The sequence below is a fragment of the Camelus ferus genome, chromosome 13 (assembly GCF_009834535.1).
Source record: "Camelus ferus isolate YT-003-E chromosome 13, BCGSAC_Cfer_1.0, whole genome shotgun sequence".
In the NCBI taxonomy this organism is placed as follows: Eukaryota; Metazoa; Chordata; class Mammalia; order Artiodactyla; family Camelidae; genus Camelus; species Camelus ferus.
This window is the reverse complement of record NC_045708.1, coordinates 27,757,617-28,293,882: the sequence shown is the minus strand read 5'-3', so window position 1 is coordinate 28,293,882 and position 536,266 is coordinate 27,757,617. Positions and strand designations below refer to the sequence as shown.

Genomic DNA, 536,266 nt, shown 5'->3' with positions numbered 1-536,266 from the left:
CCCAAACTCCTTGTTACCCCTGCCCCCTATCCCCTGGCAACCACTAATCAACTTTCTCTGTGAATTTGCCTATGTTGGATATTTCATATGAGTGGAATCATATAATATGTGGTCTTCTGTGATTGGCTTCTTTCACTTGCATAATTCTTCCAAGGATCCTCTAGGTTTTATTTAGCATTTGCTTATACTTCACTTCCTTTTACTGCTGTATAATAATCTAGAATATGAATATACCACATTTTAGTTATACATTCATCAGTTGGTGGACTGTGGGGTATTATGAACAATTCTTTTATGAACATTCATGTACAAGTTTTTGTGTGGACATATGTTTTCAATTCTTTTGGGCATATACCTAGGAATAGAATTGCTGGGTCATATGGTAACTCTGTGTTCAACTTTTTGAGGAATTGTCTCTAAGTTTGGTTGTATTACTTACCACCTATGTGACCAAGGGCAGATTGTTTCATTGTTTTGTGGCTTAGATTCCTCCTCTGTAAAAATGAGACAATAAAGGGCATTTTTGCTGTTTCTAAAGCAATTGCACCATTTTACATTCCAACCAGCAATGTATAAGGGGTCCTATTTCTCACATCCTTGCCAATACGTGTTACTGTATGTCTTTTTTTATCACGGCCGACCTAGTTGGTGGGAAGTGGTATGTCAATGTGGCTTTGATTTCTATTTTTCTGAATACTAATGATGTTGATCATGGCCATGGTGTTCTCCTATGCTGAGATTTGCTTGTACATAACATTAGGCTTCCCCCCACTTAGGTTGTTTTTCTCTTGTTGCTTTATAGTGATTTTCCAGATGTAAAGCTGATCGTTTTATACTACAGTTCCTATGCTATTTATTAACAGTCCAACCCCCATCCCCATCATCCCATTGGACTGATTGTGCCCTTTCTCCAATATAGTGTCTCCAATTTGGTCTGAATCTGGGCTCTCTACCCTGTTAGAATGATTCTGAATAATTCTACCCAATTTAATTTCTGTAGTTTAATGATAAATCTTTATGTCTTGTTCTTTTTTCAGAATTGCCTTGAATATTCTTAGATGTTTACTCTTTCATATAATATTTTGGTGGGAGAAAGTAATTAGGTTTATTTATTTATCTGTTTATTTTTAATGGAGGTACTGGGGATTGAACCGAGGACCCTGTGCACGCTAAGCACGCACTCTGCCACTGAGCTGTACTCTCCCCACTTCTTTCATATAACTTTTAAAAGCATCTTTATTGTGGTCTAATTCCTGTACAGTAAACCACACATATTTCAGATGTACAATCTGATGAATTTTGATAGATGTATACACCTATGAAACCACCACCACAATCAAGATAACTGACATTTCCATCACTCCCCAAGAGGTGCGAATTTCGAGTTTCCAATTTATCCCTTCCCACCCCCTTTACCTCCTTCCATACGAATGTTAGAATCCACCTATCCAGTTACATAAAAAAAATCCTCATACGTTTTTGCTGTAATGAATTGAATTTATCAGTTTATTTTGAGGGAGAAACGACAGCTTTATGATAGTATTTCCATGCATAAACATTTTACATCTCTCCATTTATTGTTTTATATTCTTTTTCATATCTATAGAAATATTTTGTGTTTCTCTCTGTAAATGTCTAGCACATCTTTTATAAGAAGTATCCCTAGATACGTGATAGATTTACTGACATTATGAATGATATCTTTTTGCCTATTGCATCTTCTAGTTTCTTATTCCTGTATATGGTAATCTATTGATTTTTCTGTTGATCTTGTATCTGGTAGTCCTGCCAAATTCTCTTATTAGTTCAAATAGTTTTTCTCTAGATTTTCTAAATTGACAGTAATATAACCTGAAAATAGAGATGGTGTTGTCTCTTCCTAATTCTTATCCCTCTTGTTTATTTCACTTAACACATTGGCTAGGAAGTCGGGATAATGGTGAATAGTAGGCTGACAGAGAGCAATCTTACCTTGTTCCTGACTCCATGGAAATGCCTCCAAATTTTCACCTTAAGTATAAAGTTTAGGTTTTTGGTAGATATGTTTAAAAAGTTCCCTTCTATTCTCAGTTTGCTAAGAGTTTTTATAAGAAGTCTGTTTAGCTTTGTTGAATGGTATTTCTGAATTTTTGAAAGAATCATCTGATTTTCTCCTTTATGAGTTAACTGGCAAATCACAGTGATAGACTTTCTAGTGTTGAATTATCCTTCTGTGAGTAAAAGGAAAATTAATAGAGGCCTGGCTAATGCAAGCCTGCCTGAGACTGGCCTTGGGCTTCCACAATACTGTTGCCTTGGAAACAGCAGAGTTAAGATAAAAGGGAGATATTGTGCATGCCTCCTTTGTTGCGTGCATAGGTTCAGGGGAGTTGTCAGTGGGCTTACACAACCAGGATGGTATAAAATATTGGTGGGAAATAGAGGTTACAGCTTCTATGAGTCAAGGTGGCTTCCACCCATGTTGGCTTTCCCATGGTAGCTGTACATGACCTGTGGGTGAGTGACAAAAGAACCTGTGTACTTGGGTAGCTGCTGGGCCTCCCAGGGAGATGCAAATGAATCTGCCACATCTCCTGCTTTGTATTCTAGATTAAAATCTATTTGAATCTCATGGGTCTGATTGCCAACTTGACCCGTAATCACAGCCATGGTATTGCACCTTCTGTACCATTGGTCATGATATATGATTTTTTAAATATGCTGCCAGATTCTATTTGCCAGCATTTTATTTTAGGATTTTTTGCAAATATATTCATGAGTTTGGGCTCAATTTTCCTTTCTCATACCACCATCGCAGATTGGTTTGGCATCAGTTCTGTAAGCCCACAATTCTTATCTGCAATTCCAAAATTCAAGAAGTTCTGAAAACTAGCAATAGGGCCTTTTGAGGGAAAGAGGTACATTTTCAGCAAACTCATATGGCTGCCAAACTTGATCTGAACTAATGTGAGATTATTTATAGCTTTTATCCCACTTAGTATGTTTTACGGCTGAAACGTTAACAAATTGATTGCAGGGGGCTGGTCCCCACTGTGCTGGGGGTGTTATACACAGCTTACACACTGCATCATCTTTATAAACTTCCAAAATCCAAAAAGTTTAAGGTAAAAGATAGTGAACTTATTTTAGCCTGATAAAATAAACTGGTCAGATTTCATCTGTTGGGGGGGGGGGATTGGTGGGGGAAGGGTTATTTGAAGTAGTTTTCATAAGCTAGGGATCATTTGTTTCTTTAAAGTGTGGAAAATTTGTGAAGCCTGATGAACTTCAAGTCGTGTGTGTGTGTGTGTGTGTGTGTGTGTGTGTGTGTGTGTGTGTGTGTGTGTGTGTTACTGTTGGTGGTGGGTCATGGTAATCAATTTTTTGGTGCCATTCTTCCCTGCCTTACCCAACTCTGCCAAGCCTTCCTGCTTCCCTTTGAGGAAGTCTGATATTGCAGTTCAAAGCTATTGGAGACACTGAAGACCATTTGATTTGCAGAAACTACTGGCTTTTTGTACGGACAGTTTGGGAAGAAAAAGGCTTTCAGGGATTGTATTTAGCATGGTTATGGAGGTCATGTTTTAATTTTACCGCTAGGGGGCAGTCATGGATCATAAATCAGTAGGCTATTTTAAAAACAATGACCTAAAAGACATTCAACACAGTGCTAATTTAGGCATGTATTATTTCCCCCACTTTATAGATGAGGAAACCGAGTCTTAGAAAAACTAAGTAATTTGCTCATTTCACGGGAGTTGTAAGCCGCATAAAGCAGATCTGGAATTTTAACCAAGATCTATTTGCCACTACAATCCATGCTCTTAACATTATATTCTCTCTTTCTCTCTAGTAAAAGCAGTATACCAAACTGGTTAAACGTACCAACTCTTACAACTCAAAAATCATCCTGCTTGACTAGGCCCACCCGAGTACCTGCAGGGCAGAATGGCGGCAGAAAACTGATTCCCATGGCAAATCCGCCAACATCTGGCTCTACCACTTTCCAGCTGTGTGACCAAGGGAGAGTTAATTGCTCTGTGGCTCAGATTCCTCACCAGTAAAAAAGAGGTGATAAAGGAAATTTTTGCTGTGTCTTGAGCGTATGCAGTTCACTGCATGACACTGCAGCTGCATTACTAATAAAATGCAAGAAAGCCATCAGTCAGGGTCCCAGAAGAAGGAACCAAACCAAGGTCCTCTTAAACTAATCAGAATTAGCAGAAAACAAAACAAAACCAGAACAACAAAAAAACAGCCTGATGATAAATTTGTTTTTGTTTTTTGTTTTGTTTTGTTTTTTAATTAAAAATTTTTAATTTTTATTTTTAATTTTGTGAGGGGGGCAATTAGGTTTATTTTTATTTATTTATTTATTTGATGGAGGTACTGGGGATTGAACCCAGGACTTCGTGCATACTAAGCATGAACTCTACCACTGTTATATTTGTGATCTGTGTCTCAGCTGTACTACTTGGACTTAATCTAATGGACTTATTGGGTCAATAGCATCCTAAAAAGCCACAAATGGAACTGAGGCTCAGTTTCATTACAATCCTGTGCTGAAAAGCTAAAGATCTATTGAAACCAGCCCATCACCTCTCCTTCTGAAACAGTGCCTTTTGCCTATAGAATTTCATGTTTGTCTTTGGACTGGGAGCCCATCTTCATGGGGCCTGTTCTTCCTTGTATATGACCTACCTGAGAGTAAACCCTCCATGCTTTAGCTAATTGTCCTGAGTTGTCGGTTAACATTTAATCTGAAGACCCCAATATTACATAGCCTAACTTTTGAATTGGATCAAGCTTCTCTGCCTTACCTGGAGGTACAGTTAGTTTGATATTCACTACATACCAGCACTTATTTTTGTTTTTAATAGGGATAAGAGTTCCTAACTCATGAGATTATGTTGATGATGAAACAAAATGATACATGTAGGGCACTTAGAACAAAGCCTGAGATGGTAAGAACTCACTAAGCGTTATTGCTATTAGTTCAACAAATATTTTTTTGAGTGCCAGCGATGTTAGACAGTATTCTCTATTCGAAGGTCACTTAGAACATGTGTCTGTAACAGGAAGAGCCCAATCAGGAGAGAGAAACTACACTGGTTATTTGAGCTTGAAGTTTTATCTAAAGAATTGTTACCTCAATATAAAGTTATGAACTGGCTAACTGAGAAGACAAGAAAAGGATAGTAAGGTATCTTGGAGGCAGCAATTAAAGAAGGAAGCATCTACTACCCCTTGGGCTACAAGAACAAAGGGAAGTTATTTAAATGCTTGGGCATCCTGAGGCCTTACTGATCCTGGAGGAACTGCTTCCAGGGTTAGCTAACATCCCCTTTAGAGATGGCAAACAACTTGCCTTAGAGGGTGCTTTTCATATGCAATTGATCCAGACCCCATGACCCCAACCACCTCCTCTGTTTGGCTCTCACACTCTGGGCCATTAGCCACCTGCCCTAATCACTCCTGGGCCAGGAGTGATTATCAGGACAGTCCCCATACCCCAGAGCCCACTGAAATTATTCAAACTAGCTAACCCTAAACTGCAGTGAAAACCACAATACTCTTTTTTCTAAACTTTTTTTTTTTTAACGGAGATATACTGGGGCACTCACGCATGCTAGGTATGCACTCTACCACTGAGCTATACACCAACCCCCACAATAAAGACTCGCCCACATTTTCCTCTCACTCCTCCTACCTCCTGACCCACCCTAGTGCTCCCCAACATGGCCCTGCTATTGGATTTGGTAGAGTGGAGGACTTTTGTACCTTGACTGCCTTTAGATAGGAGACAAACATTTTCCATTTTCATGGGGGCAGAAGAAATGGATCCAGACATGAATGATTTGTAAACTTGGTGATAGAAAGACAAAGAAGTTTCTCTTTTTTTCCCCCTAACAAAATGCCAATAAAATGACCTCTGAGTTGTAAGCGTTAGTCAAAAAAGTCAAAAAAGGATCATTAAAATGCCATCAAACACATTTTAGATAATACGAACTACAAGACCAACCTGTGACTATAAAAAGGGCATGTGTAACACTTGTGATTGTGAGAAAAACCACCATGGATGTTCTCAACGCCAGATCTCACTAGGGGAAAATCTCCAGTCATTTGTACCTTCATAAATGACTGGAGATGGTTTTTAGTTAAGGTGATTAACATTAGCTGCTGTAACAAATAACTCCAAATGTAAATTCCTGAACTTAACAGGAAGTTATTTCTCATTCATGTCACCATCTGATGCAGGATGGTGAGGGCTTTGCTCTGTACGGTCATTCAGAGACTCAGACTTCTCCTACCTTAGGTTCTGCCTTCTTCTAGGTTCTCGATGTCCTCTCCATTCAGCTAATAGAGAAGAGAAAGAATCATGCCTGGGAGGTCTGTGTGAAGAAGACAGGCATACCACTTCCACTCACATTCCGCAGGCCAGTTCTCAGTCACTTGTCCACATCCCAACAGCCCCAGCTGAGGTCCCCACCAACAGCAGCATCAAGCGCCTAACACGTGTGTGAAGTTGTCTCCAGATGATGTTAGCACTCATCTGTGAAACTTTCCCCATTGAGGCCCCAGACACTAGGAACAGAGATAAGCTGTCCCCCAACTCTACCCTGAATGATTCCCTACAATTGCATAAGTCCTAGTCCCTTAATAAATTCCTTTTTCTACATTATTCATAGTGTTTCTGTTTGTATGATCCAACCCTGATCCATACTGTCTGTGGACTTTAACAGAATATAGTTGCCATTCTGAGTGGTACAAGTTGACCACCTTCAACTTTTAATAAACATTGAGCCCACATTTACTTCACTAGCAATTATTAATATCTTTTAAAAATGTCTCCCCCATATTCATAAAGTTTTCATTTTGGATATTTAAAAGAAACACTTATCCCAACACCATTGTCTCTTTATCATTGGTGTTCATCTTTAAAATGTTTCCGTAAGTTCTGGATCTTTTAGGAAAACAAAGAAAGAAGTTGTGATGTATATATAGACAATGGAATACTACTCAGCCATAAAGAAGAATAAAAGAATGCCACTTGCAGCAACATGGATGCACCTGGAGATTGTCATTCTAAGTGAAGTAAGCCAGAAAGAGAAAGAAAAATATCATATGATATCACTCATATGTGGAATCAGAAAAAAAAGATACAAATGAACTTATTTACAAAACAGAGACAGACTCACAGACAGAAAACAAACTTATGGTTATCAGGGAGGAAAGGGGGTAGGAAGGGATAAATTGGGAGTTTGAGATTTGCAGATACTCACTACTATATATAAAACAGATAAACAAGTTTCTTTTGTGTAGCACAGGGAACTATATCCAATATCTTGTAGTAACCTACAACGAAAAAGAAAATGAAAATGAATATATATATGTATACATATATGACTGAAACATTAGGCTGTACACCAGAAATTGATACAACATTGTAAACTGACTGTACTTCAATTAAAACAAAACAAAACCAAACCCTGCTGACTTACTACTTAGACAAGTATTAGAACACACCCACAATAAAACCAAAGTATAGGGTAAACTATTTAGAAGCACTAACAAGTGAGTAATTCGAGGATAAAGATAAACTGATGATTCCTCTAAAGCACAGAGCAAAGTTCTTCCTAAAGAATGAGCCCTGCGCTGTGTGCTGTCTGCAGGGATGTGGGCGAGGCAGTAAATAGTGCCCTCACTGTGGCTATTTTAGGAGGCCCGTTTATCAGTGTTCATGATGGCATCCAATGAACTAATGAGCTTATGTTATAACATACTTATAAATAATTAACCGTACTATTTGTTGCAGTTGCTACTTACCAGTTGCCAAACAGTACCTTAGTATTTCAATATTTCATCAATTGTCACAACTGTCAAACCTTCTTAGCAGCCCCAGTCAGCCTAGTGCCTGAGGCCCGTGGTGGGTGGAGGGCGGGGCAACTGGTGATTTAGTTAGAGGTCTCTCCACCATTAAATTCTTCTTTCAGAATTCAAATTGTAGAAGCGTTGTGTTTGTTCTTTTTAAATAGGGAAACCATTTCCCTGATGCAGGCAAATCCTATGTCTTCACCTTGCGTACAACTGGTTTGTTCTGGGGCCCTTTCTTTCCCATCCAATGCTCCTCACCCAAGGGCACCCATTACTCTGCTTTTATTTCTCCTCCTTTGGCCTCCAGTTTCCCTGAACTTAATAAATAAGATGGACAAGTCAGCAGTTGTCAAACTTTAGTGTACACAAAATGCTGATTCCCAGGGGTCACCCCAGAGTTTCCAGTTTTGAAACAACAGGATTTTTTCCAGGTCACTTCAGGCCTCAACCTTCTCTGGCCCTAGGCTATCTCTCTGCTTTCCAGATCCAGATTCTTCAGCCCCACTCAGTAGGGCTGGATGGCCCAGAATATCCAGGCTCTGTCTGCAAATAAGGGAGGGTGAGTGAGGCTGCAGATCCAGCCCAGATCACACAGCCCCAGGTCCATCACCTCCAGTCTCAGCCAGAAACTAGAAGTTTCTTTAGGCACTGGGAAGCAGCCTCCATTTGTGGAGTTGTGGCTATGTGCTAGACACGAAGCTATGTATCTTTTCATGTATCACCTCACTGAATCCTGACAACAAATCCTGTGAGCCTGGGATCATGATTAATCCTGCTTCATAGAGAACACCAAGTATCGGTGAAGCCCCAGCAGGGAGTGTGGGGTAGAGTTGGGATTCCATTCACACCTGTCCTGAAGCCTGTTCTTTACCTTCCTACACATCCAAGAGCAGGAGCTGGAATTCAGATTCAGAAGTGACCCAAAAATTCAGTCTAGCTCCCTATTGTCTCCTAGGAAGAGAAGACAAAGCATAGTGCTTCCCCCTCCATGGCCCGGCTCCCCCAGGCTTCCCCCTCCCCAGTACCCTACTGCACAGGCACCTCTCCACCAAGAACCGAGATGCCCGCAATATCCAGAATAAGGGCCAGGCTCCCAGTCACGTTCCATGCTCTAGATGTGGGAGATCGTGGGAGCAGGTCTGCAGAGTCTCCTCCCTCCCAACAGCTCTTATCTGCTCACCCATCTCCATCGGGTGCCAGCACTTCTGGACCAGATGACCATCCCCTCAACCACTCCAGCTCTCAGGCCCCCAACCCACTCTATACCTAGGAGCCTGAGTAATCCTTTAAAATGTGATTCAGGTTCATGTTACCCACCTCCAGCCACAAAACAATCTGATGGCACTGTAATAGGGCAGAACAAATCTGACTCTATGTAGGATCTGTTTCTTTTACTTTAACCTTTGTATTCTATTGCTTTTGCAACAAATTCAGAATGTTGCCTATAGCCTGAGATATACAAGATAGCCCATTCTCAAGCCTCTGACCTTTAAAGATGTAACACTTTTCCATTTATATAGAGATAAAAAGTTGCAGAACAGAGAACAGCATTTGTCTTGTTGGAGGTTTACAACATTGTGACCCGACATTGCGGACAGCTGCAAGAATAAAGGATTCCAACACCAAGAAGTTTGTAACAACCAACAACACCCCCTCCCCTTTCAGTATAAAAGAAGCCTAAATTCTAATGCAAGTAAGATGGTTCTTTGGGACATTAGTCCACTAGTCCACCAATCCACCATCTTCTCAGTCTACGAGCTTTCTGAATAAAGTCGATATACCTTGCCCCGACAACTCACCTCTCGATTTATTGGCCTGTCATGTAGCGAGCAGTATGAGCTTGGACGCAGTAACAGCTCTTAGGGTAAGATCCAAACTCCTGGCCACACTCTTCTCTCAGTGAACTCCCTTCTCTTCAGCCACAAAGTGTAGTAGGGAAGAACAAATCTGATTCCATATTAGATCTGTTCCTTTGGCTTTAGCCCTGTGCTCTGTTTCCTGGGCTTAGTTCTGCATTTTGTGTAAAAGAATGTTGCCTAAAGCCTGAAATATACAAAATAGCCTATTCTCAAGGCTCTAACCTTTAAGGGCATTAACAGTTTTCCATTCATATGAAGATAAAAAGTTGCAGAAATAAAAATAACATTTGTTTCATTGGAGGTTTACAGGGACACCATGACCTGGCCTACATGGACAGCTGCAAGAATAAAGGATTCTGATGCCAAGAAGTTTGCAAAAACCAATTACACCCCTTCCCCTTTTTAGTATAAAAGGAGCCTGAATTCTCACCTGGGGAAGATGGTTCTGCAGGACCTTAGTCTGCCATCTTCTCTACTAGCCAGCTTTCCGAATAGTCATTATTCCTTGCCCCAGCACTTTGTCTCCCAATTTATTGGCCTGTCACGTGGCGAGCAGAACAAGTTTGGTAACAAAAGGTCTCCTCTAAGCTCGTGTGAAGACTCGCTCTTCCTCACCTCAGGGTCTCTGCCCGTGCAGCCCCCCTGCCTAAGACACCCCTCCTCTTCTCTCACTCAGCTGACCACTTCCAATTCTTCCTGTGCCATTTTCACGGAGGTGCTCCCCCACAGCTCCAATCTGGTACCGAATTCCACACCCCCTTGCTCAATCACAGCACCTTGTCATTTTCCTCACCGCATATTGGGACAGCAATGTGTAATTACATAATTATTAGTTTACTTTTTCTGTCTGTTGCTCTTGTATGACTGTGAACTCCATGAGAGGGGTTTCCACGTTGGTCTTTGTGATGGTTAATTTCATGTGTCAACTTGGCTGGGCCATGGGGTGTATCTGCGAGGGTGCTTCTGGATGAGATTGGCCTTTGACTCAGTGGACTCAGTAAAGCAGACTGCCCTCCCGGGCCTCATCCAGTCCACCAAGGCCTGAGTAGAACAAAAAGCTGAGGGAGCATTTGCTCTCTTTTCTGACTGTCTCCGAGCTGGGACATTGGTCTTCTTCTGCCTTCAGATTCAGACTAGGACTGGAATTTAAACCATCTACTCTCTTGGGTCCCCAGCTTGCTGATCTTGGGATTTCTCAGCCTCTATAATCATAGGAGTGTATATGTATGTGCGTATGTGTATGTGTATGTATATGTATATGTATATGTACATGTATATATAGTCAAAAGCATTTACATATAATCTATTTCTCTCAAAAGCCTGACTAATACAGTCTGGTTCACATTTGTACCTCAGAGCTTCTTACTTACCATTAGTACTTTTAATCTAATAAATATGCATTCAAGGAATGAATGAATGATGCAAGTTAAAAGAAGACATAATGAGGTGGGAAGCCCCATAAAAAAAACCGGCAGGACCCCCAGGCACGGCCACTACTCTTCTGCCAGCACCATCCCGTTCCCTGGCCCAGCAGCTTTGTCTCACGTTTTGCCTCTGAAACGGCTAACTTCTAGGAAAGTGAAACTTACCCCTAAAATTCTGTTGGTTCCCTGAGCTAACTCCTGATCGGTCTATTTGTAGTGCTTCATTTGCATGGAGCTCACTCCTGATTGGTTATTTCTCTCCCTCCTGATTGGTCCATTTCTACAAAGCTTGTTCCTAATTAGTCAACTGTTGTCATACCTTATTTGCATATGATGTTGCAAAGTGTAAACTGGCAGCCTATAGAAGTCTGTGTAAACCAACAGACAAGGTCCAGAGCTTGGAGTGTTAACTCCTCTGGGCTCACTGGTGTAATAAACCTGCGTTCTCCAACTCTCCAAGTGCTGCTTCGTCTTTTGCCCTGATCCAGGTTGCTGTCACAACTGAGCTTTAACACACTTTTCTGCAACAATAGGAAACACAGGAAAAAGGAGGTCCAGGATTATGGAGGTGGAGAGTGCTGAGCCTCCCCCATCCAGCCCCTCACTGAGCAGATGGCCTGCTTCACAAAGACCAGAGGCCTGTGTGAGGGGAGGAAGTCTCTTGACTTATATGCCTATCCCCAGTTTTTCCAGTGTTTGTCCTAATTTCCTTTCCCGTCCCCTTAAAGGAGATGTCACCGTTTACCTTTTCCACATTGTTGCAACAATCTTTGCCCTCAGAATCTTCCTTTCACCCCTTCCCCTCCTCCTCCTCTGCACCAAGGGCCCCTTGATAACATCACTGTTCTCTAGAAGCATCTGAAGTCTGTGACCACTGTTCAGTGGCCCTCTTTTGTTGTCACTTGTCATTTTCTGCTCTATCTCTGGCCCTTTTCTAAGCACTTGAGATGCATTGTTGCAGACCCACAGACAGAAAACAAACTTATGGTTACCAGAGGAGAAAGAGGGTGGGGAGAGGGATAAAATAGGAGTATGGGATTAACAGATATACATCACTATACACAAAATAAAGAACAAGGACCTACCATATAACTCAGGGAACTATATTTAACATCCTGCAATACAATATAATGGAGAAGAATCTGAAATAAATATATAACTCAATCACGTTGCTGTATACCTGAAACTAACACAATATTGTAAGTCAACTATACTTCAGTTTTAAAAAATGCATTGTTGCATTTAATCCTCACAACCTTGGAAGGTAGGTTCTAGTCTTATCTCAGTTTTACAAATGAGGAAACCAGAGAGGTTAGGTGACTTGTACAAGGTCACACAGTGAGTGAAATGTTCCTCTACGATTGGAACAGAGGCCCCAGCTTTTCATCTCACCATCTCCTTGTGTGCCCCACCCTCTGCCCTTGCTGGAATATATACTTCCAGGAAGAGCCATGCATTTTCTCTTCAAAGGACTCCAGAACCTTTGGGGCCCCGCTAAGACTCCTTCAAAGTGACCTGAGGGCGCCCTCTGCTGGCTCCTGCTTCTCATTGCACCTTCCATCTCTGAACTTACGTGGCCCTCATTAGCTGAGAATGGTTTGGCTGCCAGCCATGGAAACCAGCTCTGGCTAACTTAAGGGGAAAAGGGCAGGAGGTAGGTGTGGTGAGCAGGGGATGAACGTTAGAAGGGTCGTAGGGTAGCTCATGGATTCCAAGACAGGGTTGAACACCCAAGAAATTGCCACAGAAGGGCAGACCTAGCGCCCCCCACAGCAAGAGATGGCAGGGCTCTCTCCCTAGAGCATTGCCATCAACGTGCTTCTGCTCCATTGACACTGAGATTCCTGTGCCTCTCCATTCAAAATTCCAAATTCCCAGGAGATGACGCCTGATCAACACAACCTGAGACAAGTATTTGCCCAGGTACAGACTGGGGCTGTGGGGCTACCATGGTAGCTCACAGCCTCTACTGCCAGGCTGACTCCTGTATGCCTCAATCTGTTCCTGTATTCCCACAGGTCCCAGGAAGTCTTAAGAGGCAGCCAGACATGTTAGGGTGTATGTGTGTGTTTGGCCAAAAGACAAGGCCTGCCCTGGGCTCGGTGGCTGAGCATCCCAGGGCCAGGGAGGAGGAAAAGATGTACCAGAGATGGGCAATGGCAGACAGGAGAAGCTGGCACCTGGATCAAGGGAGTTGATTCCTTTCACCTTCCCCCCATCCCTACCACAACCCTGAGCCCATCATTTCCATCATTTTTAATGACTGAAATGTAATTAAAGTGTCAGTTTCACATTTGACTCAAAGCTCTTTCCCAGCCCCCATTCCATGAAGGGCAAATTTAAGCCTCCAGTTGCTGGAGGCAGGGAGGGAACTCTTACACACTCACCCTCTTCCTCGTGATTTCTTCTCTGATATGAGTCTCAGGGAGGAGGGAGAAAGGGAAAAACAGGTTCCTCATGTGACTGCCCATGGTGAGCTGGGGCAAGCCTCTTCCTGTGGGTCATAACCACTCTTCCCTGCACAAGTAACCACATAGCAGTTGCCATGCTTTCAGTGTCTAGCCCCACGGGTGATGTTCCAAATATTTAACAACCATAATGACACAGGCACTCACTCATTAGAACAGTCGCTGGCCAGTCCCTGAAGCAGAGTCCTGAAAGCTCCTTACTGTGCCAGGCCAGAAGTTGAGGGGCGGTGGTGGTTCCCCTTGGTGGTTCAAAAGTCCAGGGAGTCCTAGGGGTGGAGGCAGGGTAGCTGGGGTGACAGGTGGCATTCAGGGAAGTGGCTACTTGCCAACTGATATGGAAATGTTTCAATATTTTAGCAACTGGTATGTTGTTCTGGCATGTTCTGGGTGAATTTCAGCCTTGCCACCACTAATGCCATTCACTGTCTGTAGACTCAGAGCCAGCAATGAGATCCTTACAGGCCCTGCTGTTGAGAGACTTGATCGCAAACCATTCTCTTGGGTGTCAGTGGTCTCTTGAAACAGTCACCCTTTCCCCCAGCTGGCAGCATGCCAAGGAACTTGGCAGTGGTTCCAGCAAACTTACAGCTCCCAATCTTATGTAGTCTCTTTACCTCCAACTTCAAGTGCTGTAGCTGGTGCTGTCCATTTGAATAAGCACATCTATATGTGCATATTTAAATTAAAATTAAGTAAAAATTTTAAGTTCAGTTCTTCATTCACACTAGCCACATTTCCAGTGCTCAATAGTCACAAGCGACTAGTAGCTACTATATTGGATAGCGTGGATATAGAACGTTTCCATTGTCACAGAAAGTTCAATGGGTCAGCACTGGACTATAGGCTCTGTCTTCTGTAACTCTCAGGAATTGACCACTCCAGGGCACACGCTTTACTCTCTCGCCAACTGGCATCAACACTACAACTTCCTTCCCCAACTCTTTTTCCTATCTTGTCCTATCCCTGCCATTGCAGCACTGAGGCAGATAACATACCTGATGGGTCAGCTGAGATAGAACTGAGAAATAAGAGTCAGAATCACCTTCCTGAGGGTGATATTGTGGGTTATAATAAGAAATATATGTATATGTATATGTATATATTTATATATGATTTTCATTTCTAGCACAATTTCCAAACTCTGAATTTCCTAAGTGGTGAGAGGAAGATGTCTTTTGTTATGTTAATGAAGTAACTTTTGGAATGTCTTCAGGTCACCTAAGGATGGGGACTTGTTGTCAGGGGAACCAACCCTGTGTTTGTAGGGTTGGAACTTTCTATCCCATCCCTTGACCTCTTGGGTGGGGAGAGGGGGTGGAGGTTGAATTGATCACCCATTGCATAGTCAGTCATGCCTGTGTAATGAAGCCTCCATAAAAACCCAAAAAAGAGAGGGCTCAGAGAGCTTCCTGGTTGGTGAACACCTGGAAGAGGTGTTCTCTTGGAGTGTGATGCTCCTGGAGAGGACAGGAAAGTTCTGCGCCCTCCCACATACCTTGCCCTATGCATCTCTTCATCAAGCTATTCATCTGTATCCTTTATCATATCTTTTAATAAACTGGTACATGTAAGTAAGTCCCTGAGTTTTGTGTGCAGCTTTAGCAATTTAATTGATCACAAGGAGGGGGCCATGGGAACCCATGATTTGTAGCCAAGTCAGATAGAAATTGTGGGGGACCTGGGGAGCAAATACTTGTGATTGGCATCTGAAGTAGGATGGGAGCAGTTTGTAGGACTAAGCCCTTAACCTGTGGGAGCTTATAAGTTCTATCTCCAGGTAGATAGTGCCAGAATTGAGTTAAAATTTTAAGACACCCAGCTGGTATCACAGAGAATTGCTTTGGTGTGGGGATCAGAAGACTCAAAAGTGAAGTGTTCTGTGTGAGTGTGGTAGTGATATGAGAGTAAAGGAAACACACAGGAAAGAAAAACATAGGAGGTGGAAAATTGAGGATTTTTCTTTATACTGAGGCTACCCCAAAACTTCATGAGCTAATTTTGGGGTCTCCCTCCCAGAGCTATCAGGAAGGGAACTATTTGAATACACTCACAAGCAATGAGAGGAGAGCTTAGTTTGTTTCTCTTTACAATCGCAGTGTCCTCTGGTCCCAGTCCTCTTTATAGAAATCCAGTGGGAGGGTAGAGGTGTTCTCGGGCTAGTTCTGAATTTGGGCATCTCTCAGCAAATACTTCAGGAAGGTCGCTGAAACTACGATGTCCAGCCTTCTGAATTTACCAACCACTTATCTGCTTGCTCGTAACTCTATTTTCATCCTACTATGCCCTCCTCTGTATAGCCAGGGGCTGGAAGTCTGTAAACTACATTTCTCAGACTCCTTTATCAATTGGCTTTCTGTTAGGTTTTGCCAATCAGAGGCACTGGTCAGAGTTTGTAAGACAGAAAAGGAAAGCCTTTTTTCCTTTCTCCAGCAGTGGTAAGAGCAGCAAAAACAATGGGTGGGTGCAGGCTCTTGGGCCAAGCAGTAGTCTTTCAGAAGTGGGGGCAGTGGCCAGCACTCCAGCATGGCACTCTTGAACTCTAGTTCTGGCAGTGACAATAGCAGCAAGTGACTTCAGACTTGCAGACTTCAGCATCAGCATGGATGTGAGCTCCTGGCATCCTGCAGGGCAGCAGTGGTGGTGTTCTAGTAGTGACTGCAGCAGGTGCACAATGCAATGAACAGGAGCTCTGGAGAGCATCATCTTACCTAGTGCCCCTCAGTCCAGGGGTGGTAATGGCATCACCTAATTAGACGTCTCTGGGTAACCTTACTGTCTGTGTTTTGTTCCTCCGGCCTTTCTAATACTTTTGTGTCCAATCTCTTGTATTAAATTCACTCTGTGAAATACTAGAATCATTTCTGTTTTCCCCAGAATGTGAAAGGAAGTGATATGAGCCACTTCCAGCTTCCTCCACTCTCTCTTTCCCTTTTCACTGGCTGGAGATCTTAGGGAATCATAGAATCCCAATGTAGAAGGAGCCTTGGTCCCAAATCCCTATACTAAGGAGAGCTACCCATCAACCTGACACCAACCCTAGGCTGTACATAAGTAAGAAATAAATTTCTATTGCATTTGAGTTATGATAATGGTTGGATCTATTTGTTACAGCAGCTTAGCCTCTGCCCCAACAAATGGAGCACCTTAACAGTGATTTATATATTTATGTGAACATAGTGCTTACTTGGGCCAGGCACTCTGCTAAGCAATTTATCCTTGCTGACTCCTCACACAACGAGTAGTTCTTTTTATTATGTCCATTTACACAGAGGTTAAGTAACTTGTCCAAGAGCTGTCTAATTTGAAAGTCTGTGCACTTGAAAGTCTGTATATAGATAGCTATTTACCTTCATGTGTATGTGTGTATCTATATCGATATCATCTATTTTTTCCTCATTCGTTTTGTTCTCTGCTTGCCTCTCGTTTCTACCCTCTTCATGCTGCCCTGACATGTGACTTTGCATCAGTTGGCCTACTTTGCCCTCTGGCTTCTGGTTGTGTTTGGCCGATAGGAGACATGAGTAGGAGAATGGCACATAGGAATAGAAGCAGGTCAATGTATTTATTCCACCCACCCTCAGTCTCTCTCTACCAGGCCTGGTGTTGGCAGTGACTGTCTTCCTTTACTAAAGGCCACGGCTCCCATTGGAAGACTCTCCTACAGTAACAGCTCTGCCTGCTCCCTCTCTTGCCCTTTGGGACCTAGAAGTGGGAATGGCTCTCCACTGGTGCTAGTCCCAGGATGCTTGGGAATAATACCTTGTTGATTTCACAACCCTGCCCATATCTGTGTAAATAGTTCCCTATCTTCAGTTGTCTCTTTGAGTGCCATCTGTTTCCTGTCAGCCCTCTGATATTATAGCTTGTATGTGTTTTTATAGTTTAAGAACTTCCTCTGTCCTGGGTAGAGACACTCTCCTTCCCTTCTCTGGATACACACACTCTGGGAGGAGTTGACTTTACTTCCCGGTTCTAGGAGTAGGCAAGTGACCTTGTCCTGGCCAGTGAGAACAGGGCATCTCCCACGCCTCATTTTCAGCAATTGATTCTGAGCTTCTGCGATCAGCCAGAAGGCCATGTGAGGATACAGTGAGAAGGTGGTTATCTGCAAGCCAGGAAGAGGCCTTTCACCAGGAATTGAACTGGCTAGCACCTTGATCTTGAACTTCCCAGCCTCTAGCACTTTGAGAAATAAATTTCTGTTTTTTAAGCCAAAACAAAGCAAAACCTCTAGCCTCGCCTCTTGACGAGCTGGTCCTCTTCCCCTATCGCCTACCCACCTCAACTTTTGCTCGATTAGCAGAAGCCCCGCCTCTCCACTCCTTCAGCATCCCTACTTGGATTGGACGAATTCCCAGACTCTCCGCCCTACTTTTGACAGATGCCTAGAAGTCCCTCCCCGTCACGTGGCCTAGCCAGAGGCTATCTGCTCCCCTTTTGCCCCTAGTTTGGAATAAAGCGTTCTTTCTTGTTGCCTTGGGTCGGGAGCTCTCAGCTGCCAATGCAACTGGGACAGTCGGGCTGGGCTTTGGGGAGACCCCCAAGTGCGGGGAGGCGGTGTTCCCAGAGCCTTGAAACCTTCCAGACCCGCTCAGTGTAAACCACCTCGGGCTTGTGTCAACATCCGAGGCCGGAGACTGGCGGCGGCTGGGGACAGGCCCGTCTACGGGACGGGAGGACCGGAGGGTGGGGAATGGAGGGGTCTGTGGGGTAGGCAGAGAGGTCCATCTAGGGGAGATCCCGGGAAGCCTCTTGGGACTCCGTGAGAGAAAAGGAAAGCTTGTCTGGGGAAGTATAGGAGTCAGAGGCTGAGCGGGCCCACCACTAGCGTGGGGCTAGGTGGAGGCTGGGTACTTCGCCATCCTCGCCGACTCGTCCTGCTCTCGATGCCATGGCATGAGAGGAGTGGGTGTGTTGAGGGGTGGTGTTGGGAAGGCGTGGGTCGCTGACCACTCCATCTATTCCATTCCCCACTCAGTTCCTCGTCGTCCTCCTCCGGTTTTCGGTGGGATGCGGAGGGCGGATACATCTTGTGACTCATACCCTTTTCCATCCCTACCCCCGCTGGGCCCAAGAAGGAAAAGCTTAGCGACTCGGCTATGGCTCTCTTGTTTCCATAGCAACAGTGCGGTGGTTTTTTGCGAATCCACTTCAATCGTGGACCCTTTTAACTTCAGGCGATGGCCCGGGGACTGAGCTTCAGGGCGGGATACAGATGAAGATACAGCCCTCTCCCTTCCTCGCGGCTCCAGGAAGGTCAGTGTGGCGGGCTGGCGGGGCGCGCTCATGTAGCCGGGCCTCTCTGGCCACCCTGTCCCCACCTGAAACCCCGCCTGCCACTCCGCCTCAGTCGAGCCAATCAACGCCCAATCTGCCCGGGATGAGGCGGGGCTTATGCAAATCTTGTCGGCTCCGAGAGACACATAGTGATACAAGAGCTGGGAGACGGCTCCGGCGCGGACCTTGGAGAACCTGGCGGCCGGCCCGCGAGCCAGTCTCGGTCCCCGCGGCCCGCCGAGGCTGAGAGCCATCCAGCGACCCGGCGAGCGGCCTCAGGTAAAGCGGGCAGGGCCGGGCGGAGGCCCTTGTCCCCTCCCCCTCCACTCTCCATTCCCATCCTGGTCTCCTGCCCTCCTGCCCTCTCTGGTTCATTTCCTTGACCCCTGGCTCCACCATAGGCGGCAGCATATGGAGGGCCAGCTCCTGGCTAGGGAACCCCCACTCCAGTACAGGTCCCGGGAAGGAGGAACAGCTGCCTCCTTACCCCCAGAGCAACCACTGTTCTGACCACCAACACACACACACACACACACACACACACACACACACACACCCCTGGGGGTGTGGTGTTGCTGATGCTAGAGGAGGAACCCCTTACCCTCCCTCTTTCAGAGATGGATAGTCCACTCAGCCCCATAGCAACCTCCCACCTCCACAATAGCCCAGCCCCACCAGCAGCTCACTGCACTTGACATCGCAATGTCAGCCTCCACCTTCACAGAGAGCCCACTCCCACTTCACATTGTCCCCTCCAACTGTCCACACCTCCACCTCTCAAGCTGACAGGTTACAGCACACCTGGGGGAGAGAAGAGGCTCCACCACCCAGTTCTCCTCATGACACTCTCAACAGGTCCTCCCATTCAAGGCCTCTTTCACCTGGCTGGAGGATAAACCAGGGACACCACCCCCCAAGCAGAGCACTTATACCTGTTGGTCACTGCTGCCTAAGTCCCAGCCTCCTCCATTTCCTCACCCCTCACAGCCAAAGCACAAGTCTTCCCATCCTACCTTTCAAATATCTTTCTAACTTGTACTTTCTCTGCCCTTCTTGAGCCCAGTTGCTCCCTCTCTCCTATCTCCCTGGGGCTCCCCCAAGACCCTGCCGAAGCTCCATGTGGACTATATCGTTCCTGCCCTAATGCAGCCTGAACCTGGAAGGTAGAAGAGCTGGGTTCATATCTTGCCTTTGCCTCAGTTGCTGTTTGACTTTGGCCAAGTCACTTCCCTCTCTGATCCTTCACGAAATGGGGGAAGCGGGGTGCAGGACAGAGAGTGGATTTGATGAGATGATCTTGGACAGCCTTCCAACATTGACACACGCTGGTTCTGTGGCTGATTATGAGAAAGCAGGACCCTTTCCCCCTTTCTCTGAATCATTAGGACATTTCAGAGAGGAGACCTGGGGGGCTTTAGTCCTTACCAAAAGGACATTGCTTCTTACCCAGGCCTGGGTATGGGCCAGCCCTTCCTACACACTCTTGAGGCCCAGGTTCCTTCTCAGATGTTAGGAACCTCTCCTAGACCACCAGCCCGCATGGCATGGGCAGCTCCAAGGTGGAGGTGGCCAACAAGACCCACCCTTTATTCACCATCCCCTGCCTCTCGTTAATAAGAAGCAAGAGAAGACCTGGCTGTTGCTGCTATGGCTGCTGCTTGGAGAAGAGCAAAGGGAGGAGAGGAAAGAGGAAAATCTCCTGACCAGGGAGCTGCTGTCACCATGGCAACAGTCTCAGCACCAGCTCCTCTGAGGCTGGATGAGGGTGTGGGATTATTGCCTCCTTCAGTCCCTCCCACCCTCACTGCCACTTCCCCTTTTGGAGCCCACAACCCTGAGCCTAGCCTCTGAAAGAAGCCTCTGAGCCCAGGAGACAGCAGTGCCAGCTCCTTCACGGCTCCTCTCAAGAGGAGCCTGCTCATGTTCAGCAGAGCCACGGCTCCAACAGAACATGCCCCCAGTGGACTCTGGCCTTCGCATTCCTGCTGATGGATTCTACTGGACCTTGGGTCCTTTCCCCAGGTCTGGGTTCCATTGTCTCTAAGTGGGTGCAATGGCAGGAGAATGCAGATAGGCAAAACTGCCTGACACCATTCCAAGGAGGAAGAAGGGGGTTCTGCCTCTCCCATATAATCTGTGAAGGGACAATCACTGAACATCTCTGTCTTCTTTAGGTCTCTGCAGGGTTCTGTGCTGCCACCAAGGGCAGAGCTGTGGGACAGCTACAAGAGGACAAATAGGAATATTGGGAGAAGCACTTTTCTCACTGTCTGAACTGCTCCCAAGCAGACTGGGTTATATCAGGAGGGGATAAGCTCTCTGCCAGGGAGCAAAAGGCCTGGAGAACTTTCTCTGTTCAAGCAAGGGTTTAATGCAACGGTCTCTTCCAAATCAGGCTTCATTCTGGAATTCTAGAGCACTAGGTGAGAGTCAGAGAGTTCCGGAGTCTACATACAAGTGGGGCTCAACTCCATGGCCTCACAGGGTCTACCAAGTCCATGCTGCTGACTGTCCACTGTCCAGGTAGAGAGAGGCTGATCATAAGGAAGTGGGCTTCAGTTTGGCCTGAAGTCTGATTATAGCTGCCTCCGCCCAGAAGAGAAGAAAGAATGTTAGGGAAGATGAAAACAGCTAAGCAATAGGTGAGGTAGCTTCTGGCTGTGAGCAGACTAACCTGAAAGTATGTAGTTGTGAGGAGAGCAGTGGGATGTGAAGCTAGACAGGTGGGCACCTTGACACTGGATTCTAGAAGATTCTGGAGTTTGAGGGGGCCCATGGGTATGGCCGCCTCAAGCCTATATTGTACTACTGGGCAAAACCAGAAAAGACATTCCCTTGCAACAGAGGAATCAGAAGGAAAGGCTCTCCCGCAGAGGGAGTTGAGCCCACGGGCATGGTTTGGCAAGCAATGCCCCGGCTAGGTTTCAGCCCACTTGGCTGTGCCCCTGGCCCTGACTATGCGGGGAGAGAGGACCTAATGAAGGCTCCAGGAACACTTCAAAAGAAAGAACATTAGGATTTGTAGCAAGTTGGACTTTGGGAAAAGGGAGAGGGGAAAAACTCTAGGCAATTATGATCGCATTTCCCCCCTCCGATGATGGAGGGGAGTAAGGCGGTGTAGAGAGAAGGACCATCACAGGTTCAGGGTGAGTCTGGTTGTAGATGTGCTGAGTCAGAGGCGCTGGTGGGTCACCCCAAGGGGTGGATATTTCCTGGGTATCAGACACCATGGCCTGGATCCAGCATGATAGTCCCACTGAGGCCAAGAGGGATCGGAGCTATGATTTTCCTGGAAGGCAGATAGGAGTCTGTACTGGAAAGAGGAGCCATGATTTGGAGAGGGCGGTCCAGGCAGGGGGCATGGATTCAGCCTGGGTGCTCATCTAGACCCTTCCATGGACGTGCTGTATAACTCTGAGCCAGTTTTCTCCTCTCTATGGGTTCCAGTTTTCACTAAAATAAGGGGATAATCTTAAAAAGCACCACCAGCTTTGGCCTGCAGACCTAAGAGCAGTAGAAGGAATGGAAACAAATGAATGAGGGGGCATAGTCCTCAGTGGATCTAGGATCAAATGGGAACCGAGAACAGGTTTGGACCCAGGAGACAGATAATGGTGGGAAGGCAGCACAGGGTAGGGAGGAGAAAAGGGACAGAAGGTGAGAGCCACACAGACACATAGACAGCATCACACACACACACACACAGACGCATGCTCTCTGGCAGATTTGCAGTCTCATACACTGACGTGCTCCCACCTACACCCAGCCCCTTACGCAGATACTCAGACACATCCCACTGGAGACAGAGGGAACCGCTCTGCCTCCCCCATCAGACAGCTCCACCTCTGGGTTCTCCAGCTTCCTTAACCATACCCTGAACCTTCAGTGTGCTTTGGACTCGGGGAGGGGGCTGCTGAGGATGGAGCCTGCCTCCTTCTGCCCATGGCTGTTCCAGATGCATCCTTGACTCTGGCCCCAGAGCAGCTGTCTTGGACCCCACAGTTCCAGGTTCTTGAAAATGGCGCACCTCCCCCTCCCTGGCATCTCCTGGGAGCTTGGAGAATTCATCATCCTCTGGGGGTGGTAGGTGGGGGAAGATGTTGCTGCCCCCACTGCTCCTTGATCTTTCCTATGGCCCAGAGATATCGTGTAACTCACTTGAGGTCACACAGCAAGGGAGGGGGCATGGAACTGACCAATCTTAGATCTGGTTGTCTAGGGCACTCCCAGCAGTAAAGATTAGAAGCTACATGGGCATGTGGTGGGCTGTGGAAATGGAATTCCTTCTGCCAGTCTGAGAGCTTCCTTTTCCAGAGTATTTTCATGACAGGCTACCCTACAGTTGGAGTCTGGCACCCTCCCAAAGAGACTCCAGGCAGGTCAAATTCACCTCCCAGGTCATGTCTTGGGAAATTTAGGCTTTAGAGGGAAATTTACCATTCATTTAGGTTTAAATATGAGAACATAGATTTTGATATGAAAGCATCAACAGAAAAAAAATTTTTAAGTATCCAACTGTACAATGTGCTTCTCATGCCAATAGTGTGATTTGATATCTTTTCTTAGTAGGAGAGAGTTTAGCATGGTCCTGTATTTTTATAATTTTGTCATTTTAGTAGACTTCTGTTACCCCCTATTTTGGGTGGAGATTTTCTTCCCCCTGCTCTTTAAGGCACTCTTGTACAGAGGAGAGAGCAGAGGAGGGACAAGGAAATTAATCTCATTTGTAACATGCCCCTGATGTGCTCTTTTTTACGTTTCAAAAGAAGCGTTGTGTTAAGATGAGGAAACCAAAACTCAAAACTGTGATGTGAATCCCTGTCACACACTGCAGAGGAACAAGGTGGCTATTCTCATACAGAAATGTCTGACCCTCAAGCTAAAGCCCTTGGGATTTCACAAGTTTGCTCAAATCCTGATTCTACTGTTTCAGTAGCTTTGTAATGTATGAAATGGACATTCCTCCCGTGGAGGTCAGATAAAAAGTCCACCCAGTCTTTGGGCCCCGCTGGAGCCTCACTCCAGCCAGGCTTCCTGGGGAGCGAGCGCCTGTACCTCCCTCTGCAGAAACTTCCTCTGGCACAGGCTTACTTGAGGGGCTCATGTTCCAGCTGGGGACAGACTCTTCATTCTCCCAAACTTGCTTCTCAGCAACACCACCTTTATCCATTCAGCCCCAAATCTAAGCAATTATATCAACTCCTCTCACTCCCGCATCCAGTTACCAAGTCCTGTCAATGCTCCCTCATAGCATCTCTCAGTCTGTCCACAACCCCTACCCTAGTGTCATCGTCTCTCACCTGAACTGTGCAGCAGGACCTTCTCTGCTCTCCCTCCTTCCCCCAACCCAGGTCATCTTGCACACTGTAGCCAAAGAAAAATCCTGAAACACATTCTCTCTCCCCAGCACCTAGCTCAGGACCTACCATAGCGTAAACAATCTATAAGTGTTTGTGGAATGAATACAATCTTCCTAGCCCTTGCTTTAAAACCCCAGGAGCTTCTGTCCCCCATGGGTAAAGGCCAAACTCCTTGGCATGGATTGAAAGCCCTTTACAATTAGCCGTCTACCTCTCTGACCCAGTTATGAGTTAGTGGAGGTTGGCTCATGCCTACTTCATCCCCGTCACTGGCACAGGGCCTAGCACACAGCCTCACTACATGCTTGGGGAATGAGTGGACTAATGAAAAGCAGAATGCAATCAGGGTCATCAGTGCTACCAGCTAGGCTTTCTATTTGCACAGAGGAACAAGGGAAAGAAGCTTCTTGCTGGGATTTTTGAAGAAGAACTAGGGAGACAGTGTTGGGGAACTCCTGGTAGGAGAGGATCCTGCAGAGGCAGGTAGGGGCTGAGGGCAGAAAGCTCTGAATAGCAAGGAGAGGATTAAGACTATCGTCTATGGGTGTAGGGAGCTATGCAAGGTGGGAAGAAGAGAGGAGAAGACGAAGATTGTGGCATGCAGACTGGTCAGTGAGGAGGAGAGCTGACACCTGCGAGGCTAGAGATCCTGGTTGCCAGGGCAGGATGTCTGCTGTAAGGAGAAGGGAGGGGCCTTCTGGGGAGAGAGGAGGCCCTATTATGGGGGAGTGTAATGAAGAGAAGGGCTCCATTTTGTGTGTCGGGGGTAAAGAAGGGCAGGGAGGGAGGGAGGAGCTCCTATGGGAAGGGTTGAAAGGACAGAGACCAGCTGTAGGAGGTGGGGATTTTGGGGGGTGGTGGGAGTGACAGGAGCGGGACCCACCCTGCTGTGGAAGGAGGGGTCCTGGCTGTGGGAATGTAGAGTTTGTTATGAGAGGGGGCTGTTGTGGAGAAAAGGACTCTTGTCCTACAGAGACCTAGGGGAAAGCTGCTGAGGTGAGGGTCTTGCCTTGTCCCCCAGGCCCTGCCATGGGGAAGACCAACAGCAAGCTGGCCCCAGAGGTGCTAGAAGACCTGGTTCAGAACACTGAGTTCAGCGAGCAGGAGCTGAAGCAGTGGTACAAGGGCTTCCTGAAGGATTGCCCCAGCGGCATCCTCAACCTGGAGGAGTTCCAGCAGCTCTACATCAAGGTGGGCGTGGCCAGGCACCCAGGGAGCGGGTCGGCGGGGCGGGGCCGGGGGCGGGCCGGGAGCGCAAGGCTGTCGCTGAGCCCCAACCCTCCGCGTCCCCGCCTCAGTTCTTCCCCTACGGCGACGCCTCCAAGTTTGCGCAGCACGCTTTCCGCACCTTCGACAAGAATGGCGACGGCACCATCGACTTCCGGGAGTTCATCTGCGCCCTTTCGGTCACCTCCCGCGGCAGCTTCGAGCAGAAACTCAACTGGGCCTTTGAGATGTACGACCTGGACGGCGACGGGCGCATCACGCGCCTGGAGATGCTGGAGATCATTGAGGTGCGCTGGGGCGGATCCGAGAGGCCGGGTGTGCCGCGGTGACGCGCTCCCTGTCTTCACTGCTTGCCGAGCCCTTCTCTGGGCCACCCTCCTCTCGGGCCTCAAGAGTCTCCTCTCTGCACCCCACCGCTGTCCCCATCCCGCCTCCCAGGATCCAGTGGCCAACTAGCATTGTTTGAGCACTCAAGTGAAAGACAGGTCTTGTGCCAGGGGGTCTTTAAGGGGTAGGGATTGTTAGAAATCCCATTTTACAAATGAGGAAACATATCAAGTGGAAGTTCATGATTCTAATCCAAAGAGTCTGACTCCAGAGTCTAAGTTCTTAACTCATTATTCTTTCAACGAATATATATTGAGTGCCTACCACGCGCCAGGCACCGTTCAAAGTTCTTGCTTTCATGGGATGTTCTTTCCAGTGAGAAAATTTAACAACAAAACCTATGCTATGTCAGGCAGTAAATGTTATGAAGAAGATAAGCAAAGCATAGTAAGGGGAGAGAGCGATGGAGGAAAAGCAATTTTACAGAAGGTGAAATGTGAACAGTAGCCTGGATAAGGTGAGCGAGCTAATGGCGTAGGTGTCTGGGGGAAGAGTGATCTGTGTGTGGAGAACGACATACGCAAGACTCCAGGTGAGACTGTGTTTCCAGTGCTCAAGGAGTGGCCAGGAGACCAGGATGGTAGGAGAGACGTGAGCAAGGGGAGAGTGGTAGGACACGGGTCAGATCGGTAGCTGGGAGCCCCATCACTGAGCATCATAGTCTGGGGCAGAGACTTGACTTTCTTCTGAGTGAGATGGGAGGCCCTTAAGGGCTCTCTCTATTCTCTATGTGGAGAGTAGAAAGGGGGTGGGAGGGCAACAGAAGCAGAGAGACCATTTCGGAGACTTCCACAGTGGTCCAGTCAGGCGTGGATGGAGGTGACCACCATGGAGGAGCAGTGGAGGTGGTTGAAAGTGGCTGGATATTGGGCCTATTGCAAAATCAAGGTTGACGAGATTTGCTGAAAGATTGGATATGGGTGTGAGAAAAGGAGGGTCAAGAATGGCATCAAGGTTTTTGGTCTAAACATCCAGAAGAATGAATTTACTATTAACTGGGACATAGCATGCTGGGGCAGGAGCGGGTTGGTGAACAGTTGGCTATTAGACTTGTTTGGTGTGAGATGCTCATTAAACATCCAGTCTTAATGACTCTACATCACCTTCCAGTATCCTCACCATCTCCCAGTGTTCTCCCTGCCCACCCCGATACCCCCAATCCTCCCTTCTCATAGTGAGTGTTCACACCTCCCTCCTGGCCCCACCAGGCTATCTACAAGATGGTGGGCACCGTGATCATGATGCGCATGAACCAGGATGGGCTCACACCCCAGCAGCGTGTAGACAAGATCTTCAAGAAGATGGACCAGGATAAGGACGACCAGATTACACTGGAGGAGTTCAAGGAAGCAGCAAAGAGTGACCCGTCTATTGTGCTGCTGCTGCAGTGTGACATGCAGAAGTAGAGGCTGGTGAGGGGCAGGGTCCCTGGCCAGGAGGGTCATGGCCACCTCCCAACCCAATGACCTCTCTGGCTGGCCCTTCCCCAGGGGGAGGGGAACTCCAGCCTCATTCTCTGGTCCCACCCACCCCTCTGCCCAAGCCCTTGCTCTCCTCAGTCAAGATCCTTGAGGGACCACCTCACCCTGGGAAAGAGATAGATCCTCAGGTATCCTATGGTCTAGCCCCAGCCCCTTGGCCCAGAACCAACATCCACTAGGCATAGGGGAGTTGGCCTTTGCCCCAGGATGCAGGATGAAGGAGGGGGCTGGCTGGGTTCTGCTTTGAAATTCTGCTCTTCCTGGGATTGTACTTTGTAGGACATGGTCCCACAGACCCCAGTAAAAGGGCCAAATTGGGTCTGTCCTTTGCTGAGGACCCAGATCCCTTAAAGTGGTCTCTGCCCTGCTCCAACGACTCTTCCTGGCCCCTCTGGCCCCAGCCTTTGGAGTGTTCATTCAGTCCTTTCTTCAGCTAACGTTTATTGAGCACTTGTCCAATGCCAGGAACCTCTGGGTACTTAGGATATGGTAGCTTACAAGACACATTCCGAGCCCTCTGGTGAGGCAAACTTCCAGTGATCAGGGTCTCAGACAGGGATATCGAGCACAGATGAGCAGAGGGTGCAGTAAGGCTGGTTAGTTTGAAAGGAACTATTAAATCTTTCCACTCAGCTCCAAGCAGAGCTGCAGGAGGATGAAATGAAAAGTGTTTGGAAGTCTAGAAACTATGTCAGTGGAAATTTTAAGAAAAATGGAAATTTACATAATACTTATTTTTTTAGTACCCTTTAAAAGAGCTAAAACCATTTAGTTAGTTGAGGATATTAAAGTATACTTTATATTATTTGGTTTCTTGGAAAATGATTACATGAATATAGAAAATGCTAATTTTCAGGGTGGAAAAGAGAGCTGAGAAAAAAGAGAGAAAATACCATGCAACTTACCAGATGATGCTTTTTCTTATCAGGCTAAGTCCTGAGCTTTCACCATCAGCAGCTTCTGCTGCTTCCTTTTTCATGATCTTTTTCAATTCAGCGAGCAGCTCCCTACTGTGCATTTATTCCAGTTGGGTGCTGACTTCAGAAACAGAAAACACAAGGCTTGCAGAGAGTGAGACAAGTGTAGTTCCCACATCTTGGTAGTTCCGGTCTGGATTTGGTCTAGTTTTAGGACGGGCTTGTTCATTCACTGCTACAGAAGCAGAAGGAGCTAGAAGAAGAGGACCAGCCGGCCACTGTTTAGGCTGCCAAGCTGCATTTATGGGCCAAATGCTTAAAAATGTGTTGGGCATGCTCCTTTTGAAAGGCTTTTTCTAACCCCAAATCCTAAATCTGCCAGGTAATTCATCATCTTCCAAGTGCACTGGCTTTGCTTTCCAATGTCTGCTTTCCAATTTTGGATCCATGAGCTATACAGCTGCATGCTTTGGCTGCCAGAAAATTAATCTTGCTTCTTCATCAAGCCTTTCACTTTATTTTCTCCTGTACTTGTAATCAGAAACTAGCTTCGATGTGCTATGATAGTGGATTTCCTCTTGAACTGCTGGTGAAAAGAGCCTAGTACACAGGTGCTGTCAGCCCAGGGTGGGAGCAGGGAATGATTGCTGAGTCCAGGGGTGCGGGATGGTATCTGCAGGAAAGAGATACAACGTACCTCTTACCCCTGAGTGCTCACCTGTCCTCCCTCTCTGCAGGTGGAAACTCTTTGGGATGCTGACCTTTGGTCTCAAACTCCTTTGATCTTCCTTCTTGCTGCCCTTGGAGGTAGCAAGCTCACTGGGTTGCCACCCTCTTCTATCCTTCTGCCTGTGACCAGCCACATGGTAAGGCTGGGGAATTCACATCCTTAGGCAGTAACTGAGTTTTTATCCAGTAATGTCAAGGGATTGTCCATTGCTCTGAGGAGCTGGCCATCAGGTGTGCCTTGTGCTGCCCGTCAGCACTAGAGATACATAGAGGTCCAACAGTCTGGCTCAGCTGAGACTTCCAGTGAGAGGCTTTTTACAAAGTGGGGCTCTTATCCCCTAAACATTGAATCTGACCTAACTCACAATCACACAGAACTTCATGGCTTTCAAAGGCTTGCCATCGACCCCATCTCATTCTGCCCTCACGGTAGGGAAACAGGGGTTTTTCATTCCAGTTTCTCCCGACTTGGAAACCAAGGCACAGAGTGGGGAGTTCCTTGTGCAAGATCACTCACACAGTTGGGAGATAGCAGTGTCAAGACTTGAACCCAAGGCTCCACGAGCCTTTCTTCCTTCAGAGTCTCTTCCCTGTTTATTTCTCTGACTCTGAGTTGTACAGAAGTTGACTGTTGGGGCAAGCTAAGTTGGTTTTGGTCTTTTGCTTCTGCTAAGAAGTTTCTGAGGCTGTGGTCTTCCAAAAAGAAGAGCTTGGTTGAAGTCCCCACATTTTCAATCATCTCATTTTCTATTTCTGGGCAGCTCTGCTAACAGGTCAGTGCTGTCCTAGGAGGCCTCTGACTCAACCCTGGAAGCATCTTGCACTGTCTTTACCACCATCTTCATCCCTGAGAAAACTGTTTTGGTTTTTCCTAGCTGGTGGGCAAGTCCCAGTCCTACCCATGAGGGCATGTTTGATCATTCCAAGCTTCTGGACACATACCCATGGGTGATATTTCCTGTTCAGGCCAAAGCTTCTCAGACATCCCAGCAGCATGAATATATTATACCAGGCCAAGAACTGGGACCACCATCTTGCTGATGGGAGGAGCCACAGGCAGGCCAGGGCTTGCTCCCACATGCTTCTGGATGCCCCAGGGACTGCGTGCTTGGGAGCTCTTGTGGTAGAGCACCGGCCCTGCCTTGAGAGGAGAGGTAAGCCTCCCATCCCTGCCCCAGCTGAGAGACTTGCCACAGAGCACAGGGTTAGCAGAGACTGAAATATGACCCGCATAGACACAAAAATATACAGACAGTTCAAACGTTGATATCTACAAACTCTCCACTGAAATTCTGTATCTTCTTGCAGCAACTCTGTGAATTGCAAGGTCCCCAAATCTGCCTTCTAACTGTATTCTGTCCTCATTCATCCTTTTGGGCTAATTGATGAGCCCTTTATTTCTTATCTCTAAAAATCATCAGCAAAGGTGACTTCAGATGCCCATGCCCTCTCTAGTCTTTTGAGCTGTAGTCAGGATTATATGACTTACTTTAAAATCAAAAGTTAAGCAAAAGGAAGCCCATAAGCAAAAGGCACTGAATCTTTTCCTGACAATGACAGAGTCCCTAGAGTTAGAAATTCATCCTGCTGCAGAGAGACAGAAGGAGGGAGGGGAGAGAAGGGAAAGAGAGAATAAGAGAAGAAGCTGGGCAGGGTAGTAAGCTGACACTGTATTTTTACTCAAAAATGTATTAAAGCAACAAATATTTCCTGAAGATCCACCCTGGGTGAGGATTTGTGCTGACTTTAGAGATCACCGTAGGGGCAAGAATACATTTCTTACATGTTTTATTCATCAGTTTTGAAAAAAAGAAATTCAAATAGTGCAGTTGAAAAGTCTCAGAAAAATACGGGATTTTCTTCCTGACATTTTCAGGGTTTTCTTTTACCTTCACCAGAATGTGGGGGCAGGACTGGGCCTCCCAGGGTGTATGGCCCTTCCTGCCTAGTGGAGGCTTCAGGAGCGCAGAGGCCTGGAGAAGGAGGGGGGTTGGGTCGCAGAGGGGGCCTCCCAACTCATTCTCCTGAGTGGCCGCTTGTCCCCTTCCGCTCCTGGCTGTGCCTGCAGTGACTCTCCACGCTGTTCGACCCCGTGCTGTGTCGTGTGTTTTTTTCCACTGACAGTGAATAAAAAGTGTGACCGTGCTGGGGGGCTCCTTCTCTTCCCTCAGCTGAGACAGGGTGGGTAAGGGGAAAGGGGGAGAAGAAGTCTGGGGGAGCCCACACAGTGGGGGAACTTCAGCCACCTCCTTGGGGCTGAGGTCCTTGTTAGAGGTTACGTGAAACAGAGACTGCTCGAGCTAGTTCAAAGAAAGGGGTGAGCAGATTACAAGGGACCCTGAAGATGGAAATTCAAGAACAGCTGGGCCTCAAGAGAACAGTAACTGTCCACGGGGCCTCTGCCCTCTCATCTCTGGGCCTCGCTGGCTCTCATCCCTTTGGCAAAATTCGCATCTGTGCTCTCTTCCTTTGTTTCTCTTCAGACACCCTTGCTTTCCCTGAGCAAAGCAGCCGCATTCCCAACTCTGTATCCAGACTTACCAGCAACTGCCAACTCCCTCTGCATCTCTTAATCCAGTTCTCAACCAAAAGAATCTGTTTGGTTCAGCCTAGCTTTTGGTGGGGGCCCTTGGTCCATTCATCAGTGGCCAGACCAGATGCTGGTCTGTGGGGCCTGTGGGCAGAGCAGTTCTTCACCGATGGGAGCTAGTGGCAGCAGACATTGGATTCAGTTTCTCCTTCTGACCAATGGAAGGCATCATCAGAGCCCAAGTGTGTGGACAGTGGGCAGCAGGGAGAAAGGCCAAGAGCCAGGATCACAGTCAGTCCATTTGGTACCCTTTGCACAAATTAGGAAAAAGTGCCCCTCTGAGTGGAAGCAGCCCCGTAAGTGTGGAGTTGGGCCAGTAGGTGGCATCTTTGGGCTACTGAGAAAAATATACCCCCTCTGAACAAATACAGCATTGTGATACAGTGCACTGCTTGGCAAGGGGTGCACAGCTTGCATTTCAGCTCCTACCTGCCCTGTTGGTCAGGGCCGCCGTGCAGTGCAGAACCTGTCCCATCATCCACAGGAGTCCAGAGCCCCGAGACCCCTCTCCACTGACCAAATGTGGTGAGGGTGGGGATGAGAGTTGGTGGCAAAATATTTTTCTCAGAACACCCCCTGTTCCCACTAGCCAGAGAGGCACTGTTTCCTGCAGAGAGTTGAGGGCAGCAGCAGCTGGAGATGCTTGTTTCCTCCTGAAACGCTCAATTACTTTTACAAAGGTTTTCTCAAGGACGCTTGGAGGGGGCCAGCCCCCTTGGCAGGAAGCAATTAGGACACAGGAAGGAGGCTGACCTGGCCTCAGGGCAACCATGAACCTAACGAGGTGACTCAGAACCCAGAGAACTGGGGGCTGCTATTTCCAGCTGAAGCCACACTCAGGGGAGGGGGAGCCATGTTCCTGCCTATCTTGAGGCTCCAGGTCAGTCCACCTCCTTCTTTCAGGCTTGTCCTCTGTGCCATCTGCCCCTGAGGACCCAGAGTGATCTTCCTAAAGCACAAATCTGACCATGTCAACTCTCCCAAGACTCCCCTCTTCCTCAGCGTAATAAGCCCCTTTAAAGTCCCTCATGGCCCTGCATGATCTGGCACCTGCTGACTGCAGAAGTCTGCTCTGTCCTGCACTTGAGTCACCCTGAATTGCCCTCCATTTCCCTGAAGGATCTCTTAGGCTTCTGTGCTTGTGCACAAACCATTGCCTCTCCCTGGGCCAGCCAGTCCCCTGTCTCAGTGATCTCCTTCTCTGTGAAGCCCTCCTAGACCTCAAACAATTGGCCCCATGTGTGTACACAGTCCATCACAGTTATCAAACAGCTTCCCAGGTGATTCTCAGTCAGCTGAGCCAAACACACATTTAAGTCTCTGGTTTTTGTTTTTGTTTTTGTTTTCTAAAAAGAGAATGATAAGGCAGGAACTTGAACTCATCTCCTAACTTCATGGCCACTGCTTATTGTGCTTTCTCATTCATGGGAGTGAATCCAAATCAGAGTATGAAAAAGGAGATAACAAACCCAGAGCTCTAGGTTTCAGAGGACGGAGGGTCTCTTCTGGGAGGCCATGAAGGAGGCAAGCAAAGGATGAAGGGAGGCTTCATGTAGGAGGTGGCTTCCACCCCTGGACTTGCTAAAGACTAGCCAACAGGGCTGCCTAGGGGGGCAGTGCAGGTGCGAGGATCCTGAGTCCTCTGCAGATGGGCTTCTCCCACACCCTTTCACCTGCCACAGGGAAAGATGGGTTCTCAGCTCACATTGTCCCAAATTAATAACCCCAAAGGAGAAAGAGCCGAATCTCCCAGCATCCCTATATAAGAGTGTGGGAAAGCGGCCCAGTTGAGGCCACATGCCCATCCCTGGCTCAATCACTGGGTCCAGGGAAATAGGGTTCTACAACTGCGCAGATCTAGACACCAGGGAGGCAGGGAGGCAGGGCCTGTTACTAGAAGAAGAGGGTGGGAAAGGTTGCCAGTCAAGCAAATCCAATATCCACCAGCTTTATGAGAGTCATTTGTTGAAGCGATGTGGAGACTCTCATGGAAATTTAGAGATGGGCACTGTAGCCAGACTTTATCTAGGACTTGAGAAACTGTCAGGACCAACAGCAGCTCCCTCTCATGGCAGCACAGTTTTTCTCTCTTGAGGTCTCTGCTGCCCTCTGTACATCTTTCCCATCTTTGTCTGTTGATGGGCTCGTTAGGCTCACAGAGTTTCTACCCCCTCTTAGCTTTATGTTGCATACACCTGCAGGTTGCTACAGCTCATCCAGGTCTCTTGGAAGCCAACTGTATTTCACAGCCTCCTTAGCGCCTGTTCCCATGGTTGACTTCCCACTCCCGGTTTCCCAATTCGAAATTCCTGAGAAAGAGGAATCTGATCGGCTCATCATCTTTTCAAACCAGGCTACACAGGTCAAAGGTCACTGGACAGCATGGAGATGGTTCACCTTTGTGTCAGATGCTCACACCCATCCAATAATGACTATATATACATTCTCACTGGGTGACCTCTTCCTCTGCCTCCTCCATGAGGCACCTGAGAATAACTGAACCCTCCTAGAGTTTCATTATTTACTGCTGTGTAACAAGCCACCCCAAAACTTAATGTTTAAAACAACAAAAATGCATCATTTTTCATGATTCTGTGGGATTAGCTGGGCTCCGCTGGGAGGTTTTAGTGCTTCATGTGCTGTTGGCTGGGATCATTTACCCAGCTGCATCCCACTGGAAACTGGGCTGGGGCTGGGACAGTAAGATGGCCTTATTTATATGCCTGGTAATTGATGCTGACAGTCGCCTGGGAAACCACTGTTCTCCACTGGCTTCTTACCCTCCGGGGTCTCTCTGCCTCACCATGTGGCCTTTCCAGGGGGATAGTCTAGACTTCTTTACATAGTAGCTGGCTCCCAAGAAGGCAAAAATGAAATCTAAAAGGCCTCTTAAGGCTTAAGCTTGGAAACTGCATAGCATTACTTCTACAGCATTCTATTATAACCAAAGCAAGTCAGAGGGAGACACTGGGTCAACTCAGATTCACCTCCACTTCTGGATGGGAGGTGTCCAAGTCACATTGCCAAAGGGCAGGCAGGATTGGAGAGAGTTTGGGGCCATCTATGGAAACAATCTACCAAGCCTGGAGAAGTGCAAGTCTAAATGCACTCCCCCAATCCTAAAACTTTTTATTATTATTATTTCCCCTTTCCTCCCAAATAAGGTTTGGTTAGTTCCTCCCAGGACACAGTGGAGGCTAGGCAGATCTTCCCACTCTGTACCCCAATCCCAGTGAGATATCCTCCAGGCTAAGCCAGTATTTTCTCCTGCTGCTCCCACCTACCTGTGCACACTTCCAGGCACACACAGAGATGCCCCATGTGGGCTTCATGGCCTGTGCCTTGGAATAGGCGGCATTAGTGCCTGCACTCCAGACTTTAAGCCAAAGAGGACAATGTCCTAGAACTCCAAGATGGTGGTCCGAGATTCTTCAGTTTCCCTGCTCTTTTTCTACCTACCTTCAGTTTAGCCGCTTCATGGCCTGTAAACTAACCATGCTTAGAAGGTGGGACCTGGGAGTGCGCGCCACCTATTGGCCATCAAGGGGCCAGCAGGAACGAGGATTCAGAGTCCTCGAGAGTCCCTGAGAGTCCCTCTGGTCAGTGTCCCCCGCCACGAGGAGGGGAGCCTGCTCTTGCCACCGACTTTAAGGGCCCCTCCGCCTTGGTGGGGAAGAGTTGCCCGGCTGGGCCCTCCCCTGTGCCCCCGGCTAGAAGCAGGCTCTTGCTAGTGGATGGAGCTGTCCATTCAGCTCTTCCCCCTCAGCGAATGGACTAGGGTCTGAAGGAAGGGGACGCCGCTCAGTCTCAGGGTCCTGGGATCAGAGGGGAAAGACGAGAGGTAGCTTTTGTTTTGGGAGCGGGGGCGGTGGCGGCTAGCTTTTCATTTTCTCCTTTGGAGATCACCACCCTGGGGAAAAATTTGTCAAGCTTCCTCTCTCTCGGTGCCCTGGAGGGCCTGCGAAGAACACGATCCCCGCAATCTCGAGTCCACTGCGGCCCGCAGGTCGGGCTTCAGGCCCCCTCCTCCTGCGAGCCCGAAGGTCCAAGCCCCCATTCACTTCGAGCGTGGGCGGGTCGGAGCTCAGCTGTTCCGAAATACACACCCACCGGCAACAGCAGCAACACACCGGCGAGCGACAGGGCGAGTTGAGCACCCCAGCGCCCCACCCCCAACCCCGCCCGCACGCGCACTCTCCCCGCCGCTGCCCGCCCCCTTCTCACTGCCGGGACGCGCCTCCCTCCCGCAGACCAGCCCCGCCGGCTCCGCTGTCCGCCGCCGCCTGCTCCGGCCCGACCGAGTCAGAGCCGGAGCATGGAACCCGAGGAGCCCCGGGAGACCCGAGAGGCCGGGCCGGGGGCAGAGAGCGCCGCGGCCCCGCGCTGGGAGGAAGCCAAGACTTTCTACGACAACCTCGCGCCCAAGAAGAAACCCAAATCGGTAAAGGCAGAGCATGGGTATGGGGGAAGGCTGGTGGGATGATCACCGGGAGAGGGGTCGTCAGCCCTCTGGAGAGGGACCCGTGGTGCCCCTCCGAGAAGGGCACCTCTGCAGCACCAGAACACACCAGGCCGTTGGCGCTGGCTTGGGTTTATTCTGGGAGCTCCGCTCGGGATTTTTCTCCCCCGGGGTTCGGGTTCCACGCCAGATCCCCCTCCCCCACACTGTCATCAGGGCCCAGCTCCGGGCCGCGGCCCAGCCCCTCCCCGCTGGGGCAGCCTGGAGCGCATGGACAGCACTTGTTGGCAAAGCCGGTCCGCTGCGCCTGAGGGAGCGCCCTGGGCTCAGGTAACCCAACTCTGAAGACCCGGCTCCTTGCTGTGCGCTCCGGTGTCTGCCATCCGGGCACCAGGCTTCGGACCCAAGCATCTGCGTTTGGGGACTCGGAGTCCTACCCTCCCCGCATCTTAAGGAAAAAAAAAAAACAAAAAAACAAACTGCACTGGGATCTGCGCTCAGGGCTCTGCGTCCCTGGTTCTGGGGTCCCAGCGCTGGACTATATGCTCCAGGTCCGGGCTCTGCTCCCCTCATAGGCTCGCTGACATCAACGTTTCCGCGACCCGCGTGGTCGTCTCAGTCCTCCGGTACTCACACAGAGCGGAAATCTCCTCTCCCCATTGGACAAGTTCATGATGCCCTGGTTGGTCCCTGGGCCTTGCTCACTCCAGCTTCCCAGATCTCAGAGCCTGGGATAGGGATGGAGGATAGAAGCTGGCTCTGAGCATCCTCCAAAGAACTCCAGCTTGACCTTAAAGCATCCTGCTGCTTCCATCAAAGACCCTTCCCATGAGGCCCACCTTGTCAACAGTCATTCCCTGCAGCATCTCCAGTCCTGCTTAGCACTGGGGATTGAGAGATGAATTAAGCTGAGTCCCTGCCTCAGGAGCTCACAGAGACCCTGGACGTGGTGAGTGCTCAGGTGAAAGACCCTACTGGGAGCTTAAGGGAGGGAGTGGCTGTCAACTAAGGAAGGCTTTTAAAGGTGGTGTTTGAGCTGACCTTAAAGCCTGAGTAGGCAGGCTTTCCAAGGCAGAGAGGGAAACAGGATGGGTAAAAGGCGCGATGATGTCTTTGAAACTGAGTGAGAGAATGCAGGATCTTTAGGAGAAGGGTTGGAGAGAATGCCGGTGACCTACAGAAGGCCTTGAGTGCCACAGTAAGGAGTCTGGACCTTATTCAGTAGGGTCACAGGTCTTAAAACTAGGCTCCATGAAGCCCCATGTTTCAGGGGGTCTGCACACATGTGAAGTCAATTCATTTTCTTTCTTCCCCAAACTATTTTTAAAAATTATTTATTTATTTAGTGGGTTTTTTTGGGGGGGGGGTAATTAGGTTATTCATTTAACTTTTTTTTTTTTATAGAGGTACTGGGAATTGAATCCAGGATCTCATGCATACTAAGCATGTGCTCTACCACTGAGCTATATCTTCCCCCCTCAAACTATGTTTTAAACAAGTAAAAATATGTAATAAAACTCAACTCACTCAAAGGTGTTTTTGGACATTTTAGCACCTTGGAGACTTATAACATATTAACTAATGTTACAAGTTGATTTTTTATTTTATTAGCAAACCTCAGTATGAAGCTTTTCCTGTGATTTGTTTTAACAGAACAGTAGTATCTTGAGATTGCCGAAAATTGTTGCTGTGTCTCCTGAAATTTGTGGTTTAAAATAGAACAAAACAAAAAACCTCTTACCATTTGCAACCACTTATTGGTGTGAATCGGGGTGTTCTCGATGCTATGCAAAAACCGACAAACGCAGAAACAAATTGACTAGATGATGAAGCTTAAATCTGCCCTGGCCTCCTAAACCCCTAGTTTCAAATCTGTCATCGCCCAAACAACTGTGTTGTTTTCTTTGGTTGACATTACAATAAACATATTGTAAACATGTAATACATTTGAATTTGTAAAGTAAATTTATACCAGTAAAATATAGTACTATATGGTTTACATATTGGGGTTCCCCTCAGTTCATTTGCAAAAAATGTCAACCTACTTTAAAAAGTATATAAAAACTATTACGGAGCTATTGTAAGATTTTTCAACAAAGGATTAACTTGGTCCATTTTACCAAGGGTGTGTGGTGGTGAATGGGTTGGAGAGGACGCATCTGGCAGCAGGCAGATCAGTGAGGAGGCTGGTCCCTGCCTGAGAAGGAAGCTGGGCTAATGTCACCACCTGGGGGATGGAAAGGAGGGTTTGGACAATGGGGATGAGGGTGGTGAGTGGAGCACAGGAATCTGTTTCCTCTCCAAGCACCAAAGAACCTGGGGGCTTGGGCCCAGTCATCAGTTATGACCGCTCGGTCCGCCCCGACCCTGGCTGTTCTCTGGAAGGCAAGGAGACTGGTGGCTTCCCAGCCCCTACTCCTTCCTGCAGTAGCCCCTCCCCCCACAGGCTATTTCGGGGTCTTTGGGCCTCCTGGGCCCCATTAGGGCCTGGCCTAGGGTTATTCTCATCCCCAGGAGCCTGAATGAAATATTTAGCCTCTGAAGGTCTATAAGAGGCCCTCACCTCAGGAGGTCAGGTGACTTTTTCAGTCTAGACCTGTCTGGTTCCTCTCTCCTCCAGCAGCCCTTCTCCCTTTAAGTCCTTCTAGAAATAATAGCTTTTGGCTATGCTCCTATCTTGGGCCCAATACTAGAATCACGTCGGCCTAAATGAGAGCTCCCCAGGCAGGCTGGGTGGGGCTAGGCTGCCCTCCATTATCCTTCCACCCCTGTCCCCCCAAACCAGAATAATAGCTGGGCCCCCCAACCCAGCCCAGTGGAAGCAGAGAGAGCTGGCAGGACCCTGGCTCCCTGGAGCCCAGTGTTCCCAGGCTGAGTCCCTGGTCTGGGGTAAGGGGCTTTCTGACCGAAGACTCAGTCTGGCATCTGGGCTTCTTTCTGATTTCTGGAGGAACTGGTGGCCCCGTCTGCAGTGAGGTCCAAGAGGGTCTCTAAGTGCCTGGCTTCTCCCCAGCTCTGACCAGCCTCTTTCGCCTGTTCTTCGCCTCTGCCTGGAGCCAGGACAGGCCTCTCGTCTCTCCCAGCTGGGATCCGTATTTCCCACAGCAGCTGACTCCCTCCATGCCCTTAGACTCCTCTTCACTTGTACAGTGTCAGAGCAGGCTGAGCGGGGAAGCAGGGTCCTTCCTGAGGACCTCCATTCTTGGGGGAAATGAGAGCCCTGCCCTTAGAACCTCAGTCTGAGGACATGGTGCCCCTCACCATTTCTCCCAAATCTGGAAAGGAAAGGCCATGTGTAGAGGGAGTGTCCCAGGGCACTACCTGAAGTAGTGGGGGTTGAGGTCTTCTGGGAGTGATTGGAGGGGTATATGGTGGGGAGGGGGGTTCTACTGTGTAGACAGAGACCAGACTAGAGGCTGGAGACTTGAGATCCTATCCTGGATTTGCCTTGACTTTCCTGTATGACCTAGAGTAATACTCAGCCCCTCTCTGGGCCTATTTCCCCATCTGTAAACAGGGAAGTGGAGACTCCTGGGACCAAGGCAGCTGGGATATTTTTCTCACAATGGCCAGAGGTGGGATGGGATGGGGTCTGGGCAGGTCAGCCAGAGGAGGCCCAGAATGAGGCAGTCTGGCAGGGACTGTGAGACAGAAAGTGAGAAGCGAGACCTTGGCTGGCTGCCTGGGCTGGAGCGGCCGGCTTGGGAACCTGCCTGAAGGGGTTGGGAGGGTAGTTGGCTCTCTGTCCTTGAAGGGGTGATGGGCCTGTCCCTGGGGCAATAACCCAGGGGAGCGAGGCAAGCTCAGCTCCTGCTCTGAAGGCCAACAGGCTTCCTGGGTTTATAAGAGTGGGTCTGCCCGCTCCTCCAACCATACCCTTAGCATCCCTGGCCATCCCTCTACACCCCTTTTCTTTAACTTTCCCTTGCTTCCTTCCTCCTCACTGTGGCTGAGGGGGCTGGATGGTACCCAGCCCAAGGACACACAGACACACGGGGGAACCTGGCAGCTGGGAGAGGCACTTGGGCTGAGCCCCAGAGGACAGACACCTGTTCTGCCAATGCCTTATCTCACCCTGCTGGCCCTACACACCATCTTGATTGGAGTAAAAGTCAAATGCGAACTGAGGTCTGCCTCATGAACTTGGGGACTCTTTGGTCTTCCATTCTTACTTTGAAATTCTAAAGTTTCATTAGCCACTAGCCATTCATAGATACTAAAATTTAAATTGATTAAAATTAAATACAATTAAAAATTCAGTTCCTTTGTCTCACTGGGTCACATTTAAGTAGCTCCCTAGTCACATGCAGCCACATGGAGAGACAGAGAGCACCAGGTATTTCTGTTATCACAGAAAGGTCTATTGGACCGTGATCTTCAAAAGGATGCACAAATCTCTGCCTTGGGCGTACATCACAAGCCCCATAGGGGGAGGGATCACACCTGTATGGTTTCCTGCCATGTCCCCAGCATAGTGCCTGTCACATAATAATCACTCAATGTTGTCAACTGATCGGGACCCAGGATTGACTCTAGAGAGGCAATGGGGTTGAGTGTATGGCCCACAGGGCTCTCAGGAGCAGGCCCAAATGTGAGGTCCATTTTTGAGTCCTGCCCCCAACTTGAGCACATTTCCTCATCTGTAAAGTGGGAACCGTGGTCCCAGGGCTGCTCAAGTCACAGACATGTGGTGGGACTCCGGGTGTCTGTGAGGCCCTTGGGGACCCACATTCTGGTCCTCCCCAGGGATTATGAAGGGTCCAGCTGCTGCCAGTGTTGGCGTTCCCCTCTCCTCATTCCTCTGGAGGTGCTGAAGGAGTTCTGAGTGCCCCCAGGGGCCCTGAAAGGCCTTCTACAATCTAGCACCTGCCTACTCTTCCAAACTCAACTGTACTTATATCCCCAAAGCTCTGCTCACCTTTGTGAAGGCCAGTGCATGTGCACACCCCCTCATGCCTTCCTTCATCCCGCTCCTCCTTCAAGGCTCTGCTGAAATGTCTCCCTCTCCCGTGACAACTTCCTCTGAGCCCTGGACATTGAGACTTTGCTTTCACTTGTGTTCTAGCACTCATTTCAGTCCCCTTTGCCTCTCTGCTTACCCATCTTTCTCCCCTATCAGCCTGTGACTCTGAGGTCGAGAGCCAAGTCTCTACCAGGACCATTCCCAGGCAGAGCCCAGGTGCTGAGCACAAAGAACCAATGAATGTTTGTCAAATTTGCATCAACCAAAACAATATTCTCTGAGCTTGTACTGTATATATCAAGCAATTGAACAGTTGAGGGCACTGCAGTGGAGTTTCTAGTTCATGTTAAATTTGTCATGGCAAATACTGTTTCTCATTAAAATACATTATTTAAAATGTTCAGAGACATTAACTATTTACTGAGCACTTACTATGTACTAGACAGAGTTCTGAGCACTAGAGATGCAATAAATGAACAGGATCATCCTGGTTCCTGCTCCCTGAGAGCTTAAGCCTGGCCCCTGCCTCCAGAACTCTGTCTGGAAATACAAGTAGTTAAGTAAACAATTATAATTTAGTGTTAAATTTTACTAAAAAAGAAATCCAAAGGAAAGGTAGCAAGCCCATGACTACAGGTAAGAGAAGGCTTCCTAGGGATGGCATTAGTTTGAGACCTGAAGGTTGGCTAGAAGTTAGGTGGATGGAGAGTCAGGGAAAGAGCAGATCACGCAGAGGAAACGTCATGTGCAGAAGCTCAGAGAAGGAGGGGAGGGTGTGCTTAGACATGAGAAAGTTCAGATAGAGCAAAGTGGGTTAACAGGAAGGGGAGAGTGGAGAGAGAGGTAGGGGTCTGTTGTAAAGGGCTTCCTGTTTCATACTCAAGGCTGCCGACCAAAGTGTGAGAAGAGTGGGCACCATTGAAAGTGGGTAAGAAGGGGCATGATCAGATCTGAGCTTGAGAAAAATCCCCTGACAACTATATAGACCCCAGATTGGAGGGGATGAGAGATGGTGATGGACTGGACCATGGTAGGGAAGACAGAAAGAAGTGGATGCATTCTAATGGAGTTGATAGGTTTTGGTGATTGAATGATGGGGGAAGGGAGTTGAGGAAGAAGGAAGACTTGAGGTTGAATTCTGGGCTTCTGGCCTAGGTGATGAGTGGATGGTGAGCATGAGGAATTGGGGAGGGGAGCAGGTTTGGGGGTGGAGAGAATGCTGGGACTTCAGCCTTGGGCATGATGAGTTTGAGTTTCTGTTAGTCAGCTGGGGCAGTTAGATATATGAGTCTGGAGCTCAGGAGAAAGATCTGGGCTGGAGACAGATGTTCTTATATAATGGTCATGTTTCTAGGAACATTTCTTCCTCAGGACATGTAGCTCTCATTTTATAATGGAAACCATCTTGAGCATCAGTTATACTTTGGGTGTACACACTATGTTCATTTTTCTGTTATGTCCAGACGGTCCAGGAGATTGCAAACGCCCCAGGGGCATGTGCCTCCTGTCAGATTGTCCTCCTCAGCAGGGAGCCATCATCTTCCTCATTTCCCAGCTGGGGCCTGCACGAAGGGTGCTGATCTAGGTCTGTTGCTGCCCAAGGCGGAGCTCCTTAGGCCAGAGGCTGGATCTGGGTCTTCTCCCTGTCCCCAGTCTCCAGTCCCCAGAGAGACTGGCACATGAGACCTGCCTCCTGAGGGACGGCCCTTTCCCCTGCACCCATGCAGCCCAAGCCTCAGAATGCGGTCACCATTGCCGTGTCCTCCCGAGCCTTGTTCCGCATGGACGAGGAGCAGCGGATCTACACGGAGCAGGGCGTGGAGGAGTACGTGCGCTACCAGCTGGAACATGAGAACGAGCCCTTCAGCCCCGGGCCGGCCTTCCCCTTCGTGAAGGTGAGGCGCCGCTCCACCACTGGCCACACAGCGCCTTCGTGGGCATTAGATTAAAGCGCCCCCACGGGTGTCTGAGTAAGGACAAGGGGTCCCCTCTGAGTAGATGCCACAGGAGCACAGCTTGGTGAGGTGGCAGCCATCGTGAGAAGACGAGGTCACCCCACCCTCTGGATTGATGCAGCCCCACGCCAGGCGACCAGCTTGGTATATGGAACATGGGCTGGGTTTTGGCTCCCACTCACCCATTTAGTGCCGCAGCCCTGGGCAATAATTAACCCACACAATGGCAGAGATTAGAAGATAGTTCGTGTCCACTGATCTTACCCCGAGCCTGGCCCCTGACCTCCCCTCCTCTCCCTGCTGTTGGATCCCAGCTTACCCTTCCTCCCCAACCCTGGATACCAACTCCAGGCATCAGTCCCTGGGGGTCTGAGCTGGAGGGTCCACTCTTCCATCCAGGCTCTGGAGGCTGTGAACAAGCGGCTGCGGGAGCTGTACCCTGAGAGTGAGGATGTCTTTGACATCGTCCTTGTGACCAACAACCACGCTCAAGTGGGGGTCCGTCTCATCAACAGCATCAACCACTACGGTGAGCATGTGGGTCTGGCCATGGCATGGCCCCTGCCAGACTCCCCGAGCGGGGGCCTCACCTCTGCAGGATGCAGGTATACCCATGAACCTCAAGCCCAGCCAGATGCTAGTAAACTGGCTCTTTCAAGAAAAAAAAAAAAAAAAAACAAACCAAAGAGCCCTGATTGTAGCACTGTTATCTTCAGGGTGTAAATATTCCAACCATAGCTGATGTCAAGCTACCCACAGTTGAACACTAACTGGCTCCAAAAATCCCTGGAAGTTTAACATCTGGCTCTTGCAAGCTAGTACAAGAATTGATATTTTTAACTTTCTTTCGGATATTTCATTGTTAGTGTAAAGAAATGCAACAGATTTTTGTGTGTTAATTTTGTATCCTGAATTCATTCATCAGTTCTAATAGCTTTTGTGTGGAACCTTTAGGGTTTTCTGTATAGGGTAGCATGTCATCTGCATATGATGACAATTTTACCTCTTCCCTTCCAATTTGAATACCTTCTATCTCTTTTCCTTGTCTGATTGCTGTGGTTAGGACTTCCAATACTAGGCTGAATAGAAGTGGTGAGAGTGGGCATCCTTGTCTTGTCCCAGACCTTAGCAGGAAGGCTCTCAGCTTTTCAATGTTGAGCATTATGTTGGCTGTGGGTTTGTCATAAATAGCTTTTATTATGTTGAGCTATATTCCCTCTACACACACTTTGGTGAGAGTCTTTATCGTGAATGCATGTTGAATTTTCTCAGATGCTTTTTCTGCGTCTATTGGGATGATCATGCGGTTTTTGTCTTTGCTTTTGTTGATGTGGTGTATCACATTGATTAAGTTGTGTATGAACCATCCTTGTGACTCTGGGATGAATCCAACCTGACTATGGTGTATGATCTTTTTTATGGGTTGTAAGATTTGGTTTGCCAGTTGGCATTTTTTAATCCTAATTGCTGGCAACAGGGATGATATTCAAAATATTTAACCCCCTTGTGACATAGGTGCCGAGGAATCAGGACAGGCACCACCTATGGTCCTGGGGCAGGGTCCTGACGGGCTCCCGCTGTGCCCTTCTATTGTGGATCCTCCTGAGTGAAGAGCTGGGGTAGAAATAGGGTGACTCAGTGAGCTCAGAGAAGCAGCCATTTACCAACAAACTACATTTTACAACCTGCACAGACATGGATACGAGGTGACTATCAGTCCAGGCTGGGAGAGAATCCGATTGGTCCAGCTTGGGTCAGGTGCCTGCCCCTGTCCAATTAGCCATGGCCAGGAGGGACCACAAGTCATGGCTGGGGACTCACTTTTGTAGTACTGTGATTCCCTGACAAGGGGATATTACTGGGAGCCAGGCAGTCCCTCCAGAGTATAAGGGATGGAGGGGCTCAGAGAGGGAGAATGCTGGCCTAAAACCACTCAGAATCACTCTGCTGCCCCACCAACACTCAGAACCAAGATGGCATCCATCGGACACGGAGAAACCACTCTGAGGTGCTGAGGGTTGACCCAGGCATCACCTGGGTACTCTCTACCTCCTCTCCAGACCTGTTCATTGAAAGGTTCTGCATGACAGGCGGGAACAGCCCCATCTGCTACCTCAAGGCCTACCACACCAACCTCTACTTGTCGGCTGATGCAGAAAAAGTACAGGAAGCCATTGATGAAGGTGAGTCAAACTGGGGAAGGAGAGTAGGAGGTCTGGCAAAGGGATTCCAGAGATGGGAGGCCTGGTCCTAAATCTCTGAGCAGGTGCTAGGGGTTGCCATAGTAACTGGAAGGGGAGTACCTTCCTTAATTCCTACAACCTGCCCTATAAATTCTGAGAACCCCAAGCTGAATGCTACTGGCAGGTTTCTTCATCAACCAACAATATATTCACTTTTCTCTTCCTCTTTCATGAGGTCTCCTGACTAGAAGCCTGGCCTTTCTCCCCGCTGATGCCTTATTTCCCTGAGCTGCTTGGGGCTCCAAGAGGCTCTCCTTCTTCTTCTTCTTCTTTTTTTTTTTTTTTTTTTTTTTGGAGCGGGAGGTAATTAGGATGTATTTATCTATTTATGTATTTTAATGGAAGTACTAGGGATTGAACCCAGGACCTCGTGCATCCTAAGCATGCACTCTACCACTGAACTATATACTCCCAGCTCCAAGAGGTTTTCTCTAACCAGGAACCAGAAGCCATTTCCCTAGACAGATATGCCCTCTGGTCAGGGCCTTGGCACTGGCCTGCGTGCGTGCCTCTATATGTCTATAGTTTAAGCTCAGGCTAGGGAGCAGGGGATGGTCAGGAGGGAGGTCCAGCCCAGGGTCAGGTGGTTCTGGTTTATGTTAGCTTGGTTCAGAGCTGAGGAGGTGCCTAGCCTGATGCCTAGGGCTTGGGCCTAATTATAGCACCCTTAGGCTAGTGAGGTTTCTGTGAGGCTGGCCACCGTTCATTTTATCTTGGTGCAGAGAAAGTGAGTGACTTGCCAGAATCAACGGCAAGAGATTAACTGAGGCCCAGCCAAGGTTGGGGCTCTTTCCTGGCTCCTCTGTAGATCTACATCGAGGGCCCGTGAGGAACTCCTGGAAGGACAGCAGGGGCCATGGGGACCCTTCCTTCCAGCTGGGACTGACATTCAACTGGTCCATAACAGCATAACCTTCCTAGATATTAAGCTATTGAAATTCCTCTGTACTGATTGTTAAATAGCTCCTGCCCTGAGTGCTTTGAGTGCCCCTCTGTTTCCTGGGACTCCCTCCCCTCCCAGACCTTCCCTCAAAGCAGCAACTAAACAGGAAACCCTGGCATAGGCCTGGGCCCTCAGAGCCTTACTCAAAGCAAAAGCCACTGTCTATTCTTGTTGGTCAATTTTGAACTATTCTGAATATTAGCCCTCATTAGCCTGGCCCTGAGTCCTGGGTGAGTAGGTGGGGCAAGGACAGCCTGAGATAGCCCTCTGTTGGCCCACAGGCAGCTGAGGCGTGTGTCTGGGGACCCCATTACCTAGATGGAGGCAGACAATGCTTGCCTCTCTCTGCCCAGGGATCGCAGCCGCCACCATCTTCAGCCCCAGCAGGGACGTGGCTGTATCCCAGAGTCAGCTGCGGGTGGCCTTCGACGGAGATGCTGTGCTCTTCTCGGATGAGTCGGAGCGCATCGTGAAGGCCCACGGGCTGGACAGGTTCTTTGAGCATGAGAAAGCCCACGAGAATAAACCTTTGGCCCAGGTGCTACACACACTTCCGGGACCCCTTGGGTGGAGCAAGGTTTCTCCTCAGAACCTGCCCTTGGCTGGAACCTGCAGTCCAGAACCAAACCCCAAACTGGACCCAGAATCCAGCCAGGTCCCCTCCTTAGACCTGCAGCCCTCCTCCCTCTCACTTGACCCCTCAGTGAGCTTCTACCCTGACTTTGAGCCCCCATCCCCCTCACTGCAGTCCTACCCGCATCCTCTCTCTAAGCTCGCATCCCCTCTCAAAGCCTCCACCCTCTTTCTGAGGTCTCCATCACTTCTCTAAAGTTCCCATCCCTTTCTGAAGGCCTCACCCTCTCTTTCTGAAGCTGCCATCCTCTCTCCAGAACCCTGTCCACTCTCTAGGATTTCCCCCACCACTCTGAGAGTGTTCCCACCCTCTCAAGAAGCCCGTGTTTCCCTCACTGGAGAAAAGGAAGGGCTGAGCTGGCACGCCTTATCGGGGCAGGGAGACCAGCTGGTGTGGTGGCCGGGAGAGCCCTCTGTTTAGGGCCACACCAGCACTTCCCACTTCCTGCCATCCATCCTTTGGCCGGAGGCGCAGGGACCCTCGCTCCCCCTCAAACTGCTCGGAGTCTCCCTGAGAGCAGAATACACCCTAGAGCCTGGTGGAAATTCCCTGAGGTGGGACCTGCTGGGATTCTCCAGCCCTCCTGGGAGCCCTATCTGTGCTTTTAACAAAAATCTCGGTGCTCAGTAACCCAGAGCCCCTCTCTGCCAGAACTCAGCTGGCTTCAGGTGTGACCCCTCAGTATTCATTTCACTTCTCTCATTGGCTGCCTCCGAAATCCTTGGGAACCCAGAGCAAAACAGTTTTTCCACCAAGTGGTAGGCAGAGCCCCAGGGGACTGTTGCTGGCTCCAGGTCACCCAGCAAGTGAGGGGTCTCCAAGATTAGAAGCCCACACTTCCTGATTTCCAGCTGCCCTTACTGTGTTCTTCCTCATCATCGCCTGGTTCTTTATTCACATGACCTCATGACGCTTCATTGTTCCGGGCACCATAGAAAGTAAATCCTTTCCCTGGCCCTGCAGAGCTGGAGCAGGACACCCTGAGCCACCTGTGTGCCCCCAGGGCAAGCTCGATATTCGGCAGTGACACATTGGTCCATCTGTCCCAGTTGTTTGCAGCTGGAGTCCATTCTGATGGAAGGGCGCCCAAGCCAGAGTCACTAAATATTTTTAATATCCTCCCTGCTGACGAACACAAAGGCCACAGTTACAGAGCTGCAGGACAGACACCCATGGACCTGGTGGGCTGCTGTAGTAACAGTGGCCCTGGTATGGTTATTCTGACACAGGCATGCCCAGTCACAGCTGTATGACACCCAGACTGTCCCAAGTGCCTACAGTCTCACGGATGCACAATGGTGGCCCAAACAGGCATAGCAGACCTGAGAGGTGAAGGGATCCTGAGAAGCTCCCTCATCCTACACACCAAGACACTAGTGCTTTGGGGAGGAGCCCAGCTGGAGAGGGGCCACATGTTTGGGAGAGTGGTGAGTTCATGGTGTTCCTTTGCCTTCCCGTAGGGCCCCTTAAAGGGTTTTCTGGAAGCACTGGGTAGGCTGCAGAAGAAGTTCTACTCCAAAGGCCTGCGGCTGGAGTGTCCCATCCGCACCTACTTGGTGACGGCTCGCAGTGCAGCCAGTTCTGGGGCCCGGGCTCTCAAGACCCTGCGCAGCTGGGGCCTGGAGACGGATGAGGCCCTGTTCCTGGCGGGAGCACCCAAGGGCCCCCTCCTGGAGAAGATCCGCCCACATATCTTCTTTGATGACCAGATGTTCCATGTGGCTGGGGCTCAGGAGATGGGCACAGTGGCTGCCCACGTGCCTTACGGCGTGGCACAGACACCCCGGCGGACTGCACCTCCAAAGCAAGCCCCATCTGCCCAGTAACTGGGCCACCAGCTTCACTGGCCCACGTTGCTCCCTGTCTTCCATGTCACCACCCTGCCCTCCTGCATGTCTGCCCTCATCCTTGGGATTGAGGTACTTGTAGGAAATTATGCAGACAGGGCCAGCACTCTCACCGGCCCTCCTTTTGGGCAAACACTGTGCCATGCTCCTGGCGAGGGAAATAAGACAGCAGAGTAGCTGGGTTGCAGGGGGAAGCTGATGGGGCTGATGAGACTGAGAGTGGGAGGGGCAGAGCAGCCAAGATGCTTCAAAACAGGCTTGGGCTAAAACTAGCTCAGTGTGATGCAAGGAACACTGCTTTGAGAGATAAGGGATCTGGCTTCTAAGCTCCGTCCTGGCATTGACTGCATGACTCCCCTTCATGGGCCTCAGTTTCTCCATCTTTTAGGTAGGTTTTCAACTCTCCTTTAGCTAAAGAAGCTTGGTTTTATAAGATCACACTCTTTGAAGGAAGCATTCTGTGCCAGGGCTGCTACTGGGAGATGTGACACCTTTTGCACAAATTCCAGAAGTATGCTGTCTCTAGAATGAATCATGAAAAGACAGGCCTTTGTCTGGGCTGACCCAGACCACACTGGGGTACACAGCTTACTTAGCAGGATGTAGGCAGGATTTCAGCCCCAACTGGCTCCTCAGCCCAGAGGCCTTTGTCAAATGGGCAAGATGCACAGTCATCCACAGCAGCCGTACCTATAATTTGACGCATTTGGAGACCCCTGGACAAGATGACCTATCTGCTTCCTGCGATCCCCTAATCTGAGTCATCAAGATCAGATTCCTGGTGCAGGGTTAGTGAAAGGAGGGAGGGAGTGACTTTAACCTGCCCGCAAACTCTCTTCCGGCCAGCAGGGGGCACTGCAGGCTCTCCCTGGGAAGGAGCTGTAGTGGGCCTGCGCAGCGCTTCCTGTAATTTTTGCCTTTTAGCCAAAGTTCAGTTGTTCCTGCCTGCCAAACCCCTCACCTCAACCCTCACTCCCTCAATTATTGCATCCTGCTGGGCTGCCAGGCAGCCCCTGCTAGAGGGGGAGAGGTGGAGAATTGGTGTTTGTCGTGAGCTCCAGTGCAGGGAAGACAGTTCAGTGGCTGAGGTGGGATATGGCCCAGGCTGAGCCGGAGGGAAGGCCTGCCTGGAGTGATGCAGGAAGTGTGCGGAGGTCTGGTCTGGGGCAGTGACCAGATAGAGAGGAAGGAGCTGAAAGGTGCACTAGCAAGATTCTCCAGCTACAGGACTGTGAGTGGAGGTAATGAGCTCTCCATCACTAGGAGGCTGTGCAGGGGACTCCAGGATGAGGTGACCTCCCCCTGCGGTGCACTAATGAACTAACTCCCCGTCCTTGCAGGAGCCCCTGCAGCCTCTTTGTCACCACTTCCAAGGGAGCACTGTCACTGCTTGGTGAGTCAGCCTCCTCCTTTGCTGACCAGCCTGGCTCTCTCAGGAGGAGGGTGGGAGCTCCAACGGCTAGTCCCTCAGGAAGACCCAGAGGGGTGAGCAGACGCAGTGATGGGGACTGATTGCCCTGCTCCCCGAGGCGGGGGTGTGTGTGTGTGTGGAATCCTACCTGTAAGCAAGCACTTTATGAAGAAAGCCAAAGGTATTGTCAATGAAAAATTAATCAGTCGATCTAAGAAAGAAATGGAAAAATCTTATTTGAGCCAAATTTGAAGATGATAACCTGGGAAGCATCTCAGAAAGCTCTGAGAACTGTCCTGCCGGTTAGAAATCAAGGCACAGTTTTAAAAGTTTTTTGAGAGACAGGGCTGTACATCCAATGATGTATTATTGACAGTTTACATAATCCAGCTCTAAGCATCATCCTGGCAGGTCATGTGACCCCTTACAAGATCAAGAAGGAATGTTATCTTTTAAGGAGTTGTCCTGTTGATGCTGGGAGAATGTTGCTCTTTATGGCTGAGCAGGCATTCCTGCTGGTGGGGAGGTTTGGTCAAAAATGCATAATGCAGACACATAAAGCACAGTGTTGGGGAAGAGGAGGCCAAAAGGCAGAAAAAACATTTTTATGTTTAAATTTTTCTTGTCTCATCATAAAATATGAAATTTACTTTGCAGTATCATCAGAGGGCCCAGGAGCCTGGAGGTGTGTGCAGGAGAGCTGGAACACTTGTTGGGTCAGGAAAGGGGGTGACAGGCCACCTGGGGTCTGACCTTTGTCCTTGTGAGGACTCAGCCCAAGGTTTGATTGGGCAAAGGTTCTGGACAGTGTAAGGCCGGGTAGTAGTGTCAGAAAGATAATCCAGAAGGGAAAACAAAGTGAGAAGACTGAGATGGTTCTGGAAATGAGCAACAGTTTGGGTCAGAAGAGTCCAGGCTGGGCTTTCCCTCTCAGTGCTGGAGCCACCAAGGGGAAGGTCCAGGGGAGGAAGGCAAGACTGCGTGGGTGGCTGGGCAGAGGCGGCATTGCTGTTATCAGGGGAGGGCATGTGATGAGGACATCTTTGCACAAGTTCATTCCCACCCACAGCCAGGAGCCTTCTGGCAAGAGAGGAGGCCTCGGGGCAGAACCAAAGCTCCCAGCCCAGCCAGATATACAGCGTTTCCTAAGAAAAGCCTGGAGGAAACAAAGAGGAAGTGAGAGAGGGAACTTAACCCCAGTCACCCTTGATCTTGGCTGAGCCACACAAAGGCCTTCTGCCTCCCCTCCCCCTGGGGTCAGAATCACCCCTGGGCTGACCCTCCAGGGCTCACAGAGCCAGCTGGTAGCCATAAGATGCCTGCAAGACTGGGCACAACCAAGGCTCACTGCATGGCATCAGGCTACGTGACTGGCGTGGACAGGAGCCCTGGGAAGGCAGCACCAGATGTCACCTCATTAAGATGAACCCCAGGGATTCTGAGACCAAGAGGTCCTGCCCCCAGGGCCTGGTGATAAACACTGCTGATTCTTCCAGGTCTCTCAGGAAGCAGGAAAATATGATGTGAGAAGCAGCAAGATACAAGCCGTGGATTTCACTGGAACATCATTAATAGACTTGGACAGCCCTGGGCAGTGAGAGACACTAGGGTCCAAATTCTATTATTGAAACCATAAAAGAGCATTTGAGGCCTGGAAGACAGCTCTCAGTGGCTGGAATAAAAGGCCAGAAGTCCTGGGGGCAGGCTTAGGCAACTGCCAGACACACCTTCGGATTGTTTGAAGTGGTCAGGAGACATCCTGGGGACAAGAGCGCTGTTTATTGTATCACCAGGCAAATTATAAAGCCAAGTGAGCACTTAAGCCACAGACCCAACCGTGGCCTGCAGCACCATGGCAGAGGCCCCGGCTCCTGACACGCTGAACCAGAAGCATCGCAGCACAACGAGCCCCGCAGAACAAACACGTCCCAGGAGATGCTTGCCAACAAAGTCCCAGGCCCAATGGAAACTGCCACTTAGGAAAACAGAAGCCCGGTTACTAGGCGCTGGGACTACTAAGGTCCCTACGAAACAGCCCCTCCCCTTCCTGAGATCCCAATCAGAATGAGGGGGATGCAGTGGAAAACACCAGAAGTCAAAGCCAACAAGAAGTTTAAATCCAAGATGAATCCAGCATTCATGATATTCAACTGGCGTGCACCAGTCCAGTCGAACTGGTGATTAAAATACTGAAATGCTGCCATATGGTTGTCAACAGCGCTGGCCTGAGCCCCTGAGATCCCCTCTCCCCACCCCTGCCACGGTCTCAGCTGCCCCCTGGTCGCTCCATCTTCCCACGATCCAGTAAAAAGGACCTCTGGGAGGCTGTGCCAGAGTGATGGTCAGTGTCCACTCACTTTGGTCTAAAGGTGAAGTTAGTTGTCCAAATTCATACAACTAGTAAGTGGCAGCGGGAAGACTCAAGCTCATGTCTGTCTGACTCTGGGACTCAGGCTCGTAACTGTTTTGCCGTATGACCCATACACGTGCATAGAAAACAGCAAGAGAAGCTTCAGAGCAAAGGCGTTCACCTGACAGCCTGTTAACTGTTGACCCCCTGCATGTTAAAATGCTGTGATAGACTTGAGTGGGTACATCTTTACTATAGCTTCCTAAATTGCTAAGAGGAATTTAAATTAGGGCCAAACGTTTGCATAGCCGAAGCACCTCTTGACAACCTCAAGTTCTGTGGAACCCAGTTTGTATTGGGCTAACACTGGATTTAGCAAACTACGGTTCCTTAAGCCCAGTCTAGTCCACCACCTGCTCTGTAAAGTAACTTACTGGAATACAGCCATACCCATTTGTTTACGTATGTCTTTGGCTTTTGAACTACAACAACAGAGTTCAGTTGTTTCAACAGAGGCCAAGGAGCTGAAAATATTTCTCTGGCTCTTTGCGGAAAGAGTTTGCCGACCCCTGGGTTAAGGCATATATCCCTGGCCCACTCCTCAGTGGGACAGACGAGCCTACGTTCATCCAAGCATTTGCAGAGCGGGCAGCAGGAGGGTGCTCCGTGCCCACTGGCAGGCATTGTCAGGGGTTGCAGGCACTAACTGAGAACCTTGATGCTAAACACAGCAGACCCTTGGCATCTGAGGACTGAAGATTACAAGTTTTGACTATCTTTGAGTGACTCATGGCCGGTTGTAATATGAAACGTTGATGCACACGTTTGACTGGGGTGTGCTCTCCCAAGCTTCTGGGTGAGGGGCCAGGAGCAGGACCCCTGGCTAGGGCTGAGCCCAGCTGGCTGTCCAGCATCTGCTCAGCATGGCTCTGTTTTTGTCAGCTCGTGGTTGCCCTCATGGGGCCTCTCGGAAACTGACAAGTGCCCTTAGATGGATGGGCCTTAGCTGAATATTAGTTTTGGATGAACTGAAGTGATGTAAGTACTCAGATCTAACAAGTCATCCATATACTCTGTGGAAGCAAGAACATACTCTTCACGAAGGTGGTCCCAGCGAGGATTTTAGCTGGCTCAGAAGTTATTGATCAAGTCAGAGGTGAAACTCTGGTGCAAGGTGGAATGGCAGTTTTCTTGTGGTATGAAGGTGTGAGCAACAAACACACATACCCTCATGATGGAATTGTGGATCAGGAGAAACCTGCAGATTTAGGGACTGGCAACTGTGGCAGCAGTCCTACCTACAGAATGATTGCCGGCGCTATTCCACTGTGACACTCTTCTAGGCTAAGCCTAGATTTGGCTTCAGAATCCTTCTCAACCCAGCATTGCAGGCAGCCACTGCTGGTGGCTTGGAGTTGGCATGAAAGATGGAACACCTATTTTGCCATCCCTATTGGAGTTGGATATTGCTTTCCAAGGGGCATGCAAGGCTCTGAATGTTCATTCTCTGATGCTCTGATGCAACTCTGAGGATGCCAGGGTCTCACCCCACTCAAGCAGAACACAAAGAGGAGAGAGAATGGCATTCTGTGTTGGCAGCTTCCTTAGAAGGGGTGCCTGAGAAGCAGTGTCCAAGGTTTCACCTGGTCTTCAAAGTACAAATACCCTTTCCACCACTAGGTGGCACTGCAGGCCAACACGCCGTTGCTGGTGATAGTTCATGGTTTTATTCACTGGTAACTTTTCTCTCCTTCCATGTTCCTTGGTGCTGTCGTGGACTCTTGCAGGTAGCTTAGCCAAAAGGGACTTCAGGTGCTCTAAAAATGTTTGCTCAGCAGACCTGTGTGACAAGCTGATTGCTGTTACCAACAACCACTGTGACTGCATGTATGGACACACTCGTATGAGTGTGCAACAGAATAAAAACTGCATGTATGTTTATGTGGGTGTGTGTAATGGGGCAGATAACTCTGCTGATGACTCTGTGTGTGTGTGTGTACAGGATGGTTATCTCTGTTAACTATAGGTTCTGGGCCCCATATACTGGCTGCCAGCCCTGCTTCCAGGGACTAATTCTGGCCCTTGCTATCATCTCATGGGCATTTGCACATGTGCAGCATGTGGGCCTCTGAGGCCAGGCCCCTTATCTATCTCTCCAGCTTCTAGCCTCTGGCCAAACAAGGTCTTGACTCCTAACCCTCTGCCTTCCACTCCTTATCTCTGCAGCCTTGGGGACAAAGTGGTAGAATTGGGGTTACCCCTTTTGGCTGCACTTGCCTCACCATCTCCATTTGTTTCTTCCTTCCCCTTGACAGTCGCAAGGCCAACATGTACAGTTGGGCAGATTGTGCACCGCATAAATGCAGGTGGAGCCATTCATATCATGAGTGGTACCTCTTAAACACGTGTAAAACCTGCCAACTGTATGCAGCTGCCCTGATCATCTCATGGCCATGGCTAGGGAAGCTGCTTTCTTCCCTTTCCTCCTGGCCCAGGCCAGCCTAGACGGGGAGTCCTTCCTTTGCTTGGACGTTCTAGTCAGGCCCTTGGCCTTGACCAGGAAGTATCTTCCTGATAGGACATCCCCAACACTTTGGGACTCAAGTTATGAAAGTGAAATATAGCTGGTGAATTTTCAGTTACTGTGAAACAAACCAAAACTCTACAGATGGGGTCACTGACTCCCACACTCCTGGCGAGCAGGTGAATACACCTTCATGGGCCAGAATTAGGGCAAAGCCCTCAAGACTAGGCTTGTAGCTGCACCAGGTAGAAAATCAAGAGGTCACCATAGACTGGAGGCCTGGGTCACAAATCCCCAAGCCTCTAAAGATCAGGCAGGAACCTTCAGTGAGCAAAGAGGATAAGGCAAGGTGTGTGTGAAACGGTGAACACATACGCTGTCGTCTGACACGGTTGCTGCCGTGTGGGAGTGTGGGCTGCTCTCTCTGGATATTCCACACCATTTTTCAAGAGAAGCTAGAAATTTTGACTTTCAAATGTTGGCAGCTATTTTGAACTAGAAAACACTGTGCAGGCCAAGGAAAACATATCTTGCAGGCTAAATCTGGCCTTGGAGTTTCCAGTTTGCACCCTCCAGCCCAGGCCCCGTGAATTGGGTGTTTTAGAACTGAGTAACTGAAAGTGTAAGGAAGTTAAACTTAGACTCAGAGAATTTTAGATCTTCAAGAGACTTTAGAGATAACCTAATTTGTCTCTTGTGTGTTTAATTTTTTTAATTTAAAAATTTTGTTTTGCAACACCTTTAAATTTTAGTGAAAAGGTAATCTATTTTTCATTACAAATTCAATTAAAATTTCAAGAAAAAAGATGTATCTATATACCGACTTTACATACTTACAGAAAAACTGGACTTTGAAGCCCTAATGTTTCAAAAGTATTCATTTTCCTCCGTACAAACCTAGTATTACTCAGCAACAGTACTACTGATTTTAAAAATAGAGACTGGATACACTTTCCAGATGCAATGCTTTATCTGTCATTTGTACAACTCACCAAGGTTGTTTTCATTCTCAGCACCTGTCCGTGCTGTGTTTTAAACTATGTACACACAAATTTCTTTATTAACTTAACAGCATACATATTACAAATTTCTAGTTTCTACATAAGAGCATCTTGGCACCCACAATTTAGAACAAGATTTTTAAATGAAGCTTCTATACATAGTGTGCTTGTATCTGTCTGTCAGAAGCCCTGTTTTAGACCATCTGCTTTATGATAGCGCTACTTCTGTCTTTTGCAAACATGGGCTGCCCTGGTCTTCCTTATAACCTAACTTCTCTGCTTTCCATGGTAAACCGCTAAGTGCCTCCTTAAATGGTTGGGGTCTGTGCTGCTTTGTCTGTGGGACTTCCCTTCTCTGAGGATGAGGCTGCTCATGCTTTCCCCAGCTTGGCCCCTCCATGGTCCGCCAACAGCCCCCCGTGGGCCCCAGCTCTGTCTGGCTCTGCAGCCTTCACCCAGTCGCTTGATAAAGGGTGCTACGAGCTTGTCAGTGTGGATCCCTCTGACTGCTCATGCTTGTTCTGTACCCAAGGTTATAGTGGCCTTTCGCTTCTTAAAAGCCATTTGAATAAATAGAAGCCCTTTAAAATAAGCTAATGTGGCCTTGTTCCTCCCCCTCACAATTGTATTCACAAACTGTATTAGGGTCCCTTCAAGAAATGCCAATGGGGACACATGGAGTGAGCAGACCTGGGATCAGTTCCATCCATGGGTGCCAGTGTCTCTCTGTAGACCCTCCCCACCCACAGGAAGACCACCTTCAGAGATTATTTTATGGGCAGTAGCCTGAGCCCATCAGAAGACAAGATTCTTCCATCAGAGCTCTTGGTGTGGACTCAATGTCCCCATCTGGAACTATCTGGTTGGGGGTTGGGGGTTGGGGGGGGGAGAATAGAGTGGGAGGAAAAAGAGGAGCTAAGAAATCAGGGGAGGTGGAGGAGGAAGCGGGTACCTCAGACTCCAGCCTCAGCCCTCACATCATCCTTCCTTCTGCACCTCAGCCCCATTCCACAGCCCACCCAGCCCAGGGCCAATACCTCTGTTCCATTCTGTCCACCACCTTCATTCCTCCTGAGGTCTCCTTCACCTCTGTCTGCTGAGGTCCCCTCCAGGCATCTCAAACACAACTTCCTCAGCTAGGCCCCCTCAAAGCCATATATCATGAGAGACAGATCACATCCTCCCTTGAACAATATTTAGGTCCACGATTCTTTCTCCCACAGCCCAATGGAGTATCTCCAGCTTTATTTCGGTGTCCCCCAGCCTCAGTGGCTGTCAATCATTCCTGTAATCGAATGATTGAATTCAAGACTAATAGGATGGGGCCAGCTGTTAGCAGCCAATGTCATTTCTGAACTGATTGTAAAGTATTTTAAATACATCTCCTAAAAGGAAACCAGAGGCATGGGAGTCTTATGATGTATTAGTTATCTATTGCTATGTAACAAATTACCCCAACACTTAGCTGCTTAAAGCAACAAACATTTATTATCTCACAGCCTCTGTGGGGCAGGAATCCAGGAGCAGCTTAGCCAGGTGGTTCTGGCTCAGAGTGTCTCATGAGGTTGTCATCAAGCTGCCATCTGGGGCTGCAGTCATCTGAAGATTTGACTGGGGCTGGAGGATCTGCTTCCAAGAAGGCACATTCACATGGCTATTGGCAGGTAGCTTCAGTTCCTTGTCACAGGGTGGCCTGAGCTTCCCCCAGAGTAATCCAAGAGAGAGCAAGACAGACTTGCTTTAAAAAACTGTCTTTTCTGATCTAGCCTCGGAAGTGACATATTCTCGCTTCTGCCATATTCTATTGATCACAAAGACCAATCTGATATGGTGTGAGAGGGGACTACCCAAGGGTGTGAAACGCCAGGAAGTGGAGATAACCGAAGCCCATCTTGGAGGTTGGCTCCCACATATTGTTATACCCCCATCACCCTGGTATCACTGGGGGTTTATTTTAATCAATCCTTTGTCTCTAGACCCGAATGCAAATAATAATAACAACAATAACAACAACAATAATAATAATAAAAAGAAAACTAAAGAAAAAAAGACTACCTCCATGATTCTCCAACCCAAAGGCCTCCACTTTCCACCCAGTCACCAGGGATAAGGAGAAATGTCTCCTCGCCTGCTCCCTTCCTTATACCTCCCATCCAGCAGATTCTCCTGGGGGCCTGGGGTCACCTACTTGGGAATGTCATGGAAACTTTGTGTTCTGAGATGTCATGGTCTCACTGTGAAGTTTTTATTATGTCTGTAAGGCCAGCGGTACCAGAGCTGCTTACACTGGTTTGTAGCCAGTGCACCATGTCTAGGGTGAAGGAAAGGGCAGGGGTGGTGGCTCGACACCCTTTCCTGTCCGGACCTTGGATGAACAGACTGAACCCTCTGGTGCCATAACTGAATATTGTATTTTCTGATATGACCAAATCTTGGACTGAATTTGAGAGCAAAATCCTTGTAACAGGGTGGGGATGTGACTGTGACTTAGAGCAGAAAAAGAAGGAGCAACGAGACAGAGAAGGGGGGACTTTCTCCTCCTCTGTGCCCTCCCCTTTTCACTTGCAAAGCTCTTCCAAGACCTGAGAGCTACATGTTTTCTTTCTTTGTCTTTTTTTTTTTTTTTTTTGCTTTTGCTTATTGTTGGTCAGTTTTACTTGCCCACAAATCATTTTTAAAAATCTGTTTTTTTAAAATCAGGTAACTCAAGAAATAAAATTACAAATTCACATCATAACAGTGAAGAGAATAGACTGTTCTAAACACGTAATCCAAATCAATTCATTCCATCCTCCCCATCACTCTAGGAAGCACCTACCATTGTTATCCTCATTTTACAGATGAGGAGACCGAGGACCAGAGAGGTAAGCTAACTCACACGGGGCCCATGGTTGGTCACAGAGCTTGATTTAAACTCACTATGTCTGGGGGAACGTGATAGCTCGGTGACAGAGCACATGAAGTGTGAGGTCCTGGGTTCAGTCCCCACTACCTCCACTAGAAAATAATTTTAAAAAATAGAATTATAAACTCAAGTTGTCTGGCTCCAGACTGTGTATCTTACGTGCTGCGGTACTGACTCTCTCGTGTATATTTTAAGATTAAACACACATAAGAAAATATGAACTGGCATTGTTAGTTTAAGGTACGCCCCCCTGAACCTCAGGGGTGGTACAAATAATTTTCTGCTGTTTGGGTTACTCCAGGGGAAAAGCTTGAGGAGTGGCCTTTAGTGGGTACTTCATAAGAAGCAGAACCGTCTTTCCAGAGATAAAACTACTGGTTCCCCTTGCCCCATTGTTTTTGGATCTGGGCAGAAGAGGCATGGGTGAGATGTTTTCATCCACATCTTGAAAAAATGAAAACAAAGTCTTAGAGACAGGGAGCAGCGTGTCCAAGGGCACACACCAGTAAATGCAAAAAGGAAATGGAATGCCAGGCAGTTGCTCCAAATTCAGTGCCGTTCCCTCTGAAACGCTGTAATTTCACCCAACTTCATCTGAATCTTCATGCTTTCATTCATCTGACAAAGTCCTCCTTAGAAGCCCTGTGAAGATCCAAAGGATTTAAAGCTCACCCCAATGTTGGGATGGTGCAGCTACAGCTGGGCATGTGAACCTGTCACCTGCTCACCAGGCTGGGTGACCTGCAAAGCATGAACCAACCCTCTGTAGCTGCTGGGAGGAGATATCACTCGTATCTACCTTCAAAGCAACTGGTTGCAGCAGGGAGGGAAATAGCTCAGTGGTAAAGTGCATGCTTAGCATGCACGTGGTCCTTGGTTCAATCCACAGTCCCTCCATTAAAACAGAGACAGAGAGACAGAGGACTGGCTGCAAGGAGTGTAGTAGCCCCTTCAGCTGCTACACCTGCGGGCCTGCAGATAGCACGTGTTCCCGGGCTGCTCCCCATCAGTGACTGGGCACAGTGGGGATACTAGAGACAGACTCTTTCTGCCCTACGTGGGGCTCCTCTAAAGGACAGCCTTTACCCTGGGCCTGAACAAGACTTTCTCAGAACTGCATCGCCGTCTGAGGCTCTTCCTACCCAACCCTCCTTCGTGGATGTCAGACCTCCATCATGGTCAGAAGGCTCTTCCTGCCTCCTCCCTTCATCCTTATGAGTGGTTTCCTCAATAAATCTCTTGCATTTCTGATTTATCTTAGCATCTGTCTCCTCGAAGGCCTGAATGACACACCCTCTCTGGGCCACAGGCCCTGCGCCACCACCCATCTGCCCCTCAGGATAGCTTTAAGTCCGATGGTCTTAAAATTCTCCATCATTAACTAAGTAGTAGAATAGAAGTGTGGTTTCCCTTCACCACCAGGGAATATGGTGGAATCCAATTCCTGCCACAGCCAGAGGCGAGGGACAGCTGCTTTCCCAGTCTGGGGCTCCCGCCTGACCCATGCCCTGCCTCAACCCCATCATCACTTCCCAGCCACCACCCAGGAGGGAGGTTGGCGTAGGGAAAAACGCCTCAGGGCTTTGGACTGGGGTAGGAGCCCTGGCGTCTAATCCAGTCTCTACTGCTAACTTTGCTTCTCTGGGCTTCAGTTTTCCCCATCTGTATAGTGGGACTTCAGCTTGGCTGGCCTGGGTTGGGGAAGGGGGACAGTGGCTGTTTTCTGGTGAGGACTAAGCTACTTCTGCCTGTGAAGACCAGCCTAGAGGGTTCAGGCTGGAAGCTCTACCTGGTAGTACCAGGGCAGGGGCCAGGCCTAGAGCCATGTCCTAATTGTGCTCTGATACCACAGGTTTTGGGGTGCTATGCCTGGATTCCTGAGGGTGGCTTTCCATCCCAGGAAGGACAGCTCCCCAAGGAGCCACAATCAGGGGAGGTAAGCAGACAGTAGTGGTGTGGAGAGGTCTAGCTGCCATGCAGGGCACCACGGAAGTACATGGAGGCAGCACCAGCACCCAAGGGAGACTGGACAAGATTCCTGGAGAGGGACTTTTATGCTGGGCTTTGAAGGCTGAGTAGGAGCTTTCCAGATATAAAAGGAAAAGGCTTTTAAGATGGACAGAAGACAAAGACTCAGAAGCATAAACCTATGTTATCTGTTCTAGAACATAAGAGAAATGGCAGGACTGGAGTGGAAATCAGGGAAGGGGTGAGAGAGTGAGTTGTGTCCAGACCATGAAGGGCCTCCAGCAAGGCTGGGATTCTACCACTTGTATATTATACTTAGAAGGTAGACTCTCGTCTTACCTCCATTGTACAGATGAGGACACTGTGGCCCCAGAGATGCTGAGGGGCTCTGACAGGAACACACTGGGCAGTGTCAGGGCCCAGTCAGGCTTGGGAGCCAGAGGCCAAGTCGCCCGGTCCTTACGGGGTGGGCAATACCAAAGATCAGGCTCCCCACTCCCACCCCGTCACGGCCACCTGACTTCAGGGAGCTTGGTGTCCTCAGTCCCTCCCCCCCTCCAGTCCCAGTGTCCCTGTCCTGCTGACATCATGTACACATGGAAGAGAAATCTGTGGAGATTCCAGAAAGGCCAGAGTGTGGGAACCGGCACAGATGCTGCTGGCGCTGCCTGAGGGCTGCGACTCCTCGGGAGCCTCTGGGCGCTGGGCTCCGGAATGTGGCCGGGCCTGCGGCTTCCTCTGTTGCAGGCCGCCGCCCCCCCCCCCCCCCACCCGGGGCCTGGGAAAGCTGGGAAGGCTCTGATGACCCAGCCGGACCATCCTGGCCCCAGGCAGCCTCTGCGGAGCTTTGGGCGGTCGGCACAGGGGCTTGGGGAGCGTATGGGCATCAAGACAGCTGAGCCAGCCCAGCCTGTCTGCTCTCAGGGGTCCCGAGCTGAGGCCTCTGGACCCCCATAAGTAGAGCAAGACCCTGGTGAACCCTGCAGCCCAGGGATGGGGAAGGGAACCAAAGCAATACTGTCCACCACCTTCCCTGGAAAAGGAGCTGTAGAGTGTGTGAGTGCATGTGTGTGTTGCTGGCAGACAGACAGACACAGACAGATGGTCCCACCCCGCCCCCCACCCCCGCTGGCCCCAGGGGTGGCTGCACACCGCCTGTTCTGCACATGTGGCTCCCAGCAGCTGTACATTCCGTCAGGGACCAGCTGTGGCGGCAGCTGGGGAGGTGGGGAGTGAGCACTGATGGGTCCCAGGGGAGCAGGGGAGGAGGGCAAGGGAAGGACAGGAAGAGCCTGGGAGGAGCTGGGGTCAGGGAGTGGGTGAGGCCAGGAGGCTCAGATTGTTCTCAGGATGGAATGGCAAGCAGAAAAGTGGTGATGGGGATGCCTGACATCTTGCCTGGAGGCCCTGTAGATGTGGGCCTTGGCAAAGAGAGCCTGGGGGAGACCCAGGGCTGGCCCGGCACACCCGGCTAGGACTTGGCACATAGGTGGACCAACTTGAGTGTAAGGAGAAGGACAGTACAGTTGGATATATGGATCTGAAGCTCAGAAAAAAGTGGTCTGCATTAGAGATATGAATTTGGAAATCATTGGCTTATAGGTAAAGGTATAAAGCCATGGATGTGGATGACTTACCGAGGGATAAAATGCATAGAGACAGAGGCTGAGCCCAAGGCTAACATTACCAAACACTCACTCTAAACACCAGGCACTGTTCTATGCATCTTACCTCATCTAATCCTCACAACAATCCTATGGACATGTGAACTTGTACAATTTTAGTCAACTTCAAGTACACATCTTGCTGAACATGAGATACAAGAATAACCACCCTCCACCCCATTCCTTCCTAGCACATGTAAGAACATGGGGGTTTTATCAGAGCTGGACTTCATAAAATTTTGCTTAAATATCTAGACTTTAAATCAGTGTTGTCAACTTCAAAAAAAAATTCCAAAAATAAATGCCTTGAAGATAAACATAATTCAAAAAAAAAAAACAAAAACAAAAAAAACAAGCCTATGGAGTGAACAGCCGTTATCATCCCATTTTACAGCTAAGGCTAAGGCACAGGAAGTCCTCTCTTATCCTGGCTCACCTCTCACCTCACTGTGTGGCCCTAGGGATGTTTCTGCCCCTCTCTGCGTCTCAGTGTCCACAGACACAAGGAGAGGGGCAAGGGCCTCAGAGGGAGGGCTGAGTGGTACCCAGATACTCCAGCTACTCTCCCACCCACTACCTCTCCCCAGGCCCAAGGCCCATTGTGACCCTGGTGTTTTCCTGGGGGGCTGGATCCTGCCTCCTCCACTTAGAAGGCAGAAGCCTTCAGGAGCCCCCCAGCTCCCCTCCCCATCACTAGTCACTTGGCCAATATTTACCAAGCACCTACTATGTGCCAGACACTGCAAGGTGTGGAGAGCCAAGGTGAGCAAACAGCCTGGTTTTAGCCTTTAGGTCCCAGAGACAGACATAAATTATTGCACAGTTAATAACTGTGAGCCACTGCCCTGAGCATCTCTTTGATGACCATCCTCCCCTCAGGGACTCTTGATACCTCTACCATCTGGCAGTTAGAGGCTCAGCGTCTAGCCCAGCAAAAGGTTCTCTAACCATGTTCCAGCATATGGCCCACGTGCAACACAACCATTGGAGCCCAGGCCATGTCAGTCTAGCAGTCTGAATGCCAGTCCTGAGAGAAGACAGGGGCTGACCCAGTGTGTGATCAGGGATTGAGAAAGTGTCACTAGAGCTGAGACCTGCCCCTGAAAATCTTCCCCTGCTCTCTCCACTCTGGGGCAGGGGGCAGGGGAAGTGGAGAAGGTAGAGGTCCTTTCTCTGCCTCCCTCCCTTTGGACTGAGGCTAGTTGCCCTCTGCATCTCTCTGGCCCCCTCTCCATCAGCAAGCAAACTCCTCCTAAGGACCTGCCGGCCTCTGGAGTTGCCTGTGCTGCCCTCTCTTATTGACCTGCCCCTTCTTCAAACCTGCTTCTGCATCCTCCACAGAACTTCTGGATCCGTGAGGTATGGCCCCTGCCTCTGCCTCCTCTATTTATGCCAAAGCCTCTGTGACCTCGTGTTTGCACATCTTCTTCTTAGAGCCCCTGGACTGGCCACTGAGCCTTTGTTTTCAGCCCTCTCTGACCTTGGCCCCAGATGCTCATTGTTGTTCAATCTTCCTCCTCCTCTCAGAGTTTCTCTGGCTGTTGCTCCTGGGGTTCTATGCTAGGTTCTCCTCCTTCTTGTTCTGCACGAGCTCCTTGAGACGTCTCATGTACTCCGTGGCTTAAGCTACCAGCCCCCAAATCTCTACTCCAGCCCAGATGTCTCCTCAGGTTCTCCTCCTAGGTGTCCCATGGGTCTTGTGAACAGCATGGCCACACTGAACTTCTCACCTTCTCCTGTGTTTCCCATTGGTGCCCATCACCTTCACCACTCGATCACTCAGACAGGAGCCCAGCATCACGGGAATCTGTTCTGTCTTCTTCCCCCTCTAAACCAGTCTTATTGTCAGGCCTACCATAGGAGGCTTCTGATTGGTCCACCCCAGTCTAATGCATGATGCAGTGGTTACCAGCAAGAATTCTGGTGCCAACCTGCCTGGGTAGATTCCCAGCTCTACCACTTGCTAGCTGTGTGATCTTGGATAAAATACTTAACTTGCTTATGTCCTAGTGAAATGGGATTAACACAATAGTAACTTCTTTCATAGTGTTGTTGTAAGGTTTAAATGAGTTAATATATGTCCAATAGTACAGTGCCTGGCACATGGTGAGTGGACGAAAAATGCATTTTATTATGGTTATTATTATCATTTATTTATTTCACAACAATTTTAAATGCTTACTATGTGCTAGACAATTTACTAGGTACTAAGGGACAGAATAATGAATAACACAAAGGATTCCCACCCCCAAGAACTTTACAGTCAGTGTGGAAGCCTTTCCATAAAAGTCCCACGGAGGGATGGTTTCCTGCTACTTGAGCCATGTCCTACTCAATTCCATCTTAAAACAAAACAAAAGCAAAAACCAAACAAACCCTGAGTCCACATCTCCCTCCAGCTATTGCCCTCGCTTACTTTCCCATCAGAGTCAAGCTTCTCAAATGAGTTTATTCTGCCAGCAAGAATTTATTGCACACCTGCTACATGCCAGGCACTGTGCTTGGTGCTGGAGGGTCAGCACAGAACAGGAGAGACAAGTCTCTACCCTCCAGGAGCTTGTCTTCTGCTGGAGGACATACTACCAGTTGTATAAACAGACATATCAACTTATATGATATAACGTCAGTGAGATTAATAGATGCCATCAAGTAAGATGATGTGAGTCAGGGGACACAGAGTGACTGAGGCATCAGTTCCCTCTTTGGAAAGGGGCCAGGAGAGTCCTCTCTGAGGATGTAACATTTGAGCCAAGACCTGAATGGAGTGAGCTAATCTGAGATGATCAGGGGGAACAGGATTCCAGGTAGACAGAACAACAGATGTGAAGTCCTGCAGCAGCAACAAGCATGAAATATCAGAGGAAGGGCAAGAAGGGCTCTCGTGGCTGAGTGAGCAAGGCAGAGGCAAGGCCCAGAGCTTGGGTGGCCATATACCCGGATGCTCCGGACTGTCCTGGCATAGTTTGTACTGTGGCCTCCTTTCACTCTCAAAGGCATCCCTGGCTTAGATGATAAATGATATGGTCACCCAATGTACAGGCCATGGTAAGCTGTTGGCATTTTGTTCTGAATGCAATGGGAGGCTTATGGATGGTTTTGAGCAGGATGAGACATGGCCTGACTGACATTTTAAATGATCTTGACCAAGGACTTGAAACACTCCCTGGCCCCTGTGACACCGCCTCTTGGCTCTCCTCCACCTCCCAGCTGTTCCTGCTCAGTCTCCTCAGGCAGCTCTCTCTCTCTCTCTCTTCTGCTCAACATCGAAATCTTGGAATGTTTCTAGACCAGTGGTTCTCCACCAAGGGTGATTTCTTCCTCCAGGCACATTTGCTATTATCTCGAGTCATTTTTCTTTTTAAAAAAATTTTTGGCGGGGAAGGTAATTAGGTTTAACTACTTATTTATTTTTAGAGGAGGTACTGGGGATTGAACCCAGGACCTTATGCACACTAAGCATGTGCACTACCACTGAGCTATACCCTCCCCTGACTAGAGACATTTTTCATTGTCATGACTGGGGCAGGTATTACAGGCAGGAGCCAGGGTTGCTAAGCCTTCTACACTGCACAGAACAGCCCCACACAATAAAGAATTTTCCAGCCCCACATGTCAGTGGGACTGAGGTCCAGAAACCCTGTACTACATTAGCACTGTCCAATAAAAATATAATGGGAGTGGCATATACAATTAAATACTTTCTAGCAGCCACATTAAAAGAAAACTAAAAAGAAAACAAGTGAAGTTAGTTTTAATATTTTATTTAGTCCTATGTGTATAAAATATTATCATTTCAACATGTTATCAATATCAAAAATATGAATGAGATTTCCTTCCTTCCTTTCTTTTTTTAATTTTATTTTTTATTGAAGTATAGTTGATTTATAATGTTAGTTTCAGGTGTACAGAAAAGTGGTTCAGTTCTACATATGCATATATACTTTTTTTTTCAGATTCTTTTCCATTATAGCTTATTATGAGAAATTGAATATATTTCCCTGTGCTATAGTTTCTTCCTTCCTGCAGGCCTTTCTTTCTTTCATCTCACACTTACTACACAAAGTAATTCGGACCAGACACATTTCAAGTGCTTAGTAGCTGCATGTGTCTCATGGCTGCTGTATTGATGGCACAGCTCTAAGCTCAGTACTAGATAATATAATATATTAATAGCCTGATGTTTAAGAGCTGCATAGGAAATAAAGCCTCATGGTTTGGCTCTGGAAACAAACTGAGTTATTGAATTCCAGCTTTTCCATTTACCCTTTGCCCATCTTGGGTTTTTTTGTTTTTGTTTTGGGGGGTAATAGGTTTGTTTACTTAGTTATTGGAGGCACTGGGGATTGAACCCAGGACCTTGTGCATGCTAGGCACACACTCTACCACTGAGCTAGACCTTCCACCCAGCTACCCTCTGTCCCTCTTGGCTAGAGTTACTCCACCTCTCTGTTCCTTAGTTTCCCACTTGTAAAGTGGGGATGATAATAATATTACTACTTTATAGAGTTGTTGAGGATGAAGTGAGTTAACACTTAAAACAGTTTCAGGTGTTATAATAAGTGTTTGCCAAATGTTAACCCCTCCTCTGTCTCCATCCACATTTTCTGGGTAATCCCTCTACCCCTATAGTATTAAGTGCCACCTATTACCTAATGACTTCCAACTTTATATATCCAACTTAGCCCCTTTTTCTGAGCTTCAGACTCCCTTTTCATCTGTGCATTCCATTTTGATGAGCCGGGGCATCCCACATGAACATACCTATAGCAGAGCCCTTGACCTTCCCTAGCAAATCTGCTCCACTGCCAGTCCCTGTGACCTGAGTCATTACATAGGGCGGATCTCTAGGTGGCAAGGTTGATTTCTGCCTTTCCATGGAATGTGTGGTGCACGGATTGCACAACTTCTGTGTTGGTTGAGGTTTCCACTCCACTAGTTCGTGCTCACAGAAGTTATGTAAGCGCTGAGGGCATCTGGAAGAAGAGTCCATAGGTGTGGCTGGGGTGACCACCAGGGCCTCCTGAGGAAGCACAGGCTGCAGGTTCTGACTGCACATGCCAGCCACGTGTGTCTGTCTGCATATGTGTACTCAGCCACGTGGTAGTGTCTGTGGACATGTGCGGAAGAGGGCACAGGACTGTTCCTTCCCACCACCATTATCCAGTGTCCCCAAGCAGGTCTTATTGTGGGAGTGAAAGTGCAATAATTCTCAGATGACCAATTCCATTGTCCCAAGTGAGGAGGTGGCTTCCTCTGCGTCCTGGTGGGTGAGTCAAAGGGAGAGACTTCACTGGTGTCTGACCCACCACATCAGTCTGCTTTCCCGTCTCCCCCTCCCTGCTCATGAAGTCCACCTTCTAGGATGTCCCCTTTCCATTTCCTTCTGAGCCTTGGGGGGCCCCTCTGAGGTACTGGCCCATAAGGATGATAAATGAATCTGAGACTCTTCCTTGAGTCTCCTTCCCTAGGGGCAGGGCAGCTGGAGGCCCTACTGAGTGAACAGTTTGGTTTATTGTTGGAGAGGGGGTCTGAGGAAGAAAGGCTGGAGGATGTCTCCCCACCCCCTTTTGAGGCCCTGCCACAGCCTCAGGAATGGGCCCTCTCCAGAAGCTCTTGGCCTCCCAGGACAGCTCTGCCTCTGGTGAACTGGGAATCAATTCCCAGGAACACCTACCACACCCACCACCAAGACAGGGCCTCAGGCAACTTGGCCAGAGCTGGTCCTGCTCAGGTGGTGCAGCTACAACTTCGGCCATCCCTTTGGGGGAGGGCAGCTCCCCCTCATACACATTCCACTTACTCTCCACCCCTTTGGGAGAAGCTGGAGGATTCTTGCTGAGGATCAGGCCATTGCCACCACCACCAACCTCCCCAAACCGGACGTGTCTGCCGTCCCCAGAACCCCAGGAGGCTGGAGCGGTGGGTGGACCTCTGTAGAAGCTGGGGCATCGTGGAGCCGCGCCTCCACAGGCTGGCAGCGCCCCGGGGCGAACCAGGGACAGTAGGGGACCCCCGGCTTCCCCGGAGGCCTCCAAGGGCACCTGCCCAAGGCCACCCAGCGCGTGGCGGCCAAGATGGCCAGCAGAGCCGGACCTCCCAGCCGTCGGCGGGGGCGGCGACCGCCCGGGGCCTTCCCACGGCTCGGCCAGCGCGTCACGGCGGGGGCGAGGGGGCGCCCGGGGCTGCGGCGCAGGAAAGGGCCCTGGGAAAGGGCGGCGGCGGCGCCCCCGGGGCGGGGCCGGGGCGGGGCCCGACTTCCCGGCTCGCCGCCCGCAGCGCCTGGCGGAGACCCGCGCAGCCCGCGCTCGCCATGAAGCGGCCCCGGGAGCCGATCGGCTCCGACAGCGAATCCGAAGGACCCATCGACGTGGGCCGCGAGGGCGAGCTGAGGTAAGGCGGGCTGGGGGCACGGGGCGCGCCGGGGCGAGCGGGCTGGGGAGCGGCCAGACGGGCGGCGAGCGCGGGGCTTATATTTGGGGCGGCCCGGGAGACGCAGGTGTGGCGCCACGGTTACGCGCACGAGTGCCGGGGATCCGGTGCGCTCTTGGCCCTTTAGGGCTCGGGATGCTGGGATGGAGGAAGAGTTCAGGTCGAAGTCTGAGGTCCGATTGGCGATCTCTTTCCGTCCAAGTGCCAGGTGAGGCTACCGGAGAGGACTTTTCCCTGAAAATCTTAGGAAACCCCCATGGACTGTTGGAATCCCACCCTCTTGGCTGGACTATACTGACTATTCAGAGTAACCATACTCTCTTAATTTTACCCTAGCACTTTTCATATAGTTACACACACACACACACACATACACGAGGCGGGGGGTGGGGTGGGGAAGACTTCCAGGGGAAGAAAATCTCCCTTGAGCAAATTGCACTTGAGAATTAAGGTTTTAGTATTGCAGAAAATAGTAGCTGATTTGCCCATGGTCAGTGCAGGGTCCTAGTCTCCAATTCCAGTGCACTTTCCACTGAACCACCCTTGCCAATGTCTTTCAGCCCTTGATACATTTTCTGACCCTGTTTCAAACCTGTAGAATAAACTGGATTTATATAGTTCTGCTACTTCCCAGTTCTGTGAACAATCAAAGCTTCAGTTTCCTCATCTGCAAAACGGGTCTAAATAAGAGAACCGACCTCATAGGATTATTAGGAAAATCAAATGAGGTAACCTGTGTCAAGGGTTTAGCACAGAGCTCAGCGCATTAGTGTCAGGGACCCAGAACACTTGAAAAAGCAGCAGGGAACGGACTAGGAGTCTGCAGGCCTGGGTCCCTGCCCCAAGTCTGCCACCAACTCACAGTGACCTTGGGCTACTGCTTTCCCTTTGTGAGCCAGTCTCCTCATCAGTAAAATAAAGGACAGTGAGTGGGAAAAGGAGGCCTATCTGGTCTCTCCTGGCTCATTCAAACCTGACTGTAGAATAGATTTGGAAGGGGGATTCAGTTCATTCTTAGGGGTGTTTTTGAGGGTATTTCATAATTTCAGTGATCTCCAGTTTTCTGAGACCAGGGGGTCCTGCCTCAATCACAAGCCCAAGTAAACTGCCACCTGCTTCCAGTTATTTCTGGTTTATAATAGGAGGTAATGTCCAGTGCATTAGGTTTGGGGGTATACAGTGCAATTTCCTGTGCAACTTATTAGCCTTTTAAAATTATTTAGCAGAAACTGCTATTTAGAGAATCAATTCCTTGAGTCTGTGCCTGCTAGGAGCAGGGGAAGGGCCCAGCACCATGTGGTGGTGGTAGTGTCTCAAATTCAGTGTCATTGGGTCTTCATGAATCAGAGGCATGAAATTGGTGTCAGAGAGCTAGGCTGATCAGAGCTGGCTTCTGTCCTCCAAGAATTTGCAGCCTGGTCAGTGACCTGCCAGATCACACAAAAACCATGGACAAAATGGAAAATGGAAGGAGAGACCGACTTGGGGCTGTGAGAAAGCAACCTAAGGAGGGACAGATCACTCACAACCAAATGTGGCAAGGAGGGCTTCCTGAAGGTGGTGGCATTTGGACTATGGCATAAAGGATCAGTGGGCAGTCTTTTTCCTATACTACATTTTGTCCTTTCAACCAACCCAGAGCCCATTTTTTGAAGACTATCTAGATTCTTAGACAAGCAGACCCCCCACCCCCACCAAGAGAGAAAGCAGTTGGACATCTGGCAGAAGCTGACTTATTAGACCCCTCTTTGTAGCACTCACCAAAGTGCCCTCCCCCCAGCAAATATCAATGCTTCAATTCAGGGAGCGCTGAATGCTGCCTGCTGTGGCCCAGACCCTGGGCTGGGCGTGGGGGGCCCAGATGTATCCTGCTCAGCCTCTGCCCTCAGGGATCTCTCACAGAAGAGCTTCATGCACAAAGAAAGCCAGATAAACAGTGGCAGGAGCCATGGGACTGAAGCAGCCAGCCTCCCCAGGGTCAGAGGCAGGGCGCAAATCCCCCACACTCAGAGATGTAAGAATAAAGAGCAGGGTGCCCCTGTCACTGTGGGCATCTGCCTGGTGGTGGTATCCGGACCCACATATGGGAATCACCCTCAGAGCTTCTATCTAACCCAGCCCCCTGACACATGTGGGTCTGAACTGAGAATATAGCATCTCCCATCCCCCTCTGCAAAAATTTAATGAGCATCTGCTACATGTCAGGCACTGGGTCAGGGTCTGCGGGTCGTTCCTGGTACCCTTTGAAGTTAGAGAGACCTGAGCGTGACTCTTACTACCATTAACTTGGACACGTAACTACCTCAGTTTTCTCCTCTGCAAAATGGTGATGTTAATAAAAGCCTCACAGGGTAAGGCTTTGATGAGGTAATGGACCTAAGGCACACAGCTCCCTGCTTTGGCACGAGGTAACTTCCAATTAATGCTGCTCCTTAAGGGGTCCCCATTCGGTAGAGGGTGCTATATTCTTGAGGCAGCATGGTCTAATGAAAAGCCAGAAGTCTGAAGACTGAACTTTGTGTCTCTATCACTCCAGCTATAAAATGATTATTTTTCCTAAATGGGAAATGGCCCCAATACTACTTCCCTCACAGGGCTATTGCACAATAAGTGAGACAAGTGAACACAGAAGTGCTGTCTAGAGCAAAAAGTACTGGCTATGAAATATACATGATGGGACAATGACGATATGGGGTGCGCTGGGGAGAGCACTGGATTAAAAGCCAGTAGACTTGGCTCCAGTTCTGGAATTTCCTCTAATTTGCTGTGTGGCCTGAAGCAGATCCTTCCCCCTCTCTGAGTTTCCTTATTTTACCAGTGGGCTCAGTGCTCTCTGAGAGCCCTTCATTGGAGACTTTGTGATTCTGCCTCTGGTTGATGGGAAATGAGTGGGGTCACCTGCCAGGGCTTCATGGGGGAGTTCCCAAAAAGGAACTGAGGGTGAGCGCTGAGGGTGGTCAGGACTGGCCGCCAGACCACCTAGAAAGCTGCCCCTCCCCCCAGGAGACCACCCCAGAATTCTGGCTAGGGACCCCTCGAGGCCCATGGAGCAGATCCTGGGGGTCAACATATCTTCCCTGGGTCCTAGAAAATCTGCCTTATTTTCAGACTCTCAGACAAGAAGCTCTCACACCTCCTTCCAGTGTTAGGGCCAGATCACAGCCTGGGAGCGAGCAAGGTCTGGCTGAGCTCTTGGGAGCTTTAAGGTTGGGGGGACTGGAGGGCTATTCAGACAGACAGGAAATACGAATTAGGAGGGAAAACAATGCTGACTTTGGAGCCAGAAGACACGGATTCCCATGCTGGCTTTGCTCCTCAGCAGCTGCGTAGGCTGGGCAAGCTGCCTTAGCCCCCCCAGTGCTCCGCATCCTCATCTGTGAAATGGGGCTTTCCCTCAAAGGAGGGAAATGTATGTAGCAATGCCAAGGAAGCTGTGAAGTGAGGTTTGCCTGTGGGATGTGGGAGTGGAGGGAGAGGGACAATACTGCAGAGAACTAGGAGAGTGGGTAAAGGGATGGCCAGACTGCTGTGCCCTGAAAAGGGTGTGTCAGCCTTCAACAGATGGTCCCTGAGGAGGGATCAGACTGAGAGGCAGTGACGTGGGCAGTGCTAACCCAATACCCCTAGAGAGGCCTTATCCGGCCTAGGGGGACAAAGGCCATGTTTCTTAGTCTACCTTGGCTCTTGTGGCTTGTCCAGAGTGAAGCTTTGTAAACAAGCTGCCCTACAGATGTCAGGATCTGGCCGTCTGAGCCCTAGACCTAGCTTGCCGAGCCATCCCTCCCAGTAACTTTCACAGACCCTTACATTCTTGTCCAGATGTTTGGATGGAGACATCCTTTTACAGATGTAGCTGGAAAAAGCCAGGGGCATAGCAGTAGGTTTGACAAATGTTGATCTGGTTGGTCTCCCCTGCAATCTTCTCTCTTTGAGCGGTTGATCAAAATGATCCAAACTCTACTGCCAACAGGGTCATCATGTGGGCTGGGACCCTCCTGGTGAGCCACATATACCTCTGTTCCACAAAGGGCTAAGCCATAGATTCTATGGCATTACCTCTGTGTTCTCTGTCATGTTCCAAGCACTTGCTGAGTACTGGGTACAACTGTGAGTGAGACAGATATGGTTCATGGCCTCATGGAGCTTACAGCCTTGATGGAGAAATAGACATTAATCAAATAATCATAAAAATATAAAACAACAGACGGGCATAAATGCTATGAATGCAGGATGTCAGGAGAGTGTAGAGCAGGGGTTGTCTAGTGGGAGGGGTGACGTCAGAAAAGGCTCCGCCAGGAAGGTGACATCTGAGTTGAGATCTGAAGGGTAGTAGAAGTTACTACGCAAGGGGTCTGGGGTTTAGGGGGTGGGGAGAGGATGCTAGGCTAGGGGAACAGTATGTGCACCACAGGAAGGACTCAGTGCATTCCCAGGCTGGAGCAAACAAAACAAAAAAGAGTTGAGTCTAGGAGGTGACAGGGGCCAGCTGGGTTACCTGAAAGATGGTGGCTTTGATCCTAAAAGCATTGGAAAGCCCCTGATGAGTTTTAAGAGAGTGACATGATCAGATTTGCATTTAGATGATCACTCTGCCTGCTTGTAGGAGGTAAAATGGTACAGAGCGACCCAGCAAAAGACTCCTGCAGTGGATGGTCCAGCCATGTGGACTTGGTCCTGAGATGGGCAGTGGAGATAAAAGGACAGATTAGAGGTGTATTTTCGACTTGGAATGGGCAGGTTTTGATGGGGTGGGTGAGGACAGAGGAGGAATTAAAGATGGTGGCCAAGTGTCCACCCTGTAGAAGTGGGAGTTGGGTGCCTTCGCTGAGATGGGAACTCAGGGCGAAGAGGAGACATATTCCATGGAGGCAAGCTCCTGGGTTCCTGTTCTGATGTGTGACATTTTGCTTTCTGAAATAGCAGGGGAGTCACCTTGTCTAAAGTTGTTTGTGGCTGAGGTGTCTCCAGTGGGAGCTGGGCTCTGGTCCAGCCCGGAGACTGCGTGGGGCCTCTGGCGTGTTGGTCAAACGTATGTTCCTCATTGCAACCCAGCGAATCCCCTCCACTCCGAGAGCCTCTGAAGCAGGAAACCATTAAGAGGGCGAAGCAGTTGGGCTGAAGAGGATTTAAGTCTGTCTGGGCAGGAAAAGCCCCGGTGGGCTGAACTTCTTCCTTGCGATGGGAACTCCCAGGGTGCGAGCAAATATCCATCCTTCAGGCCCGCGGAGTGCAGTGGAGCGGAGGCCCGACATGCGCGGCGGGGCTGGGGCCTTCTGGGGAGGCCGGGCCGTGTCCCGAGAGTCCGCGAGGGGCCTGTGACCCAGATGCCGCCTCCCCCTCGACCCGGCCGCGCAGCGTGGGAGGAGGCGGCAGCTGCAGGCCGGGTGGAGGGCGGGCGGCCGGCGCGCCCGGCCCGTGGGAAGCGGCGGCATCTGTTCTTTCCACGCTCGTTCCCAGCGGCTCCCTCTGAAACCCAACCCGCCCGCCCGGCCCCGCCGCCGCCCGTGCCCTCGCCCGCCCCGCCCGCGGGATCGGGTTGCAGGAGCCGAGCGGCCGGGCTGTGGTTCCCCCGACGCCCGCGAGGGTCGCAGCGAGGGCGAGGGCGAGGGGCAGGGAGCGAGGGGCATGGGACTGGGCCGAGCAGGTCAGGTCCTGACAAGAGCCAAGCCCCCGACCCGTGGCCCTCGCCGCCGGCGACTCTAGGGCAGGAAACCCAGTGTAGGGGAAGAGTGTGCCCGGGAGAAATGAGCCCCCGGGGAGAAGGGGAGATAGGGCATCCCCACCCACGCCTGCCCTGCGCCTCTTCCCGGCCTGCTGGGAGGGGGGCGGTGCCTGCCCACAGTCCAGCCTCCGAGGTCAGCCCAGGCCAGGGAGGTGGTCCTCGAGCTCTGAGAAATCAGCCTTTCTCTTCCTCTCCAGACAGATGGCCCGGCCTCTGTCCACTCCCAGCCCTTCGCAGATGCAAGCCAGGAAGAAACGCAGAGGGGTGAGTGTCTCAACAGAGTTGCCTGACAGAGGTTTGCCCTGAGTACCCAAGGGCCTGGCCCAGAGAACCCTGGTCAAAAACACCACCTGGAAACTACACTGCCTGAGTTCAAGTCCCGGCTCCACCAGTAGCTAGCAGGGTGACTTTGGGCAAGCCGCTGAACTTCTCCGTGCCTCCTTGTCTCATCTGTGTAACTGAAATAATGACGGTACCTACCTCAAACGGTTGTTTCAAGATTAAGTGAATTAATATAATGCACTTGGAACAATAGCTGGCACAATTAGCCACCAGCCTCCCCCTGCTTCTCTCTGAGCCCAGAGCTTTCATTCTCTCTCAGTGTGCTGAGGGGTGAGGAAAGGGGACAGAAGACAGAGGCACCTCTCCTTTCTCTTGGCTCCACATTCTCCCAGGATATAGCTATACTTCTGCACTGAGACCCAGGATCTGACAGAGACCAGCCCTGCCCCTCACTAACCAAGAGACCTTAGCAAACCACTTCCATCCAGCCCTCTTTCTCTTTATCAGTAAAATGGGGGTTGTGATTTCTGCCCTGCTACCAGTATTGTGAGGTGAGAAAGAGCTAGTGGGTATGAAAGTCCTTCCTAGCTGGAGAAAGCAATGCCTAGGACTCCTAGATTTCATGACCCAGCAACCGAAGGGGTCTCCGTGGCCTAGCAGGGTCTTCAGGGCCTGCTCCAGTGCTGTTCTCATTGGTTGGTGCCCTGCTGTACCAGTGGCTGAGCATTTTGAACAGCATCCCTCAGATCAAGATGAAAGATCTGAGTTCTAGTCCCAGTCTTGCAACTTCTTTGCTGTGTGACCTTAAGCAAATCACTGCCCCTCTCTGAGCCTCCTCCATAATGTAAGAATGGATTTATCTACCTCACAGAAATATTGTGAAGGAAAATATGAGTCAATGTCCATCAAGCATGTTGGAAACTGTGATGAAGTGTGTACATCATTGTGTTTTAGATCATAGAGAAACGGCGCCGAGACCGCATTAACAGCAGCCTTTCTGAACTGCGGCGCTTGGTCCCTACTGCCTTTGAGAAGCAGGTATGTGACATTGCTGATCGTGCATTGTGATAAGGTTCACCTTTCGAGGCATCATCTCTTAATGATTGGTGGCAGCTGCCTAAAGTTCTGTGACGTCATTTACTGATATCTGTCCATGGACAGGAATAAGGGGATGGGATTTTATATTTATGGAGGTGGCTCGGGGGTTGCAGCTTTATGTCCATCATCCCGTGGAATTGAATCCTCAGAATGACCCTGAAGGGGAGGGATTATTATGCCCATTGCACAGGTAAGGAAACTGAAGCACAGAGAGGTGAAGTAACTTAACATCAGATCACACAGCTAGTGAATAGCAGAGCGAAGTGGAACACAGACTGTGTGATCCTACAGTGCCCTCTCCCTCTGCGCTACTGACATTTCCAGAACTATTTGAGAATAGAACAGGCTCCTTGGGGAGTGAGCTCTCTGTCACTGAACATTCCAGGATGGAAGGACTCTAGTGGGGTGTTAGTTGAATCAAGCAGACAGCCTCAAAGATTGTCACCGTGTGTGCCAAGGCACGGTCAAGGGGCCTGTGCTTTCCTTTATGCTGGGGGGAATGAGTCAGTCACTCCACAGACATTCACTGAAACCTTCACAAGCCCAGCCATGAACTAGACCTGGTACCTACCTTCAAGGGACTCACGTGGAGAGTCCAACCCTCAGGTTTCACCTGGGAGACCAGGTGATGCTGAAGGCTTTGGAAACATTCCCCAAGAGAGAGAATGGAGAGAAAGCAAGTGCTTTGGGGTAAGACAGTGAGCTCAATCTTGTGTGGGACTGTGTGTGTGAGTGTGAAGGTGGATTCCTGGTAAAGCTAGTCTAGGAGGCAAGTGGGTGTGCAGGAGTGACATTCTAGTGATGGTGCATGAAGCCACAGAGGTAGAGGAGTCTCTCTGGGGAGAGTGCACAAAGTGAGAAAAGTGAGCCATCACCCCCTGGAAACACCACTGTTTTAACTGGCAGTTAGAGCCACAAGCAAGGTAGAAGGACCCAGAAAAAGCGTTGTCATGGAAGGCAGGGGAGGAGGGCTTTCAGGAAGGATGATCAGTAGTGTGGTGGACAGGCAGGCTGAAATGAGAACTGAAGAGGATCTATTAGATCTGGAGGCCTTGGCCAAAGCAGAAGGCCAATTTCAAGCCGTGGTGGAGCGGGAGGAGGAGAAAATTGAGGCAGTGAGTGCCCATCGGCATGTGGAGATGTGAGCGGTAGAGGTCCGCTGAAGGCTGTCACTCTTTTATCTTCTGTACACACAGGGCTCCTCCAAGCTGGAGAAAGCCGAGGTCCTGCAGATGACAGTAGATCACTTGAAGATGCTCCACGCCACCGGCGGGACAGGTACTGATGCTCTATTCTCTTAGACTCATTCGTACAGCCAACATTTGGGGGCTGGGCCTGGGGATACATTGGTGAGCAAAGTAGACGTGGTCCCTGCCCTCATGGAGCTCACTGTCTACAGAGGGGCTGAAGCAGATCCAGGAGGAACTTTCACAAAACTTGCCTCTGCTCTTGGCATTGCCCTCTCCTCTTTCATTGTCTCCGCGTGTCCTGGCCCTTTCCTTAATTCCAGTCCTTCCACTACTGGTCCCCCCGCCCCCAGGGCCTCCTTAAGCATCAGCCTGAATGAGCTTGTCCCACTGGGACCCCAGTTCCAGGCAGGGTGGGGCCTGCCTGAGAATTTTAGCCACAGCAGTTCACTGGTGTGCCGACCCACTGGGCTAGGCTTCTGGGCTGTTGCGTCCTTGGCAGTGCTGGGAGGCTGTGTCGCACTCACAGTTGAAAACTAGTCACAGGATTGTAGTGGGATGCAAATGGAGCTCATTCTGTTATTTTGAGCGAGTCCATTACAATAAAGTCACGGAACTGTGGCTTTTAAAAGACTTCTGGACAAATGGAAATTTGTCTGCCTGAAGCCTTTCTGTGTGTTTTGGCGATTTCACAATTGGGAAACCGTGAAAGCTCCACAGACGTTGGCCACAAAGACTTAAATCCTAAAACCTTGACTTGCCGCCCCTCCAGGGGACAGTTGCATTTTAAGTGGCCCACCCTGGTGCCTGTCAAGCCTCGGTGGGCAGCAGTGTCATGTGGGGACAGGCAGCGTCGTGGGTCACATCCCAGAGATCCTGAAGCAGTAGGTGTGGACTGAAGTGTGAGTGTTTAGCAAGCATGCCCGGTGACCCTGATATAGGTGGTCACTCCAAGAACTTCTGCCAAAAGAATGCACCGCCGACAGTGAAAACTTGTCTCTAATCAACCAATGAGGGAGAGGTTTCACGCTACATTTATATTTCTCCAATTAAAAGAAAAATAGTGACTAATATTTGGGCAGTATTTTATAGTTTTCAAAATGCTTCCACGAATGTTATCTCATTTGATTCTCACTGAGAGCCTCGAGGGTGGGGGTTGTCCTCACCATTTTCTGGCTAAGGGCTGGTGGGAAGACAGAGAACTGTGGCTTGGAGCCCTGGCTTTGGATTCGAACCCCGGCTTTACTACTTACTAGCTTTCTGTCCTTGGACAAATGATTTATTCTCAGACAAATGATTTAACCTCTTTATTCTTTGGTTTCCTCATCTCCAAAATGGGAATAACAATAGGTTTTTATGAGGTTTAAATTGGCTAATGCAAATTAAGCGCTTAGGAAGAACTCAGCAAGTGTTAATTAAAAACCGGTGACAGAAAAGTGATGGGATTTGCTCAAAGTTGCACAACTAAATATACAGTGGAGCCAGGCCTCACCAGGAAGGAGGCCTGACTCCAAACATCGTCTCCTGCCAAGCTGTCCCTCTGTGGGGCCTCAGCCATGAACCAGGGACCCGATATTTACTGCCATGATCATGAGGCCAGTGCTCACTGAGGCCCTTCTATCTTTGCCCAGAAGGTTGCTGAGAAAGGGGCAGATGTGGAGAGGCAGTGAGAGTGTGACTAGTTCTGCGGGCAGTCCCCGGGTCATCCCACACTGAAATCAGGTCAAAAACAGGGTCCTGGGCCTGAGTATAGTCGCTGAGGACCGGAGTAGGATCCTGCTTTCTGGACTGCCCTTTGGGCTGGGGAACAAACTCGAATGCCCATGGGGACCTAGCCAGTCATATAAACAATACCTAACTTTTCACTTATTGAGTATTTCTGTGCACCATTTCATTTTGCCCCCAAGCCCCTATGTGGCAGGTACTTTTTTTTTTTTTTTTTTTGGCAGTTACTTTTATATGCCCATTTCACAGCTAGGGAAATTGAGGCATGTCCATAGTCAGGGAGCTAGTGAAGTCTATGGTCAAGCAGCTGGCCTCCAAGGTGGCCTCATGCTTCACCGCTACACTCTGGCCTCCTCTCCAAGGAGTCTCCCATCTCTAATGGCTGCTGCCATCACCTCCCAGCATCTGCCCCCATCAGCAGGCAGGGTTGTCCTATACCTCCATGTGAGCAGCCATTTCATACCTGGCAAGGGTCTACTTAAGTGCAGTTATCTTGGCCACAGAGTTTCTTTTTTGAGTTTATCATGAATTGTGATGAAACCCATACTTTACATTTTATAATGCTTTATAGTTTAGTGAGCTCATTTGATCCTCATAGCCCACCTCCTCAACCCCAGGTGGGAATGATTATTCCCACTTTGCAGATGGGGAGACTGGGGCTCAGAGAGGTGAAGTGATGTGCCCAAGGTCACATAGGGGTGAGTGGGGAAGGCAGGTCCAGAACTCAGACAGTCTGACTCCAGGCTCAGTGCTTGTCTCCCACCTGGCATGCCCTCATCATGCCTCACTTTGCAGGATTCTTTGATGCCCGAGCCCTGGCAGTCGACTTCAGGAGCATCGGTTTTCGGGAGTGCCTCACCGAGGTCATCAGGTACCTGGGGGTCCTGGAAGGGCCCAGCAGCCGTGCGGACCCCGTGAGGATTCGCCTTCTTTCCCACCTCAACAGCTATGCAGCCGAGATGGAGCCTTCACCCACGCCCGCTGGCCCCCTGGCCTTCCCTGCCTGGCCCTGGTCCTTCTTCCATAGCTGTCCAGGGCTGCCTGCCCCAAGCAACCAGCTTGCCATCCTCGGAAGAGTGCCCGGCCCCATCCTCCCCAGCGCCTCCTCTCTTGCTTACCCCATCCCAGCCTTCCGAACCACTCCCTTGCGCAGAGCCACTGGCACCATCCTGCCAGCCCGGAGGAGTTGGCTGCCCAGTCGAGGGGCATCTTCTACCCGGAGGGCCCGCCCTCTGGAGAGGCCAGCTGCCCCTCTGCCTGTGGCCCCCAGTGGCAGGGCTACGAGGAGCAGCCATGTGGCCCCTCTCCTGCGGTCTTCTTCCCCTGCCCCTCCTGGTGTTGTGGGGTCTCCTGCTTATGTGGCTGTCCCTGCCCCCAGGCCCTCTTCCCCAGGGCCAGCTGGGAGGCCAGCAGGAGCTGTGCTTTGCCACCCCTGGGTCTCTGAAATCACTGAAATCGGGGCTTTCTGAGCTGGCTTTGCCCGCAGGAGTGAGGAGAGTTCTTTATCCAGGAGCTCTAAAAATGGCGTTGCCTTTTCTGTTCTGCTTCCTGGACTGGTTCATATATGAAGGTGTCTTCTTCATCCATCAGAGGCCCCCTCCTTCTTTGGCCCATCTCCTCTCCTTACTGCTTGTCCCAGCTTCTCCCGGAGCTGAATGCTGAGGCTTGGTCTCATTTCTTCCCTGGATAGATGAGTCCTGGGGGAGCCCCTGAGAGCTGTGCCCAGACCCCTCTCCTGCCCCAGCACACATGGGGCAGTAGGCATTAATCTCAGGTCTGGGAACAATGCTTTCACTTAAAACACATAATGGCCTAAGACACGCTGCTTCCCTGGGGATCAGACCCCAATCAGGAGCAGTGACTGACTGGCCCACGGCGCCAGAACACAGAGTCTGTCTCGTTTCCTGAGACAGTAACTGCACAGACGTCTCCTGGGAACCTTGTCTTCCCAGCCCCCCGTCTCCTACCCACCCCATCGCAGTGAACCCCAGGATAGACCTGCTGTCCACTATGGCCAAGGCTGAAGATTGGGATCCCAGCAGGGCCGGTTTCTGCCCTCTTCCCAGCTGCAGACACCCACCCTCCAGCTGACCAACAGTTCCCCTCACACAGCTGGGAGGTGACAGGGTGTCCTCATCACCAGGCTTCAGATGGCACCCCTAGACAGGAACCAGGATTGAGAGACAGGGAACCCAGCTCCCTGACTCTCGCAGGGTCACCGCGTCCTCCAGGCGTGTGGTCCCGTTGGATACACAGTGCAGAGGACCATGTTCCCACGTGATGGCGCCCAGAGAGGAATCCTCTTGGGATTCAGCCCCAGACGTTTGTGCTGCCTGGTTTGCATCCGGCTCACGGAGCCCAGACTGCTGGGACCGCCAAGGGCTGTCAGGCTGGACAAAAATAACTGCAAGGAGGGGCGAGAGGAAGGACAGTCAGAGGCGGTTCGGCCCTTCAAGGTCACACAGTGGGTCGAGGGCCTGAGATCCTGTTCACCCGGGATTCCACGCAGCTGGCTCTGCTCAAAGGCCATTCATTACCCAGCTCCAGCCCAGGCCACTTTTCCTCTAATGGAGGGAACAATGGCCCAGAGACCATTCCCAGTGGAACAGCAGAGCCCGGACAAGACGGGCAGACCAGGACTGACATACAACTGGCCCAGTGTTGCCGGATAGTTGTTAAAATGTAGAAACACTTCTGTGCTCATTGACAAATACCTGCTTTCCTTGCATGCCTCCAAGTGCCGCCACCACATGGCTTTCCTCCCAGGACTCCGTGCTGATTGAGGCCCGGCAGACCCAAGGCTGTGGTGTCCTCCAGCTGGCAATGCGTTGGTGCTTATTCTGCACTGGTTATTAAATGCTTCCTATGTCACCCCCTGGAAGAATCTCCCACCCTCACCCTTCGATGGAACTGCCCTCCCCAGAGGCTGAATTGAGGAGACTCCCTGGGCTCAAAAGTAGAGTTTGCAAAAGCCCTGGGGGAAAAAGGGCCCTTTCAGAGAAGTGGGTAGAAGGGCAGAGATCATTTAAATGACCCAGAAAGCTCTTTTGAGAAGGCAAATTCCTCAAGGAGGGATAAAGAACTAAAGTAATCCTTTCACTCTTCACTGTGAGTTAGTTGGATCAGATACTGCGGTCCTCCTGGACCCATCTGTGATGGACGACAGTGAGGAGAGAGGCATCATTTCTGGGAGGGGATCACTGGCCAGCAGTGCTCCTGAGGGAGACAGAGATAGAGGGAGACAGAGAGGGAGGGCAGGGCAGTCAGCAGGCTCCCAGGAGTTGGGAGAGGGGGACAGAGGGAGGTAGCAGAAGGCGAAGACTAACTTCGCCTTTCTCACAAGGGGCGGGGGAAGAATTTATCCTCTCCCTCCTCCTCCCCCTCCTCCCCAACTTTCCCCTCCTCCCCCTACCTCCTCCCCCCTCCCTTCTCTCCTTCTCTCCCTCTTCCCCTCTCCTCTCGTCCCCTTCCCCCTCCTCCCCTCCTCCTCCTCCCTGGCCACCCCAGCTCACTGCTCCCAGGTCACTAGGTCAGTGCTCCGGTGCCGCAGTTTGGCCACTTCTTAGCCCAAGAATCCAAGATTTACTCATGGTGGGACAGTGGGAAGCACATTTTCATGTTGCAAAAACCCAACTCCAAAAGAACCATCTGACACCGTTGAATGAGGTGGAAATGGCCCAGAACTTCCAGCATCTTAGTTGCTCTTGGGTTTATTCTCCCTGGGAGATTGTCGGGGGAAGGTGACTGTGTGTGTTGGTTTTGGTGCTTGAGGGCACATATCTCGGTTTTTATTCCCAAGTCTTTCTGGTACCACTGACTCCCACCCCATTGCTGGGGTTGTCGCAGACATTCAATAAAGTTTGTTTTTTTTTTTTTAGCTCTTCTGGACACCTCTGCCAGGTTCTTAAATATCTCTGGAGTCCACCCGCTTCTCTGAACACACAGTCTTCATCCTGATCTGTCCACATTCCCTCTCTCCAGATCACTGACCTCCAAAATGTTGACCTGCTTCCTTCTTGCTTTGCCAGTCAGTTCTCAACACAACCAGAGCTTTAAATGTGCAGACCACATCATATCAACTTTGGTTTCAGATCCTCACTCTACTACCCTGTTGTTCTAAGGGTAAATCCAAACTCTTCCTCTTCTGGTCCCAAGCTCACTTCCAGCCTTACTTCTTGCCAGTCCCAATCTTGTTCCCTGGGCTTCTGCCACCATGGCCTTCCTCCATTTCCTCCACATTCCAACCACATTCCCACCTCCAGGACTTCACATATGCTGTTCACTTTGCCCAGAATGCTTTTCCTCTACACCTTGAAGGCTGAGCTCTTCATACCCTCAGGCCTTGGCTTAAATGTCACCTCCTCAGAGAGGCCTTCCCTGATTACTGTGCTTGAATAGTTAATCTATCTCAAAGCCCCCTACTGTTTTCTTCTCATATGAAATGTACCATTGCACATCTGTTTGTGTGTTTACCTGCTCATTGACTGTCTCCCACACCAGCACATAAGCTCTGTGAGGCCAGGGACCATGCCTGGTTTGCCCTCCACCCTGTATCTGGTGCCAAGCATAGTGCCTGGCTCAAAGGCAGGGTTCAATAAATTTTTGTTGAATAAATGAACTAGGGGTGGTGAGGAATCTTCTGGACTTATGTTGCTGGATGGTACAGGCTCTTCTAGGGGTGAATCCCCTGCTGGCTAACTTTGAGGGGTGGCTGGAGAGCAAAATGAGAGCCAGGGCCAGGGGACTGGAAGTTCTGGCAAATGCTGAAGGAACTCTGGCCAAAGAAAAGCACGAGTGTGCCTGCTCTGGAGTGCACCCTGACAGCTGAGAACAGGCAGGCCGGCCCTGCCAGAAGGTCTTGTTCTCCACTCTTGGCCCGGCTCTCTCTGATGGATTTGGCTTGCAACAAATCCAGCAAACATTTGCAGAGGTCTGCTCCGTGCCAGGCCAGGCGTGACAGAGCCAGAGGTGACGAGGACGCGGTCGCCCTTGGGGGGTACACCCTGTCTCAGTGACAGCTGGGTAGTGTGAGTGGAGAGAGGTCTGCAGAGAAGGCTGAGGGGTGTCTGCCTTGGCCTAGGGGGGTGGCCATGGAGGAGGGGCACGCTGGGAGAAAGCCTTCCTGGAGGAGGACAAAGGGAGTCGTTCTAACCATGGAGGGAACCTCTTCAAGGGCCGCTCTGGAAGCTGGCCTGAGGTGAGCACCGGCCTTCAGTGACAGAGCGAAAGAAAGGCTAGTCTGGGCACTGAAGCCAGACTTCCTGGGTTCAGGCCCCATCTCTGTTCACTTATTAGGGCTGTGGCCTCGGGCACATTACTTAACACCCCTGAACCTCAACCTTCTCATCTAAAGAACAGGGATGATGCTGTAAGAGCTACTGTTAGCTGACTGGTAACTACATGCCAGACACTGTGCCAGATGCTTTTCTTGGAATGCCCCCATTTTACAATAAGGAAACTGGGCCAAGACATAGTTGCCTAAGGTTAGGTGATAACTGGAATGGGATGACACCTGGAGAGCTCTTGGTACAATGCCTGGGTCGTATGAAATGCTCAGTGCATCTTAGCCATGAGTGTCATTATAGAAAGAGGCTGGTTCCAGATTGTGAGAGGCCTCCAGTGCCGTGCAGTGTGTGGGCTTCAGCCTGTCAGCAGTGGAAGCCGTGGAAAGTTTTGCCCGGTGAATGCTAAGGTCAGCCTTTATTTAAGAAACTCCTGTTTGGGGTGGTGTGGACGACAGGGAGGAGTAGTATTCAGGCTCAGTTCCACCTGTTCACTGGCCACACCAAGAGGATATTTTGATATTTTGAAAAATATCAGTGTCCAGGCCCCAGAGAGGATGATTTAACCTATCTGCCGTGGGGCTCGGCATCCCCTAAGGAGGTATGAAGAGTTAGGATTTCTTTCCTAGTCAAGGTAAATTTCAATTCAATAGGCGAACTGGACTCCAGCTTGTGAGCCTGAAAAGGTTGATGTTTTCAGAGAAGTGAAGTAGGAATGAAGTTCCACAAGAGCATCTCCGTCCTGCAGCCCCATCTAGTCCCCAGCCCAGAGCAGGTGCTTAAGAAACATGATGTGTTGAGAGCTTTAGGGACTTGTGCAGTCAGCCCTCTGTATCTGTGGCTTCCACATCTGCAGATGCAACCAACCACGTATTGAAAATATTTTTTTTTAATTTCCAGAAAATTCCTGCCCTTTCCTGTGCCCTCTTAAGGCTGACACAGTGCCTTGAGAGGCTAACACAGAAGGGTAAAGTAAGTCTCCATAACACCCAGGGAAGAGACTGAGAAACTCCTCTTTGGTTCCTGCCTGAAGTCACAGCTGAAAAAAAGTTCCAGGAAGTTCCAGAAAGCAAAACTAGAATTTACCCCAGCCAGCAATTATTTACATAACATTTGCATTGTATTAGGTACTATAAATAATCTAGAGATGATTTAAAGCATATGGAAGGGTGTGGGTAGGTTATATGCTTATCTTACACCATTTTATAGAAGGGAGTTGAACATCTGTGGATCTTGGTATCCACGGGGGTCCTGGAACCAATCCCTGATGGATACTGAGGGTTGACTGTAATTCATTCAAGAGTCACTTACAGGGCAGGGTATAGCTCAGTGGTAGAGCACATGCTTAGCTTGCACAAGGTCCTAGGTTCAATCCCCAGTACCTCCACTAAATAATAATAATAATAATAATAATAATAATAATAATAATAATAATAATAATAATAATAATAATAATAAAAAGATACATAAATAAACCTAATTATCTCCCCCCTCCAAAAACAAAACAAAACAAAAAAAGAGTCACTTACTATTTTATGACTTTGTGGAAAACTCAAGACATTAGCTTCCTTCCCTCCTTCCTAGGGAAAGAGGGCAGGAAAAATCAGGTCTGCATATCACTTGACCCCATTAATAACAGCAAATGTTTTCGAGCTCTTGACCTACATTATCTCATTATTTCATATAATAGTAGATATTCTTATCCCCATTTTAGGGAAGAAGAAATTGAGACTCAATTTGTTAGTGAAAGCACCCAAAGTTCACAACACTAATGAATGTTCTAGCCAAAATTAAAACCTAGGTCTGTCTGATTCCATCTTAACCAATACAGTGCACGGCTTCCTTCCCCAGCTACCTCTTGTAATACAAACCCAAAGACATTCAGTGGCAGGACATACAGGACTGGTGGGCTGGGCTGTTGTGTTAGCCTGGGCAATCTTCAGCTCGACCACGCTCTTCTCCCCTGTGCTAGTCAGAGTAAGGCTCGGCTGCTGTAACAAAGAGGCCCAACAATAACTCAACAGATGAAAGAAGAGTTTATTTATCTCTCGTCTAACTGCCTGGTGAGCCTTCCAGGTGAGCAAGCAGCTCTAGTCAATGCAGGTATGGTAGGGCCCAGACCCCTTCCCCATCATGATTCCCTGCCATCCTGTATTGTCCCAGCGTGGCTGAAGCTAGGTCTCCATGGATTCAAGCCAGCAAGAGGGGAAACAGAGCTTGGTGGAGAAGGACCACAGTCTTAAAGCCTAGGCCCTGAAGTAGCACATATTTGTCCAGTCCATCCACATTCCCCTGGTGAGAACTTTGATGAATGGCCACATCAAACTGCAAAGGAGGCCAGGAAATGCATTTTTGCTCCATTCTCTGAAATAAGTGTGAGTGATAGTTTCTACCACTTCACTCTTATCTCCCAGCCTGGGAGATTGAGGGGAATGAACAAGGCCATCAGAAGCGACCACCTGGGTTGTGTGTGTGTGTGTGTGTGCGCGCGCTTGCCTGTGTGTGTACATGATCTGGAGGGCAATTTACTTTGAGTTGGAGGAGTCAGGTATAGAGGCTCCACCTACCATTCTCTCAATCACAGGGTTAGGTTGGATACCCCTGAGCAGAGTTGTGTCTGTATTGGACCCACCTTCCTGGAGAACTCCCCCAGGAAACACAGTGTAAGAAAGGAGGGTGTGTTGCTCTAGGATGACCAGTGGGCCCCCAGCTGACTGATAATCAGCATCACCTGAAGGGACTGTGTACCACGCGGCACCCTGAGGGCCTTTCACCATCCTCACTCTCACCTGGGGAGGTGGCACTGATGGATGCTCACACCTTCCCTGACCTGGACGGCTATCATGCTTTCTTGACTTCCCAGCTGCTGAGGACATAACCAGCTCAGGAGTCCTGGGCCTCAGAGGGCTGGGAGTTCTGTTTGTCAAAGTTGAGCCTCTCATGAATAGGGCTGCTGAGATGCCCTTGTTAGCTGCTGGCAGGTGAAAAGGGGCCAGATGTTGGGTCTCTGAAGACAGACACCAGCTTCTCTGGACTGTTCTTTTTGCTTCACGTAGAAGTGAAAAGAAGCAAGGCTGTTGTTCTGCCCATACGTCTCAGAAAGCAGGCTGGTTAACCAATGCCGCCCTGAGCCCAAGGGCCACTTAAATTCACACTTGGTGAAAGTCTTTGGGCAAAATCTGGATTCCCCTGCCCTGTTCAATTCCAGTGTGGCAGCACCCCAACCCGGGCACCCCAGATATTCTGTGGGAGCCTCTGAACAGTAACAAACCACTCATTGCCTACAACTCCAGCAACCCTGAAAGGAACCAGTCCACAAGCATGGGAAGTAATAACGCTTTACATTGTACAGCAACAGAGCACTTCAAAGTGCCTTCATGTGTGTCACCTCGCTCACACCTCTCAACAGTTTAGCCAAGGGAGTCAGGGTAGGAGTTATTATCTCCATTATGCGGGTGAGAAACTGAATCTCATTTCAGGTAAAATGGTCTGCCCCAGATCAGAAGCATAGTAAACAGCAAAGCTTGTGTGGGGAGTAGTGGAAAGTCACAGACTGTGAGCAGGCGCAGAGAAATAATATACCATTATCCAATCACTACTGAGCACGCGCCAGCTGCAGGCCCTGTACCAAGGGCTTTACATGCAGAGTGTGGATTTATCTGTGCAACTCCATGATTTAGGTTTTGGTTCTGTCATTATCTCCATTTTACAGATGAGGAAACAGAGGCTCAGAGAGATTAAGTAAGTTGCCCGAGGTAACACAGCTGTTAAGTGGTAGAGCTCTTAATTGCCAAGCTCCACAGCCTACCAAGTGCTATATCTTCTGTGTCCACCCCTTCCAGACAGAGGGGGTACCCAGGCCCTCACAACAGCTCCTGGCTTACACCTCAAAGCTTTGGCCTCAGACCCCTCAGTATCAACTCAGCCACCCCTCAGGACACAGAAACCAGCTCTGTCTGCCTTCATAACAAATGCACATGTTAAAGTGCATTTATAAATGAATAGGATTTTATTTCCTTTTTCAGTACCTCACTTACTGGATATAAACAAAATCTTCCTAAAGATTCAGTTATAAATCCAATTTATAAATATGGTGAACCTTAAGTTCTCTTAAGAATCTGTTTATATAAAAAGCTAAATGTATGGAGATTTCTTCTTTAAACAGAAATATTGACTCAAGTTTAAATTCTTGGTTTAGCATGCTATATGTAATCCTAAATCTGCCTGAGGTTAAATTGTATACCCATATCAGGTATTCACTAAGGAAGAAATGTCTATCCAGGTAGGAGAACTTTAATTTTTCATCTTCCTACAATTGAAAGATACTTTTCTGCTAAAGAAAAGAAAAAAAGACCACAGTTCCCCCATTCATTGAGGGCACCTGTCCACTAAGAAAGACATCTGTGTGGCCGTGGTCACCAGCCACTTCCTCACCAGGACCCCAAATTCTGTTTGTGCAGTTGAATCTCTGATTCAACCCAAAGGGCTACTGAGAGGCCCTCATTGTATAGCTGGTGGGGTGAGTGAAACAGTGATGGGGTTGGCTTTGGGGACTCTTTCGGTTTGATTCAAGCAGTACTGAAAACTTCTAACTCAACCTGAGACTCTCAGGAAGCTGGCTGATTGACCACACTGCAGGATCCCCAAAAGGCCCTTTCAAGCAAAAGCCTATGAGTATCTACAGGAAGATTAAGAATAACAAACATCTGGTACCTGAGCAACCACTTCATGATCCTGTCCCCATGGCAGATATTGCTAATCAATTACCCCCCCCCCCCCACTTCCCCCTGTTAAGACAGCACTACCCAGAGCCAAACCTAATTAATTGAGGTTGGCATGTAAGATACCTTCCCTGGACTAACCGGCTCTGCTGAGAAAATGAGGCCTGTCCACTTGGCCCTTGCTCAGGGCTGGGTTAATGGGTAACTGGGTGTGGGTTTTTTTTTTCCTGTTTTCTGGGAATAACTGGCCTGCAGTGCAATGACCCAGTGCAGTGAACGGAGGTGAGGAGGCCCGGGTGTTATCCACCCTGCCTCAGGCACGGAGGCTGGTGCTCCTGTTGGAAGACAATCCACGTGGGGAGGGGCAGGGGCTGCAGCAGGCTTCCTAGGACACAACCCACGCTTGAGGTGCTGAGTGGAGAACACGGGTCGGAGTCCCGGGCAGAGCGCCCCCACCTCCCCGCTGCCTCCCTGTGTGGTCGTGGGTGAGGCCGGCTCAAAGCTGCCAAAGTTACATCTCCAGCCCAGGCCCCCGAAGTCCAGATTTGGATATCCAACAGCCAAATCTCTAAGAGGCATCCAAAACTAACAGGTCCCAAACCAAACTCCTGATTATTCCCACTTCTTGCCTTCCTGACACTCTCCTCCCTGAAACCTCATGGTCTCAGGAAGTGACAGCTCTGTCCTGCTAGTTGCTCAGGCTGAAAAAGCCCTGGAGTTGTCCTTGACACTCTCTCACAGCCCACGTTGGGTCTGTCAGCAAATCGTACCAGCTCTGTCTTCAAAATAGATCCAGAATCTGGCCATTTGTCATCACCAGCATCTTTATTCTCCAGTCCAAGCCCTTAGCACATCTCCGTCTCTCCCCCAGAGTCCTTCAGTGGCCTCCTCACTGGGCTCCCTGCCTCCACGTGCCCTGCAGTCCCTTCCCCTCACAGCAGCTGGAGGGAGCTTTGAATACACGTCAGATGAGGTCACCCTTTTGCTCAGAATCTTCCAATGACTTATTAGCCCACATAAAAGCCAAAGCATCCCAGGCTACGAGGCCCTACACCATTGGCTCCCTAATTCCATGCGTCACTTCTGGCCCCATTTTATAGTATTTGCCATCATCCACCCTTTCTGCTACCCTGGCCTCTTGGCCACTCCTGGAAGGCAGGCACCATCCAGTCTCTGGGCCTTTACCCATATGCTTCTCTCTGCCCCAGTAATCGACTCCTGGACATCCACATGACTCTTGTCTATCTGGAAGTTCATTCCGTCTCTGGTTTTTGCTGGCTGTCACTTCAGTAAAGCCTTCTCTGACGGCCCTATTTGAAATGACAAGTTCTCTTCCAGCCCTGTCCCTCTTCCATGCTCTATTTTTGGCTGTCTTCATTACTTATACTAAGAAAAATGCACACTTTTTCTTATTTTGTTTATTGTCGACCTCCCTCTTTGGAGTGTAAGCTGCAGGAGGCAAGGAGTCTGTGTGTTTGTGTGTGTGTGGTTGTCCCAACCCCAGTAGCCACAATGGTGGTATCAGAACACAGGAGCCACTTTATAAATATTGGTTTACTTAACAATAATAATAGCCCAAATGTACTAAGTACTTACCAGTTGCCACATGCTGTTCCAAAAAGATTTTTCATGTGTCATCTCCTTTCATTTTTGCAATAGTTTTATGAGGTGAATCCTAATATCCCCGTAGACAGAACTAGGTTAAAATTCCAGATTATCTATGTACTGGAATATAATATTTGGATACATTTCTTGCTTCTCTAAATCTCAGGATCCTTATGGGCAAAAAGGGGAAAATCTAATTTTTTTATCTACCAAATGTTAGCTGTTTCAGACCTTTATTATGTTGTACCTGTTTTTGATCAATTACTGCCCTCTAGTGGTCAGTTAAAATAACAACTCGTACCTGCTATGTGAAATACAAAGTCCCTAAATGGTAAGCCCCAAACCCAGTAGCTTCTGCAAATAAAATAGCTCAGGGTTCTCAGTTCCTTTAGTCTCCTGGATCTTAGTAGTCTTCAGTGGAGATCAAGCTTCTTCAACGGGAAACAGGAAGGACTAGCCCAGGTGGGTCCCTGAAGGGTAGAATGTCTCCAAGGAAATGATCTTCATGAAAAATAAGTTACTCAGCCTCCCCAACCAAACAAACACACACACAAGGATGACAGGCTCAGTAGGTGTCACAGTTGAGTTTTCCAGACCTTTCAAGAACATATTCTCCTTAGGTGAAGGTAAATTTTATGTGTTACCTTGACTGGGCCACAGGATACCTAGAAATTTGGTCAGACATTATTCTGGGTGTGTCTATGAGAGTATTTTTGGATGAGATTAACATCTGAATTGGTAGACTGAGTCAGGAGATTGCTCGACATATTATGGGTGGGCCTCATCCAATCAGCTGAAGGCCTGACTAGAACAAAAGGCTGAGTGAGGGGGAACTTGGCCTGCCTGACAGTTGGGCTAGGACATTGGCCTTTTTTTGGCCCCCAGATTCAAACTAAAATGTCAGATCTTTCTAGGTCTCGGCCAGCTGGCTTTTGGACTGAAACTTACACTAGTGATTTTTCTGATTCTCAGGCCTTCGGGCCCAGGGTGGAACTACCCTTTGGCTCTGCTGGGTCTCCTGCTTTCTAACTGCAGGTCTTAGGACCTCTCATGCTCCATAATCATGTGAGCCAGTTCCTTCTAATAAATCTCCTTTTATTTCTCCCTGTATAGATAGATAAATAGACAGATAGACAGATAAAGGAATCTGCATGGAAAGTATTAAAACAAATAAGAGTATTTAGCATGATTGTTAATTACTAGATCATCCTACATAAATCAAGGACATTCTTATTGAATACTTACTAGGTTGGCAACGGGAAACAAGAAAATATCATCCAAAGGATACCATTTCCAACAGCAACAAAAATTATAAGGTATCTAGAAATACATAAACAAAAGATTTCTAGATGTTTTCTTAGAAAACTGTAAAACTTTTTTTTCAATGTGAAGGAATAGAAAACTAAACACACTCTTACCATATGATTGAACAATTGTGCTCCTTGTTATCTACCCAAATTAGTTGAAAAGATGTCCACACAAAAACCTGCACACAGATGCTTATAGCAGCTTTATTCATAATTGCCAAAGTTTGGAAATAACCAAGATGTTCTTCGGTAGGTGCACGGATAAACCGTGATACATCCAGACAATGGAGTATTATTCAGCAATAAAAAGAAATGAGCTGTCAGGCCATGAAAAGACATGGAGAAAACTTAAATGCATGGTATTAACAAGTGAAAGAAGTTAATTTGAAAAGGCTGTGTGATTCCACACAAAGCAAAGGCAATGCACATGCCAGCACAGGTAAAACTGTGACGACAGTAAACAGATCAGTGATTGCCAGGGGTTGTGGGGAGGAGGGGATGGGGAGAGGCAGCATACAGAGGTTTTTGGGGCAGTGAAGCTATCCTGTATAATACTATATGACAATGGTGGATACATGTTGCTGTACTTTTGTCAAAGTCCGTAAAATGTACAACACCAAGAGTGAACCCTAATGTAAACTATGGATTTTGGATGATAATGATGTGTCAGTATAGGTCCATTGATTGTAGCAAACGTACCACTCTGGTGTGGGATGTGCAGATGTGCGGGATGTTGATACTGGAGGAAGCTGTGGGTGTAGGGGGTCGGGGAAGGGGTGGGAACTCTCTGTACTTTACATACAGTTTTGCAGTGAACCTAAAATTTCTCTAAAAATAGTCTATTTTAAGAAGTGAAGGAAGACCTACATAAATGGACATATATCCTTTGTTCATGGTTGGGTACACTCATTTACTAACGATGCCAAGTAACCTGCGAATAAATTTATGCTCTCAAAACTATTCCAATAAAAAAATCTAACAGGGTTCTTCATGGAGCCAGACATATTGATTCCAAATCCATATGGAAGTGTAAAGATCCAAGAATAGTCAAGAAAATACCAAAAAGGAAAGGAAAAGGAAACAAGGAAGGAGGGAAGAAGGAAAGAAGGAAAAACAAAAGAAAAAATAACTAGAAACAGAGGAAATATCAACACAAATTAAAACTGCACAACCATCAGATGGGTAAAAATCAAAGTCTGATCATAACAAGTGCCAGTGGTAAGGACCTGTGAAAACTTGCAAGCTGCCAATGGGAGTGTAATTGATACCACCACTTGGAAAGCAGTTTGACGATATTGTGAAAAGTTATATTCCGTACAACAATTATATACCCTAGAGAAATTCTCCCCAAATATGCCCCAGGAGACGTTGTCAAGGCTGTTCATGGCAGCATGGCTGGTAGAGAAAAATTCTATCACCTACAATGCCCACAAGTAGAAAAATAAACTATGGCATGTTCCTCCAATAAAAGATAATTAATCAGTTAAAATAAATGAACCAGATCTACATGTATCAATATCATGCTGAGTGAGTAAACAAGGTGCAGAAATATATCTGCAGCATGAAAGAACTTAGGAAAATATTTTAAAATCACATTCCATTTTTTTTTCTACTACTGAGATCAAATTCACATAACAAAACTCACCATTTTAACCATTTTAAGGTGAACATTCAGTGGTTTTAATTTTATTTACAGAGTTAGGCAACCATTACCACCATCTAGTTCCAGAACATTTTTATTACCCCAAAAAGAAGCTCCACATCCACTGAGAAGTCATTTGGCAGGGGTGGTGGGTATAGTACAGTGGTAGAATGTGTGCTTGGTGTGCTTGAGGTCCGGGGTTCAATCCCCAGTGCCTCCGTGAAGGGAAAAAGTAATAATTAAAAAAAAAAAAAGTCATTTGTCACTCCTCCTTCCTCCCCAACCAGCCTCTTGCCACCACTAATCTCTTTTCTATATTTATGGATTTGCTTGTAGATGTGAAATTATATAATATGTGGCCTTTTGTGTCTGGCTTCTTTCTTTTTTTTAATTAAAATTTTATTTTTTACTTTTTGGGGGGAGAGGTAATTAGGTTTATTTTTTTTTTTACTTAGGTTTTTTTTTTTTAACGGAGGTCCTGGGTTCAATCTATGTACTCTATCATTGAGCTGTACCCTACCCACCCTCCCCATGTCTGGCTTCTTTCACTTGTGATGTTTTCAAGGCTAGTCTGCGTTAGCATGGTACCACTGCGTTTCTTTTTACTGCTTAATAATTTTCCATCATATGGACGTACCACATTTTGTTTATTCGTTCATCCGTTGATGGGTATATGGATTGTTTCCACTTTTTGGCTATTGTGACTAGTTCTGCTATAAGCACACATTCTGTTTTGTGCATAGATTAGAAGGATACACATCAGATTAATAATAACAACTGTGCCTGGGAATGAAAGGAAAGGCAAGGAATTGGACTGGGAAAAGGAACAAAGCAACCTTCAGCTTTATCTGTGATGTTTTATTTATTTTATATAAAAAATACATCTGGAGCAAAAATGTTGATAGTTGATTATCCTGGGTGATGAGCACATGAGTGTTTGGTATATTATTCTCAATGTCCTCGCTTCCCAATTTCCTCAACCCTCTGATCAGGACCTGCTATGGAGTTAGTGAGGCTCAGTGCATAATGAAAAGTGGGCCCCCTTGTTCAAAGGCTGAGGTGATTCTTGTCCCCATAGGGGCAGTCCAGGCTGGGCGGTGTCAGCATGCAGGAGCCTCTAAGTCGAGTCTCTAGGTTCATTCCTTCGCTCGTGCCTTCTTTCGTTCAGGTGAGTGCTTAGTCCAGCCTGGCACTGCATTAGGCGCCGGACTTACAGTGGTGAGCAAGACACAGGGGGGCCTTGGATTTAATCCTAGACAGACTGCAGGAAGTGCTGAGAAGGACAAGTGAGGGGGCCTGAGAGATAAACCCAGGGGCCCCTGACCATGCACTACCCATCACGAGAAAGTGATGCGGGAGTGAAGGTCTGAAGGATGAGTCTATATTATCTTAGCAAGAGATGGGGGCAGTGGTGCGGGGGTGAGGCTGGGCAGAACATTTCAGAACATTCCTGGCAGATGAGTAGGTGACATCTTCAAGGACCTGCAAACCAGCTAGAGGCAGGGAGGGAGGGGCCGGGAGACCCAGATGAGACTGAAGAGGGGGCCTAGAGACCGAGCACCCCCGTCATGGGCCCCCCTCCTTGTGCTCTCATTGCCTTACATTTTTTCGTTAAGTTGGCTCCCTTTGTATCCTTACCCTAAGCAAAAATATTCCTGAGATCCAAGAATTGGCAGAGCACATGTTTTTTAATACACAGTTAAAATTTTTTTAAAATGTTCCTCCATGCCCCACCTAAAATCATCCCCCTTCCTACCTCAGTTTGGAAGAGACGGTTTTATTGTCGGCTCTATCTTCAGAGCCATGGGAAGCCTTAACAGGATTTCAGCTTGGTGAGGCCAGTGACCTGGCCTCATTTACATTTTTGAAAAGGATTCTGGCTGCCAAGGGCAGGGTGGTTGGGGGGCGGGGCCTCATCCATGGGAGATGGATGAGGAAGAGGCTGTTGCTGGCATCCAGGGATGAGCCATGGGGATCTGTGGGGAGAGGGAACATGAGCCCCACCCTCCTCCCAAACCAAAATCTCCTTTCTTTTATCTCCCTGTGTCTGTTCAAGGTGTTTCCAGATAAGCAGATTCTTCTATGATCCCCGTATCTCAGTGTCGGCCCCAGGAGTGTCCGGTGTACCTATGAGAACCCAGCTTCCTGGGCCAGTTAAGGCTGATCACAGCGGGGACATTTGGGTCACATCTAATCAGGTCCTGTGGTCTCCAGTCCAGCAACAAGGGCTCCCGTGACTGACCACTCTGCGCGTGCTCAGAAACTAAGTGGCGTCCATGGTTTCTATCACCTGTATGCTGACGACTTGTCAGCGTATATTGCCCAAAGGCCCCCCTCTTAACCACTGGTTGTACTGCTTCACGCATCCTCATGACCCACCCTCCGTGGCCTGCCCCCTCCCAAGCCTTCTACTTTCTGAAAGACTCGACTCCCTCTGCCAGTGCCTCCCTGAGGACCCCATCCTCCCATCTCCCACTAGAAGCGGCCCTTCCCCACCATGGCTACTGGTAAACCATTACTCCTGCACTCTCCTGAGAAACAACAAAATCCCTCTGCATTTCAGACTCCTGCAAAACTGCCCTCCACGCCTCCAGTTCACTAGCTATTTGATGAAGGAGTTGGGGAGGAAGCTCCGTGCTGCCTTGTGCTAAATACCAGGCATACGGATGGGGAGCTAGACTGACAATCTGACACCCCCGGGTGCTGGGAAAGGAGGCCTTTCCAGTACAGCCACACAAGGAAGGGAAGGGAGAGATTTCTGAGCTGAGGGTTTCAAAAAGGTTGGAACTGGAAGGTGAGGGGCAGGGATATGGATCAAGAGGGAGGGGAGAATGGAGGCAAGCTTTGGGAAACATTTGTTAAGACATTTAAAGTTTGTTCTAAAGGTCGAGAAGTGTTGCCTGAGGGGGTGAGCAGGGGAAGGGTAGGACTGATTTGCACTTTGGAGAGAGCTGTGTGCAGAGAATGGGAGGGATGGAGAAGAGACCCAGGCTGACAGCCCAGCTGGAGTGGAAGGGAGGATGGGTAGGTCTGGAGCTACTACTAGGTGGGACCAGGATCTAGGACTTGGTGGTTGGCTGGAGGTGGTTGGGGGGTGGGGTGAGAAGAGAACCAGGCTGAAGCTCACGTTCTTCTGGTTTGTGCAGCTGGGTGAGCAGTAAGCGGGGTTGGCACCGGCTCTATGCGAGGAACTGAAGATACAAGTGTGAGCAAGACCTTCCGGGCCTGCCTCGCAGAGCCCACCCTCCAGATAAATGAGCGTCCTGCCATGCCTTCTGGGATGGCTGTAAGCAGAGTGCCAGGACAGAGCGTCTCAGAGACACCGCCTAGTGAAGGCGGCCTCTCAGAGGAGGAGATGCCTGAGCTGAGAAAGGTGCCAGCCAGGGAAGGTGAGTCCCAGGAGAGACCCCAGCGAAGGCAAAGGTCCTGAAGGGCGGAAGGGCCAGTGCAGCTGAGGTGCATGTAGGAACCAGCGAGGAGTGCTTCCAGGAGAGCCTGATGGGGAACCCCGTCCTCTCCTCCCAAGGAGGGACAACAGAGGGGATCCCACTTCCCTGTCCCGGCCTAATCCCTCCACCAGAGCCCCAGATCACATGCCCTCCTCATGCCTTGGGGACCTTGTCTCTTGAGTCTTCACTCCCCCTGGGGTTTTCCACCTCTTCTAAGGGCTCATCTACTTCACTAAGGAACCCCTCCAGTCACTGCCATCTTAGGAAGCCTCCTTGGATGGATTTGTGGTTTGAAATCCTATCCAACAAGCACCACCGTCACTGTTCCCACCTCTCTGGATCCTCCTCCATCTCCTTCACCGCCCCTTCAGTGTGGCCGTTCCCCAGGACTTTAACATCCTCCCTTCTCCCCTCCACTGACCTCCTCCATCACACCCAGGCTGATGACTCACAAATCTATATGGCCATTTGCTCATTCACGCAAGTGCATGGAAGCCATAGGATGGTGAGCAAGACAGACGTAGTTCCTTGACTTGGTGCAGGTTATGGTCTAGTAAGAATTGACAGACAATGACACGGGATGTGAAGGAAGTTGGCAGAGTAAAGTGGTGGCGACGCTGCCTTAGACAGGGTGCTCACTGAGGGCCTTTGTGGGGAGGTGATATTTAAAGGGGCACCTAAAGAATGTGAACGAGCCAGGCAGGGAGGCATGAGGGGAAGAGGCTTCCGAGACAAGGGGAGAGCAAGTGCAAAGGCCCCGAAACGGTAAGGGTTCAAGGAACAGAAAAAAGGGCCGTGTGGCGAGAGCAGCTTAAACAAGGCAGAAAGCGAAATGAGATTGGAGAGAAGGCAGCAATTAGCTTGGGCAAGGCCTTGTAAGCCACAGCAAAGAGTCTGGATGTTATTTTAAGAGCAATGAGAATCATCGAAGGGTTTTACGAAGGGGAGAGGAGTTTTTAAAATCTACTCTGGCTGCTGTATGAAAAGTGGATTGGAAAGTAACAAAAGCTCAAGCAGGCAGCCAACTAGCTGCGTTGGTCCAGGTGTCCAATGTTGGCCTGCAAACTCTCTTCCAGGGGCCACCTAGGCTTGTACACCCAGCTCTTTCCTGACATCTCCCCCTCCCTCCTGAGTCCTCATCTATCCAGTACCCTAAGCTGGAAGTCTGGGCGTGCCTTGATCTCCCTCATCTTCCTTTGCAACTGTAAGGGAAGAAAAATCACTTTCTTTCTACCCTTCTGAATTCCTGGCTGAGACCCCTGTAATAAAAGACAGGTTAAAAAGGGAAAAATAGATGAGTTTATTAACTTGTATACCTCATGTACACATGGGAGATACCCAGGGGAAAATGAGTAACTCCCTGAAGTGGCTTAGAATTCAGGCTCAAATACCATCTTAATAGGGAAAGAGGGGGGGCGATGTAGGCCTCTTAGAAGAGAGAAAAAGATTTCTAGGAAAGATGAATGGGCCTTTAGAAGATGGGGGTACACAGTTTGTGACAAAGTGTGTCTGGGTGTGGCGTTGACGTCTACTCTCTTCTCCTGTGACAAGAGGCAATCTTTCCTGGGTAATGAAATGTCCAGGGAGCGGGTTTTTGACCATTCAGTTCCTTTTGGAGATCTGTCTGTAGGCAGATAAGGGGAGTTCCGAGAAAGCCTCTCCCTGCATTTGCTATTTTTCGAATGCCTACAGCTCAAAATAACCAAGATGCCAAGTGGCACACTCTGTCACTCTTCAAATCCAAACACCAACTCCTGTTGACTCGACTTCCTACATTTCTCTAGGAAACATCCTTTTTTGTCTGTCCCTGTGGCCACTGTCTTCATGGGGGCTCCATTAAATAGCCTCTTCATGACTAACTTATTCCCCATCTCTATGGGTTGAATTGCCCCCCCCCCAAAAAAAGCTATGTTGAAGTCCTACGCTTTTCAGAAGGTGACCTTATTTGGAAATAGGGTCATTGCGGTTGGAATTAGTTAAGACGTAGTCATGCTGGAGTAGGCTGGGACCCTAATCCCATATCGCTGATGTCCTTATGAGAAGAGATGATGTGAAGGTGGAAACACAAGAAAAACGCCATGTGAGGACAGGATTGAAGGGACACATCTGTAAGCCAAGGAACACCAAAGACTGTAGGCAAATATCCAGAAGCTAGGAAGAGGCAAAGATAGATTCCCCAACAGGTTTCAGAGGGAGCATGGCCTGATGACAACTTGATTTTGGACTTGTAGCCTCCAGAACTGGGAGACAAAAAATGTCTGTGTTTTCATGCCATCCAGTTTGTTGTACTTATGGCAGCCTTAGACTAATTCACTGACCATTTCAAACTCCACACCAGCCACCTAGGTGAGGTGGCTCTCCCACCTAGGGGGTGAAGTCTAAGGTCCCTAGGGGTATGGCACGAAGACACTTCAGGATCAGGCTCTCCGTCCTTCACTGCTGGTGGGCGTGTAGTTTGGTGCAGCCACTATGGGGACAATATGGGGATCCCTCAAAAAACTAAAAACAGACTTATTCTATGATCCAGCAATCCCACTCCTGGGCATATGTCCAGAGGAAAATATAATTAGAAAAGACACATGCACCCCAGTGGTCATAGCAGCACTATTTACAATAGCCAAGACACGGAAACAACCCAAATGTCCAACAACAGATGACTGGATAAAGAAGTTGTGGTGTATTTATACAATGGAATACTCCTCAGCCATGAAAAAAGAATAAAATAATGCCATGTGCAGCAACATGGGTGGACCTGGAGATTGTCATTCTAAGTGAAGTAAGTCAGAAACAGAAAGAAAAATACCTTATAATATCACTTACATGTGGAATCTAAATAGAAGGACACAAATGAACTTATCTACAAAACATAAACAGACTCACAGACATAGAGAACAAACTTATGGTTACTGGGGATAAAAGGGGTGGGAAGGGATAAATTGGGATTTCCAAATTTCCCTCACTCTCGAGGAGTGATGGAAATGTTAGCTATCTTGATTGTGGTGATGGTTTCATAGGTGTGTACATTTATCAAAATTCATCAAATTGTATATCTGAAATATGTATAGTTTACTGTATAGGAATCAGACCACAATAAAAGTGGTAAATTTTTTAAAATTTTGCCTTTATTTTTATTCTCTTCCTAAGAGTTTGTCCTGTTTCAATAAGCAAACATTGCTTTTTGATTTGAATGGAAAAGTAAGTAATATTAGGGAAAAAGAGAAGGACCCACATGTTCCCTTTTGGAAAGAACTTTTCTGGCCTTTTCAGTTAGTTAATTACACACCTCCGCCTCCCCCGGACTAACACTGTGTCCTTTCCAAGGCATTTATCATGCTGATAGAACTCATACATTTGCATGCCTGCCTCCTATGCTATTCATCTTTGCTCCCTGTATCAGCAAATGATACTTCTCTCTCTTACAATCTGCCCATCATGTTATCTGTACCTCATTTAGAGATCATTGTCCATTCATTTCTGGATTTTTGGTTTCTTATGCCTGTGTCATTTCTTTCACTAGACTGTGAGTTACTCGAGGGTGGGGTCTGTGTCTGCTCCATGGTAGCTACTTTTACAGAATCAGGGCTCTACACACATGATTTTATTGAGTCCTCGCAACAATTCTTTGAGGCAGACACTCTTATATATATACCAGCTTCACTGAAATGCAATTCACAAACCATACTATTCACCCATTTAAAATGTGCAATTCAACTGTTTTGAGTATATTCATAGAGTTGTGCAAACATCATCACAGTCAATTTTAGAACATTTTCATCACCCCAAAATGAAAGCCCCAACCACTGGCAGTCACTTCTTATTTCCTCCCAGCCTCCTTCCACCCCTAGCCCTAGGAACCACCAGTTTATTTTCTGTCTCTATGGATTTGCCTCTTTTGGTCATTTCATATAAATGGAACCCTAAAATACACTGTCTTTCGTGACTGATTTCTTTCACTTAGCATGATGTTTTCAAGGTTCGTTCATGTTGTAGTGTGCACCAGTATTTTATTATTATTAGCTGAATAATATTGCACTGTATGTCTATCACAATTGTTTAGGGCCTGGGTAGACCAGAGTGGGTGGTGGGTAGGGCACAACAGAATGGAGTTTCTTAAACTATATTGGGGACCTTGATAAAATCCAGATTCTAATTTGGCAGGCAAGGGGTGGGGCCTGAGGTGCTGTGTTGCTGAGAAGCTCAGAGGTGATGTTGAAAGATGCAAATGATTTCTACCAGAAGGGTAGGGAATAGGGGCTGTTTCTCATACAAGGCAGCCACCTGGCTTTAACCCTTGGCTAGCTGCCAAGGTCACCTCTTTCTGGGTGGGTAATTTCTTTCCAGACATGAGATTTCAAATGAGAAGTCAGCATGGTGAGTATGAATTAGAGCAAGGGTAGCTGGCTACTTCTGAGGGATGATTTGGTCCAGCTGTAGATGGAGCCTACTGAGGCTTCCTTCTCTCTGGGACTATTTCTGTGTCAGAGCCAGATCACAGGTCAGGAAGCTGAGGTGCCAGCCTGCAGAGCTACCCTGGGTGGCACACACATCCCCAGTCTTCCTGAGTGCCCGTCTCCCTGCTAAGGGCCACTAAGCTCCTGTTCCCTGGTGCTCAGGCACAGGGTTGCTGAACGTGCTTCTAGTCGATATGAAATGAGTAAGTGAGCGTCGACTGTTTTGTCAACCTCGAGGGTCATCCGTAAGAGGCAGGCTTGTTGAGAGTCTGTAGCACATGGTCGGTGTGTCAGTCCTTGGAGAAGCAGATGCCAAGATGGGATTAGGTGTGCAGGAGAGTTATCAGGAAAATGGCAATGAACGATAAAGGAGATGGGACCAGAAGTAGGCAGGGAGAGCCTTCAGACCACGATGTAGCTCTGACACCTGCGAGGAGAACAGGAAGGAAGGGTGGGCAGGAAGAGCTTCACACTACAGCGCAGCTTTCAGAAAATCGAGGTGGATGGGGAGTCCTCAAGCCGAGGACATCCACTAGAAGAGCCTCATGCCAGGCAGGAAGATGCCGGCACCTATACGTACACCATGCTCTTCATTGGCTGTGGCCCTTGGTGAACACAATGGTGGAGCCAAAGGAGCAGCAGCTGTCAGTCAAGTAAACCCCACAGCAGGCTCTCCTGAAGGAGTCAGGATGACACGTTTCCATGGCTCCCAGTGTCCCACCAGCTACCAGTGGTCAGGCCATGAACAAGCCACTCAGCCTCCTGAGCCTCAGTTCCCTCATCTGCAAAGTGATGATAGCACTGACTTTCCATGACTGTTGTGAGGATTAAATGTGTGTAAGCCTCAATAAACATTAGTTATCATTGTTAGTACAGGCAGACCTTGGAGATATTGCGGGTTTGGTTCCAGACCACTGCAATACAGCAAAAAGCACAAGAAAGCCATTTACATGAAAATTTTGGCTTTCCAGTGCACATAGAAGTTATGTTTATGTGTAACTCATGGCTTATTGTGACTAGATTACAACTAGTTATGCTCAAAAAAAAAAAAATCCCAAATAAAATCCTTCAGGTTGAAAGGAAATGACACTAGATGGTAACTTGAATCTACACAGAGAAACAAAGAGCACTGGTAGAGGTAATTACAGAGCTATGTATAGAAGAAAAGAGAAACCCATTTTTCCTTTCTTCTCTCAACTTATTTAAATGATAACTGTACTACAACTATTTCGAAACTGTATTACTGAGTTTATAACATAGGAATATATAAAATATATAAAAATAAATGTCCAGAGTAGGGGAAGAGAATGCAACTATATTGGAGAAATTTTTTTATTTTTTAAAAATGTATCCTGATTATTTTGGGTTTTTGGCGGGGAGAGGAGGTAATTGAGTTTATTTATTTATTTTTAGAGGAGGTTCTAGGGATTGAGCCCAGGACTTTGTGCTACCCCTTGAGCTATACTCTCCCCCAGAAATTTTTCTATTTTTTATTGTAATTAAATTTGTGTAAATCTGAAGTCAATCGTGATAAAGATGCATATTGTAATCCCTAGGGCAACCACTAAAAAAAAACCTTGTAAAATACATAATAAAAATATCAACAAGGGGGGAAAAGTCATGTTTATACTATCCTATAGTCTATTAAGTGTGCAATAGCATTATGTGTCAAAGAGCAATTGACATCCCTTAATTAAAAACACTTTATTGCTAAAAATGCTAACCATCATCTGAGCCTTCAGCATCCTTTAGCCATGATAGTATCAAAGATCACTGATCGCAGATCACCGAAACAAATACAATAATGATGGAAAAGTTTGAAATATCGCGCGAATTGCCAAAATGTGACACAGAGACGTGAAGTGAGCAAATGCTGTTGGGAAAAATGGTTCCCATAGACTTGCTTGATACAGGGTTGCCACAGACCTTCAGTTTGTAAAAAAAGCAATGTCTGTGAAAGCGAAGCCCAATAAAACGAGGTCTGCTAGCATTATTTTAGACAGCATGAGATTTAGAGCAAGAAAAAACTTAAGCCTCAACCCACTCTTGCCAGCGTTCTGATCTGGCTCGGTTACTCTACAGAGCTTAGAATAGTGCCTATTGTGCAGGGAGCACTGTGCAGTGTTGGCTATCAGTGTCATTATTTCCAAATAATAGTATTGAATGAATTACTTCTGGGAAATGCCACACACTAGAATGGCATTCAAGGACCTCTGCAAAATTTTAACTCTATTTTGCAGTTTCCTTCCTCACTAAACACACACACACACACACACACACACACACATCACCGTAAGTTCTAGCCTCTTTGGGCCACTCACAGCAACCTTGAAAATGTCATGTTGTACTAATACAGTATTATATTATCCACTGTTTACCAAATGCTTATTGTATGCCTGGCACTGTGTAAAGGTTTACGTATATTATCTCATTTCTATTCTACCAATGGGGAAACTGAGGCCCAAGACTGACCTAAGCTAATAAATGGTTTATCCATCTCTGGACTTCTGATTGTAGCATAATCTCCCTGCCTCCATTCCATTGCTACCTTCCGAAACATTACCTTCTTTTAAAGGTCCAGCTCCATTGCTACCTCCTCCAGGAAACTTTCCTTGATCTTCACCCTTAGTATAGAAAATTTCTCCCTTAGTATCTGGGGCTCCTGTCTAACGCTATACACATTGGGTTGTAATAATTGATCTGGATGCGAATTGCTCCCACCAGACCATGACCAGTTCCAGGGAAGGGATAATGTCTTGTGCATCTTTGCAGCCAGTGCCCAGCCTGGGGCCCTGAACAGGAAAACAGCAGTGATGAATCCCCTCATTTATACCATTGACCTTCATAGATGATGGGTTTTTAGGTCAGTTCCAACTTTTAAAACCCTGGTCTTCAGTCATGCCACATACATATTTAGTCCTGCTTTGAGGTCTGAAAATGATGTCTGACACATAGTAGGTGCTTAATAAATGGGAGTTTATTCTTAGCATTTTCCAACTAACTGTAAATGTCAGCAAAGGGTCAGGCAGATTTGCAGCTCCCATCCCCGCTGTCAGGAGAACAGGAAGAGAAAAACATCTCTCTAGTGGGCAGATACTGGGTCCTTCTTCCTTAAAGCACTGGCTGAGCCCATCATACAGATGAGGGAGGCCCGAGGATGGTACAATTGCCAAAGTTGTATAGTCTGTCTTTTGCCTGACCCAAACCTCTACCATCTCAAAGACCCCAACCAGAAAGAGTCTTCCTTCCTGAGAGGCAGAGCCACCATTGCTTATGGGAAATAGAGCTTTTGTCGGTAGAACTGACCTCCTGCTGGGAGGATGGGGCTGGGTTTCCCCTGCTCTTACCCTCAAAAATTCTCCAGATTCATAGCACTTTTCACAAGTTTTATACACACACACACACACACACACACACACACACACACACACACACATGCTTTCTTGCTTGCTTGCTTTTTATCTCTCTCCTCCATAAAGGCAGGATATTCTATGAATGGTTGGCTCACAGGTCTTCCCCAGCACAGGAGCAGAGAGAGCCTGGCCCTTAGAAATGCCACATAAAGTTTGTTGAATGACAAATGAATGAAGCCAGAAGGCAAAGCTCTGACCTTCCTGCTCTACTGTAGAATCCTCAGCTGCAGAGACCTGTACCTGTATCCCTGTCCTCACCATGAAGTGTTCTTTCCCTCCTCTCCCCAACCCTGGACTCATTCTTTCTTTTGCCACATCATACCATCTGTCAAGTACAGACCCACCTAGCTTCTGCCCCAATGGGAAAAAAAATCAGACCCCTTCCTACCCCAGCAAAGATGGATTTGCACTGATGTGCTCAGGCTTCTTTCCAGATCACTGGTCTGGTCGTTCGTCCAGCCTCTTCCCACCCTACTAGGTCCTCCCTGATTAAGTCCTGCTTGGATTTTGCAGGCCTGGGTCCAGGTGGCTCCTTCAGTGGCTTTCCATTTCCCTTCCCCCTAAGATTTATTAAGTGATATTCTTGTGTTGACATGTGGGGAATCTAAACTTTTTTGATTTCCCAGAAACTTGGGATCCATCTTTGACTCCTACTCTCTCACTTCCTACATCCAATTAATCACAAATCAGAGTCTTTTTTTTTTAATCAAGCCACTTTCTCCATCACTGTGCCCACCATCTTAGCTGCCCTCATCTCCCAGTTCTCCTCCTAGCACCCACCCTCTAATCCTTTTGCATCCTGCAGCCAGAGAGTTTTAAAAAATGTAACTTGAGCCAAGGCAGCTCCTTCTTAAAATCCTTAAGCTCTGCCCTTTGATCTCAGGATAAAGTCCAAAGTGGTTCAAGTCTCTTAAGAGTAGGCTGTCTTTCCCACCTCTCACACCGTCACGGTCAGTCTTGCAGACTCAGCTCCAGCCCACACTCCCTCACAGGGCCTTTGCACATGCTGTTCTCCCTGGCTTCACTTAGGTAACTCTCTTCTCTTCTCAGTATAAATGTAGCTTGATAATAATAACAATTATCATTTCCACAAGTGATTTATGTGTATCCACTTATAACCCTTTATTAGTAAGTACTTTTATTAGTTTACTTAGAGATTGGAATCTGAGAGTCAGAGATGTGAACTAGCTTACTCAAGGTCACACAGGTAGTAAGTTCCCTGCTAGATAGTCAGCTACACCAGGGCAGGGACTGTGTGGGCTTTGCTCATGGGTGCCTAGTACTCATTTGTTTATTTAACAAATATTTATTGAACATATAGTCTGTGCTGCGTAGGCACTGTCCCAGGTTCCTGCTGTCGTGAAGCTTACTTACAGGGGGGAAAAGACACACACCAAACGGGCAACACATATTCGAATGACATAATTTCAGGTAGTTAGCCTTGAAGACAAAAAGACAGGATGGTGTGCTGGGATGAACAGTGCTGGCAGGCTGCTTTAAACCACTGGGTGGTTTCAGAAGGCTTCCCTGAAGCCTATGTGTCTATAGATGGAGTGCTCCATGAATGTCTCTTGATTTAATACACTAACCAGAGTATAAGCTTCATGAGAGAGAGAGAGAGATTTCCTGTCTTGTCCACCATGGTATCCCCCCAGCACCTTTATCTGGTGTTGGCATAGAATGAGCCTAGATTAACCACTTCTTTCAATGAATTAATATATAAATACTAATATTTCTTCATTCATTTAATCAAATCAATGGTTTTCATGTTGAACTCTTTTGGGGGGTAATTAGGTTTATTTATTTATTTTTAATGGAGGTACTGGGGATTGAACCCAGGACCTCGTGTATGCCAAGTATGTGCTCTGCCACTTAAGCTATACCCACTCCCCAAATCAATGGTTTTCAATGGGAGTGTCTGTGTGCCTTTTTGTAATTTCTGTTTTTGATCATCACAGTGATAGTGAGGCTGGTTCCTGGCACTTATGAGGGAAGAGATGCTATCTCTATATATCTTGCAATGCCTGGGGACAGTCCCATATGGGATGGACTTGTCCCATGTACCACATGACTTTCAAATGACCTGCCAGATCCTCTTGTGGAGGAAAAACCTTTTTACAACTATCAGAGCCTAAGCTCTAACTCTCTTTTACATAGGAGCAGAACATGTTTTTCCCCCTTAAATATCAACTAAATTTCCAGGAATAACTACTGCTATCTAAACAGAGGGGTGATTGTATTTTGTTTTATTAAAGCTGTCCCAAAACTTGCTCGTCTTTCCAGAGAATCTCATCACCCATGGGTACCACTGTGTTAGTAGCTGTCGTGTTCCCGATGATTCTACCTTTAGGTCCCAGTAGTCTAAAAACTTCAGAATGTCTTCTTTATTTGGGCCCAATCATGTACACAGTGGAGGACCTAATGTGTAACTATAATTAATTGTATATCATCTTTATTTTACAGTTAGGCAAGGCATTGATTATAAATATTTTGCGTGTGGGTGGGTTACCTTATCCATAGGTTCTAGTCCCGGAGGGGCGGGTGGTTTGCACTCTACCCACTCTTAGGGAAAGCGGCTCTTGGGTCCGGCGGAGGCCCCGGAGGAGCGGTCCTCCGCGCGCCAGGGGTCGCTGTGGCGCTGCGCGGCCGCGCCGGGACGCTCTCGCGTGGCCGCCCCGCCTCGGGCCCCCGGGCCGAGTGGGCGGGCACGACTGCGCCCAGGTCGCGAGGCGCCCTTCGACCAGCAGCGCCCGGGGCGGGCGGGTATAAATGGAGCGGTGGCTCCCCCGGCCGCCTCTCTCCGCCCCGGGTCGCCGCTGCCTTCGCCGCTTTCGGGCCTAACAGCCTGAAGAAAAAAAGAGAAAAAGATTTAAAAAAAACCTGAAAACGCTTTAAAACCTTAAAAAAAAAAAAGAAGAAAGAAAGAGAAAAAAGCGAATCCTCCTCGGAGAACCCGCGGGGAAGTCACTTTTGCACGCTTCCGGCCTGCCCGCCGCCGCCGCACCTGGGCGTCTGTCGGTCCCCGTCCGTCGGTCCGGTGGTGAGCCACCCGCGCGCCCGCGTCCACGCGCCTCCGCTCGCCGCCCCGCCGCACCGCGTGGCAGCCCCGCGCCCGCAGCCTTCGCCCCCCGTGCGCCGGCCTCCGCGCACCACGTGTCCGCGCTGCCCTTCGCCGGCCCGGCGTGGGAGGCGGCTGCGCGCTCCGGCCGCCTGGGGCTTGCCGAGTCGGCACCGACAAATATTTGGTTTCCCTCTTCCCCGGGCTGCTGTAATCTTAAACCGCCGGGAGCCCGAGGCCTATATTTATAGAGAAACGCGTGTTCCGGAGGCCGCCGTGGGCCCCATTTGGTTGTCTCTTGAAGAATTTTTGTAATTTGGAGGGACGTCCCCTTTTAATTTTTATTGTATTTGTTTTTGGAAAATTTGGAGCTTCAGACCAGGACAGCTGAAAATTAGAAACTCCCACGGAGGGCCATATTGTTTTTGAGAGCCTTTTGTCTGCGGTTTGGCAGTCAAGTCCGAGCCGTCCCCGAACTCCTCTCTCCGGTCCTCGGAGCCTACTCCAGCTTCTCTTAGCTTCACTGCCACCTGTGAGCCGCGGTGCAGGCCACGGCTCCCAGAAGAGCCCCTTTTGTCTTGCGCGGTCCCTCTAAGAAGTCCTCCTGGCGGGGCTCGGGGTAGTGGGGGCTGGGGAGATGAACGCTGCGGCCAGCAGCTACCCCATGGCCTCCCTGTACGTCGGTGACCTGCACTCGGACGTCACCGAGGCCATGCTGTACGAAAAGTTCAGTCCTGCGGGGCCTGTGCTGTCCATCCGGGTCTGCCGCGATATGATCACCCGCCGTTCCCTGGGTTATGCCTACGTCAACTTCCAGCAGCCGGCTGACGGTGAGTAGAAGCCGTGTCCACAGATTTGTGGGTTCCCAGGGGACCCTGGGAGTCTTTCTCCAGGCAGGGCCCTGCCCCCGAGGAGGGGGCATCGCGACGGCACGTTGCCACAGAAGCCATAGTGGGGAACAGGATGCAGGGATTGAGAACACGGGATCCTGGCATCAGATGACTGGAGTTTGAATCTTGCTTCCACCGCTTACTAACTGGGTGACCTTGGGCTAATCGGTGGAGGGGGAGGAGTTGGAGCCCAAGGAGACAGAACGGGACCAGAGGGAAGTCACTGGCATTCCATGTCAGGGTAAGGGGGCTGTGCTGTTAGAGACCATTGCCTGGTCAGTGGCCATGGGCTGGGGCTGTCACAGGCCTACCAGAAAGGCGGAATGATTAAAACACAATTCCTGCAAAAATATTACAAGGCGAAGATGCTGCCCCCTTCCTCTTTACCCTGGGCTGAGTCTTTGATTTTGTGCTAATAAGGAGTCTTTCAGGGCTGGTAGGAAATGGGGACAATTTTGTGCGTTAAACTTGAGCAGGCACTTGTGCCCGCACCACCAGCACTGCGTGTGCCGAGCCATTTCCCTGATGTGCGTGTTTGCCACGGGGGTGGAGGAGCGTCTCTGGAGGAAGCCCTGGGCTGTGGAGAATGGTAATGCAGGTAGTGGGGGGAGAGAGGGGCAGCTCCGCTTGAAAATCTGCTAGGCTGGTGGGGTTTATCGCCTCACCTGTGAACAGTGCTGTATACTTGTCAGAACCCTTTTACTTCATCCCATCTGAAGAGGAGAGGACTTCTGAGAAGGAAAGGGAGCTGCAAAAGGTTGGGGGCTAATTGGGGACTTTGGGTGCAGTGCTCTGTCAGCCCTGATTGGGGCCTTAGGCCAGAGCCCCGCAAGGTATGCTTCAGGCAGGGCGGGAGCCAGGCCAGGGGAAACCTAATCAGGGGCTGCACGTGACTCAGAATGAACGGCAACAACTGTAGAGACCATTAGCGCAACAACTGTAGAGACCATTAGCGGGAGAAACAAGCCAGTCTATGGCAGAGGATCTCCGGGTCCCTATTTTTGTCCCTACTTTGTTCCCCGTCTGTGAAGCACAGAGAATGTCACTTGCCCAGGATGTGGCTGAGGCCAGAGAATTGGACTTGTTGAGAGGCACGCAGCACTACTACCGCCAGTTCAGTGTGCTGCGTTGTGTCTAGCCACAGGCCACAAGGTAGCTCTGTGGCCTTTTTAGGGGGGGTGTAGTGGGCACATTGGCTGTTGTCTGCCTCCTTCACTCTTCTGAACAAAAGTTCTGTCACTTAGAGATAGTAACAGAAGCCATTGGTTTGTGTGTCTGCCAGCACATACCTCTGCAGGACCTCTCCCTGCTATAAATAAGTGCATCCAGATTTGTCAGACTAAGCCGACTTGCCTTGTGCAGCACTGTCTGGAAATAGACAAGGAGCTGGGTTGAAATGGGCTCCTTTGCTGCTAATTCATGAAACACGGGGCACAGGCTGTGGGTCACAGAGTCATCACCAGTGAGCTCTTCTGTAAGGATTTTTCCTAACTTGAATCTGTCTCCCCTTTCCCTGCCCCTGCCCCCATACTGAACGTTCCCACCTTCCTCAGGTAGGCTCAGTGGTTGGAAATAGTGAAAAGGGGACACTTCTGGCAGAGTTAGGGAATTGTGTCCCTGTTTTAGGTGAGATGGTGCCTTGAGGCAGGAGAAACACCCCCTATCCACACCCCTGATGGGAGAGGGTTCTGGAGGATGTCATTGCATAAGTCGGAGAAGGTGCCACCAGCTCTGGGGCCTTGTTACTACTGGTAAAGAGGTTTTCTATTTATTTTAGCCTCTGGTTCTTTAAATGGTCTCCACGGTGTATGTATGGATGTGGTTGGGAAGCTAAGGAAGCATCCCAAAGCATTGGATGAAGAACATGATTGGGCACCAGGGCATTTGAAAGTCCTGGAATTCCATAGGTCTCAGAGTAAGGCTTCAGACAGCCTGGAAACCACTAGGGCCGGGGCCTACCTGCACTGTCTACTCAGGCAGAAAGGTGTTGTGGTTTCATCTGTCTTGTCCTAATAATACAAAGAAGATTTCCATGTGTGATCATCATTTTGATGATTGAGGCTTTTTTGTCTGAATCAACTTTTGGTCTCAGAAATTGAAAATACAAGAGACTCCACTAAATTCGGAGACGGTGCATTTTCCCCAGTCGATTGCTCACAGGTTTTTTGTCATTTGTCTTATGGATGGGTTGTAAACTAAGTGACAGCTAGTTGTTGATAACATTGATGCAATACCTTACTGAAAAATAACCGAAGTCTGCCATTAGTTTTTTTAGTCAGTAGTTACCTCTACCGCTTAGCCATCCTGAACATGTTTGTCCATTTTATAGATGAATCATTTTACCTGTTCCACCTGTGTCCCAGTGGGCAGTAGGCCGTAGAGGCTTTTATAAATGATGAAGCCTAGTCAGTTGTGAGGTGTTATCATTTGATCCTGGTGCCATAAATCTGTTTAGAATATCTTGCCTAACCTTACCTACCCAGCGAGGATGCAGACTCAGAGCGGTTGAGATTTCTGCCATGAAGGAAGGCAATTAGCAAGAACTAGCATTGCAGGCTGGAGGAATCTGATGTCCTTTACTTTTAATAGAGTTGCCTTTTATCAGTGCTTACCTTGAGAAGTCCTGGTGTTATCTGTTCCTGGGACGTGGCAGTCACCTAAGCAAGGTAACGTATTATACCCTCAACCGTGTTTCTCTCTTGCGTTTCTCTCTTGCAGCTGAGCGGGCCTTGGATACCATGAACTTTGATGTGATTAAGGGAAAGCCAATTCGTATCATGTGGTCTCAGAGGGATCCCTCTTTGAGAAAATCTGGCGTGGGAAATGTCTTCATCAAGAACCTGGACAAATCTATAGATAACAAGGCACTTTATGATACTTTTTCTGCTTTTGGAAACATTCTGTCCTGCAAGGTAAACATTGATTAAATGATTTCAGCAGAATAATTACTGAATCATGGAAACAGATAATCAAATGGGGAACTTGGAATTGGGCGACAGGGTATTGATAATTTTCAGAATACTGGAAATGGCTCTGAAGCCTGAAAGTCCCTGTAGATAATCTCATGCCACAGCCTCGCATAAACCAGCAGGTGCTTTCATGTCTTTGTTTTTTCTTCCCTCTGCCTGAAATATCCTCCCTGTTTTTTAACTTTGGAAGGCATCAAAAGGTTTCTCTCTGGGCGGGTGATTGGAGGGCAGGGAGGTGGGTACGGTACCAGAGCAGTGCCTCTGGTCTCCAGGAAGCTGTGCTTAGTCGTTTTAGAAGCATGAGTTCACCCTCTTCCTTCTCTGAGCACCTGTTTATGTGGAGCATTTTGTACAGCTTGTGTGGTGGTGGTTTACATGTCTGACTCCACACTAGCCTGGAGTCCTACCGTGGACTTGGAAGCTGGTTTGTCTTTCTGTAGTTCTGTGGTTTTGCACCCAGGTCTCTAAATGTTTTTTTAATGAAATAAGAACACAGTTGAAATAGAAGCAGCCTGAGAGTGGCTACCATTTGTAAATGGAACATCACTCAGTACCTGCTGTAGCCTCTGCCTCTTGACCACTGATGGGATGGTGGCCTTTCAGACACAGGAGCCCCTGAGCGGGAGCCTGCATGGCTCCCGAGTCTCTGGAGCTGGGCAGTTGTGCTGAAGTGGCCCACCTTGTCTTTTTAACAGGTGGTGTGTGATGAGAACGGCTCTAAGGGTTATGCCTTTGTCCACTTCGAGACCCAAGAGGCTGCCGACAAGGCCATCGAGAAGATGAACGGCATGCTTCTCAATGACCGCAAAGTGTGAGTGTCCCAGTCCGGAGCAACAGCCATCGCATGAGCCAGCCGTGGCCCCACCTCGGTATTAACTGGCACACACAAGGCGGCTACTGGTTCTCTCGGCCCAAGTGTGGCCTGCTCCTACCTCTCCACTCCAGGGCTGGTGAGTCTCCCTGCCCGAGCTGTGGCAGCCCTTTTGACTCGCCAAGGTGGGCTTCCTGCCCAAGCCATGGCTGGCCTGCCGCCTCTCCCTTAAAAGCATCCGTCCGTGGGTTTTGTGAGCGTTAGCAACTGGGGCTGGCTGGAAGGCAGCTCTGAGCCCACTCTGAGCAGGGGTCTTGGCCAGCGGCAGAGTGGAGAGGGCCCTGGGCTGACCAGGAGCTGTATGCTAGCCATGTGACGTTGGCTTTCCTGTGACTCAGGTCTGTCCATCAGGTCACTTGCTAGGGGTTCATGCCAAATTGTCCCCTCCACTTGGCTAACTTATGACTCAGTGGCCTTCAGATACAAGGCTGGCTCCACAGTAACACTTAATTTGGTTACAGTGAAAAATCTCATCCCATTGCAGAAGACTGTTCATAATAGACTCTGTTGCTTTGGTTTGGTTATTGCAGAATGGAGAAGCATGGATCTTAGCTAAGCCATGCAGGGAGAGAAGGGACAGTAATCTTGGCTATGACAAGTAAAAATCATTTCTGTCCTTTGGGTCAGTGAACAGACAAGGGGACGGGCTGCACTGATGATGTGTATGTGCCCAGTGGTCAAGTCTTTCAAAGGTATCACTAGAAAGAAAACTAAAAATTTTTAATGTATGAATACCTTTTCCCCTTAAGTATAAACAGCACCAAAATGAGTAAAGGGAAAAAGAAACAGCTACCTCTTAGTTCACTCCAACTATCTCACTCCTAGGATTAACCACTGTTAACAGTTTGGTTTGTATCCTTCCAGACCTTTTCTATGCATTTACATAGATGCACAGAAATGAACGTTTTAAAAACATGGTCATCAGGTTTCTTCACGAAGGCAGTGATGTGGTAGGAGGAGCCCTGGTCTGAGCCAGGAGCCCTGGGGCTGGTCCTCGCAGGACAGTCCTGCCTCTTTTCTCTTTCTGCTGGGGAGTCTCTGAGCTTGCTGTCTCGGTGGTTGGATGGGGACTCTTGTATTTAAACCTCTCCTGTCAGCCTTTAACTTGCGTTCCTTTGGGCCCCTAAAAATCATGTTTTGTTCCTGTGGGTGATCACTTTTTCATGGTTTCCTTTTAGGTTTGTGGGCAGATTCAAGTCTCGAAAAGAGCGAGAGGCCGAGCTTGGAGCCAAAGCCAAGGAATTCACCAATGTTTATATCAAAAACTTTGGGGAAGAGGTGGATGATGAGAGTCTGAAAGAGCTATTCAGCCAGTTTGGTAAGTCAGGGCCCTTTGCCCCATGTGTCCCCCTTCGCAGTCCACCAGACTTGGAATTCATCTGTTTTTACTTAAGAGATGAGGGCACCCAGACCCAGAAGTAAAGTACCTTGCATGGCAAAGGCTACAGGGTGGATAGGAATAGACTCCAGGCCTTGGCACTTGGCTTCGTCCTACTTTCTCCCATCCCCAAGGCCATCTCAGCAGCTTGGTCAGAATTAGAAGGCCAAGCGTAGTACCTCTTAGAGTCCCATCTGGGTTCAGCAAAGAGGTTGCTTTCAAGTGGGCTCCTAGAGAAGGCTTTTGTCCTTGAGCTGTGGTGGAGATGGTGTGACTAATAGTTCTGTCCTTTGGTAATAGGTAAGACCCTAAGTGTCAAGGTGATGAGAGATCCCAGTGGGAAATCCAAAGGCTTTGGCTTTGTGAGTTACGAAAAACACGAGGATGCCAATAAGGTGAGAGTACCACGAGGGTCGGGAAAAGTGTGTAGGAAGTGGCCCCAGAGTGTGGGCAGGACCTTGCCAGCACCTAGTAGAGTGGAGCTGGAATTGTCTGAGGACCTAGCAGTGATGCACAGTCACTGTACTCTGGGATTGTCTTCCCAAGAGATTTTCCATGTTAATATAACTGTTTTCAAAGCACTTGGCATATGCTTGTCACCTTGGCTGTTGAGCCGTGTAAGTTGAAAGAATAGGGCGGGTTTGTTCCCATTCGTAGGTGAGGGAACTAAGACCACAGAGTTGCTGATTTTGATGACAGCACAGCAGCTCTTTGTGGGTGCAACATTATGCTAGGCCTCAACATATATAACTTAAATAATACCCACAAAACTCTAGAAATTTAGTGACAGCCACGTTATCAACGTAGGCTCATGTCCACCGTGCTTGTGTTTATTACAAATGTACTATTTTTTCACTATATTTCCTGGACCAGAACCCCGTCTTACTGATGAAGTTTGGATTTGCTTAGCTTCGGCGATAGGGTGAAATTAGTGTTTGTCCCGTAGGGAAGATTTCTTTCTCAAAATATTTGATGGGACTTAACAATCTCCAAAGCAAGGCCACTGCCTCTGCATTTTAATTTAAAGACATGTATTTCCTCTTCAGGCTGTGGAAGAGATGAATGGAAAAGAAATCAGTGGGAAAGTCATTTTTGTTGGCCGTGCACAGAAGAAAGTGGAACGGCAGGCTGAGTTAAAGCGGAAATTTGAACAGCTGAAACAGGAGAGAATTAGTCGCTATCAGGTGAGAGGTGGTCTCACAGCCTCCCGGCAGGGGGACGTACAAAGCACCCTTAGTTTAGCAGGCTTTCTCTTTGGGGATCTTGGGTCTGCTCTCTCTCATCTCCCTCAAGATCAGGTTTAAAAGGGTACATCTACCAGATACAGCAGCAATTCTGAAACAAGGATGAAGGAAATTAATTTATTCATTTATGGATTCTGTTCTGGAAGCCTGGGTCTGTTCTTGGTCCTGTGGGTTCCTTTTACTTAAATGATACCCCTCTGTTGGAATTGGTGGTGAGAGAGCTCTGCTGGGGTCGGTGGTCAGCCTGAGCAGTGCTGAGCAAGGCTGAGACTGCGTCCCTGGCCCTGGCAGAGTTTCTCAGCTTGGAGCCTGCATCAGAATCCCCTGCAGGGCTTGTTAAATCACAGGTTTCTGGGCCCTAGAGTTTATGGTTCCCTGGGTGTGGTTTCTGGCCTGTGATTTTGTATTTCTCACAAGTACCCAGAGGTGCTGCTGCTGCTGCATGTCTGGGGACAACACACTTTGAGAACCACTGTCTTAGGGGATGTCTGGGTGTAGAAGTGCAGTTAACGGTGATACTCTGTTTCAGGGGGTGAACCTCTACATTAAGAACTTGGATGACACCATTGATGATGAGAAGTTAAGGAAAGAGTTTTCTCCTTTTGGATCAATCACTAGCGCTAAGGTATTTTATACCGAGGTTTTGGGATGGAAGCAGAAGTTTATTGCACTTGTTTCACTGAAGGAATAAGATGTAAATTTTGTTTATTTTTGAGAGTAGCTAGGTATCACATTAATCTGGCAAATTCCTCCTGGCCTTCAGCTACCCATCTGAGTATATGCTTTGGAAAATGACATTTCATTGCACTGTCTCCTAGGCACTGGGGATGGAGATGAATCTGACTCAGTTCTTTCCCGCCAACACCCCCTAGAGCACCTAAATCTTTCCCATTCTTTGCTGCTTCGTGCTGGTGTGGGGACAGATGGTGCTACAGTATGAGCAGAGGAAATCCAGACAGGTTGTTTTCCATTTGTCTTGGGGCCTGTCTCTACAACTCTGCCACACTTTTTCCTCTAACGAAGGCATTTTGAGGATTTTGGAGCTGGGGTCGGAAACTTCCATCTGGTCTCAAGGAAGGGCGAGTGGGGAATAGAAAGTTTGTTTTTGCATGTTTTGCAGTGTGTATCATCTGCTTGATTTCCTTTGATAATCATATCAGCTGAGTTAGCAGGGTGAGTAATTATGAACCCCCTTTTGAAGATACGGAATTTGAGTCCTTGAGTGAAAGAATGCTGGTTACTTGAGGATGGAGCACTGCATGTCCTTGGCACTGTGGGTGTGTGGTGGGAACCGTGATGGCATCTGAAAGTTTTGAGTCATAGCCTGATGCAGACACCGTTCCTGCTCCACAGAGGTGCAGCAGATGTCACGGAGGCCATGTGGGCCAGTCAACAATTGGTGACCCTGCCCTGGCCCTTAGCTCGTTGCTCATAACCTAGGGAGCATTATTTTCAGGTGTAGCAGAGTGTGGGCCAAAGACACCCCCCAAGGATTTCCTTAGTTCCTCGCCCGTTCCCTCTTATCACCCCCTTGGCATCCATCAGTGCAACGAATAATAGTCTCTCCTAGCTGACCAGCACAGGAGTCAAGTTGGCATTTGCAAGAAGAGAGCAAAACAACCATATCTTAAAATTTCCTGGGCATCCTTTTTAAGATCATGGTGTCACATTATTTTTGCACACCTCATTGGTAGACTGTTGTTGGGTTGATACACACCTTTACTTCGAAGCATGATTTCCACTTCAAGAGGCTCTCCAGGCAGTGAGCTAAGACACACACATGGTCGTGTTGCTGCCAGGGCTTCTGAGGAGGTAGCTCAGGGAAAGTGATAAATGATCTTTTCAGGTGAGGAAAAAGCCATTTGTGAATGACAGTTTATAGAAGACTGCCTGAACCAGAAGACATGTAGCTTTGTAGCCATTTGCTTGGAGGGTATTCTGGATATTGAGGCTCAGAGAAGACAAGGCAGGTGGTTCTTTTTTTAAGGTTGTACAGCACAAAGATTACAGAACGGGTCTAGAATCCAGGTTCCTGTCTCCTGGCTGGTTGCCTTTCTGCTCTGTTATTCCCATTAAATAATGGTGGCAGTCATTGGCTTTAGAACTCATACCCACGTGTGGTATTTCAAAAGCATGTACTAACCTTGCTAAGAGCTTAGTTTTGTTCACCAGGATCTTGGGCACATGGGTTCTGCAAATAAGTTGCTTGATGCTACAGTCCAGATCTCTGGGTTCCCAGAGGTAGCTATGCTTCTAAGTATCAGGAAATATCTTTGGGTTCCTTAGGGCCTAAGCATTTTAGTGACTTAGTGACTCAGTCAGTTGGTCTAGGGTTCATCGTGGGACAGGGCTGAGAAGCTTTGACCTAGATTGGGTAACTCTTGGAGTAGAACCCAGGTTTTTATCACATGGACACCCATGTCCTAAGTGGCTGGTCTCGTTTTGTAGGTGATGCTGGAGGATGGGAGAAGCAAAGGGTTTGGCTTTGTCTGCTTCTCATCCCCGGAAGAGGCAACAAAAGCAGTCACTGAGATGAATGGACGCATCGTAGGCTCCAAGCCACTATATGTTGCCCTGGCCCAGAGAAAGGAAGAGAGAAAGGCTCACCTGACCAACCAGTATATGCAGCGGGTCGCGGGCATGAGAGCACTCCCCGCCAACGCCATCTTAAATCAGTTCCAGCCTGCAGCTGGGGGCTACTTTGTGCCAGCAGTTCCACAGGTGGGTCTGCTTTGTGCTCATGGCTCTTTGGAGCCTGTCCACTGACAGCTGCTGTTGCAGTTCTTAGTGGTTGGGGAGAGGGATTTTTGGATATTGGAGTTCCAGACCATCAGAGTGAAGACTCTAAAAATGAAATGAAGGACTTACCCATGGTCGCCAACACATAGTGGCAGGGGTAGAGTAAAAGAATCTCCGTTAACTGACCGTCCCTCCCCCGAGCTTTTGAGAAGAGAGCGCTTCTGCCCCAAATAATTAGCCTAGTGCCTGGTAGAGAGATGAGATACTTCTATAGTATGGCTTCAGGTCCTTAAAGTAAAAGGGCTTGGGGCCTCTTTCTTACAGGCTCAGGGAAGACCTCCGTATTACACACCTAACCAGTTAGCACAGATGAGGCCTAATCCACGCTGGCAGCAAGGTGGGAGACCTCAAGGTAGGTGGTGGGAAACAGTGATTTAATGCTCAGGGTGTACTGTTCTGGTCTCCCCCGCCTCTCCTCCCCCTCTGAGATGTGCAGCCTAGGTTCAGATCCACGTCGTTCTTCGGTGATGTGTGATTTTTGTCTTTCCACCAGGCTTCCAAGGAATGCCAAGTGCTATCCGCCAGTCTGGGCCTCGTCCAGCTCTTCGCCATCTGGCTCCAACTGGTAATGCTCCGGCCTCTCGTGGCCTCCCTACTACCGCTCAGAGAGTCGGTGAGCAAACTGGCCTTGAAGTGTGGCCCGGGGAGGAGGGAGTCAGGACGACTAGGCGCTGCCAGGGTTGGTCAGTTCGTTGGGCTCATCGCGTTGTCCGGTCCGGGTTCTGTAATCCTAGCTGTGTGCTTAGGTAGGTACTTCAGCAGCAGGGATAACACGATAAGTTCTAAGTATTGGTTCCTTTTAAGATTCTTTGTCTCATCTGTGGCTGACTCATGTGAAAAAGGCTAATTGTAGAAGTTTGTTAGCTGAATTACTACAGAGGCAGCCTGTTCTTTGGATGGGGTTGGGAGATTCAAGGAGCTTTTTTGCAGAATATGTCCTGTATTCGGAGAGGTGGAAAGAGTTGTATGTTACCTGTTGGCTCTTCCTCAAAAGTAGCAGTAGTGGCCCCATGTGTGATGTGTGTTGCGTGACCATGCTTTGGAATTTCTCCTTCCGTGGGACGTGGCCAGTTGGACATCTGCCGCCAACACTGATGTGCATTTGCTGGTCTGTTGTAGGGTCTGAGTGCCCGGACCGCTTGGCTATGGACTTTGGTGGGGCTGGTGCCGCCCAGCAAGGGCTGACTGACAGCTGCCAGTCTGGAGGTGGTATTGGATGCACACAGAATGGGGAAAGATGGGATTTGACGGGCCTTTGCCCAGACTGATGGGCTTTAATTTTACGTGTCCTTTTCCTAAGGCGTCCCCACAGCCGTGCAGAACTTGGCACCTCGTGCTGCCGTTGCTGCCGCTGCTCCTCGGGCTGTTGCACCTTACAAATATGCCTCCAGTGTCCGCAGCCCTCACCCTGCCATGCAGCCTCTGCAGGTGAGGTCCACCAGACACGATGCTAAAAGCGTATCCCCCGTTTCCACATGGTTTAAAAGCTGCCTTGCTTGGATTCCTTCCACAGGTATTAGATGCCTGCTCTGTGTCAGGGAGCCATGTCCTGTGTGGTGACCTGGCCCTTGAGGGGCTTTCTAGTGGGAGAGGAGGGGCCTGCAGGTGTTCTTCCTGATGACAGTGGATTCGGCAGTGCCCAGAGGAGACAGCCATGCTCCTGCTCTCCTGGCTGCAGGCAGAGCTCACTCGGCTCTTTGAGCTTCCATTTCACTTTCACAGCAGGTGGCCAAGTTGATCCTTGGCTGCTCTACAAGGTGGTTCGGGTGGGAAAGAACCCCATCTTACAGATGGGGGGGGTTCTGCTTCAGAGGTGTTAGGTTGGGTGAAGGAGTTGGACCCAGAGCTCAGTTTCTGAGCTGGAACTGCTGTCGAGAGCTGGGCCCCCCTCCTGTCCCATGCTCTTAGTTGGAGATTTCCCAGAACTTGGCACTGTTATGAGATGTTTTTTGTCTACAGGGCCATACTTTTAGGACTGTGGCTGGTATTGACATTGCATGCTGACAGTCCTCAAGCGTTTGATACAGTAAAAGCATCTGGTGCAATAAAGATGATGTGGAATATAAATAAGTCAAAGTGTTTTGCTGCTCACATCTTTCAACCCAGTCTCTGCTGGGCATTCATCCTAAAGGAAAGCTAACTTTCAGGAAAGGGCTACACATACAAATGTTCGCAATATCTTATTTATTATTCACAGAGCTTCCAAGTCTTGGGTAACCTTGGATAAATTACGCTCATTGTAACGGAGTAAATTTAAATCATTTGGTAGGTGATTGCCTAGCACTGTAGGTTTATGTTTTCATATTAATTTCCTTTCCCTTCGGATAGCGTGCCTTTTTTATTGTGGTTGGTTGTGTTTTTATGCTCACGCCACTATTCCTCCCCTCACCCTCTCAATCCCCCAAGACTGAAATCAGTTCCCTGACAGCAAGGACAACTATCTCCATCTCCTCCCACTCAGTAGCGTTTCAGATGTTGAGTGGTTGGGCTCATGACCACTTTTCTTGGTGCTAATCCGCTGCCTTTCCTGGTTCCCAGGCACCCCAGCCTGCAGTCCACGTGCAGGGGCAGGAGCCGTTGACCGCCTCTATGCTGGCCGCAGCACCCCCCCAGGAACAGAAGCAGATGCTGGGTGAGTGACCCATGTGCTTGCAGAAGAGGGGGCCAGAGCCTACTACTGGCCTCTGTTCTCTCCTGGGATTCGTCCAGGTTTTTAATGGAATACCTTCCTACAGGTGAACGTTTATTCCCTCTCATCCAAACCATGCATTCAAACCTGGCTGGGAAGATTACCGGGATGCTGCTGGAAATTGACAACTCGGAGCTGCTGCACATGCTGGAGTCCCCCGAGTCTCTCCGCTCTAAGGTGAGCTGGACCTCAGACCCCGTGGCTTCAGCTCACTCGGCTCAGGAAGATGATGGGTGGCATTGGACACCCAGGGGTGGCAGAAGGGTCTCCTGCCCCCTGGGCCTCCTCCTCATGCCTCACCTGTAACCTGTGGGCTGCTGTGGTGTGGGTATTTTGGAAAGCCACTGGCACTAGGGATGGGCAGAGAGCTCCCTTATGTCACTGACCACCTAGAGACTTCTCACAGGTGGATGAAGCCGTGGCGGTCCTGCAGGCTCATCATGCCAAGAAAGAAGCTGCCCAGAAGGTGGGCGCTGTTGCTGCTGCTACCTCTTAGACAAGGACAAACCGTATGTTTGGCTATTTTTGTTTTCTGCAATGGTTTTAACTTGTGAATATCTTCCTAAAACATTAGGGGCAGTGTATATAGAGCCATGTTTTTGCCCCTTAACCTGATAACTTGGGCAGGCTGTCACCTGGGGGTTTTCTGTCATCTAGATGAGTTAAATTGGAGAAGAGAGTACAGTTTATAATTTAGAAGGTGCAAACAACAGTTTTCTTCAAAGAGCACCTGGTTAGATCTTTCTCAAGAATCATCTTGTTGGTCTGAAATAATGATATACGTTATAATCCCGTCCCGCAGTCTTAACCTCTATGAACATCTCCCTGATTTGGCTTAAGGTTGGTGAGGTCAGCTGTGTGTACACCTGCTACTTAGCTCTGGGACCACAGTGGGCACAGAGCTTGGTGTTGGAGTGAGACGGACACACCTGGCTACACTTTGACTCAGAGTGTGTGTTTCTGCCGACTTCTGGACTTGGGGGCCAGAGCCTCTGTCTGCAGTGACTTGGGTCAGTGAAGCTTAACTAGGGCCTCTGACGAGGACTGGCAGGTGCCTCCAGATGGAGAAAGGAGAGAACCAAATGAGCATGGGCAGAGGCCAGGAAAACGGGCACATGGTAAAGGGCTAAAGCTGGTGTGTTGGTGGGGCCTGACGTGGCACAGTCGCGGCCCCCTTGTTAAGGATCTGAGCCCTGTCATTTGGAATTTAAGCAATAAAACCACAGAAACTGGTTACAGGATGGCCAGGAAGGGTGGAGGTGGGGCTTTATATACAGTAGCTAGCTTCAAAGTCGCTGATTCTTAACCAGAGGTGCTTCCTCAGAGGACATTTGCCAACATCTGGAGACATTTTTGTTTCTGTACATAGAATATCAGCCAGTGGGTTCATCTCTGAGGTTCTTTTGATTATGTATTTGTTTGTTTTTTGTGGGGGTTTTTTTGTTTGTTTTTGTTTTTTGTTGTTTTTTATTTTACAAAGAGGGAGTGATTAGGTTTACTTATTTTTGGAGGAGGTACTGGGGATTGAAACCCTGGACTTTGTGTGTGCTAAGCATGCACTATACCACTTGAGCTATGTCGTTCCCCCCTTGATTTTGTATATATTTATGTGTTGGTGCTTTTCTTTTCAGGATTCAAAAGCCAAATAAACCCTCGTGGAATTCAGCTCAAGGTTTGAAGACTTCTAGCTTGTCCTATGGACCTCAACACCAAGAACCACAAATTGCAAATTTAGTAGGTCATTTTGTATCAAAAGGTCAATTATGAAGCGCCTAGAATTTTTCAATTAAAAGAATATATTCTCTGGGTTCTCATGGCCAGAAAAAGTGTTAACTTTTTTTTCTATTGTGGGTTTTGATTTTTTCCCTCAAGAAATTGGTTTTATTTGATGTACCAAGTCTTAAGTTTCTCAATAAAGAAAAAAAAATCTCCGTAAAACTGCCTCTGTTTTACTCGGACCACAGTTGTCTATAAATCCCAGTTTTCACTGGAAGTTTTTTTTTGGATGTAAATAGGGTCAGACGAAGTTCTGTATAGCTTATTTTTTTCTGATGGTTATAAGCAGATTATTTTGGGTTAGCAAGATGTGCAGAACTGTCCCGTTGCATTCTATTATGGGAGGACGTTCATATTGGGAACGGAAGTCTAGTACAATCAGAGCAGACCTTGGGTCTGGCACTGGGTGCAGGGTGTGGTTGGCGTGTGTTCCAAGGACATATAGTGAGATACGCAGAACCTGGCCCTCCTTTCTTGGACTATGTTATTTCAGGTTTGCCAGTCCCCTCTCCTCCTATCAGTTTATCCTGCACACAGGTCCACTTGCCCAGATTCTGCAACTGAGATTCCCACAAGCAGTGGGAAAAGGCTCTAGAGATAGGTGTGAGTGGCTGAAGTCGTCAGCTGTAACCTAGCCAAGGTCAGCAACTCTATTTGCCCTCCCTGTCCTCCAGTAACACTTTGCCCTTCCTTGAAGCTTGGCAATCTTAGGATCTTCCCCAGGTGGTCCCCTTCCCTGGGTTGTTCCTTCCTGGTTCAGCCTCTTGGCAGGCTACCCCTTTTCCTTAAGGTTTGGTCTCACCTTAAATAACTGATCTAAAGTTCCAGTCTAAGGTAGGATCCCCTGTTTCCTGAGGTCTGCAGTTAATGTGAGTGTGTTTGTCTTTTCCATTAATCAAACTGCCCCTCCAAACCTAGCTCTATGGGTCCTGGGCATGCAGGAGCCTCAGCTCCTGGGAAAAGGGGCACGGATGGGGCCTGGGTACCACTTCCAGGAAGAGCCGGGAAACAAGATGGCTGCCACCAAGAGGGTGCTCAACCTGGGTGAGCTGGCATGCAGGCAAGGCAGGGGTCTTCACAGGCAGGGCTTGACTGAGACAGTTTGAGGGCAGCGTGGACTGGGTGCAGACCTGAGTCCCCAGGCGGCATGCGGCTATCCGGGCTGGGTCTCTCGTGCTTTACCCCCTCAGCTTGTGAACAGTGCCAATGATACAACGGCTTTCCTGGACCTAGCGCTGCCCAGGATATGGACCTCGAGAGGTAGTGAGATCTGTTACTGTGACCTTAGACTGCATCCCAAACTGTCATGTCCATTCATTGGCTAAACTGCAGCTCTGACCCCTTAGGTGAAGGAGCTCCCAGAATAACAGGAATTATGGAACCAGCCTCACTGTGCAGATTGGCGTGCGCTACGATGTGACCGAGACAGGTTTTGTTTGGGAAATGACCACTCCATCCAGAGAGGTGAGGGAAGACTTACAGGAGGTACAGGGGCCAGAGCTAGGTTTGAAAGACCAGGAGTTAAGCAGGTAGCTAAGATGGGAGCAAGGCTGTTGCTTGAATGAATAGCAGAAAGGGCAAAAGCCCAGGGGGTGAAGTAGTCTAGCAACTGGGGGCAAGTAGTTTGCACTGGGGGAACAAGAAGAAAGGGGGCTGAAGAGTTGGGCAGGGCTCAGGTTATGAAGGTCTTACATGCCATGCTGAGACTCCATCCTGTGGTCATTGGTTAAGTCTTGGAGAATACTTAGCAGGGCAGTGATACAATCAGATTTTCCCTTTCCGGAGTCCTAGTGGCTATACAGAGGAGAGAGAGTCTGGAAGCAGTCAGCTCATTTAGGAAGCTGTCAAAATAAGCAGGGGCTAGATGTGAGGTCTGAAGAGGGATGGGGGAGGAGTGTACCTCACAAGTCATTTTGTATACCCAAAATCCCATAGGGACCCCTCCTTCCCCTCCCTGTGGCTTTCTTGCTGACAGGGCGTTGCAGCAGCTGCACCAAGAGTGTGGAGGACATTGATTCAGAAGGCACTTGATGTCTTTGCAGGTTGGCTGGCAGAGGAGGTGGACGACAGAGTCCTTCGTGTTGCTTTTATTCCTTTTGGAGACATCACAGATACTCACATTCCACTGGATTATGAAACAGGTGAGTCTCCTCAGCGTCTCATGTTCAGATGCCTCATGCCAGGAAAGAACTTGGAAAAGCTTTTAAGTCATGTACATTCTGTGTATGGTTGGTATGTATTGAAGTTCAGGAAGATATCACTCTGGGTCAGCATGACTGATCTTGGTGATGGAAGAGGAATGTTATGAGGACAAGGCCAGGATGGTTGTGTTGATAGAGGAAAAATGGGAGGTGTGAGAGGATGGCCGTGTCCCAGGTCCCAGGTGAGTCCCTGCAATGTGCCCCACTAAGTGAGGGTCCTTGGCTTCACACAGGAGAGGATTCAAGAGCAAACCATAGTTGAGTAAAAGATTTACGCAGAGGGGTACACACTCCATAGACACAGTGCAGGCCATCTCAAAAGGCAAGAGAAAGGCCTAGGCGATACACATTCCATAGGCGGATTGCGGGCCATCTTACTCAGAAGGGAGAGCAGTGGCTTCAGAGCATGGGTCAGCCAGGAAAAAGATTGGCGGCAAGGTGTGGGGGTTGTTAGTTTTTATGGGCTTGGTAACTTCATATGCTAATGAGTGGGAGGGTTACTCCCAACTACTTTGGGGAAGGGGCTGGGATCCCTAGGAACTGGGCCATCACCCACTTTTTGACCTTTAATGGTCAGCCTTGAAACTGTCATGGCAACTGTGGGAGTGCCATTTAGCATGCTGCTGTATTTCAGTGGGCATAGATTGAAGCTTGAGGTCTACTGGGAGATGAATTTTCCACTATCTTGGTGCTAATTGCTGTCATTCTTTTAATGGTTGTGCCCTGCCCCCTTCCCTCCTGTCTCAGTGTGACTGTGGGTTGAAATTTACAGAGATCAACAATTTATTGGATCTGAGGAAAGGCTTTCTCTATGTTGGAACCATTTGGGCAGCTTTGATTTCTGATCATTTAATATATAAATTGTGTAGTAAGAGCCAGTAGGAAGATAGACAGAAAAATCTTAAAGGGTCTGGGCGTTGTTTCACACCACCTGCTAGGTAGCTGTACCCCACCAGATCCATTGACCAGACCTCCCTTCTTGACAGCTGTGCTTTTAAGTAGCAGAGGACAGCAGGGAAGCTCAACCTCAAGGTGCCTTGGCTTCAGCTCACCTATGTGAGTTTCCCGTCACGTTTGTGTCACATGCACATTTCCATTTGATCCTTGGCAGTTATTTTCTAAGATAGGAGTTTTAGACCCAGCTCTGCCACTAACTTTGTGTGACACTTAAACTCTCTGAGCCTTCGTTTATTCAATGCTTAAATGAAAAGGTAAAATTGGCTTTTTGGCTATTTCACTCCTGAGTTCTGTAAATTAGTGACTCCTGTTGTTTTTGCTCTCCACCAGCTAAGGTAGCTCTTTCCTGAGGACAAGCACTGTGGTCCCTTCTTTAATAGTCACCTAACTCAGTAGTGAAGTCAGTGCTCTGGATGCAGTTGATGCTCTGTTGGAATGAATAACTGACAAATGAACAACTTTTTCTACTTTCTATAAATCTTGTAAACAAAGGTTATCAAAATGCTTGTAAAGTAACTTCAGGCTTCAATTCTGTAATGGTAGAATTGGATACTACAAAGTTTAAAAACTTAGTTCACTATTTAGCTATGTTGGTTTAAAACAAAATGACTAATATTTCTGGAAGCATTGCTGAGTAAATAAAAAAATCTAAAAATTAGATTGGGGTGGGGTGGACAAAAGTTTATTGCAGGGCCAAGCAAGGAGGACAGGTGGCTTATGCTTGAAAAACCTGAACTCCCTGATGGTTTTGGGGGAAGTTTTTATAGGCAGAATTTGGAGTGAGGGCTGCATGGTGTGTGACTTTCTTCTGATTGGTTGGTGGTGAGGTAACAGGGTGGTGCTCCAGGAACCTTGTGTTCAGCCGGAAGTTGCTGTCTTCCACCTGGCTGGGGGTCTTAGTTCCTGCAGAAGAACGCAAAGATATTGTTATGTGTGTTCCTTGAGGAGGAACCAGGACCCTGCCCCAGGGCTGCACTCTTGTTTCCTGACTATTCTTCCCTTGTTTTCACATTCCCTCCCTTCCCTGATTAGCAACTGTTTGAATCTGCCCTTTGGACCTCAGGGAAGGTCAAGGAGGCTATGAAGCCTATTTCCTACAAACTAGAGACACTGGACATGAAAGGATTTGTACCAGGGAGGACCGCACAGGGTCCTGCTCCATTTTAGTACCCCCTTTTCTTTGATACTCCTCAATCTTAAGAATAGATATTGGACAAGAAAAGGAATAACATTTTGGATAGAGAGGTGTTAATACTCCCCCTTTCTTTCACTTTCCCAAATCTTTCAGGAAATGGGGTGATGATCACTCTGGCTGCTTCCTAATGCAATGGGGCATGATCTTGCCTCAAATGGGGGAAGGGACACCAAATTAGAAATATTCCTGAATTTCAAGTCCTGGATCCCAGTCCTGGATCCAAGTCTAGTATGATTAAGATCTCAATCCCTTGGTCCACCATTTTGGTGCTGCAGACCCAATTAGAAGTAAGAGGAGTGATAAACAAAATAGACAAAATGGACCTCATTCCCTGAGGAATTCAAGAGAATAAGTTGAAACACAGTCTGGACCTGGCACTTTGGGGAGGCTTGTACCCAGAGTACCCATTTGTCTTAAGACTAAGTAAATCTTAACTTCTGATGTGGTTAACATGTACATAACAGGAGCTATTGGCCATGCACTTATGTCTCCCTTTTATTTATTTATTTTTCCTTCTAATGTCTTGATAGAGGAAAAAGTGTGGGGGTAGTGCATGAGAGGATGGCCATGTCCAGGTCTCTGTTGAGTCCCTGGGATATGCCCTGCCAACTGAGGGTCCTTGGCTTCCTGCAGGAAAGAATTCAAGAGTGAGCCGTAGTTGAGTAAAAGATTTATTTAGAGAGATGTACACGCAGGGGAAGGGGTGGTGGTGATTAAAGTGAAGGTAGATACTCCATAGACAGAGTGCGGGCCTCTTGAAAGGCAAGAGAGAGAGGTGATGCATGATGCATGGTATTGCTAGTTTTTATATGCTAACAAGTGAGAGGATTATTCCAGCTGCTTTGGGGAAGGGGCAGGGATTCCCAGGAATTGGGCCAATGCCCACTCTTTGACATTTCATAGTTAGCTTCAGAACTGTCATGGCTCTTGTGGGTGTGTCATTCACAGTGCAAGTACATTACAATGTCTATCATGTCTCAAGATCCACTGGAGGTCAAATCTTCTGCTGTCTTGGGCCTCAGGGTCTATTGAGAATTGACTTTTCTGCCATCTTCGTGCTAATTGCCATGTCATTCTTTTAATGGCTGTGTCCTACCCCCACCCCTTCCCTCCTGTCTCAGTCTGATCTAAAGCAATTTCATTGTCTAAACATTTAATAGACCTTGAAAATATAAGGTTGCAGCTACCAGCTGCCAGCAGACACTGCTTTGAGAATGGCTGGTGGTGTCCCAATTCTGACATAGCTCAGAAAACTCAAGTTTTCAGCAATACAGGAACTTGTCTGAAACCAAATCCACGATGGCCGCCTAGTTTTACCTTGGGTGTCTAACCACAGCTACTCTGTTTTGACTTTCAAATGCATTCCTATCCTCTGTGCCCAAAGCAGATGTACAGTGCATGTTCGAAAGGCTATAAAACAGGCTGCTTTGGTCAGTAAAGTTTAAGTCAAACCATGCAAAAGCCAGAAATCTATCTATGTAGATTTTCCCGTCATTTCCCCTTTTGATTGCAAATACTTCAGTAGAAAGCATTGATGATCAAAATACCTGTCCTTTGATGCTGGGGTATTTCAGCTGCCTGCCCTCAGTTCAGATCATGTCCCTGGTGCTGGGACCCCTTTACATCTGCCTAATTTCCGTGTTGGGGGCAAAACTATTTAGATACTGGTGAACAGGCTCTGAAGTATGTTAATGGAGAAGCATTTTGTAGGCTATACATTTTATCACTCATACTGAGCTGTTACACAAGCATTGTACATGGGCTTTTAGCAGCAGGCTTAAAGCAGGCAGTCTTTGTTGTATATCCTGAGTAGCTGTACTCGGTGACAACTCCATTAGATAGTTCCGTTTCCTCCTCAACATCAGGGCAAAAGTGTGGCTAATACAGTAACTTTCATAAACACAGACTTCAGTTAACAGAACTGGAATTTAATATCTATTGAAATTGATCTTTTTCTCTCTAAAATTATCTTCATCTCCACCAAACGCAGCCAAATCAAGACTAATTTATTTACAAAATAAGTCTGGTCAGTGGACCACATAGGCTCCTTCAAACTGACTCCGGTGTAATTCCTCAGGAAGAGTCTCAGACTAAATTCCTCAAAGGCTTCTCAAGGCTAGGAGAGCCATGCCAAAGGCCTGCCATCAGATTCTGCCTCAGCTAATTCCTCTCTTGTAGAGGTTCCCCAAATAGCAAGATTCCTCCACATGACAGGAGACAGTCTTTCGCATTCACCTGATAAGGCTGCTTGGAACCAAGAGTCTCTAATTTCTGGAGGGACCAGGCAGAGAGAAAAGAAAAATATTTCAGTTTTACCCGCAGAGGTATAATTTACCAAATTGCTGTAAGTCATGAGTAACTTGAGGGGAAGAGCTTTCCTATATCTGGTAAACACAGATCCAAACCAGTAGAAGAAGGTGGGGTAGCTCAGTGGTAGACTGCGTGCTTAGCATGCATGAGGTCCTGGGTTTAATCCCCAGCACCTCTTAAAAATAATAATAAAATATAAAAATGAATAAACCTAATTACCTCCCCCACCAAAAAAAAAAAAAAAAAGTGATATTCCTGACCAAAACCTTAAAAATTATAACTATATTAACCAGTTTACTCAGTAACCAATCCTTTTGTTAACTTTTTTTGAAAACATCAGGTTTTTCATTGTTTTTTTTTTTAACTTCTTACCCAGTTCAGTACTGTAATCTGCCTTTCTATAAATCTTCTTGAAGATGAAACACTTTTGCAAAGGCATCAGAGTAAAACCATAGCTGTCTGTGAATGACAAAAGACTTCAGGAGGCACAGTTAAAAACCTGATTACAGTGCAGTTGACAAGAAACTGGGCTACTACTGCAGCATACAACATTTTAATAATTTGGATTATGGCTGATAATATTTTACCAGGACATAAGCAGATTTTTAGGAATTCCATATAATATTTTTGCTTTTTAAATGGCATCTGGATATGGCCTGTTTCTTCCTATTGCCCACATGTTAACTACCCATTTCTGCTGCTGTAGAAAAGCACCAAGGATTTACTTTTGTTGAATCTGAGTTGTCAGAGGTAAAAAATTTTCCCTGCTTGGTTTTTGACTAACGTTGCTGTTGTCATTGGTTACAAAAGGTGCCGCTCCATTTGAGTGGGTGTAGTAGTTTCCTGGGGCTGCCATACAGATTACTACAAACTTTGTGGCTTAAAAAACAGAAATTACAGAAACAGACTCACAGACAAAGAGAATAAACTGATGGTTACTAGTGGGTACAGGCGGTGGGAAGGGATAAATTGGGAATTTGAAATTTGCACCTCTTGGGGAGTGATGGAAATGTTAGCTACCTTGATTGTGGTGGTGGTTTCATGGGTGTATACATCTATCAAAATTCATCAAATTGTACATCTGGAATATGTTTGCTGCACAGGAATCATACCATAATAAAGGTGTCAAAAAACAAAACAAAACAAAACCCAGAAATTTATTCTCGTAGCTTGGGGCCTAGAAGTCTGAAATCACGTTATTGGCAGAGCCGCTCTGAAGGCTCTAGAAGAATCCTTCCTTGACTCTTCCCAGCAATCCTTGGGTTGTTTTGACTTGTAACTGCGTCACTCCAGTCTCTGCCCCAGTCTTCACGTGGCCTTCTCCACTACATGTATCTTCTCGTGTCCTCTCTTTTTTTAAGGACACTAGTCATTGGATTTAGGGCCCACCCTAATTCAGTGTGACCTCATCTTAAGTAATTACATCTGTAAAGACTATATTTCTAAATAGGGTGACATTCTGAGGTTTGAGGGGACACTATTCAATCCCCTAGAGTGGCTTGGTGGTGACAGTTGCCATGAAAGTTCTGGTTGAAGGAAGGCCCACTAGGCCTAGGTCAGATTTCCCCTCATGCAGTCAGAATGTAAAAGAAGGTCTTGCAGAGCCCCGAGCCTTTGGGCCTGGCGTTGTCAGTTCCTGCTTCCCGCGTGTGTTCTGTCTCCATAGCCCGAGCACGCATCTTTACACCACCAGCCCTAACAAGCAGTCAGTCCATGCTCTGTCTAGATGCACACAGTCTAGGCAGTAGGAAGGGAACTCGCGTCTTTTTTCCCAGGGCTTGTGCTACTGAGTTTTTACCTGAGTGCTAACTACAAGAATTGAACTGCAGGCATCAACTTTTTCCTTGTATTCTTTTGGCAGGATGCTGCAGCAGCTGTCAACAACATGGTATGCTTTTTACTAAAGCTGTTATTTGGAGCTGCTTCATTATACTTGGGACCCTCATGTGCATACTCTGTTTCCACTTCCCACAGTTTCAGAGTTATCGAGGAAGCAAAAGTTGCCATTATTTGAAAGTACTCACTAGGAACTGCCTACATACAAAATTAATTCTTATTCAGAAATCCTCCCCATTTAATACTTGCATAAATATCAACCATCTTTATTGGCTAATCTTACCCTGATATTTTTGTATATACATCAAGGGTCAGCAAACTGCAGTCTATGGGTGAAATTTATTCTGCAGCCTGTGGGCTAAATGGTTTTTACATTTTTAAAGGGTTGTTGGCGGGTGTGGGTGGGGGGGACATGCAGCAGAAACTGTATGTGGCCCACAACACCTAAAATATTTATTATCCAGCCCTTTACAGAAAGTTTGCCAACCTCTAGACTAGGGCAATATACTACAGATAGAGTATAAATTGATTGCAATGTAAAATGGTGAACCTTGCATAAGGCGCAAGGTTTTATAAAGTGTATGGAAAGGACTGTGGAAAACTGCTGTAAGTGGCTCTAGTCAAAAAAGTGAGGCTCTTTTGAAGTGCATGCTTAGCATACAGGAGGTTCTGGGTTCAATCCCCAGTACAATCAATCAACAAATTCAGTGAGGCTAAAACAAAGTGACGCTCTTTTGTGCCATTGAAAAGTGATGCTCTCATAAAGTTAAACCAGTTAACAGCTGAGGAAGAGAGAACCACAAGGGTTATGACAGGTTGGATGCTTCAGAAGAAAATGATTTGAATTTCTGTTGCTGAATTACACAGTAGTGGGTTAAAAACAACACTATTGTATTGTATTTTTTTCATATATTCATTTTCATATTCTTTTTCATTAAAGGTTATTACGAGATATTGAACATAGTTTCCTGTGCTATACAGAAGAAACTTTTTTGAAAATCTATTTTTATATATAGTGGGTAGCATTTGTAAATCTCAAACTCCCCAATTTATCTCTTCCCACCCCCTCTCCCTGGTAACCATAAGATTGTTTACTACGTCTGCGAGTCTGTTTCTGTTTCGTAGATGAGTTCATAGGGTCTTTTTTTTCTTTTTCTTTTTTTTAAACTATTGTATCATCTTACAGTTCTGGAGGTTAAAAGTCCAAAGTGGGTCTCATTGAGCTAAAATGAAGATTTTGGCAGGGCTGTGTTCCTTCTGGAGGCTCTGGGGGAGGATCTGTTTCTTTGCCTTTCCTGGCTACTAGCGATTGACCACATTCCTTCCATCTTCAAGCCGCCAATGGCAAGCTGAGTTGTTTTCACACTGCATCACTCTGAAAACTCTTCTGTCTCCCTCTTCACATGTAGAGGATTCTTGTGATTACATTGAGCCCATCTGAATAATCCAGGATAATATGCTTCTTTTGAGGTCAGCTGACTCGCAACCTTAATTCTTTCCTGCCACGTAATGTAACATATTCATAGGTTCTGGGGAGTAGGTGGGCATCTTTGGAGCGCCATTAGTGTGCCTACCACAAAACCCTTAAATGTTTTTGCCCTTTTAAAAAATCTTTATGATCAGTCTTCATGACTGAATGTGAAATAAGAATGTTATTTTCATGTTATCATTCAGTTTTTTCTTAATCACTGGAAATAAAATTAGTACTTTATTACAACGTTGTAAAATGACTATAACGCAATAAAAAAAGTTAAATAAAAAATTAGTACTTTATTCATCTTTGTTTCTAAGAACAAGAACATAGCTGTAATTGTAACCTAAATCTTACTGAATTAAGGAATCATTTTTTCTTTTCTTTCTTTTTTATTTTTTTAGTTTTCATGAAACTATGAAAACTAAAAGGACCCAAAACAAACTTAAAAAAAAAATCTGTCTACTTACCTTTTCCTAGTATCAGTTATTCTTAGAAAATGAAATATTCCTGTATATCATTCCATGTTCTCTATTCTTTCATCAAACAGCCCCTCAAAAGCCACCAGTACTATTTATTTTTATTTTTATTTTTTGAGGGGGGAGGCTATTAGGTTTTACTTACTTGTTTTATTTTTAGAGGAGGTGCTGGGGATTGAACCCAAGACCCTGTGTATGCTAAGGATGCAATCTACCACTTGAGCTGTATCCTTCCCCGCCATCAATACCATTTTTCTCCAGTTCAGTAGTGATCCCCTCTTTTTAAGGTGGACTCAGGTACTTGGTAACTGCATTTACCCTTTTAATTTCAGAGTCCTGAACTCAAATCCAAAGATCATGCCAGCACAGACCTTCCTGTTGCTGGTGCTAAAAGAAAGGAAGTGTGTGGTGGCTCGGGGGCCTTCTGTGGTGAGCTTTGTGCTTAACTTGCCATTGGGAGTTGCAGGCTCCCAACTTAGAATTAATCATGAGCGAGTCTCAGATTCTCAGAAGTAAATGGAAGGCCGTCAGGTCTTCTTTCAGCCTAACAAGGTTTAAGCAGCTGAGTGGTACTGCAGTCTTTTCAGAATGAACCTGAACTCTTTGAGGGGGACAATTCATGTCGCTTTGGCCAAACCAATGAGAATTAAGGAAGATACCTCGTCCAGACCAGGTATGTGGGGGCAACCATAGATTCCCCATCATGTCCTCAACGTTGGGCCCTGTTGCATTTTTCTCCCTGTCTGACTTCCTGCTGAGGTGGCAGTATGTCCCTGAGTAGAGTGGTGTATTGTAGAGAAGAGAATGCAGCACTCCATGGAAATAAAGAGTGAGGTTCTCAGCAAAGCTAGCCTTGTCCCTGTGAAAGTCTTTGCTTTGGGAAGTAGACATAGACCGTGTCCTTCCAGCCTTGACAAGGGCTGGAACGTTCCTTTTGTCCTTTCTCCTTATTCTCACCCACCTCTGCTCTAATTGCTGAACTTAAAGGCCTGGCACTTCCAGTGACAGCTTTCCTTGCCCTGGGGAGCTCCTAAGAGGTAACTTCTCTGTGGCCTGTGTGTCCATGTCGTATGTCCCCGTAGTGCTGACCAAAGCAGCAAAGAACTGGACATAGCTAATGAGCAATTGACTGATAGCTTGAATTTCTTAACATTTGATTCTTTTCTTTCAGTTTGGTCAAATGATGACTGATTGAAGACATTTTCTGGGAAGACTCTTGAAGAGAATAAAGGGGAGGAAGGGTCAGAGCCTCCCAAAGTGAAAACCTAGGAGGTGAGATTACAGTCTGCCTTCCAGAGAGGCTGGCGCTCCCCACCCAGGACACTCCTGATGTGGGTAGTGGTGGGTGAATTGAATGGAGAGCCTTTGGGTCTTGTTCTTGTGGGGCTCTGGGGTATCCGTTTGTGATGGCTATTGAACAAGGTGGGTGTCTGAGATAGAAAGGACATCACCGGCACCCGTCCTCCCCCTGATCCTTCCCTTTCCCTCACTGACGACTTTGACACCTGGCTCACTGTCTTCCTATTCTGGCCCTGATTCTAGGGAGGCCCTTCTCCCAGTCTGTAGTCAGGTCCAGGGCTCTCCTCGCCTCGGCACGTCCTTCTGCTTCTCAATACACCATCCTGAGCCTTGCTCCTCAGGACAATTCAGGGGCTCCTCCTCCTCCTCTGTCCATCCTTTGTATAGTGGTGTTTCTCTGAGTTCCTTCCTTGGCCCTCACCTCCTCTCTCCACACTGTGCATTTTAGCCACTTTTGTCCATTGTCTGAAGTTACTGCAGCCACTCAGTGTTCTGGTTATTTTATCTCTAGTCCTAGCGCTGACCTCTCTCCCAGTTTCACATATTTCTGCCTGACTGTCTCACAGTCACCAAAAGTAAACAAAGCGTATCCAAGTGGATTTCCACTTTCCTTTCACTCTGGTCTTCTTGTGTGCCCCATCTTAGCTAATTTTGCTGCCTTTTAGTCACCTAACCCGGAAACCTCAGTTTATTAGGCTTCACACCTCATGCATTGTCATATTCTGCTCGTTTTATCTTTTAAGTCTTCCTGGATCTTTCCTCTCCTGTTTCTTCCTGCCACGTTGTCTTGGTTCAGCCTCTGTCATCACTCCTGTGAATAATGAGGGTAGTTTCCTAACTGCCTGCTTCCTCCTGATCGGAGCTGCCAGGAGGAGCCTTCTAAAGCACGGATCTGATAATGATTGCCCTCCGCAAGCATTTTAAGGACCCGTTCATCTGTAGGATTGAGACTAGGCTTCATCAGACACATAGAAGGACTCTCCGTGTTCTAACGCTGCTCGTCTCGCCACGTTGTAGCTCCATTTTATATTCTAGGAAACAAGAGTCTGTAGTTACCTACAGATCTCTTGTGTTTTTGCATAAGCAGTTCCTTTGCCTAAGATGCCCTTTCCAACTGATTTTATCTGGCTAACTCCTACTCTCCTTTCATAGCTGAGCTCAGTTGCCACTTTCTTCATGACACTTTTCTGAATCGTTTCCTTGAGTGAGAGGGGTCCCTTCTGGGCTTGCATGGCTTCTGGGCTTCCATGAGACCCCCACCCTAGCATTTACTACATTGTTTGGACATTACTTATTTAACAAATTTTAAATATTGCTTGTTCTATGCCAGGCACTAATTACTTTACAAATATTTACTCCTATTGGAAATCCTTTAGGTAAATACTATTATTATGCCCAATTCTACGTGGTAAAACTGGGGCACGGTGAGGTCAAATAACTTTTGGATGTTATACAACTCAGAAGTGGTGGGGCTGAGGTTTGAACCAAGGCTGTGTGGCTCTAGGATCTGTGTCCTCTCCCAGTTGTGGCTGCTCCCCCCTTACTGGGTAGCCAGTTCTTTAAGGGCAGAGCCCTGTCTGTTTATTTAATAGCCCAGGAGTTGGCCTGATAGCTCCATACCTGTCTGTTGACCTAATCCACATTACAAAGGGGTCAGACCGAGACAACAGTTTTCCTCTGTCAAACAAATGGGAGGGTTTGTATTGAGTGTTTTATTTATTGTCTAAACAGTCTCATCCATCTGGAGCACAAAGCAATGCCCCAACCTCCTCCATTGTCTTCTGAGCACTTAGGCCGTCCCTGCTTCCATCGCAGCCAGCCTGTGGCTGTGCAGGGCTGAGCACAGAGGGGATGGTGCTACAGAGATGGGTCCATTTAACTGGACTAAGGTGGGAGGGCTTGAGGTGGGGTTTGAAGATGTTGAGAGTTGTGTGTTGTGGTCCAGAAAAGTGCCGTTCTGTGACTGACGGGGAGGGTGAAGGTGGCGTGGCCAAGGGAGTGATGAGTAACGTGCCCGTGGGCTGGGGCTCCCGCTAGATGGTGCTGAGGTCTCCTGTCCCTAGATGTCCAGCTGGGAGCCGTGGCCGTGGCCTCCGCCTTCTGCAGCCCATCAGGGCCCAACGCCTCCCCTGTCAGAGCCTTGTTCAGCCTGCTCACTGCAGTGGGGTTCTGGGTGTGGACTCGGAAGAAGACTCGCTCTTCTCCTCGGGGAGTCAGGGAGTTCTCTATAACCTGGCCATTTCTCCTGCGTCTAGGGAGAGCCCCCTGCCGAATAGGTCCGATCAAACCCTCAGGTGTACGTGGACATCAAGATCGGGAACAAGCCAGCCGGCCGCACCCAGATGCTCCTGCGTTCAGACGTTGTTCCCATGACAGCAGGTGAGCAGGACTCCGTCAGGTCAGTCGGGAAGCTGGTGGCCAAGCAAGGTGGAGAAGAAGCTGTCTGGAATCCTGGGCCCTCGACTGTTTCTGCCTAAGTCCATTTGAGGCATCTTGGATCCCAGGATCTAGTAACAAATGAGGCAGAGCAGGCATTTTTGAAACTATAAAGGCTTAGAACCATTAGAAAGAGTAAGCAGTTGAAAGTTCATAAATTGTTTTAATTACTATCTCATTTGATTTTATTGTATTTTTTTTGGATAATTTTGTTTTGATATATTTTCAAATTTACAGATATATAGATTAAGAATTCTACCAGAGTAGTACAAGGAGCTCTCTCATATGTCCTTTATCGATTCATTAATTTACTTTTTTGCCCCTATGCTTTATCACTTTCTTTATATACTACACATTTTTTTTTAACCCCCGTACTAACTGAGAAGAAGTTGAAGACATACATCGTGCCCCTTGACTCCTAAGTTCTTCAGTATGAATTTCCTAAGAACAGGAATATTCCCTTACATAGTCACAATACAGTTACCAAAATCAGGAAATTTAATGTGAGTACAGCACTACTAACTAATCTTCAGGGCATATTCACATTTCATCACTTACCCCAATAACATCCTTTATAGTAATTTTAACAGATTTCCCTCCCTTACAAGGATTCACGCATTGCATTTAGTGGGTGAGTCACCTTAGTCATCTTTTATTTGTAACAGTTTCTCAGTTTTTTATTGTCTTCCTCTGTCTTGACACCTTTGAAGAGGACAGACCACTTGTTTTTGTTGTTGTTGTTTGTTTTATGAGAGGGAGGAAATTAGGTTTATTCGCTTATTTATATTTGGAGGAGGTGCTGGGGATTGAACCCAGGACCTGGTGCACACTAAGCATGAGCTCTATACCCAACCCCCAAGACCACTTGTTTTTAAGATGGTTTCTCAGTCTGTCTTTGCCTGGCACTTCCGCATGATTAGATTTAGATTATGTGCTTTGGCAGGAGTACCGCAGAAGAACGTTGATTCCTTGTTAGTGCATCGTATGAGGAAGTACCTGAGGTCAGTTCCAGTATTTGTGATGTTAACTGTGATTACTTGGTTAAAGAGCTCTATGCCAGGTTTCTCCACTGGAAAGTTACTATTTTTCAGGTTATAAACTAAAAGCTAACATTCTCCCTCCTTGCTGTCTCCAGCCCGTCTCCCAGGGGTAACTACTATTGACAGCTGCTGTGTGTTACCTGTTTTCTTAAATATTCATAATGACCATTTTTACTGATAATCCTTTTTTTGGATTTCAATCTGGCTTTTAAATAAAGGAAACTTCATTTAGTTTCCTTTTCAAAAAAAATTTTTTGGGGGGGTAATTGGGTTTATTTATTTATTTTTAATGGAGGTACTGTGGATTGAACCCAGGACCTCGTGCATGCTGAGCATGTGCTCTACCACTGAGCTACACCCTCTCCCTCAATCTAGCTTAAAAAAAAAATACTTAGCAAAGTCATAATTGCACATAGTTTGAAGAAAATTGTTCTATGTTTTGTAATAAACATAACATTCTTCTGTTCCCCCATCATCATAATTTTTCTGCCCTGCCAGAGGCAACATTCTTTTCTTTTAGGTGACTGTTTTGACTTTTAGTGCTGTTATCTCTGAAAAATATTTTCATGCTACTTGAGTTTTCTTAGTTCTCGCTGTTTTAGGTCTGTTTTTTCTGGGGAACAGACTCATGGAGAATTGGATGCTGGAAGTTTATTGGGAAGCGACTTCAGGAACAACTCCTGCAAGGGAGTGAGGGGAGCGATTGGGCAAAGCAAGTACAGAATGGCCTTGCAGTCACACAGAAACTTCAGCTGATCCTAGGGAGAGTTTTGGAGCTTGGATATCCCTTCAGAATATCCGGTTCTGAATTGAGGCCAGGGGGCCAGGCCTTTGTACCCTCACATGGACCAGTCATGAATTCTGGCTGATTCCCAGGAGTAGTGAGGCAGCTGTCTTTGGCCAAGGGCATTTCCTGGGTGGGACTCATCCTGGGGCTGGTAGCATCCAACACTCCTGGGAGGTGAGAGGGTGAGGGTCTTGATCTTGGAGAGGATCGGCAGGCTTAGATCGCATTTACTGCGGTCCACCCCTTGTGCCACTCAGAGCTGCTTGCTTCATGTAATAAATTCACTTCACCTGGGAATGGCTTCTCCAGGACTCTGGGACCAACAGCAGCCACTATACTCCCACTGCTGCTGTTGGTCCCAGGACCACAAATGATATTTGTCATCTCCCTCCTCTGCTACATTCCACATTCCTCCCACTCTCACCTCAGCTGGCTTCTCTGCTTGTCTTCGTAGCTTACCTGATGAGGTGACCTAGACCTTTATCGAAGGGGATTTGAGCTCCTGGTCACTGTGTCCTTCCCAGGCTATGGCTGCCCATCAAAATTGGGCAGGGAAGGACAAGAGAGGCCCCAGTGGGTCCCCCAGGTGCCAAACATATTCTGACCAGCCCTACTGTGTAACAGCAAACCTACTTCCTAAAGACCAGGGTCAAGCATTCCGCCAAGATGATGGCTCCTTTTCTTACCTGCTGTCTCCTGGCACAAGGAGCCTGAGGGGTCACGCAGCAGCATAGCTTAAAGGATTGTAGTTGTCTCCACTGCGAAGGTGTGCTCTCTGGGCGCCAGGCCCTCTAGACCCACAGAGCCTTGAGCTGCAGGGACGGGAAGCAGGGGTGATGGGAAGCAGGGCCACTCCAGCTTCCACCACTTGGCTCCTGGACCCCCAGGGACTTGGCACTCTATAATGATCACTGGTTTAGGGCTATTCTCACAGGGTGTCGTTTCTGATACCCTAATACTGTCCTTCACAGCAGCCTTTCTCCCCCTAATCCAGAATCATGCGTTGTGTTTGTCACTGTCAGTTTAGTCTCCTTCAGTCTGGAACTGCCTTTGTCTTTTATGACATTGTCATTTTTAAAGACTCCAGGCCAGTTGTTTTGTAGAGTGTTCCTCATTTGAGTTTGTCTGTTTCCTCATGATTAGATTCAGGCTATTTTTGGCGTTCTTCGGAGTACTCCAGAAGCGGCGTGTCTGTCTCCATGTCACTGGTGGTGGTTTTTCCATTATTGGTGAGGGTTACTTGGGTAAGGTTTTGTCTACCAGTTTTTCTGACTCACAAGTTACCTTTATTCCGTGTGTAATTGATAAGTGACTTTTGGGGAGACACTTTAAGACTTTTCACCCAGTAGTTTTTAGTATGCTTTTGGGGGGGGGATTAGGTTTGTTAATTTATCTATTAATTTTTTTATTTTTAATGGAGGTAACGGGAATTAAGCCCAGGACCTTGTGTATGCTAGGCAGACACTACCACTGAGCTATACCCTCCCCCTTAGTATGCTTTTCTCGATTCTAAACTGAATCAGTTATTACTGTGATGGCAATTTTCTATTGTTCCTTCTACATTAAAAAAATTAGCATTTCTACATTTCTTTTAGTTAGCATTCTGCTATAAGTAGGAGCTTTCTCTTCTTCCCTCACCTTTATTCGTTTGTTCTGTGTTCTACTTCCTAAAGACCAGGGTCAAGCATCCCGCCAAGATGATGGCTCCTGTGTTAGTGTGGACTTGTGAGTCTTTTTATTCAGTATGTTCTACTCTCTTACAGTCATTCACTTGTCAGTTGCTCATATTGTCCTAAGTTTGGCCACTGGAGCCCTGTCAAGCCTGCTCCTATATCCGTTTGACACTCGCCATCATTTCTTGAGCGTTTCCTTACTTTCTGGTACAATAACAAGATGCAGGCTTATCTTGTACTCTCTCTGCTCTGACCCTGGAATCAGCCATTTCTCCAAGAAGCTCCTGTTCCTTTTAGTAGGAAATAATAATTAGAATTCAAGATCTGGATCCTGGGTATGTGCGCTGCTTCTGGGATGTCACTGTTTCCAGGCTCTTTCGGCAGTAGGAAGTATGTGTGTGTGTCTGTGTGTTTATTTTTAAATCATGAGTTCATACTGATACTCTAATTTCAGTCTATTACTGCATATTTATATCTCCTTTCTCCCACAGTAAGAGCCTTGGCTCCCAATAACATAAGTATGTTCACTTATTTGCTCAGCCTATAGTATAAAGTAGTTTCAAAATTGCTACAGTCTTACCACTATCAACAAACAATTTCTTTGCGGTTGTTTTTCTTTAGTTTGTAGAGTCTAAATATTGTGTTCAAAAATTCTTAGATTCCGTTTTTTCCTTCTGTATGGTTAATTTATCCATTTAACTTAAATTCTCATTTACTTCTATTTGTATTCAGTTTTAGGGCTTTCCCCTCAGCCTTGCTGATTTAGTTTTATTTTTTTGAATAAACACTGACATGCTTCAGAAGTCAGAACCATACCAAGAGGTGCACATGGAGTTGTGTCACTCCCTCCCCACTCCCTCTGCCCCTTATTCCGCCCACCTCCTGTGAATAACCAATGGCATTAGTTCCTGGGTAAGCCCTGGGTTAGCCCAGAATCCCTGGGTAAGCCTCCTTTTGTTTCCTTTTGCAAAAATGAAAAGATACAGGAATATTTCCAGTTTATTTCTTTCATTCTTTCACAAGATCAAGCACATCTTCTCTTTTGTTTGTTTTTGTTTTTTTGATGGGGGAGGTAATTAGTTTGTCTTCTCTTTTGCACTTTGCTTTTTTTTTTTACTAAACAACGTATCCTGGAAATCACTCCATATCAGTTCATAGAGCTTTCCTGTTGTTTATAATACTTCACAGGGTGGATGTACCATAGTTTATTCAGAAAGACTCTTAAGTGTGGGCATTATTATATTATTGTAACTCTTAGGGTTGTGGGTATTATGTTGCGATTACAAATAATGCTACCGTGTGCATATGGATTTCGTATTGTTGGAGGTATATCTTTAGGTCAATTCCTAGAAATAGGATTGCTGGGTCAAAGGGTAAATGCACAGGAAGCTTTGTTAGATACTGCCAGATTCTCCTCCAAAGAAATATCATTCTGCATTCCCTCCAGTAATGTGTGGGAATACCTGTGTCCCTGGCTTCACTCTCAGACTGTGTTTTCAAACTTTTGAATTTTTGCCAGTCTGATGTGTAAGAAATGGAGTTTCAAAGTAGTTTTAATTTACATTTTTCTTATTATGATTCATGAAGAATATATTTTTTAAACACTTAGGAGGAGGGTATAGCTCAGTGGTAGAGTGCATGCCTAGCATGCACAAGGTTCTGGGTTCAATCCCCAGGACCTACATTAAAAATAAATAAATAAATAAACATTTAATGACTTTTAAAAATCATTTTTTAGGAGAAGTTTTTTGTTATATGTCTTTTGCCACCTTTTCTATTAGGTTCAATCTTTTTTCCTTCCAGTTTTTAAGAGTTTTTCATATTTGAGTGTATTAGATATTCTGTGATATATGTTGCAAATGAATATTTTTCCCAGTTTGTTGTTGCTTTTACTTTGCTTATGGTGTTTTTTTGCCATGCAAAACGTCGTTTATTTTTATGTTGTTGAGTTGTTTTTTTTTTAATGGCACTGGGATTTTGAGTAATGGCTGGAAAATCTTTCCATACACCCAGGTTATAGAAGAATTCAACCTATGTTGTCCTCTAGTACTTGCAGTTTTTCTTCTCTGTACATTTAGATAACTGATCCATTTAGAGTTTATTCTTGCAATGAGTTTGTGAATCCAGCTTCAACTTTTTTCAAATGTTTGTTCATGTCCCAGCACTGTTTTGGAAAATGTCCATCTTTGCCCTAACGATTTTAAGGTGCCAATGAAATACTAAATACTGAATGAAACACTAAATTTCCGTATGTGCCTTGGTCTGTCTCTGGACTGTCTGTTGTGTTCTCCTGATCTCTTCAGTCTGTCTGTATGCCATACCCCTAGTAAACATTTAATTCAGGTAATATGGACTTTTTTAGAGTCTGAGAGCTGGAGGTTTAACTATCCAGTTTCATTTCATATTTTTTAACCCGAGCACCTTTTCCTTTCTGGACCCCAGAGAATTTCCGCTGCCTGTGCACCCACGAGAAGGGCTTTGGCTTCAAGGGGAGCAGCTTCCACCGCATCATCCCCCAGTTCATATGCCAGGGCGGCAACTTCACCGACCACAGTGGCACCGGGGGCAAGTCCATCTACGGGAGGAAGTTTGATGATGAGAACTTTATCCTCAAACACAGGACCAGGTGGGACCTGATCAGCGGGTGGGGACAAGCGGGCCGGGCTGGGGCAGGATGGCTGTGCAGGGCAGTGACGGGCTGTGGTTCTGGCTGAGGGGTGGGGGGTCCGGTGGAGACCCACCCAGTGAGCAGTGTCCAGCCTGGCTAGAGCCTGGCTTCTAAAGGGTTTTGGCTTTTATTTTGGCTTATTCAAGTTCACACTTGCCTCCTTTTAGGAGGAAGAGGCATAGAGCCTGGTCCTGCCACTACGGTGACATGTTGTTATTGTTTTTGTAATTTTTTATTTTGTGTAATTTCAAGCTTACAGACTAGAACAAGGATCCTCCATAATAAACCTTTATATGCATTTTACCCACATTCACCAGTTGTTTACTGGTGACTATCATTCCCCACATATTCTAGTCTCTTTCTGTTTGTATTTATAGATGATGTGTATTTTGGGGAAGCTATTTGAAAGTAAGTTGGAAACTTTATGTACTTTCACCACTAAATACTTAAGTGTGTTATTTCCTAAGAACAAGGGCATTTTTAGAATTACCATAATATAGTTACCAAAATCAGAAAATTCACACTGATAAAATACTGCCATGTACAGTGCATATTCAGACTTCATTGTTGTCACAGTAATGTCCTTTCTGAGGTGTTTGACCTTGAAACGCATCATATGCTCCCACAGTCACGGTCCAGCCACCCCACCCCGCGTCCACACTGCCGTTTGCCTCCTCGTGTCCAGGGATCACCAGCTGAGCTGCCCTCACTCTCGCCCTCCAGCCCCAGGGCCTTTCTCCCACTCTGTCCTACTGGCCTGGCACAGAGCTCTGTCCGCCGGAGGAAAGCACACGCGTGCTACCCGAGCCCTCCCGTTGAGGAGCCAGGTCCTGGGGGCGCCTTGAGCGCAGCCCAGCCGTCCTCCCGGGTCGCTGGTTGATCCCCTTCCACTGTCTGCGAAGGAAGCTGTCCTTTTCCTCCCTCCTCAGACCTCCAGCCTCGCCCCCATCCCCTCTTCATCTCAGCTGGCGCTCTTGCTTCTTATTTCACTGAGCAATAGTACAATCAGAACTGCTTTGTTCTCCCTCTCTGTTCCCAGCTGAGGCCCATCCCACCCCCCTTCTGAATCCTCCACCTGCCCCCCAGCACCTCCCTTCCCGCCAACTCTCACTCCCAACAGTGTACAACATGCTGCAACTCTGACAACCTTTAAAAAAGAGAACACCTCCCCCTTGAGCCTGTGTTCCCCCTCCAGCTACCACCCCAACGCACTGGTCCCGTTTGAGGTTCATTCCTTAGGAGTTGTGTAGATCATGGCCTCCGTTTCTTTCTTCAGCCCCTCCAGTGAGCCTTTCTTCCCCACCCCACCTTGCTCTTGTTAAAGATGCCAGCAGCCTCCCTCTTACCAGCAGCCAAACCTCAGCCTTTCCACCTCTCAGTGGCCTTTGATACTATGAATCGCGCCCTTTCTGAACCCCTTTTTTCACTTGCTGGCAGGACACCTCCCTCTTCCGTTTTCTTTGCACCTATTGGCTGCTCCTCCGCTGTCTCCTTTCCTGTCTCCTCCTCCCCACCTCCAAGTTATTGGAAGGACTCAAAGCTCAACAACCCTGGTTTTCTTCTCCACCTATACTCACGCTTTACTTAATGGTTCTTAACCCATTAGCCTAGTGCCCACCTCTTAGAACTGATACTTTATCATATGCTGAAATGAAAGTCACTTCCAATACAGCCTTCTAACATACAATTTTTAAAAAAATAGTATTATACCATAATTATAAAGGAAAGTAATTTAGAATAAAATAATATGCATTTCAGTATTCAGATGCTTAGTATATTTAAACACACACACTTCTGCCTGGAGCAGGTTAGCTGTGTAGACTGTCTGACACTGGTGTATCATGTCGCCAGAGTCACAGTAATGTGATTTTCTGAAACACTGAAATCTCATGGTAAGATTCCAACCAAAAAGAAATAGAATATTCCCTCATTTTATATGGTAGGTCCATTTCTGGAAAATTTGGTGCAAACAATAAATTTCTGGATTTACATGTAAAATGGAGTTAGATCATTATAAACAGATTTTTGTCATCAGCATGAATGTTGTCCGGGCATTTGAAAGTCTAAGAGGATTTAGGATAACTCTTCATTAGGAGGGACGTGGCCCACCTGGGACACCTGGATTCCCTGCTCCCTTACTACTATTCCTCTGTTCCCTGCTCCCGTATTGAAGTTTCCAAATAGCCTCGAGGGGGCAGTATTACCCTGCTGAGAACCACTGCTCTGTACAGTCCCATCCCATCCCAGGGCTTTCAGTCATGTCTGCTAAAGCTATCTGGCCCACATGTAAATCTCCATGCTGTTCTCCCCTATCTCTGCCCTTGGACTTCCCATCGGTGTCTCAGACCTTTTGTGCCCAAACACGTGCCCAAACCTTTCCTTCCCATCTGCCCTGTTTCTGTCAGTGACCCCACCACCCACCTGGCAGCTTGGTCAGAAACTTAGGACTCGTCCTTGACTCCTCTCCTCTGTCACCTGGATGGCACATCCATCTGTCTTCACCTCCTGGGCCAGCCACTCCTCACCTTCCTCCTCCACAAACAACCTCCTCAAAGCTCGGCTCCCTCTTTCCACTCTTGCCTCTTTCCCCTCACAGTCTAATCTCTGTGAGATGGAGCAATCCTGCTGACATCCCTCCCATGGCCACACCTCATGTAGGATCCGGTCCTGCAGGCCGGCTGACCTGGGTCCTGGCACCCTTCCAACCTCAAGGACTGCGCCGCCCGCCCTGAGCCCCACTGCCGTCTGCTGTTCTTCGGGCACCCAGAGCTCACTCCCCGCAGGGCTGTGGCAGGCAGCTGCCGGCTCTTCCTCCAGCACCCACAGGCTTTATTCACCGCTCACTTCCTTTAGGTGTCACGTACAGGTCACCTTGTCCAGGAGGTCTGCCCTGACCTGACTCTCTAAAATGGGCTTTCCTACCATCTCCCTCTTCTTTTTAATTAGCTCCATGTTTCTTCATATACTATCTGAAAACATATTATAAATTTACTCTTTTACTTAATTATTTTCTGTCTCCCTTCTGAGAATGTCAGCCTCACGAGGGCAGGACTTATTCTTGCCTGTTCAGCATTGTATTCTGGAACAGTGTCTGACATGTAATAAACATTTGAATATTTAAATATTTAGAACAGTTGTTCACAGGGCTGATCCATTATGTGTCAGCACCCTGATCAACTCCGGCCTGAAAGAGGGGTGGGCCACAGTCCCCGTGTGAAGGGAGCACAGGCCCAGCCATGAGGGGAGGGGTTTCTCGCTGCCGCAGACAAGCTGCAGCTCCTCGTGCTAGCCCCCTCCGCCCCTGCCAGACTGGGCCTTTCAGACTAAACTCAGATGTCACTTCCTCCAGAAAGGCTTCCATGATACTGTCACTAGAGAGAGAGAGTGTGTGTGTGGGGGGGGGGGGGAACGGCCTCTGGTGCTCTCATTTGCTGAGCAAATGTCTGTGCCACTAGGTTTCACTCACTATTTCAGAGCATAATTCTCCATTTGTTAAAATAACAGTTTCATTGAGGTAGAATTCACATACCATTCAGTTCACCCATTTAAAGTATATGTTTCAATGGTTTTTAATGTATTCACAATGTTATGTAGTCATCACCACATACAATTTTAGAATGTTTTCATTGCCCCCAAAAGAAACTCCACACCCTTTGGCAGTCACTTTCTATCCCCTTGTCCCTCAGCCCCAGGCAAACACTAATCTGCTTTCTGTCTTTATGGATTTTGCCTATTCTGAACATTTAAGATAAATAAGGGGGAGGGTATATATATATAAAATACAGTATATAGGCTATTGTGATTGGCTTCTTTCACTTAGCATAATATTTTTAAAAAGTTCATGTACAATGTAGCATGCGTCAATATTTCATTCTTTTTATTGCCAATTAATATTCCATTATATGTATATGCCACAATTTACTTGTTTATTCATAAGTTGATAGACATTTGGGCTGTTTCTCCTTTTTGGCTATTATGATGCTGCTATGAACATTGATATATAAGTTTTTGTATGGATGTATGTTTTTATTTCTCTTGAGTATCTGCCTAGAATTGGGATTGCCTGAGCATGATAACCATTTTGAAGAACTGCCAGACTGTTTTCCAAAGTGGTCACACCACTTTGCATTCAAGGTTATTTTGGCTCTTCTGGAGCTCTAGCATTTACATGTGAATTTCAGATAAGCTTTCAATTTCTACGAAAAAGCCAGCTGGGATTTAGATAGAGATTACATTGAATCTGTAGATCAATTTGGGAAGTGTTGCCATCTTAACAATGTTAAGTCTTCCAATCCATGAACATAGGATGTCTTTCCATTTGTTTAGATCTTTTAAAATCTCTTTCAGTATGTTTTAAAGTTATCAGGGTATATGTTTTATACTTCTTTTGAATTTATACCTAAGTATTTTATTCTTTTTTGATACTATTGTAAATGAACTTGTTTTCTTGATTTCATTTGCAGGTTATTCATTGCTAGTATATAGAAATATGATTAATTTCATATAGAAATCTTGTGTCCTGCAGCCCTAGTGAATGTATTTATTAGTTCTAATAATTTTCTAGTGTATTCCTTAGGGTTTTCTAAGATTATGTCATATGCAAATAGAGATAGCTTTACATTTTCCTTCCCCATTGTATGCCTTCTCTTTTTTTGGTGTGAGGAAGCTAGTTGCTGTGGCTGGAATCTCTAGAATAATGTTGAATACAAGTGGCAAAGGCAAACATCTTTGTCTTATTCCTGATTTTAGGGAGGAAACATCTAGTGTTTTACCTTTTTTTTTTTTTTGTAGATACAGATATTATCAGACTGACGAAGTTCCCTCTTATTCCTAGTTTGTTGGATGTTTTTATCTTGAAAAGGTGTTGGATTTTTTCCTGCATCTATTGAGATGATAATGTGCATTTTTTCCTTTATTCTATTGATATGGTTTATTACATTGGTTTTGGGATATTAAACCCACCTTGCATTCCTGAGATGAATCCACAGTTAACTTGTGAGTAACTCATCCACTAGACTGTGGGCTCCACCATGGCTAGGAACAGAAATATTTGTTGAATGAAAGAATGAAAAGACAAACCAGTATAAAATGATTGAAACAACCCTGCTCAGCATTTCATTGACTATCAACTGAGTGGAAGACAAAATTCTTTATGTCCCAGAGTCTGAGCCTGCCTGACTGAAAGGCTGACAACAGTCTGCACAGATGTCGTCTGAGGGCCAGGAGCCGACCTGGTTGTTCTCTTCCCCAGGCCTGCTCTCCATGGCCAACTCTGGCCCAGACACCAACAGCTCCCTATTCTTCCTGACGTGTGGCAAGACAGATTGGCTGGACGGCAAGCACGTGGTGTTTGGGGAGGTGACAGAAGGCCTGGACGTCTTGCTTCAGATTGAGGTGGGTGGCCGCCCCGGCCCTGGGTGCACAGCTGTGTGGGAGAGCAGGAGCGGGGGCTCTGTGGCCTTGGCTGCTGCCGCTCTGGATGGGCATGGGCAGGGGGACCGGGTATCCCTGAGCTGCCCTTTACTGTCATCCTCCCTCCCCTGATCCCTCCTCTTCTGTTCCGCCCACGAAGGCCCAGGGCAGCAAGGACTGGAAGCCCAAGCAGAAGGTGGTCATCTCCGACTGTGGGGAGTACGTGTGAGAGGTCGGGCTGTCAGCCCCAGGGAACCGGCACCCGAGGGGTCCTGTTTGCAGCAAGCAGGGCTTTGTGTCCTGGCCCTTCCTCAGGGTCAGTGTGGGGCAGCTCCTCTGCAGGCGCGGCCTGGCCTTGCTCTGCCTCTTCCCCAGGTGTGGCCGTGGGCCCGGGTGCTGCCCTCCCCACCACAGATGACTGTGCACGGCCATTGCTGCCAGGGCCCCTCCTGCGCCCACCAGTGTGGCTCCTGGACGTTTCTCCTGGTAAAATGAACCCCAGTTCCTGCACTGCTGCCTGCCAGCCAGGTCCAGGCGCTTCCGGAGGTTGCAGCTGTGACTGGGCTGTCCTGCTGCCAGAGACCATAGTGCCACCTGGGCCGCTTCCCTCCCCTCCGGGCTGTCCCTGAGGGCCAGTCCTTGCCAGACCACTGCAGGGTCTTCTCTCTCACCTGCTACCAGGCAGGCGAGGTGGGTTAGCCAGGCTCCCCTCCTGCCCTCACACCTGCTAGTCTTGAGTCTAGTGGGCACCCGTCATCAGTCTCGGAGACCCACTCACTCATCGTTCATGCACTGAACCCCTAGTCAGAACTGTATCACGGCAGAGGGCCCAGGGCCCTTCTTTTGCCAGACCCTGTGCTTGGTGCTGGGAGACATAAGAAAGCAGAATTGGTTCCTACCCTGTCCCCAGTCCCACCTGGAAACTGAACTCTGATGCCCTGTTTATCACCTGCTCTAGGTCGCCTCTCATCCCACACCAGTGTTTGGTCGGCCAGGCCGCCTCACAGCAGCTCTCATGCTGAGGCTGAGCCCCATCAGTCACTTGGTCACCAGAAATCTCCTCTGGGACTGCCACCTGCTCCCCTGCCACCTGCCAGTGACTGACTGGTACTTGGATCAAGTCTCGACATTCAGAAACTCCCGGGCTGGGCTGGTTCTCTCAGGCCATGTTCTCCTTTTGGGTTGAGATCAGGTTGCATCTGGAGGGAGTGGGGACAGCCTGCTGACCCGGCCCAGTGACCCCAGGCCAGTTCCTACGGAGGGATGGATGCCAGCCTGGCTCTTGGCCTTCAGGTAGGGCTTCTTCCTCTTCGGTTGGCTGGGGCCTGCTCCCATGGCTGGGCCCGACTACCTGCAGTTTTCCCAGCAGGGACCCTCCCTACTCAACATCGGTGTCCCTGTCACTGGTGGTATGTTGTGTCGGAACGGGCAGCAGTGAGGCCACTGGGGTGTGATGTCCAAGAGACAAGAGGATGTGTGTTACGAAGCATGCTGGCCCTAGGGATGACTGGGGAGGGGAGCAGGCTGGCCTGAGGCCCAGGAGGGAGGACTGGTCAGGAAAACCCTGTGAAACAAGGTGGGGTGAATCTTGTCACTTATTGCGCTTCCTGGATTGCCCTGGGAAGGCGGGACCAGCGGACTGGCCAGAGCCTAGTCGGGGGAATCATCAGGTGGTGACTGCTCACCCTGTCCTGTGCAAGGGCTTCCCCAGAAATGAGCCCATGGTGATTACCCATGACCCTTATACAGGTGGTGACCTGCGCCTCAGGTGAGGTGTCTGGTCCTGGGATTCTGGGCCAATGGCCAACCTGGTGGCTGTGCCCCTGGCTACCTGTCTTCCTGACGCTGGGCAGTGCTGCAGGGACACAGGGTCAGAGAGCCCCCCACCCGCCCTCCAGGGAAGGAATAGTGAGCCCTGGCTTGTAAGTGACAAAACTGAGGCAGAAGTCAGGGGATGGAATGCTAATGCAAATTATGTTTCCAAAGAACATTTAATAACCGAAACATTCAAAATATATCATAGACTGAATAAATCAGGTCCCCAAGCAGTGCACAGCGTATGATCCTAACTTTGTAAAATACCCATGTATTATATATAAAGACAGATATGTATGTCATTTGCCAAGGCAAAAAGACTAGAAGGATTAATAATGGTTATTTCTATGTGGTGGGATTATGTGTATTTGGATTGTTTTTTATTTTCAGAAATGTCCCTAGCACACATGTGATACTTTCTTAAGTGAGAAAAACTTTTTTGTAAAGATTGGCCGAGTGCTTGCTCGACGCTTCCCAGTAAAAAGAGAAGCCCCAGAAGGTTTCACTTGAGCTTCCCATGAGGCCAGGGTGGGTGCTGGGCTGGCGAGCAGGGCTGCGGGAGGGCGGGGGGCACAGCGCTGCCACGTCCCAGCAGAGGGCGACCCCTCCACAGGGAGGGGAAGGTACACATCCACACCTCATCCCGTGAGACGACCAAGTTTCCAATTTTTAGGAAAGCACAGCTTTGAAGTAAATTCAGCAGCTCGTCCAAGGACATTCTGGGAGGAATGGGTTTTACTAGGAAGACACACAGGGGAGGCTCAAATTTGCAAATTCACTTAAAATAAGGCCGCTGATAATGCTGTTCATTCAGCGCATGTGTGCACAGTGCCGAGTGTTCTGGGGGCAGACTTGGTCCCCACACCGGCCTTGCCAGGGCAGAGGCAACAGCCCATTCTACAGAGGAAGGAGCGGGCTCCACAGTATAGTGTGGTCAGATTGACAAGAGGCAGAGCCAGGGTTTGATGCCAGCAGGTCTACTGGTAAAAATCCACCCTCTCCTATTCACAGCCTCCTTTCCTGTGAAATTATAGGGAATTTTTTTGAACCAAGTGACCCACTTCCCTACATAGAGACAGACAGTAGGGCTTTGCCCAATGAGCTGGCATCAGGGCCCAGATGGCACTGCAGTTGTGTGGATGTGCGCTGGGGGTGAGGCGGGCAGAGCAGTGTGCCCTACAACGGACAGCCCCAAGCTCCCGTGTTCTTTGCACCACCCCTTCCTGTCAGCATTTGCTTAGCTTCTGGTGGGCCTGAGTTGACCCCCCCTTATTTGTGCTTCTAATGTGCAGCCTTGAACATGACCTGGACTGCCAGGGGCAACCAGATAAACGAAATGGCCTTGGTAACTGACCAGTGTCACCTCATCAGCTTTGTGTCCTTAATTATCTCCCTTCTCCAAAACCTTTTCTGTTTGATTTCATTTGGTGGCTGCCTGGATGGCAAAGATGCTAGAAGTCTGTCAGGAAGGCCGTGACCACTGAACTTCCGAGAAGGGAGTCGTATCACTGTCCTTATGCTCCTGTTCTGTATCTGCAATGGGCAGGGCAGTCCACATTTTCAAAACATTCATTTCACAAACTTTCCTGGCACCCCAAACCATGCTTAGGCACTGAAGAAGGCTAACAGTGGCATTTGTCTAAAGTTTCCAAGCCTACACTGCCCTTGATTTTGGCAGGGGAGAGCTGCTGAATAAGGCTCTGAAATGGCAGGTTTCATGTCTGACGGCAGCTGGGCTTTTAGTCCGTGTCTGGATCCATGAGAGGAGAGGGCCAGAGTGGCAGGCACGTTCTCTGGCCGGAAGGGCCTTTGGAGATGTGAGATGCCAAGGTATGTCCTCACGTCAGAGATGGGAAACTAAAGCTTGACCCAGGAAGGGCATGTGTCCAGACATCAGGCAGGTCAGTGGCTGAGCTGGAGCCAGAATACAGGTCTGACCTTTGGGCCAGCGCCCACTCACTGCCACCCAGCCTGAGCACGCCTTCCTGTGCACATGGGGAGTCTCTTCCTCTGCACTCGCTCCTGGAGCCCCTCCCAGGTCCAGGTGGAGGGGCTGCTGTCCCGCAGCATGGCCCCAGCCTCCACTCCTGCTGCCGGCCCTGCGCTCCCGGAGCCCCTCCTCAGGGTGCAGTGAATTCCAGGGATGCGCGTCCTGGGCTGGGCCCATGGGTTGGGGCGGGCCCAGGATCTGCTTCTAATGACACGGTATTTCAGGGTTCAGGCAGCTGGACTCTGTCTGCTCCAGCAGGTAAATTACAGACCTGGCAAGTCAGAAATCAAATAAACACTCCAGCTGCCGGCGGCTGCTCCAAGGAGAACAGCGGTTTCCGGGAACCTTCCCACCCAGTTCAGCCTAATTGCTCCCTGTCACTCCCCTGGGACAGAGGCCTTTTCTTTGGCTCACAGGCCCCAAAGACCTGGGCACATGGGGTGATGCAGACATGGGTGACCAGCCTGTTCTTGCCTCCTGGACACAGGCTGACACAGTGCCTACCCTGACCCTGCATGGCCAGAGGCCACCCAGGCAGCACACTGGGCGGAATGGATCGCTCCTTGGAGAGGACAGGCAGGGAAAGCAGTTCATGTGGACTCTAAACAGCTGCTGGCTGCCTGGAGCTATCTGCTGAGGGCCTTGAGGTCCTGTCCAGGGTCAGTGGAAGAAGTACTCAGGTTGGTGACTGATGGCCATGAGCAAAGGAATAGATCATGGTGGCATCAGTGCTGTGCGTCTGCCAGCGTGGACCACCCACTGTAGCCACTGTCCTTGCTTCTGCTGAGGGTTATTTTTGTCTCAGTGCTGAGCACCACAGGGAGAAGGGGAGGAAACTGGAAGGTTCTTTGCTTCTCTGGGGAGTCACACCTCTTCCCCAGGCAGGAGAGGGGCAGGCCCAGGACAGGAAGACACACTGCCCTCAGACATCCCCACCAGCTTCAGCCTTAAGCATGAGGCCCACTGTTCTTTTTCTAATGTGCTGACTGGCGTCGGGCCAGGTTAGGAACCACTAATACATGGTATGGAGGGCAAGTGCACATCTGACTGTGTCCCGGAAACGCCCAGCATTGTGCTGGGAAGGGGCCAACCCCTGATGCCCACACCCATACCTCTGGCGAGTAGGGCAAAGCCCAACCACCAGCCTCAGGCTCCAGGTGCTCCCAGACCATCCTGGGTCGGACACAGCGAGGAATGGCCAAGGACAGGTCCTAAGACAGGACTTCTGTGCTGACCACAGTGTGCATCAAGCCAGCCAGGTTGGGTGGACAGTCTATCATACACCCCAGATCAGGGCAACAGGGCCTGGAGAGGGCCAGCTGACCGGAGGTGGGCAGGGAAGGGAGGGAGGGCCCTCGCTGCAGCCCCTGCTGAGCTGTGACGGCGTCGGAGGTCCCCGCCATGGGGGGCTGAGCACCTGGGGCGGGTGCAGGTCAGTCAGTGGCAGCCGCAGGCCCGGACCACCATGTTGCGGTGCTTGCGCAGGATGACGTTGTTGCTGCTGTCGTAGTACAGCACGGAGGTGGCGCTCAGCTTGGTGGGTGCGCAGCATGCCTTGGGGACCGCGTCCGGCTTCATCAGGTGCACCTGGCCGGGGAGGGGGCGGCCGGCAGAGGCGTGAGAACCAGGGGCTTCTCCCGGGACCCCTAGGCCCAGCCCCCAGCTCTGCCTGGGGCTCCGGCCGCTCCCCACTCCCTGGGTCCACCTCCACCTGCAGCAGGGCCGGTGCTGGCGGGGACCCTGCCCCTCTGCCCTCAGGCCCAGCCTGGGCACCGGCTGGCTCCCTGCCACACCCCTCCCCCCAAGACGGGACAACCCTGACCCTACTGGTCCCCAGCACATGTGCCCAGTCCTCCTTCCTGGTGCCCCTGCAGCACCGCCCCCTGGAGCCCCCCTGCTCCTCTGTCTTCTCTGTGCTTCTTAACGTCCCTGATCGTGTCTCATCGGCATTAGCTGTTGAAGGTCTGTCGGCCCCTCTGGATTGTGCGTCGGAGAACGTTCACGCTACACCTGCTCACGCCCAGGCTTCTAGGCAGGTATTGTTCTCAGCAGGTGACAACTGAGGCACAGAGGCCGGGCCACATGGCCGATGCTGCGGCACGACTGGGACCCAGCGTAGGGATCCCACTACCCTCCTCCAAACAGCTCTACCCCCAAGAGACAGCCTGATTGAGGGAGCTGTTTCAGCCTCCACCAAAATATTTATCCTGAGACTTGACACGATGAGCTGAAATATACTGGACTCTTCAGTGGGGCCCCACATGGAAGGGCCCTAACGGGAGCCCCACGCCCATCGGGGGCCAGAGAAAAAGGGGAGCCTGCTTCCATCCATCTGGGCTGCGTGGCCCTCATGGGAGCCGCTAAGCAGGGCTTGGATAAACCTGGCTGATGCGGTCCCCGGGCCCAGCCTTGTCCCAGAAGCCCCAGCTCTGAGCCAGCCTGCCTCCAGGACCGTTAGCCGGGCACTGGGCTGGCTTGGGACCCAGAGCCTCTCAGGCCCCTGAGGGGAGCTGAGGCCTCTGTGGGGATGTCCAGCCCCACTGAGCCATGGGGGTGCTGCTCCCCAACTTCCCAGCCTCTGCATGCGGCAGCTGGGCTTGCCTTTCATAGGCCCACGTGAAAGAAACCAAGCGACACCACCCACCTGTGCCAACCATGTAAGTGCCTTGACCAGGGAGGGCCTTTCCTGGGCTGGGACCCTGGAGAGAGAAGTTGGCACCACAGAGGGCGGCTATTCTGTGACTCCCCCCTAGACCAGAGCTTCCCCAGGTGAGGGACAAAAAGAGAGATGGCCTTTTGTTCCATCTGCACCAAACAGATTGATTTGGAGTCTAATGTGCCATTCCATTCAATCCGCTTTCGAGCCACGTGGGAGACCAACTCAGAGGTCCTGTTACTTACTGGCTGTATATCCTTGGATAAAAAATCATACATCTGTGGACCTCAGTTTTCTCCTCTGCCAAATGGGTATAATGGTACTTTTCTCACTTCCAACACAAACACATCTCCAACACATACCTTGTGCGAGCCCTCCCTGGGTGGGGAGCACAGAAATGTCCCCACGTGGTCCCTGCTCTCATCCTCAGCAGGAGGGGAGGGGAAACAACATTCCAGTAGACAACCAGGACCCACGGGAGCAGCACAACAGTCACAGCACACCCTCTGAGCCTGGGACACGAGTGCTGGAGAGCGACCCTGGCTGGGAAGGACCACAGAGGCGAGGTGTGCAGGGTGAGCAGGAGCTGCCCGGGCCCAGAGCTGAGGAGGCCCCCAGGGGTGCAGGCAGGGAGGTGGGAAACGCAGGGCACGTTCTGGGTCTGAGCACGGGCGGAAGAGATGAGGGCACTGGGACGTGGGCTGGAGGACATCAGAGAGGTTGGCAGGGTGGCCAGTAAGGGGCCCCCCTGCATCCCAGGCGAAGGGCTCAGACTTTCTCGCAGGGGTAACGGGGCACGACTGAGAACAAGGTGGTCATATCAGTGCTTTAGTGCGGCCCCCAGCTGCCATGTGGGGAACAGCAGACAGTGAGCCTGGAGAGACTCGCTTCCTCTCAGGACACCCGACCCCCATCCCTCGCCGCACCAAGGCTCTTCCTTCCCAGGCCTCTCCACGGAGGACACCAGTCCTCGCCCACCTCTCCTGTGTCTGCTGTCTCCCCAGACAATCTCTTCTGTTCTCGAGACTCAGACCACATGCGACGTCTCTCGAATTCAGACTCCAGCCTTGCTTCCACCCACCTGCCCGACTTCCACATGGGGTCAACATGGCCTCCCACGTGTGGGGGCAAAAGCAGAACCTCAGGTTTCCTTCAATCCCTCCTCCAACCCAACAACGTCGTCGTTCCCCTCCTCGTCCTCAGGGGCAGACCTTCACCCCAGCACCCAGTCTCTCAACCCTCACCTGCAGGCCCTGGGCCCCTCCCCTCCTTCCTCCACCTGTCCACGCTGCCTGGCCCACTTCTCACCCCGCCAGGCGCCCTGGTCAGGCTCCTTGCCTTCTCCACACTCCACCCACGGTCTGTCCTCCCACAGCTGCCAGAGATGCTTCTAGAGACTAAGTCAGATCACGTATTGCTTTGCTGAAACCCTACACTGGCTTCTCGGTTTACCTGGGACATAATCCACTAACTGCCCTGTTAGGAGAGACCCCCAGGCCCTGTGTGAGGGAGCCCTGCCCACCCCCACCGTCACCTCCCTTCTGGCCCCTTCTCTGCACACCAGCCTCCTTTCGGGGCCCACGGTTCCTTTGCTCATGTGTTCACTGACCGCCTCCCCAGAGGGCAGCCACTGCCTTGGAGCACCCAGCACAGGGCCAGCGCTCCCTCCTGTTGACTGACAGCCCCGGGAGCTGAGGGGCGGGGCTGGTGCAGAGGGAGGGGAGCAGCCCTGGGAGGGGCAGGTGCTGGCATCACCTGAGCTCCTCCAAGGAAGGTGGCTTCCAACGGTCAACCCCACGTGACCACTGGGAAAAGGAGGCATTATCTTGGGCTCCAAGCCACTTTTGTTAATTCATTTAGTCTCACTCTATAGCATCACCTTGGCACAACCTCTAACTGAAGTGTCTAGACCAATGTTCTAGAAAGAAGCCTCAGCATTTAAAAAAAATCCATTTAAAATAATTAGCAATAAGCAGCAACAACTATGTTCCTATTATAAACTATTTTTCAGCCTTTAAAGTTGCCCCGAACACTGGGGCATCCAAAGCCACACAATCTGTAGAAACAGAGCCGGGAGGGACCCAGGACAAAGCCAACAGGAAAGTAAGAGGCGAGGAAGCCAAAGCCAGAAGGGCACTGGGCACCCGGCGACTCCCCCACAGGAAGCGGGGGCAGAGCGCACACGCAGGCCACCCACCCTGACCCGAGGGCATGTCACTCGCAGGAGGCTGAACGCACCCGTGAACCGGTGCATGTGTGCGCTCGGAGCGCACAGGCAGCGGAGTGCTGTGCACCTCTGACCACAAGCAGGCGGGCCTTTATAAGTCCACACCCACTGCATGTTTGGGACTGTCCCCCCTGCACGTGGAGGGCGCAGATGTGCACGCGTGCACACCTGTCAGTGTGTCTGGAGCACATGTGCTCAGCTGGGGCCAGTTTCCATGCAGGTGTGGGCTTTCACTGCGCGTGCACGCAAGGAGGTTCCCATGCAGAGGAAGCTCCCTGACTCCAGCAGAGCTGCCATCACCTCCTGGAGTCCGTGCCCCTCTCCTCAGTGTCCCCCTCCCCTGGGCATCCAGGCAGGACCGACGTGGTACTCACCAGGGACTGCAGGATGGCGTGGTTGGTGGCGTTCATGCAGGAGTCCAGCGGGAAGGAGCACTCCCCTTCACAGTAATAGGCTGAGTAGCCCTGGGGGGCGATGACCCAATCCTGGGTTGAGGGGAATAGGAGGTGGTGAGTCCCATCCACGTGCCCCCTCCCCAGCCCCGTGGTCCAGCACCTGCCCTTAACCCTCCCTCAGCCTCAGGGCCCCATCAGCCCACCCTCGGGCCCCTCCTGTGGCCATCTCCCCAGAGGCCTGACATCCACCCAAAGCGGGCAGGGCCGGGCACGAGCTCTGACCCTTCACCCGGCATCAGCCCTCAGCATCGTCCTCCCCAGCCCGCCGCCAGTCACAGCAAAGGCACAGAGGCCCTGTCCACCCTGGCCTCAGTTTCCCTGCTGAGCTCTGATTTTTTTTGTGGCTAAGGATTCAGTCTCTCCAGTTGCATGGTTTTTATGAAAACTCACTTTTCACTGTAAAAGCAACACGTTCTCCTTTTAGAAAACTTGGGAAACAGAAGAAAATAATACATAAAAAAAGAAAATTCCTCATAATTCCAACCCCCCCCCGGACATACACTCGGGATCTTCAGATGGGGACTGTCACTCAGGGAAGAAGGAGAGGCAGGAATTACCAGCCAGCCGAGGTCCTGGAAGCTGACGTAGAGCTCATGCCGGCGGCACACCTGCCGGCCATGAGAGCCGTGGACGTCATCTGCGGGGGACAGACAGGGCAAGGTCTTTGCTGGGGTCCTGCTCTGTGCAGCCACCACGGGGAGCTCCCAGGGCGGGGGACGCCCTGATGGGCATGTTTGTTGAATGAATGAATGAGGGGAAACTAAACCATTTGGTCTCATAAAGCCCATCCCTGCAGCTCTGCTGGTGCTGTGACCCAGCTCAAGAACCTTCAATGGCTCCAGATGGCTCTCTATGGTTACAGTCATCCCACACTCAGACCAGCCTCCCCTGACTTTCAGCCTGTGGACCTCCTGATGGTCCCATAAACAGCCTGGGGACCCTCGTCCATCCAGCAGCTCGTTCTTCTTTCCTCCAGAGACACCCTTGACCTCACCCCACCTCTCCTGCCACACCCACTCCACAGGACAAGTGGCCCCACTGAGGGCAAGCAAAGGCCGACTCTCCATGAAGGAAAGGAGGGCATGGGGTGGGTCAGGCTCATCCCTGATCCCGAGGAGAAGACCTTTACATAAACACCTGGATCCTGCTGGGCACCTGACTGATGGAGAGCCAGGCAAGGCCTAGTGGATGGGCAGGGCAGAGAAGGGACTTTGGGGCAGCAAGGATGTGAGGACAGAGCCCTGAGAGAGGGTGTAGTGGCTGGCCCCCAGGATATGGGGGCACAGGGGTATCAGGAAAGGTGACTGAGGGGTGACCACTGGCTTGATCCTGCCAAGGCCAGGAAGGTTCTGTCCCCACCACTGGTCCCCAGGCTCACCAAAGATTCCCGGCAGTTTGTTGGGGGGCGGCAGCTCGTTGGTTCTTTTCGGCGGCCTCCTCTTCAGGGGCCTCACTGCCCGAGGGGCTCGTACAGGGCCAGGGCTCGCCCTGAAAAAGGTGACCACGAAAGGCTGTCTGGAGCGTGGTGCCCGTTGCCCCAGCAGACCAGCCAGACCAGGATCCACGCTGTGCCCTGAGACAGAGAGAGCAGAGAGGGCCTATTACTGGACGCAGTGCGCCCCATGCCAGTAAGGCCAAAGAAGTACTGAAATTTGGAGTTTGGAGCAGAGAAAGGTTTATTGCTGGGCTGAGCAAGAACAGCTCACACCCAAAAAACCCTAGACTTTTCCCAAGGGTTTCAGCTGAGCATTTTTAAGGCCAGCTAAGGGAGGGACATCCCAGTGTATGTGGTCAGCTGTGCACAATTCTGATTGGTTAATGGTGATCAATCCCTAGACACCAGAAGGTCTGGGGGCCACGTGCTCATGATCAAGTAGTTAATTTCTTCCATTTGGTGGTGGGTTTTAGCACCTGAAAAACTCAGGAAATATGCAAGAGCTTCTATTGTCTCGTACTTCAGAGAGGAGCTGCAGCAAAAAATATGGGGGGAATATCTGTCCTGGGAAGGCCCCATAGGGTTCTGCTTGGTTACAACCCCCCTTTTCTTTGATAGTCCTCAGTCTTTAAGAGAACAGATGTTGGATAAGAAGGGGGATAATATTTTGGATAGAGAGGTTAATCGTAAACTCAGCAAAGGAATTCAGTTTCAATCTCCAATTTGTTTCATCCTTCCCTCTCAGGGAATGGGGCGATGACCACTCTGGCTAATTCGTGCTGAAACAGGGCAGAGTCCTACCTCAATTTGGGGAATGGATACCAAGTTGGAAATACTCCCAAGTTCCAAGTTCTGGATCTGAGTCTTGTATGATTAAGATCTCATTCCCTGAGGAATTCAGGAAGAATAAACCTGAAAACAAGTCTGGACTTGGCACTTTGGGGGAGACTCGTAGCCAGGTAGCCAGTTATCTACTTTTATCTGAGTAGGTTTTGACTTTTGATGTGGTGTTAACACACACATAATAGGAGCTATTGGCCACTGCACACATCTCCTTTTTTCTGCTAACATCTGATCTAAAGCAATTTTATTGTCTAGAAATTTAATAGTTACAAGAGGGAACCTTGAGGTCATAAGGTTGCAGCTGCCATCTGCCAACAGACACTGCTTTGAGAATGGCTGGTGACGTCCTGAGTCTGACACAGCTCAGAAAATTCAAGTTCTCAACAATACAGGAACATATCTGAAATCATGTCCACAATGGCCACCTAGTTTTACCTTGGGTGTCTGAACCACAGCTATTCCATTTTGACTTTCAAAAGCAGATGTACAGTGCATGTCCAAAGGCCATAAAACAGGCCGCTTTGGTCAATAAAGTTTAAGTCAAATCATGCTTAAGCCAGAATGACTTCCCCATACCTCAATATGTGCAGATTTTTCCATCATTTCCCCTTTTGATTACAAATCTTTCTATAGAAAGTATTGATGATCAAAATAGCTGTCCCTTGATGCTAATATGGTAGCTCCTGCTCAAGTTTAGATCATGTCCCTGGTGCCAGGCCTCCTTTACATCTGCCTGGTTATCCACTTGGGGGGAACTAATCAGACATGGTGAACAGGCCCAGAGGTACGTTAATGGGGAAACACTTTATAGGTTATACATTTTATCACTTATACCGAATTGTTACACAAGCATTGTACATGTGCTTTTAGCAACAGACTTAAAGCCAGCATTGTTATGGATCATGAGTAGTTATACTCTGTGACAACTCTACTAGAGAATTCTCTTCCTATCCTAAACACTGGGGACAGTGTTGATAGGGAGACAAATATTTGATTAACAGTTCAATTAGAAAACATAGATTAAAAGCCAGTAGTAATTCAGACAACCCAAAAATTGAAACCATGTTCATCAGTTCACTTAATCCTATACAATTAATCCCTTCTACTAACAGTTTTATGAAATTAGAGTTTTCATCAGACTTCTTAGATACCTTACCCAGCTCAGCTGTATGATTTAAAAGAAACCTGTACTTGTCAAATAGTCCTTTCTATGAATACTGTTGAAGATGAAGCAGTTCTGCAAAACATCAGCTTAACTCTATGGATGGCAAATGGCCCAAAAAGGCATGGCAAGAGATCTGATCACAATGTTTTTGACAAGGAAGCTTAATCAAGTTGCTGTGACATACAAAATTTTAAGATAACAACCAGAACCATGACTGATAGCATGATACCGGGACATATCTAAATTTCAGAAACTCTACATAATTTCTAGAATGTCCAGAGCAACAACATTCATCCATACTGCATAATCCGAGGCTTTTCACTCATTTGACAACGCTTCTCGTGAAATTCAACACACCGGCCAATCTTAGTTCAGTATGTTTTGCTGAGATGACTCCGGGACCCTCCAAAGCATCCCAAAGTCAGCCGAAGTCAAAAGAACTTGAACTAGAACCTGATAGGAAGTTTGTCAAAAATATCAAAAAGTTCCACACAACCTATTATCAGAAACATTCTAGGCAAACTTGTTTTCTTAACAGAGAGGAACCAAACCCAGTCCTGTACCAGCCTACTTTTAATAACAAAAATCCATTTACCTAAGTAAGTCTAACCTACTCTCAGGCCCACCGTGCACAGAACTCCTTTTTCAGGTCTCTCTTTCTACAAACTTTCCACAACTTTCTGTAACCATATTAATTTATCCCACATTTTCCCCCATCTTGAAACAACCAGCTCTAGGACCGAATCACTTCCTTCTCCTTTAACAAACTGCAATTCCATGCCTCAATTTTTTTTTTTTTACTCAAAACATATAGCCTACTTTCCTACTGTATACTGAAGTGTTTCCTTTATGATTTTTAGTAGCTTTAATTACACATTTAAATTAGAATCCTCAACTCTTAAAAAAAACTCAATCTCTAGTGAATGTTTCAGTATCTTATTTTGTTTGGGAATGACCTAGCTAGTCAACTATTCCATAAATTTCCATCATTTAATTCAGTACAGCACAACTCTAAAATTTCAAGTTACCAAATATCTGAAGAGATCATTTAAAAGTAGACATTCCTAAAACACTATTTCTAAAGAGTTCACCCAGAAGCTCTTATCGCTATGCATTTCATTGACTTACAAGAATTTCATTATACCCATTAATTTCTTTCTGCTGACAAACTCTGCAATAGGAACAACATGAACTTACTGACCTTCAGTAAACTTAGGTACAATAAAAGACATGTCTGTATTGATTATACCAACAAGCTTAAGCTAGCTTTAATATCAGAAATCAAGTCAACATTGAATGTTTCCTAGATCACATGAACCTGATATTTGTTCTGTCTAGCTTCTTTTATACTTAGAAGTATTTAATTTATAAGCAGTTACTTTTAAGTCAATTAAATAGAGCTCATTTACAAGTTAACTTTTTAAAAGACAGACAGAACCAGAGATCTCAGTTTTTCTGCTTGAATTAAAAAAAAAAAAAAAAAACCCACACATTTTCTTCCTTGAGAGCCCAGGTAGATCACCCACATCTCAAAGGCATAGGAAGAGAAACGCAAATCCGTCCTCTAACTCCTTTTACTAAACCCAACCATCTTGGCTATTTTCAGGGTTTTTTTTTTTTCCTCCCAGTTCCCAAATATCCACTTCAGTTTAAAGAAATAACAGTCATAGACAATAATATATGTATCATTTGTTCACATACACATGTCTCACTTTCAGTAAAACCAGGAAGAGACAACAGTATTTGGACTGTGGTGCGGAGACACACAAACACACACACAACCAAAAAAGCCAAAGCAATTGCAAAAGGCCCACTTTGACATAACAGCAGAGCCATTAGGGGCCACTATTCTCCAGATCTCAGGGAGTACTGAACTCACACAGTGTTACAACGAAAATATCATTTTCTTTCATTTACGGGAGCATAGCTGAAGATCTCCTAGTTTTGCAAAATATACCCTAGGGGGACTTTAAAATGGAGCAGAGCTCTGGTCCTCCATATTTAATTATTCAAAGCTGATGTTATCAAATATCAAGCAAGTAACAGTTCAGAATGGTCTGTCAGGGTCACAGTTCCCCAGCCCCGGAAGAGGGATTCCCAACCAACGCCTCATCTTTCCAAAAGGGTTGAGAACCCCAGCCAATGCCGCATCAGGGGTGAAGCTGAGTGAACCACCAAGGCTAGAAGGGGAAAATCCCAACCAACACTTCGCCTCAGGTGAAGTCAACTCAGTAGGGAAGGACACCCTGGTGTCATCACACACAAGCCCTTTTACTCACCAAAGACATCTCAACCAACAGGCCAGTGTAAGTACTGACACACACACACATACAAACAACAAACATGGTCCCACAGACAAAAGATCACATGAGGGGTAGCCCCAAAATCCCACTTCCACTCCCAGAGTCTTCCAGAGTAGCTCCCAATAGGCCCAGAGTGGCTTACTTCCCAAAAGGGAATGAGCCCAGATGGAGTGGAAAATCCCCAGCCTGCCCAAGCTGGAGCGACTCACCCCCAAGCCACACCGAATGTGGATCGTAGCTCTGGGCCTTTCTTAGCTTCAAACAGCCTCATGCAGAGGCGGCCATGCCTGTCATGGAGAGTCCCTGCTGGTTACCTGGAGTGAAGTGAGCTCTGGCAGCTGCTGGGGACCCAGGGAACAGACAGCCTCTGGCCGAGGTCGACCTGCCGCAGACTCCTAGGCTGGTTTCGCCAAAATTGTTACTGAACGCAATTTCATGTGCCTGACGCACAGTGAGGCCAAAAAACTACTGAAACCTTGGAGTTTGGAGCAGAAAAATATTTGTTGCTGGGCAGAGCAAGAAGAACAGATGGCTCATGCCCAAAAAACCCTGAACTCCCCAAAATGTTTTCAGCTGAGCATTTTTAAGGCCAGCTGATGGAGGGGCATCCCAGAGTGTGTGATCAGCTGTGCACAATTCTGATTGGTTGATGGTGATCAATTCTTAGGCACCAGATGATATGGGGGATATGAAGCTCATGAGCATTAAGTAGTTAATTTCTTCCATTTGGTGATGGGTTTTAGCATCTAAAAAACTCAGGAAACATGCACGAGCGACTATTATCTGGGTACTTCAGAGGGACTTACAGCAGAGGATATGGGGGTCGTGTCTGTCCTGGGAAGCCCCCATAGCGTCCTGCTCCGTTACACCCAGATCCCACAGGGGGACATAGCAGGGACCTCCTTGCCAAGGCTCGAGTGGGCTAGGAGAATGGAGGCTGAGGCCTCAAGGGACCCACTGTGCTTCGGTTTCCTCCTCTGAAGACCAGAGTCCCACATCCAGCCCCAGCCCCCAGGGGACAGGGCTGCAGGAGATGGGGGAAGGGGCCTCTCAAGCCCAGGGCCAGGATTAGTGATGGTCATGGACACTGCCAGTTGTGACAGCGTTTTACAGCTTTCAGTCAATTCACATGATGATCTCTGTCTGTCTTCACAGTCACCTGGACCCCATGGAACCCCTGCTTCACTAAGAAATGTCAGAGCCCATCAGTGATGGCCCAGAGCCTCAGTGCTAGGGACTCTCAGAACCAGGGTCCCCACCTCCGTCCTGACCTCTGAGGCTCGAGTTCAACCTTCCACCTTACACTTTCTGGGGATCAGCATAGGATCTGTAACACCCACTGGTTGGAGCAGCTGCCAAGACTTCGTGAACACTTGCTCTGCTGAGCACAGCCGGAGAGCAGGGCACTCACCATCCTAAATGAGCCCCCAGGCTCAAGGCAGAGAGACATTTGCCCCAAGTCCCAGAGCCAGGGTTCAACCTCCTCAGTCTAATTCCGGAGCCCAAATTTTTACCCATTTAAGGTCTTAACCACTGGGTTGGTGGTTTAAAAACAAAGAGGGAAAAGGCTGCAGGCAGGGACATGATTGAGGGCCCAGCCTAGGAATAGATGCTTGTAAAAGTGGGATTTACCCACAGCTGCTTAAAGACTAAGGATGTGGGAAAAACACACTGATTATCCCTGGAAAAGTTGACTCCACCAATGAAACAATCTTCTTGTATCTCTTTGTATTTCCAATGACTTCTTGTTTTTTTAATTGTAAAAGCAATATAAAAATAGTTGTTAAAAAATTTTTTTAAATCACCCATAAACCCCCTCCGCACTCCACATCATTTTCATGTATCTCGGATATTGTCATATGTCAATTTAAATTTTACACAACTGTGACCATAACCAAGGAGTCTGTATTTTTTCCCAAGTTTTTCACATAAAACATTTTCCCAGTTATTAAAGTCTCAACTATGAATATTTCAAATGTATAATATTCCTTTGAGTAGAGACATCATAATATTTAGATGTTAGCTCATCTTCAGATATTTAGGTTATTTTCTGGCTTTCATCACAGACATGAGAATGTGGTAGAACCTCTTCATGTCCTTTCCCTGTGGAATTTTTTAGACTAAACAACAGGGGCATGATTACCACTCGTTGTTATGGTTCTTAAACTCAGTGTAGAGCATCCCACTTCCATGTACATTTCACCCAGATATTGCAACACTGATGCACATGCATACACACACATGTACACACAAACATGTACACACATTTTTATAGTGAGAGTGCATACGTGCACATACATAAACACATGTCATTTCCATTAGCAAGTCTCATGATCCGATCCTCCGCCATACAAATCAAGGACATCTCCGCCCCACTCACAGGTCAAGGACAAGCCTGCCCCACTCACAGCCCTGCTAAAAGGTCAGTCCTTATACAGCTGTGCTTTAGCCCCAAGTCCATGGGCCAGAGTTGACTGAACAACTAATCAACCAGAGACTAACCTTTGACCTATGACATCACCTGCCACAAACATGCACTGGACCCATTAGAGGCTCCACTCAGGGGTGACCCTGCTGAGACAGGAGGCTGTCGGCTGCAGGAGTGGACACTGGAAGGGCCCAGCGAGAAGCCCTTCAGGGAGTTTGGGTTACACAAATCAGAGTCATGAGGAAGCTGCAGGCCCCTGATGATGTGGAGCCACAGACATACAGCGGCCCCGCCGCAGATGGGAAAGTCTGTAACAGCACCAGGAGGTGGCCCTGGAGTGATGCGGGCAGGTGGAGTGGAGCTCCATGCCTGCAGGCAGGTGGGGCAGCCTTGGCCTGGGAGCCCTCCAGGCTTGTGTGCTGCTGTCCGGTCCTTGGGTCCCTGGAGAGCCCTGTCCCTGGGGTAGGGGGCCAGGGAGATCTTCGGGGCCCCCAAGGCTGTGTTCACTGTTGGCTTTTCTTAGTGCAACTGTTTGGTCAAGGATTGGATTGAGGTATCCTAGGCGCAGAGAGACTGCACTTTTCCCCGTGGCACCTGCCCCAACTCAGCCTGCAGTCATGGATGTGACCCTAGTGCCACAGTGAAGGACAATCAGGACGCCTGGTTGAAAGCTTTGCAGGGAATCCCAGCTGTGACCCAGTCCGCTTCTGTCCCGTAGGTTATTTCCTCACTGTGGGAGAAGGAGGAACGCAATGCTTTTCCTTCTTTCTACTATCTTAACAGCCCTCTCACTTGCCTGCTTCTGGAAACTTCTGCCTGCTCCACACTGCTGCTGGAAAGCCCCTCCTGACACCCAGGGCAGATCAGGGCCACCTCCCCAGAAACCCCGAGAGGTGCCGCACAGTCCCCTCAGTAGCGTCCATCCACTGCCCGCCTGGTCACGGTCCCCTGAGACACCCTGTGGCTGTCCCTTCAGGGAGCACTATCCCTCCATCCCAGGCCCTGGCCCTCCCATTGGGGTGACACTCCAGTGAGGCCCCTCTGACAGGCCCTCCTTGACCAGCTGCAACTGGTCCTGTTCTGACCCACCAGCTCCCATCCTGTGTGTGCAGCCCTGGCGCTGCTCTGAGAAAGTGCGGGCTCCATGGCGAGCCTGGGTGTGAACCCTGCACACAAACACACACACACACACACACATGTGTGCACACATAGATTAACTCAGTTTTTTCTTTTTAGGATTTGAGACTGTGGATTCAGGAAGAGGTACCTCACTGCCCCTCTTGGGTTACAAGGGAGTGTTAACAAGAGGCCTGTTCGGGCTCCGTAACAGAGAGGAAGGGTCTAAGTGTCTGTTCAGGATGACACAGGAACACAGGAGAAAACCCATCTGAGACCATCGGTCAGGTTTCTAGAACACCTCCTGTCCTAAGCCTTTGGTGACGCACAGACGAGCTGTTTATTCACAGGGGAGACTTCCCGGCGAGATGTTGGCACCAACGGTCTCTCCCCCTTCAGTTGCCCCATTACCAGTTCACTGGCCACCAAGACAGTTTTCTTCCCTTCTAGAGACATCTATTTAGCTATTGGGTGGGGGTGGGGGGGTGGAGGAGGAGAGGCTACAGGGAAACGAAACTTAGCGACAAAATGAAAAGCCCCAGAGGAAAGTCAGAGGGGCCAAAGGGAAAACATCTTTCATTCAGACATTTCCGCTGACCACAAATTCACATTTACACGTGTGTTTTCATGGTTGCAGTAAAACGGTGCCTTTGCAGTGATTCTGGGTGGAGTTGTTCCTCCCCCATCACTTTTCTCTACATTTCATGATTCAGCCATGCGGGAAGGTGCTTCGGTGAAACCCTTCCTGTGGGATCATCTCAAGCTGCACAGAATTTAACGTTAAAGATCACAGACAGTGAAGAGGGCGTCAACGTCTCAGCGACTGTAGCAGAGCTTTCTCAGAACTCACAGAACATACAAGGCCAAGGTCTCGGTTTCCCTTTGGTTTTTAATTACAGTTCTATTCCTCTTGAGAGAACAAAGCCCGGCTAGTGGCAGGGTGTCTGGGGTGACGACAGGGGAGAACTGGCCAGACGCTGGTGAAGTGCAGAAATGTGATTGTGTCCTCCTCGGATGCAGTCCTGTGAGGTCACAGTGGGACCAAGGCCACTTACCAGTTAGGCTGCGATCTGCTGCATGGGTCTGAGATTCGGGGAGAAGGCAGTGGTGCTCCCCGTGCTCCTCTGGATGTCCTCCACCATCAGGCCATCCCAGAGCTCAATCAGAGTCAGTCCTCTCTTCTTGTGCACGTGAAACACGGCCTTCTCAGTGATGATGCGGTCCACGCACCGCTTCCCAGTCAGTGGCATTGTGCATTTCTCCAAGATTTTGGGCTCTTGGCCTTGGTGCAGTGCTCCACGGGGACCACCACTCTGGTCTTGGTGCTGGACACCAGGTCCATCACACCCCCCATTCCTCTCACCTTCTTGCCAGGTGTCATCCAGTTAGCCAGGTGACCATACTTGGAAACCTGTATGGCTCCTAGGAAGGTTAGGTGGATGTGGCTCCCTCGGATCATGGCAAATGATACATCACTGGAGAAAAAACAGCCCCCGGGAAGAACGGTGACTGTTTACTTGCCCACGTTGATGAGATCTGCATCCACCCCATCTTTTGGTGGAAACGGACCCAGGACCAGGATTCCATGTTCACTGTGAAGATGAATGGTCATATTGGGGTTGATGTAGCTGGTGGCCAGACGAGGGGTCCCGATGCCCAATTGGCATACATGCCATCCTCAAATTCCAGAGCTCCCGCTTGATGATCCGTGTCCTCACACCATCCGTAGACTTGCTCCTTTCATCTTCCTCTTTCCAAATGGTTACACGCTCAATTCTTTTCTCATATTCCCCCCTCCCCCCCGGATGACACGATCTACATAAATGTCAGGAACCTGGATGTCTTCTGGGGCAAATGACCCCGCATCCACGACTTCTTCCACCTCCACCACTGAGGTTCTGGCGGCTTTGCTGTTGAAGTTCCTGGCGCTGGCCCTGAAAATGAAGTTTCCGGCCGGGTCGGCCTTCCACCCTTTCACCAAAGCAAAATCGGCCATGATGGCGTGTTCCAGAAGGTAATGCTGCCCGTGAAACTCCCTCACCTTTCTGGGCTGACTCAGGATGGCGATGTTGTCTTCCTCGAGGTACCTGGAGGGTGCGCCTCCCTCCTGGACCAGGGTCGCGTAGGCCGTGGGTGTGTAGAAGGCGGGCACACCGGCACCCCCTGCAGGGATGTGCTCGGCCCGGGGTCCCCGGGGTGTGATCTCCAGCTCCAGTTCGCCCGCCAGGTACTGGTGCTCGCAGAGCGCGTTCTCCCCCACGTACGAGCACACAATGCGGGTGATCTGCTTGGTCCCCAGTAAAAGGCTCAACCTGAAGTTGTCCACCCCCAGGTTGCTGCTGACCACGGTCAAGTCCTTCACGCGGGTCTTGAGCAGCGCCCGGATCAGGCTCTCCGGGATCCCGCAGAGCTCGAAGCCCCCGACCATGATCCTCGCGCCTCCCGCGATGTCTCTCAGGGCTCCACGGGGTCCGTGCAGAACTTAGCGCGCGCCCGGGCGCTGCTGGCGAAGCCGCACACGCCGCTGGTCGCCAGCGCGGGCCCCTGAGAGGCCGGCAGGGACCTGCGGCCCAAGCTCCGATGCCAGGAGCCGCAGGGTCGCCATCGTCCGCTCTGCTCCGGCGCTGGGCCCGGCGGGGACAAGTGGGGACAGGCTGCGGCGGCGGCTAGCGCCCCGCCGCGCATCACGGAGTAAGGCTCGCTTGGCGGTGAGGCGGCGGCCTGGCGGGTCCCTGCCACCGGCTCAGTCTCCAGCTCCAATGACCAGCCGGCAGGAGGGACCCGGGGCCGGGAGCCTGGAAGCTCGGAACAGGCGTCCCTCTGGGGAAGCCTGGGGACTGTCTCCTTCCCTGTCCATTGTCACCCTCCCTCGCAGGGGCGCTGCTCCTGTCCCCCCGCCCCAAATCCCACTCCAAGTCAGCAGTTCCCACAACTGTGTCCCCTACGCTCCTTGTCCCAGAACGCATGGACCGCTACCAGGGCCTCAATAATTTCCGCTGAAAGAGACACCTTGATTTTCTGCCTCAAACCTGCCCATCCTTTATTTTTCCCCAGCCTAGGCAAAAACAAAACAAAACCCTAAACCAAACAAAAGGTATTAACAAGACCCACTGTTTCAGTCCCCATCACCCGCGGCTCCTCTGTGCACCCCTCTCTGTGTCCTTGCTGTAACAAGCCCCCCACAGCTCCCACTTCAACCCTGTGAGGCTCCCGGGGCCTCTGACTTCATTTTCATCTCCCCCAGTCTACTCTCTCAACTGAGGTAAGGGGGGTCTTTATTTAGTACATAAAATAAATAAACTTTATTTTACAATAGCTGAGATTTATAGAAAATTTGCAAAGTTCCCACACACCTAGACCCAATTTCCTCTGGGCAGTGTTAGCATTTATATGACTATGGTAACGTTTGTCACAACTAATGAAGCAATATCAGTATCTTATTATTTAACACAGCAATGTACTGGGATTTCATTGCTTTTCCCCAGTGACTTTTCCTCTTCTGGGATCCCACCCAGGGCCCCACGTGGCATTTAGTCATCACAACTCTTTAGGTGCCTCTGGGCTCTCACAGCTTCTCAGACTTCCCTTGTTTTTGATGACCCTGACAGTTTTGAGTACTTGTCAGTAGTCTGCAGAATGTCCTGCAATTTGGGTTTATCTGATGTTTTACTCATGGTGAGACTGGGGTTCAGGGTTCTGGGGACAAAGACCACAGAGCTGCGTGCTGTTCTCACTCCATCAGGTCAAGGGCACCTGGGATCTAATGACTATTCCTGGGAGCCTGAGTGCCTGGCAGGGGCGGGGCTGCTCAGCTCCCTCCACTGCAAGTCACAGCCTCACCCCGGCCACACTTTTGGGAAGCAAGTCACTGAGCAGAGCCAACACTGAAGGGGCTGGAGAGATGCTACACCTCGTGAGGGAGAGTGTCTCAGAGGGTTGTTTTATAAAAACCAGGTCAGACCCTGTCATCCCCCACTGTGATTAAATAAAATGATATTTAATATTTAATATCTTGCCCACCTCATCTCCTCCCAGTGGCTCCCGGGCCCCTGTGCTCCAGTCCTGGAGGCCCCTTGCTATACCTCAGGCCCGCCAACCCTGGGCCTGCCTTTGACCTTTCTACCCCCACTGCCAGGGATAAAGGAGGCTCCCCTCCAGACACCTGCTGAATGAATGTATGAATCCTTATTCCACGGAGGAGGGTACCAACGCTTGGAAAAGCAAGTACTAGCAGGTACTGCCTACCAAGCTCACTGTGTTAGAAGGCTGCAGAGTGGGGGTTCACACCCCGGCATCTGCCTCAGGGCCTGAGGGTGTGGCCACTTCCCCTCAAGCCCTGCCCAGGACAGAAAGCCATGGTGGAGAAGGCAGCTCCTTAGAGTAGGAAGAAACGCCCATTTCTTGAGGAGGGAAAACATGGACTCACTCTTAGCAACTCAACTGTTGGTCCTGCAGAAGGAGAGGATGGGCTCAGGGCTGGTAGGGGCCTCCTGCTGGCCGGCACTGCGGGAACCTTACCCTTTCTCCCCTGGGCCCGCGCGGTGGGGAGGGGACTGTCACCTCAGGGCACAGCTGAGAAAGGCCAGGCCTCCTTCAGGGCCAAGGGAGGTGGTGCCAACTGTGTCTGCTGCCAGCAGCTTCCTCGGAGGAGCCCCCTGCGGAAGGTTCTCTGCTGACCCCTGAGTCTTACCATCCTCTGTTTCCACATAGAGGCGGAGTCCCAGGTCCTTGTTACGGTTCAAGAGCCAGCGGTCACTGGCTGCTGTCACGTCCAACACCAGCCAGCCCTCGTCCCCAGATCGGAGCGTCTGAAGATCCAAAAAGAACAAGTCAGACTCCCTGTGGACATGAAAGAACAATTAACTGAGGGCCGGCACAGCTGCCTTGGAGTTTCCAGTGCTCGCCTGGGGCCCGTTAGTGGGGCATCTACCCCGCCGGGCTCTGGCCTGAGCGCCTCACGTGCCTTTTCTCACTGCATCTACCGTACAAAGGTGTTATTGTGCCTGTGTACAGCTGGGGAAACTGAGGCTCAGGAGCCCACATCCAGGACGGCAGGGCGGGGACTTGAAGCCTGGACTGATGCTGGGCCTCTCCGCATGGGGACACCAGGCCTTGGGCCAGCATCTTTCTTCTCTGAGGATGTGCTGCCCAGGAAGCTCCCCTTCTGTCCTCTGGGAAATGTGCCCCAGGGCTGGGCCGGACTCGAGCGGGCGGCAGGGAGTGGGGCGGGCACCTGTTGGACTGCTCCGGGACCACCTCGAACATGCTGACGTGGAGGGTCCGGTTGAGCGGCTGGGCGCTGGGCAGCTTGTAAATCCGGAACTCTGCGGCTGTGACAGCCTCCCCTGCTGGGATCTGGGTCAGGTCAAAGCGGAACTCCTTCCAGGGGGGCTCCTGGTGGCCCAGGGCATGGTCATGCTCCACTGCAGGACAAAGCAGGGCTGGCGGTCACTCGTGGTTCTGGCTCAGGCTCCAGGTTGGGGGGGCCAGGTGGGAGCTGGGGGTCTGGGCAGCCTGGGTGGGCCGGCTCCCTCCTCGTGAACAGGACTGTCCCTGCTCTGCCTCCCAGGTGTGGAGGGGGCTCTGTGCACAGTACACGGCAGGTACCCACAAGGACAGCTGACATTTCTGGCTCCTAAGCCCCAAACCCTACCTGCCCCGCTCGGCTGCCTGCTGACTCGCAGATCCACAGATGAGGCAGAGGACGGGCCCCTCCTCTGGGAGATGGACGTCAGGTCCATGGCGGAAAAGGGCCACATGGCAGCAGGGACATAGCTGAGGGATGGGGCTCTCCCCAGGGTCAGCTTTGTGTGGATGGGAGGTGGGCGGAGAGCAGGCTCGCAGCTGACTCTGGAGCTGGGCCTTGAGGGCTGAGAGTGGATTTGCCATGATGTCAAGGGAGAAGCACATGGCAGAGGAAGGGACCAGCGTGAGCAAAGGCCTAGACTGAGGAACGACGGCACCAGCAGGGAAAACAATGGCATAAAACCCAGCAAAGGGCCAAAGGACGGCAGGACCCTTTCTGGGACAAGGTGAAAGAAGAAGGGGAGGGAGAAGGATACATGGAAAAGAACAGGAAGAAGCAGGGCAGTATGACAGCTCCTGGAGAGGCCCAGTCAAGTGCTGGGGAAGTGGAGGATCCCATGGTGTGATCTGAGCAGGCTTCCCGGAGGAGGTGACACCAGAACTGGCCTTTAAGGACAGGTGGAGAAGGTGGCAAGGAGGGCGTTCTACACACAGGTGTGGGGTGCCAGGGCTGCCCACCGTCCAGCTGTGTGGGGCTATGGTGTGAGTCTGGCTGTGGCCTACTGGGGAGGGCTGGAATCCTGCCCTCAGAGTGTGGGCTGTGCTCTGGCCAATGGGGCTCAGGGTTCTGGGCAGCAGAGCTGCATGGTTTGAGGCTGGACTGTAAGCTATGTGTGGAGGCGAGGGTAAAGCCCAGGCTGGAGGGGACCAAGGTGGCCGGTGGCGGGGCTGGTCTAACAGTCTGGGCAAGAGACCGCAGGAATGGAATAAAGCCCACATCTCCCCAGCTGCCCGGATATGCCCTGGATAGTATATTTAGAGCATCTCACTTTAGCCTCCTGTCACTTTCAAATACTGAAAATCTGTGTTTCCACAAAACAAGGGTAGGAGCCGCCCAGCGCCTTCTTCCAAAACCAATACTGAGATTTTAATTACATGTTTGTGAATCTTTTTAAAAATTCTCTCTTTGGCTACTGGGCTCAGTGACCACAAGTCACCAGGCTGGTAGTGGAGGCGGATGTGGGAGCACTTCCTGTCCTCATGGTGGGAATCTGGTCCAGTGATGGATGGGCAAACAGCTGTGCTGGGTAAGGCCAGTGGACACACATGTTTGGGTAGGAGATGAATTTTTCTGCCCCAGACCAGGGAGGAGAGAAAATAGAACATCCATCATCTAATAGGGTGCTGGACCCACAGTAAATGCCCACCCACGAGCCAGGCTGTTTCAGAGGCAGCGTGACACAGGCGGGATGCGGTTCCTCCCACACAGGAAGGGCGTGGAGGGCAGGGGTCTGGAACTTTGCCAAGTGATGCTCACCATGACTATCGCCACATGAGTCCCCTCTTCCCTACAGACACATTCACACAGCTCTGGGGACAATCTCTGTGGATTTGTGGCCTACAGAGACCATCTCTGTTCCATGGTTGTGTAAACATTCCTGTAGGTTGAAATAAGTCCAGGCTGGTGGCTGTCACAGGGTGTGGCACAGAGAGTGAGAAGGGGTCACTCAGTCTCACCCTCTACTGACCCATCTCAAAGCATCCTAACTGTATCTGCCCCCGAGGCACAGCAGGGGTTTACAGGTGGGTCACTGGGAACCTCTGTCTGCAGGTGTGACACTGACTCATGTTGGATCCAAGACTGAGGGAACAACCATGAACCTACCAGCTCCTGTGGGCACCACACTCTGTGGTCTCCTTCCTTGCTGACCTAGGGGCCCACATGCTTGGGGTAGAGAGCCCTGTTCACCTGACTGACCACAGCTCCAAGCTTCCCTCCTGTGGGTTTGTGAAATCACTACCCCACCCCCACCAGTATTTCCAGTAGCAAAAACTGCTCACCCTAGCTGTTCTAGGCAAGCACCGGAGATGGGACAATTTTAGGAAAATGATTTTCATCAGAAATTGATAAAACTTTTGGGATGCTGCATTAAACAAGGTATCAGTGTAACTGGCCAAAGGAGAGTATCCCCTTTCTTTGCTGAGTCTGGATATACAGCTTTTCAATGGCTGCTTCTGCGAATTAGGGAAGATGTTTCTCCAGAGCTGGTGTTGAGGAACAGAATGTAGTGGGACCTGGGTGCCCCTATGGTAGTTCCTGCACAGGCTGGCCCTGCTTTCACCACTAAAACTGCATTGAGAAGTGTCGATGCTCTGACTTAAAGCTAGGGCTTCTGGTCCCAGCCCTGATGCCACCAGCAATAAGTACCTTCCTTGGATGGCCTCATTCTGTTCATCTGGGAAATGGGGATACTAGGACCCTTTTCACATAGGGCTTTGAAAAGGACAGGGGTCATGGGATAGGAGCGATGGCCATTCCTTAGGAGTTGGGAGGCGTGTTGACCTCGAATTTCCTAACTTAATCGGCATATCAAAGTGATAACATCCTGCCAGCACCATCAAGAGTTTCGTGTATGAAACTTAACAGCCATGGGAGAGGAAAGGGAGACACTCAATTTTCTTTTTCTAAATAATAGTATGAAATGAAAGATTATATAACAGAAATATATCAGTTCAACTGAAAGGCATTTCAATAGCTTCCAAGTGCCCCCTTTCCATCTGCCTGACCTTTGTCAAGACACTCGATCCTCTGGGTCTCAGAATACACATCTGCCAAGTGACCATCTGATACCAGGTCAAAGGAAAGTGTAAAAAGCCCCGTCTGCTACTGTGGCCAGTACTTGGTTATGGTCCAGCAAATGCTTCTACCCTATCATTCAGGAGAATTTCCTGTTCGATGTACATTTGTACCCAGCCTCCACCTTCCCTTATAACCAAGGTCTGGAATCTCCCAAAGAAACCCAGGCTGGGGGAGGCAGCCCCTCAGCAATGCCAGTGGGGTGGTCCACTGTATTCTGGCTCGGGCACAAAACAAAAACTGAACCTTTCTTTATGAAAGTGTTGAAGATTCCCAGAATATCAGAGCTCAAAGGACAGAGATCGGGGCATACAGGGTCCTCTCACTTTTATGCACAGGTGAAGTTGGGAGTCCTGACTCCCATCCAAGGCTCTATCCACTGCAGGGCCCTCCAGCGTCCAATGCTGCAAGAAGGGCATAAACCCACTTTGGAGTTGGCCTGTCCCTGCTTCCCAAACTACTGCTACCATGGGATGCTCTGCAGAGGGAATTGAGGGGAAAGGCCAAGGCCTGCACAACATGATTTCTCCATTTTTCCCAGTACATTTTTGCTGCCAGTTGGGAAGTTCGTTGCCACGACCCCTGGTAGATTCAGACAGGCTGGGCTGGGGGTGGAGAGGAGGGGGTGCCCTCTGCCTGGCCTATGTTCTAGATCCCAGCCATCTGAGATACATCCTGCCAGGAATCTCTCCAAGGTGGCCCTGGGGGAACCGCTAATATTTGGAACAAGGTTTCTGGGTAGCAAATTATTTCCCCCATTCGCAAAACCTGGGGCAAGGATTCCTAATCTGGGGGGCCCCATGGTTTCACCTTCAGGCACGTGGGAGAAGACTCTTGCATATGCTGCCTTCTCGTGCTCTGGAGGTTTTCTAAGAACACTCACTTTTCCATTCGTTTTTCACAGCCATATCCAGGAATATTAATTCATTTATTTATTCAACACACTTGAAAGCAATGCTTATTGTGTGCAAGTCACTATTTAGGCACTGGAGAAACTGCAGTCAAGAAGAAGGCCAATGAGCTTATTTACACAACAGAAACAGGCTCACAGACATACAAAACAAACTTATGGTTACCAGGCGGAAAGGGGGACAGGTATAAACTGGGAGTCTGGAATTAACAGATACATGATACTATATATAAAATAGATAAACAATAAGGGTTTACTGTATAGCACAGGGAACTGTATTCAATATCTTGTAATAAACTATAATGGAAAAGAATTTTTAAAAAGAATACATATACATATATATATAAACCAAATCACTTTGCTATATACCTGAAACTAACACAGTATTGTAACTCAACTATTCTTCAAAAAAGAAAAGAAAAGAAAAGAAAGGCCAGCCCTTGTCTCCACAGAGTTTATGTGCAGTGGGGAAGTCAGGTAGCAAACAAGAGAGTGAAAACAAACAAGACCACTGTATGTGATGAGCGCTGCAAATGACAGCAAGAGGGGGGGTGTAATGCCGGAGGGATGTGTGGGGTCACTTTATGCTTTATACTTTATTTTGAAGTAATTTTAGATTATTCAGATTTAGAGAAAACTTGCTGCAAATAGGAAGAGAATTCCCACACACTGTACCTAGCTTTGCCTAATAACATCTTACATAACCAAACCACAGCATAATGATCAAAACCGGGAGACTGACACCACTACAATGCTATTAACCAAACTACAGGCTTTTCTTGAATTTTACCAGTTTTTCCACTAATGTCCTTTTTCTGTTCCGGGATTCAATCCTGGATCCCACGTCACATTGAGGTTCTGGTCTCCCAGGTCTGCTCTGACCTGTAACAAGCCCTATCATGCCCTTGACACCTGTGAAGAGCACTGGTCAGGTATTTTGTAGACTTGTCCCCCAATTTGGGTTTATCTGATGTTTTCTCATCATTTAACTGAAGTTACAGATTTCGGAGAAGAACGCCACGGAAGTGATGTCCTCTTCTAAGCGCATCAAATTGCACAACATAATCTCAACATATGCTGTTACTAGGGACGTTAACTAATTCTTTGGTTAAGGTGGTATCTGCCATGTATCTTTGCCATAATGTCATCATTTTTCTTTTTAAAATAATAAATATCTTAGGGAAAAGACTTTGAGATTTATGCATATATTCTGTTTCTCCTCAGACATTTCCCCACTAATTTTAGCACTCATTAGATCTTGCCTGTAGCAAGTATTCCTGTAGTATCTGCAATAGTGATTTTCAATTTCCTTCTTTCCCTCCACATTTATTAGTTGGAATTTTCTTGAAAGGAAGATTTGCCCTTTCTCCCATTACATTCAATTATTTATTTATATCATTATGGGTTCGTGGATATTTAATTTATTCAATGGGCTATAATTCAATACAAGGTTTACTCATTCTGTTGTTCAAATTCTTCCAGCTTTGTCCATTGGGAGAGTCTTTATGTTGGCTCCTTGTTCCTCTGACATGCCCCCCACCTCATCCTTCTTTTTTTAAAAATCATTCTTTTTTTTCTTTCAGTTTTACTGGGATATAATTGACATATCCCATTGTGTACCCTTTTTTGTAGGGGGAGGAGGTTTCATTTATTAATTTTAATGGGGGTACTGGGGATTGAACACAGGACCTCGTGCTTGCTAGGCACACAGTCTACCACTGAGCTATACCGTCCCCCTGACCCTATCCTTTTCTGAGTACTTCCTAATTGACTGGCATCCCCAGCTGCTCCAGGCCCATCTTGTGATTTTCCATTCCCCACCTGTGAAATCAGTCACTTCTCCAAGGAGCTCTGGTTCACTTCATCTAACATTTATAGAATTAGATTTAAAACCCAAGCTCCGGGCACAGGGTTTGCTCATTACTAACGAAATGTCATTGTTTTTAGGCCCTCTCAGTGGACAGAGCTAGGAAATATATGTTTGGATACTAACCCATGCATAAGCGCACATTTGTATTTATTTCTGTTTTTCTGGATATATATTTGTTAATAATTGGAGTTATACCTCCAATTCCAGTCCAGGGTGGAGTTACTTTAGATGTGGTACTTGGAAAAACCTTCCAAAGTAGAACACTCTAAAATCGGACCTGAGCCCTCATGCACTGCTGGAAGGAATGCAAAATAGCATAATCAGGATAGAGGGGAGTCTGGTCGTATCTTGCAAAATTATACATGCTTTAACCCAGACATCTCACCTCTAAGAAACTGTCCCAAAGACACACTCACAAAAAGTACAAAAAAGATGTACGTACAAGGCTATTTGTTACAGCCCAATTTTGTAATTTGTTATAGAAAAAGACTGGAAAAAACCCAAATGCCTATCAATAGGAGATGGAACAAATGAACTATGACACATTTTCATGGGGGGGATGCTATGCAGCTGTAAATTAGAACAAAGAGATCATCCATCTTCTGCTATAAAGTGGTCTCCAGGAGACAGTTTTGTTTCAAAAAGCAGGAAGATGAACAGTACAGATAGCATAGCTTTTATTTAAGAAAGAGTCGGTGGGGGAGTATACAGCTCAAGCAGCAGAGCACATGCTTAGCATGCACAAGATCTTAGGTTCAATCCCCAATAAACCCTCTAAATATAAATAAATAAATAAACTTAATTACCACCCCCCTCTGAAAAAAAGAAAAAGGGTTAAAAAAAAAAAGGTCAAAAAAGGGTACTCGTATTATAAAAATGCATATGCATCATACACACAGATATATGTAATTATATTTTTAAAATGGAGAGATAAACTACAAACTAATTAACTAAAAAATAGTTGGGGTGAGTGAAATAAGTGAAGGGGATTAAGAGGTATAAATCTCTAGTTATATAATAAGTCACAGGGTGTAATACATAGCATAAGTAATATGGTCAATAATGTAATAACTTTGTTTGGGGATAGAGAGTTACTAGACTTAACGGTAATCATTTCATAATGTATCCAAATGTCAAATCACTATGTAGTACACCTGAAACCGACACAATGTCGTACATCAACTATATTTCAATTTTTAAAAAAGTAGTTACCTTTTGTGGGAGGAGAGAACAGAGACAGAGTGTAGAAGACAGGCTTCTTAGAATGTTCCTTGCTTTGTATATTTGGTAAAGATTTCACGTAGGTATAAAACAAAATTAATTCAAAGTACAAAAACAAAGAGCAAGACCTAAGACTAAAATACAAAATAAAGCAAGTGAATGGTGGGTGTACTGAGTTGGTGGTTTAACCACACAGTAAGGAATTATTTCAAGTAATTTTCCAACAGAGTAATGTGACTGTACATCCTTAGTGGAATAGCTTAAGGACAAAATAAACCAAAAATAAATCTGAATTTTTCAGTCATCATATTGTTATGATGATATTATTCTGTAACTATTACATATGGTATATACAACATACACACATAATAATACACATACATCTCAATAACTGTAGGATAAGGCAATTATTATGTTAATGTTGTTAGGATGAAATTATTCAGTGTAAAAGAACACAGAAATATTAAAAAAGAATTTAAGTGAAACTCTGTAATCCTAAATTTGATTTAGAAACATTAGTTTGAACTCTTAATTTTTTTTTCTCTTAGAAAACACATAGCTTTGTCCAGTGAAACAGCCTAGAAATGGTGGCCACGCAGGGGCAGAGGGGAACTCTGCTGCCCCAAGTGCAGTCTCAAATGATCAGCTCTGCTACAAGGCACCAGGGCTCTTGGAGAAATGGCCGTTTGAAATGGCTGATTTCTGACCCAGGGCAGGAAAAGCAGAGGTAGAGCCTGAAACATCTCATTCCAGCAGGCAAGGAAGCTCTCTGAAACTCCCCGGAGAGAGTTAAAAGTTCCCTGAAGCTAATCTGAAGAGGCTTTATAAAGACCGAAGAAGGGACAATTTGAGCATCAGAGAGAATAACTGTAACAGACTGAAATGTACCACGAATGTTAATATCCACTAGGTGCTCCTCCTCAGAGAGCTCTGATCACCTGTGCACGGGATTTCTCAGCCTTGGCACTGCTGACGTTTGGGGCCAGGTGATGCTTTGTTGTGGGTGACTGTCCTGTGTGCTGTAGAACCGTCAGCAGCATCCCTGGCCTCTGCCCACTACATGCCAATGGCCCTGCCTTCCCTGCCCCAGTTGTGACAACCAAAACTGTCTCCAGATATTGTCAAAGGTCTCCTGGGAGACTGAGGACCAGTGCCTTTACAGAACACTAGGAATCAATTCGTTATTCTAAAACCTGGTAAATGAGGGGACAGGTGAAGCCATGTAAAGAGGTGGTGGAAGAGCCTTCCAGGCAGAGGGAACCATGAATGCAGCAGCCCCGCATCTTTGAGAAACATCCAGGAGGACCACAGAGCTGCAATCGAGTGGTCCAGGGGCCAGGTGTCCATGATGAGGCTGGAGTGACAGGCAAGGCCAGTTCATGTGTAAGAAATCCTATTTCTCAGCCTTCAAGAATTCATCACAGTGATTCAAAGAACTCTGTGACTAGGGAGAATTTAGTAAAGTTCAACTGATGCTGAGGCCATGACTCTCCACAACCCTGTAAAGTGGGTTGGAAGCCACCTGTAGTTTCCTGCAGCCAGCAAAGACTCTTGAGCTCCCCTGAGACGCCTGGGCAGATGGGGCATAGGCCCAGCACAGGGGACACACAATGCCACTGCTGGTTCCACAGGTACCTTATTTTCTACAAAGATTTACTTGGGGAAGCAGTCAGACTTCACTTTCTTAATCCCCATTGTGGCTCCAAGAAAACAAACAATCACAGACTCCGGCTTTCTCCTCCGGCCTCTGATAAACCGCCTCTGGATCCCACGTTTGCAGGAAGGGCTGCTGTGGGCAAGCGGCCTCCACCACCCTAGCTGCAGGCCACCTTCTGCCTTTTCACATCTGGGCCTTGCACCCCCACTCACAGGCTAGACCTCCAGAGCCACACCCTGTGTCCACCAGCCCTACACCAACACAGGCTTCAGCTATTTTTGTGCCCTGGACCAAATTTAGAGTCACTTGGACAACCTAAATCTGTCTTGTTTCTGACTAAAAAGTAAGACTTCAAAAGATACCCATTTCCTTCAGTCCAGAGTGACTGTTAAGAGAATGGAGTCTTCTAACCCGTCTGGCAGTCCTTCCTGCCCTCAAACCCTTCCCCAGCCCCACTGGGCCCACAGCAGGGTCTTAAGCTTGGCTCTGCTTTCCAGGCCCCCTGAGCTGACCCAGCCCATCCTTACGGCTTCCTGGGCCTTCTGGTTGCAAACACCTTCCCTGAAGTCCCTCCTTGAAGCCGCTCTCCCCAGGTTTCCCCATCCTGCTAAGTCTAAAGGCTACTTTCTTCTTGGTCCAGCTGTAAAAGCCCCCTCGCCCCTCTCTGACCCCACACGATCAGTCTGCCCATCTCTCCCTTTCCCTGTCCTTGGTTCATGTGCCCTCTGGATGGTGAACAATTTGGGGGCAGAGACTGAACAATGTGGGGAGGAAATGAGAGGCCTCAGCCGTCCACTCATCCAGCCTCTCGAGTCCCAGGGACCCAGAGAGGGGATGCCCGGCCCCTAGTCTCAAGGCTCCTGGTCCCCAGGACAGCAGCTCAGGGTCCAGTCGTGCAGCCCCTGGGCAGGAGCATCCTGCTGGTCTGGGAGTGGCTTCCATGTCACAGTGAGTTTCTGTCGAAGCCCCCGTGTTCTCACTTTGCTGCGGGACTTGCCTCTGTTCATGGCCTGGCCCCCGAGGTGGAGGACAAGCTCCCTGGGGCCCTGGAGGTGGACAGGCTGGGCTTGTCTGGCTGGTCCCTCTGTGAACAAGGCCAAGGGCCCCTCGGACCTAAAATGAGGTCTGGGCCCATCAGCTCCCAGTTCTGCCTCCCGAAGGCTTCCTCCCACCCAGAAATCTCAGCGCTGGGAGAGCAGGCCCCGCTCATGTCTGAGGTATTTTCAGTCACTTCTCATTACTGACTTTTTCAAGAGCGGTTTCCATAAATGGCTCTGCGCTCATAATTACCGGTCCAGGCCTCAGAGCTTCAGAGCCCAAATGAAAAGGGGACACCGCGCTCGGTACCACATCAAGGCCGCCAAGGCCAAAAATAGATCCGAGGAGATGTGAGCAAGAAGGATGCGGTTCTTCTGGTTCAAACCCAGGAAAGAACTGAACCGTGGGGTTTTCCAGAAAGATGTGGGCACGTGACACATGTCCTCTGTCCCATGGGGAACGGTGCACCCCCAGCTCATGCCTCACCCCTGCGGGAGCCCCATCACTGCATGGGAAGGGCAGGGGCATTCTTTGGTCGGAGCTGGAAAGGCCTTCGGGGCCACCCTGCATTGATGGGGAAACTGAGGCCCAGAGGGGCAGAGACTTGCCAGGTCAGGTTGGGGCCCTTCAGCTGGAATTGCAGACATGGAGCCCATGTAAAACCAGTCGCCCTGGAGTTCCTCTGGGTGGCAATGCTGGGATGAGGGGTCACCTGCCTACAAGGTTCTTCCATCAACAGGTGCCTCCAGGCAGGACCCTGGGGGGACTTGGGTCCCGGGAGAGGGCCCAGGGTGACCTGCAAAGGTCGGGAGGCTGGTCCTGCCTCTGTGCCACCGGCCAGGCCCTGGCTGCTTCCCCTGGCTCTCAGTGCTCCCCAACTCCCACTGCCCTGTCCTCTTTCCGTCAACTATGCAGGGGCTGGGGGCAGGGGAGTGTGGGCAGGGGTGCCAGGAGAGTCAGATTAGGCCCCTGTTCTCAGGTTGTTCATGGTTTCCTGGTGGGTAGGAGACAGAGCAGTCAGATGTGCGCCGGAATCAGATAGGCAGAATCCCAAGAGAAATACACACGACCAAGTAAGACGGCACTAATCATAGAAGGAGCCTGCTCTCTTTGGAAGAAGTGGGGGTGGGAGGAGTCAGATTTATGGAAACCCCTGCCCATCCCTTTGAAAAGCAGAAATGGAGGTGAGTATATTCTATGCAGAGGATACAGGATGAGCAAAGGCACAGAAGCAGGACGTAAGACATCAGCTCCCATTTATTCCGCTCCTGCAATGTGGCAGGCATCCAGCTGGCCTCAATGCATGTTTCACTGAGTCCTATAAAACCCCAGGGGCAGCCCTTAGGAACCTTGTTTTAAAGGTGAGGAATTGAGGTGCAGACGTATTAAAAGGATTATGTATGACGCCTCATAGCTCCCAAGTGGCACAGTCAGGATTAAAATCCAGATTTAATACATCTACAGAAGGATGCGTGCAAGGATGATCAGACAGCTTTATTCACAACCCAAAACTGCAACCACCCAAATGTCCCTTGATAAGGATGGCCTGCAATGCAACGCAAATCACTTATATGAGAAAATAAACTACAGCTACAACATGGATGACTCTGAAAAGAATTGTGCTGAGTGAACAACCAGACCTAGAGTATGCACGGTATGATTCCATCCACCCGAAGTTCAAGTAAAAGAAACCAGAAAGAGGCTGCCTGGGGGGTTGACTGGTAGGAGGAGGGCTCGCAGGGGCACTCGTGTTATATGTTCCTGGGTGGTCTGAGTTTTGTATAACAAGCATGTGTTATCTGCAAACTCCCAACAATAAAGACACTTTAAAAACAGGATCCTCAGTTCATAACATACATTCGGTACCATCCAATTCAGCAGCATGTCCTGCACCTGATGATGGGCCCGGGGCTGGGGGGAGGAGCGGCTCCTGTGTAGGACAAGAGCAGAGGATGAGCAGGCAGGGGGACGACCAGCTGTGTGGCCTTGGGAAAATCACCTAACTTCCCAGAGCCTCCCTGTCCTCTTTTTAAAACAAACATGTGACAGCCAACGTGAGATGAAATGAAAGGACAGACGGGGAGGTTCCGGGCACGTGGTCATCACTGGCTGTCATCTCACACAGTCCCTGAACAGCCCCTAGGGTGGGTACCGTGAGTACCTCCATTTTACAGAGGAGGAGACTGAGGTTCCAAGAGGTCCACTGGAAAGTCCAGATCACACTGACAGTAGGTGGTAGGAGTCAAGATGCAAATTCTGTCTGAGTCTCAGGTCAGAACCCCCGGCCCGGTCCTACCTGCTCTCTGTCATCCATCCCCTCCTGGTTTCCAGATAGGGGTGTCACCGTCTAGACCATGTGACAGTCACTTCATGGCTGATGTACTGTTCTCTGTCTCTCCCACTAGAGGGTCAGCTCCACCAGGACAGGGACTTTGTTTCATTCTCTGTTACATTCCAGTAACTAGAACCGAGCCTGGCACAGAGCGGGTACCACGTGACTATTTGTTGAGTGAATTCAGGAAAGAATGAAAGAATTCCCTAGTAAAGACTCAAAGAAAGTGACCCTGGGGTTCATGGAGGTGAAAGGTCACCCTGCAAGGTCAGGGGGCTGAGCAGGACCCCACCCGGATCCCTCACTTGCACTGAGCCCTGCGTCTCCCAAATCCAACAGCCTCAGCTCATCCACACCCCTGTCCTCAACCACCCGAGACCACGGGAATAAAGTGGTTTGCTTCAGGGAAGGGTCAGGACAAAAGTGAAGTTGGCCCCATTCATTGCTGGCTAGACTTCTGCCTGCAGTGCTGTTTGTGCCTCAGTTTCTCAACCTGGAACGTGGGCACCTGCCACTGACCCACGGATGGGAGGCCTGTGAGAGGCCCAGGCCTCTGGGTCCTACAGCTGCCACTGATGGTCAGAGGCCCGGGCAAGCACCCGGCCTGGCTTCTCAGGTGCCAGTGAGGCTGACGGCAGAGGTAGAGCTGGAGGCAATGGGTGTGGGAGCCTCGGCGTGGGCGCTGATGCCACAGCCAGTCTGCTATTAGATTCCTCGGTGGTTCAGGGGCTGCTGACCTTCAGGGGCCTGGGGCCAAGGCCTCCAAAGGAGGAAACAATCCTGGTAGGTGTCTAATGCCCCACAGCAGCCTAGGTAATTACTGGTTAAAACCACTCTAACTGAAGAGTTTTACTAGCGCAATTAGTACATCAGAATAAAGAAGGCCCTTCTGACAGCTGGCTGGACCCACCCACAGTCCGGGCTTCCACTGAACAAAGATCTGCTTGTTAATCTCACAGCGTAAGAGGCCTTAAATCTTCATGAAACACACAGAGATGGTGTGGGAAGAAACTGGGAATCCACAGCCCGGATGATGCCACGGATGTGCTGTGCAGCCCTGGGCTGGTTATTTAACCTCTCTGAGCCCATGAAATGAGGTTGATAAAACAAATTCACAAGTTTCTACATGGATGAACAAGGCCTTATAAGGCTATGTAACTTTAAGTGCTAGTTTTTATTCTAAAAATAGGTAGAAACACTTTAGTTGGCTTTTAAAATCTGATTCTGGGTTTCACGTGTCTATAAGACACATGGGGACATTTCCATCACATCCACACCAAGGCTGGGTAGCAGCTGGGAGGGACTGGGTTGACTAGGGTCAGGTTCACCCCAAAAGAGAGGGCTGACTTTCTGCTCCTCACCCTCTATCAACCAATGACACAACAACTCGGAGGACAGATCACTAGGAGCCCCACTTTACAAGGAGAGATATGAGGCTCAGAGAGGGCAAGGGACTTGCCAAAGATCACACAGCAGAGGCAGAAGGGGAACCAGGTCCATTTGAGCTTAGGGTGCTGCTGCCTGATTCATAGCAGATGCTCCCACCACGGCTGTGCTCGCCTTGACCCAGGGGATGCTGGGGAAGTGGGATGTGGGTGAGGCAGTGACTCACTCTGATGGAATGTGTCCCTGGGGGCATTCTCAGGTGACTGCATCCATAGCTCTTCTTGGTCCTAAACCCTGGATCAGCTTGTCCCCAGCACAAAGCTCCAGCCTCAGCTTCACATATGGTTGCCTCTGTCCCAAGTTCCCACTCCTGCCCCCTGACCAGGAAGGCAGCAACCAGAACCCACCAGCCTGAGTCTTGTGCCTGGGAATGGGCTCCCAGCAGAGGTTAACAGCTGCCTCCTGCTGCTCGCTCCCCCACCTGAGCCCCCCACCAGCTCTGTGTTGGGAGGACAGGTCTCTTTGACTGTCCCCTCTTCTTGCCCCACTCTAGGAAGCAAATGGCTAAAGACCCCACAAAACCTGCTGTTGCTCCGACCCCTGAGTTCCTCTGCCTAAATCCCTCTGAAAGCTCTCTCCACCCTGAAAGCCTGCCCTCCTGGCACAGAAATGTCACCTCCTTGAGCGCTGGATGTAGGGTCAAACAACCTAGGCCTGTCCTGGCTCAGCCACGTAGAGGTCATGCTGTCTTGGGAGAGACACTGCCTCTCTGAGCCTCACTGTCCTCTTCTGGAAAATGGGGATGAATGTCATGTCTGCTAACAGGGTTGCTGGGAGGGTTAAGGGCGATGCTGAAGGTGAAGGGAGGCTGGTGACCTTGGCAAGGGTCCTCTCCCTGCCCTGGGCCCCCAGCTCTTTCCACCTGGGGCTGAGCTACAAGTCCTTGGGTCCCCAGGTCCAGCCTGGTGTCTGCCTCAGCCCCAACCCCTGCCTTCACTGGCCACAGATAGAAGGCAAAGTGGATGGATGAGGGACATACGTTCATGAATGTAGATTAAAGAGTTTAGTAATGGAAAAGGTTATCTTTGAGAAATTTAAGGGTAAATGGCTCCATGATTTGGAGTAAAATTTCTGCAGAGAGGAAAGGCTGGGCTTTGTCTAGGAGAACAAAGAGGGTCCAAGCTGCCCATCGCGTCATTTCACAGGCCTGGACACTCACTCCATGTCAAGCTATGTCCCAGGTTTGGGCCCAGGGTGACAAGCCCACAGTTCCTGCCCTGCTGAGTTCACAGTCTACTCCTTCCCCATCAGCTCCCCTGACAGCTCACCCCCGCCCCAGGCTCTGGGGCTCTGGCCCAGGGAAGAGGCTGCTGTGGACTCAGGACATCTGGGTTCTCATCTCAGCTCTGGTCACTGTGATGATGTGACCAGGTTTTTCCAAGTTGAACTTTGTCCCTCTCATCAGTACCGCCCTTATCTCAGTGACAGCATCACAGCCTCTGTTTACTGTCTCCCCAGGACCAGTTTCCTGACACTGCCCAGGTCCACCCGACACTACACGATTCTTACTCACGGGTGTATTGGGAGGGCAGTGAATGTACACACCCTCGGGACTCACATCCCTCGTCTGTCATTCCTCGTCCCACAGCTCACCGACCCGCACACCCCTTAGACTTAGCTGCCCTGACCTGGGCAGTTCCCCCTCCCCCGGGTCCGTGTCCACGACAAGGTGACCCCCGGCACTCCTGGCAGGTGTCCGAGGTGGCGCACACGCCCCGGCAGCCCGTGTTCAGCCCCCAGAGGCCACTCAGCCTGCCGTCCACCACGGGCCTTCTAGCGGGGTCCCCGCCATCCACCCGGGCCCCCTCTCACCCATGTTGACGAAGCTCATGACTAGGTCGGCGCGGCCCAGGCGCCGCTCGAGGGGCCCGCCGTCCTCGTCGTCGTCGCCGGCCATGGCGCGGTAGAGGTCCAGCATGAAGAGCGGCGCGGACGCGGGCAGCCGGGCGGCGGCGGGGGGCGCGCGGGGCCGGGGCCGCCCGGGCAGCCCGAGCACCGCCAGGATCTCGCGCTGCAGGTCGCGGCGCTCACGCGGGCCCAGGCGACGCTGCGGGCAGCCGGGCGGGGGGCGCGGGCCAGGGCCGCCGCTGCCACTCAGCGCGCACAGCGCCAGGCCCAGCAGCCAGAGCGGCCCGGGGCGCGCGGCCATGGCGTCACCTGCGCAGCCTCACCGCGCGCGCATTCGCTCCCGGCCGGGCTGCCCGACGGCAAAGTGGCGGGCCGGGCTGGGGACCGGCGGTCGGTAGCGGGCGTCGTCCGTGAACACAGAGGGGTCCCTAGCGCGCCCGGCGCGCGGCGCCTGTCGCGGCTCTGGGCCGTTGGACGCGGGCGCACCGTCTCAGGCAGTGGCTCCTCTGGGACCAGGGACCGTCGGCTAATATGTCTGTACCGCCGGGCCCGCCAGCCCCGCTGCTGCTGAGGCCTCTCAGCGCAGGGGCGGAGGGAGAGCTCCCGTCGGGGTTTGGGAGGCGCGGACTCCCGGCCGCTGCCGCCCTGAGTCCAGCTGGGAGCCGTCAGGTCCCGCCCCATCCGGACCCGACCAATGGGAGAGCGTGGGCGTGGTCGTGGCCAAGCGACAGACCCCGGGGGAAGGGGCCTCAGGTAGGGGTTGGGGGCCCGGGCTATTAGAGCCGCGAGATGCAACCCTCTGGTGGGCGGCCGGGGCGAGGGGCCCGCAGCCCAGCCTTAGGGGGCCTCGCGGTCGTCCTGGGCTCCCTTCCTAGCTGCTGGCCGCGTCGTCGGGCGGGCGCCAGGTCTCGGCCTGGGGACACACGGTAGAGGCGTGTTCCGGGGAACTTCTAATCTGCGCTCCGGCGGGGCGAGCCCTGGAGAGCCCAGCACAGGCGAGATCCCAAGTCTTAGTCCTGCCCGTGGAGTGACCCGTCAGTTCTGCCTTGGTGCGCGGAGTGTCGCCCCGAGACCCGGAACGCGTCAGTCGGGTCTAGAGGTAAAGGGGGGCCCGCAGGTGCCAGCCAGGCTCGGAAAGTGGGGCGCATGCCTCTGCCAGCAGCAGCCGGGCCCGGATCCCTCGCCTCTGCAGCACTTCGCCGGCCTTCCGGCGCCAGCCCAGGGTCCCCTTGCGAGCACCACTGGGGACCTCTCCCCGGACACATGCTCCGTCGCTGTTCCGGGTGCGCGCACTCACCTGGCTCCCGCGCGCTCCCGCCAGACCCCAAGGCGGGCGGCCCCAGCTGCTCCAGCGGGCGGCCCCAGCTGTTCCAGCGGCCGCGCGGTCACCGCCAGCTGCCGCTGTGCGCCCTTTGGACCCCAGTGTGGATCCAGGCGCGCGCGGGCGCATTGGCCTCCCGCCAGTCAAGGAGCTCTGGTGCCCTTCCTGAGCCTTTGCGCATCTTAATTGTCACGGCTCTCCGCTCTTGCGAGAGAAGGCCCCTCGGGGAAACTCCTCGATGACTAGCCCTCCTCTACACAGCCTGGTGCTTTCTCACCGCGTTCGTTCACTTACGGTTAAGGCGCTGCGCTTGGAGGAAGTCTCACCTAGTCTCAGCTCTGAGGGCTGGAAGGAATCCGTAGGGACGTCAGGAAAGGTCGGAAGGAGGAGAGCGGTCCAGGCAGAGGAAATCACTGGTGTCGAGCCCTGAGACTGGAGGGAGCATAACAATGGCAGGTGCCAATTGGCACTTACCAACTTACCATGTGCTAGGCATGTTTTGTATCATTTCTTTCATGCTCACACAATGGTATAGGGTTGATATCATTAATGACTCTTTCTCTCTTTTAACAGATGAGACTGAGGCAACAGAGGTTAAGGGACTTCCCCCATGTCACACAACAGTGGAGCTGGCCTGGAGCAGGTGGGCACCTGCAGGTGAGCTGTTCAGTGGGGCCTAGAGAGCCTGGGGGTCATATGGCCAGGCTGAGGGCTCTGAACCACAGACGGTTATGGTCCCCCAATGTGGATTCAAGACTAAACTTCAAAATAATGTATGTCCAATAAAATTCGCACTTCCTCATAAACATTCACACTTAAAAAATATCAAATCTTATATCTGAACAATCATTTGCTGGTGCCTTAAGCTCATGTCTAGTCTGCCTTTTACCCAACAGGTAAACATCCATACTGCTGCTAAACCTGGACAAGAATGCTACATATCAGCCACTGAAAGTGCCCAGGGCAAGACCAGAGCCTGGATGCAGAGGGGACTATAGATTGGAGGGAGGTAGACTGGGGTCAGGGCCCACAGCTGGAGACAGGTACAGTAATGGGAAGTGTCAGGGGACGATGACAATGAACCTCTAATGGAGATGTGGTGGAGGGCAGAGAAAGCTGTTAGGAGGCTGAATCCACAGGGCTTCGTGACTGCATGAAGAGGCAGGGGGCAGAGTCAAGGGGGTGTCCCTTGTCAGGCTTGTTCAGGGTCTCTGAATCTCCTGCCCCCTTCACTGCCCCCCTCTCTATGTCCCTGGGCATCCCTCTGCACTCCCTCTGCACTGAGTCCACAACACATCATTTGGGGCCTCAAATCTAGCCTATAATTCTCCCATTGCATATTATACAGTGCTGGCCTCCCAGCAAGACTGTGAGCAGCCAAGTGCTGGTCTGATTCTTATAACAGAAATAATTTATCTCAATTTAGGACCAGTGGAGATAGCTGTGCTATTTAACAATTAACCTCATATTCCCATAAACCTAAACAGCAGGTTTTAGCCATTCCAAAGGGCGTCACCACAACTCAATTTAGCAACAACCACAGGGGGCCGCTCTGTGCCATGCCCTGAGCCAGAGATGAAACAGACCAGCTCCCTGTCCCCGAGCGGCCCCCACTCTAACAGGGGTGACCATCGGCTGAATGCAGTGTTCCTGAAGGCAGAATGAAGGCTGTGCTCTGACAGAGGGGCCGGGAAAGTGCTTGGAAGGGTAGAGGAATGGGGCAGGAGATCTGTGAGTGGAATCCTGGAAACTCCTGACCTGGAGGGGAACTGACATGGGAGAAGTTTCTTGGAGAAAGTAGTGTCAAAGGAGGGCTTTCCCCAGTCACCTGGCAACTCTGTGACCTTGGGCCAGTTAACCTCTCTCAGGCTGTTTCTCGTCTATGAATGGGGCTCACACAATTGTCTGGCTGTGATGGGAATTCCATGAGAGTGTAACTTAGCACAGTGACTGGCACATAGTAAGCACTCAGTACATTAGCTACTGTTTTTCAGGGCCCCAGGAACTTGCCCTCATTTCTATCCCAGCAGACACCAAATTTGCATTACTTGTTTAGCTGAACTGAAATTTAACATCACAGAACTCAGTAATTTTATTTTAACCCTTTTCTTACCAGCCCTGTATTTCCCACATGGTCTTGCATACAGGTGTTCATTGAATGGAAATATACTTTCTGCAGATTCCACCACTAGCTGAGCTTGTTGTAATGACTGAGGGAAAACCTGAACCACTTGGTAAGAAAAACAAGTGATCATGGTCCAGACTCTGAGAAGATGGATGTCAGGCTTCCAGCTGCTTCTGCAACCAGAAGGCCTAGAGTGGGAAGCAGATTTGGGTGAAAACACCATGCCACACCACGTTCTGTCAGCTTGAATTTACTCAATTCCATGGAGAATTGAGTAAGCACTTCCTTCAGAATCCACGAGGTTGCAGATTCCTTTTCATTTGGGTATCTGGTCTCAAACAGCTTTGGCAACCAAATTCCTGTATCACAAGGGGAGTACGGCCTAATATCAAACACCGGTGGCTGGGTTTGAACCACTCACCTCCCAAGTTCTCTAGTTAGCCCCTAGTCTCATTCCTGGTGTCAGAATTAGTTAATACTTGGCTGTTCTGAGGATTATAAAGCCAACCAGGGAAGTGGAGGGAACAGAACTGCCAGAGAGATTGGGAGCCGAAGATGAAATTCCAGGTCCACTTCTGTTTATTATGCGATCTCAGGCAAATCACTTTCTCACCCAGTTTCCCCATTTCAGCTTCTCCATCTGTAAAACCAAGGAGCTAGATGTGATGACCAATTTGTTTCCACCTCTGAAATTCTACCATTTAACTAGAAATTTTAGCAAACTGTGAGAAACTGGCCCCATTCTTTCAAACCCCACGACTTGTGATTTCTGAAATAAAAATCTTCTTACATACCTGTACTGCTATAATCAAGGGCAGATATCCCTACAGATTTACATGAACAATAGTCTGATTATTTTTGTTCCTGTGTTAAATAAAATGAACGAGGATAAAGTATACAAGAAAAAATCTATTAATGAGCTCCATAATTTATCCATCAATTTTGATGTGAATAATGCACTGAAGTACCTCAAACACAATTATACCCCAGAGAAACATGTTATATGTAAGGTAATGGTTGAGAAGAAAAGCAGGAAATACAAAATGTTTGTTACTGCAAGCAATTTTAATACAAAAGTGTGTCTGGTTTTTAAACAGTTCATTGGTAGAGCTTGTTTCTGCCTCAATTAAAACCAATTGAGATAATCACACAGCAACATGGTCGGAGCTGAAGAGGAACAGCAGCTAAAAAACAGGAGCCCCAGACAGCCCCTCTTCATGGTCACTTGGTCAGCCGACTTTATTACGCACAAAAAAAGACGGAAGCAAACGGGACTTGTTAACAAGTGTGCTGGTGAACTCCTTTAAAGGACGAGCGAGTGTTTATGTCCACGTTTTTAGAATAGGCTCGTGGAATTCATTCCTCAGTTTGTGGGAAGTTGATCGACCATTTTAAATAAATAGCAAAAAATGCAGATAAACAAATCTGTGTTTCACAGTGCCCCCGAGGAGTCTCCCTTGCCGACGGCCTGGGTCTTGGTGAGCACAGGAGTTATTGGTGGCCGCGCTGGATAGGAATTTACAAACCAGGACTCTTAAAAACCCCAATGTTCTGACGTTTTCTGAACAGTTACATTTACCCCTGAATTCTAGCAGCTATTTGCCCTTTAAACACCCAGTACTGAAACAGTATTCAGACAGTATTGCAATGAACTCCTTTTGCTGTATCATGTGCAAACGTTACCTAGACAAGGTTCCCTCTCTTCAGCTAAAATCACACAACATTAAAAACAATGGAAAAAGCAGTCAGAAGTGCCCTCCCCTCAGTTCTTGCTAATTGAGGTGTCTGTGATTTACAAAAAAAGAGTTCCTTAAACACTGCAGGATTCTTATTTTTTTAATATAATTTATCTTGCTAAGACAGCAAGTCAAGTTTATAAAGAAGATGCATTTAGGAATAATCCTAAAAGATAAAGCAGGTTTACAACCCTGCACCGCGCAGAAACCCTATTTAGAGGCTTTTTTTTTTAATACACATTTGCATCTTGACCTTTTCGCTTGTTTTTTTCTCAAATATTTCATTTCTGGGCCCCATCCATTACAGGGTTACCAGGAGGCAAATTTTATCTACATAAATATTCACATGAAAATAGTAACTTACAAAAAGAAAAAAAAAAATAAGGCAGCTTCATAACACAATTAGTCTTTTACACTTTTAACAATATAACTTCTCCCGTTGAGAATAAATATACACCCAATGTATGGAGCAGGATTCAAAGTGGATATAGAGGCTTGGGGGTGCTTGTACAGTGTTATCGCTTGGGACCCGGAGTCCTGGGGGAGGCAGTGGTGGTCTTCTTAGACATGGTGGGGATTTTGGAAGGCTTGTTTAGCCCTCTCCTGGAGCTGCCCTGGCCCCCTGCAGCGCTGCTCTCCGAAGTGTCTGAACAAGCAGACTGCGTCTCTAAAAGGTCAAAGTCAGAGGCATCGCTTCCTCGCCGGCTGCTGGCTCGACTCCCGGCCCGACTCCCTGCTCGACTCCCGGGGCGACTGGCTGACTTTTTAGGGTCTGGAATTTAAGAATAAAATAGCAGACTTAATAGAGATGGCATGGGGAGAGGGGTGGGGAACAAGTGACCAGAGGCCAGGGTTCTGATATAATACCATCTGATACACTGTGTGACCTTCGGTAAACCAGAACCTTTCTGAACCGGTCCCCTTACCTACACAGAAATCACTGAAACTTCTTCTGGCTTTGCGCTTCCACTTGAGAAGCGTGCCTCCTGGGATTAGAAACCAGCTTCTATCAGCAGCAGTGTTACCCCATGTGCCCCCACAGCCAGTTGAGCTGGGCTGCCCCATCACCATGGCACAGAAGATAGCCTGACAACTGTGTGGGCAGGCTGAGAATGGGGCCAAGGTGATGGCAAATAGAGCAGGAAACAGAACCCAGTGGGAACATCAACAGGTGAACAGATGGGATCTTTCCCTGACGTTCTCAGCTCCCCAGCAGCGATAATAAACACAGAGTGTTGGAAACATGACTTGCAAAATGCCCATCCCAACACTGGATGGGCTTGTGAGGGAGGCCCCACTTCAGGAGGCCCATTCTTCCTTCTGCATTCCCTCAAATACAGTCATTTTGGATCAAGAACAAGTGGTCTGGCTTTGGCTGTGGGAGCACCTGCTCTCAGAAGGCAAGGTTCAGCGAGTTGTACTGACAGGAGAAAAAGTAAAGGTCAACAGGAAATCCTGCACATCTGTTTCTGGGCATCACACCTCAGTGCTACTCTCATTATTTGCTCCTCGGGGAGCAGCGAAGCCTTGCTAAGCCATTCCCGAATTCCTAGCTTGGCCACCCCACTCCCCCTTATCCAGACGCCTAAGTGCTGGGGCAGGTACTTACCTGCCCGACTGGTTTTGGCACCTGTGGAGGCTGGGGAGGAGCTATTGCTAGTATCACCAGCAAGGGATGTTCGACTCGAATGAAAAGTTGGTGTTGGTCTTTTCAACTTGCTGCCTGATGATGGAATAACCTTTAAAAAAAAAAAAAAAAAAAGGTCATATTTACTTGGTGAAATCTGTGAGAAATTCAATTTTAAAAGGTCTACTTAAGCCCTCCTTAAGTCTTATCAATTGAAAAGCCAATTAAAAGTCCAGGAAAACAAAGATTTTGGAAGTATCCTAAGTCATGTATTTTGAGGATTCCCAAAATAAAGTCTTCATGTTCCAATTAAAAATTTCAAAATGTCTTCCAATAGCTTTTATCTTATTGACAAAGTTCTACTAGAAATGGAAAAAAAAAATCCTCAAACAGTAAGATTACAGTAGTTACAACAAACAGAAAATACGGTAAATGAGTAAAGGGAAAGAAATCCAAGCAGTCCCAAGTATCAAAGTTTTGGGGTTAGAAATGTGATGTGTGAGTTCTAGCCCCAAATGTTTAACATGGAAATCCAGGTATTACCGCAGTCTCTACTGCACAGGCGCAGCACCTTCAGTCAAGTTCAGATCTTTCTGTTTCCTTACTGATAGAATGAAGATTAAACTACTTGACTTGGTGATGAAATAAATGATGAGAAGTGCACAGCAGTGGGGCTGTGATACCAGGAACAAGGCTCTGACGAGGAGCCAGAGGACCTGGGCTCGGGGCTGGGCTCTGCAGTTTGTCTGTGCCTCCACTTCTCCCTCTGGGAATCAGGGCAGGTCCGGCCTCTCCGACCTCGTTCCTACCACACTCCCTCTGGTTCAGTCCACTGAAGCCACACCGATCTCCTGGCTGTTCCTCCAACAGCCCAGGGAGGTTCCCTGTTTGTTGCCTGAATCTCCCACATTTAAAGCATAAACTCCATAAAAGCAGAGACTTTGTTTTGTTCCCTGTCATACCCTCAGCACCTAAAACCACCTCTGGCACAGAAGAGGGGCTCCATAAAAGCTTGTTGAATGAGTCAGTCATGTGTAGAAGCACTTCCTCAACTGGAAAAGAGCTGGATAAATGCACGTTATCATTACTGCTGCTGGTAGGAGCTCCACATCAAATCTGAGCATATTTTTTAAAAAAAGACTCAATTTGGAGAAAGAATATTTTAAATCTGTTTTAAGTATCACTCAGGCCAGAGCATGCTATTCTAATTTTTCCTTGAAATCAACTGTATAAATTGTTTTCCAGGACTTTTAAGATGTTTTTACAAATATAAGAGTAAAACAACCCATTTCTGTGTGTTTCTTGGGTATCTTTAATTTCTCAAGAAAGAGCAAAAGCGACAGAAAGGGATTCAAGCACAAACCCTCCTGGCCCACACAGGAGGAAGAGCACCAGTTTCAGAAGCTACTGTTCGTGAGCACTGCTGCTGGGAGGACCACAGCCCCAGAGAGCCCAGGCTGGGCGTCCGCGTCGGGATGGCCTGCGGAACACCAGTAGGTAAGGAAAGGCGAAACCTCGAAATGAAACGAAACAAAAGGTAAAACCTTAAGACAAAACAAAAAGGCTGATCTATCAGAATCCTATGAAAATTGGCACTTCATAAATAAGACATTTAAAATTTTTGAACTTTTGGGACTTTCATGAAACTGGAGCCAATAAGGAAGAAGAAAAGCAGGCTGAGTCTTGGGGTTTTAGTGGAAGTGGGTCCCCAGATCATGATTTAAACCAGATGCATTTCGGAACTGGAATTTTAGCTCAGAGCAGATGAATCCCAAAGCAGCAGTCCATTCACGGGCACTGGCTTCTTGTACCTCCTGCCTTCACTGGCTGAAGCTTTACATGACTAAAGGCAATGCTATCTTTTGAGGCACAAGAACCCAATGTTTCCAAGCAGGAGCTGGAGTGCAGACTGTACGGCTGCCAGACAAGCCACTAGTCCACGTTTTGTTTCTGAAACACTGCTCTTTCAAAAGTGCTCGGGCGTTTTAATGACTGCACTTGAACGTGCTTCACTGCTGGCACAGTTGTGTACTCCAATCAAGGCTACAGAAACTCAAGTGCCTAGGCCAAGGAACTCAGAAGCTAAAATCTGAGCCTCAGAGCAGTGTTCCCCGATACTGTGTGTGGCCGAAGGAGGCAGCACCCACACCTCGGACCAGTGTGGTGATACCAATCACCCCAGGGATGTGGCTCCAGGCAGGGGGGGGTGGGCAGCCACTCTTCTGTCCTAAGCAAAGATAGAACCCTGCTGAACATGCACCATAGATGAATTTCAAGTGTTCATAACTCGTCTGTGTCAGATACGTTTGGAGATTCCAAGAGGCCTGGTTATAAACAGTATCAAACAAATCACCAGGAATGACCACTGTTTATCATCCTGAACAAATATCGTTCTAGTGACTGTTACGAAGTTGTTAGGCAATCCAGTCTTAGGCATCTCTTATTTATGTCCAATTTTGGTGAATCCGAGTTAGAAACCCCTGAAAAACACTGGACGAGATGAATCAGCTGTGAGAGCAAGCACCACAAAGATGGAACAGAGCATGGACTCGTGTCAGGAAGGAGCGCTGGTCAAGTTCTTGGCATTAGCGAGGGTCTGGTCTTGACTGTGTCCTTAGTCAGCAAAGCCATACTCTACCTCGGGGCTGGGCAGCTGGAGGTCAGGATAGTGGCTGTCCCTGACAGGGGTGCCAGCTTTACTGTTTACCAACCAGGGTTTGTCATAACAGCGAGAGAACTGAAGTGGAGTCTGTGAAACGGAAATCCAAAGGGAAGGACGGGAACAATTGAAAATGGAACAGAAAGGGAGCAAATTGGGAACATAAAAAAAATAAATAGAAAACACTAAATTTTAAAGAAACAGAAAACAAAATAAAATGCACATCAGTCCAACGGGATGAAAGGGACCAGGCAGAAAGGCAATAGCATTCTTCATCCATAACCCATCATAACAACCTTCTCTGTTAGCTCCAGCTGCACAGACAGTGCCTGGATTTTCAAGATTAGTTAACTCTGGACGGGCTCAAACTTAAAATGGGAATATGTGGAAAGAAGAGTATTGGACTTAACCACCCGAGTTCTATTTCAATCATGTCCTCTGAAGTTGTGTTAAAGATCCGTATCTGTGCACCACAAGGGCCTGGCCAGCCTGGTCTAGTAGGGCTTGGTCTGTATGTCTTCAAGTTCCTCTCCTCCCTGGAGTCTTTCACAGGCTACACTGAACTACAGACATCTGAGAAGATGGGAGCCAGGCAGGAGGCCACCGTGGAGGTCGTACGTACCTTGGAACCACTGGCTGGGGTGGCTGGAGAAGATGGCATGGATGTACAGCTGTGGTTACTCTGACTAGCACTGGAGCTGGAGCGGGTAGGGGAGGCTGCCCGAGAGGACGGTTTGGACCTTCGACCCCGAGATCGGAAAGGAGTCATTCCCTGGGATGCCCCTTCAGGTAGGATGAATTTCTCTCTAAGTTCGATGTTAGTTCTACCTCGTGCTAAAAAGGGAAAAAACACACACACATATGATGACAGTTAATCTTAAAAATATACGTATCTTTGATGGTCATACAGCTGCTTGACCCCACGATGACCGTTATATAAGTTACAGTTTAGTACCACCTAAGGATTGTTTTAAAATAGGGATGAATTCATGATTTATCAGTCTTGTCATGATTCTCACCCAAGCAGACACATTAACTAAAAGCCCCATGGTGCGCTGTAATACAGAAGTCTTTGTACACAAGGCGCCACCCCATGCTGCGGTCACGATCTTGCCCTGCCGCTGTCCCCCTGGGCAAGCACACTGTAACTGGTCAAGGGAAAGCAGATGCAGCAGTTCACAAACCTCTGAGGTTAAGTCAAAACCCCTCTTTTCTCTCTCATGGTACATGTGTACTTTTTGCTTGACTTTTACAGGATACACGGTAATGGAACAGTGAAGAAAACCAGATCACTGAAATCTCCATCGTCTAGACTCTTCTATTTGAATTCAGTGGATAACAATCCTAAAGAAAGGGGTCCAGGAACTCAGTCCAGTAAAAAGATCAAGATGGTATCTTTAAGAAGTAAACATGTGGGAGGAGAGAGAGAGAAAAAGATCTAGACCATGCACGAAACTTGCCAGTGAGAAACGGCTGGGTGAAGAGCTGCAAGCGAGGGAACCCGAGGGCACACCTGCGGGGGGAGAGGGTGTCTGGCTGGAGAGTCTGGAAGCAGCACTGAAGACCAACAGTGCTCTCCCAGGGCTTCTTGGAGCCCCTCAGACCAGAACCCAAAATTTGGATTCGCTCAGAAGATACCAAGTAGAGCCAACACAAATGTTTAATAAATGTAAAAGATGTGTCATTCTTTCCTATATTAGAGTTTTTACATTGGCCAGAAACTACAAGTTCAGAAGATTTCAGGTAACTGTGCCCACCCTTTCTCCTGCCCAACCTCAAATGTCCTCAAGAAATTGGAGGAATCTTGGTAGATTTTAAATCAGGTTGCACGGGTGTCCAAGCAGAGGGGTTCTTAATTACTAAATCAAATCCAAAGTCTTTTCAATATGTTAAGTTGACATAACATACCAAAGTATCAGGTTCAAAGGGTTAGGATATCAAAACTTCCAAGTCAGAGTCCAGGCTCTGCCACCAACTGGGATCCTTCCTGCCCTGGGCCTCAGTTTCCTCAGGCTCACTCGAGATGATCAATCAAGCTGACTGATGTCTAAGAGTCCTTCTTGTCTGGACAGTCTAGGATTTCTGGCCTCTGGAATGCTAAGCTGTCTCCCTTCTCAGGCCCCAACAGAACATGCCCCTTAAGGTTCGTTCCTTGGCCCTTGGTTCTCTCATCATCCATTTTCTGGACATCAGCACTTTCCTCAGTATCTATAGTAATGATTCTCAAAGAGAATTTCCTTCAGCACTAACCTGGGTACTTCAGTAAGACTTCACATCTCTAAAAACTTTACCTTGTGTTTGCTAAGGTGCCCAGAACAACGACAGTCACTCAGCAAGCATGGAGACAACACTGATGAGTGGGAATTATTATTCAGATGAGCACTGGGCACCCCAAAGAACTGTTTGTGGCCCTAAGCCATATAGAACTTCAGACATGTTGTTTAAACTTGGCGGACATTTAAGAGTTCACTTCTGAGCCAACTATCCCAGAAAACAACAGAGTGATACCAGAGGAAGACTCTGAATGGCACTGCAGATGAGGGCAATGACATTTTAAATGTAATATGACGACAGTGACAAGTTCCCCATGCACTATACAATTTACAAAGTGTGATCATGTGTAATACTGCTCTAGACTCTCATCAGTGACCAGTCAGCATCCCCACGTCACCGACAGAGGCAGTGAAGCATTCCTAAAAGCTGAGGTCACAGAAAGCCGTGGCAGAGCCGGGACTGGAGTTACCCTTTGCCCGCCCCTGGCTCCTTGCATCACCACCTACACTGACCCATCCCACTCAGGCTTCCATCCCCACTACACCACTGCAATCACTCTGGCAAAGGTCACTGACAATTTCTGCCTCAGGAGGATGCTTTTAAATTGTAGAAAGGTTGGAATCTACAAAAAACTACAAACAGAATAAAAACTGCTTTATTGTACAATCTAGGGGACAGCAGTATTAAAAAGTTGCTGTCTTTGTTCCTTTGCACAATTGTGTGTGTGTGTGTGTGTCTGTGTATACATGAAAGATACAAAAATATCAGGAACATTCCTCCATGCTTGACAGTGTCTTTCCAACTTCAAGTAGCTGCAAAGTATTATTTCGACATACATGCATAAATTTATTTAACCAACCCTATGTTGTTTATAATTCTGTTCTATAATCCTATTTGTTTGTAATTTTTTAAACATTGTATACAGTGCTGTGACAAACTACTTGTAAAAAGTTTTTGTGTCCATGCTGATTTCCTTAGGATAAATTTCTACAAGTGGATTTGCTGGGGAGAAATGCACACTTAAGGTTTTTGATACTAGAACTTATCTATAACGTTTTATACCAATGTATACTCTTGAAAATAATGTATGATTATGTCCGACTTACTTCACTCTGGCCAATGCTCTCTGTATTGAGTGCATACACACATGCGTATGTGTGCAGGTCAAAATCCCACAGTCGGACAGGTAAAGACACCTCTCTGTTGCTGTAATTTACCCGTGGTGGAGCTACTGACTGTTCTCTTCCTGAGACACTTTCCTCCCTTGGCTTCCAGGACCCCCGAGCTCCTGCTTCTCCTACTTCTCCTCCTTCTCCCGATTACTCCATCCCACCCACGTCTTAAACGCTGATGCTCCCCTGGGTTCTGTCATAGTCCCGTTCTCCTTCTCAGACTTTCAACCCAGTGATGAGCTCATCCACCTGAGACTCCAGTGCTGTCATATGGTAACACCTGACTCTCAAATACATCCCCAGCACAGACCCCCTCCCTGGATGTCAGAACCTCACACACAATGACTGACTAGACATGACTGAGGCCAGAAACCTGGTTGCTGATGTAGGTCCCTCCCTCCTGATGGCAGTTCAGTCTACTGTTGAGTCTACTTTCTAATGCTTCTAGAATCCTCCCCATCCCGGCCCCAGCCTCCCACCACCCCTTACACTCACGTGGTTCATGGAGCACCTCCTCCACCCCAGGTGATTGTAACAGGCTTTCAACTGGTCTCTTTGTTTCTCACCTTATTCCCCACCCCTCCCTCACTCCTCATTCCCCAGACAAATTTGTAATAAAAATCTGATTTCTCTGAACAGCTCCAAATCCTTCCATGGTCTTTCACTGCTTACAGCAGTATGACCCAAATTGAGGTTTCTGAAGGGTTTCTTACAAAGGAGAGTTAAGTAAACGCTGTATGCTGCATTTCTCTCTCTAGGAGAGCCCTAATGTAATCAGCACTTTATAAGCTCTGAGAAGTCCTGCAGTAAATAAACCTGCTCAATTTTAACTTGGTGTCTTCCAAATGTACTTGGTCATGGTTTTTGTTGTTGTTGTTGTTGTTGTTTTTTGAAGATCACATCTTGGGGACCAGATCCTAAAGGCAGCCTTTTAAAGTTCAGTTTTTCAACCACCAGAGAGACCATAATTTGCTAACGGAATTATGCTGGCCACCTGATGTTCGCTAGAATAGGCCTGTTAGACAAAATTCAGTCCTATGGTTTAATGCGTGTAACAGGATGAAGAGTTCTGCAGGTGGGTGATGGTAGCACAACAGTGTGAATGTATTTAATGCCCCTGAACCATACACTTAAAAATGGCTAAGATGGTAAGATTTATGTTATGTGTATTTTACATGATTAAAAAAAATCAGTTCTAAGCCAGACTATGTCTTTTAAATCTTCATAAATGAAGTTTTTCGAAACCTGCAGTAAAATTTTGGGGAACTCGTATGCCTGATGCTCAGAAACATTCATGGAACCCTAGGGCAGAGGTGCACCTCGTCATCAGGCAGGGGCATTGTTTTATCTCCATCCAAACGCCATGATTTCCTTTGCTATGGCTCAATCTGGAAAGTGAAATCTCCAATTCTGGCAGTACCAGGAACCTGCAAGGCGAATACTTTTACTTTTTACCTGTGGCTAAAGCAATGTGCAGTTTGAGATCGTTTTCATCTCCTTGAACAGCTGTGCAAAGGCAGGTACCAGATGATTGTGCAACATCAGTGCTACAACTCTGTCCTAAACTTCATACTGTCCTCAGTGTAACATTCTCTGTGGTCCAGAGAGCCAAGGAAATACACACACATGAGGACAAACCTACCCCAAGTGGTGCTTCCAGAAGCCACCGTAATTCCTCACAGAACCCTAGACAGCTTCAAGGAACTTTTCTCTTTGTGAGGTTCATGCCCTTCCAAGACACCTATATCCACCTGGGCCTGAAAGTGCTCCCCTCCTAGCACAGTTTTCTATTTGATTAGAAGTGGCTCATCCTGTCTGCCACTGGTAGAGTCATGACATCCAAGACTGCTGGGAGTTCTTGACTCTGCACCAGTGAAACGGGGATGAAGGCACTCCTGGAAAGGCACAGAGGAAAGCCTTACCTTGTTTGCTCCAAGGACGCTGAAAAAGACTACCATGTTCCATAGAAAATAGCTCCTAGACGGCCCTCCCACATATCCTTGGGGTTTCAATTTCTAGCTAGTAAGATAAGGACAAAGCAAGCAGTGCTCTCCGTGGCCAGCAGCACAGGGTTACCGTAAACAGAGCAAGTAGAGCAGGCAGCAAACAGGCAAAGATCCCAAATGTCACATGCAGTTATCTCCCCTCTGATTGTTAAGTTCACTCACATGACATGAAAAATAAAACCTTATCAAAGATTGGGAAAGGGGGAAAGGAATAATGTTTCACTGACTTCAGGTTAAAATGATATGTATTGATCCTCATTTAAAACAAAGAGGACTTTCATGTCAAAGAAACTGGTTTGCAACATAATTCAGTTCTAAAACTGATTAAATCCACTCCAGTTTTTTATCAGAATAGGTGCTTTTAAAACTATTTTATGAAAAAGAAACTCCTAATGAAAACTGTTCTATTATTACCCTGGTTACTGGAGTAAACGTAGAATGAGTTAGGAGGAACTATTTATGAGCAAAGCTGAAGTCACGTGAGAACCTTTAGCTTTACATGTAAGTCGCCATGTAGCAGGACTGTAGACATTCCTGCTAGGTTAGTAAGGAAGCCTTACTAATTTAATTACGCAGACAGAACCAGTAAAACACATATAAAAAGAGGTGGTTGTGGGTTTCTTAGCCTCTGAGACGCAGGATGTTGGTCAGAAGCACATCCTCTAGAGCCAGACTACCTTGGATCTGAATTCTGTCTCTGCCATTTATTAGCTGTCTGTCCTCGGGCAAGTTACTTAATTTTTCTAGGCTGCAGTTCCCTATTCTGTAAAATGGAGACAATAATAGTACCTACACCTCAGACGGTGTGTGTTATTATTTGTTAAGTGCTTATAATAGTGTGTGGTATATAAAACTATGTAAGTATTTGTTAAATAGAAACTCAGAACAAATTCCATGGGTTCTGTCTCAACAGACATATTTTATGTTTTGTCAGCTTGTAACAGTTAGAAAAGCTATGGTTTGGCTATTTCAAAGCATTCATAAAGGCAGCAGATACCACAGAGTCAAGAGTTTAAGAAGCAAAGCCATTCTCAGTGGGCTGGGATGTGGGTAAGAGGGACAAAGCTTAAAAGCCAACCTATGGGAGACTGACTGGAAATCGAAGAGCTGGAATCAGAGCGCTTTATTTTACTCCCAGGATGGTGAACTAGAATAAAAAATATATAAACACAAAGAAACAGAGCAGGAAATGCAGAAACTGGTCAAGAAAGACAAATTGGCAGACAGTGGGGGAGCCTCCAGTATACCCACATGCAGCTCGGCTAACAGGAAAAAGGAAAGGACGCAGTTGAAGGGGTTTAGCGACTGGGATTTGACCATTCCCCGCCTGCTCGGCCCTCGCGCACCCAGAGCTGCAGGTACCGTCACTCACATTACACTGACCGCTCTCCTTCGCCTGGGGGCTGGCACGCCAGCCTTTTCATGGTTAGCAGACGGACACCCCATGAACTTGCTTAGGTGATCATCGGCCTTACAAGGGCCTAGGCTCACTGCTAGGTGTTCTTTATTTCCCCTCCTGGTCCAGGGAGCTCCCAGTCCTCCCCTACATGAGAGGGCCCAATACCCTTCCCGAGTTTCAGATGCAGACATTATAGGCAAAGGCATCTGCAGACTCAGGGAACCTAAAGGGCTTTATCAGGCTCTCTCCAGGCTAGTGTTAATGTAGCTCCTCACACTGAAACATTTGATGACACTAATAAATTCCCAATTCTCGTTACTGTGCCCCTTGAAACCTGTCTCCCCTGACAGCATCAGCCTTTTCTGCTTTCTCTTCCTCGTCTACTCTGGCAGCCTGAGTTCTAATCTTTGCTAGTGGGATGACAGCCAGGCAGCTTAACCACAGAATAAACAGACCCCACCAGCAACACCCTGTGGAAGCAGGAAGTCAGTGTCGAGGGCGTAGCTAACCAATAATTCGTGCCAAGTTCGGCTCCTTACCTCGGCAGGGGTCATTTTTCACTAGAAATTCATCCAGAGCCATCCATCCTCCACCAACACGGACCATCACTGTGCTGCGCAGGATGCGGACCAGCCGCAGCTGCTGGGAGTCCCCGAACTGCAGGGCCAAGGGGACATGGTGAGTGTGGTCACCCAAGCAGAGCTAGACTTTCTTTCCAGAGCAGACTGTATTCAGACGCAATGACAATTTCAGTTTTGGAAAAATTTTAACTCTCACTACTTTACATTTTCACACACACAAAAAAACTTAAAATATGGAAAAGCCGAAACCACCAAGCTAAAGACCATTACTTTGACATACTTTCTATTGGGATAAAGTTAACCTCTGATGGTCATGACCTGCACCAAATGTGAGTGTGGAGGACAGAGATTAGCTCACTTTGATTCTTTTAAAGATTCTGCCCAAATTAAAACCGAATAATAAAATTTTTTATTAAGCTAGTTTGTTTCCATAAAAGAAAAGACAGCTCTAAGGTGGATGTCAACTTCTGAATACAGTGTGCTCAAAGTTAAATGGAAAACAGCAAATAATATTTCAAGCCTTAAGGAAACCCTTGCAAAGCATCATCATTATTATAAGATTAGAAGAAAATGTGATTTTTCATATCATTTTCAGAAATAAACCCCTAAGTATTCTAATTGTGACACCACCAGCAGAAGATTTTCTTAAGTTGAAAAAATGATTGACAGTGTTATACTAAAATTTAGTTGAAGAAATTAAAATTTTAATCTACCATGCTGATTATAAATAGTATTCAACAGTCATTTTGGGGATGGTAAAATAAGTATGACTTTCTGGTTTTTTTTTTTTTCTTTTTCATGCCTAACATTCCTACTTCCCAGCCCTGTTAACAATTACAGTTTCCCATGGCATAAATTATCTTCTTCCTAAAATAAAGAGGCAACAAAAGAGAATCATGCTGAGATCTTAGAACAAAAATCAAACACATGGTTAGAGAAATGGAATTCCTACAATTATTTAACTCAAGGAGAGTGTTGGGGAGGGGTATTTAATCACTTACTTAGAATTTTCAAAGTTATAAAGGAGAAACACAGCACAAAAATTGAAAATGTCAGAAAGGATGTATGAGCAAGACACATAACCAACCTCCCTCAAAATTAATACTTTTGTGCTAAGTCTCCATATTACTTGGCACTGAGTCAAGCGTACTGTTTAGGTAGGCAAGGTGATGGAAAAAGTATCACCCTCCATCCAAGCCCTTTTCTTTGAAAATAAAAATAGTCCTACATCCTTCATCTCACATGGTTTTTAAGTGAAGTGACTACAGCAACAGCATGGTGTAGTGCAAAGGGCACTGAAGTGGGGACCCAGGCATGTGAGGGAAAAAATGTCCTGTCCGAGGAAGGAAGCTGCCCCTTTGACCTCTGCAGCTGCCCTCAGTCACCGGCCCAATGAGTGGGAGTGGGGAGGCCCTCTGGGAGGAACTGAGGTCCACCAGATTCAGGAGCACTGGCCTGAGTAACTACTTGGGGTCTTCCCTGTTATAGGTGAGGGAAGAAGGAGACAAGGGCCTATGTGTCCCCAGAGTGAACCAGGAAGGAACACCAAGATGTACTTTATTTTTACATTTCACTTGACAGCCTTCAGAATTAATCCATTTATTTCATTCTCTTTTCCCCCTTAATTTCTTACTAAAGCTCTCTCTGAAAGATTCTAACTTGCTCTTACTAAGCTAAGGGGCAAAAAAAGTTTGACCCAAGCCAGAGGCCAAAGTGGCTGGAGAAGACGAGGCCAGACTGATGAGTGTGGAAAAGGCTACAGAAACTCTAAACACGGGGACCTGCATAAACCTGGCAGAGCTGGGATGCCAGTGAGGCAAAGATCTCCCAACAGAATCTCAGGGGCAACTGGAAGCTCTGTTTCCTTCTCTTAAATGGAAAAGCCCTTGCAGGGACTTCTTGCAGGGACTCCGACATTACTAGTTCTGTGACTGTTGGAACTGTGATCCTTAAGGCCTCCGATGCCTCATGTATAAAATGAACTTAAAAAAATTTTATTTTTACTTTATTACACTTTTGTTTGTTTGTTTCGTCTTAGGAGGAGGGGGGTAATTATTTGTTAATGGAGGCGCTGGGGATTGAACCCAAGCCCTCATGTATGCTAAGCAGGCGCTCTACCACTGAGCTAGACCTGCCTCCCAAAATGAACTTCTTAATCCTGTTCCCAACACTGGAACTAACTCATCTGATCCTCTGCTGGTCAATGGAGTAGTGGAGGAACGCCTGCCTCAGTGCCACTTTCGAAGGGGTCCCTGGTACTCACATGCAGTCATCAGCAAACAGGCACAACCTTTAGGTACCACTCAGTGCTCTTATGCAATGATTTATTTAACGCTAGTTTGACTGTTTTCCTTTTTAGTTTCTTTCTATCCTTTGTTCTTCCCACTGGCCCAGAATGTTACTGTAGTTAGTGATTAAAGCAGTGCCTGGAACTTAACGTTGACTGAGGGCCTCAAGTCAGCTCTCATCACAAGACATATTTTACTCATGCAACTTCCTTCCGTTCGAAGACATAGGACCCCAGAGCCCTCAGAAAGGTCAGAGTTACCAAGTGGAGTCAAAAGCATTCAGTCTTTTTTGCAAGGCTAATTTGATCCAATTAGATTTTGGCTGGCTGGTCGTAACTGGCAAACTTCAGACTACAGCCAAATATGATTTTTAAACTTCTCACATACCTTATAATTACAAAAATACAATATAAGCACAAGTAATTATAAATGTTAGTAAGGTATTTAAACAGACTGAGTACCTTAAATACCCCAAGACTTTTTTGACTTAGGGTACATAATAAAATTTGTGTTAACTGTCAAAAGACTTGGGTATAAATCAGAATTGTGCTGTCTGGTATTCTGACTTCCAAAACAGAAGGACGAGACTGGGCTCTCTGCAGAAGTGGGACGGACGGATCCCAAGGCTTTAACTTCCCCGACTGGTACTTATGACTCAGCTCAGCATAGTATCGTCCTCTTCAGCGAATCTAATTTTGAATGGAAAATTTCATCTCCTTTAAAAAAATATGTACTTAGGTCCTTCTGCTTCTGAGACAGCTTTACAATATGAGCCATGTTAGCACTTCTCCACTTGGTAAGACCACCGGCTGTGACACAGGCATGCTCCAGATTACGTCCTCTCCCCACAGCAGAGAACAGGCAGCATTAGCTACACAGACCATTTCCACCAAAAAAAGAGAATGTTGCAAGGCACACTGTACCTGATTGCCGAGGAAGAACTACAGAGAGTGAGTAAAGGAGGGAGGAAGTGGAAGGGGGAAAAAAAAAGAGAACATTTTGTCAAATTAACACTAAGGAATGAAAATCATGTAATCATGTTACCAGTTTCAAGAATAATGACACACATGGACCATATTCTTAGTGAGCTCTTGCCCCCGGGACGAGGTTTTAACAGGCTGAGAAGACCTAACTTTTCCATTCTATGTTGCTCCTGTGCTCCTGTTAACTCGCTTCTCTCATAAGTAATAAAAACAAAAAACAAAAACAAAAAAACACAACAACAAAACAAAAAAACACAACAACAAAACAAAAAAAGCCAAGAAAACAAAACCCAACAAGCAAGCATAAAATTGCTTGGAGCTTTATCAACTCAATGCCCTGGGCTGGATCCAAGGCAGAGTCTCCCAACACTCCACTCCTGGCTCAGAGCAGCACGGTGTGGTTCTGGTGTACTCTGAAGGCATTTCCGACGTGCTAATGGAACCTCGATTTCCTGTTTCTAACTGGGTACCTGTAACTGTGCCATCTGAAATGGTCATCTAAATCCCCTTTGCCAATCCTAGATCTTCTTAGGATTTTGAGAATCCTGACAAGCTGAATACATTTTAGGAGCCCTGTCACAGGTCCCTCCTATGCCCCAGCCTGGTCCCCAAACTAAAACACAGCATGGTTCACTGTCAGTTCTGGCCTCACTCAGCACAGCTGTCCGGGAGACTGTGAGCAGGCCGAGCATCCCTCGGGGCCTAGCCACTTGGGCTCACAGTGACCAGTTCTTTGGTGGGAATGGTCAGTCATTAGGTAACAGTTTCCTTATCTTACGGTAAAGGTGACCCCATTTCCTTAAAGACCTTGGTCAGCAGTGAAGAGAGGCCTCTGTAACGTTTCCTTTATTGGAACTCAAGCACAAGCTCCCGTTAACGAGACAGGGCACTACTTTCCAGATGGAGCTACGTGGGGCATGAAGCTCTGCTCTCAGGACACCTGACATTTGACACCTATTGAGGCGAGGGTCAGAGAGTGACCATATCTCAAGTCCGCTGGCTCTGGTCCTCCTTGGTGGCAGGAAGGGGGGATCATCAGACTGCTGTGTGTCAGGCTGCTTGCACCTGTAAGGGCCACACAGGAGGAACGGCCACCACACGGGACTGGTTTTCTCTTCCTTACCCGGTATTTGTTCTCTCCAATCTGCTCCACCTGAAACCTTTTTGCACATTTGCACTGAGCCACTTGTCTTGTGACCTATTGGTTGTGAACAACAAAAAATGAGAAAAGTGTGAAGGGTAAAGCAAGACTTCCTGTTCAGAGAAACAAAGACTTTTACATGTAATCAGAGAAGCTCTTCATTATGTATTTTTTAGGCATTTCAGGCTTTTGATACACACATTTGTCTTCAATTGTGAGTCTTACTAACCAGATACTCAGATACTGAGTATGAAAGAAATTCCCAAGTAATGATACAACATATTCTTCCATCCTGCTTCAAAATTCCTTCAGTGATGTGCCAATGTGCATGCATCAGTATCAACGGACTAATAAAGCAAATCATGAACTGACTTGAATTTCATTCAACCTGGAGCCCGAGATTGCCCAGAAGTCAGCCCCGGAGTGCTCCAGGCCAAGCCCAAGACCTGGCCCGCTGCCTCGCCCAGCCCAGCATCAGCACATCCTGGATCTCTATGTGCTACTAATGAATTTGTCCTTTTCAATGTGATACAATTCTTAACTAGGCAGAAAGCTTGGTGGGTACACACCATCTGAAACATTACTTCACATTTCACCCTTAAATGCTACACATGAAGATGCTCTCCTGGATCCTGAGGCTGGATCTCAGGACTGAGAGACGAGTCTGTTCCAAGAGGCATGGTGTCCTGGAGAGAGTCTCTGTAAACTTTACAGCACCACAGAGGCAGCTCACCTGACTGACAACTCATCGAGATTGAGCTACAGCTCAATGGCCAGAAATCCACTGGGGTAATGCCATCCAAAAGGGGATCCCCAAACCGAACTCCACATAATCATCTCCAACATACATGCTGAAGGGCTAATGTGGCAACTGCACCCAACCAAACTCAGGACAATAGAAACCGATGGTTAAAAACGTACTCAAATGCAATTATGTCCCATACCTCATCTTCAATTTTATCTGCATCGGTTGTTGGTCGATAAGCATCCTTATTGGGATGGAGAGCAGCCACGAATTCATAGTAATCAATGTAGCCATCCCCATCTCGGTCAAAAATGTCTGCAACAGCAGTCATCTCTAACTTGGTAGTAGGGAACTCTGGAGAAAATTAATCACATTTTGGAACATTAAGAGGGCTCACTTGGTTGGTTGGAGGTTACATAAATACTTCTTAGAAAAATTTGTCTTGATCTTTTTCTGAAAAACAATACATGCCCACTTCAGAGAACTAAGAAAATGTAAAATATTATAAAGAAGGTAAAAATTACCCTAAGAGAAGCCACAGCATACTCAGTTGCTGGCATTTTCACTTACGGATTCATCCACCTGCAACTTAATAACAGATCTACCAACTTCAAAATTTATTTGTCCACTCCACTATTATTGGATATTTAGATTATTTCAGAAGAGTGACAATTTGAAATTAACAGGGTGAAATTTTACTATGTTCAGATTACTGCCTCAGATTCTTGACAACAGCTTTCCAAAGGAACTGTTAATATTTACAGAGTGATTTACTAAAATGTAAACTGGACCATATTGTCTTAGATGGAAACCTCTGGTGGCTGCCCACTATCTCTAGAATAAAATCTGATCCCTTCATGATGGTCAACAAAGCCCTGCATTACTGGCCACGTCCTACTCTTCTAACTTCACTCTTAGCATCTCTGCGGTCCTGACACTCCATCCCTACAATGTGCCGAGTTCACTGCCGTCTTGGCACTCCATCCCTGCTGTTCCTCTGCCTCTCTCCCCTGAAATCCTGACATGGCTGGATCTTTCTCGTTAGGTAGGTCTCAGATCAGGTATTACCTCCAGACAGGCCTTCCTGGGACACCCGTGTGAAGTAGCACAGCAATGAGATGTGCTCTGTGATACTGGCAAGTCATTTAACTACTTTCTGCCTGACTCCTGCTAAAAATAAATGAGATCATACACTTTGTAAGCTGTTATACAGATGCCAGAAACCGGTATTATGAGGGGTGTAATGCACATGATAAATGTAACTAACATTGCTGTATGTTATATATGAAAGTTGTTAAGACAGTAAATCCTAAGAGTTCTCATCACAAGAAAAACATTTTTTTCTGTTTAGTTTTGTACTATGTGAGATGACGGGTGTTCACTAAACTTACTGTGACAGGCACTTTATAACATGTAGTTCAAATCATTATGCTGTATATCTTAAACTTACACAGTGCCACACGCTACTTACAACTCGATAAAACTGGACGGAAAATAAATCTGAATTCCTATTGAGAAAAAGAAACTGATATTATGAAAAACTTATTTTTAAAAACATTTTACAGGTATACTTCATTTTATTGTGCTTCATGGATACTGTTTACACACTGAAGGTTTGTGGCAACCCTGTGTCGAGCACGTCCACTGCTACCATATTTCCAACAGCATTTGCTCACTTTGTGTCTCTATGTCACATTTTGGAATCCTCACACTATTTCAAGTTTTTCATTATTATATTTATTAAGGTGATCTGTGATCAATGATCTTTGATGTTACCACTGCAAAAGGATTATGACTCACTGAAGGCTCAGATAATGGTCAGCATTTTTTAGCAATAAAGTATTTTTAATTAAGGGATGTATTATTTTTTTAAAGTAACACCACTGCACACTTAACAGACTACAGTAGAGTGTAAATGTAACTTTTATACGCATCGGGAAACCCAAATATTCTAATGGCTTGCTTTACTGCAGTACCTGCTTTATTGTGGGGGTCTGGAACTGAACCTGCAACATCTCCAAGGCACGCCTGTACTCACACCCGCATTATTCACAAAAGCTAGCTCCTTACCTGAAATTGTTTTGCTTACCATAACGAGTCAAACGAGACCTCTTTTTTTTTTTAATCTCAGCAAAATGAGATTCTTCTCTTCATCAAAACAATAGACCAGTTTTACTAAGCAGTTACATTACTTCTTCCCTAAGACTGCAGCTCCAACTGCAGAAAGACTGTTTAGCCAGAATACTATTTTGTTTCTACAAAGTAAATGCAAGGAATCCAGGTGTGACCTGTGTTTGGAATTATGACTGGACTCACTGGATGCTAGAATGCCATCGATAAACTCCTGACGTGTTATCTTCCCATCCTGGTCCTTGTCAATTCGTCGGAAGAAATCCATCACCCGAGACTTTTTGTGATTCATCCAACGCATATACTTTTTCCTCCAGACATCAAAGTCAAAGTTGGCAAATTCCTTCAACTAGACAGAAATCAGAAGCGTCAATAAGACCTAACGTTTGGCCCTCAAACAAGCCCATAGCATACCCAAAACCAAAACTTTCAGACATCCAGCAAAGCCATGCGGGCCTTCAGAGGGGGACCAACAATGGTGTCTATGTGTTGCCTCCTTTGTGAAGGCACAATCTGCCTCCTGCATGTAAAGCCACGGTTATTTACATGAGCTGTGGTGTAATGGAGCAGCAGGAGAAACAGTAACTGAACAACCACCATGGAAAATACGGAGCACAGAACAGGAATGGGTGGAGCCAGCCTTGCTTTCCCTTGGCACTTTGTCAAAGGATTTATCCCCTTACACATAAGGGAAGGGATTTTCTCCCAGAAGAGAAGTCAGCACTCCTCACTTCTATGATTTTGAAAGGAACTCTGATCACACAGTAGGCTCACGTTTCCCCTGTCTTCTGAGATAATTTGATTTCCAGCTGGAAGCATCAAGAATCCAGTCCTGCACCCAAGCTCATTTCTCTGAGATGGTGCCAGAGGGAGAGAACTGCCCGTCTGACTCGCACGTTAAGTATTTGGCTCTGAGAGACGGCAGCAGGCCTGTGCAGTGGGCAAGGTGGTGTTGAGCCACTTGGACTATGTCAGTGATACAGACTCAGAATGACTTAAACAGTGCAGCAGTTTCCCCCTTGGTCTTTCAAACTCCAAAGTTGGAAGGAATGGGGGAAAAAAGAAAAAGCCAAAACCAAATTGTTTAAAACTCAACTGACCTACAGAAATAACAACAGAAAACACAGAACACTCACTTCTGGGTATAGCTGCTTTGACACGCACAAATAAAAAGAATATAAAACATATTAGAGGTTTGTTTTAGAAACCAGGAAGTGAAGTACTATATTTTTCAGACTGGTCAACAATAATTCAAAAGAGACTTGCTTTTCATAATCTACTAAAGAGTAATAGAATAACAAGACTATAAAAAAATTACGCTTATTTGATAATTGTGTAGCTTGTATCTTCACATAGAAGGCTCACTAACGGTCCCTTCTGTGACAAGCACCACACCTGGTGGTAACTTTGCAAACTCATGCTCCTGATTCTTGGCCAGCCAGGTGCTGAGGAGGGCTGCATCACAGGCCGGACCCCCCCAGACGGGCTGGCTGCCCGCTTCCCACCACCAGGTGCTACGGCCTACTGTTGTAAGTTTCCTCACACGTGTGTCTTCACCCAGGGGCCCCGAAGGACAGAGCACTGGCCTACACAGGTCTGTTCCTACTTCTGAAAAGCAGGTCAAGGCACACAAGTCATGCTCAGAGGGCCTCGGGAGGGCTGTCTTTTGATAAAAAGTCGCTCCCCTCCAGGGAGGGTGCTTGGCAGGGCCTCACCTCCTCCAGCCTGTCCAAGGCGTCGTTCAGCCTCCGCTGCCGCTCCAGTGCCAGCAGCCACACCTGCTGCCAGCGGGCAGAGAGCTGGTTGATCCGTGGGTTTTTTGCTTCCGATTGTGAAAGGATTGGCATGGGAGGAGGTGTGGGCTGACTCAAGGACTTCCCTGAAAGGAAAAATATCCACAAGATTACAAAAGCTGGTTGTGTCAGTTCACAAAGAGAAACTGCCACATGTATGAACCTAGATCTTTATAATGATGCCCGGTCACTAACTGACAAAAGAAACATGGGACCTGGCAACATTCAGACGTGGAAGCACACTGACTTCAAAACTACTGATGCTCCTCCCTAGCCAACAGGCACTGTCTCTTCTCTTCAGTCAGTTCCGTCCCATCTTAATGAACCCAGGAAATGTCAATGGTGCTACAAGAGCTGATTTATTTTATGATGAAATTAGTGCAAACCAAATGTAAACAGTCAACACTGAAGACCAAAACAAGGGAAAGGTCACTGCAAAGACTATACTGCTCCAAAATTTCACACCAGTCCAAAACATTGGGAGTCTAGTTACTATCTGCCAGTGTAAGACAAGAAAAGTGAGTTTCAAAAAAAAAGATTTTTGTTCAAATCCAATACAGTTTTTGAAAATGGAAAAGAGACGTCTGCTGGGCACGGGGGTAATGCTCATCCTTAGTGAGCAGGAGGGCCACGTCCTACACAATAGGCTGAGACGTACTGCTGCCACCACGGGACTTCTCCATGAAAGGTGTGTGGGCCGGCTCTATGACCTTCCTCTTATACGTTTTGGTGACCCGGTCCACATCAGGCTGCTTGCGAGTCATCTCCTCCATAAACGTCTGTTAGAAACAAACAACGAGAAAGAGTTGAGAGTTTTCTTGAACTAAGCTGGAATTAGGGACCTTCTTACTAACAAGGGCCAAGCCAAGACAAACTGGAGATGCCTCCGTTCAACTGTCCCAGTCCCTTCAGGAAACATGACTGATAGGTACTTCGTCAGGTGTTGGAGGCCTGAAGGAGTTAAGACACAACTCTGAATCCCAGAAGCTCACAGCTAAGTGAGGAAACCAGGCAGTCAGAGCAATGAGTGGCACCCAGGGTTTCCAAGGAAGGCCTAGGATGGGCACCCAGAGCCCGAGGTGGCGAGGAAGGCTGCCCGGAGGCTGGACCCGAGCTGTGCACTCTAGGATGGAGAATGAGCCAAAGATGGGGCAGGGCGGTCCCGTGGAAGCCTGACAGTTCTGATCACTGGCTTGAGCTGAGGATGTAATCAGAGGAGAGCCAAGAGAGACAGCTAGAGAGGCAGGCAGGAGAAAGACCCAGAAAGGCTTACTGTCAGGCTAAGGAACTGGGATTTTATATTGAGAGCAATGGGGGGGTTGGGGGGGTGGGAAGCAACTGAAGGATTTTGATCCAGAGAAGATTGGATCTCTGTCTTAGAGCTACTGTTCTGACCTCAGTGTAGGAGGCAGGGCATGGCAGGGCAGAAAGACAGGAAAACCACTGCAGTAACTGAGGCAAAATATGGTGAGGGCCACAGCCAGAACAGGAGAGGAACCAAGAGGTATTCTGAAAGTAGGACAGACAAGACCTGATGACTGGCTACATGCATGGGGCACAGAAAAAGGAACAGTCCTGGAAGAACATCCCAGGCTTCTGTGCTGGGTGCCTGGATGGGCGAGGAGAGAGAAGGCAGGCAGGTGTGGCAGGGCAGGGCGGGGTCAGGGCGAGCAAGCAGGGCTGAAGCGGGGTTTCCGAGCTGCCTCTGGCCCGCCGCATGTCCCGACTTCAGGAGACGATGGTGCTGCAGGCAGCACGGCAAGGGAGGTGGAGCCCTGGGTTTCCAGGCGCTGGCTGCAGGTGCAGGACCGACACAACCCCAGCGGGGGGAGAAGTGGGTCAAGAATAGAACTTTGGGGAACAACATTAACAAGTGGACAGAGGGAGAGAAAGCAGCTAAGAAGAATGAGAAGTGAGAGAGACAGGAGGAACACAAGATGGGGAAGCTTAAAGGCACAAGGAAGAGGGGATAACAGACGGGAGGGGGATTGGCCTTGATGGAAGAAGAAAACCTCTCACTCAGGAGAGAAGATGTCAATGTAGGTACACATGACAAGAAGTACAGGGAGTCCCCTTTGACAAATTTACATACTCTAAACACACCATATATCCACAGTATTACTAAGCAAGATCACGCTTGCGTTCGGTGTAAATTATCATAGTTAAAAACCACACTTGTCTCCTCAGGATGTGAAGATAGCTCAGTGGAGCTTTCCTTCATTCAGCTTAGTTTGATACGTTGTTGGCCCATCTCTGGGTTCATGCAAGATGTCTTTCTGAGTCCAGGTGTAATGGGGAGGGGCTGATGGGACCCTGGCTCAGAGGCAGGTCAATAAAACAGGATGTTGCAGGCCGATTTCTAAGCTGGGCCCCAAGACTCCTGGTGGACAAGTCCTGTGTCATCTCCCCCTCTTGCATGTGGGCAACACCTGTGAAAAGGATGGGTCATCATTCCCTGGATCACATTTCATCATATACGGTCTGTCAGAGCAGGATGGAGGGTATCCTGTTGGCTGTAAAGACTGAAATGTGTGTTTTGAGAGAGCTGTGTGGCTGAGACATGAGGGTGGCCTCTAGGAGCCGACAGCCAGCAAGAAAAGGGTCTCAGGTCTACAACAGCAAAGAAATGAACCATGCCAGCCACCTGAGAACCTGAATGAGAACTGCAGTGCCAGCTGTCACCATGATTCCAGCCTGGTAAGAATCTTAAGGTGGGGGTACCCAGCTAACTCGTGCCCAGATCCCCGCCCCACAGAAACTGAGACAGTAAGCCAAGGAAACACACGACCACGGGGTATGGTGAGGATACCTGATGCTCGGCGATGAGGGCTTTAACTCGGTCGATGTTCTGAGGGATCGGCTCCTGATCACGTTGAATGAGGGTGGTCTCGGCCCACTGGATCCAAGCCAGAAGTTCTTCCAAGAGCTCGGCGTTGGCCACCAGTTCTGACAGGGCAGCTTCGAGACGCTGCTGGTGCTGCTTGGCCCAGGTCAGGACCTGGGGGAGGGAAACACCGGCTCTCAGTCAAGCACATCCCCTTGTTTTCAAAGCGTTTTGTGAGATCCTAACAATGACTTTTGAGGGGAAAGGCCAGCCAAGTAGTCAAGAGGCTTCACTCTTACTCTGGAGACAGAGCTGGAGTAAGAACTGAGCGCTCCTGAAAGCATGTGCGGCGTGTCCTACTGGACACAGAGCTTCTCAGGAAGGAGGAAGAATATACAGTGTGTCCACGGTGAACACGTCACAACACCAGTGCCGCTCTCCCAGACTTCTGCACATTATCAAGAAGTCACTACTAAAATGCTAGCTTAATTCTTGTTGACATAGTCCTAGTGACCGAGATTCCTCGTATGGGACCATGGGGGAAGCTCCGTATTTTTACTGCTATACACCCGTTTTGTTGGGTAGGTGTAGTCTTCCTCTAAAACCAGGAACTTGCCTCCTCAAAGCGAGCGCGGATGATGGTGATCCAGTGTTTGATGGTGGTGATGCAGTCAGGATGGCAAACGGCCAGGATGACTTCTCCCATGGCCACTGCTGTGTTAACATCCACTCGCTTTTCTTCCACTTTCTTCATGAATTCCTGAGCAAAAAAAGATGTGAAACCAAAAACTTAAGAAATCTTCTCCAGCAGTACTGTCAGGTGACACTGAGAGGGAAAAAAAAACCAGTGTGTTTCTTGACTCCCTGTGTTGACACAGACATCCAAAAGCCTGTATTTAGGTGTCTCTGGCATTTTCTCTCCAGTTTTAAAAGACATGGGAAATGAGGGATTGACACAAGAATGACTTTCTCTGCACAGATGATGAGACACAGAGGCATGACCCCTTCCCCAATCTGAGTGAGTTTCTCTCTTTTTATAAATTCCTGTTTGTATTCATGTCCACATATGTAAGCAGTATTCGTCCTGGACAAATACAATGACAGCTACAAGCACTACAACATTTAAAAAATAACGAACGTAGCAACAAAACCAAGATTAAAATCTCAGTGGGAAACACAAAGATTAAGAGAGAAAACTTTCCCCACCTTGTTAGGAGAGTCACACTGAGGCCCCAGATGCTGCATTATATTCTGCAGCTTGGTAAGCAGTTCTGGGGGTGCAGATCAGGGCCGGGAGCTGGGAATAGTGGGGAAGTCACACGAGGTGTGTACAGGTGGAGCAGTCCGCATTTTCCTCTATGTAACACAAGCTGTTCAGCTTGTTTACAACCAATATGTATCACTTTTGTAAAAACTAGTGGATGAGTGATCTTTAAGGGGTCACAAAACCCACCAGTCATTTCCCTCTCATTCCTGCTAAACCAGTACGCTGGGCCCATTTTGGTTTTGGTCCTTTTCATGAGGTCTGTTGTTTTCAAGCAAAAGCTGCTTTCTGCTGGTGGTGGGGCCGCCCTCATCGTGGGCGGCAGGGGTCCCCGCACCCTAGGGCTGGATTACCTTGTGAGTGTCGATGAGAGACTGCAGGGCCTCTGTGTCATCAGGAAGCGCTCCCCGGAAGCGCAGCGTTTGCTCTGCTTCAGAAAGCCACTCCAGCAGCATGTGGACCGTGTCCCGGAACTCCTCTGCCTGAAACAACCACGCACAAGAGACTGAACTCTCTCTGCAGCCAAGGTCCTGAACACGGGTACGCCAGGGAGGGGCCTGGCCTGAGCTCACCAGTGTATCACAGACACCTGATGGCCCTACCAAAGCTCCACAAAGGCATCTTTCACTTGTGCATTTTTGAAAACCAACTGAATTAATTATTTCTCTAATACGAATGAGAACATTTAGAATATCAGGGGTTTTTTTAACCATTTTCTAGGTGACTTTGTTTTATTTTCTTTTTGGGGGGGGCAGCATAATCAGGTTTGTTTCTTTATTTTTAGAGGCGGTCCTGAGGATGAACCCAGGACCCTGTGCATGCTAAGCATGTTGCTCCACCACTTGAGCTATACCCTCCCCGCTAGAATACCAGTTTTGACTTTATGTTCTTTAAGAGACTGGCTGGAATGGATCCTGATAAAGAGGCTAGAATGCATCTGCTCAGATCCACCCTGCCCGGCTGTCCCAGCCAACTCTCTGACCTGTCTCAAGGCCTGCTCAAGCCGGCTCTGTTTGGAGACAGAGAGTTTACACACAGTGTCCCAGCGAGTGCTCAGTTCCTGGAGCTGCCCCTTCACCCAAGTGGTGTCGTCCCGACTGTTCTCAATCAGCTCTCGGCCTGACCGCTTCAGGACCTGAACGGTTCCTGTTCGCTTTCCCAGTTCCTTTTGGAAGACCTGGAAAAAGAAAATGGGAGAATCAGAAATGTTTTGAATCCAAGAAGCAAAACAACAGAGAAAGTTACCATTTCGTTGAGTTCTCCTTGGTGGGTTTCAACCATGTCTTTTACACACAGAGGGAGGCAGGACCACAAGTAAGAGTGAACCACCGGAGGACGTGGCTCTGAGTATGAGCCACCTGATTTTGGGTAAGTTGCTTAACTGGAGACTCAGGCTCCTCATCCGTGAAATGGGAATTATGTTACACCAGCATTTCCAGAATTGTGGGAGTTCAGTAAGAACCCATCTGTCATGCACATACTAAGAATCTGGTGTAACTTCAAGTGAAGCCGAATGCTTTGTGTTGAAGCAGGAGGATGTGTGCAGCCCAACAAACAGGCGGAGGCGACACTACATGTTGGTCTGCACGGTGCTGGCTTGTCAGGTTCTGAAGTACTTTAAAAAAAGCACTTACTTGCATTTTAAGGGATCAGTGGAATGGGGGGTCTTAAGGGTCTCCTGAATGTAAACTCATTTCGACTCAACTGAGAGACACAAACAGGAAGGGGGTGGGGGTGGGGCGCAACCTCAGAGTGAAGTTTACACATTGGCAAATCTGAGTCGAAACCAATTTTGGAAAATTCTTTGTGACTGATGCAGAAGCCCAGCAACAGTCTTATTTAAACACAAGAGAGAGCAAGGAGCCGCCTCTCCAACAGGCAGAGACACAGATTCTTCCAGACTTTCCTTCTAGGGGAGCCCCAGCAGGGGAGCACGAGCAGAAGGCACACACAAGGCAGAGAACCCAATGGCTTTGCCCTCCACGCAGACCAGGTCTTGCCCCTCACCTTGTGGGCATCCATGAGGTTCATGACCAAGTCCAGGTCCCCGTGCACAGGCTGGTCCTCAGCCAGCTGCGGCTCCACCTTGTACAACCAGTCGACCAAGGCCTGCAGAGCGTCCATGAACTGGCCTGAAAACAGCAGGGCCTCCTCCAACTTGTGTTGCCTGAGAAAAACACACAATAAAATAAAATAAAAGTGATTCTTTAATAAATGGCCCACAGTTCTGACTGCTGAAAGGGAATACTGCTTGAACTCTATATAGAGAGGGACTACTGTGTTAGAATAGTTAGAGGTACTGTAAAAAGCAACTAAGAGATGTTTAGACATTTTTCATCAAAGCAATCTCTAGAATGGGTTAAGCACAGTGCAGGAGACAGGTGTAGATGCCCTCCCTTTGGCATCTTAAGAGTCCAACTGCTAGATACACGGACATACCCTACAACTTGAGGTCTTTTTATTTACATTACACCATTCCCGTAGAGGGTGACGGTTTCATTAATGATCTGGAGCCTGGAGTTCAACTCCTAGCTTCCAATGGTTGTGAGACTCTGAGCTGTCTCTGAATCTGTCACCTCATCTGAAAAGTTGGGGTTGCAAATAATACAGATTCCATAATGCTTACCATAGCATAGTGGGTACAAGTGGATAAAAGTACAACTTTCAGAACCAAATCGCCTAGTTTCAAATCCCAGCTCTGCTGCTTAGTAGCAGAGTGAGCATGGGGGAGTTAAGAAACCTCTTTAGGATGGTTTCCTCATCTGTAAAATGGGAAGAACACTACTCATACTTCAGTGATTGTTATGAGGATTAATGAGCCTCATGATGGTTAAATGAGATAATACATCGGAGGCTTTGTACTGCACCCAACACAAGAGACACTCAGTGAGACAGCTACTGGCGTTACAGATTGGTGATTTACATGTCTGTTTACTGTTCGTTTGATTTTATAGGCTTCCCTCTTTGTAATACAGTAAGGCTCAAGTTTAAAATGAGATAATTTTAATAAATTTTATTCACTCTCACTGAATTAACAGGAGATATCAAGATGCTAGAAAACCTGTTACTAATGCATTAGCTTTATTACCCTTTTACAGAACCCTGTTACTGTCTCTTGGTTACCTCTGGGATAACATACAGACCCACGAAGGGGACATTCACGCTCACCTCTCCACAGACTTGCCACAAACAGTATCCCATTTGTCTCTGACTTCTCCCAGTAAGTTGTCGAGTTTCTGAGTGTCATCAGGAAGCAAAGTCTTTTCTTTCAGTGCTCTGCCTGTTCTAATTGTGGTATCATACACAGGCTGTTTGCCTCCAAGAGTTTTCTGGAATTCCTGATTCCAAATTAGAAAAACAAAAACAAACAAAAAAAAACCACAACACATGCTTAAAGTCAGAAGACATCCAGTTTTCAGGGTAACCAGATATAGGATGAATATCACTACTTCTTGAACTAAAATGAACAACAGCTTACCCCGAAGAAATCTGTAAGGTTTTGTTTGTGCCACCAGTGCACAACCACTTCTAAAAGCCCGCAGTTTCAGCTGGCTACTTCCACAATCACTTTGTATGAAATTAGTTAAACGAGCAATTGTAATGGTTAACAATGTCTAGGTATAAAGTGGAAGGCTGGCTTTATGATCTTGACTTTTTAACATTAACTAATTAGTTCTCCTCTGACTAGCTCTGACTTTTATTTTTAGCAAGCTACAAACTTTGGTGAATCCCAAGCTCAGGACCCAAGAGCAATGAGCTGCTGTACCTTATGCTTAGAGAGCTGAAGTTTAATTTTGTCTGGGTCGTTGGATATCTCCAGTTCTGAGTCCAGGTGACTCTCTGCATCTTCTAGCCAGTCAATCAGTTTTTTCCAAGCTTCATGGAACTAAAATTGTGTAAGAAATAAGTTACACCAGGAATGAGAGTGCACACCACACAGCACTTTCTGTGAACCAATCTGGAGACTCAACACATGCAGCTTAAGGTTGTTCAATAAATTAGTATCTTTCTTTTGCAACTTACTTGTTTTGCCCTCTTCCTGGCATCATCCAGCGATCGCCCTCTGTCAATAGATCGCTGGACCACTTTCTCCCATCGAGACTGGACGCTAACCAACAAATTCTTGATGAGAACAACGTCCTGCTTTTGGCTAAGGAACTTCAACTGATTCCCAGTTTGATCCAGCTCAATGATCTGGTCTCGATGAGCATTTACTTCATTAGCAAACACCTGAAGGGAAAATATCACTCTTTTTAAACTGGAGTTAAGAGAGAGGAGCATCTCTTTCAATGGGTACTTTCAAAAGGAAGGCAATATCGTAATGCCATGGTTACCTTGTGTTCCTCTATCTGGGAGAGGACGGTGTTTAGAATCAGGCTGGGAGGAGAGGCAATGTTTAAACTCTGCTCTGCGAGAGTGAGCCAGTTGATAAATTCTTGCAGGGAATTCTGGAATTCTGTTGCCAGGTTGAGGGCCTCTTCCAGCTTTGACTAAATTTTAAGTAAAACACACACACGCACAAAAAGAAAAGTGCAAATTCAGGAATTACAGCTTCAAGGACAAAGGCATGAATAGTACACCAAATGAAATGACTTCTAAAAAGGAAGCCTCATTCAATCAACCTCTAAACATGCCTTGTTTGCAAAGAAGGGGACATTCTAATGTTATGTCTGAAACTGAAACAACGGTGCATGGAAAAGGAAAGAGCACAGTTTGCAGCTAAGCTGCTTTCTCTGCCGTTCCCTACTTCCTGGGACATTAAATAACAGGAATAAAGCCATTCAAGCCATTCAGTAAATGTAAGTGAGCAGACCCTTTAGTGGTGACAGCTGCAGGATCTGCAACCTGCTTTGGGCAAAGTCTCAGTTTCCTTTAATGTCCTTTTGGTGGCATAAAAACAACTGAATGAAAAGCACTTTACTGTGAAGATGATGCTCGCTGCAATGCTCTCTGTTTAAATGTTTTCAGAACACATGGCACCTGAAAATGCCTGAATCTGAATGCTTATGCTACAAGCAGTAAAAGTAATAAAATAATATTCTAAGCAAAAATGTGACATTACATGTAAATTTTTAGTCACTTTGCTCTAAATCAGAAGGGCAAAAAATAGTGGCTCATTCAGGGCATGTGCTACTCTCCATGAGTACGTCCCAGTTCCACAGAGTACACGTGCCGTCCTCGGATACCTCTACCCTGAACACCTGGTGATGGCCTCTGCCCCTGGCTGGCCACCAGGCAGGCAAAGTGGAATAATGAGAGGTTGTTAAAAATGAACATAAGCAGAATATTCACAGAATGAAACCCCGTAAGTAAACTAAAGGCGTTCACTGCTGTTAAGTGCATTATGTATGATTTTTATTTTCCCCTTGGTGTGTTTAGCTTACTGTTTCTAACCTAAAAACTGTTTTGTAATGAACAGTACAAAAATGTAGACCCAATCCAAACAAATCAAGTGGAGAAATGAAATCTATCTCAAATTTATATAGGAATGCTTACAAATTAATATACTGCAAGTTCCTAGATGGTAGAAAATCTTTCCATATCATTTTATCCACATATTCTTTAATAGAGCACCACACACACTTAATAATTTTAGTGATCCTGAAATGTAATGTTCCTGCAAAATCAGAAATAACTATCCTCGACAGCTAGTCTTTGCTCGATCAGTTCACCAATAATGGGTAACTACAGCTGACCCTAACAACATGGGGTTCAGGGAGTCAACCCTCCGCACAGCTGAAAACCCATGTGTAACTTTACAGTTAGCCCCTTGGTACCAGCAGTTCTGAACCCAAGGATTTAACCAACTGGAGACTGTGTAGTACTGTAGACATATTTAGTGGGAAAAAACCATCGGTGTGTAAATGGAACTATGCAGTTCAAACCCGTGTTATTCAAGGGTCAAAAATGTATTTCTTGAGGCAATCTGCTCTATTGTTGGGAAAACCTTCTAGAAACTTCTTATGAGCCAGAATCTATCTCAGTTTCTTTAATTTTAGTTCTGCATTCAGCAGGAATTATGGACAAGGATCTGTCCAGGAATTAGAACACAGCCATACACCCCTGTCCTCTGCCCATTCTTCTTATAACAAAGTTACCACACTCTACCCTAGAAGGGTGCTAGGATGTCAAAGCTTCTCTCAAAGTGTTTGAATATGTGGTTTATTTCCTCCTGCCCATTAAAGTTCATGATGACAGAGCTGACACCTTTACTGTTTCCACTGAACACCTAGTGCAGTGCCTGGTACACACATGCTTAGTAACTATTTGTTGAATAAATGTGGCCAACAGATTTCATCTGCCCAGCAAAGAAACTGTGCAGAGTGATATTCTAAAACTTTATTCATAAAAAACAATATTTTTTGGCAAATGCCTTGACTTCTGATCACTCTTCTCTCCTTCTGACAGACCTGATTTTTGAGGAGGAGGCCATATAATTTACTGCTCTTGAGCTCTAATTTCCTTGTACCTAGTGCACTTAACACTAGAAACCAAAATCTCTGTGGAGAATTATTAGTGATACCTTCCTGCATGCTGTTTCCAACCTCCCAATCCCAAGTCCCCATCTCCAACAAAACTTGCTTTTTAGTGGGAACACAAATCAGTAATTAATATGGAATACACAATCCATCACTGAGCAGTAACAGACAGTAATGCCTTAACTGACAGATGTAGAAAAGCAATGTGTTACTAAGAAAAGCAAATACTGGCAGAAACAAGTAGCATCAATGCAACTTGACATGGACGGAAAATAGAAATGTAACGGCAGAAAAGATAGCTTCACTAGCACAAAGCCACTACTGAGGGTATCTGTTTTGCAGCTTCTGTTACAATATAATGGGGTCTTAAAAAACTCTTCCTTAGAAACTAGATGATGATTGTACTCATTCACAAAGCAGACTATCAAACACAGTCATCAAACATTGAATTTTGTGGTGATACCTTTCTTTCTTCCATCTTACTGCTGACCACATGCCACTTTTGCTCCAAGAGTGCTACACTCTGCTCTGTCTTCGAGCCAGACCCAGAATCATCACGGCTGAGAAGCATGAGCCTGCCTTTGTCAAGCAGTTGATTGTAAGTCTCTTCCTTGGCTTTGAGCTGGGAATAGAGCTCCTATAAGAAAAAAGAAAAGGCAGGAAAGGTATCAATAACACCAGTTCCCTGAAAGACACCCACACGTAGATTTACGAGCATGGTTTGGAAAAGTCCAGGAAGGCCTCATTTTGGTTAAAATCCTTTCTTTTGGATTCAATTCAACTGCTGAACAAGCAGGGAATGAAATCCACCATTCATCCTTAATATTAAAATAATTTTGTCACTAACAGAATTATTTTAAGGATCAGTGATCACAAAAAAAAAAAAACCCCAGTAAGTTATTTCCCCCTTTCCAGAGAAACTAGCCTAGAATGATGTTGACTTTTGTTCTCTGCCACTTTCTTGACATACTGTCAGTATCTACTGGATATTTCCCTAAATTCCCCTTGAGGAGCCTTTTCTTAAATACAACCATACCTGTGTTATATATTTGTCTCCTTGATGCTCTCACCTTCAAGTCAATATCCTTGTGCCAATCAAACTGATGAACTGGAAATTTACCCACTCACCAATGTATCTGTGGTCGACTCCCCTGTTGCTGCTGCCCACTGTAGGCATTAAAGCCTGTATATGAGCAGCAATCCTCAAGTACTGTGCTGTGAGTAGACACGCACCACTTTGTAGACACCCAGATACATCTCTCTCTGAGAATTCGGACAGAGGCTACTGAATATGGGATGGTTATGTTCAATTTCAAGAAATCTATTACCATATGTGTATCGAGCTGTTCCCTAGCAGTTTCAGGAAGTCCTCCTGTAGGCTTAGATGCAGAAAGCTGGGTCTCCATTCTAGTCAGTTCCAACAGGAAATCTTCAATTTCACTGTGGAAACCCTGGGCCTTTTGAGAAAGACACATCAGCAAGGTCAGTAGTCAATTCTAGCTTTAAAAGCAAACTTTCTACATGATCACACAAGGAATCTCTTGAGAGAGGAATCTTGGGCTGCTCTCAGGCAGAATCGTTCTGTTGCTGGCTAAGCAAGGGACCAATATATTTATTTACTTTTAGAATCGAGCAGAATCCTTCAGACCTCACTGTAACATACAGATGTCTAATATAACCTGATGAATTGACTGACTAAGGAACTACTGACTATGGAATATGGAGGGACTTGATCCAAGAAATAACTGAATCTGTTGAACAAAGTTAGTTATAGCAAGATCTACTAACTCTCAATAGTAAGTAAAGGGACTTGACTATAAACTAATCCAAAAAGGATGACCCAAGTAAAAGCTGTTCTTTCCAGACCAGTTTCAGCACAGAACTGACCTTCCTCTCGAGACAGAGGGTTTTACCCCAAACTGCTTTCCTTTTGTTTACTCAGATGGGCTTCCGTCCAAACGCTGTCATGTGCAGAGCACCCCCTACCTAGCCTGCACACAGCGCCTACCTGCTGCAGTGCTGACTGAAGCTGCTGCTCCCTCTCCTCCGTTTTTTGTAACACCGACTCCCAGCACTGGTTCATCATTTCCAAACGGCTCCTTAAGCTGCTGGCATCATCTCCAGCGCTAGATTCAAGAAGCTCATTGCCAGCTTTGTTGACTGTCTCCACTGTGGCTTGATGGGCCAAAACATCATTTTTTAAAACCTAAAAAATGTTGAACATAATTTATCTCTACAGGTATCATCAGGCTCGCACAACACCAAAAATTGCTTCTAGTGGCAATAACTGGTCTCAAACTGACAGGCTTAAAGATGAAAAATGAAGTTACTTACGTGGTGTTTTGCGAGCTCAACCTCAATGACTTTTGGGTCTCCACTTATTGGTCTCTGAGCATCTAGCAACTCCTCAGTGTGAGTCAGCCAACTCATTAGTTCCTCTAAGGCATGTTGGAACTGGCCAAGGGCCAAGAGAGCACCTTCTAGCTTGTGCTACTCAGTAAAAGACATAAAGGGAAAATCTGTTAGGAAATTAGAAACCAGTAGGTAGCAGTCTATTTATGTCTTCTGCCATTTGCCTTACCTGTCTGTGAGCAATTTTCTCACCCAGGTTCTCCCAGAGGTGTTTGAGTTCCGTCAGTGGTTCTCGTATAATGTCTCTGTCTGTTTCATCAGTAGCTTTCTTTAGCATCAGTTCACCCTGATGATTGAGCTTCTCCATCTCAATCTGCTGTTGGTAAACCTCCACTTTGAACTCCTATCAAAGACATACTGAATGTTAACATCAAGTTAAGTCTTTAAAAACTCAAAAGCAGCAACCCTTCCTCAGAAATCATTCCCAGATACGAACCTTCATTTCATTTAACTGATCTTTAACAGTGTTGAGGTCAGTGCCGACCGGGGGCATGGTGCAGAGTTTAATCACAGTGTTATCCAGCCAGTCAAACATAGCCTAAAATAAAAATACAAACAGCCAAAAAACAAAAACATGAGTCAGGAGAGAATCAGCACAATCTCTGTTAATACAGCCAGAGATAAATCAAGGTTCCTTGTGCTGTTTGTGCTTTTAGGGGAGCAGAGCTAAGGGAGAATGATCTTTATTTCAGTAATATGGGGACTTAAGAATGAAGCCAACATGATTGGAATAATGTTCAAAATAAACTACAACCTGGAATAACTATTTATGAAAAAAAGTTAGTATTTCTTATGGTCAGGTAGCAAGCTCACAACATGTCGAAGCTGCTGCGCAAAGTTGTGCTTCAAGATAACCTTGGTTTGAAACCTCTATCAAGCAATGACTTTGACAGCAAGACCAGCTTCACTGTCTAGCCACTGTGAGGATAAATGTGATGAGTACATGATGAAAAACACAGTAAGAAGTGCAGAAATTCAGACGTTAGAACTTTCCTCACCAGAAGTGGGAAACTGACTAGAAATACGGAAAGAGCACTGCTGTTGGTTGAAGAATGCTGCAGTCCTATGAAGGTGACCCACTCTTAATGCTGGATTTCGAATGTGACACAGAGACCAGGGAACCTGTGTTTCCGTAGTGGCCACCTCGTGGCCTCTCACCTGAAGAGTGTCCTGATACTGCACAGCAGCTTGCATGGCATCCTCAAGCTTTTCCAGCCTCTCTCTCCATGTTTTGTTTAAGTTCTCCCAGGCATTATTCATCTAGGGGAAAAACAGTCAATCAGATTCTCCAGCTGATACCGCTCTTACTATGAGTGCACTAACATTTTGTCTGAACTCCTTGTCCATTTCTCCACACCTCGTCAATGCTCTTCTTCACTTCCGGCTTCTCAGTTTCATCCACAGGCAAAAATCAAATCTGCTCCAAGGATTCGAATGAACTCCAATTCCTCATGCAGACCATCTGTCTCTTCCTTAATAGTCTACATGTAAATGAACAAAGCATAAGCCCAAACAGTGCAGGACAGAACTTTCCAAACTTTGCAAATGTAATTTATATCCCCATCAATAGCAAATGATGAACATAACTGTCAGTTTCATTAAGGCCGTTCAATGTTCTTAATATTTCACTCATTTCAATAGTGCAGCTTCAGAATTGGTTATTTTTCATACACACCACCTTCCAAATATACTTTTATATATTAACTACATATTATATATATATAAAAAACAGTCCGGGAAAGGTGCAATGAGTTCCAATAATTTACCAAAGGTCCAAGAAGACTATAATCTACAGCCAGAAGTCTATTACAGAGAAGTATATTAACAAGGATAAAATAATACAGTACAAGCTACAAATTTAAGAGCTGAGAGATGGCATAATAGGAATGCAGGCTATATAATTTTGAAGAAAGTCAGTTCTGTGCCAGATCCTAAAAAGTGGTTTATGGACTGGCAATGACAGGGCTGGGGAGGGGAAAAATGGACTAAAATAAAAGAAAGACATAGACAAAGACGACAGAATACTATGACTGTCTTGTCTTGTGCTAAGTGGACAAAATGAGGTGAGAAATGCATTTAGTAAAAACTGGGCTCCCTCAAAAGACTAGAAAAAGGTATGTCAAAGTAACAATTGTTATTTCTGAAGGGTGAGTCCAGGGTTTATTTTCTTTTTAACTTTCTATTTTTTCTACATTAAAGAAATTTACTTGAGAAATGAGATATACTATATTGAGGATTAAGTTCAGAAATAAAGGCAAAATTGGAGTTTTTAAAGCATATTCTATTAATTTGAACTGTTAAGTTTAAAACTGATGAGATGATTACTTTGTGTGATGGAACTGCTCTGTATCACAACTGGGAGAGGATGTGTATGTATCTATATAAGTGGTAAAGCTTGTATGTATAAGAAAAAGAAAGAAATCTATAATGAGCAGATTTTTTTTCAAGTAGAAAAACATAATATTAAACTTAAAAAAAAAAAAAAAAAGAAACAAACAACTTTTGAGACACTCAGCCTGCCCAAGCAGTTAACACAACATACTTGGATAAAGTGCTTTTCTAGAGGACAAACCCATGAGAGAAGGGGTTTTGTTTTTTTCTTACCTCGGCAGCTTCGACCTGCTGTTTGATGATGGATGGGTCAATGCCAGGGCTTTCCAAGTCATGGACAATGTCCTGGGTGTCTTTGATGGTGGTCAGGAGAGCTGCCATGTCATACCAGAACTTCTCCGCTAGTTCAAGGACATCAAGGAACTTCATTTCTCGCTCTTCAGCCCGAGCTTTGATGTCCTCCCAGAAGAATACCATTTGATCCAATTTGTCCTGGATTTCTGAAGGGGTGAAAAAGAGTGAAGAGGAGACTTCAAATCAGTCTCAACAGAAATTACAACTAATTCTTACATTTTCACTGAAATTATCCTAAAAAAACAAAAGCTCTAAAAATTTATAACTGATGGACGGTTTTCTACCTTAGCTTTATTATTATTATTTCCATGTTCTCATTTTCCGCTTATGTTGGTCTCCCACATAAAGAGATCACAGAGGTGATCTGGAAATGAATTACCATCTAACATAAAAGCACTGCAAAGATATAAAACTCCTTTAATTTATAAAGGGGCTGAGATGAGAACTCTTTCCAGCATTCTGTGTTGAGCCTGCTATGTTTCCCATGGAAAGTGTTATAAAAAATAGTTATGTTCTGCCCACTATTGGTATTGCACTTTACTCATATTGGGGGTAAAGGAGTATTTGTTTTCTGGCCTGGGAATCTAACTACCAACTGTAACCTTGTTTCAATGGAGAGATGTGTTCTGAATTCTAAATGACTTTGTGGAATACTCATTACTTGGAGACTGTCTTTGTATTCAATGAAATACATCTGGTGGGATGCTGGAGATAACCACAGCTTAGATTTAGCCCATCAGTTTTTTTTAAAATTTTTATTAGATTTATCAAGCACCTTTTGCAGCCAGATCCTTGTCAGCTCCCTGAGATCGCCCAATGAGCTCTTCTCCACGGCGCTTCAGGGCCTCAAAGGACGGCTGCAGTTTTTCCAGTTCCATGGTGGCACTCTTGTTGTCACTGATGCACTCTCTGATCTTGTCTACCTCCGCAGGGATCAGTGGTGGCATACGCAGGCGAGAGGAAAGATTCTCCAGAGTCTCCAACATGGGCTCAATTTTATCATGGAACTAAACAAATGTTGGACTATTAGCCATCACAGCAGTACTTCATCCCACTTCTGGGGTAAATATTAGGGCATAAGGCCAAAGTATAAATCTACTACTGTTTAGGATAAAACCTGTCATCAGCCTATCCTGATGGCTGTCAAGTCTTGGGTTTGGCTTAGAAAGTGTTTTGGGCATAGTATACCAGAGCTGGTCCATCAGAAAAAGTAAATGTTTAAAAATCAAAAAGATATTAAGTAAGTAATATACCAGGAATCATTTCAAATCATTAATGCTGCCACAATAGTTTCCCTAGTCCATTCCTAATGGGATGAGAAAGGGACAAGACCATGAAACCAGTGAGAGTCAGTGTGTCAACATCTCAGATGACAGTTGCATGCAACAGATTAGACCAACAAGTTAGATGCCCTCCACCAACTGTGTAAATGGATGGGGAACTCAATATGCTACATGACTTGGACTTTAAAAGTATCATGGCATGCAAGTTAACAACCCATCAAATGTAATAGTGAGAAAGGAAAACGCTGGCATGGTGAAAGGTAATTAAGGAAGGTCAAATCTAACCTTATTCCAAAAGAACAGTTACCCTTTTCACTTTTCTGGTACTCTGAATAACATGATTATAAATGTAAAATTTTCATTTATACTACGAAGCAGAAGGGAGAAAAAGGAGCAAAAAAGATAAGCTTGCCCCCTAAAAAAGCCATCTAAAACCAACTCTGGATTCATTAATAAGAACAAGGAATTGACATGTAGAATGTCCTTAACAAAATCCCTTCCCATCACTCCCTCACTTCTAGGTTCCACCCCAAATGAAACTGGCATAATAAACTGCACTAATATTTATTCCACTGAAGTTAAGGGAAGTTTCCTTAAAGTAATCCTCTCAATTCTCAGGTTCATAAGAACACCCTAATCCCAGTGGGAGAGGGTACCTTACCTCTGTAATCTGTAATGGTGGGCGCGGTCAACACAACAATGAAATGTGACGATGTGGGGAAGACAGGAGCAGGCAGCAACAACACAAAGTAACACATTCCACAATGTGAGTGAGAGATGGGACGGAAGGTGGGGGGGAAAAACTTGAGTAAGTACAAATATTAACCAAGAATACTGACTAAACATAGGAATAAAATACCCAGACATAACAGTAATATATTAGTTGAAAAGTATGTAGTTACATGCTTTAAACTCCACTGCTGGTGGTTTATGTTTCTCCTGGGCTCTAACTTCTCCCTAGTCAAGCATCTTTCTCTGAACTAGGAGCTAGCCGGTGGCCTTTTGAGTAAGAAAACAAATGTGCTGTCTTCTAAACCTCAGAAGTAACAGGCCCAATATGAATCTGAATTTTCTTGAGGCATGTGTTGCTTCAAGATGAATTTACCCCCAAATCATCCCTGCTAAAGGATCATCACAATATAAAGTTTTCAAGGAAACCATCAACAGGCAATATATACCAACCAAAATGCATTTTGCTCTCCTTACAGTTGTCAGTGTAACCAATGTTCTCTGGGATAAAAATGCAGGCAAGCAAAGGCTCCCAGTCTATTGATAGTGTATCATCAGCATACTGGTCTGGACATTCCTGAGCTTAGGGACATACTGATACAGAGACTGTCGCTCACACTAAAGGACAGCTGAAGGTTATGAGTTTAAGACACACACATACCTGAGCCGACTGGGAAATAGCCTCATCCAGAGCCAGGGCCCGCTGGCGCACCTCCTCTTTTATTTGGGCATACGTGTTTTCTGCTTTCTGGTATTTTTCTTCCACCATTTCCCCCTCTTCAGGGTTTAATTCCTTTAGTTGTGGGCCTATCTTTAGCAGTTTATCAATATGAGGTTTGTGTTCAGCAATGGATTCCCTTAGTTGCTATGGAAAGAAATACAGATCAAAATGAGCATTTTTATACCAGTTTGTTTGCTTAAATACTTTGATCAGAGCTCATACCAACTGAACAAACTGAGAGGAACAAATTGAATTGGTAAAACCCAACAAGTCCCAACATCTCACCATTTATGGAGGGGAAAAAAAATATCTAAGTCTTGAGCTCTGACTCTAATTCTCTTAATTTTTAAAAGCCAGTCCAGATGTTCCACCACCCAGGATGCCCTCCTAGACACATCCTCTCATTCTCACCCTCTAACACAAATGTATACCACTGTCTCTGTACTTGTAAATACTTCTATGTACTACATTATAATTTGCATGGTTTTGTGTCTGCCTCCCTGCCCAGACTGGGAGACACTAACCAGGACAAGCTACAGACAGCAACATTTCTGGTAATCCAACCACTCCTTGGCTTTATGGCTGGCTGCTTCCAGTTTACCTCCTTCCCCTCACAGGAACACAGAGATAAGAATAAGCACTAGCCATAAACCACAAAGAAACATTAAAAAAAAATCTATCTTTAATGGTAAGAGCATTAGTTGAAGTGTCTACAAATTTCCCTTTCATCTTAATTCTATGCACCCAATGCTTCCTGACATTCCTGAGTGGAGGCTCTCACTCCAGCTGGGGCCCAACCATACCCAAGTCTAACAACACCCCACTGTCACTGGAAAGATTTTAAATTCCCTTGATTTCTCCGAAGTGCTTTGTTTACTTCTGCAATACCCAGGTTCCTTACATCTTCATAATCTTATTCTTTAACTGATTCATATTAAAGGACAAAGGAAATTATTCAGGTATGTATTTTTATTGTGCAAAGAACTTCTAACGGATTAAGAATTAATTTCATCACACAGACTTACATTTGGTAGGTAGTAGTAATAAACATGCTGTTTTTGAATAAACAGTGGTGCCCATTTTCAGTTCTCTGATTAAATAAAACTTGGCATGTTCCTTACCCTCATTTCCTCTTGTTGCTGCCTGAGCTGCTCATGATCAATGGCTGGAGGAGGTAACTGCGCTATTAGTGCCCGAGTTTCCTCAATCCAGGGGCTCAGCTCCTCATAAGTTTCCCAAAACTGGTTCACCAAGACCTGTGCCCGCTCGAGGCGGGCGTAACGCTCTGAATTGAGCAGACTAATGGCTTCATATTGCTGTATTAGAGACTCTGTCTTTTCCTATAAACAACAACAAAAAAGTATAAGTATTATTGCCATTATGAACCCTTTTTTAAAGAAAAAAAATGTAGGTATACATACATTTAAAAGTTTAAAGGAATGCACACTAAAATGCTAAAAAAAAAAAAAAAGGATTAATCTAGTAAGATTACAAGTGAATTTTTCTTTACACTTAACTGAATTTTTGAATTTTCCTATTGTACATATGTATTAATTCCATAATTAAAAAAATTAAAGTAGTTTCAGAAACAGTAAAATACAACAAGCCCAACATAGCAAAATTAACCTTTTTAGTGAATACCTTTTACAACTTTAGATACAACATTATTATAACAGATCAGTTTGACTAGATTTCTGGGGCTATGGTGGGGTCTTTGCTCATGAAATGTTATCTTTTCTCCTATGATAAAAAAAAGTCTCCACAAACCTGGCATTTATGCTTTATATGTTTAGGGTAAGTAGCTCAATTTATAAAGACTTCTGAAGAAATAGTGGTTACCCATACCCTTTATAAAAAACAAACAAAACTGGTGTACAAATGGATGTTGTTGGCCAATTTTTTTTAGAAATACTCAGTGATATTTTAGAAAGACCTGAAGCTGGAATTAATAGTCTGCATATAGTTCTGAAAAATGTATCTACCTGGAATGGTAACTCAAAGATGACTCATTATGGACGGAGTAATTCCTCTGTTATAAAGGAGATGGATTTGCAATGTATTTCACATTTATACAGTACAGCTGTTTAGATATTTGTGAACACAGGGTTAGAAGTGTGAATTCCCCAGAACATTAAGTTGGACTTAAGTATCACTATCAGTAATAGAGGGAAAAAGAAAAAAAAAAAAATCTTAAACTGTCATTTTGCAACTGTACTTCTAATTCACATGATCAAGGTAAGAACAATAAGGAGAATAAATAAAGGTATTCACCTGTAATATGGCTTTTTGCTCTTCCCCACACGTGCCAAAGATTTCACCACGATGACTGAAGAGCTCATCCATGGAATCTTTGTGTCGAATGATGTCAATGGAGAAAGCCTTTGAAAAGTGAGCTACAGTTAAGTCAAGAAGTATAAGGACCCTGAGCCTGTGTTAGTGAAAGGTTACATATAACCTATGAAAAATTATTTGCTTTAATAAAGCCACATCAAAAACTGTCTTTATCAAGTTTGATACTTTGCCTATCCACACATCTTCAATGCTTATCTTTCAGTAGCTTACAAAAACGTCTTCCCTCCCAAAAAAATCATGCAGAAAGTTGTTAACTATTCTTTCCTGGATTAATGGGCTTATCTCTCCCTTTTTACAAAACAAAACAAACCTCTTCCTTGTCCTAACCAAATATTTATAAAATTAGTCTCTATCCACCATCATGACAGTGAGTTGTTCCACTTGACTTGGGATAGTCAGAAACTCTCCCCTAGTCACTCTCAGCTACTAATGATTCTTCTGGCACAAGACACAGTGAGGACATCAGTGTCACACTTACCTTCTGTACCTGCAGCTGAGCTGTGGTCTGGTCCTGTTCCAGGCGAATTGGACCCAAGGCCATCAGTTTCCTTTTTGTCTCAGCAACCCAAGCTAGTTCTGCATCAGCAGCCTGCTCATACTAACAGACACAGTAAAGAAAAATGGGCATACTATATACAGCCAAGGTCTTCCTTCTTAGAATTCTAATTTATTCAACACAGAAAGGCTTGGGTTTTCAATATTACAGTTTACATTTCACAAAGTCAAAACTGGTGAGAATTCCACAAAATCACAAATCAAAATACAGACACTTTCAACTTCTTTAGAAAGACATTACCGAACCCAGTTAGTGGTCCTACAGCTAGAAACAACAATGGAAACTAAGACTCTTCTAAACAAATACACTTCTAATGAGAGTGCTTTTATGAGGCTGTGCTCTTTTTCTGCCAATCCCCTTTGCTACCCATACACTCAACAGTAGCTTTTAGTCATGCGGTTAAGTATAACCATGGCAGCAGACAGCTGAGTCAAGTTAACTTGGAAGTATTCGCTCAGCTGAAGAAGCCAAGACCCCAGAAGAGCACCAGACCTTTAAATGGAATGCAGTAACATATGCAATAGCAACAACAACAACAAAATCTAAGAACACGTTTGATGTGACTGTTGTTTCATGAGGGTCCCTCAATTTTTCTCTCTTCAACGCTGCCTACTAACACTAATATTTAAAGAAAGGTAAGCTCCAAAGCATGATAAATCTCATACTGAATATATCTGGCTAAGATTAGGGATATCAACTAAGACACACTGGGGATGGACTTGGACTCAGAGCAAACTTCTGTGTGGTTCAGAAAGCATTTGCTCATCACTATGAACCCAAGAATTCACATTATATTTATTTTTTGCACCACAGCACATTAATAGGTGCATATCTAGCTACAAAGAAAAAGCAAATAACTTTTTCCAGAAAGCAGGAAGGAAAAAAGTTTGAGGGAAATATGACACCTGTGTTTACTGGGAGGGTTCTATTTTGGATGGCTCTGCTATTTTGGTTAGCATATTTGATAGTAATTTTAGTTCTCGGTTTCGTCCCCTCTTCCATCTAATGCTAAAATAGTTGATAATGTCAAACTAAGACTATGATGCATTTGGACCTTTTGGATCTAGATATTATCTACTTCCATCACCACCTGCCTCTTAGCAGGGCATTAGTAAGGAAAGTGCTCACATAGACTCTTCTCCAAGTTCTTCCATACTCAAAGGGGTCAAGTACTTTGGGTCAAACCTAGATCTGTCCTTTACCTAATCACTTCCCACCACTGAAGTAATCTGTTGCATCAGATTTAGCTTGATCTCGTTATTCCTACTCCTGAGCCTGTATTTATGTGGGTCATAGTTTTGTACGTCACACACATATCCTCACTTCTTAAAACATTAATGCAGAGGTGTTAATAAACATTACCTGTTGTGATCTCTGAATAGCAGCATCAATCTCATCCACTCTTTGTCCAATAGTGTCACTGACCAGCTTGTACTGCTCGTTGGCGTCAGACACAAGTTTATCTAGCCCTTCTCTGGCTCTCCAGGGCACCAGCTCTAGGAGAGCACGGCTCACCTCATTCACTGTGTCCAACACCAGCCTGCGCTCCATGACCTCCTTCTTTAGTTCCTAAGGAGGGAAAAAAAGTTTTCAGGCCATATCTTGCTAAATTAAGCACATGAGCAGCTGTGCTGGGTGGAAAATGCTCTCTCTACCACACATCCCAGCAGGGCTCTGACCTCCTTCCTTCACTTATTTTTTTCTCGTCTCAGATTTTTCAGTCACTCCGCAGCCTGACTTTAGGCTTAGCTGCTGCTTAGAACTGTCTGCACGACTTCTCGAGCCAGACTCTTTGGATAACACAAAAGGTGCTTCTTTCTTTTCTCTCCTTACTTCAATAGAAATGATAAATAATGCTTTAACCACAGGCATTTAACCCAACAAGTACCCGCATGGTATTTCTGTGCATCTAGAACTGTACTGGATCCTGCAGGAAAATCAAAAATAACCATGAAGTACTCTCTAGAGAATCAATCCTGACAGTAAATTCTAAAATGCTACATATGAAGCAAACTTCCTAGGGTTTTGGGATTCAGTCTTCTTTCTTCATCAGATTGTGACAAATGCTCTTACATAGATCTGTCTTTATGTCAAATCGTACTGTCCAAGAGTAAACAAGAAAGGAGGCAGGCAGAAATTTCTGGTTTAGATTTAAGGCAGAGACAGTTGGTGATAAAACTAAAAAATTTGAACTTGAGGAGTCTGACTGAGAGGAAAATTTTTTTTCCCGTTCAGTGTGAAATGACAGCTCACCTTCTGTCTCTGCTGAAACTGGGGTATTTGCTCCCCTGTGGGGGACTGTCCTCCACTGGCTGCAAGCTCCTCCTCCACCTCCCTCAGCCACCCAGTCAGTTCCTCGTAAGTAGACTGAAACTTGGTGGCCAGCTGCCGGGCTTGCTCTAAAGTTCTGAGGGCCTTGGAGCTAGTGACTGTGATGTCTGCATAGCGAGTCTTTATGCCGTCCAATTTCTCCTGGATAAGCAATACCTCTTCACCTGTGGGAGACAGCACATAATTACTCATATTTAATAGGATATGAGGGTGTCTCTTTAACTGCCCTTTCTTCAAATCAGAGCTTAAGCTTTACAGATACTCACTCCCTATGGCAATGATTTCACCTAGCATTCCACACTAAGGCAGGTGGGAAATAAACCTTCAATCAATAAAAGAAGCCACTTCTGAAATTACTAAGATCTGAGTTCGAATGCAGGTGTTTCTAGACATTGCCAGCACCTTTCAGTAAATGCTGGCATTTGACATATTGGGGGGCAGGGTGAGTCTTCATCTATAACCAGATGTGAGACAACAAAATCTTTCAGTTTTCAAATGAGTTAGCAGGAAATTGGAACCCAGGCCACTAGCCTCCTGGGAGCACATGGCAATATGATCAGCGAATACAAAGCTCCTCCTAGCTACAAAGAGAAGTGGCTAGTGCTGGGTGCTGACTTCCCTGGACATGTAATTGTATACCATAGAGGTGCCAAGAGATGCACTTTTCAAAGTACCTGTGGTTTGTTTTAGAAGAGCCTGACCGTTTTTAATAGCTTGATCTACATTCTTCTTTCTATTAACAATTTCTTCATTTAAAGCCTGAAACAAAAAAATACCATTAATCCTAAAACTGTGGCACAACAAAGGGAAAGAAATGTGAGTCCTTTAAGAGACCAAATTTAAAGTAAATAGATGAATACCAGTTTAGTTTAAACATGAGATATTTGATGCTTTCATTTTTCTCTTTCGTTACCTTTTAAGTACTCAAAATAATGAAATCAGATACTTATAAGCAAGCTTTACTTTGTACTGGATAAGAAGAGATTTAGACTAAATCAGCTTTACAAATCTGTTGGTCCCAAACCTGAACCCAAGAAAGGTAGAAGCAGAATTCAACAAAGATGTCTATGTCTAAAACAAAGAATTAGACAAAGTTCAAGTGAAGAAAGTCAGCAAGAACAGGCTGACTTAAATCAGGATCCTGGTTAAAAACCCTCAATATTTTAAGTCAATGAGGCAGAAGAAACTAAGATTACTAAAACCAAAAACCACTTTGCCAATTTTTATCATCCCTAAAGAAATTTCATAAAAACAAAACACGGCAAATTGTTCTTCTCTTAAGATGACACAGAATCCCTAGAATTTGAGCATATAAATCCCAAAAACATTTCAAAAGTTATCACTATGATCAAACGCTGGGCACTATATTTAGGCAGTCTGGATTTGTTTAAGTGCATTATCTTTCACCTAACTGCTCAGGTGGAAACTGAATGATACATTCCCTAATGATGTAAAACATGAGTTGGAATAGAGATGGCCCCGATTACATTTTGGATCACCTTCTAGTATTACTGATTCAGTTTGTTAAGTACAAGTATTTCCACGCATTCACCAAAAAAATACATTAGTCCTCAGCAACAAGTCTGTAACTATGCACTTGTGTATAAAATAAAGTTGAAATGTTTGGAATAAAATAAAAGAGAAATGAAGAGAAACATAAATCAAAATTACAAAATAACTTAGTAACATAACCAATAAGAATGGAAAACATGAATACCAGGTGGTCAGCATGCTGCTTCTGCAGGACATCCTGTCTGTAATCCTTTACGAACACTGAACTGAGCTTGTCCTCAACCTCAGCCAGCCAGTTGAGCACCTCCACCTCATCCTCCCCGAAGAGCCTAGCGTTACACAGTGCTTGTTCAAGCAGGGCTGCTTTCCGACAGCACCGGTCTTGAATCTCACTGAACCGGGCCTGCAAGGAGTCTAGCTTTTCTGCCAGCACACCCTGCTCTGTGGAACATGTCAGGGAGGAAAGGGACTGCCCAACTCTGACTGCCTGGTGCACATCTGCTGCATGGCTTTCTATTTCTTCCTCCAGAGCCTGGAAATCCAGATGGAAAAAATGAACAACAGAAACAAAATAAATGAAAAGTAAACATAAAATAATGAATAACAAATGACATAATAAATTAAATAATAATATACAAGTTAACCTACTGAAGGGCAAAAATAATACAAAATAGAGAACAAAAGCTGTTTTTTTCTGATAGTAACCTAGTAGTCCATTTCTATTTTTACTTCAAGAATGTGACTAGTCCAACTAACTGAACCATATTTTAAATTAAGACTTTTTTATTTAAAAAACTCCACAAAACATGTTTTCTATAATGCTGCAGACAGTTTTCAAATTTCTAGTATTTCTGATCCCAGTTCTGTGTTTTCATTTACCATAATCGCTTCCTACCTTGTGCCGAATGATCTGCTGCTGTATTTTGGCAGTCTGAGTGCCAACAGGTTCTGAGTTAGCAAGCTTTTTCTCTGTGACAGATAAGAAGTCAGAAATAGGCTCAGCTGTCTCATGGAACTGTTTGGCCAGAACCAGGATATCTTCCAGCTGTTTCTGCCTACATAAATATATAGAACAAGCTGCTCAGGCAAAAAGTCACATTAAGACTGATAATAGTACTACATTCAGTAAAAGACCAATCTTAACCAGCCACACTTGTAATATCACAAGTAAACAGAACACACATAAACAGCACTTTGCTGTTTCAAAGGCTTTCATAAGCAGTATCTTATTTTGACTGTTACAACTGTGTAAGGTAGGCAAAATTATCCCACTATTACACAAGAGAAAACCATCCGTGAAGGCTTAAAGATAGATCTGTCCAAGTCACCCACTGGGTAGCAACAGTACAATGAGGATTGGAATCAGACTTTTTACTACTTTTTCTCTTATGGAATGTAGCATGTGCATCCTCTGGACATCTGACCAAAATAAAGTTTAAAGGAGTATACAAAATCATCAGTCTTCATTTCTCTCTGACTCTGTCTCTCTGTCACTGCCACCTCCACTTGTGAGTGTAGAGAAGAGAGAGCATTTGAAGAGCAGAGGAGGACCAGGCTATGAACGAGAACTTCCTTCCCATCTCCCCCAGTCCAGTCAGGCTTCTAGTAATTTCAAGCCCCAGAACGTAACTCTGGATCCAGATTTAAGGCAAAAATGACCTCAAAGTAGCCAAATTTGCCAAGGCAAATGGCAGCCAAAAGAACTATGGACTTTACAGCTCACCTGGAATCTTAAATCTTACTTAATACAACACCCATACTAAGGCTGGATTTCAAATACCCTATAGATTAAAATAGCAAATTACCAAGGGTAGAGGAAGTCTCAGCACTAGAGGCAGCCTGATAAGCAAGACACAGAAAAGCAACCACAGAACTGTGAGCTAATACAGATTAATAATCAAAGGCCATGATGCTGCTGCTTGAGTCTTAAGAACAGACTAAATGCTATGTCATCTGAAAAGACCTTGGGAGTACATGATGCATTTTTAGTTCAGCAAACCTTTACTGAACACCTACTTTGTGCCAGGTCCTATGCTGGGTACTCTGGACAAACTTATTTTAGTAAGAAATGATTTAATATAAAGATTTGCCATTTTAATTATCTGGAAATTCAAGTATGTTTGAGTATAAAGAAAAAGGTATTTCCAGATGTTGCATTTAAATGTCACTATAAAGAACAGAATTTCTTTTCTTAGTTTATGCTAGCCTTCAAAAGACATCTTCAATTAATATAACTAAAACATTTAATCTTAAATATAATTATTAATCAAGAATTCCATTTAAAATTTTTTCTGTTTTTCTGACTCTGATTTTGGAATCTGAAAGTTTGAAGAAATCAATGTAGTAGGATTTGGGGTAGCAAAGAGAAGAGCTAAAATAATTTAGAGACATCAAAAATACAGTATTAAGGAATCTAAATAAAAGTCTTCAGGAGGTCTGTAACAAATGACATTCCTCTTGGTATTTCTCTTTAAAATACTGGCCCAGAAACTGTGCTAGGCTAGGAGGATGGAAGCAACTAGGGTAGAAGGAAAGAGTCAGAAAAAGATGTTTTAGAAAGAAATCATGACTTTAATGAGCTTTATGGACCTGAAAGCTAAGAACCTAAAATAATGACCAAAACACAAGGTACAGATGAAAAGTTAAGGCAGTTAAAGAGGAAGGAGAGGTTGTTCTATGCTTGGAGAATAAAGAAAAGCTTCATAAAAGGAGAGATGAATAAAAGTATTTCATGGAAGATGCAACACCATCAGTAAATACAGAATTGGGAAACTAACAGAAGATACTGAAGAACAGAATATGGTTTACTTTACCCATAAGGAATGAAGGAGGGGGGAGGATATAGCTCATGTGGTAGAGCGTGTGCTTAGCTTCACAAGGTCCTGGGTTCAATCCCCAGTACCTCTATTAAAAACATAATTAAATAAATAAACCTAATTACCCATAAGGAATGAGAATAGAGGAAACTAAGAAAGGTAGTCAGGGCCAAATAGTACAGGGCTTTGAATGTTGGGTTAAAGAGATTTTATTTCGTAGGCGACGGGGAGTCATTAAATGTCTCTGAGCACGCAAAGAGGGGAAGGCCTGAGGGTAAGTGGCACTACAGTGACTCACTATCAGTTAGGAGGCTACCTCAGGTGAGCTACCTCCTGGGAACCGGCCCAAGTGAGAGTTCAAAAGTCACGAACTGAGGCATGTGAGTGGGAATTAGAAAAACGAATGGACAAGAAAGATTGTGTAGACGTAAAATGGACAGAATTCAGCATCCTGATTGATATGGGACACAAAGGAGGGGAGGAAAAAAGGGTGAAAAATGGAGCTGAGGTTTTAAGCCTAGAAAACTGGAAGGTTAATGGTGATATTAGTGGAAATGGATGAAGAGAGAGAAGAAAATAGTGGTGCAGTTTGGAAATGAAAATAAGTTGAATTCTTTCACTTGTTTTCCCACTAATATGGGCAAGCAAACACTTTATAGCTCAGATAAGAAATAAGCGAGCCATGGACAGGTAGAAGAACGGAGGCTGAAGAGGAAGTTATCCAGACTGCCCCTGGCTACCTAGACAACCAGCAGGGCCTGATAATAAATCATCAACTCTACTGCTCTCACACTGATTTCTAGTTAGTTATCATTTATTTTAAACTGGGGACAGTATAAGTTAAAAGTAAAGACATAGTGTGACTTACTAAGCTCAAGTGACACTGGGGTAACTTATAGCTATGGAAAGAGAAAGCACATCCTTGGAGAAAAGTACACTGCCTGTCTTGTGTCCAGTTACTGAACAAAGTCCACACATCTCTGCAATGCTCATTTATTTAACAGAACCACAGACTTAACTCCTGGATGTAAGAACATCTAATATCAGGATAAGCCATAAGCTAGCAGAAAAGAAATATAATAAATTTCAATTCCAAGTATCAGAAACATTATTTATAAATATGAAGGGAAAAAAATCTGTTTCCAAAACTCAGAAAATAACTTGGCTGGGTTGTAGAAGTCTGCGTCTGTCATTTGGAACCATAATTACATTGCAACTGAACAACAACACAGAGCAATGAGTCTTCCAGGTCTCAGAAATTTATGGAGTAGCTGAGGCTCATTTCCTGAGAGTTACTCTGGTTATGAGGATCATTTCCAAAAACTTACCCCTTTTCAAGATAAAAGCCATTAAACACATTCCAAAGCACCATATGAATCATCCAGGAGTTTTCAGAGCACCTCAATGATGCAAATCAGAAACCTTCTCTGACTCATTCCTCAAAACTTCTGTGGCCTTACCTGGCTGCTGCCTTGCTGAGTAGCCCCGTCCATCTGTTTTCAAGACTCTCCAACTGTCCAGTGATTTTCTCTCTATCAGCCAGCTCAGCTGCCTCGGCTATTCGGCCTCCTTCTGCTTGAATCATGTCTACTGTGGCCTTTCGATCGTCTAGGAGCCGCTGGAGCAACTGATATACGTGTTTAAAGAGAATGAAGAGTGATAATATGGGGTCACTTTAAAATCTGAAATAAGGAAGATAAACAAAATATCCAAAAAAACCCCCTCCATCCTACCAAGCCCTAAGTTTAACTGAATAAAGGTTTCTTTTCCATTCTGAGGCAGAAACATAATTTCTACCATCCATATATACTTTTCATACAGGTAAGTTTTAGAATGGAGCAGTGACTGTTATTACGTGACTAACAAGGACCCTACTTTTTGAACCAGGAGAAAAATGCACTAGAATAGAAATTAATCCAAAAAAAAAAAAAAAAAAGATACAATTAATACATGATATACAACATTATTCAGAGTATTGTGGATCCTAAAAACACCAAAAACCTCAAGATAAGGCTGTGACTGAAATACTGAAACAGGACAAATGAGTAAGTAAAACTGTTCAGTCCAATACACGCCACAGTCAACTACAAGGCTGTAAAGTGAGATAATGAAAATTAATTTCCACCCTTCTTTTCAAGATCACACAAGGTAGGTGAGGATTCCACTAAAACTCCTGAATATGCTCCTGAAACTGTAAGCAAGTGTATTGTCTGCCACTCCCTACGGCTGTTACAGTTCACTGCCCCAACATTCTCACTTACCTTCTGTTCCTGGATCTGTGCTTTCACCACTTTATACTCAGCAGATGGAGGTTTCTGATTGGCTATGAGCTCCTCAGTGTCTGCCAACCAGCTGAGCAATGGCTCCAAGGCATCTTGGAACTTCCCACAATGCAACAAAGCCTCCTGCAGTTGTGCGATTCTTTGTGCAACCTGAATCACAGACACGGAGGCTCATTACAAGAAAGGAGAGTGCTTTTAAGTGACTACTCACCCACTTTGGTAACTATAGGTTGCAACTGTTAAATTTTTATTTGCATTTTGGTGCCAAGGAAACCTGAGATTGAGATGTCTCTTTTCTGTGCCCTCCCTCCCCTGCACACTCACCTTTTTGTTCAGTGTGTTCCACCGAGCGTTGATCTCTTCCATGTCATGTTCCAAACCCTGCACATCACAGTTTTTCCCGGCACTCTGAATCAACCCCTGGCCGAGTCCATTCACTTGCTGTAATTTCATCTGAAGAGGATCCACCTGTTCTTTCTGAAACATCTAGATAATTACAAGCCAAAGAAGATTTACTCTAAAGGCAATCAGATCCTCTATACAACACAGTGACTGGTTATTCTTGGGAGATTTATGATTTAACAAAGGAGGGCCAAGAATAAAAGGAGAAAACAAGCCATTTGTACAGGAAAGTATCAGGGAAACACGTGGTTTCGTATTTCAGTATTCTCCTATGGATAAGTAATTACAGAGTTATGGCACTACTTAGGTCTTTAACCCAATGACTCATGTTTTTTTTTTTTAATCTGCTTAATTTTTAATGCAAAAAGCTATAGAGAACAGAGAAGCATCAGCCTAAAGATATTATGAAAGTAAATGTGAGGTAAATCAATCCTAAAAGGAAAAAATGATACCAAATGACTAGTATTTAAGATTAAAAATACCTTGGGGGAATAGCTTTAACTGACCACTGGCTGACATATGCAATACTCTTCTCTAACTAGGACTAATAATTCAATTAGCCAAAACATATTAATAGTATGAAGAACACCAACCCCATAGCTTAATCCCCCTGTGGCCATTTAACTCCATTCTGTTCCAAGGCCACAGACCACACACAGTCAATAATCTTGAAACAGTATTCCTCTGATTACAAAGGGAAATGGGCCAGTAATATTGGCAAACGTCCTTAACAATTTCAGACACATACTCTAAGATGTAGATATACATAAAATATTTTAAAAATGATACTGTATATCCATGTTCACCATAAAACAATGGAATTTTAAAATAATGTGAACAACTGTAACAAGCAATGTGCATGTTTCTTTCAATTGCAGTCAAGGTCCATCATTACTTAGAAATTTCTAAAAAGAAACAAAAAGAGTCAGAAGAGTATGGTACTTTTGCCACTCTAACGGTATTAGGGAAAGAATTAAATAAATATTCGCCCCTAAGGTCAGATTTCTCTCAATTACCAGAGGATAAAATCAGCCCTATTCCACTGGTCTGGATCTCTCCATTCTTTTTTCTTCCATAAAAAGTTCTTTAGTTTCAGTAAGACAGGTGAGATAACTAGAGCTGAAGAATGACAGAAAATGTAAGGGGACAGAAATAAATGTAAAATAAAATTTTAAGTTTGAGTAAGACCAGTTTTGGCCTATATGAGACCACAGATCACACTAGGATTAGGAAACTGATTCTAGACAGGATGGCTTGTGGCTGGACAAGTGAGTCACCAGGGAGGAAAGACTCCAGGGAATACTGAAAAAGTAAGGTTACAAAGTTAAATTACCAGTGGACTTCACTTTATACTATAATTTGATTATACCATATTTTGTTAGGCAACACTACAAGGCAGTTCAGCTAAAAATGACTGTTATCCCAATAACATGGTTCCTAGAGAAAGCAAGTGCTATGATTCCATTTTGTATTAAAGATGTTTTTTTCACTGCAGAAAAATTAAGAGCACGGGGGGGAGAAACAACTCCCACAGCTTAAGCTGCTTGAGTGCAACAAAATGGCAGTGGGGCAGGGGTCGGAAAGGCAAAGAAAGCAGAAAGCCAGCAGTAGCGAGGGCAGATGCCAAGTCCACACCAAAGAGCCCCCCTTTTACCTAGTAATTAAATCCTGTCTCATGCTATGACTGACATTTAAATTTTTTCTATGTTGTCCAATATGGCAGTCAGCAGCTATGTGTGGCTATTTAAATTAACCGGAAATTCAGTTCCTCAGCCACAATGGCCACATTTCATGCAGTCAACAGTTATGTGTGGCTAGTGCCTAACATATTGGCCAGCACAGGTAGAGAGTATCTTCATCTCAGCAAGAAGCTCTATTGAATATTGACGTAAATGACACAGAAAAGTAAAAACATAATTTAAATAGCTTAATAATCCCTTTCATAGAACAGAGTTAATTCTTTCCTTAAAAATTCTTATTTACTTTGCTCATGAACATTTCACATAGAAGGATGAGAGATTCCTTTGTCTCCCACCTCCACTCTATGGATCAAGTTGACAAGGAATGGGTATTTGTCTCATCTATTTTCAGAAGTTTAAAAATATATGAAAGTGCCTCTAGATACTAAATACTATTTAAACATTTATTTTGAACACAAGCAAACAGAATGTTAAAGAAAGTAAATTTGAAAACACTTGCTCCTTCCTCTAACTCCCAAATAAAGCTATTTTGCAAAACCAGTGCTTTTAGATACGTTAAAATTCCTACTCCTTAGTACTTCAGTGGGACTGTACCATGTTATTAACTCACCAGTGCTGGCAGACATTTCCCAGAACAGAACCCTAGTAAAAATTATTGCAAGGCTGTAAGATGCAACAGGGACATAAAGCAGAAAATTTCCCAAAGAACTTTTAAAGACACTTTTATCTTTGGTAATACCACATTCTCCCAGTTCTCATTCTGACTGATCCTCTTTTGATGTCCTTTGCTCTCGCCCTTTCTCTTCTACAAATGCTAGTCTTTGGGGGTAGGAATAAATAAGGGCAGGATGTCAGTCCTGGGTCCTCTTTTCATTCTACAGTCTCCTTTAGGTAGTTCTATCCATTCCTATGGCTTTAAACATTTACGATGATAAATGCTTATGACCCTAAAATTTATATATATCTCCTGAATTTCAAATCTATATATCCAACTACTTTCTTAACACTGCCGTACAAATGAATCACAGGCATCTTGAACCTCACCATTCTGATATTGAAAGGTACACCTCCTAATTTCCTCTCCCTCCAAACCTGTTCTTCCCTAAACAATTTACCACAGCCCCCTTTGTGTGGCTATTAGCGTAACTGACGCTATCTTGGGCTCTTACAGTTTCTCCTGTCCTTCTGCTGACCCTACCCAGGACTGTACAGTAGATCAGTTCTCTGTCATCAAGGGCTTTGTAGTTAACAGACACTGTTTAATAATCATTAGAACCAGGTAACCTCTATGTTGTTAGTCCCCAAACTGATGAAAACCTTCACTAACATATATCCCCAGCACCCATGAGACTAGTTACCCACTAATAAATCTTGACTTAGGAATGTATGTCCTGTTTCTAAGCACCTACCCTCATACCCTAGGTTAACCATAAAACTGTCCCAGTGGCCCCTCGGCTGTGTGGAGTGCAATTTCGAATGCTTCTGTATTACTGTCCACCTGATCCTACCCTGAGAGTAAGTTACTGTACTATAATAAACTGATCCACTGATTACATGGAGCTGCCTGCCTCGTTTTTTGGTCTCAAGATGCCTTCTTAGTTCATTGGGCACTTTTTGTTCCCTCTGTCCTCCAACACCCATCCACTCAGTTGTGCACACCAGAACCCAGAAGCCATCCTTGAGAATTCCCATCACTCCCTCCCAATTTGAAAGCCATTATCAGGTTTTATTGAGTCTCCAAGATGTATCCTGGATCCATCCAGTTGTCTTCAATTCCACTGACATCTCTCTAGTTCAAGCCATCCGGACAATTGCAACAATCTAGCAGGCCTCTCTACTCTGTCCATGATCCCCTATAACCCATTCTACACATAGCAGCCAGAGTGAAATTTTTAAAAATTGCAAACCAGTCTGTGTTTTCTATATTCCATGTCAATTATCATAATACAAACTAACAAAATGCAAGACAAAAGAAATAATGATATTTATAAAACATTCATAAATACTGTTGAGAATGTGTACTGTCAGTGTGGACCGGTTTCCTCTATCTTCAAGCTGAGAGTCATCTTTTAAAAATGTAAATGAAATCATTTCATTCCCCTACGTGGAAATCTTTCAGTATCTTCTTACGGCTTTTAGAGTATAGATCCTTTTGAGGCCTTCTTTCTTAGCCCTTGCTTCATCTGGCCCTTCCTGCCTCTCCAGGTTTACTGCAAGGCACTCTTCTGGAGCCCTTGTTCGCTGTGGTCTAGCCACTTGGCTTTCTTTGAGTTCCAACATGCCAAGCTCTTCTCAGTTTCCATTTCCTTTGTCTGGAATGCTCTTCCCTCTAACTCTTCCTAAGTAACTTCTATTTATCCTTCAGGTTTTAGTTTTAAAATCCCTTCCCTGACACCACAATTGAAATTAAATACCCCTACTGTTTCTTATCATAGACTTTGTTTTTTATTCAAAGCATTTGCCACAATATGTAACTATATATTTGTGTCATTTTTGCTTAATGTCTGCCCCCTCTACTATAGTACAAGTTCCAGCAGGGCAGGGATCATGCCAATTCTATTCACAGCAGAAGCCCCAATACCTGGCACAGAGTAGGTACACAATAAATATTTATCCAGTAAATGAATGAATCCTTATACGGAAATGGTGTTAGAGAAAGCAAATAAATCCATGAAGGTTCTGCTGATCAGCTGAGTATTCAAACCCTGAACTGAGATAGAAAGGCTCCCCAATTTTTGCTTAAAAAGACTTTCTTGGCAAATTTTAATTTATAGAACTCCTATTTTATACAAAAGGTTTTTTTCTTCCACTGAAGCAGTGACTGGAAATAAGACTAAAGCGGTCTATAAATGAGAAGAGGGCTTAAATAACCACCGATTGTTCTTAGTGGGCCTAGGATCCCACTACAGAAATAGCAAACAAATTCTGGCATTTTGTTTCTTCTACCGAAAATTGTTACTGCTATTAGAGAGCTTATATCTATTTTAACCATGTATACCTGGGTACATTTGTACAAACACAGAGGATCTAAAGCAGTCAGATCAAAGCCCAGGTATGATCACCTGTCAAGTTCTAAGTGTTTATATGTAAAAAAAATGACATGTTCAATTGCCTCTAGGAACTCTTGGAAGAAACAAAATCCGTACATCTCTCATCTCGGAAAAACTTTTTTCTCAATATTTCATCAATTTAACAAAATCTGTATACTCATGTTACCTCTATAATAGTACTTGTTTTGTTTCAATATATATTTTCAAAATATGCGCTCTACATTCTTATTGGTTAACAGTCCTGGCTGGGGCTATGGCTTTGTACACAAATGTAATATCTGCTTATTTCCAGATAGTCCATAAAGTAACCACACTTCCAAGATGACGAACAACGTTGCAGCTGGGCTACTATTTCCTTCTCCTGTCATTTATATCAGGCAATATTTCATAAAATGACTGTCTCCTGCAGGGGAGCAGCCGGGGCAGCAGGAGAAGGAAGACTTTCAGCAGAACCTGTGGCTCTTGCTCATGGAGTACTGAGCCCCAGGTCCCTGGGAGGCTGTCTGGGCTGTTTCCTCACCCACTTTTGTAACTTATTTATTTATAAACACTCTGCTGCTGAGCTTGGGGCCTGGAGCCTCAGAGGCAGGAGGGGGAGACTGCACTGGAGACCGAGATGGAAATAAAGAGATCCTCAGCAGAAAAAAAAAATCCCCTTAGAGATTATCTAGCCTCCTCTACCCATTTTGTAGATGGGGAAACAGAGATCCACAGACTGATATTAAGGGTTTCTCTGAATATTTTTCCTTTATGCAGATTTGACTGGCTCCTTATAATGTAATCCCTATATTTCATTGGTTATGGCTACAGGCTTTATACTAGAAATATTCTGTGTAATCAAGAATACTATACAACATGGTAAACTGACTATACTTCAACTGAAAAAAAAAAAGTCGGTGGCTTTGGACAGCCACTGGGATCTCAGTGTCAATCCCAAATTGAATAAAACTCAGAAAACTGCATCAAATCCATCCATCTGAAAGGTGATGCATTCCCATTTGATGCATTTCCCATTTGATGCATTCCCAAATAACTGGTGAAGCCCAGGTGACACCACTACCGCTCAGCTAAGCAGGAGGATCTGTGGCAAAGTAGACTTAAGATGGCCTACAATCAAAATGATTTTTCGTGCATGTTTAATTGGTCATCTGGCTCACTAAGGCTGCCCCAAAAGGTCCTGCACAGGGTGGATGAAAGAACCCATCATTCTTGCATCATCCATGGATATCCAGATTTACATTCATCCATTCAGTCAGCAGGGAATGCCTACTAGGAGGAAGGCACTGTTCTGGGTCCTGAGGATGGTGTAAAATCAAACCCACTTCCACACACAGCAATCCCTGACTGTATTGGATGAGATCGTATTTCTAACTCCTTCACTCCTTACCATGGACCAAAGGACACTGGCACGATGAACTGTAGAAAGCTGCCAATCTCAAAGTTCTTTGACTAGGAGTGCTCAAGGACGTGAACACTGTTCCCAAGCTTCTTAATACATTCTTTTCTCTAAGATTAGGAATCTCAAAATATGGTTGCTAAGGAAGATTCAGCTGGACATCAGCCCAATTACCTTATTTTACAGATTAAGAAACAAGAGTTCCAGGAAAGGAAAAGTGCTTCTGGACACAAATTTTGACAAGATGACTAAAATTAACCTCTATTTTCATAAACATTATTGCGTCTTAATTCAGCTTTAAAAAACACAATTTGAATTAAAAAGCTGTTATTTACACATCTATATATGCCTTTCACCCAACCTTCTTTGGTAAATCCTTTCAGCTAACCAATGTATCTATTTGAAAGGGCAAGGGGGAGGATACTGACAGTAGCTGAAATTGTATTCACTTGGTGCTCTGAATGGATTATCTCATTTTATCCTCACAAGCCTCACAGGGTTCTTCTACCTTAACAAATGAGGAAACTGGAGACTTAGGACATTGAACTAATTTCCCCAGAGTAATTAAGTAGTATCCTAGGTCTCACTCCAAAGCCCACATTCTAGCCCCTACCTGACTGCTGACATCACCAAAGAATAAACAGCCTCCTGATTTAGGAAAGAACATGTGTACTATAAATTTCAAAAGCAGAATCACCCTTTCCTGCTGATAATCTTCTTCTTTTCCCTGGGCTTTGCTTAAGTCTGAATTTAAAAAAAAAAAAAGAGTTTGAATTATAAAGTTTTTCACCAGATGAAAGTGCATTCTCCCCATAAATTCAATAAAAAGACCAGGCATCCCAAAAGAGAACGAAAGAACTATTTGTGCCCTTTCTAATCACCATCAAGAGAATTTGCAAATCTCACTTTACACTCCGGATCCTTTCCCAACAAAATGAGCAACAATTACCTCATTTGAATTTAATCCATCAATTGCAGCCAGAGGCATTTTCTCATGCAGCTCAGTGCCAGTCACCTCTTTTATTCCAAATGCTGGGGAATCAAGGTCCTCCTTGATCCACATTCCAGTGGGGGAAGCCTCCTCTAGAACAGGAGTTTCTTCTTCTGAGATAGGCACTGAATCAGTGTGGGTGGTATATCCCAGAAAGGGTCCGCCAGCAGGGAATACTTCCTCCACAGCAATCACCGCAGCAGCTGGGGCTGCATGCTCCCCTGGGGTGGGCACCGCACTAGCTGGGGCTGCATGCTCCCCTGGGGTGGGCACCGCAGCAGCTGGGGCTGCAGGCTCCCCTGGGGTAGGCACCGCACTAGCTGGAGCTGCAGGCTCCCCTGGGGTGGGCACCGCAGCAGCTGGGGCTGCATGCTGCCCTGGGGTGGGCACCGCACTAGCTGGGGCTGCAGACTCCCCTGGGGTGGGCACCACAGCAGCTGGGGCTGCATGCTGCCCTGGGGTGGGCACCGCACTAGCTGGGGCTGCAGGCTCCCCTGGGATGGGCCCTGCAGCAGCTGGGACTGCAGGCTCCCCTGGGGTGGGCACCACACTAGCTAGGGCTGCAGGCTCCCCTGGGGTGGGCACCGCAGCAGCTGGGGCTGCAGGCTCCCCTGGGGTGGGCACCACACTAGCTGGGGCTGCAGGCTCCCCTGGGATGGGCCCTGCAGCAGCTGGGACTGCAGGCTCCCCTGGGGTGGGCACCACACTAGCTAGGGCTGCAGGCTCCCCTGGGGTGGGCACCGCAGCAGCTGGGGCTGCAGGCTCCCCTGGGGTGGGCATCACACTAGCTGGGGCTGCAGGCTCCCCTGGGATGGGCCCTGCAGCAGCTGGGACTGCAGGCTCCCCTGGGGTGGGCACCACACTAGCTAGGGCTGCATGCTGCCCTGGGGTGGGCACCACACTAGCTGGGGCTGCAGGCTCCCCTGGGGTGGGCACCACACTAGCTAGGGCTGCAGGCTCCCCTGGGGTGGGCACCGCAGCAGCTGGGGCTGCAGGCTCCCCTGGGGTGGGCACCACACTAGCTGGGGCTGCAGGCTCCCCTGGGGTGGGCACCACACTAGCTGGGGCTGCAGGCTCCCCTGGGATGGGCCCTGAAGCAGCTGGGGCTGCATGCTGCCCTGGGGTGGGCACCACACTAGCTGGGGCTGCAGGCTCCCCTGGGGTGGGCACCACACTAGCTAGGGCTGCAGGCTCCCCTGGGGTAGGCACCGCAGCAGCTGGGGCTGCAGGCTCCCCTGGGGGGCTGCATGCTGCCCTGGGGTGGGCACCACACTAGCTGGGGCTGCAGGCTCCCCTGGGGTGGGCACCACACTAGCTGGGGCTGCAGGCTCCCCTGGGGTGGGCACCACACTAGCTAGGGCTGCAGGCTCCCCTGGGGTAGGCACCGCAGCAGCTGGGGCTGCAGGCTCCCCTGGGATGGGCCCTGAAGCAGCTGGGGCTGCATGCTGCCCTGGGGTGGGCACCACACTAGCTGGGGCTGCAGGCTCCCCTGGGGTGGGCACCACACTAGCTAGGGCTGCAGGCTCCCCTGGGGTAGGCACCGCAGCAGCTGGGGCTGCAGGCTCCCCTGGGGTGGGCAACACACTAGCTAGGGCTGCAGGCTCTCCTGGGGTAGGCACCACACTAGCTGGGGCTGCAGGCTCTCCTGGGGTGGGCAATGCAGTAGCTAGGGCGGCAGGCTCCCCCAGAATGGGCATGGCAGCAGCTGGTGCTGCAGTCTCCCCTGGGATGGGCAGTGCAGTAGCTGGGGTGGCAGGCTCCCCCAGAGTGGGAATGGCAGCAGCTGGTGCTGCAGTCTTCCCTGGGGTGGGCAATGCAGCAGCTGGGGTATCAAGCTCCCCCAGGGTGGGCAATGCACTAGCTGGGGCTGCAGGCTCCCCTGCAGCGGGCAAGGCAGTAGCTAGGGTGGCAAGCTCCCCCAGAGTGGGCACGGCAGCAGCTGGCGCTGCAGTCTCCCCTGGGATGGGTAGTGCAGTAGCTGGGGTGACAGGCTCCCCCAGGGTGGGCAATGCAGTAGCTGGGGCTGCAGGCCCCTCTGGGATGAGCACTCTAACAGTTGGGGTATCAGGCTCCCCAGGAGCAGGCACTGCCACAGCTGGGGTGACAGGCCTCTCTGGGACATCGTCCTCTGTGACGGCCACTGCAGCAGCCGGAGCAATCCCCTCTGGGAAGGACTCTGCAACAGCTAGCATATCCTCCCCTGTGACGGCCACTGCAGCAGCCGGAGCAGTCCCCTCAGGAGCAGGCACTGCAACAGCTGGGGCAGCAGCCCTCTCTGTGGCTGATACGGCAGCAGCTGGGGCATCCTCCACAGTGACCACTGAAACAGCTGAGACATGTGCCCCTATGGTGGCTCCTGAAACAACTGGCACGTCCTCCTCTGGGAAGGGCACTGTAATAGCAGCCACAGCAGTTCCCTCCGGGGCAGGCACTGCAGCATCTAGGGCATCGTCTTCTACAGTGGGCACTGCAGCAGCTGGGGCAGGCTTCTGTGGGATGGGTACCCATTCCTCCAAAACTGGTTCCGAGGTACTAGCCTTGGTAACTTGTTCCTCCAAGAAGATATCTAGCAATGGATCTGAGTCTTTCATTTCTGTCTCCCCTCCTTCCGAGGAGGCCATATTCCACTTGGGCTTTGCATTATTCACAGCTTCCACTCCATCTCTACTATGTCCCAGTCCTCCAACCAGCAGGTGCAGACTCAGGACCTCTGACTCTGGGAGGCCTTGATGAAGATGTGCTGAGGCAGGGGCCTCCAGCCTGGCTTCATAACCCAGCGCCCGTGCTTCTCCATCCTCATCACAAACTCCTTCCATGGACAACAGTTCACAAGGGTCCACATCTCCCAAGGAAGTCAGACTGTTATTGTCTTGATTAATAGCTTTTTTCCTACCTTCCAAATGAATCTTATCTGTTAGTAAATGCGAATCATACAACACGTCTACTTCAGATCCTGAGGTAACACCTGTTAGTTCATTGCTAATGGCAGAACTGAGGGGGGCCCTCTCCACACACTCCTCAGCATCCCCCTCAACTTCACTACAGTCCACCTGGGACAAACTGCCATTTTCTTTGGCCAGCTCGGCTTTGAAGCCTAATATGTTTTCTTCATGAGAAGCCCTATGATCAGAGTTGGCCAGTCCTCCTGGGTCTGGCTTTCCCAGTGACTCCAGATCAGCTGGGTCTCTAAACTTAAATTCCCCGGCAGTTTGGGGGCTAAAAGGCACTTTTTCACCCTCCTTCTCACAAACAGTGGAAGCATCCCTCACGGTATCAGAGTAGGCAGCAAGCTCCACAGCATTAGGCACCTGAGAAGAATTCAGGGCATGAAAATATTCACCATCCAACCCAGGATCAGAGTCCTTTGCCTCTACATTTAAAAGACCTACACGTTCCTTTTCTAAGGCAGCCCCTGGAAAATGAATAATTACAAGTGAATTTTCTGCATCCTGGGATGGGGCCAGCCCTTCAGAAGAGGTTTGATTCTCCAGCTCAACTAGAGGAGTTACTCCTTCTTCATATAAACACTCCTTTTCAAGTTCAAGAAACATCTGCACTGAATCTGTGTCAGAGAGCTGCTCTGAATCAGCAGGACCAACAGTGCATTCTAAATCCAAACCAAGGCCCTCTAGCCCCTGACCAGTTCTGTTTCTCAGCTCTCCGACAGCATTCTCACCTGTTAGAATACGACTGTAATCAAGAGGTGCACCCTTGAGAACAGAAGCCAAACAGTTCGTAGATGACTGCGGTTCATCAGAGCAACAGATCTGACCAAGAGCTAGGTGGTCAAAAGCCCCCAAGACAGCAGCTGAACTATCGGCTTCATCCTCCACCACTGCTACAGGGCTTGCTGGTTCTCTTTCTCTGAAAACATCTGCCAAGCTGTTCTTTTCCTCATCTGCCATTAGAAAAGTCTTTCCTCTCTCTGATAGTTTCTCTTCCTCCCACTCCTCCTCAGCCTCCATCATGATCCATCGCTCATCCTCCTCAAACTTTAGCTCAGACTCTGTTTTCTCTCTCAGGCTAGGGGTTATGAGAATATGCAATTCTGGATCCAACAGTTCTTCACTAAGGCAAGGGGAGAGAGGTGGCATTTCTACAGTGCAAGCTGTGTCCCCAAGAGGGTGCTGCTTCTCGCTAAAGCCTCCCTTAGTCAAACTTTTCATGGCTCTGGGCCAGGTTGCACTTGAGAATCTGTGTTCCTGCATTACATCTGTGTTACCACTTGCTGCTACAGCTTCTGATTCTAGAGGCTGGAATTCACGGGGAGAGCTCTCACTGTGCTGCTGAAATCTGAAGTCTTGGCAGTCTCCACCTAAGTTTTTCACATCCTGCACTTCTGGAATACCTATGGATCTGGACATGTGTTCCAGAGTTACTGACTCTGTCTGAGGTTCCCTGTGGTCCAAATGACCAGAACTTTCTGTTAATGCAGAACTTGACTCCTTCTTCTCTTGCAAGGAAGGATTTGAAGCACCAGCTTCAGAAACTTCACTGAGAGAAGCTTCCATTCTTTCTGCAAATTCTGGGAAATTGGGTGGCATGAAGGACTTCCATGATCTCCTGTTAACATTGTCTTTGCGTTCTGCATTTGGCCGCCTCCTGGGTGGCACAGGTGCTGACTTCTGCACATCACTGCTTAGCTTTAGTGCATCAAATATTATTCTCTCATCCAACTTTTTGCCTTCTGGTGCTCTAGATTCAAATACATTAGATGCTGCTCCTAATGTACCATTGCTGGATATAGTACTTCCTTCCATCTTTTCCATGGTGCTTTTCGAAGTCTGATTAAGCTTTGACCCTTGGTCAATTTGTTCATTGATCCTCATTGTATCATATATAGATCTCTGCGGAACATAGCAATCCTCGATATAGCCATCCTCTTCCTCTCCTTTCCCCAGGCAGGTGGGGTTCTGCCTTAAACAGTCCGGCCTGCTGAGTGGCTTACCCATACTTTTTCAATCAAGATGAAAGATCAACTTTTTAAGTTTTTCACAGGTTCCCCCAAAATGCATTCTGCATAAGTTAAAAATCCTTTTACATGTTCATAACTTCAAACCACCAACTGGATCTTCCCTCCAGAAAGGCCTGGAAGTCCCACTTTGAAATCATTCTGGGAGAAGCTCTAAGAGGAACAGCTTCTTCCTCACAGGTTAGCAGCCTCATAGTTGCAGACAGATAAACGGTATAGCATAATCAACAAGCAAAATAATTCTTCGTATGGCTTTTTTTTTTAAAAGAGCACTGTTTTTTCTAATTCAGTCAGTTTAAAAAAATCACCTGATATTGACAAGTCTTATTCAATATCTAGTTCCACTCACTTCTCACCCGAGCAGAGTTGGAAGCAGAGGATTAATATCGATTGTGTCCTTTAGTAACAATGGCACAGCCCCTCTGGTCTTCAAGTATGGCCCAAGCTCCTAAGAATTCCTTTCATTTTACCCTTAGTTCCAGCCCTGGGGAGCCCAGCTGGTCTGAATTAGCCATTCGTCCTCCCTAGTTCTGGTGTTTGCATTTGAACTGAGCTGGTCGGCGGATATTCCTGCAACTTTAAACACAGGAAGTCCTTCATTCGCGGCCAGCTTGGGGCTTCCTGTCTCCAAAACATCATGGCATTGTTGTGGCTCCCAGAACAGCCCTGCGTCGTGGCCGCAAAACAAGGCGAGTGCAGGGCCGGCGCCGGGCCTTTCAGAGGCCGGCCGGCTGCAGCGGCTGCCGAGGGTCAGTCGGAAAGGCTCGTTCAGTGCCGCCCGCTCCCCCGCGCCATGCCGCGAGCCCCAAGGGCCAGGGTCGCCTCACCGCAGGCTGGCAGGTGGCTCCCGGCCGCACCGGCCTCCGGTCCCGCGCTCAGGAAGTTAGTTTGTCCCTCCGGCAGCTGAGTCCCGCATGCTGTGGGCGCCGCCTCCCCCGCCGCCGCCAGTCCCCGGCCCGCAGCCGCCGCGCCATGGGCTGCATGTCAAGCAGCCGCCGCTATTCGCCGCCGCCGTCCTCCCCGCCCGCAGCTGTCACGGTCCCGGCATGCAAACTTCTGGCTGGGAACAAAAGGCTCCGCTCGGGCCGGGCGGGGGCGAGCCCTCCTCCCTCGCGCCGCGCCGCCTGCTCGCCCGCCGCTTGCTGGAAGTGCTCGGCTGGCTCTCCTCCCCTTTCCCCGCGCCGCCGCGCCGAGCCGCCCCGCCCGGGCAGCCCCCCTGGATGCCGGAGAGCGCGACGCGGAGAGCCAGGGGAGGAGGGCGGGGGCGGAGCCGGGGCGAGGAGCGGCCCAAGCCAGAGAGAGGGGGCGGCGGAGGGGATTGGAGGACGAGGAAGCGAAGGAGGGGCTTCTGCGCGGCTCGGGGCGACGGAGCCAGGCGCCTGCCGCTCGGCTCACAGGCCCACGCCCACCGCGCCCCCTAGGCCGGAGGGAGAACCCCGCCTCCCGAGAGGGCGAGGGGCGGGGAGCAGCACCCGCGCGAGTCTCGGCCGCGCCGCGCAAATCCCCTGACAAAGGAAAGCCCCGCCCTCCTCCTGCTGGCCCGGCCCCCGCCACCCCCGCCGCCCCCGCCGCGTCCCGACCAACCGGGCTCCTAGCCCAAGGGCGAGCGAACCCAGAAGGGGCGCCCCCGCCACCCCCTAGCCAGCCTGTTCAGGCAAGGGCCACTCGGGGCCCCATCTGCCCGCAGGGTAGCGATGCCGCTTGCATCGCTTCCGGCTCCAGCTCTGCTGCCAAAGGGGTGTCCCTAGTTCCTCCAATGTCACCTTTAGCGCCCCCCTGCCGGGCCCAAGAACACTCCAGCCTTAAACCCGGCACTTGAATTCCTACCAAGTTATTGGATACACTCCAGACACCTTCTCTCCCGCTTCTGACGTACATCAGGTCTTGGTCCATCCCCCCACCAGGATTTTTTTGCCTACAGACCCAAATGGTGTTGATGGGTGAAGAATAGAAAATTGTGGCGGGGGGCGGGGTCGGGGGTAGCGGCAGCGGAGATACAGGCAGCACCCAAACACCTGGGCTCCTTTATTGCTGGGCACACCCAAAGAAACCTGAGCTCCTTGGGGCCAGCTGAAAAGCATGGGTCTGTATTTCAAGCCTCAAGATGGAAAATATTAGAGAAAAGTGGCCCACAGTCCCGTCCACAGCTTTTTGGCTTTCAGAAAAGCCATCTAGTCACCTGGTGACCATTAAACAAAGAAAGTACAAAGGGCAACCCAGGAAACTGTCCACCAGAGGAAGCTGCATTTATGAAGGGGTGCAATACTCTGCTCCCTTTGTGATGGTCATTTTCTGGTTTTTATGAAGGAACAAAAGAAAGTCTATTAAAATTTCTGAATCTGTTGAACCATGTGGTCAATATAGATGGTAAAACTTACAGAAAAGTTATTTCCATCCTTTACACAAACAGTAAGTGAAGCCAATCATTGGTGTATGGAGATCTGGCAGTGAAACCCTGAGCTGAGCTTAGGCTCACTTAGGGAGCCAGAGAGGTCCTTGGCAAAAATGAGGTGTCAGCTGAAGCCTGTGATCAGAATTAAGCAACTAAAAGACCTTTCACTGGCAAAATGTTTTACACTTCATTTCTCACTTCCAAAGAGGCTGCTGATCAATTTCTGCCCACTCAAATCCAAAAGATTCTCTATTCATCTGTAAACCAAACGGGGGGGTGGGGGTGCAGACTAGATTGTCTTGACAGCCTCTCTAACTTTACTATCTTTTAGTTCTAAAACTTTTAAAAGAGCTGCCCTAGAATCCTGAGTCCTCCTGGTCCTACACTGCAAGACACTAGAAACCCTGTTCTCTGAGGAACAAATAGCAGAAAGAACCAAGGATGATTGACCTAGAGAAAGTTCTAGGCAAATATGAACATGAAGTATCTAAAGCACTGGGATGTGGGAGGATGGAAGCTTGTTCTGGATGTCTCTTTAAGCTGGCACACTGAGATCCAAGGGCAGATTTCAAAGCAACAAAGAGCTTTCTCACAGATATTCAAAGAATAGGATGTCCCTTAAAAGGATGACTTTCCTGACCCTGGAGGTGTCTGAGCAGAAATTCAAGCAATCACTTGGCAGAGATTTGACGAGAGAGGTTTACAAGTCCTCTATCAGTGTGTTCAAGATGAATTTTAAGGTCTCTTTCAACTCTAATGCACTGTGATCGGAAGGCTTGATTAACTCTACAGATCTGATACTTAACTTAATTTCAGGGAATCTGAGTTTTAATTTTCATTTAATTATTAACTACAACTGGAAAAACCCAAGATCAATTTCACTAGCAAATCTCCCCTGGCCAAATACACTCACTTATGTGTTCAGATATCACAAGAGACTGTTTAGTGTGCCAGGGGCCCTCTGGTTGGAAGAATCTGAGGAATTCTGGCTCTGGACTAAGGGTGGGTGGTTATTCTATTATAAAGAATGATCTTGATGTGGAATCACAGACCTCATGGCCAGAAATTCCTTTCCTGTTTCCTCATCAAGTCAGCTGCCAATCAATTCAATCTGTTTTTAATCCCTCCCACACCTATCTACCTTATTTTCACCACTCTCACCAGTGCTCCATTATTATAATGCAAATAAATAAGTGGAACATTTTAGCAACTATGAAATTCAGATTCAAATTACTTATCAGCTTAAGTCACACCCTCTCTGACTAGCGTGTTAGGAGACTATTACAGAGAAATCTCCCTACAGTTCAATCATAGCCTTACAGAAAGGATTACATAAAGTCAACCAATTCCTCCTGCACACCATCGCCACCCCGCTGGAAACATTGCTTTGCTTTTTTAATCAGTTCGTGTTTAGAAAGAAAGTCAGCAAAAGGTTTCTTTCCTCCGTGTCTTATTTTCTATCTGTTCATGAGTTTCTCCTTAGTTTTGGTATGTGGAACTCTGCCAATAGCCATCTTAGTGACTGAAATAAATACCTGATACAGCCTTCAACTTCTCATTACCCTGATAGCTCCCACAACCAAAAAAAAAAAAAAAAGCATCTGTTCATTTCACATGCTGTGTGTAAAGTTTTAAAAAAGAAGTACAAAAAATAAAAGAGAAGGACAGGGAGCTCCAGGGAACCTCTTTGGATGCTTCCCCTACTCCCTTAACACCAATATATGTGCTGAAGCCAAATTTCAAGTTAGTTTCCAGTTGGTTGATTACGGAGTTCAAAGAAATCTCTACTCATTTTGAAATTGCTAAGAACAAAATTTGGTGTCAGATTTTCCTTTGGTGAACTTAAAAGAAAGAAAAGTCTGGCCCTTCCTGCTGTCTCCTAATTAAAACATCAAGGTGGGGTATCCTAACACCCCAGCACAGCTCCCTTTCCAAGTTTTGAGCCTGGCCCTCTGCCTTTGTCTGCTTCAGACTTAAACCACCAGCTCCTAGGAAAATCTGGAGACCCCAGATCCACACTTCCTCAGATTCTATAATGCCTTTTCATCCACTTCTCTCTTTCTCTCTCTCTCTCTTTCTCTCTCTCTCTCTCTCTCTCTCTCTCTCTCTCTCTCTCTCTCTCTCTCGAAAGATTAGGGCTGACTGGAGGAGGATACAGAAGACTGGTTGGATCTTGCACATTTTAAATCTACAAACTGCCTTTCATCTTAGGCTCTCTAGTCTTTACAAGCGTTTATTTAGTGGCAAGTGGAAACTCCACAGTATTAGTTTGTATTAGTTTGTACCTGCTGGGCGTCAGTCACTACCACCCTTTTATTACATAAAGATGGCTACAAAATGGCTCATTAAGCAATGCAGCATGATAGGAAGCTTGTTCTAAGGGTTTTGATGCTATTTGAGCTCTCGTGTTTCCCTGAACCCATGAGAAAACTTTCCACACACTCTGCAGGAACTCTCATGACCCCTGTAAGCCCTTTCCTGCCTGCAGACTTTCCAAAAGACAATGCATTAATCCCTCTTTAGCCACTCCCCAAGACTGTGGTGATGACGAAAACATAGGGCTTTGCAAGTGAGAAAAGACCTGACAGAAGAGTGGGAGGTAGGGGGTTTGGGGAAGGCTTTATGTAGGGAATCACATTTACTCATTAGGATTTGGATATACAGAAATGGTGAAGACACGGATTTCTAAATGAAGGACTGGAGACGGGAAACCTAAAGACATAGGGACCCCAAAGAAGCAAATTCAACATTTCCATGGTTTATATTACAGGGTGTATGCAAGGGACAAACGAAAGGTCAGAATGGAAAGTAGCACCAAGGCCCTTGGATGCCAAGCATGAACTTATGCTTTATTCAGAACACCATTACTACAGCAAGATTTACTTATATTTAACCTACCAAGGGGTTACGAGAGTTACTGAGTGACGTGTGGAAAGTTTCCTAAGAATTTGGGACTGGCTGCTCATTCAGCTGTTACTTAATATATTGCACTACAAAAATCCAAATCCTTAATTTGTAAATGAAGCTTGGGGTGATAAACTTACTTGTCTAAAGAAACATAGCCATTAAACACCCAGGCTCTTAAGATTTGAGCTTAGATCTGCTGATAACTGCATTGGTATCAGTATGTATAGAACAGAGCGTAGATGAAGACTGAAGGTAGAATAAGCACCTGGAAAGATCACACAGTTTAGGCAACAGGTAATGAAAGCCTGGACTCGTGAAAATGAGGAAGGGGCTATGAAAGAAATCACAGAGGCAGACTATTTGGACTTTGCAACTGACAAGATAGAAGGTAGAGGTTAAGAGGAAAATAAATTTTAAATAATGCTGTAGGATTGGATGACTGGAGGCAGAGCAGTACAGTAAAACAGCAGCAGGGAGGAAGGAAATACCAAAGGAGATAACACATTCAATGCAGAGCATACTGAGTGTGATGTTCTCAAAGGCTACCCACCATGTGTGGAGGTGCCCAGAAAGACTGAAGTTCAGGGTGCAGATACAGATGTGGAAATCTTTTCACACAGAACAGCGAGGGGTGGGACAGCCTGGGGTTCAGCATAGAGAGAGAGAAGAAGAGGGCAGATGACAGGATTTCAGGAACCACATGTTGGGAAGGAAGACAAACCAAAACAGAAAGCAGAAGAGCAGCCCGAGAAGAGAACGGAGAGAGCAGAGTGTCAGGAAGTAAATGGGCAGGAGGGTTTTGAGAAAGAAGGTCTGATGTTAAATGCTGCATAATGAATGAGGAAGACAAAAGTTAGGTAAGGCCACTAGACTTGGCAGCTAGGATGTCAGTGAGTACTTCCAAGAGAGCAGTTTCAGTGCAGGGAGGGGGGCTGGATCAGATTATAGGGGGTTCAGGATAAGCAGTAGTGAGAAAGTATCAATCCGCTCTTCCTGAGACTCTGCTTGTGGCCTCCAGGACACTGTGCAATCCTGATGCTACCTTTCTAGCCAGTCTTCCTTTGTGTCTTTGGACTCCTCTTTCCATTCTCTTAAGGGAAGCAATTTCATAAGGACTTGATTTTTTTTTTCATTTGTTTAACAAATATTTATTGGGGTCTACTATGTGTCCTAAACTCTGCCAGACACTAAGGGAGGGAGTGATGGGCAAGATGTGGTTAGGAGGCTACGTTCTAATAAAGGAGACAGACATTCATTTTAGTTCAACTGCAATAAGTACTCTGAAAGAAAAGCAAACAGTGCTATGAGAGAATGCGTCAAGGGCCCGATGTGGCCTGGAGGTTCAGGGGAGGCTTTCTTGAGAAAGTGACCATGCAGGCTTTCACTTAACACTGAGAGTCGTCTTTCCAATGCTAGGTCATCATGACTTCACAACTTTCACAAAGTAACTTCATAAAGTTGCTTGGCTGTTTCTATGAAACAGGACCCTAGGTTGATTCTCCAAGGAATCTTGCTGTAGAGGTCCTCTCTCCAGTATTAGAAAAAGAGGTAAAATAAGTAATTCAGAGGCAAGAGATTTTTGAAAGCTCTCTTTCATTTTGTTAGTAAAGCAATTCCTATCATTGTTGACAAACAACTTAGGTTTGAGTTTAAAGAATTAGACCAAAAATCAGAGCTCTTCTGCTGGGAGTAAATTGCAAGATGAGAGGGATATTAAATGGTTCACTCGAATGGATGCAATGAATTCAAGCTGGAGAAGACCTAAGATAGGTTCAATTTCTTTGAATTCTTATCTTCTTTTTCCCCTGACTCAATATACTCATAACCAAATATCAGTAACAGGTATCTGCTGAAAGCTTTTCTGTAAAACATCTTGATCTGATATATATGCTTGGCAGAGAGATCAATTATATCTGTGTTTTTAAGCTGCTTCCTCTGAAATTAAGCTGATATTTTCCCCCCTCACATCTCAATGTTTTAATTAAAGATTGATTAATGTTAAGAGGTATCTGTCTCAAAGATGCTGACTTGGTAGTTGCCATTGTATGGCAACAGAGGAAGATAACATAGGCCATGCTAAAAGCTAATTAGGCCAAGGACCCTGGGATCATTAAAGCTGATCTGCTGGGTAACTCTGAGTGACTGGGGAAGTCACAGAGCTGGTAATGGCTTCTGGTTAATTCTGGTTAATGATATGAAAATAATACTGATTTGAAGAGCACATAAGCCAAGGTCAGAATGGTCTCAGAGAAACTTGCTGGCTGTGGAATTCTGATATAAAGGAATGAATAAATTAATAACCATGTATAGCATGTATGTGTACATACAGTATATTTAAAGCTGTGTTAAGGAGTCATGACCTAAACCTGCCTGTGTATTACTGGTAGAGGGTTGGAAACAACATTTGTCCCCCAGGAAAAACGGCTTGGGAAGGCTCTTTTGTCCATCCACCTGTTTCACTGCTGTCATCACACTAATTTTACTTTATCTTCATGACTCCCATTTTTCCAAGAAGAAAAAGAGCTAATCTAATCTAGTGCTGGAGAATGATCACCTGGAGGCACAAGAGGAATAACTTTCCTTGTTAAAAAGATTTCATAATATTCTAATTTGTGTGTCTAGATGAACTTTCTTTTTTTTAAAACAAAAGGATACTATCATTTATTGAGCACTTAATATATGCCTAGTGTTTTCATCTACATCAGTTCATTTAATTTTCATAAAAACTCTAAAGGCAGGATTTATCATGGTTCACATTTTATAGTTGAAATAACTATACAGAGAGGTTAAGTAATTTCCCCCAAGGTCACTCAGCTAGTAAATGATAGAACCAGAATTCAAAGCTGGATATTTCTGACTCAAACTCACATTTAGTTTTTCTCATTATGGCAAGCTGAATGAAGTATGAAGACTCTTCTTGCTGTCAACTAGTTGAGTAAATGACAAGGACGCTAAAGTAGAAAGTAATTACAAGACAGTATTTCAAAACCTGGCTTTCTTCAAGTGCATCTGAAGTAGCAAATTTCTTAGTTTTGCTTTGTTCAGGCTATTACTGAAATGAAATTGTGTTCCTTTAAAATATGCTAACCAGTAGAGAAAGAAGGGAGCCCAGAGGCAAGATGGAGAGGTGAAGAATCCAGGCTAGGATTAGAATTTTTCAGGACACACAAGGATTTGCCTCAAGTGTTACAGAGTAGACAGCATTTTGAATCCTAGAGCTCACATGGCTTATGAGAAATAAAGAGCATTCACCCAATCAGTCAAATACTCACTAATCTCCAACTATATGTATACCCATATGCTAACTACTCTGAGGGACACCAAGATGGATATATTGAGATGAGACAGGACAATGCATATAATCAGAAAATGCCAGAACTAGGCAGTATATGATAAAGGCCAAATGAGTTACACATATTAAGTGACTTAGGAGAATAGGAGAAACAGTGAGCTGGAGGGGATCCTGAAGGTTTTGTGGAGATATGGGACCTTCAGTTAAGCCTCTAGGTGTGGCTAAAAATCAAATAGGTAAAATGAATAAGGAGTGTTTGGGATAAGTCAATGGAATGGTCTATACAGGAAAACAAGACTGGAAAGATAGTGGAGTTTAAAAAACGCAGTTTCTAAGACTGGAGAAGAAAAAGAGTGGAGGCACAGATACAGACCAGTTCTGAAGGATGCCACCACTTAATCGATCAGATCAGATGGCTCCTGCAGTGATCTGGGGGAGTGACAGGCACTCACAGAAAGACGGGTGAACATAGACAGAAGCTAAGGGAAAACCACCTTGGAGGCCCAAGTTTTAGAAGGCTGCAGCATAATTTATGTTTGTTTTTTTCGTGGGAACCATGTGCGTACATGCTGGCTGTCCAATCACACTAGCTGCCCGCATTCCTAACAGAGGATCCTTTGTTCCAAATAGCAAGGCTCAAAAGAGACAGTCTGATAAAATCACACTGAGATCAGTACTCCCAGCTGGTGCAGGGCTGATGCCATTCCATAACACACCCTACAGGAAGCAGCTTGAGATACGCAGCTGATTGACTTCCACAGCAGGAGCCCTGTGGCAGGCAGGGTGGGGTGGGGACTGGTCAAACATGGAGAGAATTCTTTAGCCACTTACTCAAATTAGTTCACCAAGATCCAACTGATCCAACTGATTTGTGTAAGTCACTCTCAGAAGCAACATTGCTCCTAACTAAATTTTGAAAAAAGGGAGGAAAACCATGCTTCCCCCAGACAATGGAACTATTTCATCACTTAACTCTTACTTGTCATGGAATCTGAAGAGCATAAAATATCAAACCCCCTGTCTTTCTATAAGTAGGCTGAATAATTCTTTGCTGTAAGAGGCTATCTTGAATATTATGGGAAGTTTAGCAGCACCCACAAGATGCCAGCAGCAGCTTCCCTAGCCGTGACAATAAAAAATGTCTCTAGACACTGTCAAATGTCCCCTGATGACCAAAACTGCTCCCCCCACCCCCAGAGAGAGCCACTGGTCAAGCAAAAGCTTTGGTGCCAAGCAGATCTTTCCAACCCCAGCTCTATCATTTATTTGCTATGGGACTTGAACAAGTTACTTTAATGCTTTCAAATCTCAGTTTTCTTTTCTGCAACTGGGATTTTAAATGTCTGATTTATTGCAGGGGGTGGTGGTGGTTAGGACTGGAGATCGTTTAGACTTAAGTCTCTCCTGCTGTTCTTGCCACTATATCACCACCACCGCAATTCTTTGTGCCTGTTTCTCATACTACACAGTTAACGAGAGACCATCTGAGATCCCAGCTCTCACCACAAGCACTGGCAAAGAGCAAGTGCTCAGAGAGGATAGACTGAAAGGAATACGGAGCCCCTTCCTCCTAAACCCCACAGAAGGATCCATGGACCATCACCTTGCAGCACTCATTCTCATCCCTGGGTGGCCAAAGTTCTGAAAGGTATACATTTCAAATCACAGTACTGATGGTAGGAAAACAGCCTGTGAAGGCCCAGGGAAAAAGTGCATCCCATTAATCTGCCACAGCCAATACCAGAAGCTGGTATTTGAAAAGCACTCGGTAGTGGCAGGGGCAAAGTATTAAGGAAGGTGGGGAGGGAGCACATTCTCCCCATAGCTAGGTTTTTCCAACCAGGACAGCTGAGACTTGGGAAGAGTCTGTCTGGCAGGAGATAGCCCTTTGGTGCAGTGACACTTCGGTGCAGTGACCTGACGTGACTCCCTGTGGGACTGATTTTATTCCTGGGAAACCACCTCTAACAACAATGTGCCCTTGAAAGCAGCTCATCACACTTCCTAGAGGCTCACTGCTTATGACTCGTGTGCCAGCCAGCTAGCTGGAAAGTGCCCAGGACCAAGGCTAAGGCTGAGACCACTTACCACACATTTCTAGACCCAGCGAGAAACAGCTCCGTTCTGCAAGTCTTTGCTTATTCCAACCATGTCCTCTAATCCAAACTCAATAATAAACACACATTCTGCATAGGGTAAATTCTAGTTTTTCCGGACACACGTTTCATATGATGAATCTTAGTTGCAAACACCACATGCTGATACTACATGTGAAGCATTTCAGGAAACTCAAATCGAACTGCTCAGTCTCAGTCCTTCCTGCTGGTTGAAGATATATTCGTTTGTTGCTTTAAAATCAGTCCTTGCTATCAAAATTTCCAGACAGATTTTTGTGAAATCTATCAACACTTTCTTGATGCCCTTCCATTTGATTTTACTACTTTCACTGAGGTGTGAGGCTCCTTTAAGATGATGTAACAGTTGCAATCCTGGGATTTTGCTTGTGTTGCTGATATTTAAAATACTAATGGCAATACTTTAAAATGGGGCTGGAAGAAGTTCAACACAAAGCAAACTTAAGGATCTTAAAAGCTCCTTCACCTTCTCCCCACCCAGATGCTACAGTGCGGGTGGAGAGGATTATTACAGAGCACTGGAATTCTATGCGGGGAGGGGGGTGCGGGCAGAGGGAGGATGGTCACAGAAGGGTTATAAATATCAGCAGCCCAAACTGTGAGCTCCTGGGTTGAGAACAACTGACTGTAGTCTCCCTTTAAAGGCACAGAACAAGGACGTTCCCTCAAGTATTTCCACAAAGGAAGTTCCTCTTCTCCACAGAAACGCTCCATCAACCGAACACCTGCATCAACAACTCTATGCAAAAGAAACTGCAGATGCCAGGAAAAGTGACGAGGACGTTTTTAAACCAGACACAGATTAGCACCAGCAAAAATAAAGAACTCAGGGCCTGGCCTAGAGCAAGGCTGATTTACAGGCAGTTGTTGCTATGACAGAGTCATAATCAGATTACCAGAAGGCGGCTCGCTGCATAAATATTTAACTCAATCAACAAGCACCTTTCCAACTGAGCCCTCACTTTCCCACACAGAGATGGCACTTTTCTCCCAGGGCACTGGTTCTCAACTGAGGGAGGTTTTGCTTTCTAGGGGACATGTGGCAATGTCTAGAGGCATTTCTGGTTGTCACACTGGGGAAGGGTTGCTACTGGCATCTAGTGGGTGGAAATCAGGGATGCTTCTAAACATCCTGCAATGCACAGGATGGTTCCCACAATAAAGAATTATCCAGCCCAACTAACCCTGTTCTAGGACATTCTTTACTTCCTTGCACCCCAGTAATTCCTATTGGAGTAGCCTTGTTTAAGGAAGAAAGAAAGAAAAGAAAAGAAGAAAAGAAAAGAAAACAAAACCAAACCCAAGACCGGCCAAGGGTCAGCACAAGGCAGGGATGGTGGGTGGTGGTGGTGGGGTGTCTACCCATCTTATCTTGGCTGCTGCAAAGCAGGAGGTACCTAAACCTCAGGTGACAGACAGGTCACACCACGTGTGATTCCCTTTCTCTCCAAGGGCAGGCAGCTAATGCTGGCCTCTTGTTTGCTTTCTTCTCTGATAAATCTAACCTGCAAAGATGCAGATGAGCTGATACCATCTTTGTAATTATTGAAAGGAAGGAGTGAGCATCTTTGTGCAAACTGGCAGTCACTCAGCTCCGCAGCAGGCCTTGGCCTCCTTGAGTGTTCACATGTTTGCACAGGGAAGCCTAACCTTGCTTTCTGTGAGGCAAAAAATAAATAAATAAAAATAAAAAAATCAAATGAAGAGGTTTATGGGGCTTTCTTGCTCTGGCTTCACAGTAGGATAGAGGTCTCCAGCCAGGCGCTGCAAGTGTTTGCAGTCCCCGACCCTGGGCTCCGCTCAACCTGAAGCGGGACTGAGAGGAGCCCTAAGGAAGCCTGCTGCCTCACCCACAGCCACCAAAACCAAAACCTCCACACGCTTCCTGACTGAGAAGCCAGCGTGGTTTGTGATGGGGGTGTGAGGGAGGGGCTGGTGTAAGACTCAGAATGATCTCAGTTCTTGATTACAAAACCTACACACGGAATTTCAAAATGAGGAAAGCCTCTTGTTATCAAGAGACTTCACAGATTTCTTCTGCAAATTTTGAGTCTTTTTCTTGCCTTACTAGGAAGGTCACCCTAGGGGAATTCTTTCAGTGAAATAAAGGTCCCTCCTTTCTAGTTAGTCTTGTGAATGTATATACAATTCCTTTTCCTCAATAATCAGAGACTCTTGTTCAGGAAAACGGAATTTCCTGAAGAGATTAGCCAAAGTCTTTTCCTTCCAGTTTTCTGAAAACACACTCAATATTCTCATCTGTGATTTCTGGAATGGCTTCTTCGTTTCTACTTTCAATAGAGAGCTGAACCCAGGAAGGCGCTGAACCCAGGAAGGCGCCGAACTCAGAAGGCTGGGGGTCTTTGCCTGTTTAGTGGGAAAGGACTCTTCACCCATCTGAAAGGTCCTCACTGGCTGACCAGATTCCATCAATTATTCAGAAGAAATTGAGGGAAAAGCCTTTCCTAGGAATAGTGACTCGGTTTTTCACATTCATTTCAGGAGAAAATAATTTTTCCCACAGGCTAACAGCCTTTCTGTTGCACAGTCCCAAGTGAGCCCAGGGTTCTCCACAGACCTGACTCATCTGCCTTTTCCGACCATCCAGGGGAGTGAGCTAGGTCAAAGCAGAGCCCCATGCTTCCATCTCACAGATTTATACCCTATTCTCTTCAGCAGATTCTGTGCTGATAACATGATCCCATTATAATAAGAAAGGGTTCAAAACTTAAAGCTAATGCTGTTTTTAACTCTTTATGTTCATCTCTGACCTTTCCTTATTGAAAACAATTTGAATCTGAAAGCAGAGTCACACTGTATGCATCTGGTCTACCGCTGGACTACAGAGCACATTAACCCAGGAACTAAAGGCTCAGATCATGAAAATGACTCAGTCCTCAGAATGGGTCCAAAAGGACCTTCCCTTTACTCAGTCTCTAGGGGACTTTCCCTCTCTCATTGTTTTCACTTCCCATGAGCTCAGCATGAGATCAGCCAGGACTGGGCTCCTCCCCTCCTGACTTAATACCCTTGTTGGGAGGAGGCAAAAACTCTTCCCAAAGCCCTTGACATGGAACCAGGCTTCTGATCTGCATCCCCAACCTGAGGAGGACACACGCAGGGTACCCAACTTCACCATCCTCTTTCTCTCACTTCCGGCCTTGCCTTGTCAACACCGGTTCTTTGCAGATAAACACACTACAGGTGACCAGCTGATCAGTATCTGGTCCCAGCCTTCATATCCGCAGTACTGGTGGTGGGAGGCGTCTTAGAAATCAGTGAAGTAAGTCTGCTGTGACAAGCATCTAAGCAGCTACTGAACCCCTGAGCGCTGCTAGACTACATGCTGGGATACAAATAAAATAGGGTAACGTCTAGTCATTTCTTAAAATCTTCCAGCAACATCAAAATTCAGAATGTCTCTAGAAACCAAAGATTAAACGAAAGGAAACAGTTACTTGTCCTCAAATCCAAACACTATATATGCCTGCCTGTGTTCTCTCTTTTTAAATTTTAGTCAAATTTAATGTAATTTAAACAGGCTTGTTGACTTCATTTTCTAGCTCACCGAAGATCAGAAGGAAGGGACAGACTGCTCAAGGCAGACCCAGCAACAGCTGGGAAAAGCAACAGCAGTAAGAAATAATACCCGAAATCAGGGTGATGGGGGAGCGGAAAGTGCCCCTGCCACGTTTATACACACACAAATACCCAATCCAACCAGTACAGCAATTAGAGGCCCTAAGCAAGGCCTTCAATACAGAACTCAATCTGCACAGTAATTTAGGAACATTTAATACCGAGCAGCCCCAAATGTCTCTCAGGCCCTTGAGGATATCACTATAGTAGAGAACAGCATAATCTTTTTAGTAATGTTAACCTGGACTCATAAAGAAAAACTGATGCACAATATAATGTTTAGAAAATTAGGCAAATAAAAGTTAAAATAACTCTCACATAAACCAGAATCTAGTTTCATAAAACTATTTTGGAGCCTCAAGGGATAAGCTTCAGTTTTCTAGAAAACTCATTTAGTTGGTTAGACTGTTAATTCTAAGAACCCGGATCCGAGTAAATGAGATAAATGAAGCATGCCTGCAGGGAAAGGCTTAACCATGGAAGAGGAAAGAGAAGCATTTGTGGTGAAGCAGGAGAGGCCACCCTGCCACTGGAACAGGTGTGGGAGTTTCCCAGAAGAAAACACGTGGGCTAATGGGTTTGAACTTTCTCCACAGACCCTTTCTTTACCCAGCGTCTCAAGGATCCCAAGTACAATGACTTGTGTTGCTCCAAACTGCACTGTCTCCAAACACTGTAAGGGGGTCTTCAGCCAGCGTCCCACCTTGGTGCTGAGTATCTATCCCCTTAGCTAGAGAGGCCCTTCTGAAACAGTCACCTTTCTACACCTGGATCTTGTCTACAAACGTGTGACCTTTCTCAGGGCCACATGACTGTGATCTGGCATCAACACCATCTTTCCATCCATGTTTTTAACAGAAAGAATCCTGGTAGGCAGAGGCTCTGAGAGAACAAATTAACTCTGATGGCAGGAGCATTAGTTACTGTGTAAGTGGGAATAATTATCACAGTGATGGAAGTATCCTTCCAAATCTACTCAACGCACCAAGAAGGAAAGAGCAACAAACAGGCCACCCGCAGGGGAGCGAGGCACTTTTAGGTAAATCTTGGTGTGAAAAGCTCATACAGTGAGAGCCAAGACCCAGTGGCCAGCACTGAGTTCCAAGCCCCAACCCGGTAAATTCGCACTTTTGAGTCAACTCCTCTCATCTTCCCCTGTTTTAATATAGACTCGCAAAATCTCAGGACTGGAAATTCTGACTCAGGCAAAGAAACAAAACACTTCTGCAATTAAGGCGGTGCTTCTCAAACTCCCCCACAGGCAGGGACCGTGTGTTCCTGGGGAGTTTGGGGCGGAGTTGCAAGCACTACTTGATGCAAGTGGAAAATTTCTTTGAAGTGTCATGTTTTGTCTTAATAATTCATGAGAATTTTGTATTTTATTTCATAATACATCAACAATTTTCCCTCGAAAGCTGTGAAAAAACCCCATACTTTAAGAAGATGAGCCCATGTCTATCTTAAGGTTTCTCATATCTCAGTTTGAAAAACAGGGCCCTCAAAACACACTCACTGCTGTTATAAAATCAGGTAACTTGAAATTTTAACAAATCACAAGAGGAGATTATTAAGAGTAAGAAATAAGGTTTGGACATTTCTTTCTATACCCTTAATTGATCATACATATTGAAATAAATTACAATAAAAAAGATCCAAACCAGTTGCCCAGATGTCCAAGAGACTGTTTAGTCTCCAAACTGTATGCTTTAATGGTGACAGAAGTGAGAAGAATGAAACCAGGGACAGAAGTGAAGATGTCTACTCAATCGGCTTCCCAGTTACAAGAAAAGAAATACATATATTAGACAGAAAAAGGTTAAAAAACAAGGGCAGGACTTACTTTAAAATCTGCTAACTGCTGGTTGATGACATCCACCTCGGTCCCCACGACCCACTGGAGGGCCTCTCCCTCCTCGGCCGCTGTGGTCATGTCATTGAGAGCTTTCAGTTTCTGGTAGAAATCCTCCACTCGGCCCAGGGTCAGCTCCAGCTGCTCCTGGCGAGCTTTACTCCTCTCCGTCAGTTTGCCACACTGTTTGTTCAGGGCTTCTAGCTCCCTCTTGAGACCCAGCAAGTCCAGGGTCCCCTCTTCCTCCAGCATTTGTCTGCACTCTGCTTCAGAGGCCTCTATGTCTAGCTTGAGGGCTTGGATTTTGCTGAGGAACAGCCGGACGTCCTCAATCTGAGACTGGAGGCTGTCAGCATCCCTGCCGACAGCACCCATGCCGTCAAGCTCATCGTCCAGGTCTGCCAGTTGAGAGAACATTTCTCGGACTCGGCAGTGAAACTGGCCGATCCCCTCCAGCTTGTTTTCCATTGCCAGGCAGCCACTATTCACTCTTTGCTTCACTTCTAGGAACTCTTGCTGGGCGACCTCAGCTTGATGCAGAAGCTGGGAAGCATCGGACCCATCCGGGGCGTCCTCCACGAGGCCCTGAGTGAAGTCCCTCAGGTAGCGCACCTGTGGCTGCAGGGCTTGCAGCGCTTCCTGCTGGGCTCTCAGCTTCTCCAGGTTCTTGTTGCTGCAGGCTTGAGAGCCAAGAGCGTCAAAGATCTCGAGTTGATGTTTGGCCCCTTCAACTTTCTTTTCAATGTTCTTAAAGCTTTCCTGGAACTCCTTGAGCCTCTGAGTCATTTCTTCAAGGGACCCTGTTTTGGCCTGTAGCTCTTCTGTAATGGAATCCATGTTCTGGTTGATCCCAGCCTTCTCATCCCGAATATCGTCCTCATCTGTTTCCGAAGAGTTGATGAGAATGTCAGCAGCGCTGTTGAGTATTTCCAGCAGAGAGCGACGTTTTTCCACCTCACTCAGCATAGCCTTTGATCTCAGGAGACTGGACTCCAGCTGCACGGGGTCCAGAGTGACCCGCAAGTCAGACATCTTGGCCTTACAATCTTCTATCCATGGCACGAGGTCCTCCACGTGCCACCGGTATTTCTGAGCTTTCTGCAGACAGTCCTTGAGCCTGGCTTGTCTGTCTGCAGTTTTTCTGCTAAGCTCTTCCCAGTGGCTCTTGAGCTCAACCAGCTGGTTTTGTAGAGTCTTCTTCTCTTCTCCAGGGGGCACCGAGAGAAGCAGGGATTCTCCTTCTGCCACAATCACCTCATAGGAACCACTGTGCTGGTTAAGGCTCTTCTGAAACTCTTCGTTCTCCTGTAGCTGAGACTGTAGCCGCTCCAGTTTTGCAGAAATTGGGCAGTTTTTTGCTTGCTGGCTTTGTCTGTCATTCAACCAGGTTCTCAGCTCATCAAACATTTGCTGAAACTGCTGGGTGCTGGCAAGAGCTGCCTGGAGTCTGTTCATGCGATCAGCTGAAATGAGAAAATCAAATTTAAATCATCAAGTCTGAACATGGCATCTAAAATGTTAGCTGAGAGTACATCGGCTTATCTTAGGGACAGGAAATCATGCTTAACTGAGGGCCTACCATACAAGAAGCACGGAGCTAGGCTCCTTCATGTACTCTATCCTATTTAATCCTCACATCAACCTTGTAAGGTGATCTAAGTAACAGAAGCAAACTTTTAACTTCTAAGCTGGTAAAAAGCCTTAATGTTTCTAGAAAAAGAGGCAAAAAGTTAATGACAAAAATTTTTTGTGCAAGGCCATGATAATTAAGTCTAGGACATGTTCTGATTTTGTACATATGGTGTCTGTGTGTGTGCGCATAACTGCACAGTCTAAAGAAAACGAGTATCAGCGAAAGTATGTATGTAACTCCACCTCTAAGTACATCTATGAGCATGAATCTCTACCTGCTGGCTAAGTTTATATGGGTACTCTTATCTCTAGGATTACGGTAAAGCTTCACAAGTTGCTAGTGCCCAATCAATGTGTAATGACCAAGGCAATTTTCACTAGCTGGACAAAGGGATAAGGGAACGCTATTCTGAGTCCAAAAGCTACTTAAAGGTCACCCTAGATTTTTGGGATGACCACTAACCCATGCCTTCTTTTGGCTTGCCACTGATAATGGCAGCAGTGTGTTCCTCACCCAATGTACCTGCAAGGTCTTCTAAACCTTGGAGAGGCAGGGCAACTGTCTCCAAACGCTTCTTCAGCTCATCCTTGAGGTACTGCTCACCAATGAGCACTGAAAGTTCATCGCAGAGGGTTTGTGCCTCCTTAATTTCGTGGTCTAATTGCTCCACATCAGATCGAATCTCACTGGTCTCCTCTAATTGCTGCTTCACAGCTTCAGGTTGGGTGCTAATGGCTGACTGGCCACTCAGTCGCTGTCCAACTGCCTTCACTTTCTCTGACAAGTCCTGGAGTAGTTCCTGGTACTGGGTGCTTTTGACAATAGCTTGGTCAATTTGGCTGGAACGGGAATTGAGTTTGTCAGTCAGCTCAATCCACTTCTGATTGATGCTCTGGAGTTCCTTCTGTACTTGGCTGGTGGATGGAGAGCCATCTCCAGGGCCTGCTAGGATGCCCTGAGCTGCCTCGTTCAGCTGCTCATGCTGTTGCCTACGTGCTTCAAATTCCTTCAGCATAAACTGTAATAGAAATGACACCAAGATGTTTAGAGAGAAAAGGCAGGTCTAAAAACAGTGTCAAAATAAAAACTGACTTTGGATCGTGCCAAGTAGTGCCAACTCCTTCTGAAAATAAACCAGAAAACTCCAAGGACCAGGCTACCAGGAAAATGCAGTATCACTTTTAACAATTGCTTAATAAAAACCTGTTTTAAAAGGATCATTGATTGTGTCTATTTTATTTCTTTTCCTTATTTGCCCTATACTGTTTCAACATCAGTTAATAAGGTTGGCCTGGGTTGGGAAACCACAGTTTGTTTTCTGGATTGGCACTCATCAGCTTTGTCAGGCAAAACCCAGACCTGTGAATTGGGAGCTTGGTCCCCAGAGTCAGCTACGTTACTGGCTGGGCTTGCCATTTCAACTCTCAATGCCTCTGCTTTTCTTATTAGTTCCTTTCTCGAAGTTCCAACAGCACATCTAATCTGTACATTATAATGCAGTACAACTGAATAACTTGCTTTTTAAAACAAGTACCACTCCTTTTCATTCTTTTCTATCCACTGTTTCACTCATCAAAAAAGTTGGGATTATGGGCTCTGAAGTCAGACAGCCTGGTTCAAATCCTGACTCTATCACTTGCTAGCTGTATAAACTTAGGCATGTTTTTAGAAGTTCTCCAAATTTCAGCTTTCTCATCTATAAAATGAGGATAGTAAACTACTCACTTGGCTGTCGTAGGGTGACATAAGAAAACTTATGGAAAGTACTCAGCACTTACACTATATAAAAATAAATATGACACGACCTGAAGGAAAAACAGCTGTGTAAGTAATGAACTATGATAGAATGTAATGAAAGTAAAAATGATAAAATGCTGATGTGAACTTAGAACTGTGAAAGCAAGAAGTAAAGGTGGTTAATTCCTCAGAGGAGACAAAAGCAGAAGGGAGAAATCAGGAAAGGTTTCACAGATGGTACTATAAAGGATACATGAGTTCTCCAAGTGAACAGAGTGAGGCTGGTTTCAAGGAGGGCCTGGGATTAGCAAAGGCACAGAGATCGCGACATATGAGTGCAGTGTGATCAGGAAAGAACCCATTATCTGGCGTGGGAAGAAGCCTGGGTAAATGGGGAAAAGCTGGCAAGGCAAACCAGGCCACGCATGTACCACGTCAGCAGGTACTCGAATTTTGTCCAATAGTAAACCAAGAGCCACAGAAGTGTTTTAATATATTCAGATATATGATTTAAAGGGATGATTTGATAATTGTGTGGAGGATAAACTAGACCAAGAAGCCCTTCAGCATGTTGTTGCAATGGTACAGGCCTGAGATCCAGCGTACCTAAGGCATTTAGAATGGAGAAGAGTTTAGAACAGTGGTTCTCAAATTATGGTCTGGTGGCCTCTGGGAGTCCTGAGGCCCTTGCATGAAGTCAGTGAGGTAAAAACTATTTTCATAATAATAATAAAATGTCATCCGCCTTTTAAAACTCTTACTCTCTCACAAATATTCAAAGAGGTTTTTCAGAGGCTACATGACATCTGATATCACAACAGACTGAATGCAGAGGCAGACATGAAAATCTATGAGAATATTCCATTAAGCCAGACATTAAAGAGATTTGCAAAGATATAAAACAATGACACTCTTATTCAATTTTGTACATTTTGGAAAACATTTTTTCATAAAAATGTTACTTATGTTAATGTTATGGTTTTATTACTATTGTTTTAAAATTATTTAACAAATACATATTTTAAAAATTCTTCAATTTCAATATAGTTAATCTCAATTAGATATCAGTAGATAAACACAAGCTCTTTGGGGTCTTCAATAATTTTTAAGAGTGTAAAATGGCTTGGAGATCAAAAAGTTTGAAAACCACTGGATTAGAAAAAATATTTATAACTGGAGTAAATAGGACTTGGTAATTAATTAGATGCAGGGGTTAAAAGAAAGTGTTCCTTCAAAACTTACTCGTAGGCCTTAACTTAGGGTACTTGGTGGGTGGTGAAAAGAATCAGAACAAGTTTGGGGAAGGATACAGAACAAAGGAAGGTTCTAGGCATAATTACACTAGAGATGACATAATTGAACTAACCTAAATTTCTAGATGTGAGGCACTTAAATCAATTTTTTGAGGTCTGATCAGCAGAAAATCTTTGAGTGAAGCCACCAGATATATGATATTGCATGAAGCAATAGGGATCACTACCACTGGGGATTAAAAATAAAATGTGATTCTACCATTTAGTCAGGAGTTCCGATTCTCACATCTGCTCACTCTACTGCCTCTGCCAAGGATATTAATACTATAGTTATTGAATGTTTACTCTTGAGCAGGGACCATGATAAAGATCTTACAAACATCTCATTTAAAGTGAGGAAATGGAGACTCTGAGAAGTTAAATGACTGGTCCAGGGACATCTAAATCTACTTGTTGAGAGTGGCATTCAAACCCAGGTTCACATGACTCTGATTTCTTTGCTCTGGAGTATTCAGCCATACTGCTCACCTGGACCTGCTGCTTTTGTGCATTCAGCATGTTGGGGTCAATAGACAGGGGCCCCAGCACTCCCATCATCAGTTCCTTCTCCATCAGCCAGGGCCGGAGCTGGGATTCTGCAGCCTGGAAGCATGCCAGATGACTTGCAGATTCCTCCAGCTGCCTTTGCCGAGCCATTGTCACTTCAGTGGCCCTTTCCCACTGGGAATCTGAAGAGAGGAAATGAGAGAATGTATTTTTTTTTTTAATTCTCATCAGCCACTGGCCTAGTCCCTAAATTATGTTCCTAATATACTAGAGGAAATGATCCCTGGAGCATTATTTAAGTATTTTCTTAAGTTAAAAATAAACTGCACTTGATCTTAGCTAAAGTAACAAACAGTTTTGTATTTTGATTGTGGTGGTGCTTATATGAAACTACCCATGAGATAAAATTGCACAGAACTACATACATAATGCATGTAAAATATCTTATGCTATAAGCATATTATTTTATAACCTGTTTCTCAACTTACTACATCATCAACATTGTTCATGCCAATGAGATTTTTCATAGCAATACATATTTATCTACATCATTTATAGTTCAATATTATGAATGCAGCATAATTTATCTAATTCCTTCATTGAGTGTTTAGATTATTTCCCATTTTTCATTTTTATCATCAGTGTTCTCTTTGTCACAGCAGATTGTTGGTCTGACTTGCCCAAGAAAGCCAAACTTCTGACACTTTGAGTGGAATCTCTAAATTTTTTCCGTAATCAGGCTCATTATTCACTAACCCTATCTGGCCCTCTTGCTTATGAAAATTAACTAAAAATAATCCCTGTTTATTGAATGTACTGAAATCCTGTATTTGCTTTGAAGACAAGCAGTTTAGTGATTCTGTAACGTACTGAGCTCCTCTTGCACTTTCTTCCAGTTTTCTGCTTCTTGCGAGTTGGGATATGTTTTCAGTAATCCAGCCAGGGCTTCCTTTACATTTTGGACTTTTGGAGAATTTTGTTCCAATTCAGCCAGGAAGGCCTAGGAGAAAGAACACCACATATGTCATGAGATTTCTGGACAGGAAACCAAGCAGGGAGGAAATGATGGGAAGACTGGGCGCCAATTATAGGCTCTACTTCTGCTTCTATTCGTGAATTGTTTTGTGATTTTAAGATACTTAACTCTTCTGCTTCAATTTTTATTTAACAGGAAAATCTAGATGGCAGGATCTGAATTTCTTTTATGTACAACACCTTAGTAACCCAATAATAAAATGACTAATCCCTATAAACTAAGGGTGCCGAGATCTGATGATGACAATGATGACAGTGATGGCATGTTTACACAGCTGTGGGAGATTAAATACTAGGCTCAACTGGAATATAAAAATTTGAGGTGAAAAATCTTTATAGGACTTTATTTCTTCTGACATTTTTCCTAATCTTACATGTCAACCTTAAGAATGAACTGCGAGCATGGCTGCTTAGATCCCTCCCGGAGTTGGAAAGGTGCTTTGATGAGAATGGCCTGGCTTGTACCATCACACAGAAAATGAGATCCCATTTTCAGAGAACTAATGCTTCTGGGGAGGGTTATTCTTCTGCAAACAGATCTGCTGTTTGTTGCTCAGTCTGATTTATAACAATTTCTAATTTCATAAGTAAGAAAGTTCTCTGGAAGAGTTTAGGCATATCAATCACTTGAAAGTCAAAAAAGCTGCTCCTCACAGCCTGGGTGGTTGGCCATGTCTCTCTCTCAGGCCCCTGGGCTCAGGCAGGAACACTCATACAACAGCCCCTTCCTCTTAGTGTCTGGGATACAGTTAACGTGACCACAGCACCTTGTTAGATTCGGCTTGGGCTCTCACTGTCTCTGTCTTGGTTGGAGATGAAGAGGCATCCATGCCTTTCAGGACTTCCTCTTTTGATTCCAGCCACTGCAGCACTGAGCTTGCCTCCTTCTGAACTTCCTGCATTCTGCTGAGGACAGCCTGAAGACTTTCCTGGCGCTCCCGAAGTACTCCCCCAAGTTTCTCGTATTTCAAGTTTACATCTGACATGTCACACTGGATCTCCGTCAGATCTAGCATCACAGAAACAGAAATCAGACTGGGAATAGCTCTCCAAGTATCCCCACTGGCTCCTCACTAAATTATTCATCAGGATTAAGTATCTCTCTTACTGCTTCTAGTGAACTAGAGATTATCTTCCCGCTAAATCACATACAAGTTCCTGTTTGCATACATACAAAAGCAAAAGAGCTCTCATTAATCTGCTTTCTGATTTTGGCATTATATACTTAGGTGTATAAATAAAATGCTAAGTAAACATGGGAGCAGCAAAAGTGAAGGGAGGGAAGGATTTGGGGCATTCTTCCACTTCCTCTTCTTCAAACTACAGAGAAGTCACCTAGCTGGGAGGCTGAGGGCTAGACTAGACTACCTCAAGTATAGCTTCTTTATCATTCAAAGATTTGCATACATTTCCTTCCAATCTGGTGGTCCAGTTTATTTGCTTGGTGCATTTATTTCACTGGCTGCCAACTTGTTTAGCCTCCAGCTAGCAACAAAGAGACATCACGGTTGCTTCTGCCCAGATTCTTACCCTCACTCCCATCCTGGCAGCAGTTCTTCACACACATGGAAACACACAGATGCAAACATGAACACTGTCCTAATACACCCAACAAAGAGGCACTTGGAAATGGCATTCTCACCTTTGCAGGTGTGGTATCCGTTTACACTGCCTACAGAGCTTCCTACAGAGGGCAGTATGGAACCTGAGCAGAAGGACAGAGAGACAAACAGGGCAAGACAAACGTGTTAGGAATACATACAGGCACTGAATTATTCTTTGGCACTCACTTTAAGCTCAGGTGTCAGGCAGTTAACACAGCACAAGACAACATACTCATGGAAAGAGACAAATCATTTTAGCTGCCAGGCAACAGTGTCTCTGGAGGTGTTTCAACTCCTTAGCAGTAACGATTACTAATCCTTTCTAGAGGAAATCCAAATTCTCTTCTTAAATCTCCAACTCGAATTCTTTGGATCTTGCCCTAATTTTCTGAAGCAAGTATTAGTAAACTCACTAAATCTTCAGAATGGATTTGACATACTTTGGAATGAGGATTTATAATACAGCCGAAAAGGTTCAACTTTAACATCAATGTTCTTCAACATAATAAAAATGAATAATAAGTACAATTAAGGACATAAAAAAGCAGCATTCTTTTACTAAAGACATTAAAAAGAGCCCTTCTTATATTGTTTCAAAAGATGCCCTGTCTTTTCTTTCATGACTTTCTGCTCCCCTTCTCACACCAGAAGACAGAAATTCTAAGCACCAATAAATCTGGCTCATAAATATTCCCATAAATTCTGTTTAGGGCCTATGGTTCTTTTTCTAATTACGATTTCGCCTATATCCTCCCCAAGTTTATGCCTTGTGTTTCAGGAATATCCTAGGTAAGTAAAAATTAGATCACGTAACTGTAAACATGATACAGAAATATGAAGAACAGTCATGATCATAAGGTTACATTCAAAGGGCAGAATAAAACTCTCATGTGCACTGATTTCACTGTGGAAGAAGTCATGTGCAAGGTTATATCAGAAAATATTGATTCTAAAAAGCTTTTAAATGTTAACATTATTGTATTTTCAAATAAAAAATGGATCAAACAGAAAGATATTCCACCGCAGTGTGATGATGGCCAAAAAGAAACTGGACTAGTAATTCGGAGAAGATGGTCCTAGTCAAGACTGTCACTAATTCTGTACGTGAGCCTTAATCTGTGGACAGACGTCAGTATCTTCTCTGGGATATGAAAATAACACGACCTATGCTGACATCTCTCACAGGGTTACTGGCAAGAGGCAGTGAGGCAGTGTGTACGGAAGCTCTTTATGAAACCAGAAGAGCTACGTGAACGTGAAGAACCAGAACACTGACGGCTTTCCGGAGATGGAAGAGAACTTCTAGAGCACTCAAGGCTAGGGATCTTCAAACTGGTTCCCAAGCACTTTATGAAGGTGTTTTAGGGCCTCTGTAAATGTTTGGTTTAACTTCAACATTCAGAATATATTTCTAAGTACTTAGAAATGGCAATAAAACATGCACATTCAACTATGTTGAACACCACATTTTAAACCAGTAGGTACAATCAATTTATGCTGATTTGGGCGGGAAAATAAAGTAGCTCCTGCACCTCTACACACACATTTAAATTTCTTCTTGAGTGTCACTAATGGGAAAAGCTGTAGTTTTTCACTAGCACTTTATAATATTCAAACTTACACACGTCCACTCATGTACAAAGAATAACACCCATAGCACACGTGTATTACATTAAATAAAATGACAAAAAGGTTGAGGTACATCTACTCAGTGCAGGCTCTCATCAGGGTAGAACTGTGTAATAACAGAATTCTCAACAGTTCATACTGTAAAGTGAACTTTTAAAATGTGCTATCATTTACAACTATTTATCTGTGAGAACCGTATTTTCTGGATACAACGCAAACAAAAAAAAAAAAAAAAAAAAAAGAGAGAGAGAGAAAGAGAGAAATAAATGAAATAATGAAGCTGTCATCCAAAAATTCTTTTTAAAATTTTTATATGCACTAAGACAGTCTCAATATCCCTTACTGATAGATTTCATAGTAGATAAATGCTGTAAATCCACTTATAAGGGAAATTTATGCCAACAAAATATTTTTGTTTTATATTGTAGAGTTCTATATGAGATTTATTTTTAAAAAAGATTCTAGTACTTTAAAAAGTTTGAATAACCGCTGATCTAGTCCAGGAGTCACAAAACTTTACTCCACCTGCCAAATCTGTCCCTCTGCCTGTTTCCGTATATAAAGTTTTACTGGAACACAGCCACACCCATTCATTTATATATTATCTGTGACTGCTTTTGTGCTACAATGGCAGAGATGTGTAGTGTGACAGAGACCACATGGCCCACAAGCCTAAAATATTTACATATGGCCCTTTATAGAAAAGGTTTGCCTGCTGATTAAGCCACACACTAATAAATCACTGAACTCAGAAGTTTAAGTGTTAGAATTTAAAAATCACCAATTCCCTGAAATGTCACTTCTGGGTCGTTCCAACAGATTTTTAAACTTTAGGATACAACGGGAAAGTAGCCATTCTCAAGAAGAAAAAAGAAAATAACCTTTTCCCTTACTATTTAAGTGACTATAGGAATGCATTAACATAGTTTGGTAATAAAACCTATGAGATTCCAATTAACAGCCAGCAAGTGACTATGAGCTCATAACGCATTTTGTTTGAAAGATTTAATTTGCAGGCAGAGATTATTCATGTATCTGGGCACAGTCTTTGTGTGTACTTCCAAGAAGTGTGCCAGTCCCCAGTGTACCAATACTGACTCCTAAAATCCTAGCTTTTCTCAAGATATACTTAAACACTCCAGGGCTGACCCCAATTTAAAGTTAATACATAGCCATTCCATCCACATATTTAAAAGAGAGAAATTCTTCAAGATGGAAATCCTTCTTTAATCCTTCTGCATTCTTTTGACAGTTCTAAGTGGGCCAACTAGTCCCTTTACTTTTTCCCATCACGGGAAGGGATTTTGCAAAATGGAGCAATGCTATAAAGCAAATGGGAAAACAGATCAGCTTGAGGGGGAAGACTGCTTTGTGAAACCCCCTTGGTTCTCATATCTAATCTTGATTCTGACTTTTATTAAGTAAAAGGTCATCACTACAGACCAAAGAAAAGAATGATGCTTATTCACCACATTTTTAAGAGCCTGAACTCACCTGTCTTGGCTTGGGAATCAGGTGCTGTGATCTCCATGATGAGATTTTCTAAAGAAGTACCTTTGCAGTTGATTTCTTCTACCAAAGTTCCCTTACTTGCCCAGTCACCTAGGAGACCCTGTTTAAAGAACAAGATGGCAAAATGTAGTATTTAGAGGCTTTCTCTTTATAAGTAGGGACACTTGTTCTACATGTACTCCCTTAAGTTTTGATAAGCATTAAGCAACCATCCTCCTTTATTTAGCCATTTCAAGATCATGGTTTAGCCAGCCAAGGTGTGGGAGAATGACATTCTGGAATATTCAGGACCTTCTCACTCATTCATTCATCAAGTAAATATTTTTTGAGCATTTACTATAGGCCAGGCATCGTGCCAAACACTGGGGATACAAAATAGGACTATGATACAGTTCCTAAACCAAGAGCTCAGATTATCAATTGCCTTATAATGTGATAAATGCTATTATAGAAGTATGGACAGCCACCAACTCTGAGCACAAAAGGAGACACATCAAACTCTGCCTAGAGGGAGGAAAGCTTGGAGTTAAGAGCTGGCCAGGTGGACAAAGGGAGCACTGTACGTGTAAAGAATAAAAAGGAAATGGTAATTGGAGGGTAAAATGAGGATACTGAGATGTAGAGAAATATAAAGAATTATAGGCTACACTTTGCATTTTCAAGGGAACCTTGTACTGGGTTTGAAGTCAGAGGGCTAAGCACACAGAAAGCCGTAGGAGACAATGGCATCTGGTCTAAGACAAAGGCATCTGGTCATGTCGTCTCTAAGCTGTGGAATTCTGCTCCTTTCAAAGCAGGGACACCATCTGAGCCTTCAGTCCCTTCCCTCACACTGAATTTCCCTGACAATCCATTTAAGTCTGCTTTTGACTTCAAGCTGCCGAACCGCAGCAGAGAAAGACACAGAGCCATGAACCTCTGGCAAGCTCACGCTGCCAAATTTCCAACTGAACCTTGTCCATTCAGAGCTTGTCAGTGCTTTTATTAGTCACTCTTGATTCCAAAGAGCCACAGTTCCCAAACTATGCACTGACTCACAGGATATTTTAAATTTTTGAGGGAAACACAGTGACATCTGTTGGACACCATGTGAACAACTCCTGTTATTTGGACCTGACCACTTAGCAAGTGAGGTTTTTTATTTTTTGTTTTGTTTTGTTTTGTTTTGACCTTGAGATGCCGTGAAAATTTTCTTGAAACACAAAGGGCACTGTGAATCAAGAAACTGGGGAACCTCTGTCCTAGGGAATTCCCTACAGCACATGCTCCTGGCATACTCTCTGTGAAAGCGATCAAATTCTTTCATCTGCTCAAGAGAAATCCTGTTTCACTAAGAAAATAAGGACAAAGCATGAGAGTTAGTTGGAGGCTGGTTTCAACAAAAAGAAATACATTAGAGGTGCAAATAGAGGCTGGATGACTATGAATCAAAGTTAATGGACACAGGATTCTGTAGCAGATGGGAGAAAGGTTGATCCTACCCTTGTAGGTACCTTCCAAGCATCTGAGTCTAACTCTTCTATTATTAGATGCAGTACCAGATCTTCTCTCTTCAGTTTCCTGATCATATATCTGGTTACTAGCTCACATGTAATTGTTTAATTCTCAAACATACAATGAGAGTGTTATCCTCTCAAGACTGGACTTTGATACATCTTTTTTATGACCCACCACAGCATAAGAGGCATCCCCCAAACACCTGAAACTTTACAGATATTATTCCCAGGTTATTTTTTAGGTTTTGTTTTTTAAATAGGAGATGTTTTGCTGCTCAGTGCTTGGATTGGGATAGGTGGGAATCACATGAAGAGAATGGAGGAATGCCTTTCTGATACAGACGGGTAACTTGGATTTCTCACACCACCTCCCCATCACAGTTGGAGATGAGTCCATACAAGCTTCCAGGCTGCTGTCTAGCCCGATTGCTGGAGATCCTTTTGTTCACCTACCTTCAGGTGTTCAATCTGTTTTTCCAGGTCTTTAGTACTCAAGAAAGTCTCTGCAGGTGGAATACTCCCTTCAGTTTCCTTCAGCCATTTCTGGAAAGTCCTAATCAGCTTCCGGAATTCATCCAATTGCTCCTGGCAAGATGACGCATCTTCCTCTCTGTCAATGGAGACATTTTGTTACTTGTTAAACTAAGCTTTGTAAAGAAGTCAACTTGAACTAAAACTAGGTTCATTCTAGGACTCAAAGCATCAGTTTTCTAAAAGGGACTTTCCTTCCCATAATCTTTTCCATGGCAGCTTTGGCTAAACAGCTACATACAATGTAGGAGAGCATCAAACTAAGGAATCTGTTGCCCTTGTTTGGACATTTCTGGGGAAAGGAGTCTTCAATCTTACTCTAGGCTAAAGTGAAAGTGAGGAAAACTAAAGGGAGCCTGCTATTTAGGTACTATGATACAATGGAAAGAATGCAGGCTTTGGATCTCGAGTCCAGCTCTGCTACTTTTTAGGTGTTTGACTCTTTCAAGGCCTAATTCAAATGCTAATTTCTTTAGCAAGGAAGGTTGCCAAAACTGAGGTACAGAGAAGTTAGGTTAAGTACACCAATGAATAAAATAAATCAAGGAGAAAGAAGAATTCAATCTGGAAATTAAGTTTTGGGAATGGTCACATCTATCAGACTTCAAGCCAGAGATCCTGGTTCTTCACACAGCTAAAAGGCCCTCAGCAGAGGGGAAGAAAAACAAAGCCTTCTTGGCCTGTGTCCCGTCCCCTTTCCCTACACTAAATAACCCACTGCTTACAGTGGTAATTTGAGCAACTGTTTTCCTCTAGTCACTAAAGCAGTCAACTGCTAAATCGAGGTATTTATGGCTAAACAAGAGAAGTTTTATCAAGCCCTTAAACCCAAGTGAAGCTTTCTGATGGGGGAATCATGGCTTTTCAACAGTCATCTGACAACCTGAAGTCAGCCACCTTTGTCATATATTCCCATGTCTGCATTAAAAGAAGAATCTAGAAACTCCTCTAAAACATCAACATAAATGGTCAAAGTAAGCAGGGTGAGTGCCAATATAACCCTTAATTATGTCTGGGAAGTCTCTTCCAGTTTTTCTCATTATGTCAAATCCTGTCACAATCCTACTTGCTGCCTGAAACTTGTTGTTTGGTCTGGTGACCCGGACTTTTTATTGTGCAAAGGGGGAACTGAGCCCCATGACTGAGAATGAAATCATTATTTAGTAACAGAAAAACCACTAAGCATCAAGCTGACTGAGTAGCTTTGTCTGAAAGAGGCACTTTTTAATCTCCTATGGCTCAGTAGTAGAGTTCTTGATGCCATCTTTTCTGGTGAAGGAGGAAGGAAGAGAAATCATTTCATTCAATAGCAAGAAAAAGTTAGCTCCACGACACTAACCCCCACCTATGAAAACTCACCTCTCTTTAATTGTCTTCTGCAGCTCTGCAAAGTCCTTTTTGAGGCTCTGCACTCTGTCCTGGTGCTGGGACAGGTCCAGTGCAAAGCCACAGGAGCTCAGGTCAGTGACTAGGTGCTCGAGAGTATCCAGGTTCTCCTGTTGGTCTTCCATTTCCAAATTGAGCTCCTGTAAAACAAACAAGGAAATGTATCAAATCCTCCGATCCATATAAATAAATAGACTTTAAAGAATGAGAGATATCTAGATTAAAGGTGGGGCAAGTTCTCCCAAATCTGTAGAAAAAGACAGAACAAGAAAAGAGGCATGTTCACCTGTTAGATCAAAACACTACATATGTAGGATTTCTCCAAACTGCCCAAGAGTGGCTAGGAATTTCAAAGGAGTCTTGTCTCCTTTAAACTGATGTTCAAAGATTCTGAAGGCAGCACGACAGAATAAAAAGAATGGAGGTTTGGGGAGTGAAAAAGACCTGAAATTCAGTCATGGCTTTGTCATGGCTTACTAGCTTGTGATCTTAAGCTAAGCTTCTATAGTCTGTTTGTAACACATTCTTCACTACTATTTAACGTTGTATTGACAATATAAGCCCACACAACAAGAGAAAACAATCTGTGGCATAAGAATTTGAAAAGAAGAGGTAAAACTATATTTTCAGAATATATGTAAGTACAGTTGTAAAGTCTAAGAGTATCAACAATACAACAAAATTAAACAATGAAGTAATCCACTAAGGGAGCAGAACATAAAACTAACATATAAAAATCAAGAGTAAATATTCATTTATAATAGCAACACAAAAAGTACAATTTTAGGAATCAACTAACAATAAACATACAAAATCTTTATGAATAAAACTTTAAAACACTTCTGAAAGACACAAAAACAGACTTGAATAAATGGAAAGACGTTCCTAAAGATATGTATGTATGTATATGGGTGCATATACACACATGTGAATAAGTAAAGTGACCCAAATTAAAATACCAACATTTTTCCTCTATTACTAATAAAGCTGATTCAAATGTTCACCTGGAAAAATAAATGTACAATCATAGCTACGAAAACTCCTAGAAAAGAAAAAAAAAAAAAAAAAAAAAAAGGAATAGGGGAGATTAACTTTACCAGATAGTAAAACAAACCATAAACCCTCTAGAATTAAAAATAGTATGGTATGGCTAGTGAAAAGAAAGATTAGTGAAACAGAATAGAAAATTCAGAAATAAGAGGGGGAGGATACAGCTCAGTGGTAGAGCACATGCTTAGCACATGCAAGGTCCTGGGTTCAATCCCTAGTACCTCCATTAAATGAATGAATGAATGAATGAATACATTAGTAAATCTAATTACCCTCCCAAAAAAGAAAAAGAAAATCCAGAAATAGACTTGAATACATAAGACATTTTGTATATGATAAAGATGGACTCTCAAATCACTGTGGTAAATAAAGATGGACTTATCAAATAAAAGTTATTGGGAAAACTAGACAGAACTTTAGAGAAAGATGAACTTGTATTCATCCTCACATCATACCTTGGAATAAACTTAAATTGTTAAATATTCAAGTGTAAAAAAATGAAACCAAAAGATATATGCACCTCAATGTTCATAGCAGCACTATTTACAACAACCAAGACACAGAAGCAACCTAAATGTCCATTGACAGATGAATGGATAAAGAATATGTATATAAAACTGAATCAATTTGCTGTACACCAGAAATTAACACAACATTGTAAATTGACTATACTTCAATAAAAAAAAAATCTTCAATGAAACAGTGATGCCTCTGACTTCAAGCTATATTACAAAGCTATAATAATCAAAATGGTATGCTGGTGGCACAAAAACAGACATATATGTCAATGGAACAGAATAAAGAGCCCAAAATATAAATCCACATGGATAAAGATGATGTGGTATACATATACACAATGGAATATTACTCAGCCATAAATCAGCAAGGAATCTTGTCACCCTTGTGATGACATGGATAGACCCAGAGTGTGTCATGCTAAGTGAAATAAGTCAGACAGAGAAAGACAAATACTGTATGATTTCACTTATATGTGAAATCTAAAAAACAAAACAAATGAACAAACAAAACTAAATGAAAACAGACTCATAAATTCAGAGAACAAACAGGTGATTGTCAGAGAGGAAAAGGATAAGAGGCTTGGTGAAATAGGTGAAGAGAATTAAGAGGTGCAAACTGTCAGTTATAAAATAAATAAGTCATGGGGATGTAATACACAGCATAAGAAATATAGTTAATAATACTGTAATAACTTCGAATGGGGACAGACGGTACTGGCCTTATCATGATAATTTTGTAATGTATTTAAATGTTGAGTCACTATGCTGCACACCTGAAACTAACATCATAATTGATTTTCAACTATACTTCAATCAAAATAAGAATGACAAAATCTACTGTGTAAAAATTAAAAAAAAAATTTTTTACATAGCCGAAAACACCATAAGCAAAGTCAAAAGACAAAGGACCAATTGTGAAAAAGTATTTCTAACACATCACATATAAAGAACTAATTCCCCGCATGTAAAACTCTTTTAAGTTGAAAGAAAAAAAAGACTAAACTCTTGACAGAAAATGGCAAAAGACATGAACCAACAGTTTATAAATAAATGTCTCTTAAATGTATAAAAACACACTCAACTTCACTCAGAGAAGAAACAAAAAAAAATTAAAACCACATTTTGTTGGTGAGGCTACAGGGGAAACAGGTGCTCTCATACATTGCTGGTGGGACTCCTCAGGGAGGGGTACTTGGCCACATGGAACAGAACCACACAGCCATTTATCCTTTGATGCAACAATTCCACTGTAGGAACTTATTTGAAGCTATACTTCCAATAATATGGGGGAAATACACAAAGTTATTCACGGTGGTGTTATTTCTAAAAGCAACCAGAATTGGTGGTTTTGGAAAAAACCAGAATGAGAGTCTGGGGGAATAAACTATGGTTCATCCTCACAACAAATGTATAGTTTAAAAAAAGCGGAAGACCTCTATGGATTAAGTGATTTCCAGGACATATTAAGTGAAAAAGTAAAGTGCAAAAGATTATATAATGTACTTTTTTGTGTAAGGAAGAATGAAAAATGGTATGTTTTCTTTGGAAAAAAAAGTAGAAATAATAAACCAGAAACCCATAACCTGTGGGGGTGAATGAGAACAGGATGGAAGATGCTGTACATCAGAAATTGACACAACACTGTAAACTGACTATACTTCAATTAAAAAAAAAAAAAAAAAAAAGAACAAGATGTAAGAGACAGGGAAGACAGTGTATCCTTATTCACTCTTCTATACCCTAAGTATAACTTTCTGAAAAGTTTTGACTTTTGAGATATGTTAATGTTTTACATATTTAAAAATAAAACTTAAGAAAAATAAAATTCTGAGGTTGAATACAAATAGAAAGAAAGGAATCTAATTATAAATGAAATCACAGGAAAAAAAATTCAGGTAACTTTGAACACAGTATATAGTAGGTCATAGTCTAAGGACAAAAAGAAATCTAAAGAAATCTTGAATTTTATTTAGTAGGCTTGTTATTGGTAGAAATAGTGTAATTCCAAAGCGACCTTATTTTATTGTAAGACAAAGCAAATAATACCTTAAGGTTGTTGGAAACTAGGGTTCTCCCTATAGGAAAAGGAAGCTATGAACAGGGAACGGAGGAAGAATTCTATGATTTGAGTTGGAATTGGATTATCAGTCTGAACATGATATAAAAAACTTTCAAAGATTTCCTAGCCCTCTCCACTGAAAGGACCTAGAAGCAATGAAACCCCAGGAGTACATCTAGTATCTGGATTCTAATTTTTAAATGCAACCCCTCACTAAAAATGGGGCTCTTTGGAGAAATAGGTGATTTCAGGCACGGTACAGGGGAATTACACGATAAGCCTGGAATATCTTGCTGTGTCGGAAAATAAGAGATCACTCATATAACTGACAGGGACAGGTCATGTCAAAGATACCAGGAGACAGCTTAAAGGTGCTCCCGCTGACCACATTTGGGAAAACGTTTGCATATAAAAAGAACAATGATAATATTGAATATGGGGGTTCATTATGATACTCTTCTACACATTCATAAAGAGAAAACAGTTAGTTAATTGGTGAATCCAGGTGAAAAGTATGATGGTATTTACCATGCCATTCCTTTTACTTTTCTGTAAGTTTAAAAATTTTCAAAAAAAAAAAGGCAGAAAGTTAGGAAAGAAAACCAAAGAAAACAATGAGATTATACTACGGTATGGAAAAGGTAGTTGGATAAACCAAGGTGGCGATGTGGGGATACAGCAATGCGGACATGCTATAGGTGGGAACGTGAGCAGGTGCAGCCGTTCTGGAGCTCAAGTTCACTGCTACTTGGTTAAATGAAGTACAGGCATATATATACCAACACCAGCCATTCTACTCCCTGAAGTACATCCGTATCTGTAGGAGGTAATAATGCTTCACCAAAGATTTCCAGCTCTGCACCTACTAGGCACGTGGTAGGATTACATTACTCCACCCTGTTGAAAGTCTGGTGTGATCATGAGAAACTTGCTTTGACTAATGACATGTAAATGTCATTACCTGCAGCAGTAACTATGAAAGCATATAAAGGATGAAGTTCCCATCAACTTGAAAGAGTGAGTGACTGTGACGAGTTAAGTATCCCTGCTAATCTGGGTTGAATACGTAGTACGAGTGAAAAACGACTCTAAGCTGTGTTTTTAAAAAATGGACAAACAACCTCTAGCTTACAGGATGGCTGTGATAACTCTTTAAGATAATGCAGGTAAAGTTCCCTGTACACTGACTGATACATTATGTGTTCAGTAAATGTTGATATTTTCCCTTGCCCTTCATCTCCCTTTATTCTGCCAGCTTGGCAGATCTCTCCTCACCTGGATCTTTTGGAAGAAATGTGCAATATCTTGATCTGGCTGATTTCCAGAGGCCAGCATCCGACTTCTGTTTTCCATGAATTGCTGTAGCTTATCAGAGACATGTTCAAACATCTCTGCCTGGGGCAGAAGCTTCTTTAGGGAGCTCTCCTTTTCTTGCTGTTGCAGACAGAGCTGTTGGAAGCGCTGGCTCACCTCCGCCAGTTTGCCCTGCAGCACTGCAGCTGTGGTGCTGTCTGCCGTCTCCATGAATCGGGTCACCATCTCACGGGTGGCCTCCAAGCTGCTCTTTTGCCGAGCAATGTCCTGCTTCAATTTCTGCCATCAAGAACGTATCTGTCAGCGCCTGGATCATTCCAGGATATCTGACCCACAATCTAATAAAACTTCTAATGACTACATGCTCACCTCCTCAGGGAGGTTTGGAGGATTTCAAATGAGCCTTCAGAATTCCATCTATGCCCTCAGTTCTCCACCCCACGCCACCAATGACTGCTATCACCACTTTTCCTCAAGCTTACCAATGGTTTGGAAATTGAGTAGACACACTTTTACATGGATAAGTCATCTTTAAGTCTTATTAGAAGATTCACGGAAACAAATTCTTCTCCTGATACCTTTTCAGAATGCTGTCATCATGGAATGTGGCAAATATACCCTCTATGCTAACTCTTAGGGCACAGGTCTCACCATGTTAGTGGCCAGGGCTTCTTGGATGACTCCTGATGACAGCGACGCCACCTGTTCCTCTTCCAGGTTATTTTCAACTTCCTTGATGGACTGCAACAAGCTGTCTAGGCTTTCCTGGACACTCTGAGATTGGGCAATTGCCTTCTGCAGCAGAGCAGAGCGCTCAGCCAGGCTACTGGAGAGGCTTTGGAAATGGCTGAGTATGGAATCTGGAAAATCAAGGCATGAGAAGAGAGGATGGAGACTATTTTTGTGTCGCACTTTCAAAAAGGACATATTGAATTGCACATGTTAGTCATAATTACAACAGACATCAAGACAAACAAAGAATAAGCTTAAAATACATCACTATTTGAACCAAATTCAATAAGCATAATTTATTTAGCATCTACTAAGTGTCAGAAATTATGCTCAATGCTGAGGACTAAAGATAATTACAATAAAGTCCCCACCTTCTACAAACCTTAAAACTCTAAAAAGAGCAGAGGTAGAGGAAGGCACATCACAACTGACCATGAAAATAAAACCATAACTCCTATATGGGTACTCGGAGTACTATACTAGAGAAGTCCGAAGGAAGAAGGTTGATTTCTTATCTTTTACTTCTTCTTGGGGGTGAGGATGATGGTGAGGACTTTACAAAGGAAGTAACTTCCCAGTTATAACTTGAAGCATGAGCAAGAGTCCAGTATGCATGGTAAGCCCTCAAAAAATGCTAGCAGCTAAGCAACAGGAAAAACTTTAGGGATAAGTAATGAGGAAGTGACTAGTTTACTCGGGAAAGAGAAGAAGTCGGGAGTGGCCAGAAGGCAGAACGCCTGGGGAAAAAGGTTGAAGCCAGACCGTGAAGGCCTTCCATGGTGCAAGAATACAGTTCATTAGAGGGTGAGCTACTTGTGCTTATATCCTCAGCCCCTACCCTAGCAGCACCACACATACGTGTACAACACAATGTGATGTATCACAGAGCAGAGGTACATACTAGGAATTAGGGGCGCACTCCTGCTATTGCTACTTCATACCTGTTGTTTCTTGAACATGCTTGCGGTCTGGGGCTGGCTCCCCTTCAATTTCCATGAGGTCATGAGCTACTTTTTGGAGCTTTTCTACAGGTACTTGGTGCTCAGCCAATTCCTCCTGCAACTGCTGCTTGTCCATGAAAAAGGACAAAAGGAAAATCAGCGTGTGTAATCAAAGCTGGTTCTAGGCAAATCAACTATGTATACTTCAATAAAAATTTTTTTCAGACATTTAAAAAAAAAAAGCTGGTTTTAGGAATCAAGAGCTACTGAGCAGCTTTATAGAATACTTCTGTTTATCCATAGCCACAGACATTAGATTAAAGTGTTTAGGAATAAGATCTCATCCAAGGCATCCCAACCACTGCCTTTAACCCATGCAAGCATCTGCTTTGCTTTGAGGGCACTCTAAGCCATGCAGCCTGTGTCCTGCTGGCTCACCTTTGTCGTCGCAAACTGCTGTTGCAGGACCCCAGGGTCAGAGGCAACGGTGTCTGAGAGGAGCTTTTCCACGTCGGCCTCACAAGCCTTCATCCAGGCCTGCAGGCTGTCAGTGCTGCTCTGGAACTGCTGGTACCGGCCTAGCAGCATGTTGAGGTGAGAGCCCAGTCGCGTACACTGTGCCAGAGAAAGCAGGGAAAGCAGGCTTAAGCAGGTTGGGCCACAGGCAGCAGCTTCCCAGGCATGGTACAAAGAGGCCTGGCGTTGTTACAGGGAACTGACAGCAGCTACGGTTTAGGGTAGTGCGGGCCTCCATGGACAGATGGGTAGCAACCATCTTCTACAAGTGGGGTCCTAATGGTTTGATCCATAGTATTCACCCCAACTTTATTATATACCCAGGAAGACTTAGTGAGTTGTATGATAAGCCACCAAAAAAATACACATTAGGTTGCAGGTGAAGGTGGGGACTGAGGAATAAAACATGTTCCTTTTTGGGGGTGAAAGATGTTGGCAAAAAGCACAAGATAGGTAAGAAGAACTGACTGAATTCTACATCTTGGGAGCTAAAGGGAGTTCTCTGACAGGAAGGAAGATTAGGATTACCCTAGATGCTGTGTCCAGGAATAAAGGCTGTGTACTTGGTTCAGTTTCCCTTGTGCTCTGTCTCTTGGGAGCCCATGCCTGCTGGTCAGGATACAGGGAGGCAAGCACCTCCACTTTCACCACGGGAGTGAGACATACTCTGGGATATTGCTCGGATCAAGCATAACCCCATGGGCCTCCACATTGGCATTTCTGTGGAGCTCATAAAGACATGAGGCCCTTGGTCAGTATGCAAATTGACTTGCTCACTGCATCCTGAGGTTCTTACTGTAAGCCCCCGAAACCACCCACAGCTGCGTGAGGACTGCTGTGACCGTTTCACTCGGGCCTGCCAGGAACCCCTCCGGTACCTTTGAATGGAGAGCGGTGTATCTTTCTGTTGCATCCTTCAGCTTGTCTTTCACTAAGGTTCCAGTTGCTGACGATTCTTTGCCTTCCTCAAGGCTATTTTCTGTGTCCAAGACTTTTTGCCCTGAGATAGTTACAAATCTTAAGTCTCCTTTGTGAGAAATCACATCCTCCGAGAAGCTCCCCTGCCGCCTCAGCAGGGCGGGAAGGGTTTCGGGGCTGCTGCCTCCCTTATGCATGTTCTCCAGCTCTTTCTCAGACCGGTCTAGCCAGTTTTCAAACTCGCGATGATCCTGCAGAAACTTCTGCAGCTCATCCCGCAGCGTCTGCACCCGCTTCAGTTCCGCCTCTGACCGGGCCAGGGAAGCCGCATACTGCTCCTTCAGCTCTCCCAGCTTCTCTCGCAGCACCTGTTGCTCCTCGGCTGTGAGATTGTGGCCATGCTGGTCCAGGAAGGCCTGAGCTGACTGGGTGGCCAGGATGAAGTTTTGCTGCTGAGACAGCAATTCTTGGTGATGGGCCTGGCAAAAAAAAAAAAAAAAAAAAGAAAAGAAAAAAAAATCCCCCCAAAACAAAGGACAATCAGTAGGGATACCACAATAACGTGGTGATATCACAGCTAGAAGTAGAGAGAGAGCTCAGCAGGCCACTTTTCCAGCTGCTCAGACATGACCAATATCTCTCACTGCAAGCATTATGCCACATGCTAATCCCAGATGAATTGACACATCTAGGATTTTACAATTTTCAAAGAGATTTTACATGTGTTATCTTATCTGATTTGTGGCACTATCTACAGCATAGGCAGACAATATAATTCCCATGTCAAAGATGGAATAAGTGAATACCAAAAAGATGTTAAATGTCTTGACTGAGGTCATGCAGGTAGTTAAGGGACGCATTATGACCAGAACCTGACCCTCTTCACTGAACTACCCGAGGTCCAAGAGAAGGTACAAATGGCCAATTAAAATTACCCACGTTAATGGAAGGAGAGAGTAAGCCGGATTAAGTCATACATACGACAACACAAAAACTGCAAATACCTAGCTATGAAATATGTCACTTACACCTCCAAAAAGGCTCTCCCTACTAGGAAAGATCTTGGAAAATTAACTTGTTAAATAAACAATTTGTACATTAGTGAGAGTAAACTGCATTTCTGGATATTGTAGGTAATCTGTACTGTTATTTTTATGTGCTATATCTAAACACTTACACATAGACCTTTTTTTCTATTACAATGGAATATAAGTTCTTTTAGGACTGCTGTTGCTTTGTTTCTAAAAATGTTCTTCCTGAGTCCAACAGAAGACAGTGGGAGCTCACCAGGTTCTTGATTATCTATAATGTTTATGCAACTCCCTAGAGAAGGACAAAGGCAACCTGACAGTTTCAGCTTCCAATGTCATCTCAGGAAAGCTGGGGTGACAAATATATCTGGCCCAAAGAGACAGTGAGGGGCAGTACTACCGCCAGTACTACCCAGATGTCCCCATTCTCATCCATCCACACGTAAGGCAGTTTCCTTCCTAGAATGGAGCTGCCAGCAAGCAGTATCAGGAAGCTCCTTGTGACAGAGGAACCATGTCTGCTCTGTGCTAAGACTGCCATGGCTTTAGGGTACACACTACAGTGGGTCTTCCAACTGTAGGAGTAGCATGCAAGAGGCAGAAATCCTATTAACACAAAATAAGGCACACAGGCTGTTCAACAGAAGCATTCTAGCTGAACCAGTTTTCTTTGCTGTAACAGTGTCACTACTAACATAGGTGATCCATGTGTTTTCTAAGTTCCCTAAACACATAGCAGTCTTTTAATCATGCAATACAATATGCCTGCATATGCCAGTTAATGTGTTGGAGATGGTGTATCTGGTTGGTTCACTGGTTTATCTCCAATGCCTGTCATATAGCAGGCACTCAATTTTCTGAATGAATAAATGAGTGGAGATAAATAAGAAATGGTTTCTTGAGGGCAGCTTTCAAAGAGTCAAGCTGGGATACAGCATTTTAGAAAGATCACTTAGTAGTGTGGGAAGAGACTGGAGGGTAAGAGCCAAGAGGCAAGGAGACCAGTAGAAGCTGCTATAATAACACTAGTGAAAGCTGACAGCAGTCTAAACTGCAATAATATCTTAATGGAGATAAAAACTGTGGATGACATTAAAAGAGATATAAGCATGAGATTTGATGACTGATTCGATACGGGAGAGTGAGGGAGGGAAAGCGATCTAGGATGATTTTAGTCCAGGCAAGTAAGTGGGAATATAGGACAGAGAATATGTTTGATGCGGAGAGGTATTACGGAAAACAGAAGTTCCATTTTTCAGGTTGAGGTGCTTGTGGTTTTACGTTGCAATTAGGTAGATGGATTTATATACTAGTCTGAAGCTCAGGACAGGCATTTAGGCTGAAGACAAATATATACATGGTAATCACTAGTACAAGTGGTAAGTGAAGTGTTGTGGGTAAGATTACCCAAGTAAAGTAAATAATGAAAGATGAGAAGAGGTCTAGGTTACAACCTAGAAGCACCTCATTATTTCAAAAGCTGGTCACAGGAAAGGGAGGAGGATTATCAATGCAGAGAAGTGTTATGGAAACAAGGGGGGGACTATTTTAAGAGTTTCAAGGCTGCTGAGAAAGCGAAGTCAGGAACTAGAAGTGCTCGCTGGCTTTAGGGGCAAAGAGGTTACAGTGACTTGCCCAGGGCAGCAGAGATTCCCCCAGCACAGTAAGAACAAGCTAACATGCTCACCTTCATCTTCTCACATTGCTTGTCCAGCTTCTCTGGGGCTTGGTTCATCCCTGTGTGACCATCAGTGGTGTCCAGGGCTCCTTCCTCCAGGTTAGCTCCTGAGAGTTGCTCCATCTGTCCACCCGATGATCCCACTGAAGCCACCCAATCCAAGAGAGCGTCGATCTTACTCCTGTTCTCTGCCAGTTCCTTTGCTGTTTTACTCTGAAAGCCACAAGCAAGTTCTAGTGAGAAAGCTTAGATACTCAGCTATACAACCAACGGTTAAGTAAAGGGGGAGGTTTTTAGGCTAAAGAAAAAAGAGAAGCTCTAAGGCTAGGTATAAACAGTCTTTGCACCCACAAAGAAAAATAAGCATCTTATAAATCTGTGGAAAACTAGTAAGACTATTTCTAGATTTTGTCTCTGTCTTACTGCCTTAAAAAAAGGTGGAGGGAGGGAGTGTGGGAAATTCCAGGGATTCAAAAGGGCTTTATTAAGAGATGGTTTAGTCCTGGCACCCCTCAAGCTTCACGGAATCCTTTCTAGGCACACAGATGATACACTGGGTTGGTAGGGTAAGAAACAGCAGTCACACTCAATTACCTGGCTGCTCTTCCCAAGGGAAACGCAGACTACTCTCATCCTTTTCTCTGACAAACAGAGCACTGAATTCTGAAACCTGCCTCTCAAAGTCTTTTCTCTCATTCTCAAAGTATTTTAATTAATAAAATAGGTTATGCCAAATGATAAATTCATGTATTTCAGAAGTCACCTTTAGGAAACTTAATTCTCTTTTCCACGTTCTCTACTTCCTCATTAGTGTCTGAGGTATTTTCCTCTAGGACCCTTGGATCACCAGTCTAGATTTACGTTAGAAATACACTTTTTTTTTTTTTTTTGCGTTTTCCTCTCTAGGAAAATGATGACGTCGATGATGATAATTTGAATATGAACTTCCTACCAACTATTCCTGAATGAAAGCTCTTCAGGATGCTTCTTATAAAGACAAATACTGACTCACAGAGCAGCTCCTGAATTAGCCCTTTTTTGTGGTTCTGCATTCTGTGAGGCAGCTTCCCTTCATTACCTTTTATTTGTGTAGATACTAAAACTTTCTTTTTTGAAAAAATACCAAGTACAGCAGTCTGGTTACCTTTTCAGTCTCCTGATGCAAGGCTGAGGTCACTACTTCCTCCAGCTCCTTCTGGGCCACCCTCGTCCTTTCCTGGAGAGCTTCATACTGTCCCTTGGCCTGATGAAGTTTTTCCCGGAGAGCTGTCAACTCATGGGGGCTCAGCTTGGTCTGGTTCTCTTCCAGAAACCCTTCAGTGTCTTTGACAACACTGGCAAATGAGGCGGCATGATTCTGAATGTCGTCCTGTAAATCCTGAACACATGAAAATAGGATAGCAGAGGTTTCAACTTTAGCACTTCTAAGACCTCCCAACAGCATGGAGATGGAATGGCTTGGATGACATATTTGCAATCGACATATGTCCCTGATATAATTTGCTTAAGGTTTAGGCTTAAACCAATGCAGATAATAAATAAATTTTAAAATATTTTTAATTAAGAAATTTTCAATATTTAATTTTCTAAGAAAAATTTAAATATAAATTCCTAAACAAATATTTGGTGAAGACAAAAAAGGAGACTGCCCATAAACATGATTTTTATTTTGCAATGAGTTATCCTCAGAGACATCATTCTTCTACGAACAAGAGTTGACAAAAGGATTCTAGCTGAGTCGAGGCTTGGTTGGTTCTTTATGAATCTCTTGGTTATTACTCTGTAGCCCTAAGGTAGCCTACAAGGCCCAGCATGGTACAGGTCCTGCCTACCCTCTAGGCTCACCAGTCACTAACCCTCCTTTTGTTCTTCGAAGTCCCACCGAACCAGCTTTCCCTCAGCTCTTGAGTATGTTGTACTGGATCTCATTCCCACTCCAAGCCTGATGCTCAGACCTATCCCTGGCATATTCTCATCCTCCTTCCACCCCTTCATGCCTTAACCCCCACATAGCCTTCATCTCTCAGTCTAAGTGACACTTCTTTAAGATAATCTTTTCTGAAATCCAAGTCAAGATTGGGCCTCTCTGTTGCATGTTCTCCTATAACTTCTCCTTGATAGATATAGCAGTGATTAAATTATATGTTCACTTTTGTGATTATCTGTGTGATGTCTACCTCTTCCACTACACTGTAAACTTCATGAGAACAGGGATGTTTACTATTATGTTGCCAGCACTAAGCACTGCGCCTGGCACATAGCAAGCCTTTATAAATACTTGTTGAAGGAATTAAAAAAAAAAAAAGTTAAAACATACTCACCTTCAATTCACTTTGGTTCTTCTGCAAAGCAGAGAGATCCTGCTGGGTGGCTCGACCTTGGTGGCCCACCAATGCTCTTTCTGCCTGCCCTACCCAGCTGCAAAGATCCTCGAGCTTCTGGTGACAGGTATTTTGTTGTTTCTGCAGGGTCTAATTAAAATGCAGAGGGGCCAAGAGACAATTAGTGATTCTCATTTTATAAATACAAGCTAACTCCCTGAAATGTAGAACAGGTAGGTTATATCTCAAGGAATGGAAAAGTTGGTGAGAGACTAGAACAGGAAAAGGCATAGAAATCATATTCAGAAAGCTCCCCTCATCTAGATAGTCTGTTGATCTGGGTCTATGGTCTGGATTATAATCAGGGGTAATTTCGGGTGAGAATGCTCCCAGGTTTGATTTGAAAGCTCCTTAGCCGGACTGCTGTCATTATTCTTGGAAGTGGAGAACAGAGAGCCCAGATGCTGGAAATCTATAGATGATAAAGGGGATAACAGTAAGTTAGTGGTTCTGATCAATTCTACCAGAACTGGGAGATACACTACATATTAAGCCATTATATGGAAAATTAGAAGGACTGGATTAGGAGGAAAAATCAAGAAACTGGATAATTTATAAGCTAACTGAGCTTCTTAATAATTGAACTGACTCTATATAAATCAAATGTTTCACAAATGCAGACACCCATTAAATGGAATGATGACATGCCAGGCATGAGGGGCTCGGCTATTTTGAGAAGAAAGGAACTGCCCAAGAATAGCAACGGGCTCAGCCTTTCGGGTGTCTGCTCCAACATCCAAGAGAAGAGTCAGGCCCAAGGGGAGGAGGGAATACACTTCTGTGCCTGATCCTGTCTCCAGATCTCTCAGCCACATGACACTGAAGCACCTGATTGAGCAATTGAGCATGATGTGTTCTCCTGACCATCCTTCTAGAACCAACTTCCACCAGTTTCTACCTTCTGATGGTGTTTCAGTCACCTGCACTTACAAACAGGTGCCCACATTGGCCCTCTCTCCCCCTCTTTAGGACAAATAGAAAGGCTCTGGAAGAGAACTCCTAAGAGCTCTTCAGCTGTAAAACGGGATCTTCATGGGTTAGGATGGGTGCAGACTGAATCTGAAAAAAGCAAAGCAAACAAGTTAACACACAGACATACACATGCATTCAGGGCAAATATAGAGAGAAGCAGAGCATTTCTGACAATAACAAGGTTAATAAACATTGTGGAATTAATTACACGATTGGAGAGAAGGTTCACATGCAATTCTATCACCTTCTGCAGCTCAGGGGCCTATCCTGGATCTGGGTTGTGTCTTAAGGTGGCTCAGATCAATACTATTTCATTAATTATCCATAAGCTATACCAGGTTATGTAAATTCCCCAAGTGAGGACACTGCAAATTTCCAGATTTGGAAGGTAATCTAAAGCATTTCATTAGTATTTTACTTCAATTTCAATTACAGCTGAAACAACTAGGCAGTAATAAGGGACATACAGACCTGACTAATCTCATTTCCTTTAAGCCTGACTCAAAGGTTCAATTCTACTTTGTACAATATTTAATAAAGGAGACCCTTAGGCAGTTTTGCTGGTGATAATGACAATTCTAGCATCATCTTGCTGAATTCCAACTTATTCAAATAGCAGAAATGGCATAAGCCCCCTTCTTGGTATTCTAAGATTATGACGTTACTGTTAATGCAATTATGTTGAGTTTTGCAAGAAGAGGGTTGTGATAGAAGGTGGTAGGATGGTTAGTCATCCCCTCCACCCCAAAAATGTATCAACAGTGCTTTGACACACATTTTTTTCATAATTTTCCCATAACTGAAGAAGCACAGGGCACTATAGTGTGAAGAAAGGTGCTAGAAAACAATTTCAAATATACTACAAAATTAGCATAATTATGATAAAAAATATTTTTGTCAGCTGTTTGAAGGTGGCCAAGGAATTTTACTGTTAATCATTTGAAAAGCCCCAGAATAAAATTGATTTCAGAACCATTCTTCTCAAGAGTTCAGAGTACCTAAATGTTCCTAACAGCCCTCAAAAGAATGCTGAGAGAGTTGGAGAAATAAGGGCTAGAGATAAAATTTTCATTTGAAAGTCAGAGACAATGAGACACAGTGACAGTAGAGTCTCACTGAGGAGAAAACACCTGCACGTGCACACGCACAGAAAGACACATATTCTCACATACACAAAACCAGAAACCAGAAACCAGAAACCAGAAAAACAGCCAGAACAGCTGCCTCCTGGACCAGAACCAATCAAAACTGGTAAACGCAGACCCCTGGAATCATGATAGAGTCTGGCCAGAAAACCCAAAGACAGAGGACATCTCAGAGACCAACTGAGCCCAGCTGCTGGTTCAGTCTGACCTTGACCCGGGCTGCCTGCTCCATTTGTTGAAGACGGCCCTGCAAGGCATCCCTCTGGGCTGCAGTCTGCTCCACAAGGTCCTGGAAGGACCTCTGCAGTTCATTCAGAAGCCTTAGCATCTGTCGGTTCTGCTGAGGGGACAAGTCCTGGGCGTGCTCAGAGATAAAGAACTGAATGTCAAAGGCAAGTGCATCCAGCTGAGACTTCCTCTCAACCATGGACTGTTTCAAATCCTAAGGTAAGGGGGAAAAGAAAGAAAGAAAAAGAAAAGAAACTTCTAATTCTCTATAGAAGCAGAAGCTGTTGGTTCCAGTCAAAGAAACAACATAATCAAACAGAGGTTAATTTCCTGTGTTTTTATAATTGACACCGATAATTTCTGGGGCCAAACCAGCACTGGAAGTCTCTCTCACTTCTGGTCTCTCCAAACTGCTCACCTATAACAGTTAGGTTTCCTTGACTAGACTTTGATTTCTAAATGCATTAAGCTTTCAATTCTTTATGTTAACAGAATTACAGATACCTGTGGAAATTTTTTTTTAAGTTTTGAAAAGTATAACATGAATTTCTGGTCTTAGATATATCTGTCTACTTGCATTAGGTTCAATTATCTATTTGTATTTGTCTAGCGGTGAGTTACTGGTAGGTCAGAAGTGAGGAAATATTCAATTTATTTGTGGTTCAATAAAATTCAACCTTTAGAGTAGATATATGTTGTTTATACAGTTTTTTTTGTTTATACATTTTAAAACTGTAAAGGGTTACAGCCAGACTTTCTTATGTAATAGTTGTATTGCTCCTTTAAAGCAGAAAAAGCTGCCTGAACACTAAAATGTATCTGTTTTTAGACAATGAAAAAGCATGCAATTTCCCCACAAACACTTAGTGATCATGAGTTATGTTATACTGGATGCAATAAGAACAAGTAAGATATCTACACATCTATCACTTTGAAACTGAGAGTAGTCAGCCATCCTGCAAAGCAGGCTGGGTGGGCTTCCTGGATATTTATCATGAGACTGTGCCTCCTCCATCTGTGAACACATGGATTTGGGAAGCAATCACTAGGAAATGAGGTGGCACTTTCTGTAACAGGATTCGTCCAAGTTATAACTAGGGGAAGACACCAATGCACAAGATGCTCTGTGTTTTTACACTTCATGCAATGTCACAGGGCTTTTTCTCATCCTTGCTTCTTTTAATGTTCTGTCAGTAAACAGACCAAGTCTGCTACTCATTCCTCCAATGATATATTTGGATAAAAGAGTATGAAAGAAGAAGGCAGGCCAACTCTTGGAAGATAAAGAGGGATGTGGCTGCATACAAGAAGCCTGACCACAGACGACAAGGTCTGCTTCTCCTAAGACTGGGGAAAAGGAAGAGGGTAGAATTGGGGGGGAATGTCTCTAGTCCTGCTCCAACTTCAGAAAGAATTCACGGAGAGCAATATCTATAGCAGAGGGTGGATAAACCAATGTATTATCTGATATTATCTTAAGTATAACCAGAAGAAACCACAGTGTTGGAGGGAGAAAATCTTCAGCTCATACGTATCTCAGAATCTTTAACCTTATATGTCACTGACATATAAAAAGAATCAATTAATTTGGAACTTAACAAGAAGAGAAGAAAAGCATCTCTCTAGATCAGGGGATGGTAATCTACAGTCCCCACCCCCCTGTGAAATGTTTGCCACCTGTTTTTGTAAATAAAGTTTTATTGTAACATGTCCACAACCATTCATTTACGTACTGTCTATGGCTGCTTTTGTGTTTCACCAGCAGGGGTAAATGGTTGCCACAGAAATGGGCCACTTATATATGACCTACAAAGCCTAAAATAGTTAACTATCTGGCCCTTTACAGAAAATCTTGTCAAGCCATGCATTAGATCGTTGAACAAAAATTCTCCTGAAATTGGTGTGTGTGCACAGGATTATATCTTGGGCAAAACAGAAACAAGGGATGGATCCTAGATGCTCAGTTATAAAGAGGACATGGAAGTTGATAATCATAGTCATTCTGCAGACTCTCTGAGAATAGCTGAAAGGATGAACAGTCATAATCACTGAAGCCCCAACGGTATGATAACGCAAAAAACTAAGCATCGCTGACTTTGTCTCTGAAATGGAGAGACTTTCTAAGAAAGATAAATACAGACACTGGTTTGCCTACCAGGAAAATAAAAATGATATAACTCAAGAGGACAAGTAAAACATGCTTGAGACTGGAGGGTGCGCTTACCTCACACTGCTGGAGATTGTGGTTCAGGCTGTCAGCATCCGTTTCATTGTCATAGTCCTTGCTGTTCAGGAGAAGGTGGGTATTGCCAACCCAGGCTCTCAGATCTTGAAGTTTGCTTTCTAGCTGTTCATACTGATTTAACACTCTAGTCTAAGAAATAAATGACAAATTAGATGATAAAACTCTCCAAGTCTGCCCAGACTTTGTGAGCCTTTGTGAATAAAAACAAGATGCTACCTTTTTTACTTCCACAGCATTCTGGAGATGGAGCAGCCTGGAATTCCAAGAGTCACTCACAGAGCTGAGGGACTTTTGAAGATTCTTGGCATCTTTCTCTAGAGCCTTCAACAGTTGAGCTGGGACTTCTTGAGGCTGGCTAATGATAATCTGATTCACACACTCCAATTCCCGACTCACCAACGTGGACAGATCCTTTAGCTCCCCATCTAATACCTAAGGGAATAAAGTAGAATTACCTCCAAGATCAAAACTAGAAATCTTGCTATCTAGGAATAAGCTGTGAACATATTTTTCTGTCACTTCATGCCACACAGGCTCTACAGCTTATAAAGTGTTTTTACATACGTACATTCATCAGTTTATTGGGTTCTCACAATGAATAACTCTTGAGGTAGGCACAGTATACATTATTATCCTGGATTTCCAGGAGTGATGCGTCAGTGCTTAAAACTGTGATTTTTTTCACCTGTTGCTGCCTGGCAGGTAAGTAATAGAGCCAAGACTCGGACTCAGGTTTCCTGACTCAGTGCAGTGCTCCTTCCACTACAACCTGCTGCCGCTCCAAGAGTGTCATTATGCTTTAGAGAGTGGTATGCAATATGAGTCAATCAAAGGACAACTCTTTCACTTCAAAGTCCAAGAGAGCAGAACCCAAGAACATAAAAACATCCCAAACCAGTCTTCCCACTCAGCTACTCTACAACATTCTGATCCTCAGTAGAGAAGCCAGAAGGAAGCTGTGGAAAAGCTTGGTAGTTCTTCTGGGCATCACCCGCACCTGCCCCCAGCCACCCTGCCCCAGGCCATACTCTGGATACTGAGAGAATGGGCAAACCTCTGCAATCCGTGTCCTCCTCCAATCCTGTGCCAACTCAGCCTCCAGTTTCAGTCAAAGAACTACTCTCCTCCCTCTCATGACTAAGTCTACATCTTCCCATGTTCTCAGGGAACTCATTCCATCAGCCATCACTTTCTCTCTCCTCTAACTTCAAGTTCTCCCTCTCAGCCCCCAAAATCCACTCAAAACACTCCTCTTTCAGTCATTCTCTTCCCTGCACTACCAAGCTTCTGGAAAAGAATGACCTACATTAATTGCCCCCACCTTCCAACCTCTCATTTATATTTAATGTAACCAAGTTTACATCCCACACTCCACTGCAACTGTTCTTATCAAGGTCACCAGTGACTTTCAGGCACTAAACCCCCCTTTCAGTCTTCACTGTGCTCAGTCTCCCTACTATGTTTAACACTGCCGACTGCTCCTCTCTTGAGTCAATTCTGCTTTGGTTTCTATGAGACCAGTACTCCCTGGTGTTCTTCACAGAGCTCCAGTTACACTTTTTCAATCTATTTTTTGTCCATTAAATGGTAGTGTTTTTGAACATGTTTTTCTTCCTGAATAGTCTCCATTTCCTCCAAGCAGATGGGCCCAGAGGAAGCCTCTGGAAACCTACCTTGGCCTGACACCACAGGTCCTGTAGCTCTGCCAGGTTTAGCTCTACAGGTTGAATCTGTTTGGTCCTCATTTCAATGTCTCGTAAAACAGACAGATAGGATACCAACTTCTCATCATGTTCTAGACAGAGTTGCCGGTTAAATACATTCTGTGGAGCCAAAAAGAAAACTCACTCAAATATGACATTCTCCTTTTAAGTCTGCTGTTTAAAGCAGGAAGGGTCTTCTTGATAGACAAATAGAAATTTTTGCTACATATGAGGGATGAAATATAACATGTTACTTTGTCTAAGGTGTCTCAAATCAATAGACAAAAAAGTGACTTTATTAACTTCCTCAGGGAGCAGAAGCCCATAATTTGCAATCTGTAAGCACCATTTTAGCAAAACTTCCAAAAGCTATTCTGACTTCAGGTACCATAGACCTAGTATTTCAAATTAGCTTCAACGTTTCTAACTTAAAACCCTTGCAAATTTCAGAAAGACATTCAGCATCATTGCCTAATTTTCCAACAACTGTGCTCCAAGCAGATAATGATAAACTAAGTTATATCTTAAAGAATAATCCAGTGTCCTGAAGTGTATGTACCCATACAACCATACACAGGGAAACTCAGTATCAAGAGTTTTACCATTAAACTATTATAACCAGTACACACACACACATCCCCCTGCGGAACTTACTTTAGTTGCTCTGGAGGGTTCTGGGTTTACACTGTCATTTCCCTTTCCCCCGGGTGCAGTGACGAAGGGGGTCTGCTCACTGCCAGGGCTCTCTCTGAGCCTTTCCTGTAGTGTCTTCTCATCCATCTTCACTGCAGGGCAGGCTATGAGAGGTACCGTCTCTTCTTCACTGCTCTCTGGAATAGTGGGACTAATGGTGGCAGCCTGTTGCCCTGTACTCTCTTTTCGAGAAACATCTTTTAACAGTTTCTCTGGAAGAAGGGACACTGAGACTCTGGGAACTCCCTGAGCCACTATGCCTTCAAAGGACACTGCTTCTCTACATGTGACTATAGGGTTTGACATTTTTAGAAATTTCTCTCCAGTTACTTCCTCAGTTGTTACTATTTCCGATTCAAGAATTTTGCAACGTTCATGATCACTTTTGTTGTCCTGGCGATGAAGGCCCTTTCTGTCTGAGAATTCCAGGTAAGTGACTTCTTTGGAGTCTACTCTAATTTCTTCCAATTTAACAGCTCTTGTTGAGTCAAAAGGTACTTCTTGGTGTGATTTTTCTTTATATTCATTAGATGAGGAAGTCAGATCTTTGGTTTCCCTAGTCTTAAAAGTAACACAAGAATCTTGATAATAATTGGTCTCCTGTCTGGTGGTTCCTTGGAAAGACTTGTCTGCAGTGAAAATTTGGGATGTGTCTGCAATTTGGGCTTTTCCAACTGATTCCTGGTAGTGCAATCCTTCAGGTCTTGGGGTCAAAGAAGAGGGTATTTCATTCTGGGCTCCACTAGTAATTTCTTGAGATAAATTTTCTTCTGGGTTTAAAGTCAAGCAGAAGCTTAAATTTTTGGCTTCTTCACTGACTTGATTAGAATCTTGATTTCTTACAGGAATTCCTCTGAGGGTCGTTTGGGAAGAAGAGTCTTCAGCTTCACAAACAATAGAAAATCCCAGCTCTCTATCAGCTGCTTTGCCTTTTTCACTTTCTGTTATTGCCATAGGCTGACTCTTCATGCTGGAGTCACGGTCATCGCTAATGGCAGTTTCCTGATTCAACTTTTCTTCTGAAAGACCTGCTGGTTTGCATGTTTCAACACTTTCTTCTGCAGCCGTCTCCCTCGTCCGCCTCTTACTTTTCTCCCTGGTATGCGCTGGCTTCTGCGTAACCCGCTGACTCAGCAATCTGCTGGAAGTTTTATAGTTTGGTGCTTGTCCTTCTGAAGTAGTTTCTCCTTGGTTTTCCCTTATTTCTTTATAATCTAAGCCTGATATAGACTCTTTCATGTGAGAAATAATTTCTATTTGTGTCACCTCTTTGGGTTTAAAATCACAAATTTCTGACTGAGGGTGTGTCATTGAATCTTGGCCCAGTGATTTACCATTACGATCACCAGGAATTCTGATACTGCCAGATTCTTTAGCATCTGGAGATCTCTTCTCATCTTGAGTCTTGCATTCCAATTTCTTTAATGAAATTTCCCTGCTCTTTTCTGGCTGCTCCCCATTAGAAACGCTCACTTTAACCTTTTCTTGGGCAGACTGATTTTCAATTTGAAATAATTTCTCACTTTCTGCTTTACCACAACTCATTTCGGCTGTCTGATTACAAGCAATTAACATTTCCTTTCTTAGAAATTCCTTCTGTAGTTCACATACTTCAATTCCATCTTGCTTTTCAATTGGAGCCTGGTGATCACTGCCCTCTAAGATATCGATTTGGATCATAGTTGCCATTTCAGGGCTGATAAATTTTTTCTCGATAGCTTCCTTTAAAGTCACTCTCTGATCATTAAATATGTCAATAATTCCTCCATCTAACATCTGATGGGATGCAATAATTCTGACCATGTCTTCGTCTACTAATTTCTGTTCTAAAGCTGATGCCAGCGTCAGTCTTTTTCCCGTGGCCGTATCTATAATTCCCCCAGTGTTTGCCTGAGCTTCCAGAACTCTCAGTGTAGCTGCAAAGTCTACTTTTCCAAGCTTAATTGCTTGAGACAATGTAAGTACTCTGTCACTTGCTCCATCTTTAATGTCTGAGAAGGGAATTACTTCTAGATATCTCTGTCCAGATTCAATATCAATCTTACATTTTTTTACTAGTTCTGAATAGGGAACAATTCTATAATTCTCAGGATCTATAATCCCATTCATCATTCCTGAAGACAATACTGCTCTGTTAGTTAATAGTCCTTCTTTCTCAGCTTCTGCCAAGGTCAGTCTCTGGCCAGAAATGAGATCTACGAAGCTTCCAGTCAAGGTCTGAATTTCTTGGATTTCTCTTTTCAAATCCTGAGTAACAAGATCTAATTTTATGGCTTCAGGGAGGGAAAGAGTTTCCTTTGTTTCAGGATGAGAGAACTGATGGAGGCTTAAGCTCTCAACTTTTTTGAGTTGCTTGGCTAAATCTTCATCAATGATGCCATGTTTAAAGGCATTATTGACAGAAAGTCTCATCCCAGATATATGGTGAATGATACCTCCATCTACCACCTGCTTAGTCAACAACTGAATGGCCTCCTCTCTCTCCAAAAGTCCTCTGTCAATGGACTGCACAACTGTTAAAGGGGCTTTGCTCTCAGGGTCCATAATTCCAGTTGTTTCCATTTGTAAGCGAATTAATCTCTCCCTAATCGTTTCTTCAGCATCTCTGCCCTTGGAAGCTTTCTCCAGATTTATAAGCTCTGTCTGGTCAGCACTGTCCACCAAGCCAAGATTTGAGGCCAAAGTTACTGAAATCTTTTTGCCTCGTTTCAGGTCAACGATTCCACCAGTTACCACCTGCCCCTCTAAAATTCTGGTGGCTGTTTGTGGGTCAAGAAGTCCAACTGCAACTGCTTCCTTCACAGAGCACAGTGTGTGGGTGCGGGGGTCTAAGACTCCACTTATAGCTTTGTCTGCCATGAGGACATTATGTAATAATTTCTCATCCATCAGACCTTCATCAATGACTTCTTCAGTTGTCAAAGACTCACAGGTCTGAGAGTCAAAGAACCCCCGAAACATGTTCAGCTTTCCCATAAGTTTCACAGCAGTGTGACTGGTCACGAGGCCTTGGGCTATTGCTTCATTTAGTAAGAGCTTTTGACCTGTCTGCTCATGAAAGATACCACCATCTAGTAATTGTGTGGATAATATATTTAAGGTGGCTTCTTCAAGCAATTCTAAAGGATGACTGCATGACAGGGAAGTTTCACGACCACTGTCTTCCTCATCTGTCTTTCCTAACATTACCATACGACCACCTGCCCTGCTGTGCCCTTCTGGACTTTGTTTATGATCATCCCTACCCAAAGATGTCTTATTTAAGGCCTTCTTTTTGCCCAGAGAATGAATATTCTTATCCTTTTCAGACGTTTGCTCCGATTCTAAAACTAGAGTTCTCTCTACCTGAAATTGTGACTTTTTGCTCTGGGGTTTTATGAGAGGTCTTCCAGTTTCACTCAGAGTATATTCAGTTTCAAGTGTGCTTGCTTGTTCTTTCTGACACATAAAGGAAGTCTTTCTCAGAGTCTGCCATTCTTCCTTTGCTGATTCAACAGAAGGATCTTTGTCTTCCACCAAAGTCACATCTTCTGCTTCCTCAGGAGGTACCATAAGGAGAACGCCTCTGCTGGCGTTTTCCCTGGTAGACACTTCTATTTGGTCTTGCTTTTTGCTACCTGACAGCTGCCTTGTAAACTCTGAATTGACTTTACCTATAACCTTCAAAGTATTAACATTTGGAATTCCCACTTTTTGTTTTCCTACAAACAGGTCCTCTTCGGGGTTCTCTGCAGAACCTTCTGTTTCTACAGTGGTCTTTTTGCCTTTTGCTTCTGTGCAATTTGCCTGATCGGGATCTTCTTTGTTCTGAGAAGAGAACTGGAACTCAGGTGGCCTCACAGTCAGCCCATCACAGAAAGCTTCTGTGATTTTCACATTCACTGATTCTTGTAATTCCTCAGGAGTTTCTAGTCTCTGATGTCCAATTTCAAACATTTCTGGAGGACCTGCTTGACATTCACCTCCTGCTGTCAGTGCATCTATCAGCTCGTTGTCCAGCAGGAGCAGCCTCTGTCCATTGCGCACATTAACATAGCTGTGAGTCATCAGCTGAAACAGCAGCTTCTCGTTAGGGCTTGCTATGCCCTCAGTTTGGCCCTGGCTGCACAGCAGACCGGCCACTCCAGGATTCATGCTCAATTTGCTTCGTTCTAGAGAGTCTGCTAACTGCATGTGGGGCATCACATCAGGTATGCAAATTGATTTCAAGTTATTGGCAAGATCTTTGTCCAATATACCATTCTCTATTGCTTTCTTCCAGGACCAAATCTCTGTGGTTGCTGGTAGAAATAGGGCTTTAATATGTTGTCGGCCACTAAGGATTTTATGAGCTAGTTCAGTAGACACAATACCTTGTTCCAGGGCATCTGTAATTGGGAGAATCTCTCCAGATTCAGGCCACAGTAACCCCATGAATGACCAAAGGGACTCCAGAATTATAAGGGCAATCTTAGCAGCTACTAGATCATTGCTCACTGCTTCATCTATTGTCAGCCTATGCCCAGTGACAGTGTCTATGATGCCTCCTGTCTGAAGCTGCCTTATGAGTAGAGCACAGGCCATATCTTGGTCAATCAAATTGTGTCTTACAGCCTCTTGCACTGTTAGTCTGTGTCCTGTTCTTGGATCTACTATGCCACCAGCAAAAAGCTGAGCTTCCAGCATCCGGACAGTGACCTGCCTATCTATTAGCCCTTCTTGAACTGCACGGAAAATGCTAACTTTCCGGCCTGATTTCAAGCTCACCATTCCACCAGCCAATTGCTTGACAGGCAGCAATTTCAACCCTGACTCCTGGTGGACAATGCATCTCTGCATCAGATCCAGCAAACTGATTTTCTCAGCTGTGTTTGGGTCTATCAAATTCTTGGATGACCGCAGGTGAGACTCTAACACTGAGTGAAGCCATGAAGAAATGAGGCCTTGGTGAAAAGCCTCCCCTAGGTTAATACAGTTGTCATGAGGGGGGAGACTGAAACCTCCAGTTGCCAGGTGAGCTTCTAAGATTTTCAGTCCAACTTTCTCACTGATTATTTTCTTTTCAATTGCTTCCACCACAGAAAGAGAGCCTCTGCCCTCAGTAAGCCTGCTGATTAAGGACAGGGCATCCTGTAGCTCCCGGAGCTGCTGGTACATCTGGGGATTAATGAGGTTTCTGGCTAGGCCCTCCTCCAAAGACAGCTTTTCACTGGTCTCAGGAGCAATGAGGCCAGACATGATAACCTGGGATTCCAGGAGCACAAGGCCCGTGTCTTGGTCAATGAGGCCCTTTTGCATGGCTCTGAAGATGGGAAATATCTCCACTGTGCCTAGGTCAATCACCCCAGCAACTGCTCTGCAGCCCTACAAGAGAAAACGAAAGAGAAGACTGAATCAGAGAAGCATAACTGTTGAAAGGAGTCATTCAAAGAACTACAATATATCAAATTCTGACCACAAGAAAAACCCAGCCTGGGATGAGCCCCAGTGTGTAGGAAACATTCTGAAGCCTGGCAGTGTTAATGCTAAAAAAGAACTTTTCTAAACGCAGAATGTTTAACATGGCTATCAGTTCACAGGTTACTCGAGGGATGGTAGCATGAAGCAGATCTGAGTGACCAGCTCTACAAGGTAGCAAGCAGTGGAAGTGAAGGGACAGCTGTTTCTAAGACTAGGTCACCACAAAGGTTCTTATGGACACATACCAGTTCCCTCAAAGTGAGAATTCAACCCCCTATAACAACTTCTCCGTGCTGCAACCCATGCAGAGGACTCCTAGAGTAGCACCTCCCTGCTGGTAAGTTTAGCAGGATTGGTCCACAGAAGTAGAAGGGAGATTTAAGCAGCCCAATGGCCACACGACCGTTGTGCAACTCAGTAAACGGCCCTGGGGACAGTACCAGGAGGCTGCTCAGCAATGGGGGCAAGTCATTGTCTCAGTGGCCACGGCTAGCATCTCCCAAGGCAAGGAAGGAGCAGACGAGGGCCCCTGACTCTGGAACCACTAGTAACTTCTCTTCTGGTCAAGGCTAGAATGGATAGTACAATCATCACGATTACAGCTACTACTTGTTGGGCACCTGCTGTGTTTATTAAGCGCTGCCATTTAATCCTCACAACAATCCTATGAAAGCAATTATTTTAATCTTTAGCTTGCAGAGAAGAAAACAAGGTACAGAGAGGTTACGTAACTTGTCCTAGGTCACAAAACTAGTGAGTTCCAGAATCAAAGCAAGGTCTGACTCTCAATCTCATGCTTCCCCAGTCAGACCAGAGAGAACGAAGGATAAGACAGTAACGCTGCATCTCACATAGGAGTTAGGTACTCAGGTCACAGAATAAAGCAAGCCTATGCATTGTAAAAATCACCCTTGTAAAAAAGCCTAAAAGCAGCTTCTGAAAAATTCCTATTTTGAAGTCTTTCATCACAGAATGATGTTATTCAGAAATTAAATCATCCAAGAGTTTTACTACTTAGAACACTCCATTGGTGGGGAGGGTACATACAGCTCAGTGGTAGAGTGTATGCTTAGCATGCATGAGGTCCAGGGTTCAATTTTAAAAAAAAATTTAAAAAGGAAAAAAAGAACTTTCCACTTTTATTACTCTCCAACTTCCTAGAGCTTCTTCACGTTCATAGTCTTTGTCTTCTATCCATCTTTTATCCATCCCTCTTTGGTCGGTATTGCTTTTTGATCCTTATTTAACCCTTTAACTTATCCACAGAGGAACTTATTGAAGCAATGTCAATCACTTCCTTGCCTCCTAAATGATTTTCATTTCTGTCTCTGAGAAGGGAGCTCCATAAGAGCTGGTGTGCTGCCCACTCAATGTCTAGGAACAGTAGTGCCAGCAGTTCAATAAACATCTGATGAATAAATGATAAATTGATAAACAGTAAGACAATCTTTAAAATCATTAACCTATTTCCCCCCAAATTTTAAAAACATGTACTGAGGATTTCAAGCTTGATTAGCTGCAGACTATAGGAGATGCAGAATAGACAGCAAATGAGGGAACAGATCTAGGTTACATCTTCATCTCACTGTATTTGTTCAAATAATGGAATAACTGACAGGAATGGAATATCTACCCTATTTAAAATATTATGTGTTATTCTTCATCCCTGCTCATTGTTTTCTGAGCGAGAATGTAGAGTCTAACTTGTATAAAGTAAACACACGTTATGCTAATCTATTAGTTATCCAGCCTACTGAGATTGAAAGAAAATTCACACTGGCATGTAATTCTTTGAAATACATGAAAATTCCTTTTACAAAACCCACATAAAGACTGTTCAGAAGCATTCAACATGACAAAGGAAAAGACTCTTTGGGGAACTTCTAATATCTTCTGTGAGTTCACAGAGTCTCAGAAATGCTGGTGTTGAGAAAAGGCCTGGAGTCTAGCCAAAAAGAAAAGGCTACACACTGTTCCTTCCAACACGCTTATAACTGGAGGACAGGCGGGAATCACCGAGCTGGGAAATAATCCAGAGAAATCCATTTCAGCCTCACCAAACATGGGCACTCTGACCTAAAGAAGCAGAAGAAGACAGAGGGAGAAGAGGAAAGAAACATAAAAGGCTCTACTTACCAGAGCTGCAGGGGTGCCTCGGGCAGGTAAGAGAGAGCCTTACGGAGCAGCTCAGCCGCATCGCACACACAGTGTAAGCTTGGTGTTAGCGTCCAGCATGCGACTTTGTTTTTTGCAAAAAAGAACCCCAAACAGGTCGTCCTCTTTTCCCCTTGTGCATTTGTGCTTAAACTCCAAAGGGTTAGTGAAACTTGTAAGCAAGGATGTCAGTTAATCAGAACGATACTTCACATGAAACACACAAACGGTAACAGGGGACACATCATGCTCAATGTAGTGGTGCTCAGCAGCTTGACTTTCCTTCTTTCTTCCTCTCTCCCCCTTTGTAACCTCTCAAATGAGAACTGGATGTTCTCAGCAAGCAATTGTTAACACTTCCCTGTACTCCCGTATATGGTGAAGCAATGAGCCATTAGAAGGGGGCTACCTTACAGAGAGAAAGCTAAACCAGCACGTTCTTTTTGGAAATCTGCTCTCAAATAAATCAGCTGGCGCTGTCTTCTGGTCTTTACAACTCTAGCTCCTGCTGCACAAATTTCAGATTCAAGGACTAGAGTCAAAGCATTTTTTGTCTGAATTTCATTCTCAGCATCATCTTGACCAAATCTGATTACCATGGGAGCTTACAGTTTGGCCTGCCCCATGGAATGTGGCCATTGCTTCACAACACAGGAAGTGAGCAGGCACACACACATATATATCCCAGAGACACATGTATATAATATGGTAAGTTTACATATACACATAAATATCCAGGGTGAACTTAGGACAACCAGCAGGAACAACTTTCATTTGGTCTAGGAAATGAACATGAGTGGGAACTGGTAAAGATGTCATGTGATGAGGTGATGATGGGTAGGAGGAACCAGCGTCTCAGTCAGTACAGCTAATCTACCAGTTTGTTCTAGAAATCAACATTTCTCATTTATTTAGCAGATATGAAAAAAAGTATGGGGGGAAGAGGTTCACGGCCTTTTCTTCCCAATATGCAGAACTCTTGGCTACCAACTTTTGAGTGACAATGCCACGATTATTGCCTTGTGATCAGATAGAACATAGAATTTATGTTCTCCTTGACTGTGGTCTGTCACAAAATGGAAGATCACAAAACAGTGAATCAGATCTAAAGGGTCAGCTGTAAGTGTCTTCTAGTGATTTTGACTGACCAACACATCGTGGAACCCCAGTAAAGAAACACAAGACAAATGGATGCTATGGTGAGGTTAAAAACTAAATCACACTGGTCATGGAAAGCTAGTGATCGTGACTCTCAATCAGCAAAGCTGCCTTCATATTGTTCAGAATTTACCCTCCCAACATTGGGAGAGAAAAACTACAAGTACCTTTTGTTCTGTCTGCTGGGCCAACTGGCTCTGAAGTTGCTGAAGCTGGTTTGCTGAACCGTCACAAAGGTCATGGTAAGCCTTATTCAGGGCATTCAGTTGCTCGGATATCTGTTCCTTCTCCTTTTCTGACAGCCTAGAAGATGAAGCATTAAAGCTCTTTTAGAGAAAAACCTTTCCCCACATTCTCCTCTATTGCTTTAAAAAGCATGACTTCCCCACCTTGGACAGTATTGTTATTTATCACTGCTCACTATGGATCATCTGGTCAGTCTTCCACACTCATTGGACACTTTGGCATCCAGCTCATTGTTTTCTGGTCTACCTCAAACCATAATTCTTGGTGATGTCAATGCTCATGTCACCAATTATCTAACACCCTATGCTTGAAATCCTGTGACCTTCTCAATCCAAGTAGTCTCGGCTCCACTTCAGCCTCACCCACACACGGCAGACTTAGGTGCTACCCTCGTCTGAAATTATTCTACTTCTGAAATTTTAAACTTCAAGAATCTACTATCTGATTATAATCCTATAACAAACTCTCATTTACCCATTACCCAACTATCCAACTTTACCAAATTTTAGTATTTTATGAGATTTTCTTTAGATTCTTTTCTTAGAAATAAGACATTACAGACAGAATTAAAGTCCAGAGTGTATTTGTCAACAACCCCATTCCTATCCCTCTCTCCCCAGAGGTAAGCACTATCTTGAATCCGGTGAATTTTGGAGAATTTCCTTTTCTCATTCTACATTGTGTTTTTGAAGCTTAATTGTATCCATCAACTTACTGAGATTCTCCAAACCTTCCTGGACTCCTCCATTTTCTCTGAACCCATCAGTCCTATTATCTTTAGTTTCTTCTCTTTATAGAGTCCTGACCCCACAGTCCATCATCTCAGTTAGTTCCTCACTATTATTTTTGTACTCTCTCCTTACTAATCTAGTAAGACTCTAACCCCTGATCAATCAAGCCAGAGGACTTCTCTGTACCCATATGCAGACTAAGTATATCTAGTGAGGGGATTTCAAAACCACGTGGAAGAGATCTCCCTGGTTTCCAACCCCTACTGGACTTCAGTGCTTCCTGACAATCCTCCTGGAGGCTCCCTCTTTCTTTCCCTTCAGCACCACTCTAACTTTCAGCAAACATCCTTCTCTGCCTATTTGAAAGAGAAAATACAGACCACTGGGCACAAATTCTCTCACTTTCTGACCTCATGTCTGGCATATTGACTTATCCTAATCTCCTTTTCTTCAGATCTCAGAGGAAAAGCTGTCTCAACTCCTGTTGAAGGTTGTACTTTCTACCCACTGACGACTTTTATCCTCTCCTACATCCTCTGGGACACTTCTCCTATTGCTTCAAACTCTCCCCTTTTGATCCTTGAGACTCAGTTCATAAACACCATTAAGTCCCTCTGATCTTTTTAAAAAACAAACCCTCTACTGATCCTAAATTCTGCTCTGAGTGTTTACTGTAGTATCTCTCTCCTTCCCATGGCCAAGTGCCTGGGAAGAGCCGTCTAAGTTCACTATCACTACCTTCCTCACCTCAGGTGCTCCCCATTCTTCTCAACCTGACGTCATCCCCCAACTTTTCACCAGAGTCATCAAAAACTTCCAGCTTGTCAAATTTAATAGCCTGTCTTAAACTTTCTTGACTTTTTACCACTTCCTTCTTTTTGGAACTCTCTTCTCTCTTGGGTTCTGAGGTATCACTTATAACTTCCTTTTACTTCTCTAAGGTTTCCTTTATACGTCAAGAAGCCTGTGAGCCCTTGTAAGCTAATCCGTCCATGGTTCTACTATGCTGATGACTCAAATCTCCATCACTTTAGACTTCACTCATTAATTCTAAATTTACACATCCAGTGGCCCACTGGACAACTTTAGTGGAACTATGTAAGGCATAAAATATGTATTCGGCACCTCCAAATACATACTAGAGACTTATGCTCTGATGTCCTGTGGCTCCTTCACATTCATAATGTCTGAAACAAAAGCTGCCTTCTTCTCCCTCAGTCCACACCTTCTCATGTATTCCCTATCTTGGTCAGTGGTATCACCAAATACCCAGTGGCCTAAGCCAGAAACCTGGGAGTTTTATCTGATCATTTCAACTGTCACCAAACCCTGTAAGGGTTAATATTCCTCCTTAATATCTTCTGAGTCTCTGTCCCCTCTCCATCTCTCATCATTTCTTGCCTATATTATTGGAACAGCCTCTTAACTGGTCTCTCAGGCTCTTCCTCTATGTCTATCCATTCCCTATAAAACTGTTCTAGAAATCTTTATCAACAGAATCCAGTCATGATTAAAATCCCTCCCCACAGCCTATGGGCAAAATGCAAACTTCTCAGCATGAACTACAAAGCTCTTCATAATTTGGCTCTTACCCATGAATTCTTATCATGACCCTAAGTTTTAGCCAGGTAGATCCAGTCCCTTGTATGTGCCATAATCTCTCATTTAATACTCACTTATGACCATGCTTGGCCAAGAAGATCTGTGAAGTTTTAACAGCCTCAGAGACTTGTTCCCTTTTGGTTGTCAGCTCCTCTGCCAGAACCTATGTAGCAGAAGCAAACAGAAAAAGCTCAGAACCGAAGAAATTCAAGAATCAAAAATTATTTGAAATAACTTTTTAAAAATCCTAAGGAAAAATCTAGCTTAGGACAGATTATTATTACCAATGAACTATATATAGTGATTTAAAAAGTAGATATGCAAATAGGATGACTTCTTAAGTTAATCTTTAAGTCCTGGAAGCTAACATTTACTGAGATGACAGTTGTTCCTGGGTGGCCCGTGTGTGACTGCTATTATTCCACCTAATGAGCAATCCCGTATCACTCTACCTAGGAAGTGACGGATGGATCTTCTACTCACCTGCTGTTCTAAAATAGCTTTCTCAATGTCTGTTGATTCTTTGGTCTGGGGTGAGGTAGCTTTGCTTTGTGTATTCTTTGCTAGGGTAGACACCCAGCCCAGAAGTTCTTTAACCTTCTCCACATGTTCCTGTTTTTCCTCTTCTACCACTTTCTAGAAAAGAAAATAGAAAATCAGTATCTTGGTCAATGTCTTATTAGACCAGCCTGACTTCAGAGTTCCTAAAATAGACACATGAAAGTTACCTAAATCAGTAGGCAGCTAAAATAACCCCAAGTTAAATATATAATTCACTCAGCCTACAACATTGCTCCTCAGTGCCTGTGTGATACTAATAGCTAAATTCACTATATCTGGGTTAGCACTTTTCTAAAAAAGCACACTGTTTGCATATATGATGGGCCTTTAATAATTATTTACTGCATTTAAAAAGCCCTTCACACACAGCATCTTAACTTATTTTCATAATTCTTAGATTTACAGGTGAAGAGATTGGCATCTACAGAGATTAAATGAGGTAGGTACTGATATAAAGGAAGTCTGCTAATTTACATAGGCAGAAGTTGGTATGGGTTAATGTTTCCAACAGCATTTCTTTCAGATGAGTTGCTAAATATGTGGAAACTTACTTTGCAAAGCCATAGAAGAATTTTATAATTACAAAAATACTGCATATGCATTACAACAAATTTAAACAATCTGAAACGCCTAATATATGTCCCTTTAATCTCATTTCCCCAGAAATTTGGTATATTTATAAACTTGTTGTATGCTCATATTGTGTCTTTGTGGTACAGTTTATCATTCTTTTTTACTGAAATCATAATTATACATAGTATTCTAACTTGCTTTTTCTCTCAAATAATATATTATAAATATCTTTCCATGTCAGTTCATTTAAATCTATTTCATTATGTTTAATAGCTTTGTAGCATTCCAGCATATGGAATTTAGATGTTTCCAATATGTCCCTTTAACAAATTAAGGATCTGTGTTCACATTCCTTTCTTCATACTTATAACATTTCTATAATAAAGATACTTGGACATGGGAGTGATGGACACGAGACAGTCAAGACTCATTGTTCACAGATTCCATATTTGTGGATTTATCTACTCGTTAAACTTTATTTGTAACCTTAGAATCAATACTTGCAGTATTTTCACAGTAATCCCCAGACATGCACAGAGTGGCAAAAAAACTTAGCCGCCAAATGCTTCCATCTGAGGTAGAACAAGGTGATAACCCGCCTTCTCGTTCCAGCTCTTTTAGTGTCAGTAAGTGTCCTTCCCACAGTCTTTTCAGTGCCGTGTTTTTCATATGTTTGGCTTTCTGTTAGTGATTTCACTGTTTAAGATGGGCCCAAGTGTGGTGCTGAAGTGCTCTTGTGTCCTAAGCGCTGGAAGGCTGTGATGTGCCTAATACGTGTTTAATAAGCTCTTTTCAGGAGTTATACTGCTCTTGGCCGTGAACTCAATGTTAGTGAATCAACAAGACATATTAAATAAGGTGTTTTTAAACAAAAACACATGTAAAATCAGGTTGTGCTTTATGTTGACAAGACTGTTGTGACCAGAGGCTGGCAGGAACCTAGCCCTCTTCTCCCTGCAAGGGCAAGAGCTCAGTGTTCGCTGATGCCGTGTGCACAGCAACGTCGGAACACGACCGCTGTAAATGACAGACCTCGCTGTGCATGCACGGAAACTCTCGATAGAAGGCACAGACTTTTTTATTCTACTTTCAAGATGATTCAGGACCCAGCTGTCCTCACCTCCTCCTCCTCCAGCCGCCGGAGTGCATCACTGATGTATTTCACGTGCTGAGTTGTTAAGGTCACCAATGCTGTGTAGCGAGTCCTTAAGTCCATGAACTATGGTTCAAAAAAAAAAAAAAAAAATTTAGCTAAGTTACCTGGTCAGAAAAGTCAATCTAAATAGCTGACAGTAAGTTTTCATGAAGTCACACGCTGCACAGTAAGGTGAGCCCTAAAACGAACTCTAAGGCCCCCGATGAGTGACTCTCCTTGAGGGAGTGACAGCGGCATGTGTCCTTTCCCCACCCCTTCACCTCTTGTGTGATGGCATCTGAGGAGGAAAGCATGCGACGGCGCTTGCCAGGGGATTTCTGCTGTGATTCCACGAAGGCCTTATATGTCATCAGTTGCAATTCATAGTCCTGGGGGAGGAAGACATTTGACCACATTTACACAGGGTTGATAGCTCACACACATTGCGCAGTGGCATCATGGCATTTCACTGATGAAAGGCATTTTGGCAATCCTTTAGAATAGAGGATAGAACACTTTCCCAAAAAGGGCTGCACTGCCTTGGTCACGGCTACTCATCTCGGCCACTGCACGTGGAGCAGCCACGGGCCGTGAGTGGATGAAAGAGCACAGCTGTGTTATGATAAAACCTGACTCACAGACGCTGAAAGCTGAAGTTCATATAATTTTCACACGTCGTGAGGTATTATTCTTCTTTTGATTTTTTTTAGAGCTGTTTCTCATTGGCATATAAAACAGGTGTGCAGGCTGGATTTAGCCTGTGGGTCACAGTTTGCTAACTTCCGAGTCTGCAGTTTGTTGTTTGCTGACCCTATCCTTTCGCCATGCTATCCTGTCCCTTTCTCTGCAACCCTGAGAGTGCTTCCCTGGTCCAGGCCCTCTTCATCTCTCACATGACAGTGCAATAGCCTCTTACTTACCCTCCTGCTTAGAGTCTCACCTCCAATTTATTTTCTGTTCTGCTACTCAACTAACTTTTCTAAGACAAAAGGTGACCACTTCGTTCCTCTGTTTGAAAGTTTTCAATGACCTAGAGCAAAGCTTCTCAAATATCAATAGGCACCCGGGTCTTGTTGTTAAAATGCAGATCTCAGTTCAGCAGGCTGAAGATTCTGCATTCCTGCCTAGTTCCCAGGTGATGCCAATGTTCCTGGTTCAAAGACCACAGTTTGAGGAGCAAGAAGAGACAGTAAAGACAAACTGAACAGACCTTTCATAGGTTGGCCCCAACCTTCCCTCTTATTTTCCACAATCTGTTTCTCATGTATCATACAGCTTCTAACTATACCAGAATATCTGCTATGTCCTCATATAATCATTGTATTTTATTCCTTGTGCCTCTGAACATGCAGTTCCTTTTGCCTAAAATGTCCCGCTTTCTGTTGACAACTTAGAAAATTCTAGGTAGGAGGAAAACACCGAATGAGTTCCTTAAGCAGTCTGTTAAAAAAAAAAAAAAAGTAGTAGTGATAATTAAATAGTAATAATAATAAAAGCACGTGCTAACATTTACTAAATGTGTTTTAAGCCTGAGGTACTGTCCTAAGTATACATTATCCCATTTAATTTTTGCAGTCCCTCGGTGAGGTAGTTGCTGTTCACATTTTGTAGCTATAGCAACAGAAACTCACAGGGGCTAACTGCCTGCTCAAAGTCTTAAGTCTGGAAAATGATGAAGCTAGGATTTGAGCTCAACTCTTTGTGATGCCAAGTCTTCTGCTGTTAACTAAAGAAATGCACTCATTCAAAAACTATTTGTCAAGCATCTTTTTATGAACTCATCATTGTTCTGAGTGCTATACACGTAATGGGGAACAAGTCAGAAAAAACCTGGCTGCTCTGGAACTTACATTCTAGTGGGAAGGCACATGAAAAACAAAAAATATACAATAATCTCAGGTCAATTTTATTTACGGACATTATCAGAGAAATAGGGAGGAGGGGGAGCCAGATCATGCACAGCCTCAGCAATCATATAAGGATTTAGAATTTTCTTGGAGTACAATATGAAGCCATTGGACAGTTCTAAGTAGGAGAGTGATACGATCCAATTTACATATTTCAAATGCGTAAGGTACACATTTCCCCCACATTTTAGTATCTCTAAAATTGGAATATGCTTTACATAGCATTTGCATAATTGGTGCAGTTTCTCCCTTTTTGGTAGTACATAAAATAATGTGGCTTATAATTGATGGTGTCTGAGGTTTCATGATGTGCAGTATGTTCTAAAAAAAGTCAGTCTGGCTACTGTGTGGGAAAATAGCCTGTGCAGGCAGGAGCAGAAGCAAGAGATCAGCTCAGAGATACTGGAGTAGCATACGGAAGAGTCTTAGATGTGAACCAGGGAAGTCGGGGAGACAGGGCAATGAGGGGTATCAGATTTGGGACATACTGGAAGATGGAGCCAATTTGTTCAGACTATTTAGTTTAAGGCAAAGGGAAGAGTTAAGGATGACTCTTGGGTTTGTGCCTCAGTAACTAGGAAAATGGTGACACCATTTCCTGAGATATGCAAGACAGTGAGAAGCATATTTGAGAAGAAAACCCAAACATTCAATTTTTTCACATGGTAAGTTTAAGAGGCCAGTGGGTTATCCAAATAGAGACTCCTTGAATCTCAGCTGATGTCTAGTACCCCACGGAGCATCCCCAAACGTGTGGCCACAAGAAGCACACATCTGCATTAACTTAAGGATGGGGCAGAAGAGCTCTGCTTACTTGTCCAGGAACAAAACCTACGGGGACATGGGGATCTTCCTAAGTGGGAGACTGTTTATGTTCCTTTGGGGACATGGCAGCGTTACCTTTACAGTAGTGGAGTATTGCTGGGAAAATTTTTGACACTGGTCCAGTTTTGTCTGATTTCTCTCAATTTCTGCAAACAGCTCCTAGGAACCAAAATATCACAACCTTATTATTTTCATCATCACCACTGAAATAGCTGAGCATCTACTATGTTCAAAGGCAGTGGTTTTCAAACCTTTGCTGCATCAGAACCACCTTGAACACTGGATTAAACACATATTACTGGGCCTCACCTCCAGAGTGTCTAATTTGATAGGTTTGGGTTCAAATCTGAGAACTTGCGTTTCTAACGTGTTCCCAAGTGATACTGATGCTTCTAGTCTGGTGAAAACCACTGTTCTAAGTATTTTACATGTATCACTTCATTTAATCCTAACTACAATAATCTTATGAGGTCGTTTGACTAAATTAAGCACTATGTCTATTTTAAGGTCTTATAGTAAGATAGGGAGCCAGGATTGGAATTCAGGCAATCTAATCCAGACTTCATATAGTTAACCTAAACGCTAAACAAAACAAACAAAAAAACCCTGAAGGCCAACAAATATTAACTGCTTTGAATGAAATAATTTTCTTCCACTCACAGCTTTCCCTGGGTTTTCGTTCCCATATTCTAATTCTAGTAAAATAAAATGTACCACCAGGAAACAAAATAAAGCAAGGTAATTTTACTCTGTCCATCTAGTGATTTCAGTATATATCCACAGAAACTCAAGATTGGAAGGGAACTTACAGGTCATCTGGCCTAAATGCAAAACCAGTATCTTGAGACCATCCTGCTTGAACCCTTTTCAGAAGACGGTACTCAGAATGTCTTAATATTTGGGGGAAGCTAATTGCTGGCACATCCTCTTTTATGGTGAGCTACCCCCCCACCCCCCCAACTTCCACCATGCTACGGCCGCACCTACCGTCTGCTGGCTGAGCTGCTCTGACAGCACTCTGCTATCCTCAGCCTGACCTGGCTTCATCATTTCCTGCTGGGCAGTGGTTTCCTCAATCCATTTGATGAGAGTTCCGTGGCAGGCTCTGTAATCTCCCAGAATTTCCTGGATACTTTCTAGCTCAGATTGGCTGGAGAAGCAAAGGGAAATTGCTATCAGAGATCTTGGTATAAATACAATTAAATAAATGAGGCTCCAGTTGGGCCTGACGACAGAACATACACCTCTATTTGGGGGGAACAGCAATGCAACACTGAGTGGAAGCTATGCATGTAGCTAGTACCCTTATGGGGTTAAAAAGCGAGTAGAAACAAGTCATGCCCTCCTAGGCCTGGAAACTGCTTTGGGAGCTGGCATCTCATGATAATCCTTGTCAAAATTTTCACCCATGTTGCCAAGCATTACCAGGTTTCCAATACAGTAGAACTGCCTATACCCTTCTGCCCTCTGAGGACAGAGTACCTGTCAGAGTACCCCAGCTACGATTTATAAACCACTGTATTTCTTGGGGCGAAAAGTAGGAGTAGAGTGGGTGAAAATAGTAGTTATTGACTGTTAATTCCAGTAACAGCTTCTATACCACTGCTGTTAGTCTAAGTAGCCTTGGGATAATAATTCAATCACAGAGAATCAATCCAAAACCTGAGTCTCTATAACCCCTCTTCCTGTATATTTTCCTAACCAGCCTAGCCTCATATAGGTATTTCCTATTCAAATTAGTCACCAGAAGCAAACTTTAAGTAACAGATAGAAGCCACTAAATTAGCAAATGAAAAGGAAGCAAAAAATTCTGCAAAGTCCCACTATAAATACTGACTCATACTTGGATTCAAAGCTAATAAAACAAGAGCTAGACCTCAGGTTTTGTCCTTGAAAAAAGATCACTAGGCCACTTTTCCAGTCTATATTCTAAGACCCCATTGTCACCACAGCTTAACTGGTTAAGACCTGGGACGCAGGAGAGGCGCTGCTAATAGGACCATCACTGCGACCCAGCAGCAAGCCTCAGGACTGCTCCAGGGTGGTCCCAACTTCCTGTCACCTATCTTGTGTAGAATATATGCTGTCACTTAATTTCTACCCCTCCCTATCAATTTTTGCCTTTAAACAAGGATACACAGGAACAACTCCATTTTTGTTTAAAACCTTAGTTCCTGAATCCTAATAGGAGAAAAGAGTGGGGCCACCACTCACCGGGTCTCAAGCTGGGCAATGACCCGGTGCCAACGCTCCTGCAGCTGGGAGCCTTTCTCCTGACAGCGCTCCAAATCCAGGTTTCGCTCTGGGGTCAGACGACTCAGCTGCTCTGCCACTACCTTGGCCTTGGCAATTTCCTCCTCCAGGACTGAAAACACTGAATTCTTGTCCTTTGCATCACCAAGCCAATGCTGTAAAATAGAAGCACAGCAACAGGTTAAACACATTTCAGCTACAAAGGACTCAGACTAAGTTTGGAAACAAGGACACTGTATACAGCGGGCTCCACCTTCTATCTGTGATTCAGAAGTTAGACCCTATACTGTGTGCACTGGAAATGCCTCCAAAGTCCTCATGCACACTGGGCAGCACAGTACACACAAATGTGCAAAGAGCTTGTGTTTGAAACCTGGCTCCACTGCTTATAAGCCAGGAAACCATGAGGAGTCACTCGGCAACGTGAATCTTGCTTTCCTCATCTGTAAATAGAGAGAAAAATCCCTTCCCCATTCTACCTCTCCCACAGTTGCTTGTGAGAATCAAAGGAGATAACAGATAAGCTGTTATAGCATAACCATTGACTGTATCCAATTAAACTATGATCTTACTAGGGAGAAGTGGGAAAAAATAAGTAGAAAAGCATAGTCCTTATCCCTCTTTCTAGCTCAACATTATTTCTCAACCTTTTCTTCTTTGGATCCACATTACAATATATTACATGATATTCTGCTGAATTCAAATGCAAACTTAACTCAGCGTCATGCCATCCAAAACTGCATTTCTCTGCTAACCCAAAGCAACGGATATGTTAAGTCACCCTCCAAGGAAACCCAGAGCAACAAACCTGCAATGTGGACCGATGCGACTCCAGAGCTGAGAGATCCGCTGGTACTGCTTCTTCTTGACTCAGCTTGATTTCATAACCTTTGACTAAGAGTTCAGCATCCTGGATGCCACGCACAATAACATCGATTGTCTTCAGCCTGTGAGGATAAAATCACTTCCATTAACACATGCATTTTAAGGGCTGGAGCACTATAGAGAGGTTCACAAAACATAACTGCCAAAATCAATTTTACCATTACTAGATGATAGCAGGGTGAAACAGGGTTTCATAAAAACAAGGAAGCATGATAAATGTGCTGCCAATTTAAGCCAATTAAAAATAAAGTTCTGTGTGGCACTGGGACACACACACACACACACACACACAAACGGGGGCACATGGGAGAAAAGGCATGAGGCCAGAAACCCACTCAATACTATGAAGGCTCTAAGACCTTTCTCCTCAAGGTCATGGATTGGGGATAGGTGGGGAAGGGAAGACCTTCAAAGACGAATACTTAGTTTAGTTGAAAATTTTTCTTTTTATTCTTTAGTGTCCCTTTTTCTTTTATTTTTTATTTATTTTTCTTGGTGTGTGTGTGTGGGGGGGAAGTAATTAGAGTTATTTATTTATTTATTTTTAATGGCAGTGCTGGGGATTGAACCCAGGACCTCGTGCATTCTGAGCATGTGCTCTACCACACCCCCCCCCCGCTTTTTCTTTTATAAAAGCAGTATCTAATCAAATAGAAATGAGGTTCAAAGTAGTCCTAAAACTGTAAATCAACTTCCCTTCTGTATCCCTGACATTTTTTGTTGCAGCCCAAATGAACACATTCCCTGTTATTTGGAAGTCTCTTTTCGTGAGTACAAGCTCTTCAAGATCTGCAGTCTCCCTGGATAGTTCATGAAACACCCCAGGCACTTTCTCTTCTCATCTCAAGGGAAAACACTGCCCTCTGGACCCAAACCCTCAGCTCACTCACTTGTTCAAATAGACAGTGGAGAGACCATATACATGGTCCATTTTCTCCACCAGCAGATTGAGTTCTGAGCGCAGAGTTGGAACACTCGAACCAGATGGGGACTGATGGAGAAAGCTGTTACATTTCATGGAAACAGCATCCAAGTCTGACCTCAGTTGCTGCAAATCCTCCTGGGTGTGCTGTCATGAACAAGACACATAACAAAAACAGAGACAGAATTGAACAAAGAAGTTAGAAAGAAGTCTTTGTTTGTAATAGCATAATACTGGAAACAACCCAAATGCCATATATAGGAGAGTGATGGCAAACTAGGGAACAGCACTGAAGGGGAAGCAGAGAAAAGAATACACACCAGTAATTTCTGAGAGCAGTACTGACTATAGACATACCTTCAGGCTAAAGACAAAAAGAATTACATTAAACTCTAGTTAGTAGGTTTGCTTGTTGTAGAATGAGTTACCAGTTCTGAAAACACTATCTACACATGTTAGAATTGAGCAATAAGTAAATTTATTGTGGATACTGTGAAGGAGGTTCCAGTCTTGGGGAAGACAGTTACAAATATGTAAAGAGAAAAGGTTACAATAAGCCTTGTACTATTGGTTTGGAACTGGATGGTGATAAATACATACGGATTCGTAGTTACGAGTATGTTCTATCTGCTGAGCAGGCCTAGAAGTAGACACCCCAACAAAAATGAGCACACTTAGCACCCGATCTTGGTTTCTAAATAAAGGAACCTAAAGGAAGTAGGACTCCTTGGATAAAAGGCTGATTCCAGGAGCTGGGGCTGGTAAAGGCAGGAGGAACCTAGAATTTCTTGTTTTGTTTGTTTTAAGAAATAAGAAAGCACTCAAAGAGCGATGAGAACATTTTAAAAGACGGCTAACTTTGGGAAATTTCAAACATCAAAATAAAGATAGTAGCAAATTACAAATCACTGAATTAAAATAAGACTCCATAAGCCCAAATTGATATAACAAAGGAGGAAAGGAGCGAGCAGGGAAGGCAAGCTCTTCCCTTTTGATAGAATGGAAAATTTGAAACGTTAAATGAATGTCAGAATTAGAAAATCACCTTTTGGCAACAGTCACACTAATAATTAACTCAAACATCAACAACAGATGCTATAACTAGCTGGTGAAAGTTTGATGTGAAACAGGATATTTACATAGCCTCAAAGTGTCTCCTCACAAGATACTTAGTAACCACAATGGGGAAAATAGCAACAAGTGATAAAAGCTACCACCAGTGAGGGGACAAATCAGCATCACATGCCTCCTGATAGGATGCGCCGAGGACACAGTATCACTTCTGCAGTCTTCCTGCCAAAAATGTGTAACCCGTATCTAACCCCGAAGAAGCCTCAGATAAACACACACACAGGGATAGTCTAGAAAATAAATGGGCTGCACTCTTCAAAAATGTTAAGGTCGGGACAGATGAGCAATCAAGAAGTTGTTTCAGGTTAAAAAGTCTAAAGAGACATAGTAACTAAATGCCATGTGGAATACTGTACTGAATCTTGCACCAAAATATTCTTTTTGCAGGGGATAATGGGGGTCGGGAAACTATTCAAAAAGGCATTTATTTATTAGGTCAACTGATCAAATTTCAATTAAGGTCTTAGATAACAGTACTATATCAATGTTCACTTCCTGATTTTATTTACTGTCCCGTCGTGTTTTGGGAAATGTACACTGAAGTATACAGGAGTAAAACAGCATCATGTCTGGAAGTTACCATTAAAAAAAAAATGGTTATCATTATGTATATATATGTAAAAGAAAATGATAAAGCTGATGTAGAAAAATGTTAGTATTTGTGGAATCTAGGTGAAGGCTATATAAGAATAAAAACTTTTCTGTATATCTGAAACTATTTCAAAAAAACTTTTTTTTCTAAAAAAAGGTCCTTTAGTGGAGCTCAGTATTAACCTGTATCTCTTAAATGTTCTATTTAGCAGGGACAGATAGATTTTGAATGACTACAGAAAAGCGAAAAAGCTTCAGTATGAGAATTACAGGTTCATATGACATGCCTCACACAGACATTTTGGATCCTTCTTGACCAAAGAAAATTACCCTGGGCTCTCCTCATCCTCTTCAGGCTTAAAAACAACAGAGAAACTTAAGAAAACTCACTTGTCCTCATTAGGCATTGCTTTCCATTCCCTTCAAGTTCCCCAGATCAAATCTAACACTCATCACAGAGCCCTCCTGTCCCACCTCAAGTAGAAATGTCCCAGTAACACTCTAAATTCCCACAGCGATGCTTGTTTAGAAATCCAGAAGTACACCAGGTACTATCTAATGACATCTCTTATACTGAAGACTCTAATTGTGACTTTAACCTTTTATACATCTTTAATTACACTACAAGCCAAAAGCAAGGACTTTGCTTACTCGCTTCGCATGCCCATGAGCACTTAACAAAGCAGTATTTGCTACTTTTACTTTAAGAATACTACCGCACATTTTTATAGCATTTTACTTTTCCAGGAAGCCCATTAAGTGTATTATATCACTTAATTTTCAAAACCACTGCTGTGACTCACATATTACTATCTCTACTTCATAAGAAAGGAAATTCAGGATGAGAGTTCATCTGTTCAAAGTCACAGAGAAAATTTGCGTGAGAGCCCATAGCAGAATCTGTCTTTCCTTACTGTTTTTGGAGTCATGTGACTTATAGTAACCATGTCATAGAAAATAACACATGCATATAAGGGACAGAGAAGAGAGTGACATCTCTACTAAGCAGTATTAAAATATGCAGCCCCAAATCAGCACTTAGAACAATTTGCCAATGTCTGCTTTCCCAACTGTGTAGGGAACTAGTCAATAGCCAGCAATATCCTGGAAGCTGAAACCATGCTTCTCCATGGGTAAAAGGCATTTGCAGGCTGCAGGGAAGAATTGTGGAGTATCGCTGCCATCAATCTGTTGCCTTATTCCTTAGGATCCATAATCTCTTGCCCTCTAATTCATTCTGAAAGCATTTGCTCTGCAATCAGCACCCAACTTGCTCTTAGGGCTTACCTCTTGCTCTGCGATCCTTAATGCACTGTCCTGCCGGGCATCTCTGTCAGCCTTAGAGCTGGCTGGGGACTGAAGTCGTCTGATTAGCCTCTGTTCACACTCCTCCAGGCGCAGCCGGATATTCTTCAGCTCTGAAATGTACATCTTGGCCACAGTTTCCTCTTTGTCCTCTGTGAATGCACAAGCACAGAAGACCATTAGGCACCACAACAGAGATCAGCAAACCTGAGAACAACAGATTCACCCTTACAGAGAGGGCACGACTGGTTCCAGCAGACCTGATATTCCACGAATGAAAGCAAGACCTTATATGGGGAACCTTCTGCCTGTTCCTAAATTCCCTGTATTATATCCTGATCTTTAAGGATCCAAACGTATTATTTCCACAAGAAAATATGATAGAATAGTTAGTAATAATAACTGAAATACGGTCTCTTTTTCCATGATCTGATTATGAGAACTCATCTCTACAAATTTTTCTTTCTCAAGTTTTTTTAGCAACTCAAATGGTAAAAAGGTGATGATGGTATTCTCTAGCCTACATGATGGGGCCAGCAGCACCCTTCAGGGCTCTCCTTCCACCCCTGCTCTCCTCTTCCCAAGGCACACACCGTTCTCTATGGACTTCAGCAGATGCTGGAAGTGGGTTTTACAAGCCTCCACCTCCTCTTCCAAGCGCAAACGGTCAGCCACTGAGAAGAGCGCCGAGTCACGGCTCTCCTGCAGAAAGTCTTCATAGTGGGCCTGCAGGTTCTTCATAACCTGGTGGCACTCCCCTGGTGCTGAGGAACGAAGCTGTGGAGAAAAGGCCAGAGGACATTTCAGTGGAATGGGAACATAATGCTTTCTCTTTCTCTCCCCTTTTGACTGATGTTTGACATATATACAAAACATTGCACAAACCATAACTGTAATCTTGTTAGTTTTTCACAAATTGAATTTGTCCACAAAATCAGCATTCATATCAAGAAAGAGAACACTACTAGCACCTCAGAAGAACTCTTTGGGCCCTCTTGGATGGAAACCTTAATGGTGGTCAATTTACCAGTATTCCCCTACTACATATATTCATGCAAAAGTTTCTAGTTCCTAAAATCCTCAGGCCTGTAACCCTGAAGCAATATCCTTGACTCCATTTTATACCAACTGGGTGAGCAGATGTCTCATGATAATGGAAAAAAGTTTCTTCTGAAAAAATCTTGCCAAGAGGATCCAAACCTGGGGTAAAGCTGTCATAATTACCTTTTCCAGGTTCCAGATCTTTACAAGGTCTAGGTCCTTCCTCAGGTAGTTCCAGGAGATAAGGCTTTTGGTGTTCACATGTAGTTGATGCCAAAGGGCCATCACCTTCTGATAAGACTGCTCCACCCTAGGAACAACACACAGCTTTTCTAAGACTTGAATTCCACATTCAAGTGGAATAAGCAGAACTGAGCTTATATGCTGAGCAGAGAGAGGCAACAAGTCAAATACTAACAATAGAAGAATCTTTAGACCCATATTAACTGAGATCCCCTAACAATTTGCTGCACTAATATATATATATATATATATTTATTTATATATTTATTTATTTATTATGTCAGCACATATTTAGCAATCTCATAAATGTTACCTGAGTGTAATACAATTATGAGACGTTAGAGAGAGGACTATCCAGGGAAAGCAATGATAGAGAAAATTAGAGATAAAATAACTCCATTTGAAACTGGTGAAAAATGACAACATTAATGCTTAAAAAGTGCCTGGCTGTGTTCTATATATTTACAAAGCTCCCATAATGATTAAAAGTTAATAGTAATGTAAGAAATTCATCTGGCATATAAAAGGAAACTGTAGAATGAAGGGCTTGAGAAGATTTTTTTCTTAAGCATCCCATGCCTAATTCAGCCTCATCTTCTGGGTGACTTACAAGCTCAGATACACAGATAAAACTCAACACACACAACATTACCTTGAATTTCTTCAAGCTGAGAAATGTGAGACACAAAGGAAAGGATAGAAAACGAGAAGCCAGGATGTCAGTTAAATAACTGACATTAAACCCATTAGTTTATCTTTCCATTTTTCAAAAATCCCACTAAAATGATAGCAAAGTTGGAATAAAAGCTCAGGAAATCTCAAAAAAGAATAAAAATACAAAGAAATAAAAAACAGAAAGAAATTAAGAGAAAAATGAGGAAATAAGTTCAGGAGATCCAACATCTGACAAAGGGGAGTTTTTAAAAGCAAGAGCAGAAAAAAATATAGAAAAAGAAATAATTAAAGAACTAATCTAAGAAAATTTTTCCCAGATCTGAAAGATATGAGCTTCCAGTTTGCATTCAGGGTTAGCACAAAGACTCACTCTTCTGAAGACATAGCATCCCCCCCTTCAAAGATTAAAGACAAAGAGAAGGAGTTTAAAATCTTCAAGGAGATAAAGATTTCATTCAAAAGGTTAAAGTGTCGGGGAAGGATATAGCTCAAGTGGTAGAGCACATGCCTAGCATGCACAAGGTCCTGGGTTCAATTCTCAGTACCTCCTCCAAAAATAAATAAATGAACCTAATTACCTGCCTCCAAAAAAAAGGTTAACGTGTCACACTGTTCTGTATCACGACAGAAAATGATGGAGAGGAGGGACACACAATTCTAAGCATTTGTCAAAACCACAGTATGGCTCACTACAAAGGGGGAATTTAACAGTTACATAAACCTAAAAAAAAAGAAGAAAAATAAAGAATAAAAGTCATACTGTATGTACTTCTCAACAAAAACCCTGTAAACTAGAAAACAGTGTGACAGTATCTTCAAGGTTCAGAGTGAAAAGAATTTCTGGAAGAATTCCATAACTGACCAATTCATTATGAAGGGAGAAGAAAGACATCTTCAGATATGAGAGGACTTAAAAATTTTACCTCTCACGCACTTTTTTTCAGCAAGCTACTATAGAGTGCACTCTCCCAAACCAGGGAATAAACCAATAAATAAGGCTTGGAAACTAGGAATCAGAGGGTCTAACACAGAAGAGTGGTAAAGGGAATCTTGAGGGTGAAGATGAAGGACAATGCCAGAACAGCAATACTGAAGCAGGCCTACAGAGCAGGTCCAGACTGGAAAAGAAAGATAAAATGATCCAGAAGAGAGGTTTCCAAAAGAAACTAAAAATGAAAATTACCTTAAACTGGCCAAATTAAGAAGCCTTTTACAGTAAAGTAGGAGAGTTTGGGAATAAATTTGTAATATGCAAACAGACAACTAAGCAAACTTAAAAACAAAACAATGATCAACTCTAAAGAAACAAAAAGTTATTCAAGAAAGTAAACAAAATTAATTTGTTCATATATATATACTCAATCACTGAACTCATTCATTCTTTCCTTTAACAACCATTTATTGAATACCTACATGTCAGGAATGGTTCTAGGTGATGAGGATACAGAGGTAAACAAAATATACAAAAATCTCTATTCTTCTGGGACTTCTAATGGGAGGGGAAATGCAATAAACAAATGTATAATCTGCTAGGCAGTATTCAATGTTCTGGAGAAAAATAAAGATGGGTAAAGGAGACAGACAGTGATAGGCAATGAGTAGGGCTGTGGTGCATGAAGGTGATTAGAGGAACAAAAAGGTGAGGGACAGAATCACGTTAACATACGAAGCAAGCAGAGGAACTATAAAGGCTCTGAGGCAAGAATATGCTTGTGGTGCTCGAGACCCTGGAGCTGAGCCCAAGCAAAAAGAGCGGCAGAGGATAAGTTCAGAGAGGTAAGACGTGCCTGGGTAAGGCTTACTACAATGGCCTAAGTACTACATGGTTCAGCTGTAAACAACTTAATGTAAAGATAACAAATAAAATATCGATTTAAACAAAAATTATGATAAAACTACATTTGGAAGATGGGTAAAGGAGAAGTATATTGCAGGTGTGTGTGTATAAAACTAACTGTTAATTTCCTAGAGAAGGAAGTCAATAGATAATTTCCAAAAGGAAAAAAAAAAAAATCAAGAAATAGCAGGGGGGAAAAATCACACTTCTGGTTAAAAACCAGAAAAATCACTCCACAAGTTGAAAATAGTTAACTCTGGGAAGCAGAACTCTGGGGTAGGGGAGATGGTTGCCTGTTTTTATTATAAGCTTGTGGTATAACTCATCTTTTAAAAATCCATACACATATTACTTTAATAAAATATAAAGAAGAAAAGTCAGCTGTCGGTTCAAAAATTAACGTCTGAGAGTAAACTGTTTATGACTAAGAATTCTTAAAAAAAAATTATCACTGAATATCTCACTGAGATATCTCAATGGAACACAGGCATTTATTGAAAATCTACAATGTGGCAAGCAGTGCAAGACTTGATATCCTAACAGGAGATTTTCCCCAAAAGAATCTTTAAAACTTGGTCCTTCTGTTCCAGATCACAAATGCAGATTCATCCCTCCATCAGTTCACCCAGCCAAAGGGCGGAGGTGGCAGTACACGGTGGCAGTTGAGCTGAGTTACCTGCTGGCCATCTCAATGGCATCCTTATTGGGTGGGGGGATGAGGAAGCAGACCGATGGCACCATTGCCTCATTCCCTGTGGGGCTGATCACTTTCCACTTGGTCCGCTGTGAATTATCTTCCAATACACACTCATCATTCTTGCAAATAGTGATCTGAAGAGACAAATTTACAAGTTACTGCTAATGGATAAACCAACAACCCATTATTACCTGGTGCTGACCTCAAGGCCACGAAATCCTTAAGGGAAAATCATTTTGGAGATCTGCCATTACTTAGAGTTTCTGAATTTGACAAAAAAAATAATGTATAAATACACAACCCAGGAAAGGTTGTGACATCAAATCAAGGAAGCAAGTGTTTATTAAATGCTTGTTACATGTCAAGTAACTTAGTATATGAAAGTTATAAGGAGACTTTAAGACCTCTAAAAGCAATCTCTCTGTATCTAGAATCATTAGGATAAAAACTTAAGGGACATGAATATTTACAACTTTGCTTTCATGATACTTCCTCCTCCTTCTTCCTGAAAATGTTTAAGCATCTGAAATCATCAATTTTTTCTCTTGGGAGACAAGTAACCAACATTATCATCTCTATTTTATAGACAGAAATACGGAGCCACAGTAAAGTACAGGGAAAGCTCATTCATTCTTTTGTATAACAAACATTTATGGAGCCTACTGGGTGCTTGGAAGTGTGCTAGACCACTAGAAATAAAAACAGTAAAATGGTAAGCTGACAAACATGGTCTATATTACACATATTCTGATAGGGTATTTGGTTACAACACTGTGTGACAAATGCAATTTACCAGGGAATGCATGGAAGGGACAAGACCAGGTCTTGGTTAGAGAGGTAAAGAGATCACATTAAGGAATTTAGACTTTCTAAACAGAAACGGGGAATTGTTGTAGGACTTAAGCAAGAGTTGACTTCTTTTTCTAAAGATCATGCTGGTGGTACGATAAAGAACACACTGAATGAGGAGGCTGACGCAATGATCCAAATGAAAGAAACTGAGGTAGGACAGAAAGAAGTACACTGAAGGGATATTTATTTACAAGCTAGTAGTGACTTGATAGTCCTCCTAGCTGTAGGGGACAAGAGGGGAGGAGTCAAGGATCTCTCCTGGGCGCTACAAAGCACTATTTCTGTCCACACGTAGGCAACTGGGTTGATAATGATGCCAATTACTGACGCAGGGAGCAGGTCAGGATTGTAAAGTTGAGGCTTTTTTTTTTTTAAAGTGATAGAAGAGATCTGAGCATGTGTAAGTTCTAATAAAATAACTTTATCATTTGACTTTCTTATTATCATAACCCTAACTGAAGGCTTCCCTTGGCCCTTGCTTCCCTCTGGAACGGAAGGTACCCTTTCTACCTCCTCACCTCGATCTGCCGGTAGTCACAGATGGCCTTCACGGAAATGGTGCTCCTTAGCGTGTGGTCGGGACTGCGTGGCTTTAGCTGAACAATGGATTTTGATCTCCCAACCAGACTGGCAACAGAACTCTTGGACTGTATAAGCTGCTCCTTTTCATCCTACAAAATGAGAAGAAAACCAAAAAGACATTAATGTTGCTCCTTGGGAAGACTAAGTCAACAAAGAAAACTGAGTGCTCCACTCCCTCTGAGAATGTCACTTCTCAGTTAAGTAGGGATCCTTCGTGGAGCCATCTTAGAAACACAAGGATAAAGAAAACAGGAGAGGATGCTTCTGCCTGCTGCCAAGTACTTTTGTGCTCAAATTTTGCAGCTTTCTCCCTGTGTCCTTTTCACAAGCCATGAAGCCACATGCAAAAATAAATAAACAAATAAAACCAAAAAGAATTTCTAGCTGCCAAATACAGCTATACAGCTAACAAAGGATTTCTCCAAATAAGGTCTGAGAACATGGAAGTTAAAAATAATAATAATAATAATAACTAGGTTGTGGTGTTTGTTATTATTATTCAATTTCTCATGGCAGAAGCCAGTTCTTGCCTCTCTGCTTAGGAGAAGCTAGAGTTTTGCTCTTTTTTTTTTTTTAAATAATGATATTTCTCAAGCCCTACTACAAATATTTTACCTTCTTAAATAAGAGAAAGATCTTAGCTCTTCAACCAACAGTCTAGAAACCAATGCTATTGGTGAAGGCATCATGACAAATGATTTAGGGTTTACCATTTAGAGTCCTGCTGTGCTGTATTTACATAAATTTGACTGGTTTGAAAGATGTATCATGCAAAATTGAAACTCAAGTCTCTGCAAATCCAATTATCTTAAAAACTAATGAACTTCTTGTCAACGAAATTGGTAGCAATCTACTACCAATTCCATTAGAGAGTAAAAGATAACCTTTATCCATTAACCAGGATGTTTCAAGGCCATTTTGAGGTACAAAAAGTCCCCAGAAGAGGGCTTTCTTAGGATGGAAGTAGATGTGATGAGTAAAGAGTTAATAATGTTAAGAAATGCCATTAAAGAATTAAGAATATGCAAGTAAAGAAAAAGAAATGCTTAAATAAACTACCTGTGCCTGTCCCCGGGAGCATGATTGGAAGAAATACAACTTTAACTTATTAGTTAAGAAAGAGAAATGGAATATGTCAGGGAGACAGCCACACTGTTCCAGTCTTGAGAGTTGGTCTACCCACTGCAGTTTCCTTGCAATAAAGATGTCAATTTCTGTCTAACCCACAGACAAACATCTCAAGCTCCAGAGACCAAGTGCTCAGCGTGGTAAAAGTTCTGAAAAGAACCAGAAGCCATGACAGATGCTCCCGAACCTGACGGACAAGCTGAGGAGCAGACCCAGGTGACTTCATGCCCCAATGACGCCGCCAACCCGACGCCCCTGACCTGGAGAGGAGGGAACAGAGCAGCGGCCCTCGAGAAGAGAAGATATGACAACAATTGCAGAGGAGTTACCCTATGACAGGAAGGTACTCTGTGGGAGGGAGGAGATAATAGCCAAGGATTATTATATTCCTCCTTCATACGTGAAGCACCTCCAAGAGATTCATTTTAGAGACAACATCAGAAAGTCAGGTCTTTACCTTTCATTCCAAATTAATTAAATCAACAGATTACCTGCCCACGTGAAACACTGCATCCATTCATAGCTTTACAATACCTGGAAGTGTTTAAATGCCTAAGTCTCACTCATGGAAAAAATGATGCTGTTTTGGATTATTCTGGTTCTCTTATTTATAATTTTCTACTGAAATGTGAGACTCCCCTGGCTTCTCATACAAGAAAAGTAATTTCCCTATTATACACACATTTCTATCTTAATTTGAGATGTAGCTTGAGCCCTGTCTTGCCAGTTCTGTGTAATACACGCTCAATAAATGTAAGTAGTCTGCTGCTGATTTTACTACCAGTACCCTTGAAGGAATTGTTCAATGGAGAAAAAAATGTATATTTTATTGGAATTAAATACTGGATGCAAAACTACTTTTAAAAAGTTAATACTGCTCCCATAAATAGACTAGACAAATTCTGCATTACATCTAAAGATTTTAAGGTTGTCCTTAATTAAACTCAATTTTTGAATATCTCATTTTTACAAAAAGAAAATTTCCAAGGAGGAAAAAAATTGGCTCAAGTCTAGCTCATTGGTGTTTTGTTTTAATTCTCTTTGCATGAGAGTAAAAAATAATTTGGTGTCAGCTAATCTTGTCAACCCTATTTTTCATGCTCTACACCCCGTCGTTGCCTCCAAACATCGAATTAAAATAGGAACAATGCAAAGAAATTACGATGAGCGCTATGTGGCTCAAGGGCAGAAAACTAGGCCTTTACCCAAAGAACTCTTTATTAGCAACTTCTTTAAGAAAAAAGGAAAAAGAACAAAATTGATTAAACTCTAACTGACTGTGAGCCAAACTTTATAACAATGACCCACAACCCTGGAGCGTTCAAGGATATAAACAGCAGCAGCTGACAGGGTTTACTCTGTTTCTCAGAAGCAATCATCCCACTGACGCAACACCCACCATGGAGTCCTGCAGCAGGTCCTCCAGGCGGGATAAGCTGGTGCTGTGGTCGCAGGAATACTTTCGTTTGATGGAGTCTTGGAGGTTCCTCAGGAATGACTCCAGGTCTCGTGCATCACTGAAGAACTGCAGGGATAAGAGGGAGGGGTGCCTCGTGCTCAGTACATCACAGCACCAAGATGTTAATGCAGAGAGAACCACCTTACTGTGAGGGGATGATTATACGATCCTGGATTAGGGACACCTCATTACAAAGGCCCTGGAAGTATAGAGTGGAGAGCTTAAAACACCAAGCCAGGGAAATAGTAGTGACCACTACCACTACTCAGCCCAACAGAAGAGTCAGTCTGCTTCACCCCCTCAGAAATCACTGCTCTTTCCTCTTGATTTCTGGCAGACACAGCACTTAACTGTGAGGTTTATATCATGAAAAGCCTAGAGGTTGAGTGATCAAATGTTCCAGTTCATTGATATGATCACAAAATGATCAGAGAGTTTATTTAATTTCGAGCAAAACCAGAGATAATAGCTTATTTCCTCCTCCCACCCTCACCTGAAAACAAGCAGTATGTTCTTTTTTGTTTTAAATTGAAGTGTAGTTGACTTACAATGTTGTGTTAGTTTCTAGTGTACAGCAAAGTGATTCTGTATTAGATAGATAGATAGATAGATAGATAGATAGATAGATAGATAGATAGATAGATACACATTCTTTTTCATATTCTTTCCCATTATGGTTTATTACAGAATATTGATTATAGCTCCCGGTGCTATACTGTGGGATCTTGTTTATGTATTTTCTACATAATAGTTTGTAATTGCTGATCCCAAACTCTTAATTTATCCTTCCCTCACTCCCTTTTCCCTTTGGTAACCATAAATTTGTCTTCTATATGTGTGAGTCTGTTTCTGTTTTGTAAATAAGTTCATTTCTATTATATTTTAGATTCCACATATAAATGACATCCTATGGCATTTGTCTTTCTCTGACTTCACTTAGTATGGTCATCTCTAGGCCCATCCAAGTAGCTACAAATGGCATTATTTCATTCTTTTTTATGGCTAAGTAATATTCGTGTGTGTGTGTGTGTGTGTGTGTGTGTGTGTACATACCACATCCTTACCCATTCATCTGTCAATGGACATTTAGGTTGCTTCCATGTCTTGGCTATTGTAAATAGTGCTGCTATGAACACTGGGGTGCACGCATCTTTTTGAGTTATAGTTTTACCCAGATATATGTCCAGAAGTGGGGTTGATGAATCATATGGTAACTATATTTTTAGTTTTTTAAAGGAATCTCCATACTGTTTTCCACAGTGGCTGCACCAATTTGCATTTCCACCAATAGTGTAGGAGGGTTCCCCTTTTCCTACACCCTCTCTAGCATTTGTTATTTGTAGAGTTTTTAATGATGGCCATTCTCACCAGTGAGAGGTGATACCTCATTATAGTTTTGATTAAGCAGTATGTTCTTTTTTTTTTTAAGGTTGGTGTACTTTTTTTTTTTAAAGCAGTATGTTCCTGATGTGGTGATAGACTGAAGGGAAAAAAAAAATCCTGTTATTTTACAGCCCCTCCCATCAGGAGGTGGAGTCTATTTCTCCTCGTGAAGCTGAGCGTGGCATATTAATATACGTGACAGCAGAAAAAAAGTGCCTGTGCACTGGGACTTGCCCTCTCTTGCTGCTTGTGGAACACAGCTACTCTGCAAAGAAGCCTAGGCTAGCCTACTGGAGGGTATGGACTTGTACCCCACCACCCCAGCCAACTGTCAGACATATGAGTGACACCATTTGGGACCGACTGGCCCCCAGCCTGCCTGCCGACTGCCTACAGCCACCTGCCAACCAGGCAAGATGAGAAAAAGCCTTGGGCTGAGCCTAGCACAAACTGCTGACCCATGGAAAAACGAGCTAACTAAATGATTGCTTTCTTAAGCAACCAAGTTTTGGGGTAGTGGTTTATACAGTAAAGGTTAACTGACACAAATGTGTTTTTAACCTCCCCCTTCCCATGTGCATCCTTGCACACACACAATCACTTGGCTGGATAAAAAAGGGTATTCTCATTCTCTCTGATGCACACGCACACTCACATAGATATGCACACAAACACTAGCCCACATACCTGAAAGTAAGCAGTATTCTCTTTCACGTGCTGCTCCACACACAAGCACAGCTGCTTCATCCACTGCAGCTGGGACTGGACAGCGGCACTGTACGCCTGCAACAAGCAGGCACACGGGCAGAAGGGCACGGGTTTAACAGACCTGCTATACGTGTGCAATGTACTCTTTCAAGTACAACTCTGCTAGTGACGGAGAGGCCAACAGAAGGTACACGGAAATACTTGACTGGCATCTGCTCAAAGCTTCCCATGAGAGAGAGGCTTGTCTTTTATCCAACATGGTTTTGTTAGAAGGGGCTACATAGAAAAGGCCTCTTCTACACTCAGTTGCAACTAAATGATCTAGTTAGCAAAACCCAGGCCGAAGCAAATCCCTCTGGATTCCCCTACTGCCTCTCTTCTCCAGGCACAGCAACCACATCAGTAAGAGGAGGGTCTGTCTAGTTATTTGAAAAAACATGGTTCAAGTCACTTTCCCCACCGAGTTAGGGGTCACTATCTCTTCTGTTTCTCGTAATATTCTCCGTAGACTTGACAAAACCGTTTGTAGTGTTCTGGGGGCTGGGATGAAAAGGGAGAAGACCCAAGACTAATGATCCCCGACACTTCCTCCAGGTGCTTCAGCAGAACTAAGTCTCTGATTTGAATATTTTTATAATAACAGCCTCGGGCACGCCACCCTCACACCTTCTCAAGTCACCTACCTCCACAGTCTGCTTGGCCGGGTGGTTCTCAAGTGACAGCAGCTCGGCTGTATCTTGTAGAGACCGAAACACGTCCTGTTTCTCCTCCAGTTCCATCGTCAACTCCTGAAAATTGAATTCAGTTTTATTCACTAGGTGCTTTTAAGGGAGGAGTAGCAATCAAGGAAAAGCTGTGTTCCAAAATGAGATGTATAAACAGTACGTGTGGGAGGACTTCAGAGGAGAGCAAAAAATGCTGGAATTTCTGGAGAATGATTCACAAAGGATACGGGACCCGAGCCAGACCTGAGTGAGTGGGGGAACACAGGATGAGACTCAAGGCAGAGAAAGGAGGGAGTGTGGCTGGAGCAGACGATTCATGTCAGCACCCGCCGAACACTGTGCCTGATCCTTATCACTAGCTGGCTTTGCTCAGACTGCACCCTTAGCCTGCAGTGCCCTCCTCTGGCCCTGCATTTTATGAACACTGTAGGACCCAATTTAGATGCCAGCTCTTCTGTAAAGCTGGGTACTGATCTTTGCTATCAGATTTGATCCCTTCTTCTTGGTGCTCTCTGAGCACTTTTGGGGTGGGGGTAGGTGGGTAATTAGATTTATTTATTTACTTACTTAGTGGAACGACTGGGGATTGAACCCAGGACCTTGTGCATGCTAGGCATGCACTCTACCACTGAGCTGTACCCTCCCTCTGAGCACTTTCTTTAGGTCCCTATCATAGCCTAACTTCTGTTCTCAAATAGTTTACTATATTATAGTATCTATTCTTTCTTCTTTACTTCAAAAGAATCGTATGCCATTCTCTAATGAAGTGTTATTAAAAACCTTCCTATTTGCACGAGGTTTACAATATCCTAAAAAATTCTCTGAAATGTGGAAATAGTGAAAATAGCAAAAAATAATCCTACTAATTTGTGTATATCTTTCATTAAAAAGAATAAAAAGCATTGTCCAATGCTACATTTTCCTTCTCCTTTTACAAAGAGATTGAGGCCAAAAAATTATTAAATAGAATTCAGAATTTGTGAGAAGCCAAGAACATATGTCAGTTAATCAATATTAAGCACTATACTAAGCCCTTTGCCAGATTAACTCAATCTTAGCCTTTTACACAACCCTTTGAAGTGGTACTGTTACCCCCCTTTACAGGGGTCGAGGGAGACTAAATGACCTGCCAAGGCCACAGAGCTAATAAGCAGAGAAGTAAGAATTTGATGTTAGGTCTGTTTCATTCCAAAGCCTACAACCTTGACCACAAAGTTATATTTGCAGGCTGCTGCTCTCTTCACCCAAGACACTGCCTTTCTGAGTGCATTCTAAATAAACTCATTCTAGGGCTGGATCTCCTCTCTCTCCACATACACTTCTCACAGGAACAGATGCATTAAGTAGGGTCCCTATTTCTGTCTAGCAAAATGCAAGTCTAGAAACCCAAGCTCTCAGCAGACTAGCCCCTGGGGCTCCTTCTGCTGCTATTATAAAATATGACAGGTCTGTTGTGCTAGACTCACAGAGAAGTAATTTTTCTTGGCTGAGATATTGGGATTGTTGTCACTCCAATCATATGCTAGTTCTTCCTCCTCCTTCTCATTCAACCAGATCAACTCAGCTGTAGCTCTGGAGACAAATTTATGCAGGCTCTGAAGGTGCCTCATCCGGAAGCTAGAAGTTTCCTAGACAAAGGAAGGATTACAAGGTTGGAACTGCCAGCCTTTCATCTGTAGAAGACAGCACATTTGACATCAAAGGAAAGAATAGCTGAGGAAATGCATTTAGCCTTGCTGTTTAATCTCTAGGTGCTTCTCTGCAGACTTAAATTTAGTACAGGTTTGGTGCAGGACTCCCAGGGAGCCCCCATCAATCCTAGCTGGAAGTGAAAACTCACCAGGCCTTTGTGGGGCTCCCCAGATTAAGAATGATCCTGGGCTTGCCCCACTCTGGACAATCTTGAAAGACAGGAATACAGAGCAACAGAGAGAAGAGGAGTGCCCTCCCTGTCAATCTGAAACTTTCAGTTTTGATGTCTCAGAACACATAGAGCCCCTGCTTTTGTGAAGCCTGATAACTAGGATAAGCTCTACTGACTTAAAACTTTCAGGGGCAGTGGTTTCTGATCCACCAAGAAAATTGAGAAAATATTCTAATACGTGTGAACAACTACACAGCAAACAGTATAATCTAATAAACAGAAAATCAAAACAAGGCTGAACCAAGAGCTTTCTGAATTAGGGAACCAGATTCTCTATGAACGGAGAGAGTTAGCCGAAACTTACCTTCAATTTACAGTACTGTGTCTCCAGCTTTCCAAGAGTCTCAACATAACTGGTATGGAAATTTTGGGACATTTTTCCCTGATAAGAAAGGAATGAAATAAAAATATATTAGAGAAAGAGTAAATAAACTATATCCACGGTATGATATCAACTATGCAAATATTATGTCTGCACTTAGATAGAGACTGGTTACTCTGAGAAAACAGAAGCTTGGACAGCAAGTCTCCGGGTGAGATTTTACAGCCCAGAGCAGCACTAAGTGAGGAACAGCTCAGCAGGGTGAGCACACCCGACAGACCTCATGGTCTTGGGCTTCCAGTAATTCTGCGGGGTTTCTAAGCAAAACCTACTCCTGAGGATTCCTCAGACTACTCAGTTGCTTTTAAAAATGGAAAGACAGAATGAGTGAGGGAGAGGAGAGACCGAGTGACAGCGTCTCTCATCAGCTCTCTATTGCAGGTGGATGATGAAGTGGGAAGAGCATGAACTTTTGGAGCTGCTTTCACTACTTACTAATTTTGACCTTAGGTTTCAGTATCATTAATCTTTTCAGTAAAAAAAAAAAAAAAAAAAAAAAGGTTAATTAAAAAAATACCTTTCTCACAAGATTATTTCAAAGAGCAAGAGACACTTCCTGTGAAAAGGGGATTTGCAGTGCTGCTCATGGGTAGCCTTCCCTTCCAGAGCCCCCTCCTCTTCGGGGACAGCTGCACTGTACACTCCCTGCTGCGAGCCCGCCCCCACCCCCCCGGGGGATTCTGAATGCCACACACCTCGTACAGCCTGGCCTCTTTGACACTTGAGCCCAGTTCTTCCACGCTGGTGTGGATGTGCTGCTGTGTTTCCAGCTGCAGCTCCACACTAGGCAGGTCATTGCCCCACTCTGCCCGCTCCAGTTTCATCTGAAAAAAAAAAAAAATACATATATAATAATTTATTGCTTAGTTGGCAGAGAAAGAAAATTGTCAGAATCAATGTTTGGACAAGGGGGCTGGGGGTAGGGGACTGGGAAGAAGGACATCTAAACCATCTCTAGCTTGGCCTCCTACAGGAAAAACTGCCCCCAAGGACCCGGAGACTAAACCCCACCAACCACAGCAGCAGAAGCAGCCTTTCGCTGCCGCATATGGGAATACGTTCCTGCATTTACCAACCAGAAAGGTGCTCCCAAAGGCTGAAATGCTTAACTTTATAGTTTAGACATTACCCTCTATGGGGTCTCTTCATTTTGTAATCAGAATGGATGTAAGAAATAAATACCTGAAAATATTAAGCTTCATTCATGCCATCAACTATTGGCCAATGAAAGATAATTGTAAAGCAGCTGGCCTGTCTTTGGATTTTTTTATTTATTGGTACATAGGGAATAAATCATCAGGAGATGAGAAGAATTTAATACAAAACAAAAGGGTTAGAAGGATAAGAGGACAATACTGAACTTGAACCATTATCCTAGAATACATGTCAATTGTGCCCTTTAGAACTGTGGAACACAGTAGTCTTGCTGAAACTTAAGAGCTAAGACCAAGAGCAACATTGAAGAAGCAGATGTTCTGCCAATGAGGAAATTTTGGAAAAGATAACGGATTTACAGACTCTGCAACTTCTTCCACAAGCTCCCATTTAGAGCACAGTTAGCTGAAGGGAACATTCCCAAAAGAATTCAAATTAGAAAAGCCTATGCTATTCAGTGGGGATTTTGAGGATCTGAACTGATACTATCCTTTTAAAATTTAATAGAGAAGGGGGCTTGGGTCCCAGGCAGCATCGATAATCAAGGGAATCTATACAAGGACACAGAGTGAACTGACAAGCTGCTGGATGCAGTAAGCCTCACTGCACTGCATAAGCATTTGGAATGTACACTAACCTGCATTTCTTCTACCCAAGAGAGTAATTCATACACAAATCGGAGATTGCCTTCATCTTCAGAGGAGGAGATAGACACAAGTTCAGCACGAGTCATGGGCTTTCGGAACCAGGAGGTAGAAGAAGAATGGGTTCCTTTGGTCAAGGGTTCTGCCTTCAAATGAGTAGTGGTTAAAGTAGAGGGGGGAACCAATTCAAGTGACGTGAAATGGCCCTTCCGGTACAAGTTTGTGCACTCTAGACGCAAGGTGACCAGCTCATCCTGCAGACGCATGACCCTGAGATGCAAAAAGAAAGAATAGATTAAATTTGTAATATGCTTTTTAAGATAAAATCTTTCTTATCCCTTTGACAAGGATGAGGTAAAAATAAAAATGAGATCATATCAGGAAAAATGTTTTCATTAAAAAGTGTTATGTGAATGCAAGGTGGTGTTATTAACATTCCATCGTTCGAAGTCATCTTTGAGGCAAATGCCAAATTACAGTGTTAACTGGAGAAAACACCAGTTTATAAAACTCCTGGATGGTGTAACAGAATGAACCATGGATTAGGGGTCAAAAGATGTGGTTCTTATTCTTGGCTCTGTACAAAAATCCTCATCTCCTCTGTGGGTGTTGGTTTCCTCCTCTATGAAGTGTGGCATTGGATCACCAGCAGTTCTAAAGTAGATGCGGTTCCACATCACTGCAGGTCACCCTGAAGGGCTGTTATAATGTGCCATGATGATTAGGGAATCCTACAGGTACTTGATGGGCAGGGCCTACAATAAAGGGAAACTGTCCTCTACTATAAGAATTTTCCTGTCCAAAATACCTGTAGTTTCCCCATAGAGACATTGACCTCTAATGTCCAAGTTACAAGATTCAGTGCCCGACTCTTGATCCATGAGCATCAGCAGTAAGCAAGCCTTCCATTTGAGGCCCACGATCCTCACCTAAAAGCCAGCTCTTCCAGCTGGTAATAATTCTCGTCCCGTAGGATCTGGAGATCCACCTGCAGCTGTCTGATAAGACCTTCACACTCCTGAATGTACATGATGACGTCTGACTCGCACTGTACTGGTTGCCCTGATTCCAGGTGAGCAGCGTCCTGAGAAAGAAAGGGAGAATAAGAGTGGGAAAACTCCCATTGCTCCCACCCACTAGGTCCAAGGGAGACCATGGGTCCACTGCAATTCCAAGATGAAGCTGGATTCCTCAACTGTTGACTTCAACCATCAGAGCACAAGGTGAAAAGTGGGAAACATGACGTAGAAGTGAGACAAAACGGTCAGACTTACAGCCTGCAGTGTATTCTTAGCTAGTGTCAGTTTTTCTTCACAGTTCAAAGCACCGTTCTGGATTTTGTTTGCAATCTGTAGCAGCAATTCCAGCCTAAAATAAGACCAAAACCATAGTCAAGTGCAGGGCTCAATGCAGCCTAGTAAGTAATGTCAGATCCCCTTCAGGCTCTGAACCCACCTCTCTACAGCTGGTCGAAGAGATTTCTCTCGCTCCAGCATCTCAATGATGAGCTTTCCCCACTCTTCTTCCACATCGTTAGGGTGATAACCTTGAGGCAGTTTAATTCGTCCAAATTCAATCCATACCTGAAAAATCCCCAGAGATACTCTTTTAGTCCAAAAACACAGCCATGCCCTCAGGCCCCAGTTTTAATTTATTCTTCGTACATCACTTTTTGCTTCTTTACCCAGCCATTCAGCAGTGTTCCTCATTGTCTAATAAGAGAAAACAACTGAATATTTTAGCGGTACCTCACCTTAAGGTGAGAACAAAAAAATCACCTCTAAAATACAGGGACCACCTGCTTGAAATTCTTCCATTCCTTCTATATTTCCACAAATCCTCCTGTCCTCTCAATAACCCCCATTTTGGAAAGGTTAAATGCCCATCTCTAAAGCTTCAAATTCTCTAGGAATCAGAATGTGAATGAAAGTTTCTTTTCTTTCTATCCTAGGGAAAGAATTAGCTTCCTTCCGAGAAACAGCAAAACATCCACACAACACAAGATTTCTGAATAAATGTATGTCATTTTTCATTAGGCCCTTTAAAAAATAGATGATACTTCCCCTTTACCATAAATTTTCAAGAGCAGCCTGAGAAGGATGCGCAAGCTGTCACCCTGAGAACACTGCTATTAATGCAGGTTGGGAAGACGATGCAGGGAATCTGTGTAACAAAGACCAAACCCCAAGTCTCAGCAAAGGATCCTTACCTCTAATAATTTATACAATTCCTCAATTCTTCCTTTTTCTCTCTCCTTGGCCAGAATTTCTGTTTCTTTGAAGTGTATATATTGGTTATAAAGTGCCTACAAAATTAATATTTGGTGAATGAATGAACGCAAGCAACCTGGCCCAATTTTTCATACCACCTCACCCAGGTGAGCAGCAACAAGCCCTGAGACTTACTCCCTAGAGTGAATTTATAAACAACAATTTAAGTCCATGACTTTACCTTTAGTTCAACAGGGTTCTGGGGAAAGGATTTATCTGACATCAGTATTATATGCTGTTTGATCCAGGGGATGAGGGAGTCCACTCGGCTTTGGTATTCTTGCCACCTGGAGTCTACTTCCTATTGCCGAAAGGTAGATAGCACACACCTTCTGATTAGCAGCACACAAGACAAGCGCAGGAGAAAGCAGCTCAGGCCATCCCAAACCACATAAAATCCTTTCCTCTAACTGCCTATACAGCCACTCAGTTTAACACTCAGAGTCCCAGTTTCAAAGCTCCTCAAGGACTCTTAAGAAGGGATTCAATTTCCTGACACCTAGAATAGCCTATGCTGGACGTTACAAAATTAGTGATCTCTGGACTCATTCCCAGGGACCAAGGACAATAACCATGCATAAAGACGATGTGAATTCAGTTTGCCCTGTATAAAAAGCGCTCTGTATACAATGAGTGCTTAAGAAACACAGTCTAATCAATACATTCCACCCAAGCAAATCAAAGCCAGAAAGTATTTTAGCAAAGTGTTCTTTTACCGTAGCGCTGATCCCTTCTCCACCCTCAGGGACTTTGGGGAAGGCATCATAAATTGAAGACACATATGTGATTACAGACTTTTCATCTGGAGATGGCACGTCCACATCTGGATGACAAAGGATAAGAAATTTCTTAGTTAGAAGAAAGGAAACCCCCAAGGGAGGAATAATGAATATATGCCAGACACAGTCAACTTTGGTCTACTCTCACCTTCCGCATCCAGTAACCGGGTGACCCCCAGCCTTTCTGCTACTTCGAAAGCCTGTTCCAGATTCTCTCGATTACTCTGGATCTGTACTCTCTCCATATCTACCAGGTCAGGTCTGTAAAAGTCCACCAAGGCACATGAAAACCCCCCATCTACACATCACACGGGAGTTCACCCAAAGAAACCCCCTTAAAAGTATTCAGAGCTGAAAAACACTGGATAAGTTAGAAATTAGGCAGGAAATTTAGAGGAGTACTAAACCCATTTTTAATTACACTTCAAAAGCCCAGTGCTCCCTAATTCTAAACGTACATGATAGTAGGTTTGTTGGATTTCAAGGGAAAGGTATCATAAACTACTACAGAAGGAAAATTGAGGCATGTTTATGATGACTAAGAGCACAATAATTTTCATTTTTGTCAAAGTCAAAGTCCTGCCTTCCTTAACCACTCCAAGCAAGCCCCCGTTTCAGGCCCCTTGCACCTGCCATTTCCTTCAAGTCAAACACCCTGACCATAGAGGCCTGCATGGCTCACTCCTCATTTGTAGCTCCACTCCGACATCCCCATCAGAGAGGCCAGCTCTGACCACCCTGGCCAAAATGCAGCAACCCACCTTTCTCCTCCCCTCCACTGCACTCACCACTGTAAGACAGCATATATTTCTTTACCTATTGTCTATTTCCCCACTGAAAGGTAAGTTCCATGAGAGCAAGAACATTAGCTGTTTTCTTCCCTGCAATATGAGCCCAGTGCCTAGAAGAGGGGGAGTTTGATACATACTCCTTTTTTAAATAAATAAAGTGAATCAGAGGCTGGATTCTTGACTGAGGGGAAATGTGGTGTTATAACGAATTACAAACAAGACATGAGAGGAGGCCCCTCCAGGCCGACTGAAACTCTACTGTATTTACCTGTATCGGTGAATAAGTGCATTGAACATCTTCCCATCACTCCAGCAGGAGGAAAAGTTTGTGCATTTGATTCCTGTGTAACCAGCTGTCACCTTCTGGGTCCACAGGAGTAGCTTCTCCTTAGCTGACATGTCCCCTGATTCTCCACTAATGTAGATGTCAGAGATCTGCCAAAAGGTAGGACATGGAGTAATTTAGTATAAATAAGATGAAGCCTTTTAATCTTCTCTTCACATATTATGGCTCTCAGAAGAAGAGGGAGATCCAAGGCTGGCAGGACATCAGATGACAGCTTCAACATATAGTCATTCTATTTGGTAGTCAAAGGAATGCAAATGAAAATTATGAGAGATCATTTTTTACCTATCAAATTAGGAGAGGCTTTTTTTTTTTTTTAAATAATACTACTCAATACTGGAGACAATACATAAAAATTGGATATTTGCATACATTGCCATTGCTGAGTGTTTAAGGGCACAACTTCCCTGGAGGGCAGTTTTTAGTAAATGTGTATGTGTGTGTATATATATATATATATATATATATATATATACACACACATATATATGTATATGTGTGTGTGTGTGTGTGTATATACATACATACATACATACTTGATAGGAAATCATCAGAGAAATGTGTAAAAAATTTTATGAAATAATGGTTAGCAACACCAAAGCAAAGGCAACAAAAGCAAAATAAACAAGTAAGACTACATCAAACTAAAAGGCTTCTGCACAGCAAAGGAAACCATCAACAAAATGAAAAGGCAACCTATGGAATGGGAGAAAGTATTTGCAAATCATGTATCTAATAGAGTTAATAGACAAAATATATAAAGAACTTATTCAACTCAATAGCAAAGAAATAAACAATCTGGTTTAAAACTGGGCAGAAGATCTGAATATACATTTCTCTAAAGAAGACATACAAATGGCCATCAAGTGTATGAAAAGGCGTTCAACATCACTTATCATTAGGGAAATGCAAATCAAAACCATAACGAGTTATCACCTCACACTTGTTAGAATAGCTATCATCAGAAAGACAAGAGGTAAGTGTTGTTAAAAATGTAGAGCAGAGGGAATCCTGTGCACTCTTGGTGGTAATGTGTACTGGTATGGCCACTATGACATACAGCATGGAGATATCTCAAAAAATTTAAAACATAACTACCTAATAATCCAGTAATCCCACTCCTGGATATACACCCAAAAGAAATGAAAACAGGATATTGAAGAGATATCTGCACTCCCATGTTCATTGCAGCATTATTCACAATAGCCAAGATATGGAAACAACCTAAGTGTCCATCAACAGATTGATGGATAAAGCTGTGGATAATGGAATATTATCCAGCCATGAAAAAGGAAACTCTGCCATTTGTGACAGCATGGATGAAATCTGAGGGCATTTTGCTAAGTGAAATAAGCCAGACAGAGAAAAGACAAATATTACATGGTATCACTCATATGTTGAATCTAAAAAAATAAAAAGTCAAAGTCACAGAAACAGAGTAGAATAGTGGTTGCCAGGGGCCAGGGGTAGGGGAAATAGGGAGAGGAATGAAAGGGTACAAACTTTCAGCTATAAGCTGAATAATATAAAACATGGGTGACTACTTAATAACACTACATTGTATAACTGAAATTTGCTAAGAGAGTAAAACTTAAATACACCTTAATTAAAAATACTTTATTGCTAAAAAACTCTGTCATTCGAGCCTTCAGTGAGTTGTAATCTTTTTGCCTGGTAGAGGGTTTGAAATATTGTGAGAATTACCAAAATGTGACAGAGACATGAGGTGAGCAAATGCGGTTGGAAAAATGATGCTGACAATATCACCCGACATATAGTTGCCACTAACCTTTAATTTGTAAAAAATGCAGTATCTGTAAAGTACAATGAAACCAGGTATGCCTGTGTATCAAATCACCATGATGTACATTTTAAATAAATTACAGTTGTACTTGTCAGTTATACTTCAATAAAGCCAAAATAAAAAAAGAATGCTAATCAAAATATGATAAACATTTTACAGCAAAAAATTAAAAAGAGCTTAAACCCCAATGAGGGACTGATTGGTTACAAATTATAGCACATATACATGGTAGAATTCTTCACAGCACTTAAAAAGCTATGCTTCAGAAAATGTTACTGACTGGAAAATGATCACCATATTTTATAAAAAGAAAAAGAATACAAACAAAATAATAATATTGATTTTATATAAAGTATACAATATAGTTAAGTAATAGTCATATATATGCATAATGTATGTGGCAGATGCATATATACACCGAACTAGTAATCATAGTTATCTCTAAGTGGTAGCATTATAGGTGATTTTTATATTTCCCAAATTTTCCACATTATGCACATTTTTATATTAAGAAAAAAGTTATTTTAAGAAATCTCCAAAATCTAGCACAGGACCTACTTTAGAGATACAGCTGTCTGAGAGAAGAGAAAGTACTTGCCTTTGATTTCACACAGACCTAGGTTTGAACCTCAACTTCACCAACTATAAGCTGGACCTCAGTTACAACATCTGTAAAATGAGAATCACACCTCCTACCTTTTTCAGGACTGCTTTGATAATCAACCAGACCATACAGTCAAGCACCTCGCCCAGACACAGGGCTCAACAAAGTTCCCTTCTCTCTTCGTGTATAAATGGTGGTCTTCCTTCAGTTATTGCTTGTCTAACTCCCACAACACTGACAGTCTGTATCATTTAATTGTTACCTTACATTATGGCCATTATTTAATATATTTGATCTTATCTTATCTTTCAAAGACTAGGTTTTCTGAGGAGCTGAACTGGTAGCACATCTTAACAACAATCAGAATGATCTAAAATTAAACAGTGGGTGCTGTGAAGGGGAGCTCCTCAACACGGGGTATATCCCAGCAAAAGGTGAGATGCTGTGGAAGAAATATCCTCCAGCTCTGAGACTCAGTGATCACAGGCCTTCGGTATTATCACCCATTGCACCTTGTGCTGTGCTGGTCATATGGTGGACACTTCATATGTTTTAATTCATAATCATTTGGTTAATAAAATAATAAAAATAAACAAATAAATGTATTTGGGGGGGGGGTAAGACCCACCTAGAATCTGAAATACATTACTTTTTCTGACACAAACTTACTTAGCAAATAATACATAGTGTGTAGTCAAACAAGCCAAGGACCCAACAGCAATAGGTCATGGTGCTCAAGCACCATCCTGTGGGTCCAGTGTAAAGTGCTCCGCAGCAGGACCAGTTCTATCCCAGTTCTCCTTAACAGCACTTCTAGCTGTTTCTTTCAGTGTTGCCCACACTGACATGTCCCATTTCTTTCACTGTAGCGCTTCACATACACATTAAGGCAAAACATTGCTGGGAACAGAAAACAGATTTGTTGAAATGAAAGGGGACAATTTGAATAAGCAAAATGGAATATCAGTATTTGGATTCTTTACCCAAAAAAGAAAAGCCAATTTATATTGCATACCTACAATATCACAGTCAATATCTCTGATGGCATCTCCTACCTGCCAATCACAGAATCTGTGTATATTGCATTGCAAACAGTTCAATGAACAGCTGTGTTTCAGATTCTCCATACAGCTATTATGAGACAGGGAAATGTTTGGATCCCTCAGGGGAAGGAAAAATACCCTGTTTGGATCAGGGCCCTTCCGAGACTGTGAACTGGATGAGAAAAATGGGATTATCATCACAATCATCTCGGTAATTAAATTTGGCTTTTGTCCATCTCTTCACGTAATACTCACATGTGACTGCACAGTGCCATCCTTTGCACTATGCAGAAGCTTTTACCTTAATCTCCCAAATGCAGAATTCCAGCCACAGTGTCAGGGAGCTTTCTCCCATCTGGATGTTTAAAAGGAAGCCATTTGGAGAGGAGGATAGCCTCATTACCATCTCAGAGATTAAGCTCATCTACCTGAAATCTCTTTCAACCCACACATCCCATGGCTTGATCAATTCCTCCTCTGAAACATATCTAGAAACTCAGTATGTTCCTAAAACGTCAATAAGTATTTACTGAACAACTCATCTGTGCTTAACACTATGCCCCGCACCACAGGGAAGAACAAAAAAGTCAGTCACCATGTATTCATTCTGCTGTTATTTCTTGAGCAACGACTACACTCCAGGAGCTGGGTTTAAGTTCTGGGTATCTCAAAACAAAAGCACAACAATGGGCCTCAAGTTCAAGCAGTTTAGCAGGGGAGACAATACACTATACAGGGAGAGCAACACTGTGATGGAGAGAAGCAAGTAACCCAAACCGGTGGTGCTGAGGAACTTCGCAGAGATGACACGGCACAAACGCTGAGTTTTAAGACCTAAGAAGAAATTAACCAGGTGAAAAAGGGGAAACAAAAAACCAAACGTGCTTGCCCTGAAAGAACTTAGTTGAGACATGCCATTTCTGGCTAAAATAAGGCTGCTCCAAATATAAGGCAGTCCCAAATCTTCCCAAATGACAACACACGGATAGAAGCAGGAACTGAGGAAGGGAAGCTTTGCAGCCCCTTGAATATACAAACTGTTAGAAATTTATTTACACGTGTACACATATTTAAAATTAGGCAGTATATTTAATGCGTTAATTTAGTATTCACACTTCTTTTTATCTTTACATTTCATAAAATCGTGTTATTCAAATTCTTCAACATCCATCTTTGGCATTAGTGTCTTTTTCATTAATAAAGCTACCTAAAAAATAATAAAGCTACTTTTGTGTGAATTTTCTGCAAAACATCACCTATATTTCTTTTTAAGATTTCTGAGATACAACAGTACTTTTTGGAATCCCGGCTGTCCCTAGAAATTTTATCCCCAGCCACAAGAATCCAGTTGCATAACCCTGGATTAGTTTTTTTTTTTTAAATTCATTTTATTGGCATTTATGTATGATGTCCATAATGCGACAGCTTGGCTGTGTGGTTTTTTTTAAATAAAGAAATGATGTAGGTGATGTGTTCAGAGTTTATTATTAATGTAATTAAGACTTATACACAATTACTACATTCAACACTTCAAATTAGGAGGTTATATTCTCAAGAACAATAGCTAAAACTTTCTTAGATTTTTGGTCACTCTTTTTTATTTAACCAATTTTGTTAGATGATCTCTACAAAAATTGTTATCAATTGGACTAGAAGATGGTGACATAAATTCATTCACCCTTTTTCAAGAACTGACTATAATTTCACTGGGAGCCCAGTAACAAAAAAGACTTTATAAAAAGTCAAATACAAAGAGAATCCCTCTTTTTTGAAGGCTAACTTCTGAAGGGAAAAAAATCTTACCATATTATTTAGTTTTACGTGGTAAAGCCACATGAAAGAGTTTCATGTAATTTCAGGCCCCCAAAGAGCAACAATAGTGTAGTAAATAGTAATATTCAATAGAGGATCTCAGCAGAATGAAAAATTAGTATGGGCTAAAGTGACAAAAATATTTCTTAAAGACTTATGATTTAAACTCATCCTTGAAAGGATGTTATAGAATAGACAAAGGGAACAAGAAACGACTTCTGGGTAGAAGGTGGATATAAAGACTGGAAGCCAAAACAGGAATAGTAGATGGTTAAGAAGTTGATCTGTTAAGACATGAAAGTTCAAATTGGAAACTGACATAGCAGAGAAGATTAGACCCATTATGGAGCGGATGGAATACGAGGCTGAGGAGTTTGGAGTTTGTACATCTCTATTAAGTCTCAGGGAATGGACTAGATGTAATGAGCTAATAGATACTTGATTCAAAAGTCCTGAAGTTTCCAGTTGACTTCATCCTACTACAGAGAAGGTGTCAGACTTTGAAAACTTCCATTCAAGAAGTAGGTGAGGGCACAATGCAGCAGTTCATTACAAATGTCTGGCTAAAGGAATCTTACGGCAGGTGTGTTTATTACCAATAGAAGAGTTAGGTAAAGATTGGAGTGCTTCTTTCAATATTCAAATTCAGAGTCATGGAGGTCTCTCTAAGGAATATAAATTGGAATGGAAATCCTAGGTCACAGACTACAGGCATTTTTTGATTCTCCTAAATATTGTCAAACTACTTTCCAAATAACAGCATCAATTTATACTTCTATTCACAACGGTCTGAAGAGGTTTTTCCATCACTCTACATCCTCGCCTACACTCTGTATTTTCAGACTTGTTATTTTCTGCCAGTCTGATGGGTATAAAGTGGTATCTTATTATTGTTTTGAGTTTTATATGTTCGATTACTAGTGAGAAAGACTCCTGAGTATGAGACATATGGGTTTCCTTTTTTTGTGAATTGCTTACTCCTGAGCTTTCCTCTATTTTTCTACTAGGGTGTTTCACCTTTTTCTTGTTTATTTGCAGGAATTATTTAAATAATAACATTAATAATACACGTAAAACACAACAAGTGTTAGTTAACTCATATAATTCTTACAAAAACCCTATAAAGTATATTCTATTCTTATCCTCAATTTATAAATGAGGAAATTGTGTCACAGAGAAGTTAAGTAACTTGCACCAAGGTACCATGCTAGTAAGTAGTAGAGTTAGAATTCAAACGCAGCCAATCTGGCTCCACACTCTTAACCAGTTCACCTACGCTACACTTCATATATTCTGGACATTATTTCTTTTTTGGTATATGTACTATATATAATTCTACCATTATTTTTCTTAACTTTCCACCTCAGGGAACTAGAAAAAGAAAAACAAATGAAGCCCAGAGTTAGTGGAAAGGAGGAAATAACAAAGACTAGAGCAGAAATAAATGAAACAAAAACTATAAAGGCAATAGATAAGATCAACAAAACTAAGAGCTGGTTCTTTGAAAAGATAAACAAAAATGACAAGCCTTCAGCTAGACTCACTAAGAAAAACAGAGGACACAAATAAATAAAATCAGAAATGAAAGAGATGTTACAACTGATACCATAGAAATACAAAGGATCATAAGAGACTACTATGAAAAATTATACATCAAATTGGATTACCTAGAAGAAATGGATAAACTCTTGGAAACATACAACCTACCAAGACTGAATCATGATGAAACAGAAAATCTGAACAGACTGACTACTAGTAAGGAAATTCAATCAGTAATCAAAAAGCACCCCAACAAACAAAAGTCCAGGACCAGACAGTTTCACTGGTAGGCTCTACCAAACATTCAAAGAAGAATTAATACCAATACTTCCCAATTTCTTCCAAAAAAACAGAGGAGGAAGGAACTTTTCCAAATTCATTTTATGAGGCCAGCATTATCTTGAAAACAAAACCAGACAAAGACACTACAAGAAAAGAAAATCACAGGCCAACATCCCTGATGAACACAGATGCAAAAATTCTAAAAAAAAATTAGCAAACCAAATCAACAATACATTAAAAGGGTCATACACCATGATCAACTACGATTTATTCCTGGTATGCAAGGATGGTTCAGCATCCTCAAATCAGTCAATGTGATTCACCACACATTAACAAATGATTAAAAATCATATCATCTAAATAGGTGCAGAAGAAGCACTTGACAAAATTCAACAACCATTTATGATAAAAACTCTCAACAAAGCAGGTACAGAGGAAACATATTTCAATATAATAAAAGCCATAGCCAACATCATACTCAATGATGAAAAGCTGAAAGCATTTCCTCTACGATCAGGACAAGACAAGGATGACCATTCTCACCACTTTTATTCAGCATAATATTGGAAGCCCTAGCTAGAGCAACTGAGCAAGAAAAAGAAGTAAAAGGCTTCCAAACTGAAAAGGAAGAAATAAAACTGCCACTATTTGCAGATGACAGGATATTATATACAGAAAACCATAAAGATTCCTAAAGACATAAAAAATTGTTAGAATAGACAGTAACATTGCAGGATACAAAATCAATATGCAAAAAATCTGTTGCAGTTTTATACACTAATAACAAACTGTCAGAGAAATAAAGAAAACAATCCCATTTACAACTGCATCAAGAAGAATAAAATACCTAGGAATAAACTGAACCAAGGAGGTGAAAGACCTGTATATTAAAAACTCTAAGACACAAATGGGAAGATATTCTGTGCTCATGGACTGGAAGAATCAATACTGTTAAAATGTCTGTGCTACTTAAAGCAATCTACAGATGCAATGCAATCCCTATCAAATTCCAATGGCATTTTTCAAAGAAATAGAACAAATAATCCTAAAATTTGTATGGAACCACACACACACAAAATTGATTAGCGAAAGCAATCTTGAGAATAGAACAAAACTGGAGGCATCATGCTCCCTAATTTCAAACATTACAAAGCTGTAGTAATTAAAACAGTATGGTATTTGGCATAAAAATAGACATATAGATAAATGGAAGAGAATAGAGAACCCAGAAATAAACCCATGCATATGGGGTCATTTACTTCACAAAAAAAGGAGCCAAAAATCTACAATGGGGGAAAGGAGAGTCTCTTCAAGAAATGGTGTTGGGAAAACTAGACAGCCACATGCAAAAGAATGAAACTCACTCACTACCTTACACCAGACACAAAAATTAACCCAAACTGGATTACAGTCTTGACCATAAGACCTAAAACCATAAAACTAGAAGAAATAATCCGGGGGCAAGCTCCCTGACATAAATCTTGGCAATGATATATTTAATCTGACACCAAAAGCAAAATCAAAAATAAACAAGTGGGACCACTTTATACTAAAAAGCTTCTACACAGCAAAGGAAACTATCAACAAAAGGAAAAGGAAACCCTTTTTGAATGGGAGAAAAATATTTGCTAATCATACAACTGACAAAAAGTTAAAATATAAAATACATAAAGAATTTATACATCTCAATAGCAAAAAGACAAACAATCCAATTTAAAAATGGGCAGAAGATCTGAATAGAAATTTTTCCAAAGAAGACATATAGGAAGGCCAACAGGTACATCAAAAGATGTTCAACATCACTAATCACCAGGGGAATGCAAATCCAAACCACAATGAGATATTACCTCACACCTGTTAGAATGGCTATTATCAAAAAAGACAAGAAATAACATGTATTGACAAGAATGTGATGAAAAGGGGACCCTTGCGCATTACTGGTGAGAATGTAAATTGGTGTAACCACTGTAGAGAACAATATGGAGGTTCCTCAAAAAATTAAAAATAGAACTACCATACGATCCAGCAATTCTACTTCTGGGCATTTATTCAAAGAAATTGAAAACACTAATTTGAAAAGATACATGCACCCCTATGTTCACTGCAGCTTTATTTACAATAGCTAAGATATGGAAAGAACTGAAGTGTCCACAGATGGATGAATGGATAAAGAAACTATGGCATATATACACAACGGAATATTATTCAGCTATTAAAAAGAATGAAATCTTGCTATTTGCAACAACATGAATGGACATCAAAGGCATTACGCTAAGTGAACTAAGTCAGACAGAGAAAGAGAAATACTGTATGATCCTTCTTACACACGGAATCTTAAAATAAAGCAGCTCATAGATACAGAGAACAGATTGGTGGTTGTCTGAGGTGGGGGGAAGGGGAGGAGAATAACATTTAAAAAAAAACAACAATAATAAACTCATACATGTTAACATAAATAATGTAATCTGACAAAAAAAATATATTTTCCAAAACAAAATAGTGAGAAGAATGGCAAAATGCAAATCAAAATAAAACACAGAAAAACAACTTTCCATTTGAAATGGGAAATATCAAATACACACAAAAAAGGACAGAATGGCATAGTGAACGCCTATGTACCCATCACCCAGTTTCAACCATTATCAACTCATAGCTCATCTTTTTTCAGCTGCACCCCACCCACCTCACCCCTCTCCTATTATTATGAAGCAAATTCCGCACTATCATTTCCTCCAAAAATACTTCATATGTATCCCTAAAGGGACTCTTAAAAAAAAAACATAACTACAACATCATTGTTACACCTGAAAAAATGATGATTCTTTGGTAATATTTTTAATTAAGTAAAATTTTTTGAAAAAGAAAAAATCCTTTCTTAAATAAAGCTCTAACTGTAGTGTTAACTGCCACATTCCTCCAACAGTATCATCTGTTTAATTCTGCTTTCTTCTTGTAATACAAAGCCAATATTAGTAAAACAACTTTCCCTATAATTAAAGAGGAGAAATGGGAAAAGGGATACTAACTGAAAAGGCTCAGCCCAGAAAATAATATACCAACAGATTTCTTTCTCATCATTTCTAGCCCCAGTGTTATCTGACTATTCACCCAAAATTGTAGGGACTCGAAGGGTTTGTGTCAAGGGCAATGGTGTAGGGCCAAATTCTTCACTCAACAGGATCCACAAACAGTGGGCAGGAGACTGGCACTGGGAGCCAAGATAGAAAGGGATTTTCAACAATTTTCCTTGTTCCAGGAAGCCAGGTATTGTAGCTATTGATGGCAGCTGGGAGTAGGGAGTCCTCCTGAGAGATGGACTGGGCCAGAAAAGGCCTTTGTCTGACATCAAAGCACAATTGCTGTTAACTCACTACCATCCAGCTCCAATTCCTAGCCTGCTGATCATTCTGAAAACCATTTTTGTCCCCTGGCCCCTGTCATCCTGCTTCCGTTGTTAACTATTTCCTGACAAGAGAAGAAATCAACTCTACTAGGCGACCAGAAAAGCAAACCACTCATCTTCTATTACCTAAATCCTGCACTCAGTGAGAATCAGAATCAGCTCCCATTTCTATTCTGAAAAGAAATAAACCCACTGCCAAGTTTATGTGCAGCCACGTACAGTCGCGTCATCGTGCCCTGGACTGATCGACAGGAGAGGCAATGTGGCCTGAGTTACGGAATGGCCAGACACCATTCTGGAGCGTGGATTCTTTTCTGAGGAGGGTTGTTACCCTGACATATTAAAACAAAACAAGCACCAAAAACCAAACAAACCAAAAATCAATTCGGCAGAACTGCCTGCTGTCTCCTCTTTAGGAAGGAGCTGGTGTGTGGCTAACAGCAGCTGCTCTCCTGACCCCGGCGTCCTCCCAGGACTCACACTCTAGTCAGATGCTCTTGCCTTGAGGCTCAACTCACATTTGACAGGAGGCCTGCAGTGTCAGAACATGCTGCCTCTCTCTGGCTACCAATGTCCCCGGGCCTTGTGAACAGGCCACCAATGAGAGGGCAGCTCCCTGAAGACAACGCCTTCAGAGACCAATGAGGGTTTCAGGCCCCTGTGACCTTAAGGACTTTCATCCTGAAGGGATTTCACACTTATCTTGAGAAGTTACTTCTCATCTGTCATACAGCATGGTCCGTCTGTGGTCCCTGCATCACCTGATGGACACACAGCCTCAGAGATGCGTCAGCCTTCTAAGCTGATGCCTGGTCACCTAGTTTTTCAGCCTTGACTATATAACTGAGTAGTCTGGTTGTGTCTACTCTCAAAGGGTAGAGGGATGGGATGCAGAGCTTGGCTGCCCAGAAAATGTCACACCCAGTATAATTCACATACTGAACAGCCCAGATCATGGTCCAAAGGTTTCCCCTGCCAACTGTTTCTTGAAGGCTCCTCACAGAGTTCCTCCAGAACCTTCCTGCCCCAGTGTGGAGATCCCGTATCAAAAGTGCCACTGTCACCTATGAGCCATCATCCAGAACTGATTTCCGCTAGGAGTCCCTTAACATTTTACTCCAAACTTTCCGTAAATCTCACACCTAATTATGAGCATGCACCCTGAATCATCAGGATACCTCCACAACTTCAACTTTAATGTCAGCGATGTCAAAAGAGCGATCAGTTCAGCAATTGGTTCTTCCACAACTACTCTATACCCATTCTGTACCAACCCAACCACGTTATAAATATTTTTCAATGGCCATTTTTTCCTCCAACTGTTGGGAGTCTCCAAACTCTGTAATAACAAAGGGCACTGAAATGGGCCCGTCCACGGGGGGAATTCATCTCCCAAAAGGACATTCTAAGTGCAGATCAGCATCTCTCCTCAGCCTCATGCTGTTGGGGGTAAGCAGGGTACCAGCAGGTAGGCCACACTGTCTGCTCTGCAGACATCTGGGCAACTGCCCACAGCCTGGCAAGGGAGGTGCCCTGCTTTGTTGTCTACCTCTTCGCTGCTCTGGGACCCTGAAGCTTTTATTTCTTCTGCTGCAGAGATTGATATGCTAACAAAAGTTCTTCAGTCATTGATGAACTGTAACTTCAGTCACCTACACAATCACACCTGAAGGTGCCAGACTAGGCCCTGGATCACCCAGGGTCTTGCTGAGTCCCCTCCCATCTCAGTGTCCAGATCTCCTTTGTTCTCACTTGCTTCTTGACCCCTAAAAACATTCACAGCACCCACCACCTACCACTACCACCACTACCTCCATTTATTTTTGAATACATATCTCACAAACAAAAACATGTTAAAGCCACAAACAAGTCCAAGCAGGAAGCAAACTTTTTCTAGCCTTGAACCTTCATGCTACCCTAACCTGCTGCTCTGGACTAATCTCCGGATAAATCCATGCCCCCTCTTCTAATGCCAGAGTTAGGAATCAAAGGAGGACTAGCCTCTCCACCTATATAAATACTGATGGGTGTTGCTGTGAGCAGTGTCCGGCGGGAGAGGGACTGCATCAGCTCTAGTAAGAACATCACTCTCTGGGGGGAAGAGCATCACACAGAGCGCCTCACCCCTCTCACCCCTTCAACACGCCACACCCCTCCGTCTCATTTCAGAGATTCAGCTAGGCCTCCCATCACCTCTGTACCACACCACAACTTTTTATAGCAGGGAAGCTGATAAACAGACCCGCTGAGAGTTGAGTATTACCTAGCACTGCACCTTGAGAGATAACCCCACCAGATAAGCCAAGCAATTATGCGGCATGGTTACCTAGAGTCAGCGATTCCCCAGAGACAAGAAGACGATTTCAAACAGATTTCAAGCATCCGGAGGCAGACCTGAAACAGATTCTGCTGGCGGAGCGCAGCAGTCACTAACTCCCGACCTGACACACAGGTAAAGTGAGAAGCAGCACAGGGTCCTCACTGTTCCCTGCACTCCACTTTCAGAAGTTTTAGGCCAGGAATGCAAACTGCTGTTTGTTTATCCCCTGAACATGCCCACCTACCTCCTCCAGACCCCAGGATGGGGTGTGGCTTGCCTCCAAAGAAAGGGTGCCGTCCTCTTCTGAGAAGGACGTGGAGCTCTTTTCAGGCTCTGTATCTTTAGGCTGGATCCCATGTAAGGGCAGCCCATCACTGCCATAGCCGGAGGAGGAGGGTAAAATGCTCACAGTCATGCCACTGATGGACAAATCACTCTGAGAAGCAGGCAGTCTGGGAACCTGGAGGGGTACTCGACCCACACGGGCAGGTTCTGTGCAGTTTTGGCCTCTTGACTGGTCTAGTAGTGATGAAGGGACTGGATGTTCCGTAATCCAGGAACCGGCCTGAGGGGAGCTTAAAGTACCCTTGGTTCCTCCCCCCACACTCCGGCCCTCAGAAAGTTGGTCTTGACTTCCTGTGTCAGTGGGGTAGTCTGTCCTGGGGAAAGTGCTGCTTCCAAATCCAAGCTGAGCATCCCCTTTCTCCACTGCAGACCCTCTTTGCAAAGGCAGCAGCACAGCCCTGCTGCTGCAGGATGTTGTCCTCGGAAATTCCACCAACTGGCTCACCGACTTCTCGCAGTTCCTTTCTGCAGGGTTATCAAGCAGGTGAGCGATGACAGTCATCCCCTCTTCCAGGGAATCCCAGACCCCTCTGGCAACTGATGACTCATTCTCTAACAAAAGGTGAGCGGTCTGGATCTCCCCTTGGAATCTCTCCTTCACCTGCACGATCATCCCCTGATCTCCCACCCCTGAGCTGGGGGCTGAGTCCCCAGGCAGTAAAATGTCTGGTGGGGGTGGCTCTACCCCTCCCACTCCTTCCTTCTCCTGGAGACTCACTGTTAACTTCGTTAGGGTTTCCGTCTGTTCGATGACTCCAGTTCCTTGCGAGCGTTCTTCCTCACGAGGTACCTCTGGAGTAGGGGTTTTCTTCCCCCTCCACTTCCTTTTGAACCGAACCCTTTTCTTAGGAGATATGGGAGCCTTCTCAGGAATAGCTTTTGAATCTTTCGGCTCCTTAACGCACCCCAGTGAATTTCCCATTGCTTTCCTCTCCTAATCTCAGCAAAAACGCAGCTAAGCCCGTCCTGGGATCCCACAGAAATCCCCACCTAGGCTTCATCGGATTAGATGCACATTTAAAAACATGCACTATGCCGGCGATCCCTCCAATTCTTTCTCCCTCCCTCCCCGCCTCTGTCTCTTCCAGCCGCTGCTGATTCAGACAGCCATCTTACAGGCTCAGAGCTGCAACAAGACAAATTCAAAGCATCTCACTGCAGTTCAGAAATCACTTGACCTAAAAGCAGACAGAAACCGGATTGGCTGCCGCTTCCTCTCTCCAAATATGAGGTAATTGGAGCACTGCCCTCAGAAATACAAACAGAAAGCAAAAAGGAGCTAGAAACCAGGGGAGGGGAGGAATTAGGGAGGGGAGGAGGGCGGGAGGGAATGTAAGAGTAAATGGAAAAGGGAGGGGGGAAGAAGAGATGCCATGGGAGAAGGTAACGTGAGGGAAGGAGGAGGAGAAAGAGAGGAAAAGCAAACCAGACGCTAGTACCAACCAGGAAGGGAAGGGCCACGAACCAGGGCCGGGGACGCTGCAATCACGGCCCTCAAACTGTGAAAGGAAATAGATGCCAAGTGCTGCACCAAGATGTCCAAAATATCAAGAAGACCAACATATTCTCAATTTTTTTCAGGTCAGAAACAATAAAATTATAACCTGATGAGAGACCAGAGCCTAAGTCTCATAGTTACAAAGAGAAACACAAGCTTTAAAGATCTAGCCTGCTGTAGCACTGATTCCCCTGAGAGAGAGAGAGAGATTGATTTCTGTTAACTCTGCTGGCCAATGAAACACAGAGGAAAAACCTGGAAATCGGTTTTGAATACAGTATACAGACACTCAGTAAAAAGGATGCCACTTTCAAATACCACAGAGGAGCAGTGTCCCTGCTGAACAACAGTTGACAGGAATGTTTAAGAGTAATTACCGCTGCCACTGGCTAACACTTTTTTAGTGCTTGTTATGTGCCACACCCTGTGCTAAACTATGGATTATCTCATTTAATTCCTACAGTAACCAAATGAGGTCAAAACTATTATTTCACATTTTACAGGTAAAGAAACTGAGGTTTAAGAAAGTTGACTCATTTGCTCAAGGCTACACAGCTTGTAAGTGGCAAAGCCAGAACACGGACTCCTGTTTAAGACTTTTAATTTCAACGCCTTGTTACACTGCCTTCTAAATGCAGCAGGGACGGAAGCCTGTACTCAGTTAAGTAAAACAGGAAGGTAGCCTACTGTTTTTAATTGGCAACTAGACTCACATGGACTAAGGGCTCAAACAAAAAGATAACTCTTACTATTTGGGAGTAAGAGAGGAAGTCGCTAAAACGAGGCCCAGATGGTTTTTATTCAAATTGCAGCAGGGCAGGAAGTCTGAATTAAAGTCTAGAGTCTAAAAAGTTGTATTCAAAAACCACCCTGCTGTGCCGGTGGGATTCGCCCACCCCAGTTTTTTGGTATAGAGCCTGACAGATGACATAGCAGCACAACCCAAAGGGCCTGAATGGAGTGCAGGGACAGAGGTCAGCCATGCTTCTTTCCGCCTGCAGCTATTTATTCTGTACCAAAAGGATCCAGACCCCACCGCGGAGAGAAATAGCCTGGCTGGCTCTACGTAAGCCTACCCACCTTTCCTGGAGGCCTGAAAAATGCCCGCCACACAAGGAAAGCAGTAAGAAGCCCTAAAGCAGCAGCTCCTACGCAGCGCTTCTGGGACCTACTGATGCCCTGTCCGCCTCAGAACTGCAGTAGGTGTTCCTACTCCCCAGCCCTTCCCAAGGCTGACCACGAAGCTGCAGCACCATCTCATGGCCATCCACAGCAAGGAATGAGACAAGGAGGTTAGCACGGGAGAGAAACTCAGTCAGACTCTGGGAAATCACTTACTAAGCAAAAAATCTGACATTACAATATACTTCTCCACGCAGGCACCAGGCCTTCACTCCGCCAACAAAGAGCATTGGAACTATGGAAATTTTCAGATGCGCACTCCAAGGTCCAAGCTTGAATTCTGTCCATGGAATACATACAAACCAAATTCCTGGAAATGATCAACTCGGGGGGCAAGAGAGACTGCGTCTGGATATGACAGCTGCCGCTGCAGGCTTCTCTGACCGAGAGGCCTGGCAGAGCTGAGCGGGTTTACTTCTAGGAGCCTTTTCTTTCTTAAACTTCTGCATATGTAGGGCAAATCAAGCTTTCATTTCCCTCTGCTCCAGAGGAAAAGTGGTCTAGGAAAGGAGCAGAGAGTTCAGGTAAGTAGCTCTAGGTTCTGATTCCCAGTTCTGTTAACTTAGTAGCTAAGTAGCTAACTTGCCAAGTGATTCAGTCTCCTTACCTGTAAAATGTGGACATGACCACCTACTTAACGCGGTTGTAGAGAGGGTTCATGGGACAGTCTATAAAGCGCTTGGCTCTGTGCCTGGTCTATAGCAAATCCCTTTTCTCCTGATTTATTACCAGAGCTAAGAAGTATGAGACACTCCACCACCACCACAGGGTCCTAGTATACTCTTTCTTGACTTGGCTCTAAGGAAAGTAGCTCTGCTCCAAGGTCCAAAGTTTAGGGTCTTGTTTTTCTCCATCGGGGCTCTGCTTCTATTATTTTACTGAGTAAGTTAACTCTGATCACCAGGACTTTCCCCTGGACTGTCTTCCCATCTGGCCTGAGCTCTTAACACATGGCTGGCTGCTTCCAGGGCCACCTATTCTTCATGCCTTTTCCTTTGGCTTTTTCTAGTTAACTGTTTACTACCCATAGGTCTCTCACAGAGAAGGCAGGAATGAAAGACTCCAGAGCGAAAGAGCTCATTCATTAATTTCACAAACATGAATGATGCCTCATCTACTTGCCAAGTACCAAGGGTCATAAGGGACACAAAAATGCAAACCTCAGGTCTACTCGGCTAAGACCATTCTTGACCTGACTTCCTAGCCTTTTTAAATTTCAAAGTGCTATACATATACTAATATTTAATAAGCATTTGAGAGTTGGAAAGCTAATTTTGTCAGATTCTGATTTTTAAGAACTTATCCTTTTAGAAAAACTATAAATCCTAATATGTACCTTAAAACAGGCTTGGACAACACCAGAGATAAGAAATCCTACTATTAGTATCTGGACGTATAACCTAAAAATGTCAGTTGGTCTCTGTGTTTCAGTTTGCCCACCTGAACAATGGGCACAGGAAAATAGACATCAGTCCATTTATCTGGTCTACTTACCCCACAGCTTAAAGATGATGATCAACTTCACACAATATCCACTCATTTAACAAATATTTATCGAGTGCCTATTCTATGCCAGGCAAAGAAGAAAACAAGAGACAGAATTCCTGCTGTTATTAAGCTTGCATCCTAGCGCAGGGACCCGGAAAACAAACACGTCAGACAGCAGCAGGTCAGCAGGTGTCACGCAACACAACACTCTAAGTTATGCTGTGCTTCTGAAAGTGACTTGCCAAAAGAAAAGTGTACAGAGAAAAGAAAAAGAAAGCATATAGCCGAGCCATTCCAGTCCAGATATCTATCCAAAACACCCATCTTCCTACATGCATAAGGACAGGTGCTCACTGCAGCAATAAATGCCTTCTTCATACAATTAAATATTATGCTGCAAGTAATAATAGCTGGTTTCTGCTTAGCTGTGTGGGGCTAACTCACATTATAGTCTATAGTGAAGATAAGTAAATCAGGTCCTCCTTTATCAACATGGATAAACCTCAAAAATATAGTTAAAAAAACAGGGTATATAAAAAATACAATTTGTATCTGACATAAAAACATACAAACAACATCACAGGTTGTTAATGAATACTTCATCTGTCAATGATGTACAAAAGCATATGATACACACCAATTTCAGGGCAGTATTTACCTGGTGGGGAGAGGGGTGGGGGAAGAGGGAAAAAGGAGTTGGCTGTATCTGAAATGTTTCATTTTTTTAAAGAGAAAGAAAAAAAACTTGAAGCAAATATAAAATATTAACATCTGTTTGATTTTGAAGGTGATGACACACATGAAGATGTGTTATATACTTTTCTGTACTTCTCTGGGTAATTGAAACTTTCGTAACTAAAAACTCAAAATAAAAAGAACACCATTTAGCTCCCCTTTATGTGTTAAAATGCACTGGAAGCCATCTCTTTAATAAAGTTATCAGTCCCATCAGTAGTAGCAAATTTTTAATCTGGAACCAGCCTCTACTTTGACAAAATAATCCCTCAAGATGCCAACCACCACCTATATTTATACCTATATCTATATCATTACTCTATTTCATTAGCACCAATAACAGAGATTGGCTGTAATGACTATTTTACTGATCCCCTAACATTTGATAGTTCTTCTCTGCATTTCTATTTGGCTTAATATAGCATGTATGTTTCTTGACGAGACCAGCTAATACAGAACAGTTAGCTCAATTATAAAAGACCAGAAAACCGCAATGATAGATAAGTAGCAAGAGACACATCACACCCTATCTAAAGCAAGCCACGGAGGATGGAGGTTCCACATAGTCCTGTATCAGCCAACTAAAAGCCCTGTAAGTAGGGAACCTCTCCCCACACTCCCACTTAGCTAATTAATAGGCAAACACCAAGCCTTCAAAAACAGCAAAGAGAAAGTAATTAGCAGCCAGCTGCATCTGGGAAAACATTCTGGCAGGGGAACGTCCCTCTACAAGAAGACAAAACAGTCATTCAGCTATGCTGAAATAGCAAACAGAGAAAAGCAGGTAGCCAATATACATCAGAAGACAGATTCGGCCAAGGGAAAAAATTTAAAAAAAAAGACAACGACAGACTAGGCCAAACCTGTCTATATCTTTCAGTAAAACTGGTTTACAGGACAGAGAACAGTAGGCTAGGTCAAAAGCACTTGAAGTTATAAGGTTCATTAATAATGGTAACAGGTGGCTACCAATAATTGCTGCTTATTACTCAGCACAGACTGTGTTCCATCTCCATTTCCCATGTCTCCCTGATTCTTTAAACCTCTATCAAGTTATTCTATTATATGTCTCTTCTCACTCCCCCAAACTACACAGTCGAACTAGATTGAGTCTGTATCTAGTTCAATTCTGTATCTCCCACAGACTCTACCTAAGACTTTGCTCAGTAAATGAATACATTCTCCTGCAAACTAAAACCACAAGGAGATACCATTTCCCACCCACTGTGATGGCTATAATCTGAAAGACAAGAGGATAACAAGGATATGGAGAAACAGGAAGCCTCACACATTAAACTAGTGGGAATATAAAATGGTTCGGCCATTTTGGAAGACAGTTTGGCAGTTTCTTAAAAAGTTATACATAAACCTACCCTATAATCCAGCAGTTCCACTCCCAGGTACATACCCAAGAGAACTGAAAACATACATCCACACAAATATTCATATCAATATTATTTACATTAGCCAAAAAATATAAACAACCCAAATGCCCGTTACTGCTGAGTAGATAAACAAAATACATGGTACATCCAAACAACAGAACACGCCTCAACAAGAAAGGAATGAAGTACTGACACGGCTACATCATGGAAGGAGCCTCAGGAACACTGTGCTGAGTGAGAGAAGCCAGACCCCAAAGAACACATATTATACGATTCCATTTAAATGAAATGTCCGGAATAGGCAAATCTATAGAAATAGAAAACAGATTAGCGGTTGCCTGCGGCTGGGGATGGGAATGGAAAGTAACTATAAATGACCAAGAAGGATCTTACTGGGATGATGAAAATGTTCTAAAATTGGATTATGGTGATGGCTGTACAACTCATAAAAATCATTGAATTATACAATGAAAATTGGCCAGTTTTATGGTATATAAATTATATCTCAATAAAATAAAAAAATAAACAACAGAATGATAACCAAAATAGGTTTTAAAACAGCTAACTATATGGAAAAGGAAGAAACAGGATGGAGAGGGCAGAAATGAAAGCTAGACTTTGCTGAACATACCCTGTATTCACTTCTTTAAATTTCCCTTTGGAACAATGTAAATGGCCTATATAATGTAAAATAAAATGGAAAGGGAAAAAAGCAATCCCTAAAAACTGAAGGAATATAAAAACAAATGAACCTGGCTTAATAACACGGAAGTTATTTCAAATGACTTTAAAATAAAATTATTCATATGTCCTTAGGAGATATACACTGACAAAAAGAACAACAGATAAAAAAATCACAAACTTTTCAGTAATCATGTTGTTAATAATAACACTGCTATTGTTTTGATTCAAATATATTACATATTATGTATGAGTTTATATGTATACTATACATATATATGATTTTATATATATGTGCACCCTTGTGTGTATGGAAAAGGGAATAAATAATATGTTACTTTGTTAGGATCAAGATTTTCAGCATAAGGAAAAAAGAATACAAATATAAAGTCACAGATGTTGAATAAAACTCTGTAATTCTAAATTTGAATTAGAAACATCATCATAAATTCTTGATTTTTTTAAAAAGAGAAAAATACAAGTATTGGCTAGACCTGTCCACAGAAAATGCCTAGAAACAATGACCAGCCAGGCTGTAGTCAATAAAGAATTTCAGTTCCTTCGAGAAACAATGTCAGGCCCGAAACAGAAAATATACAAAAAAAATGGCTGGAACACAAGCAATAAAGTCTTTGACATTATCAAAGACTATGGGGGTCATGACAAAGGACTCAGAGCCAACTTGAAAAAACTCACTGGCTGAAGATGGAGCTGAGTATTAGGAAGAATGACAACTGTATTTGATTGGAATACATGTAATCTGTTAAAAATCCTTGAGTCATAGTGATACTAATGGGGAAAAAAATAACAAAGAAATTTTCATTGGTCATCTTTGGAAATTTTAGAGAATCAACTATTCTGAAAACTGGTAAAACAGAAGGAAAGACAGGAGCATTTATCTTTTTATCTTTTCTTTCCTATAGGAGCTATCTCTCAGGGTAACTGCTGAGGTAAAGTTCTTTACAGACGTCTTCCAGTTAAATAATGAAGAATGAATTATAGAATTGTAAGTATCACCATTTTGTAACTTCTGATGTTGTAATGGAACTAGCAATAATCAGCAGCTGCTTAACTTTTAGGTGAAGAGCTAACGGTGAATGAGGGAGGGATGGATCAGGCTTAACGTCATGAAAAGACAGACAACAGACAGTATGTGCCCTCTGATGTGCAGCAATGAAAGTATGCAACTCCACACCACCATCCTTGTCTTCCCCCCAAAAAGGGAACCTGAATGTGATGCAGGCTCAGGTCTAGATCTAAAGTACCACTTTACAGGCAATACAAGAGAGGGATGGAGGATGAAGACATCCCAGAGGTGCCACCAGCACCTCTGCATAAACCTTATAGGACAAAAGACCTGATTTCTTCAACAAATTGCAAAGGGAGAAAGTGAGAGGAGGGAAATTTAATGCAATCTGCAGACTTTGGATTCTGATTCAAACGGGCCATTTTAAAAAACGAGATAATTGGGGAAATCTGAACACTGCTCAGATATTTGATTTTAAGAAATTACTGATTTTTAAGGTGTTATGATGTTGTGGTTTGCTTAAGTGAAGAGTCTTTATCTTTCAGAGATACACACTGAAATATTTATAGATGAAATTATATGATGTCTGAGATTCCTTTCAAAATAGCCTACTGGGGGAGCTGAAATGTGGATCAGGCTATAGACAAAATAACACCGACCATGAATTAGTAAGTTGAGCTGGGTGATGGGTACGTGGTAGTTCTATACTATTTTCTCTGCTTTTATAAATATTTGAAATTTTTCATAATAAATTTTTAAAGACAGAGAGAACACTTTCCCAATGGAGTGTTCAGTTAAGGAACATTATCCCCATCTCCTCTGTCCTCGGAAAATTGTAATTAGCCAGTTCAGTTTTCATTCCTTGGCACCCGAATTTCCCTTTGTGGAGAGATTTAGTCACAGTCAGGGGAAACAGACACAGTAAACAGGTTACTCTTACCTCACACCTATGAGGATAACACTGGTTTCTCACAGGGAGGGCAGGTATGTGGTGAAAATACAAACAACCAAAAAAGTTTCTCTAAAAAAATACCTCTGTTCATAGAAGTGCCGAAAGTGCAATGCTATGAAAGCTCAGCAAAGTTCTTGCTCCCATTTGCCAAGGCACACTTGTCAAGTTCACGTTCCTGGTTATCCCTACATCTGAAGCAAGCGCAAGGACACCTTGTGTTTCCACAGAAATACACGTTACCTCCACACTTTCCTAAGCCTACTTATGCTGAAGATTGCCAGCCCTAGCTCCAAACCAGAGACCCCAGAAATAAGCTCTCGGAATTTCTCAGATTCTCGGGAATTCTAGGACACATGCTGTTCTGCTTTCACCCAGCAGGTGGCGGTAACTCCCCAACAAGGACATCACAGTAGCCTTAAACATGGGAGTCAGTACCTTGAGATAGTTTTATTAGCTTTCTTTCCCCACCTGCTCAAGAAACGCTCCCTCTTATCTCTCAGCCTGTGTACAGCAGTTGGGTATAGGAAAGCTGTCTTGAAAAATAGTTTTGTTTAGTTGAGCTAAAGTGATTCAAGATAGTCTTTTTATAAAAATAGGGCTGTGATTTTCCAACGCAATCCAGATTTGAGAAGGATTTGCCTTCTCAGAGGGAGCAACAGGAAGGCTGCATGACCACGTGAACACTACCAAGATGCCACTGCTCTTGGGTGTGATGGATGCTACAAGGCTGTCTTTACAAGCACAGATACAAACAAAGCTACTCAGGTGCTTGCTCTAGACTGAATGTTTGTGCCCCCTTGAAATGCACGTCAAAGCCCTAACCCCTGTATGATGGTATCTGGAGGTGGGGCCTTTGGGAGGTAATTAGGTTTAAGTGAGGTCATGAGAGTGGAGCCCCGATGGTGGGATTAATGGCCTTATAAAAAGATGAAGAGACAGGAGCTCTCTTTCTCAGCCTGCACGCCCCAAGGGAAGGTCATGTGAGGACATCACCAGGAAGAGGACCCTCACCAAGGAGCCAACTGTGGCTGGCACCCTGACCTCAGACTCCCAGCCTCCAGAACTGTGTGAAATGAATGCTTGTTGCTTGAGCCGCCCAGCCTGCGGTATTTCATTATACAGCCCAAATTGACTGAGACGGTGCTACAATTAACCAGGCTTGTTTTAAGAGCATTAGAGATGACAGAAAAGTGTACACCAAAGCAGGATTATATGCCCTCACTCCACCCTTCTAGAGCATCAAAACCAACATCTCTCCCCACACCGATACTGAGTCCCTTAAGAGCCAGTTTTGACTCAGCTGAGCAGACTTCTAACAACCAGACTGCCACTGACAGGGCCACAGCACAAACAGGTGAAAAACCCCATTTCATCATGCAAATGGTTAGGGAGTTCTGGGTTCACACTGCAACAGTTCTGTCCCCAGGCCAATCCTAATCTTCCTTTCCAGTTCCCACTCTCACCCTTAGTCACTGCCAAATACGGAGAAGGAAGGCTCAGTGTGCCCATGGAAGGCAGGGCAACCTCTAGCTCTTTCTAGGCCATGTCTGAACCAAGCAGCAGGGACCCCACACTTCACAGACCCTACCTGGAAGTGCAAAATAATGGTCCAGATCAGGCCCAGGGTCAGTTTAGGGTTGCCATCTGTGATGTCATCATTGCGAATATTCACTAGTTTCACCTGAAAAAGAAACAAAAGCTGGTCTCAGAGCTCTGTCACTCTTTGTTTTGATTTCATTTTTTTAGACTTTCATTACTCAAAGGCAGTTGAATTGGGCTTTTTGGTGTACAGTTCTCAGTCACACAGATTTGTTAACTACCACCACAATCAGGGTAAAAGAACAGCTACATCACCACCAAAAGGTGGCGTCGTGCGGCTCTTTGTAGTCAAACCCTGACCCCATCCCTAAACCTCTGATCTGTTCCCAGTTCTGCGTTTTCCAGAATGTCATATAAATGGAATCACACAACATGTAATCTTTTGATGCTGAATTTTTCTCACACTCAGCATAATGTCCATAAGATCCCCATCCAAGCTGCTGCATGCAGCAATAGTTCGCTCCTTTTCACTGCGGAGGAGTATTCCACTGTACCAACACTATGCTGTGGTTATCCACTCATCTCTTGAATGACACTTGGGTTGTTTCCAGTTTGCGGGAATTATGAATAAAGCTCCTATATTCATGTACAGTTTTTTTGTGTGAGCATATGTTTTCATTCCTCTAGGGTAAATTCCTAGGAGTGGGATTGCTGGGTGATATGGTATGTGTTTAGCTTTACAAGAAACTGCCAAACTATTTTCCAGCATGATTGTACCATTTTGCAATCCCACCAGCTAAGCAACCTTGCAAGCACATGGTATTGAGAGTTGCTTTTTAATTAAGTCATCACAGGCCTGACTTTTTTTCATTCTTTTTTTTCAAGGTTAGGAGAGAGAGTGAGAGACCTGCCCCTTGTCCCTCACCAGTCTTTGGCCTGCATCTGCCTCTATTTCCCCTCCTTTGTTGCAGACATCCCCACCTGCCCCTTAGCATCTGCTGTACTCCTAAAATCTCATTCCAACAACATAATGTGTACAGACACACAGGCCCTCCGCTCACTAGGGTGATCAACCATCCCTCTGTGCTGGAAACTGAGGGATTTCCTGGGATGAGGGCCAAAGTGCTGAAACCAAGAGTGTCCAAAGAAAACCAGCCTATTTCCACCTCCACCTCTCTAAGCCTTAGTCATACCCCCACACAGGGGTCCTGGTCAATTGTGGCAAACTGTCCTTAAATTCCCCTCCCTCTATCTCTTCAACTGAACTGAAATCTGCATGTACTAAAGAAATCTGGTGACCTCAAACAGAAGGCTCACTTCTTCCTTACACTATGGTGACTGGAGCTATAGACTGAATGCTTGAGTCCCTCCAAAATTCATACATTAAATTCTAACACCCAATTGGAAGGTATTTGGAGATAGGACATTTTGAGGGTGATTAGGTCTTAATGGAATGGGATTAGTGCCTTTATAAAAGAGACCCAGAAAGCTCCCTTGACCTCTCCACCATGTGAGGACACAGCTAAAAGCCATCTCTGGACCAGAACCTCACCAGATACCAAATCTGCCTTGATCTTGGACTCCCCAGCCTCCAGAACTGTGAGAAATAAACTTCTGTTGTTTATAAGCCACTCGGGCTGTAATATTTTGTTACAGCAGCTGGAATGACCAAGACACCTGGGCAAGTTCTTCCCCTTTATCTTCCCCTTTATCTTCCCCTGTATCTCAGTCTCCTTTTCTGTAGGTTAGGAGTGGGAGAAGCTGCCTTCTGGTCTCAGCGCAGGTTTTCTAATCAGTAACAACTCAGCTGGCAGACTGGCAGGATGGTCAAGCCCACGTTCCTCAGCCCCACCCATCTGCTGTCCCCTGTATTCTGAAGTCTACCTCCCTTGGCCAAGCCACCTGCTGATTTCTGCCAACCCATTCCTTGTTGACTTGACACGTAACTCCTACCGTTCCTACCTCATCTTCTATCGTCTTTCTTGGCAATTTTAGCGCTCATCTTGATGAACCAAGTATCACACCATCTGTACAACCCCCCCGTCTGCCTTCCTAATTCTGATGACTTACACTTCCGTCTGCTTTGGACACCTGCTCAGCTACACTTGGACCTCACCATTACCCAGAACTGTTCTAGAGCTCTCTCTGACCTTCCATGTTCTTTTTTTTAATTGATATTTTTATATATTACACATATATAATTGAAGTATAGTCAGTTTACAATGTTGTGTCAATTTCTGGTGTACAGCACAACACTTCAGTCATATAGGAACATGCATATATTTGTTTTCACATTCTTTGTCAACATAAGTTACTATAAGATATTGAAAATAATTCCCTGTGCTATACAGTATAAACTTGCTGCTTATCTAATATCTGCAAATCTCTAACTCCCAATTTATCCCTTCCCACCCACTTCCCCTCCTGGTAACCATAAGTCTGTTTTCTCTGTCTGTGAATCTGTTTCTGTTTTGTAAATAAGTTTGTTTGTCTTTTTTTTTTTTTTAGATTCCACATATAAGTGATGTCATATGGTATTTTTGCCCTTCCCTGTTCTTAACGGCTCGCATTTTTGTTCTGTCCTACTAAACAATCACTCTTGGTCCTTACTTAGATTTCCAGCTAATCAATTCTTCTCAATTTACTTTGCTCATTAAGGCCTGCTCTGGTTTCCTCTAACTCTACACACAGGCATTTCAATGCTGCTTTCTCTCGTACCCCCTTCCAATTCTCCTACCACTTTTCATTAATCAATTTGTTTCAACAAACATTTATGAAGTGCTGATTATGGACCATTCATTATGACAGGTGATGAAGATAAAAATGTTAAGATCAAGTTCCCTGTCCTCATGGGGCCTACAGTGCATTAAAACCAAAAGAGAAATAACAATAAAGTACTAAGTATTATATTAGAAGCAAACTGCTATGGGAACACACAGAAAGAGAATTTCCCAAGTTAGTGAAAATTACTGATACGAGTGACAAAAATGAACTAACTCCAAAAATATGCATACCATGTAAAGTCATCTTGCCCAGAGTTGTTGCCTGGCAACTGTCACTACACCAAACCTTTTGCATACAGCTCTTGAAGCAGATGAACTATGACTCCCCATCCATCTTCCTCGCCACCACAAACCACCTCTGTATCTTTATCCCTCCTTCCGTCCTTCTCCCTTTATCTCAGAAGAGGCATTTCCCCTTTCTTTTTCAAAGAAGCCACACCAGCTGTGCTCTGGGTCTCACCCTCAACCCCTGGACTTGGCTCCATCGATTAGGAAACAGTGGGAGAGACGACAGTATGTACAGAGCAGAATGGCAGGGGCATTAAACACATGTCAGAAACCTGGGGGAAAGTTCCAGCTCTGCTCTAACTTGTGTGATCTGGGGCAGGTCATTTCTCAGACTCCTCCTGTACGAAATGAAAAACTGGACTAGCAGACCTGCAAGGCATCTTCTGGGGCTAACATGCTCTGACTCACAATCCTCCTCACTCTCATCTGCAGTTTTCTGCCCTTCACTCGCTTCTCCTCATGTCTGAAAATGTGTTGTTGTCTTCCTTCCTTATCTATAGAGGGAAAGTCTTCTTTACTATGTTCTACTTTTCTGCTCTATTAAGACTGTTCACTTAAGTCACCGATGCTTCACAGCTGAGACTTTCCCCCCGGCCATGAAGTGCCACTCAACCATCCTGACCACTCCCTCATCCAGTTTTCATGATGAAGGGGCACCCCGGTTTCCCCTCTTCCTAGACAGTGTACCTTTTCCCCACCTTCTTTGCTCGCTTATTTTTCATCTTCCTTTTGACTTCCACCTGAGATGGATGCATAAGCTGCAGTCTTTGGTATCTTGCTCCTCTCTGATAAGCCTCTCCCTTTCAGTCAGGCCACCAGCTCCATGTAGGAACTACTGAATGATTCCTCCAACCACAATACCAGTGCTCACTAGCAAGTAAGACTCAGAACTGGGTCAGTCAGAGTTACTGAGGACTTACCTGGGGCATTGAGAACACCCCTAAATAGGGACCCAATGCCAACACTCCCAGGCAGGATGGGGAACACACAGGACACTCTTACCTGTCGCTGCTTTAGGAAGTCCAGGGCAATCTGCACATTCTGCAGCCTGTGAAAACGCATCCTGCCCTTCTCTCGGGGCTGCAAACAAACAAACAAAAAGGATGTTCATTTCAGCTGCATCAAGTTTCTCATGCAGACCCCCTTTCTCTTTTATTTCAAGGACTAAAAGACCACAAAGAATTCCTCATGATTGAAGCCAGGCGTGGGAGCATTCCATAAAGCACTCCTCGAGGACAGGACCCGTATGTGCTTTCACCATGAAAGCTGAGGCCCCAGGTGCCTGGCTTACCGCTAGGATCCCCGTGAGCACACAGCGCGCTAGACTACAGATGCTGAAGTAGTGCTGCAGCTTCTCTGCAGGTTCCCCTGCAGCCACACATGGCACAGCGGGATTCTGGGTGTGGGGCTGATGGGAACAAAGACTTGGTTCTATGGCTCCCAGAGTCACAGGTCACTGCTACTGTACGGGAAGTGGAAGTCCAAACTGCACAGCGATGGACAGAGCCAACCTTCTCGCAAACATGGCAAAAGAAGCTAGAGGGAGCCACTTCTAAACTAAGGAATGACGAGTTATAGATACTCAACAAGCAAGTGAAAAAACCTAAAATGGCAGGCAGAAATCAAGAAGAAAACCATTTTCCAGGAAGACGGGCTTTAATGTAGGAAAGCTACCCTTTACCCCAGTATGAAATACCCAGAGCAAACAAGACCTTGATGATGCAGGGCTGCTCAACACAGTACTCCAAAGAAAGGTATTTCCTGCCAGTCACTCAACCCTGGATGTCATATAAGCCACAGGGGAGACTCCCGCCTCCACCCAGTGCCTCCGGTGCCCTGTCTGCAGCTCAACTCCTATCCATCCAAAAGTGCAAATCTGTTTCCCCAGTGAGTACATGCAGGGATGACTATCTATCTCTGGAATATCTTCTCCTGCTCATTTTCCAGTGTTGTTTTTATTTTACTAAAATTGGGGCTAAAACATCACTCTCATTAGAGTATACCCAATTCATTTATAAATGTCAACCTGGTACTAATTAACAGCTGATAAAATACAAGGTAGCTCTGTTATGGACACTTGCACAGATGAAACATTGCTCAGGGTTGAAATGGGCAAAAAGTAACCCAACACGTGGAGATATAAGGAAGGAGGTATCTCTGTGGGGATCCCCCAATGGTTCTCAGCAAAACTCCCAAACCAGGGTAATCTACTGAGAGGGCGAGGCCTCTCTGTGCAACAGGGTAACTTTGTAAGTCAAAGTCTTAGAAAAAATCTTTTTAGCAAGAATCTCTTCTCAGTCATTTCAGTCAAACTAATTGTGAATATGGCTTAGAAGATGACACAGCCTGTGAAGCTGAAGACTCTAAGGTGATGGGAAGGGAGCCAGTGAGGTGAAAAGATGACTGGAAAAGGACAGGGAATGGGGCTCCTGCCTAATCCCTGTTTCTGGAGAAAGAGCAGAGGCTATAATTTAGGGCCTGTAAGCAGAAAATGGCCCTCTGAGACACTCTAATCTTTACTCCTATGTACTCCCTGCCAAAAATACCCTTAAGAACATGCAAGTTAAGTCCCTGTCCTCTGCAGCAACTAGAGATTGACCAAAGCAGAGTAACTCCATGCAGTGAGTGGTTTGCAAACAGGCTGTTTTGAAAACAAATGACATGGTGTGTGGTGAGAACTTAGAGGCCAGAGAGGTGGAGACAGTACCTGTTAGTCTGGAGTGTGGAGTCATGAGCAATTAACTGTCATGCTGTCAACTAAGCTTTGCACAATTCTGCAGTCTGGACGCAGACAGCACAGCAAGGCTACCAGAAAGCCATGGGTCTCCAGGTCACAAAGGGACTTGACAATACCAAACACCATTATTCTTTTTGTGCCAGCCACTCTCAGATAAGCAAAACAATTTCCACTCTAGGATCATCTAACAGTGACAAGAGGCACAATTAGTTTTAACCACTTTCTTTGGGACCCAGATTCCCAGGTGGACAGGGAAGAAGGCAACTGGTAACTGAGCTACTTGGAGACCTAGAGAACGCCAACTCTCTGATGGCCCTGCAGTGCCGGCTGGGACGCCAGCGTCCCCGGGAGGACCTACTACATCATCATCATCTTCCTCCTCCTGTTCCTCGCTGTTTGTGTGGCGCCAGGAGGGCATGCTCACCAGACGGAGGGTCTTCAGCCCTGCTGGCTCCTTTGGCCACCAACCAAGACAAAGACACAACAGAGTAACAGGAATTCACAACACATAAATGAAAAGGAAATGAATGCAGCAATAAAAAAAGAAGGTGAAAATAAACATGAAAATACCCTCCCACCTCCATAAAGACACAAAACCAAATCAAGGCCAGAGCAGATGGTTATAAAGAACACTTCATATGTTGAAACACATCTTCAGTTCTCCGTGGCCACCCACCCTCTCTGCTTTAGTGAATCAGCTAAGGGAGAAAGAATGATGAGACTAACCATGAAAGATATATTTGGATGGTTTTTGGTGAAAAGATGATATTCTATGACTATCTCCATAAACATCTGTAGGTTTTCAAAAGTTAGGAAAAGAAATCAGATTTTAGTGGTTTTAACCTGTTTTATAAGCAACACCACCAAAAAGTATCACTTTTCAAAATAAAATCACTAAAAGTTCATCAAATATACCAGCCAAATTGCCCAAAATGTAATTTTATGAGCAGTGAAAAGTCCAGCACAGTGAAAATGAAATTCTGATTACTTAAGAGATTTATAAATGAGGGCCAGAGAAGAAGGAAAAGTCATATGTACTGGCTGTGTTAAAAAAAAGCATCCATCATTAAAATTTTAATTATCAAAAGTTGACACATTGTTAACTGACTGTACTTCAATTAAAATATATATATATATATATATATAAAATTAATTCTACTGCAAGGAAAACAAACAAAAAAAGTGAAACTAAAACAAAGGGCCCAGGGGAAGCCAAGCCCCAGTCCTAGAAGCAGCTATTACTTACAGAGTGAAATCCAATGTGCCAAATTCTGCTCTTGAAACACAGCAAACGATGACTAAGAATTTACCCCGGACACCTGAGCTGCGCGCCTCCCCAGGGTGCTCCTCCCTCACAGGTGTTTCCAGTATTCAACCCTGACCTTCCCTAGAGGAAAAGCGTGCTGTCCACCATGCCCGAGACAGAGCGGGAGCTGCACAGGATCACCTGCTTCCACGGGGCTCACACGTATGAAACAATGAGCCCACAGTGAGGTTACCAGCGAGGAAGAGAACTGTGGCACAGGGAGCTATCTTCAATATCTTATAATAAGTCATAATGGAAAAGAATACGAAAAAGAATACACATGTGTGTACATGTATAACCAAATCACTCTGCTCTGCACCAGGAACTAACACAACTTTGTAAATCAACTATACTTCAACTAAAAAAAAAAAAAAAAAAAAAGAAAGAAAGATAGAACTATCCAAGAAGCTCAGACAGGCGTTGCCCTTGGGCAGGTGGGTGTGTCCACAAGCCTATTTGGGGAGGAGGGAGGCATATTTAATCATCCAAGGAGCCCAAATGTACTGCATCTGGGGCTGTGCCCAGACATCAGCTTCAGGACTTCTCCAAACCTGTGAGAGAGAGTGAGTCACAGGAGGGGGAAAGAGGTGATTTGGGGAAAAAAATGACTCTAAACACCTGGGCTTTTAAAAATAAACTTCAGGTCTTTGCTGTATACAGAAAAGTAAACAACTGATAATAGAAGGGAAAATAGGAGTCTCTACAGACTAGGCTAAAGCCGTAGGAAGAAAAATACAGCTTATTCAAAAACCTGTAAAAGTGAAGCGACTAATCCTGAAACACTAGCATCTATGATAGACAACGGACAAGTAAGGAGAAAACATGCAAATATTTGCATGCATGTGCTCTGATTACATCAAGAAATGAGAATTTATGATACATCAGTTTAAAGTAAGATGAAATTATATTATTTGTAAACGGTTAGGTCTGAGTTAGAAATAAAGTCCATCAACCACCTCCTCCACTTCTTCCCACGTAAGCGAGCAGGCAGCGACGGCCACTGCCCGAACACGCAACAAGGTGGACCCGTACATCGTGAACAGGACCACCCTGTGAGGTCACTCACTAGGAGAAGAGAGAAGCTCACCAGTTTGATGCCCGAGAGGACCTCCAGCAGAGAGATCAGGTTATGGCCATCTCGCAGATCTTCATAAAGATCATTGATGTGCTTGCGGACCTGTGCATGGGAGTAAAACAGATTGATTTTTATTTGATCTTGAATTATCTTATTACCTATGCAAGAGTCTCTGATTCTAGGTAAACACAAATTAAAGAATTTGAAACTGGAAACAATAATAAAATTCAGGAGTTTTCAGGTTGGAGTACAATACATATGAAATGGTAACACTTAACAGAAGTGTATGTGTGGTTTTTAAATTGAAGTCAGATCCGTTATACACTCCAGCCAACCCTGAATAATATTCCAGACAATTTAGACAAGGAGATGGGGAATCAATCATCCTGAAACATCCCAGGAATTATTATGGCCCAAAATGTGATACAACAGCCAGTGATGGGACAAAGGAGGCCAGCCAGAGTCAAAAAGCCTTCCAGAGTGCTACAAAGGAAATGAAAATGCTCGCTACTCAGTGTTCCATGGGGAGTATCTCTAGTTTAACTCCTTTCTTACCAAATACTTCTAATAGTGAAGTTGAGGATTATTTTCCTTTAAGGAAAAGTAATTCCAATTTTATAACTGAAACTATGGAAAAGCAAATGTCACTTTAGAAAAATGTGTGGTTAATGTCAAATTCTGTGCTAAATGCTTTAGACGTTTTCTCATCTACCCTGCACATCTATTAGGTAGGTATTCTTACTCCTATTTTACACATGAGGAAACCAGGAACAAAGAGGTTAAGTAACTTGCTCAAGGTCACAAGTGGAAAAACTGGCCTCAGTATGGTCTTTCTGACTTTAGTCCTTGCCATTACTACTGTGCTTTATAATCAGCCATAAACTCACTTTATTTATTTAATCCAAACAACTGCTCTTTGTAGTTTACTTATTACCTCTGCTCCGTAGGAGAAACTGAGGAGGCTGAGGCTGTGGCACAGGGAGAAGTGCCTAAAGTGAGATTTATCCCAAGTCTAGTGACAACTTCACTGAGTGACACTCGGACACAGAATCAGAAGATGAGTGGAAATTACAAGGAAGAAGATTCATTTGCAACGTAAGTAATATTCGAGACAACAACAGAGAGGGTTACTCTCAGAAGTAGTGGATTTCCAGTCACTGGAGTTTTTAAAAGCAGAGACTGGGGTACTGGAATTTCTACATTTGAGGGGAAGCCTGAAATGTAAGTCCTTCCCACCTGTAATATTCTAGCATTCAAAACAGACTGGGAATCAGAAAACATAAAGACTGGAAATATCTCAGTAAACTTTCTAGAAGAGAATGGACTTGAAGGATTAGAAAACGTTTTGTTGGGAAGAGGATGGGAAAATCACATAAGACTAGGAATAGAAGTGGAAATATGCAAGGTAGGCATGTGTGTTTGAAGGAAGAAGAAGGTGACAGGTAGACAACTCAGCTGGAGAAAATGGTTCATGATGAATTGGATAACAGCTTTCAGATATTTAAAGAATATTTCTTAGATTTTTTTGTCCTATTGACAGTGACATGACACACTTTTTAGTTCAATCTCCAATATTAATATTTTCTCCCTCACTTTCTTAACTTTAGACAATGAATAAGACAAAACACTTAGCTTAGACTTGTATCATTTGTTGATTTCCACAGTGTAAATAATGGAAACCGATTTCAAGCCATTAATATAATGTCACTAAAAGTGATGTTGGGACAAAATGTACAGTAACACATCATTATATAGCTATTTCCATCAGAGAGATTCAAAAGACATAATTAACCTCAAGAGCACAGAAGATAATAATGCAATAAAATAATAATGAAGTGATGAGTTTTGAGTATTTATTACTTTCATTTTAAATGTAATTTACTTAATTGTAAGTTTATATAATTTTTAATAGTGGTTTTGCTTAGCAAACAGCTCACAAAATTCCTGAAAATCTAATATTTGGCTCCCATGACCCCACAAAAGCTGGCTCCAGCACATCAGTGGCTCCAAGATTTCAAGACCCCTCCCTCAAATGGGCCCAAAGGCTCAAGCTTGGGGCCTGAGACAACCACAGTGCCCCACTAACAGGTCATAAGGGTTAGAAAGGGAATTGATTTGAGAAGTTCAATTTTGAATATGTTGAATTTAAAATGGCAGCAGAAGGGCTACAAATGGAAATGTTCTTGAAGCAGCTGGAAATACCAGAAATCAATTTAGGTCAGCTGAGAATTAACTTTAGAAGTCATATGCATAGAGGTGCTAGCTGAAGACATGGGAAATATTGGGCTTTCTGGGCTGGGGCAAGAACTAAGAGCAGAGTGCTAAGGACTGAGCCTGAGGGAATAGCCAAAATTAGAAGGCAAGAGATGGGAAAGCAATCAACAAAGGGGGAGTAGGGGAGGCAGTGAAAGAGGTAGTCAACAAACTGAGAAAGTATAATAAGGAAGAGGTGACACCAGTATCAAACACCACAGGACAAGGGGGATGAAGACTAAGAAAGGGTTTTGAATTTTCCTACAAATGAGAGTGCTTTTTATGAGAATAATTTTCTAGAGAGTGGTGGAATGGAAATCAGATTATAAATGAATGACAGGCTAATTAAAAGTCAGAAATTATTAAATACTTGATATTAAGGGTTAAGAAGAAAAGAGACAATAATGAGGGATTTATTTTTGACAGGTAAGACCTGAACAGAGGGTATAAAATTTGGGAATGGTCATCAAACAATTATTCAAATGAATTATAGTTGGGTTGTGGACCAAGTGAGATCATGTTGGCAACAGAATACTAAACACTATAGAGTGCTGAAGAGAAGAAGGAGGCACTTTGAAATGTAAAGTTAGTTTCATAACAAGGCCCCAATATCTCCTTCTGAAAGTTCCCGTTATGCTTTACACCTGTGAATAGCAAAATTCAGCCACCTTAGAAGAAATGTAGATGAGAACCAGTTTACTAAGTTTCTCAGTCTTTGTGTGATTATAATAACCAATTAACTGTGAAAACCAGTAGAGAGCTACAGACAGAAGTAGCAGGGGAGGAGGGTGTAGTGAGATTTTTTTCTCAGAGAATTTTCAACAAAGAACAGTAGTCAGTTTCTGAACAGCTCTGCCTAGAGAAGGATAAAGAACTAGCTAACATTCACCAGTGCTTTTATGTCAGAAAGTTTTCAGACGCAGAGATGGAATCCGGAGGGCTCAATGAACATCCCAAGATCCTACAGCTAGTAAATGGCCAGGCCAATCAAACCCAAGTCTGCCCCATTCTAACGTCTTTACCTCTTCTGCACATATTTCAAGTTTTCCACAAATCTCTTGAGAAAAAGTCCAATGGACTAAGCACCAGAGTATTAGAGGCAGCCAAGTAAAGCCAAGAGTGCTTAGGAATCATCCATATGTATATTTCTTTCAAACAGTCGTGCTACTCTGTCCACAAATAAGATGAGTGAAAAACTTCAACTATCCAGGTCCTTGCCTGTTGAGACTCCCTGTGAAAATCACCATCAAAATTAGTCCTTTATAAATCTCTAAAGAATGTATACAAATGGCTAACAAACCCATGAAAAGATGCTCAAACCATACGGAAAATGTAAATCTACAGTGAGATACCACTTCACGCCACTAGGATGGCTACAGTCAAACACACAGATAAGGGGGGAGGGTATAGCTGGGTGGTAGAGAGCATGCTTAGCATGCATGAAGTCCTGGGTTCAAACCCCAGTGCCTCCACTGAAAAACCAAATAAACCTAATTACCTCCCTCCCCCGCCAAAATAAAATAATTAAATAATGCAATAATAAATAAAATATTTTTAAAAACCACAGATAATAGGTGTTGGTGAAACTACAGAGAAACTGAAACTTTCATACACTCCTGGTGAGAATGGAAAACGGTGCAGCTGCTTTGAAAAACACTCTGACAGTTCCTCAAAAGGTTAAACATGAGTTACCATATGACCCCTTATTACCACTCCTAGATATATACCCAAGGGAATTAAAAACATGTGTCCTGTGGGTGAGGTTATAGCTCAGTGGTTATACTTACATGCATGTATGAGGTTCTGGGTTCAATCCCCAGTACCTCCATTAAAATTTTTTTTAATTAAAAAAATATATATATGCACAAGGAAAAAAAAAATTTGTACATGAATGAATGTTCAAAGCAGCATTCATTGTTCACAATAGCCAAAAAGTGAAAATAATCCAAATGCCTAAATATTATGCAAGTGAAAGAAGCCAGTTACAAAAAACCACATATTGACTAATACAACAATGTAAATAAACTGCACTTCAGTTAAAAAAAAAAGAACAGCATATTGTATAATCCCATTTAATTTAATTCCATGAGACACCTAGGATAGGCAAATCTATAGAGCCAAATAGTAGATTGGTGGTTGTCTAAGGCTTGGGGAGGGTGGGGTAATGATTAAAGCACACAGTTTCTTTTGGGGATGAGGAAAATGTTCTAAAACTGATTGTGGTGCTGGTTGCATAGCTCTGTGAATATAATTACATACTTCAAAGTAAATGAGTGACTTGTATGACATGTGAATTAAATCTCAACAAAGGTATTTTTAAAAATTAATGAATGACTAAATTTTGAGAGACAAAGTCCACTCTAACCTAAGCCAATCCTCCCCAATCACCACGCATTAATAAACCAAGGAAAGCTCTGCTCTCCCAATTTTTAAAAGATTAACTTGAAGTTATGAAAAAATACACAGCTTCCTCCAATTTCTGAGTGGCTTTAGCAAAGGTAATAAATTGCACGTAAGTGCTTAGAATCAGAATCTGATCCAAAAGGGGCTTTAGATAACTCTAATATTCTCAGTTTACAGATGAGAAAAGCGTTGTCTAGAGAAGTTAAATAACTTTGTAAGGTCATTCAGGTGGAAGTGTCAGATCACTGTCTCCTGACTCTGAGTTCAGTGCTTTCTTTTCAACAAGGTTCTTGGTGCTTGAACGGTAGAAATGACACATTATCAACATTATTAAATTACAAGAGGATCCCCCCCCAACAAAAAAAGAACCAAGGATTGTCATATAGTATTCTTTATACCTGCAGAAAACCTGATCTAGAAAAGCCTCCAAGACTGTTAAAAGAAAACGCAAGCAGCTCAATTTCCTTGATCCATAGAATGCTGAAGAGCAATAATAGGTCAGAGGAGGAAGTTTTAATGAGAATATGTTATTTACTCTCATCAATACTTAGTAGAAGATACAGGGAAAGTGAGAGTGAGCCTGGTAACTTCAGTTGGATTTGTGAACTTACAGATTTCTAAACTGTAAGGGGAATTCCATATTGATTCAACGGCCAAATTTATCCTCCAGGAAAAGCCTAATACTAAAAAAAAATTACAGTTGTCGTAGATTCACCCTACGAATAAGAGCGGGGCTGGGAATCCTGCTGGGGTAAGTAGAGTAAGACATGGGAGCAGAGTGCGAGGCTCTTTGCAGACAAGAACTCTATCGTCTCTCTGTTTTGAGGAATCTGACGGTGGTACTGGCCAACCCTAGTTAACATACAATTGCTGAGGATGAAGATGATTCTAAAATCCACAAAGGCCTGCTTTACTTAATAGGCAGGCACTTATGCTCAGAGAGTAGAGAATCCAAGGCCAAATGCTGAACCAAAATTTCAGTGGGTGTTAAGATGCATTCAGGGTGAAATCAAGCCCTGAAAACTCAGGTCTGGGCAGAAACAGTCACAAACCACGACCACATGTCACAGCTGGGTAACAAAAGCAACACTCCTCAGCTCAGCATCTGACCAACAATACTTTGTCAACCTCTTAAATTAAACTCCACTCCCAGTTTCCTTCTGACCTTTCCCACAGACATGAATGAGCAAAGAGGTGTGAAAGCACAGGCAGTGTTCAGGAAGCAGTGAGCTGTGTCATGTGGCCGCAGCACAGGCTGCACAGCAGAGAGTGCCTGGAACCTTCAGAGCTACCTCCTGCCCTGTGTTCAGCTAGAGAGCCTCAAACCGACGGGAGAAACTGAGAACGTTAGTAAGAATGTAGAGTTTAAAACTTTTGCTGGTTTATCCGCAATTCTTAACTAAAATTCTAGGAAAGCCAGCTTCTAGATTACATACATGAATAAAAATGAAAAGAACTATTCCATCTCTTAGATTAAATACTGGCCTTTCGTTTCTACCCACTAACCTCTGCAATCAACAGGAACTGACCAGAGAAATACTTTCTCCCCCTTCTCAGGAGCTCATGCTCTCAGTTCGGTCTCATCCTCTCAGCCTTTCTTAAAGTTCTCTTTTCAGGGGATATAATTTATCAGCTACCAGGACCTAGAGATATGGCAAGGACAATGTAAATAAAACCTCATTTAAAACTCCAGATTTTTCTTTTTGCTGGTTCTGGCATATGAGCAGAACTCTTTGGTTAGTAGGACTTACATTCTAAATGAGGTTATTTATATATTTCAGATACTTACCTCCTAAACAAGTCTCTTTTAAGATTGGACCAATAGAGTTCTCACCTAATTAAGAGGAATTAATTTGCTTATTCAAGAACAAACTTTGCTAAAGATACACTGGGAATCCAAGAGATTCTAGGTCAATTGAATCCAGAACTTCGGAGGCTTGGTGGTTTCAATCTTCATCAGTCTTCTTGCCAATGGCAACATTAATCTGGGTGCACTTGGGAAGCAAAGCAAAGGATGCTTGTGTGATAAAAAAGAGATCTTGATCCCTAATTCTCAGCTCAAAGTTCAAAGAATTCCAACATGGAACGATGATTCTGACAAGCAGTGAATGTCTGTGATATATCCCAAGATGAGAAAATGCTGTTGGAACTGTAAGGCTGGGGGACTAAGAAGAGATGAAAAATTGCCAGCGATTTAAGTAAAGCTCTGGCTGGCCTCCAACTTCTAACAATGCTATGATGTGTTCGTCTAGCTTCTCCCTCCCTGGGCCTCCTGTCATCACACATCACTGAGGCAGAGCTCCAACAGGCAACATCAGCTCCAGATGAAGAGCAGGGAGCCAGGGCGTTTGTATTCAACCACAAGGTTCAGGGGGACAAGCGTGAGGCAGGATAAATCCAGTTCTTCCAATTGTTAAGGACAAGATGAGGTATGAAAGCAGAGCAGGGTGGGGGCATACTTAGTAGAAGCAACAAGTGTTTCGGTTAGAAGACTGGCGACTGGTCTTCAGCTCTACCCTCACTAGCTGTTGATCTTGGGAAAGTCACTCCATCCATCCTTCTAACTCTCACTTTCCTCAGTTGTGAAAATTGAAAGGATAAAATATCTTTACCTCCTTCAGGGTTGCTATAAGGATCAAGTCAGAGTAGAATGTGCTTATAAGCTAAAAGGACTACCGAGATATTATTTACTCAAGGTAACAAATCCTTTAGGACCCTTCTCATGCTCCCGGTGCAGCAGTTGGTAGAGACAGCAGCACAGTAAGTCCCGGCCCTCAATGAGCGCTCTGACAGAGGAGACCAACGCGTGAACACGCAACCCCATCTCTTCAAAGTGGTGTGGAGCAGAGATGGAGCCGCAATTAATTTAGTCCAAGGGCTGGAGGTCAGAGTCTCAGGAAGGGGATGCTGGACCCGGGCCTTGTGGAGTAAGTGGATGATGCCGAGGCAGAGGAGGTCAGGACGTGCGTTCAGGGGAGAGAGAAATGAATAAGCAAAGAGGTGTGAAGGTACACAGTGTCTGGGAAGCAGTGAGTCGTCTCGTGTGGCTACAGCACAGGCTACACAGGGGAGGATGCCCGGTTGGGAAAGGGTTGTGAAGGGCTCTCCATCATGACAGAGTTAGGTGTCTTCAAGACAGAGGCAATTGAAGAAATTAATGTCGAAGAAATTAGAGGAGAATAGCAGATTTCTTCTCCCTGTCTCTCTCCCTTCCTTCTTTATCCTGACACTGAAAAAATAAGACACAACACCTGCCTTTGAGTTACAATCTAGCAGAAAGCTAAATGTCGCAGGTGCTATACCAGAAGCACACAAGGAGTACAGGGGGAACACAAAGAAAAGGGCAGTCAGCTCCATGTGGGAGAGTCAGAAGAATATTTACTGAGGTTGGTGTTGCCCAGGCAGAACAGAGTTGGGGAAGGTAATCCACGCAGAGGGAGCCCCATGAGCAAAGATACAGAGTCATGAAAGAGCACGGCACACAGTTCAGCAAGAGCTGAAGGCAGGAGGGAATCTGACACTACGAATCTGGGAAGGTGGGCAGACCAGTGCCAGAACTGCAGGGGTTAAGGGCACAGGTGCTAGACTTTAGGTTGCCTGAGTTCTGGTCTTTCAGTTCTACCTCCTTGTAGTGGTGAGACCTTGAACAGGTTATTTAACCTCTTCAAGCTCACTGATAAAATAGGAGCATTAATAGAATCTACAGCACTGAAGGGTTAAATGAGATGATCCATGTAAAGGACTTAGCACAGAAAGTCTGATTTATAGTAAGCACTCAGTATACTACTATCATCATTGTATTTGTTCTTACAGAAAACATTGTTAGCAATCTATTTGTGGCCAAGTCAAGAGATGAAGAGGCCCTGGACTAGAGCAGAGGTAATGGGGAGGGAGAAGGGAAGTCAGGTGCAAGCATCTTTCTGAGTTGGAAGTGACAGATTGATGTTGGTGACAAGGGAGAGATGATGGACAGGACTAAATATAGTATGATTCTAGGTTCTTAAACTGGACAGCTAGGTACATGAGTGAAAACATTTAGCAATTTGGGATGTGTAGAATATAGGATATGTCTGGGTAACATCCATATGACCCTGTCAAGTACACTGTGAGATACAGGTCCTTGGTTTAGGAAAGAACGCAGGACAATGCTCTATCATTACCTCCTTACCTATATCTTGTAGTTTGAAAATCACCCTCCCCTGCGGTTAAACAAGTGGCCCTAAGGAGCCATCTCTGATTTATGTAACCACCTCCCTGGCCATAGTTGACTGAACCGTATAGATAGACACCTGACCCACGGAGGAAAAGAAAACCAGAGCCAACCAGACTGTGTTTGTGTCTTTAGAATCATGTAGCTGCAGGGGTTGACATCACCATTTGAGGGATGGCCATGATGGCTCACACACAAGCAATGGGAGAAATGCAGTGAGCTGACTGCAGAAGACATACAGGAAGAAATAAAAATAAAGAAATGCAAAGCCTCATAAAGAGAGAGAGAGTAGCTACCCAATAAAGTTTTGGGATTTTTTTTAAAAAATTTTATTTATTTATTAATTAGGTTTTTTATTTTTAAAGGAGGTACCGGGGACTGAACCCAGGACTTCATGCATGCTAAGCACGTGCTCTACCACTGAGCTATACCTCCTCCACCTAAAGTTTAGTTTTCATAAAGCTCGGCTGCACCGAGACACCAGCCTGTGAGGTCGCCTGTATCCTCTTCTACTCGTGCTACCTTGCATTCCATGCAACCAAATGACCCCTGTGAGGCGAACACAGATGAGACCACCAAAGAATACAGAGAGCAAGACAAGAAAAGGGCCAGGGTTAGGACCTGGGGAACACCAACATGGAGGACTCAGACAGAGGCAGGAGAAAGGCACCTGTGGAGGGAAGAGGTAATTCAGGAAAAAGTGGTGTCCTAGAGAGGGCTTTGAGGAGCAGTGAGTTAGTCAACACCACCAAATGCTACAGAGAAATCAAGTGAGAGGAAGATAAAACCAGGCTACTGGATACAGCAACTAAGAGGCCACCAGTGACCTTTCCCAGAGCAGTAATTATTATAACTCAAAATTATTTGAATTATTTGAGTAATTATTGTAACTTAAAAAACTTTGTTTTCAAATCTGACTGCCACGTTAGTCATACTGTTTATCCATAGGTTTGTGCACTTTAAGCAAGAGAACAAAATCCCCTCTTTCTCATTCTTACATAGTAATCAAATTTAAAAATTTAAAAAAGAGAAAGGGGCTTATAAAACAAATGTAAAAGTAATCCCAGGAATCACCCCACAGTATCCTCGATCTCACCCTCCTGAGGTGTTACTGTCCTCACCAAGAAATCCATCAGTGAAAGGTTCCACACTATTAGGACTATGTTAGTTATTAAAAAAAAAAAAGAAAAAAGAAAAAAAGGTGTGTGTCTCCATCAGCTGGAGCACATGGCCGGCAATCCAGACTGTGGGAGAGACGGACTGAGAGATCCAGATCAGGAGCCGCCAGAGGTGCCTGGGTGCATCCACGAAGGGTCCTCCTACCTTCATCAGGTGCTTGTTGACCCACTTGGTGAACGTCTTCTTCTGCACGCGGTCCCGTTCATCTGTGAGGAAACAAGGAGAAGACACTGGTTTAGCACTATCTGGACAAGTTGCCTTGCCCACACTCTGCTTCTCCAGGACAGGATGCTGGAGACAGTTTCCTCAGACCTGTAAGACGGTGTCTTGTTGGGAAGCACAGCACTTCCTCTTCTGTGCTGACCATGTTGTCACTTTATGCATCAGACAGAATCATGGGCCTCAAGAACCATGTCATGGCAAAGTCTCCTTCCACTATAGTTCTCTGGGGACCACAGAGATTCCTCCCCATACACTCCCCCTACCCCACAAGAAAGGTCACAAAAGCCAGAGCTGTGATAATGAAAACCACCAACAGAAGGGGTGGAGTGGCCTCAGCACTCAGGACACTCAGGGTGCGTGGTTAAATCTCACCCTCCACACACCAGTCCTCTTGATCAGTGCTCTCTCCGTCCCCTCCTCCCCAGCTCCCTCCCCAGCCTCACCAGCCAAACTCACAAAGCTGCCCAATTTGCCTCTCTGCACACCTCCTCCCTCCCTCCCTTCCTTCTCCCGAGTCTCACAGAGCCCCACTTCTTTGTGGGCAAACTGTCCTTCACTCTCAACTTTGTTTACTTCTCTAACAGAAACACAACCGTCAACTCTTGACAAGGACTGTGCCACAGATGCCCCATCCTGCAGTGGACTCACTTTCTCCCACAGCCACCACCTCCAGACCATGGATCCATTGGCCCGCTCCTTTTCTATTTATTTTAAGCCCATGCCCTCCCCTATACCATCTGGTTCAAATCATCCTTGCTGTCATCGACCATTCCCTGCTGCCTGCTCTGCTCCACACAGCAAGTCCACCTTAACCTCCCCCAACAACTTGATTCACATTTACTATCTCCATGGGTGTCCTCTGGCATCGTCCTCAAATTACTTAAACATGTGAGCTGACAATGCATCTCAACAGCCTGGCTCCACTGACCTTCGTCTCCAATTCATACCCAGCCAACACCATGCCACTTCCTGGGCCTCACTCCTTCTCCAAATATACCTATTTAGCAGTCACCTTTATCAATCTTTCATTCCTCCTTGTCATTCTCAATCTTCAATGACTCCATCCTTATTTTATCTATTTATTAAGAATATCTGAGATTATCCCAGTCTATGCTAGATAACATGGTTAAGCAGCTCAAAGCCGCTGTTACTAATATCCCAGGGACCCGCACCTGCCCAACCTTCTACTACTGTGTTCACCATGACAATCTCCAAACCTGACTGACCACCACTGCTTGACTCTTCCATTTCTTCTCCAACTCAGAAAAATTTCAAAAGAAAGTAGCAGAATTATGTAAATTTTGCTCACTAGTAATTCACACGAACTTCAGTTAGGTCTTCTCTCCCTACTGCCCAGTTACGCCCTTCTTACTGATTCCCTAGTAAAAGCCACATAGGTACTGTTCCAAACAACGCCAATGCTTCCCTCTACACTTCCAGGTGAATGCGCTACCTTCTTACTTTTCTGAGTTTACCGCCATCCAGTAAATGCTCCCTCTTCTCTGTCTCCAATCTTACCTTCACCTCTTCCTTTCCTGCTTTGTTTGCAAGGAGCAATGATTGCTTTCTACTATAGACCACAGAATTTAGGATTAGAGTGGATTTAGTCTGAATCCTTGTTGATATACAAATCCCCCTTAACAACAAAGAATTATAAGTTGAGGGTTGAAAGATCTGTCCAAATCTTCCACACATCTACAATATTCTTGATGCTTAAAACTTAAAATAATAGAGAATTCACTACCTCATAAAGCAACACATACTAATTTAATGGTTCCATAAAGTGTCATAATCTGCTTCCTTATAAATTCTACCTATTGTCTCTCATTTGGAACTGTTAGAATTTTTTTAAGTCAAATCTAACTTTCACTTCACAGAGTCCTGCAAGTATTTGAAACGAGGACTTTTATTAAATTTGACCACTGTCATTTGAACATATTTTGATCTTTTAATCTTTTTAGATGCTGATTCAGTTATCTGACTTCTTCCTCTCCAAGCCTGTAAAACCTGCAGACTGAATCAGAACCAGCCTGCAGCTATAATCTCATCTGAATCGCTGATACTTATTTTCTCTTTATGGCAAGCTATTTTCTTCCTCTCCACCTCTCCAAATGCTATTTATTCTTTAAAATCCAGCTCACTCATTCATTCATTTACTCTTTGAATAAATCCTTATTAAGGAGCTAGCTGCTTGGAAAAGCCTTTGTTACACAAAGCCACAGTCCCTACCTTTAAAAGAGATGGCAGTCTAGCAGAAAAGAGAAATAATTCCAATGCAGTCTGACAAGTGCTGTAACAGAGGTAAGCAGAGTGCCCAAGAACATAAGAGAAATGGCTAAGCCTGTTTGAGTAGGAGAGAGAAATATGGGAGGTTGGTGAAAGTTTCCAGATGGGTGAATCTAACTAAACCTTAAAAGATGAGTAGAAGTTAGCCAGAAAGGGAAGGGAAGGGACAAAGCTACCACATGAAGTTCCACCCAGTGCTAATTCACGGAGATAAGAAGGAGCTCATGCTCAGACAACTGCATGGGATTAAGGATGGTTGAAATACAGGATGTGTATCAGGTAGTAATGAGACTTAAAACTGGAGAGGATGGCATGGGTCAAATCATGACCTTTCATGATAAGCTAAGGAGTCCAAACTTTCTCACCAAGAAACTGGTAAGGGGAAGGTAAGGGGAAGCACTGAAAGATTTTAAACAGAAGAATGACATGATCAGATTTGTGTTTGGAAAAAATTACTCTGGCACCCTTTCCTGACAATTTCAGTTCTCACCAGTCTCTCTGCTCTCCATTATGGAGAGCTAATCACTCAATCAGCACTTATATAATTGTACAGAGTTTCTAATTTTTAATATGATTATTGTTACTCATTAATGAGATCATTAACTCCTTAAGGAAGGAGATGATGCTTTATTTATTTATTTATTTATTTATTTATTTATTTATTTATTTATTTATTTATTTATTTATTTACATCTCCCATAGCTTCTAACATCTAAAATTCTACATAAGACCTAAAATAAGTCTTTCCCCGTACCTGAACTGCAAGTCAGCTTTTTAGCTATTGGAAGCATGACTGATAATGAGACCATCAGGTTTCCCCAGAGCATTATCCCCATGGGAGGGCTTGGTAGGCAAACACAATAACTATGGGTAGTAAATAAGAAAGACTAATCACATCTCTGGGTCTAAAAGAAATGACGCAGTGGACTAAAAAAAATTCGCCTGAATTTTCACCTCTTTAAAATGTCTAATTTAAAAGGAAATTATTAACTTTTTCTTTTCCATCTATGTAATAATATTTACACATTTAACCTGTTACAGCAGAAACATATTACTTTTATAATAAAAAATTCTAAAATGAAAAATAAAGAAAACTTGTGTCATCAGAGTGCGAACTTTGTAAAATTGGCAACAGACTATTCTTGGTTACGTGGGTAATAAATAGAGCAAAACAGAGGGGGCCTGGCATTGGTGAAATGTGGTGGGCAGAACTTTTAGTGGCCTTTAATATTGTTTTTTCATCATGCTTGCATGTCTCAGCAAACAGGTGATGCTTCCTCGGGTGTTGGGGGTTTTATGTATTGGATTGGACACTTATAGGTAATAAACTTTCTTGATTGCCAATATATGATTAGAAGACCGGCTAAACACGTAAGATGAAATCAGAACCAAGTCACCTGTAAGAGTCCAGTCCACTGCCTTGTTTCTTTCAGACCTGAGATGTGATCAATATATTGGTTCTTTTTTATTTTACTACCTGAAGTTATAGTGTTCACCTACCAAGCCCTGCCATAGAGATAATGCAGTAGGGAAAACGGATGGTCTCACCTCAGTCATGCTTCCAACAGCAAAAAAAAACTGACTTCCTGTTTAGAAGGAAGAGGTCTAAGTACCTATTCTGAATATAATTACTAAAAGCAACATGATTACAAGTCCTTCCCAAGACCAGCTAGCCTGCTTAAAGCTGAGCCATAAGCTCCTCAGAAAGGCTTTTGTAGAACAACTTTGCCCCAAAGCTGGGGGATCCTTTTCCAGGATCCCATGTTGCAGACTGATCAATTACAGGAACATTCTCTCCTGACCCAAGCATCAGGATAAGAGGATACTGCAGTGCCTGGAGTTAAAGATCTTAATATTTTAGCAAGGAAATTCATTAGGGAAGCCAAAGAGCAACTTTATAACACAGACCTTCAGAACACTCCAAACAGCTCAGACTTGGAAAGTTTTTAGTAAGTTTTAGGTTTGATTCCCTACACATAAATACCTCATTTAATTCCAGACCCAGCAAAGATCTTTCCACCTAAAATTGGAGGTACAATTTTAAGACACCTTTATGTGAGAAGACAGTCAACATAGAAAAGGTGATTTTTTTTTAGATGCTTCTTGTAAACTCGGCCCCACCCAAGGCTATGAAATGACAACAAAGAACCCAACAGCCCACTAGGAAATTCTTAGATTGAAAACATTAAGGCATCAATTAATCACGTGAGTGTTACTTAATTACAAGGAGGTGATACTTGTTTCCAACTTTAAGACTACTACAGGCCACTGTATTACCAATACCTACCCTAATTTTTTTAATTTTAGTTTTACCAGCAGAGACGTCCCTCCCTGTAACCTAGGCAAGTCCTTCCACTTAAAAATTTGGATCCTACCTCTTCCCATCTCCTTGACAGCCTTAATCCAACAATTATCCCCTAGCTGGTTCGGCTTTAACTACTCCCTCTCCCTTCCCCTTGGCTTCCTGAACAAGTGTGATGACAGTGCTCACTGTCTCCATTTCCTCACCTCCCCCACGTGACCTGGCTCCCAGCCCCAGGAACTCACTGAATCTGCTCTGCCTACAATCACCTAATTGCCAACCCAGGAGACACTGCTGACCATTCGTTTACCTTTTAAATCCACTCTCCCTCTTGAATCTGAGACTCCATTCTACCTGGTTTCCCCTCTTCCTCTTCGATTGTTCCTTCTCTTCCACTCACCACTTCAGTGTTTACTCATCCTTAGCCCTCTTTTCTTTTCATTCTATAGGACAGCTTCTTAAAATATCGATGGACCTAATGGTCCATAAAAAACAGTCCATTAAAAAAAATCTATAAATGGGTTTGGAGAGCAGGGGTCTCATAAACTACCTAAAATTGCACACAAAATTTTTTGGTGTTATGTACATTGTGGGATGAAAAAAACAAAAAACAAAAACCCTATAGATTCTCCCCAAAAAAGTTAATAATAGCTGTTCTCTATATTCTCCCAGAATGATTTAATCTACTCCCATGGTTTCAACTATAACCTATACACTGACAATTTCCAAATCCATACCTTCAGCTCAGGCCTTTATCATAAATATCACTCTCATACATCCAACAGACCCCTAAAAATATCATGCTCATTCCAAACTCACCCAAAGATGAACTCTTCTTGTCTACCTCCCTGCTTCTAACAGGTTTCCCTGCTATAATCCCTCTGTTATAACCTGATTGTTTATGCCCCCTAAAATTCATACGTTGAAATCCTACTCCACAATGTGTTAGAGTTAGGAGACAAAGACTTTGAGAGGTGATTAGGTCGTGAGGGCGGAGCTCCCATAAATGAAATTAGTGTCCTTACAAAAGGGACCCCAGAAAGCTCTCTCGCTCTCTTTCCACCACGGGAGGGTGCAGCGAGAAGACAGCTATCTGTCTATGACAGGAAGAGGGCCCTCATGAGATACCAAATCTGTAGATTCCTTGATCTTGGACTTCCCCACCTCCATCGCTGAGAGAAATCAATGTATGTTGTTTAAGCCGCTCAGTCTATGGTTTTGCTGTTGCAGCCCAAACTAAGACACCATCCTCCTCAATACTGCCAGCAATCTTCCTGACAGGAATGATCTCGTTACTGTCCACATTAAAATCCTGTGGTGACTCCTTATCCTCCTAATAATAACAATTAAGATTTATTGAGCATTTATTTATATGCTAAGTACCTCACATATATTGTTTCCAACAACCCTGAGAGGTATAATTTTACGGGAAAGATAAAGACCAGAGAGGATAAGTAAATTGCCCAAGATCACAAGTTAAGATGAAGTCAAATCTGAACCCAGCTCTACCAGATTCCAAAGCCAGATGCCTCCATTCAGGATAACACTTAAGCTTTCTATCTTGGGATCTAAGACCCCTTATGATGTGACCACTTTTCCCTTGCCACCCTTTCATAAAAACTCTAACTTCCAGCCTTGATGAATGGATAATTTTGCCCAAAGAAGGTATGGGCTTTCACACTTCAGTACTTTGCATCTGCTGTTCTCTCTGTGTGGAATATAGCTCCCCACTTTCCCTGAACACTCATTCTTCAGCATTCAGCTCAACTATCACTTTCTCCATCCCTTACACACACTGGCTGAGGTGCTCTCCTTCTTGTGCTTATCACAAGGTATCACTGTTTGCTTCTCCATCTGTCCTGCTCTTCTAAGAGCAATTTGAGAACTGGCCTAAGGTCAGAATGAAGGCCTGCATTTGAGGCACGAAATTCTGTGTTCTGATCCAACACAGCCTACAACACAGTCCCAGTGTATTAGGAATCAGTAAAAAAGCAAATGAGAGAAGAGCCTCTGTTTGTTTTCCTGAGGGTCACAGAAAAATTACAAGTGGTTCAAAAAGCCCAAGAAGCAACAACGACCCGAAAATCTAAAAATGAAATACTGGAGCTGACAGAACAGGGAACTAGGCATGTAGAGTTGGACAGGCCTGTTCCTTGACCTCATGAAGTTTACAGGTGTCTAGCAGTAGACACCAATGTGTTAATAATTAACAATAACACCAAGCAAATAACACACCAGATATAGGCTGCACAAAATCATGCTGATAAACAGAGTTGACTAATTCCAACAGGGGGATAGGAGAAGAGCTCATGAAAGGTGTAGTATTTGAACTAAACCTTGGATGACAAGTATGATTTTGGCAGCCCAAAAAGATGTTAAGGAATTCCAAAGTGAAGAATAAGCATGAGTAGTGATTTGGAGATGTGTCAGGACACAGGACGTGTTAGCGGGAATGGTATGGCTATATACACACAGTCAGCAACACAATGAGAAAGGAAGCCAACAAGGTCACCTGAGATCACATCACTCCAGAGAGATGGAATGAGGAGCATGTACTTAATTTAGCAGATACAAGGATAGCACTGAAATTTTCTGAACCAGAGGGTGTTTTGGAAAGATTAGTCTGGCACTGGACTAAAGGCCAGACTGCAGCAGAGACACACTGAAAGGTAGAAGCAGTTAGAGGCCCACAGGGACAAAGAAAGAAATCAAAGAGCGTGAAGAGGGCAGAGGCAGTCAGAATATAGGAAGAGCAGGCAGATCTCCATGACAAACAATGGCAGAAACAATAGCCCTTAACTATTGACAAGATGTTAAGAAAAGGGAGAGTTCAAGATAATTCTGAAGTCATATTAACATGGAGGAGTGGTGCCTTGAGATAAGGAAAACAGGAGGCACAAATTGGGTGAGGGGAGGCTGGGTAAAGCAGACAAAAAGTACTGAGGTGTTGGCAGGACCTTCTTGTAGACAGTTGGAACCTTAGGTCTAGAGTTCAAAAGAGCAGTTAGAATTAAGGATACAGATCTGATGCCTAAAAGTTGATATCTGAGGCTGTGGCAGGAAGAACAACCAGCCTATTTCAGCAAATCTTCCTAAATCACCACTTTGCTCATATCATCCCTCTATTCAAAATCCTTTAGTGGCTGGAAACACCAGAGGCTCAAACCCAGCCCTCTGTTTCCACTTGTCCACTACAACCCTCTGAAATTCAATTCTAGTTTTTATTTACTATATGTTAAGTGGTGGAAGAGATAAAGGTAAGATAAGACCTCTGACTTGAAGGAATTTACAATCTATCCACTCATCCAACTTTACCTTTAGGCTCTCCCCTTTATCTTTAGGCTCTCCCAGGCATGACTCAATTGCAGCCATTCTGTTTCCAAACATACCTTGCACATTCTTGCCTTTGTTCACCCATTTCTCCCTACTGGAATATCTACCCTCCTCTTCTTGGTTTATCTAATTTAGAGCCTCCTTACAAGGTCCAGCTGAAGTCCCACTTCTTCCTTTGCATCTCTGCCAGGCCTGGATGCCTGTGTTTATTTAAGTTACTTTGGACCAAACATATAAAGCCTACTGTTAGCTATCTCTATATGTAAATCCTATTTCTCTATTTGAACTTCAGCTCTTTGGAGTCAAGAACTATGTTTTAAACTTCTTTAAATATCCAACATTTAGGACAACAGTGAGCATTCAAGAATACTCATTCATTTCAAAATATATATGGAGAGCCCACTATGTGCCAAGGTTATATCTACAAGGATACTTGATGATGGCATTTTCAAAGTCGGACTAAGAAGTAATCTCAAGTGACAATTAAATTAAAAGACTGCTTTTCAGCAGGGAGCAGAGATCTCCATTTGGATGTCCCTTCTACACTTACAGCTTTCCTAAATTCTTCTTGCCACATCTAGACCCAGGAGACTTTGCACCACTTAATGTGAGCGCAAAGAAAATGGGCTGAACTGGAGATCAAGCAATTAAAATGTACTTACCAATAAAATGAAAGGGCACCAGCATTACAATGATTCCTAGCCTTAGGAGCACATAAGTCAACTCTGGGAGGGAAGACTGACCTAGATATTTATTGAGTTTACTCTGTCAGCCACTGTTTGAGGCCTGTTTCATTTAGTATTTGACTTAATCTGCAAAATGCTATCAAGCACACATTATTTATCCTCATTTCATAGCTCAAATTGAGGCTCAAAATGCTTATTAATAATCTGCCCAAAGTCACACAGTTAGTAAGTAATAGAACTGAGATTTCAATCCAAGTCTGTAGTGGACTTTTAACCACCACACTCTACTGATGCCATAAAATTATTAGAGGGCAACACAAAGAGTCCTATAAAATGAGGGGAGAGGAGAAGTGCAAATAACAACTGAAACAGGGATTCGTGAAAGGCATCCGGCACCAAGGACTGGTGAAGACTTAGAATGTCCCATGAGGACTGAGACTTGGGAATTTAGCAAAGTGCTAACTATAGAGACTTCAGTGTAAAATTTAAAGTTTATGTTATTTCTTAGGAAAATCTGAACTTTGTTACTGGTAATTCTTTGCATTACTGAGAATCAGAGAGTACAGAGCAGAAGTTAGATAAAGAAATAAGCCAGGAGTGAGCCTAGTGGCAAAAAGAAAGAACCACAGAGATGGAGGGAGAGGCTTATAAGAAGGGAAGAGGGAGAAAAACACAATAGCTTCTATTTAATGGAGCATCACATTCAGAAAAAATGAAATACTTCGCAGATACAGGGAGATCAGGGGTTATCAAGCCTCAAAAAATCATCTTGAAGAAATCAAAGCCTAGATTTGAGAATTGAGATAAGGTTGGTTACATGGGGACAGAATGTAGCCTATAACTTGGATTTCCTGGCGTCTACTCTGTGGTTCTTACCTTACAGGATACTTACCTTCCCTCTTTGAGCCCAGGTTTCATCTATAAGGTGAGGAGTCTGGAGTAGGTCAATGGTTTCCAAATACCAGTCTGTGAACCAGCCATATCAAAATCAGCTGGGGGCCTGCACTGGGCTAAGCGCTTTAATAACATATATTCCTCATAAGGACTGAATGAGTTAGGGTCCCTTTTAATCTCCTTTTAACAAATGAGGAAATTGAGGCATAGAAAGGTTAAACAATCTCCCCAGTTCTTACAGCTTTAAGTGGTAGAGCAGAAGCCCCAGGCACAGAGTTGATGCCAAAGTCCATTTTCCTAACTATCAGGCCACACTGCCTCCAGGAGATTAAACGGAGTAGGATGAGATAGGAGAATGATGTTTTTGCCCTGAAACTTTCAGTAAAGATTCTAGACTTCCTTATACTTTTCTGTTGACTACAGGAAAATGGCCCTTTTATCTCCAAGCATTTTCAGATGCAGAAGAGATCCTCTAGATCTCAGGGAAAAATCTCAATGATACTGGAAAGATAAAAAGCTAGATTACATGGCAATAACTGACTAAAACTGCCACTCCTTGTGCCCCAAACATTATTATAGTACCAACTTTGTTTCTCAGAAAGCACTTAAATATTCGGCAGCACTGGCCCAGCCCTGGCCCTGCTACTCCCCTTCTGAGATTTCTTCTGAGGTCCCCTCTTGATCAAACAACAGCGATCTCAATTTTAATGAAAATCTGCCTCTTTGTGTCACAATTTTGTTCTGCTTTAGAGACTCAAGAGTACAAGACCAAGATAGTAGTATTAATCCAGTAGTTCCTAAACTTAGATTCCACAAAAGAATAAATGTCCCAAAATAAATTAGAAAACCTAACATAAAGTTGTCAACTTTTCATTTTGCTAAGTAAAGATATCTAAAAACAAACGACCATCTGACAACAATTCTTTCATAAAATAATGGCCATTTTTAAACATCAAAAAAGTAGCAAGGGCAATTTCAGAATAAAGGACAGTTCTTTAAATAAGTTTAGCTGTATGAAAGGGCACATTACGTTTTTCTTATCTTTTTAATTTAACTGAGAATTGATAACTTGATGCCTCATTCCAGCATCACTCTACATCCTACAGTTCAGAAGCCAAGGAAACGTATGGCCAAAAAGGCTAGGCCAGTTGCTTAAGATCACAGAACATTATTTAAATGAACTCTTGTCCCTTATCAAGAGAGATCTAACCCAACAAGACTCTTTTCTTTGCCTCTAATTCTTCTGAAGGTCCCCAACCCCAGACCACCTTCAAGACTTTTTCCCTCCTCCCAGCTGGCAAAAGAGAGTAATTGTAAGAGAATTAGTGATCAGCCCCAAAGAGGAAACCTGGGCCATGACTCCACCCTCCTCCCACAATCCTGTCTGCTCAGAGGTGCAGTCCGTAACCAACGAAGTTCTAAAAATACGCGCTGGACTTTCAGAACTATGCATCATAATTTAAAAGTGGTTTCCTGATACAGGCAGAAGCATGAGTATGAATTCAGTCTCTATAAAAAAGTCCCACACCAATGCTTAGGCTCTTAACTGCCAGTCACTACAGGCTTAAGTTCCCCCAGGAAGTCGGGCACCCCGCCCTCTCTCCCACTGCACATTTTAACAAGCCCAAAGGCTGTAATACCTCCAATGCTTCAGAGCCCATGAGCTCCTGAGTCAGAGAGAGCAAGGGCTATTTATTTGAGATCCTCAGGCCCAGGCAAGGGAAAAAAAAAACAACTTCACATACTAACCCATACAGCACATGCGGCAAACCAGGTGGGTGTTGAACTCGTGCTCATCTTGGTAATTGGGCCACATGTCGCCCAGCGTCTGCTGACCCCACCTAAAAGGAGGGTGTCCCAGAGAACCTTCAGCTAGGGGTCTGTGCACCCTCTGCAGCTCCTAAAAAAAGGCTGCGAGGTGAACGGAGACACAGCCAAAAGGCCAAGTAACGAACAGAGAGACAGCAGAAATACAGAGAAGTGGCTCCACCCACCACTTCCTACTGACCTCCTCCCTCCCCCTGAGGTCAGAGAGGAAGCTCCTCCCTGGGGCACTTCCAAACTGGGTCCAGGTCTTCACACGAATAGCATCCTATTCAAAAGCAGCACCAGCTCAGTGTTTTCAGACCAACAGCAGCATGCAGGGTGGGCGCTTCAGGTGCAAAAGTTCAGCTGAGTTATTAAGTGAATAAGATTGGGCAGGTAGAAGCTGGTCTTTGAGTTACCCTCCATTTGCAGAGCAGAAGCTTGTGACCCGGTGAATCTCCCAGTTGCAGAAGAGCTGGTGAGGTAAAAGGGCTTACTGCCAAGTCAGGAACAGTGCACCCATTGCCCAACCACCTGCTCCCTGGGCCTGCCTCTTCGAGGCAGAAGTAAGTATAAAGTGTTAACCAGCTGAGATGAGAAGGCCCCACAATGGGAAGGCTGTCATGGAGCAAGCCCATACAGTGTCCGCTGCCAACAGATTCCTAGGTTTGAAAGCAAGCTTCATGCCCCCAAACTTACAGCTGCCCAGAGTCACAGTCTCTCCCCAGTGATTCCACCTACTGTACAGAGTAGCCCAGCCCCGGCCAGCCTCTAGGTAGATACGGCACAGCAGGTTTCATCAGCTTCAAAAATACCATTTGCTTGTTGCTCTATTCTTTCCCCTCATCCAGCCAGGAATGTCACCCCAAAGTCCCCTTCCTCTTCCAGACCCGCCTACTCGGTCTCAGCAGTCACCGCACTTAACTCAGCTGTGCCAGGAATCCCTTTACCCTTCGGTGGAAGGCTGCTTGCTTGTTTGTCCAACTTGTTTTCTGAGTCTTGGCTAATTGTACCAGACACTGGAATGCTGAAGAAACACAATGAAGGGCTTTTTCATTCAGATGGCCCGGCCCATCAGGGCTCCTTCACAATTCCGACCCAACCAGGGGATAGAAAAGCTGAGCCTCTGCGGATGTCAGGACAGACACTCCGATCCTGGCCCCACACCTCTCAGAAAGGCCCCACTGCAGATAAGGGCCTAATCACTGGCCCTCTGCTCTAGCTCCCTAAATAGAACAACTTCTTCAGGCTAATGCTACTTCCAATTCTGTTCCTGAAGACAGGGAGGGAGTGGCAGCACTCAGGAACATAAGTTTCTAGAGATTAGCCCAAAAGACTGCAAGTGGGAAAAAAGTAAACACAAGCTCACCTGGCAGGCTTCTTAGTCTAAACAAGCCCTGTGACCTGCCTCAGTTTCCTGACAGCTTCCTTACCCCCTACTGGACATCCTCCCAGCTACAAACTGGTAATAATCCTGCTACTACTTACTAATAACAGGACTCACAGCTGACTTTATCCCTCCTTGACTAAGCTCCCAGTCACCCCGATAACCTGTGACAACTCTACTCAGTTTGTTCCTCTTACTAGAATCTTCTAAGTCAGTCTTGGAGGAAGCATCCTCCTAGAATTTACCTTGTCCTAGGAAAAGAAATGCATAAGAAATACGGAAGAGAGAAGAAAAGGGAATAAATAAAAAGAAATCATTACTAAATATGATTCATATTTAGTAACCTTTTCCTCTATCAGATTGAAATTCTTTGAGTGCAGGGATTGTCTTTTGTTTTCACATCCCAGTTTCTAACACATTTAGAAGGCACTCAGTGACCTAAGCTGAAATTAACTGAGCATCTACTGTAACTGTTAGTTCACAGCCAATGTGCTAAAATCTTTGAATATCATTTCACTTAATCCCAATTCTCTAAGAAAGGTATTATCATTTCCATTGCAGAGATTAAATTACTTTTAAAGGGTTAAATAACTTGACCAAGATTACATATCCATCTGTCCTGCTCCAAAGCGAGGCCTCCTGCTATACTCTGCTGTCTTTGAGGGGGACCTAAACCAGAATAACTCAAAGGAGTGGGAAGCTGTATATGTAAGGAGGTAGAATGTTATGGGAAGTTAAGAAATAAAAACACTTAACTATGGTCAACTGAAGATTTACGGAATATCTCAAATGAATATATAGGGCAACCTCTAGAAATATTAAATAATTTCCCAATCTCCAAAGATCAAAAAGATCATTACTGGGTAAGGTTTGAGGAAGGTGAACCAAAGCCTGCCTTTTTCTCACTCCCCTGGCATCCAAGCAGAACTTAATTCCTCTGAAGGTACTACAGCCTGAAGAAAGTAGAAGAGAGTGAGCAATGTCAGTCTAGCCACCAGGAGACAGGCCTTCCCTTGAGGATCCCAGGAGGTCCTGAGCCTCAAAAGGGAAGCTGCTGCTGACAGAAAGGAGAGGACCCTGATGAAGACAGTCAGCTCTTAATTACCCAGAGGAAACCAGCCTGTATAGTGATTATCTGGGCCCTTCCCCTTCCTTTTTTGCCTAACATTTAGTCATTTCATAGTTCACCAGATGTCCAGAGATGTGAGAGGCAGGAAAAAGTGATTCTGGCTGCTACATGCACATCGTTAAAATTTTGAATGGAGAGAAGAGATTCGAGCCAGTACTTCCACATGTGGCTAGAGGTTATCTGAGAATTTACAGCTACTGGCATTCTTTCAATAGCACAGAATACTGAAGCTATATATTTGATTTATTTTCTAAAACATCAAAATCACCCACTATTGAGGATAGTAAAGCAGACGAAGTCTTTCCTTCTAACGTGTGAGACAATGATTCATAATATGTCACTAACTTTTATACACTTCCACATTGACTTCTATCACATTTTTAAATTCCCAATTGTAAAGACAAGCACTTATATTTTGCCCTAGAAGCCCAGAGGAAAGTGCTATGTCTTTGATGATACTTTTTGTTTTTAAAAAAGTACAATGATAGCAAAAATTATATACCATATGCAGAATATATTCTAAGAACTAACTCAAAACAACCATGTAGTATTATTAATCCCATTTTACAGATTAGGAAGCAGAGGCCCAGACAGAATAATGTCAGTCTGCCAGTAGGGGCAAAGCTAGGATGAAAATGCAGGCAATTTGACCCCAGACTCTCAACAAGCTCTCAACTACAATTCCATACTATATCCAAGTATGGGCCAGATGATGACACTGCCAGAATTCATAGAAAATTAGACTTTAGTCTTTTTACCTCTCATACAAATTAGAAATCTGAAGTCCAGAGGAGTTAAGTGACCTGTCTAATATCACATAGTAGTAAACAGAAAAGCCAGGACTTTAGAACCCCAGATCTTCTGACTTCAAGTTCAGTGGTCTTCCTACCACACTGCTCAATCTAGAAAAAAACAGCTAAGGAAAGAAAAAGAGAAAGACTACATCTTGATTAAAACATCTAATGCTTTAGTCATTTGAGTAAAGATATATTAGATATATGACCGTCTGTTCAAATACTTGAGTGCCTATTACATGCTTAACACAATCTTAAATAATACAAATGGAAGATGCATGGCTAAGTCATAAATGGAGGAATCAAGATTCAAAGCCATCTCAAAAATCTACACCAAATCTCACAGGACAAAATTTAACTAGAATACCTTTAAGTCTTACGCTGAAGTTCAAGAAAACCAAAGGCAGAGTGGCCTCTGGAGGGGAGACAGCAATTGTTTGTGTACAGGGTTTGGTCATTTTATGCCTTGTCTTCAGTTTGATGAGATGCAATAGTGTGCTGGAGCTGCTTAAAAAAAAAAAAGGCAAAATTCTAGATTGTACTTCATGTGATCCAGATCCAGGCATCGTAACTGGTCATCCCAGTGAATGCCGGAAATGCAAAGAACCTTAAAAGATTGGATTGTCCAATCCTTTCATTTTACAGATATAGAAAACAAGATCATAGTGGGAAATCTATCCTTCCACAAACACACAAAAAATTCAAATGTTCTTCTCAAGTATATAAAGAAAGCCCCTTTTCTATTTATACTACCATGACATAGAATTTAATAAACTGAAACACAGGGCAACGCTGTATCATTCGGTTACCCTACACTGAGCACCTGCCGCAGGCCGCACATCAAGCCAGCCAAGCCCTGTAAACATACAAATGAACAGGGACAGTTCCTGGTTCAGCTTCATCTAACGCTATCTTAATTCCTCCATTTATTTGTTCAAGCAACATTTACTGACATCTGTTTTGTCACAGACACTTGGGAAACCGAGATGAGTAAGAGTCCCTGTTCTTAAAGATCTTACAGTCTAACAGAATCTAACTAGTGAGGAGAGAAGCTAAACAAGATGACAACACAGGTTGGAATAAGAAGAATTAACAGAATGCTACTGGAGCGTAGAAGAGGAGCTCTTATTTTAGTCAAGGAAGGCTCTTCAGAAGTGGTAAGTACTTACCTTAAAGGATAAGCATCAAGTAGTCCAGTTGAACAAAAGATACATTTCAGGGAGAGATCTACAAGTTTTTAAATGATGTTTGAGTACTGAGTGCTTATAAAAACAAGACAGGAAGTAAGACTAGTGAAACAGACGGGGCAGATCATGAAAACCCTTTTATCTCACGCTAAAGAGTCTAAACTTTCCTTTAAAAGCAGAAAGAAAGCTTTTTGTTTTTGTTTTTGTTTTGTTTTGTTTGTTTTAAAGCAGGAGAGTGACATAGATAGCTCGTTATTTAGAAAGATCACTCTGGCTACAGTTAGAAGACAGACTGGGGCGAGGGGGCAGAGGGAGCATAGAGAGTGGGCAAAATAGATTATTTCAACACTCCTGTAAAGAAGAAATGAAGATGAAAACTAAAACAGTAGGAAGCCTTGGGAACAATGAGATAATGTATGTGAATACAAGTGTGGACCAGGTATACTGAATACTTAAAATTCCAAGTACTACGCGAGGGCTGAATTCTGTGTTACAGGTATTAAATGGCTTCAGTACAAACTATGTCTTCCTGTATTTTGTTTACATCTGCTTAAGAGATGGTGACTTGGGAACATGGTTGTAAAAGCCATGTGCTTATATAACTAGATCTCACCAATGGACCCATAACACCTAGCAAAAATAGCCAAGGAAAGCTAAGGAATAGTAATCAGTGATTCTTCTCCCAAGTTTCTGCTGTACTCCCTTCACCTCTCAACACACACATGACCACCACATTTTCAAAGCAAAAATCATCAGTTTAACTGTTCAGAGGGAATACTAGAATAAGGAGTTAGGAAACTGCATACAGTGATGGAAAGGGAAGTGTCTAGGCTGGTGAAGACAGCCTTAAGTATGGGCAAGCCTGACACTTACAAGAGGGAGTACAGATCTCCGTACGATGCAGTTACATCCTGATAAGCCCAGCAGGTTAAAAATATCCTAAGTCAAAAGTGCATTTAATACATCCAACCTACCAAACATCATCACTTGGCCTAGCCTACCTTAAATGTGCTCAGAACACTTGCATTAGCCTACAGGAGGGCAAAATCATCTAACACAAAGTCTGTTTCACAATGAAGTGCTGGATCTCTCAGGCTACTTACTGAAAGTGAAAACCAGAATGGTTGTGTGAGTTGTTTACCCCCATGATCACATGGCTGAATGGGAGCTGCAGCTGCTGACACTGCCCAGCATCAGGAGAGAGTATGTACTGCCTATTACCAATGCAGGAAAAGATCAAAATTCAAAATTCAGGTGGAGGCACCACAGCTCAGCGGTAGAGAACCTGCCTAGCATCCACGAGGTCCTGTGTTCAATCCTCAGTACCTCCATTAAAAAAATGAATAAACTAGATTACCTTCCTCCTCAAAACAAAACAAAACAAAAACTGGGGGGAGGGGAGAAAAAAATTCAAAATTCAAAGAATGATTTCCTTGATTGTAAACTGCTTTCACACCATCATTAAAGTCGAAAATTCTAAGTTGAACCATTGTAATTTGGGGACCGTCTGTATATTTGATCTTTGCCAGGCAGAATTTGGCTGATGGGCGTAAATTACAGAGAGGCAACTTTCAGCTTGAAAAACAACTCCTCCATTACCAACATAATGAAGAGTTGATAGGCTGTATGTTATACAACCAAAGACCTTCAAACAAAGGAAGAATAACTTCTGACAAGGGTAAGACTAAGTAAAAGGTTGGGCTGGTTAATACATAAGGTCCCTTCCAACTCTAAGAGCAATATAGAATATGGTATCACCTTTAAGAATGGAAGAAGTCAGAAATCCATTCAAACATGGTGAAGATTTACTGTAACATGGTATCTCAGAACTGCAGCACTAAAAGAAATCTAGCGGTCTTCAATTTTTGACAGGAGAACACTTTCCAAACAAATCTTAAATGAAACTCAACATATAGAACATATAATATCAGTATTTAATAGTATAAATCAATTTCATAGATTCAAGTTTAAGTTACTTATTTTTAAAGCTAAATGACATAATCAATCAGGTAATTGTGATTTGAAATTAGAGAGTATTTTAGTTATATCAGCAACTGTTTATTTCTGTCCTGTATTTTACGGCAGGGAACCATTTTTTAAAAACTGGTTTATATAAATAGAAACAAACAGTAACAGTTTCATAGTTTGCCTGTCATCTCAGGGTATTATTTAAGTAAACTGATACAAGAGCATGAAGGAATAGCAGAAATGTTTGTTTCAAAGTTAAATACCTTCAATATCTAAAAACTATGTACATTCTTATAATATGTAAATGTGACTAGAAAAGTGGGACAGGAAACACAAAAACTTGTAGTACACATTAAGCCAATATTACAATATTACCACTTAACAATGTGGCACCTACTCACTATTATGAACTGAACACCTGAACCTTGCCTAGAATTTATTAAGCACAGGACCTGTGTTCCACAGTGTGTTCTGCAACAATGTACACACTTTCTATTAGGGGGGAAAGAAAAGACCAGACTAGAAGAGACAATCTTCACCTTTTAAATCAGGTACACATTTATAAGCAATGTAAATATATACACAGAGATGGTAGAGAAACTTTATTCTGGTGATATCCAACTGGCAGGTAGGACATTACATTAGAATGTACATGTCATTTTAAAATATATTTTAATAGATAAAATACATCTTAACATTGAAATAATAAAATAGGTATAGAATCTCAAATACTTCTGTGAAAGTTTTATTTTTTTTAAGATATGAATAACTTTAATAACATGGTTTTATTTATTTATTTATTTGTGTATATATTTTTATTTAAGTATAGTCAGTGTTGTGTCAGTTTCTGGTGTATAGCATAATGCTTCAGTCATACATGAACATATATATATTCATTTTCATATTCTTTTTCACCGTAAGTTACTACAAGATACTGAATATAGTTCCCTGTACTATATAATATGAACTTGTTGTTTATCTATTTTATATATGTATTAGTTAGTATCTGCAAATTTCAAACTTTCAATTTATCCCTTCCCACTCCCTTTCCCCGCTGGTAACCATAAGTTTGTTTTCTATACCTGTGAGTCTGTTTTTGTCTTGTAAATAAGTTCGTTTGTCTTTTTTTTTTTTTTTTTTTTTTTTTTTTTTTTTTAGGTTCCACATATAAGTGATGTCATATGGTATTTTTCTTTCTCTTTCTGGCTTACTTCACTTAGAATGATGATCTCCAGGTCCATCCATGTTGCTGCAACTTCTGTGAAAGTTTTAGAATCTATACTTTCCAACTGGAAAAACAATTGCTCTAGTTTTATAGATAAACTGAACATAGCACATTCCCAATATAAGTGTTACGTACTAGAATCAAATTTGTTTCATAAAAATAAACAGCTTTTACAATGTTTTTCTTTTTATTTCAACGTATTTATTCGCTATTTATGAAATTAATACTTCCAAAACATGAACAAGAAAGCACTTCAAAGATAGGGCTATGATTTCTAAGTTCAACAGCAAATTCTATACTTAAGACAAACTTTTTAAAGTGTTAATCAACTAGTGATTTAGAAATGCCATTACCTTAATGCACAGAAAAATGAAAGCAGCAGCCTCTGCCTAGGTAGTATTTACTTTCTCATTACGCATGACACAGTACATAGAGCCGAATAACTCATGTCTGCCTCCTGCTTTCTTTCTAAGCTCAAATACAGGCTTACATTTCAGGAAAGCCACTTTGGGCTACCTTTTAAAACACACCACCACACAAGCAAATGTATTTCTAAATGTCTGTCTGCTTTTGCTGATACAGATACACATTGGGATTTGAATATTTAGTCATAAGCTTTTCTGGGACTTAATGGATGAATCTAATTCTAATTCTGTCAAACATTCATGAATTTCTAATAGAAAGCTAAGTAATAAGTCATCAAATCTCCATCTTAATTGTGAGATATAAAGTAACAAGTATTTCAATAGGTTGGTTTGATGGTAGAAAGCAGGTCACCAAGTCAGTACTAAAGGCGCTGAGATCCAAGGGTGTACACCAGCAAAAGTTGGGACTTTATTAATCCTCAACTATGGAGATTTAGAATCAGCTAAAGACAGGGCTGATCTCGGCACTGGGCGTTTAGAAGCCAAAGGAATATAATGTAAATAAATAGTAATACTGGTAGAAAGAGGGGTCTGCTACTACTAAAAAGAATTCCAAAAAAATTTTTTTTTGAGTATCAGGGGCAGAATGCCTGGGGAAAAGAACAGTTAACTTCCTTGCACTGAACAGGATGGCTTGGATACACACAGAGTAAATTGTGTAGCTCCTGAGGGGAAAGAACAGTTTCAACCCTATCAAAGAGAACAGAAGCACCCCCGTGTTACAAGATGCAAGTCGGCAAGGACACTGCACGACCCTTTCCTCTCACTGACCTTTCCTCCTCTGCCTGTTCCCACTCGACTAGACACCAAATCCAGAAACTTCTCTAATCCCACAAGCTCTCCCACACGAGCACCTGGAGAAGGGTAACATAGTAACTGTATGTTTTTGGTAAAAAAAAGATCCAAAATCCACTTTGAGACTGAGAAAGTAAGGAAAGGAAGGGCTCCAATCTCTGAGGACAGACAAAAGCCAGCATAGTTGCCAGTTCCCTCACCCTCGAGCCCAGACATCACCTCATCAAGCCAGCACCCTCCAGTCAGACAAGCCTCACAGAACAGGAAAGGGTCCACTTCCCAAAATGGTCCCAGGGCAGCCTGGTTTCATCACACACACACCCAGGTCTGACAGCACCCAGCCCAGAGGCCGTACTGGCCCTTTAAGGAAAGCAACTGCGAAGACCTCCGTCATCCACCCCACCCTCAAAAGTCCCACAGCAGATTTCAAGAATCACTGGGCACCAGTTACCTGCTCTGCCTCTGGCACATCTCTTCCAGTAAAGAACACCAGCAATTCCAAGAACGTGAGTCAAAATAAAGATGGTTGGTGGTAAATAAGATGAATCTAAGAGAGGCATTTCCAGGCCCGTCCTCTCTCCTTCCGAGTTAGCCACAAGCCCACAGTGCAGCACAGCTCTAAATGCCTTTCTCCTGAGGTTACTGCTGTCCTGTACTATCAGCACAGAGGCAGAGGCCCGCAACTCAGTGTTGTCAGAAACTTCCTGGCGGCTTCTCCTCCATCTCGCCTCTGCTTTTCAGCAGGCAGTAGTAGACAGGGAAAAACTGTACAGTGTGTCTCAGACAAAGCCCAGGAAACAACTGGCCAAAGGGGGAGGGGAAAGGGAAGGAGGAACCAGGAGAGTGAAAAGGGGCGCCTAAGCTAGTGCTGAGCTGACTCAAACTCTATCTTTGGCATCCTCTGTTCAGCTTAAACAAACAAGCCTCAGACCCTTCTACAAGAAGGGAGGCTGTCAGAGGACGTCACACTCTTAACTTTCCATTCCCAGCCTGGCTGGGATGGAGCCAGAAGAAAAAAGTCACAGAAGCACTAGGGAACCACTTGCAGGGAGGAGGCAAAGTACTCAAGGATGCAAAATGTCCACAAGTTCCCTGGCACAGTTGGAGGGCAACCCTTCCACACGCACAACCTGGGAGGAGGTAAGGGACCTGAACATCACTACAGAGAGGATCACATAAAGAGCAAGCTCCATGAAACAGACCTGATGTCAGGCATGAGGAAGATCAACAAGGAGAGCAAAACTGCTCCACGAGTGTGCTTCTCGAGAACTGAAAAATCCACTGAAGTTCTACTAGCTGCCCTAGGGGGCATCAGGATACTCAATGACAGCAGAAGACAATGCCTTCCACTAAACTAAGGCCCGCTTGCAAATGAAAACTTGATATGGACATTGTAGCAGCAACTGGAAACACTTTAACACTTACATACCCAGCAGGATGACTAAAACTGAAAAAAGATTGATAATACCAAGTCTTGGCAAGATATAAAACAACTGGAACCCTCATACACCGCTGGTGGGGGTGTAAATTGGCCACTCTAGAAACTACTCTAGAAAATAGTCACACACATACCGGGATGACGAAGCAATTATCACTCCTAGGTACTGACCCAAGCAAAATGAAAACAAGTGTACACACAAAAACCTGTAAGAAAATGTTTATAGCAGCTTTATTCAAAATAACTAAAAACTGGAAACAACCCAAATGTCAATCATCTGGTGAACTAATAAATTGTGGTGTATCCACACAGTGGACTACATACACCACAGCAATACAAAAAGGAGCAAACTCCTGATACATACAAAGCATAGCTCAATCTCAAAAGCGTTAGGCTAAATGAAAGAAGCCAAATACAAAAGGCTACATACTGTGTGATTTCATTTATATGATATTCTAGAAAAGCAAAACTACAGAGACAGAAACGAGATGAGTGGTTACCAGGGGCTCAGGGTGAGGGAAGAGAACTGACTACCAAGAAACACAAGAAAACTTCACGGGGTGATAGAATTGTTCTATATGCCAATTGTGATGATGGTTCCATGACTGTATACATTTGTCAAAACACAACATTGTAGACCCCAAAGGGTGAATTTTACTGTATATTAAGTTACATTTCAATAAACCTGGCAAATTTATTTAAAGAAAGAAGCCTGCACAACCTAAGCTGAACATGAAAGTTCTTGCAGTGCCACTGCGCCTCTCTTCATCTACTTTCCTATGAAGAGGTACTTACAAAATGAAGTATGGATACACAGTAACACAGAAGACCCAATGGCCAAGAGTACATCCAACACCCATCACTCAGAGAAGGGTTATAGCCTCATCTTTCTACCAAACTAGCTCTTTATTTATTTCTACAGTGCCTTTTTACATTATGGTATATAAACATGCTGTATTGTCACAAATAAGCTTTAGAAATGTAAACTGCTTTAATATCTCTAAAGTTATCTCCCCCTTTTTAAATAAAAAAGAAGGGTTTTAGATTTGAACAATCTACTAACCAGAAAAATAGTAAAGGGCCCTTGATGAAGGAATTAATACAATATGAATGTTTTAATCTGGCTTCAAGATCATCTATAATTTTGTGCTAACCTACATTTCATTCATCAAATATTTACTATATACTATGTGCCAGGCCCTGTTCTAGGTACTGGAGACACAGTAGTGAACAAAACAAAGACCTTGCTCTCATGGGGCTTATATACAAGTAGAATAGGGGAAAACAGAAAATAAATACAAACAAGCAAATATATAGTTTGTCACATAAATGCTATTCAGAATACTAAAGGAGATGAAGAGGAGAAAGGGAGCCAGAGGAGGGGATGTTCACAGTTTTATGTATAGGATGGTCAGGGAAGACTTCTCTAGTAAGATGACATTTGAGCAGACCTACAAAGTAGGAGTCAACAAGCCATGTGGCTATCTAGACAACAAACAAAAGAGCAAGTGCAAAGTCCCTGAGGCAGAAGTAGGCTTGATGTACTCAGGGAACATTAAGGAAACTAGAATGGCTGAAGCTGAAAGAGAGAAAGGGAGTGTGAGGAGGTGAGACCAGAGAGGGAGCTAGATCACTATGGCTGCACAGGCCATTTGTAAAGACTTGGCTTTTATTCTAAATGAAATAGGAAACCTTTGGAGGGTTTCATGTAATACAGTAATGTGATTCAACTCAGTCTTTAAAAGGATCACTCTTGTTGCTATATTGCTATTGAGAGGCAACAGCAGGAGCAGGGAAACTAGTTATAATGCCATTACAATAATCCAGATGAAAATTGGTAGCTAGAAATGATGATAACTGAGACCCAGGTGTGGTGGTAGAGATGGTGAGATGTGGTCATATTCTGGACAAATTATAAAGAATCATCAGAATCTGCTGATAGACTGGATGTCAGGTGAGCAGGGAAAGAACAGAGTTGAGAATGACTTCCAGGTTTTGGGCCTGAGAAATTAAAAGGACAGAACTGCTATCTCCTGAGAAGGAGAAGGCTGCCAGATAAGTAGAGGGTTTGGGGTTCACTGGTGGTTGTAGTTGCTTGGGTTTTTTGAGGGGAAAGGGTAGGAATTCCCTTTTCATATATTAACTTTGAAACGCTCAGTAAACATTTTAGTGGAACTTTGAAAATGAAGTTGAACATATGAATCCGGAGTTCCAGGAGAGACCCAGGCTGTTGTTTTAAAATCAGGAAATTAGCTGAGATCACTTATGGAATAAACAGAGAGAGAGAAAAGAGGTCAAGTTCAAGGACTAAGCCCTAGGAACTCTACAACACCAGATAAGGAAGAGGAAGAACCACCAAAGAGACTCAAACAAGAAGCCAGTGGATTAGGAGAAGAACCCAAAGAGCATGCTGCCCCAGAAGCCAGGTGAAGGAAGTGCTCTAAGAAGTAGTAACTAAACTGTTACTGTGTCATGATGACGACTGAGAACTGATCGCTGAACTTAGCAATGTAGGGGTCGCTGGTGACTCGAACAAGGGCAGTTTTGATGGCACAGCGGAGAAAAGGCCTAACTGCAGTGATTCAAGAGAAAAGGGAGGAATCAGTGACAAAAACTAAAAACAACTCATTTTAGGAAGGAATTTTGCTATGAAAGGGAGCAGAGAGAGGGATGGAGGGTCAAAATAGAAATTTTCTTGACATGTGAAATGTAATCATGTTTGCTGAAGGAAATAAGCACTAGGGAGAAAAAAATCAATGGTGCAATCTAGTGGAGACTAAGCCAGAGCTTGTGCTGGAGCAGAGCTCTCTTGTGAAACAGAACACATCATTCACTCATCCCACTAAAAGACATGGAGCATTAATCTAGACACAGTGGACACAAAGATGACGATGACACACCTCTCATCATGAAGAAACTCCTGTGATGGTCAAAGAAGACAGACTTGCTTGGAAAGGAAACTAATATTTATTGAGCAGCTACTAGAAAGCACCTTCACACCTGTTACTTCAATGTAATTCCTATAATATCCCCTAAAATATCCTTATTTTATAAATCAAGAACTTGAGACTCAGAAAATTCATTTTGCCCAGAGTCACAAAGAGGATGAACCAACATCTGAACTTTTATCTGTCTGATTTCAAATCAATATATTTTAATCACACTGCCTCCCTTTGCTGAAAAGTGCTGGCAACATAAGTATGCTAACTTGAAGCTAAACAATTTTAGATATTTGTATGTTTGGAAGACTTCCCCTTTATAAGACTTAAAATAGCTCTACTCAGCTCTAAGGAAACAATCTCAATTTCAACACAAAACATTACAGTGCTAGTGATGTCTGTGCTATCACTGTACAGCACTTTTTGCAATCTTATAAATATCTTCACCATATTTTCATTTCCCAAAGGGAAAGCCATTTCTCCAACTTATTCTGCTACCCGAAGCCACTGCAAACCTGCCTTGATTAGAAAATCACACATCATGCTTGCACCATTCAAAAATACTTAGAAAATTTGAAGGAAAAAGAATCTGAAGCACTCAAACATCAAGATACATTCTGAATCAAATATCAAGATACATTCTGAATCTACTGTACTATTAGAGAAGATAATAAAAAGAATCCAAAGTAATTTACTCTTCATAAGATCTTTATAAAATGATATGCTATGCCTTGGATACACCCATTTTTCTACCCAAGACAGGTAAAAAGTTTGTTTCCAGCCTTTGTGTATATGTATCAGTGCATGTTTGAAGGAAGAAAGAAGGGCAGGGAAACTGCCTTTGTGAAAATAATTTCTTCACTCGGCAAAACTAAGATGGATCTGTGCGCTGTCATTTACAGGAAGTGGTTAGGAGCTGGAAGGGTGGAGCGACTAGTTTTCTTTTCTTTTTAGAGATCATTTATTACACAAAGAACAGCCATTTAAAGTCATATTTAGCACCCCCCAGGATATCCCTTGCTAACAACCAATGGGAAGGGCTCCAAACCACCAAAAAGCCGAGCAGAAGCAAGACTCTGAACTTCATTAAGACTTGAGACCTGCCTTTTTATCAGATTACTTCACTCACAAACATTTAAGATGGTCACCCACAACTGTCACCCACAAGAAATCTCAAAATAAGGCAACATCCCAGAATAGCTTTAGTGTATGTGACTGATACGAAATCAAGCCTATGAGAAAGGAGGCTGTATTTTTATTCAAAATGCCATGCAGTTATTCTTGGTCTCAAAATAACTGACATCCACAAGAACCAGAACTTCAGCAGATACAGACTGAAAATAAAGACCTATCACGATTAAGACTGAAATCTAGAAAAATAATGCTGACAAAGAGAGACTTTTCTTAAAACAGTGAATATCCCTGAGATTAAAATTTTGGTAGAGAGCCTAGCATCTGACTGACAGGACTGGAAACCTTGAGTTCCTGGGAATAGGTCCAGGCATCAAAGCCTGGCCCTGAGCGTTTGTCATCTGCCTCCTCCCATGATTCCAGAAGGCAGAGGATATGGGCTTCCCGGAAGCTAATCAGGAGACATCCATGGCTCCCATCTCCAAGGTTTAGCAAAGTCTCAGAATGCCTGCAAAGAATTTTCTACATACCCAAGAGTCACTGAATACAACACAGTTAGGAAAATATCCAAATTTCTTGCTCAATAACCTAGATGCCATGAGCATCTTAGTAGCACGGTAATCACAGGCCCAATCTGAAGCCAGACTGCTTGAGTTCAAATCCAGACTCTACTATATAGGTCACATTAGCACCTATGGGCAAGTTACTTAAATGACTTCAAGGAACCTCAATTTCCTCATCCGTAAAATGATGATAACAATAGTACCTGTCCCACAGAGTTGTATGAAGATTAAATGAGTTAATTCATTTAAGGTGTTTAGATAGTACCTGGCACACAATAATGCTCAATAAATATCTCCTATTATTACCATAATTTGGAGGAACAGCAAACAAACTACATCTGATCACGAGACTTCTGAACACTGCTCAGACTGTACAAAACCTTGGTAAACTGATAATTTACCAAAATTACCAAATCTAATTTACTTAATCCTAGTCTCCAACCTGCCAATCCTGTCCTCACTCACTGTGAGATTAATCTCCCTGAAGCATGCATAATGACTGGTTATCTTAAATGCTAAATAAATGCTCATTTGTAATTTCATTCTAAAATGTTTGATTCTCCACAGTTAGCAAATTAAGTCCAAAACTCTCTGGCTTTACAATATTTCCCTCACTTACCCTGGAATGTATTTCCTTCTCATTTCCACATGCCAAAATTCAACTCCTATGGACCAGTTTAAGCCAACACTTCCACAGATTTTTCCCTGCTGACTCCCGGTTAGAAGTAAACTTCATCCTGGTTAGAAGTAAACTTCTCCTTCCCGTGAGCTTGTATTATACTTCATGTTTCTTTTTACTGACATTTAGCACTTTCTACTTTATAATATAGTCGTGTGTATATTTTTACTCCTTCACTAAAGTTTTTGAAGCTAGATGGATATCTGCTCTCCTGTATAAAGTCTCATCACTAAATAACCATTTGTGGAATGAGTGAATAAATGAACGCACGAATGAACGGTAGAGCAAGAGGATCTGAAGAGCAAGCACTGTGAGGGCCAGGAGTACAAGGGGGAAGCATACGAGAAAGAGCAAAACTGGGTCCAACAAACTATGACAATTCCCAAAATACAAGAATTCCTTGAGAATGCATCTTTTTTGACCACAAAAACATACACCAGAGAGCAAGTGCCTAGAAAACTATTCCTCTTTATAACAGGAATAACTCGATATGCTCCTCCAGACAGGCCCAGAAGATAACATACACTAATGAAGGGGCTAGGCCATTTTTTTAAAAACGATTTTATATTTTGTACATTTATTGCCAGGCGACTTTTAATAGCAAACTTCCAAATCTACCTGCAAGTTTAAGAGAGAAAGTTAATTTATTGATTCAAAAATTCCACTTCTAGAAGTCTCTCCAGATATGGATTCTGTCCAACAGCCAAACTCTCCCCAAGCCCCATTCTTCTCTTTCCCTCTCTCCTCCTCTTCCCAGAACTCTAAATTTAACATAATCCGTTAGCCAAACTTAGACTCAGAATCTGATAACAGCTAGATGGTTTTTAGCTGTTATCTTTGAACCAATTACTTAATCTTTTTAATCTTCAATTTCCCCATCTGTAAAATGAGGATAATAAAATTACCTCTCCACAGTGTTACAGTGAGGATTAGGTGAGAAAATGGATGGACTATTCAGCTCAGAGTAAGAATTCACTATTAACTATTTTTTAAAAATTAAACATTCCCCCATTAATGTTAAATATTATTATTGTTCCCACACTGGAGCATTTATGCCCTAGCAGAGCATCAGGTCATCTTCATAGCCAATGCAAGGAGGTAAGTCAAGGTAGAATGTGTGGTATTTAACAACTCCACATCACCAACTCAGTGAATAAGACAAACTGGGCTTCAATGGCACTGTTTCAAAAAGGAAAAAGATAAGACTATTTCGTCAACCTTATATCTATATTACCATTTTAAATAACCCCTCTCTTTGGAGTTCTGACCATTTCTATCAAAAAAATAAAATAACAAGATCTAGCTCTTAAATTTTTTCCAGGATACTCTGAGAGTCAGTATCTTAAGTAAATGGAAAAAAGAAGATACAAGAATAAAGAAGCCTTATCTGTGGGAGCTGCTTCTGAATTTTGCCAAGGTTGTTATTTTTGTCCAGAAATATCTATCATTCCAAATATCTATCACTCCAAGCACACTGAAGGAGGGTTAACATCTTACTCGAACCCTGCCTAAATGCATTTTTTAAGTGCTTTTCCAAATAAAAACAAAAAAATGGTCTCAATGGGAAATGTCTTTTAGCATGGTCTGGCTAAGGAACACGTGATCAACTCTAGTTTTCCTGAGACACCCCAAATATCAGAGAGCAGAATGGGCATGTAGCTGACAAAAGGGGTTGGGAGTCAACAATGAGGAAACAGGGCAGGCTTGACAACCAGTAGGCAACAACATTCAAGGCTCAGAAGAGTCGTCCAGGCCATGTCAAGAGGTAGGTAAGAGAGATCAGCTTGAACTATTTATCCATGGAAACCAAGCTTTGCACACAAACAAAGAGCTAATTTTAGATCTCTCTGAGACAGTTTTCCAGATCCTGGCAGTAGCCCTAAATGAAAAAGAGGTAAAACTTGCCCCCTGAAGACAAAGACAGACTTGTCAGCTTCTTTCCACTTGCAGACCCTTGGAGCTTGCTCCAAACCCTAATCCAGTACAAAAATCATTTTAGCTTTTCTCAGGAGAGTCCACCACCAGGCTCCACTTACCTTCTAACAACACCTTCTGATCTCATGACCCCTTACCAGGATCCAAGGACCAAAGTCAAATGAAACATGTCTAATGGGATCTCCCCTGCTAGTATCACTTCATTATTATGCAGCCCTAGGGAAGCTACTTAATGTTTCTGAATTTCTGGTTCCTAGTATGTACAATGTGTATTTAAACACCTGTTTCTCAGTGTTGCTGTCAAGATTAAATAATGAATATATGTAAATTACATAAGTACACATCAGATGCTTAATAAACTGTTTTCCCCGTCTCCTTCCATTTTCTTTAAAAATTGCTCTTAAAATCTTATTCATAAAACCAATTCCATCTCAGCCTTTACTTCTTGCTTCACCTAGCATTTTGAATAATCTGCTTTTCAAATACTCAGTAAGTTCACAAAGTTCTTAATGCAAGTTCACATTTTTTGTTTCTGCTCTAATATGAAAAAATAGATAGTACTCACTGTACAAAGAGGCCACAATAAAGACAAGGAATCTATTGGTCTATTCCAGGATTAGTGACAGTTTCTTTCCTTTAAAGCTTAATACCCCAGTGACCCCTACTGGACAAAGGTAGATGTAGAAGACTGAATTTCATAACCAAGACAAAGAGATTCTGTGACTGCTTTATTCTAGTGAAATTCTCACACACAGAACTTTATTATACAAGATCAAGATTGCCTCGAAACCCATATATACCCATAACACAGAAGACAACAAAGCTAAGTCCACTCAGCTTGTTCCTTTCACAAGAAACATTACCACAATTCGGTTGGCTTACTGGCTGCCCCAACTGGATGTCCAGTATTCACATCTCTGTAATGAGTCCTTAAAGAGAAGAGAGCAGGCAGAGAAGGAACAGTCACTGGCACACAACCCCCACCCCCACTAGCCTGCATTTTTTCCATTCCCTGAGCTGACTCACTCTCATCTCAGCCCAGACTCCCTGCCTTCAGTCAGGGCCACTATGTGTGTCTGGTGAGTAATGCATCCTCCCAGCTGCCTCTGACTTAACGAGTAATAAAAGGAAGTATGGGTAACAGTTTTAATGGAAGAGAACACCCACCCTGTCCTGGAAACAGGGATAGTTCCTCTCAACCCCCTGCAGGGACTCAGAGCTATAGTGAATTCCCTCCAATGGCAGCCAGGTGGCAATGAAAAAACAGGCAAAGGCAGAAACACCACTGAGTACAATAAATTCTTACTCTCTAAGATCTGGGGACCACAGCTTCTATTTTTGATAAAACCAAAAGTGATGGGCATGAAGTGGAGCCTACCCCAGCCTACTGGTCAGTCACGGTTCATTCCACCATACACTGCTTATCTAGCAATAGCTTTGCCCAATGGAGACTGCAAGCCAGCCCCAGTATCAGACTATCTGCTATTATGCAGCCCTATATTGTGAGGCAAAGCCCTGATGAAAACCAAATCTCAGAGGAGGAGGCAGACTCTTAAGCACCTGCCCATCCATCCTCAAGTGCCTCAAGTCGGGGGTGAGGAAAAGAATGGCATCTGGCTTTTGTATTTAGTGGCTGGCACATATGATATTCAACAAACCCTAAACAGACAATAGTTGTAGATCAACTTTCTCCTGATAGATATTCCTGGAGTTTCCAACCCCTTAGACATGACGAATCTATGGAGCTATCTCAAATATTCTGGAAATGACTGCCAAGAGCTAGATAACTCAGGGAAATCATCAATTATCAAACAGCAAAATTTTAACTAGGACCCAGCTAAAGTGGGCCTGTTCAGTCCTATATGCACCCTACTACTGAAAAAGAAAAAGAATCACCCCCAAATACACTGTATCATTGACTTAAATTTTTCCCCCTGAAATTAGGGCATTTGCCAGTACAGCTGCCTCTATTTTTCTCACCTATAATCTGTGGGTCCCTGAGGCATTGGAAGAAAACTATTATCCAGCTCAGTTTTTGACGAAACCCAGAAAACTCAATATCCCGATTTGTCAAAAAAAGAAAAGAAAAGAAAAGAAAAAGAGAAAAAGGAAGAAATTACCTATGACAAAATTTACCTAATTACTTAGGACCAAAAGATATGTATAAAAATTTTCAACAAGAATAAAACAGTAAGTGCCCTCTGGTTAGTTAACCCCAGATTAACCAGAATATTTAATTAAGCAGATGTCAGATTTTATGACTACACTTAGCAATTAGAGATCTAGACAATGAGGTTATAGTTCTAATTCTGCCGCTAGCTTATTGTATGACTCTAGCATCACTTAATCACACTGGATCTGTGTATTTATTCATAAAATGAGTTGACATTCCAGATCTCTAAATTCTTTTCCACTTCTGTGGTTCTGCGAAATATTTAGTTGCCTATAATTGTTATCAGTAACAAAAAAATTTACAACCAGTCTTACATTATCCTTTAAGAGCTCACAATCTAACTAGGGAAGTGGCATGTGTATAAATAATTATAGCATAAGGCAGTATATGCTTTGTCATGAGAGTGAGTGGCAAGACCACAAGAATCCAGAAAACGGAACTTTAGGAACTCAGTCAAAGGAATGATCATTTCCAGCTGGAGGAAGGAGGGGAAGAAAAAAAAGGCTTCCATTCATGGGGCATATAAACTGGGCCCAGAAGAATACGCAGGATTTCAACAGTCTGAAGTGAGAAGAGTAGACATTCCAGGAGGAGAGATGCCACAAGCAAGAGGATGGGAAAAAGAAAGTACAAGTGAAGCTAGAGCACAGAGTTTGTATACTTGAGAGAGAGAGAGATAGAGAGAGGTTGGAAGATTCACTTCTGCCCACTTTGGGTTACACATGGCAGACTTAATATGCACATTTACCTCTGTTCCTTTCTGAAACCTCAGAAAAATGAGAGTAAAGGAATAAAAATGGCACAAAACCACTGAAAAAAAGAATGAAGAAGATCAGCAAAAGTTTGATAAACTGGAGAGTGGAAAAATAAATGGTCACTAATTTCAATTTCAGCTTTCTCTTTCTGCTAAGTGCTTGTTGGGGACGGGGACCAGTAAGAGACAAGGTCAAGAATGCTGCAAGACTCCAGAAAGGCTCAGGAACTGGAAGCACTAGGTACCTCTGAAGGCTTGAGGGGAGGGGAAGGAGAGCTGCAGGGGGAGGTGCTACACAGACTGATGAAAGTCTTCAGGCCCATGTGAGGTCAGAAGCAAGGTGCCTCACTGAAAACAGGAGTATTAAGTGAAATTTGACATAATGAACAACAAGACCCTCCCCCTGCCCTATTGTCCTGCTTGGCAACCCCAGAGCTCTGGCTGCCAGGCTAAATAGGAAACAGGACAATTCCTCCCTGGGGAAATGGACCTCCCATACCTGGTCATTCATAAGAGCATACCAGTCAACAATCAGCTTTTTTAGGGGCTAACTCTTAATTATGAACATCACCAAGAAACATCAGACATAAGAGAGTCTCTAACACGAAAGAGAGAAACCAAATGAACAAATAAACAGCAGTTTGAAACAGAGACAATATTGGAAGCGGAGGAAAACATTGAAGGGGGGTGGTCATTAATATCCTCAGAGAGCCCTAAAAGGAAATATTGCTATAAAACAAGAACAAGTCCATAAAAAAGGGAAATTCAGAGAATAAAGGGGAAAATGCTTAGAAATAAAAATACATGACAGCAAAAATTTCTAATTTTTGTTCACTATAAATTAGAACAAAAAGAGATAGAGAAAATATAGACGGGGGAGACAGAGGATCCACCAATGGAGTCCATATCCAACTAGTAGAAGTACCAGAAGGAGAAAATGAAAGAGAAGAAATTATCAAAGAACTAGTAAATGTAAGATGCATTTTCAAGCAAAGAAGACCCACAGAGAACCCAACTCTGTAAATTAAAAAAAAGATTTCATCAATGCACATCACCATAATATTTCAGAACACCAGGGATAAAAACAAAATCCTAATAGCTATCAAAAAGAAAACAGACCACAGACAAAAGTCAGGAACCAGAATGGCACTGAACTTCGCATCAGCAACAGAGCCAGAAGGAGGAACACCTTCAAAATTCTGACGGAAAGTCATCTGTAATCTAGAACTCTATACCCCAAACTCTTCATCAAATGAAAAGTAGAATAAAGATACTTTCAAATAAGCAAAGACTCAAAATATTAACCTCTCATGTTTCCTTTCTCAGGAAGCTACTCTAAGACATTTTCCAATGAAGAGATAAACAGTCCAAGAAAAATTATTGCATGAGATCCAGGAAACATGGGATCTAACACATAAGAGAGGTGAAGGAATTTCCCAGTATGGTGGTGACGGTAAGTCTCAGAGTGATACTTACTAAAGGCTTGAGTTGAAGAACAGAAAGCTCTTGCGGGATGTCTCCAAAGAAAATATTGAACCATATTTGATATGTTCCAACATATGAGAGTTGTCTTAGAGTCCCATAGGAGAGTGGGGAGATAGGTACGCAGAACAGTAAATAATGATAAAATAGAACAATTACTGATTCCAGGAAAAAAAATTTAAAAGTTGGCCAAAAGAGGATAGGTAATGATAGGATACTGTGTGCCTCAGTTTTAAGCAGTATTTATATAATAGTAACCATCTAAATATTGAACAACAGGCAATGGTAATAATGTATGACAATAGAAAGAAGGAGGGTGTGTGTGTGTGTGTGTGTGTGTGTGTGTGTGTGTGTGTGTGTGTGTAAAGGGGGCAGGAATGGAAGAACAAAACCCTAATTTCCTATAGTAGAACATCAACAGATAATGCCTAAAACTGAAAAATCAAGAATCACTAGTACAAGATTATATTTAAGTACAGTGGAAAATACTAAAAGAAACAGCTAAATGACTTAGAAGCAGTTCTCAGAGGTGGGAAGGGATAGAACAAGAGACTACTTTTTGTTATAAGCCTCATAGTAATATTTGACCTTTTTAAAATAAGAATAAATATAATTTTGATTAAAACAATTTTATAGAAAGTTGGGCTGGATTATGAAAGGTCTTAAGTGATGAGTTTGGATTTTGTCCTGCAGGTGATAATGAGCCCCTGCTAAAGGAGTCCTTTTCCTCCTCCACCAAAAAAATCACAAGAGATGTTTGGAATCTCAGCTCCCATACAGATTCTTTTAACATTCTGGTTAATTAGTATGTAAGAAGAGTTCTCCTTTACCACTTCTCAACCTCACGGTTAGAGACCTTGAGCTCCCAACCAAAGGGAGAGAGGACCTGCACATATTATGGGGCAAGTACAAAGAACATGTTCAGGTCAAGACTGCTGCTTCTGCTCAGTGAGCCAAGTGGTGATTTCTTTTTTCTTTTCTTTTTTATTTGCAGAGGGGACGTAATTAGGTTTACTTATTTGGTTTTTTAATGGAGGTACTGGGGATTGAACTCAGGATCTCATGCATGCTAAGCATGTGCTCTACCACTTGAGCTATACCCTCCCCCAGCCAACTGGTGATTTCTCAAACAGTGTCATCACAAATTATCCTCAGGGGGCTCCCAAATCAAACACACTCTAGAGAACATCTTCCCTTGGGTTCTTTGGCACTTCAGGTTAAAAGTCTCTTCTAATGATTTGTTATTTCATGGAGAGATACAGAGAGAACACAACTAACAGGGAGGAGGGATGCTGCCAACTAGGGCCTAGGAAAGTTCAGCACCCTCTCTAAGAAACAAGTTGTCTGATTCATGTCCTTCAAATCCTACTCCAAACGTGTAGTCCCACAGTGCACCTAGCAGTATTGTCCAAAACCAGAACTCACCATCAGGCAGATTAAAGACAGCAGCACCGAGTAATAAAGTTTTCCTCCCTTCCTTTTCCAACTTCAGGGTTTTTTTATTTGTTTGTTTTACTTTTTCTTCATGCTTATGATATATCCTAAAAAGAGGCAATATCTCCTGCTTCTTGGCAGTGTCCTATGCTACCTAAAAGCCCTTTCTTCATGCCACTTTCAGATGAGCGATTCATAAAGTACAAAAGCAACAATTGATATTGCTAAGCCATCTCTTCCCAGATATTCCTTGAGACCTGAATCCTGAGGCAGAATACTACCAATAAATACCCTCTGTTATATCTTTTTGTAAAGCCTCCAACCTCATAATCACACAGACTAAAACATGGTGATGACCAGGGGCATTCCTTACAGTCTTAATACAAATGGAAGCCTGCACACCTAACCAACTTTAGTGCTTTGCAGTATGAAAAGATACCAAAACTTATCTATCTTTCCTCTTGACTGTAGGTTTCCCCCACTTATCAGCCTCATCCATACATACCAAGGAGGGCACCCAACTCAAAGGAAAAGAAAAGAAAAGAAACTTAACTAAGATTAGAGCACTGGAGGGAACCAGAGTACTTTTGGCAATAAGCTAAAGTCCCTGAGATCTGACCTTCTGATATCTAGGCAAGTGCCTGGATCTAATATTATCAGGGAAATTGCCTTACCTCAAGCCACTATGTGATTTTCAATTCTCAGACACAGACCCTGTGAGCCATGGAGCTGATGCACATTGTGCAAGAACCCATACACACCACACTGTGTGTGAAATAAGTCCACGACTGGCACAGGATGTCATGAGATGTCTCAGTCAGATACAAACACAGTACACCAAGGCAGGCACAGACTTGACCACAGGCTCTGAAGGCACTGAGCACCGCCCACACCAGGGCTCATGAAAAAGGAACTAAAAACAGGTGACGTTTCTTGTGATCTATGTCAGTCAATCATTCTGACTACCCAGGCAACCATACTATCCAACACGATCCTCCAGCACCTCAATCAAGGTTCTTGTCTCTACCTGCTCCTCTGACATCATCTTGTCATTATGTTTTCTTTGAAATTCCTTTGATGAAAAATGAATCATCTCTTCTCGCCAACACTGACCTAAGCCTCTTCCAGGCAAGACATTCTCATTTGCCAATGTTCTGGGGGCAGGGCGCCACCCAGCGGCTCCTCCAGCTATCTCCATATCTCCCAGGAAAGAATGCCTTAGAGCAAGATCAACAGCCTGGGGGAAAAATGTACGAAAGGAAAAGTAAGGTGGAGCTGGGAATGGGGCATGGGGCCCAAAACATAAACTGTCTATTCCAGTGGGACACATAGTTGAAAGGATAAATGAGAACTGGGTAGGGCACAGGCAGTCAAGCTTAAAACTTGGAGAGGCTTCAACCTTAGAGCATTCACCTTAAAAGGTTTGGTTCCTCACACAAAGTGCCATCAGCTATTCTCCTGCAAGAAGTAATTGCAAACCTGAATTTCTTACCTTGAGGCTTTGGGGCAAGAGTAACCTGCCCAGTGCTCAAGACAGTGATGTTCCAATTTAGAGATTCACGGCGGCAGGGATTAAAGGGTCAAGTGCAAACTGACAAAATCCTATTCAGACATACAAATCACCTTAAATTTTTTGGATAACAGCTTTATTGAATTTCATTCACATACCATACAATTCACCTTTTTAAAGTATATAATTCAACAGAAGTATATTCACAGAGTTGTGTAAACATCACCACTATGTAATTTTAAAACATTTCATTACTCCCAAAAGAAACCATTAGCAGTTACTTCCAATTCCACCCCTCAACCTCTGGCAACCACTAGTCTACTTACTGTCTCTATGAATTTGCCCATTCTGTATAATGGAATCATACAGTATGTGGTCTTTTGTGTCAAGCTTCTTTCACTTAGCAGAATGTTTTCAAGTTGTTGCACATGGCATATTTTCAAGGGTGATCCATGTTAGCACCACTTAGTACTTCATTCCTTTTTATTGATAAATAATATTCCATTGTATGGAGATGCCACATTTTATCTAGTCATCAGTTAATGGATATTTGGATGGTTTCCATTTTTGAGCTATTATGAATAACACTGCTATAAGCATTTGTGTACACGTTTTGTTGGGTATACATTTTGGTTTCTCTTGGATATATACTTAGCGGAATTGCTGGATCATCACTCTATCTTTAACTTTTTGAGGAATCACCAAATTGCTTTCCAAAACAGCTATACCATTTTACATTCTCACCAGCAGTGTATGAGGGTTCCAATTTCTCCACATCCTCGCTGTGTTGTTTTGATTATAGTAACCATTCTAGTGGGTATGAAGTGTATCTTATTGTGGCTTTGATTCGCATCTCCCTAATGACTAATGATGCTGAACATCTTTCCACGTGCTTATTAGTAATTTATACATATCTTCTTTGGAGAAATGTCTGTTTCAATCTCTTGCTCACTTTGATTAAACTATTTGTCTTTTTACTGTTAAGTTCTACGAGGTCTTTATACATTTTAGACGTAAGTCCCTTATGAGACATATGATTTGCAAATATTTTCTTCCATTCTGCTGCGTATCTTTTCACTTTCTTAATAGTGTCCTTTGAAGCACAAGTTTTTAATTTTGATCAAATCTAATTCATATATTTTTTTCTTTTCTTTTGTTGCTTGTGCTTTTGGTGTCATAGTCAAGAAACCATTGCTTAATCCAAGGTCACAAAGCTTTACTCCTAAGTTTTTGTCTAACAGTTTTATAGTTTTAGCTCTTACACATAGGTCTATGAGCCATTTTGAATTAACTTTTGTATATGGTGTGAGATAGGGGTACAATTTCATTCTTTTGCATATAGTATAATTTGTTGAAAAGAGAATTCTTTCCACATTGAATTGTCTTAGCATCTTTGTCAAAAATCAATTGACCATAAATGTAGAGGGTTAATTTTGGACTCTCAATTCTATTTCATTGATCTATTTATCTTTTCTTATGCTATTACCACCCTGTCTTGATTTCTGTAGTTTTGTAATAAGTTTTCAAGTTGGGAAGTGCGAGTCCTCCAACTTATTCCTCTTTTTCAAGATTATTTTAGCTATTTTGGGTCCCTTGCATTTCCAGATGAATTTTAAGATCAGCTTGTCAATTCTTGCAAAAAAAGCCAAGAGGAATTTTGGCAGGGACTGCAATGAATCTGTAGGTCAATTTGGGGAGTACTGCCATCTTAACAATTTTAAGTCTTCCTAATCATGAACACACAAAAAGTAATCTGAGCCACTGTTTTCTGATACTTTGAGACAAAAATACTCAAATTTCCTTATGTTCTATCAGATACTAAGCATACTGGACACACTTGATTTTGAAGATTCCTCCCCCAAAAAAGTAACATGCTAAAAGATACTGATTATAAAGCACAATATATTTTTCATACTGTAGAGCAACACATTACGCTTTATAATAAGTTTTTAAAACAGCTGAGCACTCTAAATCCTTAGATCTAGAGACTTAGCCAACATAACTAAGGCTGAAAGGAACATCAAAGGCTCTGGGCTCCACCAGGCCCCACTGGCTTTGGCTCATTCTACTTTAGTAAAGGAAAAAGGATGGAATAACTATGATCTATTTCTCTACCACAAATGCCTCAAATATGACAAAATTAAAAAGCGATATGAAATTAACTTACATCTTCTTTTATATAAATTGGCCACAAATCATCCCTGAGAGAAATAAATTTTTGTATCAGTATCAGGGTAGGGAATCAGAAATTTTATATAAAATGGACTTGTATGTAGCAATCTAGTTGGAAGAAGAGAAGCAATATTAAGTCTTAATATGTATTATAATACACAAACTATATAATTAATATATAGTTAAATAGGCAAAAAGCTAACCAAAGGTAGTCTAAACCCTAAAATCAACTCTCACCCCTTCAACCAAAAGGCAAAGCTCCCACTTTCAAACAAAATTAAATGCTTACTGTGTGTGCCAGGCAATGATCTTTGCATACATAACTCTAATCCTCTCTAATTCTTACTCTTTCAGGTAGGAATTATCACTCCCATTTTGCAGAAGAGGAAACTGAGACTTATGGAGATTAAGTAATGTGTTCAAGATCATACAGCTAGTGTGCAGCAGAGCTGGGATTCAAACCCAGGCATCTTCAATTCCTTATCTGGCGCTTTTCCCACTAGTCCAGTGGCTTTCCAAATACCCCAAATCTCCTATCTAAGCTTCATCTTAAGGCCTTCAAGTAACAGAAGACACAGAAGGGCAGCTGAGTCCCACTCCAACTGTTCTGAGTGGAACTGGTTTTCTCAGACCAATTAAAGCAATATAGGGGAGGGAGAGAAAGAGGCAGAGGTGAAGTGGAGGGTGTGGGGGAGAAGGGTAAAGAGGAAAGGGGAAGAGGGAGAAATACGACCAAAGACAAAGATGGACATCAGTAAAGAAGTGTGTGGGGGAGTTCACCTTATAGCTAAAAATGAAACTGAAGAAGGGCAGGCAAACCCTGGCCAACAAAGATAAGATAACTTCAGTCAAAACTACAAAACAAATTTTTTTCCCCGGTAAGCAGAAGTTAAAATATCACTTAATCACTGTTTAATTATTCTCCACAAGTTCAATGTGGTTTAACTCCTTCCTGACAGCCTCCAGCATGCCCCTAGAAAACCCAGGAGGGGAACTAATGTGACCATCAAAAGATGGCTGCAGCTAACGAGAAAGCAGAGGAAACTTTCAACAAGCATAAGGCTCCAAAACCACTTCACCATGCCGGAAGTATTATATTAAGCTCACAGGCCACCTGTTCCTTCAGCTTTCCAATCTGACACCTAATTCATGCCACAGCCATGGCTCATGAAGGGATTCCATGAGTGAGACGCCAGACCAGATTTCACTCCAAGGGCCAGGGCTTAAGACTGCTGGAATGTGCCCCATAAAGACATGGGGTGTCTAGGCAGCTGGAAGCCCCTACAGGGAATTCAGTAAGGACAACTGCTTTCCCTCAGCCTGAGGTTATGAATTTAAAAATAAATCTTGGTGACCCTCATGCCTTAAGAATCATTTCGGAAAGAATGTTGTTGAATCCAGCAACTATTTGTCCCATTAGGATGAACGAAAGAGAGGGAAAGAGAGAGAAACATCTTACCACCCCCTCAAGGAGTCTGATAAGACCCGAAGATGAAGGAAACGGCCAGTCGGCTTCCCCAAGAACAAAGGCTTATAGACTACGGTGTATTTCTGTACTTTTTGTATTTTCAGATTTTAGGAAGGATGTTAACACACGTTGCAGCATCTGTGTTCAGTATGGGAAGTATTTCAAAAAGGAGAAACTAGAGTGTAACTGTAAAGCAGTAGGCTGGCAGGCCTCTGTGTACCAGCCGCCTCACTGAGGACAGGGACACAACCTTCTGCCTCATGCTCCTCTCCTGGAATTTGCAAGCAGAAGGCAGTGGGGAGGAACTGTTCCCCTGACAGCCTAGACACTGTGGAAATCCCCTTTTCAGGGATCCCATTTCTCAACTTGATTGAAATAACTACCACCCAGATTCCTGGAAATTGCCATTTTCCTTATTCAATTGGGAGCTTTATCACCATGGCAGTGTGGCTTTTCTTTTGAGCCAAATAGCTACAGGATTTCAGCATTATTCTCACCCAAGTGCTTCTGAAGACTTGAGGGTCACTGGGAACAGCCTAAGGGTACTTCAGAAGGTGACGGTTCTCCCATTCACTACAGCTGCTGGTAGAGATAGCAAAGTAAACAGTGCACAGAGCAGAACTGAGACGGCTCCACAAAGTCACTTCGTACTGCTGACTCTCTGAGAGAAGGCTGCGTTACCGATGCCAGTTAGAAACTGGGCACAGGACTTGCAGACCTACCTGCCTCTAGGCCCACAACCACTCCCACCACCCCCACCACCCCCTCTCTGTTAACAATAAAAATGTTATAAATGTCATGTGGAATAATTCCTGGGCCCCTCTCTCATGTTCCCTTCTTGAAAAGCAAAATGAGCTTTGAACTTTGTTACAATGTGATGTTTTAAACCAACAAAAGCTGAAGGAGCTGGCAACACTTACAGGGACAGACTGGGGCAGGACTGCAAAGACCAGAACTGTGCGTTCCTCCAGCCAGAAGCTTCGACTGCCTGATGTCTGAAAACACTGCATAAACTTCGCTGAGGCCTGAAGTACTGCTTGATTTAAATGCAGCAAGGGCTATCTTTTGCAAATCAGTTTTCCTATTAGTTATTTTTTTCTGATAGCCCCCACTGTTCAAAAGAAATAGTTAAAAAAAAAAAAAAAAGTACCTAGCTTAATGATTACCAGTGGCTCCTATTAGGAAGAACATGGGGGAAAAAAGAGAGGAAAGGATATAAAGAATTCCATTTTCCCCCACCTGCCCTTTTCACTGAGTAAATACAATTGGCCCTTGAGACCCTGGGAAAAACCCCACCTTGCCCTATTTGAGGACCAGATTAAAATTCAGTACCTTGTATTTTGGGATTCTTTCAAGATCCCAATGGACAGCAACTCTATCTCCTTCAGATCTGTGACCAAATCAGGACAAGAGAAATTACAGCCTTGCTGAGATATCTCTCTAAATACACACACTACCTTCTTTTTTCAAGATGAAGCAGGGGACCATGTATTCTCAACACTAGTCCTGTGCCTTGCAAAGAGTGGAATTCAACAAATGTTTGTTGACCTTGAGCACTCTTCTGTGTTCCAGCTGATCCCTACACAAACCCCCACCCTCCCAGAACTATGGTCTCCAATCTCCCTTGCTCAAACCTCTATGCCAGTAACAGTGATACCCAGTCCTGGAAGTCGTAACACAGCTCTAAGTTTTTATCAAGAGATGCCACATAATTCCCAAATATATCTTTTTTTTAAATTGAAGTATAGTCAGTTATAATGTGTCAATTTCTGGTGTACAGCATAATGTCTCAGTCATGTATATATATATACACACGTATACATATATTCGTTTTCATATTCTTTTTCATTAAAGGTTATTACAAGATAGTGAATATAGTTTCCCTGTGTTATACATGAGAAAATTTTTAATCTATTTTTATATAGCGGTTATCATTTGCAAATCTCAAACTCCCAAATTTATCTCTTCCCACCCTCTTTCCCCCAATAACTAAAAAATTGTTTACTATGTCTGCAAGTCTGTTTCTGTTTTGTAGATGAGTTAATTAGTGTCCTCTTTTTTCTTTTTTTAGATTCCACATATGAGTGATATCATATGGTATTTTTCTTTCTCTTTCTGGTTTACTTCACTTAGAATGATGATCTCCAGGTGCATCCATGTTGCTGCAAATGGTATTATTTTATTCTTTTTATTGCTGAGTAATATTCCATTGTATAAATATACCATAGCTTCTTTATCCAGTCATCTGTCGATGGACATTTAGGTTGCTTCCATGTCTTGGCAATTGTAAACAGTGCTGCTATGAACACTGGGGTGCGTGTATCTTTTTGAATTAGAGTTCCCTCTGGATATATGCCCAGGAGTGGGATCTCAAATATATCTTTGAAACAGAACTAAATTTAACCCTCCTGAAGTTCATATTGTCTAGCATTTTTGTTAAGGAAAGGAACAGACATAAAATTAAACAGAAGAAAAGAAGTCACAATTCCCCAGAGGCTGGGAGAGGGGAAAAGAAAAAGTTACAAAGGACTGCTCCCATCCAAGGCTTCAAAGGCAAGCAATGTGATTAGGAGGAAAGGCATTCAACTCTAAGCCAGGAACCTGGCTCATGGTTTCAGCTTGTCAATAGCCAGCTGTGTGACTTGGGGAAAGTGTCCTCTGACCTCTCTGGGTGGGCTCTGCTCCTCATCTCTCTTTATGATACTATGAATTTGGGGTTGATCCATGAACCAACTAATCATCCAGAACTAAGCCAGTGATGCATTGTGGGCATAATAAGAATTCATTTCTAAACTGACTATACTTAAATTTTAAAAAACTCATTTCTAACTGGCCTATCATAAGCAGAAATTTTCTGTTGAAACAACCTAAAGGGGGAAGAAAATGAAGGAAAGAAAGGGTTTATATGCAAGGGATAAGAATTGTAAGTTAGCAGAGGACCAGAGGAGAGTAAAGTGGAAGCTATGACTACAGAATTTAAATGAGGACTGTTAGACGCCTTCTCCTCCCATTGGCTCTCTCCCCCTTTAAAGAATCCTGAACTGAAAATAATTAAGAAATTCAACAAGCAGACACACAAATAAGCATTCTGGACAAGAGAAGAACTGCTGAGAGCTATAAAACAGGTTTAGAAGAAGAAAATAAGGATTTGAAAAGTGAAAGAAGGAATAAGAAAAACAGAAAGCACAAAAGAAGGATACAGGAGAATCACAATTCACTTGCATTGAACTATACAAACTTGATCAGAGAGAAAAATAATTTAAACATGTGCAGAGTTTTACTCACAATTCCAGACAGTGAGGTTTCACACCAAGGTGAGGTTATGTACAAGGTGAACATGAGGTGACAGGACTTGAATCTGAGACAGCAGCAAGTCTAGGCTCCAGTGTACCCTTCACTTGTGAGCACCTTCAATCCTGAATATGATTCTAGGGTCTGAGAATACTTATCCTTTTATATAAATTGCCCCCCAATTGTATACAGGCCAACTACTTCATATGGTGTTCCAACTCTGTCCTGGCACATACACAAAACTGGGTTTAAATACTCAGATTTATAGGTCATTTGAGATATTTCTCAAGGATAATTTTGATTATTTGGGATTTTCACTTTCTGTGCTAACTTTAGAAACTAACTTCCTGCAAGAGGTAAGATGAAACTTCACCTTGAGGGAGTGAGGGGGATGGGGGAAGAGAAGGCAGACATGGAAATCCTTCCTAAAAGCTAAAGACAATACAGAGAAAGGCAAGAAAGAGAGAGCAAACTTAATTTCTGTGCTACTTCCTTAGATGCCCCCAGCAACCTGGGAAAGGAGGTGGCAGCTTATAAAACAGCCCAGAGATTTCGGGTGGGTCATTCAGCAGGTCTCTTACTTACGACCAAGGACATGCCAGGCACTTGCTCAGAGCCTCCATTAATGACACTCCCCACACCTGAACTAAAGTCTTGGGGACCAGCTCAGGCCTGAGGATGCCCCCTTTCCCTCCTGACTTGTTTCCTCCTTCTCCCACTGCTATCCATTTGGAGGACAAGAGGCCCCTCCTCTATAGCCTGGTTCAGCCTCTCCTGGGGCACAAGAAACCTCCCTATCCTTAGACAAAGACCAAGAAAGTAATGATCTACTGTCGTCATGACCCACTACCACCCCACAAATAGGAACTATTTTTGTCAAAGAGTAATGAGTTCCTCCTAATGAAATGGATTCTCTAACTGACATTCAGTTAAGAAGACCCTGAGCCTCGAGGATGTGTCCACACAGAGAATAAATCTTTCCCTTTGCTTCTGACTGATAAAAAGATCATGCCCAATGGGAACGTTTGCCTCCTTTTCTTCTAAAAAGACATAGGCCTGACTCTGACAGCCCTAGAGACACATTTGGAATCAGGAAAATAAAGCTACGCTCAGCATTTGCCACAGGTAAGAGCAGTAATATTTACTGAGATAGTCGTCGATATTTACAGAGCACTTACTATGTGCCAAGCACTGTTCTGAGTACTTTCTACATTTTATGTCATTCAGTTCTCAATACAACTCTATGTAAGTAGCACTATCATATTCAATTTATAGCTGAGAAACGCTGGCCTAAAGAGAAAGGTTAAATAACTTGCCCAAAGTCACACTAAGTGATAGGGTGGGACTCAAGGTCATCTGTATAGTAGGTCCTTGGGGAACCACTATTTTGGATGGATTTCATAAAAGACAGGAAGAAAGAAAGGCAAGTAAAAGCAATCACTGAACACTGGACCGAAATTTTGTTCTCTGCCCTCTGCCTGCCTTTTTTCCCCATCTCTGCACAAATGGGTAGCAAAGCATGATTAAGTCTCTCCTGGTTCCATTTAGCTGTCTTTCCTTCCCCCAAGCACAGCACCTTCAGAGGCTCTGAAGTCTTCTCAGAGCAGCTTAAGGAAAATTAAAAAAATAAAAAGAGAGAGAGAAGACAGCCTTAATCAAAAGCCCTTTTCTTCTGGCAAACAAAAGGCCTTGGTATTTCCACAGACAGACTGGTTATTCTTAACCCTAACCAAAGATTCTTTGGCAGAGAAAGAAATATGAAAATGTTAGGCTTGTGGGAATGGCTTGTGCTTTGGGCTTTTGTGTCTCACTCAGAAAGCCAGCCCACTGAAACACAAACACAGCAGCCCCTCAGTAACTCTAGGCCAATTCCATTAACTCCACGGTCTAGGGAGAGAGAGAGCAGAGTCTTTATTCCTGATGGTGTAACCCCTGTCTCCCCTCCCCCCTCCCCAAGGGCGAAGCATTCAGCAGTTTTAATAGCACACTAGGAAAAATACAACTGAAGATACAGACACGTAACAGATCAAATTCTGACACTGAAAGAAAAGCAACAAATGGTAGGTAGAAGAGGTCAAAGATCAGGCCCAGCTCCGGGTGCTCCTACCAACCTCTGTGCTTCCTACCCGAAGCCAACAATTGAGAGTTTTAGCACTTTCCTAAGTAAAACTGTTTAGATTGACAGTGCTTTCTTGACTCACACTGGATTTTAAAGACATGGTGTGTGTAAGGACTGAATGGCCTTAGGGTGAGACATTTTCCCAGCAGGGTAGAGAGAAATTAAGACTATTTTATAAAATGGGTCAGTAAGGAGGGGGGACAGTCTGCCAGAAGACAAGAAGGTCCCAGCAGCACTAATCCCAGGTCTCTCTGGGCTAAACTCAGAATCTGTGACACTCCACCCCCGCCCCATGCTTTGCATGAACACAGTAACCTCACTAAAATAAAATACCTAAAGCCTTCAGACGCAGGTAACAGCACCCTTCCCTTGCTGCTTTGCCCAGGATATTGTGAACAAAACCACTCTGAGACCACAGGCTCAATGGCACATCTCCGGACAGCCAGGTCTCTGTCACAGCAGGGACGAGAGCAGCTGAGCAGCCAAGTAACCATGTATGAGGAGTCTCAGCCTGGCTGTGAAATCCCCGGTGGGGAGCAGCCCAAGTTAACGTGTGATGACTACCTATAATTGTACAAAAACTTGAGGTGTCAAATCATGAGTTCATAAGGCTCCGTGTGGCTCAGGACTCTGAGTCCTCTTGACTGCCCTGGAAGCAGGTCCTCGGTATTGCTCCCAGGCAGTACTGAAGGCCAGCAGAGTAAATGGCGCTGCTCAGCCAGGCTCAACCCACTGGCAAATTTCAAATGTCTGACATACGGTAGGCTCTCAAATATTTGTTGAATGAATAAGTGAGTAAAACATTTCATCTTCAACTGCTATACTATACTCAGTTCCTTCCTATACCAAAGCGGGTGGAGGGAGTGTCAGAGAAGAATTCTACACAGTAGGAAAAAAAAACTCCAAACCTTTCTTTTCCCTGCCATTCCCTGGTGATCAAGCGCTTCTGTTGCAAAGTATAATGCTCCCTTCTCTATAAAAATCATTCCTCAACTGTTCTCCCCGAGAGCTGGGTAACAGGCCACACTATCCTAATCAAGGACAGTGGTTCTTCTGCAGCTGGTGTGCAACATACAGAGTCCTCTGAAAGACGGCAGAGCACAGGCAGGGAGATGTCCATCACAGCAGTTCTGATAACTGCAACAACTTGGAAACAACCCAGATATTCAACATTAAAGATAATGGCTAAGCGAAGCCATTATCAACATTATAATATAAAATTAGAATGACTATAAGGAAACACTAAAAAAACATGATACTGTTACATGAAAAAGAGATGTATATGTACATGCTAAGTGAGAGAAGCCAGATAGAAAAGGCCACATGTTGTATGATTCCACTGGCACAAAACGTCAAGAATAGGCAAGTCAGCAAGCCGATCAGGGGTTACCAGGGGTTGGGGGATGGGGGAGGGGAGTGACCGCCATTAATGGGTATGCGATTTCCACCTGGGGTCTGAAGAAGTTCTGCAACTACACAGCCATGATGGCTACTCAACATTGTAAAGGTACTTAATGTCAATGCGTTGTACACTTTAAAATTGTTACAATGGTTAAATTTTATGTTATGTGTACTTTACCACAATAAAAAAAATTGGTTTGAAAAAATATATATATAGATAGACCAGGATTACAATTATATAAAAGTAAACATGGACCAGAAAGGAACACAGACAAATTCCAACATCTGTTAAATCAAAATGGGACTTCACTGATGTTGGACAATAAATAAAAATCAGGAAAAGAAAATAAAAATGTCACAAGCATACAGTCAGCCCTAAAGCCACAAGCCTGCAAATAAGTGCCTACCCAAGTAAGGGACAAGTTGCACAGCTCACCAGGGGCCAGAACAGCAGGTGTGTGTGCTCTGGGGTGAGGGAGAGAGGTCTCCGGCCCTCCTCAGTCCAGTCCTCTAATCCCCCTTCAAAACACTCCCTAGGGCAGAGAAACCATCTGTTCCAACAAAGCCTGGAGCCCTACAAAGCATATTAACTCCTTCAGTGCTGACCTCCTACTGATGGGCCTCACCCAACATTAAGCGCTTTTCATTTAAAAACTAAATGCTTCTAAATGTTAGAATATAAGCTCTATAAGGAAAGGGGCTTGGCCTTGCCCTCTGGTATAGCCCCAAAGCCCAGAAACAATTGGTATCAGTGGATACTCAATAAACTATTTGCTCAGTAAATCCATTAAATGCCTTCTTCCTGCAATAATTGTTTCATTTATGCCTTGTTTTCTAAAGTCTCTCTCTTCTTGTCATTTGTCCTCACTTAAGAGTCTGACCTGGCTTCCTCAAATTCAGGTGACCAACCAGCATTTGCTTACATACAGTATAGCTAGTCTCCTCATTAGGTGGTTTATGCTGGGTTCCAGTGCCTAGCCCGGCACACAAACATATTTGTCAAATGAAAGGATTCACTTTATCACACCTTTTAAGTGCTCAGTAATGAGCACTTAAACTTGGCTAGCTATGAGCCAGGTGTCGTGAGAGTTATGGAAATATGACATCTATAAAATAGTCCCCTCAAAAAGCTTATGATTTCAATAATCAGACAAAATTAGAGTGTGGGAAAATGACACATCAACATGGACAATGACAATCAGAGATGTCTCGGTTGAGAAGAAAGACATAAAGTGAGGCTTGAAGGAGTGGGTGGATTTCGGTGAAGTATAAAGAACCAGGGCATCCCAGGTAAAGAGAACTGCACAGAAAGGGCAAAAGGAGACAAAGGACGAAGTACTTTCAGGCACAATGAGGAGAAGGATCTGTCTGGGACTGAAGTTTATTCCAGGAAATCAGTGAGATAAGCCTGGATAAGGAGGAAGGAGGTCAGAGCACTGAAGGTCTTTCTTACTTTGGGTAACAGAAAACAGTAGGAAGTAGCTGGCAGCGTTACCTGGAGGGGAGAGACAGGCAAGACACAGTGAACAAAATACGAGGCTGTCACAGTAATTTAGGCGTGAGGTGACGAGGGACTGGACTAGAGTCATGGCAAAGGAAAAGGCCAATTCAGGAGAAATTCTCAAGAAACAAAAGCACTCGATGACAGACTGGAAATGCGGGTTGATGAAGGGAGAAGAGTCAAAGACCTCTCCAGGGTTTCTGATCTTGGAGACTGGAAGCGTGCGAGCACAGCTGCCAAAATCGGGGAAGAAGTGGGGATGCCAAGCCTAAGCTTGGTTTTGAAAATACTGAGTTCGGGGTGATATTCAAGTATGGCTGTTCTGTATGCAGCTGGAAAAAGAGAATAAAACACTGAGATTTGTATACACATAATGGAATATTATTCAGCCTTTCAAAAGAAGTAAAATCTTCATATGCTAAACATGGATGAAACTTGAGGATGTTACATTATGTGACATAAGGCAGGACAAATGCTGCATGATTCCACTTACATGAGGTTTTTAAAGCAGTCAAACTCAAGGAAGCAGAAAGTGGAATGGTGGTTGCCAGGGGCGGGGGACAGAGTTTCAGTCATGCATGAGGGAAAAGTTCTAGAGATCTCTTGTACAACAAATGCACATAGCTAACAACACTCTACACATTAAAAATTTGTTAAGAGAGTAGATTTTGTGTTACATGGTTTTTACAATTATTTTTTTTAAAAAGTTTTATGTGGGAGTTTGCAATCGAAAGGAAAAGCTAAAACCAGAAGAACTGGCTAGAGAAAGACGGTCACGAGCAGCCTAATAATAATGCCAGCTATGTTTGTGTCTTGTGTTTATGTGCCAACTCTGTGCTAGGAGCTTTCCCTCTGCCATTAATTTAGCCCTCATAATTTTATGTGAGGGGTATTATTATCCCTGTTTTACAGATGAGAGAACTGAAGCTCAGAGAAAGTGAGTAGCTTGACTAAGTCACTCAGCTGGTAGTGCAGAAACTTGGATTTTAACCCAACCCATGTTCTTCCCACTTCACCTCACTGCTTCACCCCTTAGGAAACTGCGAGAGTGAGCCAAAAAAGCAAAAAGATCCCGCAAGGGGAGACAGACAGCAATTAGACAGGTAAAGGAAAACCAAGAAATGCCCTCATGGAAGCGAACAGAAGGGGTTATTTTACGTAGGCAGGGATGTAATCAACAGTGTCAAATGCTTCAACATGGAATGAAGTCAACACATCAAATCTCTCTGTGGAGTCATGTGAAGATAGAGCCCTGGGCCAGGTACTGCAGCCTGGAGAATTTCAAAGAAAACAGAAGCTCCGCCCAGACCTAAAAGGGCTGCTTCTCTCCCTCTTATCGCTGACAGACACCTGGGGCCGCTGGTCTCCAGCTACTCCACAGGCCTCAGGCTGAAGTGCATCATCTTGACCGGTCCCAGGAAATACCAACCCAAACACAAAGCATTGCACAACCAGGGGTCTGGTTCAACTTGAGCTGAGGGGAAAAGTGGATCTCCACTCTTGCTACAGTTCAACATAAAATCTGTTTATTTCTAAAACCAAACTCTCTTTTAGAAGGATTTCACATGCCTGCTCTCTTTACTTCCTCTCTTATCCTAGACAAATAAAATCAAATATATACAGCTTCACTTAGCTGTAGCCTTACTTCCCTATAAATGACCTCTCACTCTGCTGCCAGAGTTACACTTTTCCCCTACCAAGAAAACCCTGACTGTCACTCCTCTGCCTTAAAAATACCTAGTGCCCCCTACTAACCTACATTATTCCTTGGCCTGTTATGTCATAGGCTCAACTTTCCATTTCAGATGAAACTACCCACTCTCTCCAGCTTCCTACTTCGTAACACTTCTCACCTTCCCCAGAGGAAACAGAGACTTCATGAGTCTATTCCTTCACACACCCTGCTGCCTTCCCAAAATACCTTTTCTCCCTTCTTAACTGGCAAACTCTGACCTAACTTCAAGATTTGGCTCAAATACCAAGACTACCGTAAAGACTTTCCAATCACCCACCATGCTGCCCATAGTAATCACTCCATCTTCCTAGGTTGTGTATAATAAGACTGACAACCCCTCAAGGACAGGGACTGTCATTTAACTCCGTATCCCAGGTACCTTGTACAGGGTCTAGCATACAGAAGGTTCTCGATGAAAGGAAAGTGACAGATATGAGGACTTATGGTGAAAGAGACACGAAGCGTGAAGCATTATCAGCCAGTGAAGTAGTTGATAACGAACTGTAAAAACTGATCTTCCAAATTAGAAGATTTCAAAATACATCAAACCAGGGAGTCTAAAAGGGTCCTGTTGCCCCACAATGAGCAAACGATGGTGTTCATTCAGAGGGACCGTCCCCACAGTTGTTGAAATGAGGAAGACACACAATTAGGACTACTAGCCTGGGATTTCTCTAGGAGAGTAGCCAAAAGAAACTGTGGCGGACAAGAGCCTTACCTGTCAGTGCTGCTTACTGAAAACAACCACAAGACCAAGGATGGGGGGAAATATAATTCATACTCTGTGAGCCTACAGGCTCACTCTTTGAGAAAGAGGGTAGTATAACACTCATCTCCAGTTGTAACCAAAGACAAACACCCACAGAACTACCCACTACACACTAACTAACAACCATTTCACCATGGAACGCTATATTCCCCACACATTTCAAACCAGCAGCACAGAATGCCCCTCTCCAGCCCAGTGACATGCAGTAAGCCTAAAAAATAAGCAATTAAGGAGGGGATAAACTTTAACAGTACAAAAGTGCCAAGCATCCCAAAAGTACAGAATATACTGAAGGTCTACTAAGTGTGTAGTGCTGTAAAAGGTGCTGACAGGCCTCAACCCAGAAGCACACAGACTCCCAGATTCCTTATGGAGGAGAGAAGCACCCTGTTGTGACAGGTTTGCTTAAGGGCTCTGGGAATGGGAGAGGCAGCCAGTTCTCACTGGGAAGGGTGCAATACTGTCTGTGACTCAAGCCATTTTCCACTATCCTGGATGCTGTAAGGATGTTCCTATTGACCCCTGCACACAAAGCCCTATACATGGGTCTTCCTTGTCTGTCCTCAAGCTAATCTCCGAACACCCCCAGTCTTTCATCAGCTGGAAAACCTCACATTGTCTGCTCTAGGATGTCAACTCCAAGTCAGAAACAAGTCTGTACTCTCATCAAGTCCATAATAACTCTAAGGGCTGTCAGTCCCAAGTAAAAGAAGCTGATTTGCACTTGACTGCAACATGTTGATTTGAATACACAACACCATCTCCATTTCCTCCAGAGGCAGACATCTACTGTAAGTTAGGATGATGACACAGTAGTTTGTCAACCTATTATATCAAGTTAAGCGGCCCAATTTACTAGCTAGATGCTAACTCAGTAACAATAGAAAAAGAAAAAGGGAATCTCAACCTCGTACCGATCTGGGGTTCCAAGGTGGGATTGCTATACAGCACTGATTAGTACTACAGTTGATTGGTACCACAGTTTCCAGATCAACATTATGGATCTCTCCCAACACAAAAGGAAAAGGTGCAGGGTTGGGAGAATCAATGAAGCCATTCATCAGTGAAGCCTGGAGCTGCTGGGGGAAAAGCTTGAGTAAAACAGTGCAGTGATGTGATGATGACATGTGGGAGCTGCTGACTAAGTGAAAGAGACACTTGGCGCCTGTCCCATGATGAAATTAACTGGATAATAAAACATCTGAACCAGCTGGCCACTAAGCCTGGAGTCAGGGCTGTCCCCCAAGGGCAAGGGCTGAGAGCTATCAGAGGAGTACTCAAAGGGTTACAGGCATCTTCAGTAGCTTATTATAGCAGTGAAAAGTTTGAAATGTACATGCCCCACAATTGGGGAAAATTAAATAAATGATCCTTACATTTGATAAAATTCCATATAGTTGTTAAGAAATTATATTGTAGACAAATAGTTAAGGTTATAAAAAAAAGTGCTGACAAAATAATAAAGAGCAAGACTAAGACTACAATGATAACAAATAAATAAAAACACAACACTAGAAGGAAGGAAGGAAGAAGAAGAAAGAAAGAAAAAGACTAGGTTGGAATACAACACAATATGAACATAGTAATCTGTGGGTTATAGGATTTGGGGTGATTTTTGGTTTTTGTTTTTCTATGCTTTCTATAAGGACAAAATAGTGCATCTATTCAATGGCCAGGGTTGGGGGTAAATCTAAGTTTCTTCCTAGGGTTCATTATTAGTTACACTGAAGAGCAGAAAAAAAGCCCCACCAAAAAGGCCACTTTGGGAGAGCACATGCCAGGGTATGAGGACTCGTCCTGCTAGCCTAGACGTGCTAGCAGGTCACCTGAGTGGAGTAGGTGTCCAAAGTAAAGCTGTGAGATAAGGAGAAAGATGACTTGACAAACACATCAGAACCAGAGAACCAAAAATCGGCCTTCTCAGGAGTCACCTCCTTCACTTTTTCAACAATGTTGCCACTGCCCAAAATACACCTGGAACCCCTCCTTTGAAAATGCCTGCAGACTAGTAGTACCATCTTCCCAGTGTTTTCCAGAGGAGTACATTTCATTCTTTGAGGCTGGATTTAATGTTTCAAAAGAGTCAATCTTGGATAATATCATTTTCTGAGCAAAAATTAGGTATGACTATAAAATGAGTGTGGGGTTTCTTATGGGCATCGTAATCTGGCGCTGAAGAGAAATACTACAAAAAGGATTTTACAAATGTATAGAGTATTGATATCAGTGTCAGAGTACTTTTTTCCCCTTAACTTCCTTTGGTGACTAGGAAGCACATTTGGATACATGAGTTCAGTTCAACTCAGTTTTTCAAATGTTTCTTTTATGCTTAATGTATTCTGAGCACTATGCTAGGTTAGGAAGATACAAGAATAAATGAGACACAGGTCCCATCTTTAGCAAAAGTATATAGCTCACGTCCTCTGGGTTCTTGCTCTGTGCCAGATGTTACATTTACTATCTCATTTATCTGGTGAGATAAATTCTATTATCTTTCCCATTTTACAAATAAAACAAAAACAAAAAACCTAAGGCTTACAGAAGTTACAGGAAACTTGCCCATCAAATGTTTATTAACTATACCATAATATTATATCCTTAAAATAAGTATGTTTAAAGTGCTATGGCAACACAGAAAAGAAAAAGAGAATTATATGTAGAAATGCAAAAACAAACAAACAAAAACTATGAGAGAAAATGAGACTGAGCTAGGCAGTGAAAGATGACTAGAAGTTTAGCACAAGCTGAGAAGGACTGTGGTACTCCAGGCAGAGGGAAGAGGACAGCATGTACACGTGGAGAGGAAGAGAAGGGTAGAAGTACACGGTATGTTGGGCTGTATCTGCTTAAAAAAAACCAGTCATTATCTCACAGACCTAGCATGAATTTTTCTTAGCAAAGGCTAGAGAACCACTTTCTCATTACTCGATCTAACCTCTCTCTCTCCCTTCCTAATTAATCCCCAAGTACCAGTCACAGCACAGGCCCGGGCTCTGCCAGAGGGCAGGACTTGGGTCAACAGTTCAATCTATCAAGCCCACGGAAGAGGTCCCACTGAGCAGAAATCATTCAGGGGCTGTGGGTTGTGGCAAGCTTGACAAATAAAGGTTAAAGCCTTCCAGAGGAAACAGCAGCAATGGGATATACTGCACCCCAAATCCTGGCGTCAAAGCATTAAAGACTCACAGGAAGTTGGAGACAGGAACATCCAGACTTACACAGTATCTCTATTCTCCCACTGCGCTCCCTTCAACAGTTACCCACTAGGTGGAGGAACAGCTGCCAGCTGAACCATATCAAGAAAAGCAAAGTCAGTAGCTAAATGAAGAGGGGAGCCAATGACCTGTTGCTGTCAGCTCCTTTGGAACACACAAAGGTACAGGTGAAATGAAGAAGGGAAGTAGCTACTCACCATAATCAGGGGACACACTGGTTAAAATCAACCCACAGGAGAGCTTGACAAAGGCCACAGTTTGTATCTAAGCGTCTGCCTGGCAACACAGACTTGAGGGAATCCTTGTCTAAGACCTACAGCCATGCTCCAGAAATGATTATATGGACTAACCCAAAACAGCCACATGCCCTCTCTCCAGGAAGCTCTCCCACCTGAAAAAGATTCAGGTTCTGGGAGAGAAGGGAGTTAGTCGGATGCTTTCTTTGAATGAACAGGACAAGCTGCTGTATATTATGCCATAAAGACTATTATACAGTTTATATAAGTGAACGAAGGATTAGAAAACAGAACACAGCTCAAGGAGGCTAGTATGGAAAGAAAAGATCTGTTGCCCTCACTCCAAAGCTCCATACTGCTGCTCCCCCACAGAGAGGAAGGTGTCCAGGTGTGTTCCGCTTGGTCAGACTTGGGTATTCCCTCCTGCTTCATATGGCCCCAGCATCAGGCAGCTGTACAAGAGAGCCATCTTGGCTGCTACGCTCCCAAGCACTGTGATCTCCCTAGCAGGAGAGATGACCCTGCTCTCAGGCCAGCCAAGCCTTGGACATACCACTGTAAAATGCCTGTGTTATGGGAGTATTGTAAGAGTTACATGGTTTAATACATGTAAGTGCTTAGAGCAGTGCCCAGCCCATAACAAACATTTGCTGAGCATGTAACATTTTCAATAATATCACTAGTGCTGTTGTCTTCCAGTCTCAACCATCATCACTCTCCTACAATGAGATCAAGCAAGACCTAGAGCCAAACATGTGGATGGGTGACTAGCGCTACAACTCCCCAGTCAGAGGGTGACCTGATCCAGCTCATCCTGGATCCAGCTCACAAGGACTCACTGTGATTCAAAGAAGTCTCTGGGAGGGACAGGACAAAGAAGAGGTAGAACATTTGGTGAATTCTGACCACATGCCAGACACTGAACTAACTGTATGTATCCTCATATTTAACATCCATCACAGTAAATGCTTCTGAGTTCCTCTAAGACATGCAGTACCAAAATAACACAGCACAGAGCCCCCCAGTCTGGTGGGAAGAGCGGAGAGGGAGCTGCTACTGTTGGGGTCATTTCTCTTCTCTGATTTCAGCCCCATACAGGACACTCCATATGACAGATACATCAAGTCGGTCACTCATTCACTCCTAGCCATGTTATTCATCCCTTCTTAGTAGAGACAGGGCAAAGGAGAGAGGAGGGGAAAAAAAACTCTATAGGTGAACTGAGAAAACACAATTGCCAAGTTGGTTTCAGTAGACGCAGAGTGCAACTTCAAACCTCTACATCTGAGGGGATCAAATCAAAAGCTACCTGCTTCTTTAGCCCCACTGAGAAAGTCAGAAGAGCTAGAGGAAACTGGGGACCAAAACAACTCCTGTTTAGGGAGTAAAAAAAGGACTCTTTCTTCCATGCATGCTTTATGGGAGGAAAACGAGAAGTGCCCCCACCAGTCATACCTGCACTTTGTTCCTGAAGTACATACAGCAGAGGAGGACAGAGTTATGAGAGGTATGGTCTCCTGAGAACCTCAGGAATCCACTTAGGTCACTGCTAAACCTGATCCACGTAGGCTTGGCCATCCTAGTGTGGTTAACTGCTCCTCTAAACCCTTGACAAAAAGGGGACCAAAAGGAAAAGTTACATTCACCTCCTATAGTTTCCACCCACCATCTGTCCATCTTTAGAGAGCTCTGGTCTTTTATCAGAAGAATGATGTTAAGGATAACAGGGAGTAGAACTATCCTAAGGAGCTCAGCATCCAGGGAGATGCCTGGGATTCCTACTCTGAGCTTTTTCTTCTCCTGAAGGAATTAAGGTTGATAATCCTTCCATGTGTTTTGTAAACAGAGGAGGGAAAGGACTCCCGCTGTTGGGTGGGCATCATGCCTGGGAACACAGAAGGACCCTCTAAGACAGGGAAGAGGGCAAGAAAAGGGGATCTTGTAAGGGACAAGGGTACAGTCCTGCACCCTCCTTCATCCAGTCCCCAACAAGACCCCAAAAGTAGAAGAGTCACTGAGAAGCACTCACTGGTTTCTGTCCCCACCTGCCATTTCTTCCCCATGAGTCTGGATGAAGAAGTCCAGATTCTTTCTGCCCTCTTAAAACTTCCTTTGACTGGGAAGCAACAGTTGATGTTGCTCATTCTTGCTAAGACCCGTCTGATGCATCACAAGTCTACAGAGTCCTGAATCTAAAAGGGATTGGCTCCAGCTGTCAAAAGTCCTGAAAAAAAATGTATGGCATGGGGGAGAGAAAGTGGAAGAGAAGATAGAGATGAACGGAACAGTACTTTATAGCTGTATATCCCTTTGTAGAATACAAAGCTCTTCATATATATGTTCTCTTTGAAACCGCTCTTCAACAGATAATGTAAGAAAGTAAAATACCTGTAGACCCTGGGATGTGCGTCCAGATCTCCTGCCACTCCCCTCAACCCGGAAGAAAGCCACTTTACCCCTTTTCCTCTATCTCCCTGGACTCTCCACACCCCATGGTCGCTCTGGGTCCAGAATCCTGACTACTGACAAATGAGGGATGGTTTGAGCACCTTTCTAAGCAGATGGAAATAAAATCACCTACTAGAAAAGGGGAAGTAAAAAGATTTCATTCATTTTCCTCCTTAATAGCCAAAAAGAATCTTTTATCATCACATCTGAGAGCATTTTTCTCACCTCTCTATGATCAGTGAAGATTGGCCAACCATGCAAAACAAACAACTATTCCCTTTAAATATTATTATAATGAAAAGTTGCCTCCTTTAAAGGCACCGATTTACCCTTTACAATGACATCTCTGGCCTATCAACCTGCATACCTCCTCCCTCTACAACTATTTCCAACTCCCTGTTCTCTCCAGATGGGGCTCTGACTCACTGTAGACACAGACAAGTGGAAAACCTGGCCCAAGAAACCCAGCTACACCTAGGTGAGGCCACTTGGTCCCTGGCAAGAGCCCTCCACCAGCCCTGCCAGGGAGTGCCGTAAACACAGCCGAGCTCGAGAGGAGGGACAGTACTTCATGATCCACTCAAGCAAGAGAGCAGGCTGTGGCTGAAGCAGCTGGGAGGATTCCCTCTGATCACCCACTATTGCATTTACAAACTCTATTCCCCTATCTAATTGCCTAAACACAGAAAATAAATATGGCCAGCTCTGAGTCAGAGGGTTTTCTAAGCCCCCAAGGGCAATGGATGGAGAGTGAAGACCCCATACAACACACACCACAATAAGTGTCCACACCACCAGCAAGGACAAAAGGCAGGGAGCTGGAAGCCTTGGCATACCTCTCAGGTTGTTGAGTCCCTCCAGGAACTTCTGGTATTTGTAAGCGTTCATGTCCCAGCCCAGCTGTGATGGCTCAGTGGCTGGAGGGAGGCACCATGGCGCAGCGACAGCTGAGAAGGAAGAGCACGAGCCGTCGCAGCCCCACTGCCAGCTCCGAGCCCCTAAGAACTGGACTTTGACCACGCTTGCAAATGACGTCACCAGAGAAGCCTCATTACATTACAGCCATTTGTGCGCCCTCATTTGCTGCAGTGAGCGGAAATACCTCCCCAGGAGAGGCCAGCCCCTCCTTTGTGCAAGTGAGGCGGGAGACCACAGCAGCCCCTGCCTATCATCTGCCACCTCATCTGCCACCTCTCTTTAGACCCCAGCCTGGGCTCCACTGGGATTACTGCTCCTCTGGTTTAAACTCTAGGGAGAGAGGCTTAAATGCTTCTCAGGACACCAGTTAGGGGCTCATCTAACATTCGAGAACAAAACCTTTAAAGGGCCACACTCACCACAAGAATGTCACCACAACAGGAGCTCCTGGGCAAATATCACATGGCAATGAGACAGGTTTTACAAAATAAACAACCAACTCTGCAGTCTCCTCACAGCAGTCATGTTTACAGACTGGAATAGAGCCACACACACAGGAGACACTGCATATGAACACAGTCCAAGGCAGGGAGAGGAGAGAAGCAGAAACTGTTAAGCCCACTCCCCAAGTGCTAAAGGCACAATTCAGAGGCAAGACCTTCCCCAAAATTAACTAGAGAGAAAATGCAGTCCAGACACCACCCACATATGCTCCCCACTCCAGGGACTATTTCACTCAGCTGATTTGGTTTTGGTTTGCTTTAGTGATGTCCGTAGCTGATGCAAATTTCTTTCTACTCCATTAGCAAAAAGATGACCCTCCCTGCCCCAACTGTCACAGACTCTTAGGATAAGCTATACAGGTTATAATTAGAGGGGGAAAAAACCCCTCAAATCTCTATAGCATCTTTGTTATAAGGAATCCAAAGTGGTTCACCTGCATCATACTCATCTTTGAAAATGTTTTTACAAAAGTAAATAAATTTTCATTTACAGATGAAGGAATTGACAGAGGTTAAGTAATCTGTCCACAAGTCAGGTCAATGAGGTAGCATGGAAAGAATCTGTTTCCAGACCTGAGCTTGGGATCCATGAACAAGAACCAAGTCAGACTGCACTGAACAACCCCTCAGAAGAGAGACGCCCCTCTCCCAGGTCCGAAGTTTCTCAGAGTAACCTGCCAGGCAAGCTGCCATTCAGTGACCTGGTAGAACTCACAGGGTGTGAATATAATGTTCCACAAAGCTCCCAATGATGCAGCTTAGATGCAGGTGGGGAAACTGTGTAAGTAGCACTGTGAAAGCAGAGAGAAAACAGAAAACGCCTACTTGGAAAGATCAGGCTAAACAAGATAATGGGAAGGAAAATTATTTAAATAATGAAAATAACCAGTCTAAACTTTTGTGCCTTCTGACATCACTAGTCAGTCAACAGTACCAACAAAGTAGCCAGCCACTGTGCAGATCTGAGTATTAGGAGTCACAGGGGACGCAACACATGGCTCCTTTTCTCAAAGAACCATTTAATGGGCAAGGTTAAAAGGTAGTTTAATGCTCACAGAGCATAACAGACAGTGGGACACAGTAAACACACACATGCACAAAACCAAATATAGAGTCTATGATGTACTACTGTGAGAACTGAAGTATCTTTGAGGTCATCTAGTCCGACAGACCAGGTACCTTGGATTCCTCATCTGTGAAATGTAGCTGTGGATGAGAAAGGCAAACATTAAATAACAGTTCAGATGATGTGTTTCCTGGCTTTATTCCACTATTTCTCCTGGAAGAGTATGGATAAGACAGCACAGTGGAAAGAATTTTGATTATAGAGTTGAGATACCCGGATTCCAGAGTTTATCTCAAGATCCAACTTTGCCATTAACTAGCTATGTGAGAAGGAGCTCCAAATTGTCATAAAGTGCTAGTTCTTGGCGGGGGTTGGTCTCTGTTAGGTCACAAACTCCAGTTAGAATCTAATGAAAACTACAAGATATACTCCCTAGGAAAAGGCATATATTCACCTACTTACAAACTTTTGTTTATAAGTCGATAGGGGTCACTGAACCACAGGTAAAGAACCTCTGAACTGTTCTCTAAGACCTGGTCTGTGTCATGATCTGAGAGCAGTTACACAGTACAGTCTGAATGTAAGCACTGAAAAGAACAAGTGAACAGGAATGATCAATTAGCCAGGGAAGAGCTGGCCCCCTTCCTTTAATGCCCCTGCAAAGTTCTACCAGAGACTCCTCCCACCTAAGGGAGGAAAGCAGCCCAGACAACAGGAATCTAACAGCAGCAACAACTGACTTAAAATAGCCACTTGAACTAAGTGCATTTAAAAGATAACACATGCTAGGCTGTCATTTCCTCTGTGTGTTTCACCAATGAAATTGTTTAATAACATTCTAGCAAATAAAAATTAAACAAAAACAAGGATGTTTAGAATTATGAAATGAGTGATGATGATGCCAACTTGAGGCTCCTGGGAAGGGGGTAGGGGGTGCAGTGGCCTGGTCTCCAGTTGTAATCTTGCAGACCAGGGACCTTTCCCCAGAATCAAGCACCACAGTCCAATACTCCTCTGTGCTCTTGGTGGCCATTCATCTTTTATCCTCATAGGTCCCACATTGGCGAACAGGTAGAGGTAACCTCAGGTGATAGGAGAGATTCTGCCCTGAGTTCCAGAGACAGACAAATGTGAAGGCCCTGGGATCTGGCAGTCTAACAGGCAGACTGCCAGATCTCTGGCCAGCTGCTGACAAAGGGGGAAAAAAGCCCTGCTGTCTCCAGCAGCCTTCACAAAGGCACAGACACCTAAGAACTGAGTGGAACTTGACTGAATGCAGGCAGATCACGAAGTCCAGACTGCAGTGCCTGAAATGTGGTCCTCAGGGCTTCTGACACTACAGTGACAGCATGACATTTAAAAAGGAATACCTGCCCTGCCCTCGAGTGGGTTCAGGGATGCTGGAGCCCAGGTGGAGAGAAGGCCTGCGTCAGGTCCAGGATATTACTCCTGAAACAGGAGGGCGAGTCTGCCAGCAGAGTTCCGGGTGAGGAGAAAGTTCCAGGCCCAGAAGGAGAGAAAAAGTCCTATCCTGGAGTTCCCACAGTTCCCAAAACCTTCTAGAAATCAACACCTTCCTTCCATATTCCTACAAGACAAACTTTCTCTTAAAAACAAAGGTCATCTTCTCACAAGGCACCCTCACATCGTCAAGATCAGTGACACTGAATCTGCACAGCCAGTTTCAGGAAGTCACACACTCCACACACATCTGCTGCACACCCCCCGTTCAGCAGGCCCTGACCTACGTGCCTGGAACACGGAACTCAGTCTAATGAAACAGGAGGAGGAAAAGGGAAAAAACCTGTCTCCTCAGACTTGGAGAAGATGAGGGTCATGGGTGATCAAAGTGAGGGCCCAGCTGCTTATTCTCAACACCAGCCCCGAAGACAAGAGGCTTAGAGACATGAAAGGTTAACGCTCCCTAAATACATCCATTTTCTATGAGGCAGACTGACATCCTAACAACCAGTTGCCACTGTTACCCCAAAGCAGCTGCTGACCCAGGAAGACACCAAAAATGTCTCCAGTGGTCCTTAAGAAGCCAGTAACAAAAGCAGGTGCCAGGTTCATGGTCCTATTCAGGGAGCAACAAAGATCACTTTCTTCATTGTCTCCCCTGGCAGCAGTGTCTGACGGAGCGAGGGATTGAATTACACCTTGTCCCTCTGGTCCACTAGAGAGAAAATGAGTTTGCCATCTGAAGAAGGGTTGTCCCCTGGGCCAAGGCTGCCTCTGCAGGGCTGAGGAAGAGAAGACAAAAGAAGTCAGACCTCACGCTTAGAAGGACTAAAATGGCAAGACCAAGGGAGGCTTTAACGAGAACTAAGTGCAAGTCCAAGGAGTTTTGCCCACCTTGTGCGGGCCCATGCCCTGGAGAGGCGCTCTGTGTGGATCAGACCTACACTACACGGCCCGACAATGAACTGAAAAGGGGTTGGTGCTTTAGGCCACACACCCTTAAATCAGTTCCTTAACCCTTTTCTTTTTGGCTTTGCGGTCCATGGAGAAATAGAGGAATCCTGCGCATCCTCTCCTCCCATCAGTGATTACACAATGCTGTAAGTTGAAACAAGGTGAAAAGGACTGAGCAATTGGGAGAGAAGGCAAATATACCTGCTTTTAGGGTGAACCTGTACCTGCATGACCTCAGATTCAAGCCTTACCTAAACCTAAGTTTATAAAACCATAAAGTAATGGAAAAGCCTCACTGCTGGGCACTCTGAGGACCAAAGAAAAAGATCAGAGGCAAGAGTCACCTACCACTGGAACGAGGTTACAGATCTCCAGCAGAGAGATGGGAGGGAAGGAAATTTATTTCAACACACACCGACTGAAACAGCTACAGGTATCCAGGTGAAACAAAGATCAACAGCTTCCCCCTCCAACAACAGTTTCTCTCATCAACTCCATCAGGACCCAGACCAAGGACACAGCCGCACCTCCAAGTCAGTAAAAGGTAGATGCCTGCGAAGGAGAACCACGTTTAGTTATTCTGACAAAGGCGTGGGCAGCTGTGCTTCTGGCTACATTCACCTGGGCACCTCCAACCAGCAAATGAAATAAGTCTCCAAAAAGATAGGCCACAACTTCCAGTAGCATTTCTTTGTTGCTCTTGAGCAGAGGAAAGAGGCAAAATAAACACTTTTGAGAGTCAGATTCCAGATACTAAAAATAACACAATGGAATTTTCCTCTGAAGCTGTCTTTTGCTAAAGTTCAAGATAGACTGTTTAATGGTGACTCCAGGATAGCAGGGTATGAGTTCTAAGAAACTTCTTACTCTTGAGTCTAAGATCACATTCTGTCAGAGTACCCTACAGTGTTAAGGAGGTACTAAAAGCACCTGACAGACAGAACGTCAGGGAGGGTGTCAACCTCTGTCTGATGAGTAGTGGTGCATATGTATATGCTATAGTGTGATCTATACTTGTGCCGCTATGCTTCAAACATTCAAAATAAAAAGTTAAAGCAATGGATGAAACTATCCATCAAGTTTACAAATACACATATCCTTTGATCCAGCAATTCCACGCCTAAGAATTTTTCTTAAAAATATACATATGCAAAATGATAAGTATACAACAAAGTTTTTCATTATAGCATTTTGTAATAGCAAAAGATTGGCAACACCCTAAACGTCCATCAATAGCGAGCTGGCTAAATAAATGACAGTACATCCATATAACAAAATAATAGGCATGGAGGTTTTAAGGTCTTTACATGCTGATATGGATTAGTCTTCAAGGCACAATAAAAACATCAGAACAGTGTGTATGTTACTTCTCATTTATGTTTTTAGAAAGAAGTATATTGGGGGGAGGATGTAGCTCAAATGGTAGAGCGCATGCCTAGCATGCACGTGGTTCTGGGTTCAATCCCCAGTACTTCCATTTAAAAAATATATAAAAATAATAAACAAATAAATACACCTAATGACCTCCCCCCACAAAAAAATATCAACAATTTAAAAAAAAAATTAAAAAGAAGTATATTTAAAAATATACAAAATTTAGGTTCCACAAAGGCAGGGATTTTTATGTTTCGTTACTGTTTATCCCCCAAGCCTAGCATAGTACCCCTGGCACATACTAGGTGCTCAATAAATGTTTGCTGAATTAATTTCTTAATTCATAAGATACGTGAATGAGTAAGTGCATGTGTCATCTCTGGAAGGAAGCACAAGAAACTGCTAATATTGACTATCTTCAGGGATAAGAAAACGGTAGCTGGAGTGTAAAAAAATATTTTTCATTGTATTTTTTGGTACCTTTTGTATATTCAGTTATGTGAACATGTCACCTAGCCAAAAAAAAAAAAAAAAGTTTAAAAGCCAGGAATTTGAGGTTCTGAATCCTGATCTCAGCACTACCACTGACCAGATACCATTCTCATGCAACCATTCATACATTCAACAAGCCTACTCTGTGTATCTGCCCTGTGCCAAATCTGTACAGCACTGAGGATGGAGATGGAGAGTCAGTCTCTTCCCTCAAACAGCCTATAATATACTGAGGGAGACAAGCAAGTGAAACAAGACACAAAGTAGTGCAGCTGATGCTGAAAGAGATGCACAGAAGCAAAGAGAAGAGGAAGCTCGGGGAAGCCTTCCCGAAGGAGATGGTGCTAGAACTGGGACTTCAGGGCCAGAGAGAATTAGATTGATGGGGACAGGAGTGTTGCAGACAGAGGAAACAAAGTAGAAACGTGAGAGAACATGATGTATTTAAGGAACTTAAAATAGTTTGAAATGGATAGCGTGCAGGGTACACTCTACCCTGGAGGAATGATGGCAGGACGTGAAAGTTTTGCATGCCATACTAAAGAAACTGTATCTCATCCTAAGACAATGAGAAGCCACTGAAAGGGCATAAGCTTGGGAGTGGCTATTTTTTTATGATCAGATTTTAATTTTAGAAAGAGCATTCTAGCAGTATGAAAAGGAGGAGAGCAAGACAGAAGGGAGGGAGACTAGTTAGGACACTATTATGGTTACATGATGAGAAGTAACAGAATCTGAACTAAGAAAGTAGTACTGGGGATGGGAAGAAAGGAAGGTGTATGAGATCTGAGGCAGAATTATACAGCCTTTGATCATTGTTTTATTTGAGTTAGGGTGGAGGTGGGTAGATGGACCAAGAGAGGGAAAATTCTCAAGTTATCTGAGTGACTGGGCAGAAGACAGTGCCTCAAATAATGGAAGGAATAGCAGGTTTCCCAGGGAGAAGATGAAGGGTTCAGTGTGGAACATGTTGAGTAAAAGGTACCTATACAATATCTAAAAGAAGTCCCCCAGTACTCAGAGACAAGACCTGGAGCCATGAGTATGAATAAGGTCACTAGAGAAAACTATGTAGAGGGCCAAAGACAAAATCCTAGAAGCACCTTTATTTAATGGAAGATAAACCTGTAAATGAAGGAAGAAAATCAGGGAAGGATGAGGTCATATAAGGCTAGGGAAGGAGAAACTTTCAAGGAGGATGGAGTGTTTCATTTCACAGTGTCAAGTACCACAGAAAGGTCAAGTAAGATCAGGGCTGAAAAATTACCATTGGATTTGGCAATTAAGAGGTGACTGGTGACCCTGACAACAGCAATTTCTGGAGGGTGGAGGAGGTTGGAAGCTAAAGCTCAGATATATACTACTCTTAAGGATCTTGGGGGAAACAAAGAACAAGTGAAAGGGGATTCTCATTTAACATCTCTTGTTTTCCACTTCCCCTCCCATAATATATGTGAATAGTATTTTAAGAAAAATAAGTAGGAAAATGCACTTTATTAGGTGTTAGGTGTAGAATGATACTAATCCAAAGTATTACTACTACTACATTAAAGCTGGTTCCATTCACCGCATAAGTCACCAAACATTTTGGGAAACTTATGTGCAAATACAGAGCTGGCAATGTTGGGGATAAAATGGAGTTTACAATATAGTCCTCAAACTCTTGGAGTGTCCAATCCTATAGAAGAAATTAATGTACATGTACAAATGAGATGTTAAAGTACAATATAAATGATATTGAAAGGGAGAAAAAAAGACCATTAGGATTTAAGAAACTAGGAACTAACTTCCAGTGGGGTGATCAGGTAAGGTTCCCTAGAGGACTTCAAGGTGGGTTGTGAACAATGGTAAGATGTTCTATGGCAGAGACAGTGCGTGAAGACGCTCCAGGAGATGCATCAGCCCAGCTGAGATGTGAGGAGGTAGCTGGAGAGGAAGCTAGGAAGGTTATCATGGAGGGCTTTCAGTATCAGGCTGAGAAGACTGAGCCCTGTCTCTCTTCTGACTGCTGCTCTGCAGGGCCAGCTGCCTGTGGGGCATTTCCACCTGAACATGCCACAGCCACTGGAATGCATTATTAAAAGTGAATCCACATCTTTCCTCCTCAAATCAATGCCTCCTTTTAATTCCCCACTTTGAGTAATGGCACCATTCTTTGCCCAACCCACTATCAAGTCCTATCAGCTCTTCCAACACCCCTCACAGTCACCTTCGCCTTTATCCAACAGTCCACCTCTCCTGTCTAACCCTCATTACCTCTCACCTGGATTGCTAAAACAGCCTCAAAAAAATGGATGTCCTTCCTTCTCACCCAATCCATGTTGCACATGCTGCTAGATCAGTCTTCCTAAAACAGAGCCTTAATGTAATCATTCTAATACATAAAACTTCCAACAGCAACAAGAAACCTGCCAGAGAGGGAAAAAAATCTCACTGGTGTGTAAAAACTCAACCACGTGGTACAACTTTTATGGAGAGAGGTTTAGCAAAATGTTACCAAAACTTTTTAAGTGACTTTTGACACAATTTCATTCTTAGGAACTTATATATATAAAAGAAATGTGATTAAATGTGCAAATATACACATACACACTACATATATATATATATACTCATCTCATTGCTTATAACATCAAACAATGCAAAATTACCTAAAAGTTTAACAATAGGGGGCCGTCTCAAGTACACTGCACCACACATGGGAATACTGACAGCAATATAAATTATGATAGGGACACATATTTTTTGACACTTTTGCACCATGCAGTAAGTGAAGAAACCAAGTTACAAGCAGTATATTTTTGCAAAAATATATATCTACATGTATATCTCTGCATAAGAAAATGTCTGAGAAAAAACACAGCAAAATATTTATAGTGGTCATCCAAAAATGGTGGGATTTTATGTGACTTTAATTATACAGTTTTGTTTATTATTTTATAGTTATCATACAAGAAATAGGTATTTTGTTAATAAAAAGAGGAGGGTAGATTCTACCATAACTAATGTCTAACCACATAGCTCTTTTAGACTTTCCAAACATCCTTTATCTGATAGCAGAAATTTTATACACAATCTAACAATTCAACCAATTATTACAGTACCAAAAAAACAAGGATGAAGAAGGCACAGCCTGACTTCACTGAACTCACGGTCTAGGGGAGCCAGACAATTAAACAGACCAATGTAAGACAAGGTAAGCACTATTACAAAGGGATGTAAAAAGTACCATGAAAACTCAGAGGAGGAGGTAAGTGAAATTTTTCCTGGTTGGGATAGGAGGAAAGAAACTGAACACCATAAAAAGCTAGTTCCTTTTAGCTGGGGTGAAAGACTCCTTAACGGTATGAGGCTAATAAAGCCAAAAGAACATCCAAGGCATAGGAAACAGTATAAACAAGGGATACCACTGAGAATCAGACCCATGCCAAGTCTGAACTCTAAGCTGTGGAAGAACAGAAGGCAGTGAGCATTGAAGTTTTAAAGAAGAGATGTGGCTGATCACTGACAGTAAGCCAAAGATGATGAGGGTCTAAAATAGGGCAGAGGGAATAGACAAACAACAAGGACCCACTGCATAGCACAAGGAACTATATTCAATCTCTTGTAATAACATATAATGGAAAAGAACCTGGAAAGAAAATACACATATGTATATGTATCTATAACTGAATCACTTTGCTGCACACCTAAAACTAACATTGTAAATCAACTATACTTCATTAAAAAAAAAAAAAAATAGGGCAGTGGGTCCAACCAGGATGGATGAATGGGAAAGGATGAACACTGAGATGTTTCTGAGCTAGAACAAATAGAACTTAGTGTCCAGTCAGGTGTGGAGAACGAAGGAAGATAAACAAACAAACCTGAATTTCCCAGCTTGGGCAAATAGGTGGAGAGTGATTCTGGTATCTGAGATAGGGTGTACAGGAAGAGAAGCAGGTTTGGGCAGGGAAAAGAGGAGGGATCATAATAAGCTTGGTTTTGGATACATTACATTAGAATTTCTATGGATTCTGAAGTGGAAAAAGACAGTAGTCATTTGGGAACACAAGTCTGGGCCTCGGGGGGAACATTCATACTCAGAGACTGATTTGAGAGCACATGTAGACAACGTTGATAAGTGAAACCACCAGAGTAGATAAACTTGTCCACGGAGAGCACATGGTGAAGGAAAAAGAGGTCTAAATATAGTGTCAAATGCTGTGACAAGGTCAAACATGAGAACTGAAAAGAAATGACTGAATTCTGCAAGTGGGTCATCATAAGCGAGGGCGATTTCAGCTGGGCCGGTGGGCACAAAAGCCACGCGGTCGTGGGTGAGATGACTAGAGGAATGTAAGAAAGGTGACTAAAGAGGCCTAGAGGTTAAAAAAAATTAAAAAGCAGAGTTAGTTCAAAGACTAGACAAGCTTAAAATATTTTTTTCCTTAGAATGGAGAAAGCTTGAACATATTTGTCAAGAGTCACTAGGTGGGGAGAGACTAAGAATACAAACTATGTACATGACCGGAAGCCTGCCCCTGAAGTGGGAGGGAATGAGGTGAGGACGGGGGAAGATTACAGATACATTGAGAAGCGCAGTGTGGAAAGTAAACGGCTAAATGGCTTGTTGAGAGTTCACAAGGTCGGGTGGAGTAGCAAGCTGGAGGAGAGTCTGGAATAGCTGCTGTAAGGAAAAGGAACGAGAGTCATCATAAGAGAACACAGAGACTGCAGGGCAGAATTGGAAGTCAAGCTGAGGCTGGAGCTCATAAACCCTTCCAGGAGCCCATCAGCACAATGCTATGCAGCAGAACTCAGCAGTTCGGTGGGAGGAAATGAGTCTGGCTATAGGGAAAGGACAGGAAGGTGTGGCAGAAAGAAAGAGACCTGGGGACGCCAGCAGAATAGTGGCCGTGCGGGACAGGTGGGGAAGACAGCACCACCGCCAAGGGGTTAAGAGACTGGGAAATAAGCAGAGACCAGGGTTCATGGGCATAAAGGGATGGGAGAAATGGAAGGAGGTTGTGACCAGATTCTGGGATTCCTAGGAGGAGGGGAGCAATTTCAGGTTACCTCAAATATTCTTCCCTGAGAAACTTAGCCATTTACAAGACCAACAGTGATGCCATGCTGCCTTCCAAGCCCCGCTCTGATATGTAAACTAGTTCTGCAAATGGGGCTGACACCTCAGAGGCTGTTAGAAGGAATTCCAGTGAGAGAGTGGCAGGGTTGAGTTCTCCTAAGCGTCTTCCTTCCTGGACTTCAAGATTTGGTCTGGATCTCTGGGTGCAGTATCAGTAACTTTCCTTTTTATTAACCAGGAGATTATGGGACTTGTCATGAGGGTGGAGTTGCTAAAAATAAAAGTTTAGGAAACTTTCTGATTGCTAGTTCAGCAATTCCTTCAGGGTCCTGAAGCCAGCTGATACAGGACAAGAGTCACTGTCCTCATCTCAGGGCCCTGGATTCTTCCCCTAGTGCTGAAGTACAACAGCACGGGTGACAACTCCAGCAAAATAATCATATTCAACAGGGAAGCAGAAGTTGGGGTCTGCTAATAAGGTGTGTGACATCTAGGATAGAGGTGGGAAGGTGAGTTCACTTCCTTCCACTGCAAAAGCTGAATCTAAACTCTGTCTCACAAGGACAGGAAAACCTAAACAAGCTACTCACTCGTTCCCTAAAGATCTGGGCTCCAATCCAGCTTATCACTCCAGCCCGTACAAAAAGAACAGGAGATTCGAATCCTCTCAGAGGGGCTACAAATGAAGCAGAACATTGCCACCAGAAGGGACTGCTGGCTTAGAGCACTGACTCACTCTCAGAGCTCCAACTTCCTTTCAAACCTACCCCTATCAACCAAAAAAACAAAGGATACAATGATTATAAAAGGTAATTTCTTACATTAAAGTACACTGATGGGAGAAATGAGAATTCAAGGGTTGGCTGGCTATCTGGATAAGCATCTGGAATTTGGCCCCCACATCAGCCTGGTCAGCCATTCCATCTGGACTGAGGTGGGCCTTGCTACATAAGACCTAAAAAAGGAATTCCAAATGTTTGTTTAATGCAGCTCTGGTTCACCTTCACTTGGGTCACTGCCTTCTTCTGCTCACAAACACTTAATTGTCTCTGAAAAGTAGGCCATCGCCTTGTGGAACAAGCTGGAGGGGGAGCTAAGACCAAGCCTATCACTCCAACAGGCCTGGAGAGGCCCAAGCCGTGTCTAGGAGACCAAGACCAGTCAACAGTGCATTGTGCCAAGAGCGCTCCAGGTGCTCCAGGCGGCAACCTGGCTACCGCCATTCCTACTTGGTGATTCAGCAGGCTGGGCTGAGCAGAAGACGCCCAGGAAGTGAGGGTGAGGCTCCTGTCAGTTCAAGAAATACTTGTTCCATTCTGATGGCTAATGAGGTGTCCCTAATCATCCCTGAATGGAGGGAGCAAGAGGTGAACAATCAGAATGCTAAACTCTTCCCCACTGTCCATATGGTCCCTCTGCAGAATACCAAGCATTGCTCAACCATAAATGGAGCTGTCTGTGCTTCTCCCCACTCCTTCTCCCAAATGTTTTCTTCAGGACACCCAAAAATAAACACTGCTCATTACCCATGAGCTAGAGGTACATTCTTACCACTGTAAGCTGTCATCTGAGCATACCTGAAGAAGAAGGGGTTAAAGGTTTTAAGCAGGATACATCTCGTTCCAAGGCCCAAATACTCCACCCATCCAGAATTCTAAGGTGGTAGAAACTCTCCCCCAATCCTCCTCCAACCTCTAACTGTTCACTAAATATAGGATATTGCTTCAAAGTCAAAAAGAAGGGGCCCAGGAAGATGAGGCGACAGAGAGCTGGTAGTTTGGGAAATAGTTACCAGAGGGTCAGCTGTCCAGCTGGCTTTGGAATCTGAAAACTTCCAAACTTAACAACTGCCTTTCTCAGCAAGAATCAAAAGTATGTGAATCAGCTGTGGAGGATAAAGGCTGCAGAGGCCAGTTTCAGAAGCTGGTAGCAACCCAATCCTTAGCCATTGTTCCCCACAAAGAGCAAACTGCCAGGAACTTCACCTTCAGACCAGCTACAGCCCTAAGAAGAGGAATGGGAAAAGGAGTTAGTTACCTATTTTGCAAGCAAAGTGCGAGCATCTCTCTCTCTCTCTCTCCCTCTTTCCAGCCTCCCTTACTCCCTCTAATTCTCTGGTTGTAAAACCAAAAACTGACAACCCCAACCTTTCTAAATTCTGACTGTATTACTTTCCATTATCTTCTAGTCCCAAGTACCTCTCCTCCTCCTGATCCCTGTTTCTCTTGCCCCACAGCATACACATACTTTACCTCTAAGGTACTTTAGAGTCAGAATGGCATGAACTAGTATCTAATTTCACATCATTTTTTATCATTTATTAGATTTAAGTCTAGATGTATCTAAAGTGCAAAATCTACAAAGGCAGGAACCATGTCTTATCACCATTACTGTAGCTAACACTGCATGTTTAACAACTGAGCCAAGCACCATGCTAAGCACCTCACATGTATTATTTCACTCAGTCTCCACGAGAATCCTATGATGTAGGTGCTATCAGTATAGACACTTTACAGATGAGGATAAAGCTCAGAAAGGTTTCAGAACTTGCCCACTTTTAATGGTAAATGGCACAGGTGCGACTCAGACCCTGGTAGCTTACTTAACTCCAGAGTCCATGCTCTTAACCCCAATGCTCTACACAAGTGGTCACAGATCAGCATCTTCTGGGAACTTGCTAGAAATACAAATTCTCAAGCCCCACCCCAGACTCCCTGAATCAGAAGATGGAGGTGGGGCCCAGCAAGCTGCGGCTTAACAAGCCCTCCAGGTGATTCTGATGGTGGCTGAAGTTTGAGAGCCAATGCGCTATGACACATTCACAGGCTCTACTGCTTCTGCTTTTCTTTCCCTGAGCCACACCCAAGATAGAAGGAGTCCAGGAGGAACAAAACAGTGCAAAAATACCCTGAACAACTGACTGTGGCATGGTGGTTAAGAGTGCATGTGGATTCTAGGGCCAACTGCCTGTCAGTGCAAAGCCCAGCTCTGCTGCTAACCACCTGTGTGATCCCAGACACGTCACTTAGCCTTCCCGTCGCTCAGTTTCATCAAGTGTAAAGTGGAAATAACAGTACCCACCTCATTTAGGTGTTGTGAAGATTAAATCAGTTGGTATCATGCAAAGCATTTATAACAGTGCATGGCACTTAGTCAGTGCCATATAAGCTCTCATTAGCTATGGCCTTTGATCCATCTTACAATTAAATTCAACAAATATTTATTAGGCTTCTATGTGCCAGGCACCGTGCAGGTACACACATTCATCAACATCTCCCCAACTCATCCTCAGCCTTTCAAATGTTTATTGATGTCTTACTACACGCCGTACTCTGTGCTATGGATATGAGGGCCACAAAGAATGAAGCGTTAACCCTTCCTTTAAGGACAGCACAAAGCAGTGCACCAGACACTTACACAAGTAACTATAACACATAGCAGCAAGTAATAAGAATCAGAAGACAGCATTCTTTGATGGAAAGAACACTGGGTTTGAGGTCATAAGATTTAGATTCAGTTCCAGCTGTATATGACCTCAGGCAAGTCATTTTATGTCCCTGAGCCTCAGTTATCAGGGCTGCCAAGCAGAAGTAATAAACTACTCAAAGAGCTAATTCCTGCGAGAGAGCATTCTATGAAAGGTTGTATGAATGTGAGTTGTCAGCTGTTACTATTACTAATACTATCACTGTTAAATGAATTTCTTCTTTCAATAATACTATGTAAGTTAGGAAAGATGGTATGACTTGTACCTGAAGGATTCAAGAAATGTTCCAACAAAAAAAGTGACATTTGAGATGGATATGGAAGGACAAGTAAGATGTAGAAATGAAAAGAAAATCCAGGTAGAGGAAAGAGCAAGAGCAGAGGCATGAAAAAGTTCATTTCAACTGTAAAGAATGATGAGAGAGAACATTAAAAAGGGAGGAAAAGGGCAAACAAGGAGGAAAAAATCTGTTCATTTTTCCCCTTGTAAGCATCTTTGGTAATTCAAGTAGGAGTAAATGATGAAACAGTGGGTTAAAATTAGTTTCAAGATTTATCCGTGAGTCTGAAGTATCAGCACGCCCTCTGCTTCATTCTCAGGGGTGAAGAGCCCACTATGCCGTATGTATGGAAAACGGAATCCCTGTAATTATGCAGCTCGTGCAGGGCCCAGCTTGAAAACAATACTGTTATCCTCACCAAAGCTGCTCACTGGGAATTCAGGAGAAAGACAGCTCACAAAGATCATCTGGGCCTTTTGGACCCTTAAACATCATTATTCAAATAAGAGAAACTTTTGTTCACCTAACACCAGCTACAAAATGAAGTGGAAAGGGTTTAACTCTCTTAAAATCCACCTTTCAAGTATTTGTTGGTACCTCTACTTCAACACAATATGAAGTACCTTTGTTTTGTTTTGGTTTGTTTTCACTCATTACTTTTATACAAGAAAGCATTTCAACAAGACCCTTGAGTGATGGGTAGCACATAATCTGCAGTAGTAAAAATTTGTTGATACAGAAATTGAGGCTTCCAATGGATTGTTTCAGACAAATTTTTACAGCTTTTATGTTGATACAGTTGAACGAAATAATGTACTTTTAATCTAGTAATTCCTGCTTGCCAAACAGTATCTCAAAGTAAGAAAATAAATTTAACAAAATGTATTAAAGAAAAATTCATTTTTAGTTAACAAATGGTAAATAACTTATTGATCATGCCAAATATCTTTATATTTAAATTTTAACTGTCAGTTTTACATAGAGAAAACTTTATAAAGAAAAAATATTAACTCTCCAAGGAACAAGGTTCAAAAATCAAACTGAACACTCTTGTGTTTGTCTTTACTCCACTGTCATACAAGTGCCCCCTACTGTCGTTCATATTTAATCTGTTTTTCTGAAATCATTTTTAGATCCTCTGCAGCAGCCTTCACAAAGCATGATCACAGTCATATATGCACTTACACAATCAGAACTGAATGCTAAATGTGATCTTCATTAACTTAATATAGAATAAGTTCACTCATATTGCATTGACAACATAAAATCATCCTGAATAGCTTTTGGAAGGTAACTGGTATCTGGCATTGGAGGTGTGTAGCAGGAAAGATGCAGGCAGACCAACTGGGGTGGAGAAGTGCACTAAGGGGATGTGTCCCTGTATCCATGACACACAGGGCAAAAAAGCCAATGACACTGCAGTCCCCTTAAGCATAGAGAGGGGACTGAGGAGGATAAATCAGTACAAACCACTCTGCAATCCCACTATAAACATACAGGAGAGTCCACATGTAGGGATCCAGGGATTTGGAGGGGCTACCTATCCTTCTCAACCTCCACCCTCTATGTCCAGCATAAACGCAGGATACAGAAGCCTGGGCTCTTGGACTTTTCCAGGTCTAACTCAGGTCTGATGATGGGTAAAGAAGTCATAATACTCCAGAATTTTGTTAGAAACTGCAAGAGCCTCTCTAAGCTGTCGAGACCATCCTACTAAGGTTCTTCGTGCTTCAATCCCCTTGGAGTCCTCTCCCATCATCCTGGGACCCCCTGTTGCCAGGGTACACATTCTGGTGGTGGGCTGGGTTGAGGGGAAGCCAGAGGAGAGCATGCAGCTTCTATACTGTGTCAACTGTCAATGACAGGATACGCATGTGCACACACATATGCGTATATATGAACACATACATATATACACATATGTGCACACACACGTGTATATGTATCCTACAAATCCTACAAGCCTGGTTGGTGCACACATGGCTGTTCATTGAGCTCACCACCCCATGGCTATACAAGTCCCGTCAGGCCCTGACCTGTGTAAAACAATTTAAGAGCCTAGATATGTCACAACAGCAAGAGTCTCCTTCATAGTAAGAGCAGAGGAGGGAGGGTGGGAGGCAAGGCTGGTAAGCTACAGGCACTGCAAAGCAGTCTATCCTTGGGAAAAAATCTAATCTTTGCTTAGGCTAAGGAGAGATGTTATTTCCCCCTAGAGTTAGGCCAGGCCTGGACCCTCTATATGGGCTCCAATCAGAATGGGCTCCATCATTCATGAGACTGGTCCTGCAACCAAAACCCAGAGAGAAGAAATCAATATACAAACAATGGTATCTTCCTTCACTTCATCCTCTTCCTCCTTTAGGAGCTCTAATTGAACAGAATCAATCCAACAATATTGCTTTAAAAATAATCACATTGTTAGCAACCTAAGTGTCAATCAGCAGATGAATGAATAAACAAAATATAGTACATACATAGAAAGGAATTTTACTCAGCCTTAAAAAGGAATAAAGTTCTGACATGTAATACAATATGGATGAATTTTAAAGACATTATGCTAAACAAAATAAGCCAATCACAAAAGAATAGATATTGTATGAGTCTGCTTACATAAAGTATCTACAATAGTCAAACGTATAGAGACAGAAAACAGAATTGTGGTTGCCAAGGGCTGGGGGAAGGGGCAATGGGAATTGTTTACTGGGGGATGAAATTTAAGTTTGGGGAGTTTTGGAGATGGACAGTGATAATTGTTACACAACGGTGTGAATGTAATAAATGCCACCAAACTGTACACTTAAAAATGGTTAAAATGATAAATTTTATGTTATGTATATTTTACCATAATAAAAAAACTATTGTTACTATGACTCTTACTAATAAAAATCTACAATTACATAACTACGATGTGCTAAGCAACATGCTTTACATATATTAATTCATTTAACCTTTACAAAAAATCCTGCAAGATAGTTATTATCACCAACATTTACAAATGGGAAATTAGAAAAACCACACACAGCTCAGAGACGTTAAGTGACTGTCCAAGGTCACAGAGCTCATTAAGTACCAAAACCAGGATTCCAACGTCTACACCCTTTTCACTGTAGTATGCTGCTCTTCACCCTAGAGGGGAAATTTATCTGATACTATAAGATAGCCACAAACCAGAAAACCCCTGCAGCAAGGAGAAGGGACTCATGGTCAGCAACAGAAGTAAACGGAAGAATATACTGTTAAAAGTCAGGGCATGCTCACAAATTCCACTTCCAAGGCTGTTCTTCCTAATGACCTCTAAGAACTTTAAACAAGCCAATTACCTAGTCATGCAAATGCTGGCAAATTAGGAAGAGCTGTTTGTATTACACACAAAACCCAAAAAGGACATTTCTCATAACCTACCAAGCAATGTCCTATTTTGTAAGAATTTTTAAGGACTTCTCCAAGGTCAAGAAATAAAATCTAGGCCAACACTTGGCCATTGTAACATTTATCAAAATAAAATTTCATAAAAGTTTTAAAAAAAGTCTAAGAGTTAGTGCATCACAAAATTAAACCCAAGATCCCCAAACACTAAGCAAAAGTCCTCTAGAAGCAGAAGGGATCAGTGACTTCCTCTTCACTCCTCTCTTTTCAGCCTTCTGCTCTCATTCCAGATGGATGAGCAGCAGACCAGTCTGGATGTCCGGGACAAAAACCGCAGTACAGGTCCACAGGGGCCACTGCTTGTTAACGACCTGCTCCCATGCCACCAGAGAGGAAGCTGCAGGGTCTACTCATGAGGACAGAGGGCAGGAAATCTGGATGGCCAGATTCCAGTCCCAGCCTGTGACACTCAGTCAGGGCTCAGGGGGCATCCTGCCAGGATTCATTCCAAGAATAGCATCACTTCCACCAGGACTAACAGTTGCTCCCCAGTAGGTTTAGGCACCAAAAGGGCTGACAAGAGGATGTGGCAAGAGTGGACTCCACAGCTCCCACGAGGGACCAGGCTTTTCTGGCCTAAGTGGGAGAAGGGGCACTACCACCACAGGTCACGAAGGCACAGCCCAGGAAAGAATTCAAAACAACCCCTTTGGGCCCTGTCTCTCCCAGGGGCATAAAGAAGCTTGCACTCATGTATATGTATATCCTCAAATGAAAGCTATTCTGCTGAAAACAAAAGCAGCCTCCTTCCCACCCCCACAACCCAACTGATTCATAGTCAGCAAGTGTCTTCTGGTACTCAGAAAACATGCTATCAAACAGGAAATAAAAAATATCCATTTCTTCCAGAAGGAAGGGGGAGGAATCACATCCCTACAGAGACAGGAAATCAGCTGACCAGGATCCCAGCCATGTCGGGGAAGTGACTGCTCCCTTCTCAATGCAGGGGGTTGTGAAAGCCAAGTTCCTCCCAGGGTTCAGTCACTACCTAGGAAAGGATTGCCAAGCCTGGGCTGTTTTGTTACAGCTACTTACTGGTTTAGGCACTTATTAGTTAAAAGGGAGAAATGAAGGCCCCTCATGCCCTGGTGTCAACCAAAAGCACAACTCCACAAACTTCCTACTTTTTCCTGATGAACAGAAGGGAAAGAGCCAAAAAGTAATGTTTGCACAATACTCAGAGAAACCACAAGGGACATTTCCCAACAGGTACAGGTGACCTCAATACTTAAAGTCTGCATCCACCCAATCTGAGGTTGTGGCTGGCATGGGATCCAAATCAGAGAAGAGGCTGAGACTTTCTGTTTGCCAGCAGCAACCATCATAACAACAACTTTATATTTCTACAGTGCTTGGCTAGCAGGGCCTCAATGCTTTCTCTCCCACCACAGTCTAATCCAGATCCCCTCCCTTTGTTGAATCCCTCCACTTGAGAGGGATAGGCGTGTGTCTTTAGTCCCAGCTACAAAGGAGGTCAGTGACTAAGAAGCCTTACCAAGGCCATTAGCTAGTCAGATGGAACTAACACTCAACTTTTAAGTGTTTTCTCATGTAAAGGAAAACTGCGAAACAACCGTTTCTCAAGAAATTCTTAGGCAACAAAAATTCTCTATGTCCTATTCACAAAAATTCCTTTCTTTATCTCTCTCTTATCTCCACTTTCTCCTAATGTCTCCCAACTCAGTATGCTAGGCATGCATCTGTCTGCGCACAATGCATTTACAGCTTCCCTTCATTATTCAATTCAACATACATTTATAAACACTTACTTCGAGTTGGGCACTGTGCTAAACTTCGGGGACATAAAGATGGATGAGATGCTATCTCGGCTCTCAAGATGCTCAGTCTCAAGGGGTGCAGAAAGACAAACAAATAACTGTTATTCAGAGGGATCGGTAACATCAAAACGTAAGAATATATGCTTAGAATGCTTTAGTTCTCAAGCCAAAGCATTTAGGGTGACTTGATTTGCCCAATGAAACGAAACTTTCAAGGAACCTCTGAAAGTATTTTTACTTTCCTCATTCCCAACTCGATACCTCCAAATGATGATGCCCCAAACGCCAAGGCTGTAAATTGGCATGACATGTAAAAACAAGAACGTTACCACAATGGAAGAGGACTCTTGAGTCAGCTCTCAGAGGAAGCTTGGCAGAACCGCACCCAGGAAACCATCTGAACAATGAAATGAGTGTACTAACTTTTCCCCACTGTCCAGCCCTCCCAGAGACAGAGAATGGGACACGTAGGAGGATTTACATGAAGAGAGAGAAAGGAAACCCACATTACTCCTGTGGACCAAAACTCTCCTCAGCAAGACAGTCTCAGTAACGTCACAAGGTTTGATTATTTAAAAGTCATTTAGTATTGTTATTCCATCCAGATTAGTCTGCAGCTCAATCACTCCACAAAAATTAGGGAGATATCTAGCCTAAAACAATGTACTTTTAAAAAGGTGTTTTTAAAACCAAAGTCCCATCATTATATATGTATTAGGGTCTTGGCCATATTTATACTCTTGTTATACACTATACTCCATTCAAAGCACCATTAATTCTCATATTCTGATAATGAGAAACCACTAATGGCAATATATCTATCTCTCTCTCTATATATATATCAAGCCCAAGAGTGATCTTTTCCCCTTTAGGGGCAGGTACCAAACAAAGGACTTTTTCTAGGTCCACATTACTCACAGCAAAAGAATGAAGAATGAAATGAGGCCTTTCTATCAACAAAAGAACAGATCCTCATATTAGGAAATCCCAAGACCTCTTAATCAAGCAATCAAAACCGTTCTGTCCTCTCAACCACAGAGAAGTTTAAATTATCATACTCTATGTCCTTTTCTCTACCTTCCTACCAGTTGGGGAGGGCAGAGGATAGAAAGACAGATTACATTCAAGGCCTGGGCAGCTAACAGCAGTGTCCACTGCACACCTGGGCCTCAGAGATGACAATCTAGCACGTGTGGTAGGAGGGCATCAATGAAGGAGGAAAGCAAGATGGGCAAAAGGAAGTCGTAGGGGTAGAAATAAGAGGGTTTATACCACTCCAGTAGCAAGCCCTACTAGCAAACTCAAGGAGATCCTGGCAACCCCTAAGGTCTAGGGCTGGTAAGACACATGAAAGGAATATCCCTACCTTGTGGACCACTTTGACTACCCCGCAACTCTCTTGGATTTTGTAATTCTAAACTAAGCGCTTTCTCCAGACTCATCCTAATGAGAAAGCAAGTAGCTGGGTGGTATTGTTTAATTGCAATGAAAATGAATGGCAATTAAAAACTGGTTTGCACAGAGAAGCTGGTTTGCCTAATCAGCCTCCTGACTCTAAAAAGTTTCTCTCTGTATTACACCATACTTTTATTTATGCTTTTAATAAAGCCATATTCCCGTATCTAACGATGTAGCATCCTCCCTTCCATCCTCTTGTCAGCCCTCCTCCTACACTTACTATCTCTTTTCCCCAACGTGGAGTTTGAGTCCCATTCATTAGAGGAGGAAACATAACCTGTTGCACAAGTATTTCATCGGCCAACACTCCTCAGTGGCACACACCCCATCATAATAAGCAGCCAAGATGATGTCATCCGTTGAGTGCTCCCTCAGGCTTCCGGCTCTGAGCACCTGATCTTTAACAGGGTGTGAGCTACTAAGAAAACCCAATTGCATTGACATTTGGTGAATACTTGCTAAATGTGTGGCACTGTGCTAGGCAAAATGACAAAGAGAAAAGAATAAATCATAATCTGTGAGCTCCAGGAGCACAGTCTAATTGGACATTATGTGGGAAGTTAAATAACATATGATAAAATACAAGTGACAATATACAGCATTACACGGTCAACTGGCCAGTGAGTGGCAGAAATTAATGCTGTGAGTTCAGAAGCAGAATGAGTTACCACAGGTTAGTATGGCTTGCAAAGGGCTGATGGGAAAGGGAGGACTCTCCTTCCCTAAGCACAAGTAGGATTTCACGAGGACAAGTGGGAAAAGACCTTCAGAAAAAGGCTCTAGCAAAGGTACGAGTCCTAAGGACCAAACAAAGATATATGGCAACAAAAGTAAATAAGGGGCAAATATAAACTAAGAGAATTTATCACCCAGCAGTGGTAATAAAGCACTACAGATCATTAGAAGACGGAGTTTTTCAGGCAGAAGGGAAGTTATCCCAAATGGAAGACTGGACATGCCAGGGGAAAGGAAAAGCAACTTTTAAAAAGGTAAATATTTGGCAAATCTAAATGAACACTGTCTGCATAAAGCAATAATCATAATGGGTTTTTATTTGCTTAATAAACACAACAAAAATACATAAAAACACCTGCATTAAAAATAAATGTTTTGATTAAATAATACATGCATGCATGGGATACTAAAGCAGAGAGAAGAGAGGGGCTAATTTTCTCACTTAAAAAAGCTGGAAAAAGTATCACTAAGAACATAACATTTGGACTGAGTAAGGAAGGGTAAGTTTTTCCAGAGAGTAGATTTAGGAGGACTTTGCAGTCAGAGGCAGTAATGTGAGCAAGACAGAGAATAAGAAGCAATTTGGAGTGTGAGTAAACTGCGTGCAGAGGGATGTGAGTACAGCAAAGGACCACAGGGGTAAAGACAAGAAATGTGGTGAGGAGCTAGGGCGTGGAGAGGCCGTGTTTTCTACTAAGAAATTCTGGCCTCATGCTACACTGGCACATAATCTACAGCCTGCCTCTCCTACACAGCCCTTCCCAGTAAAAGACTGCTTTTTACAGGGCATGTAGGTGAATGTCACCTTGAGAAAAATAAATAAAATAAGTAATATATATTTAAATAAAACAGAGGCCAGGCTTTGAGACCAGAGGAGACGTGGCCAACATGAAGGAGCAGAGGAGGGAGAGGGGCAGTTCAAAAGTAAGCCTGGCAAGGAAAATCTGGAAGAACACAAAACCAACCCTAAACGCTGGTTACCCTGCCTGACCAGTGCGACCAGGTGGAGAAAGACTAGGAAAGAGAACTTTTACTTTTGTCTTTGTACTGCTTAAATTTACAATGAGCATGTGTAATATTGTAGTAATAATAGGAAAGAGAGTTAGATAAGCAGAGTAGGCCTGTGTACCTTCCGCTTCGGTTCTACAGCAGTATTTTTTGTTTTAAAGTCGCTCACAATGTCCCACACCTGACTAGGGCTCCTTGGCAAGACTTAAACCACTAGGTAAAAAGTGCCAACTGAAGTCACACTCCCTTTCCCACTCACAAACAATAAGAGCTCCCAAGAACGCATGTAAAGGTCACTTCCCTGACCCTTCAGTTGGTGTGCTTTCAGAACTAGGAGTTTGTAGAGAAAAAAGGCGACTCAACCAGGCAGTTCTATTCAAGAAGTGAAGGGAAAGTATAATATGGTGGTTAACAACAGGAGTTCTGTAGTCCCAGAGCCAGATTTGAATCCTGCTCTAGATGTGATGTGACTGACCTTGGGCAAGTTATTTCACTGGCTTGAGCCTCACTTTTCTCCTCTATAAAATAATGATAGTAAAAATATCTACCTCATGAGGTTGTTATGAAAATTAAATGGGCTGGTGTACATAACAGTCCCTGGCACACAGTAAAAACTAAACTAATGGGAGCTATTATTATTACTATTATTAACCCATTCAGCTCAGAAAAGGGAGACATCTCCCACCAATGCTACACACCAGGTCCATTTCAGCCCTCTTTCCTAAATGAGGCCAAAATCAAAGTGCAGAATTAGCAGGACAGGGAGGGGTGAACCTGGGTTCTTCCTGTGTCCCTACTGAAAGAATCTCAGTAATAAGTCTCAAGAGAAGAGTAAAAGTTAATTTCATACATGCTCTTCTCTTCAAGTTAGCAGTAGCTGAACTATCTGTTACAGGTTGAACTGTGTCCCCTCCAAAGATGCTGAAGTCCTAACTCCTAGCACCTATGAATGTGATTTTATTTGGAAATAGGGTCTTTACAAGTGATCAAGTTAAGATGAGGTCATTAGGGTGGACTCTAAATTGTGTTCTTATAAAAAGGAGAAATTTGGACACACAGACGGACACGCACACTGATGTGAAAGCACACAGAGAAAAGTCATCTACAAGCCAAGAACACCTGAGGCGACCAGAAGCCTGGCCAAAGGCCTGGAACAGATTCTCCCTCACAGTCCTCAGAAGACATCAACCCTGTTGCTTTCAGACACCCAGCTTCCAGAACTGTAAGACAGTAACTTTTTGTTGTTTAAACTACTTAGTTTGGGGTACTTTGTTATGGTAGCCCCAAGAAAGTGATATACCATGGGTTTTTTTTTTGTTTTGTTTAATTGGCATTTATCCTATTATAAACTATGTATTTTTAAAAGAAATTTTAATTTAAATCAAAAGGTGAGTTATTTTTAAATGACAGGACCTGGTTATGTGTACACTTTTTCTTTACTAATTCTCATTTGCCAACAATGAGAATATCATCGTGGGAAAAAGATATTAGGACCAAGATAGATTCCTACTCCTTTTGAATCTGGTATATCTGCTTCCCTAACCACCCCTGGATGAAAGGAAAGAAGGAAAGAGAACTAGAACTCATATACTGAATATCCACTGTATGCCTCACATATGTTAGGTGCTAATACACATTATCTTATTCAAACATCACAACATCCCTGCAAGGTATGAACTATTCTCCCCATTGCTAGTGAGGAAATCAATGTTCAGAAAGTAAGTTGCCCAACATCACACAGGCTAAGCCAAGACTCAAACCCCCTGTTCTTAACTATTCAAACCTGCTTGAACAAGTACTTTTGAACCCTTTCCCTAGATACAATTTTCCACCAAATTTTTTATTTCAATCACAATGTGTTGAGTGAAGCAATGAAGAGACCTTATAAATCCTGTCTAATTCTCTCATTTTTACAGTAAGGAAATCGGCCCAAAGAAATAAAATAACTTGACCAAGGTCACGAATAAGTTAGTGGCTAAATCAGGTATCTAACACAAGCCTCCTGATTTTCGTTAACACCAAATAAGTTTGAGGACAATAGCTATACAAGAAAATAGAGAGCATGGATACTAGAATCAGACTGCCTTAGTTCAAATCTTGGCTCTGCAATTTACTGGCTGTATGATCTTGGGCAAGTCACTTAACCTCTCTGTTCTGTTTCTGTCTCTGAAAATGGAGATAATAATACCTATCTCAAGAGGGAGGGTATAGCTTAGTCGTGGAGTGTGTGCCTAGAATGCACAAGGTCCTGAGTTCAATCCCCAGTACCTCCATCATAAATAAATAAATAAATAAATAAACCTAATTATCTCCCCCTCAAAAAAAACCGCAAAACTATCCAACATGGCTGCTCTAAGGACTAAATGAATAAATATATACATGAAGTATTAAAATAGTGCCTGGCACATTAATAAGCGCTGTATTTGTTAACTACTGCTGCTGCAACTATTATTAAATAATGCTAAGCAAAACACCAAAGAGTATACACACTGACTATAGTTTTATAGAACTGCAGACAAATGCACTCATTGAGAGACAGGGAGAAGAAAAAGAGAAAGTGGCTCTTTATTCCCGTAAATTTGCCTAATTTAATCATTAGTAATAACATTTATTATTTACTCTGTACCAGGCTCAGTATTAGGTACATTACAGACATTACCATCAATTGCAGAATGCACTTATATTTTGTTCACTCTCCACAACAGCGCTATGAGGGAGAGAGATCCTTCATTCCACAGATAAGAAATTGAAGCACAGAGAGATTAAAGAATTTATCCAAGGTCACACAGCTAATAAATGGCCAAACCAGGTTTCAATCCCAGATCTGTCAGACTCCAAAACGCCTCACACAGAACCATTTTATCACCAACTCTGTGCTGCTCAAACTTTAATGTGTATGGAATTACCTGGGAATCTTGCTAAAATAAAAACTGATTTAGCAGGTCTAGGGTGGAGCCTGACACTGCATTTCTAACAAGCTCCCGGGTGCTGTGGGTGCTGCTGGTCCTTGGATCACCATGGAGTATCTGACTATTCTGCTTCCATTACAACTCCTCCTTCTCCTCCTCCTGGGTCTCCACCCCACCTCAGCAATCAGCTAATGAAAAGGACTTTAATTCCCAAAAGACAGAGGAACCTCTCCTAATTAAGCCTTTGTTTCTCTGCCACTTACACTATTCCTTCCTCTCCCCTCCTGGGCCCCCTCAGCTCAGTCCCACTCCCCTAAGGCAGGCTACATACAGCTACCGAGAAGTTACTAGGGAGTTCAAAATGAATGGCCGCAGTATTTAAGGAGCCCGCTAACAAAAAATGTTAACCTTATGCTTGGATGATTTGAGGCGACAAGGTGCCAACTCGAAGTCCACAGGACTACTGTGACTCTGAACGGTGAGTGGATGCTTCTGGAGTAAACTGGAAACTAAGGGTTATTTACTCCCACCATTTCTCCAAAGATAATGGATGTGATCTCTCCCTACCCCCACTCTCAGCTCAGGTCTCTGAGCAACATAGGTAATTACCATCTGCCTACTTACTACAGAAACAGCTAGTTTCAATCAGGTTCAGTCGTCCCCTGCTCTACCTGTCCCACATTTTAGGCATTGTCTTTGTGCTTTTAGTGGTTAAGAGCTCTACCAAACACACTCAGAAGTGCTGCACTGCACAAGCCTTTCTGTGGTTGTCCTGGATGCCCGGGTTAGAAAGGAAGTCTGAGAGTCAATCACAGGCAATACAACTGAGTAGGGGGTGGATACAGCACTACTCACACACAGAACAGGGTTTTGTTTTTTCTTTTATAACTCAAGAGCCCTGCAGACTCCTCCTCTTTATTACCACAACCCACTGTTCCATGGGGTTGTTTTAAGGTAAACAATTTCTGCAACTCCGGTTCAAATCTGACCATTTTCAAGAGTAATCTGACTTGAAAATCTTAAGGCAACTCAGACTATGAATTCAAAATTTATATTGCACCTTAAGAGGGCCTACTGCCAAATGAAGTTAATCAGGCCTGGGTTCAAAATCCAATTCAGTCACTTACTAACGGTGTGACCTTTGGGGAAGTTATTTAGGTTCCTTAAGCTTTCGTTTCCTCGTCTGTAGTATCTACCAATGTCAGTGGCCTGTCGTCAGATGCCATCTGTGATGACTAAATGAGATAAAGCACCTGGCATTTAGTAAGATACAAATTGGTTTCCTCTCCTCATCCTTTTCACAGGGATACACAGTTAAGTCCATAATGAACATCGGTATCAAAGCACATAAAGGAACTGTGATTAAGCAAAGTTTCATAAAAAAACACCACTCACTTGGCGAGGAGATCTGGCTCTAGCACTAATTAGTTACGTAACCTTGAGCAAGTTACTGCACCTTTCCATGCCTTATTTGATTTACTTCCAAGGAATAAGAGTGAGCTGAACTGATCATTTCTAGTTCCCTCAACAAATATTTATTGACACCTACTATATACCAGATACTCTTTTGGGTGCCAGGGATATAAGAGTTAATAGACAAAAGAAAGCAGGGGTTACAGATGTGCTCTTAGACAACATATGTAGACTCAGGGAAACAGCTGATGACAGCAACAAATATTTTCTGCCTTAAATAGCTCCCTTAAAACTGCCCCTACACTATCTTCTCTTACTAACATACCACCAGATGCAATCAGTTTTGCACCTTGAAAGGTTTTTTTTTCTGGTGGGAATTTGTAAGAAAGAGTGGACTCAGAGCAGTTAAGAGCAATCACAGCAGTCTCAATAAGAAGATAAGGCCCTGAACTCACATGCTAGCAATGGGGCTGGTGGAGATGACAGGTGGAGAAAGATGCAGGCGATGGATCAACAGGACTTGCTGAAAGACTGACCGCCTGGGTAGGATGAGGGAGAGGGAGGAGACATGCATGAAGCCCAGGTTCCTGGCTTGGACAGCTGGTTGGGTGAGGAAGGCATTCACTGAGCTGGGAGAAGCAGGTCTGGGAGCAGGGAGGGGGACAATGATGCCCATTTGAGACAGATCAAGATTGAGATGTGTGTGGGACAATCATAGGGAAAACCCATTGTGAAGGGTGCTGGAAGTTGCAGGAAAAACAAAGAAATACAACCATCACCATTTGCAAAGTGGTTCAGTTCACCATAATCAAATCACCACTTAGCTTTCCAATCTCTGGAACTTTTACTTATTCAATTTTCCATATCACCACAAGCCTATTTGTTGAAGGTACTATATACATCTTTACAAGTCAGAAAACAAGATGTAATCAAGAGGAGGAGGAGGACGAAAGAATGCAGGGTTTCGGCTCTGCTCTCAGACAGCATGTGTAGACAAAGGCGAAGCAAAGCAGATAATGTCGGCAACAAAGGTTATCTGCTGCCTTTATTAGCCCCCTCAATACTGCCCCACACCTATCTTCTCTAACACACCGCTGCGCCACAGCTGCACTGGACCCTGCCTCTTACCCCTTCTCAACGATATATTCACACCAGGGTCTCCACTGCCTCTTACCCCTTCCCAGGAGCCGCCCACAAGATGACCAGAGAGAGGAGGCCTGAGAGATGGGGATCTAATGCTCCCTCTAGTTTTCTCTCCACAGGGAGGGTGGAGGGAAGCTCCAGCCCCTCACAGATCCCCATTTGTCATAATAACGGCAGTATTACATGAATATTGTTATTATACTAATTAAAAATAACAACAATAAAATCGATGAACTAGTCCTCTGGGAGAGGTGAGGATCTCAAAGCGCCCCACCTAATCTTAGTCTGGCCCCTGTTCTCCATTTGGGAAATTAGCCAACAAAGGCTGGGATGGGTCCTACATTCTTACCCTTAGAGGTGCGCTGGACCAGGCCAGACCAGCTTCTTTCCAACCCAACACTGACCCCATGACTCATTTCTGGTATGTGTGTGCACATGAGTGTTTGCAGTAGGTCTGCAATGAATTTCCTCAGGTTACAATTGTACCAGAGGACCCAAGCCTCCCAGGTGATCTCCTGCCTACCACTTCAGCCACAGGTCACGGAGCGTGAGGCCATTAGGGTACAGTCCTGACTGTATGGAAAGGGAACGTGGCAATAAGGTCCTGCAAGACTAGAAAGGACGTTGAGAGAAACTGTGGCACCAAAGGGCCACGAATGCAACTCCCTGTCACTTTGGCTGGAATAGAAGATAAGCTTGACTCTGTCAACCCCCTTTCCCTTGGGACTAGGTCTCTTTTTAGGATAACTTCTGTGAAAATGACAGCTATAAGGAGCAACCAGCCATTATTTGTTCAACTGCTTACACATTCTTTATTGTCTATTGTCACTTATAATGCCTACTGTATACTGTAAACTCCCAGAGGGCAGACAGAGGGTTTATGAACTCTATTCAGTGTTAGATATTATACTACATTCAAAGAGGCTCTTGATAGAGCATTTTTGCTGATGGCGATGACAAGGGTAGTAGAGGGGGTCCATATATGCAAAGCAGCAACCCCTAGAATAGACCATCCACTGCACTCTGTGAAACCAGAGGCAAGGGACACACAAGCAGATGCACACACTTCTCGTAGGACTTAGAAATTGTACAGATAAGCCAAACCGGGAACTGAAACAAGATCAAAGATTCTCCAAATTAGTGGAGACACACCTTCCACTCCTAGGGGTGACTCACATCAACTTTATCTGATATGGAGTCCAAGTTTACAAAACAGAATAGAAAACAAGCCACACTGTGGAGAACATACCAGTTAATAACTAAAGCATACAGAGTATGTCCAAGGGGTAATCACCTAAGTTAATTCTGAAGGAGACCGAATACACTAGGAAATACCCTCTACACTCGCCTAAAGGTGAAAAACCCAAGCAAGTAGAGGACAAAGGAAAGGGTAACCAATACTCTTTTCAGATATAAAGGTCAGATAAACTCTGAAGGACACTATCATGATCTGAAAGGTGGTTATTATATTGAACTGCTAAGGGCAGGCAGGGAAGGTTGAGTCACGCGAACAAATCCATCACGTTCACTGCTCGCCTGCCAAAACAAACAAGGAGGAGGCTGCATCCGCCACAATAGCCACTCTGTCTAGTCCTGCCAAGAACCTGGTCTTCACAAGCCTGGTCCAAATAGAATAGGGAATGCTAATCCCGCAGTCTTCATGGAAAGCACAAATGTTTCTAAGCTCAATTACCCTGGGGAGAGAAAGTAAAGTTAGCCTGCTGTGCCGATCCAAGCCTGGAATTCACCTTCAAACCAACGAATCCTGCACTCTCCACATCAGGCAGTGAGATGAGGATTAAAGACCACAGGTGAGAAAAGCCTCTCTATGTCAAGAGTCAAGATGCCCCTGACCACGAAAGTCAGATTAAGTCAACAGAGACAGAAAAATCAATTTCTGCCCTGCACTCTACTAAATGATATAAAAGAATGCAAACGTTACATATACGGTTCCTGCCCTGAAAGAACTTACAATTTTGCTGGGGGACAAAATACAAGCCAGCCAGAGAACAATTCAATTGATAACCAAGTAGATGTGACATCTTTTAGAAAGACCCCTTATTCTTCCATCAAACCTACACTGGAAAACTCAGATCCTGGATCAATCCACCTGCCTACCTTCTCAGTATCTACACCCAGAGTACTTCCGGGGCCAGAGGGAAAGAACATGTACACGCTCATGTGTGCGCACACGCACACACACACAGTCCCTACTCTCAGAAGATAACCTCACCCCTACTTCTAGAGAGAAAAAGAGCCACTGGGGAGAAAGTCCCTTAAGTTCCCTCACCTCCAATCAGCCAGCCTAACCACCTGCATTCTTGCCTTCCTCCCTCTTATCTTTCGCATCAGATACATTCCTCTTCGGGTTCTGAATCCCATGCTCCCATCAATTATTCTATTCTCTCCCTCCCTTGAACTTTATTCTCTCTCTTTCTCTACTGACTCTTTCCAAAGAGCACTTGAACATGTTTAAGCCTCTCCTATGTTACAATGAACACAGCACCCTCCACGCTGCATCCCCCTCTATACAGTCATGCCTTCTCCCTCTGTTCCTTCAAAGCCTAGATTTCAAAATGCACTGACTCCTCTCTGGGTACTTCTCATTCACTCCCAACCCACTGCTTTCTGGACTGCACTCCCCACACCACTGTAGAAAATGCTCCTCAAAGGTGACCTTTATATTAGAGCCTGAAGTCCTTATCTTGTTTGACCTCTACATAATCTGACACCGTGTGACACACCTTCCTTCTTGAACTCACTTCTCTCCTCTTCAGTCCTACATTTTTAGCCACTCCCTTTCAGTGGACAATTTCCTTCAAGGGATCGTCTTCCTCTGTTCCTAAAACCACCTTCACCTTTGAGTTCCCCAGAGTTTTTGTCTCAAACATCTTCTCACTGTAAACACACTCCCTCAGCCATCTCCTGGTCCACTCCTGTGGCTTTGATTCCGTAAGGTGATGACTGCTTTGCCTATAGCTCTCCTGAGCCCCACGTTCTACACAGCCACCCACCTGTAGGACACCTCTGCCCAGCATCCCACAGAAACCTTAACCTCACTGCAACCAAAACTGAACTCAGTACCTTCCCTGCACCAGCACTGCCATGTCTCCACAAATAGCCTTTCTCCTCTTATACTCCTATTTTAGTTAATGACACCACCCATCCACACAGAAACCTGCAAGGCACCCTAGGTTCTTCCCTCTCCCCTCATACACCACATTCAATTAGTTATCAAGACACATGGATTTTACCCCTAAATCTTGATTTGTCCACTTTACATTACTACATCCACAACCTTAATTCAAACTCTAATCACTCCTAAATTACTGTAACAGCCCCCTAACTGGTCTGTCACTAGGCTCAACCCTCTCCAATCCTCCTTCATGGCGCTGCCAGAGGGGGACTATTTCCTAAAACGTAAATCCAATCCTAGTCTCCCTTGCCTAAAATCCTTCAAGAGCTCCCAAAAGCCTGTAGGACGAAGCCCAAACTCTATGCAGTATGACCTACAAAGCCAGTCAACATTTGAGTCCTGCCCACTTTTCCTACCTCATCTCATTTCTCCTTCCCTCACCTCCTCCCATTCCACCTTACCAAGACCCTATATTTCCTTCCTCGGGCTCTCTCATCCCTGCTTCTGTTCATTCTGTCCAGAATGCCCTTGCCCTGAACTTTTTGCCCAGAGTCCCGAATCCTTTGGGTGACAGCTTGGTCATTTCCTCTTGGATGCCTTCCCTGGCCCTTTCCCACCCTGGCTGCAGAAGGGTACTCCTCTTCACTCCCATGACCCCAGACTCATCTATGTGATAGCACTCCCTACGATGGATGGTAATTGTCAGAATACCAATATGTTTTCCCCATTAAATTGTAAGATCATTGAGATGCAAGGACAATGTCTTTGTTTCCCCAGCACTTTGCCTACTGCCTGGTTCAGAATAGACCTTCAATAAATGATTACTAATTAAATGAATGAATGGATCCTCCAAACAACCCCCCTGACACACTGAGAGATTAGCACTTCAAGATATAATGGAAGATTTTAGAAGGGATTTAAGAGGATTTCTCACGCAGTTCTTGGCAGGTATTCCTAGAAGCATACAATAAAGGTTGTCCAGAGAATGGGGAGAATGGGTGTTCCAGGGCACTCAGCATTGATAATTTAAATGAAAACTAAAGACTAGGAAACATAAACTTGTCTCATAGGTTCAAATGCACAGCACTATGTAACAAGTTCAGAATGGGGCAAAATCTTTGAAAGAAGATTTTTATACAAGAACGAAGACTTTGTTTTGGAATAGCACTGACATGAGAAGTAGTTAGTTCTTTTTTACAAGGCAAAATCTTCCAGAAAAGAGTTAGCAATGTTGGTATCTAAACTTAAGTCTCTGTACCTGCCCCAAATGTCTCTCAAATATACCTCTTCCTCTTTAACATCCCTTAATCTAACCTCTTGACTCAATTACAACAGTGACCTCCTAGAGAGTCGGTCTCCACTCTCATCCATCATTTACACAGCTACCATGTTAATCCCATCCATTGCATAAAACTCAGGCTCCCCACGTGAACATTCAGAACCTTCTTTCCCTCTACCTTTAATCTTAATATCGTTTTTTCCAGTGATCCTAAAGGCCTCCAAACTCCCCGCTAACACATTCCCCAACACAACATCTGCTTTTAAGTACTAGAAGAATGTAGTGTACAAAGCAACCTTATTCATTGTTGTTGACTGACTGAAAAACACAGACCCCCTCAAAATCCCTTCCTATATATTTCAATCAAACATGCTCCTGCGAGTTGAAACCATCTGAACTCCAAAAACGACTTCAAGCAAGCTTGTTCTTTTCATCAACACAAAGAAATCGTGTTTACCTTTCTGAATAAAAATCATGAGGAAAATTTGCTATGGTAAGAGGGAATCCAGCAGTTCAGCTGGCAAAGCCCTTGCCCAAAAGAAAGATGCTGACTGACCAATTAATTAACTTGTCCTAGGCAAGGACCCAAATCATCCCTGGTAACTGGCACATCCCTGATGACTGACACATGATCATGTAGAAGTAAGCAGTTTCGAACAGAGAAAGAAAAATAAGTGCTTGTGCCCAGAGAAAGCAGACTTACAATGTTACACAATTTATGGAGCCAAAGCAAGCTGAAGGTATCAGATCCCAGTCTGTCCAAAAGGGCCTATCCTCGAGAGCTGTGTTCTCTCCAGCCAGAGCACATCTATCGGTCCACCTGCCTCTCCACCCTCACCCTACAAACACACACGGAGAGAAGGCATATTATCTAAACCTTTATACACTGTCCTGTAATTTTTACAATTTTCTACATTAAATACATATTACTTTTATAACATGAAGAGAAAATTATTTTAAAATATGACTTGAAAGCACTGCTATGATTGTCCTTTCTCTTGAGAGAAATTTCCTGCCAGTTGACCACGGGCAAAAGAAGTACAAAAAGTCCCTACACTGTAAGAGTATAAGACCTCATTAGGGAAACAATTCTAACAGACATGAGGCAATGCAAGAATAACACAAAACAATATATAGAGTTAAAAGACTAATTATGAGGTAGACGTTCTAAGAGATTAGTAAGGGGGGAGATTAATGTCTCAGAGAGGAATGAGAGAAAGCTGCATGGAGGACACAGGTCTCAGCTTAGCTTTAATAAGAAAAAAGAGATAAGATTTGAAAGGGAGCGGGCTTTCCAAGAAGGGAGAACATAAAAGCACAGAGATGGGTATGAGTACCCAGGGGAAGGATTACTGAGACCCGCCCCAGTGAGGCAGAGAGCTGTGCTGGGCCATCACAGTGGATATAGTCGGGTGTGCAGAACAAGTCAAATTAGGGAAGGCCCAAAAAGCTGGAGACAAAGAATCAGAAATTCAGTGTAATTTATTCCAGGAACCAGGAAGTTCTGGTAGGAAAAATAATATTTTATTAGAAGCAACAGAAAAAGTTGAAATAAGCATACTTAGATACTACAAACCAAGCCAACGGGCCTGAAAGGGCTCCTCCAGGCCAGGAAATTAGTAAAGATCCCTGATAGAAGCAAGAGAACAAAGGCTTAAACGCCAATCAAAACCATGAAGAGCAAAAGCAGCAGCTTTAGCACACCACACAACCTAGTCGCAACATGGTTCAACATATAATAACCAAAAGCTGAAAAGGCCAAACTTATTTAGTAAAAGGAAGGCCTGGGTGTTTTCAGGATCACTGAGAAAACACTACCAACTCATTGTGCAATCCATAATTGTTTACTTGTGACTTTGATCCTGTTCCCAGATGTGCACTCTGAAGTATTCTCGCTACCATGATCTCCAAAACCTGAAATTGGCACTGAAAAGTACCAGGACAGTAAGGCCTCAGATGATGCATTTCCCTGGCGTGTATTATGTCACTTGCTAAGCAAGCCCAGGACAGTAAGCAAAGCAAGCAGTAGCTCTCATAAGCACTGTTAGCACATGCACACATTTTATGATTTCAACAGCATAAACTTGGCCAAAGCTTGTGATTTCCCAGCAGACGGACTTGACTCACTTTCTGAATTAACATTGTCCATGTCCAGAAGTAGCAATTACTCTATTGTTCTGTCTAGAAGCTATCCACTCCAATTCATGTGCTCTAAAAAGGAACTTAAAAACTGAGTGTACATTTAACCGAGAGGTTGCTTCAGAGTGTTGCTTAGGTAAAAAACACCAAATCCTAAGCCTATATTTTCCAACTGCTGTGTTAACAAAACTTTATCACTTTGTACTACACTGCTTTTCTATAAAAATTTCAATTGATTTAAATTTTCCAAAGAGGAAAAGAAATTCTTCACAGTTCAGAGATCTGGAAATGTAGGCCACATGAGGTGTGACTGGAGTTCACAGGCTAAAACTCAGAACAATAATGAGACTAACAATCATGCTAACAACTAAAGCATTTTCACAATTATCTCACTTCATCTAATCGCTGCTCTGATTTTTAAATTTCCTTCTGTAATACCATATGAAACCTTCATCTAGAAGTCTGGCTCTTCTGGCTCTTGGACAATAATTTAAGTTTTTATGCCTAAATTTACCCACGTGTGTATTACTTTCCTTACAGGATATTACCAGAATCAACTAAGATAGTGAATATGAAACTGCTTTGTAAAATACAAAGTATTACATACATGAAAGTTTTACTAAGCATTAATGACCCAATACATGCCAAATAGCTCATTTATATTCTCATGAATCCCAAAGAGTTAGCATTATCATCCCCATCGGAGGTTAAGCAACTTGCCCAAGGTCTCACAGCAGAAGTTAAGCGGCAAGACTAGGACTGAAGAAATTCAAGCCTTGTCTCTTCCTACTACGTGATGCTGCCCTGCTGGTTTTGTATGTTAAATAGTATACAGAGCCTTCATTCCCAACTCTCTAATTTAAGCCTCTGTTAGCAAGTTTTATGAGTTCTTTTCTGTGATATGGTAAACAAAAATCAGTCCTAACTAGCTTCATATAATCCATGGCACCTGGTGAGAACTCTGAAGTTTTTAAGTACCAGACAGTCCATGTTATCAATGTTGGAATGTTGCTGTCTTCTCTTATTCCTAGTCCAGCCTGGCTCTTTAGTCTTTAGGGTTTTGTGAAAACAGAAGGTCTAATTCCTCCTGAACCAACTTATATATTGCCCTTTCTGCTTAACCAACCACCACGAACCCAGACTGTGTTTGTTTTCCAACCTCCTCTTTCAAACCTAAACCTATGCCCATATGTGGCCTAGGACAGAGCCTGTCTCTAGGCTAGGAAAAGAATCAGATCACAGTTTCTGCCACCTCCCTGACTGTTCCTTCTTAGTTTCCGTTGGTGTTCATAAGGAACTCAATCCACAGAGAGGAAAACTTTGTGACTGGCCCATATATCATCTGAATGAAATATTCCTCAAAACACTGCACCTCTCTTTTCTTTGTTTCCACGTTTACCAGGCAACCGTCTGATCACAAGCTTCACAAGCACTTCGGTACAAGGAAAAGGGTGCTTGCTTCAGACAGCAATATAAGTATTCCAATCACTGGTCAGGTATGTCTTCTATCATGAAGTCATAAAATTGGCATAAAAATGGTTGCTTTAAAAAAAAAAAAAAAAACTTTCAATGGCTGATTCCTCCACTGTCCATGGAATAAAGCCATAAAAGAATCTTTACAGGCTGGACTCTGAGTCCTTTACAGTATCATCTACTCCCACAAAACTCTAGCCCTTTAGTCACACCAAACTACTCCCGGGCCTCAAACTCTTCCATTCACTTTCATACTTCAAGCCTTTGCACGTGTTATTTATTCCCTCTGCCTTCCTCCCTCCCTATCCTCCTCCATCAGACAAAATCCCATTCATCCCTAAAGGCTCACTCATTGTCAGCACCTTTGTCAAAGCTCCTGGTGAACCCCAGGTGGAGATAATCATCCCTCCTCTTGCTTCCGCAGTACTTTATACGCACCTCTGCGCTAGCACTTACCACAGTACCACACTTACTTGTGTGCATACATCTTTCTATTGCTAGGTATGAGAAACCAAGGGCAGGAAGCAGATCTCACTCTTGAATGCCGGTATCCCCAGTGCCTAACATTGTGTTACTGCTAACAGATATTTAATTACTGTTCATTGGAAGATTGGAAGAACAATAACCTACCCAGACTCTGTCAAATTGCTGCCCACTCTGAAATGTTAGGATCCAGAGTTATTATCTAATGCCTCCTATTTGCTGGCCAGTCAGGCTCTGAAAGAGCCTTTGGGATCTTTAGGAAATGAGAGTGTTTATGTCCATGCTGAATCATCTAATCCTGCCAAAACCATGCTCACTACCAACACACAGGGAAATGGTCGCCAGGCACAATTCTGGAAAACCCATCCTTGACAACCATTCCTAATACAGCTGCAGTACATACTGCTCTACTCCCTTCGCACCACAAGTGCATCACTTCCCATCTCACCTTTGCCCCCATCTCATCTTATGCAGCTGAAAACTTTAGTTATCTTTCTGAATACAAAAATCCAGTTTCATTTGTAGACTGAGAACACTACAAATCAACAGCAGCAGAAAGAGAGATCGAAGTAATTTCATGGCCAATCAGTGAGTGTCTCAGACCCCATCATCATCAATATCTTTCCCCAGGTCTCTCCAAAACTAATTCCTGGCTTTACCCTCACAACCTCCCTCCCCTGGTCACTCTATTGATTCCAGCTTAGGCAAACAGTTCTCCTATAAAGCAGTAAGGGGATTTCTAAGCCTGGAAAATGCAGGAATTCCATACAGCAAAGTAACAAAGAGGCCCAGATGCTAATCCACTCTGACTTCCCAGTGAGAATGGTGCAGTGGGGGGGAAGAGAAATTCTTCTGCACCTACCAAAGAGCAGACTGCACAACGATCTCATCCAGCTCAAGTTAATTTACTCTGGCCAACCATTTTTGACTCATTCTTTCCCTCAAGAAAGAGAGCTGTGTCTAGGAGGGATCAAATTCCTATATACCTGATCAAAGTCATTCAGAGGAAGGCCAAACTGAGTGAGACAGCTAAAAGGACTGGACACAAGAGCCTCTCCTGGAACGAGCCCTACTTCCCCCTTCTTTCCTAGTTTCACTTGCTAACAATTCAACTTCCTTTCAGCTGGAGGCCACCAGCAATATGACCCAGTGAGGTACTGAGATTTCTTCACCAATTTTTGTTTTAATTCTGCTGGTTTTTAAAGCTGTCACAGCCCAAGACAGGCCCAGAACATCCTCCGTCTGAAGAGCACAGTGTAGCTCAAAAGCCTGCAAAGGAAACTCAATGAAACCATCCACTTAGCAGCATTTTTTTCAATGAAGTTCAGCAGCACAATCCAACCTCTTTGTGCTCTGAAATGAACCAACATTTCTTAAAAGGAAGACCACAGGGGGTTGACAGAAAACTTGCTGCAGGCAGGAAAACCTGGACAGCTTAGAGGAGCTGATGAAGAAGGGAACTAGGAGGCCTCCTAAGCTGGTCCATTTCAGCATTTCGTATCTCTCCCTCCCTCTCTTTCTGCTGCATTCCCAAGCAGAGTTCTAATGTCACAAGGAGAGAAGAAAAAAAAAAAAAAAAAAAGGAGGGTTTTACAGCTTCTTCATTAGTTTCCCTTCACTGGTTAGGTGCCGTAAACAAGTATGCTGGACTCGGTCAGAAGGGCTAAGTTTCCTCTCCTTTAGATGAAAAGAAACTAAAGGCCCAGTCACAAGGGCCTGAGCTGAATAAAATAGGAGAAAGTGCTGCCTATGTAGTTTCTGGGAAAGTCTCCATGTCTGTGGCAAGCACAACCGCCACACAAAGCAAAATCCCAGAACTGGATGTTAAAGATCAAAGCAGGGGCCTCCCAAGGCCACGCATCCCTGGCTTCCACTTAAAGGGCACCTACAGCAGTTAGGGAAATGCGGTCCGCCGACCCTCTGGGCCTGTCAAAACTTTCTCTGCAGGCACCCGGGGTTTGGATAAGGCATTAACTTGCAGAACTGCTTAGCAAGAAAGCTTCCAGGGGCGGAAATCCCAGCTCTAAGACAAATCTTTATTTGGTGGGGAGCAGTAGACCCCTGCCTGGATCAGGCTCGAAGCCCGGGGTTTGGGGGCGGAAGGAGGCCTCGCCACCGAAACTGCACGCTCACGGATCCCGGCGGATGCTCGCCCGCTGCCCCCCGAACCCCAAGAAACCAAGGTGGTTGGTTCACAGCCTCGGCTGCCACGCGACTGATCCGAGGCCGAGGGAGACAAAAGGGGGTGAGGGACCCTCGCCGGGCACGCGGAGGTCCGAGGCTCTCCGAGGACGGGTGGTTTCTCGCGCCCAGCTCCTCCTCCCCGCACTCCCCGCGGCGTGGGGTCTCCGACGCGCCCGGCGTCGCCGCCTTCCAGCGGGGGCTAGATAACAGGGCACATAATGTAGCTCGTGCTGTGAAGGCGCCGTCCCAGGTGGGAGAGGGCTCGAGGCTCATCTCAACTCGGGAAATGGGCCGGCTCCAGCCGACCGCGGCTCCGGCCGGGCCCCAGCGCCGGTGGGCGCCACCCCGCCCGCCGCCCCACCTGCCGCGGGCCCCGGTTCCGGCCAGTCCCCGGCCCGGGCCGCCCGCCTAGCAGCGCCGCCGCACCTTTGTAGCGCTCCAGCACATCCTCGTACGCCTGCACGAACTCCTTCTCCTGGCTGCGGTTGGCCGGCTGCTGACCCGGCACGTAGCCGGCCATGGCCGCCCGCGCCGCGCTCTCCCGGGGCCCCGGCGGGCGCCGCTTGCAGGCCCGCGCGCTGAGGCGGCGGCGGCGGCCCCAGCCTCGGCCTTTGTGCGACCCGGTGGCGGCGGCGGCGGCGCCCTGGTTCTCGGCTCTTCGCTCCGCGCCCGCCTCGCCCGGCCTGCCGCTAGCGCTCCGCTCCCCAGCCCGCTCGCGCCCGGCCGCTCGCGCTCCGCCGCCGGTCCTGCTGGCGTTTCCGCCTCCCCACCCCTCGGCTCCGCTCCTCCCTCAGCCCGCCCCGCCGGCGGCGGCGGCGGCGGCGGCGGCGGCGGCGGCGACTCCTCCCGTCAGGAGCGCCAGGCCCGGCCCCCTCCCCGCCCCTCTACCCGCCGCCTCCGTGGCCCGGCGCGTCCCCGGCCCCCCCAGGCGGCCCCCCGCCCCCCCAGCTCCCGGGGCTGCGGACCCCCGCCCGGCCGGGACGGGGAGGGGGCCCGAGTCTGGGGACGGGAGGCCGGGCCGGGCGGGAGGCCCCTGGGCAGTCGGGATGAAAGGCCAGGTGGGCCGCAGCGGCGGGGAAAGCCCGGGGCCCACTCCGCGGGGCGGGCGACTGCCCCACTCGGCGCGGACCCGCACCCCGAGCTGGGACAAAGGAGGGAGCCCCCTGGCTGGAGAGAAACCGAGCTGGGCCTATGCGGCGGCTGGAGAAGGACCCAGACACACTGAAGGGAAGGGAGAGGGCCAAAGACCTAGATAGATCGCAGGGCTGGACGCGGTCAGAACGAGACCGGGGCAAGATCCAGACGGGCTGCCGGGTGAGGCCAAGGGAACACTCAGACCACAAAGAATCCCAGGAACAAAGGGTTTTCCTGAAACGGAAGAAACTGAACTCAAAATGAGAGGGCAGACCCAGCACCACGAAGTAAACCAGGCCAAGAATGAGGAGTCAGAGCCTGAGAAATGACAACTGAGGGAATGAAAACAGGATTCCGACCGCACCAATGGGTGAATAAGAGGAGAGACAGGAGGACACAAATCTACAGGGAAAAGGAGCAACAGGATTATTCCATTGTGACAGCCATAGGAACAGGGAGACGTAGATCAAAAGGGAGAAACGGGGGGACCTGAGACTGAACCAGGGCTGTTATGGAACAAAGAAAAGGATTCTGGAGCATAACTGGTCAGTGAAGAAAAAGGGAAGCCAGTTATTCTCTGTCATCAGGGAAAAGGAAAGGGTGAAGAAGGGACACTGGTAAATATGGATAGGGATGTACTAGGGACCATTTTGAGGAGGGAGTTCCCAACATCCTCTGCTCCTCCATTCAGTTGTGTATCCTTCAGTCCCACTATTCATGGACTGCGTTGGGGCCAAGAACAGTGAATAAGCAGCTCAGGTAAATGCAGGTGACCCATTTGCCCACATCTATCCCCGTCCAGCCATTATCCTCAGCTTCAGCAAGTCTGTTGACTTGATTTTTTGGAGAGTTGGGGTGAGGGTGGGGAGGGGGCAGGTAGAAAGGTGATTGTGGGTTAAAAGTTAGGCTGGTTGATCTCATAATAATGGCAATTAGCAAATAAATAAAGAATTTATATGACATGAGCAGACAAAATTCGGACTCGGGCTTCCATTTCAGTTCCTATTCTCATGACTTTTAAGAGAAGCTTCTTAACCCCAGGGCAAGGCCTGCATCTTTGTAAACTATGAGTAGTGACAAGTATTTGGTCAATGCTCAGTAAGCATTAGTAACAAGAAGAGATGATGCTTTTCACTAATAGGTGCATGATGGTTGTTTCCACATCATACTATGATCCAAAATAGGGTGAGCAAGTCATTAATCATATCTTTTTCCATCAAGTTTTGCTGGCCTGGCCAAGTTCTAGGCATAGAGATTGTACAGGGAAGGGCCTCAAAGAGGATAGACAGGGAGGCTCCTTGGACAAATGGTCATTTCCTTCCAGTTTAATCACGTGTGTTAAAAATAAAAAGCTAGTTCACAGTTTGGTATCAGTTGCTAAGTTTAAGAAAAGGAAGAGGATAAGCCTGAGATTTATTCTTTTTAAAATAAAAGGCTTTTAGGAGAAGATGCAGAATGAAGGAGTCAGTGATTGATGGCATAAGCACATTTTTCGTAAACAGCGGAGAATATAGAAATGTTAACTCTGGGGCTCTTGACTGTATCAGTGCTGAGTCATCTGCATTTCCTATATTATTTTATGCCAGTCGAGCTAAGAAGGCTCAGACACAAATACACAGACACACACCTCCACCCTCCCCCCAAGCAGACATCTGTCTGCTCGTTTTCATTATGGTGAATAGGAAAGTCCCTCCATCCCCCCCCAACCAGTTAGTGAACAGGTTCCTCAAGAACTGGGACTGAGGTTTGCCAAAGGTGAGGAAAGACAAGGGCAGGAAGGGAATGAGAGTCTGTTCTGGCAACGAGGCTTTGTTGAAGACCGGTGGGGGGTGGGGGGGTTGGACTGGGGGAGAGGGCAAGGGGTTGAGATTCCTATTAAGAAACATGGTAATCAAGGAAGAAAGTTCTGGTTTGGGTTGTGACTAGAAGGGCTTCTCAGACTGAAGTAGCTTTCCTGACAAGATTTGCATTTAAATGCTCCCAAGAGATTTTGAAGTAATGCATTCTTCTAATGAATGGAAAGGGGGAAGTCCACATGTTTGGCTGATGTTCCTGTTTTATACAGAGAAAATTTTACAAGGATAGAGGAACAAAGCGACTGCTGGGGGAATGGGAAGAAGGAAGCCTATGAAGGGGAGGTGTTTGGTTTTTTCCAAGCAACAGTCTAAATTTATAGCCAGACCACACAATTGAGACAGCTCTGAGGCTTTCTCCTTTTGGTCTATGATTTTTCTTTGCTCCAATGGTGAGACTGCTGTTGCATTTCTAAAGAGGCTGCAGTTGGGCAGCAGGAGGCAGGATGTACTCAGGAGGCCATCTAGTGGGCGGAAAGGGTAATACAGGTAAATAAAGCCCTATTTTCTGCTAGTGTCCTCCACTTAAGCCTCACCAGGTGCCTCTCTCCCTAAGGCCCAGCCACTTGCAGCTTCCTTCAGCTCCTCCAAAGGGCTCTCTTGCCTCAGGGGCCTCCCACCTGCTTTTCTCCCAGGCCATCACCCTTCACTGCTCTCCTCTTTGGGCCAGGCTCACTCCTACTCAGGCCTCTGCTGAAACTCCCACAGAGAATCCTGCCTTCATCCCCCAGATGAGTAGGCCTTCCTGCCCCTCTACTCCCCTTTGGTAATAACCATCATTTGAAGTTATAGGTTCAGTGTCTTTCATCCTTACTAAATCATTAGCTCCCTGAGGGTGGGGCTGTTGTGTGTCTTGTTCACCACAGGATCCTTAGCATCTAGCAAATGACCTGGCACATACAGGGCACTCATTAAATATTTGTTTTAACTTTTTTTTCTTTACATTTTCTACATGACTTTATTTATTCATTCATTAGGTTTTTTGGGGTGGGAGGTAATTAGGTTTATTTATTTTTGGAGGTGGTACTGGGGATTGAACTCAAGACCTTGTGCATGCTAAGCATGTGCTCTACCACTGAGCTATACCCTCCCCACTGTTCTAACTTTTGATTAAGTTCATGAATGACTGCACCAGATGATCCTAAAATACTCAGCTGCCTGCAGCTTCTGACTAACTAGAAGGCTAGGGTATTGAGGAAGAGGGTACACTTGTTTCTCATAGCATCCTTATGTCTGTCTGGCATTCAAAGTCCTCCAAATTTTGACAACTACCTCCCTTTACAGTGTCATCTTCTCTTATACTCTCACGTGCAGCATCTTGCCCTATAATCAGACTCAAGCCTGGAATGTCCTCCATCCTCTAGGTCTACCTACTGAAATCCTACCGACCTTGAAAGCTCACCTGAAATGACCTGCAGTTATTTTTAATCAATCCAGATAGAAGAGGCTCTTCTCCTTAAAATCTCAACTACATCTTCGTTCCCACATCCCTGAGGCAACCAGTTGTGTTGTGGGTGTCTGCATCACTGCCTCCTTAATCTCCTGGTTCCTAAGTTCTTTGCGGCAGAGATATCTATTTCATCTTCATCATAGGGCCTAACACAATGCTTTGCACCTGGTAGGTGCTCAGTAAATGTTTGCTGAAGGCATGGAAGCCTCACTGAAGACATATGGGAGTGGGGGGATAGGGGCTAGACCTGCGATTCAAGACGACTGAGAGTCCAGTTCAGTGTCCATTCAGTGGCCAAGAGCTGAGGGCATTTCATATGCAGAGAGGAATGAGGGTAGTGCAAAGTCATTTCTCCTGCTGGTACTCCTCCAGTCTCTAGAGGGGTTACTCCCATCCCTTCTTCAGCTTGGCTCGTGCTGCATTATTTTACATGTGTTAATTGGTGCTTTATACATAAATTCTTTGCTAGTAGGGTGTGTGAGTGAGTGTGTATGTTTTCTGTCTGTTCCTCTTTGCAGAGGCAGGCTGTCTCCTGTGCCCTAATAGTGGCCAGAGCCAGACAGCCAGACACTAAAGGGGCTGCCCCAACTCCTATCCTTTAGTCAAAAATCTTCTAGTTCTAGTCTCAGAAGACCTGCCTCCAGGCCCAGCCCCATCATCCTTTCAGACACTAGCTTTAGCCAATCCCAGTCAAAGCTCCCTTTTAGCCCAGCCCCTGGAACCTCTTACTAAACTTTGCCTCAAGTTCCCAAATCTGCTCTAGTAGGAAGGCTTTGCCCACTGTCGTGCTGCCCTCTTCTGTTCAGAAAATGCAACACTGCTAGTTTAAGAGGCCTGGATGGTGCCAGCCACCCAGGAAGACAAGATCCCAGCCACCCGGCAGCCCATCACCCTGTCACCATAGCAACCCTCAAAATGGTTACTCAGCCATCTGGGTTACCATAGCAACTGGCCAAGTCTCTCCACCTCAGCCTCTCCCTGGGCCTTCTCCCCTGGTTTGATAGAGCCAACGCCAAAGAATCTCCAATCTTTACTAGGGGAAATGAGCAGAAGCTGGACCCCTCATAGGCAGCTATCCCAAAGGGGCGTGGAATGCCTTGCCCACGCCAGGCTTCCCGAGGCTCAGTGGAGATAATGGGTGTTAAGGCACTCTGTGAACCTTGAAGTGCGCACAGATGTTAGCTATTATTAAACTACTGTTCCTTGTAATGGGGGAGGCAGTGGGTTGCCCTAGGCAGAGGTAATGCCATTCCCAGCTTGGCCTCTTACTGGCTAGGAAACCGTGGGCAAGTTACCGAACTCTCCGGGTTTCTGCTTCCTCTACTATAGCACATCCGCCTCCTGAAATTATTTTGAGGATTAGGTTAAATAAAACATGTAAGATCCTAAGTACAAAGCTGGGCATTCGGAACATATCAACAGTAGCTGGAAAAGGTACTGGCCCCTCTGCTAACTCCCAGCCTCTCTGTGAATAGAACTGTTCTGTTATTTTCTCTTTTTAAGGAATCAGACCAATATGAGCCCCATTTGCTCAACCACACCCAATCTCTCTTCCTACCCTGGAGCAGGAGAAGGGCTGTATCCTGTGGGAGGCCTCTGGAGTTCTTACCAAACAAGGCTGAAGGCAGGCTGTGCTCTTTGGGAGGTGTGTCTCGTTAACCATGAAGCTCCCCTCCACCTAAAACACCATCTCCCAACCAATACTACCTCAGGCATTAGAGAGTGGTGGCTGCTCCTCTTGGTTAAGATCAGAATCACAGGGAACCATTCACCAGCGTCACAGGCCCCTCTCTCAAGAACAGAATCCCTTCCCTCTGATTTTAAAGACTTCAATCCTATTGCACCTTATCTTCAGTCTCTCAAGTCCAAATCCTCGAAATCTAGTTTTGGGGTGCTTTCCTCAAGAACATTGGCAGAGTTCTGATTCAAACCCAGGGTCTGCGGACTTGAAGTGTTTTGGGCAAAACAGACACCATCCTCGGAAATCAAATTTCCAGACACAGAACCAGGTATGCTCCAGCCCAGCTCTGTGTGTTCTGGGTGTAGGGCATGAACCGCCAGCTAGAAGGACTTGAGGACCAGACAAGCAACGCTGAACTCCCCCTGGAGCCCCGATATTTGGGAGTCAGAATCACTCATGATGCATCTGTGAAATAGGCCAGTGGAACTTGACCAGACTTCAGAGAGGACTACTGAGCAGATGAGCTGATATGCTTCCTACTGGGGGCAAGGCAATATAATAGTTTAAAGGTGTGGGAGGTGAAAAATACAAGACTTCTGGAACTTCCATCAATGTAACTGGGGAGGCAGAACTGGGGTGCGTGTATGAAATAAGATTGGCCATGAATCGATAATTCTTGACTCTGGGTGATGGAGGTTCATTGCATTCTCACCACTTTAGTATATGTTATAAATGTTCTGAAGAATTCAGGGGATTTAGAGGTAGACCAGCCTGAACCCCAGCAATGAACAACCCCAAAGGACATACAGCTCGTGTTGTGTTCCAGGGGACACTGTGCACATTCAGCAGTGCTGAATCCCAGCTCCACGATCAGCCAGCTGTATGACCTCAGACAAGGTCCTCAACTTTCCTCTTCTGTAAACAGGGAGAATAGCAACTACTTCCCAGGGTTCTGTAGGATTAGATGATACACGTAAAGTGCCTGGAACTCATCGAGGACTCAGTACACAGTAGTTTTTCCAACCACATTTACTAGGGGATCCCAGCTGGCATCAGCTCTCAGGAGCTACTGGACTGATCCAGAGTTCAACTCCCCAAACCACCCCCTGGATTCTTTAATTCCTAACTCCCACCAGCTGTTCTCTCTTCATTTCTCTTCCTTCCTTTCTACTGAGGCCAAAGAAAAGAGAGCAAGAATAGAAACAAGCAACAGAGACATGCACTCTCTCTTCAGGTTGTCCTGGCAAATTCCTATTTCTTTTCCAAGCCTCAGATCAAATGCCATCATTGCTCTAACCTAGGAGGCAGAGCGGAAGTTCCTCACAACTCTGGGCTTGCAAAGCGCACAGCTTATGCTGCTGTCCAGTTGCCTTCACAGGCGGGAGCTGGGTTCTGAAGCCCAGTCCAAGTGAGTAAAGCACAAAGCAGTCCTGGGAATATGTGTTAAATGAACAAGTGTGTGATCAATGCATGAGCAAAGGAAAGAATCAGTGCAATCACAAACCAATGCAATCACAAATTAGTGATCAAGTGCATGAGTGAATGAATGATATTCACGAGAATGGCTAACACACATCAAGCCTGACTGCACAGTACGCACGGGCCAGGCTCCTCAGTTTCACCGCCTCGTCTGATCTACCCTGCAGGATGCAGAGGTGGCACTCTTGCTCCTCCGTTTTAATGATGAGAAAGTGAGACTCAGTGAGGTTAATAACTTCTCAGGGTCACTCAACTGGCAAGTAATGGAACTGGGACTCCAGCTGACTCCCAAAGCCATTCCCTTGAGTGAATGAATGGAAGATTTAGGAAAAGAGTAAAGGAGGGAATGAGGACGGAAGAACATGCCTAGAGACACACCCACTGAGGCTCCAGGCAGAATTCTCCCCTCAGCCACAAGGCAAAAGCCTGGTACCCCCTGGGGCAGGAGTGGGACACAGCTGAGGACAGAAACTTCAGCCCATGATCACTCTGCAAGGTACAGGGGTTCCAGTCTCTGCAGCAGCATCCTAAGTCTGGATGGAGATTCCAGCCAGGAGCACCAGTTCTGCCCCAGCAGGAGAGCCACAGCAGAGCCAGGAAGCTGGCAGGCTTCTACCCGACAGGTGGCCATGGACAGATCCAGGGCCAAATCACAGCAGGTCCCAGCCACAGCAACTGGCCAGGCTCAGGACAGCACCTTGGTGACGATGGATTATTAACGCTCACATCCAGGTGTGTTCACAGACCTGTCACCAGGGGAAGACTTCTAGCATAAAAGACAAGTGCAGCCCTAAACCCTGCTGACTGTCAGCATGAAATCTCGGGCCCCACGGGGCTGAGAAATGACAGCCTTCCACAGCCCCCAGATGAGCCAGTCCTTCCCCCGCATTCCTAGCCTCAGTCCTAGGCTGCTCCAGAACAGAAAGGCGTGAGTCAGACAGCCATTCCAAACCTGTCTCTGTGCCACCTGGGAAGCCACTGAAAAAGGATGATGGGAGCCCAACGGCATAAAGACTGCACCTTGCAACGTGACAACCACTTTCCCTCACCAGCTGGGGTCCCACAGGGACCCTGAGCCTCAGAGAAAGGACAGCTTGGCTGTCTTTTCTGCTGCCTGAACAGAATTGTGCCCACGTGGTCATTTTCCATCCCTGCAGCTAATGTGACCTAGTTTTACTTTCAAAGAGCTGAGCTGAGCTGGTGGTGTGTAGCTACAATCCATTCTGCCCCACTTTCAGGGACTCTCTCCTGTCCATCTCTTCTGCTATGGAAACAGCTCCAGGACAGGGCCAGGGACTCTGAGGATACTGCCAGGAAGAGGTAGAGGTGCTGGAAAGGAAGAGGAGCCTCCTTGGGCTCAAAGCTCTAAAGCCTCAGGGCAAGAAAGGTTGCTGGCTCAGGAGTAGGAATTCCCAATGGGATTGTTTTCAGGGCTCTGCTTCCCACCCCTGCATCCCCTTCTTCCCATCATTGCTTAGCCAGGAAAACACACACACATACACACAGATTTCCACCTGCTCTCTGATAAAGCCCTAGAGTGAACAAAAGAAAGGGACAGGACTAAGAGGCCTGGGGCTCCTTCCTTGTTCACCTGGGAAACTACTGGCTTCCTGGAGTCTCCTCTGCCTCTTTCAGCTTCCCAGGGAAGACACAAGGAGTAACACACTGTCTAGCACGTTCTGATTCTCATCCAATGATCATTCGGAGCAGATGTCATTATCTCCCTTTTATAGATAAGGAAACGGAGGCCCTAGGAAGTGAAGTCCTTTGCCCAAGTTTACTAACTCCAGATCCACTTGTCTCCACGGTGCCTGGTACCTAGCTGGGGCTACACTCAATTTTTTATTGAATGAATGAATGAATGAATGAATGAATGAATGAACAAGCAGAGAGGCACCTTCTCAGAGCTTATAACCTGGAGGAGAGATACACAGGCCCAGAGAAGCAGGCTCCTTCCTCTGACCAGGCACGAGCTCTCAAGGCTGTCTCCCCAGGGCTAAGCCTCCGCGTGACTCCAGCAGCTGAGCTTAGGCTCTGAAAGCAGAAGCAAACACCTGCATCCGAGCTGCATTTCACAACCCTGACTGAGCCTCTAGATTCTACAGTCCACACTCTCAGAGTAAGATCCTGGGGCAACACTGGGAAAGGTAAATGGGCCTCCTAACTACAGTAAGCTAGAGATCTGGTTGAAGAAACACACTTCGAAATAATAAACTTTAATATAAGGCCAGCAAAACAAAGGCTGGGTAGAGACACAATTGCTGTCTGACTGGAGCTATCAGGGAAGGCTTCCTGGCAGAGGCCACATTGGAGCAGATGTTGGAGATGGTGACTTCACCAGCAGCTGCTGATGGGCTCCCCAGAACGAATCCTATAGATGCTTTCTACTGATTAACTAGGAGGCCAGTCCTTGGCCCTGAGTCACTGTGCTCCCCTCTTTCACAATACATACAGCAAAAGAATTATTTTCCCTTCTGTCCTCTCAACTAGACTGAGTTCCATGAAGAAAGGATCATATCTTCTTTAAGCCATCTTTAAGTATCCGTGCCAAACACAGGGAGGGTCCTGAATATGTGATGTTAGATGAACACCTGACTGATGGGAGATGAGGAATCCCTCCTGCACCCAGCCATCCCCTAGTCCAAACAGGCTCCTTTCTTCCAGACACTTTACTGCCATCTGCAGGAAACATGTCACAATAAAATACAACTCTACAATGACAAAAAGTATGAATGGCGCCCCCTAGAGGCGCGCAGTGTACAACCATGTGACCTGCAGCCTGTTTTTCGCCTACGACTCACAAGCCCCAAGGGATACAGCCTTCCCTCCTCTCTCCTCTGCAACCTGTGGGATTGTGCTCCCTGCTCAAGTACCCTCCCCAGCCCCCCACCTCCTTGAATAAGGACATTCCTATTGCTGTTCAGTAACTACAGCGAGCTAGAGGGCTTCCACGAGCCAAAGTTTACTAGATCTCCGTCTCTGCCTTTTTCTGTAGGCCAGGGTCTTGAGGCCTTTCTGAGAAGTAGCCAGAAGGATTCTCAGGTGAGTCTGGGGACCAAGTCAGCTATACAGAGTGTCACCTGCAGAAGATTCAGGCTGGCCTGGTTGCCAGGTATTGCCTGAGGGAATAGAAATAGCAATGTACTTGGAGTTAGAAAATCTGGGTCTACCATCCTGTGTGACTACAGGCAAGTCCCTTAAACCCTCGGGGCCTCGGATCCTAACACGTGTCCTACCTAACGCACTGTTATTACGAAATCTCTACATACACCATCAACAGAAACAACGCTTTCTCGTTAATGACTATTGTTCTACTTCAGTGCGGCTGGGCTTCAGGAGCTGAGAACAGGGCTGGCAAAGAAGAGAGAGAGAAAATGGAAGGAAAGGACAAGGATGGGAAGAATCGAGTTACAGCTTGTGTGGGGCCCCTAGAACCTGTTCTGACTTACAGACTGAGATCAGCAGTTTTCTTGGCCCTGACATGCCTCTCCATCCGACACGTGTGATCAGTGGGGGTCCCCCATCAGGCCTCTCCAGCTCAGGACACCGAATGAGGCCAGGGAAGGGAGAATTTGTGGATATGGTGAGACTGATTCAGACACCCCCACGTGGCTCCATAATCCAGGCCCATGGGGAGGAGAAAACTGCACAGGCCACAGCTGGCTTCCAGGATAAGACTGACTTCATTTCCTCCCAGAAAATAAGTTCTAACTTCAGAGAGCCTCAGAGCACACAGAGTCTCCCAGACGTGCCCTTCCCGCACCTCACAGGAAGCAGTCCCCACAGAAGGAAGGCTGCCTTTTTAATTACTCTGGTAGAACCCCCACGACGTTCTGAACTCACAGGGAGATTTCAGCCAGACCCTGAAGTAGCGGTCCTGCCTCTTCTCAGCTGCCTCTCTTCTCTCCTGCCAGCAGACACGCCCAACTGCAGGGTGCCAGTTATTTTTAACCATGGTAGTCTCCCCATTTTCAGCCTCCCCAGCCCAGCCCCCTCCTCAAGACAGTCGTGTGGCAGTGTCAGGACGTAAGATCAGCCATGGATGCTGGAAACAGCACAGCGTCCACCACTCCTTTGCTCAGTGGACCCAACAGCATCCCTGGGGATTAAGCCCCCTTGAGTCCACTCCATTTCTAGACTTGGAATGTTAAACAGCAGGCAAATGACCCCCTGGGACACTTCAGAAAAGCCTGGAAGGGGAATTCATCACAAAGGGATCTATACGTCCAATCGTCTTTTGGTATGTGCAGGGGATTGGTTCCAGAACGCTGGCAGATAACAAAATCCAAGGATGCTCAAGTCCCTTATCTATAAAATGACATAATACAGTTGACCTCTGTATTCACAAGTTCCACATCTGCGGATATGGAAGGCCCACTGTACGCATGTGCAACGGAGGATGGGGCTAGAGGGTATAAGGAAGGGAGGAGGCCTCCACTCTGCTGCCTTTTGGAGAGTGAGGGGTTTGTGAATCCAGAGACCTCTCCATGGCAGGAGGTGGGGGAATCCTTCAAGACTGGAGACAAATAAAGCCGTTCCTGCATCCTAGGGACAGCTGTAAAACTCTACTGACTGGCTGATGTCATAGGCCCAAAGGTCTCAAGAAGGACTAGAGTCCTTCCTCCAAGGGCTGCCAACTGCCCACCAGAAGGGGTTCAAACTCTCCAGCTTGTCTTCCAAGTCTCCTTCCTTGAAGCTCACCCATCTAAAGTCCTCTCCTGATTACATGAGCCCACATAACCCTCTCCCTGCCTAGCTTTTCATCACAGCCCACTGCCTGTTCCTGGATCACAATCTGTCACATATTATCCTTTAAACACTCCTTGCATTCATTCAGTCATTCAAACCTGCTTGATCTCCAACGTGCACAAGGCCCTGTGCAAGGAGCTGGGGGCAGGGGGGAACATAAACAAGACACGGTCCAGAAGTGCTCACCAACCTGAGGGAGTGACGGGCACCCTGTGGGATAACCGCTACACTGCACAAGGGAACACAGTGGAGAGAAAGACATGAATACGAGAGCGGAGGAGGGAGCTCTGGGTACCCCTGGGGGCATTAGGGACAGAGGAGGTGGCACTTACAAGAGGAGGAGGGGCTCCTAGCACCTCACAGAGAAGAAAGTTCGGGCATGGAGGTCTGATCCTGCAAGATGCACACCTGTAGGGTCAAGGTACACCTCAATGGGGCAGGGGGCCTGCAAGTAGAGGGGATTTTGATGGGTGTTCATGCTACAGCCTTTATTCCACAGGCAACGAAGAGACAAAGAAGGTTCATAAGCAGCTAACAGAATCAGGTCTTTGCATTAAACAAAATATTCTGTCAGTCTTGGGGAGGAAGAAGGACAAGACCGAGAGAATGATGGGATGGCCATTGGGAGGTCCAGGTGAGAGATGATAAAGCGGAGGGGGCAGGGTGCATTGTCTGAGAGACACAAAAGAGGCCGCAGCACAGGCCTTGGTGATGGATTGAAAGTGGGTGATGTCACTGAATTTGTTGCAGGCACTGCTTCGTCTGTCTGTCTGTCTGCATTCTGGCACCAGCGCCTGCTGAGATGCTGAGCACAACCCACGGAGGAAGCTCTGGATGCCTTTGGTGGAAGCAGCAGAGAGCACTTCCCCTTTACTGAGCCAAAAGCCGTGCTAAGAGCTTTACATACATTATCTCATCTAATCCTCAAAACAGCCCTATACAGGAAGCATTCTCCAGATGAGGAAAATGAGGCTCAGAGAGGGTGAGAGACTTGCCTGGAATCACACAGCTGGTAGGTGGCAGGGCCACAGTCTAACACCTTGCCTCTCTGACTCCAAAGTCTGGGTTCATGACCACTGTGTTGCCCTGCTCTGCTGTGTGGCAAAGGGGCAGCAGCCCCAGCCCTTGCACTGCAGAAAAGGTAAGCTTGGCCCACACTTTTAGAAGGCGATGTGAGTGAAACTGCCCTCTCCAAAGACTTTAACCCAAGGACATAACCCCATGGAAGTCGTGTTGTTATTCATAAAAATGTTCACTGCAGCCTTGTCTACTGTGGCAAAAAAGTGAAAATGAGTTGGATTTTTTAAACCATGAAATATTACACAGCCTTTAAAAACGGTAACTATAAAGCCTAAGACGTAATATGGAAAATCTTTTTGATGTAAGAGTAAGTGAAAAAAGTCAGATCCAGGGTGGTACATGAGCCATGAAGGCAGATGCATGGAGACTAGAACTGCAGGGGGACAAAGGCGGGAAGAAGGTACAGAAAGGAAGCCGAGCCTTAGGCTAGCGCACAGGGACTGGGAGAGGCAAACTTTCCTCTTTCAAATTTTTCTTTAATTTTTTTTCATCATCTTTCCCATAGTAATAGTACCAAACTGGATTCCAGCTGGCTTGTCAGAGAGCCCTGGGAGGGCCCCTCACTCCCCACCCCGCCCTAGCCAGACACCAGCCCACTCGCCCCGCGCTCCCAGGGCACCAAGCCCACTCGGGGCCTCTCTTACCGGCCACTCTGACCACAGCACGCTCCGCAGGGTCCAGCACCGAGTCCTGGCTTTTCCGCTTTTTCTGCTCATGCAGTGGCAGGTTCCAGGGCAAGGTGTCCCCTGGGGGACAGGGAGACAGGCTTCCTGACCGCTCACTCCTGTAAGACCGCTCGCTCCGACATGACCGCTCACTCCGGCACGACCGCTCACTGAGCGTTTCTTCATCTGAGGAAGACATGGCCCAGGCAGAGGCAGCAGCAGGAGGGCCTGGGGGCCCAGGGAGAAGGGATCTGTAGGAGAGAGGAGTGCATGTGAACAGACCAAAGGGGTCACATAAGGGACACTGAGACTTGGGAGGCAGAGGTTCTAGTCCTGGTTCTGCCACTCACTTGATCTCTTTACCTCTCTGAACCTCAGTTTCCTCATCTGGAAAGTGGGGATGATGATATTACATGGCAAAACTAATTCACGGGGTTAGGGGGAAATCACACAAGGTAATATATGTGAAAGTATCTATAAATCTTAAAACACTATGTAAAAGTTGGCGCCTATTACTAGTAAACACTATGATTGTTACCTGGTACATTTGGAGGATTAAGCTTACAGGTCCCACAAATAGAAAGATATGGATTCAAATTCTACCCCACCATTTACCAGCTGTGTGATCCTGGGGAAGTCATTTAACCCCTCTGAGCCTCAGCATCCTCATCTATAAAATGTGAATGATAACAGCACCTAACCTCACAGGGTTGTTTGCAAGGAATAAATAAATCCTGCAGGTAAAGCAATTTACAGCACCTGACGTCCAATAAGCAGTCAATAAACAGCATATATTATTACATTCCTGTTCTACTTACCTCTCAGGAATGTTATAAGGATAAAATGGGGCAACAGATGGGAAGTGTTTTCAAAAAGCTACAGCATGATCTCAGTGGTAGGCATGAAATAAAGCATAAGCTAGAATAGGCAGAAATTCTTGATTTCTCCTATACTGTCTCTGGCAAATATATTAGAAAAAGTACTAAACTGGAAGTAAGACAGACCTGGGTATAGCTTCTAGTTTGGCCACTTAAAATTGGTGTGATCTGGGCCAAGTCACTTCACTTCTCTGAGACTCAGTTTCCCCATCTGCAAAATGGGGGTAATATTTCAAGAGAGGATGTTTCAAGAACATAGGGAAATGCAAATGTAAAAACCTGGCTGGTGCTACGCACGGCACACACAGGCATTAGCTAAAATGTTCATTTGCCTATTCTGTTCCAAGGGCTGTTGTGGAAATGAGTGGCACAGCATGGAGGTGGGGGAGGTGGTACAGAAAGTCAGTCTTTCAGGTCAGTTTAGCTAGTGGAGGGATCTGAGCAGAAACATAATCACTCTGGGGCCAGCTGGGCTCCACCAGCCAGACTGGGCAGCCTTCCCTCAGCCAGGCCAAGCTCACTTCCTAGAACCATCTGCTATACATGGCCCACCACCCCAATGGCCTCCGATGAGCCCGGATGGTGCATGCCTTCAGCTTCTGCCTCCCTTCAGGCCCCAAACCCAGCCCGAGTAACTAGCTCTCATTTTGGCTCCAGGTCCACGAAGGGCAGGAGATTGTCAACTTTCCCTATGGGGAATGCTCACACACACACACACACACACACACACACACACCCGGCTGTGCAGAGACAGTGAGGGGGCCTAAATGGCTGGACATCATGGGTCTCTGGGCACAGCTCCTTCTGGGTTCTGGGAATCTCTGGAGCCTGGAGGTAACAAAGGGCAGAGACACCTCCTAGGTCACTGGCAGATCCCCACCAAAGGCACGGAATGAGGAGAGATAACAAAAGACACATCAAACGGTGAAGGAGGCCTCTAGGCAGCCTCGGGCAGGACATCTCCTCTATCGGCAGCATTTGGGCCTTTTTCCCATGGAGGATCAAGAAGGAATTCAGCCCCAGAAGGCAGAAAGGAAAGGACTCACGTCCTGGCATAGCTTTGCCCTTTATCCCAGCATGTAACCCCCTCCATCACCTTCAGGTCCCTACCTCCCACATCTTATAGCCAAGTCAGATGCATGAATGACTGCCTCCACCTTGAGAAATTCAGGCCGTTCTTCCATCCCTACCGTCATCCCAGGGCAGGAAAACGCCCCTCCTCTTATACCACCTGCTTCATCCTAGAACCGCCCATTCCTCCCCAAGACGCCCATTTTACTACAAAGGCCCGCTCATCCAAGGCCTCCTCCCGGAGAAACCGTCCCTCCTCGGCTCTACCTGGGTCAGTCTCCCGACCCTCACAAACACCTGTTTGACCTCAGGGTTCTCGCCCCATCCCTCGATCACCTGAACCACTCCATCAATCCCCGATTCACGGGAGCGCGCGCCCACGCCCCCAACCCACTCCGAAGGTCTCCGGCCGGGTGGGTGACGGGCACCTCACCTGGAGCTCTCAGGCGGCGGGCTGGCTTCCCCCCTCGCCCCTACCTGCTTCTCCACGGTGGGGGAGCAGCGCGCTGGGAGCCAGGGGCGAAGCGGGTGGGTCCGCGTGCCCGCCGCGCGCGGCTGACAAAGAGCGGGGCCGCGCCATTCGGACGCGCGACCAAGGACCGAGCCGGTGCCGGGACCAGCAACCGAGACCCGGAGCCGGGAAGCTACCTTCCCCGCCCGGCCCTGACCGGCCTAGGAGGGCTCGGTGCCCCCATTTTCCCGGAGAACACGCCTCCCTTTGGCCCGGGCGGCACCCGCTGAGGGGAACCCCGGGTCCACACACTCGTCGCTGCCCGCCGCCCGCCGCCGGGGCTGCAGGTGCGAGGCCCGGACGGCCGCGATGCCCGCGCCTGTCAACCCGCCTTCCTGCTGCCGCCAGCTCCCCGGGCTCGGGCGCGGCCACCCAGCGCGATCAGGCACCGCGCCCCGGCCGCCGCCTCGCACCCCGTGCCGCGGGGCAGGGAGCCTGCCGCCCGCCCCGCGCCCCGCGCCTTACCCTGGGAACCGGAGCGGCGGAGGACTGGCAGCGGCGGCGGCAGCAAAGGCGGCGGCAGCGGGGCGCGCCCCGAGCGGCAGCGCAGCGGAGGGGAGCGCCGACGAGCCGAGGGGAGCGGCTCCCACAATGGCCGAGCTCGCGGCGCCGAGCCCCCCGCCCCCCGCGCCCTAGCGGCGGCGGCTGAAGCGGAGCCGGCGCAGCCGCCCAACCCGCTCCCCCACCCCCGGCGCCGACGTCGCCCCCCGCCCCCCGATGCGCGCTCCCCGCCCTGCACCCCACCCGCGGCCGCCTCCGCGCGCCCTCCGCACTGACCCGGTGTCCTCTCGCTGCCCCACAGCCCTCTCTCTCGGTCCTTTCCCCCGGCGGCTCCTCCCCTGCGGCCGCCCGTGTCCCCGGGGCCAACTCATACCCCCACATTCCCCGCCCTCGGCTCCAGCGCCCTCTCTGTCCCGGCCCCGCGGCCGCTCGCTGACCCGGGCCTGGCTCACCCGGCCCGCCCCCTTGGAGCTTCTCACCCTGGGTCCTCTGGTTGGTCGCTCTACCAGGCTCGGGGGCCGTCTCTCAGCCCGAGACTCTGTTCTCGGACAGCCCGTTCCACTGCCTGACCCCCTTTTGCCTCCTTCCCCTAAACCCAAATTCCGTCCTGGCTTCTGGGGCTCCTGCTCCTTCTCTCGAGAGCATCCGGCGGCCCACTTACCCGCCGGGCTTCAGGAACTGAACGTAGGAGGGACCAGAAGGAGGCCCCATCTTCCCCGGAGGGGAAAGGTCAGAGGGGAACCAGGCCCCAGGAAGAAACTGACTCTTGTTTAAGCAGCAGCAGCCCCATTCAGAGGCTTGGAAGAGGCTTCTTCCACTGAGAAAACATTTATTGAGCTCTTTCTGTATGCTCTGCTTAGTAATACAGTAAATAAAAGCTAGGATTGCCTTCAATGCTCTCCTAGTACAGATCCTTGAATATGTGCAGAGAAGGGAGGGTATTTACCTAAAGTCACTCCACTAGTAATCTGTACTGCAACAGCTACCATTTGGGCGCCTGGGTCATGCCACACCTAATCCTCACCATGCTGTTCATTCATTCATTCAACAAATATGCGCTGAACATCTACCCCATGCCAGGCCCTGTGCCCAATGCTAAGGATTCCATAATGAGCAAGATACACATGGTCCTTGCCCATTGACTCCACTGGACTTAACAGTGAAGATGGACAATTAGATATAAATCATAATGCAGCCCAAGAGGCAGTATTAAGTTCAATACTTAAATTTCTGGATGAAATTGGAAACTGAGAAATGTGAGTTAGAACAACTTACAGAGGCCTTTGACTCTCAAGATAAGAAATTTGGTCTAAATTATATGGTTATGAGCAGCCAAGGAAAGTGGAAAGCAGAAGAGTGAAAGAAACTAAGGACAGGTTCAAGATGGGTGTAGATGGTTTTGCTGAGAGACTACTGCAATAGTCCCAGCAAAAGGTAATGAAGCTCTGATCCTGGAAAGGGACAGTGGGGATGGGAAAGGATGATTTCCACTTACTGAAACCTTCCAGGTTTCTGTTTGCATGCATTCTCCCACATTAAATAAGGGAAAGGAATTATCATTTACTAAACTCCTACGAAGGACTAAGTAATGCCCTGGGTATTTTGTGTATATTATCTTGTTAAAACCTCCCCCGTAACCTTGTGCAGTAGGTATCTTTATTATCTTCATTTTACAAGTAAAGAAATAGAGACTGTGAGAGATTAAATGACTTACTAAAGCTCATGAAGCAAACTAGTGTTGAGCCTTGGGTTAGAGCCAGCCTTGTCTCCAAACCTCATGCTCTAACTATCAATCTTCACTGTCTGAAGCCAAGGCAAAGAACCCAAATTCTTTGTCTCAGTCAAGGGTTCTTTTCCTTGGCCTACAGATACCATGTAGACTTCCAGAGAAAGGTCAGTAGTCCACAGTTGTAACATAGACTGTACCTGGGCCAGTCGTGCAGGTCCTTGTGTGGGGTGTTTCTCCACAGAAGCCTGCAGAGGCCTCAGCCCAGGAAAATCCTCCAGCCTGATTTTGAAGTTCCTTTATGCCTTGAGGCTAGAGGCAATAAAGGAATCATCCTCAGCTTAGAAATGAGTGCAAAAGCCCTTTCCTGGTTAGAGGGGAACATGGGTGCCAAGGGGGAAGACAGGCTAAAAGGATACTGAGAGTATGGGGAGCCCAAGTATGAAGCTGACTCCCCACAGGGACCAGGATCTGCGGGCAGGGCCTTGGGAGATGGGGCCAGCGGAGGGGAGAGCTCATGGGGGACTGGCTGTCAGGTCCCCTAGGAAGCCTGCAGTCCCAGCCTCTCTGACTAGACAGCATCTAAAGGTTTTCCTCTTCTCCAACCTCAATGTCCTTCCTAAATCTGACCACCAATCCTGTCCTGAATTATTCATGCTGTGGGCTGTGAGAAGGTGGAGCTTCCGGAAGCTTCTGGAATTAGGATTTAGGACATTCGGTTGTTGTCTCCCTGGGGCTCTAGCTCCAGCCGTGCTACCCTGGGATTGAGCTACTGGTGAGACATGCCCAGCTTTTTGCAGCTGGCAGCCGGCCAGTAACCTTGTGCTACTGGGCTTTGATTTGTTTCAGCAATTTTTTTTTTTTTATTGAGGAATACTATGTGCTGGGGACTGTTTTGAGTTCTGTCGAGAACACAGTTGTGAATCCGATCAGGTCTTTGTCCTTGAGGATTCACAGGGTGGTACAGGGGGCAGGCACTAAAATTATTCCCTTCTAAAATGTCCTCTGGGTCTGGTAAGTACTCCCTTCTACTGTCCCTATTTCACCAATGGAAGGTCTCTGCTAATTGCCTCCAGAAGTTTGTGGCCTTGGGAGTAGGGAACATCACACTCCAAACACCCGAGCAGCATTATCTCCTTGGAGGGGCGCCAAAACAATTTCTTACAGCATGGGCCTATTTGGAGTCCTGATCCAGGCCCCCAGACTGCTGCTTGGGCCACCAGCCTTCCAGACATATCAGAAGAATGACACTCACTCTCTAACCCATCCATTCAGCAAACACTAATTAAGCATCGACTCGGTGCCAAACACAAAGCTTTGTGCTGATTCATTTTTAAAATGAACTAGACAAACACGGCCCCATACTTGTGCTGCTCACAGTCTAGGTGGGAGATAGCCAAGCAAAAGGGCAATGATACTTCGACTGATTGGTGCTGAGATGGGAAAGTACAGGATACCCTGGGAGGGAGCGCAGAGAAGGAACACTTCCTAGAAGCTTGAGGCTGGATAATTTTACCAGGCATTTCATCCTTGTCTTTCTAGGTCCTTGTTCTAATGGAAACTCTTTCAGTCATCCAGCTTCATGGAAAAGCTTGCTCTTTAATACTGGCTTTTTTTTTTCTGCTATTTTCCTTTATCCCAGTATCCCATCCTGTTCCTCTGGACCCTCTGGAATCAGACGAGTGTCCAACTGAAGATGAAGATGAATCATGAGCATGGGTAAAGACAAAGCTATCCAAACAGAGGAAATAGTACAGAATCCCCAGAATGGGAGGGACCTTACAGATGTCTTAGCTCTGCCTAGAACATTTTCCCTCCCACATTTCTCTGACTGATTCCTCCCATCCATACACTGCTGATATCCAGACTTAACATCCCATCTGCACCTCCAGCTGTCATCTCTTTCCTCCTAGCCCCAGACTCAAATCCAGCTGCTCCTTGACAGCCCCATCCCCACCTGGATGTCTCATAGGCGTCTCAAACTCACAATGACCCACGTAGAACTCTTGATACCTGCCCCTACCACCCACAAAACTCTTACTCTCCCAGTCTTTGCCATCTCAGAAGAAGGCTCCACACCTGCTCATTTACCTAAGTCAAAGATCCAGTAGTTACTGCTGATTTTTCTTTCTCGCATTCCCCTCATCCCCATCAGAAAGCTCTGACAAACTGCCTCCATAGTGTATCCTGAATTCATCCTCTGCTTCCATTTTTCTATTACTACCTTAATCCATTGCTCACCTGGACAAGGGCACTAGCCTCCTGAATCACCCGTTTCTACTCTGGCTCCCACACCTTTTCAATCCATGAAGCAGCCAAAGCAAAACCAAAGTCAAAGATTAAGTCATATCATGTCACCTCACACACCGTTCCAGTTTGCACTTAGAATAAAATATAAACTCCTTATAATGGTCCATAATGCTTTACACGATCTGGCCTTTGCTTACACCTAATCTCAAGACCCCTTAGTCACTGGATTCCAACAAATCAGACCTCTTCCTTTAATAAACTGATCTCACTCTCATCCTAGGGCTTTGCAAAGCTGTTCTGGTTGCCTGGGATACCCCTCCCTAAAATCTTTGCATAATTGGTGCCCTTTTTTATCACCCAAGGTTCAGCCTGTGCAAAGAGTCCTTTTTTTGTTTAATCTTTTTTAATTGATTAATTTTAAATTGAAATAACTCAATTCTTTTGGGGGGATAATTTTATTTGTTTGTTTGTTTGTTTTTAATGGAACAAAGAGGTCTTTGTTCCTTCTAAAGTAGTCACTTCCTTTAAACCCTGTTTTGTTTTCTTCATAACATTTATCACTCTGTCATCGTCTTGCTTAGGTGTTTACTGGTTTATTTTCTGGCTTCCCAACCAGGATGCTTCATGGGAGGGAGGACCCTGTCTCTGCCCTTCACTGCTGTATCTTTACAGAGCCTGGCACATGGTAGGCTTTCAACAGACCCTTGTTGAATGAATGAAAGCTTGAATCAAATGAATCAATGAAGTGAGAACAGCAGAGGAAGAGACTTGCCAGCAGAGATCAGTATGTATAAAAACCTGAAGTTGAGAGGATAGGATGCTCAAGAAATTGAAGCAGTTTGAAAAATTGGCATGAAGAACTCTACGGGTAAGTTGTCCAAGATGAGGCTGGAGAAGTAGTCAGGCAAGATGATGGAGAATGTTGGGTTTCAGACTCTCTTCCAAGTTCCATGCAAAGTCATTGAAGAACTGATTTTTTTCCAGCTTTACTGAGGTTTAATTTTCAAATAAAGTTGTAAGATAATGAGTGTACATCGTGGTGATTTGGTATACATAGACATTGTGAAAGGATTCTCCCCATTATTTAATTAATACATCCATCACCTCACATATTTATCTTTTTAAAAAATTTTTGGAGGGGTAAGAACATTTAAGTCATACTCTCTTAGAAAATTTCCACTATACAACATAGTGTTATCAACTATACTCGCCATGTTTTACATTAGACTTTCAGAATTTGTTCATCTTATAGCTGAAAGTTTGTACCTTTTTACCAATCTTTCCCTATTTCCCCCATCCATCCCCTGGCAACCAGTTTTCTAGTCTCTCTTTCTATGAATTTGACTTTTTTTTTTTTTGATTTCACACATAGGTGATGCCACACAGCATCTGCCTTTCTCAATCTGGCTTATTTCACTTAGCATAATACCCTCAAGGTCCATCCATATCGTTGTAAAGAGCAGAATTCCCTTCTTTCTCATGGTTGACTGATATTCCCTTGCATATATACACCACATCTTTATCCATTCATCTGTTGATGGACACTCAAATTGTTGTCATATCTTGGCTACTGTAAATGATGCTGCAATGAACATGGGAGTGAAGATGTCTCTTTTATATTCTATTTTCATTTCCTTTGGATGTATACCTAGAAATGGATTGCTGCATCATATGGTAGTTCTATTTTTAATTTCTTGAGGGACCTTCTTACTGTTTTCCACAGCGGCTGCACCAATTTGCATTCCCATCAACGGTACACACGAGTTACATTTTCTCTACATCCTCACTAACACTTGTTACCACTTGTTTTTTTGATGATATTCATTCTAACATTTTAATCAGGGACGGGGCGTCCTCCAATATGCATGCTAGAAAAAAATCACTCTGGGTGCTATAGGAGAAAAGACTAAAAAGAGGATAAATTGAGTGTGAGAAAGCTACTGATAGGTGCCAGTTAGAAGACATTTAAACTTGTCCTGACAAGATTGGACAAGATCTTGGACAAGAAGGACAGCAGTGAAGATGGGCAGAAGTGCGCAGAATCAGAGGTATTTAGAAGGGCTTCAACAGGACTTGAGGATGAACTAGATTTGGAGGGTGAGGGAGAAGAGGTGCCAAGAACGACTTCCAGATTTCTGTCTCAGGTAGATTAATGGTGTCATTCTCTAAGGTTACACAGAAGGAGGAACAGGTTTCGGAGAAAGATGCAGTGTTCATTTTTAGGCATGCTCCCTTTTAAGTAATTTTGGGCTACCCAGGGGAGATATCCAGGTCTGGAGCTCAGGAGAAAGGCCAGGGCTGGAAATAGATTTGGCGATTGTCTGCATAAGGATAAAAAGGTGAATCCACATTGTACTCACCCAGGGCAAGCGTGAAGAGCAAGGAAAGAAGAGGACTGAGGACAGAGCCCTGAGCTGTCTCAACATAAAGGGGTAAGTGGAAGAAAAGAACCCAGAGAGGCAGGAGAAAAACTAGGAGAGTCATGGAACAATGGAGAGGCCATGTTCAGTACAGAGGGAGTGGCTGAAAGGTTGAACATGAAGAGGAATGAAATTGACATTGCTTAAGCCAGTCAGTGATGGGCTCTTCCTCTCGCCATGGGGACTGGTTTGGGTGTGGACACCGGACCACTTCAGATCAGAGAGACACAAAGATTGGAAAAGATTCCTTACTCTCAAGAGAGTTACCAGGGGACACTTTTGCTGTTGCTTTTCTTGTCATCATCACTGCTGTCATTTCAGTTACTTGGCTCAAAAGACCTTTGGACTTCGTAACAATGAAACTTATTAATTAATTAAACAAGTACTTATTGTGAGCCTATTGTGTGCCAGGTGCTGTTAGAGGAGCAGTGGATAAAGTGATAAATAAGACCAAAGAAGTTTCTGCCCCCCTAAAACTTGAATTCTAGAGGAGAGATATTAAACATATAACCAAATTTGCAGTGTGATGCAGTTATTTATAAGCGCTAAGAAGAAGAATAAGGCAGAAAGGAAAACATGACACTGGGAGCTGCTATTTTAAATAGGGTGGGGAGGTCAGGGAGAGCCTCACTGAGGAGGTGGTATTTGAGCAGAGACCCAAACAGAGCAAGAGAGGCCGCCCTGTGACCATCGAGAACGGTGCTGTCCAATAGGAATATAATGTGAGCCACATGTGCAGTTTTAAAATTTTCTAACAGCCACATTAAAAACCAGTAGAGAAGCAAAGTAGTTGCCGGGGGCTGGGGGAGGGAGAGATGGATGAACAGGCAAAGCACAGAGGATTTCTAGGGCAGTGAAACTATTCTGTAGGGTGGACACATGTCATTATACATTTGTCAAAACTCATAGAATGTACAACACTAAGTGAACCGTAACGTAAACTATGGACTTGGGATGATAATGATGTGTTAATGTAAGTCCATCAAGTTAATGATGTGGGATGTTGATAGTGGGGGAGGTTGTGTGGTTACAGTGGGAGGAGTTACATGGGAACTCTCTGTACTTGCCATTTAATTTTGCAGTGAACCTAAAACTGCTCTAAAAATAAAGTCTATTTTTTTTTAAAAAGTAAAAAGCAAAAGGTGAAGTTAACTTTAATAATATATTTCAGTAATATATTTCCAATATCAGCATATTCAGTCCTAACAACCATCCTACATATCTAACAGACCCAAAATATTATCATCTCAAAAGGTAATCACAATAAAAATATTAATTAGATATTAAAAAAATTTTGTGTGTGAACTAAGTCCTCAAAATCCCATGTGTGTTTTACACTTTAAGGCACATCTCAGTTTGGAGAAGCCACATCTCTGGACTGTGAGGAGCTAGTAGGTTCTGCATGGACAGCGGGGAGGAAGAAAGATTCAGGCAGAGGAAAGAGTAAGTGCAAAAGTGCCGAGGCAGGAATGGCAAGAATATGTTTTGTGTGTTTGAGGAGAGCCAGGAGGAACAGAAAGGAGTTGGGGTAAATGGACGGTGGGGTAGAAGATGAGGATGGTTGGAGAGAAGGGCAGGAGCTAGTTCCTGGGGGACCTTGTACAAAGCAGTTTGGGACTTAACTCTAAGTGTGATTGGAAAACTGCTTAAGGGCTCTGAGCAGGGAACATGTTGTGTCCCATTGTGACATGGGATGCAGTGCAGATGTTCCTTATCATTCTGCTGTTTCCAATCACAGACGAGGTAGTGTGGGGCCCTCTGTCCCTCTTTTGCTGCTCAGGGGAACCCACCACTGCTCCAGTTTCACACTTGCAGACTAGAGGCCCAGAGATGGGGGGCCCGCCCCAGGATACACAGTGGGTCTTCTCTGGTTCTTGGTGATTGGATGTGAGCAGGCTCAGCGGACTTTTGTGGGGAGAAGCCAGGCTGGAATGAGTTGAGGAGTGGGAGGGAGGCAGTTTGGCAGTGAAGGGAAGGAGGAAGGAGGAAGGAGGATGAATAGGATAGTAAGTGGAGGGATGTGGGGCTGGGAGTTTGTTTTTAAGCAGGGAAAGATTTGGGCATGTCCGAATACTGATCTGAAAGAATAAAGAGGGAGAGGTTGGAAAGAATGGCATATGGATGGTGTGAGGTTCCTAAAGAGGCAGCAGGGACCAGCTGTAGAATGCAGGAAGGCTAAGCAATGATGCAGGTAGGGGACTTGGGGGCAGCAGGCTTAGCTGCCTCTGTTCCAGCCATCCAAGCCCCTGTCCCTTCACTGTCTGGGACCTGCATGCTCAGCCCTGCTGCCCACTCCTCTTTGCTAGTCGCTCTAAACCTCCCCCAACTCCCCCCCCAGACCAGAGATGATGCTGTCAGGGGCTGCTCCCCGCCATCTGCCACTTCTCCATTCACTCTGAGCTCCTGTGCTCTGGCTAGGGACGGCTGCTTAGAGCCTGCTTCTCCTTTACACGCTTCCATTCTCTTGTCCCCCGTTCCTGGATGCTGAGTCACTCTCCCTTCCCAGGCCTCTGCATGAGCCTCCTGGTTCTGACACATAAAACTCAAATATCTACCATGAGTTGAACCCTTTCTGTGCAGGCATGGTGCTAAATGCTTTGCAAATGTCAGTGTATTCAGTCCTTACAACCCTACAAGTTATGCGCTGTCATCATCCCATTTTACAGAAGAGGAAGTTAGGGCTCAGACAGGATAAGTGGCTTGTGCAAGGTCTCATAGCTTGTACCCCCAGTCTCCAGAATAGTATCTGGCACATAATAGTGCTCAATAAATTATTGAATGAATGAATGAATAAACGCTAGCCTCTGAGAAGGCTGGTCAAAGCCCAACCAGAGAGAAAGCACTGAGATGAAATCAGGCAAGAATACAAGGCAGGGACCCAGTGCCCGGAACTGCCCCAAGGGAAGATTTGGTTATAGGAAAGAGACAAAGTTCCAGAATTCAAGCTCAGGACTTCTTCCCCAACCCAGTGGGAGGGATCTTATAAGCTAAGCTTCAGCCAGTCAAGGACATTGCATTTCTTGACCATAATAATTCAGGGAAAAACACATAAATGGCTGCTGTATTCTTTATAATATCTGTATAGTATTCCATTGTATGGATGTATCACAATTAATTTAACCAGTACCCTATTGATGGACTTTTAGGTGATTTCAAATTTTTTGCTATCACAAACAATACTGCCATGAATAACCTTGCATAATATGTCAGTTCTCACATGTGTCAGATCTGAAATATAAATTTACAGAAGTGGAATTCCTAGGTTAAAAGATGTAGGCATTTATAATTATCATAGATATTGCCAAATTGCTCACCGTTGAGGTTGTGCCAATTTATACTCCCTCTTGAAGTGTGTGAGATCTGCTTACCATATTCTGATCAAAACAATATTACCAAAATCTTTGATCCTTGACAGTCTGAAAGGCGAAAAATGAAATGCCAGTCCAGTGTTAGCTGGCATTGCTCTTACTGTGAGTTACAGTGAGCATCTTTTTATGGGTCTAAGAGTATATCTTTAAATCCTACTACTTAAAAAAATTCCCTGAAGTAAGAAGTAAAGATTTGCTTCTAATCCTAGATCCTCAAATCAATTACTATCGAAGTGTTATTGTGTATCTTCCAGACTTTTCCCTCAGTTCACATAAAAATATTTATATAGATAATTTCAAAGAAAATAGATGTGTGTGTTTGTGTGTGTATGCAATATATCTGAACTCTGAAACTTGCATTTTCTTGTTTTTGTTTTAATCTTTTGTCAGTCATGTTTTTGGTCATTATTTCAAATGTCTTGCTTTTCTTTTAATGTAGATCTTTTTCAAGGTCTGCCCCTTCTTTTTTATGGCTACTTACTATGGCATTTGGGGTAGGCTATAATCTATTTTACTATTTCTTCTTTGACACTTTGATTATTTCCAAGTTGTTAAATCTAAACAATGCTACAAGAAATATTCTTCCACACGCATTTTTATGTACATATGCTATTATTTCTTTAGGCTCTGTTCCTAGAAGTGGTCTTTGGCTGCTGTAAATGATAAGGGGTCTGAAGCTAAGTAGGTTGGTCTGGGATGGGAAAGACTTCCATTTAAGCATTTTATCTAACGTCTTCTTATAAAAGAAGTCCATTTACCAATTTGTTCTTAAACCTGAACTTCCCTTTCATATCATAAATAGTGGTGTATATCCCTGAACAAGTAGCATTACAATTCATCAGTGGCCAAGGATTCTTGAGTGCCTGCTGGGTTGTAAGGATGGAGAGAGATAGAGGGATATAGAAAAACCTGCTCTCCAGCTCACAGTCCAATAGGGAAACAAGATACAGAAAGACAAATAACAATCTGAGTGATACAAAGAGTTATCGCCCTTGCTGCAGAATTTCTTCCGTGATATACTGGAGCATTTCTTCTCTAGGATGAACAGAGTATAACCTGAGGTTGGCTAGTTTTATGTGCTTATTCCTTGGACCACAAGGAGAAGGAATGGATTCAGATATGTTAGCAACAGACATCTAAATTATGCCATTAGGCTGGAGGCCAGAGCCTCTACCTCCTCTCCAGCCTCGGACAAAACTAGGCAGTCTCAAACCCCCGGTGATAGAATTATTTACCTTTCTTTACACTGAGGCTGGGAAAGCACTAAAATCTGCACGCTGGGTGCCCCAGGCCGATTTTGAGGTGTTTGCACCATTAGACGTAAAGTTCTTATGAGGTTTTCTAAACCAAAATGCTGTCGGCAGGGCCTGTGGTGGTTCCATGTGTGCTCAGTGTGTCTGTGGTGGGATCAAACATGCTTTCCTTATTGAGGAGCAGAAAATCGCTGTGAAAGTGTTAAAGGCACAAGCACAGAGTTAGAAAGCTAAATTTAAAGATGAGGCTTTAAAAAAAAAGCAAAAAAAAAAAAAAAAAAAAAAAAGAGGCTTCCTCGAGCAATCAAAAACAAAATAAAAAAATAAACAACAACAACAAAATTATGTGGCCCAAACAAAATATATGTTTTCAACCTGAGTTTTTCTAGGCCAAACACTGGTATAGTCTACCTTTGCCACCCAGAACCTTACAAATCAACATTAGTTACTGGGCACGTCAACGCAAGGGTCCCTTTGTGTCTTCAACATCTGACAGGGATACACCAGGTCAGCGTTTACCAAAGAATGTATGTAGAGGAGATCCTTCACTTAATCACGCTGCGAAGAACATTTTTCCAAATAAGGTCATTAACCCACTACACATGATATGGGTATACCACACTTGGTTTAACCATTCACCTATTTGAGAGACAGTTTGGTTGTTTCCAGGTTTGAGCTATTACAAATAAAGCTGCTGTGAACCAGCACCTGTGGGTTTTCATGCAGACATACATTTTCTTTTATCTGCAATAAATACCCAGGAGTGCAATTTCTAGATTGTATAGCAAGTATATGCTTAGCTTTTCTAAGAAAATGTCAAACATTTTTAGAGTGGCTGTCATTTTACATTCCTGGGATGTATGAGATTTAGTTTATCCACATCTTCACCAGCATCTGGTATTGTCACCTTTTTTTTTTAGCTGTTCTCATAAGTTTGTAGTGATAACTCATGATGGCCTTAATTTACACTGTCCTAGTGGCTAGTGATATTGAACAGTGTTTCGTACACTAATTTGCCATTCATATTCACTTCGGTGTAATGTCCCATCAAGTCTTTTGTCTATTTTCTAGATAGACTTTTTGTGATTTTTACTGTTGGGTTTTGAATGTGCTTTATAAGTTCTAGGTTAGAGTCACTGGTCAGATACACAGGTTTTAGATATTTTCTCCCACTTTGTTTTCCCTTTTTATCCTCTTAACAGGATCTTTCACAGAGCAAAACGGTTTTGATTTTGATGAAGTCCAATTTATCTTTTTTTCCCCTTTTATGGAATGTGCTTTTGATATCATGCCTCAGAGCTCTTCTCTGAGCCCTAGGTCCTAAAGATATTCTCCTACGTTATCTTCTAAAAGTTTTTATAATTTTATATTTAAGTCTGAGTTATTTATACTCTGGGCTAATTTTTGTATAACGTGGGAGGTTTGATTGGTAGAGTTGGGTGTTCCGTTGTTGGTTTTCTTTCCCTACCCTTCCTCCACTGAATTGCACGAGGCTACTTCTGGGTTCTCTATTCTGTTCCACTGATCTATGTGCCTCTCCACCTGCCAATACTGCATAGCTGGATTACTGTAGCTGTATGATAATCTTCAAATTGGGTACAGTGATTCCTCCTACTTTATTCCTCTTTTTCAAAATTGTTTTAGCTATTCTAGTTCCTTTGCCTTTTCTTACACATTTTAGAATAATCTTGTCTCTACCTACAAAAAAAAAAAAATCTTGCTGGGATTCTGATAGGAATTTCATTAATCTTATATATCAATTTAGGGGAAATTTAAATCTTTACTATGATGAGTCTTCCAATCCATAAATATGGAATGACTTTCCATTTATTTAAATATTCTTTGATTTCTTTCAAAAGCATTTTGTGGTTTTCACTACATGAGTTTTGTACATGTTTTATTTGATTGCATCAAAACATTTCTTTTAGTGATAATAGGTGGAATTGTATTTTTTAAATTAATTTTGGTGTCCATGTGTTCATGGCTAATACTTAAATACACAGTAGTTTTTTATATGTCAATCTTGTATTCGGGGACCTTGCTGAACTCACTTCTTAGTTTTAGGAATGTTTAAAACAATTCCTTGGGATTTTCTGCATAGATCATAATGTCATCTACAAACAAGGACATTCTTATTTTTTCCTTTCCAGTCCGTATGCCTTTTATTTTCTTTCCTATTCTTGTTGCATTGCTAGAACTTCCAACGCTGTTGAGTAAGAGTGGACATCCTTGCCTTGTTCCCATGCTTAGGGGGAAAGCATGCAGTCTTTCACCATTAAGAATGATGCTAGTTGTAGGTTTTTGTAGATACTCTTTATCAAGTTGAGGAAATTCCCTGGTATTCCTACTTTTCCAGGAGTTTTTTTTTTTATCATATGTGGGTATTGAATTTTGCCAATGCCTTTTCTGTATCAATTTATTTTTCTTTAGTTTGCTAATTTGTTGGACTAAACTAATTGACTTTTGAATGTTGAATTATCTTGCATCACTGGAATAAACCCTACTAGGTCATGGTGTATAATGTTCTTATCTATTGCTGAATTCTATTTCCTAGTAATTTGTAAAGAATTTTTGTACCTATAGCCATATTGAAGGATATTTGTCTGTAATTGTCTTTTTCTTTTTTTTTTTTTTTGGTATTGTCTTTTTCTAGTTTTGGTATTAGGTACCGTTGGCCTCTCAAAACGAGTTAGAAAATACTTCCTCTCTTTTATTTTCTGGATAAGATTGTACAGAATTGGTGTTAATTCTTTTTTAAATGTTTGGTAGAATTCCACACTGAAACCATCTGGGCATGAGGATTTCTTTTTTGGGAGTTTTAAAATTATAAATTCATTTTCTTAATAGTTACAACATTATTCAAATTATCTGCTACATATTCAGTGAACTGTAGTCGTTTGTGCTTTTTAAGGAATTGGTCCACTTCATCTAAGTTGTCTAATGTATATGTGTAGCATTGTTCACAGTATTTCCTTACTTGTCTTTATTTCTTTTTATCCCATTTATTAACAGTATTCTTTTATTTGTCCTGATATCTGCAGGATCTGTAGTGATATCTTGTTTTATTCCTAATATTAAGAATTCCTGTCTTCTCTCCTTTTTGTTAGTCTTGCTATAGGTTTGTTAGTTTTACTGATCTTTTCAAAGAACCAGATTTTTGTTTAATTGATATTCTGTATTGTTTTTCTCTTTCAGTTTCATAGATTTCTGCTCTTTATTTTTCCTCTGCTTTTTTCAAGTTTACTTTGTTCTTCTTTTCTACTTTCTTGAGGTGGGAGCTTAGGTTATTATTACTATTTTCTTGTGGTCATTTCTTTTATTAACTCTCAGTAAAAACCAAGCAAATGGTAACTTTCAGTTTTATGATGATATGTCTAGAACAGCTAAACTCCTATTCTTCAGATGTATAAGTTTCTCATGACCAGGAGCTCAGATGATTGATTTGAGAATTTTCTTCATTAGATTTGAGTCTTTTCCTTACATTAGAAAAATATAAATGTTTAGGGGTATAATTTCTATCTCAGCACTGTGTTTGCTGTGTCTCACAATTTTTAACATGTTGTATGTTCAATTTCAGCCAGTCTAACCATACTTTTTATTTCCTTTGAGACTTCTTCCTTGATTCAAGGATTGTTTGGAAATGTGTTACTTAGTATCCAAGTGGTTGGAGATACTTCTGGAGATTGTCTTTCTGTTATTGATTTGTAGTTTGAGTCCATTGTAGTCATACACTCTGTATAATTTCAATTCTTTTAAATATGTTGAAGTTTATTGATGAATCCAGGATATGGTTCATCTTGGTATATGTCGCATGGGTGCTTGAAAGAATGTTTATTCTGCTGTTGTTGGGTAAACTGTTCTGTAAATACTGATTATATCCTGCTGGTTAATAGTGGTGTTGAGTTCTGTATCCTTATTGATTTTCTGTCTAGTAAGTTTGTCAATTGCTGAGAGAGAGGGGTTGAAGTCCAACTTTAATTGTAGATTTGTCTATTTCTTCTTTATTCTATCCATTTTTGTTTCACATATTTTGCAGCTCTTTTGCTTGATGCATAACATACATAGTTAGGTTTGCTGTGTGTTGCTGATGAATTGACCTTTTTTTCATTGTGTAACAACCCTCTGCTGCCTTAGTCATTTTCTTTGCTCTGAAGTCTTACTTTATCTCATCTTATTATAATCACTCCTGCTTCTTGTGATTAATGTTTGCATGTTATTATCTTTCTCCATCCTTATACATTCAGCCTATCTATATCATTATGTTTTAAGGGAGTTTACTTTAGACAGCATGTACTTGAATCATTTCTTTAATCAACTCTGTCAATCTGTCTTTTTTTTCTCCACAATTCCAATATTTTACTCAAGCCAAGAAATCACAGCAATCTCATTAAAATGTGATTTTTGAGAATTGAAAAGTTTTGTTTTATGTGCAATTTAATTAATTTTTATTGAAGTATAGTTGATTTACAATATTATATTAGTTTTAAGTGTAAAATGTAGTGATTCATTTTATAGATTATGCTCCATTTAAAATTACTACAAAATAATGGGTATATATTCTTGTTGCTTATTTATTTTATACATAGTAGTTTGTTTCTCTTAATTCCATACCCCGATCTCACCCCTCCTACCTTTCCCCTCCCCACTGGTAACCATTAGTTTGTTCTCCATATCTGTGAGTCTGTTTCTATTTTGTTATATACATTCATTTGTTTTATTTTTAAATTCCACATGTAAGTGATAACCTATAGTATTTGTATTTCTGTCTGACTTATTTCACTAAGCATAAAGCTCTCTAGGTCCATCCACATTGTTGCAAATGGCAGACTTTCATTCTTTTTTTACGGCCAAGTAATATATATATATATTATTGTATATATATGTCACTTCTTCTGTATCCTTTGATTTGTTATTGGGCACTTAAGTTGCTTCCATACCTTGGCTGTCATAAATAATGCTGCTATAAACACTGGAGTGCATGTACCATTTCAAATTAGTGTTTTTGCTTTCTTTGGATATATATACCCAGCAGTGGAACTGCTGGATCATGTGGTAATTGTATTCTCAGTTTTTTGAGGCATTTCCGTACTGTTTTCCATAGTGGCTGCAACAGTGTACTAGGGTCCCCTTTTCTCCACATCCTCACCAATATTTGTTATTTGTAGACTTTTTGATGATAGCCATTTTGGCAGGTATGAGGTGGTATCTCATTGTGGTTTTGATTTGCATTTCTCTAATTACTAGTGATGCCGAGCATTTTTTCATGTGCCTGTTGGTCATCTGTATGTCTTCTTGGAAAAATGTCTATTCAGGTCTTCTGACCATTTTTCAACTGAGTTTTTAAAAAAAATACTGAGTTGTATGAGCCAATCTCTGTCTTTTAATTGGTGTATTTAAACCACATTTAACACAATTCTTGATATGTTAAGGCTTAAGCCTATCATTTTGTTTGTTTTCTGCTTGTTCTCTCTGGTTTTCATTTCTCTATATTCATTTTTCCTTTGTCCTATGGGTTACATGAAATTTTTTTTTTTTTTAGAATTACATTTTGATTTATCAGATTTATCAGAACTCAGTGTTCTGAGTCCATCTTCCTGTATACTTTTTTCAGTGGTTGCTCTAGGTACTACATTATATACACATAACTTATCATAATCCACTGTTGCTAGCACTTTTCCAGTCCAAGTGAAATGTGGAACTCTGACCTCTCTCTGTAGTGTAACTGTCTTAAATATTTCCTCTGCATACATTGAGAACCATATTAGACAGTGTTATAATTTTTGTTTCTATAGTCAAACATAACATTCAAGAGGAGAAGGAAAGTCTTTTGTATTTGTCCATATATTTGCTCTTTTTGTTGTTCTTTTTTCCTACTCAGTGTTCCAAGATTCCTCCTGCTACTATTTCCTTCCTGTTTAGACAACTTCCTTTAGCAATCCCTATAGGGTTAATCTGCTGGAAATTAATCCCCCTAGTTTTCCTTCATCTAGGAATGTCTTGATTTTCCCTCGGTTCTGAAGGATGTTTTTGCCAGGTATGATTCTAGGTTGACAGTTCTTTTCTTCTAGAATTTGAAAAATCTTGTTCTACTTTCTTCCAGCCTCTATGGTTCCTGACAAGAAATCTGCCATCATTTGAATCATTTTCTCTCTATAAGCAGTGTGTCATTTATCCCTAGCTGCTTCAAAGATTATTTTCCTTGTCTTTAATGTTCAGAAGTTTGACTATGATGTGTCATGGCATGGGTTTATCCTTTTTGAGCTTTGCTCGGCTTTGTGAACCTATAGGTTTATGTCTTTTGCCAAACTTGGGGGAATATCAGCCATTATTTCTTTGAATACTTTTTCTCCTCTTCTTCTGTGACTTTGATGACTTGAATGTTAGATCTTATACTCCCACATGTCCCTGAGGCAATGTTTTGGTTTTTTGTTTTGTTTTGTTGTTTTTCAGTCTGTTTTCTTTTTGTTGTTCAGATTGGGTAATTACTAGTTTTCTGTCTTTAAGTCCACTGATTCTTTCTTCTCTTCATTTTGCTGTTGAGCCCATGCATTGAGTTTTTTTCAGTCATTGTATTTTTTTAGATCTAAAATTTCCACTCGGTTCTTATTTCTATATTACACTGTTTGGCTGAGGCTTTATATTTCTTTGCTGAGAGTTTCTATTTTTTCATTTGTTTCAAGTGTGCCTGTCATTTAACACCCTGAAGCATTTGTATGATGGCTGCTTCAAAATCCTTTCCAGATAATTATAGTTTCTATGTCATTTTGGTGTTGGGGATCTATAGACCGTCTTTTCTTAGTCAAGTTCAGATTTTTCTGGTCTTGGTATGACAAGTAACTTTCGATAAAGACCTGGGAATTTTGGATATTGTGTTGTAAGACTGGATCTTATCTATGTCATATGCTTTAGCAGGCCTCCTCTGACATTGCTTCTGTGGAGAAAGGGGGGATGCTGCCTCATTACTGTCGGTTGGGTGTGGAAGTCCAAGTTCTACCCTTGACCTCCATTGACACCTACTGCTGGAAAGGGGTGGGAATTCAGGTTTTCTGTTTGGTCTTCAGTGATACCACGCTGGCTGGGAGAGGAAGGGGTTCCTCCTCACATCCTCCATTGGCACTGTGGGGAGAGATGGGCATGTTATTGCTGACTAGTAGTGAAAGTCCTGAGTAGATAACTAGGTCTCTTCTGACACCACCCTAGAGGGGTGGGGGAGAGGTGTCTTATTACAGCCTTAAAGGGTAGAGGTCAAGGCTTTCCACTTGGCCTTGGCTGATGGGAGTAGAGGTGGGGCTGGAGTTAGAAGTATTGTCTAAAGGTTGTCTGTCTTTCTAGGCTGCTCCTTGTCTGGGCCTCTGACCAGAGAAAGCAGGCTTTTTTCTTGGGGCCTTTGTCTGTACGCATTGGCATTTTGGGGTTGCTGGCGTCTCCAGTACCCAGTCTGACATATATGAGGCAAAAAGAAAACTCAGGGAAGTCACTGCTGAGTCATTCCTTGGGTCTTGTGATCCCTAGCCAGTCTGCCTTCTTCTCTTTCAGAATCTTATGTTTGTTTTATATATAATGGCCAGGATTTTTATCTGTATTTAGCAGGAGGAATAGGGAAAAGTATTTCTATTGCATCTTTCCAGAAGTGGAAGCTGTTCCACATCCTTTACAAAAGTAAAGGCAACATTTGAAAATCACATTATTTCCCATAAAAGTGTAGACTTCTGGTTTCTCTTGAAACATTAGAAGAGAAGTCATCCTAGCCTGCACTTCTGCTGGGTAACAGTTGGCTGGAACTGGGCATCCCCTGTCCTTGTAATGAGCTTACGCAATGACACTGTAATGAGCTGACCATGGGTCCTGCTCCTCTTGTGGTGAATATACTGAAACTGACAAAAGACTTGTGTTGCTAGTTCTTACATTACCATAGAAGTCCAAACTTGCTATCTGTGTTTCAGAACTTGTGTTTGATTTCCAGGAAGTGTTGGCCACAACGATTGGCTGTAACACCAGAAAAGGAGCCATTGACAGAATCCTTAAGGATTCTGCTACATCATTACAGAAATGTTCTCTCTCTCCCAGCACAAAACTCTGCTTCAGTACAGACTGTTCCCAGCAGTTTACAGTAAAAAAAAAAAATCCCCTCTCTCATCCTGGGAAACAGCTAGCTCATTCCTCCTCTTGAGAAACCTCTCATCAGGACACAGCCCAGAGTTAAGCTCCCAGCCCATTCTTGTGGAAGCCCTACAGAGTGAGCCAGTTGGCCCATAGAAACATGTAAGTCAGCAAAAGCCTTGGATTCTCAGTGACTGCAAAGTGAAGCCCTGGGGGACACAGCTTTGTTCTAAAACAGCACAGAATGCTGCGTTGGTGGCCCCAGCCAGACTAGTGATCCCAGTGATGTGGGAGTTTCAATACGTCCAAGAAGACGCCTAAAAATGCTCTATTTCTCATCATGGATTCAAACCAGCAGTTCTGGATTCAAACAAGAGCCTGATCAGCTCTGCCATTTCAGTGCCCAAACCTGCTGGCACCAGTGGGGTGGCAGAATCACTCAAGGCAGATGTTTTCAAAGTTTTGAGTTCAGTGACCCGCTTCAGGGACATGAGGCCTCAGGAGCGGCCTGGCTCTTTGATCCACTGCACTCTGGCTTCTTCCAGAGAGGGAAATATCAAGAGGAAGCCACTGATCTTCTGTTGCCTGCAACCTCACCCTACCCTGTCGCCAGCTCATGACCTCTGGCCTTTTCTGTGCAGGAATAGCCACCGTGGGCTCTGGCCAGAGCTGAGGGTGATGAGAGCCTCTTTGCTCTGTTCGGACAAAGCAAAGCCCGACAATTGACAGCGGGTGTGGGCTTCCTGCAGGAGCCTTGGCTGCCTTTCGGTGCTCAGCCTCTGAGAGATCAAACAGAAAATAATTTGTCAACAAGGGCCCCCGCTCACTACATCTGGCAGGTGTGTTTGGCCTGGGGTGCTCTCGTTCTCCGCAGACACCGTGTCACATGCCTGGCCCTCCAAGCCATGAGGAAACAAGGACACTGGTGTCAGACTAGGAGGAAACTCAACTCAAAAAGACCCTTCAAGCGGGCTGGCCATATATAAGATAATAGGAAGGAGGAGGAGGAGGAGGAAGAAGCAGCAGCAGCAATTATCATTTATCTAGTTCCTACTGTGTACAAAGTAGCTCTGGGGTAAATGTCTGTGTGTGGTGTCTGTTCGCTTAATTGTCAGGGAAATTCTGTGAAGTAAATAGAATCTCTGCTTTGCAGTTGAAGAAACTGCAACTCAGAGAGGGTATGTGACTTGCTGAAGGTCACACAGCAGATGTTTGACTCCAGCACTCTCTGCCTGTGTGAGAGATATGTTCCTTTGGCCCCTCCAGTTGTATCCTTCACTATTCTTCGCCCTGCTCTGTGCCCAGGGACTGGTAAGACAGTATCAGCGGGCTCCCTTGTCCTTTGGCTTCTGTTTGGGTTTGGCCAGTGAGGAGCCGGGTGGGTGGGAGATTGAGGGAGAGAGTAGTATGACGCCAGGGTACTTCTTCCCCGGCTCCCTCCCTGCGAGCTGCTGGCAGGTGGGAGCTGCATTCCTCTCTACCCAGTTCTGTGTGTCTCTGGCTTCCAGGAGCAGCTTCCTCCCTGCACCTCTTCAGGCCCCAAGGTACTGCATTCTCCTTTGTGGTTTCTCTACATCCACATCACTGTAAATAGAAAGTTTATTAAGCCTTCTTCAAGACTTACTAAATTGGTTGTGCTGGTTTTTGTTGGGGCCCTTTGAGGACAGTTCATAACCCGCCACAGATTCGGCTTTCAGGTTCAGTCTCCTCATTCCTTCAGAACACCGACTGGGACTTACTCTGAAACACACATGGATATATACACATGCATGACGGTTGGTATCCTTGTCACCCACCGCTTCATTATGGCGGCAGCAGGGGAACAGGGCTCGGTGCCTTGGAGCTGATACTCCTGAAGTGGATGTCACCAGACTCTCTCTACTCTCTGGGCTGGCAGGACACTTCGCTCAGGCCTTACTTTTGAAACTGGCCCTGGGTTAGATACTCGCTCTTGGTAGAACCCACAGGCCACAAACCCCACTCCAAGACTGGGTTTGGGGATGCCTGACATGTCTATAGAACTTGAGGCTCGGTGTAGGATTCTGTAACTTTGAGATCTCATCTCTTTCATGCTGGGGGAATTGCCCAGGCAGCAGGAGCCACAGTAGTCCAGGGTTGCCCAGGTCTTCAGCCAGGGCTGGCAGATAAGTATCTCCAAATGATATGCAGATTAGTAATGAGTAACTCTGGCCTGGGTTGTTTCTGCTCAAATTTCTGTGATCCCTGAGTGACAGGTGCCAATTCCAGGAATTTGATTGGTCACTGGAATTGGGTAAGTCCTCCAGGTGCCTAGGCTGGGTAGTGGGGTGGAGGAGAGGGCACCGTTTCAGACGACTTCAGGTGAGGACCCCAGGGCTGCCCTCCCTCAGGAGTGTAGGGACTTTACCTCCAAGGTGCCTCCTTCACCTCCCCCTGCATGTTCATGATCACTATTCTAGGCCAAGTCTGTGTCCTTGCACTGGTCTCTACTAATCTCCCTGCTTCCTCCAAGTCAGAGATTGTGGGGCAAGCATGTTCTCCCTAAGACACAGATCCAGCCTTTCTTCTTTCCACCCATCCCTCTTGGAGGCCACCTGATCAATTTCCCAAAGCTGTGATCACATCATCCCTTTGCTCCTACACCTCCAGGGGCTTCCAGTGCTATCACTAAACTCACACCCACGTCACTTACATTCATGGCTCATCTCACCTATGCAGTCAGGTCTCATCTCACCTATGCAGTCAGGTCTCTCTCTTTGCTCCCCCTTGGATACTCCACGTTTAGGCCCCATGGCTCTTGATTTTTTTTTTTTTTTTTTGGTTGCAAAGAATGCTGACCCATAAACCTTTTCATGATGGAGGAGGTCTGGCTGAAGACGAAGTAGGGGACCTGCCAATAAGCCCTTCTCCCTTTCTGTTTGAAAACCACTGCTTGAACCAAATTATTTTGATCACAGTTGCTCTCAAATACCTCTGTGCCTTTGCTCATGCAGTAACCTCTGCCTGTAATGCCTGGCATCTCTCCAAGTCCAAACATTGCCTGTCCTTTAGGGCTCAGCATGAGTGCCACAAAGCCTCTAGCCCATCCCTGCTCCCCTAACCCCAGCATCCACTCTCATACCCAACGAGGCTCTCTCCCTTCTATAGGCTCACACAGGACCTGTGTTTCCCTCATGGAACTGAGAAGTACTTTCTACCATGAACTGATTATTTTTGCCCATATTTTTCTCTCTCACTGTCCTTTGAGCTCCATGAAGGCAGGGCTGTGATCTTTAACTCTTCCACAAAGCCCAGCAGAGTATCTTGTACTTGGTTTTATGCTTAATGCCATGCCTTGAATAAAATTGTTAGGTAAGTGAAAGTAAGTTGGTCAATCTCTTCTTCGTCCTTGTGGATAAGAAACGTCTATCCCCTTTATTTCCAGACTGTGTCCAATAGAACACCAGGCCCAGGAGATACTTCATTAAAACTGGATTCTATCACCAAACACAACTGGGAAACACTGTATACTCTGCCCTTTTCTTGGAGAGTCACAGAACAGTAGTCAAGGTTCTAAGTTCTACAGTTAAAAACTAACTTGGCTTACTCAGCATTACTGTATTTGACCTCTTCCAACTCCCCCAAAGAATACCTACCGACATCTCACAGAAGTAGTGTTCTACAGCACACTTAGGAAATGCTGTTCTAAATTCCTTCTGGAAGTCTAGTCCTTATGCTGTCTTTCACATGACCAAGAACAACATTTGGGAAGTCCGCTTTAGGTCAAATACAGCACTGATGCTGAGTAAGACTGCAACATCTTTCAGATCTGCAACCTTTTTTCCACAGGTAAGCACTAATAGGGACGTGCACGTAGGGAAGGACTAAATTTATTGCCTGTCTGCCTTCCTTCTGTTGCCCCCACCTTCCCAGATATTTCTGGAACCCTGTACTCTTGGGTAAGATTTTTAAGCTGAGCAGTCATGGCCCCAGTGGAGCCCCAGCCACCTTTTCAGTTTTCCCCCCACTGCTCCTGGACACACATCTAACCTTCACTCTGAAGATGAGGCTCTTGCTCTTCCCTGAGCAGAGCTTGTGTTTCCAGCGACCACACCTTTCCCCATGTGAGGCTCTACCTGAACTGCCATCCTCACAGGTCTACCAGTGGAAATCCTGCCCCATCTTTCAAGGCCTCAACGCAACCTGCATTAGATGAGCTGGAAGTTCATAGATCAATGAACTTTACTGTTGGAAGACAACTTAAGGCATGATCCACACTCCAAAACACTTTATGATAGGACATTATTCAGATAGGCTTAAGTGACTCAGGATAAAAGCTCTTCAGAGCCTTTTAAAGTACCTCTCCAGCTATTGTGCTTTGAATTATGGTTAAATTGGAGGTCCCTCAAAGGACAGAATTTATTTTTTATTTCCACTGATAAATCATCAAAAAACACTGTTAAGAAAGTGAATAGGCAAGCTAAGGTTGAGAAAAATCAGAGGACATTAAAGAACTCATCTACAAAACAGAAACAGACTCACAAATGTAGTAAACAATCTTACGGTTACCGGGGGAAAGGGGGTGGGAAGGGAAAAATCTGGAGTTTGAGGTTTGCAAATGTTAGCCACTATATATAAAAATAGATTAAAAAAACAAATTTCTTCTGTATAACACAGGGAACTATATTCAATATCTTGAAGTAATCTTTAATGAAAAAGAATATGAAAACAAATATATGTATGTATATGCATGATTGGGACATTGTGCTGTTGTACACCAGAAGTTGACACATTGTAACTGACTGTACTTTAATTAAAAAAAAAAAGATTGAGAGAAACCTTCAAAATACAATACTCTGATGAGAGAATACAGGTAGATAGATGTGGATTCAGTATCTTTCAAGAGCATGAGATTTGGAGTCCAATAAACCAAGATTTTTTTTTTAAATGGAGGTAAAATTTACAACCAAAATGCACACATTTTAAAGTATATAGTTCTATGAGTTTTGACACATGAAAATATTCATGCGACCACAACCACAATCAAAATATAGAACATCTCCATTAACTCTGAAAGTTCTCTTGTCCTGGCTCCCAGTCAGTCCCCTTCCCTCCTCCCTCCCCACAACCACTGATCTGCCTTCTATCATTATAGGTTCCATTTGTCTTTATTACAGTTTTTTATAAATGGAATCATACAATATGCACTGTGTCTGGCTTCTTTCACTCAGTATAAAGATTTTAAGATTCATCCATGTTTTTCTATGTGTCTATAGTTTATCCATTTTTATTGCTAGGTACTACTTCATTATATGGATATACCACAGTTTATCATACTGATGATCATTTGGGTTTTTAAATATTATGAATAAAGTTGCTATGAACATTCATGTCCAACTTTGTTTAAACATACATTTTCATTTATCTTGAGAAGATAGGTAGGAGTGAAATTTCCTGGTCATGTGGTAAATATATGTTTGACTTTATAAGAAACTGGAAAGTAGTTGTCCCAATTGGCAATGCTATTTTATAGTTCCACCAGCAAGCAGTGCAAGATTCCCAAGGCTGCACATCTCACCAACATTTGGTGTTGCTGGTTTTTTTTTTTTTTAATTTTGGCCATTCCAGTGGGTGTGATGTGCTGTCTCATTATGGTTTTAATTTGCATTTTCCCGATTACTAATGATATTGAATACTTTTTATGTGCTCATTGATCACTCATATTACCTTCCTTTGTGGAAATATTTATTTAAGTCTTTTGCCATTAAAAAAAACTGGGTTAAGCTTTTCATTATAGATTAGTGAAATATAATATATACATGTGTATATATACCCCCCAACACACCTAAGTACATATCCTAGATATAAGACTTTTGTCAGATTTCAAAGATTTCTCCCAAGCTTGACTTACCTATTCATTTTTAAAAGTGTCTTTTGATGAATTTATCAAAATCTGGTTTATCAATTTTTCACAATGGTTAGTGATTTCTGTGTTCTTTGTAAGGTATCTTTGCCAACCCCAGATCACAATTATATTCTATTACATCTTCTTCTAGAACTGTGCTATTGGTCTATCTTAAGTTCACTTTGTCATTGTCATTTCACAGTGTCACTTTCATTCAGCTGCTGAGCCTATCCAGTAAACTGTTTATCTTGGTTACTCTATTTATCAGTTCAGTAATTTCAGATTGGTTCTTTTATGTATATTTCTACTTGCTGAAATTTTTGTTTCAAAAGAATTTGTAATTGCTTGTAGAAGCATTTTTTATGATGACTGCTTTAAAATCTGTTAGATAATTCTAACATTTAAATTATCTTAGTGTTGGCACTTGATTACGTTTTTATTCAAGTTCCTAGTTTCTGGCATGATGAGTGATTTTCTATTGAAACCTGGGCATTTTGCATATTGTTATGAAACTTTGATTCTATTTAAATCTTTTGTTTAAGCTGGTAGTCACTCTACTTAGTTTAGCATGCAGGATCTGGCTTAATTTTATGGGCTGTCACTCCAGAGATGATTTCATTTTCCGAGTGCTTGAGTGCTATTCTGTTCTGCTTCATTTGTGTGCTACTCAAAACCAATCTGAAAACCTGCTAAGCCCTTGAACATATTTTTAATAGATGCTTTTAAATCCTTGTCTGCTAATTGGACTTCTGAGTCATCTTGGGGTCTGCTTCTACTGACTGCTATTTTCCTCCACTATTGGTCATATTTCCTATTTATAATAAACATGTCTACTGTATATTGAACATCATGAATAATTAAAGTTGTAGAGTCTGGCTTCTGTTATTATTTTCTGAAGCTGATTTTTGTTCTTTAGGTAGTTTATACTACTGGCTGATATCCTTGAATTTGTGGAAACTTGATTTTATCCAACGCCAGGATAGGTCTGCAAAAAGACTCACTAATTTGTACATGGTGTAAGTAGGGATCCAACTTCACATTTTTAAACGTGGATTATCCAGTTGTCCCAGCATCATTGTTAAAAAGACTATTCTTTCCCCATTAAAATGTCTTGGCACTCTTGTCAAAAAATCAACTGACCATAGACATGTGGGTTTATTTCTAGACTCTCAATTCTATTCCATTGAACTGTGTCTATCCTTACACCAATACCACAGTATCTTGATTACTGTTGCTTTGTAGTAAGTTTTGAAGTTGAGAAGTGAGACTTCTCCAACTTTGTTCTTCTTTTTCAGGATTGTTTTGGCTATTCTGGGCCCCTTATAATTCCATATGAATTTTAGGATCAGTTTGTTGATTTCTACAAAGAACCTAGCTGGGATTCTGACAGGGATCACAATGAGTATGTAGATCAGTTTGGGAAGCATGGTCATCCTAACAATACTGTCTTCTGATCCATGAACATGGGTCTTTCCATTTCTTAGATTTTCTTTAATTTCTTTCACTAATATTTCATAGTTTTAAGAGTATACACTTTACACTTCTTTTTGTTGCTATCGTAAATGGAATTGTTTTCTTAATTGCATTTTCAGATTGTTTTCAAGTATCATACACTGTATTCTCTTTTCTCCTTTTGAGACTCCAATTCTAAGTAGACTGCTTTGTATTATTCCATAGGTAACTGATACTCTGTTTTTGGTTTCCTCCAATCTTTTTTCTATTTAGTTTTGATTTTTATTGATCTTCATATGCACTGATCCTTTCTTCTACAGTTAAGCTCATTCAATGAGTTTATTTCAGACACTGTAGTTTTCAGTTCCCAGGACTTTCATTTGTTTACAGTAACAAATTTCTTTGTATTTACAACAATTTGGCTAACTTTTTCTCCTTAATTATGGATTGTAATTTTTTTAAATTTTCATAAATTTCAAACATTTTCTTGCTCCTTTGCATGTTTCATAACTTGATATTGTATTCCAGATATTGTTTATAAAAGAACAGAAGTGAATAAAGTATAATCCTTATTTATTTCCCCAAAAGTAGAAACCTTTTCCTCTCACCGTTAGAGGAAGTGATCATTCAGATTCCTCTAAGTAGGGCTGGGGTTGAGTTTAATTAGATTGATTTCACCTATGATTGACTCAACTGCCAGCGTTCCTAGGTGCTGTCTTTTTTATCTTGCCAGAATTTGAGTTGGGAAGGTGTTGATTGAACTTCCAGATATTTTGGGGTCACCTTTACAGTCAACTCTGACAGGGCTCCAGGATGCTCTCACCCCCTAGAATGTGCACAACTACATCATTTATGCTTACCATCTCCTCCTCCACTACTATCTTCTCAGCAAAATTTGGAGGGAGTAGCAGGGGTGAGGGCAGAACTGTAGAGCCAGGCAATCTGCTGTGTTTGATATTCTTTCAGATCCCAACTGTCCTACCATTCCATACTGTCATCTTAACTCAGCTGATTTCCCTTAGCCCTGCAATGTCTCCACATCTGTGGTAGGCCTACCCATCACCACACCAGGAGCCCACCCTCCAGACTGGAAGCTGACTAGTTCTTGTCACCTACAAATTCTTTCTGGAGTTCAGTTCAAGGCTTCCCTTAATATACCACCTTTTGTTAGCCCCATGGGAAATTACAAATTGTTTTGTTCAGGTTTTCCCTGTTATTACATTAGCAAAGGTCTCTCAAGGCTTTCTATAAAATCAGAAGTGGAAGTCTAGACCTAGATTCAAATCCTGCTTCTAGGACTTACAGACATTTGATACCAGCTAAGTCACTTCACCCTTCTCAGCCTCAGGTTCCTAAAGTGTAAAATGAGACACCTTTGATATATTTGGCCTTCTTTTCATTGCAAGTGATGAAAATCCACACAACACTGGCTTAGGCAAAAAAGGGAATTTGTTGGCTTATACAACGTCAGAGTCCAGGCATAGGGCTAGTATTATAAAGGACTTGATACAGAAGCTCAAGAAAATAGTTTCTCTCTCAACTTGGCTGGTCCTCTTCATTTATTGAGCATACTTTTATTTTTCTCTTCTTAGAGTAAAGTGGGTGCTTAATAAGTATTTGTTCATTGAAAGAATAAATTATGTCTAAAGTACCTACAGAACTTAAACATTTTCAGTACTAAATCCGGAGGAGACATCCCTCCTCTCTTTCAGGATTCCAAGCAAGAGGCAGTCATTAACTCCAAATGGGTCATGTGCCTGGTATCAATCATTCTTGAAAATATAGTTAAGAGCAGAAAGCAAAATGCATGAACTATGTGCACAATTTGCTATCAACTGTTTTGAAAAGGGCAAAGAAAACACGTGTGTTATGTACAGACACAGAATCTCTAGGATACTCAAAACAATGGTTGCCTTTGTGGAGGGCAACTGGATGATGGAAGGGAGGGGGAGATTTTTCATTTTATATCCTTTTCACCATTTGAATTTTGAACCACATGAATTACCTATTCCAAAAAATGAAATGAAAAATTTAAATGGAGTTGCCAAAATATTCAGTAGTTGCCCTTGTGTGCTGAGTCGTGGCAGTCAGAATTAAAAATCACAGTTATGGGTCCCATTTACCAGAATGATGCGGGGCGGGCCGGTAGGCACAGGCAGCCAGTAGCTTACCTCTCAGTGTTCAATCATCAATAGCAAAGAACCTCACAGCTTTCTGTCCCTACTGCCCCCCAACCTCGGTTCTATTCTGTACCAACCTCATTGGTCAAAAGATACAGTCCTAACTCTGCTTGTTCTTATTCAGATGCTTAAAGAACAGGGGTCTTGGAGCTGGCTTCTTGTTTTCACCAGCTCGTAACGTTGCTGTCCTACTTTCTCAAAAAAAAAAAAAAAAGCAATTAAAGCACAAAGTTGGCCAAATATACAAAGACAAGAGGCAGGGTTGCTTGTCCCAGATCTGTTTGCTTATTAGTATCTGTTGTAAATGAAGGCTTCTGATATCCTGTAAAGACATCAAGTCAATGCTTTCCAACAAACACAATTAAGTGTTCTCTATCACTCATTTTTCACCTTCAGGTAAATATAATCTCATGGGATTTGCTTTCCCTTCATTCTGTAACCCAGAGCTCAGGAATAAAAGATATCTTTGAATGAAAGGGCATGTACCTACATTAAGCCCTAATTAATATTCTGCTTTCCTCTCTGGCATTTCCTATTGGCCCTTGCTTTTTCATAAATATGTATGCACTTAAAGCCATTTGGGACTTAAAATATTCAGAAATGTTTGTGTGTTTAGAGCACAATAAAACAACCTAACACAGGGCCACAGCACAGGATCTTGCTGGAAGGACTCCAGCTTGCTTCTCCATTGTGATTGATTAATGATTAGTTTTTTAAAATGCTGCTTAAAAAAAAATGCTGCTTGGCTAACACAGATTAAGCAGGACCCTGGTCAAATGCCAAATCCTCTATTTCCAATTTTGAGACTAGGACACAATATACTTTCCCTTTTGAGAAAAACCTTATATTCAAGCCCTACATTTGACATTTATGACTCAAAATGCTGCAAGACTAATAATGAACAATCTGAAAATGAAATTGCAGAAACAATTCCATTTAAAATAGCATCTAAACAACACTCAGGACTTAACCAAGGAGATGAAAGACTTTTACAATGAAAACTACAAAACACTGCTGAAAGAAATGAAAGACATAAATAAACTGGGGGAGAGTATAGCTCAAAGTGGTAGAGCGCATGCTTAGCATGCACGAGGTCCTGGGTTCAATCCTCAGTACCTCCTCTAAAAAAAAGTAAATAGATGAGTAAACTTAATTACCTCCCTCCCCACCTCAAAAAAAAAAAAAAAAAACTAAAAAAAAAAAAAAAGACATAAATGGAAAGAAATCTCATGTGCATAGATTGGAAGACTTAAGATGTCAGTACTACCCCAAAGCAATCTACAGGTTTAATGCTATCCCTATCAAAATCCCATTTTTTTTTAATAAATAGAAAAACCCATCCTAAGATTAATATAGAATCTCAAGGGACCCTGAATAGCCAGAACAATCCTGAAAAGAGCAAAGCTTGAGGACTCAAATCAGGATTCCTGATTTTTAAACTTAAGACAAAGCTACAGTAATCAAAATAGTGTGGTACTGGCATAAAGACAGACATACGGACCAACAGAATGAGAGTCCAGAAATAAACCCTCACTCGTATGGCCAAAGGATTTTTGACAAGGGTGCCAAGACCATTCAAAAAGGAAAAGACAGTCTCGTCAACAAATGGTACTGAAAAATCTGGATAGCCACATGTGAAATAATGAAGTTGAACCCTTACCTAATGCTTTTTAAAAAATTTAACTCAAAATGCACCCATGACCTAAAACCATAAAACTTGGAAGAAAACATAGGGCAAAAGCTTCACAAACATTGGATTTGACAATGATTTCTTGGATCTGACATCAAAGGCAACAAAAGAAAAAACAGAAAAATTAGACTTCATGAAAACTTTAAAAATTTGCGCTTCAAAATACACTATCAGCAGAGTAAAAAGGTAATCCACAGAATGGGAGAGAATATTTGCAAATTACATATCTGAT

At 44.7% G+C, this 536,266-nt stretch overlaps 9 protein-coding genes, 3 long non-coding RNA genes, 2 other non-coding genes and 1 pseudogene across 27 annotated transcripts; 9 read left to right on the top strand and 6 right to left on the bottom strand.

The window, feature by feature from the left end:
* The first annotated feature begins 19,006 nt into the window (after nt 1-19,006).
* Nucleotides 19,007-31,128, top strand: HPCAL4 (hippocalcin like 4). The gene is made up of 4 exons (XM_006188026.3): nt 19,007-19,161; nt 25,264-25,433; nt 25,541-25,756; nt 27,065-31,128. Exons 2-4 carry the CDS (start codon nt 25,272-25,274, stop codon nt 27,260-27,262), a joined length of 576 nt encoding a protein of 191 aa, XP_006188088.1. The 5' UTR covers nt 19,007-19,161; nt 25,264-25,271; the 3' UTR covers nt 27,263-31,128.
* Nucleotides 31,129-35,751: 4,623 nt separating this feature from the next.
* On the top strand, nt 35,752-54,315 carry NT5C1A (5'-nucleotidase, cytosolic IA). 3 transcript variants are annotated; one of them, XM_014562058.2, is made up of 7 exons: nt 35,916-36,014; nt 36,608-36,981; nt 42,723-42,890; nt 43,350-43,479; nt 45,011-45,133; nt 46,490-46,674; nt 48,231-54,315. In XM_014562058.2, the coding sequence occupies exons 3-7, from the start codon at nt 42,777-42,779 to the stop codon at nt 48,594-48,596; spliced, it is 918 nt and encodes a 305-aa protein (XP_014417544.1). In that variant the 5' UTR covers nt 35,916-36,014; nt 36,608-36,981; nt 42,723-42,776; the 3' UTR covers nt 48,597-54,315. The 3 variants fall into 3 exon arrangements, with proteins under 3 accessions (XP_032349810.1, XP_032349809.1, XP_014417544.1); XM_032493919.1 differs by lacking the exon at nt 36,608-36,981 and having other exon boundaries at nt 35,752-36,014; nt 45,041-45,133; XM_032493918.1 differs by lacking the exon at nt 36,608-36,981 and having other exon boundaries at nt 35,760-36,014.
* Nucleotides 54,316-68,629: 14,314 nt separating this feature from the next.
* HEYL (hes related family bHLH transcription factor with YRPW motif like) lies at nt 68,630-83,501 on the top strand. Of its 2 annotated transcripts, none has more exons than XM_032493916.1 (5): nt 68,630-68,830; nt 74,789-74,855; nt 75,828-75,911; nt 77,168-77,249; nt 79,679-83,501. In XM_032493916.1, exons 1-5 carry the CDS (start codon nt 68,751-68,753, stop codon nt 80,350-80,352), a joined length of 987 nt encoding a protein of 328 aa, XP_032349807.1. In that variant the 5' UTR covers nt 68,630-68,750; the 3' UTR covers nt 80,353-83,501. The 2 variants fall into 2 exon arrangements, with proteins under 2 accessions (XP_032349807.1, XP_032349808.1); XM_032493917.1 differs by having other exon boundaries at nt 68,727-68,830; nt 74,793-74,855.
* A 1,583-nt stretch (nt 83,502-85,084) lies between these two features.
* On the top strand, nt 85,085-85,206 carry LOC116668360. The gene has a single exon (XR_004325530.1). It is a non-coding gene; the product is annotated as a small nucleolar RNA SNORA26 (small nucleolar RNA).
* A 22,294-nt stretch (nt 85,207-107,500) lies between these two features.
* PABPC4 (poly(A) binding protein cytoplasmic 4) lies at nt 107,501-122,589 on the top strand. Of its 10 annotated transcripts, none has more exons than XM_032493907.1 (16): nt 107,501-108,641; nt 111,420-111,613; nt 112,366-112,481; nt 113,720-113,859; nt 114,220-114,314; nt 114,966-115,103; nt 115,693-115,788; nt 117,612-117,884; nt 118,227-118,299; nt 118,456-118,575; nt 119,082-119,168; nt 119,263-119,390; nt 120,501-120,594; nt 120,698-120,828; nt 121,058-121,117; nt 122,283-122,583. In XM_032493907.1, the coding sequence occupies exons 1-16, from the start codon at nt 108,449-108,451 to the stop codon at nt 122,298-122,300; spliced, it is 1,956 nt and encodes a 651-aa protein (XP_032349798.1). In that variant the 5' UTR covers nt 107,501-108,448; the 3' UTR covers nt 122,301-122,583. The 10 variants fall into 10 exon arrangements, with proteins under 10 accessions (XP_032349798.1, XP_032349797.1, XP_032349801.1 ...); XM_032493906.1 differs by having other exon boundaries at nt 107,502-108,641; nt 118,227-118,314; nt 122,283-122,589; XM_032493909.1 differs by having other exon boundaries at nt 107,503-108,641; nt 118,456-118,527; nt 121,058-121,160; nt 122,283-122,589.
* On the top strand, nt 116,037-116,171 carry LOC116668354. Its single transcript, XR_004325524.1, has one exon. It is a non-coding gene; the product is annotated as a small nucleolar RNA SNORA55 (small nucleolar RNA).
* Nucleotides 122,590-122,688: 99 nt separating the features above from the next.
* On the top strand, nt 122,689-150,244 carry LOC102510540 (annotated as a pseudogene).
* A 112-nt stretch (nt 150,245-150,356) lies between these two features.
* Nucleotides 150,357-187,932, bottom strand: BMP8A (bone morphogenetic protein 8a). 2 transcript variants are annotated; one of them, XM_032493914.1, is made up of 7 exons: nt 187,294-187,932; nt 171,858-172,047; nt 171,315-171,463; nt 158,713-158,907; nt 157,835-157,971; nt 157,254-157,364; nt 150,357-153,583 (listed from the first exon to the last, which is right to left on the bottom strand). In XM_032493914.1, exons 1-7 carry the CDS (start codon nt 187,628-187,630, stop codon nt 153,434-153,436), a joined length of 1,269 nt encoding a protein of 422 aa, XP_032349805.1. In that variant the 5' UTR covers nt 187,631-187,932; the 3' UTR covers nt 150,357-153,433. The 2 variants fall into 2 exon arrangements, with proteins under 2 accessions (XP_032349805.1, XP_032349806.1); XM_032493915.1 differs by having other exon boundaries at nt 157,892-157,971.
* On the bottom strand, nt 167,410-169,229 carry LOC102513512 (succinyl-CoA:3-ketoacid coenzyme A transferase 2, mitochondrial). The gene is given in 7 exon segments (XM_032493913.1): nt 167,410-167,897; nt 167,900-168,283; nt 168,286-168,318; nt 168,321-168,420; nt 168,423-169,084; nt 169,087-169,165; nt 169,167-169,229. Coding segments are annotated over 7 exon segments (1,536 nt in total). The 3' UTR covers nt 167,410-167,682.
* A 165-nt stretch (nt 187,933-188,097) lies between the features above and the next one.
* Nucleotides 188,098-191,493, top strand: LOC116667944. The gene is made up of 3 exons (XR_004324945.1): nt 188,098-188,428; nt 189,224-189,307; nt 189,547-191,493. It is a non-coding gene; the product is annotated as an uncharacterized LOC116667944 (long non-coding RNA).
* A 328-nt stretch (nt 191,494-191,821) lies between these two features.
* Nucleotides 191,822-503,022, bottom strand: MACF1 (microtubule actin crosslinking factor 1). Its single transcript, XM_014560572.2, is given in 100 exon segments — nt 191,822-193,283; nt 194,121-194,250; nt 196,777-196,887; nt 197,420-197,631; nt 204,188-204,305; nt 207,441-207,458; nt 208,624-208,698; nt 209,586-209,740; nt 211,703-211,865; nt 213,232-213,395; nt 213,968-214,088; nt 216,119-216,307; nt 216,750-216,893; nt 217,751-217,879; nt 218,380-218,574; nt 219,405-219,564; nt 220,566-220,735; nt 221,164-221,283; nt 221,421-221,627; nt 221,732-221,887; nt 224,340-224,513; nt 225,205-225,333; nt 225,885-226,082; nt 226,211-226,366; nt 226,458-226,631; nt 226,725-226,826; nt 227,447-227,548; nt 227,646-227,684; nt 227,686-227,769; nt 228,893-229,119; nt 229,749-229,980; nt 231,647-231,850; nt 232,828-233,046; nt 233,978-234,085; nt 234,537-234,656; nt 235,977-236,183; nt 236,868-237,109; nt 237,620-237,704; nt 238,663-238,989; nt 239,353-239,512; nt 242,734-242,900; nt 243,535-243,705; nt 243,880-244,041; nt 272,272-273,743; nt 274,436-274,931; nt 277,432-277,631; nt 278,320-278,449; nt 279,252-279,493; nt 280,127-280,189; nt 283,212-283,329; nt 285,179-285,335; nt 286,616-286,782; nt 291,545-291,862; nt 292,235-292,443; nt 293,257-293,380; nt 293,695-293,871; nt 294,651-295,169; nt 297,409-297,612; nt 298,544-298,777; nt 299,721-299,870; nt 302,106-302,339; nt 304,350-304,499; nt 304,587-304,802; nt 306,044-306,193; nt 306,728-312,109; nt 315,685-315,820; nt 318,171-318,259; nt 318,580-318,732; nt 320,351-320,449; nt 320,647-320,754; nt 323,173-323,256; nt 324,085-324,247; nt 325,312-325,505; nt 326,159-326,297; nt 327,126-327,304; nt 330,167-330,336; nt 330,778-330,961; nt 331,409-331,535; nt 334,657-334,811; nt 336,048-336,200; nt 338,639-338,764; nt 340,769-340,864; nt 341,473-341,577; nt 342,981-343,142; nt 343,743-343,820; nt 344,516-344,644; nt 345,613-345,889; nt 346,549-346,703; nt 346,894-346,987; nt 347,075-347,202; nt 347,829-347,924; nt 348,071-348,190; nt 348,606-348,712; nt 348,817-348,929; nt 349,728-349,894; nt 373,494-373,586; nt 377,518-377,595; nt 381,646-381,735; nt 391,823-391,884; nt 502,751-503,022. Coding segments are annotated over 100 exon segments (22,524 nt in total). The 5' UTR covers nt 502,971-503,022; the 3' UTR covers nt 191,822-193,026.
* On the bottom strand, nt 252,273-257,578 carry KIAA0754 (KIAA0754 ortholog). Its single transcript, XM_032494784.1, has one exon. The coding sequence runs from the start codon at nt 256,044-256,046 to the stop codon at nt 252,273-252,275; it is 3,774 nt and encodes a 1,257-aa protein (XP_032350675.1). The 5' UTR covers nt 256,047-257,578.
* LOC116667943 lies at nt 352,850-366,856 on the bottom strand. The gene is made up of 2 exons (XM_032493904.1): nt 362,857-366,856; nt 352,850-353,113 (listed from the first exon to the last, which is right to left on the bottom strand). Exons 1-2 carry the CDS (start codon nt 363,877-363,879, stop codon nt 353,087-353,089), a joined length of 1,050 nt encoding a protein of 349 aa, XP_032349795.1. The 5' UTR covers nt 363,880-366,856; the 3' UTR covers nt 352,850-353,086.
* Nucleotides 407,225-411,052, top strand: LOC116667945. The gene is made up of 3 exons (XR_004324946.1): nt 407,225-407,674; nt 409,234-409,382; nt 410,831-411,052. It is a non-coding gene; the product is annotated as an uncharacterized LOC116667945 (long non-coding RNA).
* LOC116667946 lies at nt 419,169-438,308 on the bottom strand. The gene is made up of 3 exons (XR_004324947.1): nt 438,298-438,308; nt 427,355-427,359; nt 419,169-419,266 (listed from the first exon to the last, which is right to left on the bottom strand). It is a non-coding gene; the product is annotated as an uncharacterized LOC116667946 (long non-coding RNA).
* Nucleotides 503,023-536,266: the final 33,244 nt, after the last annotated feature.

Excerpts from the sequence above, each read along its gene's own strand:
- HPCAL4 (XM_006188026.3), top strand. The coding sequence starts at position 25,272 with ATGGGGAAGACCAACAGCAAGCTGGCCCCAGAGGTGCTAGAAGACCTG. Across the intron at positions 25,434-25,540 it reads TCCAGCAGCTCTACATCAAG|TTCTTCCCCTACGGCGACGC; the intron begins GTGGGCGTGGCC and ends TCCCCGCCTCAG. Across the intron at positions 25,757-27,064 it reads AGATGCTGGAGATCATTGAG|GCTATCTACAAGATGGTGGG; the intron begins GTGCGCTGGGGC and ends TGGCCCCACCAG.
- NT5C1A (XM_032493918.1), top strand. The coding sequence starts at position 35,889 with ATGGAACCCGAGGAGCCCCGGGAGACCCGAGAGGCCGGGCCGGGGGCA. Across the intron at positions 43,480-45,010 it reads CAACAGCATCAACCACTACG|ACCTGTTCATTGAAAGGTTC; the intron begins GTGAGCATGTGG and ends CCTCCTCTCCAG. Across the intron at positions 45,134-46,489 it reads ACAGGAAGCCATTGATGAAG|GGATCGCAGCCGCCACCATC; the intron begins GTGAGTCAAACT and ends CTCTCTGCCCAG.
- HEYL (XM_032493916.1), top strand. The coding sequence starts at position 68,751 with ATGAAGCGGCCCCGGGAGCCGATCGGCTCCGACAGCGAATCCGAAGGA. Across the intron at positions 68,831-74,788 it reads GGCCGCGAGGGCGAGCTGAG|ACAGATGGCCCGGCCTCTGT; the intron begins GTAAGGCGGGCT and ends CTTCCTCTCCAG. Across the intron at positions 75,912-77,167 it reads CTACTGCCTTTGAGAAGCAG|GGCTCCTCCAAGCTGGAGAA; the intron begins GTATGTGACATT and ends CTGTACACACAG.
- PABPC4 (XM_014562044.2), top strand. The coding sequence starts at position 108,449 with ATGAACGCTGCGGCCAGCAGCTACCCCATGGCCTCCCTGTACGTCGGT. Across the intron at positions 112,482-113,719 it reads CTTCTCAATGACCGCAAAGT|GTTTGTGGGCAGATTCAAGT; the intron begins GTGAGTGTCCCA and ends GTTTCCTTTTAG. Across the intron at positions 115,789-117,611 it reads GATCAATCACTAGCGCTAAG|GTGATGCTGGAGGATGGGAG; the intron begins GTATTTTATACC and ends CTCGTTTTGTAG.
- BMP8A (XM_032493914.1), bottom strand. The coding sequence starts at position 187,630 with ATGGCCGCGCGCCCCGGGCCGCTCTGGCTGCTGGGCCTGGCGCTGTGC. Across the intron at positions 157,972-158,712 it reads CAAACTGCCGGGAATCTTTG|ATGACGTCCACGGCTCTCAT; the intron begins GTGAGCCTGGGG and ends TGTCCCCCGCAG. Across the intron at positions 157,365-157,834 it reads CCCATCTGAAGATCCCGAGT|GATTGGGTCATCGCCCCCCA; the intron begins GTATGTCCGGGG and ends CCCTCAACCCAG.
- KIAA0754 (XM_032494784.1), bottom strand. The coding sequence starts at position 256,046 with ATGGGTAAGCCACTCAGCAGGCCGGACTGTTTAAGGCAGAACCCCACC.
- LOC116667943 (XM_032493904.1), bottom strand. The coding sequence starts at position 363,879 with ATGGGAAATTCACTGGGGTGCGTTAAGGAGCCGAAAGATTCAAAAGCT. Across the intron at positions 353,114-362,856 it reads CATCCTGGGGTCTGGAGGAG|CAATGTTTTGCCTTAATGTG; the intron begins GTAGGTGGGCAT and ends TTCTGTTCCCAG.